The sequence below is a fragment of the Lissotriton vulgaris genome, unplaced genomic scaffold (genome assembly GCF_964263255.1).
Source record: "Lissotriton vulgaris unplaced genomic scaffold, aLisVul1.2 SCAFFOLD_1004, whole genome shotgun sequence".
In the NCBI taxonomy this organism is placed as follows: Eukaryota; Metazoa; Chordata; class Amphibia; order Caudata; family Salamandridae; genus Lissotriton; species Lissotriton vulgaris.
The window spans coordinates 198,290-775,005 of record NW_028248078.1 but is presented as its reverse complement, the minus strand read 5'-3'; the positions used below and the strand labels follow the sequence as shown (position 1 = coordinate 775,005).

General features: G+C 45.8%; 2 protein-coding genes across 2 annotated transcripts; both read left to right on the top strand.

Moving 5' to 3' along the window:
- The first annotated feature begins 94,020 nt into the window (after window positions 1–94,020).
- Window positions 94,021–564,327, top strand: LOC147664938 (anthrax toxin receptor 2-like). Its single transcript, XM_086949874.1, has 10 exons — window positions 94,021–94,600; window positions 141,042–141,134; window positions 151,133–151,202; window positions 170,500–170,578; window positions 263,990–264,085; window positions 282,972–283,013; window positions 416,347–416,442; window positions 424,293–424,460; window positions 484,398–484,478; window positions 561,347–564,327. The coding sequence occupies exons 1-10, from the start codon at window positions 94,021–94,023 to the stop codon at window positions 561,374–561,376; spliced, it is 1,335 nt and encodes a 444-aa protein (XP_086806000.1). The 3' UTR covers window positions 561,377–564,327.
- Window positions 458,873–475,765, top strand: LOC147664939 (uncharacterized). Its single transcript, XM_086949875.1, has 2 exons — window positions 458,873–460,238; window positions 475,707–475,765. Exons 1-2 carry the CDS (start codon window positions 458,873–458,875, stop codon window positions 475,763–475,765), a joined length of 1,425 nt encoding a protein of 474 aa, XP_086806001.1.
- Window positions 564,328–576,716: the final 12,389 nt, after the last annotated feature.

Sequence of the window (576,716 nt, the reverse complement as noted above, 5' to 3'; positions counted from 1 at the left end):
TTGCTGGTCCGAGTTTTTCCACTTCCTGCGTGGCTTGCATTAGCCAAGGCCTGTCTGCTCTGATCTAGTTGCCGACACCGCCATCAGCTAGAGCCTTCGTGGGACAGCTCGTGATCGACTCCTGGACGTCCTCGACCTCTTTGTGTCCATGTGGCTGAGGAGACAAGGTGCACCTCATCGCCTGTTTGCACCCGACATCGCCTGGTTCCAACCTGGTTCCACAGTAGTCACTGGCTAGTGACTTTGAACATTTCCCCTCTGCTTTCAGGTCTTCACCACTTCAGATCCACCCTTGGATCCACCGGAACTCTTCTCATCTCGACGGGCTACAATTGGGCTACTGAACCATTAAGCTCCCAACTGACTCAAAACCAATTGGGCTACTGAACCATTAAGCTCCCAACTGACTCAAAACCAATTGGGCTACTGAACCATTAAGCTCCCAACTGACTCAAAACAATAAACACCCTGTGGCCTCGTTTTCAGGCCTGGAACTAAGAAACAGTTTTGATGTTTTAACAAATCTTAATGCTAATATTTGACTGTCCACGCAGAAGGGGGTGGAGGATCAACCCGGAAACAACACTGATACCCGAAATTTGAAATTAATGACATGGAACATTTCCGGTCTTCAAGCCAAAAGGGAAGACACACTTTGGCTGGAAATTATAAAGCAACATGATGTGGTTGCATTACAAGAAACTTGGGATACTGAATGCAATTTCTGGGTAGATGGCTACATATCTTTTTTCGTAGCTGCACAAAAGTCGCATAGGGGAAGAAGCAAGGGAGGCCTTGCGCTCTTAATCTCAGTAAACCACACGGGGGTGATGAAAATCTTAAATGCTAACTCTCCCAACTGTTTAATATTGGAGGTTCTGATGAATACGGGGGAAAAAATCCTCTATGTAAATTTTTATAATTCCACAGAGGGTACACAAGGTAGTGAAAATATCCTCATGTTGACAGATTTTTTAAATGAATATAAAAGGAGTCAATCTACATTTGTTCATTATATACTTTTAGGTGATTTTAATACACACCTATGTCATCTTAACTGTTATTATGATGTTTGTTTGGAAGATGATTATTTGACTCATCCGCACTTTGAACACTCTGTAAAAGGAAGAGCCTTAGAAGAACTGCTGATAAATCTCGATATATCAGAACCCGCTTTTGTGAACACTAAAGACAGAGTGGCAATATATAGTGCTAGGCGGAGTAACACTATTATTGATTTTATTTTTGGGTCACCCAGTATCCTTAGAAACGTCATTTCCTATAATGCAACTCAGACGGCATTTAGTGACCATAACCCGGTTATTATGGAATTAATTAATACCAACCCCACCATAATAAACACCGGACTACATTCAATCTACCCCACAGTAATCCGGGCTCATGATCAAGGTAGACGAGTTAAATGGTCTAGGATTATTGCTGATGACTTTTTTAATGATTTGTGCGACAAAGTAAGTCTAGAATTAAACACTTGCAGAGACCCATTGACATCCGGAGGGAATGTTATTAAAGCCTTTGAAGTAATATGCAAAAATGTCGCCCAGGCACTTACGTGCAAACCTAATAACAAGCCACGTAAAGCGCAAGGGTGGTTTAACGCCGATTGTTCCAAGGCACATAAAAACCTACTGGAAGCCTTGAAATGCATACCGCGTAATACAGTAGAAGTGTCAAAACTCAGGAAGGAATATAAAATTACGACTGAGGCACGTAAAAGAGAAATTAAAGATAAGGCCTGGGAATCATTATATGATAAACTAACACTGAGGGACAGTGCCAAGTTTTGGGCTATAGTGAACTCACCTCTGTTTAATGGCAGAGAAAATGAAATACTGGAGGTTAACATCACCGAGAAACAATGGTTGGACCATTTTGAAACCATCTATGGCAGTAAGATCTTCATAACTCCTTTCACCCCTATTGACTCTACAATCTCAGACACCCCACTGAGAATAACGGTAAAAGAAGTACAAAATGCCATAGAAAACACGGCTGGTGGTAAGGCCCCCGGCCCGGACGGGGTTCCCGCCGATATGTTCAAGGCACACTCTCATGTGTGGTCCGTAGTCCTTGCAAATGTTTTTAATTTAGCTTGTATGGATAAATCAAACATACCTACCTCTTGGTCACACTCTATCATTATTCCAATTTTCAAGAAGGGTCAAAGGGGTGACCCAAGGTGTTACAGACCGATATCGTTGCTCGACTCGTCATTTAAGATTCTTGGCAAAGTCATTTTAAACAAAATTAATAAGTGGGAAAAGGAAAATGAAATTTTATGCAATACCCAATATGGGTTCAGGGCGGGGAGGGGTACTGAGGAACAGTGTCTTAACCTGTACATGACTATCTGCAAATATACTGTTGCTGCTAGGGGGTCAATCCATCTAGCATTTATGGACCTGTCCACAGCGTTCGACCTAGTTAATAGGTCGAAGCTGTGGACAATACTTTTGGAGATGGGTTTGGACCCTGCTTTGGTAAACTTCCTAGCCTATCTGCACAGTGATCTGACTGCATCAGTGCGTATGACAATAGATGGTAAATGCACCGCTGGGTTTAGATCAGCTAGAGGGGTAAGACAGGGGTGCATCTTAGCGCCCATGTTGTTTTCATTGTATATAAATTCATTGTATTCAGTTTTATCAACAGCCACACCTGATATACCTAGCATGGGTGGGTCCCCTCTGCCCGTACTGATGTATGCCGATGATACGGTCCTCATTGCCAGAACCCCTAATGGATTACAGTTGCTCCTTGACACTTTTGGGGCCTTTATGCAGAAATTAGATCTGGTAGTAAATATGGAAAAGTCTCATGTTATGTCAATTGGGAAAGGAAAGGAAAACACAAAAACCCTGAGATGTAACGGTGTGATACTGTCTAAAGTTAAAACATTTACATACCTTGGTGTAATTTTTGATGATTTAGGCACCTGGGCCCCCCAGATTGCTAATAAAGCGATGGCTGTACGAAGGTCTTTTGCAGCCATATTGAGCTTCGCTAAGAGGCTGGGAGGGAAACCTATTGAAGCCATACTTTCCCTGTATAGAGCCAAAACCCTGGCTCTGGCCAGATACAGGGCCGGGATTTGGGGACATAAGGATCTAGCCCCAATACAGAAAGAGGAGAACAGGTCTATGCGTTCTCTATTGGGTCTATCACAGTCCACACCCTCTTTTTCTGTCCTTTCGGAACTGGGGCAAGGACATATTGAGGATGCCCTTAACTTGGCACCACTACTTCTCTGGGTGAAATTATGGCTGAACCCTAGTCTGTCTTTAAATCGGAAAATTATCAGCGACTGTATGGGGAGAGATAGAGTCAAGGACATTAAATGGCTGAAACATATTAAATCCGTAGCCACACAATTGGGCCGCCCAGAATTGTACTGTAACCCGGAAAGGCTGTGTAAAGATGACGTTAAATGGATTAAAGTCCAATTTTTGAACTATAGAAACACTCATCGGGAAGCCAATGAAATCGAGAAAACTACAGTAAGGGCACATTACACAGTAATTTCTACCATGACCATTCAGCCTTATTTGACGGTAGTAAATAGGCCATATCACCGCTGGCTACTGACAAAATTCCGTTTTAACCAGATGCATCTTCTTTTGGGTGAATATCTGAAATGGAATAAGCCTAGGGATAATGCCCCTTGTAAATGTGATGCCTTTACTGATCAAGACTTGACACACTTTGTATTTTTCTGTCCCTTTTTTGTTGAGGGGAGGAAAAAATATATTTTACCACTTCTGAGGGACAAGGGATTCAAGCAAGTGAAACCCGCATTGTTGTTCTTACAACTCATGGAGACCCCTATTGTAATGTTTGGGGTTGCCAACTTTTTGGTAGCAGCGATGCGCGCCAAACGGCATAGATTACTGAACACTACAACGACGGAATGTGTTTTGGAATAGCCAAGGTTTAGACTAACTTTTGCCATCATGTGTTGTTCATTTTTCTCCCTGTAGTGCTCAGGCTCTCAGTAAGAAGTAATAAGATAATGAAAATACCTATATAATCAATCTGATGGTCTATAGGGTATTATGAATTTTTTCCAAACGCTTTAATTGTTCCTGACTACTTCCCACACAATTGTTTTTAACCGTTTTAACTGTTTTTTAACAATTGCTTGTAAATTATATTGTATCATTTGTGAATGTATGTAGATTATTTCATAAATATGTGTGTAATATACTTTTATGATTTTAAAATAATTTTGACTCTGACTCTGACTCTTTGACTCGTCTCGACGCCTGCAGCATCTTCAGCTCCAAGCACCATCGACCTGCGTGACGAAACTCGACACTACTTCGCACCTGTGCACCCGCTTCCTGTGAGTGAGGTAACTCAGCAACGCCAGTGTTCCTACACTGGTACACACCTCTAGTGCCTAGTTCAAAAGTTTTGTCCTTTTAGGTCAGCCGGAAGGTTCCTTAATAACTAACTTTGTAACTTTTACGCACCATTGACTTTACATTGGTATATGCGTGCACTTTCCGCACTGCACCCGAGTCCCGCGGGCCTTTCCCGACTTCTTCACTGTTAGTCCCGAACAGCTCCAGCGATTCCCCAGGCCCGAGGCCTACTTCCTTTCAGCTAGGTGGTTCTTATACCACTATTTTAGTATATGGTTTAGGTGGCCCCTAGGGCTCATCCATATTGTGCAACTTTTGTATATTTAAACTGTGTTTTGTTTTAACGCATTTGCTTCTGTGCTCATAAAGAGTATAGGGGATTTTGTAGTAAATAAATATATATCTATTGTCAATATATATCTGTGTGATGTCCTTTCATTTGGTATTCAAGGGGATTGTGTATGGTAAAACAGCTTGTTTCACATGCCTTTACAGAGTTTAGCCTAAGACTGCTTTGTCCAAGCTACTAGGATAGGTGGTCTATAAGGTTGACTTACAACCAATCATCATAAGGGTGTCTTGGCATGGTACAAGGTGATCACTAGAACTAGTGAGCATCATATACCAGGCCAACTTCTCACAGCGATGTCTTTTCTTCAGTGGCATATGGTAAGTGAGAGGCAGAGAGCACAGTTACTCACACACAGCTCAATTATAACACCCTGCCTCAGTGGGCGTGACCGTGCACACGGCCTTCTGGATGTTGTAGTGTGATAAAGGTTCTCCCCAGTGGGCGCGCTCTTCATGTCTTCGCTAATAAAACCAAGTATTCCCCATCTGGGTAGATGCGCATTCTGGCAATTGCCTGCCCAGCTTTCTGGATGTCATCGTGGAGCGATCTGGCCCCACCTTGCAAGGCGCTCGATCGTCTTCCTTCCTTTTCATGCCTGCACTAGCGTGGTGGAGGCTCAGGACCCGCTACCAGCAGTGGGTCTTCTTCACGGCCACGAAACAGACGTTAACATCCGTCATTGCAGGTTAACCCAAAGCGAAGAGGCCACAGGAAGAGTGTATTTGCTCACGCATTTAATGACATCTTGCAAGCAGGCAATGGAACAGCATGGTCACATCAATAAAAGTGTTAACGCAAAACGTGTTTCAGGAATTGCGATGTCCTTTCTTCAGTGGCATATGGTAAGTGAGAGGCAGAGAGCACAGTTACTCACACACAGCTCAATTATAACACCCTTCCTCAGTGGGCGTGGCCGTGCACATGGCCTTCTGGATGTTGTAGTGTGATAAAGGTTCTCCCCAGTGGGCGTATTCCCCATGTGGGTAGTTGCGCATTCTGGCAATTGCCTGCCCCGCTTTCTGGATGTTATTGTGTGTAGTGAGAGTATGATAGTGTGTGAATGTTGTGACAGACTGTCAGTTACCAGGGGCATAACTATTTGGGTGAATTACATTTTTATATATTGCTATGTATGTGTTTACTTTATTGTGTTCTTTTTCTCTTTTGTATGAACTATAAAATTGTCCATCAATGTAATATCGATAAAATGTTTTTTATGAAAAAAAGAAATTCTTCCACTTCTGAATAACTATGAAAAAAGATTAAAATAAAAATGAAATGATAAAACGAAATAAAACTTTACACTTTTTGAATAAAATGAATAAGACTTTATGGCTTCCCTGCGCCCAAAGATAGAGGAACCTATGCGAATCTGTTTAGACCAAAATGCCTCCAATGATGAGATTGTCTCAGCTTTTAATCTAATTTGCTCACATACGGCTGAAGAACTTACTGTCCCCAACTCTAATTTGCCACCCAAGCCATTTAAATGGTTTGATAGGAATTGCTCTAAAGCCCATAAGGAACTGAAAAATGCCCTTAAAATAAAGCCTAGGGATAAAACTTTAATCTCTAAATTAAGGCGAGAGTATAAACTGGTTGTTAAAAATAGAAAAAATGCAATTAAAAAGAATGCTTGGAATGATTTGCTTGACGTGGATATACTACGGAATAGTAAAAGATTCTGGGACATCATAAACAACCAATTCTTCTCTGGGGAGATCAACACAATCTCCGACTGCATCATCAGTGACGAGAAATGGGTTGATCATTTTAAAAATATATATGGCGGCAATGACCCTGTAAATGATAATGAGACAGGACCGACCAGGGGCCTAGTGGCAGTAGAATTTAATGAGGAGGAGGTATATAAGGCCATAATGGACTCCACGAAAAATAAGGCTCCGGGCCCGGACGGTGTCCCGGTAGACTTTTTTATATATGCCCCAACTACCTGGTCTAAAGTCCTTACAAATGTCTTCAGGGCAACAAATGGTGGATGTTTTCCAGTAACATGGAACACATCTGTCATAGTACCAATTTTTAAAAAGGGAGACAGGGAGAATCCAGGATGTTACCGCCCAATCTCCTTGATAGACTCTGCCTTTAAGATTCTGGGCAGAGTCTTATTGACAAAGTTGAGAACAAGCCTGGAGACCTGTGGGGATCTCGCAGAGATTCAATATGGCTTTAGGGAAAAACGGGGAACCTTAGAGCAATGCTCAAATTTACACCTCCTAATATCGAAGTACACGGTGGCCGGGGAAGGTTCACTATATTTGGCTTTTATGGACCTCTCCTCGGCCTTCGACTTGGTTAATAGGGCCAAGCTTTGGGCTATATTGCGCGAGCTTGGTATTGAGGAACCCTTGGTAGCCCTTATAGCAAGCTTGCACCAAAGCCTTACTGCGAAGGTCCGGGTGACCAGGGATGGGCGATGCTCTGATAGTTTTAGGTCAAATAAAGGTGTCCGCCAAGGCTGTATCTTGGCCCCACTTTTATTCACCATTTACATTAATGATCTAGGGAAGTCTTTGTTAGCGGGCAATGCTGATGTCCCGCGGGTAGATGGGAAGCAGATACCGGCTCTTTTATACGCAGACGATGCTGTTCTCATCGCCCGCACGGGCATTGGGTTACAGACCCTTTTGGAACTCTTTGGCTCTTTTATGGCCAGATTGGATCTAAAAATCAATGTAACTAAATCGCACACAATGATTGTGGGTCCACAAAAAAATAAGTTACATACAAAAACCTTTTTTTGTAATAGCGAGGCTCTCTCCAGGGTCCCGGTTTTTCCTTATCTAGGGGTCTTGTTCGACGAGAAGGGCTCCTGGGTCCCGCAAATCAAGGCCAAATGTATTTCTTTAGCCAGGTCTACAGCTGCCCTGCTGGATTTTACTAAAAGACTAGGGGCTAAACCAATGGAAGCCGTGTTAAAAGTTTACAAAAGTAAATGCATTTCAATAGCCTCATATGGTGCAGCACTGTGGGGTTATACTAATCTGGACAGTATGCAGATAGTAGAGAACAAACTTATTAGACGAATTCTGTCGGTCCCAAACTCCACACCTACCTACTCCATACATGAGGAAGTTGGCCTACCTTATATCATAGATGGATTGAAAATGGCCCCTTTACTTTTTTGGGCCAATATCTGGTTAAACACTGAGTTGTCTTTAAATCACACAATCCTTAAAGACGTGACTGCAAGGGAGGGGGCAATGAAAATAGCTTGGCTGAGATATATAAAGTCATCATTCACTGCCCTCGGAAGACCTGAGTTATATACAACACCATCCATAATCAAGAAAGCGGACATTGCGTGGATTAAGAAGGAATTCCAGGGGAGGACACGCTTAGAGAGAGAGGAATATGAGGTTAATAAACCGTTAGTAAGAGCACATCTGGTTTTGTCCTCTTCCCCCTCGATGGAACCCTACCTGCAATATGTCTCTAAACCCTTGCATAGATTTTTGTTAACCAGATTCAGATTGAATTTAATCCACTATTCATTAGGTTCCTTCCCTACGTGGGGTAAACCAGAACATGCACCACCCTGTGAGTGCGATCAGTTCTCTAATCAGGATACTCTTCATTTCCTGTTTTTTTGTGCATTTTACGATTCTGAGAGGAGAAAATATTTAATTCCCCTCCTGAAAACACTGGGCTTTATACAAGTGAGACCTGCCTTGCTTTACCTCCAAAGGTTACCGGACGCACATGTCACTTTTTGTGTAGCGAGTTTTTTAACAGCCGCGTACAGAGGTAGAAATAAAAGAATCCCTAGAACTGTTCTGTTTTAAATTAAAAATGAATACATTAACTGTTACTTTTTGTATGTATAATGGTGACTAATTCAGTGACTTTTTTATGGACACTATGTATAAACAAAATGAACTGTGGGTATTTTTAAAATGTCTTTTTAAATATATGTATGTTTTGCCTTTTATGATTTTAACAAAAATCGAATAAAGTGTATTTTGACTGACTGACTGACTGACTGAATAAGACTGTTGTATATCTGTCACCAACACTTTATTAAAAATTGGATATATACTCATATTGAAATATTGTGGCCATTGACGGAAAACTGTTCTCCTTGCTGCCTCCCACGTCCTAACTGCTGTTAGTCCAGTGTAGCCCCAGCGATTCTCAAGGCCCTAGGCCTTACCATTGTTCGTGACGTGGTTCTTATACCACTATTTTAGTATATGGTTTTAGGGGCCACCCGGGCCTATCCATATTTGTGCAACTTTTGTATGTTATATGAAGTTCTTTGTTTAACGCTTGTGCTTCTGTCCTCATAAAGAGTACAGGGGATTATTCTAGTAATAAATACATATAGTTTATAATATATAACTTGTGTGGTGTCCTTTCATTTGGTATTAAAGGGATTGCATAAGGAAAAACAGCTGGCTTCACATGCCCTCTTGAGTTAACCTAAGACTGCTTTTGTCCATGCTACCCCTAGGATAGCTGGTCTATAAGGTTGACTTACAACCAATCACCATAAGGGTCGTTTGGACTGGTGCAAGGTGCTCACTAGAATAGTGATCATCATATACCAGGCCAACTTCTCACAGGGAGGTATGAGTTATTCAGCAGGAGCAAGACAGTAGGTGTTTTTAAAGCCTGGGAGTCCATCCTATGGGAAATGTGTCTAACCTGCTTATTGATAACCTTTTTCCAGACTGTGTATGGAATAGTGTCTGTGGTTAGTAATGAGTTATCAATGTGTAGCGATCTTATGGCCTTTGTGATTTGACGATTCCATGGATTCCCAGGGCCGGCAAGAGTTTCTTTTAGCCGGGCTTTTAGGGTGTTGTCTGCGGCTTTTAGTGTCCTTATAAAGTATTTCAGGGTATCAGCCTCACAAGAAATAGATTGTCTTTGAAGGCCCAGCTCCAGTCGTAGTCTTGCCCTGTGGATGAAGTTCTGAAGATGAAAGATTTTTTTATAAATGGAGACTTGGGCGTGGTCGAGACTGGCAGAGCATGCGCCGGGGAAGGCCTGATGCCCATAATTTAAGGCGGGGAGAAGAGTGGCTTTAATCACCTTCAGAATAGGTTCTGCCGAAGGACTGCTCAGGGACTGGTTAAGTCGGATCAGAGAGTATGTTATTGCTCCTGCTCTCTTTTTCAAGGCAGCTAGATGAGCTGATGGTCTAGAGGACTCACTAAACCAGACCCCCAGGTAATTATAATTTGATGTTGTTTTAATCTTTGCTGGCCCGATGTTCCACCTTAAATATTTCTTGTTTTGCATCAGAACCTTTGTCTTTTCCTGGTTGATTTTTAAAGTATTAGCAGTATTATATTTGTGGAGCGTGCTTAAAGCTCGTTGAAGGCCAGATTTTGCCTTGTCCATTATAACAATATCATCGGCATATTGCAAGATGTGCAGGTTTGTTTTTGCAAGGCCCAATTTTGGCGGAAGGAGATTGCTTTTCTACAGGAATGTTCCCAGGTCACCGGTGTAAAGGTTGAACAAGAGGGGGGCGATAACGCAACCTTGCTTTAGGCCGTCTGAGGTTGGAATTTTTGCAGAGACTGTGTTTGGGCCAGTTCTAACTCGCACCCATGTGTTCTTATGCAAGGAGATAAGGGCTCCTAACAGATTCTGAGGGATCTCCCACTTGTCTAGTTTCCTCCATAAGGTGTTACGAGACACTTTATCAAAGGCAGCGCTGTAGTCTATAAAGCAGCAGTAAAGAGGTAGATGATTTTTTTGTGCTGCTTGTTGACTCAGGATAGCTAGAGTGGTGATGTTATCTATTGTAGAGGCCGAGGATAGAAACAGAGTTTGAAAATATGGTAGGATGTTGTTCTCTGCTACCCATTTTCTAGCGACCTGAGAAGACACCGGGCGTATACCTTAGCCTCAAGATCTAGTAGGGCAATTAGTCGATAATTATCTGGAAGAGAGGGATCTCCTTTCTTAAATATTGGGCATAGGATCGAGCCTAACCATGAGTCTGGTAGCCAACAGGTAGTAAACACGTTGTTGTATAAAGGGACCAAAAGCTTGGTCCAGTCTTCCAGAGCACATTTGAATACCGCAGATGGAAGAACGTTGGGCCCGGGAGCGCCATCGTTTTTCATGGCTTTCAGGTACTTAGAGACCTCGGCTGGAGTAGTCAGCTCATGGATTTCTATCTGCGTAGTATCGACACAGTCTCTAAGTTCGGTCTCCGCAGGGTCCACGGTGTCACAGCAGTATTGTTGAATCACATGCTGGGCCCAATCTTCTTCACGAACCGCGTTCCCTCTGTTCTTGTTGGAGGAACGAAGCTTGTTCATGTGGTTCCAGAACTGGGACAGGTTTTTTCCCTTTAGCAAGGCAAATATTTTTAGCCACTCATTCTGTTCTTTTTGTCTCTTAGCTTCCCATGATGATTTTTTAAAGGTTTTGCGCAGTGAGGCCATATTGTTAGCAGAGTGCGCAGTGCCTTTCGATTTGTGCAGGTGCACAGCCTTCCTTGGGGCTCTTCTTTGGCTGGCTAACACCGGGTCAGAAGTCTGCTTCGGGCGAGGCCCGTGGGGTCTGTGGTGAGCTTCAGGGCCTGTTAAGAGGTCTCGTAGTTTGACAATGGCATTGTCCCACCAGTGATGAAAGTCTGTGGGGGCATTGTGCGTGGAGTTTGGGGTTTCTCCCATAAGCCAGGAGCCCACCTTATCAGAACCTGAGGCGTCCCATTTAATTTGTCTGACTAGGGCGTGGAGTTCGACCTGCGTTGAGTGCCCCACTTCAGTTATTTCGGCAGCGGCAGGCACTTGCAGGCCCATTGTCACAGTTAAAGTGTTATGGTCGCTCTTGGTACGAGATGGTGATAAAAAAATATAGTCAATGGTCGAAAGATTCTTAAATGTTGGCGACAGATGGGCACCAGGATTCTGTTCCAATGTGATTTGCTTTGCAGAGCATAAGTTGTAGTTGGGTAAAAAAGTAGTCATGGTTTCTGGCTCTTTAGTTTTGGTGAATGAAAGGGCGTTGGTAGCCAGGTCTTTGATGTTGAAATCCCCTAGTAACAGTACTTCTGCAGACCCGAATTCCAATAAAAATTCTTCCAGATGTTTGACCAATAAAGCTGTTGCCATTGATTTTGAAGTTTTGGCTATGTTGTGGTAACAGTTAATTAAGATCAAGGAAAAGCCCATGCCTAAGGTTGAAAGACCAGTAATTAATACGGTCTGCCCTGCCGTTAAGTTCCGATAGATGGGAGTGACCGCGATCTTGCACCTGTGTTTGATAAAAATGGAGAGGCCCCCAGAGGGTCTTCCATAGGAATTAGGCTGGGAAGCTGATTGAAAACGTGCGTAATAGCCGTGGAGAGGCGATGGAGATAGAGACCAAGTCTCTTGAAAACAAATTATATCACTTTTATCCAGAAATTCCACAGCTGATTTGGATGAGAAGGTTGACTTTAATCCAGCCACTTTCCAAGACGAAGTGGTCAGTTTGGAGTCTGACCATTTAGCTTCCCCGTTAGGAGGAGTGCTGCTGGAAGCATGCGGTTGAAGGCTGTCGATCGGAATACCCATAGCGGCTGTCAGTGGCGTGGGAGACAGGGCGACTGGATTTACAGCTCACCAGACGTTGATTGTTGTTACATGAGATGTTTATGAGGTTATCCACTTTCGAAGCATTTGGAAGCCAGACGTGGGTTGCACCCCGAGTCCCCTTCAGAACGCTGATGTACGGCCCCACTAAGTCATCCTGAAGAAGAACGTGGGGATATTTTTGTTGTGGAGGAACCCACAGTTCTATGCCCCAGTTTTCAAAGAGGCTGGCTTCCCCAAAGATTGCATACCTTAGGGATTCTCGAGACCACGTTGTAACAGTTGCTTCTGAACCGCCTTTGCCTGGTATTGAGGCAAACTTGACCGATGTAAGGTCTGAAGAGGTCACCCCAGAAAGCGCTGGAACGTGATTAAATAAGCGGATAAGGTTGCTTCTGTGGATGATGTCATGCAGACCCTTGTGTACATAGTGAGGAAAAAAGACAAGTTCTGCATATTTTTCCGGACTTTGATATTTCTGTCTCCCTACTGTTTCAAGTAGAGGTGCGGGGCCTTAAAATGTTGGGGTTGAACTTCAGATGGATGATTGTTCCCCACAGGTTGGCTTTTCCCTCCTGAGATGTATATCAATTGGGACTGAGAAGGCCTCTGCATTTGTATAGGGTGATCCCAAAGAGTTTTGGTTGTGTCACCTGACGAGTGACAAGGAGAACGGCCCGTCAGTTCACCTTCTGTTGTAATTTGGAAGTCTACGTTGGTTTGTTTTGCCTTTTCTAGGCCTTTGTTTGGGCTGTTCCATGTGTTTGGTACTTCCCTTAGAAACTGTGCTATGTTGTTTTGACTGCCCAGGCTTTGGTCTTGAGAAGCTGTTCCTTTAGTTTTTTTTGGCAAAGATCCATACGTTGCCATTGTAGAGTATAGTTCAGTAGTTCCGGGTGCCGGGGCGTTTTCTTAGGCACTTCCTGTGTTAATGGCCCAAGATTGTCAGTGGCGTCTTTATTGTCCATGGGAATCATTCTTGTCTCAGGGGTTTTCATTTTAGGTTTTGAGGCCAGGTTAAAAATGGGAAAATAGGAGAGCCCCCTCGCTTCCGAAACTGGCATACTAGATGCCCCTGACCCGTCGAGCCCCGCTCTCCTTTTCGCAAGATGTTGTTTTTTAGATTGGTTTTTAAGTTTCTTTCTCTCCCTCCTAGACAGTGGAGGTTTCATGGGAGGATTAGATGGCATGTGAGTCGTGTTTAAATGGGCTATGTCAGTGAGATCAGACTGCGTAATCGCTGATGGAATAAGCATTAGACTGCTGATATTAATGCACTCCGATCCAGCTTTGAGATTGCTTGGGCTGGTCGCCAATGGCAAGGCGAATTTTTGAAGTCTAATTCCAAGGAAGGGGAGATAGTTCTTCTCGCTGATAATGGGCCACCCGATGTTGCAGTACACAAGGACTCTTCAGGGGAAAAAGAGGGTTGAGACTCTTGAGTGGATTTCGGTGTCCCGTTTCTATTGGTGTTGAACTTCACCCTGTCCAAAAGCTCGTCCAGAATTTCTGGAAGGGATGAGAGTTTGTTGATTAGTGGAAAGTAGGAACAAGAGTTCGAACTATCAGGAGGCCCTACAGATCTTTTGAGAGAGCTTAGCCTGGAGCCCAAGTCAGACAGTGCTAAAGCCAAAGTGAATTAAGCCAATCTGTAGTTCCATTTTCTGAGATTGCCATAACAAAGCTGTTGCAATTGCGTCTTGCTTCACATGAAGGGACGTAAACGAGACCGAGATAGGACTTATAGATCCTGAGGGGCAGATCCTGAAGGAGTTGTAGTAAGGGTTGAAGCCGGGTGTGTGGGCAAGAGATTCCTCGATTCAGGCTTCTAGGTAAGCCAGGAATCGATCGGATACATTTTTAGATAACAGGGGGCTTTCATACTTTGGGCTCTTCCTTAAAGATGAGGAGTCGCTAGGCTCAATTTGATGTACACCCGGACTGCATCGTAGTGCGGGCTTCGATACTGAATAAGCTGCTGCCCGGTTTCTGCAGCTTTCTTGAAGGTTTAAAGGAGCAGGCAGGACGCTGCCATGAACTTGGGCTTGAACTTGTAATTTAGCTACAGTATTTATTACAATAGTTTTTTTGTAGAATCTGAGACGGGATCTGATGCAGAAAGGTTTCCAGCGTTGGGAGAAGAGAGCTTATCGTGGTCCTGGGTTTCCGCATCACACTGTGGTGATGAAGTAGGAGCTGAGCCAGTTTGAAGAGCAGGTTTACTGAAGAACTCACTGATCCGTGCTTGTGACAATTGGCCACCTGGGTATGACACTTTATCTTGGGTTGACGGCGACTGTTGGAGAGCATCCCTGGGGGAGACAGCTCAAAGTGTAGTACCCTTTCTCTGGGGAAGTTTCCTAAGTGGCATAGTGACTTGGCCCTCCATGAAACACCCGCAGGATATTGCCTACAGATTAGCGAGTTGGAGCTCGGAGCTTGCACACTCCCTATCAACACCCCGGCAACCCTGGAGTTGTAGAGGGAGAAACTACAGGGACCACAATCCACCACAAGAGGGGCCCACAACAGCCCAGAAGAGTTTATTGAGCTCACTGACAGGAGTGCACTTTAATGTTTCCTGATGCCGCACTTCCTTGAGCGTGTGTCCCCGAAGACCGGACCGTCCCAATTGACATCGGGATGCCAGCAGAATACCACCTTTGGTTGCAGCTAATCGGTAGAGTTTCCAATTGCCAATTCTTTGTGCAGACCTAGGTTAGCGTCGCGGGATGCCTCGGAATCTGAGCCACGTCTATAGCAGCCTCTCCTCTCTTCTCTCCCAAGATTCTGAGATTTACCGAGGGCTGTTGGAAGCCGCCCGCAGGCCCACTGCAATCCTGGAACTCCGTGCTCGTGGTGCTGACGGCCTTCACTGCCCCACTGCTCTTGACTACCCCCACTGGGAGGTAGAAAGATGCGGGGGGTCTGCAGCAGGGTGGAAGAGGCTGAAGGGAGCCTCCTAGGTCCTAGCTTCCTCGCTGCTAACGTAGCACTGCCAGAAACGCCCCGCTGATAACGGAAAACCAGGACTGGAATCTGCGGACTCTCCGATACGACTGGTTGCACTCTGCTCCTCACTCTTCAGGCTCAGGATCCTTGGTGGCCCCCTTCCACCGGTGGTCATGAGGGGGTGGAGGGGCGAAGGGGTGAGTGGCTGGGGCAATTTGCGGTTAGCGGTTGGCTTTTTTAGTAAATGGCCCGCTGGTTTTTCCGCTCGTGCTCACCTGCGGACACACGCGACCGGGGGCAGACGCAGTCTCACACCGTACACCGCTCCCCTCCGTCTCGGCTCCATCAGTCCCTCTCGCCCTGCTCCACCGATGGGCCGTACAAGCCGCCGCAGCTCCGGCGGTTCCCACGGCTCACACTCGTGCTCCCGGAGCTCTGCTCTCCGCTCTGCGTTCTGCTCCGTCCAGGACTGTGCACTTAGATTCACAGCACAGGAGATCAGTAGTCCATGCTGTTCCATTGCCTGCTTGCAAGATGCCATTAAATGCGTGAGCAAATACACTCATGCCTCTTCGCTTTGGGTTAACTTGCAATGACGGATGTTAACGGATGTTTCCCGGCCGTTAAGAAGACCCACCGCTGATAGCGGGTCCTGAGCCTCCACCACGCTAGTGCAGGCATGAAAAGGAAGGTAATTTCAACGGAACCCCCTTGAAAACGTGAGGAGTACTCTCCCTGATCTGAACTATACATTACCATATATGAAGAACTCAGATACACATAATGGAATGAGTTCCACTTTATAATTGAGGAACAAATAGCCCTCTGGAATTGGTCTTTACTATTGGTTGTTTTGGATTGATCTTTTAGTTCCACTTTATAATTGAGGAACAATTGCCTTCTTGAATTGACCTTTACTATTAGTTGTTCGGACTGATTTTTGCCCTGAAGAAGTCATTTGGGTGACTGTACCCTCTGACGAAACACGTGTTGGCTACCTCTGTTGGCTACCTCTGTTTGAACTAGATGAAGACCATGAAGAGATTTGATGTTTTGAAGAGAAAAGAAATGGAAATTAAAGGAATTTAATTTGATGAACTGTGAAAGGATATTTCATTTGACTGTGGTCATCTTTTCTCTTTGAATAACATAAGAATTGACATATATGTGCTCGGGGACAACTTACCTTTTATTGCTGAATTCTCTGGTTGCAGAGGATTTCTTTGGGGACGCAAGTGGCCGCTTTCCCCTGTTCCCTTGAGCCTTCATATAAGGAGAATATTAATTCAGTTATAGTTGCGCAAAAGTTACCCAGCCACTATCTGTTCTGTTTTATGAAAAGGAAGGAAGACGATCGAGCGCCTTGCAGGGTGGGGCCCGATCGCTCCACAATGACATCCAGAAAGCGGGTCAGGCAATTGCCAGAATGCGCATCTACCCACATGGGGAATACTTGGTTTTATTAGCAAAGACATGAAGAGCGTGCCCACTGGGGAGAACCTTTAACACACTACAACATCCAGAAGGCTGTGTGCAGGGCCACGCCCACTGGGTGTTATAATTGAGCTGTGTGTGAGTAACTGTGCTCTCTGCCACTCACTTACCATACGCCACTGAAGAAGGGACATCGCAATTCCTGAAACACGTCTGACGTTAAGACTTTTATTGATGTGACCATGCTGTTCCATTGCCTGCTTGCAAGAAGCCATTAAATGCGTGAGCAAATACACTCTTCCTGTGGCCTCTTCGCTTTGGGTTAACCTGCAATGACGGATATATATATATATATATATATATATATATATATATATATATATTACCTACTGGCGGTCGCCAGTAGGTAGTTATAGTTAGGATAATTTTCAATGTTAAATCTCAACATTCTATTTTGAATAACTTTGGCGCCGGTTGACGAATCTGCCTGAAATTTTCAGGAAAATGGTCTCATGGCGGTCCGGTCCTTCCCTGAAAGTTTGGGGGGGATTCGTCAAGCGGGGGCCGAGATAAAAGGGGGGTCCCAAAACGCGTTTTCCCCATGTTAATTTCCATAGGGCGGTCGATTTCACTTTTAGCCCGAACGGCTGAATGGATTTCCACCAAACTTGGCAAAATTGTAGGGACTGGTAGCCCGATGTGCCTTTGCTATGTCTCAAGATATGTGCTTCAGTGGATTTTGAGAAATTAACGTTCAAAAAAATATATATATCTATAGGCGCTCTCGGGTGCGCGCACCCGTGAGCGCTCCCGGCGCGACACGCGACTTGCGCGCAGAAAGCTGATTGGCTCTTAGTTGTCTGTAAACATTCTAAACAGTCCGGAGCGGCCGCCATCTTGTCTATCGGTAAAATCTAGTCATAAGAGGTGGCAAAAACAAAGGGTGGAATTGACCATAAGGGGGCAGGGTAGACCCCCCCTGACCCCCTAGGTTTGATATGGGGGCCATTAAAGGGCCCCGCGGGGCCTCAAAATTTTTTTTTTTTTTTTCGATTTTCGCGGGGGAAGCGCCTGGTGCGCGCACGGGGGAGCGTATCGGGGAGGGTACTATGGAAAAATAATCACTTCAAAAATTGTATGTTTATGAATTGTTTTTTTTTTTTATTTGTTTATTTTATGTAAGTACCTACATGTAGGTACTAATGAAGAGACTTAAATTTAATGTTCACCATCTTCTTTGTAGACATCTTGCATGTTGTTATTGTATTTTTTGTGGTATAAGGAATTCATAATATAGTCTGTCTGGAAAGGAGAAACAGATCTTTTAAGCACTCCCTGAGAATTTCTAGGGGATCATGAGTAGTCTGTCCTGCTCCCTTATGAAAATGAGGTGTAAAATATTCATATGAGATAATATAGTGGGAGAAAGGTAGTAACTTTGAGTTAATTTACTATGTAACAGAAAAATAGTTGAACAGTATACTATAAGTCTCACTTTATATTTTAAACATTTTTGGTAATACTTCATGAATTACAGATAAAAAAGAATATTGTCTGAAACAATTGAAATTATTAAAGATAAATTTATTCCTCTGATTCTTTTTCATAATTTAATAAAATTTCTAACATAATATTGTCCGGAATTTCCTCATAATTATATGTACATGATTCAATTTCTTCCAAACATTCTATAAACTGTTCATCCAAAGAGTCATCCATGAAATCAACTTCTTTTTTTTCATCTTCTGGTTTTTCCACCTTTACTTTGATAGAAGTATCATTTGCCTTATTTTCTCCTTCCATTTTCTTTCTGAAAATTGCATATAAATTAACTATATTAGTAGAGCTAGTATACCAGAGAAGCCTAACTCAATCCATAACTATTACAGAGAAGTCTATCTCTATCTCTAACTATTAAAGAGGGATAGCATATCACTAACAGAATATTTTTTAAGAAATAAACTTAACGTGTACAATATACTTCCATAATTAGAAGTTACCTTAGAGAAATTAGTTGAAGTTGACAGTGAAATTTGTTTTCAAGTGTACTTCAGGAAGCAGTAGTCAAAATGGCTGTGTTTCCCTCTCTTCTTTTATATATATTGTTGTACTTAACCAATCAAACGACAGGAAAAAATCGTAGAAAATGAGAGATACTTTTTAATTGGTTGTAAATTCTAACATTACAAGTGTGTTTTTGTCATGTAATTTACCTCAGGATATTTAGACAGGCCTGTAGCCTAAATGTCTCAATGGAATTTCACCAAATTTGGGCAAATGGTAGGGACTGCTATGTAGTAGGGCGTATTCTATATTTGATGAAAGTGTCTCCATTGGGTTTTCCGTAAATTACTTTCCCACCTTTTTTTATTTTGCGCTTACTAGTGCGCGCTCCAGTACGCGCACGGGCAGCGTAACGGGAGTCATCCATTTTGTGTTTCGGAACAATCGAGACACAAGATGGAGGGTAAACAATGTTCGGAATGGATAGAAGGGGGAACTGTAGAGACTTCTTGACCCTCTAGGTTTTCTGAGGGGGGCTTAGGAGGCTCATAAACGTAAAAAAAAAAAAAAATTCTTTAATTTTTCGCGGGGGTAGCGCCTGGTGCGCGCACCTTTAAGCGTACTCGTACGCGTACTTTGGTGAAAAATAGTGAAAAAAGTTAGAAAAAAATAAACGCTTTGAATGATCAGAGTTAGGGTAGCTCTGAAAAGAGCTTTTGGGTTCTGTGGTTGATTTAGGTACCTACAAGTAGGTTCCAATACACATTCTTAAATTCAGGAGGAATATTCTATTCCCCTCATCTGAGAAGTGCACTCCATCTCCTCTGTAGATGTCTTGCATGTTGTAACGCAAGTTATTATTGTATAATGAACCCATTCCATAGTCTCTCATGTAAGCAGAAACAGATTTATTTACATGTTTCCGTGCTTTCTCAAATTGTGGACCAAATTGGTTGGACCAGTTCCATTTCTGTCTTTGGCATATATTGGAATATACCAAGGCAGTGTGGGGAAAAAGTATCATCAATTGATGAAAGGTGTCCTTTAATAGCATTTCCAGACCTACCCCAGTTAATGTGCCTAGATCGTTTCCACCACAGTGCACAATTATAAGGTCAGGTTCTGGCAGATGCAAAAAGGTTTTCACCAATGGTATCAATTGGTGACATTTTAATCCTCTGTGGCCAATCCACTTGATTTCCACATTTGATAAATCAAGGTTAAGAAAATTTCTGCTAGCTGCATACCTTTGAGCCCAGTGGATGTAGCTATGTCCAATAACCCAAACAGAGTACATGATGTGAGAAGGTTCTGGTCCAGTCAGATGAAGTGTGGGAATGAAATGGCAGTTGGAACAGTAGGAGTTCACAAAAAAATAATTGTGGAGTTTCTGTGCTCTTGAATCACTAGCAATGATTGGTGGATTCAGATAGTTGAAAACTGAAAGTTAGGGTGTATGGTTATGTTGTGTGAAAGAAGCAATTTGAATGGTTTAAACAAAGTCACCAAAAGCAAAAATACCCTGTATAGGCTGCTGTATTGACAGGTCAAACATCCTTGCTGAGTTAATTTGCAACATTGTAAGATAAACTTTTGAACCTTAGAGTTCAGTTAGGAGGGAGTTGCTATGGTAACAGATAGAAAGGTTTGAGAGGGGGATGGGTGTTGGTTTGAAAATAGTGAGGGAAGAGTTTTCATTGGTTGAATTAAGGCATATGTGTACAAAGATAGAGATTTTCTATGCCAGTCTTGGTTTCAGTGTATTGAGAGCACACCTTTTCCTCTGCTAAAGAAAAATTGGTGTGTGTGTCTGACACTGTTTTCAATCTCCAAAAGCATTTCTAAAGGTAAGTAATGATTCATTTAATTTAGATAGAGATTTATTTTCTCTATGGAGAATATTTGGAAGCAGATAGTTATGTTTTAGAAGTGAAATTGTATGTTAGTATATAAGTCCTGCGCAGTGTTTTTTACATGTTATTTAAAAATCGATTTTGGGTGCAAATGAATGGTATTTTTATTTGGCCTTTTTTATGATTGCCATGTGCAGTTGATGCATGACTTTAAACATGGGTAATAAGTGATGCACTGGTGGCGCCAGGCTTTTATAAATGAGGCCCTGACTTTGTTTGATGATATTGAGTGGTTGTAGTTAGGTTCTGTGCAGTGTTTCTTACATGTTATTGAAAAATCGATTTTTGGGTGCAATTGATTGGTATATGTATTTGGCCCTTATTTATGAATGCCATGTGCAGCTGATGCATGACTTTAAACATGGGTAATAAGTGACGCACTGGTGGCGCAAGGCTTTCATAAATAAGGCCCTGACTTTGTTTGATGATATTGAGTGGTTGTACTTAGGTTCTGTGCAGTGTTCCTTACATGTTATTCAAAAATCGATTTTTGGGTGCAATTGATTGGTATATGTATTTGGCCCTTATTTATGAATGCCATGTGCAGCTGATGCATGACTTTAAACATGGGTAATAAGTGACGCACTGGTGGCGCAAGGCTTTCATAAATAAGGCCCTGACTTTGTTTGATGATATTGATTGGTTGTACTTAGGTTCTGCGCCGTGTTTCTTACATGTTATTGAAAAATCGATTTTTGGGTGCAATTGATTAGTATATGTATTTTGCCCTAATTTATGATTGCCATGTGCAACTGATGCATGACTTTAAACATGGGTAATAAGTGACGCACTGGTGGCGCAAGGCTTTCATAAATAAGGCCTGACTTTGTTTGATGATATTGAGTGGTTGTACTTAGGTTCTGTGCAGTGTTCCTTACATGTTATTCAAAAATCGATTTTTGGGTGCAATTGATTGGTATATGTATTTGGCCCTTATTTATGATTGCCATGTGCAGCTGATGCATGACTTTAAACATGGATAATAAGTGACGCACTGGTGGTGCAAGGCTTTCATAAATAAGGCTCTGACTTTGTTTGATGATATTGATTGGTTGTACATAGGTTCTGCACAGTGCTTCTTACATGTTAAACAAAAATCGATTTTTGGGTGCAATTGATTGGTATATGTATTTGGCCCTTATTTATGAATGCCATGTGCAGCTGATGCATGACTTTAAACATGGGTAATAAGTGACGCACTGGTGGCGCAAGGCTTTCATAAATAAGGCCCTGACTTTGTTTGATGATATTGATTGGTTGTACTTAGGTTCTGCGCCGTGTTTCTTACATGTTATTGAAAAATCGATTTTTGGGTGCAATTGATTAGTATATGTACTTTGCCCTAATTTATGATTGCCATGTGCAACTGATGCATGACTTTAAACATGGGTAATAAGTGACGCACTGGTGGCGCAAGGCTTTCATAAATAAGGCCTGACTTTGTTTGATGATATTGAGTGGTTGTACTTAGGTTCTGTGCAGTGTTCCTTACATGTTATTCAAAAATCGATTTTTGGGTGCAATTGATTGGTATATGTATTTGGCCCTTATTTATGATTGCCATGTGCAGCTGATGCATGACTTTAAACATGGGTAATAAGTGACGCACTGGTGGCGCAAGGCTTTCATAAATAAGGCTCTGACTTTGTTTGATGATATTGATTGGTTGTACATAGGTTCTGCACAGTGCTTCTTACATGTTATTGAAAAATCGATTTTTGGGTGCAATTGATTGGTATATGTATTTGGCCCTTATTTATGAATGCCATGTGCAGCTGATGCATGAGTTTAAACATGGGTAATAAGTGACGCACTGGTGGCGCAAGGCTTTCATAAATAAGGCCCTGACTTTGTTTGATGATATTGAGTGGTTGTACTTAGGTTCTGTGCAGTGTTCCTTACATGTTATTCAAAAATCGATTTTTGGGTGCAATTGATTGGTATATGTATTTGGCCCTTATTTATGAATGCCATGTGCAGCTGATGCATGACTTTAAACATGGGTAATAAGTGACGCACTGGTGGCGCAAGGCTTTCATAAATAAGGCCCTGACTTTGTTTGATGATATTGATTGGTTGTACTTAGGTTCTGCGCCGTGTTTCTTACATGTTATTGAAAAATCGATTTTTGGGTGCAATTGATTAGTATATGTATTTTGCCCTAATTTATGAATGCCATGTGCAACTGATGCATGACTTTAAACATGGGTAATAAGTGACGCACTGGTGGCGCAAGGCTTTCATAAATAAGGCCTGACTTTGTTTGATGATATTGAGTGGTTGTACTTAGGTTCTGTGCAGTGTTCCTTACATGTTATTCAAAAATCGATTTTTGGGTGCAATTGATTGGTATATGTATTTGGCCCTTATTTATGATTGCCATGTGCAGCTGATGCATGACTTTAAACATGGGTAATAAGTGACGCACTGGTGGTGCAAGGCTTTCATAAATAAGGCTCTGACTTTGTTTGATGATATTGATTGGTTGTACATAGGTTCTGCACAGTGCTTCTTACATGTTAAACAAAAATCGATTTTTGGGTGCAATTGATTGGTATATGTATTTGGCCCTTATTTATGAATGCCATGTGCAGCTGATGCATGACTTTAAACATGGGTAATAAGTGACGCACTGGTGGCGCAAGGCTTTCATAAATAAGGCCCTGACTTTGTTTGATGATATTGATTGGTTGTACTTAGGTTCTGCGCCGTGTTTCTTACATGTTATTGAAAAATCGATTTTTGGGTGCAATTGATTAGTATATGTACTTTGCCCTAATTTATGATTGCCATGTGCAACTGATGCATGACTTTAAACATGGGTAATAAGTGACGCACTGGTGGCGCAAGGCTTTCATAAATAAGGCCTGACTTTGTTTGATGATATTGAGTGGTTGTACTTAGGTTCTGTGCAGTGTTCCTTACATGTTATTCAAAAATCGATTTTTGGGTGCAATTGATTGGTATATGTATTTGGCCCTTATTTATGATTGCCATGTGCAGCTGATGCATGACTTTAAACATGGGTAATAAGTGACGCACTGGTGGCGCAAGGCTTTCATAAATAAGGCTCTGACTTTGTTTGATGATATTGATTGGTTGTACATAGGTTCTGCACAGTGCTTCTTACATGTTATTGAAAAATCGATTTTTGGGTGCAATTGATTGGTATATGTATTTGGCCCTTATTTATGAATGCCATGTGCAGCTGATGCATGACTTTAAACATGGGTAATAAGTGACGCACTGGTGGCGCAAGGCTTTCATAAATAAGGCCTGACTTTGTTTGATGATATTGAGTGGTTGTACTTAGGTTCTGTGCAGTGTTCCTTACATGTTATTCAAAAATCGATTTTTGGGTGCAATTGATTGGTATATGTATTTGGCCCTTATTTATGAATGCCATGTGCAGCTGATGCATGACTTTAAACATGGGTAATAAGTGACGCACTGGTGGCGCAAGGCTTTCATAAATAAGGCCCTGACTTTGTTTGATGATATTGATTGGTTGTACTTAGGTTCTGCGCCGTGTTTCTTACATGTTATTGTAAAATTGATTTTGGGGTGCAATTGATTAGTATATGTATTTTGCCCTAATTTATGATTGCCATGTGCAACTGATGCATGACTTTAAACATGGGTAATAAGTGACGCACTGGTGGCGCAAGGCTTTCATAAATAAGGCTCTGACTTTGTTTGATGATATTGATTGGTTGTACATAGGTTCTGCACAGTGCTTCTTACATGTTATTGAAAAATCGATTTTTGGGTGCAATTGATTGGTATATGTATTTGGCCCTTATTTATGAATGCCATGTGCAGCTGATGCATGACTTTAAACATGGGTAATAAGTGACGCACTGGTGGCGCAAGGCTTTCATAAATAAGGCCTGACTTTGTTTGATGATATTGAGTGGTTGTACTTAGGTTCTGTGCAGTGTTCCTTACATGTTATTCAAAAATCGATTTTTGGGTGCAATTGATTGGTATATGTATTTGGCCCTTATTTATGAATGCCATGTGCAGCTGATGCATGACTTTAAACATGGGTAATAAGTGACGCACTGGTGGCGCAAGGCTTTCATAAATAAGGCCCTGACTTTGTTTGATGATATTGATTGGTTGTACTTAGGTTCTGCGCCGTGTTTCTTACATGTTATTGTAAAATTGATTTTGGGGTGCAATTGATTAGTATATGTATTTTGCCCTAATTTATGATTGCCATGTGCAACTGATGCATGACTTTAAACATGGGTAATAAGTGACGCACTGGTGGCGCAAGGCTTTCATAAATAAGGCCTGACTTTGTTTGATGATATTGAGTGGTTGTACTTAGGTTCTGTGCAGTGTTCCTTACATGTTATTCAAAAATCGATTTTTGGGTGCAATTGATTGGTATATGTATTTGGCACTTATTTATGATTGCCATGTGCAGCTGATGCATGACTTTAAACATGGGTAATAAGTGACGCACTGGTGGCGCAAGGCTTTCATAAATAAGGCTCTGACTTTGTTTGATGATATTGATTGGTTGTACATAGGTTCTGCACAGTGTTTCTTACATGTTATTCAAAAATCGATTTTTGGGTGCAATTGATTGGTATTTGCATTTGGCCCTTATTTATGAATGCCATGTGCAGCTGATGCTTGAGTTTAAACATGGGTAATAAGTGACGCACTGGTGGCGCAAGGCCTTTAAAAATAAAGCCATGAGTTGCTATTGTATAAACTTAAATATGTTGCAATTTATTGTTTATATTGTTTGCTTTTTAACATTACTTTGTTGTTTGCTAATAGTGGTCTTTCATGTGTTTTTTTAACAGAACAACAGATTCAAATCAACTTCTGAAAAGGAAGCAAAAATGCCTTCAAGGCAAAGAAATATCAAAAATACCATACGGAAAAGGAGAACATCAACAACAGAGTTTATGGAATCCTCTTCAACAACTACTTCAAAAAACACCAGAAAAGCTTCTGGTAAGCCAATTAAGTCTTTTCTTCGTAACATATGTCGTAGGAAAAAAAATGAAATTGCTAATGTGAATATACAGAAAAAGTCAACAAATCTAAAAAGGAAAGAGAAGCCCACAAAAAATGTTTCCATTGGACCAGGAGAGAAGAGAATGGTTAGCAATAGAAGGGTAAATGTTTTTAGGGACATTCGTAGGCGAATGTTTCGCAATAGGGTAGTTTTAAATTTGCTAAAAAATGAAAAGAAAAGTAAACTAAAAGCTGCTTTTTACAAGAAAAAGAAAAGTGTAGAAAAGATTGTTGATCAGGCTTTTGAAGTTAAGAAAAAATTATTTATTTTAATAATCAATAGAATTAGGATACTTAATAAGGCAATGGATGTTTTCAAATCGAACAGTAGATGGAAAAGAATTATTAATCGGAGTAATTTTTGTGAAGTATTTTCTGGTGAATGGATGCATAGTTCAAGTTCTGAGCCTTTTTTTAATGAGGAGAGTTACTTTCAGGAAAATGATTTGGTGCATGCGGTTGACACCAGTGGTCGTGCATATGAGGTGAAAGATAGTTGTGTGATGGAAAAAGAGAAACTTGTATCTAGAGATGCAGAAGAGGTGTTAGCTGATGAAGTTTTAGGGAGACGTACTAAGGGTCCAGTGTACACATGGAAATGCAGTAGTATTTGTAGTGTGCGACAGGAATCAATTGATTTGCTTCGAAATTTCTTACGTACATATAGTAAAAAAAGTCTCAAACAAAAAATGAAGATCCTGCAAGAGTTAGATCCTTGCAGAGTGAGAGAAAGCACAGGTTTGCAAGGGCATTCACTAGCATGTCTTTCTAGAAAAGTTTGTCGGAGTGTTTTTCATCATTTTAGGATGTTAGCAGTGCATCATAATAACGTAAGGAAATTAGTGAGGAAGTTGTATTATGCAAAAAGTCCTGCACTTAAGCTTAAACAGTTAAATAGTGCTCTTTTGCATGGATCTGAAGTGGATGTGAAGACTATTTGTGAAGAAATTGAGTTTTGTTATTTTGGGAATAAAGAGGACAGTGTAGAAATAGATATAGTAATGGATGGTAATGCAGAAGATAATGGACAAATTTCAAGTATTGAAAAGTTTGATGAGGAAATTATCAAGTTTAAGGTGAAATCAAGTGAGAGGCCTAATGTAACTTGTGTGTGTTGTCGACGGACTCATTATAAAATTCAGACTAGGTTAGTTGATTTATATGCAAAAAGTGAATTGGAAAATAATAGTGAATGGGAGGATTTTGTAAGTTATTTGTTGGTGGAGAATTCTTTTGATTTGAGTTTGGATCAGCGTATTTGCACTTATTGTTTGAAAAAATTAAATGAAAATAGAATGCCTGCAAGAGCAGTTTATAATAATCTTCAGTTGATAGATATTCCTTCTGAATTGATGGATCTAAATACTTATGAATCTATTTTGATTCAATGTGTCCATCCTTTTCAGGCTATTGTACGCATGGAGCCTAAGACAGGGAAATTGCCTCCATCAGATTTACTGAGAGGATTAAAGGGAAGAGTTGTTTATTTGCCTCTAGATGTAAAGAAAAATATTAATACAATTGGTGTAGAAAGAGTAGAAGAAGATCCTTTAGTTATTCTAGTTAATGGGGTTCCAACAAAGAGTAAGAAAATTTGGCAAGATTTAGTGGATGTTAAAAAAGTCAAGAAGGCAACGTTGTATTTAGTTAAAAACAATGAGTACTACAAACATGTAAGTGTTGGAGTAGAGGAAACAGCTACAGAAGAAGATAGTGATTCTTCAGTTGGTCAAATTGAAAAAGTTGATGTGTCTAGAACTGAAGAAATATATGAACATTATACTGTTCATCCTTTGCATTCCAAAGAAGTAATGGGAAATGCAATTGACTTGTTTCAAATGAAGGCAGCAAAAGGAAGTCCCATTAGTGTATGGGAAGAAAGTTTGGAAGCTCGTTGTTTTCCACAATTATTTCCAACAGGTTGTGGTGGACGATATGATGATCGACCAGTTCAAATTCCTGCAGCTGAATACCGGACTCTAAGATTATATGCAGAAGATCCAAGGTTTCGTCAATGCATTCCATATTTATTTCATCTACTGTTTGAAAGTGATTTGTCTGGGTTTCTTATGCAGTTAATCATATATTAAAAAGTGGACCTCATTTGCAAAATGTATGTGCAAGGGACTTTATGGAGAAAGTTAATCTGCAAGACAGTATTTTGGAATCTCAGCTAATCAATCTCATGGCATGTCAACGTGGAACCAACGAGTATTGGTTTCGTCGTCATGGAGAATTGAAATGTATGCTAAGAAACTTAGGAACTCCTACATGGTTCCTCACTCTTAGCTGTGCTGAGTATGCATGGGACGATTTACTTCAATTTCTACGAGAGGCAAATGAAAACATACCAAATATAGAATTGAAAACACCAGGAGAACTGTGTTCTTTAGATCCAGTGAATGTTTGCAGATATTTTAATCATAGATTTGAAGCTATGATGTCTTTTATTACCAACAAAAAAAATCCTCCCCTTGGAGAGGTTTTGGATTTCTTTTGGAGGAAGGAATATCAAGCGAGAGGTGCTCCTCATATACATATGTTGTTGTGGATTAAAGATGCACCCAAATTTGGATCAGATTCAGATGAAACAGTGATGAGTTTCATTGAAGAGTATTCAACATGTGCTGTTCCAAAATCTACTGAAGAAAACAATTTAAGGCAACAAGTTTTACGTTTTCAATCTCATCGTTGTGGAAAGTACTGTCGTCGAAAATTTAAAAACAAGGAAAAGTACTACACGAAATGTCGTTTTGCATTTCCTCGACCAGTGATTTCTAAGGGAAGAGTAAATAATTTGATGTCATCTCTACGACATACTGTGACGAGAAAATCTCCCAAAAACACATATAATTTGAAAAGAAATGAAGAATCTAAGTACATCAACGATTACAACCCAGTGATTTTGTCCATGTGGAATGCTAACATGGATATTCAGTTCGTTGCTGACAACTCTATTGCTGTGGCTCGATATGTGACATCTTACATCACCAAAAAAGAAAAGACAGAACTGAAGGAAATGTGGGAGGACATTTCACATGAAAAGAGTCTAAGCAAGAAATTATACAGTTTCAGTCTGAAGATGTTGTCGCATCGAGAAATTGGAGCATATGAATGTTCTGATCGGTTATCATCAGCAAGTCTCTATGCCAAATCAAGAACAATCATTTGGGTGAGTCTTGGTCTTGCTGCAACACGAAACCGAGTTTTGAAATCTGTACAAGAAATTGAATATTTGGCGGAAAAAGAACCAAACAGTACAGATATTTTGAAGACAAATATGTTGGATACATACTATCCAAATAGAAGTACTCACCTTGAGAACACATGTTTGTATGAAGTTCTTCAAAACTACAGTTATAAGAGGAACATCACAGAAGATATCAATAATGGAAAATATGCACTCATTGGCTATGAAGGATGTCTAGTGAAGCAGAAAAAAGGCCATTTGATTAATCATCGAAAATTGAGTTGTGAAGTTCCAGACAAAAGAGAATTTTACTATTTAGCTCTTTTGCAACTCTTTAAGCCATGGCGTACAGAAGAGGAACTACTTGGAGATTTTCTCTGTTATGAAGACTCTTTTAATGCAACTAAGGATACCATAGAATGTCCTATTTTTCTAAATTATCTGCAAATGTTGAATGAAGAAATGGAGCAAGAAACCACAATTGCTGAAGAGATAGCTAGAAACAGTTCTCAAGATAGTCAGAGTTCTACTTCATTGAGCCAGGATCCACTAGGAGGACCAATTATCCAAAATGAAGCTGCCACTGCCATGGATGAGGTGGAAAGAGCTATGGAACAAGCTCAACAGGATGGAGTTAACTTAGAAGATTTGGTAACGCAACTAAACATTGAGCAGAAAAAGATATATGATGAAGTCACAGAGCAGATTGAACATGGATTCAGACATGAGAAAAAAGAGTGCTCATGTATATTATTTGACCCTGTCCGACTGTATGTAAGTGGAGAAGCGGGGACAGGAAAAAGTTTTCTAATTAAAGCCGTTGCAAGTTATCTGCAGAAAAGGACTGATTCACCACTGTCTTGTGTTGTAACTGCTCCAACTGGTCTGGCAGCACATAACATTAAAGGGATTACTCTACATCGTTTATTGATGCTGCCAGTTGAACATGATAATAAATTGCATTACAACAAGCTATCTGGAGATGCGTGTTCTGAAGTTTCAAGAGTCTTGAAGAAAATGAAACTTCTTATCATAGATGAAGTAAGCATGGTCTCAAATCTAATGCTTGCTTTTGTGCATTTGAGAATGCAAGAAATTCTTAAAACAGACTATGATGTGTTATTTGGAGGAAAACACATTATTGTTTTTGGAGATCTATTGCAGTTGACTCCAGTAAAAGGACAACCAGTGTTTAAAATGCTCACGCATGAAGATACCAGGAAGTCCCTTGGAAGCATTGGAAATGTTAATATATGGCTAAATTTTAAATATGCTGAACTGCTTCAAAATATGCGACAGGCCAAGGATGAAGATTATAAAAATATTCTACAAGATGTAAGAATTGGAAAAATGACTGAGAAAGGGAAAAAAGCTTTGCATAGTCGATTAATTTCAAATTTGTATCCAAATGAAAACATTCTTCCAGAGAATATTTTTAAAAAAATGACTGAGAAGAAATCTGGGATATGTTTGATGCCAACTCTGCAAGAATGTTCCATCTTCAACCAAAAAATGTTAGACTTAGAAAATGAAGAGATTGTGAAACTGGAAGCAATAGATAAAATAGAGCATATGGGTGCAACAATTGTTTTGTCAGAAAATTTGAAAACTAAATTGCATTCATTGGAGAAAAGTATTTCAAAAACAGCTGGTTTTGAAAAGACTCTGAATGTGTGTTTAAATTGTCGTATCATTTTGAGAAGGAATTTAAATGTTGAAAGCGGTCTGGTAAATGGAGCAATGGGTTATGTTGTTGATTTTGTGAATTACAGAAATAGAGATGGAATTGAATTTTTAAAAATAAAATTTGATGGCATTGAACAAGTACAACAAATAAGTCGTTGTTCTGCTAGATTTTTACTTGTAAAAGACTTATATGTTCGCCGAAAACAGTTTCCTGTTTGTTTGGCGTATGCAGTGACAATTCATAAATCTCAAGGTTTAAGTGTAGATAGTGCATTGGTGAACATTGGAAGATCTGTGTTTAAAGAGGGTATGGCATATGTGGCATTATCTCGAGTCAGAACTTTATCAGGATTGTACTTGATTGCGTGTGATGAGACAAAGATTTCTGCAGATCTAGATTGTGTTAAAGAATACAATAGGTTAAGAAGAGAGTATGCTCCACATTTGCCTCAATATCCTCTGTTTGAAAAACGTGTGGTAGGCCGAAAAAGAAGAAATGAGGATAATTGTAGTGAGGTAGTTGCAAAAAGACAAAAAGTAGAGAAAACTGTAATTGAAAACAGGAAGAAAAAGAATTGTGGAGAAAATGTTGTTGGATTTCAGTTTGAAAACAGTTCTGGTGTCAACTGCTATGCTAATGTAGTGGTTAATGTTGTTTTTTTTCTTAAAAGTTTACAAGAACAGATTGTTGAAAATCGGGATCAAAGATTGTGTGGTTTATTGAATTCTGTGTTTCAGAAATGTAGCAGTGTTACAGCACAAATAGAAAGTGTAACAGAAATTCGAAATATTTTAGATTTGTGTTCTGGTCAAGATAAATTTTCACAGAACATTCAGCAGGATTGTCAGGAATTTTTAATGTATATGTTTGGTGTTTTGGAAGATGAAGGTGTAGATGTAGATAATCTTTTCAGTCTTTCTTATCAATGGCAGCATGACTGCCACAATTGTAGTTTATCAAGTACTACTACAATAGACACTGAAAGATTTATATATTTGACTTTACCAGACTGTAAATCAGTGTCTTTTAAAAATCTAGTTAAAGCAGCAGATCATAATATGGTGTGTACCCAATGTAACTGTACAATGCTGTCCACATTATTTATACAAAGGTATGGGCAGTATATTATTTTAGTTTTCCAACGATGTAGACCTGATGGAACTAAATTGACAACTTCTATCAAAAATTTTGTGGCTTCTCAGTTATCAATTTCTGGAAGGACCTTTACAACTGAAGCTATTATTTATCATGATGGATCTTCGACCACCTCAGGACATTATACATGCTACTTAAAATCTGAAAATGGATGGAGTTACTGCAATGATTCTCATTTAACTTATAAACAACGTTTGCCTTATGACTCTACAAATTCTTATCTAGTGTTTTTAAAACCAAAGTTTTAGTAAAGGGAATTGGCCTTTGAAGACGGGAATAGTTAATAAAAGTTAGTTAGTTAGTTAGTTAATCTAATATTTGAAATTATTTATCTCATGTAGATACTTTAAGTGGATCTCAAAGTAAAAAATACTGATATATCTGACACAAATTGGCCGTGAGGAAAATGTAAGATATGATGTTGTTAGAAGTTGATGAAATCGAAGTTATAGAGCACAGCAGACTTTTTTTCACCAAAAGGACCTTCACTATCTGCAATCTCATGTAGATACTTTAAGTGGATCTCAAAGTAAAAAATACTGATATATCTGACACAAATTGGCCGTGAGGAAAGTGTAACATATGATGTTGTTAGATCTTTTTTCATAGGAAGTCGATGAAATGGAAGTTATAGAGCACAGCAGACTTTTTTCCACCAAAAGGACCTTCACTATCTGCAATTTGGTCTCACGGAAAAGTAAGTGAATCAAAGATTAGTGTACTTATATGAGATGTATGTTTGAATGGGTTTTTTTAAACACAATCTTTTAGATTGTGTTTTTTTTTTCCCGCTGTTATATGATGAAGACTTTGATCTCACTAATTTAAGTGAAATTCAATATATTCTGAGAACAGCAAAAATAAATAATGTAACATATTGTAGAAGTTATTGTGTAGTTTGCATTGTGTAATTTATATTGTGTTCACATTGTCTTATACTCATTTTCTTTTTCACCCTTATTTACCTCTCTTTACTAATTTACACTCTTTTTTCATCGCTGTTTCTTTAGTGCACTTCATTCACAACTTCTTAATCTAATAGGAACTGTCTGCATTTCCTCTGTTCCTTCCACCACTTTTTATCTTTTTCATATTCTCACAGTACCACTGCTTTAGTTTCCTAACCCTCTCTTTCTTTTTCTCCTTTTTTTTTCTTTCGCATCCATTGTACTGTAGTTCACTTAGTTCTTCCTTTTGTCTTTCTGTGTACTTACTCTCTCACTCCTGTTTTATCCATCGTTCTATACTAACTTCATTCCTTTCATCCCTTCACTCTGTTACTTTACTTCACTCACTCTCAATCATCTTCTATTCCTCTTTTTTATTTATAGTTTCTCAATCAGACTTCTCTCCTTTTCACTCATTTTTCTTTTATTTTCTTATCTTTACTGATTTTGATTTGATATCTTACATTCTTTTAGTATCTTATTTACCTTTAGGAATTTGTTCTCTTTCTATTTCTTTTTCCTTTTTTTTTCTCTTTCTACATTACTTTCTTTCTGTTTTTGTATCCTTCACTATTGCATCATTTCTTAGTAAACTTTTGTAGATTTTTAAACCTCATGAACTGTTGTTTCTATTTTATTATATATTTTTAAGAAATTATAACGTGTTTTTTCTTTTATCTTTCATAGATACAAGTTTGCATTGATTATATGGTAAGTGTGTTTACAAAATCTTTTTTGTTATCACCTTTTGTTTTATTTTCACTATTTTTCTGTCACCCTACCGCACCCCTATTTCCTTACTTTGCTTCCCTCACTTATTCTTTTGTTCCATGTTTACTTCCGACCACATTCAATTTCTTTCAGTACTTCTGCCTATGCACACTCCTTCACTTACCTTTTTTACTGGTTCACTTAGTCCCTTTGTGACAGTCCTTCTTTTACTCTCTCTCTTGTTTGTCTCTATTACTCCCCATGTGTTACCCTTATTCACTTACATGTACCCTCTTTCACCCCTTTTTACTTATATTCACTGATATTTACTTTCCCTCAATCACTGCTATTCTTTTCCTCTGATTCCGTCACTACCTGACATTCCCATACTTAACTGTCCTTCTTTTTACTTTCAACATCCATTTACAATCTCCCTTAACCTCTGCTTTAGTCTTCTTCCTATTTCTTCTTTCTTTTGCTCCCTTATTCATTTTTCTTTTCTCAGTTACTTCCTTTTACACTTTTTATCTGTCTTACTATCTATTACACAGTCCCTCCTTCATTTTTTTTTCTTTTTTTTTGTTAGTGCGCTGACGGTACGCGCACCGGTGCGCGCACCGAAAGCGAAATATAAAAAAAAAATATTTTAAATTAAAAATATTATCTCAATATACATTATAGTGTTCATTTTTACAAAAACATACTTTAGCAATTCACTAAAAAACACATAGGTATGAGTCTGTATAAAAAGTTAGGAATTAGCATTAAAAAAACCTATGAAATTCACTGAAAAAACCAAAGGTTTCACACCAGTTATAGTTAGGAATTAGCATTTAAAAAACCTATGAAATTCACTGAAAAAACCATAGGTTTCACACCAGTTATAGTTAGGAATTAGCATTTAAAAAACCTATTAAATTCACTGAAAAAACCATAGGTTTCACACCAGTTATAGTTAGCTGGAAATTTTACTGATATAAAACTATTGAAATTCCCACGTTATAGTTAGTCGGACTCACTATAACTTGCGCGTGCAATGCACTGCTGATGACATCACATATTACATCACTCATGACATGGTCAGTGACATCACTCATGACACCATCCTTGTGACATAGTGACAGACCTCCTTTCACTATAATGTAACCCTTGAGACACATATTCAAAAATAGAAACTGAAATTTTTTAAAAAATGGAGATACCTATATCAGTTACAACAAGCAATTCAGTAATTCCACTATCTATATACACATCCACTCATTCACCAACAGTTCTATATAGTCACTCATACATATACTCACTCATCATATGAAGTGATACACCTATACATCCTGTTACACACCGACATTCATCCAAAAGTTACTCACACACATATTCACACGTGCAAATAAACTATTGGACATCCATTTATTTGAATATAGAGTTATACACACACTTCCACCTTACTTCTATTTAAAATTACACATATTTATTCTCTTAAACAATCACTTATATAAACACATACTTATTTAAACAGGAACTCTTACAATCTCTTACTCTCACAGATTAAAACATATGTAGTTACTGATAAAGACACTAGTGAGACAGTCATTCACTCACTAACAAACACATATAGACACTCATCCACCCATACAGTCCTGTACATATGCTGTCTTCAAAACACATACAAACAAAGAGTCAGTCACTCATGCATCTATGTGCTAAGTAATACCCCCACCAAACCATATAGAAACTCATACTGATACTAATAAAAATATCTAATAACCCATATACATACACATGAGTGGATGTGTATTAGATGGTGGTATTACTGAATTGGTTGTTGTAACTGGTATGGGTATATCCACTTTTTTGAAAATATTAGTTTCTATTTTTGAATATGTGTTTCAAGGGTTACATTACACTAAAAGGAGGTCTGTCACTCTGTCGCAAGGATGATGTCATCAGTGATGTCATGAGTGATGTCACTGACCATGTCATGAGTGATGTAATATGTGATGTCATCAGCAGTGCATTGCACGCGCAAGTTATAGTGAGTCCGACTAACTATAACGTGGGAATTTCAATGGTTTTATATCAGTAAAATTTCCAGCTAACTATAACTGGTGTGAAACCTATGGTTTTTTCAGTGAATTTAATAGGTTTTTTAAATGCTAATTCTTAACTATAACTGGTGTGAAACCTATGGTTTTTTCAGTGAATATATATATATATATATATATATATATATATATTCAATGAAAAAACCATTGGTTTTAGGCCATATATAGTTAGGGATTTGCATTTAGAAAACCTTATTTTACTCGCATAAAACCATTGAAATTCCATATATAGTTATAAGCGCTAACTATATATCACGCACCCGCAATCCACTGCTGATGATGTCACATATTACATCATTCATGACATGGTTAGTGACATCACTGATGACATCACTGATGACATCTCAAATGACATCACTGATGACATCACTGATGACAACATCCAGTGACTGTATGTTTCTGTAAAGTTAAAACATGTTTTACATATTGAAGAATGAGTGCATGTATAAGTGTCTGGATGAAGGATTTACTAGGTGCATGACTGACTGATTGAGTGAGTGATTAAATGTGTCTCACTGAGTGCATGGGTTAGTGACTAAACTGTTTTAATTTGTGCATCATTATATCTGTTGTTCTACAAACTGCTGCATATGTTGATCAGTAGCTATATGAGTAACTGTATGGGTTATTGATTGGTTGTCCAAGTATTTGTATGGGAAACTGAGTGTGTGTGTATGGGTGGCTGGGAGGTGTGTGACTCTGTACATAGATGTGTGAGTAGTTGATTCACTATATGTATAGATTCAAAACTGCATGTGGAAACAGCTGTATGGGCGGTTGACTGTGCATGAGTGTATTAGTGAGTGAATGGATATCTCAGTGCTACATGTCAAATTAAGTACATATGTAAAACACAGTACATGTGAGAGTTGACATCTATAAATAACTGTGCATAAGAGCTAGTGAATGTGTGAGTGGCTGTATGGATCATTGTGAACATGTATCAGAGATTGTATAAGAGAGTAAAGTAAATATGTGTTAGTATATGTTTGAATAAGTAAGGTGTGTACAACTGTATAGTTGAGAAAATGGAGGTGTGATTGATTTTTGGCATAACTGACTAGGTGTGTGAGTAACTCCATGGATGAGTGACTGTCTGTTTACACTGATTGTATCTAAGGTTATATTAGAGTCTGAAGAGGTTCATGGTATTATCACATGAATGATATCATCAGTGATGTGATCAGTCATGTCAAATGAGATGTTATCAGTGATGTCATCAGTGATGTCATTTGAGATGTCATCAGTGATGTCATCAGTGATGTCACTAACCATGTCATGAATGATGTAATATGTGACATCATCAGCAGTGGATTGCGGGTGCGTGATATATAGTTAGCGCTTATAACTATATATGGAATTTCAATGGTTTTATGCGAGTAAAATAAGGTTTTCTAAATGCAAATCCCTAACTATATATGGCCTAAAACCAATGGTTTTTTCATTGAATTTTCAAGGTTTTGTAAATGCAAATTCCTAACTATATATGGAGTATAACCTATGGTTTTTTCTGTGAATTTCAATGGTTTTTTAATAGCAAATATCAAAAGCTGTCAAATGTCAAGTACGTGATAGGTAAAAACGTTTTCGTGTTTATGCACGCTGATGTGCTTTGAACGCTGCTCCCCCCCCCCCCCCCACTCCCCTCTTTTCTCTTAGTAGTACTCTCTCTTTGCAGATAGTGAACGGTAGTTAACTCAGACCTTTACCCCTGTTGTAATCCGTCGTACCTGCTTGTCTCTCCATTTGATTAATTATTATCCAAGCATTTACTGTTTTACAATTGGTTCTCTTTGGATCATTCTCTATTTACAAACAAGCACAAAGTCGCAATACTCTGTTTAGTCTTTGCAGATAGTGAAAAATCGTGTAAAAAAATAAAAGTAATCGAGCAAAATCAGTAGACCACTAATTCGATCTCTTTTTAACCTCGGTAAAATACAAACATTAGGAATAACCCTTCATGAGAAATACGAAAATAGTGAAATGAACTGAGCTCCACACCATGAGGGCTGCAAAACAGCTCAACTCCGCCACCCACACCGCCCAAAATAACGGCAAACCCTATGCAAATATTATAAATATACACAACACACCACCAAAGAAACAGAGTAAAACATTTTATTAAATAACTATTTACATAACTATTTTATACTTTTTATTGCCCGATCCGGCTAGCTCAATCGATCGAGCATGAAAGTCATGCACTGATAACAAGCGTTGAGAGTTTGTAGAATGATGGCTTCAGATTTTCCACATACGGTGTAGTGGCGCGAACTGGCAGGGGGCGTTTGGATTCTACCCCTTCTCCAAATAAGATTTTCATACGTGAATGTTCGTTCATGCTTTTTGTCCCTGAGTTGCTTCCATGTCACTGCCTTACATAAATGGCATAAGTCCTGGTTGTTCAGTGCCATACTTCAGAGTTCTAAGCAGCTCTTGTAACACTGTTTAAACCTTATTTGCACCTGCTGCAGCTTCACTATTCAAAGTAGGTGGGGTCCATTTGTGGACCTGACTGCATTAGAAAACAATGTGATACGGTGCCTCCCTAAACCGCTTGACGGAGGCCCCCGAGGGGCGGTGAGATGGCGCGGACTGAGAGGGGGCGCTTGGCTCCTGCCCCCTCCCCAAGTCGTGTTGCCCTGGTGAGGCCTGAGATCGCCCCCGGCATAGGCGGCCGGCTCCCGGGGTCCGGCGGAATTTTTTCCCTTTTGAAGAATCTTTCATTCTGGACCTTGTCCCACAATCCGTTTCACCTGAAGACACGCTGTCGTAGGGCGCCCCTTTACCATTTTAGTTGCCATTCCGCCCGCTTTTGGTACTCTGTGCCTCTTCCGCCATTCAGCTGTTTACCGCTCGCTCTTGCGACTACAACGTCTCGCTCACCATGTAGTTGAGTTGCTCCCGCTCTTAAGATTTGACCGAACTTTTTGGACTGCTGAAAGCGGTGGAATTCCGACCGCTGGTTGGTGGAGACATTTTGACTATATTCTGCACCTGCATTGTCGCGTAATGCGTCATATGACGCGATGCGTTAGCGCACCCGGAAGTGCTCCGGTGCGCAAGGCGCAGCTTCCCGGAAACGATCCAGAGCGCGCCGCGCAGCGCGTAACGTAAGCATAACAGGTCATGTGACTTGTTAATAAAACTTTTCATTGGTTCATTTTACTTTTCTTTTCCTAATTATGTAAGACTAGGTCATGTGACCTAAAAATAACACTTTTCATTGGATTAAAACATTTTTTTTCCCCAAACGATGAAAGCCCCACCTTGTTTCTGGATGTTTCAGACTGAAGCTGGCGTCACCATGAGAGCACCACCATCTCGTAGCTCCGTCGTGGCCATTCCGCAAGCAATCATGGCAGCCGCTCCCCACCGGAAGCCTGCGGGAGTCGAGGGCCCCCAAGACTTTTGTACAATCTTCAAGGCTGAGGGGACGCTTTCGAGAATGGAACCCAAGCCCTGGCAGACAAGCGTCCGAGTTCCAAGGTGTCCCAGGGCCATTTTACTGGACCAGGCCCAAATCCGAAGAGCCGGCCGCCATTTTAAGAGTCCTGTGGCAGCCGCCTATCGCTGCACCGCAAGAGTGGGAGCAACTCAACTACATGGTGAGCGAGACGCTGTAGCCGTAAGAGCGGGCGCTAAACAGCTGAATGGCGGAAAAGGCACAGTGTAGCAAAAGCGGGCGGAATGGCGACTGAAACGATAAAGGGGCGCCCCACTACAGCAGACAAGCCTCCGCCATGTGCTTCAAAACTGCATATGTATCTCGTGATATCAAGGTTGGGCAACCAGTACAGAACAAGCAGTTACGAGTCCCATTTACACCGGCGCCATTTTGGGCGCGGCCGGGCAGGTCCAGGATCTACTGAAACATAAAAAATGAGGCTGACGTCTCTGAAGCAGTTGACGAACAGCAGGACATAGCAAATAAACATGAACTCTCTAAAGCTGTTAACTCACTGCAGAACAAAACAAGTGAACCTGAAACCTCTGGAATAATTGTCGCTCAAAAGAACAACACACAAAACTCTGTAGTGCCTGAAGAAAAAAAAACAGAAGGGCACTGTAGTTTCAGACACACTTAACACTAATGACTAAACAAAGATATCGTCTGTTTATAAAGCAGTTATCATCTTGACAGAATTGACAAAGAAGTGTACAGACACCAATGCATCAGCATTCTCGGAGATAACATCTTAAGGAACAAAGAAAGACCTGTTCACTCTTGACACCCCAGGTGCTGTGTATATTGCACTATAGTGCTGCATCGAGAAAACGGGCAACCCTATTGATGTGGATTTTTCATTATTGATTATTGTAAAGAAATGGCGACTCCCCCCTTTAGCAGATTAGCTAAATGTTTGCGTAATTTAGGCATAAAAGTTATATTATTGTTGTTGTTGTTGTTATCGTTATAGTTCTGGTTAATTTCAAAAAATGGTTAAATATATTTACAGTTTTTGTTGCGTTCGTTATATTTAAATATTAATAAAGTTTTAAAATGTAACTGTCTTGGAGTACTATATTTTTTTAAAAAATCGGGTGAATGGGGCCTTGAATCGGGTTATTGTCATGTGTGGGCTTTGCAAGTGTACTGCTACAAGATCGGACATTTCAAACTCAAATGCACGTTCTTTTTCTTACCTTTCCGAAGCATGGAGCGCAATAGCAGGCAGAGAAAGGGTGATGCACGTGTTGAACACTGCCTGGCCTGCAAATTGCTGGCAGTGCCCCCCGCCCGCTCCTGAAAGAGGGCACACACACACCGCCGCCCCGAGTACTTCACAAATCTTTAAAAGACCATGCGCTTGTTCAATGGGAAGTGGATAACATGGCTAAGAGCATTTGCTGACTAATGCATGAATATCGCTGACTTTTCAGCGATATTCATGCATTGCGGCCGTTTTTTATCGCATTTGCGATAAACCTTGCCAATAGCAAGGTTTATGTGCGATAAAATTCGCCGAAGTGCGGCGATAATTATTGTCTCTAAACAAGTTAGAGACAAAAATTACCGCTAGTTGTTGGTAATATGCCCCCGGGTTTTTCCTTGCAGGAATCGGGAAGCGAAAGACTAGCACTGAAATCAGTAGTCTCACACCTGAATCGGGAGGGTTGGCATGTCTGGATACTCTACAGCTGGGGCCATAAACTACATCCGCAGGGCTAGGTGATAGCCTAGGTCCGGCCTGGACAATCGGACACAGAGGAAGAGGAGTGTCAGAGGGTGCGGTAGTGAATAGGGTGAAAGGGAGGTGTCGAGCGGGCACAGGGTGTGATTCTCAGAGAAGAGCAGCGCAGATGGGGGAAGTATATGGCCCATGCATGAGAGAGAGAGCGGGGGTGACCATTGCGTGGGGGAGATGCGTGCGAAGGTGGGGAGCCATGCTGAGAATCGGCGGCGTGCAGTGAGTGGCCCTGGTCAAGGCATCTAAAATGGCTGCCGTGCACGACAAAATTGTGGCATTGGACAAAAACGCAAGATGGCGCAGACAATGTTTATCAATAAGGATTAATTTATAACAAAATATTTACTCGCAGTGACAAAATGGTGTTCAACACTTCCTGATTTCCATCGAATCGAACGTTAACAAACGTCACGCAGCCAAAAAAAAAAAAAAAAAAAGCTCACGCACAGAGCAGTTTTTAGCCATGTTATCCAATGGAAGGTGGATAACATGGCTAAGAGCATTTGCTGGATAATGCATGAATATCGCTGACTTTTCAACGATATTCATGCATTGTGGCCGATGTGCGGCGATAATTTTTGTCTCTAAACAATTAAAACGAAGCACAAAATGGCGAATTCCCGTTTCGCTACCAGTTTGCGGCCCAGTTCGCGGCCCGTGAAGCGCTTCTACCGTGAAAAATCATTTTTTTTTTATTTTCCCCACGGGACCCTTTAATAACCCCAACAACATTCCTAGGGGGTCAAGAGGGGTATACCTTGCCCCCTTTCAATAAATTCCCCCTTCGTTTTTCACCTCTTCTTCTCTCTCGATCCTACCGAGAGATAAGATGGCGGCCGCTCCGGACTGTTTAGAATGTTGACAGACACCGGAGAGCCAATCAGCTTTCTGTTATCCAATGGAAGGTGGATAACATGGCTAAGAGCATTTGCTGGATAATGCATGAATATCGCTGACTTTTCAACGATATTCATGCATTGTGGCCGATGTGCGGCGATAATTTTTGTCTCTAAACAATTAAAACGAAGCACAAAATGGCAAATTCCCGTTTCGCTACCAGTTTGCGGCCCAGTTCGCGGCCCGGGAAACGCTTCTACCGTGAAAAATATATATTTTTTTATTTTCCCCACGGGACCCTTTAATAACCCCAACAACAATCCTAGGGGGTCAAGAGGGGTATACCTTGCACCCTTTCAATAAATTCCCCCTTCGTTTTTCACCTCTTCTCTCTCGATCCTACCAAGAGATAAGATGGCGGCCGCTCCGGACTGTTTAGAATGTTGACAGACACCGGAGAGCCAATCAGCTTTCTGCGCGCAAAGTTCCGTTTCGCGAAAAGTAAGCGGACCGGATCGCCGCCCGGAGCGCTGTTACAGATATATATCTTGTTTTGAACGTTAATTTCTCAAAAACTACTGGAGCACATATATTGAGACCTAGCAAAGGCACATCGGGCTAACAGTCCCTACAATTTTGCCAAGTTCTATAGAAATCCATTCAGCCGTTCGAGCTAAAAGTGAGTCCAACCGCCCTATGGAAAACTCAATGTTAAAAACACGTTTTGGGACCCCCCTTTTTTCTCGGCCCCCACTTCACGAAACCCCCCCAAACTTTCAGGGGAAGCTCAGAAACAAAATGTGCCATTTTCCAGAAAATTTCAGCCAATTCCGTCCTTCAAAGCCAAAGTTATTCAACATAGAATTTTCAGAAATCCCTATTCAAAAAAATCCTAACTATATATACCTACTGGCGACCGCCAGTAGGTAATATATATATATATATATATATATCCGAAAGGCTGCTTACACAGGTTAGGTGCATCATGAGTGATGTCACTGACCATGTCATGAGTGATGTAATATGTGATGTCATCAGCAGTGCATTACACGCGCACGTTATAGTGAGTCCAACTAACTATAACGTGGGAATTTCAATGGTTTTATGTCAGTATAATTTCCAGCTAACTATAACTGGTGTCAAACCTATGGTTTTTTCAGTGAATTTAATAGGTTTTTTAAATGTTATTTCCTAACTATAACTGGTGTGAAACCTATGGTTTTTTCAGTGAATTTCTTAGGTTTTTTAAATGCTAATTCCTAACTATAACTGGTATGAAACCTATGGTTTTTTCAGTGAATTTCAAAGGATTTTTAAATGCTAATTCCTAACTATAACTGGTATGAAACCTATGGTTTTTTCAGTGAATTTCATTGGTTTTTTAAATGCTAATTCCTAACTTTAACTGGTGTGCAACCTATGGTTTTTCCTGTGAATTTCATAGGTTTATTTTAACTGCTAATTCGTATCTTTTTATAGGGCTTCTTGTGTTTTTTACTGAATTTCTAAGGTTATTTTTTTGCAAATATCTATAGCTTAGAAAGGTATGTTTTTCTAAAAATGAATCCTATATTGTATATTAAGATAATATTTTTGTTTTAAAAAAGTATACTCTTTTTTTTTAATATTTCACTCTGGTGCGCTCCCGGTGCGCGTACCGGGCGCTCCCCCTGCGAAAATCGAAAAAAAATAAAAAAATTTGCCCCGCGGGGCCCTTTTTTTAGCCCCCACAACAAACCTAGGGGGTCAGGGGGGGTTACCCTGCCCCCTTATGGTCATTTCTCCCTTTGTTTTTGCCACCTCTTGTGTCTCGATTTTACCGAGACACAAGATGGCGGCTGCTCCGGACTGTTTCGAATGTTTACAGACACCCGAGAGCCAATCAGCTTTCCGCACGCAAGTCACGTGGCGCGCCCGGTACGCGCACCGGTGCGCACCCGGTACGCGCACCGGTGCGCGTACCGGTGCGCTGCTATAGATATATATATTTTTTTGAACCTAAATTACTCAAAATCCAGTGGAGCACATATCTTGAGACATAGCAAAGGCACATCGGGCTACCAGTCCCTACAATTTTGCCAAGTTTGGTGGAAATCCATTCAGCCGTTCGCGCTAAAAGTGAAATCGACCGCCCTATGGAAATTAACATGGGGAAAACGCATTTTGGGACCCCCCTTTTATCTTGGCCCCCGCTTGACGAATCCCCCCCAAACTTTCAGGGAAGGAGCGGAGCGCCGCGAGGCCATTTTGAGGAAATTTTCAGGCAGATTCGTCAACCGGCGCCAAAGTTATTCCAAATAGAATTTTGAGATTTAACATTGAAAAAAATCCTAACTATAACTACCTACTGGCGACCGCCAGTAGGTAATATATATATATATATATATATATATATATATATATATATATATATATTTATATTTATATATATATATATATATATATATATATATATATATATATATATATATATATATATATATATATTCACTGAAAAAACCATAGGTTTCACACCAGTTATAGTTAGGAATTAGCATTTAAAAAACCTATTAAATTCACTGAAAAAACCATAGGTTTCACACCAGTTATAGTTAGCTGGAAATTTTACTGATATAAAACCATTGAAATTCCCACGTTATAGTTAGTCGGACTCACTATAACTTGCGCGTGCAATGCACTGCTGATGACATCACATATTACATCACTCATGACATGGTCAGTGACATCACTCATGACATCACTGATGACATCTCAAATGACATCACTCATGACATCGTCCAGTGAATGTGTGTCTTTCTGAAAAATAAATATATTTTATATATGTATATGTTAAGGTCGATGGAAGAATAAATGTTTAAATAAGTGTCTAAATGGATGTTTTTTTAAAAAAAATTGATTGCTTAACTGGCTTATTAAGTGTATCTTAGTGAATACATATATTAGCGAGTAATGTTTAAATATTTAAATATATGTATCAGTGTTTTACTTTGTGTATAAGTGGCTGCATGGGTTGGTGAGTAGCTACATGTGTGTGTATATGGGTTATTAGATGCTTTTTTAGTATCAGTATGAGTGTCTGTATGGTTTGGTGGGGCTGTTATTTAGCACATAGATGCATCAATGACTGACTCACTGTTTGTATGTGTTTTGAAGACAGCATTTGTGTAGGATTGTATGGGTGGATGAGTGTGTATATGTGTGTGTTAGAGAGTGAATGCCTCTCTCACTAGTGTCTTTATGAGTAACTACATATGTTTTAATCTTGTATATATGAGAATTGATGTATATAAGTGAGTATATGTGAGAGTGAGAGATTGAAAGAGTTCCTGTTTAAATAAGTATGTGTTTCTATAAGTGATTGTTTAAGAGAGTAAGTATGTGCAAGTTTCCTTAGAAGTAATGTGCTAATGTGTGTATAGTTGTATATGCAAATAAATGGATGTTTATTAGTTTATTTGCATGTGTGAGTATATGTATGAGTAAGTTTTTGATGACTGTCGGTGTGTAACAGAATGAATAGGGGTATCACTACATATGATGAGTGAGTATATGTATGAGTGAATACATAAAACTGTTGGTGAATGTGTAAATTTGTATATAGATGGTGAAATTACTGAATTGGTTGTTGTAACTGGTATGGGTATATCCACTTTTTTTTTAATGTTAGTTTCTATTTTTGAATATGTGTTTCAAAGGTTACTTTACAGTGAAAGGAGGTCTGTCACTGTGTCACAAGGATGTTGTCATCAGTGATGTCATGAGTGATGTCACTGACCATGTCATGAGTGATGTAATATGTGATGTCATCAGCAGTGCATTGCACGCACAAGTTATAGTGAGTCCGACTAACTATAACGTGGGAATTTCAATGGTTTTATATCAGTAAAATTTCCAGCTAACTATAACTGGTGTGAAACCTATGGTTTTTTCAGTGAATTTAATAGGTTTTTTAAATGCTAATTCCTAACTATAACTGGTGTGAAACCTATGGTTTTTTCAGTGAATTTCATAGGTTTTTTTAATGCTAATTCCTAACTATAACTGGTGTGAAACCTATGGTTTTTTCAGTGAATTTCATAGGTTTTTTTAATGCTAATTCCTAACTATAACTGGTGTGAAACCTATGGTTTTTTCAGTGAATTTCATAGGTTTTTTTAATGCTAATTCCTAACTTTTTATACAGACTCATACCTATGTGTTTTTTAGTGAATTGCTAAAGTATGTTTTTGTAAAAATGAACACTATAATGTATATTGAGATAATATTTTTAATTTAAAATATTTTTTTTTATATTTCACTTTGGTGCGCTTTCGGTGCGCGCACCGGTGCGCGTACCGTCAGCGCACTTATAAAAAAAAAAGAAAAAAAAAATAATGAAGGAGGGACTGTGTAATAGATAGTAAGACAGATAAAAAGTGTAAAAGGAAGTAACTAAGAAAAGAAAAATGAATAAGAGAGCAAAAGAAAGAAGAAATAGGAAGAACACTAAAGCAGAGGTTAAGGGAGAATATAAATGGATATTGAAAGTAAAAAGAAGGACAGTTAAGTATGAGAATGACAGGTAGTGACGGAATCAGAGGAAAAGAATAGCAGTGATTGAGGGAAAGTAAATATCAGTGAATATAAGTAAAGAGGGGTGAAAGAGGGTACATATAAGTGAATAAGGGCAACACATGGGGAGTAATAGAGAGAAAGAAGAGAGAGAGTAAAAGAAAGACAAAAGGAAGAACTAACTGAACTACAGTATAATGAGTGTAAAAGAAAAAAAAAGGAGAAAGAGAAAGAGGGTTAGGACACTAAAGCAGTGGTACTGTGAGAATATAGAAAAGATAAAAAGTGGTGGAAGGAACTGAGGAAATGCAGATAGTCCCTATTAGATTAAGAAGTTGTGAATGAAGTGCAGTAAAGAAACAGCGATGAAAAAAGAGTGTAAATTAGTAAAGAGAGGTAAATAAGGGTGAAAAAGAAAATGAGTGCATAACAATGTGAACACAATATAAATTACATAATGCAAACTACACAATAACTTCTACAATATGTTACATTATTTATTTTTGCTGTTTTCAGAATATATTGAATTCCACTTAAATTAGTGAGTTCAAAGTCTTCATCATATAACAGCGGGAAAAAAAAAACACAATCTAAAAGATTGTGTTTAAAAAAACCCTTTCAAACATACATCTCATATATGTACACTAATCTTTGATTCACTTACTTTTCCATGAGGCCAAGTAGAAGATAGTGAAGGTCCTTTTGGTAGAAAAAAAGTCTGCTGTTCCTTATAAGTTCCATTTCATCGACTTCCTATGAAAAAAGATCTAAAAACATCATACCATACACAATCCTCACGGCCAATTTGTGTCTGATATATCGGTATTTTTTACTTTGAGATCCACTTAAAGTATCTACATGAGATAAATAATTTAAAATATTAGATTAACTAACTAACTAACTAACTTTTATTAACTATTCCCGTCTTCAAAGGCCAATTCCCTTTACTAAAACTTTGGTTTTAAAAACACTAGATAAGAATTTGTAGAGTCATAAGGCAAACGTTGTTTATAAGTTAAATGAGAATCATTGCAGTAACTCCATCCATTTTCAGATTTTAAGTAGCATGTATAATGTCCTGAGGTGGTCGAAGGTCCATCATGATAAATAATAGCTTCAGTTGTAAAGGTCCTTCCAGAAATTGATAACTGAGAAGCCACAAAATTTTTCATAGAAGTTGTCAATTTAGTTCCATCAGGTCTACATCGTTGCAAAACTAAAATGATATACTGCCCATACCTTTGTATAAATAATGTGGACAGCATTGTACAGTTACATTGGGTACACACCATATTATGATCTGCTGCTTTAACTAGATTTTTAAAAGACACTGATTTACAGTCTGGTAAAGTCAAATATATAAATCTTTCAGTGTCTATTCTAGTAGTACTTGATAAACTACAATGGTGGCAGTCATGCTGCCATTGATAAGAAAGACTGAAAAGATTATCTACATCTACTCCTTCATCTTCCAAAACACCAAACATATACATTAAAAATTCCTGACAATCCTGCTGAATGTTTTGTGAAAATTTATCTTGACCAGAACACAAATCTAAAATATTTCGAATTTCCGTTACACTTTCTATTTGTGGTGTACCACTGCTACATTTCTGAAACACAGAATTCAATAAACCACACAATCTTTGATCCCGATTTTCAACAATCTGTTCTTGTAAACTTTTAAGAAAAAAAACAACATTAACCACTACATTAGCATAGCAGTTGACACCAGAACTATTTTCAAACTGAAATCCAACAACATTTTCTCCACAATTCTTTTTCTTCCTGTTTTCAATTATAGTTTTCTCTACTTTTTGTCTTTTTGCAACTACCTCACTACAATTATCCTCATTTCTTCTTTTTCGGCCTACCACACGTTTTTCAAACAGAGGATATTGAGGCAAATGTGGAGCATACTCTCTTCTTAACCTATTGTATTCTTTAACACAATCTAGATCGGCAGAAATCTTTGTCTCATCACACGCAATCAAGTACAATCCTGATAAAGTTCTGACTCGAGATAATGCCACATATGCCATACCCTCTTTAAACACAGATCTTCCAATGTTCACCAATGCACTATCTACACTTAAACCTTGAGATTTATGAATTGTCACCGCATACGCTAAACAAACAGGAAACTGTTTTCGGCGAACATATAAGTCTTTTACAAGTAAAAATCTAGCAGAACAACGACTTATTTGTTGTACTTCTTCAATGCCATCAAATTTTATTTTTAAAAATTCAATTCCATCTCTATTTCTGTAATTCACAAAATCAACAACATAACCCATTGCTCCATTTACCAGACCGCTTTCAACATTTAAATTCCTTCTCAAAATGATACGACAATTTAAACACACATTCAGAGTCTTTTCAAAACCAGCTGTTTTTGAAATACTTTTCTCCAATGAATGCAATTTAGTTTTCAAATTTTCTGACAAAACAATTGTTGCACCCATATGCTCTATTTTATCTATTGCTTCCAGTTTCACAATCTCTTCATTTTCTAAGTCTAACATTTTTTGATTGAAGATGGAACATTCTTGCAGAGTTGGCATCAAACATATCCCAGATTTCTTCTCAGACATTTTTTTAAAAATATTCTCTGGAAGAATGTTTTCATTTGCATACAAATTTGAAATTAATCGACTATGCAAAGCTTTTTTCCCTTTCTCAGTCATTTTTCCAATTCTTACATCTTGTAGAATATTTTTATAATCTTCATCCTTGGCCTGTCGCATATTTTGAAGCAGTTCAGCATATTTAAAATTTAGCCATATATTAACATTTCCAATGCTTCCAAGGGACTTCCTGGTATCTTCATGCGTGAGCATTTTAAACACTGGTTGTCCTTTTACTGGAGTCAACTGCAATAGATCTCCAAAAACAATAATGTGTTTTCCTCCAAATAACACATCATAGTCTGTTTTAAGAATTTCCTGCATTCTCAAATGCACAAAAGCAAGCATTAGATTTGAGACCATGCTTACTTCATCTATGATAAGAAGTTTCATTTTCTTCAAGACTCTTGAAACTTCAGAACACGCATCTCCAGATAGCTTGTTGTAATGCAATTTATTATCATGTTCAACTGGCAGCATCAATAAACAATGTAGAGTAATCCCTTTAATGTTATGTGCTGCCAGACCAGTTGGAGCAGTTACAACACAAGACAGTGGTGAATCAGTCCTTTTCTGCAGATAACTTGCAACGGCTTTAATTAGAAAACTTTTTCCTGTCCCCGCTTCTCCACTTACATACAGTCGGACAGGGTCAAATAATATACATGAGCACTCTTTTTTCTCATGTCTGAATCCATGTTCAATCTGCTCTGTGACTTCATCATATATCTTTTTCTGCTCAATGTTTAGTTGCGTTACCAAATCTTCTAAGTTAACTCCATCCTCTTGAGCTTGTTCCATAGCTCTTTCCACCTCATCCATGGCAGTGGCAGCTTCATTTTGGATAATTGGTCCTCCTAGTGGATCCTGGCTCAATGAAGTAGAACTCTGACTATCTTGAGAACTGTTTCTAGCTATCTCTTCAGCAATTGTGGTTTCTTGCTCCATTTCTTCATTCAACATTTGCAGATAATTTAGAAAAATAGGACATTCTATGGTATCCTTAGTTGCATTAAAAGAGTCTTCATAACAGAGAAAATCTCCAAGTAGTTCCTCTTCTGTACACCATGGCTTAAAGAGTTGCAAAAGAGCTAAATAGTAAAATTCTCTTTTGTCTGGAACTTCACAACTCAATTTTCGATGATTAATCAAATGGCCTTTTTTCTGCTCCACTAGACATCCTTCATAGCCAATGAGTGCATATTTTCCATTATTGATATCTTCTGTGATGTTCCTCTTATAACTGTAGTTTTGAAGAACTTCATACAAACATGTGTTCTCAAGGTGAGTACTTCTATTTGGATAGTATGTATCCAACATATTTGTCTTCAAAATATCTGTACTGTTTGGTTCTTTTTCCGCCAAATATTCAATTTCTTGTACAGATTTCAAAACTCGGTTTCGTGTTGCAGCAAGACCAAGACTCACCCAAATGATTGTTCTTGATTTGGCATAGAGACTTGCTGATGATAACCGATCAGAACATTCATATGCTCCAATTTCTCGATGCGACAACATCTTCAGACTGAAACTGTATAATTTCTTGCTTAGACTCTTTTCATGTGAAATGTCCTCCCACATTTCCTTCAGTTCTGTCTTTTCTTTTTTGGTGATGTAAGATGTCACATATCGAGCCACAGCAATAGAGTTGTCAGCAACGAACTGAATATCCATGTTAGCATTCCACATGGACAAAATCACTGGGTTGTAATCGTTGATGTACTTAGATTCTTCATTTCTTTTCAAATTATATGTGTTTTTGGGAGATTTTCTCGTCACAGTATGTCGTAGAGATGACATCAAATTATTTACTCTTCCCTTAGAAATCACTGGTCGAGGAAATGCAAAACGACATTTCGTGTAGTACTTTTCCTTGTTTTTAAATTTTCGACGACAATACTTTCCACAACGATGAGATTGAAAACGTAAAACTTGTTGCCTTAAATTGTTTTCTTCAGTAGATTTTGGAACAGCACATGTTGAATACTCTTCAATGAAACTCATCACTGTTTCATCTGAATCTGATCCAAATTTGGGTGCATCTTTAATCCACAACAACATATGTATATGAGGAGCACCTCTCGCTTGATATTCCTTCCTCCAAAAGAAATCCAAAACCTCTCCAAGGGGAGGATTTTTTTTGTTGGTAATAAAAGACATCATAGCTTCAAATCTATGATTAAAATATCTGCAAACATTCACTGGATCTAAAGAACACAGTTCTCCTGGTGTTTTCAATTCTATATTTGGTATGTTTTCATTTGCCTCTCGTAGAAATTGAAGTAAATCGTCCCATGCATACTCAGCACAGCTAAGAGTGAGGAACCATGTAGGAGTTCCTAAGTTTCTTAGCATACATTTCAATTCTCCATGACGACGAAACCAATACTCGTTGGTTCCACGTTGACATGCCATGAGATTGATTAGCTGAGATTCCAAAATACTGTCTTGCAGATTAACTTTCTCCATAAAGTCCCTTGCACAAACATTTTGCAAATGAGGTCCACTTTTTAATATATGATTAACTGCATAAGAAAGCCCAGACAAATCACTTTCAAACAGTAGATGAAATAAATATGGAATGCATTGACGAAACCTTGGATCTTCTGCATATAATCTTAGAGTCCGGTATTCAGCTGCAGGAATTTGAACTGGTCGATCATCATATCGTCCACCACAACCTGTTGGAAATAATTGTGGAAAACAACGAGCTTCCAAACTTTCTTCCCATACACTAATGGGACTTCCTTTTGCTGCCTTCATTTGAAACAAGTCAATTGCATTTCCCATTACTTCTTTGGAATGCAAAGGATGAACAGTATAATGTTCATATATTTCTTCAGTTCTAGACACATCAACTTTTTCAATTTGACCAACTGAAGAATCACTATCTTCTTCTGTAGCTGTTTCCTCTACTCCAACACTTACATTTTTGTAGTACTCATTGTTTTTAACTAAATACAACGTTGCCTTCTTGACTTTTTTAACATCCACTAAATCTTGCCAAATTTTCTTACTCTTTGTTGGAACCCCATTAACTAGAATAACTAAAGGATCTTCTTCTACTCTTTCTACACCAATTGTATTAATATTTTTCTTTACATCTAGAGGCAAATAAACAACTCTTCCCTTTAATCCTCTCAGTAAATCTGATGGAGGCAATTTCCCTGTCTTAGGCTCCATGCGTACAATAGCCTGAAAAGGATGGACACATTGAATCAAAATAGATTCATAAGTATTTAGATCCATCAATTCAGAAGGAATATCTATCAACTGAAGATTATTATAAACTGCTCTTGCAGGCATTCTATTTTCATTTAATTTTTTCAAACAATAAGTGCAAATACGCTGATCCAAACTCAAATCAAAAGAATTCTCCACCAACAAATAACTTACAAAATCCTCCCATTCACTATTATTTTCCAATTCACTTTTTGCATATAAATCAACTAACCTAGTCTGAATTTTATAATGAGTCCGTCGACAACACACACAAGTTAAATTAGGCCTCTCACTTGATTTCACCTTAAACTTGATAATTTCCTCATCAAACTTTTCAATACTTGAAATTTGTCCATTATCTTCTGCATTACCATCCATTACTATATCTATTTCTACACTGTCCTCTTTGTTCCCAAAATAACAAAACTCAATTTCTTCACAAATAGTCTTCACATCCACTTCAGATCCATGCAAAAGAGCACTATTTAACTGTTTAAGCTTAAGTGCAGGACTTTTTGCATAATACAACTTCCTCACTAATTTCCTTACGTTATTATGATGCACTGCTAACATCCTAAAATGATGAAAAACACTCCGACAAACTTTTCTAGAAAGACATGCTAGTGAATGCCCTTGCAAACCTGTGCTTTCTCTCACTCTGCAAGGATCTAACTCTTGCAGGATCTTCATTTTTTGTTTGAGACTTTTTTTACTATATGTACGTAAGAAATTTCGAAGCAAATCAATTGATTCCTGTCGCACACTACAAATACTACTGCATTTCCATGTGTACACTGGACCCTTAGTACGTCTCCCTAAAACTTCATCAGCTAACACCTCTTCTGCATCTCTAGATACAAGTTTCTCTTTTTCCATCACACAACTATCTTTCACCTCATATGCACGACCACTGGTGTCAACTGCATGCACCAAATCATTTTCCTGAAAGTAACTCTCCTCATTAAAAAAAGGCTCAGAACTTGAACTATGCATCCATTCACCAGAAAATACTTCACAAAAATTACTCCGATTAATAATTCTTTTCCATCTACTGTTCGATTTGAAAACATCCATTGCCTTATTAAGTATCCTAATTCTATTGATTATTAAAATAAATAATTTTTTCTTAACTTCAAAAGCCTGATCAACAATCTTTTCTACACTTTTCTTTTTCTTGTAAAAAGCAGCTTTTAGTTTACTTTTCTTTTCATTTTTTAGCAAATTTAAAACTACCCTATTGCGAAACATTCGCCTACGAATGTCCCTAAAAACATTTACCCTTCTATTGCTAACCATTCTCTTCTCTCCTGGTCCAATGGAAACATTTTTTGTGGGCTTCTCTTTCCTTTTTAGATTTGTTGACTTTTTCTGTATATTCACATTAGCAATTTCATTTTTTTTCCTACGACATATGTTGCGAAGAAAAGACTTAATTGGCTTACCAGAAGCTTTTCTGGTGTTTTTTGAAGTAGTTGTTGAAGAGGATTCCATAAACTCTGTTGTTGATGTTCTCCTTTTCCGTATGGTATTTTTGATATTTCTTTGCCTTGAAGGCATTTTTGCTTCCTTTTCAGAAGTTGATTTGAATCTGTTGTTCTGTTAAAAAAACACATGAAAGACCACTATTAGCAAACAACAAAGTAATGTTAAAAAGCAAACAATATAAACAATAAATTGCAACATATTTAAGTTTATACAATAGCAACTCATGGCTTTATTTTTAAAGGCCTTGCGCCACCAGTGCATCACTTATTACCCATGTTTAAAGTCAAGCATCAGCTGCACATGGCATTCATAAATAAGGGCCAAATACATATACCAATCAATTGCACCCAAAAATCGATTTTTCAATAACATGTAAGAAACACTGCGCAAAACCTAAGTACAACCACTCAATATCATCAAACAAAGTCAGGGTCTGATTTATAAAGGCCTTGCGCCACCAGTGCATAACTTATTACCCATGTTTAAAGTTTTGCATCGGCTGCACATGGCAATCATAAATAAGGGCCAAATACATATACCAATCAATTGCACCCAAAAATCGATTTTTGAATAACATGTAAGAAACACTGCGCAGAACCTATGTACAACCAATCAATATCATCAAACAAAGTCAGGGCCTTATTTATGAAAGCGTTGCGCCACCAGTGCGTCACTTATTACCCATGTTTAAAGTCATGCATCAGTTGCACATGGCAATCATAAATAAGGGCCAAATACATATACCAATCAATTGCACCCCAAAATCGATTTTTCAATAACATGTAAGAAACACGGCGCAGAACCTAAGTACAACCACTCAATATCATCAAACAAAGTCAGGGCCTTATTTATGAAAGCCTTGCGCCACCAGTGCGTCACGTATTACCCATGTTTAAAGTCATGCATCAGCTGCACATGGCAATCATAAATAAGGGCCAAATACATATACCAATCAATTGCACCCAAAAATCGATTTTTGAATAACATGTAAGAAACACTGCGCAGAACCTATGTACAACCAATCAATATCATCAAACAAAGTCAGGGCCTTATTTATGAAAGCCTTGCGCCACCAGTGCGTCACTTATTACCCATGTTTAAAGTCATGCATCAGCTGCACATGGCAATCATAAATAAGGGCCAAATACATATACCAATCAATTGCACCCAAAAATCGATTTTTCAATAACATGTAAGAAACACGGCGCAGAACCTAAGTACAACCACTCAATATCATCAAACAAAGTCAGGGCCTTATTTATGAAAGCCTTGCGCCACCAGTGGGTCACTTATTACCCATGTTTAAAGTCATGCATCAGTTGCACATGGCAATCATAAATAAGGGCCAAATACATATACCAATCAATTGCACCCAAAAATCGATTTTTCAATAACATGTAAGAAACACGGCGCAGAACCTAAGTACAACCACTCAATATCATCAAACAAAGTCAGGGCCTTATTTATGAAAGCCTTGCGCCACCAGTGCGTCACTTATTACCCATGTTTAAAGTCATGCATCAGTTGCACATGGCAATCATAAATAAGGGCAAAATACATATACCAATCAATTGCACCCAAAAATCGATTTTTCAATAACATGTAAGAAACACGGCACAGAACCTAAGTACAACCACTCAATATCATCAAACAAAGTCAGGGCCTTATTTATGAAAGCCTTTCGCCACCAGTGCGTCACTTATTACCCATGTTTAAAGTCATGCATCAGTTGCACATGGCAATCATAAATAAGGGCAAAATACATATACCAATCAATTGCACCCAAAAATCGATTTTTGAATAACATGTAAGAAACACTGCGCAGAACCTATGTACAACCAATCAATATCATCAAACAAAGTCAGGGCCTTATTTATGAAAGCCTTGTGCCACCAGTGCGTCACGTATTACCCATGTTTAAAGTCATGCATCAGCTGCACATGGCAATCATAAATAAGGCCCAAATACATATACCAATCAATTGCACCCAAAAATCGATTTTTGAATAACATGTAAGAAACACTGCGCAGAACCTATGTACAACCAATCAATATCATCAAACAAAGTCAGGGCCTTATTTATGAAAGCCTTCCGCCACCAGTGCGTCACTTATTACCCATGTTTAAAGTCATGCATCAGCTGCACATGGGAATCATAAATAAGGGCCAAATACATATACCAATCAATTGCACCCAAAAATCGATTTTTGAATAACATGTAAGAAACACTGCGCAGAACCTAAGTACAACCACTCAATATCATCAAACAAAGTCAGGGCCTTATTTATGAAAGCCTTGCGCCACCAGTGCGTCACTTATTACCCATGTTTAAAGTCATGCATCAGCTGCACATGGCAATCATAAATAAGGGCCAAATACATATACCAATCAATTGCACCCAAAAATCGATTTTTCAATAACATGTAAGAAACACTGCGCAGAACCTAAGTACAACCACTCAATATCATCAAACAAAGTCAGGGCCTTATTTATGAAAGCCTTGCGCCACCAGTGCGTCACTTATTACCCATGTTTAAAGTCATGCATCAGCTGCACATGGCAATCATAAATAAGGGCCAAATACATATACCAATCAATTGCACCCAAAAATCGATTTTTGAATAACATGTAAGAAACACTGCGCAGAACCTATGTACAACCAATCAATATCATCAAACAAAGTCAGGGCCTTATTTATGAAAGCTTTGCGCCACCAGTGCGTCACGTATTACCCATGTTTAAAGTCATGCATCAGCTGCACATGGCAATCATAAATAAGGGCCAAATACATATACCAATCAATTGCACCCAAAAATCGATTTTTGAATAACATGTAAGAAACACTGCGCAGAACCTATGTACAACCAATCAATATCATCAAACAAAGTCAGGGCCTTATTTATGAAAGCCTTGCGCCACCAGTGCGTCACTTATTACCCATGTTTAAAGTCATGCATCAGCTGCACATGGCAATCATAAATAAGGGCCAAATACATATACCAATCAATTGCACCCAAAAATCGATTTTTCAATAACATGTAAGGAACACTGCACAGAACCTATGTACAACCAATCAATATCATCAAACAAAGTCAGGGCCTCATTTATAAAGGCCTGGCGCCACCAGTGCATCACTTATTACCCATGTTTAAAGTCATGCATCAGCTGCACATGGCAATCATAAATAAGGGCCAAATAAAAATACCATTCATTTGCACCCAAAATCGATTTTTCAATAACATGTAAGAAACACTGCGCAGAACCTAAGTACAACCACTCAATATCATCAAACAAAGTCAGGGCCTTATTTATGAAAGCCTTGCGCCACCAGTGCGTCACTTATTACCCATGTTTAAAGTCATGCATCAGCTGCACATGGCAATCATAAATAAGGGCCAAATACATATACCAATCAATTGCACCCAAAAATCGATTTTTGAATAACATGTAAGAAACACTGTGCAGAACCTATGTACAACCAATCAATATCATCAAACAAAGTCAGGGCCTTATTTATGAAAGCCTTGCGCCACCAGTGCGTCACTTATTACCCATGTTTAAAGTCATGCATCAGCTGCATATGGCAATCATAAATAAGGGCCAAATACATATACCAATCAATTGCACCCAAAAATCGATTTTTCAATAACATGTAAGAAACACTGCGCAAAACCTAAGTACAACCACTCAATATCATCAAACAAAGTCAGGGCCTTATTTATGAAAGCCTTGCGCCACCAGTGCGTCACTTATTACCCATGTTTAAAGTCATGCATCAGTTGCACATGGCAATCATAAATAAGGGCCAAATACATATACCAATCAATTGCACCCAAAATCGATTTTTCAATAACATGTAAGAAACACTGCGCAGAACCTAAGTACAACCACTCAATATCATCAAACAAAGTCAGGGCCTTATTTATGAAAGCCTTGCGCCACCAGTGCGTCACGTATTACCCATGTTTAAAGTCATGCATCAGCTGCACATGGCATTCATAAATAAGGGCCAAATACATATACCAATCAATTGCACCCAAAAATCGATTTTTGAATAACATGTAAGGAACACTGCGCAGAACCTAAGTACAACCACTCAATATCATCAAACAAAGTCAGGGCCTTATTTATGAAAGCCTTGCGCCACCAGTGCGTCACTTATTACCCATGTTTAAAGTCATGCATCAGCTGCACATGGCAATCATAATTAAGGGCCAAAAACATATACCAATCAATTGCACCCAAAAATCGATTTTTGAATAACATGTAAGGAACACTGCACAGAACCTAAGTACAACCACTCAATATCATCAAACAAAGTCAGGGCCTCATTTATAAAGGCCTGGCGCCACCAGTGCATCACTTATTACCCATGTTTAAAGTGATGCATCAACTGCACATGGCAATCATAAAAAAGGCCAAATAAAAATACCATTCATTTGCACCCAAAATCGATTTTTAAATAACATGTAAAAAACACTGCGCAGGACTTATATACTAACATACAATTTCACTTCTAAAACAAAACTATCTGCTTCCAAATATTCTCCATAGAGCAAATAAATCTCTATCTAAATTAAATGAATCATTACTTACCTTTACAAATGCTTTTGGAGATTGAAAACAGTGTCAGACACACACACCAATTTTTCTTTAGCAGAGGAAAAGGTGTGCTCTCAATACACTGAAACCAAGACTGGCATAGAAAATCTCTATCTTTGTACACATATGCCTTAATTCAACCAATGAAAACTCTTCCCTCACTATTTTCAAACCAACACCCATCCCCCTCTCAAACCTTTCTATCTGTTACCATAGCAACTCCCTCCTAACTGAACTGTAAGGTTCAAAAGTTTATCTTACAATGTTGCAAATTAACTCAGCAAGGATGTTTGACCTGTCAATACAGCAGCCTATACAGGGTATTTTTGCTTTTGGTGACTTTTTTTAAACCATTCAAATTGCTTCTTTCACACAACATAACCATACACCCTAACTTTCAGTTTTCAACTATCTGAATCCACCAATCATTGCTTGTGATTCAAGAGCACAGAAACTCCACAATTATTTTTTTGTGAACTCCTACTGTTCCAACTGCCATTTCATTCCCACACTTCATCTGACTGGACCAGAACCTTCTCACATCATGTACTCTGTTTGGGTTATTGGACATAGCTACATCCACTGGGCTCAAAGGTATGCAGCTAGCAGAAATTTTCATAACCTTGATTTATCAAATGTGGAAATCAAGTGGATTGGCCACAGAGGATTAAAATGTCACCAATTGATACCATTGGTGAAAACCTTTTTGCATCTGCCAGAACCTGACCTTATAATTGTGCACTGTGGTGGAAACGATCTAGGCACATTAACTGGGGTAGGTCTGGAAATGCTATTAAAGGACACCTTTCATCAATTGATGACACTTTTTCCCCACACTGCCTTGGTATATTCCAATATATGCCAAAGACAGAAATGGAACTGGTCCAACCAATTTGGTCCACAATTTGAGAAAGCACGGAAACATGTAAATAAATCTGTTTCTGCTTACATGAGAGACTATGGAATGGGTTCATTATACAATAATAACTTGCGTTACAACATGCAAGACATCTACAGAGGAGATGGAGTGCACTTCTCAGATGAGGGGAATAGAATATTCCTCCTGAATTTAAGAATGTGTATTGGAACCTACTTGTAGGTACCTAAATCAACCACAGAACCCAAAAGCTCTTTTCAGAGCTACCCTAACTCTGATCATTCAAAGCGTTTATTTTTTTCTAACTTTTTTCACTATTTTTCACCAAAGTACGCTTTCGGGTACGCTTAAAGGTGCGCGCACCAGGCGCTACCCCCGCGAAAAATTAAAGAATTTTTTTTTTTTTTTACGTTTATGAGCCTCCTAAGCCCCCCTCAGAAAACCTAGAGGGTCAATAAGTCTCTACAGTTCCCCCTTCTATCCATTCCGAACATTGTTTACCCTCCATCTTGTGTCTCGATTGTTCCGAAACACAAAATGGAGGACTCCCGTAACGCTGCCAGTGCGCGTAAAGGAGCGCGCACCCCTAAGCGCTCGTTAAAAAAAGGTGGGAAAGTAATTTACGGAAAACCCAATGGAGACACTTTCATCAAATATAGAATACGCCCTACTACATAGCAGTCCCTACCATTTGCCCAAATTTGGTGAAATTCCATTGAGACATTTAGGCTACAGGCCTGTCTAAATATCCTGAGGTAAATTACATGACAAAAACACACTTGTAATGTTAGAATTTACAACCAATTAAAAAGTATCTCTCATTTTCTACGATTATTTCCTGACGTTTGATTGGTTAAGTACAAGAATATATATAAAAGAAGAGAGGGAAACACAGCCATTTTGACTACTGCTTCCTGAAGTACACTTGAAAACAAATTTCACGGACAACTTCAACTAATTTCTCTAAGGTAACTTCTAATTATGGAAATATATTGTACACTTTAAGTTTATTTCTTAAAAAATATTCTGTTAGTGATATGCTATCCCTCTTTAATAGTTAGAGATAGAGATAGACTTCTCTGTAATAGTTATGGATTGAATTAGGCTTCTCTGGTATACTAGCTCTACTAATATAGTTAATTTATATGCAATTTTCAGAAAGAAAATGGAAGGAGAAAATAAGGCAAATGATACTTCTATCAAAATAAAGGTGGAAAAACCAGAAGATGAAAAAAAAGAAGTTGATTTCATGGATGACTCTTTGGATGAACAGTTTATAGAATGTTTGGAAGAAATTGAATCATGTACATATAATTATGAGGAAATTCCGGACAATATTATGTTAGAAATTTTATTAAATTATGAAAAAGAATCAGAGGAATAAATGTATCTTTAATAATTTCAATTGTTTCAGACAATATTCTTTTTTATATGTAATTCATAAAGTATTACCAAAAATGTTTAAAATATAAAGTGAGACTTATAGTATACTGTTCAACTATTTTTCTGTTACATAGTAAGTTTACTCATAGTTACTACCTTTCTCCCACTATATTATCTCATATGAATATTTTACACCTCATTTTCATAAGTGAGCAGGATAGACTACTCATGATCCCCTAGAAATTCTCAGGGAGTGCTTAAAAGATCTGTTTCTCCTTTCCAGACAGACTATATTATGAATTCCATATACCACAAAAAATACAATAACAACATGCAAGATGTCTACAAAGAAGATGGTGAACATTAAATTTAAGTCTCTTCATTAGTACCTACATGTAGGTACTTACATAAAATAAAAAAATAAAAAAAAAAACAATTAATAAACATACAATTTTTTGAAGTGATTATTTTTCCATAGTACCCTCCTCGATACGCTCCCCGGTGCGCGCACCAGGCGCTTCCCCCGCGAAAATCGAAAAAAAAATAAAAAATTTTGAGGCCCCGCGGGGCCCTTTAATGGCCCCCATATCAAACCTAGGGGGTCAGGGGGGGTCTACCCTGCCCCCTTATGGTCAATTCCACCCTTTGTTTTTGCCACCTCTTATGACTAGATTTTACCGATAGACAAGATGGCGGCCGCTCCGGACTGTTTAGAATGTTTACAGACAACTGAGAGCCAATCAGCTTTCTGCGCGCAAGTCGCGTGTCGCGCCGGGAGCGCTCACCGGTGCGCGCACCGGAGAGCGCCTATAGATATATATATTTTTTTGAACGTTAATTTCTCAAAATCCACTGAAGCACATATCTTGAGACATAGCAAAGGCACATCGGGCTACCAGTCCCTACAATTTTGCCAAGTTTGGTGGAAATCCATTCAGCCGTTCGAGCTAAAAGTGAAATCGACCGCCCTATGGAAATTAACATGGGGAAAACGCGTTTTGGGACCCCCCTTTTATCTCGGCCCCCGCTTAACGTATCCCCCCCAAACTTTCAGGGAAGGACCGGAACCCCGCGAGGCCATTTTCAGGAAATTTTCAGGCAGATTCGTCAACCGGCGCCAAAGTTATTCCAAATAGAATTTTCAGATTTAACATTGAAAAAAATCCTAACTATAACTACCTACTGGCGACCGCCAGTAGGTAATATATATATATATATATATATATATATATATATATATATATATATTCAATGAAAAAACCATAGGTTATAGACCATATATAGTTAGGAATTCGCATTTACAAAACCTTATTTTACTCGCATAAAACCATTGAAATTCCATATATAGTTAGTTGCGCTAACTATATATCGCGCACCCGCAATCCACTGCTGATGATGTCACATATTACATCATTCATGACATGGTCAGTGACATCACTGATGACATCACTGATGACATCTCAAATGACATCACTGATGACATCACTGATGACATCTCAAATGACATCACTGATGACATCACTGATGACATTTCATTTGACATTAATGATCACATCACTGATGATATCATTTATGTGATAAAACAATGAACCTCTTCAGACTCTAATATAACCTTAGATACAATCAGTGTAAACAGACACTTACAGACTGTCACTCATCCATGGAGTTACTCACACACCTAGTCAGTCATGCCAAGAATCAATCACACCTCCATTTCCTCAACTATACAGTTATACAAACTTTACTTATTCAAACATATACTAACACATATTTACTCTCTTATACAATCCCTGATACAAGTTCACAATGATCCATACAGCCACTCACACATTCACTGGCTCTTATGCACAGTTATTTATATATGTCAACTCTCACATGTACTGTGTTTTACATATGTACTTACTTTGACATGTAGCACTGAGATATCCATTCACTCACCAATACACTCATGCACACAGTCAACCGCCCATACAGCTGTTTCCACATGCACTTTTGAAACCATACATCTAGTGAATCAACTGCTCACACATCTATGCACAGAGTCATACACATCCCAGCCACCCACACACACACTCAGTCTCCCATACAAATACTTGGGCAACCAATCAATAACCCATATAGTTACTCATATAGCTACTTATCAACACATGCAACAGTTTACAGAACAACAGACATAATGATGCACAAATTAAGACAGTTTAGTCACTAACCCATGCACTCAGTGAGACACATTTAATCACTCACTCATACAGTCAGTCATGCACCTACTAAATCCTTCATCCAGACACTTATACATCCACTCATTCTTCAATATGTAAGACATATTTTAACTTCACAGAAACATACAGTCACTGGATGTTGTCATCAGTGATGTCATTTGAGATGTCATCAGTGATGTCATCAGTGATGTCACTGACCATGTCATGAATGATGTAATATGTGACATCATCAGCAGTGGATTGCGGGTGCGCGATATATAGTTAGCGCAACTAACTATATATGGAATTTCAATGGTTTTATGCGAGTAAAATAAGGTTTTGTAAATGCGAATTCCTAACTATATATGGTCTATAACCTATGGTTTTTTCATTGAATTTCAATGGTTTTTTAAATGCAAATTTCTAACTATATATGGTCTATAACCTATGGTTTTTTCAGTGAATTTCATTGGTTTTTTAAAAGCTAACATCTGTAGCTGTAAAATGTATTATTCTTTAAATCCCAAAATATATTTAGATGTTTATTGATAATTTTTTTTTTAATATTTTTTTTCTTCGCTTCTAGTTCGCGAACCGGGAAGCTTTCCGTTAGCTCATCTTGATGCCGCGATCTAGTCCGCGAACCGGTCAACGTTACGTTAGCGGAACAGTGACGCGCCGCGGAAGCGCGACGTATCACGTTATCGCGTAATGCGTCTAATGACGCGCCGCGTTAGCGCTCCCGGAAGTGCTCCGGACCGCGAACCGGAAGCGATCTGGGACGCGGCGCGCGCCGCGTAACGTAAGCGGAACAGGTCATGTGACTTGTTTATCAAACTTCTCATTGGTTCATTTCACTTTTGGTTTCCAAATGATGTATGACTAGGTCATGTGACCTAAAAATAACACTTTTCATTGGCTCAGAACTTTTGTTTTCCCCAAATCAAGTAAACCCCTCCTTATTTCCTCACTCTGACTTTCATCTTGGTGAGAGAAAGACCATTTATCTGAAGATCCACAATGGCTTCCATTGTTGCTGCAGCTGGTGCACCCCCACCACCACCTCCACCTCCCCATAAGAAGAGAGGACCACCCAGTCAAATTATGACTAACAGAGAGGAGGAAGATGAGGAAGAAGAAGAAGAGGAGAGAGAGGGACAACAATTTGTTGATGAGTTGCCCCGGGTTTCTAAACGAAAAACCAGTTTCATCTGGCAGTTTTTCACCATCCCTCCTGGAACCAAGAAAGTGAATGCAAAATATGCCACCTGCCTCATCTGTGACCACAGATTGTCGAGAGGCACAGAAAAGAAGTACAGTATGGGGAACTATACAATGCACCGTCACATGAGCAGGTGGCATCCCTTGAACTACAGCCGGGCTGAGTTGAGGGATCTTGTAGACAATCCGACGGCAACTCCTGTGGCAAGATCTACATCCACATTGTCTTTGACGGGAAGAGAGGCACAAGAGACTGTGCCAAACATCCAACGTAACTTCCAGCACATGAAGGTGTCTTGTATTTACTGTGGTGCTATGTTGTCATATGGCAACATGAGTGTCAACCTCATGAACATTGCATATGAAAATCATAAGTGCCCTAATGCACCCAAAAAGTAATTTTCTTTTTTTTTGCTCCAGTTGAGCCGTTTTGAAAGCCTGTTTTTTGTTGTCTCCCCTCCTTAAAAAACACAAAAAAAACATAAAACAGTTCTAAAAATACAAAAAAATCAAAAAATGTTCAAAAAATTACAAAAAAAACATAAAACAACAAAAACAAAAAAAAACAGTTCTTTTCAGAACTACCTCCCCTTTCAAACAAAATTGCTAGAATGTTTATCACTCTGGCAAGCTCTATTTCTTTTGGTTCGCTTCAAGTTCGCTGACCGGTTCGCGAACTTTAAGCGAACTAAAAAAAATATTTTTTTAAAAAAAAAGAAGAGTTAGTATAAGGGAAGTAAACAGAGAATAATGTAAAAAGAAAGACAGCTAGAGAGAGTAAATGAGAGATACTGTCAATGACATCATCAGCAGTGCATTGCGGGTAAAAAGAGTGGAAAACATTTACCTTATAATTCTTGTTACCTTTTTTAAATATTTTTTCATACTTTCAATCTGTAAAACAAAGAACAAACATTTCAAAAAATATTAAAACATGTATTTAAAAATTAGAAAAGACAAGGGAAAAGGTTCAAAAACAAACAGTTTTTCAACAACTTTGACATTTACAGAAGTCTCTGCTTCTCTACGTTCCCTACACAATCCTAAAGATATATATTCGAAAGAAACTGTATCTTGATATTGCTGAACTGAGGCCTATTTTGAAACATGATGTTTTTCTTGCACTGCTAATGTCTCACAATAGTGATGCAATAGCAGCGCAAAAAAGATGTAAAGTCATAATAAAATTGTGTCTAACATTGTAAATGATTGTTTTAGGATGCAAATAAGATGTGTGCTTTCAAGAGCTTTCTTTGAGGTGAGGCCTCTTTTTTTTATAAAAAAAAAACACTACCCAGAAGTACAGCACTCTAAGCATTAAAATTGATATTTACAGAACTCACCTTACCCATATGTACCACACATTTCTAAATGTATATCATAAGGACAAAAAGCATAACATTAATTATACATGTTAAATGGTTTATTTTTGCTGTTCTCAGAATGTATCAAATTTCACTTAAATCAGTGACTTGAAGGTATTCATCATGTAACAGCGGGGAAAAAAAAACACAATCAAAATGACTGTGTTTAAAAAACCCATACAACCTAAGAAATCTGATTTCAAAACTTCTTAAAATTAACTTACTTTCAATGACGTCGAAGGATCTCCTATAAACAGCATCCACTCTGTTGTGCTTTAAATATTTTCAGCCCGCCACTTTCTGAAAGAAAACCTCCATCGATACGTGAAATATGTTACATAGAAAAAAAACTTCTCTCATTATATCACATGTTTCCACTAGGCCAAATCATGTTGCCGCGATTCGCAAATCTTGTAATTCTTCCAATCAAATCCCGACATTTTCTATTTTCGCAACTTTCAAAAATAAAATATTTGAGATTATTTTCACAATCCTGGACTACTAATATCTTACTCTTCTTTGTCAGTCATGTTCTCCTTTTCCTATGACACTGATACTGCTTACTATGAAGCAGACTTACTTGCATTAGGTTTATATAGTTGAATTTTTAATCGAGACAGCATTGCAGACTTACATTCCCTCTACTTAAAATTTTGGTTTTAAAAACACCAGGTAAGAATTTTTAAGGTCAAACGGCAATTTTTTTTTGAACGTTACAACAGAATCATTACAGAATGACCAGCCGTTTCCAGACTTTAAGTAAGCTGTATAATGTCCTGATGTTGTTGATGGACCATCGTGATAGATAATTGCTACAGTAACAAAAGTCCTCCCTGATATTGACAGCTGAGAAGCCACAAAATTTTTTATTAAAGTTGACAATTTTGTTCCATCAGGCCTACATCGTTGCATCATTAAAATGACATACTGGCCATATCTACGTATAAATAATGTTGACATCATATCACATTTACATTGGCTACACTCCATGTTGTGATCCGCTGCATTTACTAGCTTATTAAAGGAGACTGATTTACTGTCTGGCAAAGTTAAATATATAAATCTTTCTGAGTCTACACTAGTAGTACTTGATACCATACAGTTCTCGCAGTCATGCTGCCATTGATAAGAAAGCCCAAACAGGTGATCTACATCTACACCCTCAACTTGCAATATATCAAGCATATACATTAAAAACTCCTGACAATCTTGCTGATTATTTTCAGAGAAGTCTGTTTGACCTGAACATTCATCTAACAGATAACGAACTTCAGACACACTTTCTACTTTTGTTCGATCACTGCTACATTTCTCGAAAACAGAATTCAACAAACAGCATAAAATTTGTTCAGAATTCAACAGAATCTGTTCTTTTAAACTCTCTAGTGAAAAGAGAACATTAACCACTACATTTGCATAGCAGTTGACACCAGAACTGTTTTCAAATTGAAAACCGACAACATCTTCAACAGAATCCACTTTCTTTCTGCTAACAATTTTCGGTTCATTGACTTTTAGTCTTTTTGCAACAACCTCCCTACTATTACTGCTATTTCTACGTTTGCGGCCTACCACACGTTTCTCAAACAAAGGATATTGAGGCAAATGTGGCGCATACTCTCTTCTTAACCTATTGTATTCCTTAACACAATCTAGATCCGCACAAATGTTTGTGACATCACAGTCAATCAAGTACAATCCCGATAAAGTTCTAACTCGTGACAATGCCACATATGCCATACCCTCCTTGAACACAGAACTGCCAATATTCACCAATGCACAGTCTACACTTAAACCTTGCGATTTATGGATTGTCACCGCATATGCCAAGCAAACAGGAAACTGTTTACGGCGAACATATAAATCTTTAACAAGCAAAAACCTAGCAGAACAACGACCAATTTGCTGTACTTCCTCAATGCCATCAAATTTAATTTTTAAAAATTCTATTCCATCTCTATTTCTGTATTTCTCAAAATCAACAACATTACCCATTGATCCATTTACCAGACCTCTTTCTACATGTAAATTCCTTCTCAAAATAATTCGGCAATTTAAACACACATTCAAAGTCTTTTCAAAACCCGCTGTTTTAGATATAGTCTTCTCTAATGAATCCAATTTTGATTTCAAATTGTCTGACAAAATAATTGTTGATCCCATATGCTCTAATTTGTCGATAGCTTCAAGTTTCACAATCTCTTGCTTTTCTAAATTCAACATTTTGTTGTTGAAGATGGCACATTCTGCAAGAGTTGGCATGAGACATATCCCGGATTTCTTCTCAGTAATTTTATGAAAAATATTCTCAGGCACAATATCTTGTTTGGGATACAAATTTGACAGTAACCGTGCATTTAAAGCTTCTTTCCCATGCTCGGTCACTTTTCCAATTCTAATATCTTGTAGAATATTCTTGTAATCTTCATCCTTTGCCTGACGCATATTTTGATGCAGTTCTGCATAATTGAAGTTTAACCATATATTGACGTTGCCAATGCTCCCTAGGCACTTCCTGGTATCTTCATGCGTGAGTATTTTGAACACAGGTTGACCTTTTACTGGTGTCAGCTGTAGAAGATCTCCGAAAACAATAATGTGTTTCCCACCAAATAAGACATCATATTCAGTTTTAAGTACTTCTTGCATTCTCAAATGCACAAAGGCAAGCATGACATTGGAAACCATGCTTACTTCGTCAATGATAAGTAGTTTCATTTTCCTCAAAACTCTTGAAACTTCACAGCAAGCATCTCCAGATAACTTGTTGTATTGTAATTTGTTGTCATGCTCCACCGGCAGCATCAATAGACGATGCAAAGTAATACCTTTAATATTATGTGCTGCCAGTCCAGTAGGAGCGGTGACAACACAAGACAGCGATGACTCAGTCCTTTCCTGCAAATAACAAGAGATTGCTTTAATGAGGAAACTTTTTCCAGTTCCCGCTTCTCCACTCACGTACAGTCGGACAGGCTTCAACGACGTACACGAGCACTCTTTCTTCTCATGACTTAATCCGTGCTCAATTTCCTTGGTAACTTCATCATATATTTTCCTCTGCTCAACGTTGAGTTGTTTTTCCAAGTCTTGTAAGTTAACTGAATCCTCCTGAGCATGTGCCATGGCTCTTTCTACTTCATTCATAGCAGTGGCAGCTTCATTTTCGATAATAGGTCCTCCAAGTGGATCTTGACTCAATGAAACAGAACTCTGACTGTCCTGAGAACTGTCTCTGGCAATCTCGGCTGCAATCGTTGCTTCCTGCTCAATTTCCAAAGTTAGCATTTCTTGATATTTAGAAAAAGCAGGACATTCTATGGACTCCTTGGCTGCATTGAAAGAGTCTTCGTAACAGAGGAAATCTCCAAGCAGTTCCTCTTCTGCACGCCAAGGCTTGAAAAGTTGCAAAAGTGCTAAATAGAAAAACTCCTTTTTTTCTGGAGATTCGCCACTTAATTTTCGATGGTTTACTAATTGGCATTTTCTTTGCTTGACCAGGCATCCCTCACTTCCAATTACAGCATACACTCCTTTCTCAATATCTTCTTTGATGTTCCTCTTGAATATATAATTTTGGAGAACCTCATATAGACAAATATTCTCAAGGTGACTGCTTCGATTTGGATAATATGTATCCAACATGTTGGTCTTCAAAATGTCGGTACTGTTTGGTTCCTTTTCTGCCAAATACTCAATTTCCCGAACAGGTTTTAGAACTCGATTTCGCGTTGCAGCAAGACCAAGACTCGCCCAAACGAGACTCCTGGATTTGGCATAGAGACTTGCTGAAGACAATCGATCAGAACATTCGTAAGCTCCGATTTCTCGATGCGACAACATCTTCAGACTGAAACTGTACAACTTCTTGCTGAGGCTCTTTTCATGGGAAATGTCCTCCCACATATCCTTCAGTTCGGTCTTTTCTTTTTTGGTGATGTAAGATGTCACATACCGAGCCACAGCCATACAGTTGTCAGCCACAAACTGTATATCCATGTTGGCATTCCACATGGACAAAATCACTGGGTTGTAGTCATTGATGTACTTGGACTCTTCGTTCCTTTTCAAATTGTATGTATTCTTGGGTGATTTCCTCGTCACATTATGTCGCAGCGAAGACATCAAACTGTTCACTCTTCCTTTAGAAATCACCGGTCGTGGAAAGTTGAAACGACATTTGGTGTAGAACTTGTCCTTGTTTCTGAATTTACGACGACAGTACTTTCCACAACGATGGCTTTGGAAACGTAGAACTTGTTCTCTTAGACTTTTCTTCTCCGTTGCGTTTGGAACAGCACACGTAGAATACTGTTCGATGAAATTCATCACTAAGTCATCCGGATCTGTTCCAAATTTAGGTGCATCCTTGATCCACAGCAACATATGTATATGAGGGGCACCTCTTGCTTGGTACTCCTTTCTCCAGAAGAAATCCAACACCTCTCCAAGAGGTGGATTCTTTTTATTTGTGATGAAAGACATCATAGCTTCAAATCTATGATTGAAGTACCTGCATACATTCACAGGATCCAAAGAACACAGTTCTCCAGGTGTCTTGAATTCAATGTTTTCAATATTTCCATTTGCCTCTCGTAGAAATTCAAGTAAGTCATCCCAGCCATACTCGGCACAGCTCAGAGTGAGGAACCATGTCGGAGTTCCTAAGTTCCTCAGCATACATTTTAAGTCACCATGACGACGGTACCAGTACTCATTAGTACCACGCTGACACGCCATGAGATTAATTAAGTGAGAATCCAAAATACTGTCTTGGACATTGACTTTATGCATAAAGTCACTTGCCGAGATGTTTCGCATCTGTATACCACTTTTTAAGATGTGGTTCACTGCATATGACAGTCCAGACAGATCGCTTTCAAACAGGAGATGAAACAAATAGGGAATGCATTGCCGAAACCTAGGATCTTCTGCATACAATCGTAAAGTCCGGTATTCAGACGCAGGAATTTCACGAGGTCGCTCATCATATCTTCCTCCTTGACCTGTGGGAAATAGCTGTGGGAAACACCGAGCTTCCAAACTTTCCTCCCAAACACTAATGGGACTCCCTTTGGCTTGTTTCATTTGAAACAACTCAATAGCATTCCCCATCACTTCCTTGGAATGCAAAGGATGAACACTATAATGTTCATATATTTCTTCACTTTTAGAGGCCTCTACTTTCTCAATTTGGCCAGCACACAAATCGCTATCCTCTTCATCACTTACTTCCTCTTCTGCAACATATACATTCTTATAGTACTTATTATTTTTCTTCAAATACACTGTTGCCTTTTTGACTTTCCTAACATCCACTAAATCTTGCCATATTTTCTTATTCTTTGTCGGAACCCCATTAACCAAGATAACCAGAGGTTCCTCTTCCACTTTTTCTATTCCAATTGTGTTAATGTTTTTGTTCAAATCTAGAGGCAAATAAACAACTCTTCCCTTTAATCCTCTCTGTAAATCTGCTGGAGGCAATTTCCCTGTCTTTGGCTCCATTCTTACAATAGCCTGAAAGGGATGGATACTTTGAATCAAAATAGATTCATAAGTATTTAAATCCTTCAATTCAGAAGGAATCTCAACCAATTCCAGATTATTATGAACTGCCCTAGCAGGCATCTGGTTTTGGTTTAATTTATTACAACAATAAGTACACACACGTTGATCCGATCCCAAATCAAAATAATTTTCTACCATCAAGTATGTGGCTAAATCCTTCCATTCACTATTATTTTCCCTTTCACTTTTTGCATATAAATCCACTACCTTAGTCTGATTCTTATAATAAGTGCGTCGACAACATACACAAGTGAAATTAGGCCTCTCACTTGATTTCATCTGAAACGTGGCAATTTCCTTCTGAAAATTATCTGTACTGGAAACCTGTACATTATCTTCCACATTACCCTCTACTTCAGGGTCAATTTGAACATTCTCATCTTTACTACCAAAGTAACAAAACTCAATTTCTTCACAAAGATTCTTCACATCTATTTCAGAACCATGCAAAAGAGCAGCACATAACTGTTTAAGCATAATTGCTGGACTCTTAGCATAATACAACATTCTCACTAAGTTTCTCACTTTATTATGATGCACTGCTAGCATCCTGAAATGATGAAAAACACTCTGGCATACTCTCCTGGAAAGACAAGCCAGTGAATGACCACGCAAACCTGTCATTTGTCTCACTCTGCAAGGATCTAAATCTTGCAACAACTTCATTTTCTGCTTCAAACTTTTCTTATTAAATGTCCGTATAAAATCACATAGCAAATTGATGGAAACCTGTCGCACACTGCAAATAGAACTACACTTCCAAATGTACACAGGACCCTTAGGACGTCTTCCTAAAACCTCATCACTTAGCGCCTCTTCTGTCTCTGTTGTCACAAGTAGTTCTTTTTCAACTGGACAACCATCCTTCACTTCATAAGCTCGACCACTGATGTCAACTGCATGCACCAAATCATTATCCTGAAAATAAGTCTCCTCATTAAAAAATGCCTCAGAACTTGAACTATGCATCCATTCTCCAGAAAAAACTTCACAAAAGTTAGTACGATTTACTACTCTCTTCCATCTACTTTTTGTTTTGAAATCAGAAATTACCTTGCTTAGTTTCCTAATTCTATTGATTACCAAAATAAACAACTTTCGCTTGATTTCAAAAGCATGATCAATAATTTTCTCTACATTTTTCTTCTTCCTATAAAATGCCGCTTTCTGTTGGCCTTTCTTTTTAATATTTTTCAATAAATTAACTAATATCCTATTACGGAACATTCGTTGTCGAATGTCCCTAAACTGTTGTTTCCTTCTACTATCATGCACAGAGTTATCTCTTCCTCTACCAGTAACATTTGTGATGGGTCTCTCCTTTCCATTTAAATTACTTCTCTTTTTGTTAAGAGACACATTTTTTTGAGCAAAATTTTTTTTACTACAAATATTTCTTAAGAATGATTTCGTGCTCTTACCCGGACCTTTCTTGGTGTTTTGACAAGTATTTGGGGAAGAGGACTGCTGCAATAAAACATCATCCTGCTGTCTTTGACGTTTTCTAGCCTTTCGTATTCGACTTCTGGAAGGCATTTTCCAAACTATGAAAGAATCTGCAGTTGAATCTGTGAAAAAATATAATATAAAATGTTATTAACCACTATTACCAAACAGTAAATAAATAACAGTCATCTAAAACTTAATGCTGTACTAATTATTTAACATAGCAAATATTTTCCACCAGCACTGCATCACAAAAATGACACTCAATGGTACAAAACAGGCATACAACACTCATAAATCACTCCCTAATATTTTAAATCATTAATTCAGGATGACGATAAGATGTAGCCTATCTAAAGGTTTGTTTAGGCCCAGATCTTTGGACTGGGGTGAATGTGTGTCATTGATCCACATTCAGTCCATCACCTGTTTTGTTTATTTGAGGTGAGGCCAACACATGGTTGCAGATAAGATTTTCACTGAAAAAAAACCAAGGTAAAAAAACATGTGAAGGCCTACCAATGAAGTAAATCATTAAATGAAAACCAATACATTTCTGGAAATATGCACTACTAGTGCTTCATAAGATGTTTTGGATCATATTTATAAGTTATTTGAGTATCTAGTATGCTATTTTACATTCTTCATGGTGCAAATTTATTGTAAATACGCTCCCACCTGCGGTTGGCAAATTTAGATTTTGATTATGGGAGTTAGATAGGCATGTTAATAATTTCCCAAAAATGGTATATAACCCCAAACAACCTTTGAAGCAAATGCTCTTAGCCATGTTATCCACCTCCCATTGGATAACATGGCTAAGAAATGCTTGCAAATGTGATAAAAAAAGGCCTGCAATGCATGAATAACGCAGAAAAATCAGCGATATTCATGCATTTTCCAACAAATGCTCTTAGCCATGTTATCCACTTCCTATTAAATAACATGGCTAAGAACTGCTCAGGGCACCATGAGGAACGCTTTCCATTTAAAAAGGGAAAAATAACATCAAAGACACTAAAATGCCTTCTAAATATGAACCCAAACAACCTATGAAGCAATGTGAAAAAAAACTGCCGCAATGCATGAATATAGCAGAAAAATCAGCGATATTCATGCATTTTCCAGCAAATGCTCTTAGCCATGTTATCCACTTCCTATTAAATAACATGGCTAAGAACTGCTCAGGGCACCATGAGGAACGCTTTCCATTTAAAAAGGGAAAAATAACATCAAAGACACTAAAATACCTTCTAAATATGAACCCAAACAACCTATGAAGCAATGTGAAAAAAACGGCCACAATGCATGAATATAGCAGAAAAATCAGCGATATTCATGCATTTTCCAACAAATGCTCTTAGCCATGTTATCCACTTCCTATTAAATAACATGGCTAAGAACTGCTCAGGGCACCATGAGGAACGCTTTCCATTTAAAAAGGGAAAAATAACATCAAAGACACTAAAATGCCTTCTAAATATGAACCCAAACAACCTATGAAGCAATGTGAAAAAAAACTGCCGCAATGCATGAATATAGCAGAAAAATCAGCAATATTCATGCATTTTCCAGCAAATGCTCTTAGCCATGTTATCCACTTCCAATTAAATAACATGGCTAAGAACTGCTCAGGGCCCCATGAGGAACGCTTTCCATTTAAAAAGGGAAAAATAACATCAAAGACACTAAAATACCTTCTAAATATGAACCCAAACAACCTATGAAGCAATGTGAAAAAAACGGCCACAATGCATGAATATAGCAGAAAAATCAGCGATATTCATGCATTTTCCAGCAAATGCTCTTAGCCATGTGATCCACTTCCTATTAAATAACATGGCTAAGAACTGCTCAGGGCCCCATGAGGAACGCTTTCCATTTAAAAAGGGAAAAATAACATCAAAGACACTAAAATGCCTTCTAAATATGAACCCAAACAACCTATGAAGCAATGTGAAAAAAACGGCCACAATGCATGAATATAGCAGAAAAATCAGCGATATTCATGCATTTTCCAGCAAATGCTCTTAGCCATGTGATCCACTTCCTATTAAATAACATGGCTAAGAACTGCTCAGGGCCCCATGAGGAACGCTTTCCATTTAAAAAGGGAAAAATAACATCAAAGACACTAAAATGCCTTCTAAATATGACCCCAAACAACCTATGAAGCTCTAACAGTACATATCCTGAAATTTAATTCATTTCAAAATTCGTTTTTAAACACAGCATATAAATCAATTGTATACCTGCATTCATGAAGAAATGACTAAAAATGTCCTTGAGACACATGAAAGTGTTTTCTGGAATGCCCTAGCACCATTTTTGGGACACTATTAACATGGCTAGGTAACTCCCATAATCAAAATCTAAATTTGCCAAGCACAAGTGGGAGCGTATTTACAAGACACTTGTCCCATGAGGAACACTTTACATTTTAAAAGGCGAACACAACATCTTAGACACTCAAATACCTTATAAATATGGCCCAAAACAACCTATGAAGCTCTAGCAGTACATATCTAGAAATGTAATTGATTTCTTAAATCGTTTTTAAAAGCAACATATCTGTTTCAGCTTACATAACAGACCATGAAATGGCCTCCATGTATTACAATATCTTGTGTAACTGCATGCCAGAATGTTACACCAAATATGCAATTATAATTTCTCTTTGAAACTAATTCTATTAGTATATCACTAGAGACAAAACCACATTTTAAAAACACAGCTTTCTTCATCATTTTCTCCTTAAATCATACTATTCTCTATCTAAATTAAATAAATCTTTTCTCACCTTAGCAAATATTTTTTGAGTTTTGAAAACAGTCTCAGAAATACACCAAATTGTCTTCAGCAGAAGAAAAAGGATGCACTCCAAAGGCTGCAGCTATTGAAAGCACAGAAATACAGATATTCTTTTCACATATCTCTCATATTAGCCAATCATACCTCTTCCCTCACTTTTTTCAAATCAAAACCCTTCCCCCCTCTGCCCTGTCTGCCTTGTTTCCATAGCAACCACCTCCTGGAAGACCTCTCATGTTTGCAAATTCACACAACAATGTTTCAATTGAACTCTGAACTCTCAGTGCACCTGCGTATCCAGTGCAATCTTTCATTAAATGTTTCTTCCTTGACCATTCAAATTACATCTTTCAAAGAACACATCCATGCACCCTAACTTTCTGTTTTCAGAAATGGAAATACACCAATCACTGCTAATGAATCATTAGCATTGTAAATCCACAGTTTTTTTTCTTTAGAAACTCCTACTGTTTCAACTGCCCTTTCATTACCACACTTCATCTGACTGCAGAACAACCTTCTTCCACCATGTTTAACGTCTGGATTGTTGGACATAGTTACATCCACTGGGCTCAAAGGTATGCTGAGAGCAGAAATTTACACAACCTCAATTTACAAGATGTGGAAATTAAGTGGTTGGGCCAAAGAGGATTAAAATGTCACCAATTGATACCATTGGTGAAAACCTTTATGCATTTGCCAAAACCTGACCTGTTAATAGTGCACTGTGGAGGTAATGATTTGGGCACTTTGACAGGGGTAGGTCTGGAAATGCTTTTAAAGGACACCTTGGAGCAATTAATGGCACTTTTTCCTCAAACTGCCTTGGTATATTCCAATATATGCCAAAGACAGAAATGGAGGTGGTCCAACCAATTTTGTCCACAAATTGAGAAAGCGAGGAAGCATGTAAACAAATCTGTTTCAGCTTACATGAGAGACCATGGAATGGGCTCTCTGTACAACAATAACTTGCGTTACTACATGCAAGATATCTACAGAGGAGATGGAGTTCACTTCTCAGATGAGGGCAACAGAATTTTCATTCTGAATTTAAGACTCTGCATTGGTACCTACTTATAAGTACCTAAATGTACCATAAACCCAAAAGCTCTTCTCAGAGCTACCCTACATCTGATCACTCACAATTATTATTTTTCTCTAACTTTTTTCACTAATTTTCCACAAAATTCGCTCCCCGGAGCGCTACCCGGTTCGCTAACCGAAAGCTAACCTCGCGGAATTTTTTTAAAAAAAAATTTTTTTCCGCACATATAAGCCTCCTCAGCCACGCTCAGAAAACCTAGGGGGTCAAGATAAGTCTACCATGACCCCTTCTACCCATTCTAAACATTATTTGCCCTCCATCTTGTATCTTAATGCGAACGAAACACAAAATGGTGGACTCCCGTGACGCTTAAGGTTCGCTAACCGGACAGCTTCCCGGAAAGCGGTCCTAAAAAAAGGCGGGAAAGTAATTTACAGAATAACGACTAGAAACACTCTCACCAAATATAGATTAGCTCATACTACATAACAATCCCTTCCATTCTCACAAATTTCATTGAAATTCCATTTAGCCATTTAGCCTGTAGACCTCTCCAAGTACCGTGAGGTAAATTACTTCACAAAACACATCTGAATTGTTGGAATTGACAACCAATGAAAATGTTACTTTCATTTTCTACTTTTATTACCTGACATTTGATTGGTTATATACCTGTATATATATAAAGGGAGAGAAGGAAACACAGCCATTTTGACTACTACTTCTTGTTGTACCTCCTATTTCAAAAGCTTCAAAAAACTTCAACTTCTTTGTGAAGGTAAGTTATAATTTAATATATTGTGCACTATGACTTAATATAGTAGACTTTTTCTGCTACATATACACTATCCCTCTGTAGTAGTAGTGTCTTGGTTAAATCACATACACTTTTTTTAGTCCTATTTCCACTCTCATACTATACACTGCCAAAAGATAAATTCACTGATAAAAACTGCCTATCTAAAATTAATCCCAACAGTGCCCTATCTCTACTAATATATATTTTTTTAATCCAAATTTCAGGCAAAATGGAAGGCGAGCAGCAAGTTTCATTTTCGATTGAACTGAAGGAGAGCAGCCAAGACAAACTTGATGACTTTATGGATGACAGTAGAGACCACGAACTTCTACAATGTGTTGAAGCAGTAGACAACTTGCTTCAAAATGAAAAACAATTACACCCTATAATAAATTATGACATTTCTGACAATGAAATGTTAGAAAATTTAATAAAGTATGAAACACAATCATAATAAAAAAAATAAATAAATAAAGAAAACAAAAAAAAACAAGAAAAACAACAAACAATTAACATACAGTATTAGAAAAGTCTTTCATTCTTTTATCCATAAAGTTCGCTGCCCAGAAAGCTATCCGGTTCGCGAACTTGGCGCTTACCACGCAAAAAAAAATTTTTTTTTTTGGACCCTCCTAGGCCCTTTTAAAACCTCCACATAAAACCTAGGGGGTCAACGAGGATCTACTATGCCCCCTTATGGTAATTTCCCCCTTTGTTTTGGCCTCCTCTTGTCTCTCGATCCTACCGAGAGACAAGATGGCGGCCGCTCCGGACTGTTTAGAATGTTGACAGACACCGGAGGGCCAATCAGCTTCTCATCGCAAAGTTCCGATACGCGAAAGGTTCGCTAACCGGATCGCTGCCCGGAGCGCTGTTACAGATATATATCTTGATTTAAACGTTAATTTCTCAAAATCCACTGAAGCACATATATTGAGACCTAGCAAAGGCACATCGGGCTAACAGTCCCTACAATTTTGCCAAGTTTCGTGAAAATCCATTCAGCCGTTCGGGCTAAAAGTGAGTCCAACCGCCCTATGGAAATTAACATGGGAAAAAGGCGTTTTGGGACCCCCCTTTTTTCTCGGCCCCCCCTCCACAAACCCCCCCCAAATTTTCAAGGGCTGCTCAGAAACAAAATGTGCCATTTTCCTGAAAATTTCAGCCAATTCCGTCCACAAACGCAAAAGTTATTAGGCATAGAATTTTCAGAAATCCCATAGGGAAAAAATCCTAACTATATATACCTACTGGCGACCGCCAGTAGGTAATATATATATATATATATATATATATATATATATATATATATCTTCAATACCTCGCAGCGCTCCACCTCTCAGGCGAAAAAACAAGGCATGGACCACTTCATGTAGCATACAATTTTATGCGCCACAACAGCTAGTCATGACGCGTTTCGGCCGTCCCTGCGGCCTTGGTCACATCTAATCAATATCTAATTACTAGACGTTCACATAGCTAGTAACCAACTGGAGAACCAGTTTACTCAACAACTGACAAAGTGATACAGATATTCACACAGTTTAGTCACGATCCACTATATTTAGTGAGACACTATACATTTTTCAAGTAAACAGTCAATTACACTGCTACTAAATCCTCCATCCAAATATTTATTTGTATATATCACTCATTCTTCAATGCAAATTGCTATATATATAATGCATAATTAAATAACGAAGCAAACCACATTCACTGGATGATGTCATCAGTGATGTCATCAGTGATGTCATTTTAGATGTCATCAGTGATGTCACTGACCATGTCATGAATGATGTAATATGTGATATCATCAGCAGTGGATTGCGGATGCGCGAAATATAGTTAGTACAACTAACTATGTAGGAGCAATTTCGATGGTTTTGTATGAGTGAAATGTCCAGCTAACTATTAACACCCCTAAAACTTATAGTTGTTTGAGTGAATTTTAAAGGTTTTTTAAATGCTAATTCCTAACTATATAAGGCCAGAAAACTATGTTTTTTTCAGTGAAAAAAAAACCAAATATATATATATATATAAAATTCACTGAAAAAACCATAGGTTATAGACCATATATAGTTAGGAATTCGCATTTACAAAACCTTATTTTACTCACACAAAACCATTGAAATTCCATATATAGTTAGTTGCACTAACTATATATCGCGCACCCGCAATCCACTGCTGATGATGTCACATATTACATCATTCATGACATGGTCAGTGACGTCACTGATGACATCACTGATGACATCTCAAATGACATCACTGATGACATCTCAAATGACATCCCTGATGACATCACTGATGACATCTCATTTGACATTACTGATCACATCACTGATGATATCATTCATGTGATAATACGATGAACCTCTTCAGACTCTAATATAACCTTAGATACAATCAGTGTAAACAGACACTCACAGACTGTCACTCATCCATGGAGTTACTCACACACCTAGTCAGTCATGCAAAGAATCAATCACACCTCCATTTCCTCAACTATACAGTTATACAAACTTTACTTATTCAAACATATACTAACACATATTTACTCTCTTATACAATCCCTGATACAAGTTCACAATGATCCATACAGCCACTCACACATTCACTGGCTCTTATGCACAGTTATTTATATATGTCAACTCTCACATGTACTGTGTTTTACATATGTACTTACTTTGGCATGTAGCACTGAGATATCCATTCACTCACCAATACACTCATGCACACAGTCAACCGCCCATACAGCTGTTTCCACATGCACTTTTGAAACCATACATCTAGTGAATCAACTGCTCACACATCTATGCACAGAGTCATACACCTCCCAGCCACCCACACACACACTCAGTCTCCCATACAAATACTTGGGCAACCAATCAATAACCCATATAGTTACTCATAGAGCTACTTATCAACACATGCAACAGTTTACAGAACAACAGACATAATGATGCACAAATTAAGACAGTTTAGTCACTAACCCATGCACTCAGTGAGACACATTTAATCACTCACTCATACAGTCAGTCATGCACCTACTAAATACTTCATCCAGACACTTATACATCCACTCATTCTTCAATATGTAAGACATATTTTAACTTTACAGAAACATACAGTCACTGGATGTTGTCATCAGTGATGTCATCAGTGATGTCATTTGAGATGTCATCAGTGATGTCATCAGTGATGTCACTGACCATGTCATGAATGATGTAATATGTGACATCATCAGCAGTGGATTGCGGGTGCGCGATATATAGTTAGTGCAACTAACTATATATGGAATTTCAATGGTTTTGTGTGAGTAAAATAAGGTTTTGTAAATGCGAATTCCTAACTATATATGGTCTATAACCTATGGTTTTTTCAGTGAATTTTCAAGGTTTTGTAAATGCTAATTCCTAACTATATATGGTCTATAACCTATGGTTTTTTCAGTGAATTTTCAAGGTTTTGTAAATGCTAATTCCTAACTATATATGGTCTATAACCTATGGTTTTTTCAGTGAATATATATATATACATACATATATAAACATATATCATCTGTATATCTATATAAATACAAACATAAATGCATGCATACATATACTTATATGCATACAGATGCATGTTATTTACATGAAAGTTGAAAAAACACTAATAAAAGCAAAGCTAAAAAGCCACCTCATTACAAACAGAATGGCTTTAACTTAAACGAGGGCGAGATCTATTGCATTTTCAATGCTTGTTTACTTTGGTTCCATCAAGAAGGCATTCAGATGTGTCACACATTTGCCATAAATTCTGAATGTTAGCACTCTAGTTGCACATTAGATCACTGTAGTAAAGCTACTGCTCACCAGGGACGTCTGCTGCTGGTATTCAAAGTGCATGTTTCAGTCTGCATGTCAGAATTTTTTTAATGAAATAGAAGAGGATTTGAGAAGTCACTCAAAATGATCCCTAATTTTTCTTTCTGAAGCACTAATCATACTTTCTATGGCAAAATTAACCCCCTCATGTTGTTCCTTTTTAAATTGAGTGTTTTCAGGCTTACCACTTCATTCCAATCAAGATGGCTTCTGGTGTGCCATACTTTTGTCATAAGTAAGACTGTTAGCGCTCTAGTTGTTCTTTAGAAGACTCTGGGACATTCTGTCATTGGGCTATACTTGGGGTACATCTGGGTGATATTTGGGCTACATTTAGGCTCTTTTGTCTCTGGTGGCCATCTTGGGAGACTGTATGTCAAAATTTTTTAATGAAATTGAAGAGGGTTTGAGAAGTCACTCAAAATGTGCCCTAATTTTTCTTTCTGCAGCACTAATCATAATTCATATGGCAAAATACACCCCCTCATTTTATTCCTTTTTTAAATTAAATGTTTTAAGAGTTACCACTTTATTCCAATCAAGATGGCTTCAGGTGTGCCATACCTTTGTAATAAGTAGGACTGTTAGCGCTCTAGTTGTTCTTTAGAACACTCTGGGACATTCTGTCATTGGGCTATACTTGGGCTACATCTGGGTGATATTTGGGCTACATTTGGGCTCTTTTGTCTCTGGTGGCCATTTTGGGAGACTGCATGTCAGAATTGTTTAATGAAATAGAAGAGGATTTGAAAAGTCACTCAAAATGTGCCCTAATTTTTCTTTCTGCAGCACTAATAATACATTCTATTGCATAATATACCCCCTCATTTTGTTCCTTTTTAAAATAAATGTTTTAAGAGTTACCACTTTATTCCCATCACGATGGCTCCAGGTGTGCTATACCTTTGTAATAAGTAGAACTGTTAGCGCTCTAGTTGTTCTTTAGAACACTCTGGGACATTCTGTCATTGGGCTATACTTGGGCTACATCTGGGTGATATTTGGGCTACATTTGGGCTCTTTTGTCTCTGGTGGCCATTTTGGGAGACTGCATGTCAGAATGTTTTAATGAAATAGAAAAGGTTTTGAGAAGTCACTCAAAATGTGCCCTAATTTTTCATTCTGCAGCACTAATCATACTTTCTATGGCAAAATATACCCCCTCATGTTGTTCCTTTTTAAATTAAATGTTTTAAGAGTTACCACTTTATTCCAATCAAGATGGCTTCAGGTGTGCCATACCTTTGTAATAGGTAGGACTGTTAGCGCTCTAGTTGTTCTTTAGAACACTCTGGGACATTCTGTCATTGGGCTATACTTGGGCTACATCTGGGTGATATTTGGGCTACATTTGGGCTCTTTTGTCTCTGGTGGCCATTTTGGGAGACTGCATGTCAGAATGTTTTAATGAAATAGAAAAGGATTTGAGAAGTCACTCAAAATGTGCCCTAATTTTTCATTCTGCAGCACTAATCATACTTTCTATGGCAAAATATACCCCCTCATGTTGTTTCTTTTTAAATTAAATGTTTTAAGAGTTACCACTTTATTCCAATCAAGATGCCTTCAGGTGTGCCATACCTTTGTAATAAGTAGGACTGTTAGCGCTCTAGTTGTTCTTTAGAGCACTCTAGGAGGCTGCAGTAGAACACAAAGGAATCAACTGACAGTCTCTGTCCTTGTTGGATGTACATGTTTTACTGAGAATGTCAGACTTCATTTTCACATGACTGAGAAAGATAATGTGAATTTACAGAAAATATGCTTTCAGTTTAGCTTATAGATCCCCTTCCAAACCACTGTGGGAAAATCATGAGATATTAGTTTTCTTTCAAACAATATTCATGATATCACAGCAGAAGGTTTTTTCACATGGTAAAATCACCTTAGAACCCACCACAATTCCTAAAACGAGTATGGTACCATCAACAAATGATTTATAAAGTAACTAAAGTCCTAAAACCCTCTATTAACTACAATGCTTTTTAATGAGGTGCTATCATGTATATTGGTCCCAAGATGGCTGCCAACACTTCTTGGATGAAGTGCTGACAGCCAATCAGATCAGATGTGTGGTTAGGCTCCGCCCAGATATATATCTTTTTTTGAACCTAAATTACTCAAAATCCACTGGAGCACATATATTGAGACCTAGCAAAGGCACATCGGGCTAACAGTCCCTACAATTTTGCCAAGTTTCGTGCAAATCCATTCAGCCGTTCGAGCTAAAAGTGAGGCCAACCGCCCTATGGAAATTAACATGGGAAAAACGCGTTTTGGGACCCCCCTTTTTTCTCGGCCCCCCCTTGATGAAACCCCCCCAAATTGTCAGGGGCTGCTCAGAAACAAAATGTTCCATTTTCCTGAAAATTTCAGCCAATTCCGTCCACAAACGCCAAAGTTATTAGACATAGAATTTTCAAAAATCCCATAGAGAAAAAATCCTAACTATATATACCTACTGGCGACCTATCGACCTATATATATATATATATATATATATATATATATATATATATATATATATATATATATATTACCTACTGGCGGTTGCCAGTAGGTATATATAGTTAGGACCTAGTTTCCATAGGAAATCCGCAACATTCTATTGGGAATAACTTTGGCGCCGGTTGATGAATCTTCGCAAATTTCTCAAAGAAGATGGCCCTCTCCGCTCCACTCCTTCCCTGAAAGTTTAGGCGGGATTCGTCAAGTGGGGGCTGAGAAAAAAGGGGGTCCCAAAACGTGTTTTCCCCATGTTATTTTCCATAGGACGACTAGACACGGCTACAGCCCGAACGGCTGAACGGAAGTACTAGAAATTTGGCAAAATGGTAGAGTCTGATTCGCAGATCACACTTTTGCTTAAAAGATGTAAATCCCTCCAGTAGTTCCTGAGAAAATTAAAAGGAAAAAAATATATATATATGGGCGGAGCCTAACCACACATCTCATTGTGAGATCTGATTGGCTGTCAGCACTTCATCCAAGAAGTGTTGACAGCCATCTTGGGACCAATATACATGATAGCACCTCATTAAAAAGCATTGCAGTTAATAGAAGGTTTTAGGACTTTAGTTACATTATAAACCATTTGTTGATGGTACCATACTCATGTTAGGGATTGTGGTGTGTTCTAAGGTGATTTTACGATGTGAAAAAGCCTTCTGCTGGGATATCATGAATCATGTTTGAAAGAAAACTATTATCATATGCTTTTCCCACAGTGGTTTGGAAGGGGATCTATAAGCTAAACTGAAAGCATATTTTCTGTAAATTCACATTATCTTTCTCAGTCATGTGAGAATGAAGTCTGACATTCTCAGTAAAACATGTACATCCAACAAGGACAGAGACTGCCAGTTGATTCCTTTTTGTTCTACTGCAGCCTCCTAGAGTGTTCTAAAGAACAACTAGAGTGATAACAGTCCTACTTATTACAAAGGTATGGCACACTTGAAGACATCTTGATTGGAATAAAGTGGTAACTATTAAAACAGTTAATTTAAAAAGGAACAAAACGAGGGGGTATATGTTGCCATAAAAATTATGATTAGTGCTGCAGAAAGAAACATTAGGGCACATTTTGAGTGACTTCTCAAATCCTCTTCTATTTCATTAAAAAATTCTGGTATGCAGTCTCCCAAGATGGCCACCAGAGACAAAGGAGCCCAAATGTAGCCCAAATATCACCCAGATGTAGCCCAAGTATAGCCCAATGACAGAATGTCCCAGAGTGTTCTAAAGAACAACTAGAGCGCTAACAGTCTTACTTATGACAAATGTATGGCACACTAGAAGGCATCTTGATTGGAATGAAGTGGTAAGTCTGAAAACATTTAATTTAAAAAGGAACTAAATGAGGGGGTTCATTTTGCCATAGAAATTATGATTAGTGCTTCAAAAAGAAAAATTAGGGCACATTTTGAGTGACTTCTCAAATCCTCTTCTATTTCATTAAAAATATTCTGACATGCAGACTGAAACATGCACTTTGAATACCAGCAGCAGACTTTCCTGGTGAGCAGTAGCTTTACTACAGTGATCTAATGAGCAACTAGAGTGCTAACATTCAGAATTTATGGCAAATGTGTGACACATCTGAATGCCTTCTTGATGGAACCAAAGTAAACAAGCATTGAAAATGCAATAGATCTCGCCCTCGTTTAAGTTAAAGCCATTCTGTTTGTAATGAGGTGGCTTTTTAGCTTTGCTTTTATTAGTGTTTTTCAAACTTTCATGTAAATAACATGCATATGTATGCATATATGTATATGTATGCATGCATTTATATTTGTATTTATATAGATATGCAGATTATATATGTTTATATATGTATGTATATATATATACACATACATATATAAAAATGCATATGCATATATATGCATATATATATATTTGTATATGTTTGCGTGTAGAGAGAGGTAGAGGTGTCGAGGTAGAGAGGTAGAGATAGAGAAGTAGAGGTAGAGAGGTAGAGACTAGTAGAGAGAGAAGTAGAGAGAGGTAGAGAGTAGAGAGTGAGTAATAGAGAGTAGAGAGTGAGTAGTAGAGAGTAGTAGGGAGCAGTAGAGAGAGTAGCAGAGAGTAAGTAGTAGAGTGAGTAGTAGAGAGTAGTAGAGAGTAAGTAGTAGAGTGAGTAGTAGAGAGCAGTAGAGAGTGAGTAGTAGAGAGTAGTAAAGAGTGAGTAGTAGAGAGTAGTAGAGAGTGAGTAGTAGAGAGTGAGTAGTAGAGAGTGAGTAGCAGAGAGAGAATAGTAGAGAGTGAGTAGTAGAGTGAGTAGTAGAGAGTTGTAGAGAGAAAGTAGTAGACAGTGAGTAGTAGAGTAGTAGAGAGTGAGTAGTAGAGTGATGAGTAGAGAGTGAGTAGTAGAGAACAGTAGAGAGAGAGTAGTAGAGAGTAAGTAGTAGAGAGTAGTAGAGAGTGAGAAGTAGAGAGTGAGTAGTATAGAGTGAGTAGTAAAGAGTGAGTAGTAGAGAGAGTAGTAGAGAGTGAGTAGTAGAGAGTAGAGAGTAGTAGAGAGTGAGTAGTAGAGAGTAGTAGATAGTGAGTAGTAGGGAGTGAGTAGTAGAGAGAGAGTAGTAGAGAGTAGTAGAGTAGTAGAGAATGAGTAGTAGAGAGTGAGTATTAGAGAGTAGTAGAGAGTGAGTAGTAGAGAGTAGTGGAGAATATTCCAAAGTTTAGCACAGCACCAATTGCACAACAAGTCCAATCAAATCATATCACTTAGAGTCCTTATTGAAGCGCTGAATCTTGGTGTATATTCAAATGCTTTTATTTTCCTTAAGTTTATGTACCACAGCCAGCCGACGCATTTCGTTCTGTATAACAGAACTTCTTCAGGGCGTTCTTATTTCCTTCAAGTTATGTCGGTATCCTGTTGTCATATAACTAGATATTTCTTCCAAATGTTAGACGAAACGTAAGTACATTCTTATTCAAAGTGACTAGGTATCAATTTTACCCACACAATTCGGGCAGACTTGAGTAATTTATAGCATCCTCAAAGTCAGTCTTTCAAAAATTCCAAAGTATAGGACATGATAATCCAAATCCAAATGTTTCTCAAGAAAAGTCATTTTCAATCATTCGGAATATCGGCATTTGGGCAGATATGACCCACGGACACGGTTTATGACTTTTCTTGAGAAACATTTGGATTTGGATTATCATGTCCTATACTTTGGCATTTTTGAAAGACTGACTTTGAGGATGCTATAAATTACTCAATCCATGGATGCTGCTGGGAACGCCCCCAGCAACACTCATTGCACACCCCTTTAACGCAGGACACTGCGTTAAAGGGACTGATATTAATCAGGCAGGATTACGCCACAAAAAGTGGCTTAGTCCTGCCTGATAAATATCACTCAGTCTTCTGCGTCACCGGAACGTCACAAAAAGTGCATCATTCATGACATGGTCAGTGACATCACTGATGACATCTCAAATGACATCACTGATGACATCACTGATGACATCATCCATGTGAAAATCAAATACACCTCATCACATACCAGTATAATCTTTCATCACTCACTGTAAAATAGAAAGTGCCATATTTGAAACCATTGACACACCAATAGAAATTTCTAAACACCCACTCAGTTATTTATAGAACTATACACACATCTAAACTCTTACCAATAGATTCAGTGTTATATGCAGTGAATAATCAACAGAACACTATCAAATATACTTATACGCCTATTTCAACATTACACACCAGCACACATTGTATTCACTTATAAAGACATCCTTCTGACTTATGCAAAAAATTGATTATACTTACATTTACTCACCTACACACCTATACAAACACCACTTCATATATTTATATAGATAGTAACTCACACTTAGTGTGTTATAAAATCACTATTACAAGTATACAGTTATCCATATAGTGACTCATACAATCACTAAGTCTTAGACACACTTAATTAGATATAACTGTCACATACACTGCCTTTTTTTCAAGTTTAATGGAGATGTACCATTGAGAGAAATATTTCATCACCACCACACCCATAAACATATACACTCACTGAAACAACTGTTATAACATGTGGTCTTAACCTAATATACCTACTGAATGAACTATTCACACATTTTTTGGCAATCACTCACCCCCCCACCAAACCACATAGACATTCATTTACCCATACAAATACTCAGTTAAGAGACCAACAACAAATATAGTTTTTAACATAGCAATTAAGACAAAGCAATAAAGACTTTCACACAGTTTAGTAACTACACAGTATATATAGTGAGACTCTAAAAATTAGTCAAGGAAACAATCAATGACACTGTTACTAAATCCACCATCCACACATTTATATTTATATATCCACTCATTCTTCAATGCAAAGTAGTGTATTTAAAATACATATTTAAATATCAAAGCAAACCACATTCACTGGATGATGTCATCAGTGATGTCATTTGAGATGTCATCAGTGATGTCACTGACCATGTCATGAATGATGTAATATGTGAAATCATCAGCAGTGGATTGCGGGCACGCGATTTATAGTGAGTACAACTAACTATAACGGGGGAAGTTCAATGGTTTTGTATGAGTAAAAGGTCCACCTAACTATAATATATATATATTTATATATACATGCGCGGACCTTCGCGTGCGCGAGCTGCATGCTGATTGGCTGCCAATGTCTGTCAACACTCCAAAACAGAAATTGTTGGCAGCCATCTTGTGCCTCGGTAGACTGAGGCACAAGAAAGCAGAAAAACAAATGTGTAGAACTCAAAAAGGAGGCGGGGTAGAAGCACCCTGACCCCCTAGCCCTGCTCAGGGGGTCCCACTAGGACCCCACAAGGCAAAAAAAAAATGTTTTTTTTTAAAAAAATCGCGAGGTGCGCGTACCGTGCGTGCACGGATCCGCGTACGTACGCGTACAGTATGCAGACGGGGTGTGTACCTTTCCAAGAAAGCTGCATGCTTGTTGGCTGTCAACACTCCAAACCAGGAAGTGTTGGCAGTCATCTTGTGCTCATGGACTGAGGCAAAAGAAAGCAGAAAAACAAATGTGTAGAACACAAAAAGGGGTCAGGGTAGAAACACCCTTACCCCCTAGGCCTGCTAAGGCGGTCCCACAAGGACCCCCAAGGCCAAAATTTTCTTTTTTTTAAAAACCCGGTATGTTTTTTTTAAAATTACCCCCCCAGGGGGACCAAATCACGGGGGCATAGTGATAAAGAAGTGTGGGGGGTGCGGAATCCCCCCACACTGCCCCGGGGACCGCCGACCTCCAAGGCAAAGCAACACAGCCCCCTGGCGCATACTGAAGGCTCCTGGTGGGCTAGTTGGCCCCCAGGGACCCCCAGTATGCAAGGGGAATGAGTTCCCCCTCTGCAAACGTGCCAGTGGGCTGCGTTGCAGAGAGGTATAAAAAGGGGCATATCTCATTACACCTCTGGGCAATGCAGCCCCCTGGCTCATACTGGAGGTTACAGGTGGGTTATTTGGCCCCCAGGGACCCCCAGTATCGAAGCGGAATTAGTTCCCCCTCTTCAAACATGCACGGGGGCTGCGTTGCAGAGAGGTGTAAAAAAGGGTGTGGCCTCATTACACCTCTCTGCAATGCAGGCCCCTGGCGCATACTGGAGGATCCTGGTGGGCTAGTTGGCCCCCAGGGACCTCCAGTATGCAAGGGGAATTAGTTCCCCCTCTGCAAACACGCCTGGAGTCTGCGTTGCAGAGAGGTGTAAAAAGGGGCGTGGCTTCATTACACCTCTCTGCAATGCAGTCTCCTGGCGCATACTGGAGATTCCTGGTGGGCTTTCAGGTCTTATACAGTTAGGAATTACATTAAAAAAACATTTGAAATTCACTGAAAAAACCTTAGGTTTCAGGCCTTATATAGTTAGGAATTAGCATTTAAAAAACTTTGCAAATTCACTGAAAACACCATAGGTTTCAGGCCTTATATAGTTAGGATGCGCATTTTTAAAATCTTTGAAATTCACTAAAAAAACATAGGTTTCAGGCCTTATATCGTTAGGAATTAACATTTAAAAAAACTTTAAAATTCACTCAAAAAACTATAAGTTTTAGGGGTGTTAATAGTTAGCTGGACATTTCACTCATACAAAACCATTGAAATTGCTCCTATATAGTTAGTTGTACTAACTATATTTCGCGCACCCGCAATCCACTGCTGATGATGCCACACATTACATCATTCATGACATGGTCAGTGACATCACTGATGACATCTCAAATGACATCACTGATGACATCACTGATGACATCATCCACGTGACAATCACATACACCTTTTCATACACTAGCAAAATCTTTCATCACTCTTAGTAAAATACAGAGTATCTTATTTGAATCCATTGTCACAGCAATACAAGTATCTAAAAACCCACTCAGTGATTCATAGATGTATACACACATCTAATCACTTACCTGTAGATTCACTCATACATGGTGTCAATGAACAATAGAACCCTATCAAAAATACTTATACACCTATATCGACATTACGCACCACCACACATCCTATTCACATATGAAGTCATCCTACTCACTTATGCAAACAATGGATCATACTTACATATTTACTTAGCTACACACTTATATAAACACAACTTCATCTATTAATTTAGATAGTAATTCATACTTAGTGAATTATAAAATCATTATTACAAGTATACAGTTATCCATACAGTCACTCACACAATCATTGAGTCTTATGTTTACTTATTTATATACAACAACTGACACATACACTGACTTTTATTTTTCTAGTTTGTTGGACATGTACCATTGAGAAATATATTTGCTCATCACCACACCCATAAAGATATTCACTCACCCAAACAACTGTTAGAACATGTAGCTTTAACTTCATATATCTAGTGAAGCAACTATTCACACATCTTTGGGCAGTCACACACCCCCCATCGAACCACACACACATTCACTCTCCCATACAAATACTCGGTTAACTAATCAATAACTAATATAGACGTTCACATAGCTAGTAACCAACTGGAGAACCAGTTTACATAGCAACTGACAAAGTGATATAGATATTGACACCTTGCTGGGCAGAAGGCTGCTAGAGACATTGCCGTTTCCAGAGGCTGTATTCAGAGGCTACACCCGGACCAACTCCTCGCCGCACCCGCTTCGCGGGTGCCGCATCGCACGGGAGTGCGCTGCACATCCTTGGCCAGCAACAGGGAAGAAGGCAGAGGTAAGGGTTAGAGGCTCGGCGGGGGTGCGAGCGTGCGGGGACTCCAGTGACCAGGAGTCCCTGCGAGACCACGGACTCAGCATCCGGTCCGCTCTCCCCGCTGGCCCGCCCCCCGCCTTCCTAGCGCCATTAAAACCTTCTCCTGCGCTTACCTGTTGGGGCTGACACCTTGCTGGGCAGAAGGCTGCTAGAGACATTGCCGTTTCCAGAGGCTGTATTCAGAGGCTACACCCGGACCAACTCCTCGCCGCACCCGCTTCGCGGGTGCAGCATCGCACGGGAGTGCGCTGCACATCCTTGGCCAGCAACAGGGAAGAAGGCAGAGGTAAGGGTTAGAGGCTCGGCGGGGCTGCGAGCGTGCGGGGACTCCAGTGACCAGGAGTCCCTGCGAGACCACGGACTCAGCATCCGGTCCGCTCTCCCCGCTGGCCCGCCCCCCGCCTTCCTAGCGCCATTAAAACCTTCTCCTGCGCTTAACTGTTGGGGCTGACACCTTGCTGGGCAGAAGGCTGCTAGAGACATTGCCGTTTCCAGAGGCTGTATTCAGAGGCTACACCCGGACCAACTCCTCGCCGCACCCGCTTCGCGGGTGCCGCATGGCACGGGAGTGCGCTGCACATCCTTGGCCAGCAACAGGGAAGAAGGCAGAGGTAAGGGTTAGAGGCTCGGCGGGGCTGCGAGCGTGCGGGGACTCCAGTGACCAGGAGTCCCTGCGAGACCACGGACTCAGCATCCGGTCCGCTCTCCCCGCTGGCCCGCCTCCCGCCTTCACGTCCTCTATATAACATTATAGGACTCCCGCAGCGCGGGACGCAGCTCGGGGCGAAGACCGGGCTAAGAGCGGGCCGTTTGAGGCCGTTCGAGGACTGAGCGGACTGGACTGTCCCACTCTCTTTCGCCATTTTACACGCTCCCTTCACTACGTACGCATCCTCCAAACAGTTCTTAATATCATCCCATCTAGGCTGTTTGATAGGTGATTACACCCTGTTCCATAAGACATGAGTACTAGGGTAACACGGAGTAAGGCCTCCAAGGCTGGCCCGCAAATTAGCGGCCCCATGGATGATTTCATTACCCGTACTAATATAGCTATCGATCATGAAATTTCCAAACTTCAAACTCAGGTCTCTTTAGAATTGGTAGCCGCTAGAAGACTATCCCAAGTTATAGCGCTTTCAAAAAAATCCTCCCTAGGCCACATAGCCGCTTCAGTTACCCCGGAGCGCCCTACCATTTCCCAATGTGTAGTTACATCGGACTTCGACTTGCTCTATCCCCGCCTCACCGGTAGAGCTCTACTCTAATGTAAACGAAGTTAATCAGATGCCAATTCCTAACCCCCAGGTATTCCCGACCATCACCAGTGGCAAACTACCCAAAAGAAAGCGCCGCTCACGTTCTGCCTATTCCCGCAAAAAGGTGAAAATTGCGGTTCCACAACATCTATCCTTCACAAGAGTACCGCCACCTATCGCTAAATTAGAGCAAACTCCAAAGTTGCAGCCCCCAAATGAGGGAGGAACTGTAGAGTTAGATGCCACGCCCCCTACCACCACTCCAAAGGATGAGGGCTCCCAGGCTGAAGGGTTGGGTAAGAATGAAAGGGAATTTATAGATCTGGTCTGGGAAACCTTAAAAAAACTTCTTTCCCCTCTTGATCTCAGACTCTCAAGAATAGAAAACAATCTACTCGAGATGGAAAAGAGCATTATTGCACTGGCCACTCTCGGATTAAGAAGTCTAGAAAATCAGGGCTACCCTGCAGCAGACCCAATTTTACTAACCCCTACCACCCAAGCCCAGATGGTCCCGCCCTCAGTCCCAGGCACCATACGGCCGATTCCTAAGCCGAGGACTGTGTCCGTGGACCAAATTGCCACTACCACCAAACCTAAGCCTCCCCAGCGGGCTCTTAAGCCCCAAACAGGAAAGCTTAAACCTGGCGTGAACCCTAAACCCATCCCGAGTGAAGTACAGGACCCCCCTATAAAGGATAACTTTAGAGGAGGGTATATTGATCTTCCCCCAGAAGCCAAAGACTATGTGGTAGTTTTAACGGGTGTCCCCCAGATTGGTGCGGGCCAATACGAGAACCATTGGTCGCTTAAAAACAAGATAATGTATTGGCTCAATGTAAATAGACCCATCCCTAATGGCCGGAGAAGCAGAGTCCTGATGGTTCGAAGAACTCCCTGGGTGGGCCCATCAAAGAAAACCAGCCCAGGGGACTGTATAGTGGTGACCTTCGAGGATCCACATACGGCACAGTTCATCTGCTCCTGGCCTGGCAGCGAAGGATCCCCGATTATACCCAGGCCTCTGTCCTTTTTCTATCCACCGCGCCCCCGACACACCCTGGCGGACGATTGGACTTTGGTGCAGCATCAACCATGGAAGAGCCACTTTAATACCCACAATCATACTCTTCCACACTGGAATGGCCTCCCAACCTCAAATAGATATGGTGGCCTGGAAGAGGTAGATTGACTCGTTAGCCAGCATGCCCAATACCAACTGGGAAAACCTTTATCACCACTTACGCCAGGGCTAACCGAACACTTACCCCCTGACCCATTAGTAGGTTGAGTAGGGTGTGCAAATAGTCTAGCTATTGATGAAGAGATGATGGTTCCAAACACTTCAGACCCCCAAGGTTTGGAAGGCCGGTTGGACCCACCTAGCATGTCTCCACGGCCTTTAACCCAAATGGTCCCAGCAGAGATGAAGCTGACTGACACAACCACGGCTCCCAGTCACCGGCGATCTGAACCCCGTGCAAGGATCTCCAGAGGGGCTGTGTCTAATTCTCCCTTACCTACTTTGCCACTTTCTCACCCCACCCCGGGTCCGCCATTGATAAAGATCTTAAGCTGGAATGTGGCTGGGCTCGCACGCAATTTTGATAGCCCTGAATGGATTGCCTTCCTAGAACCCTACAGCATCTGCCTCCTACAGGAAACTTGGTGCCAAGCTCCCAGACACAGAGTAGGTTTCTCAACCTACTTTGTTCCAGCCGTTCAACAACCTGGCTCTAAAGGTCGCCCGTCCGGCGGTCTTTTGATATGGGTCAGCATCAATCTAAGGTTAAGTGTTACCCAAAGGTCCACTAAATCTCCTGACCTTCAATGGATAACTCTACATCGTAAAGGAGGGCGGAATCTGGAAGTCTTTAACATTTATTTGAGGGGTTCGAGTGGCGGCTCATCACGTTTAACCTCAACAGGCCTAAGCAGCGTTTTAGCCTCTGTTAACATTGACTCCTATGTTCTTCTCGCTGGCGATTTTAATTGCTGCTTTGAGCCATTGGCCAGGGAAGACATTTTGGATACCTTTGAAGAGGACTCAAGGAGAGGAATCCCTATCCTAACCCTTGACCCGATCCCCAAATGGTCACAAAGCGCGATAGACATTAATGCCCTTTGCCTTGAACACAACCTGAGACCAGCCAATGGCCACTCTAAATCGGACCTTATGGGAGCCCACACGTACAATAGGACGGGGCGATCTTCTAGAATCGATTTCATTATGCTTAATTACAATCTTTGGTCTTTCCACCAAGATATGGAGGTCATCGTGTCTTGTGACAGTGATCATAACCCACTCTCCTTATCCATTACATTTCCTTGGCAGGGTGGGATACAAGACACTTCAGACCATAAGTGGGAATCATCGCACGAAATCATTCCCTCAAATTGCGGCAGGCGCCTGAAGTGGGCAAGAGTCTCGGCGGATGAAGCAAAGATGGCACAAGCCGGGTCCATCCTGCTAGAGACGGATCTGAGGCTTGATGCCTTAAGCCCCACGAGAAAAAAAATCTTACCACTATTCACAGAGACTATAGCGGCTCTGAGTGACTTGTTTATTATTTCCCAATCCAGTACCAGGGTGTGTCCGAAAGGTGTTTCCAGGGCCAGAGATAAGTGGTACTCCTCCAAATGTCGAGCAGCGAAGGGGGCACTAATCTCTGCAGTAAAGAACCAAGAACCAATCAGAATAAAAGCCGCGAGGAAATTCTACAAAAAGGCTGTGGCAGAAGCAAAAGAGGCTCATGATCTAAACTTCTGGCGGGACTTAGCAGAAGCTAGCACAAGAAAAAATGCCAAGGAGTTTTGGGATCTACTAAGAGCCAGGGACAAGCCTATCGACCAGCAGCTAACCTGTAATATCCCCGGGGATGTATGGTTGGATCACTTTGCAAAGCTGTATTCTGCTACACTGGGGGCATCTCACCATACTCTGGCTTCTTTACCTTGCCCCACAGATGATCTTACAAATAATGATGGTTTATTCTCCAGCCAGGAGGTAGAAAGGGCAATTAAGGGTATTGTACCCAACAAAGCTGCAGGCCCTGATGGGATCCCGGGCGATTTACTAAAATCCTATCCAGCATGGTGGAGCAGATTGATTGCTTCTCTCCTTAATGAGGTCTTGTTGGGAGGCTCTTTCCCTGATTCCTGGAGGGGTGCGGAAGTGGTCCCTATTTTTAAGAAAGGTTCCAGGGACGATCCGGCAAACTATCGCCCCATCAGTTTGCTGGATTCAACCCAAAAGGTTGCGGGTAAAGTAGTATTGACAAGGATTTTGCAGTGGGCAGAAGAAAACCAGATTCTATCTGATTTTCAAGCAGGCTTTAGAACGGGGACTGGCACCATTGAGCAGACATTTCGCCTTCTAATGATTTACTGGAAGGTAGTGGTGCTGGGAGGGGGCAGTTTGTACTTGGTCTTTATAGACCTGCGTACAGCCTTCGACCTGGTCCCACGAGCATTGCTGTGGAATGTCCTCAATGGGTTAGGCTTACCGCCTTATTTGCTGGCCTTACTCATAAAATTTCACGATAGCAATTTTGCCCAAATTAGATGGAGTTCCCAGGGGGAAAAAACACCTAGTATCCCGGTAAATAGGGGCGTCCGCCAGGGTTGTGTGCTTGCCCCCACTCTGTTTTCTCTTTATGTCAACGGAGTGGTGGAGCATCTCCTCCAACATCCATCTGATGCACCCTCCCTGGCGGGGAAGAAAATTCTGACGCTCCTATTTGCGGACGATACCCTCCTGATTTCAAAGTCACCTGCGGCATTCAAAAACTGCTCTCTAGCTTCAAGACCTTTTGTGACGACAAAGGTCTGGCTATAAATATTGGTAAGACCAAGTTTCTTGTCCTTAACCCCCCCAAGAAATCTGTTGCTCCCCCCGTTCTAGACTCTGTCCCTTTGGAGAGAGTCAAGGAATTCGATTACTTGGGCATACGACTTTCCGACTCTATGAGCTGGAAGGCACACCATCAGAAGGTGTTTCTTGCTCATAAGAGGGTAGCAGGAGCCCTGCTCAAAGAACAGCGTGCCTCACTTTTAAAACCTATTGGGGCACTTCTAGATATTTATAGGGCAAGGGTTGTCAGTGCAGCACTATATGGTGCAGAATTGTGGGGCACGCAGAAAATTGACACCTTGGCCTCCCTTGATAATAATTTTCATAAAGACCTTATGAGGCTACCCCACAGTACTCCCACAATCCCCCTTTTGCTAGATGCGGGCTCCCGCCCAATATGTGACCAAGCAAAATTACGTCCCCTTTTATTATGGTCCAGAATATGGAATGTCCCTGAACTCCGTAGTTACGCAGATGCTTTAGAAGATCTCTTATCCCTTCCGGGCTGCTATAAGATTACCTGGCTTAGGGAAGTCAAGTGCTTCCTTTATAAACTGGGTCTAGGGGATGCTTGGGTCAACAAATCAGCTCCCTCAAAACAACTGTTAAAAAAGGTGTACTGGTCCTGGGTGGACAACGAAAGAATGTGCAATCCAAATCATTGCAAATCTGCTGCCCAGTTTTTGCTAGTCAAAGAGCTCCCTTTCAGGGAACCCTATTTGGATTCAATCCATAATTCAGGCGACAGATCCTTGTACATCAAATTCAGGGTAGGGGTTCTCCCTCTGGGTCAGTTTACCTCGACCTGGAAACCACCCTTACAAACTGTACCATTTTGTCCCTTTTGTGATACGAGGGTTGAGTCCGTTGCACACCTGCTGTTCGAGTGCAACACCTATGCTTTACTGAGAAGGTTGTGGCTGAAGCCCTTATGTAGGAGCCTGGGAACGAGATCTCACTTGGAAGCCCTGCGCATACTACGCACAGATGCAAGACCTTTCTTCGCCTGCTGTATGGCAAAATTCCTAGGCTGGGCTTGGCGCTTAAGATCTGCAAAAAAACTGTTGATCCAGTAACATCCCCCTTCCCTTTTTTTTGCATTCTCTTAAAAATCTTCTAACTGATTGCTTTTAAATATCCAATGTTGACTCTGTTGGTCATTGTATTGATTGTGCTAAAAATGTTTTTATTGATGTGATGTGTTGCTTTTATGATATGTTTTTATATCGAAATAAAGCTTAACTGAACTGAACTGATATTCACACAGTTTAGTCACTATCCACTATATTTAGTGAGACACTATAAATTTGTCAAGTAAACAGTCAATTACACTGCTACTAAATCCTCCATCCAAATATTTATTTGTTTATATCCACTCATTCTTCAATGCAAATTGCTATATATATAATGCATAATTAAATAACGAAGCAAACCACAATCACTGGATGATGTCATCAGTGATGTCATCAGTGATGTCATTTTAGATGTCATCAGTGATGTCACTGACCATGTCATGAATGATGTAATATGTGATATCATCAGCAGTGGATTGCGGATGCACGAAATATAGTTAGTACAACTTACTATATAGGAGCAATTTCAATGGTTTTGTATGAGTGAAATGTCCAGCTAACTATTAACACCCCTAAAACTTATAGTTGTTTGAGTGAATTTAAAAGGTTTTTTAAATGCTAATTCCTAACTATATAAGGCCAGAAACCTATGTGTTTTTTCAGTGAATATATATATATATATATATATATATATATATATATTACCTACTGGCGGTAGCCAGTAGGTATATATAGTTAGGACCTAGTTCCATAGGAAATCCCCAACATTCTATTGGGAATAACTTTGGCGCTGGTTGATGAATCTTCGCAAATTTCTCAAAGAAGATGGCTCGCTCCGTTCCGCTCCTTCCCTGAAAGTTTGGGGGGGATTCGTCAAGTGGGGGCTGAGAAAAAAGGGGGGTCCCAAAACGTGTTTTCCCCATGTTAATTTCCATAGGACCTTTAGACTCAGCTACAGCTTGAACCGCTGAAGGGAATGACACCAAACTTGTCAAGATGGTAGTGTCTGGTATGCAGATCACGCTTTTGGTAAAATAAAGTAAATCCCTCCAGTGGTTCCTGAGAAAATTAGAAGAGAAATCAGTTATATATCTATAAGCGCGCACGGGTGCGCGCACCCCGCGATTTTTCGCGATTTTTTTTTTGCTTGGGTGGGGCTTGGGGGGCTTCTCTCTTTTATTTAAATGTTTTTGATTTAATTTCGAGGGTGCCCACGCCTCGTTTTGCCCCCCGAGATCACCGCCGCCGCCCGAGCTGCCTTAAGATGGCCGCCGCCTGGTTGTGGGCGGGGCCGGGAGGACGTGGTTTCCGCGGGCATCCTTCTCAAGGCACCGAGATGTGATGGGACGTCATGGGAGGGAGGCAGAGGAGGAGGGCTGGGGGAGAGAGGGCGCTGTGCATACCAATGCCGAGGGAAGGCGGGGCCGGCGGAGACTGCAGAGGAAGAGCCGAGGAGGGGGGCGGCGGGGGAGACCGAGGAGGCAGAGCTGAAAACCGCCGGGGGAAAAAACGCAAGAGGGAAGTACGTTTTGTCATCATCATACGTTAGGTGGCATGCCTGCGAGAACCAGCAGGCTCCACAGCAGAGGTTTTTATTGAACAATGTTTTGGTGAATGACAATAGTTTTCACAGCACACACTACACACAAGTCACATGCATGTCCTGTCGCCCGGAAGCCACGCTCTTAATCAGTCACCTCTGTCCAAGGATTGCCAACTTCCTTAGCAACAGATGCCGCCGTTCGTTTATCTTTTGCTGTTCTGGAGCAGCCAAGAGCTCCGAGGTGAAAAAGAATGTTGTTAATTTATGAGGATTCTTTGGTAACGTGACAAGTAGCCCCTCTAATAATCATTCTGAAACGATTTACATAGCTCTCAAATACTTTTAACAGTTTGCTTTATGTGTTTGTTTTAATTTATGTTTTAGAAGGAATAAATACTGCTTTTCCCAACATTTTTACCAGTCTGGACTTAGAAATATATGGCAGTCCGGTAAAAAAAAGGACCAGGTGCCAACTTTACCCTAATGTTATCCTCTGTACAAGTCCTGCGGACACTGGTCCATCTGTATTTCAGGGCGCTCTGGCAGTACCAAAATATGTTTAACTTCTACCAGTTTCCTCAATTAGAAGGATTACAATATCGAAAACAAATGTTACCTCTCAAACTTTTTTCCATCGATTTAAATTTTCTGCCTTATTATTGCATGATACAACTGTAGCAGTCTGTATTTTATTACTGAAATGCATTTCATGTATTGCTTTTTGTATATATTTTTTTATAATCAATAAGGTTACAATAATTTACATTGAAAAAGAAGCCCAGTAGAAGGCTATGTTTTACACTCAATAGGGAAGATATAACATCAACTCTTTGAAAGTATGACACAGATATTTTTTATTTCTTGCTGTTTCACTTATTGAGAGTGTCTCCTTAGTACCTCTTCATATATGGCGGTCTGATTTTGGAACAAGAAATCTAGCCAGATCAGATTCAACCAATCAATCAATTAATATGCATTTATAAAGCGCAACAGCTACCTCATTGGAGGTGTCACAGTGCTAGTCGTAGGAATGCTACATCTTCACCTATCCTCAAACACTGCTCACCCTGCATACTCACCCACCATTTACTATGCACAGTCACCCTGACATTGTGCAGGCAGTCTGATACTGCTCACCCACCACTCACACAGTCCACCATCCAGCCACCCATCCATCCACCATCCATCCAGCCACCCATCCAGCCATCATACATCCATCCATTATTCATTCATTCATGCATGCATGCATCCACCCATCCATCCAGCTATCCACCCAACATGCATCCACCCATGCATCCATCCATCCACCCTGCATCCAACCATCATGCATCCACCCAGCATTCATTCATCCACCCACCCATCATGCATTCACCCATCATGCATCCACCCAACAATCATTCATCCATCATGCATCCACCAGCCATCCATCCATCTTCCAGCCAACAATCATGCATCCATCCAACACCCAACCACCCTCCCACCCACCATTCATGCACCCCATTCATCCACCCACCCATCCATCCATCCTGCATCCATCCATCATTCATGCATCGATTCACTCATCTATCATGCATGCATCCATCCATGCATCCACCCAACAATCATTCATCCATCATGCATCCAAACATCGTTCATGCATCAAAAATCGGATCCCTAGGGCTGCTCAGGTGGTCCCACAAGGATATTAACATATTTAAACGTTATCCGCTAATAGAATTAGCATTTTCAAAACCTTGCAAATTCACTGAAAAGACCATAGGTTTCTGGCCTTATATATATATATATATTAGCTTTTAAAAAACCAATGAAATTCACTGAAAAAACCATAGGTTATACACTATATATAGTTAGGAATTGCCTTTAAAAAAACAATGAAATTCACTAAAAAAACCATAGGTTTTAGGCCTTATATAGTTAGGAATTAACATATAAAAAACCATTGAAATTCCTCCTATATAGTTAGCTGGACATTTTATTGATATAAAACCAATGAAATTCGACATATAGTTAGTTGCACTAACTATATATTTCGCGCATCCGCAATCCAATGCTGATGATGTCACATATTACATCATTCATGACATGGTCAGTGACATCACTGACCATGGCGGGCGCCGCAGAAGGACGACAGGTCCAAGGAGGAACCAGATCGACAGTTTCGGTCTTTTTCTCTGCCAGGCGACCCAAGGAGGCTTTGAACAGCAAAATACTGTCAAAGCGAGAGGGAATCCCCTTCTCACCCATATAGCACCTTAGTGCGTGCTACACATAAAAACAAAAAAACACTCACTGTAAATTAACCTTTTTAACTTCACACATACTCACTTGGTCCTGAGGAAAGCCTGTTTAAATTAAGAAAGGCCAGGCTGAAACATGTAGACCACACAGGACACTGGAGGTCATAATCCATACTCCACCGTGTCCGTCTGCCTTTTAATATGCCAACAGAGACCCAGTTTATTAAAATAGTTTTTTACCCTCGGGTACTGGGATTTTTGTATGGCTTTTTAATCTTCACCTTCACACTCACCACACTGCACACTCAGTAAATATACCAGCTCCGCAGTAATCTGGCGTCGAAGCACACCCGGGGCACGTTAGGTGCCACTGTGGTGGGCCCGATGATGAAGCATGCCACCAACTAGGTTGGTGGGTGAGGGCTTTCAAAAAACCTACTGGTTTTCCTTGACACACGTACTCCATTGAGTCTTCCCTATAAAAAACCTAGCTAGTCTTTCTTGATTTTTGATATCACTGATGACAGCTCATTTAACATCAATAATCACACCACTGATGATATACTTCATGTGATAATACAATGCACCTCCTTACACTCTAATACACCTAGTGTAAAATACAGAGTATCATTTTTGAAACTATTGACACACCAATACCATTTACTACATACCCACTCACTGATTCCTACGTCTACATGCACATTCATTCATTCACCCATAAGGTCATTCGTACATGCTGTCACTCATCATTGCAACACTATCATATGCACTCATACACCTATGCAGACACTCACACACTGCCACTCATCCATGGAGTTACTCACACACCTACTCAGTCCTGTAAAGAATCAATCACACTTTGATTTCTTCATCTATACAGTTAAACACAGAACAGCTTACATTTTCACAGATATACTAACACATACTTACTCACTTATACAATCAAATCCTTCATCCATACTCTTATACATCCTCTCATTCTTCAATATGTAAAACATATTTAAACTTTACAAAAACACACAGACACTGGATGATGTCATCAGTGATGTCATCAGTGATGTCACTGACCATGTCATGAATGATGTAATATGTGACATCATCAGCATTGGATTGCGGATGCGTGAAATATATAGTTAGTACAACTAACTATATATGGAATTTCAATGGTTTTGTGTGAGTAAAATAAGGTTTTGTAAATGCTAATTCCTAACTATATATGGTCTATAACCCATGGTTTTTTCAGTGAATTTTCAAGGTTTTGTAAATGCTAATTCCTAACTATATATGGTCTATAACCTATGGTTTTTTCAGTGAATTTCAATGGTTTTTTAATAGTAAATATCAAAAGCTTTAAAATGTCAAGTACGTGGTAGTTAAAAACATTTTCATGTCCATGCACACTGATGTGCTTTGAACGCTGCCCCCCCCTCTTTTCTTTTAGGAGTATTCTCTCTTTGCAGATAGTGAAGGGTAGGTAACGCAGGCCTTTGCCCCCGTTGTCATCCGTCGTGCCTGCTTCCCTCTCCAATGCCATTTGATTGATTGTTATCCAAGCATTTACTGTTTTGGAATTGGTTCTCTTTGGTTCATTCTCTATTTACAAACAAGCACAGAGTCGCAATACTCTGTTTAGTCTTTGCAAATAGTGAAAAATCGTTAGAAAAAACAAAAGGAATCAAGCAAAATCAGTAGGCAACTAATGGGATCTCTTTTTGACCTCGCTAAAATAGAAACATTATGAACAACCCCTCATGAGAAATATGAAACTAGTGAGAGGAACTGAGCTCGACGCCATGATGGCTGCAAGCAGCTCGGCTCCGCCGCCTACCCCGCCCAAAACAACGACAAACCCTATGCAAATATTATAAATATATACAACACACCAGCAAAGTAACAGGGTAAAACGTTTTATTAAATAACTATTTACATGGCAGCCTGCTGCAACATCGATCCAAATGCATCCCGCCGTTCCTGGGATTTCTCCCCAACTACTCTGCGGCCTACGAGATGGAGAGGCCGGGGCGTTGACTAGGCGGGGCCTCCGGCCGCAACCACAGCGCCAACGATCGCCGCTGACGGAGGGGAGCCTTGCCGGTGAGAGCCACTGATCTGAAGAACCGCTGCCTGCGGTGCCTCCCTGAGCCGCTTGAGGTGTGCTGGCGCGGACTCGGAGGGGGTGCTTGGCTCCTGCCCCCTCCCCAAGTCTTGTTGCCCTGGTGTGGCCTGAGATCACCCCCGACATAGGCGGTCGGCTCCCGGGGTCAGGCGGAACTTGTTGCCTTTTGGTGACTCTTCCATTCTGGACCTTGTCCCACAATCCGTTTGACCTGAAGACACGTCCTGCGTTGCCCTGGTCCAACCATCACATATACCTGCGCCAGGAGACGGCGTGGGGTGCACTGGAAGGGAGAGGCGGCGCGAACGAGCCTTCCCCACCTCCCCAGGTGGAGGTTTCTCAGCTACACCCCAGCGCTTCACTCGGCCACCTGAGTTGCGCCCGCTCCTGCGGCACAGAGCCTCGCTCGGCCAGCTGAATTGCGCCTGCTCTTGCTATTACAGCGTCTCACCCGCCATCCGGCTAAATTGCACCCACTCTTGCGGTACAGTGACAGGCGGCTGCCACGGAGCTCAGGAAATGGCGGTCGGCTCCACAGACTTGGGCCTGGCCTGCAAGGATGGCTCTGGGCAACCCTGGAACTCGGACGCTTGACTGTTAAAATGGGCCCCATTCCCAAAAGCGTCCCCACAGCCTTGAAGATTCTACAAGAGTCACCGGGGCTCCCGACTCCCACAGACTTCCGGTGGGGAGCGACTGCCATGATTGCTCGCGGAATGGCCCGACGTAGCCACGGAATGCTCTCATGCTGACGCCAGCTTCAGTCTGAAACATCCAGAAACACTGTAGACTACCAATTCGATCAGTTCCGGTGGAGCCCCAACGTGACCCGGTAGAGAAGAACTTGCCCTCCCCGCTTTGACTGATGGTTCTTGTTGCCTGTCCCAACGTTCTGTTTGCGCAACTGCCGCATTAGAAAACAACATCGTGACGCGTCGCGTAATCGCGACGTATCGCGTTGTCGCGTAATGCGTCATATGACGCGCCACATTAGCGCACCCGGAAGCGATCCGGGGCGCGGCACGGAGCCCGTAATGTAAGCATAACAGGTCATGTGACTTGTTAATAAAACTTTTCATTGGTTCATTTCACTTTTGGGTTCCTAATGATGTAAGGCTAGGTCATGTGACCTAAAAATAACACTTTTCATTGGTTGAGAACTATTTTTTGTCCCAAATGATGAAAACCCCTCCTTGTTTCCTCACTCTGACTTTCATCTTTGTGAGAGGAAGACCTTTTTGCATCACTTAGCAATAGCAAGTGTTGTAGCTTCAGCTGGTGCATCCCCACCACCACCACCACCTCCTAGGAAGAGAGTACCACCTCCTCAGGTGGTGGTTGAGCAAGAGGTGCCCCCCCCCCACACCTTCTTGTTGCCTGATTCGGCCAGCTCAATCGATCGAGCATGAGACTCTGTTGTGACCTGAAGAACCGCTGCCGGCGGTGCCCTCGCAATGCGGCCTGGTCCCTGAATGTGTGCAGGGGGACGGTATTTCTCACTCGGCCGGCAGATTGCGCCCACTCTTGCGGCCTACGACATGGAGAGGCCGGGGCGTTGACTAGGCGGGGCCTCCGGCCGCAACCACAGCGCCAACGATTGCTGCTGACGAAGGGGAGCCTTGCCGGTGAGAGCCACTGATCTGAAGAACGGCTGCCTGCGGTGCCTCCCTGAACCGCTTGACGGAGGCCCCCCAGGGGCGGTGTGGTGGCGCAGACTGGGAGGGGGCGCTTAGCTCCTGCCCCCTCCCCAAGTCTCGCTCGGCCAGCCGAGTTGCGCCCACTCTTGCGGCCTACGACATGGAGAGGCAGGGGCGTTGTCGGGGTCCAGCGGAACTTTTTGCCTTTTGGTGACTCTTCCATTCTGCACCTTGTCCCACAATCCGTTTGACCTGAAAACACGTCCTGCGGTGCCCTCGCAATGCGGCCTGGTCCCTGAATAATGTGTGCAGGGGGACGGTATTCCTCGCTCGGCCAGCTGAGTTTCGCCCACTCTTGCGGCCTACGACATGGAGAGGCCGGGGCGTTGACTAGGCGGGGCCTCCGGCCGCAACCACAGCGCCAATGATTGCTGCTGACGAAGGGGAGCCTTGCCGGTGAGAGCCACTGATCTGAAGAACCGCTGCCTGCGGTGCCTCCCTGAACCGCTTGACGGAGGCCCCCCAGGGGCGGTGTGGTGGCGCGGACTGGGAGGGGGCGCTTAGCTCCTGCCCCCTCCCCAAGTCTCTCTCAGCCAGCTGAGTTGCGCTTGCTCTTGCTATTACAGCGTCTCACCCGCCATCCGGCTGAATTTCACCCACTCTTGCGGTACAGTGACTCTTCCATTCTGGACCTTGTCCCACAATCCGTTTGACCTGAAGACACGTCCTGCGGCCTGGTCCCTGAATGTGTGCAAGGGGACGGTATTCCTCGCTCGGCCAGCTGAGTTTCGCCCACTCTTGCGGCCTACGACATGGAGAGGCCGGGGAGTTGACTAGGCGGGGCCTCCGGCCGCAACCACAGCGCCAACAATTGCTGCTGACGAAGGGGAACCTTGCCGGTGAGAGCCACTGATCTGAAGAACGGCTGCCTGCGGTGCCTCCCTGAACCGCTTGACGGAGGCCCCCCAGGGGCGGTGTGGTGGCGCGGACTGGGAGGGGGCGCTTAGCTCCTGCCCCCTCCCCAAGTCTCGCTCGGCCAGCCGAGTTGCGCCCACTCTTGCGGCCTACGACATGGAGAGGCCGGGGCGTTGTCGGGGTCCAGCGGAACTTTTTGCCTTTTGGTGACTCTTCCATTCTGCACCTTGTCCCACAATCCGTTTGACCTGAAGACACGTCCTGCGGTGCCCTCGCAATGCGGCCTGGTCCCTGAATGTGTGCAGGGGGACGGTATTCCTCGCTCGGCCAGCTGAGTTTCGCCCACTCTTGCGGCCTACGACATGGAGAGGCCGGGGCATTGACTAGGCGGGGCCTCCGGCCGCAACCACAGCGCCAACGATCGCTGCTAACGGAGGGGAGCCTTGCCGGTGAGAGCCACTGATCTGAAGAACCGCTGCCTTCGGTGCCTCCCTGACCCGCTTGACGGAGGCCCCCGAGGGGCGGTGTGGTAGCGCGGACTGAGATGGGGCGCTTGGCTCCTGCCCCCTCCCCAAGTCTTGTTGCCCTGGTGTGGCCTGAGATCGCCCCCGACATAGGCGGCCGGCTCCCGGGGTCCGGCGGAACTTTTTGCCTTTTGGTGACTCTTCCATTCTGGACCTTGTCCCACAATCCGTTTGATCTGAAGACACGTCCTGCGGCCTGGTCCCTGAATGTGTGCAAGGGGACGGTATTGATTGGATGAAGATGGCGGCTTCACACAAAGCTGACTCAAGTGTTGCTGCTGATGCTATGCAGACAAAAACTGGTTTTCAGTTTGTACATTCTTCAGGATTTTTCCATCCAAGGCTGGTTGAGAGTTTGTAGAACGATGGCTTCAGATTTTCAACATACTACTCTTCAACATTCTTCATAAATGTAATTCTGGTCCTGCCGCTACTTATTGGAGACATTAAACTATACTCTGGACCTGCCTGGCCTCGACCAAAATGGCGCCAGTATGGGAGCGACTTGCAACTCCTTATGACGTTCTAGTTACTTAGCCTTGACGTTATGGGGGATGTTTGCGGTCTTTGTGCACATGACGGGCGGGGAAGGGTACTGACTGGGAATATGGACAACCCTATTGATGTCGATTTTTCATTATTGATTATTGTATTAATAAAGCTTCGAAGTAATGTAACCCATGATACTCGCCCATGGTGTGCGTATGGACGATTTTATTGTAACTGATCCTGTTATACTTTCAATTAAAAAATCAACCTTGACTGATCCTACAACCATTTATCACGTTTAGTTTTTTCATTATTGATTATTGTATTAATAAAGCTTCGAAGTAATGTTACCCATGACACTCGCCCATGGTGTGCGTATGGACGATTTTATTGTAACTGATCCTGTTATACTTTCAATTAAAAAATCAACCTTCACTGATCCTGCAACCGTTTGTCACGTTTAGTTTTTTCAATTAAATGGCTCGCTTGTTACATACTCCTATACCCCTGGCTTTTCAAAGACACCATCTTGTAGCATAAAGGGCTGCGTCAAGGGTGGTATTGCCCAGAATGTCTTGTTTTCTAGTGCTCGTAATAATGAAGCCAGAACTGCCGAAATGGATTCTGGTCCTACCGCTACTTAATGGAGACATTAAACTATACTCTGGACCTGCCTGGCCTCGACCAAAATGGCGCCAGTATGGGAGCGACTTGCATCTCCTTATGACGTTCTAGTTACTTAGCCTTGACGTTATGGGGGATGTAAGCAGTCTTTGTGCACATGGCGGGCGGGGAAGGGTACTGACTTGGAATACGGACAACCCTATTGATGTTGATTTTTCATTTTTGATTATTGTATTAATAAAGCTTCGAAGTAATGTAACCCATGATACTCGCCCATGGTGTGCGTATGGACGATTTTATTGTAACTGATCCTCTTATACTTTCAATTAAAAAATCAACCTTCACTGATCCTACAACCGTTTGTCACGTTTAGTTTTTTCAATTAAATGGCTCGCTTGCTACATACTCCTATACCCCTGGCTTTTGAAAGACACCATCTTGAGGAATAAAGGGCTGCGTCAAGGGTGGTATTGCCCAGAATGTCTTGTTTTCTAGTGCTCGTAATGACGAAGCCAGAACTGCCGAAAGGGATTCTGGTCCTGCCGCTACTTATTGGAGACATTGAACTATACTCTGAACCTGCCTGGCCTCGACCAAAATGGCGCCAGTATGTGAGCGACTTGCAACTCCTTATGACGTTCTAGTTACTTAACCTTGACGTTATGGGGGATGTATGCGGTCTTTGTGCACATGGCGGGCGGGGAAGGTTACTGACTGTGAATACAGACAACCCTATTGATGTCGATTTTTCATTATTGATTATTGCATTAATAAAGCTTTGAAATAATGTTACCCATGATACTCGCCCATGGTGTGCGTATGGACGATTTTATTGTAACTGATCCTGTTATACTTTCAATTATAAAATCAACCTTCACTGATCCTGCAACCGTTTGTCACGTTTAGTTTTTTCAATTAAATGGCTCGCTTGTTACATACTCCTATACCCCTGGCTTTTGACCCTTTCCTACGCGCGGTCTGTACTACCGCCCTCGGGCGATCTATGTAATGAACAGACTACCATTGGCGAAACACAAGGGAATGCATCTCAGAGAGATAAGTCAAGTACGTGGTAGATAAAAACATTTTCGTGTTTATGCACGCTGATGTGCTTTGAACAATGCCCCCCCCCCTCATCATTTAGATTACCACCGCCCATTGCACAAAAGCGTACCGGGCGCTCCCCACGCAAAAAAAACCGTTTTTTTTTTTTTTGCCCCGCGGGGCCCTTTTAAAGCCTCCACATCAAACCTAGGGGGTCAGGGAGGATCTACTATGCCCCCTTATGGTCATTTCCCCCTTCGTTTTGGCCTCCTCTTGTCTCTCGATCCTACCGAGAGACAAGATGGCGGCCGCTCCGGACTGTTTAGAATGTTGACAGATACCGGAGAGCCAATCGGCTTCGCTTCGCGAAGTTCCGTTACGCGTCAAGTACGCGAACCGGAGCGCTACCCGGAGCGCTGTCACAGATATATATCTTTTTTTGAACGTTAATTTATCAAAATCCACTGGAGCACATATATTGAGACCTAGCAAAGGCACATCGGGCTAACAGTCCCTACAATTTTGCCAAGTTTCACGCAAATCCATTCAGCCGTTCGAGCTAAAAGTGAGGCCAACCGCCCTATGGAAATTAACATGGGAAAAACACGTTTTGGGACCCCCTTCTTTCTCGGCCCCCCCTTGACGAACCCCCCCCAAATTTTCAGGGGCTGCTCAGAAACAAAATGTGCCATTTTCCTGAAAATTTCAGCCAATTCCGTCTACAAACGCCAAAGTTATTAGACATAGAATTTTCAAAAATCCCATAGAGAAAAAATCCTAACTATATATATATTCACTGAAAAAACCATAGGTTTCACACCGGTTATAGTTAGGAATTAGCATTTAAAAAACCTATTAAATTCACTGAAAAAACCATAGGTTTCACACCAGTTATAGTTAGCTGGAAATTTTACTGATATAAAACCATTGAAATTCCCACGTTATAGTTAGTCGGACTCACTATAACTTGCGCGTGCAATGCACTGCTGATGACATCACATATTACATCACTCATGACATGGTCAGTGACATCACTCATGACATCACTGATGACACCATCCTTGTGACACAGTCACAGACCTCCTCTCAGTGTAAAGTAACCCTTGAGACACATATTCAAAAATAGAAACTGAAATTTTTAAAAAATGGACATACCTATATCAGTTACAACAAGCAATTCTGTACTTCCACTATCTATATACACATCCACTCATTCACCAACAGTTCTATATAGTCACTCATACATATACTCACTCATCATATGAAGAGATACACCTATACATCCTGTTACACACCGACATTCATCCAAAAGTTACTCACAGACATATTCACACGTGCAAATAAACTATTGAACAACCATTTATTTGAATATAGAGTTATACACACACTTCCACCTTACTTCTATTGAAAATTACACATATTTATTCTCTTAAACAATCACTTATAGAAACACATACTTATTTAAAAAGGAAATCTTACAATCTCTTACTCTCACATATACTCACTTATATACATCAATATTCATATATACTAGATTAAAACATATGTAGTTACTGATAAAGACACTAGTGAGACAGTCATTCACTCACTAACAAACACATATAGACACTCATCCACCCATACAGTCCTGTACATATGCTGTCTTCAAAACACATACAAACAAAGAGTCAGTCACTCATGCATCTATGTGCTAAGTAATACCCCCACCAAACCATATAGACACTCATACTGATACTAATAATAATATCAAATAACCCATATACATACGCATGTTGCTACTTATCAACACATGTAGCCACTTATACACAAAGTGAAACACTAATATATGTATTTAAATTTTTAAACATAACTCACTAATATTTATTTTTCAGAAAGACACATATTCACTGGATGGTGTCATCAGTGATGTCATGAGTGATGTCACTGACCATGTCATGAGTGATGTAATATGTGATGTCATCAGCAGTGCATTGCACGCGCAAGTTATAGTGAGTCCGACTAACTATAACGTGGGAATTTCAATGGTTTTATATCAGTAAAATTTCCAGCTAACTATAACTGGTGTGAAACCTATGGTTTTTTCAGTGAATTTAATAGGTTTTTTAAATGCTAATTCCTAACTATAACCGGTGTGAAACCTATGGTTTTTTCAGTGAATTTCATAGGTTTTTTAAATGCTAATTCCTAACTATAACTGGTGTGAAACCTATGGTTTTTTCAGTGAATTTCATAGGTTTTGTTAATGCTAATTCCTAACTATAAGTTTCACTTTATAAATAAGACTGTTAGCACTCTAGTTGTTCTTTTTAACACTCTGGTACATTCTGTCATTGGGCTACAGTTGGGCTACATCTAGTTGAAATTTGGGCTACATTTACAATTTTTGGTCTCTGGTGGCCATCTTTGGGCTACATTGGGCTACTTTGGGCTACATTTGGGCTACATTTTGGCTCTAACATATATTAAGCCCAATGTAGCACAATACATATTTTTATAAAGTTAATTTTTTTACAAACCACTTCAGAATAGGGCTACCTGTCCCTACAATGTTCCCATTTTTTTTTTTTAATTTTTGGGGGGAGCGCTCCCAGAGCGCGCCCCGGAGTGCGCCCCGAAAAGCGTATTTCTGAAAAGCGCCCCCTGGCGCGCTCCGGGGAGCGTCCCGTGAGCGCCAACATAGCAAACGAAAACATGATTGTGACGTTCGCGTAGCCGCGAACGCGTGATACGCACGGCGTAAGCACACCCGGAAGTACTCGCGCGAATACGATCGTGCAACGTAGGCGTCTGACACGCTTACGCGGCGCGCCTCTGGCCGCGCCCCGCGGCGCGTCGCGTAAGCGCGTCGGGTCATGTGACCAGAAAATAACACTTTTCATTGGTTCATAACAGTTTTGGTTTCATAATGATGAAGCCCATGGTCATGTGACCTGTAAATAACACTTTTCATTGGTTCAATAATTATTTTTTTCTAAATTTGGAGAAACCCACCCATTTCTCTCACTATTGATTTTCACTTGGAGAGAGCAAGAGGTGTTTTGTGAATTCTCTACTCATTAATTTTCCTGATCTACAGCAATGGCTGCAAGGGAGTCCTCCAGCAGTGATTCAGATGGATTTGTGCAAGAGGACCCTCCTCACCAGAAAACAAAGAACCACTTCATCTGGAAATTTTATGACATCCCTGAAGGACAAAAAAAAGTTAATGCAAGTAAAGTAACTTGTAAAATATGTGGAAGTATTTTATCCAGAGGCAATCCTCTAAAAAAATACAGCTTTGGAAATGCCAATTTAATTAGGCATGTCAAAAGAAGACACCCCAACAATTACTCCAGGGAGAGTGTCAGGGAGCTGGCAGAGAAGGCACGAAGAGATGGCAGCAGCACCTCCACTGGTGGAGCAACACCTTCAGGTTCAACACGTGCAAGAATGGTCCCTAACATCCAGCCGGTATTTGCAGGAATAAAATGTTTATGCACGAACTGTGACGAACTACTCTGTTACGGGGAGCAGAGCGTTGAACTCATTGCAATAAAGAAACAGGAACACCAATGCTCTCCCCGTCCCTAAATTTTCTCATTTTTTTGCTCCTGTTGAGCATTTTCTGAATCCCTGTTTTTGTTTTTCCCCTGAAAAAAAAACAAAAAAAATATAAAATCGTTTCAAAAAGTATAAAAAAAATATAAAACAACAAAAACAAAAAAAAGTTCTTTTCAGAACTACCTCCAATTTATAAAAAAATGCTATTTTTTTTTTTTTAACAAGTGCCATTCTTTTTCTCAATCGTACGCTCACCGGTGCGCGTACCAGGCGCTCCCTCGGCGCAAATTAAAAAAAAAAAATTTGGGGGGCCCCGTACGGCTTTTTTATGACCCCCACATCAAACCTAGGGGGTCAGGGGGGGTGTACCCTGCCCCCTTTTGCTCATTTCCCCCTTTGATTTTTACCACCTCAATCCTACCGAGGTACAAGATGGCGGCCGCTGCGGACTGTTTCGAATGTTTACAGACACCCGAGAGCCAATCAGCTTTCCATGCGCACCTCGCGTGTCGCGCCTGGAGCGCACTCCGGTGCGCGCACCTGTGCGCTGCTATAGATATATATATTTTTTGGGACCTAAATTACTCAAAATCCACTGGAGCACATATCTTGAGACATAGCAAAGGCACATCGGGCTACCAGTCCCTACAATTTTGCCAAATTTGGTGGAAATACATTCAGCCGTTCGGGCTAAAAGTGACATCGACCGCCCTATGGAAATTAACATGGGGAAAACGCGTTTTGGGACCCCCCTTTTATCTCGGCCCCCGCTTGACGAATCCCCCCCAAACTTTCAGGGAAGGACCGGAACGCCGCGAGGCCATTTTGAGGAAATTTTGAGGCAGATTCGTCAACCGGCGCCAAAGTTATTCCAAGTAGAATTTTGAGATTTAACATTGAAAAAAATCCTAACTATAACTACCTACTGGCGACCGCCAGTAGGTAATATATATATATATATATATATATATATATTCACTGAAAAAACCATTGGTTATAGACCATATATAGTTAGGGATTAGCCTTTTCAAAACCTTATTTTACTCACACAAAACCATTGAAATTTCATATATAGTTAGTTGCACTAACTATATATCGCGCACCCGCAATCCACTGCTGATGATGTCACATATTACATCATTCATGACATGGTTAGTGACATCACTGATGACATCACTGATGACATCTCAAATGACATCACTGATGACATCACTGATGACAACACCCAGTGACTGTATGTTTCTGTAAAGTTAAAATATGTCTTACATATTGAAGAATGAGTGGATGTATAAGTGTCTGGATGAAGGATTTAGTAGGTGCATGACTGACTGTATGAGTGAGTGATTAAATGTGTCTCACTGAGTGCATGGGTTAGTGACTAAACTGTCTTAATTTGTGCATCATTATGTCTGTTGTTCTGTAAACTGTTGCATGTGTTGATAAGTAGCTATATGAGTAACTGCATGGGTTATTGATTGGTTGCCCAAGTATTTGTATGGGAAACTGAGTGTGTGTGTATGGGTGGCTGGGAGGTGTGTGACTCTGTACATAGATGTGTGAGTAGTTGATTCACTATATGTATGGGTTCAAAAGTGCATGTGGAAACAGCTGTATGTGCGGTTGACTGTGCATGAGTGTATTAGTGAGTGAAAGGATATCTCAGTGCTACATGTCAAAGTAAGTACATATGTAAAACACAGTACATGTGAGAGTTGACATATATAAATAACTGTGCATAAGAGCCAGTGAATGTGTGAGTGGCTGTATGGATCATTGTGAACATGTATCAGGGATTGTATAAGAGAGTAAATATGTGTTAGTATATGTTTGAATAAGTAAGGTGTGTATAACTGTATAATTGAGAAAATGGAGGTGTGATTGATTTTTTGCATAACTGACTAGGTGTGTGAGTAACTCCATGGATGAGTGACAGTCTGTGACTGTCTGTTTACACTGATTGTATCTAAGGTTATATTACAGTCTGAAGAGGTTCATGGTATTATCACATAAATGATATCATCAGTGATGTGATCAGTCATGTCAAATGAGATGTTATCAGTGATTTTATCAGTGATGTCATTTGAGATGTCATCAGTGATGTCATTTGAGATGTCATCAGTGATGTCATCAGTGATGTCACTAACCATGTCATGAATGATGTAATATGTGACATCATCAGCAGTGGATTGCGGGTGCGCGATATATAGTTAGTGCAACTAACTATATATGAAATTTCAATGGTTTTGTGTGAGTAAAATAAGGTTTTGAAAAGGCTAATCCCTAACTATATATGGTCTATAACCAATGGTTTTTTCAGTGAATTTTCAAGGTTTTGTAAATGCAAATTCCTAACTATATATGGTCTATAACCTATGGTTTTTTCTGTGAATTTCAATGGTTTTTTAATAGCAAATATCAAAAGCTGTCAAATGTCAAGTACGTGATAGGTAAAAACGTTTTCGTGTTTATGCACGCTGATGTGCTTTGAACGCTGCCCCCCCCCTCCCCTCTTTTCTCTTAGTAGTACTCTCTCTTTGCAGATAGTGAAGAGTAGTTAACGCAGGCCTTTACCCCCGTTGTAATCTGTCGTGCCTGCTTGTCTCTCCATTTGATTGATTGTTAACCAAGCATTTACTGTTTTACAATTGATTCTCTATTTACAAACAAGCACAAAGTCGCAATACTCTGTTTAGTCTTTGCAGATAGTGAAAAATCGTGTAAAATCGTGTAAAAAAATAAAAGTAATCGAGCAAAATCAGTAGGCCACTAATTGGATCTCTTTTTGACCTCGCTAAAATAGAAATATTAGGAACAACCCTTCATGAGAAATACGAAAATAGTGAGATGAACTGAGCTCCACACCATGAGGGCTGCAAGACAGCTCGGCTCCGTCACCCACCCCGCCCAAAATAACGACAAACCCTGTGCAAATATTAAAAATATAGACAACACACCAGCAAAGTAACAGGGTAAAACATTTTATTAAATAACTATTTACATAACTATTTTATACTTTTTATTGCCCGATCCGGCTAGCTCAATCGATCGAGCATGAAACTCAGCACTCTGATAGCAAGCGTTGCTACTGATGCTATGCAGACCAAAACTGGTTTTCAGTTTGTACATTTTTCTAGATTTTTCCATCCAAGGTTGGTTGAGTTTGTAGAACGATGGCTTCAGATTTTCAACATACGGTGTGGTGGCGCGGACTGGGAGGGGGCGGTTCGCTCCTGCCCCCTCCCCAAGTAAGATTTTCATACGTGAAAGTACGTTAATGGTTTTGGTCCCTGAGTTACTTCGATGTCACTGCCATTCTCAAATGGCATAAGTTCTGGATGTTGGGTGCCATAGTTCAGAGTTCTGAGCAGCGCTTGTAACACTGTCTGAAGCTTATTTCCACCTATTGCAGCTTCACTATTCTCAAAGTAAGTGAGGGTTGTTTGTGGACCTGACTGCACCGAGAGGTGGTGTGATGGCACGGACTCGGAGAAGACGCTTGGCTCCGACCCCCTCCCCAAGTCTTATAGCACCGGTTTAGCCTGAGATCGCCCCCGACATAGGCGGCCGGCTCCCGGGGTCCGGCGGAACGTTTTGCCTTTTGATGACTCTTCTATTCTGGACCTTGTCCCACAATCCGTTTGACCTGAAGACACGCTGTAGTGGGGCGCCCCTTTACTGTTTTAGTTGCCATTCCGCCCGCTTTTGCTACACTGTGCCTCTTCCGCCATTCAGCTGTTTACCGCCCGCTCTTGCGACTACAGCGTCTCGCTCACCATGTAGTTGAGTTGCTCCCGCTCTTGCGATGCAACGATAAGCGACTGCCACAGGACTCTCAAAATGGCGTCCGGCTTCTCAGATTTGGGCGTGGTCCACTAAAATGGCCCTGGGACACCTTGGAACTCGGACGCTTCCCTGATAGGGCTTGGGTCCCATTCTCGAAAGCGTCCCCTCAGCCGTGAAGATTCTACAAAAGTCTTGGGGGCCCCCGACTCCCGCAGGCTTCTGGTGGGGAGCGGCTGCCATGTTTGCTCGTGGAATGGCCACGAGGGACCTACGAGATGGTAGTGCTCTCATGCTGACGCCAGCTTTAGTCTGAAACATCCAGAAACACTGTAGACTACCAATTCGATCAGTTCCGGTAGCGCCCCAACATGACCCGGTAGAGAAGAACTTGTCCTCCCCTCTTTGACTGATGGTTCTTGTTGCCTGTCCCCTCTGTTGTCATTTAACAGAACTTTTTGGACTGCTTAAAGGGGTTGTGTTCCGAACGCTGGTTGTTGGAGACATTTTGACTATATTCTTGACCTACGTTGTCGCGTAATGCGTTATATGACACGCCGCGTTAGCGCACCCGGAAGTGATCCGGGGCGCGGCTCGCAGCGCGTAACGTAAGCATAACAGGTCATGTGACTTGTTAATAAAACTTTTTATTGATTCATTTTACTTTTGTTATTTTAATAATGAAAAGCTTGGTCATATGACCTAAAAAATACGCTTTTTATTGATTTCGAACTTTTTTTTTTTAAACATATATGTTATAATATTCCAGGCTAATGTACTTTCCCGGAAAATTTACAACTGTCCTGCAAGTAAAATATATTCCTTTTTCGAGAAAAAGGGCGTTTCTTCGTTCCATGACGGAGCCGTTGAGTAAAAGAGACTCGGCCTGCTGTCTTAGTCGCCGATACGCCTGATTATCAGATTCTTATCGATCACTTTATGTTGCAGGAGTGGAAAACACAACTGCCCATGACCATTTATCTTTACTGCGTTCCTACGTATTATACCTTTTATCCGTCATGTAATTGGACTGCTTTATTTCACTTGCCTTTTACTGATTCGAAAACAGTGACTAAAAGTAAAAACTTTACCAATGTAAATACTACTACCATGTTTTGTTTTAAAAACCTTTATTGTGAAAATGTCAGTATACAAATACGGGCCTATAACCACGTGGGCCGGCCACGGAGCAAACTGAAATCGTATATGATGAGGAGACATTTACATTATAGAGGAACGTAACGAGCGGGCCATTAGGTTGCAAGAACTAAGGTGTCTAACAGTTGCGGAATCGGTGGACGTACATTTTGTAATTAAAATACGACAGGGCCACTTACAAAAAAGTTATCTAGATATACATTTGCGGGCAAGTACCATGGGTGACGTTAATTCGAACTTTCAATAGTACAGTAATCAATAACACATCAGAACTTAATATCAATAGGGATGTCGAAATATTCAATCAATTCTCGTCCCCGCCCGCCATGAGCATCAAAACTGCATTCATATCTCGTGATATCAAGGTTGTTCAACCAGTACACAACAAGGAGTTACGAGTCCCATTTATACCGGCGCCATTTTGGGCGAGGCCGGGCAGGTCCAAGATATAGTCAAAATGTCTCCACCAACAATCGGCCAGACCAGAACCCCTTTCGGCCCTTTATGCTACAAGATGGTGTCTTCCATTCAGAAAATATTGTTGGCAGCATTTTGAAAGGAAAGATAAACAGCCGTTCTCCTAGTGAGTCTCACATTGTTACATTTAGGAAGAATGTTGAAGAGTAATATGTGGAAAATCTGAAGCCATTTTTCTACAAACTCTCAATCAGCCTTGGATGGAAAAAAAAATCCTGAAGAATGTACAAACTGAAAACCAATTTTTGTCTGTATAGCATCAACAGCAACGCTTGAGTCAGCTTTGTGTCAAGCCGCCATTTTCATTCAATCAATAGCGTCCCCCTGCACACATTCAGGGACCTGGTCGTGTCTTCAGGTGAAACGGATTGTGGGACAAGAAGCAGAAAGGAAAAGGAAAAAAGTTCCGCCGGACCTCGGGAGCCGGCCGCCTATGTCATGGGCGATCTTTGGCCACACCAGGGCAATAGTGAAGCTGCAGCAGGTGCAAATAAGCTTCAGACAGTCTTACAAGCACTGCTCAGAACTCTCAACTATGGCACTCAACATCCAGGACTTGCCATCCGGATCTTGGCGCCTTGTGCTGGTTCCGACCTATTCACACATCGGTCCACTACTGACATCACCTCATAAACCAACGGGGCACCCCACGCCGACTTTCGGCGCAGCATTGTAGGATGGCCACACCAGTGCGGCAACTTGCTGGACACCACCTCGGTGCCATCCGGATCTCGGCACGTTCGAGTCACTGTACCGCAAGAGTGACCGGAACTCAGCTGGACACGCCGTCTTTCGGCGCAGCATTGTAGGATGGCCACACCAGTGCGGCAATTTGCTGGACACCACCTCGGTGCCATCCGGATCTCGGCGCGTTCGAGTCACTGTACCGCAAGAGTGACCGCAGCTCAGCTGGACACGCCGTCTTTCGGCGCAGCATTGTAGGATGGCCACACCAGTGCGGCAATTTGCTGGACACCACCTCGGTGCCATCCGGATCTCGGCGCGTTCGAGTCACTGTACCGCAAGAGTGACCGCAACTCAGCTGGACACGCCGTCTTTCGGCGCAGCATTGTAGGATAGCCACACCAGTGCAGCAACTTGCTGGACACTAACTCGGTGCCATCCGGATCTCGGCGCTTTGTGCTGCCTTCGGCCTATTCGCACATCGGTCCGCTACTGACGCCGCCTCACGTGCCAACGGATTTTCTACGCTTTTTGTAGCCCTATGCCGCATAACAGGTCATGTGACTTGTTTATAAAACTTTTCATTGGTTCATTTTACTTTTGGTTTCCTAAAGATGGAAGGCTTGGTCATATGACCTAAAAATAACACTTTTCATTGGTTTAGAACATTTTTTTTTCCCAAACGATGAAAGCCCCACCTTGTTTCTGGATGATTCAGACTGAAGCTGGCGTCAGCATGAGAGCACCACCATCTCGTGGCTCCGTCGTGGTCATTCCGCGAGCAATCACGGCAGCCGCTCCCCACCGGAAGCCTGCAGGAGTCGAGGGCCCCCAAGACTTTTGTAGAATTTTCACGGCTGAGGGGACGCTTTCGAGAATGGAGCCCAAGCCCTAGCAGGCAAGCGTCCGAGTTCCAAGGTGTCCCAGGGCCATTTTAGTGGACCAGGCCTAAAACCGAAGAGCCGTCCGCCATTTTAAGAGTCCTGTGGCAGCCGCCTATCGCTGCACTGCAAGAGTGGGCGGAAGTCAACTACATGGTGAGCGAGACGCTGTAGCCACAAGAGCGGGCGCAACTCAGCTGGATGGCCGCCACCTGGGGAGGCCCGTTCACGCCGCCTCCCCCACGCACCCCCCGGGCCGCCCCACGCCAATTTTCGGAGCAGCATTGTAGGATACCAAAACCAGTGCGGCAGTTTACTGGACATCACCTGGGTGCCATCCACATCTCAGCGCGTTCTGCTGCCTTGGGACTATTCGCACAACAGACCGCTACTGACGAGGCCTCCCCCCGCACCACCCGGGACACCCCACGCTGTTTTTCTGAGCTGCATTGTAGGAAACCAAAAACCAGTGCGGCACCCAGGTGACATCACCTGGGTGCCGTCCAGAACTCAGCACGTTGTGCTGCCTTGGGACTATTCGCACAAAAGACAGCTTCTGACCATTGTTGCTTTTTTTTGATAAAAAATGTTTAAATGTATTTACAGTTTTTGTTGCGTTCGTTATATTTAAAAGTTAATAAAGTTTTATAATCCTACTTTGTTGGAGTGCTATATATTTTTAAAAAATCGGGTGAATGGGGCCTTGAATCGGGTTATTGTCATGTGTGGGCTTTGCAAGTGTACTGCTTCAGGATCGGACATTTCAAACTCAAATGCACGTTCTTTTTCTTACCTTTCCGAAGCATGGACCGCAATAGCAGGCAGAGAAAGGGTGATGCAAGTGTTGAACACTGCCTGGCCTGGCAAGTTGCTGGCAGTGCCCCGCCCCCCCGCCCGCTCCTGAAAGAGGGCACACACACACTGCCGCCCCGAGTACTTCACAGATCTTTAAAAGACCATGCGCTTGTTCATGAGGCTTAAATGGTTTATCACCCCTTCTAGAACCCCTGCATCGACCCTCTGACGTTTCCTGGAAGAATTACCACGTAACACAATACCAAGCCCTGTCAACTGAAACCCCCGAGGAATCGTGGGGCATATTATCAAGGGGGTTTATCTCCGCTTTTTTGGCTTTAAAAGCCAAGAAAGCGGAGATAAAATTATCTCCCTATTACCAAGCTGTCGCTAACACCAGTTAGAGACAGCTAAAAGGAGATAGCGACCATCTTGGGCCCCGCTTTGCATGTCAGTGATATTTATCACTAATGACATGCAAAGTGGGCGTGCCAAGATGTTAGCGACTGGAAACAGTCCCTAACATCGCTATCTCCTATTACCAACTTTTGGAGATATTCGCGCTAAGCGCGAATATCTCCAAAAGCTAACACCTGCCCTGAGCAGTTCTTAGCCATGTTATCCAATGGGAGGTGGATAACATGGCTAAGAACATTTGCTCGATAATGCATGAATATCGCTGACTTTTCAGCGATATTCATGCATTGCGGCCGTTTTTTATCGCATTTGCGATAAACCTGCCCTGAGCAGTTCTTAGCCATGTTATCCAATGGGAGGTGGATAACACATTTGCTCGATAATGCATGAATATCGCTGACTTTTCAGCGATATTCATGCATTGCGGCCGTTTTTTATCGCATTTGCGATAAACCTGCCCTGAGCAGTTCTTAGCCATGTTATCCAATGGGAGGTGGATAACATGGCTAAGAGCATTTGCTCGATAATGCATGAATATCGCTGACTTTTCAGCGATATTCATGCATTGCGGCCGTTTTTTATCGCATTTGCGATAAACCTGCCCTGAGCAGTTCTTAGCCATGTTATCCAATGGGAGGTGGATAACATGGCTAAGAGCATTTGCTCGATAATGCATGAATATCGCTGACTTTTCAGCGATATTCATGCATTGCGACCGTTTTTTATCGCATTTGCGATAAACCTGCCCTGAGCAGTTCTTAGCCATGTTATCCAATGGGAGGTGGATAACATGGCTAAGAGCATTTGCTCGATAATGCATGAATATCGCTGACTTTTCTGCGATATTCATGCATTGCGGCCGTTTTTTATCGCATTTGCGATAAACCTGCCCTGAGCAGTTCTTAGCCATGTTATCCAATGGGAGGTGGATAACATGGCTAAGAGCATTTGCTCGATAATGCATGAATATCGCTGACTTTTCAGCGATATTCATGCATTGCGGCCGTTTTTTATCGCATTTGCGATAAACCTTGCTAATAGCAAGGTTTATCTGCGATAAAAATCGCCGATGTGCGGCGATAATTTTTGTCTCTAAACAAGTTCGAGACAAAAATTATCGCTAGTTGTTGGTAATATGCCCCCGGGTTTTTGCTTGCAGAAATCGGGAGGCGGGAGACTAGCACTGAAATCAGTAGTCTCACGCCTGAATCGGGAGGGTTGGCATGTCTGGATTCTCTACAGCTGGGGCCATAAACTACATCCGCAGGGCTAGGTGATAGCCTGGGACCGGCCTGGCATCTAAAATGGCTGCCGTGCACGACAAAATTGTGGCATTGGAAAAAAGGCAAGATGGCGCAGACAATGTTTATCAATAAGGATTCATTTATAACAAAATATTTTATCGCAGTGACAAATTGGCGGTCAACACTTCCTGATTTCCATCGAATCGAACGTTAACAGACGTCACGCAGCAAAAAAAAAAAAAAGCTCACGCACAGCCGCTGGAAGACATGTATCAACATATATGAGCCTCCTCAGCCACCCTCAGAAAACATAAGGGATCAGGATACGTCTCCCGCACCCCCTTATACCTAGTAATTTAATTAAAACCAAACACAAAATGGCGAATTCCCGTTTCGCTAACAGTTTGCGGCCCAGTTCGCGGCCCGAGAAGCGCTTCTACCGTGAAAAATCTTTTTTTTGTTATTTTCCCCACGGGACCCTTTAATAACCCTGACATCATTCCTAGGGGGTCAAGAGGAGTCTACCTTGCCCCCTTTCATTAAATTCCCCCTTCGTTTTTGGCCTCCTCTTGTCTCTCGATCCTACCGAGAGATAAGATGGCGGCCGCTCCGGACTGTTTAGAATGTTGACAGACACCGGGGAGCCAATCAGCTTCGCATCGCAAAGTTCCGTTTCGCGAAAAGTAAGCGGACCGGAGCGCAGCCCGGAGCGCTGTTACAGATATATATCTTGTTTTGAACGTTAATATCTCAAAATCCACTGGAGCACATATATTTAGACCTAGCAAAGGCACATCGGGCTAACAGTCCCTACAATTTTGCCAAGTTTCGTGCAAATCCATTCAGCCGTTCGAGCTAAAAGTGAGGCCAACCGCCCTATGGAAATTAACATGGGGAAAACGCGTTTTGGGACCCCCCTTTTTTCTCGGCCCCCCCTTGAGGAAACCCCCCCAAATTTTCAGGGGCTGCTCAGGAACAAAATGTGCCATTTTCCTGAAAATTTCAGCCGATTCCGTCCACAAACGCCAAAGTTATTAGACATAGAATTTTCAAAAATCCCATAAGGAAAAAATCCTAACTATATATACCTACTGGCGACACGCCAGTAGGTTATATATATATATATATATATATATATTACCTACTGCCCGTCGCCAGTAGGTATGTATAGTTAGGACCTAGTTACCATAGGAAATTCCGAACATTCTATTGGGAATAACTTTGGCACCGATTGAGGGATCTGCCTGTAATTTTCCTTAAATTTGCTTCGCTCCTTCCCTAAAAGTTTCAGGGGGATTCGTCAAGCGGGTGCCGAGAAAAAAGGGGGGTCCCAAAACGTGTTTTCCCCATGTTAATTTCCATAGGGACATTCTGACAAGGCTACAACTTGAACGCTGAACGGAATTATACCAGATTTGGCAAAATGGGAGGGACTGGTATGCAGCAGTGCCTTTTGTATGTTTGGTGTAAATCCCTCCAGTAGTTCTTGAGAAAATGGAATTTGAAAATTTTCAAATGGCATTTTCTATGGGACCTTTAGACACGGCTACAGCCCGAACGGCTCAACGGAATTACACCAAACTTGGCAAAATGGTAGGGACAGGTATGCAGTAGTGTCTTTTCTATATTTGGTGAAAATCCCTCCAGTAGTTGTTGAGAAAATTGAATTTGATCAAATTATATATCTATATGCGCTCACCGTACGCGCACCGTACGTGTACGATATGCACACCGTATGTGTACGGTACGCCTACCGTACGCGTACGTGCGCGTACCCTTACGTGCGCTAGCGAGTTTCTGATTGGCTGGCAGTCGACTGTCAACATTCCAAACTGTCCAAACCAGGAAGTATTGGCCACCATCTTGTTTTTCAGGAGAGCTGAGGCACAAGAGAGCCCAAAACAAGAGTGGAAAACACAAAAAGGGGGCAGGGTAGAGACCCCCCAACCGTCTAGCCCTTCTCAGGGTGTCCCAAATGGACCCCCAAGGGCAAAAAAATAAAAATAAATAAAAAATCATGGGGTACCCGCACCGTACGCATAGGGTACGCGTACCGTGCGCGTACCCCGCGATTTAAAAAAAAAAAAAATTTTTTGCACTTGGTGGTCCTTTTGTGACCCCCTGAGCAGGTCTAGGGGGTCAGGGGGTCTCAACCCTGCCCCCTTTTCGCGTTTTCCACTCTTATTTATTTTATTTATTTAAAAAGTTTTATATAGCGCAAACAAGATCTTCACAGATATCAGAGCGCTTTACATAGAAGGGTACATGAGGGAACATAGTCAAACAAGTAAATCAGGCTTTACACAGAGGGTGCATGGGGGAACATATTCAAACAAGTAAATCAATAAATCACATTACAAATAGTACAACTAAGTGACTACAAAGCCAATCATGTGAATGATAAAACAACTCATACAAATAAGTAAAGGGGTCAAACATGTAATACAGATCGGTGCAGGGTGTTAATAGGGTTCGAGATAGTAGTTCAAGTGTATTTAGCCATGAGGATAGCTTTTACTTCTTTTTTAAAGAGTGTGGTGGAGGAGATAAGCCTGGTTTCGGGAGGGAGTGAGTTCCAGATCCTAGGCGCCATTCCTGAGAAGGAGCGCTTGTATGTTTTTTCCTTCCGGAATCTTTGAGGTTTCAGCAGGAGATTGTTTGTGCCTCTCGTGTTTCTAATTCCCCCAGAGATTGTCAACTTCTGAGCGAGGTAGCCGGGTGAGTTTTGGTGTACCGCCTTGTGTGTCATGCAGGCGATTTTCAGATGTATTCTGGCTTCAAAAGGCAGCCAATTCAGGGATTTCAAGTCAGGGGTAATGTGGGAGTACTTTTTTGACCCAGTGATGAGTCTCGCTGCAGCATTTAGTGAAGCTTTTAGTGGTGCGGTTGTAGTTAGGGGGAGTCCGCAGAGGGCGGTGCTGCTCTTGTTTTGTGCTCTCTTGTGCCTCACTTCTCTTGAGAAACAAGATGGCTGCTCAGGTGGTCCCAGAAGGATAATAACATATATAAACGTTATCTGCTAATAGAATTAACATTTACAAAACCTTTGAAATTTATTGAAAAAAAATATAGGTTTCACGCCTGATATAGTTAGGAATTAGCATTTAAAAACTTTGCAAATTCACTGAAAAAACCATAGGTTTCAAGCCTTATATAGTTAGGAATTAGCATTTAAAAACCTTGCTAATTCACTTAAAAAACCATATGTTTCAGGACTTATATAGTTAGGAATTAGCATTTTAAAAACCTTGCAAATTCACTTAAAAAACCATAGGTTTCAGGCCTTATATAGTTAGGAATTAGCATTTAAAAAACCATTGAAATTGCTCCTATATACTTAGTTGTACTAACTATATTACGCGCACCTGCAATCCACTGATGATGATGTCACATATTACATCATTCATGACATGGTCAGTGACATCACTAATGACATCACTGATGACATCTCAAATGACATCACTGATGACATCACTGATGACATCTCATTTGACATCACTGATCACATCACTGATGATATAATTCATGTGATAATATGATGCACCTCCTCACAATCTAATATAAACTTTGAAACACCCAGTGTTAAATACAGACTACCATTCTTGAAACCATTGACACACCAATACCAGTTACTACATACGCAGTCACTGATTCCTAGGTCTACACACACATTTACTCATTCACCCATAGAATCACTCATACATACAGTCACTCATCAATACAACACTATCATATGCACTCATACACCTATACAGACACTCACACACTGCCACTCATCCATGGAGTTACTCACACACCTAGTCAGTCATGCAAAGAATCAATCACACTTCCATTTCCTCAACTATACAGTTATACACACAACACCTTACTTATTCAACCATATACTAACACAAACTTACTCTCTTATACAATCACTGATACAAGTACACAATGATCCATATAGCCACTCGCACATTCACTGGCTCTCATGTATAGCCATTTATATATGCCAACTCTCACATGCACTGTGTTTTACATATGTACTTACTTGCACATGTAGCACTGAGATATCCATTCACTCACCAACACACCCATGCACACAGTCAACCGCCCATATAGCTGTTTCCACATGCACTCTTGAACTCATACACCTAGTGAATCAACTGCTCACACATCTATGCACAGAGTCACACACCTCCCAGCCACCCACACACACACTCAGTCTCCCATTCAAATACTTGAGCAACCAATCAATAACCCATATAGCCACTCATATAGCTACTGAATTTGCAAGGTTTTTAAAATGCTAATTCCTAACTATATAAGGCCTGAAACCTATGGTTTTTTAAGTGAATATATATATATATATATATATATATATATATATATATATATATTACCTACTGGCGGTCGGCAGTAGGTAGTTATAGTTAAAACCTAGTTTCCATAGGAAATCCGCAACATTCTATTTGAAATAACTTTAGCGTCGGTTGACGAATCTTCGCGAAAATCTCCAAGAAGATGTCCCGCTCCGCTCCGCTCCTTCCCTGAAAGTTTCGGGGTGATTCGTGAAGCGGGGGACGAGAAAAAAGGGGTTCCCAAACGTGTTTTCCCCATGCAATTTTCCATAGGGACCGTTAGATACAGCTACAGACCGAACCGCTGAACGGAATTACACCAAATTTGGCAAAAGATTGGTCCGTAGATTGTGCTTTTTGTTAAATGGTGTAAATCCGTTCAGTAGTTCCTGAGAAAATCAAAAGTAAAATCATAGATATATATGCGAAGTTGTACCAAACGCGTACTGTCCGAGGCCTTTTCGTGTACCATTACGAGCACAAGCTGCATGCTAATTGGTTGTAAACTGTCTGTGAACACTCCAAACCAGGAAGTGTTGGCAGCCATCTTGTGCCTCGTAGAACCGAGGCACAAGAAAACTGAAAAATAAACGCAAAAAACGTGAAAAGGAGGCAGGGTAGAAACACCCTGACCCCCTAGGCCTGCTTAGAGGGTCCCACAAGGACCCCAAAGGCCCCCAAAAATATATATATATATTTTAAATCGTGGGATACGCGATGGGTACGTGTACCCTGCCGATAAAAAAAAAAAATTATGGATTGCACCACTCAGGCGCGTTTGCAGAGGGGTAACTAATTTCCCTTGAATACTGGGGGTCCCTGGGGGCCAAATAGCCCACCAGGATCCTCCAGTATGTGCCAGGGGGCTGCGTTGTAGAGAGGTGTAATGAGGCCACGCCCCTTTTTACACCTCTCTGCAATTCAGCCCCCTGGCGCATACTGGAGGTTCCTGGTGGGCTAGTTGGCCCCAGGGACCCCCAGTATTCAAGGGGAATTAGTTACCCCTCTGCAAATGCACCAGGGGGTGCGTTTGCAGAGTGGTGCAATCCGTCACCTCAAGCCCCGCCCCGCCCCTTCCCTGCACCACTCTGCAAACACGCAACCTGGTGCGTTTGCAGAGGGGGAAGTAATTCCCCTTGAATACTGGGGGTCCCTGGGGGCCAACTAGCCCACCAGGTACCTCCAGTAAGCACCACGGAGCTGCGTTGCAGGGTGTTGTAAAAAGGGGCTTGGCCTCATTACACCTCTATGCAACGCAGCCCTCTAGGGCATACTGGAGGTTCCTGGTGGGCTAGTTGCCCCCCAGGTACCCCCAGTATGCAAGGGGAATTAGTTCCCCCTCTGCAAACGCGCCAGGGGGCTGCTTTGCGGAGAGGTGTAAAAAGGGGCATGGCCTCATTACACCTCTCTGCAACACAGCCCCCTGGCGCATACTGGAAGTTGCTGGTGGGCTAGTTGGCCCCCAGGGACCCCCAGTATGCAAGGGGAATTAGTTCCCCCTCTGCAAACGCGCCAGGGGGCTGCGTTGCTGAGAGGTGTAAAAAGGTGCGTGGCCTCATTACACCTCTCTGCAACGCAGCCCCCTGGCGCATACTGGAGGTTCCTGGTAGGCTAGTTGGCCCCCAGGGACCCCCAGTATGCAAGTGGAATTAGTTCCCCCTCTGCAAACGCGCCAGGGGGCTGTGTTGCCGAGAGGTTTAATGAGGCCACGCCCCTTTTTACACCTCTCTGCAACGCAACCCCCTGGCGCATACTGGAGGTTCCTGGTGGGCTAGTTGGCCCTAGGGACCCCCCAGTATGCAAGGGGAATTAGTTCCCCCTTCTGCAAACTCGCCAGCGGGCTGCGTTGCAGAGAGGTGTAAAAAGGGCGTGGCCTCATTACACCTCTCTGCAACGCAGCTCTCTGGCACATACTGGAGGTTCCTGGTGGGCTAGTTGGCCCCCAGGGACCCCAGTATGCATGGGGAATTAGTTCCCCCCTGCAAATGTGCCAGGGGGCTAGGGGTCCCCTAGGGGTCAACTAGTCCAACAGGTACCTCCAGTAAGCGCCACGGAGCTGCGTTGCAGAGTGTTGTAAAAAGGGGGCATGCCCTCTGAACACCTCTCTGCAACGCAGCTCACTGGCGCATACTGGAGGTACCTGGTGGGCTAGTTGGCTCACAGGGGACCTCAGGATTGAAGAGGATTTAATTCCCCAACCTAAAAAGCGGCACAGGGCGTGTTTGCACACTTGTCGCCTCAGGCCCCGCCCCCTTCCTTCACTATTGAGCACAATATTCCTCTAAAATCAGCGAAACAACGAATTCCGATTTACTCACCTGTTATCACGAGAGACGTCAGTGCTGCTTCTTTGAGCCAAGTACGGACCCTGAAAAGTAAATCTAAATGTATTTACCAGTAACTTGTCTTTCCTTCCATAGGAATCTAGTGTGTGGTTTTCACCAGAAAAGTTTCTAAGTGTTTTGAAACGTACAAATATTCCTGTAAAATTAGCCGAACTACGAATTCTGATTTACTCACCTGTTATCAGGAGAGACCTCAGTGCTGCATCTTTCAGCTCACTACTGATCCTGAAAAGTAATTCTAACCATACTTACAGTAACTTAAATTTCCTTCGATGGGCTAACATTGACTGGTTTCACTTGGAAGTTCTTTTAAGTGTGGAGTTTTGGAACTTTAAAAAATTCCTCAAAAATCAGCCGAACTACGAATTCCGATTTACTTCCCTGTTATCAGGAGAGACCTCAGTGCTGCATCTTTCAGCCCACTACTGATCCTGAAAAGTAATTCTAATCGTAGTTACAGTAACTTGAATTTTCTTCCATAGGCTAACATTGACTGGTTTCACTTGGAAATTCTTCTGTGTGGAGTTTTGGAACTTTAAAAAATTCCTCTAAAATCAGCCGAACTACGAATTCCGGTTTACTCACCTGTTATCAGGAGAGACCTCAGTTCTGCATCTTTCAGCTCACTACTGATCCTGAAAAGTAACTCTAACCATACTTACAGTAACTTGGATTTCCTTCCATAGGATATCATTGCCTGCTATATAACTTATATATAAATTAAAAAAATATGAAATAAAAAAATATATATTACAATTTCAATATTTAAAAAAAAGAAAATGTTCAATTTATATTAAAAATATGTAATGTAATTTAAAAAATAAAATATCTAAAAAAAAATACTTTAAAACAATGTAGTAAATCAGTACTAAAAAATATAACAATTAATACATTTAAAAATTATTATTTGCAAAACCTTTGAAATTCACTGAAAAAACCATAGGTTTCAACCACGTTATAGTTAGAAATTAGCATTTAAAAAACCTTAGAAATTCACTGAAAAAAACATAGGTTTCAGCCACTTTATAGTTAGGAATTAGCATTTAAAACACCTTAGCAATTCAATGAAAAAACCATAGGTTTCACACATGTTATAGTTAGCTGGACATTTCACTCATACAAAACCATTAAAATTTCCCCGTTATAGTTAGTTCAGCTAACTATAACTCGCGCGTCCGCAATGCACTGCTGATGACGTCACATATTACATTACTCATGAAATGGTCAGTGACATCACTCATGACATCTCTGATGACATCACTGATGACATCATCCTTGTGAAAGAGTGGCAGACATCCTCTCAGCGTAATATAACCTTTGATACACACATTCAAAAATAGAAACTAAAATGTTAAAAAAAATGGAGATACCAATACCAGTTAAAACAACCTATTCAGTAATTCCACCATCTACATACACATCTACTCATTCACCAACTGTTCTATATACTCACTCATACATGTGCTCACTCATCATATGTACTCATACACCTGTACATCCTGTTACACACCGACACTCATCCATTGAGTTACTCACACACATACTCACACATGCAAATAAACTATCAAACATCCATTTATTTGCATATACAGCTATACACACACTACTACACTTACTTTTACTGAAGCATACACATACTTACTCTCTTAAACAGTCACTTAGACAAACACATACTTATTTATACAGGAACTCTTCCAATCTCTCACTCTCACATATAATCACTTATATACATCAATACTCACATATACTAGATTAAAACAAATGTAGTTACTCATAAAGATACTATTGAGACAGTCATTCACTCACTAACACACCCATACACACACTCATCCACCCATACAGTCCTGCACACAAGCTGTCTTCAAAACACATACAGTGAGTCACTCATTCATGCATCTAAGCGCTAAGTAATACCCCCACCAAACCATACAGACACTCATACTGATACTCAAAAAAGCAACTAATAACCCATATACATACTCATGTAGCTACTCTTCAACCCGTGCAGCCACTGATACACAAAGTGAGACACTGATACATATATTTACATATTTAAACATTATTCACTAAGATACACTTAATAAGTCAGTTATACAATCAATTTTACAAAAAAACATCCATTTAGATATTTATTTACCCATTTATTCTTCCATCGACCTTTAGATATACATATAAAAAAACATGTATTTTTCAGAAAGACACACATTCACTGGATGATGTCATCAGTGATGTCATTTGAGATGTCATCAGTGATGTCATGAGTGATGTCACTGACGATGTCATGAGTAATGTAATATGTGACTTCATCAGCAGTGCATTGCGGGCGCGCGAGTTATAGTTAGCTGAACTAACTATAACAGGGGAATTTCAATGGTTTTGCATGAGTGAACTGTCCAGCTAACTATAACATGTGTGAAACCTATGGTTTTTTCAGTGAATATATATATATATATATATATATATATATATATATATATATATATATATATATATATATATATATATATATATATATATTACCTACTGGCGGTCGCCAGTAGGTAGTTATAGTTAGGATAATTTTCAATGTTAAATCTCAACATTCTATTTTGAATAACTTTGGCGCCGGTTGACGAATCTGCCTGAAATTTTCAGGAAAATGGTCTCATGGCGGTCCGGTCCTTCCCTGAAAGTTTGGGGGGGATTCGTCAAGCGGGGGCCGAGATAAAAGGGGGGTCCCAAAACGCGTTTTCCCCATGTTAATTTCCATAGGGCGGTCGATTTCACTTTTAGCCCGAACGGCTGAATGGATTTCCACCAAACTTGGCAAAATTGTAGGGACTGGTAGCCCGATGTGCCTTTGCTATGTCTCAAGATATGTGCTCCAGTGGATTTTGAGTAATTAAGGTTCAAAAAAATATATATATCTATAGCAGCGCTCCGGTAAGCGCACCGGTACGCGCACCGGGCGCGTCACGCGACTTGCGCGGAGAAAGCTGATTGGCTCTGGGGTGTCTGTAAACATTCTAAACAGTCCGGAGCGGCCGCCATCTTGTGTCTCGGTAGGATCGAGACACAAGAGGTGGCCAAAACAAAGGGGGAAATGACCATAAGGGGGCAGAGTCGACCCCCCTTGACCCCCTAGGTTTGATGTGGGGGCCATAAAAGGGCCCCACGGGGCAAAAAAAAAATAAAAAAAAATTTTGATTTTCGCGGGGTGAGCGCCCGGTACGCGCACCGGGCGTGTCACGCGACTTGCGCGGAGAAAGCTGATTGGCTCTGGGGTGTCTGTAAACATTCTAAACAGTCCGGAGCGGCCGCCATCTTGTGTCTCGGTAGGATCGAGACACAAGAGGTGGCCAAAACAAAGGGGGAAATGACCATAAGGGGGCAGAGTAGACCCCCCTTGACCCCCTAGGTTTGATGTGGGGGCCATAAAAGGGCCCCACGGGGCAAAAAAAAAAAAAAAAAAAATTTTGATTTTCGCGGGGTGAGCGCCCGGTACGCGCACCGGTAAGCGTACCGGGGAGTGTACCATGGGGAAAAAGAATGACAGTTTTAAAAGTAGCTGATTAGAAAAAAAATGTTTAGTTGTTTTTTTTATATATACACATACATATATATAAATGCATATGCACATATATATATGCATATATGTCTATATGTGTGCGTGTAGAGAGAGGTAGAGAGGTAGAGGTGTAGAGGTAGAGAGGTAGAGAGGTAGAGAGTAGAGAGTGAGTAATAGAGAGTAGAGAGTGAGTAGTAGAGAGTAGTAGAGAGCAGTAGAGAGAGTAGCAGAGTGAGTAGTAGAGAGTAGTAGAGTGAATAGTAGAGTGAGTAGTAGAGAGTAGTAGAGAGTGAGTAGTAGAGACTGAGTAGTAGAGAGTAGTAGAGAGTAAGTAGTAGAGTGAGTAGTAGAGAGCAGTAGAGAGTGAGTAGTAGAGAGTGGGAGAGAGTAAGTAGTAGAGAGTAGTGGAGAATATTCCAAAGTTTGGCACAGCACCACTTTCACAATGAGTCCAATCAAATCATATCACTTAGAGTACTTATTGAAGCGCTGAATCTTGGTGTATATTCAAATGCTTTTATTTTCCTTAAGTTTATGTACCACAGCCAGCCGAAACGTTTCGTTCTGTACAACAGAACTTCTTCAGGGCGTTCTTATTTCCTTCAAGTTATGTCGGTATCCCGTTGTCATATAACTAGATATTTCTTCCAAATGTTAGACGAGACATAAGTATATTCTTATTAAAAGTGACTAGGTATCAATTTTACCCACACAATTCGGGCAGACTTGAGTAATTTATAGCATCCTCAAAGTCAGTCTTTCAAAAATTCCAAAGTATAGGACATGATAATCCAAATCCAAATGTTTCTCAAGAAAAGTCATTTACAATCGTTCGGAATATCGGTGTTTGGGCAGATATGATCCAGGGACCCCCAGTATGCAAGGGGAATTAGTCCCCCCTCTGCAAAGGCGCCAGTGGCCTGCATTGCAGAGAGGTGTAACAAGGGTGTGGCCTCATTACACTTCTCTGCAATGCAGCTCCCTCGTGCATACTGGAGGCTCCTGGTGGACTAGTTGACCCCAGGGACCCCCAGTATGCAAGGGGAATTAGTTCCCCCTCTGCAAACGCGGCAGTGGGCTGCGTTGCAGAGAGGTGTAACAAGGGGCATAGTCTCATTACACCTCTGCAATGCAGCCCCAGGCGCATACTGGAGGTTCCAGGTGGGCTAATAGGCCCCCAGGGGCCCCCAGTATGCAAGGGGAATTAGTTTCCCCTCTTCAAACATGCACGGGGGCTGCGTTGCAGAGAGGTGTAAAAAGGGTTGTGGCTTCATTACACCTCTCTGCAATGCAGTCCCCTGGCGCATACTGGAGATTCCTGGTGGGCTTTCAGGTCTTATATAGTTAGGAATTAGCATTAAAAAAACCTTTGAAATTCACTGAAAAAACCACAGGTTTCACACCAGTTATAGTTAGGAATTAGCATTTAAAAAACCTTTGAAATTCACTGAAAAAACCATAGGTTTCACACCAGTTATAGTTAGGAATTAGCATTTAAAAAACCTATTAAATTCACTGACAAAACCAGTTATAGTTAGCTGGAAATTTTACTGATATAAAACCAATGAAATTCCACGTTATAGTTAGTTGGACTCACTATAACTTGCGCGTGCAATGCACTGCTGATGACGTCACATATTACATCACTCATGACATGGTCAGTGACATCACTCATGACATCACTGATGACACCATCCTTGTGACATAGTGACAGACCTCCTTTCAGTGTAATGTAACCCTTGAAACACATATTCAAAAATAGAAACTGAAATTTAAAAAAAAATGGAGATACCCATATCAGTTACAACAAGCAATTCAGTAATTCCACCATCTATATGCACATCCAGTCATTCACCAACAGTTCTATATAGTCACTCATACATATACTCACTTATCATATGAAGTGATACACCTATACATCCTGTTACACACCGACAGTCATCCAAAAGTTACTCACACACATACTCACACGTGCAAATAAACTATTGAACATCCATTTATTTGAATATAGAGTTATACACACACTTCCACCTTACTTGTATTGAAAATTACACATATTTATTCTCTTAAACAATCACTTATAGAAACACATACTTATTTAAACAGGAACTCTTACAATCTCTTACTCTCACATATACTCACTTATATACATCAATATTCACATATACTAGATTAAAACATATGTAGTTACTGATAAAGACACTAGTGAGACAGTCATTCACTCACTAACAAACACATATACACACTCATCCATCCATACAGTCCTGCACATATGCTGTCTTCAAAACACATACAAACAGCGAGTCAGTCACTCATGCATCTATGTGCTAAGTAATACCCCCACCAAACCATATAGACACTCATACTGATACTAAGAGAAACATCTAATAACCCATATACATACGCATGTAGCTACTTACCAACACATGTAGCCACTTATAAACAAAGTGAAACAATAATATATATATTTAAATATTTAAACATTACTCACTAATATTTATTTTTCAGAAAGACACATATTCACTGGATGGTGTCATCAGTGATGTCATGAGTGATGTCACTGACCATGTCATGAGTGATGTAATATGTGACGTCATCAGCAGTGCATTGCACGCGCAAGTTATAGTGAGTCCAACTAACTATAACGTGGAATTTCATTGGTTTTATATCAGTAAAATTTCCAGCTAACTATAACTGGTTTTGTCAGTGAATTTAATAGGTTTTTTAAATGCTAATTCCTAACTATAACTGGTGTGAAACCTATGGTTTTTTCAGTGAATATATATATATATATATATATATATCAAACAACATCCAGGTTAACGAAAAAGAATTCCACACTGGTGCCACGGCCTCAATTTGTTAAACGCTTTATTCAGTTATGCAACGGGTGCCCAACACGTTTCGCTGTTTCAGTCACAGCTTGTTCACGGGTCAAGTTTTACCAACACAACATGTATTCTTAAAGTGCTAGAGACTAGTTCCGCCCATTACTGATAGAAACAGTGGAAATACTCCATTGCTATATCTTCAATAGATGTAAACAGTGAAAATACCTCGAATTTTGCAAGAACTCAAATTTGTACTCCATAATTCTAAAATACTCTAGTTAAATAATTATAATGCAAAATAAATGAATGTCAAAACATTTAAAGCCCCAGTGGGCGTGGCTTGACCATTTGGACTAACTTTTTCCGTATTCATTTGGTCACAATGCTGGTATTGAGATATACTGCCCCAGTGGGCATTTAAACTTAATATTTAAACCAGTGTTACATGATTTTTGCCACTAAACAACAATCAATTTTAAATTCATTACACTTTTGCTTAGGCTGAAAACAAGAGTCCTGCTCAAGTGAGCATAAATAAAGTTCATCTTCTGGATCTTCACATTTTTCATATAATTCATTCTGCAATGGAAACATATAATTTCTAATTTAGTATCGGAGGAACTCTCTCATTGTAATATAAAAAACGATCAGTTAAAAACATATCAAGAGAAAAATAGACGCAAAGGATAGACTCATAAATTCATATTTTTGTGTTATTATCTCAGATGGATTGATATTTCCTCATCAAAGTTTAACCCTACAGGTATCATGGTATTAAACTTTATAATCATTTTTGATTCAAGTTTCCTCAACTCAATCATCTAACACACAAAATTTGAGGAGGTTTTGATTTTGATTGTGGGTTTCATGGAAATGACGAGCAACCGGATACTGTCTGTCGTTATTAGCGATTACTCTTAAATGCTCAAGAACTCTTAATTTGGCTTTCTTGATGGTGCTTCCGATGTAATAAAGGTCGCAAGGGCATTTTAACGCATACACTGCGAACTCAGTGTCGCAGGAAAAGTGTCTACTTATTTTGAATGCTGGCTTGTCTTTCCTCAATTTGACGGTTTTACAGTTCTGACTGTGCTTGCACGCCTTGCATTTCATGCAAGTAAAAAAACCTTCAACTGGATTCTTTCTCTTAGTTTCTTTTATGGAGCTTGTCATTAGAGTGTCTTTGAGGGATTTACACCGTCTGAAAGTAATAGATGGATATGGTCCTACATATTCTTTAAGGTCCTCATCCGTTCTTAACACTTCCCAAAATGTATTTAACTTTTCCGTACATCCCAAGCCTGCTTATTGTACGTGGTTATAAACCTAAGCTTATTACCTGATTCCTTATTTTCTTTGGATCTCTTCAAAAGAGCATCCCTATTCAGATTCTTCACTTTTTCCACACTTGCCGGAATGACATCTTCACTATATCCCCTTTCTCTAAATCTATTGCACTTAACTGTTTCTTCTTTTAAGTAGTCCTCAGTTGAGCTACAGTTGCGTTTCGCTCGCAATAGCTCCCCGTAAGGAATACTGGCAACTAGATTTCTGGGGTGACAACTCTGAGAAAGTAACAGACTATTGCCAGCAGTCTTTTTTCTGTGCAATCGGCTCTGTATAGCGTTATTGTCAATATATAGTTCAAGTTCCAAGAAAACAATTTCTTCTCTACTGGTCTCACTGGTGAACTGTAAATTACAATTGTTCACATTGAGTGTACGGACAAATTTGTCCGCTGTCTCCTGCTCACCTCTCCAAATACAAAAAATTTCATCTATGTACCTGGCCCAGAGGACGACATGGTCTTGGTACAATTTGATTTTCCGGACCACCTGCTCCTCCCACCAGCCGAGGTAGAGACCTGCAAAGCTGGGGGCGAAGCAGTTCCCCTTTGCCGTCCCCTGGGTTTGTCTGTACATAGTCTTATCAAAGATGAAAAAATTGTTTTTCAAGCAAATAGAGATCATCTCCAGTATCATTTCCGTGTGCACTAGAAATGATAATGATCTTTCTTTCAAGAAGTGTCTGCACGCATCCACACCAGCATTCTGCGGAATGCTGGTGTATAAACTACATACATCCATGCTTAAGAGCAGGGAATGATCTTGCCATTCAATCCCGTTGATCTTAGTTAAAAAATCTCCAGTGTCCTTTATATAGGCTGGCAGACTTTGGACATATGGCTGTAGAAAATAATCTACATATTTAGATACATTTTCCAATGTACTGCCTCGAGATGATACTATTGGTCTACCTGGTGGTCTTGTGGCATTTTTGTGTATTTTAGGTAGGAGGTATAATACAGTAATTTTTGGGTCTTTACAGTATAAATACAGGTATTCACTATACTCCAATATTTCCTGTTCCCTCCAGTATTTAAGATTGTCATACACCATTTTGTTAGTCTCCTCATACTCAGATTTACAAGCCTTACTGTATTTAGTTACATCATTCAATTGTTTCAGGCCTTCTTCAATATACATATCTAGCGGCCACATCACCACATTCCCACCCTTGTCCGCTTTTTTGATAACAAAGTCTCTGTGTTCCTCCAACGTTAAAATCGCATCTCTTTGTGCTTTAGTTAGATTTTGTTTACTTCTGTGCTTTTCAGAATCCAACTTCTTGAATTCTTGTATCATCCCTCTTTCAAAACAGTTTATGACATTGTTGTTTAATTGTGGTAAAAATATCGATTTGGGCTGGAAGCCACTATCACTTGTCATTTCGATGTCAATGTCAGTGTTAATCAAATTCAGAAAGGCATCACTGATAACATCCCCCTGATTTCCCAATTCCTGCACAGTTTGAAGGATATCAACATCATGCACATTGAGATTTGTTGGAACATTAGAGACTTTGTTCGTTTTGTTCTTGTGCATCGCAAACCACTTCTTTAGTTTTAATTTTCTAGTGAAGTTAAAAAGGTCAATACGAGATTCAGTGTAATTAAAATTAGTCGAAGGACAAAAGGAAAGTCCTTTGGACAATACCTCAAGCTCACTGTCAGATAATGAATAATTAGAGAGATTTACCACTGTATGGATGTCAAACTTCATTTCTTCGCCGTTTTTCCCCTTGTTTGCATTCCTCTTCCTCCTCTGCCTCCTCTTCCACGACTTGGTCCTGGGCTTTCGCTTCCGGCTTGGATATTTTGAGCTCTCCCTTTCACCATTAGCATGATCTCCTTTAAAAATCTTTCTTTTACCCCTTCCGTGTCTTTGGGGTCAAACGCTGCACTGGTGGAAGCAGGCACATTGTTTCCTTCATCTTGTTCTCCTGTAGTCTCTTCTGCCACAATTGTAACTGTTGCTGCTGCTGGACCACTCGGGATTCCTTTTCTTAGGTGGTCAAATTTTTTACTGAATATATATAAAACATCTTCCCACTTCAGTGAAAGAGGTGGCACTCTGGGGCAGAAGTAAATCATATTTGTTTATTGGTCACTCCGGACACACAGGACTCCTTTCGGCTGCACAGCAGCCTTGATCACCTGAAGAGGTGCCATCTTGTAACAGGTATATATACTTGACAAGCGTGTAAACATAAACAAAATACTCTCATAGATGTCTCAACACAGTACATTATCTTAGAACACTATTATCCCACTAGGGGTGGTACTGAAATGCTCTCATAAAAAATAAATTTCTTTTAACAATTCTATTAGTTTGAGATTCAAATTGTGCAAGATTTGATTTATTAAAATACACGACGATTTTCACTCACTTCTAGAGAGCACGTTCAAGATATGCCAGATTTGAACTGTTTCTGAAAACAACCTATTCAGGTTAAGAAATTCATGCGCATGAAATGAAAATTGTCGTAAATCCACCAATTAGGCCCTATGGATATTCAAATGTAACAAACAGTAAAAATATATTTATAACAAATACGGCCTGTTGTTTGCTTAAATAGTCTTGACCCCTTGCCCCTTCAATTTCACTTTATTGGTTGCCAAAAAAAATACCTCAAAGTTTTTGTGTACCGTCCTTTGGTATCACCATTTCATTGGTGTGGTTATTAAGTCTACTCAACCAAAAACCAAAGCTCTTCTTAGTCAGTTTATTGAGGTGCAGGGGTCTACTGTTTTTACAACAAGAAAAAAATTGAAAGTTGATGTAGGCTGCCTTAATAGCGGCAAGCTTTTCTTTGTGACGTCATCCTCCAACACATTTATTTTCCAGTTTTGGCTACTAGCTGAGCGCAATTAAAAAAAAAAAGTTTATAATATTAGCATCATTGTTGTTCCTACTCCAATAGGGAAAGTCTATATTTACCAGTAATACGGACCAAAATGGAATCTTGTTTAAGCTGTTGCATTTTTTTATGACCGTTTTTCCAGGAGTTCGTGAATGTTTCGAAAAGAACTTTTGCAAACAAAATTCATTTTGGATTAAGTTTTTGATGCTCACAGTAAACATTGCTGTTTTTTCAGTGTGTTTTTTAATTTAAATGTAAATTGCCAATTGTGTTATTGTTTATCCATTTTAACCTCAATATTATTAAGTAGTTTACAATAAGCACTATATCGTACAGAATGAAACTTATTCTCATTATACAGAGTAAAAAAGGGGTCAAATAAATTCAAAATTAATACAATGAAAATCGTATAGTGTGTAGGAATGTTCAAATGACACATTCTATGATACACATCTAACAATACAATTATCTATCTATCTATCTATCTATCTATCTATCTATCTATCTATCTATCTATCTATCTATCTATCTATCTATCTATCTAATTATATAGGTCAAACAAAATACACCAGTGGGTGTTCCTTTCTACCGGGAAATATGTAAGCAGTCTAGGAGCGAGGATGACTAAAATTAAATCTGAATCCACTTAAGTGCAGCCAATAAAAGTCCAAATATATGTAAATGTAAAATGTAAAACGTACTTATATAGCACATGCTCTCACCCAGAGGGTATCCTGGCGCTTTGACTCAAATCACATCACATGCAGAGAGGATTACGCAGCCCTAGGAAAGAGATGGGACTTCAGGCCCTTTTTGAAAAGGGACAATTTGATTTGTTCAGATTCCGTAAAGAGAGTGGAAGAGAGTTCCATAGTTTAGCAGCAAAGAGAGTTCCATAGTTTAGCAGCAGTGAAGCTAAAGGAACGGCCTCCCATCCGTGTCCTCTGGATTCGGGGAACAACCACCAGATATGCAGAGGAAGAGCGTAAAAGTCTGGCTGCCAAATACCAATTAAATAGGTTCTGAAGAACAAAGGGCCCCATACCATGAAGTGCTCTGAAGACAATCCAAGAAGCTTTGAAGCAGATCCGCTGATATATAGGCAGCCAATGAAGGTCCTTGAGTACCAGAGATGACGAGGCAGAATGCACCCGCGAAAGGGCCAGCTTGTCTGCCATGTTCTGGATCCGCTGCAATTGTCTAATCAGAGAACTAGGGCCACCAAGAAGCTGTGCGTTACAATAATCAAGCCTACTGAGTATGATGCTACGCACTAACTCGGGTCTCGCCGACACAGGTAACATTGGGAGAATTTTGCGCAGCATTCTTAGCATCATCATGCAAGTGCAAAAATGGTCTTATTCACAAAAACGTCCAGCTGCAGATGTGGGCCAAAAATAACACCCAAATTACGAGCAGCGTCCGCTGATTCAACAAAGGCCGTGGTAGCGGGAGGCCAGAAATCCACCGGCAGAGGGCGTGGAATTTTGTCTAGTGAACAGTGCAGCACCTCTGTCTTTGATCCATTAAACTGAAGGGAATTTTCACTCAACTAGTCCGCAGTGGCTAGCATACAACGATGAAAGGTCTCTGTAGAGACAGCATCCTTACCTTCATAGGAGAAGATAAGTTGCGTGTCATCAGCATAGTTTATTACTGTAATACCAAAGGATTTAATCAACCTAATCAGGCAGAGGTAAAGGTTAAATAAAATGGGACTGATTGCTGACCCCTGAGAAACGCCATGCCCTACCATTCTAATACCAGACCTAAATGGAGGCAGACTCACTACTGGATGTCTATTGTGGAGATAAGAGACCAGCCAGTCCCGCGCTGCACCGACCACTCTATTGTCTTCCAACCTTCTGATCAGAGTAGAGTGGTTCACCGTGTCAAACGCGGCCGACATGTCGAGCAGCACCAAAAATGCTGCATGACCACTGTCGACACGCGAACGAAGGTCATCCAGGACAACCACCAGTGCTGATTCCGTGCCGTGGGCTTGCCGGAAGCCGAATTGGACCACATCTAGACAAACATTTGCCTCAATAAAACGTGAAAGAGACTTAGTAACCTATTTTTCCAAGATCTTAATTGGGAAAGGCAGTAAAGAAATGGGTCTGTAGTTCGCGGTGCAGAGGGGATCCAATGTGGCTTTCTTTAATAAAGGGGATACCATCGCCAATTTCCAACTGTCAGGAACAGTATATCACCCACATAATTTCAAACATGACTGAGCATTTATCTATTTCAAGTTTTCATTTTTCACAGTGGCCGGTCATTCAAATAGAATGTTGTCCTAAACCATTTTAACCACATAAAAAGTGTCATACAGATGATGTGGATTCCTTTTTGGTTACCTTTGATCCCCAGCAATATTCTTTGAGTGCAGGTTTCGGAACAAGGTCTAGTTTGGGCTACAGCATCCCAGTGGATCTCAATGTGTGTTTTGTTATAAGTGCTGAGAACTATGCAAGATACAGAACTTAGGCAAAGGGTCAAACATGTTGTTTAAATGAGGAATCAATAATTAGAACTAAAGTCCCTTGCTTTCAAAGTTGATAACAAATCCCACTGACACACTCTGCCTAATTCTATTTAAATAATTCTCCATATTCCTAGTCACAATCTACACATGTCCCATCGACTTCATGAATGAGTGAAACAAAAAAATGCAATAAACTTCAATTGCAATATGTACCTAAAGACAGTACATTTTAATTGTTCAAACAGGAAGTCAATAATGGCAAACAATACAAATGACTGCCACATAAACATGCAGATGGGGTTATAGATTTGGCTTAGAGGTTCTCATTTTTGCAGCAAAGCTATCTTGGCTGTCCAGACTGCTCCGCCTTCCATGGTGCCTTCCACTTTGTTTCCACTTTTAATTATGGCTTACAATTACATTTAGAGAAGACTGGGGATCGGGTCTCTTTCCACTCTTTATGTATGAACCATTCTCTTTCATCTATAGTAACTAAAATGTTTTTGCATCTATCTGGAAGGACAACCTGTATTTCTCAACCCATATTTGCATAGAGGCAGTGTGTGCAACCTTCTCACTCTTGACAGCTCAGTCACCTTCACTTAAGTAAATTCTCACTAACACTAATGTTAACCTGGACAACCTGTTATTTGTGATATGAAATCTTAATATTCCTTTCCTATAGAGGCATTTCAACTCGTTTTAAAAGGAAATGGATTCCTGCTGGGAAGACGAGATGGCGTTACTTGCACTTACTACGTGAACGAGACAACCATACGTAAGCATTGCCTTTACCAAGAAAACATGAAGATAACATTGTTGCTAACTTTCTAGCTCACTTAAATAATTATCTTCTGTCCTGGCTTATTTTAGAGGTAACACATTGGGGGTAATACAGAGAACGTTCCTATAAAATTGTACAATATGCTGGAGGGAAGGTACAAATTTCAATTTTGGCTTTCGCACTTAAAAGCATCGGGCTGCCTCATTGTGATTGGGCTCTGATTTGCAGCATGCACTCCAATGTGAATTGGCTACTCTACTGAGAACAAATTGCAGTGGGCATTTTGATTGGCAGGCAAGGTGCTTATGCCACGTTTCACTTACAATGTGCCACTCCACGATACTCTTGCTGATATGTGGTACAAGATCTTGTGCACATTCACAATAATATTTAGCTGTTATTCTGCTGTATGTTAACCTACCGAAAAATAGTACTATTTCATGAAAATTATAAATGCATATAACACTGTTCTACCTAAACAAATGTTATCTAATAGTGCTTTATATATTACAATTTGTTGTTGTTACTATTATGTTTCAGCCTGAGGAACAAGTCGGCCCTTCTAGCATTTTAACAGCAAAATGGAAACTCCACCATTGTACTGTTTGCCTGCTAAGCTTCATAATATACTTTATGGTAGTAACAAACAAATATGCTCACTTTCCAATTTTAGTAGTTAACATAATATCTAAACCACTGAGAAAAAGGAGAGGCTCCTTCGGTGGAGCGGGGCAATAGAACATTTGGTGCTTGCTTGCTTTTTGAACCTACTGTTTGGCTTCTGCTGATTTAGCCGCACCTGGGCTACCTACGCTGTGTGTCTCCCCTGCCGCCGCTCCAAACCATTGCGCAGCTGCAGCAGGAGGAGACTACAGCTCCCAGGCTGCTTAGCGGCCCACGACCCACTTCCGCCCACTATCGCGCCCGGAGGCCCAGAAAAAGGAGAGGCTCCCTCGGTGGAGCGGGGCAATAGAACATTTGGTGCTTGCTTGCTTTTTGGACTTACCGTTTGGCTTCTGCTGATTTAGCCGCACTTGGGCTGCCTATGCTGTGTGTCTCCCCTGCCGCCGCTCCAAACTATCGCGCGGCCGCAGCAGGGGGAGACTACAGCTCCCAGGCTGCTTAGCAGCCCACGACCCACTTCCGCCCACTATCGCGCCCGGAGGCGTAGAAAAAGGAGAGGCTCCCTCGGTGGAGCGGGGTAATAGAACATTTGGTGCTTGCTTGCTTTTTGGACCTACCGTTTGATTCTGCTGATTTAGCCGCACCTGGGCTCCCTACGCTGTGTGTCTCCCCTGCCACTGCTCCAAACCATCGCGCGGCCGCAGCAGGGGGAGACTACAGCTCCCAGGCTGCTTAGCGGCCCACAACCCACTTCAGCCCACTATCGCGCCCGGAGAGGCAGAAAAAGGAGAGGCTCCCTCAGTGGAGTGGGGCAATAGAACATTTGGTGCTTGCTTGCTTTTTGGACCTACCGTTTGATTCTGCTGATTTAGCCGCACCGGGGCTCCCTACGCTGTGTGTCTCCCCTGCCGCCACTCCAAACCATCGTGCGGCCGCAGCAGGGGGAGACTACAGCTCCCAGGCTGCTTAGCGGCCCACGACCCACTTCCGCCCACTATCGCGCCTGGAGGTGCAGAAAAAGGAGAGGCTCCGCCGGGAGAAGCCCGGGACAAGGGCGGGGCCGTCCTAGGCCGTCACAGGCCGGAGAAGGCCGGGCTGGGCCATCCCCCTAACATGCCAGGCAAGGCTTGTATTAAGTAACAAATCAAATTTCAAAGCTTTATTCGACATTTGTCATAAAAGCATCCTTCCTAACCCTATTACAATAAATACTACAGTAAAAATAATTTTAAAACACATATTAAACAGAGACAGTCGAATAATGTACATGAAAATACAAGAACATTTTCAATTAATTCTAAAAGTAGTTTCTTTTAAAAACAATACATACAATAGAATGATTAGATTAGGGCAACACTATTTCATGATGTTATACATTTGACTTTAAAGTGCGTGTGCGAATTGTCCATGCCCAGGCAAGAAATTTAGCTACGGCAACTACAAATGGTATAGAACAATCAGATTCAAGTATTCTAAGGGCTGTCGATTGACTACGGGTGCCAATATTTAGGCACACTGGCTTCAACCATTTACGTCTAGGGCTAGCATATAATGGGCAACAGAACAGCAAATGGGAAATGTGCTCTACTTGATCTTTACAATAATAGCAATGATCATCCCACATTGGAGACCAGTGTTTTTTGAAAGCATTCACTGGTAAAGTTCCTATACGAAATTGAAAGTATAGTTTCCTATCATGTGGTCGTTCTATTATGTCCCAATATCTTTCACATGATGGATGCATTTTAATATCGCAAAAGCGAGTTGTCAGTTTTGATTGGGAACCTTTACAGAACATTGTTACATACACCATCTCCCAATATAATTCTTTCAATTTTGCTTTCGAAGGAAAGCTAGCCACATCATGGTTGCCCCAGAGGTGTTCCAGCTTTAACAATACAAGAAGCCCCCGTAGTTCTTTTAGCCATTCAATAGAATGAAAACGATCGAACTCAACAACATCCTCCAGAGCTGCAGCATAATGGCTCAGCTCTGGGGTCACCATCAAGCGTCTCCAGTATAGGAGTGGCCGTAGTCTGGCTATGTCCTCGATATTCTTTCTACCAAGGTCCAGTTTCAAAGGAATTGTGGGTGTGCTTTGGGGAACCATAACAAGCCCTCGTAAAAATCTGTTTTCTGCACGTCCCAACTCTTCCAAATTTGAAAACCCCCATAATTCGGATCCATATAAGCAGGCTCCTAATACTTTCATATTGTATATTTCAAGTGCACAGTTACCCAGCTTTGTTAGCGATTTACGATGTTTTAAAGCGACAGCACCAGCAAGCTGGTTAAACTTCAATAATGATTTGTTAATGTGCGATTTCCACTTCATGTTTCCCTGAAGGGTGATGCCTAGGTAAGTAAAAGCATCCACTTTCTCTAAAGGGGTGCCTTTGTATTTGATAACAGCTTTGAAAGAGGACTGATAGTTTAGGCACATGAATTTAGTTTTGGTGGTATTCAATTCGAGGCCCCTGCTATCACAGAATTCACCGAAGGCATCAACCACTTTTTGGAGACCGCTCGGGGTGCGTGAAAGTAAAAGCGTGTCGTCCGCAAACATTAGGACAGGGACGTGGGAGCCTGCTATAATTGGAGCATCGCTTGGGGATTTCATTAAATGGCAACAATTCCGTTTATGTAAATTGAAAATAGTGTTGGCGCTAAGACGCACCCTTGCCTTACTCCTCGTTCTACTGGGAAGGGATCTGTGACTTCTTGCTTGCCCCATCTGATTTTAGCAAAATTATTGTTGTGTAAGCGAACTAGGAGGGTGAGGAGTTCCTGGCTTAATCCTACATCAGCCAGGGTCTGCCATAATTTTTCTCTAGGGACTAAATCGAAGGCTGCTTTTAAGTCCACAAAGACAGCATACAGCGAGCCCTTTTTAAGTGTGACATTTCTCCAATAGATGGTTATAAAGTAGAGAACTTGGTCAACACTGCTAGTCAGTGGACGAAACCCTGCCTGGTAAGGGGACAGTATGTTCTTATCGCCGATCCATTGTTGCAGCTTATTCTGGACTAAGCGCCCTATCAGTTTTTGTGCTGTGTCTATAAGACTGATGGGTCTATAGTTTTGGGCTAATGTTTTGTCTCCTTTTTTAAATATGGGGATTATTTCTGCACCCTTCCATGAATAGGGCACTTCCCCTCCCATCGCCACAGCATTTGCCAACATTTTAAAGTAAGAACACCAGGCGTTCCGGTCCGATAAAAATACGTCGGCCGGGATGCCATCCATGCCTGGCGCTTTTCCCCCCGCTATGCAATCCAATGCTTGGCTCACATCCTTCTCATCAAATATTTGATTTTTGAAAAAGATAGAAGGGGGAGGTTGATCAGAAATGTGGGCAGGGTTTCGGGCATACTGTGGTTTAAAATACTCAGTCCATTTATTTATGGCAACATTATTTTGTGGCTGGGCAGCTATTCCTCCCCTCTCCCATTTTACTATAGCCCAAAAGCGCTTAGAGTCCTTTGCTGCACAGGCCTCCTTCAAGTCCAGCCAACCTTCTTCATCCCAGCGTTTCCTGGCCTGTTTTTGGGTTTGTCTGTATACATCTCTCGCCCTCCTAATTGCTATTGCATTGCCTGATTTCAGTTCCAAACTCAAATTGAGTCGTGCCACCCTGCAGCTCTTATCATACCAGCCTTGCCTTGGTTGAATTTTTTTCTCTTTATATTAAGTAACTCGGACCCTTTGATTTGTATGCTTTTTTTTTGTGGAGCACTATTGTAGGCACTGGGAGAGTTTCAATCCAGCAAATACTTATACTAACAACAAATGTGGCCCTGTTATGTGGTAAAGGGAGAAAATTCTCACAGAACACAATAGGCGGTAGCGTAACAGGTACGCTTGACAATTTTATTACTTGCGCGGCGGTGGTATTGGAGCGCGAAATAGCGCTAACTGAGAAACGGCTATCTTTAGATCTTTTGTGCTCCAAACGATCCTCGCTGGGTAAAATTAAAAATGCCATTACGCCAGAAGAATCTATACCCATAAGAACTAGTAGGATCAGCTCGAGGAGCCCAAGCTTAGGACAGAGAGGTCATAATACGGTTTCCTCCTCTCTGATTTCCCTAGATAGTACTGTATCATCCAACATAATCCTCCCGATTGTTATAAATTCAAAGAAGGGGATTGTTTAGGAGAACTCAAAAGTACTTGAGAATTGCAAGAATCAAGTGGGAAAAAGGAAGAGGGATGGGGGCAGGCGATTAGGAAACAAATCTAAAATTACCAAAATATTCAATAAACCGGCAAAAACAGCCACCAGAAATGATATATTATCTGTCAATGTACCCTTGGTTCAATCAAGAGAGCAGCTCAAAACAGTTTCCAATGATGCCCCAAAAGGCCCGTCTTGCACCGCACAAGATTCTGGTGATTCTGTAGGGCTTATAGTACAAGTGGAGCACCTATTAAAATCGCTCATGCTTCCCCTGATAGAAAGATTGGAGGTTATAAATCAGAATCTGGGCAAAATCCAACGGGAAACTACAGAGAACACCCTGTTATTGGAAAATCTCGCTACTAGCCTTCTGAAAGGGGATAGTAAGAACAACCAGAACTCAATTATGCTGTCACCACCATGTTTGGCCCCAACCATCGTTGAAGTAGGAAATTCCATTGGAATCCAGGGCCTAAAGGATGGGACTAATAACAAGCAGAGGGCCACTGGTAAATTAGAGAATATAGATGATAATAACAAGATGGCAAGATTTGTTCCGCCCATGATGACAAAGGCTGAGGGCAAGGGTAACCCAAGCACCCATTCTAGAAATAAGGCTAATCCACATGTCATTGACCTGCCCCCAGAATCAACACCTCTGGTGATAGTTCTGGGAAATGTACCACCTATCCCCGAAGGGAAGAAAGAAGATTGTACCCAGTTAAAAAACAAGGTAACCTATTGGTTACACCATACCACCAGGGAAGGACTAGGAGTTGTACACAATGTTATAATGGTGCGTCGGGTTGCTTGGGTGGGAAATTCTCGCTAAACAAAAAACGACGACTGCATTGTGATGAATTTTAATTCCCCATCAATACCAGAAAGGATTCTTAGGGATGCGGACCATATGGGAGGACATAATCGCCCAGGCATAGAGATCTTGCCCCTTGGTTTTTTCTATAGGTCGCATATAGAAGATCACTATAACAGCTGGAAAAGGGGGCAAAACGATGGGTTTCACACTATTAGAGGGCAACAGGGAAAGGACAAACCATTGATGAGCTTGCTAAAGTACCAACTTGGGGCGGGCTTGGGGACCTTTCCTCTTTAGATCTAACCAATCGTTATGCAGCCCTTTCCGGGCTTAATGAGTGTGATTGACTGACTGAGGATTGTTCTGTTGACCACCTTGCCAACAGCACAACTATAGCTAATATTACCCATCTCCCATCAGTTAGCCATGGGGACGAGGTTGTTGCCAAGGCGATCAATGTTGATAAACATCCACCTCATGCGGATGAGGTGACTAACAACGAGGGTTAGGTTGGGGAACAGTCGGCAAATGATGATGAGCCTTACACTTCTGTTGGAATGGTGTCTCCACCGCCAAACTTGGCTCCAAATACAGGAACGGTACCCCCAACTGTGGATGGTTTAAGCACTCTCAATCGAGCCAATGCAGGGTTACTGCAAGAATTAAGTGGGGATGGTGGAGGATAATATCCTGGAATATCGCGGGGTTGAGATCTAGATTACAATCTCCTGAATGGTTTACTTTTATAAATAGTTTTGATATTTGTCTCTTTCAAGAGACTTGGGCAAGTGATAACCAGTTTCTCCAGGGCTTTTTAAACTTTTTTGTACCTGCAACCAAGGGTCCCAAGGGTCGGCCGAAAGGGTGGTTAACTATATGGATACGCCAAGAACTCTTTGATAGGGTCATAGAGCTACCTACAAAGAACAGGGATATTCAGCTGATTAGGCTATCATTGGGTTCCTTGGGTACCTTGGACATTTACAATCTATATGCTACAAGGGTCAGGTGGTGAGAAATCTCTGGTTTTCGCTGCCCTAGATTCCCTGATTGGGTTACAGCAGAGTGACAATAACATGATTGTCGCCGGTGACTTAAATATGACCTTTGAGCCACTTACAATATGCGATTGGCGCTCAGGAGAAGAGGAGGATTCCCAGTGGGGGATTCCCAAACTGGAGCTAAAACCAATAGATAGATGGACAGATAATATAATTCAAATGAACGAGATATGCTGTAAAAGAGGGCTCAGAGCATTGAATGGTAGAACTATGAGTGACGGACAAGGTGAATATACTTTTGATAATGGTCGCTCAAAAAGTAGGATTGATTATGTTATTTGTAATCTGGCTATTTGGCACCTTATGAAGGATATGAAGGTAGTGGCTAGACAAGATAGCGACCATAACCCCCTATGTATAATCCATTGCTTGTGGGGGAGGGAGAAAGGGGGGTTGAATAGGGTTGAGCAGGCTTTATTTGAGATCTAATGATATGAGGCGGGTAAGGTGGGAACAAATTACGAGGCAAGATAGGGTGCTAGAAAACATCAATGAAGAACTGGAAAAAACTTTTTCCGTCATGGCCACCGTTGTTGGGGTAGAAAATGACTTGCAGCAAATCACCACCCTTCATGATAGTGTCTTTAAAAGCATAAGGAGTCACTTTATTAAGGTAGTACCAAAGCCTGCTGGCAATAAATTACGGTCTACAAGAGTTGGGTGGTATAACAACGCTTGTAGATCTGCAAGATCTTCCTTAGGAGTGGCTCTTAAAAGAAGAGATCCTAATGCTGTCAGAATAGCTAGACAGAATTAGAAGAAAGCTGTACACATGGCAAAGAAACTATGGGACGAACAACATTGGCAGGACCTTAAAACAGCTAGCACAGCAAAAGACTCAAAACTCTTTTAGAGCATTGTCAAGTGGGGGAGAGGAGGTCGTCCTGAACCACCCGTAAATTATGTAACCCAGAGAAGCTGGGTAGATCATTTTGGTCCCCAATATGCATGCTGCCCAGAGGATAGGTCCAGGGAACTCATAAACAATACCCTATGTTTTGAACCACCTTTTAACATTAGAGATGTAACAGTGGCACTTAAGGCTGTCTAAAGGGGAAAAGCACCAGGGCCAAATGGGGTCCCAGCGGATGTTTTTCTTCAGGATGGAATGCAATGGGACCTGTATATAATATTGAAGATGGCCAATGCTGTAGCATTAGGGGCGCCAGTACCAAAGTCATGGCAAGGGGCCATAATAATCCCTATATATAAAAAAAAAAGAGGACAAAACACAGGCTGGCAACTATAGGCCTATCAGCCTAATTGATACAATACAAAAGGTGATTGGGAAAATGATTTTAGGTAAAATATTAGATTGGGTAGACAGAGAAAATATCTTGTCCCCTTTCCAGGCTGGTTTTCGTAAATTAACCAGCACTACCGATCAGATTTTCCGCTTTATTTTGTTACACTGGAAGACTGTATTATTAGGCAAAGGTAGCATTTATGCTGCATTTATTGACTTATGAGCGGCTTTTGATTTGGTGCCACAATCTAATTTATGGAACGTGTTAAACAAGTTAGGTATGCCACCAGAAATCCTAACGTTAGTGATGAGGCTGCATGAGTCAAATTATGCAAAACTTCAATGGGGGGGCATGGGCAAGTTACATCTAAATTCCCTGTAGAGCGCGGGGTGCGCCAGGGTTGTGCAATGGCCCCCACACTTTTTTCATTATATATTAATGGGTAGTTGAATGCATGTTGTCAGGAAGTGTAGATGCCCCCACTTTAGCTGGAATGAAAACCCCTATTTTACTATTCGCGGATGACACTCTTATTATATCAAAAACCCCTAGTGGCCTCCAGCGAGCCTTGAAGATTTTTGAGGATTTTTGCACTGACCGAGGGTTGGAAGTCAATGTAGCAAAAACAAAACTTATGGCATTCAACCCACACCGCAGTTTTAAAGGGAATTTCTTTATGAATGGGCAAACGGTGGAAATGGTGTCGGACTTTGTTTACTTGGGTATTCATGTGGCAAAGGGCATTAACTGTGGGAAACATGTAGAAATGTCGGCTCTGGAACTCTGCCAAAATGCGGGAGCAATAACTTTAGAGCATAAGAAATCCTTGACCAAGCCGATACAGCCAGGTCTTCAAGTGTATGAGGCAAAAGCCCTAAGCTCTGCACTTTATGGGGCCGAGATATGGGGCTATGATAAATTAACATCACTAACAGTTGCAGAGAATAAATTTCTGCACAATCTTGTTAATCTACCCAAGAGCACACCGATGAAACCACTGCGTTATGATCTAGGCAGGAAGGCCTTGCTAGACATCACTAGATTGCGCCCGTATTATATTAGCGACGGATTTGGGTAACCCCTGAACTTGCCCATTATGCCCATGGGTTTTTGGATGTAATTAGATAATTTCCATAAAATAACTTGGTTGAAGGAACTTTGCAAAACTTTGGTGGGAATTGGTATGAAGGGGCTGTGGGAGAACCCCGAGGTAGCTCCATTCCCATCTAAGGTTATCCTAAAAGAAAAGTATTGGGAATTGGTTGCGCACCGGAACTGGAACAGTGTTGATCCCTCTACTATGGAGGGTCGTTTTCTGGAATATAAATCTTTTCCCAGTCTAGAGCCATATTGGGATGGTATCACACAACCAGGAGCTAGGAAGCTCTACTTCCAGCTCAGAGCAGGATCTCTCCCTATAAGATCATTAACTGGAAGATGGTCTCTAGGTAGTTCCAAAATGTGCCCGGTCTGTAAAAACAATACAGAGACTATTCCTCATCTTCTCTTTGTATGTACAGCCTATGATACCCCTGACGAGTTTGGCTAAAAGCTGTGTGTAGACTGTTAGGCACAAGGGATAGCGCATTGGCGCTAAGATGAATTTGCACTAGCACTTTACCTGTTATTTCAGTTGCAGTCGCAAAATACCTGGGCTGGGTCTGGGCCATTAGGAAAAAATGTTTGTGAGTAATTTGATGTTCCATAGTATATACAAGTTATTAGAAATCTTAAAATGTATTGAATCTATGCCCAAAGTACATGATAGTGACTCTAGGTACATTCGGCATACATGAACTTTGAGGTTGTTTTAGATAGTAATGTTGTCAAATTTCTTTTAAATTGTATTGTTACATGTGCTAAATATTGCTAACTGAAATGAATTTATTTTAAGAAATAGAGGTTTTTAATAATCATGCTTTTATGAGGTTTTTTTTATCTCGAATAAAGCAAATTTGACTTCTATCTAAACCACTGAGTTGCCTGTTGCCTAAATCCTCAGAATAGTTTGTTTTTGCTTTGCATCAATTTAATGTATTATTGTGGTTATTTTCCATTTCCAGATGAAAAGCCTATAACAGTGGAGTCCCACTACATGATTTGTCCTGCACCGACTCTGTATAACGTAGGCGAGTAAGTGTTAGAGAAATTAATAAGACATCTGCTTGGAATTTTCCTAACAAAGTTTATTTTCTGATTGTTGGCCTTCTTTCTTTCACCGTACTTTGCCTATCTGTATAACTGATTTTATAATGACCACCTGATCAGCCTGTGACGTGTCAAGGCCTGTGTTATGCCTTGACTTCAGGGCATTGCGTACAGGCTGCATCAACTCTGTTCAGATGTGTTGTGCATCTACTTTTCTGAGGGATCTGGTGTAGCACCGAAAATTGTCTGTGCTGCAAAGATCTATTTCTTTCCCTTCCTTTAATATATCTTTTAATCGTAATGGGTTCTAGATGTCACCTGATAAATTTAATGTATAATCATGTCTTGGAATAAGGAAAGGGTAAAGTAGTAAGATTGGTAATTTAAATGAGGATTATCTTCGAAAAATCTGTCGCCCTTCAATCTAATGATCTTTATTCTTGTTATTGTAATGTTTGTAACGTTCCATATTCAAATAATGAATGGTCTAAGAGAGGAAAATAATTCAACATAGGGCTAAGGAATATACAGCCTGATTCATCAACGGGCCGTTTTGCGAGCCCCTAATAGCGAATCATAGCGATTCGCTATTAAGGACTCGCAAAACGGTAATCATGTAGGAATCGCATAATAAAATGCGATTCCTACTGATTCCTTATTTGCGATTAGCAAATTGCTAATCGCAAATAAGGAATAACTTGCCATTCATTCCTATGGGCCAAAAGGCCCATAGGAATGAATGGGGAGTATTCCTTATTTGCGATTAGCAATTAGCTAATCGCAAATAAGATTGCGATTTGAAGGGTGCCAGGGGTGTCCACAGGACACCCTGTAGCACCCCTCAAATGAAATTTCACACAGGTGTTGCACACACACATGTCCAAAGGACATGTGTGTGTGTAACATGCAACTCAGAAAAATGCATTTAAATGCATTTTTCTGAGTTTTCGCAATTTACCACGAGGTCTGACCTCGCGGTAAATTGCGCCTAGGAATTGCGAATTCGCAAATTTAAATTGGATGTTGAATTGCATTTAAGGAATCTCTAATAGAGATTCCTTAAATGTAATTCCTCGCACATTTGCGACATCGCAATTAGCGATTTTTGCATTTGGGATGCTGAATCCCAACTGCAAAAATCGCTCTCGCAAAGGGCCGGATTCTCAGAATCCGGCCCCTTGCGAGCGCAATTTAGGTTCATGAATCGGGCGGTTAATTTCTAGTCCCCACGAAATAAGCTCTTAGGGACATGTATAGCAAAGCAAAATACATGTAGGAGTATTTTCTGAAAGCTGATGCTTATAGTGTTTTGTGCAGGCATTTACAGTCAGTGCTGTTGAATGTTTGCAAGAATCAAGTATTCAATGCAATTTCGAATTACGCTGGTCTTGGAGGAGAATTACCCCCTCAGAACCCTCACTAGAACATGGGTGTGATGCACAAGCTCATGTCAACACTGGATCACAGCATTGATAACACCTGGGTAGCTGGAATGTTATCCTGATTTGTGGGGAATTATGGTATACCACCACATTTTCAGGTCCACAGTTTCTCTCTGCTTTTCCTTTGGACCTAATACTTCATATTTACCTGGATTTGGGATTTTAATATGTTTATTTTATTTATTAATTTATTTAATGCGATTTTATAGAATGAATGAATACATTTATTTGTGTGGTTACTCAAAACCATTACAATAAAACAACGAAGTAAAAAAAGAACATTCCATTTTTTTTTATTGAACCATTTAAAACCATAAGCATTGCAAATAAAGTCTAAAATCTAAAATTATATGATCATAAAGTCCAGGAAGACTTTTTTGAACCCGGCCAACAATTGTGCATGCTCTCATTGAGCTAAGCCGTTAGTTCCAGACGGTATAGAAGCTCAGCGCAGGTACTTGCCCGATTGCTTAGCTGGATGGGTCCATCAGCTTCATACGAGTCTGTTGTACAAATTTACCAAACATAGCCATATGTTTCACTGTGTTCAATGTGTACAATTGATGAACAGCCTCCTTCACAGTTCTAGTCCCCCTTGAAGCAGGATGGGCCTAAGGTAAAGACTGCGATCTAGGCGCAAGGCCGGGCAGCAAAATAGGATATGGGCCAAGGTCTCACGTTTGTATTTGCAGAGCCGACACTCCATGATCGCCATTTTTGTCGACCCGGAGGGGTATAATTCTTTAAGGGGAGGGGATGTAATCTAAATGCTATGATCCTGTGTAGGGCTTGTCTCCCCACTGCCTGCGTGAGATGATGTTTGGGGTTGTATTCTGTATGTGGGAGGCTTAGGGACTCGTGAAAGCCTCTTGATTCCAATGATTCCAAGTCTGAAATGCGAGAGCAAAGGCGGACTTGTTTTTTTATTGTACTTTTGATAACAGTATACTTGATTATCTTGGGGTCCCAATTGCAAGTTTCAAAACTTCTTTGGCGGCGGACAGGCTGGCTGACCAGGGATTGCTGGATTCAAGAAAGATATTTTTTATAATAGACTTCATTGTATTCTCTGGTGCCACCATGGTAAGATAGAAGTATTTGCTCAGAGAGGCCATCTCCCTTCCAGCTTTTGTTGGTTCAGGTTAAGTTCTAACCGCACTAGATTGTTCCTGGTGCATGCGGGTAGGTGAAATAACTTTTTGTAGGCTACACAGTGGACTTTTTCTAGGTCTCTCGCTAGTTTCCCTGGAAATGCCTGTTGTGCGTAATTAAGTTATGGTATTAGTTTCACCCTCAAGACTCTTTGAATTGCCGTTGTTGCGGGGCTGTGTAGAGTGGCATATAGCTTGCAGAGGGCGTAAGTGATGCTTCTCCCTTTCGCACGCATTTTATCAAGATGGACTCCTGGGCGACCTGTTTCACTGAACCAAACTCCCAAGTAGTTGTAGTGTTGTGTGCAATCCAAAGTCAGCTGGCCTAGCCTCCATTTTACCAGTTTTTTCTTAGGGTTTTGCCCAAAAATTATTGTTTTCGATTTGGATGGGTTGGCAACCAGTTTGTTTTTGGCATTGTAGGTTGCCAGGGCCGTAAGTGCTTTTTGTAAGCCTATTTTTGTATAGTCTAGAAGTACCAGGTTGTCGGCATATTGCATTAGTTGAATCTTAGTGTGCCCAATCCTAGGTGTTGCTAATGTGGCTTCAATTAGGGCTTGACCCATGTCTGCGGTGTATAGATTAAAAAGCATCCGAGCTAAAAAGCACCCTTGCTTTAGGCCGCGCAGTTGGTGTTGCACTTAGGAGTGGTGGTCTTGGGTCTATAGGGATCCCCAAAGTGGAGGTGGAGATGGCCCTAGGGGTAGAAGGCCGGGTTGTGGTAGGCGAAAGCAGCATTCTGGATCCCCGGGCTGATGTTGATGAGTAATGCAGGTGGAAAGTATGCCTCACCTTCTCCCTGGAGTAGCAGCGAGCCCCTTACATGGTTAGTTAAAGCATTCTAGGTCCGTTGGATTGATCCTGCCTTCATTAGGGCAAAGCGGCAGACTCCTCAGCACTCTAGAGTTTCAAGGCTGGCGCCTCTCAGCAGTGGTCTCCCAATTTGCGTCTCCGTCCCAAGGGGCCGCCATCTTGACGATGTGTTCGAAGGGCTCTGCCCACGGCTAGGTATCCAGATATAGCAAGAGGATGCAAGTCGCTCACCTTGGGAGATGCTGCAGTGATCCTGGTTGCAAAGCAGCCGTCTCATCAGTGGTAGCACGAAACCTGTAAAAGAAGTGCCAGGAGATGCTTCGGTGAAAGAGCTCCCAGGGCCGCGAGAGCCGATGGTAGAGCAGAGTGCTCACTGTGGGAGATGCTACCATGTCTTGGTCTCATCGTCGTCCACCGCTGGTAAAGCACCCCAATGGAAGCAGCGCCTGGGGGTTGCTTCCAGGTACAGACTGCTGGTGGCGGAGCAGCTGGGGCGGCATCAGTGAACACTGTTAGCTGCCTCGAGTAGCATACTTTTTGTTTGCTGTCCCGCTGCCTGGGAGCGGTCTGTGCTCCAATTGTGGAAACTGGACAGGATACCTCATATTCGAGTGGGAATCCTCTTTACCTTGAGGGCGCAGGATTACCAGCTTGGTTAATCATACTCACCTGGGCCCATAAACATTCACACTTGAACCAGTAATCCAACTTAACTTCCTGCCTATCTGAGTTTTATTCACCTTAGGACTTATACCTGTTCACCATGACTTACCATATACTTGTCACGTGTGCTCTAAGTCCTAATTCTAAGGATCAAGGGAGTTAGAATAATAGGTAGAGAATAACATTCACTTATGAAAATAAACCACAGACTCTGGAAAAGTCTTAAACACTTTATTTTTGCAATATTTTGTGCGACATAGGCCACAGTAGTGAAATTAGGGACTTTGCAAGTAAGTAAACAATTACTAAAACATAAATCTTGCAAGACTTAAAGAAAATGCTTTTAGACATTGGTACTTGGGTAGGGTGAAAAGGGAAACCGACATAAGGGCATACCACACAGATTATATTTACCTAGAATGGTGCGAGGACCAACCCTGGCCACGGGCTGGGACAAGAAAAGTGCTCCCGACTAATCAGGTGCCAACAGGACAGGTGCAGGACAGGTAACCTCCGCTAAGTGCAACACCAGCGTCACACCCCTCTCTACAGCTACTCTCGGACCCCGACAGGGCAAATCGATTCTTCTCCCTCAGCAAATTCCCGATTCTTCTGTCAGAGTGCTCGACTAGCACTCTGCTCTTGATTCTCCTTTAGCATGCGTTGGTTCAGTGACAGGTCTGTGACAAGTCGGACAAACAAACTGATTAAGCCTTCCTTAGTTCTACTAGTTCAGTGTGTGTACCACTCCCTTAATTTTGCAAATTCTATGCTTTCCCTTCATTTGATTGGCAGAGGAGTAGCTAGAGCGTGTGGTGTCTGGGGCTATCCCTCAGATTGCGCCCCGGGGGGGGGGGGGAGAGGTGCTGGAGAAAAAGGAAGGCGAGCACTTGAAAGAGTTCCGAGAGACACGTAGCATCACCACTAATAGTTACCTCAGTCATGCAAGTTACATGCACATACATGACATGGTCAAAGGCTACACAGCTGAATACACCGGTGACTGCCAGTACAAAAGTGAACACACAGACTGCATGAATTATCTGGGGACTCATCTGACATCCATCAGAGAGCTGCGTGAACGATTAACTGGTAATCCCCTCAGCACAATGCAAGCATGCACATACATGACACTGTTCAGGGATCCATCATCTACAGCTGACATTAAATGACCATACATCATGGTCCCCCCATTAAAGCAGTAGGGACCTGCACAAAAACATGATGTGCTCATTTTTAAATGCGCATGATTTTTCTAATGCAAATGGGAGCCAACCCACGGGCCACGGCGGCTGCTGGAGTCCGGAGCTGCAGTCACAGCACTGACTGTGTGCAGCTGCTGCTGTTTGGTGAGCCTGAATCTCTAGAATCAAGCCTGAGCACCGTGTTTGCCGCGGGATGTTTTGTTCCGCCCACTCCACTGCCAGGGCTGTAGGTGGCCCAAAAACCAAAATATCCGGGCTGGCGCACCCTCCACCTTGCTGCAAATATAAGTAAGTGAGACTGAATGTGAGGGCGCACTAATCAGGTTACTGATTGTTATTAAAACTGCTTTATAAATTTAGCGCGCAGTCTACATCAGCTGCCTGCCCTTCTGTGATACACTGAAGTTCTCTGCAGTCACACACAGTGAGACAGCGAGAGTCTCATTCTCTCTGGACTCAGGTCACACACTGTGTAGTTCAGGGACTTGCCACACGAAGACGTACTTTTTAAAATATTACAGCACTTGCTGCGCTATAGTGCCTTAGCCTGAGACATGCCCAGTCAATGCAGCCCGGTGGTGCTGCTGTCGAGTCAGTCAGTGGGTAGTACTGACTCTGTGTGCTGACAGCTAGACTCTTAAAACTTACTATACTTAGACAGCTGAGCTGAGAGCTCATCTGCGCTGCTGACTGCAGGGCTGGAGCCAGAAGGTGGCACACCAACCGCAACCACTTCCTGTTAATAATTTGGTTGAGAGCACTACATCGCCCTGGCTGCCGGCTGTGAGCTATGTGACATGGCTGTATGGCTTAGCCTGAGACTTGCCCATGCTCATTGTCCCCGACTAGTCAGCTGACTGTGTTGACTAACTTGGAATTTTAATTAGGCACTGCAGCTATGAAGACAGAGAGATCCGTGCTGTTGAGGGCTCACATCCTGGGCTGCGTCCCATTTGATACAGAGAGTGGCCTGTAGTCCACTGAGTGATGCTATGCAGCATCTGATTTGATTGATTGATTGCCACTAGTAGGATCCAGGGGCCCAGTAGACAAAGGCAGTAGGCAAAGGGAGGAATCAATGTTATTGTTTTTCTGCCAGTCTGCCCTGCAGCACTACTAGGAGGCTGACAAAAGAATGTTATTGGGGCCTCAAATACTGTTTGGGCTGGGTCCCACGTGGGACAGAGAGGCCCTGGAGTCCACACTGTTGCTGTGATGCTTTGCAGTTTTAAGAACTTCTTAGAGTTTCTTGTTTCTCAAATGGGTGCAATTTCTGATACTTGTATGTTTACCTCGTCTTCAGTGCTTGATTTTGCTTGCGAGAAAGTATCACTCATAGTCGTTGTCACTCATATTTACACAGTTATGAAAATGTCACACATAGCAATCTGAATCCTTGGCAGCTATGCTGCCACTCTGCCACTCATTAAATACCGCCCTGAAATCGTTTACAGCCCTGCCAAGTACCACACATCAGGCGTGATACTAACGCATGTTAATGTGGTGGTCCACATCACTGCATTAAAATGCATTGTCACGCATTTTTAGCTTCCTTAGTCCCTGTTGGTGTGAGTCTGTATATTACATATGATTGTTATACTCTGTTCGGTTGCCGCTGCAGCACATTTTTCTATTTCTAGGGCGGTTGCGACGTCATCTTTCAATTTAGGTTGCCGACTGCAGCAGCTCTAGTTGTGCATGCCATGGCATAGCTGTTAGCTGATGTCACGAGTGGGGCCCAATGGCTGCTAATGAGACAGCCAGCACGAGCATGCACACTCTGCGCAGCTTCGAAATTAAGTTAGTTGCTGTCTGCAATCATGCTGTGCAGCTCTCACTGTGCACCTGTAGCCCAGGAGAACACCAGCCCTCAGGATCATTCGTCGAGTCCCTCACCTGGGGGTTCTGTTGCCCAAGGGTAGGGGCTGGTGATACTGCTGTACCTGCAGACTTACACGCACCACTAGCACCAAACTCTGCAGGTGACATGGTTTATCAGCACCCGTTGGGACTTCACAGACAAAAGGCACCACTGGAATTAAGATTATTTATATATCGGGGGGCGTGGCTTGGACGCCGGTGCAAATGGCGGCGTAGTTCTGTCCTCCTCCGAGCGGCTGAACGAGAATGCTGTGGAAGGCTGCAATCCGCCTCCAATCCTGCCTGAAACGGGTACCTGGGCGTCGGAAGACCTGATCCAGAGACGGTGAAAGTTTGACTCGGATCTGACCGACAGGAGAGGAGCTGACTGCCCGTTTGCCCTGACCGAGGAGGCTGCGCTCCGCGACGGAGCCCGACCCCGGACACAACCACGTGGTCCCCCGGTCTCCCGGAGGTTCGACCACGCTGCTCACTACGGACTGTTGGGGGTCTCCCTGGGCAGCGCAGGGCCGAGAATCTACACGGCATCGACGTATCGACGCAGTGAGTAAGAGGCGAGGCTGTCAGTGGGGCGGTTGACTGCTCGATGTTATAAAATACCGCGCTGGCAAATCTTAATGGCGGCCACCCAGTGAGCCTGTCTCCGCAAATCAAGCACCCTGCACCAGGATCACGAACTGCAGACAAATGCATATGCCTGTGAGGAAACTGATGTAATATAAATTCGGACCAACGCTCAGATGCAGCTCTTCTGAAATAACGCTGCAAGCAGGATCTTCTACGCTATATGAATGACTGAGATGTATGTTTAAAATGGCGGTCCCTTGCTAAGCTGACATTGTGTCTGTGTGACCTGGTGCCTGAATACCATGATGAACACTGTGGCCTCTGTTATGCTATGAAGACCTGTAGGCAGATTAATAGAATAATTGACCGCGCTCCGTGAAATAATGCTGCAAGCACATGTAAGAACAACCATTGCAATCATTCCTAGAGCCTAGCTTGAATTTCTGTCGCAGTTGATATCAAGGCAGGAATTCTGGGAAAGCTGGTGGCATGTATATGGACTGAGTCTGTGACACTGTGTATGGTGTGCTGGTTGAACCTCTGCAGCAACTATTGCTAGCGCTATTTACAAGGATACGAGTAACATTTAGTGATTTAAATGATATTTACAAGGTGCAACACAAGCATTGTGCAAACGACAGCTCCTGCTGATGAATGTGCACCTATGATCTCTCTTCAATAAAAATCGTCTTTCACTATTCACGACGCAGCGCAATTCACGACGCAACGCAATGCAATTCAGTACCCGCGCCGTGAGTTGGTGGAACTCAGAACAAGACAGCGTCAGGTCTAATCGCTACGCACAACTACAACTTAAGGATGGGAGACAAAGAAAACGGCGTAACTTCTAAACGCCTGAAATCTAACCCACCGACGCCAGTCAAAGGGAATAAAGAAATGACGGATGCCATGGCAACAATTTTGAGCAGGCTAGAAGAGGTTAGGGACTTGGCCAAATCCACCAAGGAAGAGGTGGTAGCTATTCGCCAGGATATTAAAGACATCAACTCAAGAATTACAGAGTCCGAGGCCAGGATAAGCAAACTGGAAGACTTTGAGAATAAAACATGTGGAGCGATCAAGAACCTCTCCTTATGCTCAGACCACCTTGTGAAAAAAGTTGCGGAATTGGAAGACAGAAACAGAAGGGGGAACCTAAGAATTTTTGGCATGCCGGAAAAAGCAGAGGAATCACATGGCACATGCATACCCTTCCTCGAGGAGTGGTTCACGCAGGCCACAAATCTAACCTTCACTCAGCCACTAGAGTTTGATGGAGCACACAGGGTACCAGGTCGAATTTCTAAGGATCAGAAGGGCCCAAGAGCGATCGTGTGTAAACCGCTAAGATATCAGCTCACAGAGCAGATACTTATCTTCGCCCGCAAACATAACCATGTGCTATGGAAAGGTCACAAAATCTTCATCTCACAGGACTTCAGTAAGGAGACTATGGAAATCAGAAAAGCCTTCCTTGCATTGAGGCACCAACTGAAGTCACTTGGTCACATGTATGGCTTTATTGGTCCAACGAAATTTAGAGTAACCATACAAGGGGTGACACATGTGTTCTCTGACCCGAGAAAACTGCGACAACTCCTGTTCGACCAGGGCGATGGTACCATGGAGGTCTCCCCTTCAGCTCAACAAGGTGCCTCTTCAGCTGGCTCAGGATGAGTTTAGGATTGAACTTTTGGTACTGTTATTCTCATATTCCTGAATCCACATTGAAGTGTCTGTCGGAACTGGGACTGACATGAGGCTCTCTTGTCTGGTATTGCTAAAGAGGTGATAACCACGTCTGTAATTGACAGAAACTAATAAGGGCTCGCCCGCATGGGGTCCGGTTCTGGCCAACTTTGTCTGGCACGTTAATGGTTCATGTATCTTTTGGGCCGCCTGTCAGCGTGTCCTTTGGAATCTGGATCTGTTTCAGAGCGATCTCTTGTATCCTTGATTGGAAATTGACTCACAATGATTATATCTGTGCTGCCACGATACTGCCCGTGTCCCTCCTGGACCTCAAGAAGTACTGTGCCGTGGTGTTGTTTTATAGCACTCCCATTGGTGTCAGGTGCACCCACAATAACTCTTCTACAGTTGCTGTTGTGCTTGCTGTGTGAAGCTCTGAAGTACTAAAGTATGAAGTACTATGCTGTGATGTGGAGTTGTTTTATGGCACTCCCATTGATAATAACTGATGATGTTGTGCTTGGTTTATGATACTTGGTTTATGATACTGAAGTCAAGGTATTGACCTTCCTGCGCTCAAGGTCATGGCACAATTGTTGTCTATAGTTTATTGTTGCCTACATACTTGGCTTATTCCTTCACTAAATTGGGATTGCAGCCCCAAAGATTAATAGTTATGAGTAAGCTGCTTGGAGGCGGCTTCGTGGTCGTCATTCCCGAGTCGCCATGTTCTGTTGTTTCTACTATTGGGGAGGGAGGGGTGGGTTGAGGGTGAGGGAGGAGGGTGGAGGGAGGTTGGTGGGGGTGAAGGGGGGGATTGTTTTTGCATTTTGTATATCGTTTTGTTTAGTTTTGTCCATCTTGCATCCTAACTTGCATACATTGCACCACATTGTGTTCCGGAACTTACACTCTGTCCGCCGATTTCATACAAAAAGTACTAGCCCTGTATTCAATGAGAGATATGACTTTGCTGGCTTGAACAAAGGGATGAGACCCTCTTTTCGATCCATCTTTTGCGCATACACATGGGTCATGAGACGGTATAACTTATTGTATAATCGATGGCTCATGTAATGGACACTCCAATAGGGACAACAACTATAGCTAATCTTTGAATATTATCATTAAATGTTAAAGGTCTCAACCAGCCAGTTAAACGTCAAAAGGTACTGGATTATCTACGTAGACAACGTGGAGATATAGCCTTACTGCAGGAGACAAAACTAGAGGCGAAGCTATTTCATACACTGCGTAACAAATATTACACCGAAGTGATAGGCTCTGAAGCAATCTCAAAAAAGAATGGGGTGGTGATGCTGGTGGCCAAGAATGCGAATGTGGACATAGTCTCTACTACAACAGACACGAAAGGGAGGTGGATTTCGGCGAAATTACTCAAGGATGACACTGAGTTCTTTATCACAACTGTTTATGCCCCAAATACACACGATCCGTCCTTCTGGGTAGGCCTATCGAAGCAGATCATCTCCATTCCTGACACACCACTCCATATTTTGGCAGGCGACTTCAATCTCCCATATGACCCTGTATTGGATAGAGACTCTAAATGCGTCTTTCGCCCAGGCAAAGCCCATAAGGCATTCATGAAACTATGCAATAGATTCCATATGGTGGACACGTGGCGCTTACTGCATCCTGATGGTAGAGACTACTCCTTCTACTCCCCGCCACATGACTCGTTCTCGAGAATTGACTATATACTCATATCTAACAACGCAGTGGCAAGAGTTGAAGACGCGGACATTGCTCCCAGATTAGTCTCTGACCATTCATGCGTCTCCCTTACACTGTCTAATCTTAAGCCATCTACCCGTCAATCTATGTGGCGATTCAATGATACTATTCTTAATGACACAAAACACAAAGAAACCCTTGACACCGCCATTAGAGATTTTTTATTGTCCAATAGGAGAGAGGACACTTCAGACACCATCCGTTGGGAGGCATTGAAATCCACTATAAGGGGACTTATTATAAAAATATCCTCTGCTATTAATAAAAACCGCACTGCGGCCTTGCTGAAGTTAGAAGAGGACATTTCGAAACTTCAGCAAAAATACCTGATGAGTAGGAACCCTGCAATCCTAAATGAACTGTCCAATCAAAAATACACCTACAATAAACTTATCAGTGAGAAGGCAGGAATTTGGCTTGACAGGAAGAAGCGTTTTAAAATCTGCGACTCAAACAAGGCAGGGAAAGGGTTAGCGGCTTATCTTAAATTTAAAATTCAGAAGAACACCATTAATTCCTTAATCGATGACAATGGTACTCCTAACTCTGATCCCACTAAGATTGCGAACATTTTCAAAGACTTTTATGAGAAACTCTATGCTAGGAACATACACGTTGACAATGAAAAAATGGAGAAGTATCTCTCAAACTGCACACTACCAACACCTACGGCCGCAGAAAAGGAAGCTTTAAATGAACCGATCTCTGAATCGGAGGTTGTTAGCGCGATCAAATGCCTTAAAAAAGGGAAAGCCCCTGGTCCTGATGGCTATACTGCTCCGTTCTATAAGACTTTTGCCCATATTCTTGCAACTCCTCTATTAGAAGTTTTTCAAGAAATTAGTACCACAGGAGAGGTAAAAGGAACTATGGCTGAAGCCGTAATTGCTGTAATACCAAAAGAAGGCAAAGATCATAAACTCCCCAAAAATTACAGGCCTATCTCACTGATAAATTTAGATTGTAAGCTCCTGGCATCGATTTTAGCAAAACGCATCCAGAAGGTTCTGCCGAGCCTAATACACCCCTCGCAAGCGGGATTCCTGAAGAACAGGCTTTCGAGCGACAACACAAGAATTCTGGCTCACGTTATTGAAAAAGCGAAATTCTTATCCACGCCCACCGTGGCTATCACACTAGACGCGGAAAAAGCGTTTGACAAAGTTGACTGGACTTATTTAAATGCTGTACTACACAAATTCGACCTGGGTCCCCTATTCACTAGGTTAGTCATGTCCCTCTACGCCTGTCCCTCTGCTAGAGTACGGGCTGGTGGCACCTTTTCCTCCCCCTTTAGTCTAGAACAAGGCACTAGGCAGGGTTGCCCATTGTCCCCGTCCTTATTCCTCCTGGCAATTGAACCCTTTTTGTACTATATTAGGGAAAACCCTGAAATTGCAGGAGTTCAGTTCGCAGGCTGTACAATCAAACTCACGGCCTATGCTGATGACGTATTGGTCATGAGTGAAAAAGCTGATAAGGCTATAACGACGCTACTCTCCACAATCGAAGAATTCTCAAGTGTATCTTGGTACTCCCTAAACAAGGATAAAACTGAGGTGAAGTCGTTAAACAATCTGTGTGATAAAAACATCCTGGGCGAATCCGGGCTGACCTGGCAACCGAAGAGTTTTAAATACTTAGGTCTGGAATTTGAAAGGGATTTGGTAACCACCCTAAAAATTAATGAGGAGATACTCTACAAAAAAATACAAAAACTCTTAGATGGCTGGTCCCCAAAGTTCCTCTCATGGTGGGGTAGGGCGGAAACATTAAAAATGATGATCAGTCCCTTGGTAAACTATATGGCATGTATGCTCCCCATGACCTTCTCGGAGGATTTTCTACATAAAGTCGAGAAGTCGTTAACGGACTTCCTGTGGAAAGGGAAGAAACCGAGAATTGCCATGAGGAAACTGCAATTGCCAAAGCTTAAAGGGGGCTTAGGTCTACCAAATTTCAGAGACTACCAAACCGCCTTTCTCTGCAGACAAGGAGCTTCCTGGTTTAACGAAGACCCCATTTATACGCCCTTATGGATCGACATTGAGAAATCAATTGTCGGAAAGGCCCCGCTCTCTGCTGTACTCACAATGGATCTCTCACACCTTACGAATTCTAAATACATCATACTCAATACTAAGAGGGCTCTCTTGCGGTTAGATCGCACTCACAAAACTGGTCTACAGATCCATAATTCTTCATCTGCTTCCTTGTGGCGTAACCCGTCAATCAAAATTGGCGGATCGCCCATAATATGGGACCACTGGTCTGAAAAAGGTGTTAATGTAATTGCTGATCTACACGAAAATAACATGCCACTACCATTCTCAACTCTGCAGGCTAGACACTCCCTATTACCGATTGACTTTTACTCGTTCCTGAAGCTAAAGTCAGCCTTATCTAGCAGAACGTTCAAACTAGCGATGCCTTGGCTAAAATCTATGCTCCCTCACTTTCAATCCTCTGGACATTTTGTCTCAAAAATATATAAACTTCTTGCACCAACACCCAACAAATCGATGAGGCGTAACAAAGCCAAATGGGAATCAGAACCAAATAATACTGGCATAAGCATAGACTGGGTCAAGATACATGCATCAGCACTCACACATAAGGTCTCGCCGATACTATCACAGACCAAATATATGATCCTTAACAGGGCTTTCTGGACCCCACAACGATTATTTAAGGTTGGCCTACGAGACACACCGACCTGCTGGAACTGCTCCTCGGATATTGGTGACCTTCCACACATGTTATTTGATTGCCCCATGCTCCAAACATATTGGACTAAAATCTTTGACTACATTGGGCACACGTTTGACATACATCCTGCTAGGGAGTTCATCTACATTATCCTGGGGGCTTTAGACCCACTACTAAAGGGGGACCATGACCGTCAGCTCCTGGATCTCCTGCTAACACTAGCATACAAGGTAGTCCTATGCAATTGGAAATCAGCGTCTGAGATCTCTTTTAATGCCTGGAGGGAATGGCTAGCCTGCATTAGGGGCACTGACAATACCGCTCTTCACTCATCACCATGGCAGGTTACCAACAAAAAACTATGGTCTTCTCTAGACCAGGCCTCCTTTACTTTTGAGCCACCATGATACACCACCAATGAGATCAACACTTAGTAAATGTGGGGCTGCCCGATGCACGAATTATAATGGTTATATCCCGCCCATATGGGCTTACCAGATTTAGACACAATGTGCAGGGATGACAAAGTATACCTGGTATTATTTGACTAGACTTGGATGGAGAGGTCTACGGAACTGTGCACAACTGTAAAGATTGCAATGATGGCATATTTTGTTGTTTACCTTGTTCATTTATTTATTTATTTGTTTATCCATTTATTTATTCATTCAACTCATTCATCTCGTCTCACTTACAGATCCGGTCTGCTGTTACCCTCTAGTTTTCATTATGCTTTATTTTCCGTTACTGTATGTATGTATGTATGTTTTGTTTTATATGCACTGATCCATGCTTGACCACGGCGTTTCTCCAATACGAATGTAACTCTATTGATGCCTTATGGCCGTTATCATTTCTGTTTTTGCTCAATAAAAAAAAGATTTGAAATAAAAAAAAAAAAAAAAAGATTATTTATATATCCATGTGAGGTTGCAAAGCTGTTGTTTTATCATTATTTTTAGGTCTCTGCTGGGCGTGGGCAGTGAAGCTGCCATGCCTCTCCGAGAGATATTGGAAATACAAGATTTCTAAAAGGGTCTGTAAGCCCCGCCCCTCCTTTCCATTGGGTAGCGTCAGCGTTTATGATAAACGCTGGCTTCCCAATGGAAAGGAGTGTTTTTGGTTGCCACCCTATCCGTTTTTTGGACAGCCCCTCGGACACCGTGTCCTGCTTTGCGGCCGCCCGTCGCGACTAGTTTTCTCATCAGCTTGTCTGATGAGGCTGTCCAGGGAAGGTTCAGGGAGAGTTCAGCAAGCTGAAGCTCAGTCATGCTCCTTCATGCCTGCAGCACACGCCACTCCGGTTCTCTGGGCCTGTAGTAACGGATCACGCGCCTCTGTTTAGGTGAAGAGACTGAGAGAAGGGCACGCAGTCTCGCTTCCCTCGGAGCCACTGTGGTGAGGTACCCTCCTACCCCTCCTCCACCCCCGCCCTGTGAACTCTGGATGTACAAGCAGTCACTGGCAGGAAATACTGCTAATGTTGTTGTTAGTTAAAATGTGGGTGCTACATGTTCAAAGAGCACGCACATTCGCGGACACACAAGCACACAGTCCCCATTAAGGTGCAAATGCCCGCTTAACACTGAAGGAATCTCTACTGTCCGACAGAGTGCGACATGTCACTTCTCAGGAAGATGAACACGAGTTGTCACCCCCTTGGCAGGGCACACGCACCATCAAAGGTGCACGCACACCCACACATGGAAACATACACAAATATAGGCCACCTGCTCGGCAGGAGGGGCACACGGGCCACGTGGAAGAGGCCTTCACTCTTTCTCTGGAAGAAGTTCAAGATGCTCACCCTTGCTCAGGTCTTGTCTGCCCTAGACTCGCAAGACTGGATGATAGCGTTGGACTTGCTGGTTGCTTATTTTCATATTCCCGTCCTGCCGGTCGACCGGCGTTACCTGCGGTTCACGGTAGGCCACAAGCACTTTCAGTTCACCGTGCTCCCCTTTGGCCTTACCAGCGCCACTTGGGTGTTGATGAAAGTGATGGCGGTGGTCGCAGCTCCTCTGCGCAGATCGGGGGTTTCAGTCTTCCCCTATCTAGACGACTGGTTGTTGAAGGCGGCCTCACCCCAGGCAGTCGTCTCCCACCTCCAGACTACGGCCAACCTCTTGCATTTGCTGGGTTCTCCACTCCATCAACGTACCGAAGTCGCACCTTATTCCCTCTCAGAAGCTCCTCTTTATTTGAGCGGGTCTGGACACAGCGCAGTTTCGGGTTTATCCTCCCGAACAGCGAGTATTGGACATTCGGGCTATGATTCCGATCTTTCGGCCATTGTCCTGGGTTTGGTCAGGATGACCTTGAGGCTGCTAGGCCTCATGGCATCCTGCTGACCAATTATGCCTGATGGCATATGCGGGCTCTGCAGTGGGACCTGAGGCTCCAGTGGGCGCAGCATCAAGGTGACCTGTCCATCTCGGAGGGCACTGCACAACAGTTGCAGTGGTGGCTCACGAACCACCATTTGGTCAGCTGCAGATAACTCTCCCTACCCCAACCGGAACACACAGTGGTGGCGGATGCGTCCCTCCTGGGATGGGGTGGCCACATGGGAGAGGCAGAGATCAGACGCCTCTGGTCTCCGGCGGAGTCCAGGCTCCATATCAACATTCTGAAGCTCCGGGCTGTCCTTATGGACAGAAGGCATTCCTTCCCTCTGTCAAGGGGAGAGTAGTGCAGGTGTTCACAGACAACACCACCACCATGTGGTACTGCGACAAGCAAGGCAGGGTGGGGTCGTAGACCCTATGTCAGGAGGCTCTGCGTCTCTGGACATGGCTGGAACATCAAGGCAGTTCCTTGGTAGTTCAACACTTGGCAGGTTCTTTGAACGCCAGGGCAGACGAACTCAGCCGCAGGTGCATGATGAATCACGAATCACGTCTTCACTCGGAGGTGGCGCGAGGTCTCTTTCAACAGTGGGGAGAGCCTTTGTTAGATCTATTCGCCACCAAAGAGAACGCGCAATGTCAGCAGTCATGTACGTTGGAATTTCCAAGGCGGCACTCGCTCGGCGACGCTTTTCATCACAAGTGGAGTTGCAGTCTGTTGTACGCCTTTCAGCCTATACTACTTCTACCCAGAGTGCTGAAGACGATCAGGCGCAACCGTGTTCAAGTCATTCTTGTGGCCCCGGACTGGGCTCGAAGGGTTGGTATCCCGAGCTACTCAGTACGAGTGTGGATCCCCTGATGCGACTGCCTCTTCGGGAGAATCTTCTGTCGCAGCAGCAGGGTACTATCCTCCACCCGAACCTGTCCAGCCTCCACCTCCTTGCGTGGAGATTGAGCAGCGACAGTTGATTCCATTTGACTTGCCTCCTGAAGTCTGTGATATCATTCTGGCAGCCAGGCGTCCCTCCACTAAATCGGTATGCGCCTGCAGGTGGAACACATTTGTGGCATGGTGCACAGCAAAGGCTGTGGATCCCCTTTCTGCCCTCTTCAGAAGTCCTTTTGTTTCTTCTTTCTTTGGCCCGGTAGGGTTTTGGTCTGGGCGCTATTAAGGGCTATCTTTCTGAAATTTCGGCCTTTCTCAGGCTCCCTGATCAGCCCTCTCTTTTCAAGTCCCCTGTTGTAAATAGATTTCTCAAAGGCATTAATCACCTTTCCCCTCCTAATTCCTTTTGTGATGCCACAGTGGGACTTGAACCTGGATCTTACATATTTGATGTGCGCTCCCTTTGAGCCTTTACACAACTGTCCTCTACGTTTATTAACTTTGAAGACTGCTTTCCTGGTTGCCCTCACCTCCGCTAGGCGCGTGGGTGAGCTCCAGGCTCTATTCTGTAAACCTCCTTTTCTGTTGGTTCATCCGGACAAGTTTGTGCTCCGCACTCGCCCTTCCTTCTTGCCAAAGATTGTTACTCCCTTCAACATAGGGCAAACTACCAGAGAGGAAGAGAGGCTCCACCATCTGGACCCAAAACGTGTGCTCTCAATTTACCTAAATTGCACACAACAGTTCCGGGTGGATGACCAGCTCTTTGTTGGCTGCTTAGGTGCCAAGAAAGGCCGGGCTGTATGTAAGAGGACTATCTCCCGCTGGGTTGTCTCGTGTATCAAAACCTGTTATTCTCTGGCTAACAAGGAACCTCCAGTGGGGTTGCGCGTCCATACTACCAAGGCGACAGCAGCTACTACTGCATTGGGACGTGGTGTTCCCTTGCAAGACATATGTCAGGCAGCCACGTGGGCCTTGCTGCGCACCTTTACTAAGCATTATTGCCTTGATAGTCAAGTCCGGACAGACGGCTTCTTTGGCCGTTCAGTTCTCCGTAACTTTCTGGTGTGATCTTGATTCTCAGACCCACCCCTGGGGTTGGTTTTGCTGGGGTATCTATTCTAAGGTAAGGAATCTATTACTAACATGTCTCTTTCAGATGCACAAGTTACTTACCTTCCGTAACAATTTATCTGTAAGAGACATTAGTTAGTGATAGATTCCTTACTGCCCCACCCATACTCCCCGTTCTGCGAACTGATTTCGAGGGATAAGGTCATCCCTTTCAGGGCCCTAGTTTCAATGCACCAGTGGTCAGTATCTTGAATGGCTCTGCATTCCTGGTGCGGAAAGTCATGTACAGAACTGATGCAACCTTTCGACGCGCAGGGGTGCTGCTGATGAAAACTTTCCGGATCCGATCTGATGCCTGGGGGTATTTGTAAGATAAGGAATCTATCACTAACTAATGTCCGAAGGTAAGTAATTTGTGCGTTACAGTACTAAATCTGCTTACATTGGACTTGATCTGCATCTTCTCACGGAACGCACACCAATTACTAGACTCCATATTCTTAGATGTACCACTTCATCCCATTCTTTGTTGTCTAAGGATATAAACATGACATGATTGCCTACAGACTTACGCTGTCAAATGTTGTATACTAATTTCTTTCTTTCTTTTTGCTTTAGCATTTGTATGCTATGTCGCATGTTTGTTCAATTCATTTGATTGCAATATGTGACATGTATCATTGTCTCATCACTGTTTTTTTAATAAAAATCAATAAAGACTTTGAAATAAAAAAGAAAAATACGATAATTTGAAAAGCTTGTTCATAATAGTGGACACATTTGGAACCCTTACAAAACATAAACGTACAAAACGCATAAATGGATAAATAAGTCATATATACATTCTGAAATATAATGTGTTTTGCTTAATATTGTAGGGTCAGATAATATTTTAATTCATAAAGAGAGATGCCGGCTTTGGGTCACTTTACTCTGTAGCGTCCACCCTTTCACCACGTTCTGAGAATGTATCCTAAACGAGTTTACCTGTATACCATAGCAAAGTATTCCCACAATTCCTTTCTATGTTGGCCTGCCCTTTAAAATTTATCCATCTCATCATTTGTTTTTCTTATTTTCCTATCAGTAAGTTGGATGTCTTAATAAGCTTAAATAATGGAGAAACTCCAGTCACCAGTGCCATTACAGTCACAGCGACACATTGCGTAAGTAAACAATGCCTTTGGTAAATGATGTAAGAATTTATAGTATAATTTTCCGGATTCTGTGCACTCCCACTGTTGACAAAGGAAGGAATTGATGGTCAAAAATATAAAGTGACTTGTCGAAGATCAATTGTTTGGTGAAGTTAGAAGGCTGACATTAGAAACCAAATCAGGACTGTACATTCTTGAATCTGAGATGCAGATCACAGAGCACCCCCTTGCATGTAGCTCCTTCCATCTTTCTGTTTGTAGTCTAAAGAAGTAGGGCAACAGAATGCCTGTCTGAGTTTGTGGTCTCTCCTGTGGTGAAGAATACTTGGTAGTCACAGGAAGTTTAAGTAGTTTATTAAAAGGAAGGAAAGCGGGAGCATGTCCACCTCCCACCACATTTTCTCTCCAACTGACGCTCCCTAACGGTTCTCTCAACATTCTACTGTCCCCAACATTCCATCACAGACAAGTGATGTCACAGTCCAGATGGTTTCCAGAACCTCCTGGACTGTGCCGTAGATACCACTCATCTTCCTCTTATACAGATGTTATAATATTGGTAATACAAAGCGAGGTCCTATTTACAATAATAGAATAGATGCAAAAGAATAATCTGAACAATAATGTAACAAGAAGCGATTCCTGTGTGGGAACATGTGCAAATAAATAATAAATAGTAGATCAAGAATAAATAAATAAAGAAATCTTGTCCTAATAAATATTAAAGGTAGAGTACATGTTGAGCAACATGAGGTATTACATAACAAATTATTCGTACTTCTTAAGTAACATGACGGTCTACCACTACGGGTAGGTCCTTGGGTACCATATGAAACTTGCACCTCCTCATCACGCACTCTCATGCCGTCACCAACTTCTTGCATACCATCAAGCTCACCTTGTGTTGTGTCACTACCGCTAGACCTCTCCTTCTGTCCTTCATTATCACCAGAAGTACACTTTAGTGCTTCTACCTCGGTCCACAGCCAATCCTTATTTTCTCTTTCAGAATAGTCATTGTCTTTCCACCACAGAACTTTGTTACATTTGACCATTTTAAGTGCCAGATTGTTTTATCACTCAAACTGGAGGGGATTAGAGAACTTGCTATTCCCTTTCTCACGGTTAGTACCAAGCTTCACCCTGACCCAATCCCTCACTGTCAATTTTGCTTCTTTCACACCATGTTTCTTGTTGAAGTATTCTTTGTAGATTTTCTGAGCTCTCAGGAGATTCTCCTTAACCACAGAAGGAGATCATCTGCTTTGAAGTTTAAAGTCCATCCAAGCTGTGTTGTCCCTAGTGAAGGGCTCCCTCCCTCTTAAAATCCTGAAGGGACTGTACCCAGTAACTGTAGTTGTTAGCCCACACTGTTTTAGCAATCTCCTTATCCCAGTTCCTCTGAGCATTGATTGCAGCTTGAACGGAGCCCATAATCATGCGGTTTAAGCGTTCTATGGCTCCGTTGTCATAGGTTCTTTAGAACCTTCAGCACCGCAGCGGAATTCACGCAGCGCTGAAGGGGTTAAAGGTGTTGGTTAAAAAGGCAATAAGGGAAGATCAAACCACTTTTTCACATTCCTCAAATTCCAGCCATTTGGAATACTTATCCAGTAAAACAATGATGTATTTAGGAATGCCCCATTAGTCCAGAATAGGACCCAAAATATCTGCTGAGAGCTCTTCCCAGGGATTCTCGGGACATTTGTATTCCCCAAAAGGAGGTCCAAGGACGGTCAATGACTTATCAGCACTAGCACAATATGTACACATTCTTACATTTTTCTCGACTTCGTTGTCCACCCCAGGCCACCAATAAGATGCCTTCACCCTTCTCTTGGACATCACGATATGCTAATGTCCTCCATGCGAATTGCTCAGTAGCGACCTCTAATACTTTCAGGGGGAATCACTCTATCACCCCCTAAGAAGAAACTCTTTATCATTGATGGACAATTCGCTTCTCACTTCCCAAAATTGTTTTGCTCAATCAGTACTTTGTTCTTATCTGGCCATCCGTGCATTACATAATGCTTTACCTCTATCAAGACACTGTCAGATTTGTACGCTGTTTTCCATTCATCAGCACTTATTACATCTTCCATCTCTTCTGTAAATGCGACACCGTTTTCTAACCATTTATTTCGACAATACTCATCCAGAGGCAGGGGAGAATGGCTTAAGTAATCTACTTTGCAACAAAAATGTAGTCCCTACCTAGAGGCCAATGCCCAAATTGTTTAGAGATAACCTCTCGCCTGCCACAGTAGAACTATGGGAGGTAACAGAGGTAAATCTTAGTGTACAATACAATCCTACTGTAAGGCAATTAACAAAATATAAATTATACACCTATTACTTTGTATATTCATGGAACACAAGCACCATCGTAAGAGCACTGGGTAGTCGTGCACAAGACAATTCAATCGATTAAAAAGATACAATTTTATTCTTAAAAACAAGGTATTCACCATGTACATAATCTCATATATCACATATTACAATTAAAAAGAAATTTTTACAAAAAACCATGACAAGTCGATGTAGCGTTTCGGTGCTTTTGTTGGAGATCTGACACCTTCTTCAGGACGGTACTTTTATCTATAAAAAAATGCATATTTTTACTCCACAGGCTCTTACGTACAAAATTGTATATCAGGTGTAAGTCCCAATTACAACGCAATATTGCCCTTCATTGTATGGTGCAATACTAAAAACATTTACATCAGAACACTATTAAAAACATTATTTACAATTCATTTCCTTATATACTAGCTAGTCCCTCTCGTACCGGACCACCTCATAGTATAATATGGTCTGTTCATCTCGTAGTATTACCAGATAAACCACTTCAACATCATAGTCGTTTTTGGTGATACTCCAAGCGCCCCTGGAAGCGCTTCGGTGCGCGCAGCGTACACGCGTCAAGTCATGTGACCTTAAAATAACACTTTTAATTGGTTGCTAACAGTTTTTTTTACGAAGAATGAAATCCCCACCCATTTCCTTCACTTCTTCTTTCACTTTTGTGACTGCAAGACCTGTCTTTTTCCTGCTTAATATTTTTTTGATTATCATGGCTGCTAGACCCAGCAGTAGCAGTGACGACTCAAATGGCTTCATAGATGAAGAGGTTCCTCAGCCTAGAGTTAAGGAGCATTTTATATGGAATTTTTTTTCCATACCTGCAGACCAAAAAAAAGTAAATGCTCCAAAGGTGGAGTGTCTTATTTGTCACACTGTCCTGTCACGGGGTGACCCTACCAAAAAATATTCATTTGGAAATTCGACCATGATTCGTCACGTCGAGAGGAGGCACCCTCAGAATTATGCCCAGGAGAGTGTCAGGGCTCTGGCACGAGAGGCTCCAGGGGATGGTGCTTCTACATCAACTGGAGGAGCAACTGCATCGGTGAGGGGGCGACCAGAACAGCTCATCCCAAATATTCAACCAGTTTTTAATGAGGCCACAATCAAATGCAAACATTGTGATGCTCTACTTTGTTACGGGGAACAAAGTATTATGAATATTGTTCGAGCAATAGAGAACCACCGCTGCCGTCCCCAACCCTAATTTTTATTTTTATTTTGCTCCTGTTGAGCAGTTTGCTATTCCCTGTTTTTGTTTAAAAAAAGAAAAAAGAAGAAAAAAAAAGTTCTTTTAGAACTACCTCCAATTCTCAAAAAGAGCTGTATTCTTAAAAAAATCAAAATGAGTAACTGAAGTGGAGTGCAGTGAGAGAGGAGAGGAAAATGAGTGAGAAAGCAAAGAAAGGGATGAGAGGAGAAATGAAGTGAAGTAAGGGGACTGAAAGAAGGTGAGTGTGGGGAAGGAGAGTGAGGAGAAGGAGAGTGAACTTCGGGAATGAGGATAAGTGAAGAAAATGTAGTAAAGGAACGGGGGTGTGGAAGGGTAAGAAAAGAGCAGTGATGTTTAGGAAAGAGTGGAGATACAGACTGGATAAAGACAAGTGAGTGTGAGAAAAGGTGAGTAAGGGAGTGAAGAGACAGAGAAAGTGAAAGAAAAAGTGAGAGTAGAAGACTGATGGCCTCATTTAAGAGACCATGCGTCACTTTTACGCCTCCGGTGCGTTACTTTTTGTGACGCACCAGTGGTGTAAAAAATGCACCTTGTTGAGTCATATTTACAAAGTGACGTATCTAGGTAGATGCGTCATTTTGTAAACCCCTGTGCCACATTATACCTGCGCCAGGTGTAATGTATGCAAAGGTGGCGTATTGACGCAAGGAAGGGTTGTAGAAGTGACGTAGTGAAATCTATGAGATTTCACAGCGTCACTTTTAGGACGCCGTTGCGTCAAAATCTTGCGCCTGCCTCACAGCAGGCGCAAGACTGACGCAGGCCCTTTCACATGGGGCTTGTCCCATGTGAAAGGATGCATTGCTGGAGTTGCGTCACTTTAGTGACACACTTCAGCAATGCGTCACTTTTGTGCTTACAGATACGTCAGAAATACTGACGTATCTGTAACTCTTTGCGACATGATGCATCATACATTAAATATGACGCATCAGGAATGTCGCAAGGAGAGTGCACTGAGAAGTGATGCATCTCTGCTTTCACGCAACGATGCGTCATTTCTCATAAATGAGGCCCTGAGTAAGAGAGGAGAGAAACATAAGTACACAGTTTTTCCCCGTGGTGCGCTCAGGGTGCGCGTACCGGAGAGCGCACCTGGGAACGCACCCAGCACTTACCCCGCGATGTCATTTGAGATGTCATCAGTGATGTCATGAGTGATGTCACTGACCATGTCATGAGTGATGTAATATGTGACGTAATCAGCAGTGCATTGCGGGCGCGCGAGTTATAGTTAGCTGAAATAACTATAACGGGGGAATTTCAATGGTTTTGTATGAGTGAAATGTCCAGCTAACTATAACGTGTGAAACCTATGGTTTATTTAGTGAATTTGCAAGGTTTTTTTAATGCTAATTCCTAACTATAATGTGTTTGAAACCTATGTTTTTTTTCAGTGAATTTCAAAAGTTTTGTAAATGAAATTTTTTAAATGTATTCATTATATTTCTTTCTTTTTATACTAAATTCTTACATTTTACATTTTTAATATAAATATTTATTATATTTCATTTTCTTATTTTAAAATAATAAAAAAACAAAATTGCAAATTATTTTTGGGATTTTTTTTCTCCAATATATTAAAATTGAATTCTATATAATTCCTTTTTCATTGTTCTGTTTTTGGTAATCCTACTGTACGCGTACGGTAACGGAAATACGCCAAATTTGGCAGAGAGGTAGAGTTCAGTTCACAGATTGTGCTTTTTGTTAAATGGTGTAAATCCGTTCAGTAGTTCCTGAGAAAACCCCTATAGACTATGCATGTAGTGTTCTATGCACCAGGAAACTTGTCTTTTATATCTTCAATTCCCCAATCTGTATCCTTACACTTCCAGTAAACACTATCACACTTCTGTTTCAGTGTTATAGTGACCATACAGCACTATCCGCCTGATTCATGAAGCAAAAATGCACTCGCAAAGGGCAAGATTCTCAGAATCTTGCCTTTTGCGAGTGCAATTTTGGCATTTGGGATTCACAATCCCAAATGCTAAAATCGCTAATGAGGAATTAGCAAATATGCGAGGATTAGCATTTAAGGAATCTCTATTAGAGATTCCTTAAATGCTATTCATGACACTTGCAAAAATTGCGATTTAGCAAAATTGGGCCGCTATTTACCGAGAGGTCAGACCTCTCGGTAAATAGCAAAAACATAGAAAAATGCTTTTAAAAGCATTTTTCTAAGTTGCATGTTGCACACACACATGTCCTTTGGACATGTGTGTGCGCAACACCTGTTCAAATGTGCATTTTAGGGGTGCTACAGGGTGTCCTTTGGACACCCCTGGCACCCTTAAAATCGCTATCTGATTTGCGAGTAGCAAATTGCTACTCGCAAATAAGGGATACTCCCCATTCATTCCTATGGGCCTTTTGGCCCATAGGATTGAATGGGGAGAAATTCCTTTTTTTGCGAGTAGCAAATTGCTACTCGCAAATAGAGAACATGTAGGAATCGCTATTGATTTAGCAATTCCTACATGAATGCCGTTTTGCGTGTCCTCAATAGCGAGTCGCTATGATTCGCTATTAGGGCCACGCAAAACGGCCCGTACATGAATCAGGCTGTGTGTACTTATCTATACACTGTTCTAAAAGAATCAATTCACTACATTAAAACACTAATCAGTAGATTTACAATAAGTGGTACATCCCCAGAGATATGCCAGTTATTGTGTACTGTGATATCACCTCCTTCTGGCGCAGGACTTTATAATGTGATGACCTTCCAGATGTGTCACATTGTAAATACTACACACCATGGCACACCTTTTGCACTACCAGTGCATCACAAAAGTGACGCAACGGCTGTGATAAAAGAAGCACAAGGGGGTTGTAAATCCACCCGTAACACATAGAAATTCATCCAGGCAGTTTCACCAGCAGTGCAAATTGAAGCATAGACTTGTAACATATTTATGTGCATATGTTACATTCAAGTGCTTCGGAGGTACTACCGTATAGTATAGGTAAACTGCTTATAGATTTATGCTGTAGCAGTTCCTTATAGTTCTGCACTTTCACATTCACCATACACTATTAATGCATTCATTCCTTCATTTATGCACTACACATTCATTCAGACAAAGTTTTACACACTATCATAGAAATATAGTTCTTTCTTTGACCAGTGGAGATAGTTCTGAGAAGAACTGTTTTTTTGTCTTTTTTTAAAAACCAAAAAAAAGAAACTGGAACCCAAAAAGTGTCCAAAAGGAACAAAAGAATGAAAAAAAAAACTAATGTCGAGTAATTGTCACCCCTTTCATTTATACAGCGACAGTATCTGAAGAAAGTTTATTTGTATTTGCTTAATAAAAACTGTTTCAAACCTAGACTGATTTTTTTGCTGCGCAACCACACCTCCCCATCAGGAAAGTAAACACCACATTATAAGTAAATAGTACCCCTAAGAAGTATGTCACCTACAAACTTGATAAAAAAAACAGCGCAAGACACTGTCATTTTTCCGCTGTGATTTATACACCACACAGCAATTATATACATGACCCTTGAAACATATAAAAAAAATTGTTTCCCTCATAATTCCTCTCCACCACCTTATGGGCACTGTACAGAGCTAATAGTGTTCCTAACCTGCCCTCTACTACTTTCTTTCCCCATACTCCTTTGGGAAATGCATCACAATATCACTGACAACAGGGAACCGTTCCGACCCAATAAGGATCAAACTTGTGCTCGGAACACTTTAGCCAATAAAATGTCCATGTTGTTCCACAGACGAGCAAAGAATGACTGCCAAACCTACTACTTTTAATACTTCACAGCCAATGAACATTAAGCTTCCTAAAGTCCCGCTTGGAGCACGTTACCCTAATACTCCCCGAACAGGAATGAATCGCTTACAAAACTTTTCCACTGACTTCTTCTGCGACTAACGGTTCCTATGAAAAAAAAATATATAAATCTCCAGCACAGTAACTATTTCAATTAGCAACATATTGTGGTGAACTTCTAACCACTGTACTCACGCAAGTGATCCATGAACTGTTACTATGGTAACAGGCAGAAAGGTACTGGCTGTACAAAAAAACGTTATATTTACACTGGATCCTCTACAAGACAGAAAGGAAAGCAAAATACGACATTAACAACCCCCTTGCACAGTTTTTTTTAATAAAACGAGGCCTTGGGGGCGAGGGGAGGCAGTCCCCGGAACTCCAGAGGCCCGACCCTCTGGGCCCCCCATTATGAAAAAAAGGTGCCCCGGGGATTTAACCCCCCCCCCCCCCCGAGGCTAATTAACAATAAAGCGGACTTCGCTTTTTTTTTCTTTTTCGCCCAAAAAGCGTTATGGAACGGTCCACAACAAAAATAATATTAAAATTTGAAATGCTATAGTAAGATGTTTGACAGTAGGATTGAAAAGTACTGGCTGTACAATAGGCATGTTAAAACCCAGCTTTATCCATCTGTTGAGACCCATCGGTTGCTCCATCCGCCACAGTCCGGTTTTAGGACAACACTGTACTGAATCTGTTCTTCTTGAGGTCGCAGACGTTCTTAGGCAACAGCTATATTCTGGCAGTACTGGCTCTCTCATCCTGCTTGACTTAAGTGCGGTGTTTGATACAGTGTTGCATCACATTCTGGCAGACAGACTTGAGGAATTGTGCATAGAAGGTTTGGTCTTGAGGTGGGTGACCTCCCTTATAAAAGATTTTTCCTTCCAAGGCTCTTTGGCCAACGTAATAGCTAAAACATTAGCTCTGAACTCTGGTGTTCCTCAGGGATCCATTTTGAGGTCACTGCTCTACAACATTTATGTTCCCCCATTAGCAGATGTAATTGAGAAGTTTGGGCTCACCCTATTTTCATACGCTGATGACACTCAGATCATCTTTTCATTAACAGCTGCTTAGTTTCAGGAACCCTCCTTACTCCATCTCGGTCTGAGGAATGTTTCCCTCTGCATTAATACAAATGTACTGAAGCTTAACGGTGATAAAACGGAGGTCCAGGTTTTGGGAAACAATCCTGAACTTTGGGGAGTCAATCATTAGCAGAATTTTCTTGTGCAATTACCAACTCCAGCGACTAAGGGCATGAGAGACCTGCATTGGCTCCCCGTCAACAAAAGAATCACCTTCCCTCTCCTCACCCACGCACACAAAGCCCTACACGATCAAGGCCCGAGCTACTTCAACAACCGCATCAACTTCTACGCTCCCAAACGCCACCTCCGATCAGCCAGTCACGCCCTCGCCGCCGTCCCCCGCATCCGAAGAACGACAACAGGAGGAAGGTCCTTCTCCTACCTGGCCGCCAAGACCTGGAACTCCCTCCCGACCGACCTGCGCCTGACCCAAGACCACCTCTCCTTCAGGAAGAAGCTCAAGACCTGGCTGTTCGAGCAGTAGCAGCACCCCCACCCTCCCAAGCGCCTTGAGACCCTCCGGGTAAGTAGTGCGCTCTACAAATGTCTTTGATTGATTGATTGATTGATTGAATCTTGGCTTCATTAGTGACAACAATCTCTCCCTAAAGCCTCAGGTGTTCAAGGTCAAAGCCACCTTCTCTGTTCTCAAGTGGCTCAAGAAGATCCTTTGGCTAATTCCTCCGGCCAACCAGAGAACAGTGATTTAAGCTGTAGTGACATTCAGATTGGATTATGGCAATGTACTGTTCTTGGGCGCAGACAAATCCTCAATCCGTTGTTTGCAGATCATTTAGAATGCAGCATCTCTCCTTCTCTTCCAGCTGCCTAGACATGCTTCAGTTTCTCCACTGCTTCATGAATTGCACTGGCTTCAGCTTGATAAGCGTATCAATTTAAGTCTTTGTGCTATATGTTCCAGACCAGACATGGTTTAGCACCTTTATACATTCAAGCTCTAGTGAAACCCTATATGCCTACACGACAGCTGAGATCATCTAACTTCTCACTGTTCACAACGCCGCAGTTTTGTTGTGCTCGCATGAAGGTTAGCTCTTTCTCCTACCTGGGGCCGAAATGCTGGAAGTCTCTCCTGATTTCTTATAGGAACTGTCACTCCCTGCATACCTTTCGTTAGAATCTGAAGACATGGCATTTTTAGCTGCCATGTTGGTTTCTGTTTAAATAGAGTTTTAGCTGCCCGCTGCGGCTCCCATCTGCTGCCTTTGTCCTGCGACGGGAGGGACTTTGGGTAAGCTGCACGATATGTAAGTTCTGCAATAATAATAAGAAAGAGCCAATCTGAGCAAAGGCATATAAAGAAGTGGTTTAATGACCTTAGAATTCATAGGGAAGATGTTGCCAACAGATGATTAAAACCATACCGGATTAGTGAGAATAATGAGAAACCCGAAGACTGGAGTTGGGGGGACGAGTAAGCAAGCTGTGCTGGTGTGTTTGGCGCTGGTGTCATAGTCGGAGGGGCTGATAGGTTGGCACGTAGTCGGACATAATACAATTACGCTGCCTTCCTCTTCACCCCTGCCTAAAGCCCTTCAAGGTTCCTTGTGCATGGAGGAGCCAGTGTCCCATCAAGAGTTCCATCTGTGATATATGAGGATTACCAAAAAAAAAGCAAAAAAAAAAAAACAAGGTTCCTTGTGGAAGCCTGGTGAGCCACGCAACGCCTAGAGTATACACCACGCAGAAGTTACATTTTCTCTGGATGGACTAAAACATAGAAAGGAAATCAAAGTAAAACAATGTGTACCACATTTACAAACCTCTTGCGAAATTTTCGTGTGCAAACCTACCCCCCTACAAAATTAACTGTGTGGGCCTCAATGACGCCCCTCAAAGCACAAAAACAACCACCCCCCGGAGATTTCTATATTGTGTGAGGGAGGCTGCGTGGCCCACCGCCTGGTGCCCTGGAGTCCACCACGCCCAGACCCGGTTGCTGCAGTGTCCATTGGGGGGAAACAGCCATTACAGCGTGGTCATAAGCACACGTGATCATCACCACGTAGCCATTAGCATGCATATGGCTTTACCACGCTTGCCTTTACCATGCATGCTTTTACAACTAGTATACATTTACCACGCATGATAAAGGCATAAGCATGATAATGGCTTTGTGGTGATGGACACACTTACATGCTTCAAATTAGTTTTTAGGTATGCGTGTGACCAAGTCTGATAACATCGGAGGCCAAGGACAAACAACGTGGTGTCTGTGGTAGGAAATCTCATCGATCACTGAGAAGATAGGCGGAGGGTAAAATGAAAGTAACAGGTATAACAAAAATAGCGGAGGAAAACTACTAGAATGGCGGTGGACGGAATATGTAATCAACGTTTGGCGCCTCAGCAATACGTTTCAAATAAATATACATAGAATATGATTATTAATATATTACAAAAGCATAGCAGCGGATGACACACACGTCCCGGGAAAAGAAAGCGGCAAATTTAATACCTGAAATGAGGACAGCTTTGCTTTGCGAACTTTAAGAAAAAGAAAGAAACATGGGATTGGAAACGAGGCTGCGCATACATAGAGAGTACAACTGGTACACACAAAAAAACTGAACGTTTTACATACTATCATAGAAATATAGCTCTTTTTTTTGACCAGTAAAGATCGTTCTCAAAAAGAACTGTTTTTTTTTAGCCCCAATGCCCCCACAATCCCAGACGGCTCCCCGCGTCCTTCGAGAGCCGGCACTGCTTTGTCAGAGAGAGCAGCTTACATTCTGCTCTCTCTGACGAAAAACAATCTGCTTTCCTACTTGAAAGAGAGAGCAAATTAACTTGCTCTTTCTTTCAAATAGGAAAGCGGTTTGCTGTGGTAAAGTGGGAGTCTAGACGATCCCGCCCTACCATAGCAAACAGCAGTGTCCCGGGGGTAGGCACCCCGAGACACTGCAAGAGCCGGCCCTGGGAGGTGGTGGTCCCCAGGGCCATCAAGGGTTCCAGGAGGAGGGCCACGCGACCCCCTCCCAACATTAAAAAGCCCCGGGGAGTGCAGGTCCCCGGGGCTGGAAGGTCATTTTACATATTACTGCCCCAGGAAGGTGGCGGTCCCTGGGACGTGTATGGGGGAGAGGGAGGGGGAGCTGAAAATATACTTAAAAAAATAAATATTGTGAGAAGTTGGCCTGATGTATGATGTCCACAGTTCTGTGGGCACCTTGTATCAGTCCAAACAATCCTTTATGGTGGTGGTTGTAAAGTCAACCTTATAGACAAGCTATCCTAGGGGTAGCATGGAATAAGCAGTCTTAGGCTAAACTCAAGAGGGCATGTGAAGCCAGCTGTTTTTCCATATGCAATCTTGTTATATCAAATGAAAGGACACCACACAAGTTATATATTATAAAAATATATGTATTTATTACTAGAATAATCCTCTGTACTCTTTATGAGTGCAGAGGCACAAGCATTTAAACAAGAGCACAGTTAAACATTCAAAAGTTGCACAATTTTGGATAGGCCCGTGGCCACTCAAACCATATACTAAAATAGTGGTATAAGTACCACCTCTCGAACAATGGTAAGGCCTAGGGCGTTGTGAATCGCTGGGACTACTCGGGACTAACAGTGATGAAGTCGGGAGAGGCCCGCGGGACGCGGGTGTAGTGCCTAAAGCACAAGCATGCACCAATGCAAATTCAATGGCGCGTAAAAGTTATCGAGTTACTGTTTTGGAAGTCTTCCGACTGGAATAGAATTACCCCACTTTAAACTAGGACACTAGAGGTGTAAACCACTACAGGAGCACCGGTGTTAGGTCTATACCTCACCCACAGGAAGCGGGTGCATAGGTGCCAAAGTGTGTCGGGTTTCGTCGTGGAGATCTATGGAGCCTGGAGATAAAGATGCTGCACGCGGCCAGGAGAGAAGAGTCCGGTTGTATCCAAGGGTGGATCGAAGATGTAGAGTACCTGAAAGCAGAGGGGACAGAGTCTGGGTCACTAGCCAGTGACCAGGATGGAACCAGGATGGAACCAGGCGATGTTGGGTGCAATCAGGTGGTTGTCGTGAAGCTTGTCTCCGCTGCCACGTGGACTCAGGGGCATCGACGATGACCAGGAGTGGATCACGAGCTGTCCCACGAAGGCTCTCGCTGTCGGCCTCAAGATGGGAGTTAACAGGCCTTGGCAAATGCCACCTACACAGGATTCGAAGATCGCTTCTTACTCGGACCAGCAAGGTCAGAGCGGTGGCTCATTTTCAGGGGAGCGAGGGTCAGTCTGGAGCAACCAGACTAGCAGTGTAAATTTTAAGGTTCGTCGGTTCTGGGGCCACTAGCCAATGGGCAAGCGACCGGACCAACGCGTCGAGCAGGAAAATGCAAAAGGGGCCCTACGCAGCACTTGATGAGTGTGGAGGGGAGATCGTTGGGTGCACAAGCTGCTCGGGGCTGGGGGTTTTCAAACCCCAATGCACAGCTTCGAGGGGGCCTCGGGAGCTGCACGGTCAGCACTTCGCAGTCTTTTCAAGATGGCCGGCTCCACACTTCACGTCGCCTCCATGGGTCTCAGATTCGCTGGGACTGTTGATCGGGCTGTTAGAAGTCAGGGAAGCTGGGTCTTGTCGATCTCTGTTGCTCGAGTTCTGGCGGGAACTGCAACAAAGCAAACCGTTGGGCGCTGGATGGTGCCTGTTTGCACAGGGTGGTCACTCCTTGACCACAAGGGAGATTGTTCAGTCTTCCACGTCGAGTGGGATGTCGAAGGGTCCAGAGTTCTGTATCAAATTTTCGTTCAGGATAATCTAATGCTCCTGGGCACAGCTCCTACCTTTATTCCAAATCAAGGGGCTGGATTACCTGCTAGATCTCTCTTATGGGTGGGACCCAGGAAGGGGGTGGTTACACCGCTTTCCCTTTGTCCAGTTTTGCGCCAGAGCTGGGACTTTTTTCAATCCTGCGCTATATTTCGCTATCTCAAATACGTTTGGAATACGGTCTCACAAATCAGCTCCCGGCAAGACAAGGAGCCCTCGTCAAATACTACTGGTGAATGAGGGATGCAGAAGATCACTCCCTGGCTCATCTGTGCTGGCTGGAAGTAGAAAAACAGTCAGGACTTCCCAAGTCTATATATAACTCCTTCAGGCAAGCGCTTCAATCATTAGCACTGGAAGAATCCTGGCTTGCACCCATGACTTACACTGCTTTCAAACTGCGAACTAACAACGCAATCAAACAAGCGGCACTATTAATGGACAAAGCTGCAGTGGCAGGCAAAAGCCACGCCTGGATTGTTCTGCCATCATACATCCACATGAAGCCCCATCCATATTTGCAAGACTGCTTCAGGGACCATTACAAAAGGAAATTAGGCTTGTTAAGGTTGGGCTGCTTTGTGAGTAAAGATCTCATTCCCAAATGGCTACAGTCGTGGTCAACTTCCGACTGCCGCCTTTGTAACAACGGCGCAGAGTCATTACTGCATCTAATATATATATGCCCCGCACTTCAGAAACTAAGGAAAGTCTTCTGCTACCACTCTTAAGAGTCTCCCAGGTGAGAACCTGCAGGGCGGCTGTTATCATATGCCTCAGTGGGACTTGGATAAAACTATCTTGCAACACTATAAAATTTCTGGAGCATGCTGCTCAAGAGCTGGGAAACAAGGCAGCAACCAAAGAGAACTCAGGATAACAGGCCTGGACACAGCCGGCCATAAACTCACTTTTATTTTCCCAACGGACTCTCTTGTTTCCATCCCATAGCACTTCATTTTATGTCATAAAAGTGTACCCTGATCCAACCCACTTTGCTTCCCCAAGTTTTACTTTCCCACTTACACCACTTTTTGAAAAGTCTGTGTAATTTCATGTTACAAAAGTGTCCCCTGATCCTAATTATAACACCTTTCTAAGTTTTAATTTTCACCTTAGACCACCTTCCTGAAAAGCTTGTGTAATTTTATATTCTCTTTGCTTTTCCTATTCTTTTTGTTTTATCTTGACCTGAACCTGATTTTGTGTTGTTTTTAAGATGTAAATATTGACCAAATGGCGGTAAGCTCCACCCTTTTATGATTTGTATTATAAATCAAATAAAAGTATTACTCTCCCTGGTTAGATTTAACCGTGTTTAAGAGAAGTAACATGTCTTCTCCCTCTAGAAGGGTGGAATGATACCCCCCGTCGCCAGGACTAGCGAGGGGGTAGTATTCCAAAGCGTATGACACCTTACACGACATGTTTTGATAAAGCCATACCCAAGTTAGCATGTAACCGCGAGGATTATAATGCACTTAAGAGTATATGGTATGGCAATATCCTGGAACAGCTAATGGAGTTGGTCCCAACAGCTGCAGGCAGGCTCAGCTCATGCTAGAGCACCATCTCACATAAAACTAAGCACTCTGCCTCCAGGATTGTTAAGGCCTGCCATAGGAGTGACTTATAGGTATATATGTGTCCAGATATATGTGTAGATATAGGAATACTATATCTAAGCAAGGGGTGATTACACGACAATGCCCCAGCTGAGTGATCAGCCAGTTTTGTCAGTTTGGATAGCCAGCCAGGGGTGGCAAAAGATATGCTGCAGCCCCTGGTAGGCCTTGGATGCACCTATGCCCTGGGTACCTATAGTACACTGTACAGGGGCTGATAAGGTGACCCAATATCCAATTGGAGATGTACCTAGGGTACATGGGGTCCATTTTACAGAGAGCAGATAGCCTGGGGCCCTGATTAGCAGGATCCCAGGCCAACTAAGTCGAAAACCCACTAAACACTAGGCAAAAAATCTGGGGTAACCATAGTCAGGTATCCACCTTCCTACACAATCCCCCCCCCCCCCCCCCCCCCAAACAAAAGGAGATAAGGCTATTCTTGACCAGGTAAGCCTATATTGCCTACGTGGCCATATTAGAAAGTACCTGCACTAGCATGGTTACCCCCTGTCTCATGGTCCACTAAGCAATCCCTCACCCTAGGGGTATCAGAGGGTCTCCACCATAGGGAAGCACTACCAGTGGTGTGTTTTGGCAAAGTAAAAGGCTGGTGTGGGAATGGAGTATTGACGTGAGGCTCCACTAATGTAGGGCTCAGCTTCCTCCAATCACTATCCACCATGGATGCCTTTCTTTCCATGACTGAGTTGCACTGTGCTCTCAGGGACAACCTCTGGCTACCTAAAGCTGGAGCCTGGGTCCCTTTTGTTGGCTTACTGGAGGGACAGGTCAGGTTTGGGGCCTTTGGGTCCCAGGTTTGGCTGTGCCCAACAGAATCCATCTGGGGGAGGCTCCTAAGTAAGTTTAAGGGAGTTCCCTCAGGAGTTTTTAACTTTTTCACCTTGCTAGGGCTGCTAGCTTTGGTGCCCCTAATCTGCTGATGGGGTGGTTCTTTTGGACAGGGGGCCCTTTGGGATCCACCAGTGGCCTCCTTGACCTCTGCAGCCCTAGGCTGGCTGAGGCAGGGTCGAGAGGGGCAGGTTACCTGCTCCAGACTGGGTCCCACCTTGGAAGGGTCCACTGACATCAGGGGCTCTGCCAGGCTAGGCCTGACTACCTCTGGGGCAGTTTCTTCACAAGGGGTAAGATCAGTTCCCTGAGGAGGCTGATCCTTTCCTAATGTCTGGTGGGAGGGAGATTTCTCTTCCTCCTCATTGCTCTCTGTTTGTGTGGAGTGATCCATAGTTTCAGGCTTCACAACACATGAATCTGTTTGAGTTTGGGCTGTGGCCATCACAGCCCCACCAACCTTTTCAGGAAGGGACGCAGTTTGGGTATGGGCTGTTACCATCACAGCCCTGCTAACCTGTTCAGGGAAGGAATCTGTATGAGATTGGGCGGAGACTGGCACAGCCCCCCTGACCTGTTCAGGAAGGACATTTTGGATTGGGGCTGTGGCCATCACAGCCCCACTAACCTTTCCATGGAGATTTACCATTTTAGAATGGGTTTCTTGCTCTACCTCAGCCCAGGCTGAGATCTCTAAATCATTCCCCAGTAGACAATCTACAGGCAAGTTTGATGACACTGCCACTCCCTTGGGGCCAGTAACACCTCCCCAGCTGAGATTTACCACTGCCATGGGATGATCTTTCTGCACTCCATCAATGTTGATCGCCTGGTATGTGGCTCCTGGTAAAAGTTGCCTTGAGGGGTCTAGACTCTCAGTCACCATGGTGATGCCAGCCCCTGTGTCTCTATAGGCCTCAACTTTCAGACCATTGATGAGGGGCTCCTGTCTGTACTTGTCCAAAGTGTTGGGACAAGCAGTGAAATTGGTAAACCCCATGCCATTTTCACAGACAAGAGTAGCTGTGGTAGGGGGCCTGGTTAGGCCAGAGTCCACCTGTGTTCCCCAAGTAAACCCAGCCAAATTCCTGGGGGTACTCCCACCACCTGGTGTATTACTACTAATAGTAACAGGAGGTGTTGGAGTATTACCTGGAGGAATATTCTCCTTATTGCTGGCATTAGGGCAACTGCTGTCAGACTTCCAATGGCCAGGCTTTTTACAAGTATGGCAATAAGGCTTTTTCACTGTTGAGGAAGTGTCTTGGGACCCACCCCCATCCTTGGAGTTTTGGGGCCCTGGGGAAGTCTTGTCTTTAGATGTATCCCCACCCTTTTCTTGAGGTTTGGTAGACTCCTTCTTCTGGTCATTACCCTGATTTCTAGGCCTAATCCTGGTTCTGATCCATTTGTCTGCCCTCATACCCAATTCTTGTGGAGAGGTCAGATCTGAGTCCACCAGGTGCTGGTGTAAAAGCTGGTTTTGGCAATTACTAAGGATCTGCTCCCTCATAATCAAATTATACAATCCTGTATAGTCATGTACTTTGCTGCCATGCAACCACCCTTCCAGAGCCTTAGTAGCACAATCTACAAAACCAGTCCAGTCCCGAGTCTGAGCTTTTTGGGTATCTCTGAACAACAACCTGTATTGCTCAGTGGTTAGGCCAAACCCATCAATAAGAGCACTCTTCAGGACAGTGTAGTTTTTAGCATCCTCAGGTCTAACAGTGAGGAGCTTATCTCTCCCTTTCTCAGGAAAGAATTACCATAAAATTGCTTCCCACTGGTCTTGAGGAACCTGCTGTACCATGCAGGCTCTCTCCAGAGCAGTAATCCATTTGTGGATGCCATCCCCTTCCTTGTAGGGGGCACAATCTTTGTCAGGTTTCCATTTTCATAGGACCTGTCTTTCTCTTTAGGAATTATGCTGCCACCAGTGGAATCTAATCCACACAATTTTTGCTCCCTTGCTAAAGCAAGTTTAGCTTGGGCCAGGGCTATCTCTTCCCTCTCTATCTGGAGTTGGGCAGCCTTCATTCTAGCCCTATGCTGTTTTCTCTGAGGGGAAGTCATTCCCCTTTCAGAGGCCCTTGAGACACTAGAAAGGTCAGATTCCCTGGAAGGGGTCCTCACATTTCTATTGCCAGGAAAGAGTCTGCTATTGGGTCTGGAGAGGTGGTTCACCCCTCCATCCCCATGTAGGCGCAAGTTAGCTTGGCTAAGCCTTCCAACTTGGACCAGGATATCTCCCTGATCATTATCTGAATCCTCATTCTCCCCCACCTCGTCATCTAGCACTATGGGAGTGATGTGTTCAGTTTCTGGGGGGTTTACCTCATCTCCTGCATTCCCTGAGGGACCTGTACTAGTCTTCTCAAGATCATCCTTTTCTAGGATTCATATCAGGATTGAGATAGTAGGGTTGTGACCCTTTTTCAGCCCCCTTGAAGTGCATAAGCCACTCAAGTCCTTGAAGCTTAGATTTCCATATCTGGAAGGTGCCTTGGACAGGTCACCTGTCACAGGTAGAGAGCTGGAAGCTTCACCTGTGCCAGACATAGCTAGTGAGGTGTAAGTGGTGCACTAACCTACACTCAGTATTTTCCTACTGGAACCTTGCTAGTGAGTTGTAGTCAGGGTGTGCTACTCCCTTTAGTCACAACTACTAAGTTCAGTAGAACTTAAGCATGTTAGCTTTTGTTTTATATGTACCTATAGTACTTAATGTGATCTCTCAAATGATATAAAGATTGCAATGGTAGAACAACAGCAAGCTCAAATCCCAACCACTGCACACCAATGTGAGAAGTTGGCCTGATGTATGATGTCCACAGTTCTGTGGGCACCTTGTATCAGTCCAAACAATCCCTTATGGTGGTGGTTGTAAAGTCAACCTTATAGACAAGCTATCCTAGGGGTAGCATGGACTAAGCAGTCTTAGGCTAAACTCAAGAGGGCATGTGAAATCAGCTGTTTTACCATATGCAATCTTGTAATATCAAATGAAAGGACACCACACAAGTTATATACTATAAAAATATATGTATTTGTTACTAGAATAATCCTCTGCACTCTTTATGAGTGCAGAGGCACAAGCGTTTAAACAAGAGCACAGTTAAACATTCAAAAGTTGCACAATTTTGGATAGGCCCGGTGGCAACTCAAACCATATACTAAAATAGTAGTATAAGTACCACCTCTCGAACAATGGTAAGGCCTAGGGCGTTGTGAATCGCTGGGACTACTCAGGACTAACAGTGATGAAGTCGGGAGAGGCCCGCGGGACACGGGTGCAGTGCCTAAAGCACAAGCATGCACCAATGCAAAGTCAATGGCGCGTAAAAGTTATCGAGTTACTGTTTTGGAAGTCTTCCGACTGGAATAGAATTACCCCACTTTAAACTAGGACACTAGAGGTGTAAACCACTACAGGAGCACCGGTGTTAGGTCGTTACCTCTCCCACAGGAAGCGGGTGCATAGGTGCAAAAGTGTGTCGGGTTTCGTCGTGGAGATCTATGGAGCCTGGAGATGAAGATGCTGCAGACGGCCAGGAAAGAAGAGTCCGGTTGGATCCAAGGGTGGATCGAAGATGTAGAGTACCTGAAAATAGAGGGGACAGAGTCTGGGTCACTAGCCAGTGACCAGGATGGAACCAGGAAGGAACCAGGCGATTTTGGGCGCAATCAGGTGGTTGTCGTGAAGCTGTGGATTACGACCTGTCCCACGAAGGCTCTCGCAGTCGGCGGTGTCGGCTTCCGGATCGGAGTTAACAGGCCTTGGCAAATGCAACCCAGGCAGGATTCGAAGATCGCTTCTTACTCGGACCAGCAAGGTCAGAGCGGTGGCTCCTTTTCAGGGGAGCGAGGGCCAGTCTGGAGCAACCAGACTAGCAGTGTAAGTTTTAAGGTTTGTCGGTTCTGGGGCCACTAGCCAACAGGCAAGCGACCGGACCAACCCGTCGAGCAGGAAAATGCAAAAGGGGCCCCACGCAGCACTCGATGAGTGTGGAGGGGAGATCTTCCGTGCACAAGCTGCTCAGGGCTGGGGCTTCTCAAACCCCAGTGCACAGCTTCGAGGGGGCTTCGGGAGCTGCACGGTCAGCACTTCGCAGTCTTTTCAATATGGCCGGCTCCACACTTCACATCGCCTCCACGGGTCTCAGATTCGCTGGGACTGTGAATCCGGCTGTAAGAAGTCAGGGAAGCTGGGTCTTGTCGTTTTCTGTCGCTCGAGTTCTGGTGGGAAATGCAACAAAGCAAACCCTTGGGCGCTGGATGGTGCCTGTTTGCACAGGGTGGTCCCTCATTGACCACAAGGGAGATTTTTCAGTCTTCCACGTCAAGTGGGATGTCGAAGGGTCCAGAGTTCTGTATCAAAGTTTCGTTCAGGATAATCTAATGCTCCTGGGCACAGCTCCTACCTTTATTCCAAATCAAGGGACTGGATTACCTGCTAGGTCCCTCCTATGGGTGGGACCCAGGAAGGGGGTGGTTACACCCCTTTCCCTTTGTCCACTTTTGCACCAGAGCTGGGACTGGAGTGTCCCAGCAACAGTTTGAACTGGACTATGCATGGGAAGCCTTGAGCTCCCCCGGCAGTGTCTAGTTTCATTCAACCCTCCCTGCTACAATCCACTATCTCCTGTCTGGGGTGGTGTAACACCTCCCTGTGACAGGATACCATTTGTCCAGGCCTCCCCTGCCGGAGTTTCGGTCAGCAGCAGGAGGCCAGACTCGTGTCTGTGGCAGCAGCATCCATTTTGTGATGCTGTGGCTCTGGTTAGATTTAACCGCGTTTAAGCAAAGTAACATGCCTTCTCCCTCTAGAAGAGTGGAATGCTACCCCTGTCGCCAGGACTGGTGAGGGGGTAGTATTCCAAAGCGTATGACACCTTACATGACATGTTTTGATAAAGCCAAACCAAAGTTAGCAAGGATTATAATGCACTTAAGAGTATATGGTATGGCAATATCCTGGAACAGCTAAGGGAGTTGGTCCCGACAGCTGCAGACAAGCTCAGCTCACACTAGAGTACCATCTCACATACAACCAAGCACTCTGCCTCCAGGATTGTTAATGCCTGGCATAGGAGTGACTTATAGGTATATATGTGTCCAGATATAGGTGTAGATATAGGTATACTATATCTAAGCAAGGGGTGATTACATGACCTTGTCCCAGCTGAGTGATCAGTCAGTTGTGTCAGTTTGGATATGCTGCAGCCCCTGGTAGGCCTTGGATGCACCTATGCCCTGGGTACCTATAGTACACTGTACAGGGGCTGATAAGGTGACCCAATATCCAATTGGAGATGTACATGGAGTCCATTTTACAGAGAGAGCAGATAGCCTGGGGCCCTGATTAGCAGGATCCCAGGCCAACTAAGTCGAAAACCAGCTAAACACTAGGCAAAAAATCTGGGGTAACCATAGTCAGGTATCCACCTTCCTACAAATATTTTTTTAAAAGCCCCGAGGGGTGGTGGTCCCCGGGACTGCAGGGGTAGGGGGGCCGCGAGCCACCCCGCATACTTCAAAATAAAACCCCAGGGGGTGGCTTTCCCGGACTCTCGGAGGGCCTTACAAGCCCCCCATTATGGAAAAATAATGTCCCCGGGGGCTAATTAAGAATCAAACAAACTTCTAGGTTTTTTTTTCCTTTTCCACCACGCACGCGTACTATACGTACCCCGCAATTTCTTATTTTTTTTTTCACAACCAGTTTATTGATGAAGATGAGCATATGAAATAGAGTGGCAGCCCACAATCAGGACTACACCACCAGACATTATGATAGAATCACAGCAGTTAACCAAGTGTCCAAGCAAGAAGATGATGCAATTAAGGATATCAACAAACAGTTACCCCACCTTCACCTTATTCCGCTACCCACCTACCCAACTCCCCGATCCCACCCTGGAACCCACCCGAACCCCATGCATGTGTGCACTAATCGTATCGACGTAAGATTGTGACGTGGGAAATGTGTGTGGACATGGGCTTTGCCAGCCAGTACGGGGTTAAAGGTCCTCTTCTTGCTCCACTGGAGGGTCCAGTGTCAGACCTCTATAGTCTGCCCACCTCTTCCAAATCTTAAAGTGTTTGCGGGGGCATCCTCGCGCCTCAAATATAGGTCTCTCCAGGCCCATACAGAAGTCCATACCAGCCTTCCATGCAATCAGGGGGGGGGGCCTCACATTCTTCCACGCTCGGGCCAGGTCCCTTTTAGCCACCACCAGCCCCAGTAGGAGCAGGTGCCGCTTATAAATATTGCCACCAACCCCTTCCAGGACGTGCAACAGACCCAGACGGTGAGTACGGGGGAGGGTCCAGCCCAGCACCTCAGACAGACAGCCCCAAACACCCCTCCAGAAGCCAACCAGCCTAGAGCACGACCACATTGTGTGAAGTAGCGTACCCACCTCAGCCCCACACCGCAGACATTCGGGGGACCCAATCAGGCCCGCCTTCCACAGACGCTCTCGGGTATAGTATGCTCTATGGAGAATCTTGAATTGGATGAGTCGGAATCGCATTGCGATAGCCGCCCCCCTCGGGGATTCCAAGGCCTCTCGCCAGTCGTCCTCGTCCAAGGGGCCGAGATCAGCTTCCCAAGTCGTCTTCAGTGAGAGAAGAGTAGGGGAGCAGTGGGTGACCATGGTTTGATAAATGCGCGATACTTTCTTGTCCCCAAGATCTCCCATGAAGACCTTCGCCTCGATCGGGCTAAAGTCAGGGAGTGAGTCAAGGTTGGCAATGCTGGGCGTCAGTGCATGTCGGAACTGTAGGTACCGGAAAAATTGAGATTGGGGCATATCAAATTCGGCACTGAGGGTCTGAAAGGATTTGAGCGACGTACCAGACATCACTTGGCCTAACTGCGAGATACCTATTGCATCCCAGCCATCGAAGCCTGACAATTTAGAGAGTTCAGGTAGCATGCCGTTTCGCCATAAAGGTGTTTCTGCGGTTAGTCGGCCCCACCAGCCCACGCGACGCAAGGCCTGTCGCCATATAGCAAACACGAGTTTAGTAACCCTTGGCAGCGAGTTACGCAGTCGGGTGAGTATAGGATGGTATGGAGCGAGTTATCGCCCATCAAGGCACGCTCTAGGGCATAGGCCGGGTCCCCACCGTCACAGTACCACCATTCGTTCAGAATAAGGAGATGAGCGGCCTGGTAATACGACTGCAGATCCGAGGTGGCCAGGCCTCCACAGTAGGTGGACAAAAAGCATGTGCGCAGTGCCACCCGGGCAGAGCCTCCCGCCCAGAGAAAGCGGCCCAGCACTGAGTTAACCTGTTTAAACCACCGAGGTGGGATAGGATACGGATGGTTTTGCAACTGGTAGAGTAGGCGCGGGAGCGCAACCATCTTGAAAATGGCAGAACGGCCAAAGATTGTCAGGGGCATTCGAGACCAAGTTTTGACGTCCGTCTGAACTCGTTCCCAGACGGGCTGCAAGTTACGGTCCCAGGCAGTGTCAGCCGAGTCTGAGAGAAACACCCCAAGGTATTTCAGCCCAGTCGTGGCCATCCGTAATCCTGAAGCCCAGGGGTCTGTCACCGGGTCTCCTGATAGCACCCACAGGGTGGACTTGTGGAGGTTGAGATACAAGCCCGAGGCCTCTCCAAACTGGTGCATGATCTCCAAGACACGTGGACCCGAGCATTGCAAATCAGTAAGGAAAAAGAGGACATCATCCGCGTACAACGCGATCTTGTCCGACAAGGTAGCATTCCATACAAAGCCCCGTATCTGTGCATCCTGGCGCACTCTTGCCGCCAGGGGCTCCATGGCCAGTGCAAAAAGATAGGGGGAGAGCGGGCAGCCCTGCCTGGTCCCTCGGCCTATGCGGAATGTCTCTGACACCGCCCCGGCGACCCGCACCGAGGCTGTAACATCAGTGTAGAGGAGCTTTATATAGGATAGGAAGACCGGGCCTAAGTTGAGCCAAGATAACAAGGTAAATAGGTACGACCAGCCAACCGAGTCGAAGGCCTTGTTGATATCGGCCAGCAACAACGCCGCCTGGTCCCCCAGGGTTCCAACAGCGTCGATCGCCGCCTGTGCGCGCCTGATATTGTGTCGCGTCGCCCTTTGGGGCATAAAGCCTGCCTGGTCCGAATGGACTAAAGCAGTAATGTGTGGAGCCAGACGGTTCGCCAGAGCCTTGGCCAGTATCTTAGCCTCAGTATTAATTAAGGAGATGGGCCTGTACGAATCATGGCTATCCGGGGGCCTGCCAGGCTTCTGAAAGACCACTATTTCTGCATGGCGCCAGTCTGGTGGCAGCAGACCCCGAGTACGGGCCGCTTCCAGCGCTCGGCGGTAGTGCGGTCCCAACTGCACATGGAATTTTTTAAAAAACTCACACGGGTAGCCGTTTGGTCCAGGGGCCTTACCGGCGTTGAGTTGCCCCAATGCGTCTCCCAGTTCCTCCGCCGTGAGGGGTGCATCCAGGGCCTCCCTGGTCTCGTCCGACACCGGCACCGGCGGGAACTCCGCGAAGAAGCGGGCTAAGTCGCCCTCAGGCAATTGGTCGCGTGGGGCATACTGGTCTGTAAAGTACGTGGCGAAGCTTGCCGCCAATTCGTTCGGGTCGGTTAGCACGTCCCCGTTGTCGTTCGTGAGACCCGGTAGTACGAGGGGCTGGAAATTGTGCTGGCACAATCTATGGAGCATGGAACACGACTTGTCCCCCCATTGATACACCCTACTTCTGGTGGCGAGCCACGCCTGTTTGGCTTCATCTAGCAATAGGGACGCGTACGATTGCTGTGCCTGCAGGAGCAGCCGCAGATCCACCCCATCACCACCGGTACTGTGTTCTTGTTCGAGGGTCGCTACTCGGGCAGCTGCCTCCGCAGTATGTTCTCGTCGCCGCCGACGGGCCGCCGAGCACCATGCAATATCGACTCCCCGTATGGTAGGTTTCATAGCCTCCCACACCACACCTACATCGGCACCCTCCACCAGGTTCTCCCGCCAATAATGGTCAATGGTTTCTCGTAAGTGCTTAGTGTACGCCGGTTTCAGGAGATGCCACGAGGACATCCTCCATCTAAACGGCTGCCGTTTCTGAAGGAGATCTATTTTAACCGAAACTGGGGAGTGGTCGGACAGGCCCCTCGGCAAGATGTCTGCACCCTTCACCCTACACAAGTATTCTCCAGGTAGAAACATATAATCCAACCGCGAGAACGAGCCATGTACTGCTGAGACATACGTATAGTCACGGGTTACAGGGTGCATATGTCGCCAAGCATCCACCCAGCCTAGCCCCTCACTCATGGCATGCAATCTGGTGGGCGGAAGGGAGGGGGGGGTGGTGTCGGTCACCTCCTGACGTCTCCGGCGATCCACACTCACGTCCATCACGTCATTCCAATCACCCCCAATCACTGCCAGTGATCCAGAGACCTCTTCCCACACCGCAAACAGCCGCTCTGCCAGGGCCCACTGCAGGGGAGGGGGGGCGTATACACTCCCAAACACCACGGGCTCCGTGCCCACCATGCCCTTAACAAACAGGTAGCGACCCTGAGGATCCACCCACTGCTTCTCGTGCACATACGCCACCCTGCGGTGTATTAATATGGCCACACCCCTGGATCCTCTGGAGAACCCCGCGTGGAAAACCTGCTGATATCCAAATCTCTGTAGGCCCAGTGCCTTCGTGCCCATCATGTGAGTTTCTTGAAGCAGTAATACATCTGCCGCTTCCCTTTTCCCCCATCGCAACACCGCCCCCGTTTAATCTTGTCTAACAATCCCCTGACATTCCACGTAACCACCCGCATAAAGTCCACAGGGAGTCGATCGGTCGATTCAGCCATAGTCAATCGGAGTCCACCATAAAAGCCCCCTAGGCCCGCACCACCCGCCACACACCACACAAAGCATCGTCTTGGTACACACATGCAGTACACTAACTACCCCAAGAAAAACTATCAACCCCCCCGTCCCATGATCTGCAACAGTTCCCTCCCCCAACTCAGCAGTCGCATCCCCGACCGCCCGCATCCCGCCTCCCCCCACCCTATACCTCAATGAACCATGAAGTACCTGTCGCGGCATGGGTAGTCTCGAGCCCAAAACCGAGGGCCCGGGCCCACCCATACCAATGGATCCCAACATCCCAAGCAGAAAAACCGTAAACACACCCCCCTCCCCTCGACGTCCCACTCACAACTAGGGGAGTGGTAGCCCTTATATCGTAGTCCCCAAGTCCCAAACCCCACCAAAAACTCTCCCCCCAATTAGGAGATCAAAACAGTACTATCTCAGAGCTGCAGAGTGGTCAGTAATTCACAGGTCTCAAGCGACTCAGCGCACCCAGCCCGGAGTCACAGCATTACTAGCAATAAATTGGAGTCGAGGCTCCGGAGACTTCAGTGATCTGTTCCCGACTGCTCCGAGTCTTCTGTTCTACCAGTGTCTAGTGAGCCATCCACCGAGGCCGCACGCCTGCGTGATTTAGAGCGTTTGGACCGCCCACTCTTTGTCGTTTGGTCTCTCTGCGCCCGCGGTGAACCCTCAGGGGTGCCTGGATGAAGTCCTGGCTGAGGATTCGGTCTGACCCGTACTGTTTCATCCGTCCACTTGAAAAGGTCTTCCGGGGTATCAAAAAACAGTGTCCGTGACTGGAATATCACCCTCAGGCGCGCCGGGTACAACAGGGAGTATTGTAGCTTAAGACCTCTCAGCTTAGCCTTAGCCGCCACAAAAGAATGGCGCTGTTGCTGCACGAGTCTAGTATAGTCAGGGAAAATCATGATCTTTTGATTTTCAAACAGGAGGGTTTCCTTGGTTCTGGCTTCCCTCAGTATAGCGTCCCTGTCGTGGTAATTAAACAGCCTAGCGATCACTGCCCTAGGCCGCTCGCCCTCAGGTGGCCTTTGCGTCAGGGCGCGGTGTGCTCTTTCGATAACAAAACAGGCAGATAGCGACCCCGGGGGCATCCATGACTCCAGCCACTGTGTGAGAAAGTGCTCCATGTTGCCCTTGGCACAGCTCTCCGGAAATCCAAGAAAACGGAGGTTGTTACGCCGTGCCCGCCCTTCAGCATCTTCCACCCGGAGCGCTGTGGTCCGCTGCGCGTCCTCCACCGCCGCCATTCTCTTCTTAAGGGCACTTACACCCTCCTCCACCACTGACACCCTGGACTCGGCTTCCGTGATTCGTGCCACTGCGTTTCTAAGATCCTGGCGCAACAGGGTTACGTCTGCGCCAACTGCCCCTATCTTTGCGTCCAGCATGTCTCGTGACTGGGTTATAGCCGCCATAAGGGCTGCATTGTCCGGCCCTCCTCCTGATGGACCACCCCCCGATGATCCAGGGCCCCCACCGGGGCCAGTAAATTTGTCGATGGTCACCTGCTTGGTGGATCCACCACCTCCCCTGGTCATGATTGTCCTGGCGGATGAGGGCCACTAGGGTCGCCGGACCACAGTCGGGGAGACCCGAAAGAAGTCTCTTCGGTAAGGACTAGTGGCAGTTGAGAAATAGGGGGCAGGCGTCAGCCACTTCCCCCAGGAACAGCCCCCCAGCCGCCGCCGACCAGGGCCCCCCGTGACCCACGTTGCCTCTCAGGAGGTGCGAGGACTCCCAGCGTCCTGCACTGCTGCGCCGATAATGTCACTGAATAGCGGGCCCGGGGGGTGGGGGGGGGGGGGCGGGGAGGGCCACTACTCACAGTTGCTGCACGCCGGGCCACCGGTCGCCCTACGTCTGTCTGCCTCCGACCAGGGTCTCCAGGGGATGCCAGTCACTCCTCCAGGCCGCCGGCCCCGGCCCGACACGGGGCCGCGAAAATCGAGGTCCCGGCTGTGCCAGGTCACCAGGCCGCCTCCGCTGCCACTGTCCACTCGTGGCGCCTGTGCCTCTCTCCGGCCCAGCCTGGCCCCAGGTGAAGGATCGTCGGTAGTGTCACAGCCTCAGGGACAGCCAACACCGCGGCCGCTCCCGGGCCAAGCAACGCACTCTGCCGCTTCGCTAAAATCGAGGCCCCGGCTGCTCCGCGACCACCAGGCCGCACCTCGCCCCTCTCTGCTCGGTTCTGTCCGGGGGCACGAGATCACCCCCAAGCCCACCGGATGGTTCCCGGCGCCTTCAGGAACATCAGTCGTGGTCCGGTAGTGGGTTTGTGGGTTTGGGGACAGGATAACTCGTCGGATAATCGGCGGGCCGGCGGGAGCTCTAGCAAGCTGCGACCGCCATCTCCGCTTGCGTAGCCACGCCCCCGCAATTTCTTATTTTTAAAAAAAAGCAGGCCTAGAGGGTCAGGATGTTTCTACACTGCCCCCTTTCCTTATTTTTCAACTTTGTTTTACTGTTTTCTTGTGACTCGGTTCTACCGAGGCACAAGATGGCTGCCAACACTTCCTGGTTTGAAGTGTTGACAGACAGTTGACATCCAATCAGTATGCAACTCGTGCTCGTAATTGTACGGATTTCCGTACGCTTGCAGTACTTCGTCTCTAGTTATCACTATGATTTTACTTTTGATTTTCTCAGGAACTGCTGAACGGATTTACACCATGTAACAAAAAGCACAATCTGCGAACCGAACTCTACCTCTCTGCCAAATTTGGTGTAATTCCGTTCAGCCGTTCGGGCTGTAGCCCAGGCTAAAGTTCCCTATGGTAAATTGCATGGGGAAAACACGTTTTGGGACCCCCCTTTTTTCTCGGCCCCCACTTGACGAATCACCCCCAAACTTTCAGGGAAGGAGCAGAGCGGAGCAGGCCATTTTCTTGGACAAATTCTAGCGCCAAAGTTATTCCAAATAGAATGGTGTAGTTTTCCTATGGAAAGTAGGCCCTAGCTATACCTACCTACTGGCGACTGCCAGTAGGTTATATATATATATATATATATATATATATATATATATATATATATATATATATATATATATATATATATATATATTTATATATTACGAAGAAGGTTGCCCTGGAAGGAATGCCGCAAATGAAGAGGTTTCCACACACGTGCCACGAGCAGCAGCTTCACAGCCTGTCACACTCCTTTCCTTGGTGCCATACGAGATTTGAGCGCCGATGTGCCCTTGATCACTGGCTGCACAAAACGGGGAAACATTCTGCTTAATTTCATGCACGTGTTTTATTGGAAATGTAGAGTCCCGCCCCTATAGGCTATGGCAAAGCATTGTGGTACTTGCTGTGTCTTATTGCCAGACTCCGTGCAAAAACCCCAGTGGGTGCCTCTGTACTCCGTTTTAAAATTGTCTTACCCAAGTGGGTGGAAAACCAGTGCACAGCGCTGCTGAGTTGCCAATTTCCCCCAGTGGCTCAAGCCCCCCTCGTTCTCCTTACTGCTCGAGGTCCTTAAGCAGCAGAGATCCGCCTGAAGCAGCGGCGGGGCATTCCAGTGGCTGGGCTTGCCACAAATTGTATTACAAAGAAGGTTGCCCTGCAAGGAATGCCGCACACGAAGAGGTTTCCACACACGTGCCACTGGCAGCAGCTTCACAGCCTGTCACACTCCTTTCCTTGGTGCCATACGCGTTTCGAGCGCCGATGCGCCCTTGATCACTGGCTGCTCAAAACGGGGAAACATTCTGCTTACTTTCATGCACGTGTTTTATTGGAAATGTAGAGTCCCGCCCCTATAGGCTATGGCAAAGCATTGTGGTACTTGCTGTGTCTTATTGCCAGACTCCGTGCAAAAACCCCAGTGGGTGCCTCTGTACTCCGTTTTAAAATTGTCTTACCCAAGTGGGTGGAAAACCAGTGCACAGCGCTGCTGAGTTGCCAATTTCCCCCAGTGGCTCAGGCCCCCCTCGTTCTCCTTACTGCTCGAGGTCCTTAAGCAGCAGAGATCCGCCTGAAGCAGCGGCGGGGCATTCCAGTGGCTGGACTTGCCACAAATTGTATTACAAAGAAGGTTGCCCTGGAAGGAATGCCGCACACGAAGAGGTTTCCACACACGTGCCACTGGCAGCAGCTTCACAGCCTGTCACACTCGTTTCCTTGGTGCCATACGCGTTTCGAGCGCCGATGCGCCCTTGATAACTGGCTGCACAAAACGGGGAAACATTCTACTTAATTTCATGCACGTGTTTTATTTGAAATGTAGAGTCCCGCCCCTATAGGCTATGGAAAAGCATTGTGGTACTTGCTGTGTCTTATTGCCAGACTCCGTGCAAAAACCCCAGTGGGTGCCTCTGTACTCCGTTTGAAAATTGTCTTTCCCAAGTGGGTGGAAAACCAGTGCACAGCGCTGCTGAGTTGCCAATTTCGCCCAGTGGCTTAGGCCCCCCTCGTTCTCCTTACTGCTCGAGGTCCTTAAGCAGCAGAGATCCGCCAGAAGCAGCGGCGGGGCATTCCAGTGGCTGGACTGGCCACAAATTGTATTACAAAGAAGGTTGCCCTGGAAGGAATGCCGCACACGAAGAGGTTTCCACACACGTGCCACTGGCAGCAGCTTCACAGCCTGTCACACTCCTTTCCTTGGTGCCATACGCTTTTCGAGCGCCGATGGGCCCTTGATCACTGGCTGCACAAAACGGGGAAACATTCTGCTTAATTTCATGCACGTGTTTTATTGGAAATGTAGAGTCCCGCCTCTATAGGCTATGGCAAAGCATTGTGGTACTTGCTGTGTCTTATTGCCAGACTCCGTGCAAAAACCCCAGTGGGATCCTCTGTACTCCGTTTGAAAATTGTCTTTCCCAAGCGGGTGGAAAACCAGTGCACAGCGCTGCTGAGTTGCCAATTTCCCCCAGTGGCTCAGGCCCCCCTCGTTCTCCTTACTGCTCGAGGTCCTTAAGCAGCAGAGATCCGCCAGAAGCAGCGGCGGGGCATTCCAGTGGCTGGACTGGCCACAAATTGTATTACAAAGAAGGTTGCCCTGGAAGGAATGCCGCACACGAAGAGGTTTCCACACACGTGCCACTGGCAGCAGCTTCACAGCCTGTCACACTCCTTTCCTTGGTGCCATACGCTTTTCGAGCGCCGATGGGCCCTTGATCACTGGCTGCACAAAACGGGGAAACATTCTGCTTAATTTCATGCACACGTTTTATTGGAAATGTAGAGTCCCGCCCCTATAGGCTATGGCAAAGCATTGTGGTACCTGCTGTGTCTTATTGCCAGACTCCGTGCAAAAACCCCAGTGGGTGCCTCTGTACTCCGTTTGAAAATTGTCTTTCCCAAGTGAGTGGAAAACCAGTGCACAGCGCTGCTGAGTTGCCAATTTCCCCCAGTGGCTCAGGCCCCCCTCGTTCTCCTTACTGCTCGAGGTCCTTAAGCATTAGAGATCCGCCTGAAGCAGCGGCGGGTCATTCCAGTGGCTGGACTGGCCACAAATTGTATTACAAAGAAGGTTGCCCTGGAAGGAATGCCGCACATGAAGAGGTTTCCACACACGTGCCACTGGCAGCAGCTTTACAGCCTGTCACACTCCTTTCCTTGGTGCCATACGTGTTTCGAGCGCCGATGCGCCCTTGATGACTGGCTGCACAAAACGGGGAAACATTCTGCTTAATTTCATGCACGTGTTTTATTGGAAATGTAGAGTCCCGCCCCTATAGGCTATGGCAAAGCATTGTGGTACTTGCTGTTTCTTATTGCCAGACTCCGTGGAAAAACCCCAGTGGGTGCCTCTGTACTCCGTTTGAAAATTGTCTTTCCCAAGTGGGTGGAAAACCAGTGCACAGCGCTGCTGAGTAGCCAATTTCCCCCAGTGGCTCAGGCCCCCCTCGTTCTCCTTACTGCTCGAGGTCCTTAAGCAGCAGAGATCCGCCTGAAGCAGCGGCGGGGCATTCCAGTGGCTGGACTGGCCACAAATTGTATTACAAAGAAGGTTGCCCTGGAAGGAATGCCGCACACGAAGAGGTTTCCACACACGTGCCACTGGCAGCAGCTTCACAGCCTGTCACACTCCTTTCCTTGGTGCCATACGCGTTTCGAGCGCCGATGCGCCCTTGATCACTGGCTGCACAAAACGGGGAAACATTCTGCCTAATTTCATGCACGTGTTTTATTGGAAATGTAGAGTCCCGCCCCTATAGGCTATGGCAAAGCATTGTGGTACTTGCTGTGTCTTATTGCCAGACTCCGTGCAAAAACCCCAGTGGGTGCCTCTGTACTCCGTTTGAAAATTGTCTTTCCCAAGTGGGTGGAAAACCAGTGTACAGCGCTGCTGAGTTGCCAAATTCCCCCAGTGGCTCAGGCCCCCTCGTTCTCCTTACTGCTTGAGGTCCTTAAGCAGCAGAGATCCGCCTGAAGCATTCCACTGGCTGGACTGGCCACAAATTGTATTACAGAGAAGTTTGCCCTGGAAGGAATACCGCACACAAAGAGGTTTCCACACATGTGCCACTGGCAGCAGCTTCACAGCCTGTCACACTCCTTTCCTTGGTGCCATACGCGTTTCGAGCGCTGATGCGCCCTTGATCACTGGCTGCACAAAACAGGGAAACATTCTGCTTAATTTCATGCACGTGTTTTATTGGAAATGTAGAGTCCCGCCCCTATAGGCTATGGCAAAGCATTGTGGTACTTGCTGTGTCTTATTGCCAGACTCCGTGCAAAAACCCCAGTGGGTGCCTCTGTACTCCGTTTGAAAATTGTCTTTCCCGAGTGGGTGGAAAACCAGTGCACAGCGCTGCTGAGTTGCCAATTTCCCCCAGTGGCTCAGGCCCCCCTCGTTCTCCTTACTGCTCGAGGTCCTTAAGCAGCAGAGATCCGCCTGAAGCAGTGGCGGGGCATTCCAGTGGCTAGACTGGCCACAAATTGTATTACAAAGAAGGTTGCCCTGGAAGGAATGCCGCACACGAAGAGGTTTCCACACACGTGCACTGGCAGCAGCTTTACAGCCTGTCACACTCCTTTCCTTGGTGCCATACGCGTTTCGAGCGCCGATGCGCCCTTGATCACTGGCTGCACAAAACGGGGAAACATTCTGCCTAATTTCATGCACGTGTTTTATTGGAAATGTAGAGTCCCGCCCCTATAGGCTATGGCAAAGCATTGTGGTACTTGCTGTGTCTTATTGCCAGACTCCGTGCAAAAACCCCAGTGGGTGCCTCTGTACTCCGTTTGAAAATTGTCTTTCCCAAGTGGGTGGAAAACCAGTGCACAGCGCTGCTGAGTTGCCAATTTCCCCCAGTGGCTCAGGCCCCCCTCGTTCTCCTTACTGCTCGAGGTCCTTAAGCAGCAGAGATCCGCCTGAAGCAGTGGCGGGGCATTCCAGGGGCTGGACTGGCCACAAATTGTATTACAAAGAAGGTTGCCCTGGAAGGAATGCCGCACACGAAGAGGTTTCCACACACGTGCCACTGGCAGCAGCTTCACAGCCTGTCACACTCCTTTCCTTGGTGCCATACGCGTTTCGAGCGCCGATGCGCCCTTGATCACTGGCTGCACAAAACGGGGAAACATTCTGCTTAATTTCATGCACGTGTTTTATTTGAAATGTAGAGTCCCGCCCCTATAGGCTATGGCAAAGCATTGTGGTACTTGCTGTGTCTTATTGCCAGACTCCGTGCAAAAACCCCAGTGGGTGCCTCTGTACTCCGTTTGAAAATTGTCTTTCCCAAGTGGGTGGAAAACCAGTGCACAGCGCTGCTGAGTTGCCAATTTCCCCCAGTGGCTCAGGCCCCCCTCGTTCTCCTTACTGCTCGAGGTCCTTAAGCAGCAGAGATCCGCCTGAAGCAGCGGCGGGGCATTCCACTGGCTGGACTGGCCACAAATTGTATTACAGAGAAGGTTGCCCTGGAAGGAATACCGCACACGAAGAGGTTTCCACACACGTGCCACTGGCAGCAGCTTCACAGCCTGTCACACTCCTTTCCTTGGTGCCATACGCGTGTCGAGCGCCGATTCGCCCTTGATCACTGGCTGCACAAAACGGGGAAACATTCTGCTTAATTTCATGCACGTGTTTTATTGGAAATGTAGAGTCCCGCCCCTATAGGCTATGGCAAAGCATTGTGGTACTTGCTGTGTCTTATTGCCAGACTCCGTGCAAAAACCCCAGTGGGTGCCTCTGTACTCAGTTTGAAAATTGTCTTTCCCAAGTGGGTGGAAAACCAGTGCACAGCGCTGCTGAGTTGCCAATTTCCCCCAGTGGCGCAGGCCCCCCTCGTTCTCCTTACTGCTCGAGGTCCTTAAGCAGCAGAGATCCGCCTGAAGCAGCGGCGGGGCATTCCAGTGGCTGGACTGGCCACAAATTGTATTACAAAGAAGGTTGCGCTGGAAGGAATGCCGCACACGAAGAGGTTTCCACACACGTGCCACGGGCAGCAGCTTCACAGCCTGTCACACTCCTTTCCTTGGTGCCATACGCGTTTCGAGCGCTGATGCGCCCTTGATCACTGGCTGCACAAAACAGGGAAACATTCTGCTTAATTTCATGCACGTGTTTTATTGGAAATGTAGAGTCCCGCCCCTATAGGCTATGGCAAAGCATTGTGGTACTTGCTGTGTCTTATTGCCAGACTCCGTGCAAAAACCCCAGTGGGTGCCTCTGTACTCAGTTTGAAAATTGTCTTTCCCAAGTGGGTGGAAAACCAGTGTACAGCGCTGCTGAGTTGCCAAATTCCCCCAGTGGCTCAGGCCCCCTCGTTCTGCTTACTGCTTGAGGTCCTTAAGCAGCAGAGATCCGCCTGAAGCATTCCACTGGCTGGACTGGCCACAAATTGTATTACAGAGAAGTTTGCCCTGGAAGGAATACCGCACACAAAGAGGTTTCCACACATGTGCCACTGGCAGCAGCTTCACAGCCTGTCACACTCCTTTCCTTGGTGCCATACGCGTTTCGAGCGCTGATGCGCCCTTGATCACTGGCTGCACAAAACAGGGAAACATTCTGCTTAATTTCATGCACGTGTTTTATTGGAAATGTAGAGTCCCGCCCCTATAGGCTATGGCAAAGCATTGTGGTACTTGCTGTGTCTTATTGCCAGACTCCGTGCAAAAACCCCAGTGGGTGCCTCTGTACTCCGTTTGAAAATTGTCTTTCCCGAGTGGGTGGAAAACCAGTGCACAGCGCTGCTGAGTTGCCAATTTCCCCCAGTGGCTCAGGCCCCCCTCGTTCTCCTTACTGCTCGAGGTCCTTAAGCAGCAGAGATCCGCCTGAAGCAGTGGCGGGGCATTCCAGTGGCTAGACTGGCCACAAATTGTATTACAAAGAAGGTTGCCCTGGAAGGAATGCCGCACACGAAGAGGTTTCCACACACGTGCACTGGCAGCAGCTTTACAGCCTGTCACACTCCTTTCCTTGGTGCCATACGCGTTTCGAGCGCCGATGCGCCCTTGATCACTGGCTGCACAAAACGGGGAAACATTCTGCCTAATTTCATGCACGTGTTTTATTGGAAATGTAGAGTCCCGCCCCTATAGGCTATGGCAAAGCATTGTGGTACTTGCTGTGTCTTATTGCCAGACTCCGTGCAAAAACCCCAGTGGGTGCCTCTGTACTCCGTTTGAAAATTGTCTTTCCCAAGTGGGTGGAAAACCAGTGCACAGCGCTGCTGAGTTGCCAATTTCCCCCAGTGGCTCAGCTCCCCCTCGTTCTCCTTACTGCTCGAGGTCCTTAAGCAGCAGAGATCCGCCTGAAGCAGTGGCGGGGCATTCCAGGGGCTGGACTGGCCACAAATTGTATTACAAAGAAGGTTGCCCTGGAAGGAATGCCGCACACGAAGAGGTTTCCACACACGTGCCACTGGCAGCAGCTTCACAGCCTGTCACACTCCTTTCCTTGGTGCCATACGCGTTTCGAGCGCCGATGCGCCCTTGATCACTGGCTGCACAAAACGGGGAAACATTCTGCTTAATTTCATGCACGTGTTTTATTTGAAATGTAGAGTCCCGCCCCTATAGGCTATGGCAAAGCATTGTGGTACTTGCTGTGTCTTATTGCCAGACTCCGTGCAAAAACCCCAGTGGGTGCCTCTGTACTCCGTTTGAAAATTGTCTTTCCCAAGTGGGTGGAAAACCAGTGCACAGCGCTGCTGAGTTGCCAATTTCCCCCAGTGGCTCAGGCCCCCCTCGTTCTCCTTACTGCTCGAGGTCCTTAAGCAGCAGAGATCCGCCTGAAGCAGCGGCGGGGCATTCCACTGGCTGGACTGGCCACAAATTGTATTACAGAGAAGGTTGCCCTGGAAGGAATACCGCACACGAAGAGGTTTCCACACACGTGCCACTGGCAGCAGCTTCACAGCCTGTCACACTCCTTTCCTTGGTGCCATACGCGTGTCGAGCGCCGATTCGCCCTTGATCACTGGCTGCACAAAACGGGGAAACATTCTGCTTAATTTCATGCACGTGTTTTATTGGAAATGTAGAGTCCCGCCCCTATAGGCTATGGCAAAGCATTGTGGTACTTGCTGTGTCTTATTGCCAGACTCCGTGCAAAAACCCCAGTGGGTGCCTCTGTACTCAGTTTGAAAATTGTCTTTCCCAAGTGGGTGGAAAACCAGTGCACAGCGCTGCTGAGTTGCCAATTTCCCCCAGTGGCGCAGGCCCCCCTCGTTCTCCTTACTGCTCGAGGTCCTTAAGCAGCAGAGATCCGCCTGAAGCAGCGGCGGGGCATTCCAGTGGCTGGACTGGCCACAAATTGTATTACAAAGAAGGTTGCGCTGGAAGGAATGCCGCACACGAAGAGGTTTCCACACACGTGCCACGGGCAGCAGCTTCACAGCCTGTCACACTCCTTTCCTTGGTGCCATACGCGTTTCGAGCGCCGATGCGCCCTTGATCACTGGCTGCACAAAACGGGGAAACATTCTGCTTAATTTCATGCACGTGTTTTATTTGAAATGTAGAGTCCCGCCCCTATAGGCTATGGCAAAGCATTGTGGTACTTGCTGTGTCTTATTGCCAGACTCCGTGCAAAAACCCCAGTGGGTGCCTCTGTACTCCGTTTGAAAATTGTCTTTCCCAAGTGGGTGGAAAACCAGTGCACAGCGCTGCTGAGTTGCCAATTTCCCCCAGTGGCTCAGGCCCCCCTCGTTCTCCTTACTGCTCGAGGTCCTTAAGCAGCAGAGATCCGCCTGAAGCATCGGCGGGGCATTCCACTGGCTGGAATGGCCACAAATTGTATTACAGAGAAGGTTGCCCTGGAAGGAATACCGCACACGAAGAGGTTTCCACACACGTGCCACTGGCAGCAGCTTCACAGCCTGTCACACTCCTTTCCTTGGTGCCATACGCGTTTCGAGCGCCGATGCGCCCTTGATCACTGGCTGCACAAAACGGGGAAACATTCTGCTTAATTTCATGCACTTGTTTTATTGGAAATGTAGAGTCCCGCCCCTATAGGCTATGGCAAAGCATTGTGGTACTTGCTGTGTCTTATTGCCAGACTCCGTGGAAAAACCCCAGTGGGTGCCTCTGTACTCCGTTTGAAAATTGTCTTTCCCAAGTGGGTGGAAAACCAGTGCACAGCGCTGCTGAGTTGCCAATTTCCCCCAGTGGCTCAGGCCCCCCTCGTTCTCCTTACTGCTCGAGGTCCTTAAGCAGCAGAGATCCGCCTGAAGCAGCCGCGGGGCATTCCAGTGGCTGGACTGGCCACAAATTGTATTACAAAGAAGGTTGCCCTGGAAGGAATGCCGCACACGAAGAGGTTTCCACACACGTGCCACTGGCAGCAGCTTCACAGCCTGTCACACTCGTTTCCTTGGTGCCATACGCGTTTCGAGCGCCGATGCGCCCTTGATAACTGGCTGCACAAAACGGGGAAACATTCTACTTAATTTCATGCACGTGTTTTATTTGAAATGTAGAGTCCCGCCCCTATAGGCTATGGAAAAGCATTGTGGTACTTGCTGTGTCTTATTGCCAGACTCCGTGCAAAAACCCCAGTGGGTGCCTCTGTACTCCGTTTGAAAATTGTCTTTCCCAAGTGGGTGGAAAACCAGTGCACAGCGCTGCTGAGTTGCCAATTTCGCCCAGTGGCTTAGGCCCCCCTCGTTCTCCTTACTGCTCGAGGTCCTTAAGCAGCAGAGATCCGCCAGAAGCAGCGGCGGGGCATTCCAGTGGCTGGACTGGCCACAAATTGTATTACAAAGAAGGTTGCCCTGGAAGGAATGCCGCACACGAAGAGGTTTCCACACACGTGCCACTGGCAGCAGCTTCACAGCCTGTCACACTCCTTTCCTTGGTGCCATACGCTTTTCGAGCGCCGATGGGCCCTTGATCACTGGCTGCACAAAACGGGGAAACATTCTGCTTAATTTCATGCACGTGTTTTATTGGAAATGTAGAGTCCCGCCCCTATAGGCTATGGCAAAGCATTGTGGTACTTGCTGTGTCTTATTGCCAGACTCCGTGCAAAAACCCCAGTGGGATCCTCTGTACTCCGTTTGAAAATTGTCTTTCCCAAGCGGGTGGAAAACCAGTGCACAGCGCTGCTGAGTTGCCAATTTCCCCCAGTGGCTCAGGCCCCCCTCGTTCTCCTTACTGCTCGAGGTCCTTAAGCAGCAGAGATCCCCCTGAAGCAGCGGCGGGGCATTCCAGTGGCTGGACTGGCCACAAATTGTATAACAAAGAAGGTTGCCCTGGAACAAATGCTGCACACGAAGAGGTTTCCACACACGTGCCACTGGTAGCAGCTTCACAGCCTGTCACACTCCTTTCCTTAGTGCCATACGTGTTTCGAGCGCCGATGCGCCCTTGATCACTGGCTGCACAAAACGGGGAAACATTCTGCTTAATTTCATGCACACGTTTTATTGGAAATGTAGAGTCCCGCCCCTATAGGCTATGGCAAAGCATTGTGGTACTTGCTGTGTCTTATTGCCAGACTCCGTGCAAAAACCCCAGTGGGTGCCTCTGTACTCCGTTTGAAAATTGTCTTTCCCAAGTGAGTGGAAAACCAGTGCACAGCGCTGCTGAGTTGCCAATTTCCCCCAGTGGCTCAGGCCCCCCTCGTTCTCCTTACTGCTCGAGGTCCTTAAGCATTAGAGATCCGCCTGAAGCAGCGGCGGGTCATTTCAGTGGCTGGACTGGCCACAAATTGTATTACAAAGAAGGTTGCCCTGGAAGGAATGCCGCACATGAAGAGGTTTCCACACACGTGCCACTGGCAGCAGCTTCACAGCCTGTCACACTCCTTTCCTTGGTGCCATACGTGTTTCGAGCGCCGATGCGCCCTTGATGACTGGCTGCACAAAACGGGGAAACATTCTGCTTAATTTCATGCACGTGTTTTATTGGAAATGTAGAGTCCCGCCCCTATAGGCTATGGCAAAGCATTGTGGTACTTGCTGTTTCTTATTGCCAGACTCCGTGGAAAAACCCCAGTGGGTGCCTCTGTACTCCGTTTGAAAATTGTCTTTCCCAAGTGGGTGGAAAACCAGTGCACAGCGCTGCTGAGTAGCCAATTTCCCCCAGTGGCTCAGGCCCCCCTCGTTCTCCTTACTGCTCGAGGTCCTTAAGCAGCAGAGATCCGCCTGAAGCAGCGGCGGGGCATTCCAGTGGCTGGACTGGCCACAAATTGTATTGCAAAGAAGGTTGCCCTGGAAGGAATGCCGCACACGAAGAGGTTTCCACACACGTGCCACTGGCAGCAGCTTCACAGCCTGTCACACTCCTTTCCTTGGTGCCATACGCGTTTCGAGCGCCGATGCGCCCTTGATCACTGGCTGCACAAAACGGGGAAACATTCTGCCTAATTTCATGCACGTGTTTTATTGGAAATGTAGAGTCCCGCCCCTATAGGCTATGGCAAAGCATTGTGGTACTTGCTGAGTCTTATTGCCAGACTCCGTGCAAAAACCCCAGTGGGTGCCTCTGTACTCCGTTTGAAAATTGTCTTTCCCAAGTGGGTGGAAAACCAGTGTACAGCGCTGCTGAGTTGCCAAATTCCCCCAGTGGCTCAGGCCCCCTCGTTCTCCTTACTGCTTGAGGTCCTTAAGCAGCAGAGATCCGCCTGAAGCATTCCACTGGCTGGACTGGCCACAAATTGTATTACAGAGAAGGTTGCCCTGGAAGGAATACCGCACACAAAGAGGTTTCCACACATGTGCCACTGGCAGCAGCTTCACAGCCTGTCACACTCCTTTCCTTGGTGCCATACGCGTTTCGAGCGCTGATGCGCCCTTGATCACTGGCTGCACAAAACGGGGAAACATTCTGCTTAATTTCATGCACGTGTTTTATTGGAAATGTAGAGTCCCGCCCCTATAGGCTATGGCAAAGCATTGTGGTACTTGCTGTGTCTTATTGCCAGACTCCGTGCAAAAACCCAAGTGGGTGCCTCTGTACTCCGTTTGAAAATTGTCTTTCCCGAGTGGGTGGAAAACCAGTGCACAGCGCTGCTGAGTTGCCAATTTCCCCCAGTGGCTCAGGCCCCCCTCGTTCTCCTTACTGCTCGAGGTCCTTAAGCAGCAGAGATCCGCCTGAAGCAGCGGCGGGGCATTCCAGTGGCTAGACTGGCCACAAATTGTATTACAAAGAAGGTTGCCCTGGAAGGAATGCCGCACACGAAGAGGTTTCCACACACGTGCACTGGCAGCAGCTTTACAGCCTGTCACACTCCTTTCCTTGGTGCCATACGCGTTTCGAGCGCCGATGCGCCCTTGATCACTGGCTGCACAAAACGTGGAAACATTCTGCCTAATTTCATGCACGTGTTTTATTGGAAATGTAGAGTCCCGCCCCTATAGGCTATGGCAAAGCATTGTGGTACTTGCTGTGTCTTATTGCCAGACTCCGTGCAAAAACCCCAGTGGGTGCCTCTGTACTCCGTTTGAAAATTGTCTTTCCCGAGTGGGTGGAAAACCAGTGCACAGCGCTGCTGAGTTGCCAATTTCCCCCAGTGGCTCAGGCCCCCCTCGTTCTCCTTACTGCTCGAGGTCCTTAAGCAGCAGAGATCCGCCTGAAGCAGTGGCGGGGCATTCCAGTGGCTAGACTGGCCACAAATTGTATTACAAAGAAGGTTGCCCTGGAAGGAATGCCGCACACGAAGAGGTTTCCACACACGTGCACTGGCAGCAGCTTTACAGCCTGTCACACTCCTTTCCTTGGTGCCATACGCGTTTCGAGCGCCGATGCGCCCTTGATCACTGGCTGCACAAAACGGGGAAACATTCTGCCTAATTTCATGCACGTGTTTTATTGGAAATGTAGAGTCCCGCCCCTATAGGCTATGGCAAAGCATTGTGGTACTTGCTGTGTCTTATTGCCAGACTCCGTGCAAAAACCCCAGTGGGTGCCTCTGTACTCCGTTTGAAAATTGTCTTTCCCAAGTGGGTGGAAAACCAGTGCACAGCGCTGCTGAGTTGCCAATTTCCCCCAGTGGCTCAGGCCCCCCTAGTTCTCCTTACTGCTCGAGGTCCTTAAGCAGCAGAGATCCGCCTGAAGCAGTGGCGGGGCATTCCAGGGGCTGGACTGGCCACAAATTGTATTACAAAGAAGGTTGCCCTGGAAGGAATGCCGCACACGAAGAGGTTTCCACACACGTGCCACTGGCAGCAGCTTCACAGCCTGTCACACTCCTTTCCTTGGTGCCATACGCGTTTCGAGCGCCGATGCGCCCTTGATCACTGGCTGCACAAAACGGGGAAACATTCTGCTTAATTTCATGCACGTGTTTTATTTGAAATGTAGAGTCCCGCCCCTATAGGCTATGGCAAAGCATTGTGGTACTTGCTGTGTCTTATTGCCAGACTCCGTGCAAAAACCCCAGTGGGTGCCTCTGTACTCCGTTTGAAAATTGTCTTTCCCAAGTGGGTGGAAAACCAGTGCACAGCGCTGCTGAGTTGCCAATTTCCCCCAGTGGCTCAGGCCCCCCTCGTTCTCCTTACTGCTCGAGGTTCTTAAGCAGCAGAGATCCGCCTGAATCAGCGGCGGGGCATTCCACTGGCTGGACTGGCCACAAATTGTATTACAGAGAAGGTTGCCCTGGAAGGAATACCGCACACGAAGAGGTTTCCACACACGTGCCACTGGCAGCAGCTTCACAGCCTGTCACACTCCTTTCCTTGGTGCCATACGCGTGTCGAGCGCCGATTCGCCCTTGATCACTGGCTGCACAAAACGGGGAAACATTCTGCTTAATTTCATGCACGTGTTTTATTGGAAATGTAGAATCCCGCCCCTATAGGCTATGGCAAAGCATTGTGGTACTTGCTGTGTCTTATTGCCAGACTCCGTGCAAAAACCCCAGTGGGTGCCTCTGTACTCAGTTTGAAAATTGTCTTTCCCAAGTGGGTGGAAAACCAGTGCACAGCGCTGCTGAGTTGCCAATTTCCCCCAGTGGCGCAGGCCCCCCTCGTTCTCCTTACTGCTCGAGGTCCTTAAGCAGCAGAGATCCGCCTGAAGCAGCGGCGGGGCATTCCAGTGGCTGGACTGGCCACAAATTGTATTACAAAGAAGGTTGCCCTGGAAGGAATGCCGCACACGAAGAGGTTTCCACACACGTGCCACGGGCAGCAGCTTCACAGCCTGTCACACTCCTTTCCTTGGTGCCATACGCGTTTCGAGCGCCGATGCGCCCTTGATCACTGGCTGCACAAAACGGGGAAACATTCTGCTTAATTTCATGCACGTGTTTTATTGGAAATGTAGAGTCCCGCCCCTATAGGCTATGGCAAAGCATTGTGGTACTTGCTGTGTCTTATTGCCAGACTCCGTGCAAAAACCCCAGTGGGTGCCTCTGTACTCCGTTTGAAAATTGTCTTTCCCAAGTGGGTGGAAAACCAGTGCACAGGGCTGCTGAGTTGCCAATTTCCCCCAGTGGCTCTGGCCCCCCTCGTTCTCCTTACTGCTCGAGGTCCTTAAGCAGCAGAGATCCGCCTGAAGCAGCGGCGGGGCATTCCAGGGGCTGGACTGGCCACAAATTGTATTACAAAGAAGGTTGCCCTGGAAGGAATGCCGCACACGAAGAGGTTTCCACACATGTGCCACTGGCAGCAGCTTCACAGCCTGTCACACTCCTTTCCTTGGTGCCATACGCGTTTTGAGCGCCGATGCGCCCTTGATCACTGGCTGCACAAAACGGGGAAACATTCTGCTTAATTTCATGCACGTGTTTTATTTGAAATGTAGAGTCCCGCCCCTATAGGCTATGGCAAAGCATTGTGGTACTTGCTGTGTCTTATTGCCAGACTCCGTGCAAAAACCCCAGTGGGTGCCTCTGTACTCCGTTTGAAAATTGTCTTTCCCAAGTGGGTGGAAAACCAGTGCACAGCGCTGCTGAGTTGCCAATTTCCCCCAGTGGCTCAGGCCCCCCTCGTTCTCCTTACTGCTCGAGGTCCTTAAGCAGCAGAGATCCGCCTGAAGCATCGGCGGGGCATTCCACTGGCTGGAATGGCCACAAATTGTATTACAGAGAAGGTTGCCCTGGAAGGAATACCGCACACGAAGAGGTTTCCACACACGTGCCACTGGCAGCAGCTTCACAGCCTGTCACACTCCTTTCCTTGGTGCCATACGCGTTTCGAGCGCCGATGCGCCCTTGATCACTGGCTGCACAAAACGGGGAAACATTCTGCTTAATTTCATGCACGTGTTTTATTGGAAATGTAGAGTCCCGCCCCTATAGGCTATGGCAAAGCATTGTGGTACTTGCTGTGTCTTATTGCCAGACTCCGTGGAAAAACCCCAGTGGGTGCCTCTGTACTCCGTTTGAAAATTGTCTTTCCCAAGTGGGTGGAAAACCAGTGCACAGCGCTGCTGAGTTGCCAATTTCCCCCAGTGGCTCAGGCCCCCCTCGTTCTCCTTACTGCTCGAGGTCCTTAAGCAGCAGAGATCCGCCTGAAGCAGCCGCGGGGCATTCCAGTGGCTGGACTGGCCACAAATTGTATTACAAAGAAGGTTGCCCTGGAAGGAATGCCGCACACGAAGAGGTTTCCACACACGTGCCACTGGCAGCAGCTTCACAGCCTGTCACACTCGTTTCCTTGGTGCCATACGCGTTTCGAGCGCCGATGCGCCCTTGATAACTGGCTGCACAAAACGGGGAAACATTCTGCTTAATTTCATGCACGTGTTTTATTGGAAATGTAGAGTCCCGTCCCTATAGGCTATGGCAAAGCATTGTGGTACTTGCTGTGTCTTATTGCCAGACTCCGTGCAAAAACCCCAGTGGGTGCCTCTGTACTCAGTTTGAAAATTGTCTTTCCCAAGTGGGTGGAAAACCAGTGCACAGCGCTGCTGAGTTGCCAATTTCCCCCAGTGGCGCAGGCCCCCCTCGTTCTCCTTACTGCTCGAGGTCCTTAAGCAGCAGAGATCCGCCTGAAGCAGCGGCGGGGCATTCCAGTGGCTGGACTGGCCACAAATTGTATTACAAAGAAGGTTGCCCTGGAAGGAATGCCGCACACGAAGAGGTTTCCACACACGTGCCACGGGCAGCAGCTTCACAGCCTGTCACACTCCTTTCCTTGGTGCCATACGCGTTTCGAGCGCCGATGCGCCCTTGATCACTGGCTGCACAAAACGGGGAAACATTCTGCTTAATTTCATGCACATGTTTTATTGGAAATGTAGAGTCCCGCCCCTATAGGCTATGGCAAAGCATTGTGGTACTTGCTGTGTCTTATTGCCAGACTCCGTGCAAAAACCCCAGTGGGTGCCTCTGTACTCCGTTTGAAAATTGTCTTTCCCAAGTGGGTGGAAAACCAGTGCACAGGGCTGCTGAGTTGCCAATTTCCCCCAGTGGCTCTGGCCCCCCTCGTTCTCCTTACTGCTCGAGGTCCTTAAGCAGCAGAGATCCGCCTGAAGCAGCGGCGGGGCATTCCAGGGGCTGGACTGGCCACAAATTGTATTACAAAGAAGGTTGCCCTGGAAGGAATGCCGCACACGAAGAGGTTTCCACACATGTGCCACTGGCAGCAGCTTCACAGCCTGTCACACTCCTTTCCTTGGTGCCATACGCGTTTTGAGCGCCGATGCGCCCTTGATCACTGGCTGCACAAAACGGGGAAACATTCTGCTTAATTTCATGCACGTGTTTTATTTGAAATGTAGAGTCCCGCCCCTATAGGCTATGGCAAAGCATTGTGGTACTTGCTGTGTCTTATTGCCAGACTCCGTGCAAAAACCCCAGTGGGTGCCTCTGTACTCCGTTTGAAAATTGTCTTTCCCAAGTGGGTGGAAAACCAGTGCACAGCGCTGCTGAGTTGCCAATTTCCCCCAGTGGCTCAGGCCCCCCTCGTTCTCCTTACTGCTCGAGGTCCTTAAGCAGCAGAGATCCGCCTGAAGCATCGGCGGGGCATTCCACTGGCTGGAATGGCCACAAATTGTATTACAGAGAAGGTTGCCCTGGAAGGAATACCGCACACGAAGAGGTTTCCACACACGTGCCACTGGCAGCAGCTTCACAGCCTGTCACACTCCTTTCCTTGGTGCCATACGCGTTTCGAGCGCCGATGCGCCCTTGATCACTGGCTGCACAAAACGGGGAAACATTCTGCTTAATTTCATGCACGTGTTTTATTGGAAATGTAGAGTCCCGCCCCTATAGGCTATGGCAAAGCATTGTGGTACTTGCTGTGTCTTATTGCCAGACTCCGTGGAAAAACCCCAGTGGGTGCCTCTGTACTCCGTTTGAAAATTGTCTTTCCCAAGTGGGTGGAAAACCAGTGCACAGCGCTGCTGAGTTGCCAATTTCCCCCAGTGGCTCAGGCCCCCCTCGTTCTCCTTACTGCTCGAGGTCCTTAAGCAGCAGAGATCCGCCTGAAGCAGCCGCGGGGCATTCCAGTGGCTGGACTGGCCACAAATTGTATTACAAAGAAGGTTGCCCTGGAAGGAATGCCGCACACGAAGAGGTTTCCACACACGTGCCACTGGCAGCAGCTTCACAGCCTGTCACACTCGTTTCCTTGGTGCCATACGCGTTTCGAGCGCCGATGCGCCCTTGATAACTGGCTGCACAAAACGGGGAAACATTCTACTTAATTTCATGCACGTGTTTTATTTGAAATGTAGAGTCCCGCCCCTATAGGCTATGGAAAAGCATTGTGGTACTTGCTGTGTCTTATTGCCAGACTCCGTGCAAAAACCCCAGTGGGTGCCTCTGTACTCCGTTTGAAAATTGTCTTTCCCAAGTGGGTGGAAAACCAGTGCACAGCGCTGCTGAGTTGCCAATTTCCCCCAGTGGCGCAGGCCCCCCTCGTTCTCCTTACTGCTCGAGGTCCTTAAGCAGCAGAGATCCGCCTGAAGCAGCGGCGGGGCATTCCAGTGGCTGGACTGGCCACAAATTGTATTACAAAGAAGGTTGCCCTGGAAGGAATGCCGCACACGAAGAGGTTTCCACACACGTGCCACGGGCAGCAGCTTCACAGCCTGTCACACTCCTTTCCTTGGTGCCATACGCGTTTCGAGCGCCGATGCGCCCTTGATCACTGGCTGCACAAAACGGGGAAACATTCTGCTTAATTTCATGCACATGTTTTATTGGAAATGTAGAGTCCCGCCCCTATAGGCTATGGCAAAGCATTGTGGTACTTGCTGTGTCTTATTGCCAGACTCCGTGCAAAAACCCCAGTGGGTGCCTCTGTACTCCGTTTGAAAATTGTCTTTCCCAAGTGGGTGGAAAACCAGTGCACAGGGCTGCTGAGTTGCCAATTTCCCCCAGTGGCTCTGGCCCCCCTCGTTCTCCTTACTGCTCGAGGTCCTTAAGCAGCAGAGATCCGCCTGAAGCAGCGGCGGGGCATTCCAGGGGCTGGACTGGCCACAAATTGTATTACAAAGAAGGTTGCCCTGGAAGGAATGCCGCACACGAAGAGGTTTCCACACATGTGCCACTGGCAGCAGCTTCACAGCCTGTCACACTCCTTTCCTTGGTGCCATACGCGTTTTGAGCGCCGATGCGCCCTTGATCACTGGCTGCACAAAACGGGGAAACATTCTGCTTAATTTCATGCACGTGTTTTATTTGAAATGTAGAGTCCCGCCCCTATAGGCTATGGCAAAGCATTGTGGTACTTGCTGTGTCTTATTGCCAGACTCCGTGCAAAAACCCCAGTGGGTGCCTCTGTACTCCGTTTGAAAATTGTCTTTCCCAAGTGGGTGGAAAACCAGTGCACAGCGCTGCTGAGTTGCCAATTTCCCCCAGTGGCTCAGGCCCCCCTCGTTCTCCTTACTGCTCGAGGTCCTTAAGCAGCAGAGATCCGCCTGAAGCATCGGCAGGGCATTCCACTGGCTGGAATGGCCACAAATTGTATTACAGAGAAGGTTGCCCTGGAAGGAATACCGCACACGAAGAGGTTTCCACACACGTGCCACTGGCAGCAGCTTCACAGCCTGTCACACTCCTTTCCTTGGTGCCATACGCGTTTCGAGCGCCGATGCGCCCTTGATCACTGGCTGCACAAAACGGGGAAACATTCTGCTTAATTTCATGCACGTGTTTTATTGGAAATGTAGAGTCCCGCCCCTATAGGCTATGGCAAAGCATTGTGGTACTTGCTGTGTCTTATTGCCAGACTCCGTGGAAAAACCCCAGTGGGTGCCTCTGTACTCCGTTTGAAAATTGTCTTTCCCAAGTGGGTGGAAAACCAGTGCACAGCGCTGCTGAGTTGCCAATTTCCCCCAGTGGCTCAGGCCCCCCTCGTTCTCCTTACTGCTCGAGGTCCTTAAGCAGCAGAGATCCGCCTGAAGCAGCCGCGGGGCATTCCAGTGGCTGGACTGGCCACAAATTGTATTACAAAGAAGGTTGCCCTGGAAGGAATGCCGCACACGAAGAGGTTTCCACACACGTGCCACTGGCAGCAGCTTCACAGCCTGTCACACTCGTTTCCTTGGTGCCATACGCGTTTCGAGCGCCGATGCGCCCTTGATAACTGGCTGCACAAAACGGGGAAACATTCTACTTAATTTCATGCACGTGTTTTATTTGAAATGTAGAGTCCCGCCCCTATAGGCTATGGAAAAGCATTGTGGTACTTGCTGTGTCTTATTGCCAGACTCCGTGCAAAAACCCCAGTGGGTGCCTCTGTACTCCGTTTGAAAATTGTCTTTCCCAAGTGGGTGGAAAACCAGTGCACAGCGCTGCTGAGTTGCCAATTTCGCCCAGTGGCTTAGGCCCCCCTCGTTCTCCTTACTGCTCGAGGTCCTTAAGCAGCAGAGATCCGCCAGAAGCAGCGGCGGGGCATTCCAGTGGCTGGACTGGCCACAAATTGTATTACAAAGAAGGTTGCCCTGGAAGGAATGCCGCACACGAAGAGGTTTCCACACACGTGCCACTGGCAGCAGCTTCACAGCCTGTCACACTCCTTTCCTTGGTGCCATACGGTTTTCGAGCGCCGATGGGCCCTTGATCACTGGCTGCACAAAACGGGGAAACATTCTGCTTAATTTCATGCACGTGTTTTATTGGAAATGTAGAGTCCCGCCCCTATAGGCTATGGCAAAGCATTGTGGTACTTGCTGTGTCTTATTGCCAGACTCCGTGCAAAAACCCCAGTGGGATCCTCTGTACTCCGTTTGAAAATTGTCTTTCCCAAGCGGGTGGAAAACCAGTGCACAGCGCTGCTGAGTTGCCAATTTCCCCCAGTGGCTCAGGCCCCCCTCGTTCTCCTTACTGCTCGAGGTCCTTAAGCAGCAGAGATCCCCCTGAAGCAGCGGCGGGGCATTCCAGTGGCTGGACTGGCCACAAATTGTATTACAAAGAAGGTTGCCCTGGAACAAATGCCGCACACGAAGAGGTTTCCACACACGTGCCACTGGTAGCAGCTTCACAGCCTGTCACACTCCTTTCCTTAGTGCCATACGTGTTTCGAGCGCCGATGCGCCCTTGATCACTGGCTGCACAAAACGGGGAAACATTCTGCTTAATTTCATGCACACGTTTTATTGGAAATGTAGAGTCCCGCCCCTATAGGCTATGGCAAAGCATTGTGGTACTTGCTGTGTCTTATTGCCAGACTCCGTGCAAAAACCCCAGTGGGTGCCTCTGTACTCCGTTTGAAAATTGTCTTTCCCAAGTGAGTGGAAAACCAGTGCACAGCGCTGCTGAGTTGCCAATTTCCCCCAGTGGCTCAGGCCCCCCTCGTTCTCCTTACTGCTCGAGGTCCTTATGCATTAGAGATCCGCCTGAAGCAGCGGCGGGTCATTTCAGTGGCTGGACTGGCCACAAATTGTATTACAAAGAAGGTTGCCCTGGAAGGAATGCCGCACATGAAGAGGTTTCCACACACGTGCCACTGGCAGCAGCTTCACAGCCTGTCACACTCCTTTCCTTGGTGCCATACGTGTTTCGAGCGCCGATGCGCCCTTGATGACTGGCTGCACAAAACGGGGAAACATTCTGCTTAATTTAATGCACGTGTTTTATTGGAAATGTAGAGTCCCGCCCCTATAGGCTATGGCAAAGCATTGTGGTACTTGCTGTTTCTTATTGCCAGACTCCGTGGAAAAACCCCAGTGGGTGCCTCTGTACTCCGTTTGAAAATTGTCTTTCCCAAGTGGGTGGAAAACCAGTGCACAGCGCTGCTGAGTAGCCAATTTCCCCCAGTGGCTCAGGCCCCCCTCGTTCTCCTTACTGCTCGAGGTCCTTAAGCAGCAGAGATCCGCCTGAAGCAGCGGCGGGGCATTCCAGTGGCTGGACTGGCCACAAATTGTATTGCAAAGAAGGTTGCCCTGGAAGGAATGCCGCACACGAAGAGGTTTCCACACACGTGCCACTGGCAGCAGCTTCACAGCCTGTCACACTCCTTTCCTTGGTGCCATACGCGTTTCGAGCGCCGATGCGCCCTTGATCACTGGCTGCACAAAACGTGGAAACATTCTGCCTAATTTCATGCACGTGTTTTATTGGAAATGTAGAGTCCCGCCCCTATAGGCTATGGCAAAGCATTGTGGTACTTGCTGAGTCTTATTGCCAGACTCCGTGCAAAAACCCCAGTGGGTGCCTCTGTACTCCGTTTGAAAATTGTCTTTCCCAAGTGGGTGGAAAACCAGTGTACAGCGCTGCTGAGTTGCCAAATTCCCCCAGTGGCTCAGGCCCCCTCGTTCTCCTTACTGCTTGAGGTCCTTAAGCAGCAGAGATCCGCCTGAAGCATTCCACTGGCTGGACTGGCCACAAATTGTATTACAGAGAAGGTTGCCCTGGAAGGAATACCGCACACAAAGAGGTTTCCACACATGTGCCACTGGCAGCAGCTTCACAGCCTGTCACACTCCTTTCCTTGGTGCCATACGCGTTTCGAGCGCTGATGCGCCCTTGATCACTGGCTGCACAAAACAGGGAAACATTCTGCTTAATTTCATGCACGTGTTTTATTGGAAATGTAGAGTCCCGCCCCTATAGGCTATGGCAAAGCATTGTGGTACTTGCTGTGTCTTATTGCCAGACTCCGTGCAAAAACCCCAGTGGGTGCCTCTGTACTCCGTTTGAAAATTGTCTTTCCCGAGTGGGTAGAAAACCAGTGCACAGCGCTGCTGAGTTGCCAATTTCCCCCAGTGGCTCAGGCCCCCCTCGTTCTCCTTACTGCTCGAGGTCCTTAAGCAGCAGAGATCCGCCTGAAGCAGCGGCGGGGCATTCCAGTGGCTAGACTGGCCACAAATTGTATTACAAAGAAGGTTGCCCTGGAAGGAATGCCGCACACGAAGAGGTTTCCACACACGTGCACTGGCAGCAGCTTTACAGCCTGTCACACTCCTTTCCTTGGTGCCATACGCGTTTCGAGCGCCGATGCGCCCTTGATCACTGGCTGCACAAAACGTGGAAACATTCTGCCTAATTTCATGCACGTGTTTTATTGGAAATGTAGAGTCCCGCCCCTATAGGCTATGGCAAAGCATTGTGGTACTTGCTGTGTCTTATTGCCAGACTCCGTGCAAAAACCCCAGTGGGTGCCTCTGTACTCCGTTTGAAAATTGTCTTTCCCAAGTGGGTGGAAAACCAGTGCACAGCGCTGCTGAGTTGCCAATTTCCCCCAGTGGCTCAGGCCCCCCTTGTTCTCCTTACTGCTCGAGGTCCTTAAGCAGCAGAGATCCGCCTGAAGCAGCGGCGGGGCATTCCAGGGGCTGGACTGGCCACAAATTGTATTACAAAGAAGGTTGCCCTGGAAGGAATGCCGCACACGAAGAGGTTTCCACACACGTGCCACTGGCAGCAGCTTCACAGCCTGTCACACTCCTTTCCTTGGTGCCATACGCGTTTCGAGCGCCGATGCGCCCTTGATCACTGGCTGCACAAAACAGGGAAACATTCTGCTTAATTTCATGCACGTGTTTTATTTGAAATGTAGAGTCCCGCCCCTATAGGCTATGGCAAAGCATTGTGGTACTTGCTGTGTCTTATTGCCAGACTCCGTGCAAAAACCCCAGTGGGTGCCTCTGTACTCCGTTTGAAAATTGTCTTTCCCAAGTGGGTGGAAAACCAGTGCACAGCGCTGCTGAGTTGCCAATTTCCCCCAGTGGCTCAGGCCCCCCTCGTTCTCCTTACTGCTCGAGGTCCTTAAGCAGCAGAGATCCGCCTGAAGCAGCGGCGGGGCATTCCACTGGCTGGACTGGCCACAAATTGTATTACAGAGAAGGTTGCCCTGGAAGGAATACCGCACACGAAGAGGTTTCCACACACGTGCCACTGGCAGCAGCTTCACAGCCTGTCACACTCCTTTCCTTGGTGCCATACGCGTGTCGAGCGCCGATTCGCCCTTGATCACTGGCTGCACAAAACGGGGAAACATTCTGCTTAATTTCATGCACGTGTTTTATTGGAAATGTAGAGTCCCGCCCCTATAGGCTATGGCAAAGCATTGTGGTACTTGCTGTGTCTTATTGCCAGACTCCGTGCAAAAACCCCAGTGGGTGCCTCTGTACTCAGTTTGAAAATTGTCTTTCCCAAGTGGGTGGAAAACCAGTGCACAGCGCTGCTGAGTTGCCAATTTCCCCCAGTGGCGCAGGCCCCCCTCGTTCTCCTTACTGCTCGAGGTCCTTAAGCAGCAGAGATCCGCCTGAAGCAGCGGCGGGGCATTCCAGTGGCTGGACTGGCCACAAATTGTATTATAAAGAAGGTTGCCCTGGAAGGAATGCCGCACACGAAGAGGTTTCCACACACGTGCCACGGGCAGCAGCTTCACAGCCTGTCACACTCCTTTCCTTGGTGCCATACGCGTTTCGAGCGCCGATGCGCCCTTGATCACTGGCTGCACAAAACGGGGAAACATTCTGCTTAATTTCATGCACGTGTTTTATTGGAAATGTAGAGTCCCGCCCCTATAGGCTATGGCAAAGCATTGTGGTACTTGCTGTGTCTTATTGCCAGACTCCGTGCAAAAACCCCAGTGGGTGCCTCTGTACTCCGTTTGAAAATTGTCTTTCCCAAGTGGGTGGAAAACCAGTGCACAGGGCTGCTGAGTTGCCAATTTCCCCCAGTGGCTCTGGCCCCCCTCGTTCTCCTTACTGCTCGAGGTCCTTAAGCAGCAGAGATCCGCCTGAAGCAGCGGCGGGGCATTCCAGGGGCTGGACTGGCCACAAATTGTATTACAAAGAAGGTTGCCCTGGAAGGAATGCCGCACACGAAGAGGTTTCCACACATGTGCCACTGGCAGCAGCTTCACAGCCTGTCACACTCCTTTCCTTGGTGCCATACGCGTTTTGAGCGCCGATGCGCCCTTGATCACTGGCTGCACAAAACGGGGAAACATTCTGCTTAATTTCATGCACGTGTTTTATTTGAAATGTAGAGTCCCGCCCCTATAGGCTATGGCAAAGCATTGTGGTACTTGCTGTGTCTTATTGCCAGACTCCGTGCAAAAACCCCAGTGGGTGCCTCTGTACTCCGTTTGAAAATTGTCTTTCCCAAGTGGGTGGAAAACCAGTGCACAGCGCTGCTGAGTTGCCAATTTCCCCCAGTGGCTCAGGCCCCCCTCGTTCTCCTTACTGCTCGAGGTCCTTAAGCAGCAGAGATCCGCCTGAAGCATCGGCGGGGCATTCCACTGGCTGGAATGGCCACAAATTGTATTACAGAGAAGGTTGCCCTGGAAGGAATACCGCACACGAAGAGGTTTCCACACACGTGCCACTGGCAGCAGCTTCACAGCCTGTCACACTCCTTTCCTTGGTGCCATACGCGTTTCGAGCGCCGATGCGCCCTTGATCACTGGCTGCACAAAACGGGGAAACATTCTGCTTAATTTCATGCACGTGTTTTATTGGAAATGTAGAGTCCCGCCCCTATAGGCTATGGCAAAGCATTGTGGTACTTGCTGTGTCTTATTGCCAGACTCCGTGGAAAAACCCCAGTGGGTGCCTCTGTACTCCGTTTGAAAATTGTCTTTCCCAAGTGGGTGGAAAACCAGTGCACAGCGCTGCTGAGTTGCCAATTTCCCCCAGTGGCTCAGGCCCCCCTCGTTCTCCTTACTGCTCGAGGTCCTTAAGCAGCAGAGATCCGCCTGAAGCAGCCGCGGGGCATTCCAGTGGCTGGACTGGCCACAAATTGTATTACAAAGAAGGTTGCCCTGGAAGGAATGCCGCACACGAAGAGGTTTCCACACACGTGCCACTGGCAGCAGCTTCACAGCCTGTCACACTCGTTTCCTTGGTGCCATACGCGTTTCGAGCGCCGATGCGCCCTTGATAACTGGCTGCACAAAACGGGGAAACATTCTACTTAATTTCATGCACGTGTTTTATTTGAAATGTAGAGTCCCGCCCCTATAGGCTATGGAAAAGCATTGTGGTACTTGCTGTGTCTTATTGCCAGACTCCGTGCAAAAACCCCAGTGGGTGCCTCTGTACTCCGTTTGAAAATTGTCTTTCCCAAGTGGGTGGAAAACCAGTGCACAGCGCTGCTGAGTTGCCAATTTCGCCCAGTGGCTTAGGCCCCCTTCGTTCTCCTTACTGCTCGAGGTCCTTAAGCAGCAGAGATCCGCCAGAAGCAGCGGCGGGGCATTCCAGTGGCTGGACTGGCCACAAATTGTATTACAAAGAAGGTTGCCCTGGAAGGAATGCCGCACACGAAGAGGTTTCCACACACGTGCCACTGGCAGCAGCTTCACAGCCTGTCACACTCCTTTCCTTGGTGCCATACGCTTTTCGAGCGCCGATGGGCCCTTGATCACTGGCTGCACAAAACGGGGAAACATTCTGCTTAATTTCATGCACGTGTTTTATTGGAAATGTAGAGTCCTGCCCCTATAGGCTATGGCAAAGCATTGTGGTACTTGCTGTGTCTTATTGCCAGACTCCGTGCAAAAACCCCAGTGGGATCCTCTGTACTCCGTTTGAAAATTGTCTTTCCCAAGCGGGTGGAAAACCAGTGCACAGCGCTGCTGAGTTGCCAATTTCCCCCAGTGGCTCAGGCCCCCCTCGTTCTCCTTACTGCTCGAGGTCCTTAAGCAGCAGAGATCCCCCTGAAGCAGCGGCGGGGCATTCCAGTGGCTGGACTGGCCACAAATTGTATTACAAAGAAGGTTGCCCTGGAACAAATGCCGCACACGAAGAGGTTTCCACACACGTGCCACTGGTAGCAGCTTCACAGCCTGTCACACTCCTTTCCTTAGTGCCATACGTGTTTCGAGCGCCGATGCGCCCTTGATCACTGTCTGCACAAAACGGGGAAACATTCTGCTTAATTTCATGCACACGTTTTATTGGAAATGTAGAGTCCCGCCCCTATAGGCTATGGCAAAGCATTGTGGTACTTGCTGTGTCTTATTGCCAGACTCCGTGCAAAAACCCCAGTGGGTGCCTCTGTACTCCGTTTGAAAATTGTCTTTCCCAAGTGAGTGGAAAACCAGTGCACAGCGCTGCTGAGTTGCCAATTTCCCCCAGTGGCTCAGGCCCCCCTCGTTCTCCTTACTGCTCGAGGTCCTTAAGCATTAGAGATCCGCCTGAAGCAGCGGCGGGTCATTTCAGTGGCTGGACTGGCCACAAATTGTATTACAAAGAAGGTTGCCCTGGAAGGAATGCCGCACATGAAGAGGTTTCCACACACGTGCCACTGGCAGCAGCTTCACAGCCTGTCACACTCCTTTCCTTGGTGCCATACGTGTTTCGAGCGCCGATGCGCCCTTGATGACTGGCTGCACAAAACGGGGAAACATTCTGCTTAATTTCATGCACGTGTTTTATTGGAAATGTAGAGTCCCGCCCCTATAGGCTATGGCAAAGCATTGTGGTACTTGCTGTTTCTTATTGCCAGACTCCGTGGAAAAACCCCAGTGGGTGCCTCTGTACTCCGTTTGAAAATTGTCTTTCCCAAGTGGGTGGAAAACCAGTGCACAGCGCTGCTGAGTAGCCAATTTCCCCCAGTGGCTCAGGCCCCCCTCGTTCTCCTTACTGCTCGAGGTCCTTAAGCAGCAGAGATCCGCCTGAAGCAGCGGCGGGGCATTCCAGTGGCTGGACTGGCCACAAATTGTATTACAAAGAAGGTTGCCCTGGAAGGAATGCCGCACACGAAGAGGTTTCCACACACGTGCCACTGGCAGCAGCTTCACAGCCTGTCACACTCCTTTCCTTGGTGCCATACGCGTTTCGAGCGCCGATGCGCCCTTGATCACTGGCTGCACAAAACGGGGAAACATTCTGCCTAATTTCATGCACGTGTTTTATTGGAAATGTAGAGTCCCGCCCCTATAGGCTATGGCAAAGCATTGTGGTACTTGCTGAGTCTTATTGCCAGACTCCGTGCAAAAACCCCAGTGGGTGCCTCTGTACTCCGTTTGAAAATTGTCTTTCCCAAGTGGGTGGAAAACCAGTGTACAGCGCTGCTGAGTTGCCAAATTCCCCCAGTGGCTCAGACCCCCTCGTTCTCCTTACTGCTTGAGGTCCTTAAGCAGCAGAGATCCGCCTGAAGCATTCCACTGGCTGGACTGGCCACAAATTGTATTACAGAGAAGGTTGCCCTGGAAGGAATACCACACACAAAGAGGTTTCCACACATGTGCCACTGGCAGCAGCTTCACAGCCTGTCACACTCCTTTCCTTGGTGCCATACGCGTTTCGAGCGCTGATGCACCCTTGATCACTGGCTGCACAAAACGGGGAAACATTCTGCTTAATTTCATGCACACGTTTTATTGGAAATGTAGAGTCCCGCCCCTATAGGCTATGGCAAAGCATTGTGGTACTTGCTGTGTCTTATTGCCAGACTCCGTGCAAAAACCCCAGTGGGTGCCTCTGTACTCCGTTTGAAAATTGTCTTTCCCAAGTGGGTGGAAAACCAGTGCACAGCGCTGCTGAGTTGCCAATTTCCCCCAGTGGCTCAGGCCCCCCTCGTTCTCCTTACTGCTCGAGGTCCTTAAGCAGCAGAGATCCGCCTGAAGCAGCGGCGGGGCATTCCAGGGGCTGGACTGGCCACAAATTGTATTACAAAGAAGGTTGCCCTGGAAGGAATGCCGCACACGAAGAGGTTTCCACACACGTGCCACTGGCAGCAGCTTCACAGCCTGTCACACTCCTTTCCTTGGTGCCATACGCGTTTCGAGCGCCGATGCGCCCTTGATCACTGGCTGCACAAAACGTGGAAACATTCTGCCTAATTTCATGCACGTGTTTTATTGGAAATGTAGAGTCCCGCCCCTATAGGCTATGGCAAAGCATTGTGGTACTTGCTGTGTCTTATTGCCAGACTCCGTGCAAAAACCCCAGTGGGATCCTCTGTACTCCGTTTGAAAATTGTCTTTCCCAAGCGGGTGGAAAACCAGTGCACAGCGCTGCTGAGTTGCCAATTTCCCCCAGTGGCTCAGGCCCCCCTCGTTCTCCTTACTGCTCGAGGTCCTTAAGCAGCAGAGATCCCCCTGAAGCAGCGGCGGGGCATTCCAGTGGCTGGACTGGCCACAAATTGTATTACAAAGAAGGTTGCCCTGGAACAAATGCCGCACACGAAGAGGTTTCCACACACGTGCCACTGGTAGCAGCTTCACAGCCTGTCACACTCCTTTCCTTAGTGCCATACGTGTTTCGAGCGCCGATGCGCCCTTGATCACTGGCTGCACAAAACGTGGAAACATTCTGCCTAATTTCATGCACACGTTTTATTGGAAATGTAGAGTCCCGCCCCTATAGGCTATGGCAAAGCATTGTGGTACTTGCTGTGTCTTATTGCCAGACTCCGTGCAAAAACCCCAGTGGGTGCCTCTGTACTCCGCTTGAAAATTGTCTTTCCCAAGTGAGTGGAAAACCAGTGCACAGCGCTGCTGAGTTGCCAATTTCCCCCAGTGGCTCAGGCCCCCCTCGTTCTCCTTACTGCTCGAGGTCCTTAAGCATTAGAGATCCGCCTGAAGCAGCGGCGGGTCATTTCAGTGGCTGGACTGGCCACAAATTGTATTACAAAGAAGGTTGCCCTGGAAGGAATGCCGCACATGAAGAGGTTTCCACACACGTGCCACTGGCAGCAGCTTCACAGCCTGTCACACTCCTTTCCTTGGTGCCATACGTGTTTCGAGCGCCGATGCGCCCTTGATGACTGGCTGCACAAAACGGGGAAACATTCTGCTTAATTTCATGCACGTGTTTTATTGGAAATGTAGAGTCCCGCCCCTATAGGCTATGGCAAAGCATTGTGGTACTTGCTGTTTCTTATTGCCAGACTCCGTGGAAAAACCCCAGTGGGTGCCTCTGTACTCCGTTTGAAAATTGTCTTTCCCAAGTGGGTGGAAAACCAGTGCACAGCGCTGCTGAGTAGCCAATTTCCCCCAGTGGCTCAGGCCCCCCTCGTTCTCCTTACTGCTCGAGGTCCTTAAGCAGCAGAGATCCGCCTGAAGCAGCGGCGGGGCATTCCAGTGGCTGGACTGGCCACAAATTGTATTGCAAAGAAGGTTGCCCTGGAAGGAATGCCGCACACGAAGAGGTTTCCACACACGTGCCACTGGCAGCAGCTTCACAGCCTGTCACACTCCTTTACTTGGTGCCATACGCATTTCGAGCGCCGATGCGCCCTTGATCACTGGCTGCACAAAACGGGGAAACATTCTGCCTAATTTCATGCACTTGTTTTATTGGAAATGTAGAGTCCCGCCCCTATAGGCTATGGCAAAGCATTGTGGTACTTGCTGAGTCTTATTGCCAGACTCCGTGCAAAAACCCCAGTCGGTGCCTCTGTACTCCGTTTGAAAATTGTCTTTCCCAAGTGGGTGGAAAACCAGTGTACAGCGCTGCTGAGTTGCCAAATTCCCCCCCTTTGGCTCAGGCCCCCTCGTTCTCCTTACTGCTTGAGGTCCTTAAGCAGCAGAGATCCGCCTGAAGCATTCCACTGGCTGGACTGGCCACAAATTGTATTACAGAGAAGGTTGCCCTGGAAGGAATACCGCACACAAAGAGGTTTCCACACATGTGCCACTGGCAGCAGCTTCACAGCCTGTCACACTCCTTTCCTTGGTGCCATACGCGTTTCGAGCGCTGATGCGCCCTTGATCACTGGCTGCACAAAACGGGGAAACATTCTGCTTAATTTCATGCACGTGTTTTATTGGAAATGTAGAGTCCCGCCCCTATAGGCTATGGCAAAGCATTGTGGTACTTGCTGTGTCTTATTGCCAGACTCCGTGCAAAAACCCCAGTGGGTGCCTCTGTACTCCGTTTGAAAATTGTCTTTCCCGAGTGGGTGGAAAACCAGTGCACAGCGCTGCTGAGTTGCCAATTTCCCCCAGTGGCTCAGGCCCCCCTCGTTCTCCTTACTGCTCGAGGTCCTTAAGCAGCAGAGATCCGCCTGAAGCAGCGGCGGGGCATTCCAGTGGCTAGACTGGCCACAAATTGTATTACAAAGAAGGTTGCCCTGGAAGGAATGCCGCACACGAAGAGGTTTCCACACACGTGCACTGGCAGCAGCTTTACAGCCTGTCACACTCCTTTCCTTGGTGCCATACGCGTTTCGAGCGCCGATGCGCCCTTGATCACTGGCTGCACAAAACGTGGAAACATTCTGCCTAATTTCATGCACGTGTTTTATTGGAAATGTAGAGTCCCGCCCCTATAGGCTATGGCAAAGCATTGTGGTACTTGCTGTGTCTTATTGCCAGACTCCGTGCAAAAACCCCAGTGGGTGCCTCTGTACTCCGTTTGAAAATTGTCTTTCCCAAGTGGGTGGAAAACCAGTGCACAGCGCTGCTGAGTTGCCAATTTCCCCCAGTGGCTCAGGCCCCCCTCGTTCTCCTTACTGCTCGAGGTCCTTAAGCAGCAGAGATCCGCCTGAAGCAGCCGCGGGGCATTCCAGTGGCTGGACTGGCCACAAATTGTATTACAAAGAAGGTTGCCCTGGAAGGAATGCCGCACACGAAGAGGTTTCCACACACGTGCCACTGGCAGCAGCTTCACAGCCTGTCACACTCGTTTCCTTGGTGCCATACGCGTTTCGAGCGCCGATGCGCCCTTGATAACTGGCTGCACAAAACGGGGAAACATTCTACTTAATTTCATGCACGTGTTTTATTTGAAATGTAGAGTCCCGCCCCTATAGGCTATGGAAAAGCATTGTGGTACTTGCTGTGTCTTATTGCCAGACTCCGTGCAAAAACCCCAGTGGGTGCCTCTGTACTCCGTTTGAAAATTTTCTTTCCCAAGTGGGTGGAAAACCAGTGCACAGCGCTGCTGAGTTGCCAATTTCGCCCAGTGGCTTAGGCCCCCCTCGTTCTCCTTTCTGCTCGAGGTCCTTAAGCAGCAGAGATCCGCCAGAAGCAGCGGCGGGGCATTCCAGTGGCTGGACTGGCCACAAATTGTATTACAAAGAAGGTTGCCCTGGAAGGAATGCCGCACACAAAGAGGTTTCCACACACGTGCCACTGGCAGCAGCTTCACAGCCTGTCACACTCCTTTCCTTGGTGCCATACGCTTTTCGAGCGCCGATGGGCCCTTGATCACTGGCTGCACAAAACGGGGAAACATTCTGCTTAATTTCATGCACGTGTTTTATTGGAAATGTAGAGTCCTGCCCCTATAGGCTATGGCAAAGCATTGTGGTACTTGCTGTGTCTTATTGCCAGACTCCGTGCAAAAACCCCAGTGGGATCCTCTGTACTCCGTTTGAAAATTGTCTTTCCCAAGCGGGTGGAAAACCAGTGCACAGCGCTGCTGAGTTGCCAATTTCCCCCAGTGGCTCAGGCCCCCCTCGTTCTCCTTACTGCTCGAGGTCCTTAAGCAGCAGAGATCCCCCTGAAGCAGCGGCGGGGCATTCCAGTGGCTGGACTGGCCACAAATTGTATTACAAAGAAGGTTGCCCTGGAACAAATGCCGCACACGAAGAGGTTTCCACACACGTGCCACTGGTAGCAGCTTCACAGCCTGTCACACTCCTTTCCTTAGTGCCATACGTGTTTCGAGCGCCGATGCGCCCTTGATCACTGTCTGCACAAAACGGGGAAACATTCTGCTTAATTTCATGCACACGTTTTATTGGAAATGTAGAGTCCCGCCCCTATAGGCTATGGCAAAGCATTGTGGTACTTGCTGTGTCTTATTGCCAGACTCCGTGCAAAAACCCCAGTGGGTGCCTCTGTACTCCGTTTGAAAATTGTCTTTCCCAAGTGAGTGGAAAACCAGTGCACAGCGCTGCTGAGTTGCCAATTTCCCCCAGTGGCTCAGGCCCCCCTCGTTCTCCTTACTGCTCGAGGTCCTTAAGCATTAGAGATCCGCCTGAAGCAGCGGCGGGTCATTTCAGTGGCTGGACTGGCCACAAATTGTATTACAAAGAAGGTTGCCCTGGAAGGAATGCCGCACATGAAGAGGTTTCCACACACGTGCCACTGGCAGCAGCTTCACAGCCTGTCACACTCCTTTCCTTGGTGCCATACGTGTTTCGAGCGCCGATGCGCCCTTGATGACTGGCTGCACAAAACGGGGAAACATTCTGCTTAATTTCATGCACGTGTTTTATTGGAAATGTAGAGTCCCGCCCCTATAGGCTATGGCAAAGCATTGTGGTACTTGCTGTTTCTTATTGCCAGACTCCGTGGAAAAACCCCAGTGGGTGCCTCTGTACTCCGTTTGAAAATTGTCTTTCCCAAGTGGGTGGAAAACCAGTGCACAGCGCTGCTGAGTAGCCAATTTCCCCCAGTGGCTCAGGCCCCCCTCGTTCTCCTTACTGCTCGAGGTCCTTAAGCAGCAGAGATCCGCCTGAAGCAGCGGCGGGGCATTCCAGTGGCTGGACTGGCCACAAATTGTATTACAAAGAAGGTTGCCCTGGAAGGAATGCCGCACACGAAGAGGTTTCCACACACGTGCCACTGGCAGCAGCTTCACAGCCTGTCACACTCCTTTCCTTGGTGCCATACGCGTTTCGAGCGCCGATGCGCCCTTGATCACTGGCTGCACAAAACGGGGAAACATTCTGCCTAATTTCATGCACGTGTTTTATTGGAAATGTAGAGTCCCGCCCCTATAGGCTATGGCAAAGCATTGTGGTACTTGCTGAGTCTTATTGCCAGACTCCGTGCAAAAACCCCAGTGGGTGCCTCTGTACTCCGTTTGAAAATTGTCTTTCCCAAGTGGGTGGAAAACCAGTGTACAGCGCTGCTGAGTTGCCAAATTCCCCCAGTGGCTCAGGCCCCCTCGTTCTCCTTACTGCTTGAGGTCCTTAAGCAGCAGAGATCCGCCTGAAGCATTCCACTGGCTGGACTGGCCACAAATTGTATTACAGAGAAGGTTGCCCTGGAAGGAATACCACACACAAAGAGGTTTCCACACATGTGCCACTGGCAGCAGCTTCACAGCCTGTCACACTCCTTTCCTTGGTGCCATACGCGTTTCGAGCGCTGATGCGCCCTTGATCACTGGCTGCACAAAACGGGGAAACATTCTGCTTAATTTCATGCACACGTTTTATTGGAAATGTAGAGTCCCGCCCCTATAGGCTATGGCAAAGCATTGTGGTACTTGCTGTGTCTTATTGCCAGACTCCGTGCAAAAACCCCAGTGGGTGCCTCTGTACTCCGTTTGAAAATTGTCTTTCCCAAGTGGGTGGAAAACCAGTGCACAGCGCTGCTGAGTTGCCAATTTCCCCCAGTGGCTCAGGCCCCCCTCGTTCTCCTTACTGCTCGAGGTCCTTAAGCAGCAGAGATCCGCCTGAAGCAGCGGCGGGGCATTCCAGGGGCTGGACTGGCCACAAATTGTATTACAAAGAAGGTTGCCCTGGAAGGAATGCCGCACACGAAGAGGTTTCCACACACGTGCCACTGGCAGCAGCTTCACAGCCTGTCACACTCCTTTCCTTGGTGCCATACGCGTTTCGAGCGCCGATGCGCCCTTGATCACTGGCTGCACAAAACGTGGAAACATTCTGCCTAATTTCATGCACGTGTTTTATTGGAAATGTAGAGTCCCGCCCCTATAGGCTATGGCAAAGCATTGTGGTACTTGCTGTGTCTTATTGCCAGACTCCGTGCAAAAACCCCAGTGGGTGCCTCTGTACTCCGTTTGAAAATTGTCTTTCCCAAGTGGGTGGAAAACCAGTGCACAGCGCTGCTGAGTTGACAATTTCCCCCAGTGGCTCAGGCCCCCCTCGTTCTCCTTACTGCTCGAGGTCCTTAAGCAGCAGAGATCCCCCTGAAGCAGCGGCGGGGCATTCCAGTGGCTGGACTGGCCACAAATTGTATTACAAAGAAGGTTGCCCTGGAACAAATGCCGCACACGAAGAGGTTTCCACACACGTGCCACTGGTAGCAGCTTCACAGCCTGTCACACTCCTTTCCTTAGTGCCATACGTGTTTCGAGCGCCGATGCGCCCTTGATCACTGGCTGCACAAAACATGGAAACATTCTGCCTAATTTCATGCACACGTTTTATTGGAAATGTAGAGTCCCGCCCCTATAGGCTATGGCAAAGCATTGTGGTACTTGCTGTGTCTTATTGCCAGACTCCGTGCAAAAACCCCAGTGGGTGCCTCTGTACTCCGTTTGAAAATTGTCTTTCCCAAGTGAGTGGAAAACCAGTGCACAGCGCTGCTGAGTTGCCAATTTCCCCCAGTGGCTCAGGCCCCCCTCGTTCTCCTTACTGCTCGAGGTCCTTAAGCATTAGAGATCCGCCTGAAGCAGCGGCGGGTCATTTCAGTGGCTGGACTGGCCACTAATTGTATTACAAAGAAGGTTGCCCTGGAAGGAATGCCGCACATGAAGAGGTTTCCACACACGTGCCACTGGCAGCAGCTTCACAGCCTGTCACACTCCTTTCCTTGGTGCCATACGTGTTTCGAGCGCCGATGCGCCCTTGATGACTGGCTGCACAAAACGGGGAAACATTCTGCTTAATTTCATGCACGTGTTTTATTGGAAATGTAGAGTCCCGCCCCTATAGGCTATGGCAAAGCATTGTGGTACTTGCTGTTTCTTATTGCCAGACTCCGTGGAAAAACCCCAGTGGGTGCCTCTGTACTCCGTTTGAAAATTGTCTTTCCCAAGTGGGTGGAAAACCAGTGCACAGCGCTGCTGAGTAGCCAATTTCCCCCAGTGGCTCAGGCCCCCCTCGTTCTCCTTACTGCTCGAGGTCCTTAAGCAGCAGAGATCCGCCTGAAGCAGCGGCGGGGCATTCCAGTGGCTGGACTGGCCACAAATTGTATTGCAAAGAAGGTTGCCCTGGAAGGAATGCCGCACACGAAGAGGTTTCCACACACGTGCCACTGGCAGCAGCTTCACAGCCTGTCACACTCCTTTCCTTGGTGCCATACGCATTTCGAGCGCCGATGCGCCCTTGATCACTGGCTGCACAAAACGGGGAAACATTCTGCCTAATTTCATGCACGTGTTTTATTGGAAATGTAGAGTCCCGCCCCTATAGGCTATGGCAAAGCATTGTGGTACTTGCTGAGTCTTATTGCCAGACTCCGTGCAAAAACCCCAGTGGGTGCCTCTGTACTCCGTTTGAAAATTGTCTTTCCCAAGTGGGTGGAAAACCAGTGTACAGCGCTGCTGAGTTGCCAAATTCCCCCCCTTTGGCTCAGGCCCCCTCGTTCTCCTTACTGCTTGAGGTCCTTAAGCAGCAGAGATCCGCCTGAAGCATTCCACTGGCTGGACTGGCCACAAATTGTATTACAGAGAAGGTTGCCCTGGAAGGAATACCGCACACAAAGAGGTTTCCACACATGTGCCACTGGCAGCAGCTTCACAGCCTGTCACACTCCTTTCCTTGGTGCCATACGCGTTTCGAGCGCTGATGCGCCCTTGATCACTGGCTGCACAAAACGGGGAAACATTCTGCTTAATTTCATGCACGTGTTTTATTGGAAATGTAGAGTCCCGCCCCTATAGGCTATGGCAAAGCATTGTGGTACTTGCTGTGTCTTATTGCCAGACTCCGTGCAAAAACCCCAGTGGGTGCCTCTGTACTCCGTTTGAAAATTGTCTTTCCCGAGTGGGTGGAAAACCAGTGCACAGCGCTGCTGAGTTGCCAATTTCCCCCAGTGGCTCAGGCCCCCCTCGTTCTCCTTACTGCTCGAGGTCCTTAAGCAGCAGAGATCCGCCTGAAGCAGCGGCGGGGCATTCCAGTGGCTAGACTGGCCACAAATTGTATTACAAAGAAGGTTGCCCTGGAAGGAATGCCGCACACGAAGAGGTTTCCACACACGTGCACTGGCAGCAGCTTTACAGCCTGTCACACTCCTTTCCTTGGTGCCATACGCGTTTCGAGCGCCGATGCGCCCTTGATCACTGGCTGCACAAAACGTGGAAACATTCTGCCTAATTTCATGCACGTGTTTTATTGGAAATGTAGAGTCCCGCCCCTATAGGCTATGGCAAAGCATTGTGGTACTTGCTGTGTCTTATTGCCAGACTCCGTGCAAAAACCCCAGTGGGTGCCTCTGTACTCCGTTTGAAAATTGTCTTTCCCAAGTGGGTGGAAAACCAGTGCACAGCGCTGCTGAGTTGCCAATTTCCCCCAGTGGCTCAGGCCCCCCTCGTTCTCCTTACTGCTCGAGGTCCTTAAGCAGCAGAGATCCGCCTGAAGCAGCGGCGGGGCATTCCAGGGGCTGGACTGGCCACAAATTGTATTACAAAGAAGGTTGCCCTGGAAGGAATGCCGCACACGAAGAGGTTTCCACACACGTGCCACTGGCAGCAGCTTCACAGCCTGTCACACTCCTTTCCTTGGTGCCATACGCGTTTCGAGCGCCGATGCGCCCTTGATCACTGGCTGCACAAAACAGGGAAACATTCTGCTTAATTTCATGCACGTGTTTTATTTGAAATGTAGAGTCCCGCCCCTATAGGCTATGGCAAAGCATTGTGGTACTTGCTGTGTCTTATTGCCAGACTCCGTGCAAAAACCCCAGTGGGTGCCTCTGTACTCCGTTTGAAAATTGTCTTTCCCAAGTGGGTGGAAAACCAGTGCACAGCGCTGCTGAGTTGCCAATTTCCCCCAGTGGCTCAGGCCCCCCTCGTTCTCCTTACTGCTCGAGGTCCTTAAGCAGCAGAGATCCGCCTGAAGCAGCGGCGGGGCATTCCACTGGCTGGACTGGCCACAAATTGTATTACAGAGAAGGTTGCCCTGGAAGGAATACCGCACACGAAGAGGTTTCCACACACGTGCCACTGGCAGCAGCTTCACAGCCTGTCACACTCCTTTCCTTGGTGCCATACGCGTGTCGAGCGCCGATTCGCCCTTGATCACTGGCTGCACAAAACGGGGAAACATTCTGCTTAATTTCATGCACGTGTTTTATTGGAAATGTAGAGTCCCGCCCCTATAGGCTATGGCAAAGCATTGTGGTACTTGCTGTGTCTTATTGCCAGACTCCGTGCAAAAACCCCAGTGGGTGCCTCTGTACTCAGTTTGAAAATTGTCTTTCCCAAGTGGGTGGAAAACCAGTGGACAGCGCTGCTGAGTTGCCAATTTCCCCCAGTGGCGCAGGCCCCCCTCGTTCTCCTTACTGCTCGAGGTCCTTAAGCAGCAGAGATCCGCCTGAAGCAGCGGCGGGGCATTCCAGTGGCTGGACTGGCCACAAATTGTATTACAAAGAAGGTTGCCCTGGAAGGAATGCCGCACACGAAGAGGTTTCCACACACGTGCCACGGGCAGCAGCTTCACAGCCTGTCACACTCCTTTCCTTGGTGCCATACGCGTTTCGAGCGCCGATGCGCCCTTGATCACTGGCTGCACAAAACGGGGAAACATTCTGCTTAATTTCATGCACGTGTTTTATTGGAAATGTAGAGTCCCGCCCCTATAGGCTATGGCAAAGCATTGTGGTACTTGCTGTGTCTTATTGCCAGACTCCGTGCAAAAACCCCAGTGGGTGCCTCTGTACTCCGTTTGAAAATTGTCTTTCCCAAGTGGGTGGAAAACCAGTGCACAGGGCTGCTGAGTTGCCAATTTCCCCCAGTGGCTCTGGCCCCCCTCGTTCTCCTTACTGCTCGAGGTCCTTAAGCAGCAGAGATCCGCCTGAAGCAGCGGCGGGGCATTCCAGGGGCTGGACTGGCCACAAATTGTATTACAAAGAAGGTTGCCCTGGAAGGAATGCCGCACACGAAGAGGTTTCCACACATGTGCCACTGGCAGCAGCTTCACAGCCTGTCACACTCCTTTCCTTGGTGCCATACGCGTTTTGAGCGCCGATGCGCCCTTGATCACTGGCTGCACAAAACGGGGAAACATTCTGCTTAATTTCATGCACGTGTTTTATTTGAAATGTAGAGTCCCGCCCCTATAGGCTATGGCAAAGCATTGTGGTACTTGCTGTGTCTTATTGCCAGACTCCGTGCAAAAACCCCAGTGGGTGCCTCTGTACTCCGTTTGAAAATTGTCTTTCCCAAGTGGGTGGAAAACCAGTGCACAGCGCTGCTGAGTTGCCAATTTCCCCCAGTGGCTCAGGCCCCCCTCGTTCTCCTTACTGCTCGAGGTCCTTAAGCAGCAGAGATCCGCCTGAAGCATCGGCGGGGCATTCCACTGGCTGGAATGGCCACAAATTGTATTACAGAGAAGGTTGCCCTGGAAGGAATACCGCACACGAAGAGGTTTCCACACACGTGCCACTGGCAGCAGCTTCACAGCCTGTCACACTCCTTTCCTTGGTGCCATACGCGTTTCGAGCGCCGATGCGCCCTTGATCACTGGCTGCACAAAACGGGGAAACATTCTGCTTAATTTCATGCACGTGTTTTATTGGAAATGTAGAGTCCCGCCCCTATAGGCTATGGCAAAGCATTGTGGTACTTGCTGTGTCTTATTGCCAGACTCCGTGGAAAAACCCCAGTGGGTGCCTCTGTACTCCGTTTGAAAATTGTCTTTCCCAAGTGGGTGGAAAACCAGTGCACAGCGCTGCTGAGTTGCCAATTTCCCCCAGTGGCTCAGGCCCCCCTCGTTCTCCTTACTGCTCGAGGTCCTTAAGCAGCAGAGATCCGCCTGAAGCAGCCGCGGGGCATTCCAGTGGCTGGACTGGCCACAAATTGTATTACAAAGAAGGTTGCCCTGGAAGGAATGCCGCACACGAAGAGGTTTCCACACACGTGCCACTGGCAGCAGCTTCACAGCCTGTCACACTCGTTTCCTTGGTGCCATACGCGTTTCGAGCGCCGATGCGCCCTTGATAACTGGCTGCACAAAACGGGGAAACATTCTACTTAATTTCATGCACGTGTTTTATTTGAAATGTAGAGTCCCGCCCCTATAGGCTATGGAAAAGCATTGTGGTACTTGCTGTGTCTTATTGCCAGACTCCGTGCAAAAACCCCAGTGGGTGCCTCTGTACTCCGTTTGAAAATTGTCTTTCCCAAGTGGGTGGAAAACCAGTGCACAGCGCTGCTGAGTTGCCAATTTCGCCCAGTGGCTTAGGCCCCCCTCGTTCTCCTTACTGCTCGAGGTCCTTAAGCAGCAGAGATCCGCCAGAAGCAGCGGCGGGGCATTCCAGTGGCTGGACTGGCCACAAATTGTATTACAAAGAAGGTTGCCCTGGAAGGAATGCCGCACACGAAGAGGTTTCCACACACGTGCCACTGGCAGCAGCTTCACAGCCTGTCACACTCCTTTCCTTGGTGCCATACGCTTTTCGAGCGCCGATGGGCCCTTGATCACTGGCTGCACAAAACGGGGAAACATTCTGCTTAATTTCATGCACGTGTTTTATTGGAAATGTAGAGTCCCGCCCCTATAGGCTATGGCAAAGCATTGTGGTACTTGCTGTGTCTTATTGCCAGACTCCGTGCAAAAACCCCAGTGGGATCCTCTGTACTCCGTTTGAAAATTGTCTTTCCCAAGCGGGTGGAAAACCAGTGCACAGCGCTGCTGAGTTGCCAATTTCCCCCAGTGGCTCAGGCCCCCCTCGTTCTCCTTACTGCTCGAGGTCCTTAAGCAGCAGAGATCCCCCTGAAGCAGCGGCGGGGCATTCCAGTGGCTGGACTGGCCACAAATTGTATTACAAAGAAGGTTGCCCTGGAACAAATGCCGCACACGAAGAGGTTTCCACACACGTGCCACTGGTAGCAGCTTCACAGCCTGTCACACTCCTTTCCTTAGTGCCATACGTGTTTCGAGCGCCGATGCGCCCTTGATCACTGGCTGCACAAAACGGGGAAACATTCTGCTTAATTTCATGCACACGTTTTATTGGAAATGTAGAGTCCCGCCCCTATAGGCTATGGCAAAGCATTGTGGTACTTGCTGTGTCTTATTGCCAGACTCCGTGCAAAAACCCCAGTGGGTGCCTCTGTACTCCGTTTGAAAATTGTCTTTCCCAAGTGAGTGGAAAACCAGTGCACAGCGCTGCTGAGTTGCCAATTTCCCCCAGTGGCTCAGGCCCCCCTCGTTCTCCTTACTGCTCGAGGTCCTTAAGCATTAGAGATCCGCCTGAAGCAGCGGCGGGTCATTTCAGTGGCTGGACTGGCCACAAATTGTATTACAAAGAAGGTTGCCCTGGAAGGAATGCCGCACATGAAGAGGTTTCCACACACGTGCCACTGGCAGCAGCTTCACAGCCTGTCACACTCCTTTCCTTGGTGCCATACGTGTTTCGAGCGCCGATGCGCCCTTGATGACTGGCTGCACAAAACGGGGAAACATTCTGCTTAATTTCATGCACGTGTTTTATTGGAAATGTATAGTCCCGCCCCTATAGGCTATGGCAAAGCATTGTGGTACTTGCTGTTTCTTATTGCCAGACTCCGTGGAAAAACCCCAGTGGGTGCCTCTGTACTCCGTTTGAAAATTGTCTTTCCCAAGTGGGTGGAAAACCAGTGCACAGCGCTGCTGAGTAGCCAATTTCCCCCAGTGGCTCAGGCCCCCCTCGTTCTCCTTACTGCTCGAGGTCCTTAAGCAGCAGAGGTCCGCCTGAAGCAGCGGCGGGGCATTCCAGTGGCTGGACTGGCCACAAATTGTATTACAAAGAAGGTTGCCCTGGAAGGAATGCCGCACACGAAGAGGTTTCCACACACGTGCCACTGGCAGCAGCTTCCACAGCCTGTCACACTCCTTTCCTTGGTGCCATACGCGTTTCGAGCGCCGATGCGCCCTTGATCACTGGCTGCACAAAACGGGGAAACATTCTGCCTAATTTCATGCACGTGTTTTATTGGAAATGTAGAGTCCCGCCCCTATAGGCTATGGCAAAGCATTGTGGTACTTGCTGAGTCTTATTGCCAGACTCCGTGCAAAAACCCCAGTGGGTGCCTCTGTACTCCGTTTGAAAATTGTCTTTCCCAAGTGGGTGGAAAACCAGTGTACAGCGCTGCTGAGTTGCCAAATTCCCCCAGTGGCTCAGGCCCCCTCGTTCTCCTTACTGCTTGAGGTCCTTAAGCAGCAGAGATCCGCCTGAAGCATTCCACTGGCTGGACTGGCCACAAATTGTATTACAGAGAAGGTTGCCCTGGAAGGAATACCGCACACAAAGAGGTTTCCACACATGTGCCACTGGCAGCAGCTTCACAGCCTGTCACACTCCTTTCCTTGGTGCCATACGCGTTTCGAGCGCTGATGCGCCCTTGATCACTGGCTGCACAAAACGGGGAAACATTCTGCCTAATTTCATGCACGTGTTTTATTGGAAATGTAGAGTCCCGCCCCTATAGGCTATGGCAAAGCATTGTGGTACTTGCTGTGTCTTATTGCCAGACTCCGTGCAAAAACCCCAGTGGGTGCCTCTGTACTCCGTTTGAAAATTGTCTTTCCCGAGTGGGTGGAAAACCAGTGCACAGCGCTGCTGAGTTGCCAATTTCCCCCAGTGGCTCAGGCCCCCCTCGTTCTCCTTACTGCTCGAGGTCCTTAAGCAGCAGAGATCCGCCTGAAGCAGCGGCGGGGCATTCCAGTGGCTAGACTGGCCACAAATTGTATTACAAAGAAGGTTGCCCTGGAAGGAATGCCGCACACGAAGAGGTTTCCACACACGTGCACTGGCAGCAGCTTTACAGCCTGTCACACTCCTTTCCTTGGTGCCATACGCGTTTCGAGCGCCGATGCGCCCTTGATCACTGGCTGCACAAAACGTGGAAACATTCTGCCTAATTTCATGCACGTGTTTTATTGGAAATGTAGAGTCCCGCCCCTATAGGCTATGGCAAAGCATTGTGGTACTTGCTGTGTCTTATTGCCAGACTCCGTGCAAAAACCCCAGTGGGTGCCTCTGTACTCCGTTTGAAAATTGTCTTTCCCAAGTGGGTGGAAAACCAGTGCACAGCGCTGCTGAGTTGCCAATTTCCCCCAGTGGCTCAGGCCCCCCTCGTTCTCCTTACTGCTCGAGGTCCTTAAGCAGCAGAGATCCGCCTGAAGCAGCGGCGGGGCATTCCAGGGGCTGGACTGGCCACAAATTGTATTACAAAGAAGGTTGCCCTGGAAGGAATGCCGCACACGAAGAGGTTTCCACACACGTGCCACTGGCAGCAGCTTCACAGCCTGTCACAATCCTTTCCTTGGTGCCATACGCGTTTCGAGCGCCGATGCGCCCTTGATCACTGGCTGCACAAAACAGGGAAACATTCTGCTTAATTTCATGCACGTGTTTTATTTGAAATGTAGAGTCCCGCCCCTATAGGCTATGGCAAAGCATTGTGGTACTTGCTGTGTCTTATTGCCAGACTCCGTGCAAAAACCCCAGTGGGTGCCTCTGTACTCCGTTTGAAAATTGTCTTTCCCAAGTGGGTGGAAAACCAGTGCACAGCGCTGCTGAGTTGACAATTTCCCCCAGTGGCTCAGGCCCCCCTCGTTCTCCTTACTGCTCGAGGTCCTTAAGCAGCAGAGATCCGCCTGAAGCAGCGGCGGGGCATTCCACTGGCTGGACTGGCCACAAATTGTATTACAGAGAAGGTTGCCCTGGAAGGAATACCGCACACGAAGAGGTTTCCACACACGTGCCACTGGCAGCAGCTTCACAGCCTGTCACACTCCTTTCCTTGGTGCCATACGCGTTTCGAGCGCCGATGCGCCCTTGATCACTGGCTGCACAAAACGGGGAAACATTCTGCTTAATTTCATGCACGTGTTTTATTGGAAATGTAGAGTCCCGCCCCTATAGGCTATGGCAAAGCATTGTGGTACTTGCTGTGTCTTATTGCCAGACTCCGTGCAAAAACCCCAGTGGGTGCCTCTGTACTCAGTTTGAAAATTGTCTTTCCCAAGTGGGTGGAAAACCAGTGCACAGCGCTGCTGAGTTGCCAATTTCCCCCAGTGGCTCAGGCCCCCCTCGTTCTCCTTACTGCTCGAGGTCCTTAAGCAGCAGAGATCCGCCTGAAGCAGCGGCGGGGCATTCCAGTGGCTGGACTGGCCACAAATTGTATTACAAAGAAGGTTGCCCTGGAAGGAATGCCGCACATGAAGAGGTTTCCACACACGTGCCACGGGCAGCAGCTTCACAGCCTGTCACACTCCTTTCCTTGGTGCCATACGCGTTTCGAGCGCCGATGCGCCCTTGATCACTGGCTGCACAAAACGGGGAAACATTCTGCTTAATTTCATGCACGTGTTTTATTGGAAATGTAGAGTCCCGCCCCTATAGGCTATGGCAAAGCATTGTGGTACTTGCTGTGTCTTATTGCCAGACTCCGTGCAAAAACCCCAGTGGGTGCCTCTGTACTCCGTTTGAAAATTGTCTTTCCCAAGTGGGTGGAAAACCAGTGCACAGGGCTGCTGAGTTGCCAATTTCCCCCAGTGGCTCTGGCCCCCCTCGTTCTCCTTACTGCTCGAGGTCCTTAAGCAGCAGAGATCCGCCTGAAGCAGCGGCGGGGCATTCCAGGGGCTGGACTGGCCACAAATTGTATTACAAAGAAGGTTGCCCTGGAAGGAATGCCGCACACGAAGAGGTTTCCACACATGTGCCACTGGCAGCAGCTTCACAGCCTGTCACACTCCTTTCCTTGGTGCCATACGCGTTTTGAGCGCTGATGCGCCCTTGATCACTGGCTGCACAAAACGGAGAAACATTCTGCTTAATTTCATGCACGTGTTTTATTTGAAATGTAGAGTCCCGCCCCTATAGGCTATGGCAAAGCATTGTGGTACTTGCTGTGTCTTATTGCCAGACTCCGTGCAAAATCCCCAGTGGGTGCCTCTGTACTCCGTTTGAAAATTGTCTTTCCCAAGTGGGTGGAAAACCAGTGCACAGCGCTGCTGAGTTGCCAATTTCCCCCAGTGGCTCAGGCCCCCCTCGTTCTCCTTACTGCTCGAGGTCCTTAAGCAGCAGAGATCCGCCTGAAGCAGCGGCGGGGCATTCCACTGGCTGGACTGGCCACAAATTGTATTACAGAGAAGGTTGCCCTGGAAGGAATACCGCACACAAAGAGGTTTCCACACACGTGCCACTGGCAGCAGCTTCACAGCCTGTCACACTCCTTTCCTTGGTGCCATACGCGTTTCAAGCGCCGATGCGCCCTTGATCACTGGCTGCACAAAACGGGGAAACATTCTGCTTAATTTCATGCACGTGTTTTATTGGAAATGTAGAGTCCCGCCCCTATAGGCTATGGCAAAGCATTGTGGTACTTGCTGTGTCTTATTGCCAGACTCCGTGGAAAAACCCCAGTGGGTGCCTCTGTACTCCGTTTGAAAATTGTCTTTCCCAAGTGGGTGGAAAACCAGTGCACAGCGCTGCTGAGTTGCCAATTTCCCCCAGTGGCTCAGGCCCCCCTCGTTCTCCTTACTGCTCGAGGTCCTTAAGCAGCAGAGATCCGCCTGAAGCAGCCGCGGGGCATTCCAGTGGCTGGACTGGCCACAAATTGTATTACAAAGAAGGTTGCCCTTGAAGGAATGCCGCACACGAAGAGGTTTCCACACACGTGCCACTGGCAGCAGCTTCACAGCCTGTCACACTCCTTTCCTTGGTGTCATACGCGTTTTGAGCGCCGATGCGCCCTTGATCACTGGCTGCACAAAACGGGGAAACATTCTGCTTAATTTCATGCACGTGTTTTATTGGAAATGTAGAGTCCCGCCCCTATAGGCTATGGCAAAGCATTGTGGTACTTGCTGTGTCTTATTGCCAGACTCCGTGCAAAAACCCCAGTGGGTGCCTCTGTACTCCGTTTGAAAATCGTCTTTCCCAAGTGGGTGGAAAACCAGTGCACAGCGCTGCTGAGTTGCCAATTTCCCCCAATGGCTCAGGCCCCCCTCGTTCTCCTTTATGCTCGAGGTCCTTAAGCAGCAGAGATCCGCCTGAAGCAGCGGCGGGGCATTCCAGTGGCTGGACTGGCCACAAATTGTATTACAAAGAAGGTTGCCCTGGAAGGAATGCCGCACACGAAGAGGTTTCCACACACGTGCCACTGGCAGCAGCTTCACAGCCTGTCACACTCCTTTCCTTGGTGCCATACGCGTTTCGAGCGCCGATGCGCCCTTGATCACTGGCTGCACAAAACGGGGAAACATTCTGCTTAATTTCATGCACGTGTTATATTTGAAATGTAGAGTCCCGCCCCTATAGGCTATGGCAAAGCATTGTGGTACTTGCTGTGTCTTATTGCCAGACTCCGTGCAAAAACCCCAGTGGGTGCCTCTGTACTCCGTTTGAAAATTGTCTTTCCCAAGTGGGTGGAAAACCAGTGCACAGCGCTGCTGATTTGACAATTTCCCCCAGTGGCTCAGGCCCCCCTCGTTCTCCTTACTGCTCGAGGTCCTTAAGCAGCAGAGATCCGCCTGAAGCAGCGGCGGGGCATTCCACTGGCTGGACTGGCCACAAATTGTATTACAGAGAAGGTTGCCCTGGAAGGAATACCGCACACGAAGAGGTTTCCACACACGTGCCACTGGCAGCAGCTTCACAGCCTGTCACACTCCTTTCCTTGGTGCCATACGCGTTTCGAGCGCCGATGCGCCCTTGATCACTGGCTGCACAAAACGGGGAAACATTCTGCTTAATTTCATGCACGTGTTTTATTGGAAATGTAGAGTCCCGCCCCTATAGGCTATGGCAAAGCATTGTGGTACTTGCTGTGTCTTATTGCCAGACTCCGTGCAAAAACCCCAGTGGGTGCCTCTGTACTCAGTTTGAAAATTGTCTTTCCCAAGTGGGTGGAAAACCAGTGCACAGCGCTGCTGAGTTGCCAATTTCCCCCAGTGGCTCAGGCCCCCCTCTTTCTCCTTACTGCTCGAGGTCCTTAAGCAGCAGAGATCCGCCTGAAGCAGCGGCGGGGCATTCCAGTGGCTGGACTGGCCACAAATTGTATTACAAAGAAGGTTGCCCTGGAAGGAATGCCGCACATGAAGAGGTTTCCACACACGTGCCACGGGCAGCAGCTTCACAGCCTGTCACACTCCTTTCCTTGGTGCCATACGCGTTTCGAGCGCCGATGCGCCCTTGATCACTGGCTGCACAAAACGGGGAAACATTCTGCTTAATTTCATGCACGTGTTTTATTGGAAATGTAGAGTCCCGCCCCTATAGGCTATGGCAAAGCATTGTGGTACTTGCTGTGTCTTATTGCCAGACTCCGTGCAAAAACCCCAGTGGGTGCCTCTGTACTCCGTTTGAAAATTGTCTTTCCCAAGTGGGTGGAAAACCAGTGCACAGGGCTGCTGAGTTGCCAATTTCCCCCAGTGGCTCTGGCCCCCCTCGTTCTCCTTACTGCTCGAGGTCCTTGAGCAGCAGAGATCCGCCTGAAGCTGCGGCGGGGCATTCCAGGGGCTGGACTGGCCACAAATTGTATTACAAAGAAGGTTGCCCTGGAAGGAATGCCGCACACGAAGAGGTTTCCACACATGTGCCACTGGCAGCAGCTTCACAGCCTGTCACACTCCTTTCCTTATTGCCATACGCGTTTCGAGCGCCGATGCGCCCTTGATCACTGGCTGCACAAAACGGGGAAACATTCTGCTTAATTTCATGCACGTGTTTTATTTGAAATGTAGAGTCCCGCCCCTATAGGCTATGGCAAAGCATTGTGGTACTTGCTGTGTCTTATTGCCAGACTCCGTGCAAAAACCCCAGTGGGTGCCTCTGTACTCCGTTTGAAAATTGTCTTTCCCAAGTGGGTGGAAAACCAGTGCACAGCGCTGCTGAGTTGCCAATTTCCCCCAGTGGCTCAGGCCCCCCTCGTTCTCCTTACTGCTCGAGGTCCTTAAGCAGCAGAGATCCGCCTGAAGCAGCGGCAGGGCATTCCACTGGCTGGACTGGCCACAAATTGTATTACAGAGAAGGTTGCCCTGGAAGGAATACCGCACACAAAGAGGTTTCCACACACGTGCCACTGGCAGCAGCTTCACAGCCTGTCACACTCCTTTCCTTGGTGCCATACGCGTTTCGAGCGCCGATGCGCCCTTGATCACTGGCTGCACAAAACGGGGAAACATTCTGCTTAATTTCATGCACGTGTTTTATTGGAAATGTAGAGTCCCGCCCCTATAGGCTATGGCAAAGCATTGTGGTACTTGCTGTGTCTTATTGCCAGACTCCGTGAAAAAACCCCAGTGGGTGCCTCTGTACTCCGTTAGAAAATTGTCTTTCCCAAGTGGGTGGAAAACCAGTGCACAGCGCTGCTGAGTTGCCAATTTCCCCCAGTGGCTCAGGCCCCCCTCGTTCTCCTTACTGCTCGAGGTCCTTAAGCAGCAGAGATCCGCCTGAAGCAGCCGCGGGGCATTCCAGTGGCTGGACTGGCCACAAATTGTATTACAAAGAAGGTTGCCCTTGAAGGAATGCCGCACACGAAGAGGTTTCCACACACGTGCCACTGGCAGCAGCTTCACAGCCTGTCACACTCCTTTCCTTGGTGTCATACGCGTTTTGAGCGCCGATGCGCCCTTGATCACTGGCTGCACAAAACGGGGAAACATTCTGCTTAATTTCATGCACGTGTTTTATTGGAAATGTAGAGTCCCGCCCCTATAGGCTATGGCAAAGCATTGTGGTACTTGCTGTGTCTTATTGCCAGACTCCGTGCAAAAACCCCAGTGGGTGCCTCTGTACTCCGTTTGAAAATCGTCTTTCCCAAGTGGGTGGAAAACCAGTGCACAGCGCTGCTGAGTTGCCAATTTCCCCCAATGGCTCAGGCCCCCCTCGTTCTCCTTTATGCTTGAGGTCCTTAAGCAGCAGAGATCCGCCTGAAGCAGCGGCGGGGCATTCCAGTGGCTGGACTGGCCACAAATTGTATTACAAAGAAGGTTGCCCTGGAAGGAATGACGCACACGAAGAGGTTTCCACACATGTGCCACTGGCAGCAGCTTCACAGCCTGTCACACTCCTTTCCTTGGTGCCATACGCGTTTCGAGCGCCGATGCGCCCTTGATCACTGGCTGCACAAAACGGGGAAACATTCTGCTTAATTTCATTTACGTGTTTTATTGGAAATGTAGAGTCCCGTCCCTATAGGCTATGGCAAAGCATTGTGGTACTTGCTGTGTCTTATTGCCAGACTCCGTGCAAAAACCCCAGTGTAACCTGTGCTTATCGCCATAACACGACCAATCCAGCTGTACAGCCTGCGCGTCCTTTCGATCCAAGAAAACCATCAGAGATCGGAGGGCCCGTCGACACGACATGCAGAGATCAGCTCCCGAACCAGTGGATATCTTAAACGAGGAGGTTCCACTCGTTCCCGAAGAAGATTCCAATGATCTCCAAATCGTATCAGAGGCAGACGACTCAGATGACTCCATACCATCGTGTCAGCGCGTGAGTACTACTGCCCCTGCACCACACACAGCACCCAAATCGAAGGCAAAGGTCAACACTCCGCCTCCGGGTCCCAGTCACGACCGAAAAACCACTTCGACAGCCCCGCCATCGAGCCCGGCTCCGAAGAAAGTAACTAAGCCTTCCGGTAGCTCGGTATCGAGCAAGCCGCACGTGTCGATACCACCAGCTCCCTCGGCACCGAAACCAAAAGAAGTCTTGGCTCCAAAACCGTTGACTTCTAAAGACAAGGGTACGAAGCCAGCGTCCGACGCCGCGAAGCGGACGAGACCAGCTTCCACGCCGAAGACATCATCTTCGGTGCCGAAACCGACAAGGCCTGATTCTGACGCGTCTAAGCCCTCGAAACAGCCTACCACACTGAAAACAACACCTTCGGTGCCGAAAACTACGCCAAAGGACACTGTAACACCTCCTAAGGCTAAAGACAAGCAGCAACCTCGTCCGGTACCAAAAAAATCAGCACCGATAAAGGTTCCACAAGGAGAAGAACTTTTCCAGCCAGATCCTCTGCAAAAGAAGATCTACATTGACCCAAAGACAGGTCAGGTGTCCACTACACCACACAAGAAGAGGAAGGCAGATGAAACATCCACACCTGTGGTTCCTGCCAAGAAGAAGGACTCTGCCTCATCCCCTATGCACCCTTCTTCACCTATACTTCCTTCTCCTTCATCTCCTGCTCCTCTTAACATTTCACCACAGATATCTCCTGCACATTCTCCTCTTTTATCTTCACACTCACCTCAAAATGATGCTGAGTATAGTTTAGGAGGAGTGATAGACCCAGATGAGCCTTTCCCATTCCCTACAGATGATACAGTCTGGGAGTACCCAAACCCACAGGATATACCAGATATTCCTGACCCACAGTCATACCCATCAAAACCTTCTCCCCCAGAAGATAACATTGGCTTTGGGCACCTATGGAACAGAGCTGCCATTTACCATGGAGTAACTATGCATTCTGATGAGGCAGAGGAAGATTTTTTATTAGACACATTTGAACAATCGCAAAGATCTGTTCAAATTCTTCCTATGATCAAAGGGGTCATCATACATGCTCCAGACATTTTTAAAGACCCTGTACGTACTAGGATTTTAAACCCTAGAATAGAGAAAAAATATAGGCCTGCACCTGCAGATCCAATCTACATTAAAGGACAACTACCATTAGACTCACTAGTTGTATCAAATGCTAGAAAGAGAGCAATCTCACAAACCTCAAGTGAGGCACCCCCACCTGACAAAGAATCCAAGGTCATAGATGCCTCAGGCAAAAGAATAGCTGCGCAAGCTACCAACATATGGGGTATAGCTAATACACAAACCCTCCTTTCCTGATATGATAGGGCTCATTATGATCAGTTAGAAACTGCTAGAGCATCTACCTGACCAATATAAGGCACAAGCAAATGATCTTATACAAGAAGGCAGGCTCATTTCTAATGCCTCAATCAAGTGTGCACTAGATGTAGCAGATACTGCATCTAGAGCTGTAAATACTAGTGTCGTACTTAGAAGACATGCATGGCTACGCATTTTAGGATTTAAACAGGAAGTCCAAACTACCATTTTAAATCAACCATTTAATCAAAACCAATTGTTTGGACCAGAAGTAGACACAGCACTTGAAAAAATGAAGAAGGATGCAGACACTGCCCAATCTATGGGAGCTTTACAGTCCATACAAACTAGAGGTTCCTTTCGTCGCTCCTTCTATAGAGGGGACTCCAAACAAACCGGTACAGACAACACAACATCCTTCAAATCTGACACACAAACATCCTCTAACAAGGGATATTTTAGAGGAGGATATAGAGGGAATAACAACAAAGGAAGGGGTCGGGGTAACAACAGTAATCAAACCTCTTCCGCCACAAAATAGTGACTTCCCTCTGCTCCCCAACAGCATTCCACTCTTGTGGGGGGCAGATTAACGCAATTCCTGCCTGTCTTGAACTCCATCACAACAGACAAGTGGGTAAGACAGATTATCCAGTATGGCTACTGCCTAGAACTTACAGCAACCCCTCCACACAAACCACCCAGGCAGCATCCAATGTCTACAGAACACCTTACTCTGCTCAAACAAGAACTTCTATCACTTCTACAAAAGGACGCAATACAAATAGTTCCTTTACAAGAACAAGGAACAGGGGTTTACTCGCTGTACTTTCGAATTCCAAAGATGGACGGGTCACTAAGACGAATTCTCAACCTCAGGCCCCTCAATCATTACATATAATCGGATCATTTTCATATGATCACTTTACAAAAAGTGCTCCCACTGCTGCAACAAGGCGATTTCCTTACGACACTAGACCTTAAGGACGCCTACTTCCAAATTCTTATACATCCTGCTAACAGAAAGGATCTAAGGTTTGTATTGGAAGGACAACATTATCAGTTCAAAGTCCTTCCATTCGGAGTGATAACGGCAGCACGAGTATTCACAAAGTGCCTAGCAGTAGTAGCAGCACATCTCAGGAGACAACAAATACGTGTCTTCCCTTATCTAGACGATTGGCTCATAAAAGCCAAGTCATTCGATCAGTGTGTTCAACACACACGTCAGACAATTCAAACACTGCACGATTTAGGGTTCACAATCAACTACACCAAGGCGCACCTCCAACCCTCTCACATACATGAGTATAGAGGGGCTACAATAAACACGTCTACGGCTCTAGCGTATCCCAGTCCAGCAAGGATACAGAGCATTCAAGCCTTAGTCACAGTCTTTCAACAGCAACAATCTCTGCAAGCCAGAGTGTTCATGAAACTAATAGGCATGATGGCATCTTGCATCTTCATAGTACCATATGTAAGATTGCTACTGCATCCGTTACAGGAATGTCTAGCACAGCAGTGGAACCAGGCTCAAGGGCAACTAACAGACCTGGTGTTGGTAGACAGCCACACACATCGCTCTCTGCAGTGGTGGAACACCAAAAACTTGACAAACAGGCGGCCGTTCCTCGAATCTGTTCCACAACTAGTGCTCACAGCAGACGTATCCCTCATAGGATGGGGAGCTCATCTCCTACATCATACGACTCAAGGACAATGGAACAGTCAACAAAATGCTTGGAATTCCGAAATTTTACTCTTTGGTGGCGCCCAGACAATTTGGGACAACAGCTGGTGGCCCCAGGTCCTAGGTACCGCTTAAAAACCCAAATGAGCAGCGAAAAACCTGGGTATTGTGTTTGATGACACCCTCTCCATGCAGGACCAAGTGCGCACCTTATGTGGTAACGCTTTTGCCACACTAAAACTGCTTAGACAATTGTTTCCCTGGATCCCCTACAATTGCAGACAATCCGTGACCCAGGCTCTTCTTTTAAGTAGACTGGACTACGGTAATGCCCTGTATGTTGGCATGGTCGACTACCTTTTTGCCAGATTGCAGGTTGTCCAGAATGCTGCCGCTAAATAAATTTATAACAAAAAAATATATAGCTCAGCATCCTACTGCCTAAGGGAACTTCACTGGCTACCTGTACGTCAGAGAGCTAGCTTTAAACTCCTATGTTTTGCGCACAAAACCTTGCATAAAAATGACCTCACATCTTGCAAGATAAATTGCAATTTTATGTTCCCCCACGAAACCTGAGATCATGCCATTTGGCCCCTGTATCAGTCAAACGCACATCAAAGGTTAGAATGGGTGATCAATCGTTCTCCAAAGTAGCTGCGGTTCTTTGGAACAACTTACCACTGGATCTTCGCCTGACAGCTGATCATCTGCTGTACTGAAAACCACCTTATTTCCTAGATAAGGACTCTTTTTAAAATCAACTGAATTTTGCTTTAAGCTCCGTCCCAGCGCTGTGATATCCCTAGGGATGATTGATGCGCTTTACAAATACAAATACATAAATTGCTCCATATCAACCATCTAGAGCTGCTAGCAATATTCTTAGCACTCAAAACATTCCAAGTACAAGTACAGAACAAAGCTGTCTTGATCCGGACGGACAACATGACAGCCATGTATTATATACAAAAACTGTGGGGGACACACTCTACAACTGTCTCAGCTCGCACAGAACATTTGGAGATGGGCCATTCCACAAAACATATATCTGTTGGCAGAGCACCTTCCAGGAGTTCACAATCAGATAGCAGATCTGTTGAGTCGGCAGACACAACAAATTCACAAATGGGAACAACATCTGCAGGTTCTTCAACCATTCTTTCACAAGTGGGGTCATCCAGACATAGATCTGTTCGCCCCACACGAAAACGCAAAACGCCCATCATTCGCGCCACGTTTCCACACCCGCGGTCCAAGGGCAATGCGATATGGATGAACTGGTCAGGCAGATTTGCGTATGCTTTTCCGCCACTACCACTAATACCATTAATCCTGGTAGCTCCCACATGGGCACGCCAACCGTGGTTCACCCCACTGCTAGAACTATCTCTAGTTCCACACCAAAAGCTACGACTGACTCCATCCCTGCTAACACAGAACCATGGAGACATCCGACATCCAGACCCAAATCAACAGAATTTGGCGATCTGGCTCCTGAAGTCTTAGAGTTTGGTTATCTTAACCTACCTCCAGACTGTATGAACATTATTAAAGAGGCCAGGAGACCTTCTATCAGAGCTTGTTTTGCTGCTAAATGGAAGAGATTTGCCATTTATTGCAACAATAACCAAATTGATCCCCTGGATACTTCCATCCAAAATATAATTTGTTACCTTTTACATTTACAAAGGTGTAACTTGGCATATTCATCCATACGTCTGCACCTTGCAGCAATTGCAGCATATTTACAAAATAGACAACATATATCTCTTTTCAGAGTGCCTGCCATTAAAGCATTTTTGGAAGGATTAAAAAGAATCATCCCTCCCAGGTTGCCACCTTCTCCAGTATGGAACCTAAACGTTGTTCTTACAAGACTCATGGGACCCCCTTTTGAACCCTTACAAAAATGTGAACTGCAATTCCTCACATGGAAAACAGCTTTCCTTATTGCTATTACCTCTCTTAGAAGAGTAAGTGAGATACAAGCATTTACAATACAAGAACCATTTTTACAACTATATCGTAACAATGTGGTTTTAAAAACAAATCCAAAATTCCTTCTAAAAGTCATAACTCCTCTTCATTTAAACCAATCTGTCGAGTTACCTGTGTTTTTCCAAAACCCAGACTCTGTGGCAGAAAGGGCTCTACACACATTAGGGGCCCGATGTCGGTGAAATAGATTTACCGATTTTCAATTACCGAATTTTACCGATTCGGTAATTAAAAATCGGTAAATCTATGGGGTGGACATGTAGGTATTCCAGATGTGCTGGAATACCGAATCGGATGATTTCGGTATTTACTGATTCGGTAAATACCGAATCGGTAATGCCCATTCATTCCTATGGGCTTTGAAGCCCATAGGAATGAATGGGCATTACCGATTCGGTACTCGGTGTGAGAAGTTGGCCCGATATGCAACGTTCGCTATTCTAGCGACCGCTATGTATCGTTCCAACGACCCTTATGGTGTTTGGTTGTAAGTCAACCTATAGACCAGCTATCCTAGTAGCGTGGATACGAGCAGTCTAAGGCTAAAGACTCGAGAGGGCGCGTTAAGCCAGCTGTTTACCACACATGTACCCCTTGAACACCCAGTGAAAGGACACCACACAAGTGTTATGAAAATAAACAGGATATTTATTAAGATTCACAACAGCCCTGGACTCTTTATGAGGACAGGGTACTAAGCACAAACCAAATCTCTTAGGAAAATACTTCAAGTGCACAATTAAAACAAGTGTCCGAGGACACGGAAAGTTTAAGGTCTCGGGCGGACCCGATAAGGCAAGTCGGAAGCGAGGGACTCGGGACCCTAGAGTAAAGAGGCTATGCAGGCACCGAAATGCCGAGTTACCTAGCCACGAGGGCTGCGGCTGCACAAGTCTTACAGGCGTCGGGGTCTTCGCTGACGAGCCAGGAGCCGGAAGAAAAGGAGTTGCTGGCCGGCGACCAGTGCTGAATAGTTTGTAGAGATCCAAGCCTGGATCAGAGTTTGATGATACCTGAAAGCAGAGGGGACCAATTTCGTACTACTAGCCAGTAGTCAGAGGGTACCAGGAAGGCACCGGTTGGCCGTCACCTCGACCAGGTGAGTGGGCGACGCTAGGCTCTGCAGTCTCACGGACCAGGAGGCGTTGTCGGCGACCACGGTGGAGGTGCGAGCTGTCCCACGAAGGATGATGCTGTCGGCGTCGCTGGGCCCAGGATGGGGCAACAAGCCTTGGCAGATCTCAGGGCCACGTGGTGGGCCTAAGATGGCGTCTTGAGTGGACCAGGAGGGCCTGGGGTGCTTCTCGCAAAGATGGAAGCAAGGGCCAGTCTGGAGCAACCAGACCAGCAGAGTTGATTGTCGGATGTCGTCACAGAAGGGCACAAGCCAGCGGCTAGTGACCAGACAACGTGCTGAGCAGCGAGCAGAAGGGCCTCACGCAGATCGTGGAGATGCTGGGAGACTGCACTTCGGTGCTGGAGCGGCTCAGGGTCGGGGCTTCTCGGACCCCAGAGCACTCACCAGAGAATTACTTCGATGGTCGTGCTGGTTAAGAAAGCGTGCAGGTTTTGATGATGGCCGGTCCCTCGAGGTCTCGTCGCACCCACAGATCACAGCTGAGCTGATGACGTGGGTAGAGGTCAGAGGTGCCAGGGAAGCCGGTTCTCGTCGAGCTGGGCCGTCGGATTCCTTGAGGAAGGACTTACAGCAAACCGCAGAGTTCTTAGATGGTGCCCGCTGATGCAGGGTGACTACTCCTTAGTCACAAGGGAGAAATCTTGAGAAGAGTCTCGAAGTCCTTTCGTAGAAAGTATTCTTGATTCAAAGATGATCTAATTTGGAAGGGTCCCCGCTCCGGTCTTTATCCTAAAGAAAGGGGTGGGTACATGACTAGGTCCTGCCCTAAGGGTGGGACCAGGAAGGGGGGTGGTTACACCCCTCTCCCCTGCCGGACTTTCCCCAGGCCAGGGCTGGCGCCCCTGGAACTGGTTCTGACCGGCAGATGCGTAGTGAGCACCGGGGTGCCACTCCGCAGTCACCTTCTCGCAAAAGCCCTACCTACCCAGAATACACAAACCCTGTCTGGGACGGTGCAAACACCGCCCTCGACAGGAAACCCTTTGTCCAAGCTCTCCTCGCTGGAAGGACTCCCAGCAGCAGGAGGTCAGACTCGTGTCTGTGGTGGCAGCATCCATTTTGTGGTGCTGAGGCCTTAGTTAACTTTAACCGGGGTTCACAGTTACGTACATGTCGTGTCCCTCTAGAAGGGCGGAATGCTAACCTCGTCGCCAGAATTGGTGAGGGGGCAGCATCCCGATTCGTATGACACCTTACTCGACATGCCTTGATAACGCGACACCGAAGTTACCGATGTGGTACGCGTTATCATGGAACAGCCATTGGGTCTTGATTCCGCAAGCTGCAACCGGGCTCGGCTCGGGCCAGAACCTAGTTCACACGAGCCCACGCACTCTGCCTTCAGGATTGTCAAGGCCTGCCATAGGAGTGACTGATAGGAACTCGGGTGTCCATTGTATGGTTAGATATAGAGCTACTATACCTAAAGCAAAGGGTGATTACACGACTTTGCCCCAGCTGTCATGCAGCCAGTTGTGTCAAATTTAGGAGGCCAGCCAGGGGTGGCATAATACATGCTGCAGCCCCTGGCGGCCCTGGGTACACCTATGCCCTGCGTTACGGGGTCTGATAAGGTGGCCCAGTACCAATTGGTAAATGCACCTAGGGTACATATCGTAATTTAGAAAGAGAACAGCCAGGCTGTGGGTCTGATTGGCAGGCCCACAGCCAGAGAAAGTCGTAAACCAGTGAAACAAAAGCAAAAAATCTGGGTGATCATAGGATTGCAGACCCTACTCTCCTACACTCGGTAAATACCGAATTTCACAAGGGTGCAGGGGGTGTCACTTTGGCACCCTCTGGCATCCCCAAAACAGGCTTGGGTGCCATGTGGCAGGCATACATGCCCTAAGGGCAGGTCTGCCTGTCACATGGCATGCACACCGGAATCGGTATTTTACCATCAAATTGGATTTGATGGTAAAATACCGATTCGGTAAGGCCTTTGGGACTCTGAAGAGTCCCACCTACATCTGGGTGGCTCACATTCGGTAAATTTACCGATTTTTTATTTTACCGAATCGGTAATTTTACCGATTCGGTAAAATAATGCCCCCTACATAGCGATCACCTATTTACCGATCGGTAACAGCCGAAAATACCGATTTTCGGCCGTTACCGACCGACCTACATCTGGCCCTTAATGTTAAAAGAGCTCTTCTCTACTATATAGATAGGACTAAGTCTTTTCGAAAAACAAAACAACTGTTTGTGTCTTTCTCTCCACCGCATAAAGGCAACCCCATCTCTAAAAGTGGGATTGCAAGGTAAACTGAAACGTACATGTTAGTGCTTCCAAAAGAGGTGCACATTCACATACAGCAGACATGCCAACCCTCCCGATTCAGGCGTGAGACTACCGATTTCAAGGCTAGTCTCCCGCCTCCCGATTCCTGCAAGTAAAAACCCGATTCCCCGGGGTTTCAGCTGACAGAGGCTTGGTATTGTGTAAAGTGCCAATTCTTCCAGCAATAGTCAGAGTGGCCATGCAGGGGCTCTAGAAGGGGTGAAAAACCAACAAAGCGTAATTAACAAGGGAATGGTCCTTTAAAGACTTGTGAAGTATTGGTTGGGGGGAATCTGTGTGTGTGCACAAGAAGCTGTTGTATCCCAAGCTGTCACACGGGGGTGGGGGGGGGGGAAGGGGGATCATGCACGCCAGCAACCTGCCAGGCCAGTGCACAACACGTGCATCACCCTCTATCTGCCTGCCATTGCGCTCCATGCTTCTGAAAGGTATGAAAAAAACGTGTATTTGTGTTTCAAATTTCAAATCCTGCAGCAGCACACTTCCAAAGCCCATACATGCCAGTAACCCGATTCAAGGCCCCATTCTCCCGATTTTTTTTTTTAATCTCCCTCTTTGCTTATCTCAAATGTTGGCATGTATGATACAGTACTGCTTGTAGATACACTTCAGCAGATTGATTCTCACAAAAATTAACTCGTACGTGAACTCCTTTTATAAGCACAGGCAGCCTTATTCATGAAGGCTAAATCGGCTCGCAAAGGGCCGGATTCTGAGAATCCGGCCCTTTGCGAGTGCGATTTTTGCTTTTGGGATTCAGCATCCCAAAAGCAAAAATCGCTAATTGCGATGTCGCAAATGCGCGAGGAAATGACATTTAAGGAATCTCTATTTGAGATTCCTTAAATGCTATTCAACATCCTATTTCAATTTGCGATTTCGCTATTTCTAGGCGCAATTTACCGCGAGGTCAGACCTCGCGGTAAATTGCGAAAACTCAGAAAAGTGCATTTAAATGCATTTTTCTGAGTTGCATGTTACACACACACATGTCCTTTGGACATGTGTGTGTGCAACACCTGTGTCACAGATCATTTGAGGGGTGCTACAGGGTGTCCTGTGGACACCCCTGGCACCCTTCAAATCGCAATCTTATTTGCGATTAGCTAATTGCTAATCGCAAATAAGGAATACTCCCCATTCATTCCTATGGGCCTTTTGGCCCATAGGAATGAATGGCGAGTTATTCCTTATTTGCGGTTAGCAATTTGCTAATCGCAAATAAGGAATCAGTAGGAATCGCATTTTATTATGCGATTCCTACATGATTACCGTTTTGCGAGTCCTTAATAGCGAATCGCTATGATTCGCTATTAGGGGCTCGCAAAACGGCCCCTTCATGAATAAGGCTGAGGAATCTTTCATTTTTCTAATAGCAATACAATTGTTTTACATTTTGCTGCGCACACTACCACGAACATGCTCGCACCGGACTCCATCTCGGGTAATATGAGCAGAACTCAACTCTACTCACCACAGCACGTGAAACACTGCCTTGGATCAGGGATAGGAGGGCCTTGTTATTACACACACAGCATGAATCTTTTGGTGACCTGGTGACCAGTACGTGGGAGGAGGAGGGTGGGTAAGCACTAGCTCCAAACAGGGACAGGCGCACTGCCTGCTGCCCAGCCCCGCAGTGCTGGATTGCGCCAGTGGGCTGTGGCAATCTACAAACTTAACTACCTCTCTTGATTCGTCCTGTAAATTCAGACTGCAATCAGCTGTGGGGGCGAGTGATGAGGTGTGAAAACCTTCTTGGAGTTTTTGATGCACAACAAAAGGGAAGGGCATAGGTCAAGTGCAGGGCCATTAGCACGTCAAAGCACTCGCGCTTTGACATACCAATGGCCCTGCCACAGACACAAGAGAGGGGAGAAATTCTTTCATCACCTCGTCCCCCCCACCCTCGTCCCCCGCGTCCCCCCCACTACAAAATCTGGGGGGGATATGTCCCCCGCGTCCCCCACACTTCCTACGCCCATGAATTGGTTACAATTTAGCACTGCTCATGCAAAACATTAGTAAATGACCTGATAGGAGCAGCTGGTTTGCCACCAGACAGGATCATAATAGTGCACATACATATCCCCCAAAGAGCGCAATACTTGTGCATTGGGTAAACCAGTGTAGCATAAGGCCCCATCCACTTCTGTCATCACCCAGTAGGATGGAGAGGCAGCAGCTCTGGAGTAAGTCGAGCAGCAGTAATACCAATGCATAAGGTGATCACCATGGGGGAGATAGGCTGGGAGCAAACTGCATCTGCTTTGCTGATTGTTTCATGTAACAAGCATTGCCCACCAGCCAACTCCTTACACGTCATTACATGTGTATGTGGTATCCATCTTATGAGTAGGAACTCCATAGTGCCTCAAGTTGTAATTCACCTGTGTTTTTTCAGCAGTGGATGTCAGTGCAACTAGTAGTACAACAACAAGGGCTTAGGGGAGATGGACAGTAGCACGGCAGTTGGCAATACAAATCTACTTGTATTGCAATTCATGTAGGAGCTGGCTCAGATGAGAGAGGTTCAAAGGCAGTCAGGGGTTACTTGGCTTTAGTCAGGGGTTACTTGGCTTCAGATGGGACTAGGGAAGTGAGTTAGCTCTGAAATCTACAGACCACCTTACTGTTGGTCCCAAAATGAGCACGAAAAACACCCGGTTAACACTTGAACATCAATTTAGCAAGGCAGGGAAGTCCAAGGCTAACTCGGGGAGGTGTCATGCCTTAGAAACTCAGAAATCTGTAAACACGTATTAACAATGATTAATCAATCTGCAGCCATTGCTAGTGGGTACTGATTAAATCAATTCTAATTACACCTGTCACAGTGGAAGTTGACTACTAAAGCTGAAGACCTCAAACGAGTACACAGCCATGTGTATTGTATTGTGTCTTTAATACTGCCCTATTTCCACAAACTTATCAGCAGGATTTGGTGCTATTTGTAGGTTATTCTTCATTCACATCCGCATTTTCATTGTGAGATTTCAGCTTCTTTGAGCAGCTAGAGTCCCCAGGGGAACTGTATGGGTCTGCAGTTGGTACTCGTAATCCCAGTGGGGCAGTAACTCCTGTTACAAGACCCATCTAAGATAATGAATAACTCATAATGAGAGCCATCGAATGGATTACACTTTTTTTTTACCTCTACTGGGAAGTAGAGCTCCTTTCTAGTCAAAAATGTCAAAATAAGCTTTATTTCGTTTTTTTTAGTTTAAACCATAAAAGCAGCAAAAAGAAATACATACATGTATATAGAAAACAACAGTTCATTACAATATTGAGAAAAGACCAGACATTTAGAACAAAGTAAAACCAATCTAGTGGAAATTAAAAACGCATGGTAGACAGAAACCCCTTTCACCAGGTGTTATAGTTCGATGCTCTGGGGCCAGGGTAAAAATCAAACAAGTCCCAGATAGAAATAGGGCCATCTCCAATTTTGGGCTGGGAAGATCTTAAAAATGGGACAATGTTCCTATGTTTGAACTTAATTAGTATCAAGTCTCCCGGAATGTCTTTGGGCATCATCCCTAGCCATCCCACCCTCCTGACGCTCAGGATTCCGCCATCTAGGTCAGGTGGCAGCGGTCTATTGTTATTGAGCCAAAAGATGGCTTTATTCAGCAGGTCCCAGCTTGTTTCACGTTTGTCCTGACTAAGCTCGGGGACCCCAGAGAGAACCGTCACATAGGGGGCGGCTTCAGGGGGTAAGTTCATTTGGTATCTTCTTTCTTGAGGGAGCCTAGAGGCTTTGAGAGGGAGGCGAGTGGGCTTAGGTGTAACTTTACTGCCGCTTAGGATGGGTGTACTGAGAGAGGGATCTTTCCTGTGTTCGATGGACTCGGGGTTTACAAGGTTAGTAGGGAGCGTAGGGCGAGAGAGAGTAACAGTATTTACAGGTGATGGTGCAATCCTTTGTACTATTTTTTCAACATCAGACAACCTATTTCCCAGATCCGTAATTTTTGAGAGCAAGGGTGTTAAAGCCGCATTCAATAGTCGCTCAATATGGGCCAGTAGGGTCGAATGGAGGGGGGAGACAGAGTCATTTGATGTGGTCCCCGCTTTAGATGGCGTTAATACGCATGGGTTGACGAAGGAAAAAGAGGGGCTACAGCACATTCGGGTGGCATTTGGTGGAGTAACCTCATTTTTCCTTTTGGTGGTTGGTTCCCGAGACGATGTATCAGATTGAGGCAGGATTATTTCAAGGGCCTGGGGAGTACAGTTTGTGAGATCCATATCTCTGTCCATTGTAGGGGGAGTCAGAATATCGGGGGCATAGTTTAAGTTCTTCCCAGACAGACATGGTGGTTGGTTTACGAAAAGGGGTCCCAAACATCAATAGGCAAAACACAACACAAGAGAAAAACAAAAGGGTAGAATGTCTCTGTACCTCATCCTTTGATAGGACCAAGTGGGGTGGCCCGTCCCGTCCTTCTCAGGTCCTCTGAGGGCCACAGAGGGCCCGCCCTTTGCCCGGGCTTAGCCCGCGCTGGCCTTAAGCGCACCTCCGGGGGCGGGTCAGTAAACAGGATGCGCGCCTTCCTGGGCGCAGGGGGTGCTGGGAATTGTAGTTCCCGATCTACCGCCTCGCCGCGGTGATCGGGAGACAGCAGGCAGCAAGGTCCGGTGGCAGGAAGGAAGCAGCGCTCGGGCTGCAGCACGCGGCAATCCCCCAGATGACCTCCCAGGTCAGTGATTGTGCAAGGTCCCCCTTTCTAGTCACTAAGGGCCTGATTCAGAGTAAGGCAGATGGGTTACTCCATCACAAATGTGACAGATATGCTGTTTGCCTTATCACAAGTGCTATAGGATATAATGCACTTAAATAAGGCAGATACTGATCCTTCATGTTTGCGAAGGATTAAACCTGTCTGCCAAACTCTGAAAGAGGCCCTAATTTCAGTGATGCAAATTCAGGCCCAGATTTATCAAGGGTTTGCGTCATCCTTGCACCTTGCAAGGTAACGCACGTCGACACAAAACCTAGAAAGAGATTTACCATGCCATGCAGAGGTACCCACCTTAACTTGGTAAACCTCTTCTAACGCAAGTAAGTAGCTGCCTTGCTTCACACTGTGCCGGGAAGGCGTTACATGGGTGGAGCATGGGTATTTCCGCATATCCACCCCTTTATTCTGAAGAATTCCCAGATTTACCAACACTGGTTGACCTGGAAATGCGTCAGATTTGTATGCCTTCTCGATAGAAGGGCAATGAGGAGAAATATCTTTTTTCTCCTCGTTGTTTCCTCTTTCTAAGTGTGCTGCATTCCAGCACACTTCGAAATAGAAAATGACTCTAAGGATTGTTTTGTGGAGGAAGGTGTCCCTTCCTGAACGCCAACATTCCTGACTGCACCATGACACAAGGCTGCCTGTGTTGCAGCTAGACTGCACTGAGTGTGCCAGCACAAGGAGAGGACATGAATGCTTCATATTTTGACAGATGTGGTACATTCCTGGCCTCTCCCTTTCACACAGCGCAGCATGGTGTCTTGCTGTGTTGCGTGGAACAATCATAAATCTTGGCGTTGATTCGGTATAAATTTTGTAGTCTTGACAAAATCTGATCATTAACTTTTGCTTAACAGGAACACTGTTGCCATGGTCTATACCCAGACCACAGTGAAACAAAGAATATAGGAGACCTTGTTCGGTGTCCCCAGGTTTTGGTTGACCTGTATTGACCTCCGCCTTCCTCGAGACTAACGGATCCCTCGACCCCTCGCAGTCCGGCTTCCGAGCAAACCACAGCACCGAAACTGCCCTCATCGCAGCTACCGATGACATCAGGGCCCTGCTCGACAACGGGGATACAGCTGCCCTCATCCTCCTGGACCTCTCAGCAGCCTTGGACACCGTGTGCACCGCACCCTGATACGGCACCTCAGCAACACCGGAATCCAAGGAGCGGCCCTGGAATGGATCATCTTGTTCCTTGCGGGAAGAACCCAGAGAGTCCGCCTCCCTCCCTTCCGATCCGTGGCCACCGAAGTCATCTGCGGCGTCCCGCAAGGATCCTCGCTCAGCCCCACCCTCTTCAACGTCTACATGAGCCCTCTCGCAGCCATCGCACGCCAACACAACCTTAACATCATCTCCTACGCTGATGACACCCAGCTGATCCTCTCCATCACCAACTACCCCGCCACCGCCAGAGCCAGCCTCCAGGAAGGAATGAATGAAGCTCAGCCGTCTGAAACTGAACTCAGACAAGACGGAAGTCCTCATCCTGGGACCATCCCCCTCTGCCTGGGACGACTCCTGGTGGCCCTCTGAGCTGGGCACCGCCCCAAGCCCGCAGACCATGCACGCAACCTGGGCCTCATCCTGGACTCATCCCTCACGATGACCAAGCAAGTCAATGCCGTCTCACCATCTTGTTTCAACACCCTTCGCATACTTCGGAAGATCTTCCGGTGGATCCCCACCGACACCAGGAAAACGGTCACCCAGGCCCTGGTCACCAGCCGACTGGACTACGGGAACATCCTCTACGCTGGAACCACAGCCAAACTCCAGAAAAGACTCCAGCGCATACAGAACGCCTCTGCATGACTCATCCTGGACATCCCCCGTCACAGCCACATCTCTGCCCATCTGAAAGACCTGCACTGGCTCCCCGTCAGCAAGAGGATCACGGTTAGACTCCTCACCCACACAGACAAGGCTCTCAGATCTCAAAAACCTCAATAGCCGCCTCACATTCTACACACCCACCCGCCAGCTCCGATCTGCCAGCCTCGCTCTCACCGCCGTCCCACGAATACGCAAGGCCACCGCCGGAGGAAGATCCTTCTCCTACCTGGCGGCCAAGACATGGAACTCCCTCCCCACCCCCCTACGGCTGACCCAGGACCATCTCTCCTTCAGGAAACAACTCAAGACCTGGCTGTTCGAGCAGTAGCGACTCCCCTCCCTCCCAGCGCCTTTAGACCCTAACGGGTGAGTAGCGCACTCTACAAATTATTTGATTGATTGAATGGTATTATTATTATTATTATTTATGAGTTTTATATAGCGCTGGCTAGACCCGTAGGTATCAGAGTGCTTTACATTAGGCTACACAATGTTACAGAAAATGATAGCAATTACACATTACATCAAAAATAAGCAACATCTTGAGAGAGGAAAGAAAGGTGAAGCAAAATGAGCGGAGGGGGAAGGGGAAAGTGTGAAGGGGGATGAGGGAAAAGACGGCAGGAGAGACAAAAGGAAGTCTGCCCAAAGACCGACTGGGTGGTTAACGTCTGAGGAGGGAATCCACAGCCCGCCTCCCCTACAGCTGATCCAGGTAGCTCCATCGGATATCAGTCAGATAGCTAGGTCTCAACTGACGAGGGAAAGTACACAGAAGAAAGTCCAGTGGATAAACAGGGTGGGAACTATGAGTAAGGATGGGTGAGGGCAAAGGTCAATAGCTGGAAAGAGGAGAAGAGTAGAGGGGAGGGGGGTAGGGGGTAGGGAAAAAGGGAAAAAGGGAAAAAAGGTCAGGAGAGAAATAGGAGAGTTTGCCCAAAGACCGGCTGGGTAGGTGATGGTCAAGGAGGAATCCCTAGCCCATCTCCTCTTTAGCTAGCGAGGTAGCCCCACCGGACATCAGTCAAAATGGCTAGGTCTCAGCTGATAAGGGAAAGTTCTCAGAGTAAAATTTCATGGAGGGTGAGCAGGGGTCTCCATCTTGAGGTCAGGCGGGGGGATGAGTCCTTGAGTTCGAATTTAGTCGGTTCCCCATTATTGTCTACAACCCTGATGGAAAGTGGGTGTAAACTAAGCAATGGGTCGGCATGGGGACAGAGCCAGGGTCCACCTGTCTCCTTTTGCTTACCTGGGTTCTAAGCTTTGGAACTCCTTACCAGTTGACTTAAGAAACTGTCAGTCTTTTCTCACCTTCCGTAATATACTGAAAACATGGCTATTTTTAGTCTACAGGGTTAGGACAGTTATCTGTGAACACCCTGCACCCAGAAACCCCTCGGGGTAGCTGTGCGCATTACAAGTTGCTTATAATAATAATAATGGGAGGATATGGTCTCCCCGCCATTAGGCAAACTATGGAATACGGAGACATGGGTTCTAATCCTAATATTCCCATGGACCAAATTGTGGGATCGAAGTCTCAGTGAGGTATATACAAGCCTTACTTCTTTTTAAACACAATAAAATAAAGCGATCAAATCACACCATTTAACTATAAAAAACATAATTGGCTAATGTTTCCGGGTTGTTTTTTTATGTTTTTCAGTCTAACGGTTTAGCTGCTGCCATTGCAATCCTGGTAATCCTGATTTTGGTGGCCCTGGCTCTCATGTGGTGGTTCTGGCCACTTTGCTGTAAACTGGTAAGTACTTGGCACGTTTTAGTTGTATATGTTTTTCAAGAAAAGGAATCTAACGTTAGGCTTATTTGTGTAAGCTGATTTCTTATGGTGCATGATTTCATATGGAAGAGTTGGTAAACATGCTGATGAATGGTAAGTGCAAAGACATGCGGATTACTGAGACAATAAAAATGAGCACGTTTATCTCAGATGTTTGTGCAACAGGTGCTATTAGCAATAAAGCTGTGTAACTGTAGGCATTTCTCTGAACAGCCATTGATCTTAAAGAATATATAAAATCCACATAATTCAATGTTATATAAGTCCTGTGTCCTAGGAGTCCGCTGGCTCTAATGGAAATTAGTAGCGCAAAATGTGAAGGAAGGAATCCTCAAATCTGTGATGACGGGCGCCAAGCCCTCATTATGCTGATGAGAAATCAGACACGGACACAGTGATAGTGGTTAGCTAATGGGCCCTGAGCACTTGCGCCCTTCCCCTTTTATTGGCCAGGGTCATATGACCAATGACGCCTGGTGGTGGGTGGGTGTTTAGTGTGGATACATCAGAATGAGACACTAGACCGTGTCTACGATAGTACATCCCTCCCAACCTTAGTTAAGAAAATTAAACTAACTAAAGTCCAACCTGTGGGAAAGAATATAGTTCACACAAAACCCATAACTCAATCACGACGACTCCCACGTAGTCTTCTCCACTGCTGGTCACGTCAAATACTGGCAATGGTGTCTCTTCATGCCTTGGCAGACTTGCAGCTTGTAGGTGGGCTGTACAGTCTCTCTCCCTCTGTTTCACATCCTGTGAACGTGTAGAAGTAGGAATAGCAGGTCCCAAGTGTGTTGCTTTCCGCTGGACCGTCCTGGTCAAGGTGTTTGGTTCAAACTGGTGTCTGTTCCTGACGGGATCTTCAGCTGCAGGTTATCCCTCTCATGGATACCCCTCTCTCGTGGGTGGCCCCTCTCACTGGACGACCCAGAGGCCCTTTTCTGCCAGGCTCCCACTGGACCGGAGGACATGCCGCCTTGCCGCTCCAACGTGTTGAAGGACATCGCTACGGGTCCTCTCTCCGTGTCCGAAGCTCCACCTGAAAGGGTGTTGTTGGTACTGGTTCCATCGTGTGCGACCTTCGGTCCTCCAGGACCTTCAGCGCGAGCTTCAACAGTCCATCTCTCGTCGTGGGATCCGCTGCCGCCGGTGTCCCTGAGGCCTCTGCCCCTGGTTTTCCGTGGCCCTGTGTCGGTTCCATCCCAGAGGTGGTTGTTGCCAACAGACCGGCCAGCTCGCTTCTGTCATTCCTGGGTGACTGTCGGGTTCGCACAAGAATGCATGCTCCCAGTGGTGTTACATGTGTCCCGGTCGTGCTTGTGGACTGTCGTGCACCTCTCACGTTCTCCTCGGTGTTTTCCCCTTCTGGTGTGTTGTAGTGTCTTGTTCCACACTTCTCTTCTCTCTGCTCTTTTCTCTTGTCTTCCTGTCGTCATGCTGCTCAGACCTCTTCTCCTTTCTTTTCTTCGGTGGTGGCAAACGTGCCACTCAGACCTCTTCTCCTTTCTTTTCCTTTGAGGCGTCATACCACTCACTCTCCTCTTCCTTTGTGGTGTTGTGCCTCTCCTTCTCCATCTTCCTTTTCGCAACGCGGTCTGGTCAACTTGCTGTCTTCGTCTTCCTGACCAGACTTCTCCAGGCAGCGTGCACTCCGCCTGTTTCCCCCTGGTCTTGTCCTGGTTCTCGGACACTGTCTCCTTCTAGTCTGTGACTGGACCGATCATTGCGATCTTCTCTCTTAACTCTGAATGTTAAACTGCGGTTGTCGAAGTTCGCTGTCCATGTTCGTGGACTGTATCTTGGTGGTCAAACTTCTTGGACCTTTTGCTGGTCCACTCTGCCGATGCTGGCAGGCCATCCTCGGTCTTCTTGCTGGACCTCTTGCTATTATGTCACTGTTTGTTGACTCTTGCTTCGGTCACCTCCTTTCGCAACCCCCTGGTAGGTCGGCTTCTTGGTGCTGCCACCTGGCTGGCCGGCTTCTTGGGTGCGTCACATCGTGTGACCAACAGAATTCTCCGTGTGACCGCTTGAGGGGTCGGCTTCGTGGTGCGACCATCTGGGTGGTCGGCTTCTCCTTCTGCGTGAGTCTTCATGCTTCGCCGTCCTCCATGTGCTCACTCTTCTCTCTGTTACGTTGCTTTAGCGTTGACGCGCTTTTGCCCGCGCTCTTCCTGTGCTCCGTTGGGTGCGGAGGGTTACGTCACCACTCTTTCTTGCTTCTTCGTGTTCAGGTCGCTCCCCATTACTTCACAGGGTGTGCTTGCCGCATGTTCTTTTCTTCCTGTTGCTGTGGCGCGTCTTGTCGCCATGTGGCGCGCAACTCTGCGCACTTGCGCTTCTGTGTCGTCGGATACCTGCTTGATTGGATCGTTGGTGTGAACTCTTCCTGCTGCAGTGAGTACCTGTGGCCACTAGGCATCACTGCTCTCTCCATCCTTGATCCTGGCAGGCTTTCATTGAAAGTTCTCCCAGTGCTCACTTGCTGCCTGAGGCACCAGTATTTCTTCCCATCTCACCTTCTTTCTTGCGTTTTCGTCGACTTGAGCGCTCTTCCTCAGCGCTTTACGCACCTGTGATTCTGGGGTAACGTGTGGAGTTCCTGCACTCCTTGCGTGTTCCTGCGTAGTGCTGGTCTGTTACTTTTTCTTATGAGTGCTCTTTGTCCAACTGCAGGCGGCTGCAGGCGGCCCTGTGTTGCTGCTCTTTTGGCTTCCCTTAGGCTTGTTTTCCCTTTTGGCTGCAGTACCAAAGACGTCCACTAGATGGCAGTGCTGTTCGATTCCTGGCCTGCTTTTGCTCGGATTTCAGTTTCTTCTGGAACCTGAACTTCGCTGGGTTCCATAGTGCTTCAGGCTTTGTGGATGCCTCCGGGACCTCTCCTGATCCGTGGATGGGGCTCCTATTCCAGTGGCTGCTGCTCGGGACGCCTGCAGGCCGCTCATCGGGGCCCAAGCGAGCATGCAGGCACCACCGGAGGACTCCTCTTCAGACCCGGTGAGTCACTTTATTCACCCAGTCCACTTTGTGAATGCGGGCGGGGTCCTAGTGCCTTCAGTTCAGGCTGTGTGGGACGCACAATGCACCTTTTTGTTTGCTTGGGGGGGTCTTTGTAGCATATTTCTAGGCGGCTCTGGCCGCATGCAGTCCTTTTCCTAGTCCCCCACCCCTCGCAGGAGGCCCTTTCAGTTCGCGGGCTGCGGGAAAAGGGGGGGTGTTCTGGTCAGCTGCGGGCCGCACACTGGCCTCACTGCCCCTTGATCACACAGTCTCCTGTTGCTCTCCCCGCCCGCGGCAGCCTTCCACTTCACACGCTGCGCGAGGCGGGGGGGGGGGTCGGCGCTGCTGCTGGGGCCTGCCTGCTCCGTCTGGACTCACTCTCCCTCTCCCCTCAGCAGCTTCTTCATTCACGCTCTGCCCGGGGCAGGGGGGGATTAGTGCCGTCGCCGCACTCGCACTCGTTGCCGTCGGCCTCTCCTGCCACGCGGGTGGGCTCCGCTGCAGTTCCTGCAAGCCCTACGGGGCATCGACAGACGGGGAAACACTGCCGCGGGGTGGGCCCTCGCTGTGCTCCTCTCTGTCCCCAGCAGGCTTCGACCAGTCTTGGTCAGCTTATCAGGTGCGGGGTGGTCTCCCGGTCACCTCGGATTGCGCTGGCAAGCTGGGGGTGGGCTCCGCCGGCCTTGCTCCACTTGGGGCCGCTGCGTACGCACAGGCTCACCTCTGGCCGGGTGGCCTCATTTCTCCCCGCGGGTGGGCTCCGCGTTGGTCCCCTCTCGGTGGGGCTCAGTTGCGGTCGGCGCAGGTGGGCTCTGGTCGGTCCGCACTTTCTTCCGGGCACTTCTCATACCGGCGGGCCTCTTCATCCCCGCGGGTGGACTCCGCGTAGATTTCCTCATACGCTAGAGCTCGCACCATCGCGGCCGATGCGGGTGGGCTCCGGTCGATCCGCTCTTTCTCCGGCAGGCTTGAGAGGTGCGGGGTGAGCTCCTGTTCACCTTCTCATTGACATCCGGGCCCATGGCTTGGCACACGCCCTGCGGGCCTCTCGGCGGCCGGCGCCGTTCCTGCGGGGGGGCGGGACGTCGCCCTGCACTTCTCTACCTTTTCCCCCGAATCTTCAGCACGCTGGGCACTGCTCCGATGTCGTCGCCAATGTGATGACAAGCGATAGGCTCTCATTATGCTGATGAGAAATCAGACACGGACACCGTGATAGTGGTTAGCTAATGGGCCCTGAGCACGTGCGCCCGGCCCCTTTTATTGGCCAGGGTCATCTGACCAATGACGCCTGGTGGTGGGTGGGTGTTTAGTGTGGATACATCAGAATGAGACACTAGACCATGTCTACGATAGTACAAAATCCATCTGTGTCACTGATAATCACTCTGAAAGGTATTTCAGTCCTGTGTTTTTCACTTAAATGCGTCAATACAAACAAAGTTCAGACGCACAAATTATTTTCAGCCTGCTCCACAATGACAGTCTAAACTGAACTAAGAAGCCAGGTCCTTTCTGAATAGAAACGCAAGTAACCCCAGACCAGGTTTCAGCCTTGTTGAGGTGTAGTTTAAGTATTAGGCACGTTGAACTACAGAAATTATATCTGGGAAGTCCCTTCACCTTAAGGCATCATAAATGTACTCTAAAACGTGTTCCTTCTTCCCATTTTAATTAATACTTCCCCCTTTTTCCCTCCCTGTTTCTCGTCGCAGTTGTATGCCATGTGTCTCCTTTCACTTGTATTTTTGGGTAAAATAGCCTCCAATTCCACAAGGAAAATTGTTCCCGCATATTGGCAATGTGCAAAAATTCGGGGTTCTCCAAAATAAGGCAAAGCAGTCAAAAAAGGACAAAAAATCACTCTCAGTTGTGGGCAATTATGGGCAATAAAAAGGATATATTCTCAGTGGTCACCTAAATGGCACACTGACACTTTGCAGCCCTTTATCGTGAGATTTCACCTAGAATCACGGCGCACTTGGAATGTAGGGCCAGTTTCACTATTTGGGATCACCCACCTTTTAAACTTCAAGGATTCCAAAAGAACGCTTAGTATAATGTCAGGATCAATAGCAGTGCAACTTTAAATGTGACTTTGTCAGGCAAAGATAGTTTACAGTCAAAAATGGTAATGGTTCTTAGATTCATGTGGCCCTCTTCTGAGTCTGTCAGTATTCTCTAGCTCCTATGCAATGGTGTTAATGATAATTAATTGATGGTACAGATGCTGTCTGTCTATCTATCTATCTATCTATCTATCTATCTATCTATCATCCTACATTTCTGCCATTCCAAAGCAGTTTGAGATGGAGAACCAAGGAAGGTATTCATGTGCATTACCCAATCCTAATCATGTAGAACATTTGCATGCACCATAGTCGGAGTTGGAAAGTGCCTTTCAAGTTCCCTATCGGAAAGTTTGAGGCATTAGCCTTCATTGCTAAAATGAAAATCAAATCAATTGGTAGGAGGTAGGAAAGGATGTCTGTCGAGCAAGATATATTGGTGGATTTTGCGTGTTGCAGGCGACACATTGCCCGATGGTTTCACATAGTAGGGTGATAGATGTGCTGTCTTGAAGCCGCTCCTGAACTTTAGGTAGTTTTCTTTGAGTTTTAGAGATAGATCAAAAGATGGGAGCACTGTACATGGCGATGGCTGATTGTTAATCTTTAGAATCTGGCAGATGAAGTCGATGAAAGGAGGCTGATCGGAGTGTCTGGTAGTGCTCAGCGACATTGATTTGACAGCTTGTGTATGATGTAAAGGGCCTTGTGAGCTGGGCTTAATGCCTTGAATTGTGATCTGTTTTTTATATGGAGCCAGTGGAGAGTCATAAGCTGGGGGCAAGATGTGACTATTCATACATGATCATATAGGAGCCATGAGCCATGATCCTCGGGGTGTGGCCAAGAGAGCCATTTTGGGAGACTTGCCTTGTTGAGGCCCTGCGGCCAATCCCCTAATATCCGCTATTTGCCCATAACGAAGCAAGGCCAGATGGACATAGAGTGCACCTACCCCTTTCTTTGACAGCTGCGGAGACAAGGTGAGCCCTGACGGACATCTTTGGAACTCTCTGCTCCTGACATTGCGCAGTACCTCAAACTTGTTGGCCTTCAGGAAGGGCCTGAAAACGTGGCTTTTTGCTTCCTAGACTTCTTTATTCTGCTGACCCCGTTTTCTTTTAATCTGTGTGTTGTGTTTGTCTTTTTCAGGCTGTCAATAAAGCGCCGGGACACTCTTCTGAGTAGCCCAGCGCTATAAAAGACACAAATAACACAACATAACATAACATCACGCTGAACTGGGTAGCGGACCTGCAACTCTGTCTGCAGGTGTTGGCGAATCAGTCCAGGGGCACGTTGCCCTGGCCTTGACGGGTGAACGTCCAGCACTGTGAAGAGGGAGCTGGGCCTGGCCTCCGCGGGGGAATGCCGAGCAGGGAGGAGGAGCCAATAAAAACTGCCACGCTCTCAGGCCTATGGAGCTGGCATTACCTGGAACCCTCACTGCCTCCCTTACTAGTGGCGAACAAGATGGGCGGACCCTTTCTGGAGGAGACCCACGTTGAGAGCGAGTCGCTATACTGCCTCTACCTGTTGGTACGTGCAGCGATGAGGAGCGAGGCCTGGGATGGTCTTGGACTGCCGGTGTGATGTCGGGCACAGGTTGAGTGGCGCTGCCCCTGAGGAGCCGGCGCTGAAGTGAAGTGCTGTGCCCCCCTCCTCCTCCACCCCCGGGTGACCCTCTGTGATGCAGAGAGAGGCCTGGGCTGGCCTCTGTCTACCGGCGATTTGGGCCTGGGTGGAACACACTGAACCTGAACACTGCGGCAGGGGCAGTTGAAACTAACTGCTGGGCCGAAGTGGAGGGGGTCAAGAATGAGGTCCTGTGCCGCCCCATGCTGTGCCCCCACCACTGGAGCGAGACCTGGGCCTGCCTGGGAGTTCATGAGTAGCAAGATCATGTGGGCCTGCACTGAGGGACTAGATGCCTCTGATCGTATGCCTTGACAACGTAGGGGGCGTGGCCATAGTGTATATGTGGTGGCGTGGGAGAGTAGAGAAGAGGTGCACCGCCGCATACCACATGGCTCCCTATTGCAGCAAGAGACATTCCCACTGTGGGTAACAAATGCCACATTTAGTCCACTGTCAATGAGAGGATTTGTGCCACACAAAGCTGCAAAGCAATGGGATTCTACTGAGAAGTGCCCCCCTCCCTGGGACCTTCAGGCTGTGTCCTCTGCTGGAGCTGCTGAAAAGTCTAAAGATAATCCCTGGAAAACTGTTACATTCACTCACACTCCCTATTCTCAGTGACTGGTCAGAAACTATTGTATACCGTTCACAGACTTTTATTAAAAACATACATATAGAAAAAATTCATTACACAATACAATTCATAAATAAAATCAATTTGTGCACACAATAAAAAGCAACATTAAAAAGTATTCGTAAACATATACAGATGAGGCAGGGAAAGAAACAATTTTTTACAAATGCCAAAGTGTCAACATATTCAGAAATAAGTGGAAACAATATATTAACCTAAGACAAGAGATGTTTCCTATGAACCAAAACAGAAACTGAAACCCCTAATGTAAGCAGAGTACATATGTCTGTTATTGATCATAAGATTCAAAAGCCCTGTTTACATATTCATATATATCCTATATGACAGTTCGTCTGATATTAGGAATTTCCTGGGCTTGAATTCTACAAAACAAGAAATGCGTCGACGCGTTTCGGTGTATTGCCCTTGGATATTGGTACACCTTCTTCAGGACAATTCAAGATGGCTAGGGGTTTAAAATATGGTATCCTTCCTGTGTGTAGAAAAGGATTAATCAGTACATTGGAATTGTCTTATTTAAGTACATTTATAACATCTAGGGTTCTATTCGTACCATGTGTACACCATTCTAACAAACACTTTAAGTCTATAAAAATCCACCATTACCTTCCATTTATTGTCAACCCTTCCCTTGAAGCAAGACTCGCCTTTAAAGTTGGTTTCTAGCTTTTGTGTTACAACCTCCGTTATACCCTAGTTTGTGACCAGTTTTTCCATAGATGAACTAAATCCCACCATTCACACCATAATTACTGACCTTGACTAGTGAGGCTCATATAGCTAATATGAGAGTCGTATCCACGTAGTGTTGGATATTATACTTGATCTTCTCTTTGGGGAGTAAAATCTGAAGGTAAAATGCACATAGGATAGTGTTATCACTACGGGGATTCTATGTGTTCCTTTGAATAGATCCCTCATAATATGGAACCATTTCTGGCTAAAGGGATACGGTCTTCCTGTTACCTTATGGAGTTAGGCTTTCCCTTGCTTCTCGATGGAACGTTGTCTAGAATTTTTGGCGCTGGTTAAGGCCTTCTGGATCATAGGACTAGCAGGTGTTCCTTGTACTATTTAGTCCACTGGAGCCCCTATATATGATAATAACGACATTTACTTTAGAGTAAGTATGCCCTATAGTCATTTCTGCCCCGTTAACACCCAGTAGGTGTATACATACCTCCAAAAGTCAGGGGTTTCCTCCTTCCCGTGGTTTACTTTTCTTTATTTCACTCCCATTCCACTCTGGATAATGGTAACGGGATATGTAGTAGCACTAGTTTAATCTGCATGGGGAGCAAATTGCAATTTGTAACCCAAATTTTTAAATGTTTCCTTTGATTAGTTTTTAGATTTTAGCTTTATTTTATTATATTTTTTTTTTATATAACTCAGACTGTGTGTGGAATATACCATCCATTAATACCTGTTGCCCCATTATTAGACAGCCAGTATTCTGGGTAAGTTTCACTGTTTAATTCAATCTACTAATGACATCCTATTACTAACTCCTTTTTCTGACATTTGCTAGTATTATACTCCACGTATTTTAAGTGGGTTAAGCTATGTAGAGTGCCTTGTATTTTCAAAGGGTTAAGTCTAGTGAAATCCCCATTGATATCAGAGGTGGCGCATCCACCGTTATTCTATTAAAGCTCTTCAGCACACTTGTACTGACGCTCGTTTAGGGGTTTAAATTAATAATATCCCCCGTGTCTCCTGCTAACAGACAGTCCTCCTATTTTAAGAACGAATAACCCTTTGCGACTATGCAGACGCTATATTACGCGCCTCGTGAAAATAATACGGGGCAAAGGGACCTGTCTTAAACACCATGAAAACGAAAACGGAAAAACAAACAGCGTCCGTTCTTTCCGCTTCCCTTCGGTCTTGTGCTGGGACACGCAGCCACGGGTACGTCCAGTCCTCTGTTACCTCTCTGCTAGAGTGAGGCTGTGGCGTAGCTGTATAAATGTGGATAAAACGCCATTTCTGATAATTGTTTACAGCTGCTTTTTTTCTTTCGTGGCACGACGCGCATGCGTAGAAACATGTAGTTTTCTGGCGGACCTCGGCGCCATTGTTAAGAGGTGTAAATAGGCGATTATATTCACCTTAGAACGCAGGAATTGTCGCGCATGCGTGTCTGCATGTATTTATCTCTCGTAAACCGGCGCCATTATTAAAGGGTGTAAATGATATCGGGCAAAACTGGATATATTATTCAAAAGGCAGCGATGGAGTGCCCTTTTTTTAATTACAGTTATCCCCACAGATACAACCCTCTGTTCAGTGTTAATTTTCTGAGGACGCTTGGAGGGCATGTTGATGTTACTCATATGAAATGTTATATCATTACATCTTAAGTTTCCCCTATCTAATATCTCTTGTGTATATTTCTATTTGGGGCTTTCTACATTTTTACATTTTTTATGAACTCCAAAATAATACGGTGACCATTGTTAATGTTCACACTGATTTCCCTTCCCGATGTGTGTTTCTTAAATGAGGCTATCCCAATCCTCTCTGGTGTTTAACCCCCTCTTAACAGTATCAAACTTCATCATGTACCACTGTTCTTGGTGTTTTCGTTTTTTTGTGCTGTTACCTAGTCTTGTTTGTTCTTTCATTTTCTCTAGAATTATCCATTTTAACTCTGTCTCAGTATGCCCTTTTTCTTTCCAGTGGTGCACCAATGGGGCATTTTCTTTGCTGAGTCTGATCGCTGATTTGTGTTCTCCTATACGGGTCCTCAGCTCTCTACCTGTCTCTCCTATGTAGCCCAGGCCACATGGGCATAGGATTAGGTATATCAGATTTTTACTTCTGCAGTTGTTTAGTGTGTTTATCTTGTGTGTGACTCCGTTTAAGGATATTTCTTTTGTCACTACACAGGAGTCGCATACACTGCAGGAGCCACATTTGTGGTTTCCAATAGCCTTTTTTCCTGTCAGGGTTTTTTGTCCTCCAGTTATGTCCTCTCTGTAGGTGTGTACTAAAGTGGACCGTAAATTTTTATTCTTTCTATAGGCATAAAGGGGCCTAGGAAGTTTGGTTTCCATTCCTTCATTTAAAATTTTCCAGTTGTGGTTAATTATATTTTTTATTTGGTTGGCAATTCCGGAAAATTGACTCACCATAACTATTTTATCCATCGTTTTGTTTTTTTCTTTTTTGTCTAGTAGGCTTTCTCTGTTGTAATATCTTGCTCTTTTTAGTGAATGGTTAACAAGTTTCTTTGGATATCCCCTATCCAAGAACTTCTGTTTGGTCATTTCAGCATGTTTGTAGAAGTCCTCAACAGAGGTACAGTTCCTCCTGAGGCGGAGAAACTCACCAAAGTTTCTCCGCAACGCAAACACGAACCCAGTTTTATACTACCTCGCTTGAGTTCAACATGCCAAAAATTAAAAGCACACAGGGGCAATATAGTCAAGCTCGTCCGAGCTTGCAATTATCCTGTCACTGTTCATCCACTACACGCTCGCTCGACAAACGAGTGAGCACCGCCACCAACGGCCGCGCCGCCCATCATCGCAAGCGCATAAACAACCAACACGGTCTGTTAGAACAGAGACCGGAACCGGCAAACATTCTCGCCTGCCACCACTCGACGTACCTGTCCGTCGGTGTCTCCTCGCAGTCATCCAAACTGCATGGGGGGGCGCCGAAAGGACGTACCACGCCATTTTTAAGGAATCATGGGTATTGTAGTCACTGACGTCATCGCTCATGGGAAATGTAGTTTTTCAGTTTATCGTATTTTGCGAAATGCTAATTTTACAAAAGACAACCCAGTTTGAGTCTCTCTTACAGAAGCAGACTAATGCAACGCGAGCTAATAATTATTTTAATAAAATGAGCGTCCGAAATCGACATGATATTTATACTCGATATTCGGATTCACATGAAATTATTTTTGCTCATTGTTCCGATATATGTAGGATAAATACCTAACATGGGTATATAAAATATGTTGAAATATAGGTATAAGGTCACAAGAGTGCGCGGTGTAGTCATTTTGTTTGGCATCATGGGTAATGTAGTTTGTAATCCAGCACTAATGTCTATTCCAATGGGGCCTTGTTCTTATGTCTGTATTCAAAAGATGTAAAAATACAGACTATAGAGACTTCTTAATGTTATTATAATGGGCCCACTAGGTACATTTGTACCACGGAATCCTCAAGCTTCCTAGATTCCTTTGTACCTTGAAATCCCTAGGTAACGATGTAAGAAAGGAGTGTCCATTGACTATAGAGCAGATTCGTGTTCTGTAAGTGCATATATGCGTTATTTCTCTGATATTATTGTGAGTGACGACAGTTCGCAACAACAACAGTTCACAATGACATCCACGGGATTGGCTCATTCAGCCCATCTTTATCACTGTTGAGCTTGTAAACCCATCTCTGTTCAATCTTGAACAGAAATTTCCCGATGTCAGGACATGCCTCCGGTAGTAATGGCTGTTCCAAGACCGTCCAGTGGAAATCCCGGGGTCCATGTCCTACCTCAGAGAAAATGTGCAGTCAGACGAGTCGCTTGTTTGCGGCACCGTATTGTGCTCTGATGTTCTTGTATTCGTGTTCTAATTTTCCTCGTTGTCATGCCCACATATGGTTTTTGGCATGGACATTTGATTAAGTAAATGAGATTGTCGCTATTGCAATTAGTGAATCTCTTTTGTACCCACGGCCTGTTTGTACCAATGTCCACTGATGTTGATCCGCTTGTTTGTGAGCAAACTGAGCACGTCCCACATGGATGGTGGCCTTGTACAGGTGGCAAATCCCAAAGCGTGCCTACCTGTCTGGGTTCTTTACTTTTTGGGCGGGTATGAACTAGCTGATCTTTTAAGCTCTGACCTCTTTTAAATGCAAACAATGGGGGAGGGATCTGTTCACCACAGGTATTTAAGATCGACCAGTGTTTCCGGATGATTTTTTGTACCTGATTGGACCTGGTGTTAAAGGTGTTAACAAATGTCATCCAGTTTGTTTTTTCTTTAGGTGGATTGATTTCAAGTAGGGACTCCCTGTTATTGTTCGATGCCCTCTTTTTGGACTGTCGAATTATCTTTTTCGGATAGTTCTTGGCAAGTAACTGCTTCTCTAGCTGTTTCGAATGAATGTTGAATGTCTCCTTATTGGAGCAATTTCTCTGGATTCTAAGAAACTGGCCGAAAGGCAAGTTGTTCCTCAGCGCCTTCGGATGACAGCTCTCGTAGTTCAGAAGGGCATTCCTAGCCATCGGCTTGCGATATAATTCAGATTCTAAGCCGTTAGGAGTGGCATGAATTTTCAGATCCAAGAAGGCCAATTCAGACTTGCTGTGTTCAATGGTAAACTTCAGAAAGGCGTTGCGGTTATTTAACCATTGGTGAAATAGACGAAGTTCCACCTCAGAGCCTCTCCAGATAACCAAAATGTCATCTATATATCTCTTCCAGATATGTAGAGACAATAGATAAGGATTTGCAGGTGTGAGTACCTCTTGCTGTTCAAAATCATGAACATAAAGATTAGCGAGACTCGGTGCGAAGACACTACCCATACTGGTCCCAGATGTTTGTAGGTAGGTAGTGTCTTCGAACCGGAAATAGTTGTCTTTCATCGCTATCTCGGCCAAGTTCATAATAAACGAAACTGGCGTGATCGATTGATGGTCACTTTGTTCCAACAGCCAGGTTACCACTTCCAGTGTTTCTGTCTGTGGAATCGAAGTGTATAACGACTCCACGTCGAAGGACACCAGAATGTCGGTCTCCATATTGTATTGAACTTCCGGAAGTAATCTCAAAACGTCTTTGGTGTCTTTGAGGAACGTAGGCATGGCTCTGACCGTAGGGTTCAAAAAGTGGTCAACAAAGGTCGACAATGGTTCCAATATGGAACCTATTCCAGAAATTATAGGCCTTCCAGGAGGGGGTCGTTGTGACTTATGCACCTTTGGAAGGCAATAGAAATATGGAATGGTAGGATGGGTTGTTAAAAGAAATTGGCTTTCTTGTGATGTTATCCATCCTTCGGAAGTGGCTTCTTCCACCAAATGTCCAATCTTGGTCCTTATGCGTTCCGTTGGATCTTCTGTAAGGAGACGATATGATTTCTGATCATTCAGTTGTCTAAGGCACTCATTCCTATATGTCTCAGTATCCATGATGACGATCGCTCCACCCTTGTCTGCGGGTTTTATAACTATTCTATCGTTTGATGTTAGTGAGCGTAAAGCCAGTTGCTGTTTTTTCGACAGGTTGACATAGGGTTTAGTGTTCGTGTGATAGAGGTCACGAATGTCATTTTCATTGGCCGCCTCAAATGTGAGTACTTTGGCCGGTAAACCCACGGTAGGTGGATTAAAGGAAGAGGCTTTTCTTAGGCCCGTGTTCAGATCATCATTTCCAGTGGTTACACTTTGTGATTTCGAGAAAAAATAGTGAAGCCTAATCTTGCGAAAAAACTTGGATAGCTCCATCTGTGCCACAAAAGGATCCCCTTTTGAAGTTGTAACAAATCCTAAGCCTTTGTTCAGGAGGTTATTTTCATCTTCCGATAATACATGTGAGCTTAGATTGATCACGATTTTGTCACATTGCTTGTTCCTGCTGTCTCTTGAGGGAATTTCTTCCCGCTGCGGAGGTCCATGGTCGGTTGTGGTGTGTTGGCCCAGTGAACCTGTTGTGTTGTGCCCTGCCGTCTCCTGCCTCTGCCTCGTCTCTGGCCATACTCTAAAAAAGGAGTTGGAAACATTCCAGATCCTTGTGGCATCTGAGGTGGGCCATAAGGCCCCATCTGAGGAGGAAAACCTGGTCCATAAGCCCATGGATTCGGTTGCCACCAGGGTTGGAATTGATTTTGATTTAAAGGATAAAATCCCCCTCTCCAGTTTCTACGGTTCCCTCGGCCTCTCTGTGTATTATTATTAGCAGTTGGACCCGTATGTGAGGTATCAGAGTCACTAGAGTGCCCATCTGAGCTGGATGTGGCATAGGTAGAACCACCTTTACGGTTTCCGCGGTTGAAGGCTGGTGCCACAAAAGACTCACATGTATATGGATATGCTTTTTCAGTGGAAAATTTCGCCAAATCTTTTTTGAACTTTTCTAGTTTGGCAAAAAGAATTGTGTCCTTATACTCCTTGTTGTTTTTGTCACTATCTTCCTGATTCTTTTTGAACAGGGAATTCTTTAATGTGGTCTTAATGTTACCTTCAAGTAACTGAATTTCAATCATGATTTTATCGGCTACCCTCTTTGCCGTTTTAATTATCAGAACCAACCAGTCTCTGGTGCACCTCCAGGCTATCATTGACCAATCTTTGATGAAACCTTTGTCATCAAGAAAGAGTCTTGGTACATTGTTAACAATAAGGCCTGAAGGTGCACAATTACCGTGGAGGTATTCAGCCATAGTTAATCCATGAAACACAGTTCTGGAATGAGATTTTTTAAGAACTAATATCTTGGCCCAACCCTCATCACTTGCGCTAACTTGTACTGGGACATGTTCTAAAATACTGGGATTTTCTTCTAATAGACTCAGAACCTCTACATCTTCAAACGCTAACCCCCAGTTCGAGGCCATTTTGATATGAGAGAAGAAGAAAGTATACAAAGTACTAAGACTTGGTCACGAAGTGAATAAATGCCAATAGTTGTCTGTTACTAATACAGTGTAAAATTAGAGCAAAAAAAGGCAAAATGGACCAGTCATAGAGACTGTCCTAACCTTAAAAATTGGACCCGCAGCCGTAGCCGCACAATCATCATTATACAGAAATTTTTTAATGAGGGTCCAAGGGCAAGTTTAATGACCCCAACTAAGTACGTGCCCCACTTTGAATTACCATTTACACATAGAGTACCTAGAGGTCAACAGAAAGAGGATATTCTTCTTCATATGTTAAATCATTCAGTTTTTTCATGTTCGGGACAAAATAGTATGTCACGTCTTCTGTATCAAGTGAATTTTCCCACTGTATCCATTTCGGATCTAGTGCCACAGTTTTTAGATTTACTGGGCTGAATAGCGCCTCGAAGGCTGATTCTGCTGTGAAAACAGTTATTCTTTTGCCTTGGGCTAGGGCTCGTTCTCTTGCTACCCCGGTGTACCTGACCTAAGCCTAATACGTGGGAAGGAGTAAGTAAGTAGCAATTTAAGTTAAGTAGGTTTGTTGCCAAGGAACTATTCAAGAATTCTCTCTAAGGGTTTAGTCAGCACTGTACCTTGGGAATAGAATGTAGGAGGTCTTGTATCTCACTCGTAGGACTCGATATTCCAGTCACCCGCAAGGGTAGGCTGGAAACGCCGGAGCTGGATTTTCTCGGCAGGAGAAAAGACAGCGTCTTTCTCAGCGCGTCAAGGAGAAGGGGCAGCGTCCGTGGGCTTCTCGCGTCTGCTGGGCTCTCGGAAAGTAGATTAGCTGCTCTGCTCCAGAATCACCACCGTGTATTTGCTTAAGGCAACATTGGTATATTTATACCTGAAAGGTGCCGAGTTTGACGTAAGGTTTGGACATAAGACGTCAATAAAGATGTCACTAAGAACTGGTCATTCTTACAGTGCTCGCAGGAGTTCTATTACAAATCAAAACAAAGCAAGCGGGGCTTTCCCAGGTTGCTGGGGGTTTGTGTGTCGAAAGAACTCGGTGTGCTCTCTAGGAATCTAAGGAAGTAGCTTCTGCTGTGTCATGGACTGCAGAGGCGATTTACTGAAATATGGCTCTGATTATTATGCCATTATAGGGATAATTATTGATTATAGCCGTATAGGGGCATAAGGTCACAATATTGAATCGGGTTCCTAGATAAAACACATCAACATGGTACAGCTGACCCAGCTGTACCGCTTCTCTATCTGCATGTTATTCAGGCAAAAAGAGATACATGCTGATCTTACATGACATTACTCAGACCTAAATCAGTCGTCGGTCGTGACTACCCAGGTCGAGATCTGCTTTTTCCTTTTAGCACTGGAACTGCCATGCATCACCCCTGATCAGCAGGCAAAATTGGATGAACTGCTCACTCAAGTGGAAATTTTGCTCAGTATCCGGGCTCTTGCCACCGAGAAGACTCCGGGCCCTGGCGGGCTTCAAGCTGAGTTTTATAAAACCTATGCCACACTGCTCGCCCGCAGTTGAAGCTTTATATGAGGAGGCCCTTTCAGCTGCCACTCTCTGTGAGTCCCAGCGCGAGGCTCTACCTGACTCCCTCCCATAACCCGATAGGACCCTTCTGAACTGGGGTCATACAGACCACTTGCGCTACTCAACACAGATCATGAAATCCTGGCTAGGGTGCTGACGGCCCTCTTAGCTCCCTTAATTCCTACCCTGGTACACCCTTATCAAAACGGATTTGTGCCAACACGTAACACCTCATTAAATCTCCAAAGCTTTTGTTGAGTTCAGGCTAACTCTCCACACTCTTGGGCTTGGGCTGGATGCCTGTTGCTAGATCTCGAGAAGGCCTTCGACTTGCTGGAATAGTCATTCATATTTGCGACAATGCACTAATATGGTCTCGGAGCGCATTTCATACACCTGGTACAATTACTGTATTCACAGCCTCTCATTAGGGTCAGGACTTATTAATTTCTAACTCAATACCAATCAGCCGTGGCACCCAGAAGGGGTGCCCTCTCTCACCTTTGCTATTCTCTCTGGCAATTGAACCACTGCAGCAGAACTTCGCACGCAGGACAAGGACTGGGGCATATGGTTGGGCGACAGCCTACATGTAGTATCCCAATATACGGCCGATTTGCTGTTGTACCTCCGGGATGTCCATGCTGTACCGGGTGTGAAATACTGCATCGATTTGCAGGACTGTCAGGCCTTCAGGTAAACTGGAGGAAGTCCTGCTTATTTCCTTTTGTGTCGGTCCTCCCGGATCCAGGTCTAACCTTTAACAAAACGGCGGTACCCTGGCAGCCCACTATGTTTCTGGGCGTTTGTATGTATTATCGCTTCTCAGACGATCTATTCGATGGCAACCTTACGCAAGTGATGTCCCCCATTCGATCTCAGATAGTGTTCTGGAAGATACTGCTGTTATCTATGAAGGGTCGGATCGCATTGTTGAAGATGGTGATCCTTCCTAGACTATTATACTATTTTTTTAATTTGTCCATTTACATACCAGCTAAATGGTTTTAGACTTTGAACGAAAAATGCGCAATGAACAAACTGACACACTTGCGAGCTCGTTAGTAGGAAGATCTTAATCGTCCCTGGACAGAGAGAGAGTGGAAAATGATCTTGGCAGGAACTACACACATCCCTTGGAATGTGACATTTCGGTTCATACAATTTTACATCATACATAGAGCATACCTTACCCCTGCAAAAACGAATCAATATTTTCATCGGTCAGACGCTGCTTGCCCCCGATATGAACTAGTTGGGGCTGACCTCCTCCACATGGTATGGCACTGCCCTGCCTTACACTCCTACTGGCAAGATGTCACAACCCAATTATCCTCCTGCACGGAACGTCCAGCATTACAGACTTGGGAGGCATGTGTGCTGGGCATATTCTAAAGAATTAAAAAAACTCAAGAGCACTTCCCGTTTCCTTGACCTCGGCTTTATAATTGTTAAGCGGCTTTATTACTAACCTGTGGAAGTCCCCAGACCCTTCCCCCAATTAAGGCCTGGATACAATCATTCCTTGTGTGGGCGCAGGCGGAGAGTACGGAACTACAGAGGGAGGACACCCTAGGACTCCGCAAATACTCAGTAGCTCAAAACTAAGACGCAATACTGATAGATTTCCTATCGTCGACACAGGCGCCAGAGGATGCCACACACGATTGAAGAGAGGGTTGGAGTTTGGGAGACGAAGAGGCTGTCCCATAATAGCAAACATGTTAGGAGCTATACTCACCTCGTCACTGGTGGCAGACATGCGAGAGAGTGATACTGCTTTGGAATCCATGATCATGAACATGCACCGGCGTTGCTGTTTGTGGGGGAGGGGAATAAGACAGCTGTGTATCACTGTACTTTTAGAATCAAGTTGGTCACTTTGGTTGAATTTGTTTTAACATAAACAAGAATCTTGCAATGTACGCTAGATCAAAGCGTTGTTTTGATGCCTTCACATTATATACGTCAAATGTTGTGATAATACAGATGGGAAGGGGGGCAATTGTCTCGGGTAATCCTGGCTTCATATTGAAACTGTAATTTGATGAATTCTACTTATCAGATATGCATCTGTTGTACTCTAAAGCGGATGATGTGTTGTTTGCTGTAATATCATATTAGTTGCTATTAAAAGAGATAACTACCAAAACGCAAAAAAAGATTCAAACAACCAATTGAGCCATGCTCAACCTCCTAGTTATACATTTGTATGTAAAGATTGATGAACCAGCATAAAATGCTGCATTCTCACAAATGCACATCAAACTGTCTTATAAGCCCTCTTCCTATTCTGCTTTATAGTTATCTGTTCTTCTGCTCTTTTCAGGTTATTAAGGATCCTCCTCCAGCAACAGCACCCCCACCAGAGGTAAGTGAATAAAAACAGTTTACAGATAAAAAAATAATGTATAAAATGCCCTGGCAAATACTATTTAAGTTGCAGAGAGACTGAATTGTAAGGTTATATGCAGATAAAATTCATTAGACCCTAGAAATGGGGCTTCCAAACTTCCAAAGTCACAGTGTACTTAATTTAAGAGATGCAAGGTTAAAGTTCTTCCCTCATTTCTAAATTGAGATGACTGCCCATTATCAGCAGCGTTTATTTATTATGCACAATCAATGTCCGTCTTCTGATCCTTTATAATGTCTGCATTCTGTTCTTATTTTTGAAGTCACTAGAAAACTGCCATTCGAACATCTTTGAGGTAGTCTTGGTGTAAAATCTAACCACTACAATATCTAATCCCAACAGAAAGTTCCAGAGGCCCTCTTTCTGTACATTAATTTTGTTATTCGATTTTTTAATCCACTATATATCATGAAAATAGTATTACAATTGCAATTTAGTTCAGTTAAAAAACCTGAATTCAATTTTAATTAAAAGTACATTTACAAAATATATCATTCATAGAGCTATAAAATTGCTTTCCGGGGGACGTCATAAAGTGCATACATTATGTGCAGTTCAACGTGCGGAGTAGATAGCAACAACACAAAGAAACTGCAGAACACTCCAAGAGCAAGCAATTCTGATATAAAAATCCGCTAAGGGACAACCAAGAACGGAATTTCAAAAGAAACCTGTTTGGGAAATTATCTGACTAGACAGACATAAAACATTAGATGACAGAAATAATAACCAGTTATTCTTATATTTACATGCTATAACCACTACTTTCAGAAAGGAACTAGCTCTAAAGCCCACCTCAACATTATTTAAAAGTTGCAGATAGGGTAATTATGTTCTGCCTGTACACTAAGTGCTTTTAAAAAGGTTTTAAAAATAAGTCAAAAGACAGCCTAAAAAAACATAAAATATTAGAAGAACCTGGGATATACCGTCATACGGGCAAACAGGCAAGCTACTACTAAATGTATTAGGCCCAAGTACAGAAACGAAATAGTTGCCAAACTGTCCCAACCCTAGAGCGAGCTTAGAGGGACCTGTCCCAATGAATTAAAGGTAGTGCTAGATACAGAACTATAGCGCTAATTACCCCAAATTTGATATAATCCTGGACCGAGGTTTCGCTGATTCATCCCTTAACCTCTCAGTCCATCCAAAAAGTTAGCTTGACCAATTATTAGTCTTTTTTAGGAAGAGACCCCAGTGTATCAAAAAATTGCAGGGGGTCAATCCCACGTAAAGGAGCAACCGTAACCTAAACACATACAGGCAAAGCAGTCCTTAATAATCTCCCTATTCAGGTGTGCTTCATGCGAGGTTCAAAGTGATACTCAAAGGTTCCAATCACACTAAATCTGATACATACTGCAGTGACAGCTCCAAATGCAGAATATAGTGTGAGCTGGCTGAGGAAACTGAAAGGAGTCGTCTGCAGACTCATTTTTTCTTCATACTTAAGCGATGATAAATTGGATTAGCTCCATTACCAGCCGCATAGGTAGCAACTGGAACACACTGAGCTTTATAAACTGACATTAAAGGCAGCATAGTTATGCAACCTTGAGCCTGCGGTAAATTTGGTACGCCTCCTGAAGTTTTGGACATCTTTAAACAAGCATTAAGAACCTGAGTGCGCCAAGTACCTGAAGAGTCGAAGCAAATTTGTAGGCATGCTCTTCTTCTGTTGCTGCTCCATCTAAGAAGGGAAGTCTGTCAGTCCTGCTCTGCTTCCATCGATTGGCACCTGACCCTAAGATGGCCCCGGGGGCTAACCACGAGCAATACCGCCTAAATCCACGTCTGGAGATCCCAGAGGGAAGTGAGTACTTGTTGGGGACGTCGCTCAGGGGGCAACCCTGCTGCCTATCTTGGTGCCGTCCATTGCTCTGTCTCTATGCCACCAAAGAAGGCGACAAACAATTTCTCCCGCTATTTCGCCGCCACAGATAACAGCCCCCCGCCCAACAAGACAGATCCCGCGACGAGGAATATGGCCCTCACCAGGGAAGACCTAGTCACTCCCCTCCGGGATTTTAAAACCGAACTGTGTCAGGAACTTAAGCAAGATATGCGCGCTTCTCTATAGCCCAACAGCGGAGGTTCCTCCTGGACTGTGTCTGACCTCAAGATGGCGTCTGGAATTCATTCGGACCATGGTTTCTCCTCCCCCTAAATCTGACAATCGCTGAGTACTCATGATCTCCACACTGACAGTGGAGTCCGAGCACTATGTCCGACGCCCGGTGAAGCTGCTCTGTTCAGCTATCAAGGAGATCGGCCTTGGTTCATCCCCTGACCGTCACCTACCCAGCCGGACTTTGGGCACAGTTTCTCTCCCCATCTCCCTGTCTCTCCCACCCGCCATCATATTTCTGTAACTATTCTTTTTCCTTGTCTCCTGTCTATATCTGTTCCCATTTAGCACTCTTTCTCTCATTGTCTACCTCCTTTGCTCCTAACCCCTCTCAACTGAATGTTTCCGCTTGCCCGCTACATCGCCTAGCCCCCCTGTCCTTTTTGTACCCTTTAACTAAGCACTCCTTCTCCCCTTGTTGGGGAAAGATCCAATATTTATACTCTGGAGTCTCGGCGAACGCGCTGAGAGAGTTCACTGTACCTAGGGAGCCACTCACAGTTCAGGTATGGTATGGCACCCCTTTCCAAAGCGCTCCCTCTCACCTTTTTGGGGAAGGATCCAGTTAGTAGAACTTGGAGTCTCAGTGACCCCTCTGAGAGAGTCCACTGCGTTTAGGGAGCCTCTTGCAACAGAGACGGGGAAATGATACCACTTCCCCTGGGATCGCAGTTTACTGGACTTTGGATGCAGCTCTGACTCGTATACCGGTTTGTATCCCCTTCACTCCCCCCCTCTTTCCATGCTATGTTTTATCACCCCCCCTCCCCCTCCTCCATTCTCTCTACTTCCGGTCTCCACACTAGAGCACTAACTGCCGTCCAGACCGGGAAACCGGAAGTGCTTTACTCCACTCCCCTGCCCTCCGTTCAATTGGCACAAAATCGGCGTGACGGACCGGGGCGGGAAACGGCCTGTGCCCCAGCTGCATTGCAGGCTTCCAGCCGTAAGTGGCAACCGTTATTAAAATCAAGAATGTTGATAGTTGTAAATGTTTTCTTTTTTTAAAAAGAGACAATTCTGTTCAGCTAAAAATTATTAAATTATTGAAAGTAGTTCAGGTCATATTCAAATGTTTTTTTTTAAAGCACAGTCTAATGACTATCAGGTAGATGCATCAAACAAAAATCCGCTCACAAAGGGGCAGATTCTCAGAATCTGCCCCTTTGCGACCAGTATTTTTGCATTTGGGATGCATCATCCCAAATGCAAAAATCGCAAATTGAGAAATCGCTAAATTGCGATTATTTGCATTTAAGGAATCTCAAGTTGAGATTCCTTAAATGCAAAGCATGAAAGTTTTAAAAATAGCGAATTCGCTAATAGGGCACGCAAATTACCATGAAGTACAACTTCATGGTAATTTGCAAAAACTTTGAAAAATGCACTAAAGTGCATTTTTCAAAGTTTCCTGTTTATTTATTTATTTATTTGCGGGTTTGTATAGCGCTTGATTCAACTCCCGGAGGAGTATCTCTGCGCTTTGGCAGCCACAACGGTAAGATGTATAGAAGTTTAACTAGATTGGATGATTAGAGTTGGAACAGATGGGTTTTAAGTTGTTTCCTAAATTGTAGGTGTTCTGAGCATTGTCTGAGGGCTCTAGGGAGACTGTTCTAAAGAGAGGGTCCAGCCACAGACAGTGCCTTACCACCGTGTCTAGCCTTCTTAGTTCGAGGGACACATAGCAAATCCTGGTCACTGGACCTGAGTGAGCGTGTAGGAACGTAGGGGATGAATTTGTTTTTTAGGTATTCGGGTCCTGAACCGTTAAGGCATTTATGAATAATGCAGCAAGTTTTGAATTTGGTTCTCTGTTTTATGGGTAACCAATGAAGTTTTGCCAATAGAGGTTTGGAAGGGGTTCGGGTAGGGGCGTTAGGGACTAATCGAGCTGCAGTGTTTTGAACCACTTGGAATTTTGCTAGAACTCCTTCATTAGCGGTCAGAAACAGGCCATTGCAGTAGTCTATGCGACTTAAAACAAGAGCCTGCTCCAGAGTTTTTCTGACTGAGTCGGGAAGCAGAGGGAATACTTTCCGTAAGAGCCCAATTACGTGGAAGCATGAACCCACACCGTAGTTGCTATGCTGCTTTAATGAGAGTTCCTGATCTAGTCTGACTCCTAGATTTTTTACAACCTGCTTTGGCTCCGGGACTTGACCAAGATCTTGTGGCCACCAGTCCGGAGTCCATAGCAGTTTTGCTTCTCCAAACAACATGACTTCGGTCTTACCGACATTGCATTGAAGATAGTTGGTGGACATCCAATGCGCCACAGCCTTCATACCCTGGGAAAAGGAGTTCTTGACCTCGGGGGTGAGATGTTTGAAAGGGAAGAGGAGCTGGGTATCGTCGACGTAGGACACCGGAATAAAGCCATATGTTCTCATGATGCTGGCCAGGGGTGCCACATAGATATTAAAGAGGGTGAGGCTCAAACAAGAGCCCTGTGGCACCCCTTTTGAGATCTCAGTCTCTTCTGAACGATAGGCCCCCAAGGTTACACGTTGGGTCCGGTTAGATAGAAAACTCTTAAGCCAGGCTAAAGCCTTGTTATTCAAGCCAATGTTGGCCAGTCGAGTTGTCAGGATGCTGTGAGACACGGTGTCAAATGCCGCAGACAGGTCCAATAGTACCAGGATCACGGAGAAGCCCTTGTCCTGATACATATGTAGATCGTCTGAAACTGACATCAAGGTGGTTTCGGTACTGTGCTTGGGCCGGAAACCCGATTGAGAATAGTCCAATCCACCTGCCAACTCCACATAGTTAGATAGATGTCGATTGACATATTTCTCAACAAGTTTGCCCAAGAACAGGAGAAGAGATATAGGCCTTAGATTGTTGAATTCTGTCCATGGGATAGCTGAGTTTTTCCTGATAGGCCTGACCGAGGCCCTTTTCCTTTCCATGTGGACTTCTCCGTTGTTAAGGGAGAGATTCACAAGTTTTTGAATCCCAGGGCCTAGAACATTGGCCAGCATAGGCATTAATCTTGCCGAAATGATGTCAGTTGGGCATCCACTTTTAATCTGCGGAATTAGGGTTGTAACCTCCTCTAAAGAAATGGGTGGAAACCTGTCAAGGAGATGGGTGGAGAAAGTTTCTGTAACTGTCTTTGACATTGACGTAGGAGATGATTTTTCTCCATCAAAGGATTGAGTAGAGTTGATAATTTTTTCATAAATTCCGTCTATTTTTTGAGTAAAAAATAGCGAAATGTCGTTGCAGAGTTGCTGTGATGCTAGCTCCGGACTTTCACAAGCCATAGGTTTCACGAAAGATTGCAGTATTTGATAAAGCACTCTAGGAGAGTTTCCCACAGTCATAAGCTGGGATGCAATGTAGTTCTTTCGTGAGACACGAATGGCTTTGTGGTATGAGGAAAGGGAATGCCAGTAACCTTTTTTTGTGCTCGGCCAATTTAGATATTCTCCATTTCTTTTCGAGTTTTCTCGCTGCTTGTTTTAATGATCTAAGATGCTCTGAATACCAGACTTCTTGTTTTTGAGCTGGGCGAGTTTTGAAATGTTTTAGGGGAGCAATGATATCTACTGCTGTGACAATTGCCCCTTCGAAATTATCCATAGCAGTCTCAATGTTCACAGTAGAGGTCAAAGTGGGTTCAAAATATCTGTCTTTGAAAGATTCCAGAGTCATTTTATGCCACTGTCTTCCCTTGGTAGATATGGAAATTTGACTAGTTGGCAGGGGGTTAGCTATGGGAGTGTAACATTCAATAATAAAGTGGTCAATCCACTCTACTTGGGAAGGGGGTAGACATTTAGTCAATGGAGAGTTGGTCAGGACCAGATCCAAGGTGTGTCCTGCCTTATGTGTGGGCCGCATAAAGCTATTAACTTGTTTCAATCCCAGTGAAGACAGATCTACTAATAGTGATTGTGCTTCCTTGCATTCTGCTAAGTCACTATGAATGTTAAAATCACCTAGAAGCAGAAAGTCTTCGTGTTCCTGTACATGTGGAGCCAGTGATTCTAAAAGTGAGATTGAAATATTGATATTTGGACCAGGGGGGCGATAGACTAGGGCCCCTTTCTTGCACCCTTTGGGTGTGGTTTTAATTTTAAAAATCAGAAGTTCTAGCTCCGGGGTACATAATCCTTCAATTACCGAGATGTCTATTTCTTGCCTGTGCACAATTGCAATTCCCCCTCCTATCTTGACGGGCCGATCCTGTCTGACTATTTTGTACCCCGCTGGAAACCCAAGAGTTATAGCTGGGACCGAGTGGGGCTTTAGCCATGTTTCCGTCAGGAAACAAATGTCCGGTTTTTCAGAAGTGATGAGGTCCCAGACCTCTATGGAGTGTTGCGCACACACATGCCCTAAGGGCATGTGTGTGCGCAACATATGTACACAGATCAATTTCAGGGGTGCAACAGGGTGTCCTTTGGACATCCCTGCACCCTTGAAATCGCAATCTCAATTTGCGATTCGCTAATTGCGATTCGAATATTGAGATTGCCTTCTCATTCATTCCTATGGGCCTCTAGGCCCATAGGAATGAATGGGGAGGTATTCCTTAATTCCGACTAGCAATTTGCGAGTCGCAATTAAGGAATTCTAAGAAATTGCTATTTTTTTTGTGATTTCTTGATGCATTCCATTTTGCTAATCCTTAATAGCGAATCGGTATTTTTCGCTATTAAGGAATCGCAAAATGGGTTCTTGATGCATCTGGAGGTATATCTTTACCGCCGCAAATGGGTTGCTGCAGACCCTGCCACTGTCTGCTTTTCGCTGCAGCGTCCTTACTCCGGCATGGGCGTAAAGTAGGTGCTTCCGGTCTCCACACTAGAGCTCTAACTGCCGCCCAGCCTGGGAAACCGGAAGTGCTTTACTCCACTTCCCTGCCATCCGTTCAATCGGCACAAAATCGTCGTGACGGACCGGGGCGGGAAACGGACTGAGCCCCAGCTGCCTTGCAGAGCTTCCAGCCGTAAGTGGCAACCATTAGTAAAATCAAGAATGTTGATAGTAGTAAATGTTTTTCTTTTTTTTTAAAAGAGACAATTCCATTCAGCTCAAAATTATTAAATTATTGAGAGCAATTCAGTTCAGGTCATATTCAAATACAGGTTCAAATGGTTATTTTTAAAAGCGCAGTCTAATGCCTACATCGGTACAGCCGCAAACAGGTAGCTGCAGATCCTGCCACTGTACTGTAAATTAGTGAAATGGGTCGGTAACATCTAGGAGAGTTTTGGTCGCCCTTCTGAAAAATTGCAACGGACACCAAGAGTGAACATGAGCTTGGAAACCTGTTGCTCAGAAAGATATATATATATATTTTTTTTTAACTTTATTTTCATTTTTTCCACAATAAGAGAACAGTACAAATAAAAGAAAGAGAGTGTCATTAGCACGGTTCCATCTCAGTACAATAGCTATGAACCAATTCACTGTGTGAGCAGAGGTGTGATCACATGAATACAATAATAGCATCTCCATATCAGCAGCAGTCTTCGCTACATCTTTGAATCAGTCAGCAATACATGCAATGGTATACCTTACGTAGGGGATTTTTCCAGCAACCGCCCTCAGCCGAGCCTCATAGGTTACAATCATGCAACGGTACGCTGTTTGACATGTAGGGAGCGCTATGTACGTATATCACGGTGTTAATCCTTAATCGTACCGTCCCTTCCTACCCGGCCCTCATCTTCTGTATCCGTATGTGACTGTGTAAGTAGATATGTCTGTAGGGGCCCCCATATGTCTTTCGGCCTAGATGGTAGTGGTTGTGTCTCAGCGTATATACCCACCTGCTCTTGACAGTACACCATGTCACTTTACCATTCCTTAAATTTTGGAGCCCTTCCCCTCCCCCATCTGCATGCAATTCGTCGTTTAGCCAATAATAACGCAGTGTCAAGGAATTTCCTCGTACTCTTTGGTATATCTGCTGTGTACCCTAGAAGCAGAATGAGCGGACTCCTCCCGACACTCATACCCATCATAGCCTCCAAAGCGGTGTGCACCTGTTCCCAGTATTTCGTTATCTGTGGGCACTCCCACGCCAGATGATAAAACCCTGCCCCCGGACAGTTGCAGCGATCACAGCAGTCTGTGTCAGATAGCTTAAATCTGAATTTTTTAGCAGGTGTGTAGTATGTTCTATGTAGGAACTTGTAAAGTATGATCTTAAATCTACAGCTGGAAGTAATGCGTCCAGTTATCTCACAACAGTATTCCCTCTGATCATCCGTACATGTCCTAGATCCTCACTCTATTTCCGTCTGGCCAATCCCAGTATAACTGGGGCATGATTACGGAGGCTGGAATACATTCCTGACACCAGGTGTTTGCCATCAGTGCTACTTAATAAGACTGTTAGCGGTGGCAGGCTTGCAGGTTCTTGGGGATAGTCAGATATAAAGGCTTTTATGCCTTCACGCAGACGTATATAATAAAACAGATCCAAGGGACTTGGTGTGGCATCACCGAAAAACTGTTCCTTCGTGCGAAATTCTCCGCTGACAAACAGATCCCCCCAGTTAGCCAGCCGGAGTCTTCTGCATAATCTCTGAAAGCCAACTTCCTGTATCACCGACATCAAGGGGTGATATGTCAGGGGTAGCAGAGGCGCATATAACATAGGGAGCCGTAGTTTACGTCCTATCCTCTGCCAAGCATCAACTGTGCAGGACACCGTGGTAGGCGGTGTCTCAAGAGCCGCCGCAGGTCCATGGACAATCCCATTCAGGAGCAGCGGCTGCACAATCCAATCCTCAACCGCTATTTGCGGCATATACTTTGTCGGATAAACCCAATGGTAGAGGTAGTGCGCCTGTGCCACTATATAATATGCTTCCATATCAGGGATATCAAAGCCCCCTTTACTATACGGTTGTGCCATAACCGCCTAACTCAGCCTCGTTTGCTTCCCTCCCCAGACAAGTCTTATCAGTTCCGATTTGAGCGTTTTGAAAAAGAAAGCTCCAGGGTAATGCGGTATATTAAGGAAGAAATATAAGAATCTAGGTAGCACAACCATTTTTATCAATGAAACTCTGCCTGCCATAGAAAGCGGCAAAGCAAGCCATCGGGTAACGGTGTCCTTGAGTTTCATCACAGCTGTGCCATAATTATTACGTAAGATCTTGTCCTTGTCTCTTGATACCCGAATCCCCAGGTATTTGAGATCGAAGTGACACCATTCAATAGGGTAGTCTAGTGGGAATTCAGCCACCGCTGGTGTAAGTGGGAATATTTGCGACTTGCGCCAATTTACCGTGACGCCTGACAATCCGCCAAAAGCTACAAATTCCCTCAAAAGAGCATTTAGTCTGTTCTGTGGGTCTGTGACGTATACCGTCACGTCATCCGCGTATAGCGAGATCGATATCTGTCTTTGTAGACATTTGAATGCACTATATCTATGCAACTGCCATATCCTGCAAGCTAGAGGTTCTATTGCAATAGCAAAAAGCAGGGGGGAGAGTGGGCACCCCTGAAGTGTGCCTCTGGTTATGGATAGTGCCGTCGAAAGTCTGCCATTCACAAGGATTCTCGCAGTGGGTTCAGTATATAACAACTGGACCCATGCAATATATACTGGTGAAAATCCCATTTTGTTTGGAAAAAGGAATGTGCACACCGGGTTATGTGTACTGGTAATTCGAGAGTAGCTTAGACATGCATTTTATAATAAATCATTCTCCACCCATGGAATTCTGATAGATGTCATTTATTCTTTGCATATATTTGATATTTATTCTCAGTTTTTTTTTGGTTTCTTTGTTTGTCTTTTTTTCTATTTTGCTTTTATACATATATATACTCTTACTTTTTTTGTTACCATAGACATTGTTGCATACAAAACATTAAATTTTCACATAAAAACAGTTTTTTTTAAAACCACATCATCACTGTTTGAGACTTAATGTAAACGCAGAATTAATTGAAGGAATTAATTCTGCGTTTACATTAAGTCTCAAACAGTGATGATGTGGTTTTAAAAAAAACAGTTTTTATGTGAAAATTTCCTAATGTTTTGTATGCAACAATGTCTATGGTAACAAAAAAAGTAATAGTATATATATGTGTAAAAGCAAAATAGAAAAAAAAGACAAACAAAGAAACCAAAAAAACCTGAGAATAAATATCAAATATATGCAAAGAATAAATGACATCTATCAGAATTCCATGGGTGGAGAATGATTTATTATAAAATGCATGTCTAAGCTACTCTCGATTTACCAGTACACATAACCCGGTGTGCACATTCCTTTTTCCAAAAAATACTTTACCTTGCTAGGGTTCATCCTATTAGGCAGGGGCCCCGTTTTTCCTAAAAAAAAAAATAAAAAAAAGGAAATCCCATTTTGTGCAGCACAGTAGAGAGATAACGCAACTCCACAGAGTCGAATGCATTAGAAGCATCGAGAAAAACTGCAGCTAGTGGGAACTCCGGTGATACGGTCTGTAGAAGAGAGAAAAGAGTGCAAATATTATGACTAGCCCCTGCCAAAATACTGAGTCCCACCTAATTCGCCATCTGGCCGCTCATCTGGAGAGTGCGAATTTGCTGGACTGCTCCCAACATGGGTTTCGTGCTGCTGACAGCACCGAGTCTGCCCTCACAGTCGTGATCAATCATATCAGATCAGAGGTCGACAGAGGACAGACCACGATATTGGTGCTGTTGGATCTAATAGCAGCTTTCGACACCCTGTCCCCTTCAATCCTGGTTGACCGGCTAAAGGGTATAGGGGTGGAGGGCAGTGCCTTAAATTTGCTTTCATCCTTCCTCCATCAGAGACGACAGAGAGTAAAACTGGGCAAATTTTTGTCACCATCTCAGGCTGTGCAATGTGGGGTCCCTCAGGGCTCTGCTTTGAGCCCGCTATTGTTTAACATCTACGTGACCCCACTTGCCGAAATTGTACGATCTTTTGGTTACCAGGTTTTGTCGTATGCCGACGATACTCAGATCATCGTTTCCACCACCGGGTCAATAAAAGACTCCGCCCTCAAATTTCGAACCTGCATGGAGGCAGTTGCGCAATGGATGATTCGCAAGTACCTCAAGTTGAACGGAGAAAAGACGGAAGTCTTGGTCTTTGGAGGGAGCCATGACTTGTGGTCTGGGGACTGGTGGCCTGCTTCCTTAGGGGACTGCCCCCGGCCGACCTTCTCGGCCAGGAATCTGGGAGTATTCATAGACCCAGCCCTCTCATTTGACCTCCAGGTCAACAGAACAGTGTCCACATGCTGTGCTATCATTAGGACGTTAAAAAAGATTGCCCCTTATCTGTCACCTGATGCCCGTAGACAATCAACTGTTGCCCTGGTCGTCTCCAGGCTTGATTATTGTAACGCGCTATACGTGGGCATAAACAAGAAATCACTTCAGCGCCTCCAGGTAGTTCAGAATGCTGCAGCCAGGTTGGTCTTAAACCTCCCTAGGCGTTCATCGGCAACAAAGGCCAGGAAAGATCTCCACTGGCTGCCGATTCAGGCCAGGATCTCTTTTAAACTTCTCTGTCTGGCTCACAGGGCAGTCTTTGGATCTGGCTCTGAAGGGATTAGGTCCCTAATTAGCCTCTATACCCCCAACAGAACGCTTCGCTCGTCCTCTAGAAATTTGCTCACTGTCCCTAGATTCAGAAGGGCGAGATGGGGAAGAAGAGCCTTCTCCACCCTGGCACCTAAATTATGGAACTCGCTCCCCTCTGAACTTTCCAGCCAACTATCTCTTGCAATCTTCCGTAAACTTCTGAAGACCTGGCTCTTCTCCCCGGTTTACTAAATTCTGTGGTATAAGTTGCCTGTTAATATATGTCTGTATGTTGCCTGCGCCTTGATGCCCTTGGGGTTAAGTCTGCACATTACAAGTCATCCTTCATTCATTCATTCACAAGTTGCTCTGGATGGGACGAATCCCGACTGATCCGGTAACACTATTCAAGTCATCAACAACGACAACCTTGTAGCCAATACCCTGGCAAGGATTTTAGCGTTGCAGTTGATCAGGGATAGGGGGCAGTAGGAATCACTATCCCTGGGGTCTTTACCCGGTTTTAGAAGAGAAGTAATCACCACTTCCCTCATGGAGCGCGGTAAGATGCCCACTTCAAAGGATTCTGTAAACACTTCGCGCAGCACCGGAGCCATAATATCTACGTAACATTTGTAGAATTCAGCCAGTAGGCCGTCGAGTCCCGGTGCCTTCCCATTGCTTAAGGACATTATCGCTTCCCTGATCTCATCCACCTCCAGTGGAGCACTGAGAAACTGCCTGTGTATGTCGCTTAACCAGCACAGGGCCAGTTCACCTAAGAATCCTTCGAGATCCGTGCTACCATTGCCCCGCGTAGTGTACAAGCTCTTATAGTGCTCAGTTAGTACTTCCATGATGTGTGCGGTGTCACGACAGGTTTCCCCAGTAGTGTCAGACAGTTCAATTATAGTATTTACGCCCCGTATAGTCCTTATAATACCAGATAAAGTCTTTCCCGGCCGCTCACCTTCCCCGTATTTACGAGCATTCCAATATTTACTACATAATTTTGATTCTCTGCATGCTTCCTCCTCATATTCTGACAGTTTAGTCCTGAGCTCTGCTTGCACCTCCGGTCCCTCCCCTCTCCACATTCTATGCTCTAGGTCTTTTAGGTCTGTCTCCAATTTTGTAATAGTACGCTGAATATCCTGCAGTACTCCAAACCCTTTTGCTATACACCAGCCATGCACCGTGACCTTAAAAGCCTCCCACACTATTTCTACGCTATCAACAGAGTCTTTGTTGCGTGGGAAGAAATCCTGTATATCCGTACGTAGCTCTTCTCTAAATGCTGTGTCAAGCAGAGCAGTAGGCTGCAACCGCCAGGGCGGTCTAGGGCGGTCAAAGCCAGGCACGTCAATGTAACCAATACAGGGCAGTGATCAGAGTAGGTGCGAGCATGGGGCCTCATTTATGAAAAGTGACGCATCGCTGCGTGAAAACAGCGATGCGTCACTTTTCACTGCGCACTCCTTGCGACACCAATGATGCGTCATATTTAATGTATGACGCATCATGTCGCAAGGAGTTACAGATACGTCAGTATTTCTGACGCATCTGTAAGCGCAAAAGTGACGCATTGCTGGAGTGTGTCACAAAAGTGACGCAATTCCAGCAATGCGTCCTTTCACATGGGGAAAGCCCCATGTGAAAGGGCTTGCGTCAGTCTTACGCCTGCTGTGAGGCAGGCGCAAGATTTTGACGCAACCGCATCCTAAAAGTGACGCAGTGAAATCTCATAGATTTCACTGCGTCACTATTACGAGGCTTTTTGCGCGGGAACGCCCCCTCTGCATACATTATACCTGACGCAGGTATAATGTGGCGCAGGGGTATAAAAAGGGACGCATCTACCTAGATGTGTCACTTTTTAAATATGGCGCAACAAGGCGCATGTTTTACGCTGTCGATGCGTCACAAAAAGTGACGCATCCGCAGCGCAAAACTGACGCAAGGCCTCATAAATGAGGCCCATGGTGTTTTGCCACCGTCACCCCGGCCGCCAGCTCCCTAGTTAAAAGGCAATAATCCAACCGTGCCCATGTGCAATGATGTATGATGTAAAGTGTGTGCCCTCCAGTTTTGTCGGATGTTGATGCCTCCAGCTATTGACCAGGGATCCCTCTTCTATTATGCCCTGTAGAGCTTCCCTAGCTTTCGGGTGATAATGTGCCTGCCCGTCCGCCCTGTCCCATGTAGGTGTTAGCGCCACATTGAAGTCTCCACCCCAAACTACGTGTGTGGAGCCTATCTCGATGATCTTTCCCCATAATAATGTAAAGAATTCCAGGGCATAGCAGTTAACAACGGTAACCATACTATCACCCAGCCTCCCCCAAACCATCACATAACATCTGGCTGCATCGGCCAGGTGTCCCACGGGCGTGAATGGAATAGCTTTTTTGATCAATATTGCAACACCTCTAGCGTATGAGGAATAGGAGGAGAAATATCTACTACCAGCCCATCTACTGGCAAAGGAGCGGGTCGTCTGCCGGGATATGTGTGTTTCTTGCAATAACACCAAATGCGCTCTATGCCGATCCAAATACGCCAATACTTGTCTACATTTATGAGCGTCATTAAGCCCCCTGACATTCCAGGACAAAACCACAAGAGATCTATCAGGTGGCCGCCAAGACCTGGAACTCCCTCCCGACCGACCTGCGCCTGACCCAAGACCACCTCTCCTTCAGGAAGAAGCTGAAGACCTGGCTGTTCGAGCAGTAGCGGCACCCCCCCCCCCCCCCAGCGCCTTGAGACCCTACGGGTATGTAGCGCGCTCTATAAGTGTCATTGATTGATTGATTGATTGGCTCGCCTGCGTCCAATAAGTACCATCACCAGCATATGATTCCACCCAGACTGCGGAGCATCTTTCTCTGCCCATCCCGCAGTATCTAGTACAATGTCAGCTCGTGCATCTTTTCTGTCTTGAAGTAACCCAACTAGTCCCCCCTTACCTCCAAACCCTTGACAAAATTACCACAGACTGCATTAATAAAATCATTATTATAAAAATGAATCAAATAAACAAGAAAGCAACTAATAGGGTTGTTAATCAACACACCTTGAAAGGCAGAACAACTAATATAAAATTCAACTACCAAGATCCTAAGTGATACATGTAACCAAAATGAAAGACTGCCCTTATCACGGCGAAGAAGCAGTAGCTATAACTGTAAAACATGCAAAACCATCACACAATAGAGGGCAAATATCTCAGGTCTTTTGGAAAAGAATAACATCAAAGCAGCCAATGACTCATCCAATCTGGATTGCTGATCTTGGAACTAATCCCTGCAATGTTCCAACTAATCTATGAGAAGTAGGAGGGTTCAAAAGCACCGAGGTACCTCTCAGTACCAGGAAGATTTAACACTAAGGATGGAGTTAGAGAAATAGGCTCAGCTAAGACCTCAATGGGAGGAATGAGCAGTCAATTTGTGAGCAACTTCATTGCGATTGGTTAAAGGGATGCCTGCAGATAATCGTATAGTATCAGCGCCAGTAACAGCAAGATTAGCAGGTTTCTGCTTGGGATTACAATGGCTATTCCTGCAATCCAACAGGCCCCACAGATAATGGGACATGTAAAGGTTTACCATGGCCAGAAACAAAGTGAGATTTCTAAAAATAACCTAACCGGACCATCAAAATCTTGCTCTCTTTGTATACCCGGCCAAAAGGATAAGTCGACAAACCGTGTGCCAGCTGTGGGTGACGAAAATTAATGATGACACAATCCCCTTCACAGTACTTGGGGATGTGCCAATCCAGCCCACCCTATGTGAGATAATGATCCCTGAAGCAGCAGAAAAGGGAAAACGTTTTTTCCTAAACAACCAATTCAATACAATTGCAATTCAACAAAGGAATGCCAAAACAAAATCTCTTGATGGCAATCCTAATGGTACTATTGTAGTAGATGTGAAATATTATGAACAAAATATTTTATACGTTTCTAAGAGTAAGACACAACAGATCTATTGAATAGTGATAATGCTGACCATTTCACGGTACCAGAGAGAAATATGCAATGTCTCATGGGGAAATCCTCACAAGCAACAGTGCCAAATCCACTGGACAGAATAGTACAAACCTTGGCTTGAAGACATTGTTTAGGCCAAGGAAATCTAATTGTTTGTGTGGGGTAAATCTGTTAACCAGATAATGTGAAGTTGCCCCCAAAATGGTAGGAAAAATACTGACTTATGGCAAGTTTGTCTGTAAACTTAATCATAAATCTGAGCTTGCTTTCTGGAGGTCAGAGGCCAAGCATGTTTGCTCTTTCAACCTTTAACCCCTTCGCTGCTAGGCCTTTTCCCCTCCTGTGCTAAGCCATTTTTTTGGTGATTTGGGTCAGTGTGCGCTTAGGCCCGTGTAACTTTTTGACCACATAAGGTATCCACACCAAATTTGCGTCCTGTTCTTCCAACATCATGGGGATTCTGAAGATATCCAAGGTTTGTGGATTCCTTTGGAGGGGTCCCAGAAATTAAGCAAAATACAGTAACATTTTTGTTTTTTTTCCGAAAAATGGGGAAACGGGTTGCAAATGAAAGCCTCTGGGTTTTTCCCTGCAAATGTTATCAAAAAAGGGTTTCTGGGGCTGAAATCAGCATTTTCTCAGCTTTTTGGAAATGACAGTCGTTTGTCAGAGAACCAACATTTTTCACACAGTTTTGGCATTTTTCTGGGACATAGCCTATTTTTGATATTTTTAGTGCTTTCAACCTCCTTCCAGTTAATGTTAGAAATGAGTTCGAAAGCAATAATGGATCCTGGAAAGCTATACATTTTAGAAAAGTAGACAACATTCTGAATTCAGAAAGGGGTCGTTTGTCTAAATCCATGAAGGTTTCTTTATAGAAACTAACAGTTAAATATTGGAAAAATTGAAAATTAGTTGAAAAAAACAGCCTTTTGTCTCAACGTTTTCACCTGTAACTTCTTGTAATTTTCTCAGCTCTTTGAAAGCAATATACCGTTACATCCATTAGACCTTCCTGGTTGTGGGGATATACAATTTCGCCAAGAACTCGATGAACCCAGAGCAAAAAACTGAGCAGCAACTTGCAATGGTTGTTTTATTATGTACCGGGTATAGAGCAATTATTCTGGGAAAATGTATACATGGAAAAATCGGTTTGAAACACCTATGTGTTTCTGAATTGGGTACAAATTATAGAGTTTAGAAACAGTATATATTTCCACATTTTCAAAATTGGGAATACTCATACTAGCATGAGAATTATTGGTCATTTTTCAAAATGATTTTTTTTTTTACACAAAGTCGTTCATTTTGAAGGGGAAATGCATGAAAACTCATTAGGTAATAACAGTTGATTTACAAATCTGAATGACCTTAAGTCTCCCGATAAAAACGGTACCTCAATTGTGTGGGTCGGCCTTGTGCCTGCGACAGGAAACGGGGCAAAATGCTACGTGGTCATACCTCAATTTCGCAGTTAAAAATTGACCCTTTTTTGGCAAAGTGCCTACCTGTAGTATTTGCACCCTAGCTCTGCCGGCACCTAGGGAAACCTAGCAAACCTATAGATTTTTAAAAATTAGACACCCTGGGGAATCCATGATGGGGTGACATGACTGCCTTCCACCAGGTTCTGTTACTCAGAATTCCTTGCAAACCTTCTGGAATCTGCGTGGATCCACAAATTTCCTTCCATCCTGCATTCCCCTAAGTCTTCCGAGAAAAATGGTTTCCCACTTGTGTGCCTGTGACAGGAAACGGTGCAAATCGCAACGTGGTCACACCTTAATTTCACAGGGACAAATGACCATGTTTTGGCAAAGTGACTAGCTGTAGTTTTTTAACCCTAGCTCTGCCGGCACCGAGGGAAACCTAGCAAACCTATACATTTTTGAAAATTAGACACCCAGGGGAATTCAGGACAGGGTGACTCGACTGCCTCCCACCAGGTTCTGTTACCCAGAATCCCTTGCAAAGCTAAACAATTGACACAAAAAAACGCATTTTCCTCACATTTCTGTGGTAGAAAGTTCTGGAATCTGCGTGGATGAACAGATTTCCTCCCACCCGCGTTCCCTAAAGTCTTCTGAGAAAAATGGTACCTCACTTGCGTGGGTCTGTGTAGGAAGGTGGATACCTGACTATGGTTACCCCAGATTTTTTGCCTTGTGTTTAGCTGGTTTTCGACTTAGTTGGCCAGGTTCCCTGCTAATCAGGACCCCAGGCTATCTGCTCTCTCTGTAAAATGGATTCCATGTACCCTAGGTGCATAACTAAATTGGCTTGGGTCACCTTATCAGCCCCTTTACAGAGCACTATAGGTGCCCAGGGCATAGGTGCATCCAAGGCCTACCAGGGGCTGCAGCATATCTTTTGCCACCCCTGGCTGGCTATCCAAAATTGACACAACTGGCTGATCACTCAGCTGGGGCAAGGTAGTGTAATCACCCCTTGCTTAGATATAGTATACCTATATCTAAACCTATATCTGGACACATATATACCTATAAGTCATTCCTATGGCAGGCCTTAACAATCCTGGAGGCAGAGTGCTTGGTTTTAAGTGAGATGGTGCTCTAGCATGTGCTGAGCCTGTCTGCAGCTGTTGGGACCAATTCCCTAAGCTGTTCCGGTATAATGCCTTACCATATACTATTAAGTGCATTATAATCCATCGCGGTTATATGTTAACTTTGGTTTGGCTTTATCAAAACATGTAGTGTAAGGTGTCATACGATTTGGAATACTATCCCCTCGACAGTCCTGTCGATGGGGATAGCATTCCACCCCTCTAGAGGGAGAAGACATGTTACTTTGCTAAAACGCGGTTGATTTTAAAAAAGCCTCAGCATCACAAAATGGACGCTTCTGCCACAGACACGGGTCTGACCTCCTGCTGCTGACCGAAACTCAGCCGAGGAGGCCTGGACAAAGGGTTTCCTGTCACGGGGAGGTGTCCCACCACCCCAGACAGGAGATAGTGGATTGTAGCAGGGAGGTTTGAAAGAAACCAGACAGTGCCTGGAGAGCACAAGGCTTCTCCTTGCATAATCCGGTCAAACCGGTTCTGGGACACACCAGCCCCAGTCCCAGCGCGACCCTGGACAAAGGGAAAGGGGTGTAACCACCCCCTTCCTGGGTCCCACCCATAGGAGGGACCTAGCAGATAATCCAGCCCACCAGATTGGTATAAGAATGGAAGCATTGCCAACGCACTCAGATTATCCTGACTGAAACTTATGAAACGAAACTCTGGACCCTTCGACATCCTACTCGACGTAGAAGACTGAAGACCCTCCCTTGTGGTCAAGGATTGACAACCATGTGCAAACAGGCACCATCCAGCAACTCAACGTTTGCTTTGTTGCAGTTCCCGCCGGAACTCGAGCGACAGAGTTCGACAAGACCCAGCGTGCCTGCCTTTTAACAGCCCGATCCAAAGTCCCTGCAGAGCTGAGACCCGTGGAGGCGACCTGAAGCGTGGGGCCCGCCATCTTGGAAAAACCACGAGATGCTGACTGTGCAGCCCACGAGTGACCCTTGAAGCCGTACATTAGGGTTTGAGAAGCCCCAGCCCTGAGCCTCTCTTGCACCGAAGCTCACCCCTCTACACTCACCGAGTGCTGCGTGGGGCCCTTCTGCATCTTTTGGCTCAACGCGTTGGCCCGGTCACTTGCCCGTTGGCTTGTGGCCCCTGTGCCGACGAACCTTGAAACCTAACACGTGAATCTGGTTGCTCCAGACTTGCACTCGCTCCCCTGAAAAGGAGCACTCGCTCTGACCCTCCTGGTCCGAGTGTTAAGCCATCTTCGAATCCTGCGTGGGTTGCGCTTGCCAAGGGTTGGTTGCTCCAATCCGGAAGCCGACACCGCCGAGAGCGAGAGCCTGCATGGGACAGCTCGTGATCCACTCCTGGACATCCTCGGTGCCCCAGAGTCCGCGTGGCAGCAGAGAGAAGCTACTCGACAGCGACCTGAAAGCGCCCGACATTGCCTGGTTCCTTCCTGGTTCCACCCTGGTCACTGCTGAGTGACCCAGACTCTGTCCCCTCTGCTTTCAGATGATCTTTAACTTCGATCCACCCTTGGATCACACCGGACACTTCTCTACCCGACGCCTGCAGCATCTTCACCTCCAAGCACCAGCAACCTGCGTGCAAAACCCGACACTACTTCGCACCTGTGCACCCGCTTCCTGTGGGCGAGGTAACTCAGCAACGCTGGTGTTCCTACACTGGTACACACCTCTAGTGTATGTGTCTAAAGTTTCCTCCTGCTAGGTTAAACGGAAGACTCCTTTAACTGTAACTTTTTAACTTTTACGCACCATTGACATTGCATTGGTGCATGTGTGTGCTTTAAGCGCTGTACCCGAATCCCGCGGGCTTTTCCCGATTTCAGCATTGCTAGTCCCGACTGCTCCCAGCGATTCCCTAGGCCCTAGGCCTAACCACTGTTCAATTGGTATCTCTTCCACTTTTTTAATATATGGTTTGCGTGGCCCCTGGGCCTCATCCATAATTGTGCAACTTTCATATGTTTAACTGTGCTTTTGTTTAACCCCTTCCGTGCTGATGACAGAACGGTTCCGTCATCAGCTACGGGTGAGCTGTGCTGATGACGGAACCGTTCCGTCATGACTCCGCCCGCGCAAGGCGGAGTCAGCACAGGCGGAAAATACGCCCCGCACGGAAGGGGTTAAACGCTTGTGCCTCTGCACTCATAAAGAGTACAGAGGATTATTCTAGTAATAAATACATATATTTTTAATATATAACTTGTGTGGTGTCCTTTCATTTGATTTACAGGATTGTGATTGATAAAACAGCTCGCTTAACACGACCTCTTGAGTTAAGCCTTTAAGGCTGCTTAGTCCATGCTACCATTAGGATAGCTTGTCTATAAGGTTGACTTACAACCAGACACCATAAGGGTTGTTTGGACTGATACAAGGTGCCCCCAGAATTGGAGACATCATATATCAGGCCAACTTCTCACATTGGTGTGCAGCGGTGCGTATTTGAACTTGCTGTTGTTTTACCATTTCAATCTTTTTATCAAATTGAAAGATCTCATCAAGTACCTTAGGTAGAAATAAACAAAAGCTTAGCATATTTAAGTTCTACTGAACTTAGTAGTTGTAGATCAAAGGGCTTAGCACACCCTGCCTACAACTCACTAGCAAGGTACAGTAGGAAAACACTTAGTGTAGTTAAGTGCACCACTTACACCTCACTAGCAGTCATGTCTGGCACAGGTGAAGCTTCCAGCTCTCTACCTGTGGTGGTTGCCCTTACCAAGGCACCCTCCAGCTATGACAAACTTAGCCATAAAGACTTGAGTGCCTTATGCATTGCAAGAGGGCTAAAAAGGGGTCACAACCCCACCATTCCTTCCCTGATAGCCATCCTGGAAAAGGATGACTTAGCTAAGGCGAGTGCAGTTCCCTTAGTTGCAGGAGATGGAGTAAACCTCCCTGAGAATGAGGACACCCCAGAGGAGGAAGAAGAGGAGGAAGAACCCGACTCAGAAAAGGATGAGTCAGTTCAGAATCAGAGGGGTAACCAGGTACTAGTTGGCAGGCTTAACCAGACCAACTTGGACCTACATGAGAATGGAGAGGGCCAGCACCTCCCCAGATCCTATAACATCATTCCCTTAGGTAATAAAAGAGTGAGATCACCTTCCAGGGACTCTCACATTTCTAGTGCCTCAAGGGAATCTCAAAAGGAATGACTTCCCCCCAGAGGAAAGAGCATAGGGCCAGGATGAGGGCTGTCCAACTCCAGATAGAGAGGGAAGAGATAGCCCTGGCTCAAGCTAAACTTGCTTTAGCAAGAGAACAAATGTTGTGTGGATTAGATTCCACTGGTGGCAGCAATATTCCTAAAGAAAAAGACAGGTCCTATGATACTAGAAACCTGACAAAGATTGTGCCCCCCTACAAGGAAGGGGATGACATCCCCAAATGGATGACTGCTCTGGAGAGAGCCTGCATGGTACAGCAAATTCCTCAAGAACAGTGGGCAGCTATCTTATGGTACTCCTTTTCTGAGAAAGGGAGAGATAAGCTCCTCACAGTTAGACCTGAGGATGCTAAAAATTACAAGGTCCTGAAGAGTGCTCTAATTAATGGGTTTGGCCTAACCACTAAACAATACAGGTTAAAGTTCAGAGATACCCAGAAGACACAGACACAGGACTGGACTGATTTTGTAGATTGTGCTACTAAGGCTCTGGAAGGTTGGCTACATGGCAGCAAAGTACATGACTTTACAGGATTGTATAATTTGATTATGAGGGAGCAGATCCTAAGTAATTGTCAGAACCAGCTTTTACACCAGTACCTGGTGGACTCAGATCTGACCTCTCCACAAGAATTGGGTAAGAGGGCAGACAAATGGGTCAGAACCAGGATTAGGCCTAAGAATCAGGGCAATGACCAGAAGAAGGAGTCTGCCAAACCTCAAGATAAGGGTGGGAATAAAACTAAAGAGAAGACTTCCCCAGGGCCCCAAAACTCCAAGGATGGGTGTGGGTCCAACAACACTTCATCTACCCAGAAAAAGCCATACTGCCATGTCTGTAAACAGACTGGCCATTGGAAATCAGACAGCTGTTGTCCAAAGAATGGCAATAAAGAAAATATTCCTCCAAAACCAGCTCCAACACCTCCTGTCACTGTCAGCAGTGGTCCCCCAGGTGGTGGGAGCGCCCCCAAGAATTTGGGTGGGTTTACCTTTGGAGCACAGGTGGACTCTGGCCTATCCAGGTCCCCTACCACACATACTCTTGTCTATGAGAATGGCTTGGGGTTTGCCAATTTCACTGCTTGCCCAAACACTTTGAGCAAGTACAGACAGGAGCCCCTCATCAATGGTTTGAAAGTTGAGGCCTTTAGAGACACAGGGGCTAGCATCACCATGGTGGCTGAATGTCTAGTCCCCTCAAGGCAACTTTTACCTGGTGCCAAATACCCAGTGACAAACATTGATGGCATAGAAACAAATCATCCCATGGCAGTGGTAAGTTTTAGCTGGGGAGGTGTCATTGGCCCAAAGAGAGTGGCAGTGTCACCAAACTTGCCTGTAGACTGTCTACTAGGAAATGATTTGAAAATCTCAGCCTGGGCTGAGGTTGAACAGGAAATCCATTCTAAAATGGTAAATGCCCATGGAAAGGTTAGTGGGGCTGTAATGGCTACAGCCCCAATCCAAGATGTCCTTCCTGAAAAGGTTGGTAGGGCTGTGCAAGGCTCAGCCCCATCTTTAGCTAACTCCCTTCGTTAACAGAATAGCAGAGCTGTTATGATAACAGTCCATACCCAAACTGAGGGGCATATTATCAAGGGGGTTTATCACCGCTTTTTTGGCTTTAAAAGCCAAGAAAGCGGAGATAAAATTATCTCCCTATTACCTAGCTGTCGCTAACACCAGTTAGCGACAGCTAGTAGGAGATAGCGACCATCTTGGGCCCCACTTTGCATGTCAGTGATATTTATCACTAATGACATGCAAAGTGGGCGTGCCAAGATGTTAGCGACTGAAAACAGTCGCTAACATCGCTATCTCCTATTACCAACTTTTGGAGATATTCGCGCTAAGTGCGAATATCTCCAAAAGCTAACACCTGCCCTGAGCAGTTCTTAGCCACGTTATCCAATGGGAAGTGGATAACATGGCTAAGAGCATTAGCTCGGTAATGCATGAATATCGCTGACTTTTTAGCGATATTCATGCATTGCGGCGATTTTTATCGCATTTGCGATAAACCTTGGTAATATCAAGGTTTATTTGTGGTAAAAATCGCCGCAGCTCAGCGGTAAATTTTTCACGCTAACCAAGCAATAGCTATAATTATCGCTATTGCTTGGTAATATGCCCCTGAGTCTCCTCCTGAAAAGGTTGGTGGGGCTGTGAAGGCCACAGACCAAACTCAAACAGGTACATGTGTTGTGAAGCCTGAAATGATGGATCACTACACACAAACAGAGAGCATAGAGGAGGAAGAGAAATCTCCCCCTCACCAGACATTAGGAAAGGTTCAGCCTCCTCAGGGAACTGATCTTACCCCTGATGAAGGAACTGTCCCAGAGGTTGTTAGGCCTGGCCTGACAGAGCCTCTGATGGCAGTGGACCCTTCTCAGGTAGGACCCAGTCTGGAGCAGGTAACCTGCCCCTCTCTACCTTGCCTTAGTCAGCCATGGGCTGCAGAGGACAAGAAGGACAGTGAGACCCAAAGGGCCCCCTGTCAAATAAAGCACCCCCATCAGCAGATTAGGGGCACCGGAGCGAGCAGCCCTAGCCAGGTAAAAACTTTAAAAACGCCTGAGGGATCCCCCTTAAAAGTAGTTAGGGACCTCCCACAGATGGATTCTGTTGGGCTCAGCCAAACCTGGGACCAAAAGGGCCCATACCTGAACTGTCCCTCCAGTAAGCCAAAACAAGGAACCCAGCCTCCAACTTTAGGTAGCCAGAGGTTGACCCTGAGAGCACAGTGCAACTCAGTTGAAGAAAGAAAGGCACACATGGTGGAAGATAATTGGAGGAACCTGAGCCCTAAATTAGTGGAGCCTCACTTCAATACTCCATATCAACACCTGCTTTTACTTTACAAAAACACACCCAAGGTAGTGATTCCCTATGGTGGAGACCCTCTAATACCCCAAGGGTGAGGGATTGCTTAGTGGACCATGAGACAGGGGGTAACCATGCTAGTGCAGGTACTTCCTTATATGGCCACTCAGGCAATATAGGCTCACCTGGTCAAGGATAGCCTTATCTCCTTTCGTTTGGGGGGGGGAGGGTTGTGTAGGAAGGTGGATACCTGACTATGGTTACCCCAGTTTTTTTGCCTTGTGTTTAGCTGGTTTACGACTTAGTTGGCCTGGTTCCCTGCTAATCAGGGCCCCAGGCTATCTGCTCTCTCTGTAAAATGGATTCCATGTACCCTAGGTGCATAACTAAATTGGCTTGGGTCACCTTATCAGCCCCTGTACAGAGCACTATAGGTGCCCAGGGCATAGGTGCATCCAAGGCCTACCAGGGGCTGCAGCATATCTTTCGCCACCCCTGGCTGGCTATTCAAAATTGACACAACTGGCTGATCACTCAGCTGGGGCAAGGTGGTGTAATTAACCCCTTGCTTAGATATAGTATACCTATATCTAAACCTATATCTGGACACATATATACCTATAAGTCATTCCTATGGCAGGCCTTCCCAATCCTGGAGGCAGAGTGCTTGGTTTTATGTCAGATGGTGCTCTAGCATGAGCTGAGCCTGTCTGCAGCTGTTGGGACCAATTCCCTAAGCTGTTCCGGGATAATGCCATACCATATACTATTAAGTGCATTATAATCCATCGCGGTTATATGTTAACTTTGGTTTGGCTTTATCAAAACATGTTGTGTAGGGCGTCATACGATTTGGAATACTACCCCCTCGACAGTCCTGTTGATGGGGATAGCATTCCACCGCTCTAGAGGGAGAAGACATGGTACTTTGCTAAAACGCTGTTGATTTTAAAAGAGCCTCAGCATCACAAAATGGACGCTTCTGCCACAGACACGGGTCTGACCTCCTGCTGCTGACCGAAACTCAGCCGAGGAGGCCTGGACAAAGGGTTTCCTGTCACTGGGAGGTGTCACACCACCCCAGACAGGAGATAGTGGATTGTAGCAGGGAGGTTTGAAAGAAACCAGACAGTGCCTGGGGAGCACAAGGCTTCCCCTTGCATTATCCGGTCAAACCGGTTCTGGGGCACAACAGCCCCAGTCCCAGTGCGACCCTGGACAAAGGGAAAGGGGTGTAACCACCCCCTTCCTGGGTCCCACCCATAGGAGGGACCTAGCAGGTAATCCAGCCCACCAGATTGGTATAAGAATGGGAGCAGTGCCAACGCACTCAGATTATCCTTACTGAAACTTATGAAATAAAACTCTGGAACCTTCGACATCCTACTCGACGTAGAAGACTGAAGAATCTCCCTTGTGGTCAAGGAGTGACCACCCTGTGCAAACAGGCACCATCCAGCACCTCAACGTTTGCTTTGTTGCAGTTCCCGCTGGAAATCGAGTGACAGAGTACGACAAGACCTAGCGTGCCTGCCTTCTAACAGCCCGATCCACAGTCCCTGCAGAGCTGAGACCCGTGGAGGCGACCTGAAGCGTGGGGCCCGCCATCTTGGAAAGACCACGAGACACTGACCATGCAGCCCACGAGTGACCCTCGAAGTTGCGCATTGTGCTTTGAGAAGCCCCAGCCCTGAGCCTCTTTTGCCCCGAAGCTCACCCCTCTACACTCACCGAGTGCTGCGTGGGGCCCTTCTGCATCTTTTGGCTCAACGCGTTGGCCCGGTCACTTGCCCGTAGGCTTGTGGCCCCTGTGCCGACAAACCTTGAAACCTAACTCGTGAATCTGGTTGCTCTTTACCGGCTAAAGGGGAACCTTTACCGGCTAAACGCTGTTGCTGCCCAGAGAGGAGTTGGAGTCCTGAAGTAAACCTACGCCACTGCTGCTTTGCCCTCCCGCCTCCTGGCTCGCGCTGCCCGACTCCATTACCAGCTGGGAGTACGAGGTGGCCGAGTGGAGTGCGGTTGAGGGAACTACATTACCCAGGAGGCCGAGCGGCGCACGCCGCGTCACCCGCGTCACTAGCGCGCCTGGAGGCGCTCAAATAGCGCATCACCCCGGTCGAGAGGGGGAACCTTTACCGGCTAAACGCTGTTGCTGCCCAGAGAGGAGTTGGAGTCCTGAAGTAAACCTACGCCACTGCTGCTTTGCCCTCCCGCCTCCTGGCTCGCGCTGCCCGACTCCATTACCAGCTGGGAGTACGAGGTGGCCGAGTGGAGTGCGGTTGAGGGAACTACATTACCCAGGAGGCCGAGCGGCGCACGCCGCGTCACCCGCGTCACCAGCGCGCCTGGAGGCGCTCAAATAGCGCATCACCCCGGTCGAGAGGGGGAACCTTTACCGGCTAAACGCTGTTGCTGCCCAGAGAGGAGTTGGAGTCCTGAAGTAAACCTACGCCACTGCTGCTTTGCCCTCCCGCCTCCTGGCTCGCGCTGCCCGACTCCATTACCAGCTGGGAGTACGAGGTGGCCGAGTGGAGTGCGGTTGAGGGAACTACATTACCCAGGAGGCCGAGCGGCGCACGCCGCGTCACCCGCGTCACCAGCGCGCCTGGAGGCGCTCAAATAGCGCATCACCCCCGTCTCGCGGGACGCGAGCGGGACGCCGGGCGAAGCCCGGGCAAAGGGCGGGCCGTCTGAGGCCGTCCGAGGTTGGCCAAGGTTGGGTTGGGCCTGGTCTCTTGGCTCGCTGCCCTGGAGCTGTCGTTGCTGAGCTGTGAAAGTTGCCGACCAGACTGTTACGTAAGTTACATTGACTTTGGTTGCTCATAAAGTACATTATGCCTCCTAAAAAGTTAACCACTTCTACTAATACTATCGAAAATTATCTGGTGCAGGTAGTAGAAAAAATTAACCTCGATAGAAGAGCCTCTTTGGGAATAGACTCATCTGCTCAATCTCCATTTATTGACATCGAGGCTGATGACCCTTTTGGCCTTCTAATAAACAACAGCACTAATAGTGCCACTCCTGATTTGTTCCCAGATACCATTACTATACAGCCAAGTGGTACCGTTGCTGGAGTTGAAGATCTGAGTGCCAACGAGGTACTGGCTGATATTACTATTAGCCAGGATCAACCTATTTCTCCTCCAGCACCCGTCCTGGGTAAACGGGAATGCCTCAGGTCAGCCAAGAACAGAGTAGCAAACCCCCCGAGGAAATACTCTGAGGAAGACGAGCATGATCTGACTAGTGAGGCGTATATTACACTTTCAAATGCCCAATTTAATAAATTACTAACTTTAAAGGACTCAAAAATCAAAGGTGTGATGAAACCCCTGGTTAGCAAAATAGATAAGCTAACTTCTGAGGTTAACCGTCTGGAAGGCCTACTACAAAAATCTATAGACGAGACAGGGAAACTTCCGGAAAGTGTCTCTGCAAAGATAGAGGAATCTGTCAACAAATCAGTAATTGCAGCCGTTGGTGGTCTCATCCCTGTCCCTGTCCCTGTACCAAACACCCTAACGGCAAGTAATAACACTCTTCCAGGTGATTCTCATACTGCCTCGATCCCTGCTCCTGCAGTTGAAGACCCGTTCATTGAAAATGGGACTTTCGAACTTGTGGTTGAAGCTTCCCCACTGGTACTTGTCCTTGCCAATGTTCCTCCCTTGGCTCAAGGTGAGAGGGAAACAACATCTTCTCTACGAAACAAATCTCTATCATGGTTAACCACCAACATGGTAATTACTCCTTGGGGAAAGCAGCAACTTTCTGAAGAGCTTGTCAAAGCTAGAAGGGTTCAGTGGATCGGGATAGGGTAAAAAAGTTTAAAGGGGAGTGTGTTGTTCTCCACTTCTCTGACCCTGGGGCCTTGCCTAATATCCTACCAAATATTTTACCACCTCAAAGGCGAACGACTTCAATTGTTCCATTGACTTTGGACTTCTTCTACCCAAGAAAGGGAAGTGGACCAAACCCAAGTATTTTAAGAACTAAATGGAACATTGTGACTAAGAGGGGGAGGAAGGATGTTGCTTCAGTGGACTGGGGTCTGGGGCTAGAAAATCGATTTTCTTCATTATCTAATTTAAGTGATTGTGATTGACAACCATCTATCTGTAATGCTGTGTTTGTGCCTGCTTATGCCAAAAGTTCATCAGGTTTAGTTTGTTACCCTCCAACAACTAGCCCGCTGGGGCTTTTGATTGCTGATTTACCTGGGGAACCGAATGTCACGATTGTAGACCAGGTCACAGGGGGTAAGGTGTTAAACACGCATTCTACAAGCGATGGTATTCCTATGACACCTTTTTCAGGGAATCTTCTGTCATGGAATGTGGCTGGTATATCTTCTAAAATGGACAGCGCAGACTGGTTTGAATTCATAAATAGGTACGACCTCTGTATTTTCCAAGAGACTTGGGCGTGTGAGCCTACTTTTGCTTTGGGGTATGTAAACTTTCATGTTCCTGCCATCAAGGGTCCCAAAGGGCGGCCTATGGGGGGGCCTTACCATATGGATTAGGCAGTCTTTAAAGATTGTTGTAAAATGTGTGGAACTTGACCAAAAAGATATTCAGCTTATACGATTGACCAGTGATCTACCCCTCTCAATGGATATATATAATATCTATGCCAGAGGTGGTAGTAAAGGTAGATCCGAGGTTCTTATGAGCCTTTCTACTATTCTTGAGATCGAATCTGCGGGAAAAAACATCTTAATTGCAGGTGATTTGAATCGGACATTCGAACCTCTAATCACTGGTGATTCTCCTCTGGGATCGGAGGAAGATAAACTTTGGGACATTCCCACACTTGAGTCCCCCCCGATAACTAGATGGACAGCTGGCATCTTAGGTCTAAATGCCATGTGCTTGGAACATGGGTTACGAGCCCTGAACGGCCGAACCCAATCAGATCGTGTTCCCGCCATGACGTTTAACAATGGGCGAAGCAAAAGCCGTATTGACTACGTTATCTGTAGTATATCGCTATGGCCATCCCTTATCGACATGGTAGTTACTGCCAGAATAGAAAGTGACCATGACCCGCTATGCGTCTCGCATAATTGGTGGACATCTAATGTAAACCCCCCAACTAATTGTCACTTACTTGTGCCACCAACGATTACGCAATCCAATAATATGCGTAGGTTAAGATGGTCTGGTGTTAAGACGGACCAGCAGGCCCTGGAAAAGATAGGTGCAGCGGCAGACAAGGCCATTCTGGCACTGGAAAATATCACTGACCTTGCAAATGGACAAGATGACGTTAAAAAAGTTCATATGTCTCTTTTTGACGAAGTCAAAAACTTTTTTTTAAAACCCGCACGAAACAACAGGGCTTGTCCATTTAAACCAGCAAAGTGGTATAACCAAGATTGCAGGATAGCAAGATCGAAATTAGGAGCTGCCATCAAAAATAACAATCTGAGTGAGACTCGGTCTGCTAGGAAGCACTATAAAAACTGTATCGCCAGGGCAAAAAGAGACTGGGACGAAGATCATTGGCAGAAACTGAGATGTGCCAGTGAAAGTAAAAATTCTAGACAATTCTGGCACATTGTCAAATGGGGTCATGATAGATCTCCAGAGCCTCCTAACAATAATGTCCCTCATGACGCTTGGGTTAGGTTTTTTAGCGAGCAGTACTCTTCTAGGGATCAGCTTGCTAGCAATTTTAACCCTACTTATCTGTTCGCAGACGAAGATGTTTTTATGTTAAGCGAAATCCTGTCTGCTTTGAAATCCGTTCACAGTGGCAGAGCCCCGGGTAATGACAGCGTTCCGGCGGATGTCTTTCTAGATGACACCGTCAGGTGGAGTAAGTACATCTGCCTTTTATTAAACCACATAGCCAGAGGTGCTGAAATTCCGGTTTCCTGGAGGGGTGCCGTCATTATACCAGTATACAAAAAGGGGGATCGTGCCCAACCCTGTAATTATCGCCCAATCAGCCTAATAGACACGGTCCAAAAGGTGGTAGGACGTGTTATTGTTAATAATTTGCTTGATTGGGCTGAGGAGCAGAATGTCCTATCCCCTTTTCAGGCGGGTTTTCGCAGAGCAACAAGCACTGTAGACCAGGTTTTTCGCTTCCAACTTATACAATGGCGGACAGTGGTACTGGGCGGATGCAGCCTCTACGCAGCTTTTGTTGACTTACGTGCTGCATTCGACCTGGTGCCGAGGGCAAAATTGTGGGAGGTGCTGGCAGCCCTGGGGGTCCCGATGATTATTCTAACCTTGATCATGAGACTCCATGAGGGCACTTATGCTAAGATCCAATGGGGTGGCTATGGTAACGACACTATTGACTTCCCTGTCGAGCGGGGGGTTCGGCAGGGTTGTTCAATGGCTCCAACACTGTTTACTCTTTTTATAAACGGAATTGTTCCCCTTATGCAAGCTGAGCCCGTAGATGCTCCCTCTCTTGCTGGTGCAAAAGTTCCAATTTTAATGTTCGCAGACGACACCCTAATTTTATCAAAATCCCCAAGTGGTCTGCAAAAGGCATTGGTAATCTTTGACAAATTTTGTTGTGATCATGGTTTGGAGGTAAACGCAGCGAAAACAAAACTCATGGTTTTTAATCCCAGTAGGAAATATAAACCCAAAATTACCTTGAGTGGGCGCTGCCTTGAAGTCGTGAACTCCTTTACTTATCTGGGGATACATATCTCAAACAATAACAGATGGAACCACCACTTGGATTTGGCAATATTAAGGCATAAACAGCTTGCTGGTACCATCATTAAGGAGCACATGAAATCTTTAACTAAGCCAATCAAACCGCCACTTATCATATATGAGGCTAAAGCAATAGGGTCTGCACTATATGGGGCAGAACTGTGGGGGCAAGAGAACCTCCAGGAGTTACAGAGGTCAGAGAATAGTTTCCTCCGTAAACTAACTGGTACCCCACAGAGTAGTCCCCTCTTGCCACTCAGATATGATCTTTAGTAGGAAGGAAATTTCGGCTATGTGTAAACTTCGACCGATATTATATTGGCGTAGAATCTGGACCACCCCTGAGTTGTCACAATATGCAGAAGGATTTGCTGATGTAATCAAGGCAGATCGATTTCATGAAATTAAATGGTTTAGATCTCTGAGAACTGCACTAAGTGAACTAGGGTTGAGTGAATTGTGGTCGGATCCAACCGGGTCACCCTTTCCATCAAAGTTGTTCATAAAAAACCTTTACTGGGAACATGTTGAAAATATGAGCCTCCTTAGTAATAACAACGGGTCTATGACGACTGCCTTCCTTGAAGCTAAACTGTTTCCAATGTTTGAAATGTACTGGGACATCATAACTAAACCCATGGACAGGAAACTGTTTTTTCAACTGAGGGCTGGCTCTCTACCTCTTGGTAACTTAACATCTAAATGGAGAAATAGAGGTCCAGCAACTTGCTTAGTTTGTGGGGAAGGGAAAGAGACTCTGGGGCATTTTTTGTTTGTCTGTCAAGCATATTCTGCTCCGAGACGTGTCTGGTTGGCCCCCATGTGCAGAAATTTGGGTACTAAAAGCTCCATGGTAGCCTTACGTATTGTTAAAACTACCCCCTTAAACTGGATTATCATAGCGACTGCAAAGTATTTGGGGTGGGCGTGGGTAATTAGGCAGAGATTGCTAGTAGGGTGACTACTCTCTGCCTAGTTGTTCAGAGACTGCTAGTTTATCTATTCTCTGTTCCCATGCCTGGAGTCTATCTGACGAAAATTGACTTAAATTAAGTTTTAAACTATGTATGATTTTATAATATGAACTTTGCACCTTGATGGTTATAACTTGATGAAATCTGTTTTTAAACTTCCTTTTTAACGTGTTTGTGCTTAAAGTCATGCTGACTCTGTAATTTAATTGTATTTTATTATGTGTTTGTTTGTCTGCTTTTATGAGTAATTACTTGAATAAAGCACTTTTGAATTGAATTGGTTGCTCCAGACTTGCACTCGCTCTCCTGAAAAGGAGCACTCGCTCTGACCCTCCTGGTCCGAGTGTTAAGCCATCTTCGAATCCTGCGTGAGTTGCGCTTGCCAAGGGTTGTTTGCTCCAATCCAGAAGCCGACACCGCTGACAGCGAGAGCCTGCGTGGGACAGCTCGTGATCCACTCCTGGACACCCTCGGTGCCCCAGAGTCCACGTGGCAGCGGAGAGAAGCTACTCGACAGCGACCTGAAAGCGCCCGACATTGCCTGGTTCCTTCCTGGTTCCGCCCTGGTCACTGCTGAGTGACCCAGACTCTGTCCCCTCTGCTTTCAGAACATCTTTAACTTCGATCCACCCTTGTATCACACCGGACACTTCTCGTCTCGACGCCTGCAGCATCTTCAGCTCCAAGCACCAGCAACCTGCGTGACAAAACCCGACACTACTTCGCACCTGTACACCCGCTTCCTGTGGGTGAGGTAACTCAGCAACGCCGGTGTTCCTACACTGGTACACACCTCTAGTGTATGTGTCTAAAGTTTCATCCTGCTAGGTTAAGCGGAAGTCTCCTTTAACTGTAACTTTATAACTTTTACGCACCATTGACATTGCATTGGTGCATGTGTGTGCTTTAAGCGCTGCACCCGAATCCCGCGGGCATTTCCCGACTTCAGCATTGCTAGTCCCGACTGCTCCCAGCGATTCCCTAGGCCCTAGGCCTAACCACTGTTCGATTGGTATCTCTTATACCACTTTTTTAATATATAGTTTGCGTGGCCCCTGGGCCTCATCCGTAATTGTGCAACTTTCATATGTTTAACTGTGCTTTTGTTAAAACGCTTGTGCCTCTGCACTCATAAAGAGTATAGAGGATTATTCTAGTAATAAATACATATATTTTTAATATATAACTTGTTTGGTGTCCTTTCATTTGATATTACAGGATTGTGATTGGTAAAACAGCTCGCTTAACACGACCTCTTGAGTTAAGCCTTTAAGGCTGCTTAGTCCATGCTACCATTAGGATAGCTTGTCTATAAGATTGACTTACAACCAGACACCATAAGGGTTGTTTGGACTGATACAAGGTGCCCCCAGATTTGGAGACATCATATATCAGGCCAACTTCTCACAGGCTGCCTAGTGCCTGCGTCCGGAAAGGGCGCAAAACGCAACGTGGTCGCTCCTCAATTTCGCATTGAAAAATGGCCCTTTTTTGGCAAAGTGCCTACCTGTCGTTTTTGAACCCTAGCTCTGCCGGCACCTATGGAAACCTAGCAAACCTATACATTTTCGAAAACTAGACACCCAGGGGAAATCAGGATGGGGTGACTTCACTGCCTCTCGCCAGGTTCTGTTACCCATAATCCCTTGCAAAGCTAACAAATTGACAAAATAATGCATTTTCCTCATATTTCTGTGGTGGAAAGTTCTGAAATCTACGTGGATCAACAAATTTCCTCCCACCCCGCGTTCCCCAAAGTCTTTTGAGAAAAATGGTACTTCACTTGCGTGGGTCCACCTAGTGCCTGCATCAGGAAACAGCGCAAAATTCAACGTAGTCGCACCTCAATTTCGCAGTAAAAAATGGGCCTTTTTTACCAAAGTGCCTACCTGTCGTTTTTTAACCCTGGCTCTTCTGGCACCTTTGGAAACCTAGCAAACCTATACATTTTTGAAAACTAGTTGCCCAGGGGAATTCAGGATAGGGTGACTCGACTGCCTCCCACCAGGTCCTGTTGCCTAGAATCCCTTGCAAAGCTAAAAAAGTGACAATAAAACAGCATTTTCCTCACATTTCTGTGGTAGAAAGTTCTGGAATCTGGGTAGATCAACAAATTTCTTCCAACCCCGCGTTCCCCAAAGTCTTCTGAGAAAAATGGTACCTCACTTGCATGGGTCTGCCTAGTGCCTGCGTCAGGAAAGGGCGCAAAACGCAATGTGGTCGCTCCTCAATTTCTCATTGAAAAATGGGCCTTTTTTGGCAAAGTGCATACCTGTTGTTTTTTTAACCCTAGCTCTGCCGGCACCTAGGGAAACTTAGCAAACCTATACATTTTTTAAAACTAGACACCCAGGGGAATTCAGGATGGGTTACTCGACTGCCTCCCACCAGGGTCTGTTACCCAGAAGCCCTTGCAAATCTACAGAATCGTCCAAAAAAACGCATTTTGCTCACATTTCTGTGGTGGAAAGTTCTAGAATCTGCGTGGATCAACAAATTTCCACTTACCCCGCATTCCCCAAAGACTTCTGAGAAAAATGGTACCTCACTTGTGTGGGTCTGCCTAGTGCATGTTCAGGAAACGGCGCAAAACACAACGTGGTCGCACCTCATTTTCGCAGTGAAAAATGGGCCTTTTTGGCAAAGTGCCTACCTGTCGGTTTTGAACCCTAGCTCTGCTGGCACCTAGGGAAACCTTGCAAACCTATACATTTGTGAAAACTAGACACCCAGGGGAATTCAGGATGGGGTGACTCGACTGCCTCCCACCAGGTTCTGTTACCCAGAATACCTTGCAAATCTAAACAATTGACAAAAAAACGCATTTTCCTCACATTTCTGTGGTGGAAAGTTCTGGAATCTGCGTGGATCAACAAATTTCCACCCACCCCGTGTTCCCCAAAGTCTTATAAGAAAAATGGTACCTCACTTGCGTGGGTCTGCCTAGTGCCTGCGTCAGGAAACGGCACAAAATGTAACGTGGTCGCACCTCAATTTCGCAGTGAAAATTGGCCTTTTTTGGCATAGTGCCTACCTGTCGTTTTTTAACCCTAGCTCTGCCGGCACCTAGGAAGACCTAGCAAACCTATAAATTTTTGATAAGTAGACACCCAGGGGACATCGGGATGGGGTGACTCGACTGCCTCCCACCAGGTTCTGTTACCCAGAATCCCTGCAAAGCGAAAAAATTGACAAAAAAACACATTTTTCTCACATTTCTGTGGTGGAAAGTTCTGGAATCTGCGTGGATCAACAAATTTCCACCCACCCCGTGTTCCCCAAAGTCTTATAAGAAAAATGGTACCTCACTTGCGTGGGTCTGCCTAGTGCCTGCGTCAGGAAACGGCACAAAATGTAACGTGGTCGCACCTCAATTTCGCAGTGAAAAATGGGCCTTTTTTTGCAAAGTGCCTACCTGTCGTTTTTTAACCCTAGCTCTGCCGGAGCCTATGGAAACCTAGCGAACCTATACATTTCTGAAAACTAGACACCCAGGGGAATTAAGGATGGGGTGACTCGACTGCCTTCCACCAGGTTTTGTTACCCAGAATCCCTTGCAAAGCTAAGAAATTGAAAGAAAAACGCATTTTCCTCACATTTCTGTGGTGGAAAGTTCTGGAATCTGTGTGGATCAACAAATTTCCACCCACCCAGCGTCCCCCCAGGTCTCCCGATAAAAATGGTACCTCACTTGCGTGGGTGGCTCAAGGACCCGCAACAGGCAAGCGCCCAAAACCTAATGAGGCGAAATCAAAATTACCTATCACAAAGCAACCTGGTTTTGCAAGGGGGTTCCCATGAGTTTTTGGCCGGGGCTCAGCGGCCATCTAGGGAAATCTACCTAACCCATACATTTCTGGAAACTAGACACCCTAAGGACTCCAGAGAGGTATGGCTTGTGTGGGTCCCTCATCATTCTCCTACCCAGAATCCACTGCAAAGCTCAAATTTCACAACAAAAATCACTATTTTCTCACATTTCTGTGTGGTAAAGTTGTGGAATCTGCGTGGATCCTCAAATTACCTCCCACCCAGCGTTTCCCCAGGTCTCCCAAAAAAAATGGTGCCTCACTTGCGTGGGTAGGCATAGTGGCTGCAACTGGAAAAGGCCCAAATTGGACGGTGGAGACTTAAAAATTACCTATAGCAAAACTACCTTATTTTTTTGGGGGGCACCTGAGTTTTTTGCCCTGTACTCGGCGGCCATCTTGGGAAACTACAAAACCCAAACAGTTCTGAAAACTAGACACCCGGGGGAGTCCAGTGAGGTATGGCATGCGTGAGTCCCCCAAAGTTTTACTACCCAGAATTCCCTGCAAACCTTAAAATTAGGTTAAAAAAACACTTTTCCATACATTTTTGCGTGGGATCTCCGTGCCGTCACAAATGTCCTACCACACAGCATTCCCCTTGTTCTCCCAAGTAAAATGATACCTCACTTGTGTGGGTGGGCCAAAGGCCTATGACTAGGATGATCCCAAAACAGTAGAGTTCTCGTGCTTTCTTGTAAATACCGAACGCTACAATTTAAACAAAAAATGTTTAGCCTGTTCTGCTTTGGCCCACCCACACAAGTGAGGTATAATTTTACTCAGGAGAACAAGGGGAACGCAGGGTGGTAGGACATTTGTTCCTGGCACATAGATCCCACGCAAAAATGTATGGAAAAATGTTTTTTTAACCTAATTTTAAGGTTTGCAGGGAATTCTGGGTAGGAAAACGTTGGGGGACCCACGCATGCCATACCTCGCTGGACTCCCCCGGGTGTCTAGTTTTCACAACTGTTTGGGTTTGGTAGTTTCCAAAGATGGCCGCCGAGCACGGGGCAAAAAACTCAGGTGCCCCCCCAAAAAAAGAAGGTTGTTTTGCTATAGGTAATAATTAAGTCGCCACCGTACAATTTGGGCCTTTTCCAGTTGCAGCCACTATGCCTACCCACGCAAATGGGGTACCATTTTTATCGGGAGACCAGGGGGAATGCTGGGTGGGAGGAAATTTGAGAATCCACGCAGATTCCACGTCTTTACCACACAGAAATGTGAGAAAAAAGCAATTTTTTTTGCGAAATTTGAGCTTTGCAGTGGATTCTGGGTAGGAGAATGATGAGGGACCCATGCAAGCCATACATCGCTGGAGTCCCCCGGGTATCTAGTTTCCAGAAATGTATGGGTTAGTTAGGTTTCCCTACATGGACGCCGAGCCCCGGGCCAAAACTCATGGAAACCCCCTTGCAAAACCAGGTTGCTTTGCGATAGGTAATTTTTTTTTGTAAACAATTTTATTGATATAAAAGTAAACAATGGGCATTTACAAGACATTCAGTGCATTCATTGATAGGACATAATTAAAAAGGAGAATCAAAATAGATACAGCAGAGCATTTCACAGAGGTAACATCAGTACATTCATGGCAGCGTGTTATTATTTCCACCCCGCTCCCAGGACTCCCCATCTCCTCCCCCTTCTATTCAGAATCAGTATCACTATCCAACTGAGGCGGTTCACAAATGCATCCTCTATATTCATTCCAGGCACCCAAAATCTTGACCCATTTTGGCTGACATTTCTGATTCAGATATACCGCCTTTTCGGCAACCATTGCTGAGTCCAGATCAGCACACCAGTCCCTAAGCGCCGGCACCAAGTGGGACCCCCAGGCCCTAGCCACATTCCGTTTAGCATACATAATACCGAGCGTGGCCCAGTCTTGTAGGGGGTGACTAAGATCATTAGGCTCCCAAATGTTCAGCAAACAGCAACGTGGTTCGGGCATTAGTGAGACCTTAACAACTTGCGATATAGTCCCCATAACCTTGGACCAGAAACAGACAATCAAGGGGCAGTCCCAAATAGTATGGAAGAAAAATAATCCACATTTGTAAAGCGCACAATCACCCATAAGGGTCTCTAGGCGCTGGGGGCCGTCAGGAAGATTAAGCAAGCTATTGCCCAGAGTCACATGGTGCTGGGCTAATCTGCCGCCGGTGCTATCCTGTGTAATGTGACCCTAGTATAGTAGACTCGATGTAGAACTTTCAGTTGTATCAGTCTAAGCCGTGAGGGCACAGCAACCTCCTGAGGGGAGGAGAGCGCGGCATGCCAGTCTGACTCGTCAAATTCACCTACCTCCGCAGTCCAGGCCGCTCTGAGTCTTACAGTAGGATCAGACATATTGTTGACCAGCTTACGGTAGGCCAGCGAGGTCGCCTTTTTCAGCATATGTTCCGTAAGCGACCTATCTTCTAAAGGCGTAGATTCAGGCCGCTCTGCATCTAGTGGAATCACTGACTTGAGGGCATGGCTAATCTGCAAATAACGGAAACGTTCCATATGTACCAAGTCAAATTGATCCCTTAGCTGGTCAAAGGTGAGTACCACACCCCGCCTGTAGAGATCTCCAACCGTCGAGATGCCTATCTGGTCCCAGGCCTCAAATCCCTTACTATTACAGAGCCGGCCGAGGAGTCACGACGTCCAAAGCGGCGTCATCTGCTTGATCTTGTCTTTACATTTAAGGCGAGCAGAGGCCAGATACCATAACCTCACTGTATGCGCCGTAGGGCCCAGCAGGGCCTCCGCACCCTTGGGGTCATAGAGCACGGCCATCACTCCTCCGCCCCCTAAGTCATACCTATCCGCCTTGTATGCTGGCTCAGTCTGTGGAGCGTGGAGCCAGTGATTTATGTTCTTTAATTGGGCTGTCCAATAGTACAATTGGATATCTGGAAGTGCTATGCCTCCATCAAACCATCCCCGAACCAACTTTTGCCGGGAAATGCGCGCCGGTTTGTCCCCCCAAGGGAGACCGGAGACTAGTGCGTTTATGGACGTAAAATATTTTGGAGGCATAAGAAACGGAGTATTTTCAAAGATATATAATTATCGTGGTAAGGTCATCATTTTAAATAACCCCGCTTTCCCTAATAGAGTCAACGGTAGGGAGTGCCAATGTCTCACATCCGTGCGGAATCGCTCAAGTGGAGGCGATAAATTGCGGTGAAAAAAGTCCTCTTGATTAGGAGTTACCCACACCCCTAGATATTTAAAAGGTCCATCAGTGTTCACCTGTGGGCAGTCATCTGGGAGCCGCGGTGGGTGTCCTTTAAGGACAAACAGTCCCGACTTGGACCAGTGGATTGTGTATCCCGAGGCCCGTCCGAAAATCTCACAGATGTTAAGAAGAATTATTATTGACCGCTGAGGAAGAGTCAAGTAAAGAAGGATATCATCGGCATATAATGATATGCGGTCTTCCCAGGACTCGGTCCAGCTAAGACCTTTAATCATGGGGTTCCACTGTATCCACGCTGCCAGTGGCTCCAAGACTAGTGCGAAAAGCAGGGGGGACAAGGGGCATCCCTGACGTGTGCCACGGCCGAGTCGGAAGTCCCTGGAGATATGGCCATTAGCTACAACATGTGCGAGGGATCTTGTATACAATAACTTCCCCCAAGCACAAAACTTGGGGCCAAAGCCTAGGTGCCGTAGCACCGCAAAAAGATACGGCCATTCGACCATCTAATGAAAGGATCACCGCCGGTTCTGAGAGGTTAGGGATCTGCACCAGTACTGCGTGGACCCGTCTCAAATTGAGAGCAGTGTTCCTGTTCGGCATAGACCCGGATTGATCCGGGTGAATAAGCGTCTCTAAATGCGGGGTCAGTCAATCCGGCTATCATTTTGACCAGTATTTTCGCCTCTGCATTTAACAATGAAATCAGACGATATGATGTACAGTCGTCCATAGGCTTGCCAGGTTTTGGTATGGCTATTATCGTAGCTGTCTGCTGATCCCTAGGCAATTCCTTCTTAGCCAAGCTGTCCTCAAACATTCACAACAGATGCGGAGCCGTGAGATCAGAGACGCGCTTGTAGAGCTCTATGGGAACTCCGTTTGGTCCTAGGGCCTTACCTGACTGCAAAGAATGGATTGCACCCAAAACCTCATCTTTCGTAAAGTCTGACTCCAACAGCGCGGCGTCAGAGTCTTAGAGGGAGGGCATTCGTATATCTTTAATATAAGTCTGCGCCTCTTCAGATGACATGCGGGAGGTGGGGGTGTAAACCGCCTCATAATAGTTTGCTAAAGTGTCTACTATGTCCTTGGGGGTGGTGACAACGTCACCGTCGGCGTCGCAGAGCTGCTCTATCGCCCTTTGGGCCTTGTCTTTCTTTTCCAGCCATGCCAAAAGTCTCCCTGCCTTATCGCCAACCTCGTGTGCTGCGTGCGCATAAGCCGCTGTCTGACCTGTGTCCGCTGGTATTCAGTAAATTCAGCCTGTTTGAGGCGCAACTGGTGCACGGCCGCCTCAGTAGGATCATGATCATGTCTGGACTGTAGGACGTCCAGGTCGTTCTCGAGTACCCGGAGGTCCCCTTGTACAGTTCGTTTATGACCCGTTATGGAAGCTATCGCCTGGCCCCTTAGCACCGTTTTACATGCCTCCCACAGGACCCCTGGCGAGTCGACTGAATCTGTATTTTCTTGGAAGTAACATTTCGTAGCCTTGACCAGTTCTTTTCTAATTTGTGGAATTTGTAAATAGTGAGGGGAAATCGGGAAAATGCGCCTCCAGGCTTTCACATAGGAGGAGTATTTCATGGAGACCGGGGAATGATCTGAGATACCTCTCGGGCCTATCGTTGCCTCCGTTAAATGGGGCAAACTATCAGCAGAAACGAAAAAATAATCAATACGTGAGAGACTATTGTGTACCCCCGAATAGAAGGTATAGCCGCGATCCCCGGGATGTTTGAACCTCCACCCATCCGTAAGACCAAGGGCCTCCACATAGCCAGCCAGCCGCAACTTATCCGACCCTGGCATCCTACCTGGATGACGGTCATTTCCATCGTTAAGAACCGCATTAAAATCACCTCCTAGTATGAGCTCACCCTCTGGCAGCGTCAACAGAAAAGCACTAAGGGCGGGAAGAGCTACTGCATGAAGGGCAGGTGGAATATAAACTGACACCACATTGAACCTCTTCCCCTCCCACAAGCAGGAGATGGCTGCAAACTGCCCTTGTGTATCCTTTCATACCTGCTGTACTATCACAGGAAAGCGCTTACGTACCAGAATGCCCACCTCCCTAGAGCCAGTAGAAAATTCTGAGTGCACTGCCATCGCATATCCCCACCGGTCCAAAGCCTTGCATGTCGACCATACCAAATGCGTCTCCTGGAGCAATACCAATGCCGGGGCTGCGCGGCGTACATATTGCAACACCAACCCTCTCTTAATTTTATCCCCCAAACCGCACACATTCCAAGTAACTAAGGTTAAAGGGGACACCGGGCCATGACTGGGGCGCTAGCGTCTGGTATCTTGCCACCCAATTCTTCGTCTGCCATCACATTCAAAACATCCTCGGGAGCTCATCACTGTATCATCTCGCATCTGCACATTTAGAACCTTGAAATGCAGCCCATAACTGAAACCCAGAACAAACTGTAACCAGCCCTCCCCTCCCTCTGACACTGTAATCTGAATTCGCACAATATCACAGCAATCAAGAACACTAAGATGCCTTGCCTCAAAAACCCCTTCCAACTCCCCTCCACCCCCCACCCTGCTCCCCTGCCTGTGGACCTCGAACTGCCCACCCCCCAACATGGCAGAGTGCCTGTACGTTCCCTACCCGTGCTAAACACGCGGAGGTGAAGTGATCTCACAATGACTTCAGTAAAACAGCTCTTAGTATTTTAAGACACAGCCTAGAACAATATCATAACATGTCTAAGTGAAAAAACGCAAATTTGACCCGTTACATAGCCGGAACACTGGGCCCTGGCACCCCAAAAACTATGCTCCCCCATCAGGCAGTGGCCGCCACTCCAACTCCTCCCCCCGCCCATTACTTGCGAACGGCACCATGAGTCGACCCTCTGGGTGATGCCAAGTGTCACTCATTCCCGCTCGTCCGGTCCACCGGTCTCCATCACAGTCTCAGTTGCAGAGTCACCGGGCTCCTCACCTCCTCTCCGGTCCGCCTTGCTGCGGCAGATACCTCTCGCATCGCCGACCTTCGTCCACCCCTCCAGCCATTCCCAAGTTGCTTCTGGAGAGTCAAAAAACCATGGTTTACCGTCCCATTCCACTCTCAATTTGGCCGGCAAGAGTATAGCATATTTGATTTCTCTGCTGCGGAGTTCCTGCTTCACGACCTGGAAGCTTCGCCTCTGCGCCTGGACCCGTGCCGTAAAGTCGGGAAAGAAAGTGACCTCGTAGTTGTCGATCTTCAGCGGGGGACCTGCTCTGTATGCCTGTAAAATATTGTCCCTATCTCAAAAATTAAAAACTCTTGCAATCAGGGGTCTAGGCAGAGCCCCCGGCTTAGGATGCCCGTCCGGCACTCTATGGGCTCGTTCAATGGAGAAATAAGTGGAGAGAGCCTTAGGCTTCAGATGTTTCGTGATTAGCTCCTCCACAAAGAGGTCCGCTGTGGGCCCCTCCGTTTTTTCCGGAACCACGAGGATTCGTATGTTATTCCGGTGGGCCCTCCCTTCATAGTCATCCAGCTGCTGCGCCATGCGAGTCTGTTTCTTTTCCAAGTCAGACACTTGTTGTTGCAGTTCAGAAGTGTCCTCCTGTAGTGCCGCTGTGACCACCTTTAATTCCTTGACTTTTTCATGCATTTGTTTGAAGTCTGCGCAAAGCAAGGAGACCTCAGTGGTGACAGAGTCCATTGATGTGCGCATGCCTCCTATGGCCGCCATTACGTCGTGAAGTGTGGGCTCCTTGATCGGGGAGGGTGAAGCCTCAGCACTCTCCCTGTTCGTTCTTGGCGAGTCTCCTTTGTCACCTCCTGAGGGGTGCTCTTTGAACCTCTGCCCCCCGTAGCCATCTTCTTTGGTGGCATAGAAGGTTAGCTCGGGGCACGTGTACCAGTATTAATCTGGGCCTACTATGATATCCTACAGGTCTTCAAGATCAATAGCATGCACTCTGGGTTTTTCACGGCTTTCTAGAGCCCGTTCTCGCTCACCAGTGGTCAACAGTGCCCCGGGGATGCGCCAACAATATTCGTTGGCTGAAGTCAATATCTGTCCACACTGGCACTACAGATCAGGCCGCCTAACATACTCCAGCGACCGGTCAGCACAATGTCATTGGCAAAGACGTGGGAAAGCGTCCCCAGAAAGCGCTGCCATCCGAAGAAGGAAGGGCAAATAATTCCCCTCAATAGACAGTTCCGTCGTGTAAGGGGGGTTCCGAAAGGAGAGCACGGACATCAATTAACCCCTCGGCGCTATACCATGGCACATCCGCCCCAGAGGCGTGTCTCCAGTCCCTGCTACAAACACGGAGAATGCCTACGGGCCCTTTCAACGCTGCGTCACGGAGCAGATATGACACCCATCATGGTATTTTGAGGCAGCACCCCGGTGATGGCATGTGAGAACAACAGGTCGTCCATGGCTCCACATGACCGCAGAAAAGGGGAGGAGGAAGGCATATCCACACCACAACGTCCGCCACCAAGCGTCCCCAGGTCTGTTCCACTATTTCAGGCATATTTCCAGGAGTCCTGCAAGAAGGCACAAATCACCATCAGGCCAGAGACAAGGCCTAGTCAGCACTGCCACCTCAATTATGCATCCAGACAGCTATAGTGTTCGTGGTGGGGGGACCCTGCACCCCTAGCCTCCCCACGGAGCACCTTCACCTCCTGCAGCCCACGCAGGTAAGGATCAGCAGTCAGTGGGAGGGGGCCCGGAGCAATCCAGCCTCGGGCACTCAAAGCGCTCCTCTCAGTGTCTGCCATCAGCAGGCCCCGAAGCCGGGGCCTAAATTTACAATGTTCCCTGGAGCTGTCCTCACCGCATCTCCGAGTGGCTCCACAATGCAGTGCGAATTTTGTCCCTTGCCGTTCCTCCGTGTCGCTCCTCCACACTCGGTGAGCCGAACCAGCAGAAACAAACAGATGAAAGACACGGGGGTCCCCTGCAGCGCCGGGCGCACCTCTGGCCGCCGCCCACTCTAGCTCCGCCGTTTTGTGGAGTCCGGTCTCTGGGCTCTCCGGTTCTCCCTCAGAGCACCCCCACCTCCCTCAGTGAGGGCAGGTAGTGAACGACTGCTGGCGGGGGGGGTGTGGGGGGGGACGGCCCGCAACACTCCTGCCCCGGGCACACACAACGTTCCACACAGTATCTACCGGCAACCGGCCCCGAAGCCGGGGTCTAAACTTACGGCGTTTCCCGGGGCCGGACCCCGGGCACCCTTGAGCCGCTTCGCAACACAACTCTGGATCTGTTCACTGCCGCTCCTCCATATCTCCCCTCCGAAGTCGGCGAGCTGGGCCAGCGGGAGCAGGCAGTCGGATGAGACGATGGGTGGTCCCGTATGACGCTGGCCGCACCTCCATTCGTCGTCTATTTGGGTGCCGCCATTTTGTGGGGTCCAGCTTCAAGGCTCCACGGGAACTCAACCTCCGTTGTGCGGAGGTTACAGCCCCGCAAACCCCTCACCGGAGCTCCCTAGGGGTGTCGGGCAACACGGCTCGCCGTTTTCACTCAGATTTGCCTGGATCCATGGGCTGTGCCTTCAGCTGAAGCCACGGGTCGATCGAAGCACACTTAGACTGCGGCCATTGCTCTCGGCCGCTAGCCACACCCCCGTGATAGGTAATTTTGATGTTGCCTCATTAGGTTTTAGGCCCTTGCCTGTTGCGGGTCCTTGCGCCACCCACGCAAGTGAGGTACCATTTTTATCGGGAGACCTGGGGGAACGCTGGGTGGGTGGAAATTTGTGTGAGCCCAGTGATGCCATGCTATTACACACAAACGTGTGAGAAAAAAAAATATTTTCACCTACATTTAAGGTTTGCTAGGGATTCTGGGAAAAGGAACGTTAGAGAATCCATGCAAGCCATACCCCCTTGAAAGCCCCTGGGTGTCTACTTTCCAGAAATGTGTGGGTTTGCTAGGTTTCCCTAGATGGCAACCGAGGAAGGAGTGAAAAACCCATGAGACCCCCCTATCTAAACCAATTAGTTTTGACAAAATTAGTTGTTTACTTGTGCAGCATGAAAATCTGGGCGCAATATTGCAAGGAAAATATGACAGACGTTGTGAGTTTTGCAGGATATTGTGGATAAAATTAATTGTTAGATTTCACCAGAGAGACATCACCATGTACTCCCATGGGTTTTCAACAATATCTACAATTGGTAGGTTATTATTAGGTGGAATGTACACCTTGGCTGAGAGACTAAAAAGACCAAGATCCCTGCACAGCCATCTATTCCTCAAACACACACACACATACTGGTTAGATTTAGCACGAGGGCGAGTGATTGTTCAGTATATATAATTTTATTAACAAGAGATTTCACAAAAATGAAATGCACTGTCAATTACATGGACAAAAAAACTGAACCAATGACTCGCAGCTAGTGAGCTGTAAAGCCACTTCAAGGCACCAACCGCTTTACAGGCCATTCACACACCTTTCATACCTGACACACAGAAGACCATTCACACCACCAGGCACAAAAGCAACACATCACAACATTTAGAAAAAAGTGACAAGGTGCGCCCTGCTTAAAAAAAAAAAAAAAAAAAAACAATTACTACACAGATATCAAGTCCTCAAACACACACACATACCGGTTGGATTTGGCACGAGGGTGAGTGATGGTTCAGTATATACCATTGTATTAGCAAGTGATTTCACAAAAAATGAAATACACTGTTAATAATGGAAAGGACGAGAAACTGAACCATTGACTCACAGCTCGTGAGCTGTAAAGCCACGACAAGGCACCAACCTCTTTACAGGCCATTCATACACCTTTCATAAGTGTGACACATACAAAACATTCACACGGCCAGCCGCGGACCCATCACATTACTACACTTCCACCAGCAGACAACGCCATTCAAGGGCCCATCACTTTTACACGTCCACATTCCTGACACAGCAGCTACACAAACTCATGGATTGCATGGAGTGGCGCTCAGCTAGCACTGTGCGTAGTAACCAGCATTCAGTCACTTGCCACACACCGCCAGCCGAGCACCAGTCCACGCACACCACCAGCCAAGCACCAAACCACACACACCGCCAGTCAAGCACCAGACCACGTACACCACCAGCCAAGCACCAGTCCAGGCACACCACCAGCCAAGTACCAATCCAAACACATCACCAGGCAAGTGCAAGACCACGCACACCACCAACCAAACACCAGACCACACACACCGCCAGTCAAGCACCAGTCCACACACACCGCCAGCCAAGCACCAGTCAACAGACACCACCAGCCAAGCACCAGACCAGGCACACCACCAGCCAAGCATAAATCCAAACTCACCACCAGGCAAGTACAAGACCACACACACACCGCCAACAAAACACCAGACCACGCACACCACCAGCCAAGACACACCACCAGGCAAGCGCCACTCCACACACACTGTCAGCCAAGCACCAGCCCAGGCACACCACCAGCCAAGCACCAATCCAAACACACCACCAGGCAAGCGCAAGACCACGCACACCCCTAACCAAGCACCAGGCCATGCACACCGCCAGCCACGCACCAGTCCACACACATTGCCAGCCAAGCACCAGTCCACAGACACTGCCAGACAAGCACCAGTCCACAGACACCGCCAGCCAAGCGCCAAACCATGCACACCGTCAGACAATCGACCCTACACGCAAACCAACATCATACTTTAGTTTTTTTTTCAATATAAATAAAAAAATTAAAAAATGCAAATTTATACAAATCTACTACCACAACAACTAAAACTAAATACACTACACAAATGCCAACTTTGAAACTGAACAATAAGTTTTAAAGAATAGAGACCAGGCAGTTCACTTTACCACTCATGGATGCTCCCAAAAATTCTTTTGCGTGTGGTACATTCTAAAACAAGCAGATACGCCAGCCCAGGGTTAGAAGAACAGTCGGGGCAGTACATACGAACATCCTCCCGCAAACCTCTTCGCCAACAGACTCTACATCTCCGACTGGGAAAGTCTTTTGAGGATGTAGGAGGAATTTGATCAGGAAAGTGGCGATCTTTCAATCTGGCAACATCCTCCACCACTCCAACTCTAGGAACACTTGCCTGTTCCACTAAAACAAGGCTGCCTATTACAGACTCCTGAAATTTTACAAAAGTCATCTTTGACTGAGGACAAGATTGCTGGAACACAACAAAAGCATTAAAGGTTGCCAAGTGGAAAAGATGGATAGCCAACTTCTTGTACCAAATGTAAGCCTTACGAAGAGCAGCATACGGTTCCAACCTCTGATCTACTCTGTCAACACCACCCATGTGCCTATTATAGTCTAAAATGCACACAGGTTTGCGCGCTTCTGCAACCTGACCCCAAACAGTCACCGGTTCAGTGCTTTCATCATGTATGGAAGTCAACATGTAGACATCTCTCCTGTCTGAAAACGTCACAGCTAGAAGCTCCTCACAACGCAATGCACTGCACTGTCCCAAAGCAAGCTTTTGACAACAAGTTCTTTTGGGAAAACTTTACGGTTAGAGCGGATTGTGCCACAAGCAACAGTGTCCACTTTGGCCAATTCCCTGAACAACCGCACACCAGTGTAGAAGTTATCTACTTATAAATGATGGCCTTTGTGAAAAAGTCCTCTACCAAGTTCCCACACAATTTTCTCAGTCATTCCAAAAGTGGACGGACAACCAGGGGGGTTAATCCTGGATTCCTTACGGGTGTACACCCTGAAATTAGAGACATATCCAGTCCGACTGTCACACAGCATATAAAGCTTATTTCCATAGCGTGCCCTCTTACTAGGAATATATTGCCTAAATAAAAAGCGGCCCTTGAACAACACCAAAGACTCATCCACTGCAATTTCTTTCCCAAGAGCAACGATCTCAGGAAATCAATCAACAAAGTGATCAATGACAGGCCGTATCTTGAAAAGACGGTCACAATCAGGTAATCTCGTGGCAAAGCTAAACCATTATCAACTAACGAAGCAGAAGCACATACCTATCCCGACTAATGACTGCTGGAAATATAGCTGTTGCCATCAAGGGACTAGTAGACCAATATGAAGCCATTGATGATTTCCTAAGCAAGCCCATCAAAAAAGTTAGACCCCAAAACTTTTTCATCTCTTCCAAATTTGTGGGAGTCCACCGGGTAGCTCTAGCGTGGGGCTTAAGGCTGGCACTGTTCTCCCTCAAAAACTGTTCAGCATACAAATGAGTCTGCTCAACAATCTCTGCCAAAAACACATCATCCATAAACAACTGAAAAAAATGAATCGGCAAATAGTTTTCAGTGTTCACCCTACACCCTGGAACACCAGTAAAGTCTGGCAATGCCGGCTGCACCATGCCTAGGGCAACCTAGAGGTCAGAACTTTCAATTGGAAGACTTGCAACCCCCTGCTGCTGCCCAGATGCCTCTTGCCTCACTGTACCAACAGGAAGTCTTGCAGCCCCAGGCTGCTGCCCAGCTGCCTCTTGTCTCACTATAGCAACGTGAAGTCTAGCAGCCCCAGGCTGCACCCCAGATGCCTCTTGCCACACTATCGGCACAGCAATGTCCTCCTCTAACACAGGCACTTCATCCACACCAAAAGTAGCTTCATCAGCACTCAGAGTATCTTCATCATCAGACGATGCCATGTGGAGAGAAAACTCACTACCAGAATCTTCACCTCCCACCTCTGCCTCAGAATCAGAGTCAGTGTCTGCACCATGGTCAGAGGAAGAATCAAAAAGCATTCCAACAACTTGCTGAGCAGTAATCTGGCGGCTAGCCATTATCCTCACTAAGAAAGGAGGCTGCACAAACAACTCAACAACCAACACTGTGCAAAGTAGGTAAAAAAATGTAAGCCTTTATCACAAAGGTCTATATACTTAAAAACTATACAATTCACTTACAAAATACAGCCACACTCACCAGCACCTCCTCTGCAAAAACACAGCAAATAGTCAACAATATCCCACTAGAAAGAAGAAAAAAAACCTTAAATCTACAGAAAACAAAATACACATCAAGCACAAATGCAAAACATGTTTCACAATCACAAAAAACAGAAACCAAACATACTCGTATTACTACACACTTCGCAAAAAAAACATTTACATTAAAATTGTACAAAAAAGGTGTCTTACCAAACACATGCAACTACACAAACAGCAGAACCACCAGTAACGAAACCGCACACTGCAACAGTCTAAAGAGAACATAAAACATTACACTTTACAAAAAAAAACAATACACATTACAACAGGCTATGTCACAGGGTATATCACAAATGGGGTGTTTGTCCCAATGGGGGGCAGAATATAAATCTTTTTAAATGTGGGCCCCCTGGAAGCAACCCTTGCCCAAGAGGTTGCTTCAATTGAAAAAAAAAAGATTTCCCTGGTGTCTAGTAGGGTAGTAAGGCCAAATTAAGGGGCAGAATATATTCAATAAAAACTATGGGCCCAAGGAAGCGACCCTTGGCCAAGGGGTCACTTCCATTTTGAAGAGCAACAAAATCCCTGGTGTCTAGTGGGCCTTTCTACCCCCCCCCCCGGGTCCAGAATCGGAAGAAAAACAACCGATCTGCCCCCGGTGGGGGGGGCGTGGCAGAAAAGTCTAACATATTTTCAATGCCCCCCGGAAGCGACCCTTATCCAAGGGGTCGCTTCCTTTACAAAAAAATAAAAACTGTTGTCTAGTGGGCTTTTCTACCCCCCTGGGTCCAGAATCGGCCAAAAAAACAGCCTATCTGCCTCCAGGGGGGGCAGAAAAGTCTAAAATAATTTTTTTGCCCCCAGAAATCTACCCACTTCCTTAAAAAAAAATAAACAATCCCTGGTGTCTAGTGGACTTTTCTGCCCCCCCCCCCCGGGTCCAGATTCGGCAAAAAAAACGCCCGGTCTGAATAATTGTATGCCCCCAGGAAGCGACCCTTGCCCAAGGGGTCACTTCCTTTTTGCTGTAAAAGACATCCCTGGTGTCTAGTCCCCCACGACGCTGTGCGCGATCCTGCACCAGGAATGCCCTGCATTGGGACATCAGGGGAGAGGAAACATCCTCCCCCCGATGCCTCAAGGCACCAAAAAATGCCCCCCCGCCCCACCGGAGGCCCAAACTTACCTCCTATGCCTGGACGCGCTGGAAAGAAATGGCTTCCAGCACGTCCAGTGCTTCCTGATGACGTCGGCGCGCGTTGAGCGCGCTGATGTCACCAAGAAGCGTGGGTGGGCCCGGGGGTGGCAGCGGAAAGTCTTCCGCTGCCACCCCTGCTAACATCACCAAGATCGATGCCCCAGGGGGAAGCGTCAGCGCTACCCCCGAGGGCTGTGCCGATGACGGAGCGGTTCCGTCATCAGCACAGCCCAACCGATGCTGATGAAGGAACCGCTCCGTCATCAGCATCGAAGGGGTTAAGAGGTGCAGTGACCCGAACTGAGGTCCGCTAACCCATCGAGAATAACATTGACCATGAGGGAGGGCCAGGGCATATTCCAGAAGGTAGAAACTTCTACTAAAAAAACACATTTTTGCAGCGAGGTCTGCTCTCCAGAAAGAAGTTCCAAGGACAGTGGTTATGTAAATTGCTGGTCAGACCGTTCTTTATATATATATATATATATATATATATATATATATATATATATATGAAAAAGAGTTCCTCCTCAGCTCACTCTGCGCTCGCAGACACCGCCTCCACGCCAGCAAAGAATGAGGACCGGACAATCAAAGTCAGCAAAATGATGTTTTTATTCAACAGAACCAGCGACGCGTTTCGAGCAAAAAGCCCTTGTTCACGCTACTATATATATATATATATATATATATATATATATATATATATATATATTACCTACTGGCGGTCGCCAGTAGGTATATATAGTTAGGATTTTTTCCCTATGGGATTTCTGAAAATTCTATGCCTAATAACTTTGGCGTTTGTGGACGGAATCGGTTGAAATTTTCAGGAAAATGGCACATTTTGTTTCTGAGCAGCTCCTGGAAATTTGGGGGGGGGGTTCGTCAAGGGGGGGCTGAGAAAAAAGGGGGGTCCCAAAACGCATTTTTCCCATGTTAATTTCCATAGGGCGGTTGGACTCACTTTTAGCCCGAACGGCTGAATGGATTTACACGAAACTTGGCAAAATTGTAGGGACTGTTAGCCCGATGTGCCTTTGCTAGGTCTCAATATATGTGCTTCAGTGGATTTTGAGAAATTTACAATTAAATCAAGATATATATCTGTAACAGCGCTCCGGGCAGCGATCTGGTTCGCGTACTTTTCGCGTAACGGAACTTTGCGCACGGAAAGCTGATTGGCTCTTCGGTGTCTGTCAACATTCTAAACAGTCCGGTGCAGCCGCCATCTTGTCTCTCGGTAGGATCGAGAGACAAGAGGAGGCCAAAAGAAAGGGGGAAATTTCCATAAGGGGGCATAGTAGATCCTCCCTGACCCCCTAGGTTTTATGTGAAGGTTTTAAAAGGGCCCAGCAGGGTTCAAAAAAATGCTTTCTTTTTTTTTTTTCGCGATGAGCGCCTAGTACGCGAACCGGAAAGCGTTCTAGGCAGCGTACTATAAGGATAATAGAATGATATACTTTTCAAAGACTAAATGTTAATTGTTTGTTGTTTTGTTTGTTGTTTTTGTTGTTTTTTTTTGTTTTCTTTATTTTTAACTTTTTTTTTATTTTGATTGTTTTTCATAATTTATTAAACTTTCTAACATTTCAGTGTCTGAAATGTCATTATTTTCTTGAAATATTGTTTGCAATCTGTGAGGTTGTAAAATGTCCTCATTTGCAAGGAGGGCATCTACTGCTTGGACACATTGCAGCAGTTCATTATCCAAGCTTTGATCCATAAATTCCATGTCAATTTGTTCAATCAATTCCTGGCTGCTCTCTTGCAGGTCCATTTCAAAAGAAACTTCGTTTTCGCCTTCCATTTTGCCTGAAATTTGGATTAAAAAAATATATATTAGTAGAGATAGGGCACTGTTGGGATTAATTTTAGATAGTCATTTTTTATCAGTGAATTTATCTTTTGGCAGTGTATAGTATCAGAGTGGAAATAGGACTATAAAAAAGTGTATGTGATTTAACCACGACAAGCCTAACTCCATTCATAACTATAACAGAGAAGTCTATCTAAATACATTCCTAGTACAGAGGGATAGTGTATATCTAGCAGAAAAAGTCTACTATATTAAGTTATAGTGCACAATATATTTCATTTTTAAAAATTATAACTTACCTTCACAAAGAAGTTGAAGTTTTTGGAAGCTATTGAAATGTGATGTACAACAAGAAGTAGTAGTCAAAATGGCTGTGTTTTCTTCTCTTCCTTTATATATTCAAGTATATAACCAATCAAATGTCAGGTAATAAAAGTAGAAAATGAAAGTAACATTTTCATTGGTTGTCAATTCCAACACTTCAGATGTGTTTTGTGAAGTAATTTACCTCACGGTACTTGGAGAGGTCTACAGGCTAAATGGCTAAATTAAATTTCAATCAAATTTGTGAGAATGAAAGGGATTGTTATGTAGTATGAGCTAATTTATATTTGGTGAGAGTGTCTCTAGTCGTTTTTCTGTAAATTACTTTCCCACCTTTTTTTGGACCGTTTCCCGGAAAGCGGTCCGGTCCGCGAACTAGGAGCGTAACGGGAGTCCACCATTTTGTGTTTCGGTCGAATCAAGGTATAAAATGGCAGGTAAATAATGTTCTGAATGGGTAGAAGGGGGCATGGTACAAGTATTTTGCCCCCCTACATTTTCTGAGGGTGGCTGAGGAGGACTATATGTGCGAGGAAAAACTTTTTTTTTGAAATTTTGCGCGGTTAGCTTCCAGTTCGCGTACCGGATAGCGCTCTTTGAGCGTAGTTTGTTGAAAAGTACAGAAAAAAGTTAGAAAAAAAATAATAAAAGTGTGTGATCAGATGAAGGGTAGCTCTGAGAAGAGCTTTTGGGTTTATGGTACATTTAGGTACTTATAAGTAGGTACCAATGCACAGTCTTAAATTCAGAATGAAAATTCTGTTGCCCTCATCTGAGAAGTGAACTCCATCTCCTCTGTAGATATCTTGCATGTAGTAACGCAAGTTATTGTTGTACAGAGAGCCCATTCCATGGTCTCTCATGAAAGCTGAAACAGATTTGTTTACATGCTTCCTCGCTTTCTCAATTTGTGGAGAAAATTGGTTGGACCACCTCCATTTCTGTCTTTGGCATATATTGGAATATACCAAAGCAGTTTGAGGAAAAAGTGCCATTAATTGCTCAAAGGTGTCCTTTAAAAGCATTTCCAGACCTACCCCTGTCAAAGTGCCCAAATCATTACCTCCACAGTGCACTATTAACAGGTCAGGTTTTGGCAAATGTATTAAGGTTTTCACCAATGGTATCAATTGGTGACATTTTAATCCTCTTTGGCCCAACCACTTAATTTCCACATCCTGTAAATTGAGGTTGTGTAAATTTCTGTTCTCAGCATACCTTTGAGCCCAGTGGATGTAACTATGTCCAACAATCCAGACCTTAAACATGGTGGGAGAAGGTTGTTCTGCAGTCAGATGAAGTGTGGTAATGAAAGGGCAGTTGAAACAGTAGGAGTTTGTAAAGAAAAAAAACTGTGGATTTCCAATGCTAATGAATCATTAGCAGTGATTGGTGCATTTCCATTTCTGAAAACAGAATGTTAGGGTGCATGGATGTGTTCTTTGAAAGATGTAATTTGAATGGTCAAGGAAGAAACATTTAATGAAAGATTGCACTGGATACGCAGGTGCACTGAGAGTTCAGAGTTCAATTGAAACATTGTTGTGTGAATTTGCAAACATGAGAGGTCTTCCAGGAGGTGGTTGCTATGGAAAAAAGGCAGAGAGGGCAGAGGGGGGAAGGGTTTTGATTTGAAAAAAGTGAGGGAAGAGTTATGATTGGCTAATATGAGAGATATGTGAAATGAATATCTGTATTTCTGTGCTTTCAATAGCTGCAGCCTCTGGAGTGCATCGTTTTTCTTCTGCTGAAGACAATTTGGTGTATTTCTGAGACTGTTTTCAAAACTCAAAAAGTATTTGCTAAGGTGAGAAAAGATTTATTTATTTTAGATAGAGAATAGTATGAATTAAGGAGAAAATGATGAAGAAAGCTGTGTTTTAAAACTGTGGCTTTGTCTGTAGTGATATAGAAATAGATTTTGTTACTTTGAGAAATTGTAATTGCATATTCGGTGTAGCATTCTGGCATGCAGTAACACAAGTTATTGTGGTACATGGAGCCCATTCCATGGTTTGTTATGTAAGCTGAAACAGATATGTTGTTTTTAAAAACGATTTTAGAAATCAATTACATTTCTGGATATGTACTGCTAGAGCTTCATAGGTTGTTTTGGGCCATATTTATAAGGCATTTGAGTGTCTATTATGCTATTTTACGTTCTTCATGTTGCAAATTTCTTGTAAATACGCTCCCACTTGTGCTTTGCAAATTTAGATTTTGATTATGGGAGTTACATATGTTATGTTATGTTATGTTATGTTATGTTAAAATGGGACTTTTATAGCGCAACGGCTACTCCAAAGGAGTGTCCACAGCGACGGCTCGTGGAGGGAGTTACGGTGGGGCAGGAGGGCGGGGAGGGGGAGGGGCAGGGTGGAGGTTGCTAAAAACCGGCATATGGATAATTGCAGGTAAGAAAACAATTTAATTAATAAAACGAATTTCGTAGCTCGCACTGCATTGCATTTTGCGATGCAAGGCGCACTACGAAATTCGTTTTATTAATTAAATTGTTTACTTACCTGCAATTATCCATATGCCGGTTTTTAGCAACCTCCACCCTGCCCCTCCCCCTCCCCACCCTCCTGCCCCACCGTAACTCCCTCCACGAGCCGTCGCTGCATAGCCATGTTAATAATGTCCAAACAATGGTGGTAGGGCATTCAAGAAAACGCTTTCCTGTGTCTCTAGGACATTTTCAGTCCTTTCCTCTTGAAAACAGGTATACAATTGATTTATATGCTGTGTTTAAAAACGAATTTTTAAATCAATTACATTTCCGGATATGTACTGTTAGAGCTTCATAGGTTGTTTTGGGCCATATTTATAAGGCATTTGAGCAGCGACGGCTCGTGGAGGGAGTTACGGTGGGGCAGGAGGGTGGGGAGGGGGAGGGGCAGGGTGGAGGTTGCTAAAAACCGGCATATGGATAGTTGCAGGTAAGTAAACAATTTAATTAATAAAACGAATTTCGTAGTGCGCCTTGCATCGCAAAATGCAATGCAGTGCGAGCTACGAAATTTGTTTTATTAATTAAATTGTTTACTTACCTGCAATTATCCATATGCCGGTTTTTAGCAACCTCCACCCTGCCCCTCCCCCTCCCCGCCCTCCTGCCCCACCGTAACTCCCTCCACGAGCCGTCGCTGCATTTGAGTGTCTTTGATGTTATGTTTTCCTTTTAAAATGGATAGTGTTCCTCATGGGGCCCTGAGCAGTTCTTAGCCATGTTATTTAATGGGAAGTGGATAACATGGCTAAGAGCATTTGCTGGAAAATGCATGAATATCGCTGACTGTTCAGCGATATTCATGCATTGCGGCCGTTTTTTTTTGCATTTGCGAGCAGTTCTTAGCCATGTTATCCAATGGAAGGTGGATAACATGGCTAAGAGCATTTGCTGGATAATGCATGAATATCGCTGACTTTTCAGCGATATTGATGCATTGCGGCCGTTTTTTATCGCATTTGCGAGCAGTTCTTAGCCATGTTATCCAATGGGAGGTGGATAACATGGCTAAGAGCATTTGCTGATATTCATGCATTGCGGCCGTTTTTTTTTTTGCATTTGCGAGCAGTTCTGTGGATAACATGGCTAAGAGCATTTGCTCGATAATAGGTTGTTTGGGGTCATACACCTTTTTTAGGGAGAGATTTATGACTGTTGTATGCCTGTTTTTTACCACTGTGTGTCATTTTTGTGATGCAGTGCTGGTGCAAAAGATTTGCTATGTTAAATAATAAGTAGGGCATTAAGTTTTTGATGACTGTTATTCATTTACTGTTTGGTAATAGTGGTTAATAACATTTTTTATTATATTTTTCCACAGATTCAACTGCAGATTCTTTCATAGTTTGGAAAATGCCTACAAAAAATAGAATTAGAAAGGCTAGAAAACGTCAAAGACAGCAGGATGATGTTTTATTGCAGCAGTCCTCTTCCCCAAATACTTGTCAAAACACCAAGAAAGCTCCGGGTAAGAGCACAAAATCATTCTTAAGAAATATTTTTTGTAAAAAAAGTATTTCTCCAAAAAATGTTTCAGTCCACAAAAAGAAAAGCAATTTAAATGGAAAGGAGAGACCCATCAAAAATGTTACTGGTAGAGGAAGAGATAACTCTGTGCATGATAGTAGAAGGAAACAACAGTTTAGGGACATTCGACATCGAATGTTCCGTAACAGGATAATAGTTAATTTATTGAAAAATATTTAAAAAAAAGGCCAACAGAAAGCGGCATTTTATAAGAAGAAGAAAAATGTAGAGAAAATTATTGATCATGCTTTTGAAATTAAGCGAAAGTTGTTTATTTTGATAATCAATAGAATTAGGAAACTAAGCAAGGTAATTTCTGATTTCAAAACAAAAAGTAGATGGAAGAGAGTAGTAAATCGTACTAACTTTTGTGAAGTTTTTTCCGGAGAATGGATGCATAGTTCAAGTTGTGAGGCATTTTTTAATGAGGAGAGTTATTTTCAGGATAATGATTTGGTGTTTGCAGTTGACACCAGTGGTCGAGCTTATGAAGTGAAGGATGGTTGTCCAGTTGAAAAAGAACAACTTGTGACAACAGAGACAGAAGAGGCGCTAAGTGATGAGGTTTTAGGAAGACGTCCTAAGGGTCCTGTGTACATTTGGAAGTGTAGTTCTATTTGCAGTGTGCGACAGGTTTCCATCAATTTGCTTTGTGATTTTATACGGACATTTAATAAGAAAAGTTTGAAGCAGAAAATGAAATTGTTGCAAGATTTAGATCCTTGCAGAGTGAGACAAATGACAGGTTTGCGTGGTCATTCACTGGCTTGTCTTTCCAGGAGAGTATGCCAGAGTGTTTTTCATCATTTCAGGATGCTAGCAGTGCATCATAATAAAGTGAGAAAATTAGTGAGAATGTTGTATTATGCTAAGAGTCCAGCAATTATGCTTAAACAATTATGTGCTGCTCTTTTGCATGGGTCTGAAATAGATGTGAAGAATATTTGTGAAGAAATTGAGTTTTGTTACTTTGGTAGTAGAGATGAGAATGTTCAAATTGACCCAGAAGTAGAGGGTTATGTTGAAGATAATGTACAGGTTTCCAGTACAGATAATTTTCAGAAGGAAATTGCCACTTTTCAGATGAAATCAAGTGAGAGGCCTAATTTCACTTGTGTATGTTGTCGACGCACTTATTATAAGAATCAGACTAAGTTAGTGGATTTATATGCAAAAACTGAAAGGGAAAATAATAGTGAATGGAAGGATTTTGCCACATACTTGATGGTAGAAAATTGTTTTGATTTGGGAGTGGACCAACGTGTGTGTACTTATTGTTGTAATAAATTAAATCAAAACCAGATGCCTGCTAGGGCAGTTCATAATAATCTGGAATTGGTTGAGATTCCTTCAGAATTGAAGGATTTAAATACTTATGAATCTATTTTGATTCAAAGTATCCATCCCTTTCAGGCTATTGTAAGAATGGAGCCAAAGACAGGGAAGTTGCCTCCAGCAGATTTACAGAGAGGATTAAAGGGAAGAGTTGTTTATTTGCCTCTAGATTTGAAGAAAAACATTAACACAATTGGAGTTGAGAAAGTGGAAGAGGAACCTCTGGTTATCTTGGTTAATGGGGTTCCGACAAAGAATAAGAAAATATGGCAAGATTTAGTGGATGTTAGGAAAGTGAAAAATGCAACTTTGTATTTGAAGAAAAATAATAAGTACTATAAGAATGTATATGTTGCAGAAGAGGAAGTAAGTGATGAAGAGGATAGCGTTTTGTGTGCTGGCCAAATTGAGAAAGTAGAGGTGTCTAATAGTGAAGAAATATATGAACATTATAGTGTTCATCCTTTGCATTCCAAGGAAGTCATGGGGAATGCTATTGAGTTGTTTCAAATGAAACAAGCCAAAGGGAGTCCCATTAGTGTTTGGGAGGAAAGTTTGGAAGCTTGGTGTTTCCCACAGCTATTTCCCACAGGTCAAGGAGGAAGATATGATGAGCGACCTCATCAAATTCCTGCGTCTGAATACCGGACTTTACGATTGTATGCAGAAGATCCTAGGTTTCGTCAATGCATACCCTATTTGTTTCATCTCCTGTTTGAAAGCGATCTGTCAGGACTGTCATATTCAGTGAACCACATTTTAAAAAGTGGTATACAGATGCGAAACATCTCAGCAAGTGACTTTATGCATAAAGTCAATGTCCAAGACAGTATTTTGGATTCTCACTTAATTAATCTCATGGCGTGTCAGCGTGGTAGTAATGAGTACTGGTACCGTCGTCATGGTGATTTAAAATGTATGCTGAGGAACTTAGGAACTCCAACATGGTTCCTCACTCTGAGCTGTGCCGAGTATGGCTGGGAAGACTTACTTGAATTTCTACGAGAGGCAAATGGAAATATTGAAAACATTGAATTCAAGACACCTGGAGAACTGTGTTCTTTGGATCCAGTGAATGTATTCAGGTACTTCAATCATAGATTTGAAGCTATGATGTCTTTCATCACAAATAAAAAGAATCCACCTCTTGGAGAGGTGTTGGATTTCTTCTGGAGAAAGGAGTACCAAGCAAGAGGTGCCCCTCATATACATATGTTGTTGTGGATCAAGGATGCACCTAAATTTGGAACAGATCCGGATGACTTAGTGATGAATTTCATAGAACAGTATTCTACATGTGCTGTTCCAAACGCAAAGGAGAAGAAAAGCCTAAGAGAACAAGTTCTACGTTTCCAAAGCCATCGTTGTGGAAAGTACTGTCGTCGTAAATTCAGAAACAAGGACAAGTTCTACACCAAATGTCGTTTCAACTTTCCACGACCGGTGATTTCTAAAGGAAGAGTGAACAGTTTGATGTCTTCGCTGCGACATAATGTGACGAGGAAATCACCCAAGAATACATACAGTTTGAAAAGGAACGAAGAGTCCAAGTACATCAATGACTACAACCCAGTGATTTTGTCAATGTGGAATGCTAACATGGATATACAGTTTGTGGCTGACAACTGTATGGCTGTGGCTCGGTATGTGACATCTTACATCACCAAAAAAGAAAAGACAGAACTGAAGGATATGTGGGAGGACATTTCCCATGAAAAGAGCCTCAGCAAGAAGTTGTACAGTTTCAGTCTGAAGATGTTGTCGCATCGAGAAATCGGAGCTTACGAATGTTCTGATCGATTGTCTTCAGCAAGTCTCTATGCCAAATCCAGGAGTCTCGTTTGGGCGAGTCTTGGTCTTGCTGCAACGCGAAATCGAGTTCTAAAACCTGTCCGGGAAATTGAGTATTTGGCAGAAAAGGAACCAAACAGTACCGACATTTTGAAGAGCAACATGTTGGATACATATTATCCAAATCGAAGCAGTCACCTTGAGAATGTTTGTCTATATGAGGTTCTCCAAAATTATATATTCAAGAGGAACATCAAAGAAGATATTGAGAAAGGAGTGTATGCTGTAATTGGAAGTGAGGGATGCCTGGTCAAGCAAAGAAAATGCCAATTAGTAAACCATCGAAAATTGAGTGGTGAATCTCCAGAAAAAAAGGAGTTTTTTTTATGCAACTTTTCAAGCCTTGGCGTGCAGAAGAGGAACTGCTTGGAGATTTCCTCTGTTACGAAGACTCTTTCAATGCAGCCAAGGAGTCCATAGAATGTCCTGCTTTTCCTAAATATCAAGAAATGCTAACTTTGGAAATTGAGCAGGAAGCAACGATTGCAGCCGAGATTGCCAGAGACAGTTCTCAGGACAGTCAGAGTTCTGTTTCATTGAGTCAAGATCCACTTGGAGGACCTATTATCGAAAATGAAGCTGCCACTGCTATGAATGAAGTAGAAAGAGCCATGGCACATGCTCAGGAGGATTCAGTTAACTTAGAAGACTTGGAAAAACAACTCAACGTTGAGCAGAGGAAAATATGTTATGTTATATATTTTGTTAAGCGCAAACAGCTGCCCCAGCAACGGAGCGTCCCGGCGCTGACCTAACCAATACCAAAGGGGAGGGGGGAACCAGCAGAGGAATTAGATGACAGAGAAGAGATGGGTCTTAAGTGCTTTCCGGAAAGCGATCAGATTGGTTTGGGCACGGATGTGTGGAGGCAGTGAGTTCCATAGCTTAGCTCCTAGGACTTTGAAGGAACGTCCACCCTGTCTACAGAGCTTAGTTCGGGGGACCATCACGAGGTGTTGTCCCAGAGAACGCAAGTTGCGCTGGGGCGTGTATGGTGTCAAAAGTGGGCGTAGGAGTTCAGGGCAGTCGGATTTGAGAATCTTAAAAGCCGTGGTCAGGGTTTTAAATTGGATCCGAGATTCCACAGGCAGCCAGTGCAAATTGCGAATGGTGGTTCTGGCAGAGCACCTGCGTGGGAGACCAACCACAGCTCTGGCGGCCGAGTTCTGGATACGCTGCAGTCTTGCAAGTTCAGCTTTGTTTGCTCCTAAGAGCAAGACATTGGCATAATCTAGCCGGGCAAGAATCATGGCTTGCATGATGAGTTGACGGGTTTTGGAGTTAAAGAATCCGAGTATGGGGTAGAGGCTCCTCATGAGACCCACACACGTGGCTGCCACTTTCTTTGTGTGGGACTGAAAGTTAAGTGAGGGGTCGAGCCAGACTCCTAGGTTTTTGACAACTTCTTTTGGCACGGGAGTGGGGCCAAGCACAGAGGGCCACCAATGATTGTTCCAAAGGGTGGGGTTTTTTCCCAGGAGGAGGACCTCCGTTTTCCCGGCGTTTAGCTGCAGGCAGTTGAGTGTCATCCACTGTGCGACTGCCGCGAGGCCATCTCTGAATTTGGTTGCCGAAGGTGAGGGACCTTCAGAGAGTGTGATGACCAGCTGTGTGTCGTCAGCGTACGACACCAGCGTAAGGTCCCACTCTTTTGCTACCACTGCGAGAGGCTGAACGTATAGGTTGAATAAGGATGGGCTAAGCGCCGACCCCTGGGGGACTCCTTGCCCGATGGAGTGGGGTTGAGAGATGTATGGGGGGGCTGAGACTTGGAAGGATCTGTCCTTTAAGAAGGACTGGAACCAATCAAGGGCTAAATCGCCAATCTCAATGGCCTCAAGTCGTTTCAGCAAGATGTTGTGTGAGACCGTGTCAAAGGCCGCGCTGAGATCCAGCAGGATCAACGCGGCACTTTGACCGGCGTCTAGGATTCCTCGAAGGTGCTCCGTGGTGGTTAGCAGAGCCGACTCAGTGCTGTGACCTGGTCTGAAGCCGTTTTGGGAAGGGTCCAGGACATGGTTTTGCTGCATGTGGTGGGATAGTATTTTGTTGACGTGAGCTTCAGCTAGTTTTGACGTCCAGGGGAGCAGGGAAATAGGTCGGAAATTTTCTGGTTTATTGGGATCCAATGCGGGTTTTTTAATGATGGGTGAAACCCAAGCAGATTTCCAACAAGTGGGGACCACCGCTGAGGAAAAGGAAAGGTTGAGTATTTTGGCAAGCGGGGGGAGAAAGAAGTCAAGTGATTCCAAGAATTTGGACGGTCGCATGGGGTCTGCTGGGGAACCAGACTTGACCTGTCTACATAGTTTAGCGAGGTCGTCTAGGGATATATCAGGTATTCTTAGCAGTTTTGATGTCTCTACCGTTGAATGGGGAATGCTATGGTGCGTAGCATCGTCTTGTGGAAAGGACGCGTAGATCTTCCTCACTTTTTCTGTGAAAAAGGTGGCAAGGTCCTCGCATTGTTTCAGGGAGGTGATGCAGGAGCCTGGATTGGGGATGTTCTGGAGGTTTTGGACTAGGTTGAAGATGGTTTTGGTGGGGTTGGAACTGCATTCGATTTCCTTTGCGTAAAAAGAGGCTCGAGTAGTGCGAATCGCCTTGTGGTAGATGCGAAGTTTAGATAGATAGAGGATTTTGTTAGTGTCTAAGTATTCTTTCCTCCACTCGCGTTCGGCTTTCTTGCACTCTTTCCGTAGCATTTTAAGTGAATCATTGTACCATGGGTTAGAGGGGGAGCTGCGGGTTTTGGTCAATTTGGGCGGAATTAAGGCATCGAGCCCTGTGACTATCCATTCGTGGAAGGCGGCGTAAACTGTATTAATATCCCTATTCTCCTCGGGGAGGTGGAATTCACCTAGATGGTTGATGAGGTCTCCGGAGATGAGTTTATGCCAAGGTCGTTTGTGGCAGGAGTTGGCCGTGCTTTTGGGTGGTGGTTTTTTTGCCATAATAGTAAGTTTGACAAGAAAGTGGTCAGTCCAGCCCATGGGTTCAGGGGGACCAGCCGTGACTTCCGATAGGTTCGAGAAAACGGGATCCAGTATGTGCCCAGCGGTGTGGGTGGGGGAGTGAACCAAGGGGTTTAGCTGCAAAGCCGTGATGTCGGCTAGCAGGTTTTTGATAGTGGGGTCAGTGGTGGAGTCGAAGTGAAGATTGAGGTCACCCAGGATGGTAAAGTTGGGGGAGGAGACTGCCAAGGTGTGAGCAAGTTCCAAGAGTTCCTCAATGAACCTGGCGGAGGGGCCAGGAGGCCGATAGACGTAAAGGCCAGAGAGAGTGAATTGCGGGCAGGTGGCAATCTTGAAGCGTGCGCATTCGCAGCCCCAGATTTCTTCTTTGGTGAAGGAGCAGTTGTATATGGTTTTGTACACAACGGCTATTCCGCCGCCTCTAGAGTCTCTATTGACCAGTTTCATAGAGAAACCGTTAGGCAGCGTGAGATTTAAAATGCTGGTTTGATCGTTATGGAGCCAGGTTTCACATATGAACAGAATATCTGGATTTTCGTCCATAATGAGAGTGTTGACTTCTGCATGGTGTTTTACAAGAGATCTAACATTCAATTGCAGAACCCGGAGGGAGGGTAGTTTGGGTATCGCTGCTGTACCACTTACCAGGCTGGGCAGGGGCGTTGCAAAGTTGCAGGATTCACACTGGAGTGCAGTTTGTCCGAGGTGACCTTCGAGCTTGTTGCATATAGTTTTGGCGTTTAGTGCGTGGAGATGATTTCTGTCATAGCTGACTCGAAGTGAGGGATTTTGTGCAGGGGGACTGGCGAGAGGCGATGTCTTGGCGATGACGGGCGCAGACGGGCTTGCCTTAGGCGCGCCATCGGCGCGCAAACGGCGCTCCCGCTGCGCTCGTCCGCTGCGCTTCCTAGACAGGCACATATCAAGGAAAGGGGGGGGTGTGGCCTAAGGTAGGCGTGGCCTCGTGACCTCGCCGTCAATGGCGGCAGGCAGGTGATTCTGGCAGGAATATGTTGCAGCGAGAAGCGCTGTTTAGGGGGTTTCTGATGCTCGTTTCTGGACAAGCCAGGTGAGTGAGTGAGGCTTAAAAGCAATTAATTCAGCGAATAAGGTGACACAGAAAATACAAAATTTTTAAAATGGTGGACTCCCGGCTTCCGCCTCAGGAGTAGTCAGGTTCTGATTTTCGTGGCACTGCGAGCGGAGTCTTATACTCGGTAGAGCGGTGGGCGTGGCCTAAGGTAGGCGTGGCCTCGTGACCTCGCCGTCAATGGCGGCAGGCAGGTGATTCTGGCAGGAATATGTTGCAGCGAGAAGCGCTGTTAGGGGGTTTCTGATGCTCGTTTCTGGACAAGCTAGGTGAGTGAGTGAGGCTTAAAAGCAATTAATTCAGCGAATAAGGTGACACAGAAAATACAAAATTTTTAAAATGGTGGACTCCCGGCTTCCGCCTCAGGAGTAGTCAGGTTCTGATTTTCGTGGCACTGCGAGCGGAGTCTTATACTCGGTAGAGCGGTGGGCGTGGCCTAATATATGATGAAGTTACCAAGGAAATTGAGCACGGATTAAGTCATGAGAAGAACGAGTGCTCATGTGCATCGTTGAAGCCTGTCCGACTGTACGTGAGTGGAGAAGCGGGAACTGGAAAAAGTTTCCTCATTAAAGCAATTTCTTGTTATTTGCAAGAAAGGACTGAGTCATCGCTGTCTTGTGTTGTCACCGCTCCTACTGGACTGGCAGCACATAACATTAAAGGTATTACTTTGCATCGTCTACTGATGCTGCCGGTGGAGCATGACAACAAATTACAATACAACAAGTTATCTGGGGATGCTTGCTGTGAAGTTTCAAGAGTCTTGAGGAAAATGAAACTACTTATCATTGACGAAGTAAGCATGGTTTCTAATGTCATGCTTGCCTTTGTGCATTTGAGAATGCAAGAAGTACTTAAAACTGAATATGATGTGTTATTTGGTGGCAAACACATCATTGTTTTCGGAGATCTTCTGCAGCTGACACCAGTAAAAGGTCAACCTGTGTTCAAAATACTCACGCATGAAGATACCAGGAAGTGCCTAGGGAGCATTGGCAACGTCAATATATGGTTAAACTTCAATTATGCTGAACTGCATGAAAATATGCGTCAGGCAAAGGATGAAGATTACAAGAATATTCTACAAGATATTAGAATTGGAAAAGTGACCGAGCATGGGAAAGAAGCTTTAAATGCACGATTACTGTCAAATTTATATCCCAAACAAGAGATTGTGCCTGAGAATATTTTTCAGAAAATTACTGAGAAGAAATCCGGGATATGTTTGATGCCAACTCTTGCAGAATGTGCCATCTTCAACAACAAAATGTTGAATTTAGAAAAGCAAGAGATTGTGAAACTTGAAGCTATCGACAAAATAGAGCATATGGGATCAACAATTATTTTGTCAGACAATTTGAAATCAAAATTGGATTCATTAGAGAAGACTATATCTAAAACAGCGGGTTTTGAAAAGACTTTGAATGTGTGTTTAAATTGCCGAATCATTTTGAGAAGGAATTTACATGTAGAAAGAGGTCTGGTAAATGGATCAATGGGTAATGTTGTTGATTTTGAGAAATACAGAAATAGAGATGGAATAGAATTTTTAAGAATTAAATTTGATGGCATTGAGGAAGTACAGCAAATTGGTAGTTGTTCTGCTAGGTTTTTGCTTGTTAAAGACTTATATGTTCGCCGTAAACAGTTTCCTGTTTGCTTGGCATATGCGGTGACAATCCATAAATCGCAAGGTTTAAGTGTAGACAGTGCATTGGTGAATATTGGCAGTTCTGTGTTCAAGGAGGGTATGGCATATGTGGCATTGTCACGAGTTAGAACTTTATCGGGATTGTACTTGATTGACTGTGATGTCACAAACATTTGTGCGGATCTAGATTGTGTTAAGGAATACAATAGGTTAAGAAGAGAGTATGCGCCACATTTGCCTCAATATACTTTGTTTGAGAAACGTGTGGTAGGCCGGAAACGTAGAAATATCAGTAATAGTAGGGAGGTTGTTGCAAAAAGACTAAAAGTCAATGAACCGAAAATTGTTAGCAGAAAGAAAGTGGATTCTGTTGAAGATGTTGTCGGTTTTCAATTTGAAAACAGTTCTGGTGTCAACTGCTATGCAAATGTAGTGGTTAATGTTCTCTTTTCACTAGAGAGTTTAAGAGAACAGATTCTGTTGAATTCAGAACAAATTTTATGCTGTTTGTTGAATTCTGTTTTCGAGAAATGTAGCACTGATCGAACAAAAGTAGAAAGTGTGTCTGAAGTTCGTTATCTGTTAGATGAATGTTCAGGTCAAACAGACTTCTCTGAAAATAATCAGCAAGATTGTCAGGAGTTTTTAATGTATATGCTTGATGTATTGCAAGATGAGGGTGTAGATGTAGATCACCTGTTTGGGCTTTCTTATCAATGGCAGCATGACTGAGAGAACTGTATGGTATCAAGTACTACTAGTGTAGACTCAGAAAGATTTATATATTTAACTTTGCCAGACAGTAAATCAGTGTCCTTTAATAAGCTAGTAAATGCAGCGGATCACAACATGGAGTGTAGCCAATGTAAATGTGATATGATGTCAACATTATTTATACGTAGATATGGCCAGTATGTCATTTTAATGATCCAACGATGTAGGCCTGATGGATCAAAATTGTCAACTTTAATAAAAAAATTTGTAGCTTCTCAGCTGTCAATATCAGGGAGGACTTTTGTAACTGTAGCAATTATCTATCACGATGGTCCATCAACAACATCAGGACATTATACAGCTTACTTAAAGTCTCGAAACGGCTGGTCATTCTGCAATGATTCTGTTGTAACTTTAAAAAAAAAATTGCCGTTTGACCTTAAAAATTCTTACCTGGTGTTTTTAAAACCAAAATTTTAAGTAGAGGGAATGTAAGTCTGCAATGCTGTCTAGATTAAAAATCCAACTATATAAACCTGATGCAAGTAAGTCTGCTTCATAGTAAGCAGTATCAGTGTCATAGGAAAAGGAGAACATGAGTGACAAAGAAGAGTAAGATATTAGTAGTCCAGGATTGTGAAAATAATCTCAAATGTTTTCTTTTTGAAAGTTGCGAAAATAGAAAATGTCGGGATTTGATTGGAAGAATTACAAGACTTGCGAATCGCGGCAACATGATTTGGCCTAGTGGAAACATGTGATAGAATGAGAGAAGTCTTTTTTTCTATGTAACATATTTTTCGTATCGATGGAGGTTTTCTTTCAGAAAGTGGCGGGCTGAAAATATTTATAGCACAACAGAGTGGATGCTGTTCATAGGAGATCCTTCGACGTCATTGAAAGTAAGTTAATTTTAAGGAGTTTTGAAATCAGATTTCTTAGGTTGTATGGGTTTTTTAAACACAGTCATTTTGATTGTGTTTTTTTTTCCCCGCTGTTACATGATGAATATCTTCAAGTCACTGATTTAAGTGAAATTTGATACATTCTGAGAACAGCAAAAATAAACCATTTAACATGTATAATTAATGTTATGCTTTTTGTACTTATGATATACATTTAGAAATGTGAGGTAGATATGGAGAAGCTGAGTTTTCTGTAAGTGTCAATTTTAATGCTTACAGTGCTGTACTTCTGGGTACTGTTTTTTTTTTAAAGAAAAGAAATAGGCCTCACCTCAAAGAAAGCTCTTGAAAGCACACATCTTATTTGCATCCTAAAACAATCATTTAAAATGTTAGACACAATTTTATGATGGTTTTACATCTCTTTTGCGCTGTTATTGCATCACTATTGTGAGACATAAGCAATGCAAAAGAAGCATCATATTTCAAAGTAGGCCTCATTTCATCAGCATGAAGATACTGTTTGTTTAAAATAAATATCTTTAGGATTGTGTAGGGGTCGTAGAGAAGTAGAGGTTTCTGTAAGTGTCAAAGTTGTTTAAAAACTGTTTCTTCTTGAACCTTTTCCCTTCTTTTTTCTAATTTTTAAATACATGTTTTAATATTTTTGGAAATGTTTGTTCTCTCTTTTACAGATTGAATGTATGAAAAATTTTCTTGAAAAGTTAACAAGAATTATAAGGTAAATGTTTTCTACTTTTTTAACCTGCATTGCACTGCTGATTATGTCACTGACTATGTTATGAATGATGTAATGAGTGGGCATGTTTTACTGCAATGGTAGGTCTTCACATCTATTATCTCGTCTGTATTCTTCAACAAGCATAAATTTGATATGCAACCCAGAGTACGGTTCACCTTAAACAAACTTTTAGAGAGGACACACCTTATCGTCACCCTCACTCAATCATTTAATCTATCACATTTAACATCTATTAGTTCTACTGCTTCATTTCTTTAATCTTTACTTTCCTGTGTTTGCTACTTCTCTCCTTCCTTTCTCTATTACTTAATTTTTCTACTCCTTCCAGTATTTTTCTCACTCCCTCTCTTCTCATACTTCTTCATTATTATTCACTAATTCTGTCTCTATTAATGTTACTGTTTCTGAATGATCTCCAAAAATTTTTAAAACAAGAACAGTAAGTATAAGGATAGGAAAAGACATTTATGTTACAAGAAAGACAGCTATAGGAAGTAAACAAAAAAAAATGTTATTCGCAATCCACTGCTGATGATGTCACTGACCATGTCAAAAATTATGTAATATATGACATGATCAGAAGTGAATTGTGGGTAACAGTATCTTTTCTTTACTCCCTATAGCTGTCTTTTTTGTGACATAACTGTCTGTTTCCTTTCCTTATACTTACTGTTCCTTTTTTAAAAAAAAAATGTTTTGGTTCGCTTAAAGTTTGCGTACCGGAGTTCGAACTGGGAGCGAACTAATAGAAATAGAGCTTGGCAGAGTTCAAAGAATTCTACCAATTTTTTTTAATAATGGGGAGGTAGTTCTGAAAAGAACTTTTTTTTGTTTTTGTTGTTTTAAATTTTTTTAATTAGTTTTCTGAACATTTTTTATATTTTTTTGTTTTTTTCTGAACATTTTGTATTTTTTTAAATTTTTTGGGGGGAGGGGGGAAACAAAAATTATTCATCGAAGACGGCTCAACAGGAGCAACAAAAAAAAGAAGAATTTATTTTTTGGGGCGTTTTGGGCACACATGATTGTTGATGGCTCTCATTATAAGGGTAATGCTACTTTCGCGGTAGCAAAGTGTCTGGTTGCACCACACACAGACTTGCTTCACTTCCCCCATGTTGATTTGGATGTTCGGGATCACCTCCCTCGCCTCCGGTCCCGATACCTCCTGAACAACAGATCTTCTTGCCATTTCTGGGGGATTTTGTTGTTGGTCGCGAAGCTGGGCATTACTGTAATTGTTAGGGTGCCACCGATTCATGTGCCTGTGCATTGTATAATTCCCATAGCTGTACTTTTTGTCAGTGCCCCTTGAAAGACGTTCGCCGCAAATACGGCAAAAGACGTATCTGGCATTGACTTTTTTTTGGTCAGCTGGAAATTTAAAAAATTGCCAGATGTAATTTTCTTTCCTGTTATATCTCCTGGGCTCTTCTGGCAAAAACTCAGGATGTTCATCCTCTTCCTCCTCTTCTTGATTTTCCTCCTCTTCTATAATTAGTGAAGCAGGTGGTCCTTTCTTCCCATGAGGAGGTGGAGGAGGTGGTGGGGGCACACTGGCTGAAGCAACCATTGAAGCCATTGATGAAGAATCTAAAAGGGTCTTTCTCTCACCAAGATGAAAGTCAGAGTGAGGAAAGAAGGAGGGGTTTTCATCATTTGGGAGAAGGAAAAATTCTAAACCAATGAAAAGTGTTAATTTTATATCACATGACCAAGTATTACATCATTAGGAAACCAAAAGTGAAATGAACCAATGAAAAGTGTTATTTTCGAGTCACATGACCTGCTGTGTTTACGTTTCGCGCTTTGCTGCGCTTTCCGGTCCATTTCCGGGTCCGCTAACTTGGCGCGTCCAATGACGTATTACGCGATAACGCAAAACGTCATGCGATCGTAACAGTTACGCTAAAGGAACGATTACCGGTTCGCGTACTAAGCCGCAGCTTTAAATTGAGCTAACGGGAAGCTGACCGGTTCGCAGACTGGGAGCGAAACAAAAAAAGTGTTTTAAAAATATTGTCTAAAGAACATGACAAATATATTTCAAGATTTAAAGAAGTATATATTTTACAGCTACAGATATTAGCTTTTAAAAAACCATTGAAATTCAATGAAAAAACCATAGGTTATAGTCCATATATAGTTAGGAATTTGCATTTACAAAACCTTGAAAATTCAATGAAAAAACCATTGGTTTTAGGCCATATATAGTTAGGGATTTGCATTTAGAAAACCTTATTTTACTCGCATAAAACCATTGAAATTCCATATATAGTTATAAGCGCTAACTATATATCGCGCACCCGCAATCCACTGCTGATGATGTCACATATTACATCATTCATGACATGGTTAGTGACATCACTGATGACATCACTGATGACATCTCAAATGACATCACTGATGACATCACTAATGACAACATCCAGTGACTGTATGTTTCTGTAAAGTTAAAATATGTCTTACATATTGAACAATGAGTGGATGTATAAGTGTCTGGATGAAGGATTTAGTAGGTGCATGACTGACTGTATGAGTGAGTGATTAAATGTGTCTCACTGAGTGCATGGGTTAGTGACTGAACTGTCTTAATTTGTGCATCAGTATGTCTGTTGTTGTGTAATCTGCTGCATGTGTTGATCAGTAGCTATATGAGTAACTGTATGGGTTATTGATTGGTTGCCCAAGTATTTGATTGGGAGGCTGAGTGTGTGTGTGGGTGGCTGGGAGGTGTGTGACTCTGTGCATAGATGTGTAAGCAGTTGATTCAGTAGGTGTATGAGTTCAAGAGTGCATGTGGAAACAGCTATATGGGCGGTTGACTGTGCATGGGTGTGTTGGTGAGTGAATGGATATCTCAGTGCTACATGTCAAATTAAGTACATATGTAAAACACAGTACATGTGAGAGTTGACATCTATAAATAACTGTGCATAAGAGCCAGTGAATGTGTGAGTGGCTGTATGGATCATTGTGAACATGTATCAGAGATTGTATAAGAGAGTAAAGTAAATATTTGTTAGTATATGTTTGAATAAGTAAGGTGTGTATAACTGTATAGTTGAGAAAATGGAGGTGTGATTGATTTTTGGCATAACTGACTAGGTGTGTGAGTAACTCCATGGATGAGTGACAGTCTGTGACTGTCTGTTTACACTGATTGTATCTAAGGTTATATTAGAGTCTGAAGAGGTTCATGGTATTATCACATGAATGATATCATCAGTGATGTTATCAGTCATGTCAAATGAGATGTTTTCAGTGATGTCATCAGTGATGTCATTTGAGATGTCATCAGTGATGTCATCAGTGATGTCATTTGAGATGTCATCAGTGATGTCATCAGTGATGTCACTAACCATGTCATGAATGATGTAATATGTGACATCATCAGCAGTGGATTGCGGGTGCGCGATATATAGTTAGCGCTTATAACTATATATGGAATTTCAATGGTTTTATGCGAGTAAAATAAGGTTTTCTAAATGCAAATCCCTAACTATATATGGCCTAAAACCAATGGTTTTTTCATTGAATTTTCAAGGTTTTGTAAATGCAAATTCCTAACTATATATGGACTATAACCTATGGTTTTTTCATTGAATATATATATAAACCTGCTCGATTTGCATCACCCTAAAGCACTCTGCATTCCCTCGAGACGCAATATTGGTGCCTTGTGGGAAGTGTAGTTCCACCACACGGGACTGCACATGACTGATTGGCTACAAACATCGTGGGGGCCGAGTATGGTGACTGTTCATAACAGCGTGACAGGCGGACCATTCACAGCACAAGGAGCAGCTGGAGAGGGGCGCTGAAGAAGGTCATTAGCACCGAAATGCATCCGCCTGAGACTCTGTTTCATTAAAGTGCTTCCTTGAACCTCCCTTGCGGGTCACGTCTCTTTCATTCGGAGGAGGTAGTGGTAACATATATATATATATATATATATATTCAATGAAAAAACGATAGGTTTCACACCAGTTATAGTTAGGAATTAGCATTTAAAAAACCTATCAAATTCACTGAAAAAACCATAGGTTTAACACCAGTTATAGTTAGCTGGAAATTTTACTGATATAAAACCATTGAAATTCCCACGTTATAGTTAGATGGACTCACTATAACTTGCGCGTGCAATGCACTGCTGATGACGTCACATATTACATCACTCATGACATGGTCAGTGACATCACTCATGACATCACTGATGACACCATCCAGTGAATGTGTGTCTTTCTGAAAAATAAATATATTTTATATATGTATATGTAAAAGTTGATGGAAGAATAAATGTTTAAATAAGTGTCTAAATGGATGGTTTTTAAAAAAAAATTGATTGGTTAACTGGCTTATTAAGTGTATGTTAGTGAATACATATATTAGTGAGTAATGTTTAAATATTTAAATATATGTATTAGTGTTTCACTTTGTTTATAAGTGGCTGCATGGGTTGGTGAGTAGCTACATGTGTAGGTATATGGGTTATTAGATGTTTTTTTAGTATCAGTATGAGTGTTTGTATGGTTTGGTGGGGGTATTACTTATCACATAGATGCATGAATGACTGACTCTCTCTTTGTATGTGTTTTGAAGACAGCATATGTGCAGGACTGTATGGGTGGATGAGTGTGTATATGTGTGTGTTACTGCGTGAATGACTGTCTCACTAGTGTCTTTATCAGTAACTACATATGTTTTAATCTAGTATATGTGAATATTGATGTATATAAGTGAGTTATGTGAGAGTAAGAGATTGTAAGAGTTCCTGTTTAAATAAGTATGTGTTTCTATAAGTGATTGTTTAAGAGAGTAAGTATGTGTAAGTTTCCTTAGAAGTAAGGTGGTAGTGTGTGTTTAGATGTATATGCAAATAAATGGATGTTCAATAGTTTACTTGCATGTGTGAGTATGTGTGAGAGTAACTTTTGGATGACTGTTGGTGTGTAACAGGATGTATAGGTGTATCACTACATATGATGAGTGAGTATATGTATGAGTGACTATATAGAACTGTTGGTGAATGAGTGGATGTGTATATAGATGGTGGAATTATTGAATTGGTTGTTGTAACTTTTATGTGTATCTCCATTTTTTGAAAATGTTAATTTCTATTTTTGAATATGTGTTTCATGGGTTACATTACACTGAAAGGAGGTCTGTCACTCTGTCTCAAGGATGATGTCATCAGTGATGTCATGAGTAATGTCACTGACCATGTCATGAGTGATGTAATATGTGACGTCATCAGCAGTGCATTGCACGCGCAAGTTATAGTGAGTCCATCTAACTATAACGTGGGAATTTCAATGGTTTTATATCAGTAAAATTTCCAGCTAACTATAACTGGTGTTAAACCTATGGTTTTTTCAGTGAATTTGATAGGTTTTTTAAATGCTAATTCCTAACTATAACTGGTGTGAAACCTATGGTTTTTTCATTGAATTTCATAGGTTTTTAAAATGCTAATTCCTTTGTATATCGAGTTTCTAACCTTTTTTTTTTTTTACAATTTGCTGTTTTTTTTAAAGTATTCATTTTTTTTATATAATTTTTTTCTTTTGCGCTCTGGGTGCGCGCTCCGGGAAGCTTTCAGCTAAGCTCCGGTAAGCTTTTCCGTGAGCTCATCTGAAAGCGCACCCAGAGCGCTACTGTCGTTCGTGAAAAAAAATATGAATGAAAAGTTAATAATAATGCAAAACATTTCGTACCATACAAATAAAAGTAGTTTTTTTTTAATAAGGAAAATGATTATGCATTTCTGTAAAAGTTTGATGACGTCACTTCGGCGCGCAACGTAAGTGCCCTCGGAAGCGCCTACGTTCGCGGCGCGTAAACGCACGCAAAAGCGCCTACGATCGCGCCACGTTTGCGCCCCGGAAGCGCCTACGATCGCGCTGCGTAAACGCACCGTAAGTGCTCCGGAGCGCGCAGCGTAAACGCGTCGGGTCATGTGACCCTAAAATAACACTTTTCATTGGTTGCTAACAGTTTTTTTTTACAATGAATGAAATCCCCACCCATTTCCTTCACTTCTTCTTTCACTTTTGTGACTGAAAGACCTGCCTTTTTGCTCTTGCATATTTCTTGGATAATCATGGCTGCCAGACCATCCAGCAGTGAAGATGAGCCTGAATTCATTGATGAAGAGCCTCCTCAGCCGAAGGTCAAAGAGCATTTCATCTGGAAATTTTTTAAGTTTCCAGCAGACCAGAAAAAGGTAAATGCACCAAAAGTGGAGTGCAGGATCTGCAAACAGGTCCTGTCACGGGGTAACCCCCCAAAAAAGTACTCTTTTGGCAACTTTACCATGATTCGACATGTGGAGAGGAGGCACCCCCAGAATTTTGCCCGGGAAAGTGTCAGGGCTCTGGCACAAGAGGTTCCCAGAGATGGGGCCTCTACATCAACCGGAGGAGCAACTTCTTCTGGGAGAGAGCAATCGCAGGAGCAGGTGCCAAACATACAACCTGCATTTAACCATGGGGTCGTCAAATGCAGATACTGCAATCAACTCCTCACCTATGGGGAGCAAAGTGTCCTGCTCATGGTTCGAGCATTGGAGAACCATCGCTGCCCTTCCCACCCCTAATTTTTTTTTTTTCTTTTTGCTCCTGTTGAGCAGTTTCCATTCCCTGTTTTTGTTCCTGTTCAGTTAAAAGAAGAAAACCAAAAGTTCTTTTCAGAACTACCTCCAATTCTCATCAAAGAGCTATATTCTTAAAAAAATGAAGATTAAGTGAAATATAGTGCATTGATAATTGAAAGGAGAATGAGTAAGAAAGAACAGAAAGGTATGAGAGGTGAAAGGAAGTGAAGTAGGAGGAATGAAAGAAGGTGAGTGTTAGAAAAGAAAGTTATGACACAGTGAATAAACTGGAGGCCTCATTTCTGAAAAGTGACGCATCGCTACATGAAAACAGCGATGCGTCACTTTTGTGGACGCACTCCTTATGACATTCCAGATATGTCATATTTAATATATGACTAATCAATTCGCAAGGAGTATTTCTGACGTATCTGTAAACACAAAAGTAACGCATTGCTGGAGTGCGTCCCAAAAGTGACGCAACTCCAGTAATGTGTCCTTTCACATGGAAAAAGCTCCATGTGAAAGGTTTGCTGTGAAGCAGGCGCAAGATTTTGACGCAACAGCATCCTAAAAGTGACGCACTGCGTCATTATTACCAAGCTTTTTGCAGGGGAACACCCCCTCTGCATGCATTATACCTGACGCTATTTTTAAAAAGTGACGCATCTAGGTACATGGGTCACTTTTTAAAACTCTGCGCCACATTATATCTGCATCAGGTATAATGTATGCAGAGGGGGCAATCCCTCGCAAAAAGCTTGGTAATAACGACGTACTGAAATCTATGAGATTTCTCTGCGTCACTTTTAGGATGCTGTTGCGTCAAAATCTTGCGCCTGCCTCGCGTCACTTTCATGTTTACAGATATGTCAGAAATACTGACGTATCTGTAACTCCTTGCAACATGATTCGTCATACATTAAATATGGCACATCTGGAATGTCATAAGGAGTGCGCACAGAAAAGTGACGCATCGCACCAGCAGTGTAAAAAAATGTGCCTCGTTGCACTATATTTAAAAAGTGACGCATCTAGATAGATGCGTCACTTTTTAAATATTGCGTAACAATGCGCATTTTTTTACACCGCTGGTGCGTCACAAAAATTGACGCACAGGCGGCGCAAAACTGGCAGCGCAAGGCCTTCATAAATATGGTCCTGGATTTTCCCCGTGCTTCGCCGGTGCGCGTACCATGCGCTTCCCCCGCGCAAAACGAAAAAATAAATAAAAAATGTAATGCCCCGCAGGACCCTATTTTAGCCCCCACATCAAACCTAGGGGGTCAGAGGGGGTCTACTCTTCCCCCTTATGGTCATTTGCCCCTTTTTTTTTCAAACCCCTTGTGTCTCGATTTTACCGAGACACAAGATGGTGGCCGCTCCAGACTGTTTAGAATGTTTACAGACACCCAAGAGCCAATCAGCTTCCTGCGCGCAAGTCGCGTGTCGCGCCTGGAGCGCACTCCGGTGCGCGCTCCGGAGAGCGCCTATAGATATATATATTTTTTTGAACCTAAATTACTCAAAATCCACTGCAGCACATATCTTGAGACATAACAAAGGCACATCGGGCTACCAGTCCCTTCAATTTTGCCAAGTTTGCTGGAAATCCATTCAGCCGTTCGGGCTAAAAGTGAAATCGACCGCCCTATGGAAATTTACATGGGGAAAACGTGTTTTGGGACCCCCCTTTTATCTCGGCCCCCGCATGACGTATCCCCCCCAAACTTTCAAGGAAGGACCGGAGCTCGAGGAGGCCATTTTCAGGAAATTTTCAGGCAGATTCGTCAACCGGTGCCAAAGTTATTCCAAATAGAATTTTGAGATTTAACATTGAAAAAAATCCTAACTATATCTACCTACTGGCGATCGCCAGTAGGTAATATATATATATATATATATATATATATATATTCACTGAAAAAACCATAGGTTTCACACCAGTTATAGTTAGGAATTAGCATTTAATAATAATATTATAATATTTTTCAGAAAGAAGCACATTCACTGGATGGTGTCATCAGTGATGTCATGAGTGATGTCACTGACCATGTCATGAGTGATGTAATATGTGACGTCATCAGCAGTGCATTGCAGGCGCGCAAGTTATGGTGAGTCCAACTAACTATAACGTGGAATTTCAATGGTTTTATGTCAGTAAAATTTCCAGCTAACTATAACTGGTGTGATACCTATGGTTTTTTCAGTGAATTTAATAGGTTTTTTAAATGCTAATTCCTAACTATAACTGGTGTGAAACCTATGTTTTTTTCAGTCAATTTCAAAGGTTTTTTAAATGCTAATTCCTAACTATAACGAGAGTGAAACCTCTGGTTATTTCACTGAATTTCAAAGGTTTTTTAAAAGCTAAGTCCTTTCTATATCGAGTTTCTAACCTACGATTTTTTTTTAATTTGCTGTTTTGTGTAAGTATTAATTATTATTTTTTTATAAAAATTATAATTTTTTCCTGGGGCGCTCTGGGTGCGCACATCGGTAAGCTCTCCGGAAAGCGCACCCAGAGCGCTACTTGCGTTCGTGAAAAAAAATATGAATGAAAAGTAAATAATAACGCAAGACATTTAGTACCATACATATAAAAGCAGTATTTTTGAATAAGGAAATGAAAATGATTTTGCATTTCCGTGAAACTATCAAAACGTCACTTAGGCGCACCGCGTAAGCGCCCCCGGAAGCGCCTTCGTTCACGCCGCGTATGCGCCCCCGGAAGCGCCTACGTTCGCGCCGCGTTAGCACCCCCGGAAGCGCTTCGGTGCGCGCAGCGTAAGCGTGTCAAGTTATGTGACCTTAAAATAACACTTTTCATTGGTTGCTAACAGTTTTTTTTACAAAGAATGAAATCCCCACCCATTTTCTTCACTTCTTCTTTCACTTTTGTGACTGAAAGACCTGCCTTTTTGCTCTCGGTTCTTTGTTGGATATCTTGGATTATCATGGTTGCCAGACCATCCAGCAGTGAAGATGACTCCAATGATTTCATTGATGAAGAGCCTCCTCAGCCGAAGGTCAAAGAACATTTCATCTGGAATTTTTTTTCCATACCTGATGACCAGAAGAAGGTAAATGCTCCAAAATTGGAGTGCAGGATCTATCACACAGTCCTGTCACGGGGTGACCCCACTAAAAAATATTCTTTTGGGAACTCCACAATGATTCGCCATGTGGAGAGGAGGCACCCCCAGAATTTTGGCCGGGAAAGTGTCAGGGCTCTGGCACAAGAGGTTCCCAGTGATGGGGCCTCTACATCAACCGGAGGACCAACAACATCGGTGAGGGGAGATCACAAGAGCTGGTTCCGAACATTCAGCCTGCATTTAACAAAGGCGTCCTTAAATGCAGAGACTGTGATCAGCTACTTTGCTATGGGGAGCAAAGTGTTCTGCTCATGGTTCGAGCATTGGAGAACCAATGCTCCTGTTGAGCAGTTTACATTCCCTGTTTTTGTTTTTGTTCTAAAAAAAGAAAAAAGAAGAAAAAAAAAGTTATTTTCAGAACTACCTCCAATTCTCATCAAAGAGCTATATTCTTAAAAAAATTAAAAAGAGTAAGTGAAGTGGAGTGCATTGATAAAGGAAAGGAAAATGAGTAACAAAGAACAGAAAGGTATGAGAGGAGAAAGGAAGTGAAGTATGGGGACTGAAAGAAGGTGAGTGTTGGGAAGGAAAGTAAGGAGAAGGAGAGTGAACATGGGGAATGTGGATATTCAAAGAAAATGTAGAAAAGGAACGGGGGTGTGGAAGGGTAAGAAAAGATGCATTGCTGGAGTTGCATCATTTTTGTGACACAATCCAGCAATGCATCACTTTTGCGCTTACAGATACGTCTGAAATACTGACATATCTGTAAGTACTTGCGATATAATACGTCATATATTTAATATGACGCATGAGTAGAAGACTGAAAGCCTCATTTATGAGGCCATGCATCACTTTTACGCCACTGGTGCGTCACTTTTTGTGACGCACCAGTGCTGTAAAAAATGTACCTTATTCAGTCATATTTACAAAGTGACGCATCTAGGTAGATGCCTCACTTTGTAAACCCCTGCGCCACATTATACCTACGTCAGGTGTAATGTATGCAAAAGGGACGTATTGACGCAAGAAAGAGTCGTAGAGGTGACGCAGTGAAATCTATGAGATATCACTGCGTCACTTTTATGACGCTGTTGCGTCCAAATCTTGCGCCTGTTTCACAGAAGGTGTAAGGCTGATGCAGGCCCTTTCACATGGCCTGGCCCCATGTGAAAGGATGCATTGCTGGAGTTGCATCATTTTTGTGACACACTCCAGCAATGCGCTTACAGATACGTCTGAAATACTGACGTATCTGTAAGTACTTGCGACATAATTTGTCATACATTTAATATGACGCATGAGTAGAAGACTGAAGGCCTCATTTATAAGGCCATGCGTCACTTTTACGCCACCGGTACGTCACTTTTTGTGACGCACCAGTGCTGTTAAAAATGCATCTTATTGAGTCATATTTACAAAGTGACGCATCTAGGTAGATGCGTCACTTTGTACTTTTACGCCACCGGTACGTCACTTTTTGTGACGCATCAGCAGCGTAAAACATGCACCTTATTGAGTTATATTTACAAGGTGACGCATCTAGGTAGATGCGTCACTTTGTAAACCCTGCGACACATTATACCTACGTCTAGTCTAATGTATGCAAAAGGGGCGTATTGACGCAAGAAAGGGTCGTAGAGGTGACGCAGTGAATAAACTGGGTTTTCCCCATGCTACGCTCCCCGGTCCGCTCCCCGGTGCGCGTACCGGGCGCTCCCCCCGTGCAAATCGAAAAAAAAATAATAATTTTGTCCAGCGGGGCCCTTTTATAGCCCCCACATCAAACCAAGGGGGTCAGGGGGGGGTCTACTCTGCCCCCTTATGGTCATTTACCCCTTTGTTTTTGCCACCTCTTGTGTCTCGATCCTACCGAGACACAAGATGGCGGCTGCTCCGGACTGTTTGGAATGTTTACAGACACCCGAGAGCCAATCAGCTTTCCGCGCGTAAACTCGCGTAGCGCGCTGGTTCGCGCCCCGGTGTGCATACCGGGGCGCGCTTATAGATATATATATTTTTTTTAACCTAAATTACTCAAAATCCACTGGAGCACATATCTTGAGACATAGCAAAGGCACATCGGGCTACCAGTCCCTACAATTTTGCCAAGTTTGGTGGAAATCCATTCAGCCGTTCGGGCTAAAAGTGAGGTCGACCGCCCTATGGAAATTAACATGGGGAAAACACGTTTTGGAACCCCCCCTTTTATCTCGGCCCCCGCTTGACGAATCCCCCCCAACCTTTAGGGGAAGGACTGGAGCGCCGCGAGGCAAATTTGAGGAAATTTTCGGGCAGATTCCTCAACCGGCGCCAAAGTTATTCACAATAGAATGTTGAGATTTTCTATTGAAAATATTCCTAACTATAACTACCTACTGGCGACCGCCAGTAGGTAATATATATATATATATATATATATACCAAACAAAGTTCTCTCGTTCTGGAGCCCCCAACCCTACAGGGCGGCCTCAGGAAATGGGCACGGAGCAGCCCATGAACACACCATCGTGTAAAGCAACAAACTGAGGCCCAATACTGGAAGCGTGATTTATTCAGAGTTCAACAATGTCAGCTTTCATTATCCAACGTTTCGGCGTGACTGCCTTGATCACGGATGAAAGTCAAACAAAACAGTGCGCAGGTGCGTGCTTTAAAAAGGGCAAAGTCACATGACTGGAAGGAATGACTTCAATACCCAGAGTGCATTATTCAGTTTGTTAAAGTATCGTTCGGAAAATTCTTGGATACGATACCAGTTTGTGAAGTTTATCTTCCTCCATACATGCACTCTTAACACAGTGGGTAACTCCTTTGGAACACAGTCAAATGCATTACCACGCTGCCGCGATGTTACCACTTGCGATGTGACCTGAAACAAATTCTGCTCCCAGCACGATCATAGCAGGCTGTACTCCTGCCAGAATCCCTTCCTCATGCAGGTCCGTTTTCGCTGTAGTAGCGCTCCTGAGTAGGCTGGGTGCATGAGTGGGTCATGCTCCTCCTTTTAACACCAAACAAAGTTCTCTCGTTCTGGAGCCCCCAACCCTACAGGGCGGCCTCAGGAAATGGGCACGGAGCAGCCCATGAACACACCATCGTGTAAAGCAACAAACTGAGGCCCAATACTGGAAGCGTGATTTATTCAGAGTTCAACAATGTCAGCTTTCATTATCCAACGTTTCGGCGTGACTGCCTTGATCACGGATGAAAGTCAAACAAAACAGTGCGCAGGTGCGTGCTTTAAAAAGGGCAAAGTCACATGACTGGAAGGAATGACTTCAATACCCAGAGTGCATTATTCAGTTTGTTAAAGTATCGTTCGGAAAATTCTTGGATACGATACCAGTTTGTGAAGTTTATCTTCCTCCATACATGCACTCTTAACACAGTGGGTAACTCCTTTGGAACACAGTCAAATGCATTACCACGCTGCCGCGATGTTACCACTTGCGATGTGACCTGAAACAAATTCTGCTCCCAGCACGATCATAGCAGGCTGTACTCCTGCCAGAATCCCTTCCTCATGCAGGTCCGTTTTCGCTGTAGTAGCGCTCCTGAGTAGGCTGGGTGCATGAGTGGGTCATGCTCCTCCTTTTAACACCAAACAAAGTTCTCTCGTTCTGGAGCCCCCAACCCTACAGGGCGGCCTCAGGAAATGGGCACGGAGCAGCCCATGAACACACCATTGTGTAAAGCAACAAACTGAGGCCCAATACTGGAAGCGTGATTTATTCAGAGTTCAACAATGTCAGCTTTCATTATCCAACGTTTCCGCGTGACTGCCTTGATCACGGATGAAAGTCAAACAAAACAGTGCGCAGGTGCGTGCTTTAAAAAGGGCAAAGTCACATGACTGGAAGGAATGACTTCAATACCCAGAGTGCATTATTCAGTTTGTTAAAGTATCGTTCGGAAAATTCTTGGATACGATACCAGTTTGTGAAGTTTATCTTCCTCCATACATGCACTCTTAACACAGTGGGTAACTCCTTTGGAACACAGTCAAATGCATTACCAGGCTGCCGCGATGTTACCACTTGCGATGTGACGTGAAACAAATTCTGCTCCCAGCACGATCATAGCAGGCTGTACTCCTGCCAGAATCCCTTCCTCATGCAGGTCCGTTTTCGCTGTAGTAGCGCTCCTGAGTAGGCTGGGTGCATGAGTGGGTCATGCTCCTCCTTTTAACACCAAACAAAGTTCTCTCGTTCTGGAGCCCCAAACCCTACAGGGCGGCCTCAGGAAATGGGCACGGAGCAGCCCATGAACACACCATCGTGTAAAGCAACAAACTGAGGCCCAATACTGGAAGCGTGATTTATTCAGAGTTCAACAATGTCAGCTTTCATTATCCAACGTTTCGGCGTGACTGCCTTGATCACGGATGAAAGTCAAACAAAACAGTGCGCAGGTGCGTGCTTTAAAAAGGGCAAAGTCACATGACTGGAAGGAATGACTTCAATACCCAGAGTGCATTATTCAGTTTGTTAAAGTATCGTTCGGAAAATTCTTGGATACGATACCAGTTTGTAAAGTTTATCTTCCTCCATACATGCACTCTTAACACAGTGGGTAACTCCTTTGGAACACAGTCAAATGCATTACCACGCTGCCGCGATGTTACCACTTGCGATGTGACCTGAAACAAATTCTGCTCCCAGCACGATCATAGCAGGCTGTACTCCTGCCAGAATCCCTTCCTCATGCAGGTCCGTTTTCGCTGTAGTAGCGCTCCTGAGTAGGCTGGGTGCATGAGTGGGTCATGCTCCTCCTTTTAACACCAAACAAAGTTCTCTCGTTCTGGAGCCCCCAACCCTACAGGGCGGCCTCAGGAAATGGGCACGGAGCAGCCCATGAACACACCATCGTGTAAAGCAACAAACTGAGGCCCAATACTGGAAGCGTGATTTATTCAGAGTTCAACAATGTCAGCTTTCATTATCCAACGTTTCGGCGTGACTGCCTTGATCAAGGATGAAAGTCAAACAAAACAGTGCGCAGGTGCGTGCTTTAAAAAGGGCAAAGTCACATGACTGGAAGGAATGACTTCAATACCCAGAGTGCATTATTCAGTTTGTTAAAGTATCGTTCGGAAAATTCTTGGATACGATACCAGTTTGTGAAGTTTATCTTCCTCCATACATGCACTCTTAACACAGTGGGTAACTCCTTTGGAACACAGTCAAATGCATTACCACGCTGCCGCGATGTTACCACTTGCGATGTGACCTGAAAGAAATTCTGCTCCCAGCACGATCATAGCAGGCTGTACTCCTGCCAGAATCCCTTCCTCATGCAGGTCCGTTTTCGCTGTAGTAGCGCTCCTGAGTAGGCTGGGTGCATGAGTGGGTCATGCTCCTCCTTTTAACACCAAACAAAGTTCTCTCATTCTGGAGCCCCCAACCCTACAGGGCGGCCTCAGGAAATGGGCACGGAGCAGCCCATGAACACACCATCGTGTAAAGCAACAAACTGAGGCCCAATACTGGAAGCGTGATTTATTCAGAGTTCAACAATGTCAGCTTTCGTTATCCAACGTTTCGGCGTGACTGCCTTGATCACGGATGAAAGTCAAACAAAACAGTGCGCAGGTGCGTGCTTTAAAAAGGGCAAAGTCACATGACTGGAAGGAATGACTTCAATACCCAGAGTGCATTATTCAGTTTGTTAAAGTATCGTTCGGAAAATTCTTGGATACGATACCAGTTTGTGAAGTTTATCTTCCTCCATACATGCACTCTTAACACAGTGGGTAACTCCTTTGGAACACAGTCAAATGCATTACCACGCTGCCGCGATGTTACCACTTGCGATGTGACCTGAAACAAATTCTGCTCCCAGCACGATCATAGCAGGCTGTACTCCTGCCAGAATCCCTTCCTCATGCAGGTCCGTTTTCGCTGTAGTAGCGCTCCTGAGTAGGCTGGGTGCATGAGTGGGTCATGCTCCTCCTTTTAACACCAAACAAAGTTCTCTCGTTCTGGAGCCCCCAACCCTACAGGGCGGCCTCAGGAAATGGGCACGGAGCAGCCCATGAACACACCATCGTGTAAAGCAACAAACTGAGGCCCAATACTGGAAGCGTGATTTATTCAGAGTTCAACAATGTCAGCTTTCATTATCCAACGTTTCGGCGTGACTGCCTTGATCACAGATGAAAGTCAAACAAAACAGTGCGCAGGTGCGTGCTTTAAAAAGGGCAAAGTCACATGACTGGAAGGAATGACTTCAATACCCAGAGTGCATTATTCAGTTTGTTAAAGTATCGTTCGGAAAATTCTTGGATACGATACCAGTTTGTGAAGTTTATCTTCCTCCATACATGCACTCTTAACACAGTGTGTAACTCCTTCGGAACACAGTCAAATGCATTACCATGCTGCCGCGATGTTACCACTTGCGATGTGACCTGAAACAAATTCTGCTCCCAGCACGATCATAGCAGGCTGTACTCCTGCCAGAATCCCTTCCTCATGCAGGTCCGTTTTCGCTGTAGTAGCGCTCCTGAGTAGGCTGGGTGCATGAGTGGGTCATGCTCCTCCTTTTAACACCAAACAAAGTTCTCTCGTTCTGGAGCCCCCAACCCTACAGGGCGGCCTCAGGAAATGGGCACGGAGCAGCCCATGAACACACCATCGTGTAAAGCAACAAACTGAGGCCCAATACTGGAAGCGTGATTTATTCAGAGTTCAACAATGTCAGCTTTCATTATCCAACGTTTCGGCGTGACTGCCTTGATCACGGATGAAAGTCAAACAAAACAGTGCGCAGGTGCGTGCTTTAAAAAGGGCAAAGTCACATGACTGGAAGGAATGACTTCAATACCCAGAGTGCATTATTCAGTTTGTTAAAGTATCGTTCGGAAAATTCTTGGATACGATACCAGTTTGTGAAGTTTATCTTCCTCCATACATGCACTCTTAACACAGTGGGTAACTCCTTTGGAACACAGTCAAATGCATTACCACGCTGCCGCGATGTTACCACTTGCGATGTGACCTGAAACAAATTCTGCTCCCAGCACGATCATAGCAGGCTGTACTCCTGCCAGAATCCCTTCCTCATGCAGGTCCGTTTTCGCTGTAGTAGCGCTCCTGAGTAGGCTGGGTGCATGAGTGGGTCATGCTCCTCCTTTTAACACCAAACAAAGTTCTCTCGTTCTGGAGCCCCCAACCCTACAGGGCGGCCTCAGGAAATGGGCACGGAGCAGCCCATGAACACACCATCGTGTAAAGCAACAAACTGAGGCCCAATACTGGAAGCGTGATTTATTCAGAGTTCAACAATGTCAGCTTTCATTATCCAACGTTTCGGCGTGACTGCCTTGATCACGGATGAAAGTCAAACAAAACAGTGCGCAGGTGCGTGCTTTAAAAAGGGCAAAGTCACATGACTGGAAGGAATGACTTCAATACCCAGAGTGCATTATTCAGTTTGTTAAAGTATCGTTCGGAAAATTCTTGGATACGATACCAGTTTGTGAAGTTTATCTTCCTCCATACATGCACTCTTAACACAGTGGGTAACTCCTTTGGAACACAGTCAAATGCATTACCACGCTGCCGCGATGTTACCACTTGCGATGTGACCTGAAACAAATTCTGCTCCCAGCACGATCATAGCAGGCTGTACTCCTGCCAGAATCCCTTCCTCATGCAGGTCCGTTTTCGCTGTAGTAGCGCTCCTGAGTAGGCTGGGTGCATGAGTGGGTCATGCTCCTCCTTTTAACACCAAACAAAGTTCTCTCGTTCTGGAGCCCCCAACCCTACAGGGCGGCCTCAGGAAATGGGCACGGAGCAGCCCATGAACACACCATCGTGTAAAGCAACAAACTGAGGCCCAATACTGGAAGCGTGATTTATTCAGAGTTCAACAATGTCAGCTTTCATTATCCAACGTTTCGGCGTGACTGCCTTGATCACGGATGAAAGTCAAACAAAACAGTGCGCAGGTGCGTGCTTTAAAAAGGGCAAAGTCACATGACTGGAAGGAATGACTTCAATACCCAGAGTGCATTATTCAGTTTGTTAAAGTATCGTTCGGAAAATTCTTGGATACGATACCAGTTTGTGAAGTTTATCTTCCTCCATACATGCACTCTTAACACAGTGGGTAACTCCTTTGGAACACAGTCAAATGCATTACCACGCTGCCGCGATGTTACCACTTGCGATGTGACCTGAAACAAATTCTGCTCCCAGCACGATCATAGCAGGCTGTACTCCTGCCAGAATCCCTTCCTCATGCAGGTCCGTTTTCGCTGTAGTAGCGCTCCTGAGTAGGCTGGGTGCATGAGTGGGTCATGCTCCTCCTTTTAACACCAAACAAAGTTCTCTCGTTCTGGAGCCCCCAACCCTACAGGGCGGCCTCAGGAAATGGGCACGGAGCAGCCCATGAACACACCATTGTGTAAAGCAACAAACTGAGGCCCAATACTGGAAGCGTGATTTATTCAGAGTTCAACAATGTCAGCTTTCATTATCCAACGTTTCGGCGTGACTGCCTTGATCACGGATGAAAGTCAAACAAAACAGTGCGCAGGTGCGTGCTTTAAAAAGGGCAAAGTCACATGACTGGAAGGAATGACTTCAATACCCAGAGTGCATTATTCAGTTTGTTAAAGTATCGTTCGGAAAATTCTTGGATACGATACCAGTTTGTGAAGTTTATCTTCCTCCATACATGCACTCTTAACACAGTGGGTAACTCCTTTGGAACACAGTCAAATGCATTACCACGCTGCCGCGATGTTACCACTTGCGATGTGACGTGAAACAAATTCTGCTCCCAGCACGATCATAGCAGGCTGTACTCCTGCCAGAATCCCTTCCTCATGCAGGTCCGTTTTCGCTGTAGTAGCGCTCCTGAGTAGGCTGGGTGCATGAGTGGGTCATGCTCCTCCTTTTAACACCAAACAAAGTTCTCTCGTTCTGGAGCCCCAAACCCTACAGGGCTGCCTCAGGAAATGGGCACGGAGCAGCCCATGAACACACCATCGTGTAAAGCAACAAACTGAGGCCCAATACTGGAAGCGTGATTTATTCAGAGTTCAACAATGTCAGCTTTCATTATCCAACGTTTCGGCGTGACTGCCTTGATCACGGATGAAAGTCAAACAAAACAGTGCGCAGGTGCGTGCTTTAAAAAGGGCAAAGTCACATGACTGGAAGGAATGACTTCAATACCCAGAGTGCATTATTCAGTTTGTTAAAGTATCGTTCGGAAAATTCTTGGATACGATACCAGTTTGTGAAGTTTATCTTCCTCCATACATGCACTCTTAACACAGTGGGTAACTCCTTTGGAACACAGTCAAATGCATTACCACGCTGCCGCGATGTTACCACTTGCGATGTGACCTGAAACAAATTCTGCTCCCAGCACGATCATAGCAGGCTGTACTCCTGCCAGAATCCCTTCCTCATGCAGGTCCGTTTTCGCTGTAGTAGCGCTCCTGAGTAGGCTGGGTGCCTGAGTGGGTCATGCTCCTCCTTTTAACACCAAACAAAGTTCTCTCGTTCTGGAGCCCCCAACCCTACAGGGCGGCCTCAGGAAATGGGCACGGAGCAGCCCATGAACACACCATCGTGTAAAGCAACAAACTGAGGCCCAATACTGGAAGCGTGATTTATTCAGAGTTCAACAATGTCAGCTTTCATTATCCAACGTTTCGGCGTGACTGCCTTGATCAAGGATGAAAGTCAAACAAAACAGTGCGCAGGTGCGTGCTTTAAAAAGGGCAAAGTCACATGACTGGAAGGAATGACTTCAATACCCAGAGTGCATTATTCAGTTTGTTAAAGTATCGTTCGGAAAATTCTTGGATACGATACCAGTTTGTGAAGTTTATCTTCCTCCATACATGCACTCTTAACACAGTGGGTAACTCCTTTGGAACACAGTCAAATGCATTACCACGCTGCCGCGATGTTACCACTTGCGATGTGACCTGAAACAAATTCTGCTCCCAGCACGATCATAGCAGGCTGTACTCCTGCCAGAATCCCTTCCTCATGCAGGTCCGTTTTCGCTGTAGTAGCGCTCCTGAGTAGGCTGGGTGCATGAGTGGGTCATGCTCCTCCTTTTAACACCAAACAAAGTTCTCTCGTTCTGGAGCCCCCAACCCTACAGGGCGGCCTCAGGAAATGGGCACGGAGCAGCCCATGAACACACCATCGTGTAAAGCAACAAACTGAGGCCCAATACTGGAAGCGTGATTTATTCAGAGTTCAACAATGTCAGCTTTCATTATCCAACGTTTCGGCGTGACTGCCTTGATCACGGATGAAAGTCAAACAAAACAGTGCGCAGGTGCGTGCTTTAAAAAGGGCAAAGTCACATGACTGGAAGGAATGACTTCAATACCCAGAGTGCATTATTCAGTTTGTTAAAGTATCGTTCGGAAAATTCTTGGATACGATACCAGTTTGTGAAGTTTATCTTCCTCCATACATGCACTCTTAACACAGTGGGTAACTCCTTTGGAACACAGTCAAATGCATTACCACGCTGCCGCGATGTTACCACTTGCGATGTGACCTGAAACAAATTCTGCTCCCAGCACGATCATAGCAGGCTGTACTCCTGCCAGAATCCCTTCCTCATGCAGGTCCGTTTTCGCTGTAGTAGCGCTCCTGAGTAGGCTGGGTGCATGAGTGGGTCATGCTCCTCCTTTTAACACCAAACAAAGTTCTCTCGTTCTGGAGCCCCCAACCCTACAGGGCGGCCTCAGGAAATGGGCACGGAGCAGCCCATGAACACACCATTGTGTAAAGCAACAAACTGAGGCCCAATACTGGAAGCGTGATTTATTCAGAGTTCAACAATGTCAGCTTTCATTATCCAACGTTTCGGCGTGACTGCCTTGATCACGGATGAAAGTCAAACAAAACAGTGCGCAGGTGCGTGCTTTAAAAAGGGCAAAGTCACATGACTGGAAGGAATGACTTCAATACCCAGAGTGCATTATTCAGTTTGTTAAAGTATCGTTCGGAAAATTCTTGGATACGATACCAGTTTGTGAAGTTTATCTTCCTCCATACATGCACTCTTAACACAGTGGGTAACTCCTTTGGAACACAGTCAAATGCATTACCACGCTGCCGCGATGTTACCACTTGCGATGTGACGTGAAACAAATTCTGCTCCCAGCACGATCATAGCAGGCTGTACTCCTGCCAGAATCCCTTCCTCATGCAGGTCCGTTTTCGCTGTAGTAGCGCTCCTGAGTAGGCTGGGTGCATGAGTGGGTCATGCTCCTCCTTTTAACACCAAACAAAGTTCTCTCGTTCTGGAGCCCCAAACCCTACAGGGCGGCCTCAGGAAATGGGCACGGAGCAGCCCATGAACACACCATCGTGTAAAGCAACAAACTGAGGCCCAATACTGGAAGCGTGATTTATTCAGAGTTCAACAATGTCAGCTTTCATTATCCAACGTTTCGGCGTGACTGCCTTGATCACGGATGAAAGTCAAACAAAACAGTGCGCAGGTGCGTGCTTTAAAAAGGGCAAAGTCACATGACTGGAAGGAATGACTTCAATACCCAGAGTGCATTATTCAGTTTGTTAAAGTATCGTTCGGAAAATTCTTGGATACGATACCAGTTTGTGAAGTTTATCTTCCTCCATACATGCACTCTTAACACAGTGGGTAACTCCTTTGGAACACAGTCAAATGCATTACCACGCTGCCGCGATGTTACCACTTGCGATGTGACCTGAAACAAATTCTGCTCCCAGCACGATCATAGCAGGCTGTACTCCTGCCAGAATCCCTTCCTCATGCAGGTCCGTTTTCGCTGTAGTAGCGCTCCTGAGTAGGCTGGGTGCCTGAGTGGGTCATGCTCCTCCTTTTAACACCAAACAAAGTTCTCTCGTTCTGGAGCCCCCAACCCTACAGGGCGGCCTCAGGAAATGGGCACGGAGCAGCCCATGAACACACCATCGTGTAAAGCAACAAACTGAGGCCCAATACTGGAAGCGTGATTTATTCAGAGTTCAACAATGTCAGCTTTCATTATCCAACGTTTCGGCGTGACTGCCTTGATCAAGGATGAAAGTCAAACAAAACAGTGCGCAGGTGCGTGCTTTAAAAAGGGCAAAGTCACATGACTGGAAGGAATGACTTCAATACCCAGAGTGCATTATTCAGTTTGTTAAAGTATCGTTCGGAAAATTCTTGGATACGATACCAGTTTGTGAAGTTTATCTTCCTCCATACATGCACTCTTAACACAGTGGGTAACTCCTTTGGAACACAGTCAAATGCATTACCACGCTGCCGCGATGTTACCACTTGCGATGTGACCTGAAACAAATTCTGCTCCCAGCACGATCATAGCAGGCTGTACTCCTGCCAGAATCCCTTCCTCATGCAGGTCCGTTTTTGCTGTAGTAGCGCTCCTGAGTAGGCTGGGTGCATGAGTGGTTCATGCTCCTCCTTTTAACACCAAACAAAGTTCTCTCGTTCTGGAGCCCCCAACCCTACAGGGCGGCCTCAGGAAATGGGCACGGAGCAGCCCATGAACACACCATCGTGTAAAGCAACAAACTGAGGCCCAATACTGGAAGTGTGATTTATTCAGAGTTCAACAATGTCAGCTTTCATTATCCAACGTTTCGGCGTGACTACCTTGATCACGGATGAAAGTCAAACAAAACAGTGCGCAGGTGCGTGCTTTAAAAAGGGCAAAGTCACATGACTGGAAGGAATGACTTCAATACCCAGAGTGCATTATTCAGTTTGTTAAAGTATCGTTCGGAAAATTCTTGGATACGATACCAGTTTGTGAAGTTTATCTTCCTCCATACATGCACTCTTAACACAGTGGGTAACTCCTTTGGAACACAGTCAAATGCATTACCACGCTGCCGCGATGTTACCACTTGCGATGTGACCTGAAACAAATTCTGCTCCCAGCACGATCATAGCAGGCTGTACTCCTGCCAGAATCCCTTCCTCATGCAGGTCCGTTTTCGCTGTAGTAGCGCTCCTGAGTAGGCTGGGTGCATGAGTGGGTCATGCTCCTCCTTTTAACACCAAACAAAGTTCTCTCGTTCTGGAGCCCCCAACTCTACAGGGCGGCCTCAGGAAATGGGCACGGAGCAGCCCATGAACACACCATCGTGTAAAGCAACAAACTGAGGCCCAATACTGGAAGTGTGATTTATTCAGAGTTCAACAATGTCAGCTTTCATTATCCAACGTTTCGGCGTGACTGACTTGATCACGGATGAAAGTCAAACAAAACAGTGCGCAGGTGCGTGCTTTAAAAAGGGCAAAGTCACATGACTGGAAGGAATGACTTTAATACCCAGAGTGCATTATTCAGTTTGTTAAAGTATCGTTCGGAAAATTCTTGGATACGATACCAGTTTGTGAAGTTTATCTTCCTCCATACATGCACTCTTAACACAGTGGGTAACTCCTTTGGAACACAGTCAAATGCATTACCACGCTGCCGTGATGTTACCACTTGCGATGTGACCTAAAACAAATCCTGCTCCCAGCACGATCATAGCAGGCTGTACTCCTGCCAGAATCCCTTCCTCATCGAGGTCCGTTTTCGCTGTAGTAGCGCTCCTGAGTAGGCTGGGTGCATGAGTGGTTCATGCTCCTCCTTTTAACACCAAACAAAGTTCTCTCGTTCTGGAGCCCCCAACCCTACAGGGCGGCCTCAGGAAATGGGCACGGAGCAGCCCATGAACACACCATCGTGTAAAGCAACAAACTGAGGCCCAATACTGGAAGCGTGATTTATTCAGAGTTCAACAATGTCAGCTTTCATTATCCAACGTTTCGGCGTGACTGCCTTGATCACGGATGAAAGTCAAACAAAACAGTGCGCAGGTGCGTGCTTTAAAAAGGGCAAAGTCACATGACTGGAAGGAATGACTTCAATACCCAGAGTGCATTATTCAGTTTGTTAAAGTATCGTTCGGAAAATTCTTGGATACGATACCAGTTTGTGAAGTTTATCTTCCTCCATACATGCACTCTTAACACAGTGGGTAACTCCTTTGGAACACAGTCAAATGCATTACCACGCTGCCGCGATGTTACCACTTGCGATGTGACCTGAAACAAATTCTGCTCCCAGCACGATCATAGCAGGCTGTACTCCTGCCAGAATCCCTTCCTCATGCAGGTCCGTTTTCGCTGTAGTAGCGCTCCTGAGTAGGCTGGGTGCATGAGTGGGTCATGCTCCTCCTTTTAACACCAAACAAAGTTCTCTCGTTCTGGAGCCCCCAACCCTACAGGGCGGCCTCAGGAAATGGGCACGGAGCAGCCCATGAACACACCATCGTGTAAAGCAACAAACTGAGGCCCAATACTGGAAGCGTGATTTATTCAGAGTTCAACAATGTCAGCTTTCATTATCCAACGTTTCGGCGTGACTGCCTTGATCACGGATGAAAGTCAAACAAAACAGTGCGCAGGTGCGTGCTTTAAAAAGGGCAAAGTCACATGACTGGAAGGAATGACTTCAATACCCAGAGTGCATTATTCAGTTTGTTAAAGTATCGTTCGGAAAATTCTTGGATACGATACCAGTTTGTGAAGTTTATCTTCCTCCATACATGCACTCTTAACACAGTGGGTAACTCCTTTGGAACACAGTCAAATGCATTACCACGCTGCCGCGATGTTACCACTTGCGATGTGACCTGAAACAAATTCTGCTCCCAGCACGATCATAGCAGGCTGTACTCCTGCCAGAATCCCTTCCTCATGCAGGTCCGTTTTCGCTGTAGTAGCGCTCCTGAGTAGGCTGGGTGCATGAGTGGGTCATGCTCCTCCTTTTAACACCAAACAAAGTTCTCTCGTTCTGGAGCCCCCAACCCTACAGGGCGGCCTCAGGAAATGGGCACGGAGCAGCCCATGAACACACCATCGTGTAAAGCAACAAACTGAGGCCCAATACTGGAAGCGTGATTTATTCAGAGTTCAACAATGTCAGCTTTCATTATCCAACGTTTCGGCGTGACTGCCTTGATCACGGATGAAAGTCAAACAAAACAGTGCGCAGGTGCGTGCTTTAAAAAGGGCAAAGTCACATGACTGGAAGGAATGACTTCAATACCCAGAGTGCATTATTCAGTTTGTTAAAGTATCGTTCGGAAAATTCTTGGATACGATACCAGTTTGTGAAGTTTATCTTCCTCCATACATGCACTCTTAACACAGTGGGTAACTCCTTTGGAACACAGTCAAATGCATTACCACGCTGCCGCGATGTTACCACTTGCGATGTGACCTGAAACAAATTCTGCTCCCAGCACGATCATAGCAGGCTGTACTCCTGCCAGAATCCCTTCCTCATGCAGGTCCGTTTTCGCTGTAGTAGCGCTCCTGAGTAGGCTGGGTGCATGAGTGGGTCATGCTCCTCCTTTTAACACCAAACAAAGTTCTCTCGTTCTGGAGCCCCCAACCCTACAGGGCGGCCTCAGGAAATGGGCACGGAGCAGCCCATGAACACACCATTGTGTAAAGCAACAAACTGAGGCCCAATACTGGAAGCGTGATTTATTCAGAGTTCAACAATGTCAGCTTTCATTATCCAACGTTTCGGCGTGACTGCCTTGATCACGGATGAAAGTCAAACAAAACAGTGCGCAGGTGCGTGCTTTAAAAAGGGCAAAGTCACATGACTGGAAGGAATGACTTCAATACCCAGAGTGCATTATTCAGTTTGTTAAAGTATCGTTCGGAAAATTCTTGGATACGATACCAGTTTGTGAAGTTTATCTTCCTCCATACATGCACTCTTAACACAGTGGGTAACTCCTTTGGAACACAGTCAAATGCATTACCACGCTGCCGCGATGTTACCACTTGCGATGTGACCTGAAACAAATTCTGCTCCCAGCACGATCATAGCAGGCTGTACTCCTGCCAGAATCCCTTCCTCATGCAGGTCCGTTTTCGCTGTAGTAGCGCTCCTGAGTAGGCTGGGTGCATGAGTGGGTCATGCTCCTCCTTTTAACACCAAACAAAGTTCTCTCGTTCTGGAGCCCCCAACTCTACAGGGCGGCCTCAGGAAATGGGCACGGAGCAGCCCATGAACACACCATCGTGTAAAGCAACAAACTGAGGCCCAATACTGGAAGTGTGATTTATTCAGAGTTCAACAATGTCAGCTTTCATTATCCAACGTTTCGGCGTGACTGACTTGATCACGGATGAAAGTCAAACAAAACAGTGCGCAGGTGCGTGCTTTAAAAAGGGCAAAGTCACATGACTGGAAGGAATGACTTTAATACCCAGAGTGCATTATTCAGTTTGTTAAAGTATCGTTCGGAAAATTCTTGGATACGATACCAGTTTGTGAAGTTTATCTTCCTCCATACATGCACTCTTAACACAGTGGGTAACTCCTTTGGAACACAGTCAAATGCATTACCACGCTGCCGCGATGTTACCACTTGCGATGTGACCTAAAACAAATCCTGCTCCCAGCACGATCATAGCAGGCTGTACTCCTGCCAGAATCCCTTCCTCATCGAGGTCCGTTTTCGCTGTAGTAGCGCTCCTGAGTAGGCTGGGTGCATGAGTGGTTCATGCTCCTCCTTTTAGTACCAAACAAAGTTCTCTCGTTCTGGAGCCCCCAACCCTACAGGGCGGCCTCAGGAAATGGGCACGGAGCAGCCCATGAACACACCATCGTGTAAAGCAACAAACTGAGGCCCAATACTGGAAGCGTGATTTATTCAGAGTTCAACAATGTCAGCTTTCATTATCCAACGTTTCGGCGTGACTGCCTTGATCACGGATGAAAGTCAAACAAAACAGTGCGCAGGTGCGTGCTTTAAAAAGGGCAAAGTCACATGACTGGAAGGAATGACTTCAATACCCAGAGTGCATTATTCAGTTTGTTAAAGTATCGTTCGGAAAATTCTTGGATACGATACCAGTTTGTGAAGTTTATCTTCCTCCATACATGCACTCTTAACACAGTGGGTAACTCCTTTGGAACACAGTCAAATGCATTACCACGCTGCCGCGATGTTACCACTTGCGATGTGACCTGAAACAAATTCTGCTCCCAGCACGATCATAGCAGGCTGTACTCCTGCCAGAATCCCTTCCTCATGCAGGTCCGTTTTCGCTGTAGTAGCGCTCCTGAGTAGGCTGGGTGCATGAGTGGGTCATGCTCCTCCTTTTAACACCAAACAAAGTTCTCTCGTTCTGGAGCCCCCAACCCTACAGGGCGGCCTCAGGAAATGGGCACGGAGCAGCCCATGAACACACCATCGTGTAAAGCAACAAACTGAGGCCCAATACTGGAAGCGTGATTTATTCAGAGTTCAACAATGTCAGCTTTCATTATCCAACGTTTCGGCGTGACTGCCTTGATCACGGATGAAAGTCAAACAAAACAGTGCGCAGGTGCGTGCTTTAAAAAGGGCAAAGTCACATGACTGGAAGGAATGACTTCAATACCCAGAGTGCATTATTCAGTTTGTTAAAGTATCGTTCGGAAAATTCTTGGATACGATACCAGTTTGTGAAGTTTATCTTCCTCCATACATGCACTCTTAACACAGTGGGTAACTCCTTTGGAACACAGTCAAATGCATTACCACGCTGCCGCGATGTTACCACTTGCGATGTGACCTGAAACAAATTCTGCTCCCAGCACGATCATAGCAGGCTGTACTCCTGCCAGAATCCCTTCCTCATGCAGGTCCGTTTTCGCTGTAGTAGCGCTCCTGAGTAGGCTGGGTGCATGAGTGGGTCATGCTCCTCCTTTTAACACCAAACAAAGTTCTCTCGTTCTGGAGCCCCCAACCCTACAGGGCGGCCTCAGGAAATGGGCACGGAGCAGCCCATGAACACACCATCGTGTAAAGCAACAAACTGAGGCCCAATACTGGAAGCGTGATTTATTCAGAGTTCAACAATGTCAGCTTTCATTATCCAACGTTTCGGCGTGACTGCCTTGATCACGGATGAAAGTCAAACAAAACAGTGCGCAGGTGCGTGCTTTAAAAAGGGCAAAGTCACATGACTGGAAGGAATGACTTCAATACCCAGAGTGCATTATTCAGTTTGTTAAAGTATCGTTCGGAAAATTCTTGGATACGATACCAGTTTGTGAAGTTTATCTTCCTCCATACATGCACTCTTAACACAGTGGGTAACTCCTTTGGAACACAGTCAAATGCATTACCACGCTGCCGCGATGTTACCACTTGCGATGTGACCTGAAACAAATTCTGCTCCCAGCACGATCATAGCAGGCTGTACTCCTGCCAGAATCCCTTCCTCATGCAGGTCCGTTTTCGCTGTAGTAGCGCTCCTGAGTAGGCTGGGTGCATGAGTGGGTCATGCTCCTCCTTTTAACACCAAACAAAGTTCTCTCGTTCTGGAGCCCCCAACCCTACAGGGCGGCCTCAGGAAATGGGCACGGAGCAGCCCATGAACACACCATTGTGTAAAGCAACAAACTGAGGCCCAATACTGGAAGCGTGATTTATTCAGAGTTCAACAATGTCAGCTTTCATTATCCAACGTTTCGGCGTGACTGCCTTGATCACGGATGAAAGTCAAACAAAACAGTGCGCAGGTGCGTGCTTTAAAAAGGGCAAAGTCACATGACTGGAAGGAATGACTTCAATACCCAGAGTGCATTATTCAGTTTGTTAAAGTATCGTTCGGAAAATTCTTGGATACGATACCAGTTTGTGAAGTTTATCTTCCTCCATACATGCACTCTTAACACAGTGGGTAACTCCTTTGGAACACAGTCAAATGCATTACCACGCTGCCGCGATGTTACCACTTGCGATGTGACCTGAAACAAATTCTGCTCCCAGCACGATCATAGCAGGCTGTACTCCTGCCAGAATCCCTTCCTCATGCAGGTCCGTTTTCGCTGTAGTAGCGCTCCTGAGTAGGCTGGGTGCATGAGTGGGTCATGCTCCTCCTTTTAACACCAAACAAAGTTCTCTCGTTCTGGAGCCCCCAACCCTACAGGGCGGCCTCAGGAAATGGGCACGGAGCAGCCCATGAACACACCATCGTGTAAAGCAACAAACTGAGGCCCAATACTGGAAGCGTGATTTATTCAGAGTTCAACAATGTCAGCTTTCATTATCCAACGTTTCGGCGTGACTGCCTTGATCAAGGATGAAAGTCAAACAAAACAGTGCGCAGGTGCGTGCTTTAAAAAGGGCAAAGTCACATGACTGGAAGGAATGACTTCAATACCCAGAGTGCATTATTCAGTTTGTTAAAGTATCGTTCGGAAAATTCTTGGATACGATACCAGTTTGTGAAGTTTATCTTCCTCCATACATGCACTCTTAACACAGTGGGTAACTCCTTTGGAACACAGTCAAATGCATTACCACGCTGCCGCGATGTTACCACTTGCGATGTGACCTGAAAGAAATTCTGCTCCCAGCACGATCATAGCAGGCTGTACTCCTGCCAGAATCCCTTCCTCATGCAGGTCCGTTTTCGCTGTAGTAGCGCTCCTGAGTAGGCTGGGTGCATGAGTGGGTCATGCTCCTCCTTTTAACACCAAACAAAGTTCTCTCATTCTGGAGCCCCCAACCCTACAGGGCGGCCTCAGGAAATGGGCACGGAGCAGCCCATGAACACACCATCGTGTAAAGCAACAAACTGAGGCCCAATACTGGAAGCGTGATTTATTCAGAGTTCAACAATGTCAGCTTTCATTATCCAACGTTTCGGCGTGACTGCCTTGATCACGGATGAAAGTCAAACAAAACAGTGCGCAGGTGCGTGCTTTAAAAAGGGCAAAGTCACATGACTGGAAGGAATGACTTCAATACCCAGAGTGCATTATTCAGTTTGTTAAAGTATCGTTCGGAAAATTCTTGGATACGATACCAGTTTGTGAAGTTTATCTTCCTCCATACATGCACTCTTAACACAGTGGGTAACTCCTTTGGAACACAGTCAAATGCATTACCACGCTGCCGCGATGTTACCACTTGCGATGTGACCTGAAACAAATTCTGCTCCCAGCACGATCATAGCAGGCTGTACTCCTGCCAGAATCCCTTCCTCATGCAGGTCCGTTTTCGCTGTAGTAGCGCTCCTGAGTAGGCTGGGTGCATGAGTGGTTCATGCTCCTCCTTTTAACACCAAACAAAGTTCTCTCGTTCTGGAGCCCCCAACCCTAAAGGGCGGCCTCAGGAAATGGGCACGGAGCAGCCCATGAACACACCATCGTGTAAAGCAACAAACTGAGGCCCAATACTGGAAGCGTGATTTATTCAGAGTTCAACAATGTCAGCTTTCGTTATCCAACGTTTCGGCGTGACTGCCTTGATCACGGATGAAAGTCAAACAAAACAGTGCGCAGGTGCGTGCTTTAAAAAGGGCAAAGTCACATGACTGGAAGGAATTACTTCAATACCCAGAGTGCATTATTCAGTTTGTTAAAGTATCGTTCGGAAAATTCTTGGATACGATACCAGTTTGTGAAGTTTATCTTCCTCCATACATGCACTCTTAACACAGTGGGTAACTCCTTTGGAACACAGTCAAATGCATTACCACGCTGCCGCGATGTTACCACTTGCGATGTGACCTGAAACAAATTCTGCTCCCAGCACGATCATAGCAGGCTGTACTCCTGCCAGAATCCCTTCCTCATGCAGGTCCGTTTTCGCTGTAGTAGCGCTCCTGAGTAGGCTGGGTGCATGAGTGGGTCATGCTCCTCCTTTTAACACCAAACAAAGTTCTCTCGTTCTGGAGCCCCCAACCCTACAGGGCGGCCTCAGGAAATGGGCACGGAGCAGCCCATGAACACACCATCGTGTAAAGCAACAAACTGAGGCCCAATACTGGAAGCGTGATTTATTCAGAGTTCAACAATGTCAGCTTTCATTATCCAACGTTTCGGCGTGACTGCCTTGATCACAGATGAAAGTCAAACAAAACAGTGCGCAGGTGCGTGCTTTAAAAAGGGCAAAGTCACATGACTTGAAGGAATGACTTCAATACCCAGAGTGCATTATTCAGTTTGTTAAAGTATCGTTCGGAAAATTCTTGGATACGATACCAGTTTGTGAAGTTTATCTTCCTCCATACATGCACTCTTAACACAGTGGGTAACTCCTTCGGAACACAGTCAAATGCATTACCACGCTGCCGCGATGTTACCACTTGCGATGTGACCTGAAACAAATTCTGCTCCCAGCACGATCATAGCAGGCTGTACTCCTGCCAGAATCCCTTCCTCATGCAGGTCCGTTTTCGCTGTAGTAGCGCTCCTGAGTAGGCTGGGTGCATGAGTGGGTCATGCTCCTCCTTTTAACACCAAACAAAGTTCTCTCGTTCTGGAGCCCCCAACCCTACAGGGCGGCCTCAGGAAATGGGCACGGAGCAGCCCATGAACACACCATCGTGTAAAGCAACAAACTGAGGCCCAATACTGGAAGCGTGATTTATTCAGAGTTCAACAATGTCAGCTTTCATTATCCAACGTTTCGGCGTGACTGCCTTGATCACGGATGAAAGTCAAACAAAACAGTGCGCAGGTGCGTGCTTTAAAAAGGGCAAAGTCACATGACTGGAAGGAATGACTTCAATACCCAGAGTGCATTATTCAGTTTGTTAAAGTATCGTTCGGAAAATTCTTGGATACGATACCAGTTTGTGAAGTTTATCTTCCTCCATACATGCACTCTTAACACAGTGGGTAACTCCTTTGGAACACAGTCAAATGCATTACCACGCTGCCGCGATGTTACCACTTGCGATGTGACCTGAAACAAATTCTGCTCCCAGCACGATCATAGCAGGCTGTACTCCTGCCAGAATCCCTTCCTCATGCAGGTCCGTTTTCGCTGTAGTAGCGCTCCTGAGTAGGCTGGGTGCATGAGTGGGTCATGCTCCTCCTTTTAACACCAAACAAAGTTCTCTCGTTCTGGAGCCCCCAACCCTACAGGGCGGCCTCAGGAAATGGGCACGGAGCAGCCCATGAACACACCATCGTGTAAAGCAACAAACTGAGGCCCAATACTGGAAGCGTGATTTATTCAGAGTTCAACAATGTCAGCTTTCATTATCCAACGTTTCGGCGTGACTGCCTTGATCACGGATGAAAGTCAAACAAAACAGTGCGCAGGTGCGTGCTTTAAAAAGGGCAAAGTCACATGACTGGAAGGAATGACTTCAATACCCAGAGTGCATTATTCAGTTTGTTAAAGTATCGTTCGGAAAATTCTTGGATACGATACCAGTTTGTGAAGTTTATCTTCCTCCATACATGCACTCTTAACACAGTGGGTAACTCCTTTGGAACACAGTCAAATGCATTACCCCGCTGCCGCGATGTTACCACTTGCGATGTGACCTGAAACAAATTCTGCTCCCAGCACGATCATAGCAGGCTGTACTCCTGCCAGAATCCCTTCCTCATGCAGGTCCGTTTTCGCTGTAGTAGCGCTCCTGAGTAGGCTGGGTGCATGAGTGGGTCATGCTCCTCCTTTTAACACCAAACAAAGTTCTCTCGTTCTGGAGCCCCCAACCCTACAGGGCGGCCTCAGGAAATGGGCACGGAGCAGCCCATGAACACACCATCGTGTAAAGCAACAAACTGAGGCCCAATACTGGAAGCGTGATTTATTCAGAGTTCAACAATGTCAGCTTTCATTATCCAACGTTTCGGCGTGACTGCCTTGATCACGGATGAAAGTCAAACAAAACAGTGCGCAGGTGCGTGCTTTAAAAAGGGCAAAGTCACATGACTGGAAGGAATGACTTCAATACCCAGAGTGCATTATTCAGTTTGTTAAAGTATCGTTCGGAAAATTCTTGGATACAATACCAGTTTGTGAAGTTTATCTTCCTCCATACATGCACTCTTAACACAGTGGGTAACTCCTTTGGAACACAGTCAAATACATTACCACGCTGCCGCGATGTTACCACTTGCGATGTGACCTGAAACAAATTCTGCTCCCAGCACGATCATAGCAGGCTGTACTCCTGCCAGAATCCCTTCCTCATGCAGGTCCGTTTTTGCTGTAGTAGCGCTCCTGAGTAGGCTGGGTGCATGAGTGGTTCATGCTCCTCCTTTTAACACCAAACAAAGTTCTCTCGTTCTGGAGCCCCCAACCCTACAGGGCGGCCTCAGGAAATGGGCACGGAGCAGCCCATGAACACACCATCGTGTAAAGCAACAAACTAAGGCCCAATACTGGAAGTGTGATTTATTCAGAGTTCAACAATGTCAGCTTTCATTATCCAACGTTTCGGCGTGACTACCTTGATCACGGATGAAAGTCAAACAAAACAGTGCGCAGGTGCGTGCTTTAAAAAGGGCAAAGTCACATGACTGGAAGGAATGACTTCAATACCCAGAGTGCATTATTCAGTTTGTTAAAGTATCGTTCGGAAAATTCTTGGATACGATACCAGTTTGTGAAGTTTATCTTCCTCCATACATGCACTCTTAACACAGTGGGTAACTCCTTTGGAACACAGTCAAATGCATTACCACGCTGCCGCGATGTTACCACTTGCGATGTGACCTGAAACAAATTCTGCTCCCAGCACGATCATAGCAGGCTGTACTCCTGCCAGAATCCCTTCCTCATGCAGGTCCGTTTTCGCTGTAGTAGCGCTCCTGAGTAGGCTGGGTGCATGAGTGGGTCATGCTCCTCCTTTTAACACCAAACATTTGAGATGTCATCAGTGATGTCATCAGTGATGTCACTGACCATGTCATGAATGATGTGATATGTGACATCATCAGCAGTGGATTGCGGGTGCGCGATATATAGTTAGTGCAACTAACTATATATGGAATTTCAATGGTTTTGTGTGAGTAAAATAAGGTTTTGTAAATGCGAATTCCTAACTATATATGGTCTATAACCTATGGTTTTTTCAGTGAATTTTCAAGGTTTTGTAAATGCTAATTCCTAACTATATATGGTCTATAACCTATGGTTTTTTCAGTGAATTTTCAAGGTTTTGTAAATGCTAATTCCTAACTATATATGGTCTATAGCCTATGATTTTTTCAGTGAATATATATATTCAGCTCAGGATCCTTACTGTACTGACGTACCAAAGGAAAACCGCACTCCGGGCAGCTTCAAATGCAAGTTTCTTTATTTCTTTACAGCAACAGACGCGTTTTGGCAGAAGTGCCTTTCTCGATGTTACCGGCACTCATCTGAAACGCTATGTTTTATTTACATTTCGACTGTCAAAATTAGGGAAGGACTCACGTTCCACTACTAATGTGTACTAAGAGGAAGGGTTCACAGTGTGAGTGTGAATTAATGTAAAAAATCCAAACAATTAATTAACAACACATTGGATGTGTCCACATTGTTATAGTGGACCAATGGTTCATAACAATTAAGTTAGGGGATCATACTTCCAAAGAACAGTGAATGAAACAATTGGTGGCATGAAGTTGATAAACAAATAGGCAGTTGTCGACGTTTCGACCCTCTGAATAATGCAGGGATTAGTTGAGCCCTTGCTGTGGGGTCTTCATCAGGACAGAAAAGGGGGGCAGGCAACCTATTTAGGTGTATAAAATAAAGAATTATATTTCAAGGTAGTGGGACATACCTCATGATAACTTTATCAATAAACGCACACTTGCTAAAGCAGATTGGATGGAATCATTCTTGGGGTATCAACAAACTAGTACTGAATTTCCTAATCATGAACTTAAATAATTGAACGGGTTCAGGGAGGAGCGAATCTAATATGAAGGAATCAAAATCACAGTAGTTGGAACGAGCGTAAAGAGCCGAAGAACCGGCCCGGAGGTTGGTATCGGCTTTCTCGGTAGCAAGATAATGTAAGGAGGAATACCTTATTACGCGGTGTAAGAAAGCGTGGTCTCAAGCCACCAACCGGTTGGGTCCTGTCATGCAGGTAGTGTCTAGAATAGAACATGTAGATTGGGGCTATGGTTAATCACAATGCACCATGATTAGAATTAAAAATATCACGGTGGGAATGACAAGGCAAGCTGCATTGTAAACTAACTTACCATGCGGTAATTATCAAGGTTGTAACTGGTTTGCAGCGAGGGGTTAATAAGGCAAATGTGGTTTCTGTGGGCAAAAGGGGAACAGTCACTCTATATTAATACAATTATGGGTGGAAAAAAGTAACGGACAGAGGGGCTGGCGGCTTACCCGGGATTGGGAAGACGCGTCAGGGACCGGCTGTAAATCTGGAATCCGGAAGTTCTAAATGGAGATTGAACGGGTGTTAATTTCACAGATTTCCGTTACCGGATAGTCACCTTAAAGTGTAAAGGTGCCATGAGATCATTGACTTACTTGCAAAATGCCGACTAGATCGGACAACGGACGCCGCTCTCACTCGCAATGGCGAGCCGCTATTCCTGTTTGTCACATCACCATAGTGATCGTACCACGTGGTGTATGATCGGCATATGGAGGTAGAAAAAAGACTGCGCATTAAAGCGGTCAGACGGGGAAGATGTTAAGAGATAAAGATTATATGCGAATAAAGTTGGCGTGTTGGGAATACATAGCCCCAATCTACATGTTCTATTCTAGACACTACTTGCATGACAGGACCCAACCGGTTGGTGGCTTGAGACCACGCTCTCTTACACCGCGTAATAAGGTATTCCTCCTTACATTACCTTGCTACCGAGAAAGCCGATACCAACCTCCGGGCCGGTTCTTCGGCTCTTTACGCTCGTTCCAACTACTGTGATTTTGACTCCTTCATATTAGATTCGCTCCTCCCTGAACCCGTTCAATTATTTAAGTTCATGATTAGGAAATTCAGTACTAGTTTGTTGATACCCCAAGAATGATTCCATCCAATCTGCTTTAGCAAGTGTGCGTTTATTGATATAGTTATCATGAGGTATGTCCCACTACCTTGAAATATAATTCTTTATTTTATACACCTAAATAGGTTGCCTGCCCCCCTTTTCTGTCCTGATGAAGACCCCACAGCAAGGGCTCAACTAATCCCTGCATTATTCAGAGGGTCGAAACGTCGACAACTGCCTATTTGTTTATCAACTTCACGCCACCAATTGTTTCATTCACTGTTCTTTGTGAAGTATGATCCCCTAATTTAATTGTTATGAACCATTGGTCCACTATACTGTATATGACTCATAAATACAGCGTCTTTGATTCGTTGATTTTACTGTCACTTATTCCTTTCCACTACCTTATCCTCACCTGATCACCTACCTCTCCCCTATCCTTCCCTGGGGCACTGTACAACCAATTGTACTTATTGAATTGTTCTTGTGTATATTCAATATACCCAGTCCCATTGTGAATAAAACAATGTGGACGCATCCAATGTCTTGTTAATTAATTGTTTGGATTTTTTACATTAATTCACACTCACACTGGGACCCCTCCCTCTCAGTACCTATTGAACCCAGGTCCCAGTGACTATGTTTGGGTAAACCCCCCCTTTCTATACCCTACTTCGAGCAGACACTGGTCTGCAAGGTTTTTTTGTTCAATTTAATTGCCCTAAGCACACAATGGTAGAAAGAGAACTTCTTTCCTACTCTGAGGACTACATAGATAAACTCCTGATAATATCTTTTTCTCAACGAACATTCCAACTATCGACTTTACTTTGAAGGATAAAATATCACGCTTAGAGCGACTTGAGAAGAAACTGGTCCGGACTAGGTGGCATGGCCATCTCCTAACCAGGTATCTTAAGGAGAACATCATCCCTGTGGGATTACAGATCAAGACAGAACCGGCTATATTCATTGAGGTACCAAAATTCAAAGAAGGATTCAGCCATATTTCCAATACCTGTTCCCGTCATTGGATGGTCTTAGGTGTAGAAACAGCCGCCGAACAAGTTCAAATCATTACTGCAGAAATCAAGGCACTCAAAGCAGAGATAGCGTCTGATGCCAACTTCGCCAGTGCCAAGGAAACACTCACCAATCTTGAGGCATCGCTCAAGGATTTCTACTTGACCACCCAAAATCGGAAATTGGAGAAATTAGCCCGCGACATACGACTGTATGATAAGAAAAAAACGTATCCATAGCTACAGGAGGACTATTTCCGTCAAGACAATCAGGGTCGCTTCTCCAACAGAGGTCGTGGTCCCTACAGAGACAGACGAAATTATCAGACCTTTTCAGACTCATCATACAGCTCCGAGGGTGACCAAGAACAACCGGGCCCTAGCAATCTTTACAACTACCCAGAGTACGGGTACCAACAACAGCAATATAATTCTTTTTTAGGACAACGCCAAGGATCATGGCGTCCATCTCGAGGCAGAGGAAACAACTGGCAGAGAGGCCAGCAATGGGCCCCCCAGCAGAACCCGACCTCCTGGGACGGAGGACGGGGACAACCCCAGAAACAGGTGCATTTTCAACCAGAACAACATGGCGAGAGGACGACCCGCAACAAAACCTACTGATGGTAGAGACTGCCACAGCCCTAAGTCCAATTGTTAATATATCTAAACAATTACTCAATGAGGATGAATTAAAAGTACTGAGTAAAGGGCTATCGTATGTCCCCACGCATACACCTGATAATTTCATTGTACGGACTGAACTATTTAAATTTTTTCGAAAAATCCGGCTTAAATACTTCTTCCGGAACTCAGATCCACCAACCATTCCATCAATAACAGGATTGAGAATACCTTCAACCTTTGTCCCTTTGCCAGTACCATGAGTCAAAAGATCCTAGCCTATGAGGCTGTGGTGTGGAGAGACGTGCAAGAACTTTTACATACCAAATCCTTCACTAAGTATAACACCAGCAAACGGGAGAAGGCAGCACTACAATCGCTAGCCCGCAACACACAAGTCGTGATCAAACCTGCGGACAAAGGCGGGGCGATAGTTGTCCAAGATACCTCTGCCTATGAATCTGAAATTCTTCGACAGCTGGGCGATGTCACCAGCTACCAACTGTTGTGCTCTGATCCATCCAAAGCCATTGCCCAAGAGATTTTGGAGTTAACCCAACTGGTCTCGACCAAGGCTTCCTATCGGACAACGAGTTTCAATACCTCAATCAAAAACATCCTAGACTGACGACAATTTATACCATACCCAAAATACACAAGAGTATGGTCACTCCACCTGGTCGACCCATCGTATTGGGGTGCGGCTCCATTCTTGTGCCACTTGGAAAATACATTGACTTCTTTTTGAAGCCCCTGGCTGAATCTACCCAATCTTACCTAAGGGATACCATGCATACGATTAACATCGTTGAAAATCTACCGTTTGACCACCATCTTCAAAGACTAGCAACATGTGATGTGGTCTCATTATACACATGCATCCCTCAACAAGAAGCCCTCAGTGTGATATCACGGTGTTTACAACGACGACCCGCCCCGGTACAAGTACCATCTGAATTCATTGTGGCATTACTAAGAATAGCCATGACGAAGAATTTCTTTTTATTCAAAAACAAATTCTACCTCCAGACCTCAGGAGTAGCCATGGGGGCTCCTGTTGCCCCTGATGTGGCAATACTTTACATGGCAGCCTTCGAGGAAGACACTGTTCTCAATCAAGTGAATCCATTCAGAGACCATTTGGGTCTCTGGATGCGATACATTGACGACATTCTGTTAATTTGGAATGGTCATCAGGATGAATTATCCTCCTTCTTCACATGGCTAAATCACCAGTCCTTATCTCTGAAGTTCACGATTCAGTCGGACAACCATACCATTAACTTTCTAGCTATCACCATCTATGAAGAATCAGGGATACTACTCACCACACTATACCGAAAACCGGCCGAGAGAAATTCACTGCTGCAATATAATAGTCATCACCCGAGGGCGCTCCGTGACAATTTGCCCTTTGGGCAATTCCTACGGGTTCGCAGGAATTGCTCCACCAAAGAAAATTACTTCTCACAATCAGAGGATCTCGCAAACCGATTGCAACAATGCGGATATCCTAGACGTCTGGTGAAGAAATCACGCAAACTTGCCTGGTATTACCCCAGAGATGAACTACTTGCATCCAAAGATAAAAGTGATCAATCGGATAAAAGGATTGTCTGTGTTACCACCTTTAACACGAAAAGCAACAAGATCAAGCGTATAATCAATCAGCATTGGCAACTCATATCGGATGACATTGACCAATCTGGAGGGGCGTGGCTTGGATGCCGAGGAGGTAGGCAGCGTGAGCCCGGAGCTCCGCGCCCGATCCCGAATATCATCCTGATTATCTGAACGGATCCCAGCAAAACTGGGATAACCCAAAATCTGAAATCATCACGGAGGGTGCGTCGTTCACAGTGGACGACCTAGAGCTGTTCCTGGCCCTGAAATTTGACTTTGAAAGTTGGCACCGGGCGGGAGGCAGCCGATCCAAGATGGCGCCCTGAGCCCGAGACAAAGAAACGACGGGAGCACGAGGCCAAACTTTTCTGCTGGCCTGTTACTGGCGGTGTTGGATGAATTGAAAGACCCCTCTTGACCTACCCGGCGGGCACGGGTGACCTTACCTCAGGCTGATGCGAGTTGCTGGGCATCGTGGCCATAATTAAGTTCGCCGAAGAAGCGATAAAATGGCGGCGGCCCTGTGACGACGGTCCCGGCTATCCGAGCACAGACTGGCATCAGAAGGCTCAACGGCAGCAGTGGACCCTAGAGTGCAGCATTATCTAGTGCGATTGGAGCGGAGCCCACTGTGCTAAGCACATCCGAACTCTCTGATCCTATTGCCCGGGGAGTTTCCTATTGGTGGAGCCCTGCAGTGCGGAGTGGGGGTGACAAAGTGACCCTAAAGGCCGCTACCATCTTCAGCCGAGATGGGGAAACCGAAAGGGAAGGGGGAAGGAGCGACCGACACAGAGGCGGCGGATGGAGCAGATCGTGATCAGTCTGCTCTCCAACGCATGCAGGACCGTATATTGGAGGCCATTGCGACCACGAAAGACGCCCTGCAGCAGGACATAGCCCAGGTGGCGACGGGCTTGGGTCTCCTGAAAGCAGATCACGACAAGCTTAAGGACAGAGTGAAATCCGTGGAGATCACTGTTCAGGAATTGGCCCCAGACCATGCAGCGGTGAAAGCGCAGATGGCGGATGCCCTAGACCAGCTGAAGGTGCTGGAGAGGAGGGCTGAGGATGCGGAAAACAGGAGTAGGCGTAATAATGTTCGCCTCGTGGGCCTGCCGGAGAAAATTGAGGGAGACGATATGGTGGGCTACCTCGACAACTGGCTACGCACTGAAGTGGCACCGGAGGGATTGTCTCCTTTCCTCTCCCTGGAGCGGGCCCACAGGGTACCAGCTCGGCCTCCGGCCCCGGGCCTTCCACCTCGCCCGGTGGTGTTCAAATTGCTCCATTACAAAGACCGGGACTGGCTGCTACAGAGGGCAAGAGAAGCAGGACCTTTTCAAGTGGATAATAACAGAGTCACCATGTTCCCGGACTACACTTTTGAGACTCAGAGACTCAGGGCCAACTTCTTATCCCTCAAGCGTGAGCTCCGTGGTGAGCTCTTCCCAGCGAAGCTGAGAGTGGTGTGGACGAAAAATCGCTCTTTTTTACGACCTCGGCGGATGCTTGGGCCTGGTGGGACACCTATAAGGCTGGAACGGACGGAGCTAAAGCCAGGGCGGAGGAGGCTAGAGTGGCGCAGCCGATCAGGAAGTCCCAACGGATTCGGAAAAATCGTAGGAGAACTGGGGCAAGAAAGGGGTGTTATATTCCTTAACATTTTTAGCATGTTTACATACTTTACAAGTAAAGCATTTGAAAAAACCTTTTTGTTTAGAGAGCCAATTTGAGGGTGGCCTGATTTCTGGATTACACTTATCAAGACAATTACCCATGGACCTGGCTTTGCGAAATGTCATTTGTGGGGTATGATTATTCTTGATCAAATCCTCACCAATGACTGGATCTTTTAACAACAAATCCCAATGCCTCCTAAGTATTTTTCTTATGGCCGCTTGTTGTTTACTGTAGGTGACAATGACTCTCACCTTATTAGTAGCACCATTAGCTGCAATTGGGATTTTGGGGGCCAATGCACTGTCACGAGTCAAAGACTCGGTCTTGCCTTCTCTATAATGGAGAGACTATAGCCCCTTGAAAGAAACCTTTCTTTACAGATGTTTTGGGCCAATTTACATTCCTCCACACTACTACATATACGTTTGATCCTCAGCATCTCCCCATATGGGATGCTGTTAATCAAATGTTGGGGATGGTGACTGGATGCATGTAATACTGAGTTCCCAGCGGTCAGTTTGCGATGTAGTCTAGTACATATACTGTTATTACATATGTACACCTCCACATCGAGGAAAACTACAGACACCTTGCTCATTTGAGCGGTGAACTCTAAGTTCAGTTGATTGATGTTTAACCTGTTGATAAAGTCTCTGGATAGGTCCTCTGACCCTCTCCACAAAAGAAAGAGGTCATCAATATACCTCAGCCAGAGAGGGACATGTGCCTTCAAGGTTGCCTCCTGCTCTAATTTCAGGACCTGCTCCTCCCACCAGCCCATATGTAGACAGGCGTAGCTAGGGGAGAAGCAGGCCCCCATGGCAACCCCCCTAATTTGTTGAAAAACAGTGTTATCAAATGTGAAATAGTTATATTCCAAACACATTTTGATCATATCAATCAACATTTTGTTGTGAAGCATAAAACATGCAGGTCTGCGATTAAGATAATGTTCAACCGCCTTGATCCCATCCCGATGACCAATAGAGGTGTAGAGGGATGTAACATCAATGGTAATTAAAATCAAGTCATCAGACCAGTTGTTATCATGAATTTTTCTTAAGAAGTCCGAAGTGTCCCTGCCATAAGATGGCAATGTAAGCACCCATTCCTGTAGAAAAAAATCTACGTATTTGGATGTTTTTTCAGTCAAGCTGCCAATAGCTGAAATTATGGGGTGACCAGGGGGTTTGTGGATGTTTTTGTGCACCTTAGGAAGAAAGTATACGGAAGGTACAGTAGGGTAATCATTATGCAAGAATAGGTATTCATCATTGCTAATCAAACCGATGCTTTTCCAAGCTAACAACTTCCCATAATAATCCAACCAAGATGCCTTCACCATTTGTAAATTACTACGTTTATAGCAAGATACATCATTCAATTGGCTGTATGCCTCCTCCATATACATGAGTCGCGGCCACAGGACAATGTTGCCCCCCTTGTCTGATTGTTTAATGACAAGTTCCTCATTGGCCTGTAATTTCTTCATCAGTTCAATGTAGCACCGTTGTTGGTTACAGCTCATTTTGGTGCCACCATGATTAGTGACTCTATATAGATCTTTTAAATCAGAGGAAACAAGTTCATGAAAACGATCCAGGTTGTCGTGCGTCATTATGGGAAGAAAAATAGATTTCGGTTTGAATGGCGTCTTTATAGTACTGCCAAAGTCCATACCTTCTAATCCCAGTGCACCAATAGGTTCATTTTGATCACCCTGTAGTTATTGTAGATCAAAAAACAAATCCACATCCCCTGCGGAGAGTAAAGGTGGACTAGTTGCATATTGAGGAATATTGGTTTTCTCTTTCATAGCCTTTGTTTTGTGGTACTTCTGCAGTTTTAATTTACGAATGAATCTGAAAACGTCCATCCGGGTTTCAGAATAATTGAAATTGCTCTCGGGGCTAAAAGAAAGGCCAAGAGACAATATTTGACATTCGGCCTTATTCAGTGCGACATCAGAGAGGTTGATTACCGTATTGGCCGTGTACCCAGGGTTTACTTGCGATTCCACCTTCCTCTCGTGGCTTTCTTGGGTGGTTTGTTCGCGTTTGTGCCGCCTGTTGCACCTCCTCCTTGCCCCCCACTTGGCATTTGCGCGCCTTTTTGCTGTGGCTGCTTCTTCCGGGGTCTTAGCGTGTCCCTCCTGTCTTGGCACAGGACATTAATTTCCTCTGCTCGTGACATAATTAAAACCCCGTCTTTTGCCAAATTTGACGGGCCGCCTTCTTCTTCGTTTTCACTGCCACTGATGGCGCTTTGCTCAGAGGTAGATGTTAAAGAGGGTGTGCTATCCCCCATGGTACCTTGTTTCTTGCGTTGGTTAGCCACATTACCTTTGTTTTTAGCAACCCCGTATCTTCGGGCAAAGGTAAAGACATTGCCATTTTGGTAATCCAATTTGTCTCTGTTGAATTTAAATGCCTTGCGTTTTTTTATGGCATCTTCATCTTTTTGTAATTTTGTCAACATGTCCTGTCTCATTTTCTTAATATTTTCGGCTTCCTCAATAGCAGCAATTTCCACATTAAGTTCATCAATTTGTGCCTGCAACTTGAGTCTGTCACTAGCTGCATATTTCACCAGTATACGTAACAGTCTGGCAGATGAATCAAGGTTACAATCCGCCCATTCGCCCAACATTGCCGGGTCCGGATTTTCATAACTTGGGGCCAGTGTAATCCGCAAGCCCCTAGGGACCCTGCCCACTTCCAGGTACTGAGTAAGCGACTTCTCCTCCCACCATTTCGCTTGCTCGGCACGCATTAGTTTTTCCAAGCGTCTAAATAAGTCTCTTGCGCCTGAGTTCACTATCGGTGCAGCGTCCTGTTGCTGCACCGCCATAGCTGACCCCCCAGCCGGGAAGTCATCAAAGATATCGATCGCAGCCTCCTCTCGGCTTCGTAACGCCTCCGCGGCCATGATGCAAATCGGGCAATAGAGAATTTAAACAGCGGGAATTCTTTCCAACAAAATTACAACTCCACGCTGGGCACTCTCCTTACTGGATAATCCGATGGTCTCCTACCTTGCCAGATATCTTCCGGTCGCTCGGATTCACACTCCGGCCACCTCGATTCCGGTATCCCAGGTAAGAGTTCTTTAACCACATGGCTGCTAGGCGTTTTCCCGTCCTGCGCTGAAGAACCAAAATCACCATAATTCATGACGAGCTGGCCTTGTCATCTGCGCACGGCAGGTAAGCGCCATGACGAGCCCAGCTCGTCATTAGCTTCGAAGGGGTTAACGGTTCCCAGGGGCTTCTGTGCGGCTCGCTCCTCACCAGAGCAAAATGAATACGTCCCGCCAAGACGAGACCAGCTGCTTCCAATGCCGCTACGCCCAAAACGAAGGAGGGGTTATCCGCAAGTGTCGACGAAGCAGTTCGACACCAAAACACTGCAGTACTCTATCCACCAGGAATCCAATGGAACACGGACTCAGATAGACAAGCGGACCCAATTTCTTAGTGCATTTTTCATTTATTCAAATTTTCTGCCCCGCATCTCATGCCACCATGACGCGTTTCGGTCCGACCTGGACCTTGATCACATGACGCGTTACCTATGGACAGGCGCCAAATTTAAAGTGCAAAGTTCACAAAATAGCAAGCAGCTGTGTCATCACATGTATAAAACTGGAAGACAGACTATGTATTGCACTATACGTAAAACAGACTGCATATAATAGTAAAGTGGCTACAGTGGGATGTACAAAGTTAAAATCACCATATACAAATTTCATAAATGTACAACCTGAATATACAATAATATAAATATTATAAATATATGTTATAAATAAAGTTATAAAAAACTCCTTAAGTTTATCTAAGAAGTTTCAACCATATATATATTGGAAAGTTTCCAATAGCCACTCAATTTGAGTACCTGAGTACAGTCTGTAACTTGCTGCTAAAATAATAAAGCCCAAGTGGCCAAGCACTTCAGATAGGCAACCAAATCCAAAACTTACTGATCGATTATATCAACCGCCTGAATGTCAAAGGCAAAAGCTAACGTGATATATACATTCAAAAGTGAAGAGTGAACCCAAATAAGATCAATTGTTGATCCGAACATATAAACACCAATGTGTAAAACAAATAAGTAATAGGTGAAATGTGTCATTAAAACCAATACAGGATTTCAGTACAGAAGGCGCAGATGTGTATATTTGGATCATAATTTAGACGTATTGATGGAATTAAACTAATATAACTCCAATGAGTTGGACTTCAATTAATCATTCACGATTTCCTTATGGCATTGGAATTCCAACACCTTGTTGGTCTATATTCCCCATAACATCGGTTTAATCAAGAGTAAAAAGAAATCAGCTCCGTACAGTGCAAGATATAATGATTTATATACAAGTATATAAATCATCTGTGGTGTTTAGGCCCGTAGGAGATTTGGAATTTAACTCCAGGATATATTTGGTCTCTAATACCCGTAGAGCACTGTCTCTATTCCCACCCTTGCGTGATGGCGGTATGCAGTCAATGGCAAAGTACCTAAGAAGAGTGTTATCGCTGCCATGTTTGGCCTCAAAATGCCGTGCAACGGGGTATGACTGATCTTTGTTATTGATAGCCCGGAGGTGTTGTAGAATCCTCATGTGCACGGGTAGTTTGGTACTGCCAATGTAGCGGAGTGCACAAGGGCACTCCAACACATAAACAACGTATTCCGTTTTGCATGTGATACGTCGTTTGATTTTAACTGGTTGGGGCAAGAAAGGGGTGTTATATTCCTTAACATTTTTAGCATGTTTACATGCTTTACAAGTAAAGCATTTGAAAAAACCTTTTTGTTTAGAGAGCCAATTTGAGGGTGGCCTAATTTCTGGATTACACTTATCAAGACAATTACCCATGGACCTGGCTTTGCGAAATGTCATTTGTGGGGTATGATTATTCTTGATCAAATCCTCACCAATGACTGGATCTTTTAACAACAAATCCCAATGCCTCCTAAGTATTTTTCTTATGGCCGCTTGTTGTTTACTGTAGGTGACAATGACTCTCACCTTATTAGTAGCACCATTAGCTGCAATTGGGATTTTGGGGGCCAATGCACTGTCACGAGTCAAAGACTCTATAATGGAGAGACTATAGCCCCTTGAAAGAAACCTTTCTTTACAGATGTTTTGGGCCAATTTACATTCCTCCACTCTACTACATATACGTTTGATCCTCAGCATCTCCCCATATGGGATGCTGTTAATCAAATGTTGGGGATGGTGACTGGATGCATGTAATACTGAGTTCCCAGCGGTCGGTTTGCGATGTAGTCTAGTACATATACTGTTATTACATATGTACACCTCCACATCGAGGAAAACTACATACACCTTGCTCATTTGAGCGGTGAACTCTAAGTTCAGTTGATTGATGTTTAACCTGTTGATAAAGTCTCTGGCTAGGTCCTCTGACCCTCTCCACAAAAGAAAGAGGTCATCAATATACCTCAGCCAGAGAGGGACATGTGCCTTCAAGGTTGCCTCGTGCTCTAATTTCAGGACCTGCTCCTCCCACCAGCCCATATGTAGACAGGCGTAGCTAGGGGAGAAGCAGGCCCCCATGGCAACCCCCCTAATTTGTTGAAAAACAGTGTTATCAAATGTGAAATAGTTATATTCCAAACACATTTTGATCATATCAATCAACATTTTGTTGTGAAGCATAAAACATGCAGGTCTGCGATTAAGATAATGTTCAACCGCCTTGATCCCATCCCGATGACCAATAGAGGTGTAGAGGGACGTAACGTCCATGGTAATTAAAATCAAGTCATCAGACCAGTTGTTATCATTAATTTTTCTTAAGAAGTCCGAAGTGTCCCTGACATAAGATGGCAATGTAAGCACCCATTCCTGTAGAAAAAAATCTACGTATTTGGATGTATTTTCAGTCAAGCTGCCAATAGCTGAAATTATGGGGCGACCAGGGGTTTGTGGATGTTTTTGTGCACCTTAGGAAGAAAGTATATGGAAGGTTCAGTAGGGTAATCATTATGCAAGAATAGGTATTCATCATTGCTAATCAAACCGCTGCTTTTCCAAGATAACAACTTCCCATAATAATCCAACTAAGATGCCTTCACCATTTGTAAATTGCTACGTTTATAGCAAGATACATCATTCAATTGGCTTTATGCCTCCTCCATATTCATGAGTCGCTGCCACAGGACAATGTTGCCCCCCTTGTCAAGTTCCTCATTGGCCTGTAATTTCTTTATCAGTTCGATGTAGCACCGTTGTTTACAGCTCATTTTGGTGCCACCATGATTAGTGACTCTATATAGATCTTTCAAATCAGAGGCAACAAGTTCATGAAAACGATCCAGGTTGTCGTGCGTCATTATGGGAAGAAAAATAGATTTTGGTTTGAATTGCGTCTTTATAGTACTGCCAACGTCCATACCTTCTAATCCCAGTGCACCAATAGGTTCATTTTGATCACCCTGTAGTTGTTGTAGATCAAAGAACAAATCCACATCCCCTGCGGAGAGTAACGGTGGACTAGTTGCATATTGAGGAATATTGGTTTTCTCTTTCATAGCCTTTGTTTTGTGGTACTTCTGCAGTTTTAATTTACGAATGAATCTGAAAACGTCCATCCGGGTTCAGAATAATTGAAATTGCTCTCGGGGCTAAAAGAAAGGCCAAGAGACAATATTTGACATTCACCTTATTCAGTGCGACATCAGAGAGGTTGATTACCGTATTGGCCGTGTACCCAGGGTTTACTTGCGATTCCACCTTCCTCTCGTGGCTTTCTTGGGTGGTTTGTTCGCGTTTGTGCCGCCTGTTGCACCTCCTCCTTGCCCCCCGCTTGGCATTTGCGCGCATTTTTGCTGTGGCTGCTTCTTCCGGGCTCGAAATGTAAATAAAACATAGCGTTTCAGATGAGTGCCGGTAACAACGAGAAAGGCACTTCTGCCAAAACGCGTCTGTTGCTGTAAAGATATAAAGAAACTTGCATTTGAAGCTGCCCGGAGTGCGGTTTTCCTTTGGTACGTCAGTACAGTAAGGATCCTGAGCTGAATATATATATATATATATATATATATATATATATATATATATATATATATATATATATATATATATATATATATATATATATATATATATATTGCAACACGGAAATCCCTCGATCCTCGGGGTTTCTTTCAAGAATGAGAGCACTCAAAGCCAGTATTGCGTAGGTTCGCCAAGTATTTATTTCGGAAATTCACTGCAGTTCAAAAACAGTTTACAAACGCGTTTCGGCGTTGCCGCCTTCGTCAGTGTAAACTGGCGTTCGTTTTTTTTCATTATTTAAATGTAACCTAGGTGACCATATGTCACATGTTACCACAAAATTTACAACAAAAATAAAGAAAGGCATACACGCGGTCATTTCATGATTGATTTCATAGCGGCCATCTTATAATGGTTAAAACCAAATGCTGGTCATTATTCACACTGCATTATATACCGATATATAATTCAAGATATATGATTTTAAATGAAAAACCTATCAACATTATTAAACAGAATTAAATCATTCTAATTAATCGGCATTTTGTTGTGTAATGGCGCCTATGTCACTGATGCCTTTAAATTGTGAAACTCATTGTCATTTTATCATGAGTTCACATGAACAGTTCACAAATTATACGGTGCACAGTTGAACAGTCCATATTATTTGCAATTTAATACAGTCAAGCCCTGATTGGGCATAAGGATCTTCATATTATGTATCTTAACAAAACATCTTCCTGGAAATGTTCATTTGGTTCACCATAAACAAAATACAATTTTACTTAAAAAGGATTGTTTTTCGTGAAAGGTAGGCAAGCAGACATTGCTAAGTGTGTGCTAATAGATTTCTCCAGGTTTTAAAGAAAACAGTACATTCAAAAATGGGATTACTAGATGTGGGTCCACATTTCTTCCTCATTGTTCATCCCACCCGGGGTCTTCGTTTGTAACTGGATAATGAATCTCGATTCTAGAGTTCTCAGTTTTTTTACCCAGTTGCCCCCTCTTTCGGTTCTGACTAATTGATCAAGAATGAAATATGTCAACAAATTGCTGTTGCTGTTGTGTTTTTGCTCAAAATGGCGAGCTACTGGGTTGCTGGGATCTTTTGAGGTGATCGCCCTCATGTGTTCGAGGACCCTTAGTTTGGTCGGTTTAATTGTGCTCCCTATGTATTTCTGTCCACAGGAACACATCAAACAGTACACTGTGTAGTCAGAATCACAGTTTAATAGTTTGGTTATCTTGTTCTTTGTTTTCCTGCCTTGAATGGGGTATTCTTTGACTTTCTTTGAATTCTTACAGGCCTTGCACTTCATGCAAGGAAAGAAGCCTGAAACAGTGATCTTCTTCTTTTTCTTCTTGTCATAGTGACTGTTCACTAAATGATCTTTGAGGGAATTGCCCTTCCTATATAGGTAGTTATAGTTAGGATTTTTTTCAATGTTAAATCTCAAAATCTATTTGGAATAACTTTGGCGCCGGTTGACGAATCTGCCTGAAAATTTCCTCAAAATGGCCTTGCGGCGTTCCGGTCCTTCCTTGAAAGTTTGGGGGGGATTCGTCAAGCGGGGGCTGAGATAAAAGGGGGGTCCCAAAACGCGTTTTCCCCATGTTAATTTCCATAGGGCGGTCAATTTCACTTTTAGCCCGAACGGCTGAATGTATTTCCACCAAACTTGGCAAAATTGTAGGGACTGGTAGCCCGATGTGCCTTTGCTATGTCTCAAGATATGTGCTCCAGTGGATTTTGAGTAATTTAGGTTAAAAAATATATATATCTAGAGCCGCGCCCCGGTGCGCGCACCAGGGAGCACCCCGGGTGCGCCACGCGACTTGCGCACGGAAAGCTGATTGGCTCTCGGTTGTCTGTAAACATCTAAACAGTCCGGAGCGGCCGCCATCTTTTCTGTCGGTAAAATCGAGTCACAAGAGGTGGCAAAAACAAAGGGGGGAATTGACCATAAGGGGGCAGGGTAGACCCCCCTGACCCCCTAGGTTTGATATGGGGGCCATTAAAGGGCCCCGCGGGGTCTCCGAATTTTTTTTTTTTCGATTTTCGCGGGGGGAGCGCCCGGTACGCGCACCGGGGAGCGTACTATGGGGAAAAAAGAATCACTTTAAAAAATTGTATGTTTAATAATTGTTTTTTTTGTTGTTTTTTTTTATTTAAGTACCAACATGTACCAACATGTAGGTACTTAATGCAGAGTCTATAATTTAATATACACCGTTCCCTTTTGTAGATATCTTGCATGTTGTTACAGAGGTTATTGTGGTATATGGAAAGCATACCATAGTCAGGAAAGCAGAAACAACATGGAGGCAGGAGATGATAAAGAGATGTTAAATACACATTGGAGATAATATAGTGGGAGAAAGGAAGTGACTATGAGCAAACTTTCTATGTAACACAAAAAAGTTGCACAGTATACTAAAAGTCTCACTTTATATTTTAAACATTTTTGATCTACTTGATGAATTACATATAAAAATAAATAATGGCTCGAACAATTTTTGATTATTAAATATAAATTTATTCTTCTGATTCTTTTTCATAATTTAATAAAACTTCTAATAATATATTGTCTGGAATCTCCTCATTTACATTCTGTGTTTCCATTGATTCCACACACTCAAGTAATTCAAGGTCCAGAGACTCATCCATAAAGTCAATGTTATCATTTTCAGCATTTTTTCCATCATGGTTGTTGTCCAAAACAATTTCAAAACAAATATTATTTTCTCCTTCCATTTTGTTGCTGTAAATTGCATAAAAATAATTATATCAGTAGAGATAGGGCACTGTTGGGTTTAAGTTTAGACATGTAGTTTGGATTTTTTAACAGTGAAGTTATCTTTGGGCAGTGTATGGTATCAGGCTGGAATTTGAAATATAAAAAAGAGTATGTGATGAAGCCTAAGTAAATTTATAATATTACAAGGGAAGCCTAACTCAATCCATAACTATAACAGAGAAGCCTATCTCAATCTATAACTATTACAGAGGGATAGTATATAACTGACAGAATATTTTTTTTCAAATTAACTTAAAGTGCACAACATACTTCACTTTCCAAAATAACAACTTACCTTTGAGAAAGCAGTTGAAGTTGTCAGTGTTATTTCTTTTCAAATGTGCTTCAGGAAGTAGTAGTCAAAATGGCTGTTTCCTTTTTTTATTTTTTTATTTATTCATGTACATAACCAATCAAATGTCAGGAAATAATCGTAGAAAATGAAAGAAACTTTTTAATTGGTTGTAAATTCTAACACTTCATATGTGTTTTGGTCATGTAATTTACCTCAGGATATTTAGACAGGCCTGTAGCCTAAATGTCTCAATGGAATTCCACCAAATTTGGGAAATGGTAGGGACTGCTATGTAGTAGGGCCTATTCTATATTTGATGAAAGTGTCTCCAGTGGTTTTTCTGTAAATTACTTTCCCACCTTTTTTTATGGAGCGCTTACCGGTGCGCCCCCCGGTACGTGTACCGGCAGCGTTACGGGAGTCCTCCATTTTGTGTTTCGGTACAATTGAGACACAAGATGGAGGGCAAACAATGTTCGGAATGGGTAGAAGGGGGCACGGTAGACACTTCCTGACCCTCTAGGTTTTCTGAGGGGGGCTTAGGAGGCTCATAAAGGCTAAAAAAAAAAAAAGAAAATGTGAATATTTCGCATGGGAAGCGCCTGGTACGCGCACCGGTGAGCGTACCGGGAAGCGTACTTTGGTGAAAAATAGTGAAAAAAGTTAGAAAAAGATAAAAGTTTTGAATGATCAGAGGTAGGGTAGCTCTGAAAAGAGCTTTTGGGTTCTGTGGCTGATTTAGGTACCTACAAGTAGGTTCCAATGCACAGTCTTAAATTCAGGAGGAAAATTCTATTTCCCTCATCTGAGAAGTGCACACCATCTCCTCTGTAGATGTCTTGCATGTTGTAACGCAAGTTATTATTGTATATTGAACCCATTCCACAGTCTCTCATGTAAGCAGAAACAGATTTATTCACATGTTTCCGTGCTTTCTCAAATTGTGGACAAAATTGGTTGGACCAGTTCCATTTCTGTCTTTGGCATATATTGGAATATACCAAGGCAGTTTGTGGAAAAAGTGTCATCAATTGATCAAAGGTGTCCTTTAAAAGCATTTCCAGACCAACCCCAGTCATAGTGCCCAAATCATTTCCACCAGAGTGCACTATTAAGAGGTCAGGGTTTGGCAGATGCAAAAAGGTTTTCACCAATGGTATCAATTGATGACATCTCAATCCTCTCTGGCCAATCCACTTGATTTCCACATTTCATAAATCAAGGTTGTGATAATTTCTGCTTGCTGCATACCTTTGAGCCCAGTGGATGTAGCTATGTCCAATAATCCATACAGAATACATGATGTGAGAAGGTTCTGGTGCAGTCAGATTAAGTGTGGGAATGAAATGGCAGTTGAAACAGTAGGAGTTTACAAAAAAATAATTGTGGAGTTTCCCTGCTGTTGAATCACAAGCAATGATTGGTGGATTCAGTTAGTTGAAAACAGAAAGTTAGGGTGCATGGTTGTGTTGTGTGTAAGAAGCAATTTGAATGGTTAAGAAAAAGTCACTAAAAGCAATAATGCCCTGGATAAGCTGGTGTATTGAGAGGTCAAACATCCTTGCTGACTTAATTTGCAACATTGTAGAATAAACTTTTGAACCTGAGAGTTCAGTTAGGAGGGAGTTGCTATGGTAACAGATATAAAGATCTGAGAGGGGGAAGGGTGTTGGTTTGAAAATAGTGAGGGAAGACTTTTGATTGGGTGAAATAAGGCACATGTGTGCAAAGTTAGAGATTTTCTATGCCAGTCTTGGTTTCAGTGTATTGAATGCACACCTTTTGCTCTGCTAAAGAAAAATTGGTGTGAGTGTCAGACACTGTTTTCAATCTCCCAAAGCATTTGCAAAGGTAAGTAATGATTTATTTAATTTAGATAGAGACTTGTTTGCTCTATGGGGAATATTTGGAAGCAGATAGTTAAGTTTCAGTAGTGAAATTGAATGCCTGTACATAGGTTCTGCGCAGTGTTTCTTAAATGTTATTCAAAAAACGATTTTGGGTGCAATTCATTGGTATTTTTATTTGGCCCTTATTTATGATTGCCTTGTGCAGCCGGTGCATCACTTTAAACATGGGAAATAAATGACGCTCTTCTGGCGCAAGGCCTTCATAAATAAGGCCTTGAGTTTCTTTGCTCTTGGTTTGTGTTCTGCTTTTTGATAATGCTTGATATCAACATTTGCATGGTAGAGGATTTGTATTTTGGGAAACAGTGACGTTTCAAAAGTGATATTGAGTGCTTATACATAGGTTCTGTGCAGTGTTTTTTAAATGTTATTCAAAAAACGATTTGGGGTGCAAATGAATGGTATTTTCATTTGGCCCTTATTTATGATTGCCTTGTGCAGCCGGTGGATCACTTTAAACATGGGAAATAAGTGACGCTCTTGTGGCGCAAGGCCTTCATAATAAATAAGGCCTTGAGTTTGTTGGCTGTTGATTTGTTCTTTGCTTTTTGATAATACTTATTATGAACATTTGCAAGATAGTGGATTTGTATTTTGGGACACAGTGATGTTTCAAAAGTGATATTGAGTGGTTGTACATAGGTTCTGCGCAGTGTTTCTTAAATGTTATTCAAAAAACGATTTTGGGTGCCATTCATTGGTATTTTCATTTGGCCCTTATTTTTGATTGCCTTGTGCAGCCGGTACATCACTTTAAACATGGGAAATTAGTGATGCTCTAGTGGCGCAAGGCCTTCATAAATAAGGCCCTGAGTTTATTTGCTGTTGGGGTGTTTTTGGCTTTTTGATAATGCTTGGTATCAACATTTGCAAGATAGAGGATTTGTATTTTGGGAAACAGTGATGTTTCAAAAGTGAAATTCTATGCTTGTACATAGGTTCTGCGCAGTGTTTCTTAAATGTTAAACAAAAAACGATTTTGGGTGCAAATCAATGGTATTTTCATTTGGCCCTTATTTATGATTGCCTTGTGCAGCCGGTGCATCACTTGAAACATGGGAAATAAGTGACGCTGTTCTGGCGCAAGGCCTTCATAAATAAGGCCTTGAGTTTCTTTGCTCTTGGTTTGCGTTCTGCTTTTTGATAATGCTTGATATCAACATTTGCAAGGTAGAGGATTTGTATTTTGGGAAACAGTGACGTTTCAAAAGTGATATTGAGTGCTTATACATAGGTTATGTGCAGTGTTTTTTAAATGTTATTCAAAAAACGATTTTGGGTGCAAATGAATGGTATTTTCATTTGGCCCTTATGTATGATTGCCTTGTGCAGCCCGTGCATCACTTTAAACATGGGAAATAAGTGAAGCTCTTGTAGCGCAAGGCCTTCATAAATAAGTCCCTGAGATTTTTGTTGGCTGTTGATTTGTTTTTTGCTTTTTGATAATACTTATTATAAACATTTGCAAGATAGTGGATTTGTATTTTGGGACACAGTGATGTTTCAAAAGTGATATTGAGTGGTTGTACATAGGTTCTGCGCAGTGTTTCTTAAATGTTATTCAAAAAATGATTTTGGGTGCAATTCATTGGTATTTTCATTTGGCCCTTATTTATGATTGCCTTGTGCAGCCGGTGCATCACTTTAAACATTGGAAATAAGTGATGCTCTAGTGGCGCAAGGCCTTCATAAATAAGGCCCTGAGTTTATTTGCTGTTGGTTTGTTTTTGGCTTTTTGATAATGCTTGATATCAACATTTGCAAGATAGAGGATTTGTATTTTGGGAAACAGTGATATTTCAAAAGTGAAATTCTGTGCTTGTACATTGGTTCTGTGCAGTGTTTCTTAAATGTTATTCAAAAAACGATTTTGGGTGCAAATCAATGGTATTTTCATTTGCCCTTTATTTATGATTGCCTAGTGCAGCCGGTGCATCATTTTAAACATGGGAAATAAATGACGCTCTTCTGGCGCAAGGCCTTCATAAATAAGGCCTTGAGTTTCTTTGCTCTTGGTTTGTGTTCTGCTTTTTGATAATGCTTGATATCAACATTTGCAAGGTTGCGGATTTGTATTTTGGGAAACAGTGACGTTTCAAAAGTGATATTGAGTGCTTATACATAGGTTCTGTGCAGTGTTTTTTAAATGTTATTCAAAAAACGATCTTGGGTGCAAATGAATGGTATTTTCATTTGGCCCTTATTTATGATTGCCTTGTGCAGCCGGTGCATCACTTTAAACATGGGAAATAAGTGACGCTCTTGTGGCGCAAGGCCTTCATAAATAAGGCCCTGAGTTTGTTGGCTGTTGATTTGTTTTTTGTTTTTTGATAATACTTATTATAAACATTTGCAAGATAGTGGATTTGTATTTTGGGACACAGTGATGTTTCAAAAGTGATATTGAGTGGTTGTACATAGGTTCTGCGCAGTGTTTCTTAAATTTTATTCAAAAAACGATTTTGGGTGCAATTCATTGGTATTTTCATTTGGCCCTTATTTATGATTGCCTTGTGCAGCCGGTGCATCACTTTAAACATGGGAAATAAGTGATGCTCTAGTGGCGCAAGGCCTTCATAAATAAGGCCCTGAGTTTATTTGCTGTTGGTTTGTTTTTGGCTTTTTGATAATGCTTGATATTAACATTTGCAAGATAGAGGATTTGTATTTTGGGAAACAGTGATGTTTCAAAAGTGAAATTCTGTGCTTGTACATAGGTTCTGTGCAGTGTTTCTTAAATGTTATTCAAAAATCGATTTTGGGTACAAATCAATGGTATTTTCATTTGGCCCTTATTTATGATTGCCTTGTGCAGCCTGTGCATCATTTTAAACATGGGAAATAAGGGACGCTCTTCTGGCGCAAGGCCTTCATAAATAAGGCCTTGAGTTTCTTTGCTCTTGGTTTGTGTTCTGCTTTTTGATAATGCTTGATATCAACATTTGCAAGGTTGGGGATTTGTATTTTGGGAAACAGTGACGTTCAGGGCCGGACTGGGAACAGAAACCGGCCCTGGCACACTGTCAGCCAGCACCCCCTAAGGTGAGGGGGAGTGCAGGAAAGCAGTGTGCGAGGGCCGGTTGCGGCCGATTTTGTTACTGGGGGCCGATATTGCCAACCCCCGGTAACAAAAAAACGGCCCCCCAGGGGTCCAAAATCGGCCCCCACCCTAGCGGCCCACCGGTGAAACGCCCGGTGCCCGCTATGGCCAGTCCGGCCCTGGTGACGTTTCAAAAGTGATATTGAGTGCTTATACATAGGTTCTGTGCAGTGTTTTTTAAATGTTATTCAAAAAACGATTTTGGGGGCAAATCAATGGTATTTTCATTTGGCCCTTATTTATGATTGCCTTGTGCAGCCGGTGCATCACTTTATACATGGGAAATAAGTGACGCTCTTCTGGCGCAAGGCCTTCATAAATAAGGCCTTGAGTTTCTTTGCTCTTGGTTTGTGTTTTTTTTTGATAATGCTTGATATCAACATTTGCAAGGTAGAGGATTTGTATTTTGGGAAACAGTGATGTTTCAAAAGTGAAATTCTGTGCTTGTACATAGGTTCTGCCCTGTGTTTTTTAAATGTTAATCAAAAAACGATTTTGGGGGCAAATCAATGGAATTTATATATATATATTTTTTTTTGGGAGTTCAATTCTGCTTTATTGTGTAATTGAAGACATGTCACACAGCTTGTCTTGCCCACAACCCGGAGGCCGGCAGCAAATAGGAACAGGAATGAACACAGCCTCGTTGCCGGCATCCCGGAGGCCCGGCGGCATTACATGGGAGAAATGAAGTGGGGTAGCGCCACCGATGTGGTACGACAGGAGAGGATGACCAGCAGCAGAACAGCGTTTTTCATTGGAGATAAAAGAAAGTTCTTCCCTCTCCGTTTTTTGGGGGTTTACAACATCTTAACAAAACAACCCAACAATGTATTAACGAAGAGGCAAGTCATGCTACATGGTGAGTTAAGCAGCAGTGAGTAGGTGTGGCATACTATGTGTGCGGAGGTGTGCATATGAGTGTGTGCAAGTCACAGTCGTCCCAGCAAGAGGACCTCTATAAGCCAGAAGCTAGGTTAGGTACGGAGTCCCAGAGAGTCAGCCATCAGTGGGTGTCATGTCATATTGCAGGTAGGGCACAGATGGACCGCGTATAAGTAAGAAGGAGTAGCGGTAATCTAAGGGAGTAGAGCCATGGGGCGGGCTTCGCATGGGGTCTGGGGGGGGGGTCAGCGAGTGTACAGTGGTCGGAACTAGGGGGGACCCCACCTGGACAGTACAAGGAGGAGGCATGCACGCTGAAAGAGGATCCCCAGCCAGGTCCAGTATTGGAGCAGTGCGCTAATCTATGATGGGTTGATCACCTGCCGGGTTCACATCATCTGAGCGTGTGAGTAGATACCGCACCAGGGAATCCCAAATGTCACCGGGGCGACACGAAATGGGCAACAGTTCAGCAAATGTCGCATGTTGCTCTTGGCAGTAAGTTAAGTCGCCCAGCCAATCCTTAAATTTGGGCGCTCTGCCCCTTCCCCACCGGCACGCCACACGTCTCTTGGCCAGCAGAAGCGCAGTGTCAATGAATTTCCGGCAGGATCTGGGAAATCGTACAGAGTCCCCAAGTAGGGCCACCAGTGGATCAAAAGGCACGGGCTCCTCAACCATCTCAGCAAGAGCATCCAACACTTGTTGCCAGTAGTTCGCCACCTGAGGGCATGCCCACGCCAAGTGGAGAAAGTCGGCACCAGCGATATGGGAACGTTCACAGCGGTCGTCGTCCGCCAGGCCGAAACGCCGCTTCCTCACCGGCGTGTAATACACTCGCTGCAAGTATTTATAGTGAATGATCTTTAGTCTGCTGCTGGCAGAGATGCGAGAGGTGAGCGCGCAGCAGCGGTGCCACTGCTCATCTTGTATGTCGATAGCGAGTTCGGTAGACCAGCACAGCCGCGCATTGGATTCTGGTATCGGGGCAGCTCCCCTGAGTTGACGATAAAGGCCGGAGACCTGGTGGGCCCCGTCCTGTGAGCTCAATAAAAAGTGTAGCGGTGGCAGGGTGTCGGGTTCGCTGGGAAAATCTGGCAGTATGTCTCTCATCCCCGCCCACAGCCGCACATAGTAGAAGAGGTCGAGGGGAGTGCGGCCATGTTCAGCAAAGAACAGGCCTGCTGACTTGAAGGTGCCATTGGAGAAAAGATCTCCCCAGCTAGAAACTCGTAGCCTTGCACAGAGGTTGCGAAAGCCCAGTTCCCCCAAAAGGGTGAGATCAGGGTGATGCGTAACTTGGGTGAGTAGAGAAGTTTACAAGCCAAGCTCTTGGTGATGCGGCGCCATGCGTCCAATGTGCAGGAGACCGACGTATGTGGTGTAGTAATGGCAGATTCAGGACAGTGAAGCAAGCCATTGAGTGGGAGAGGATGTACGATCCAGTCTTCCACTGCTACATGCGGCATAAAGGGAGTAGGGGCCATCCAGTGGTATGCGAAATGCGCCTGCGCACACTGATAGTAGGCTTCGAAATCAGGAACATCGAAACCTCCCTTCTCATAGGGGAGGGTAATGGTGGACCACTTAAGTCGGGGATTCCTGCCACCCCAAAAGAGCCGTTGCAGCTCCGACCGCAGGGTTCGGAAAAAATTAGCGCCAGGGAAATAAGGTATATTAAGAAAAAAGTAAAGAAAGCGGGGGAGCACCACCATTTTTATGAGCGACGCTCTCCCAGCCATGGATAGCAATAGGGTGATCCAGGGGTCCACTGAAGCAATCAGTTTGGTTATCGCTACCCCGTAGTTGGACCGCAGCGTCTCGTCCTTGTCTCGCGAAATGCATATCCCAAGATAGCGGAGATTAGATCGACACCACTCAAGTGGGTAATCGAGGGGGAAATCAGTCACCGCATCGGTCAGGGGGAAGAGTTGCGACTTGGACCAGTTGATATGGACACCAGACATCCCGCCAAACAGTACAAACTCCCTGAGTAACGGATTAAGATATACTTCGGGATGTTTGACATACAGTGTGATATCATCCGCGTAGAGGGACACATCAATCTGGCGCTGCAAGCATTGTACTGCGCCGCCGCGATGTAATTGGCGCAGCCGACAGGCAAGAGGCTCGACAGCTATGGCGAACAATAGGGGAGAGAGAGGGCACCCCTGCCTCGTACCCCTGGTCAGTGCGATGGGCTGAGATAGATGACCATTGATCAATACTCTTGCCATAGGGCGAGTATACAGCAGGTGGACCCAGGATATAAATAATTTGGGAAATCCCATACTAGCCAGCACCGAGAACAGATATGGCCATTCGACAGAGTCGAAGGCCTTGGTTGCGTCAAGGAAAATGGCCGCCACAGGTGTGTCAGGGTGCACCGTGCGGAGCAGGGAGAAGAGCGTGCGAAGGTTGTGGGAGGTAGACCTGCCCGCCACAAAGCCGGATTGGTCGGGGAGTACGAGTCTAGTCATTAACAGCGACAGCCGGGTGGCCAAGACCTTGGCGAGTATCTTGACGTCGCAATTTAGGAGGGAGAGCGGACGGTAAGAGTTACAGGATTTGGGGTCTTTATCGGGTTTAAGGAGGGATGTGATCACCACTTCGCGCATGGAACAGGGGAGTACCCCATCGCTTAGTGATTCCGAGAAGACCTCGCTGAGTACCGGGGCCATAATGTCGATGTAAGCTTTGTAGAATTCGGCTGGTATGCCATCGAGTCCTGGGGCTTTGCCATTCTTGAGGGACATAATGGCCTCTCGCACCTCGTCGAGCTCGAACGGAGCCGCGAGGAACTCCCTATCGCCGTCGCTAAGCCAACACAGTGCAACGTCGCTTAGGTAGTCAGTATAGGATACATCGGGCCCCACCGTGGAAGTGTAGAGTGAATGGTAATGCGCCACGAAGGTAGCGAGGATCGCATCTGAGTCTCGAACAGCAGCGCCAGAGGTGTCGGTGAGTTCTAATATGGTGTTATGAGCTCGTGGTGTTTGTGTAATCACAGCAAGTGCCTTCCCGGGCCTGTCTCCTTCGCAATATTTGCGGGCTTGCCAGTGTTTGCCCCTAAACTTTGCTTCTCGCGCAGCCTCCTCCTCATATCGTGACAGCTTTTCCCTAAAAGTGGCCTGCAGGTCGGGGCTGGGGCTGGACACCATCCTTAGTTCTAAATCCCGCAGTTCCCTCTCCAATGTGCGAATGAATGCGAGGATAGCGCATAGTACACCATGGCCTTTGGATATACAATACCCCCTGATTGTGACCTTGAATGCCTCCCATATATGCTTAACAGAGTCTACTGATCCCTTATTCCTAGTGAAGAAATCCGCTATCTCTTCCCCTAGTTCAGTGTGAAACAGGTTATCAAGGAGGATATCAGGGCGAAGTCTCCATTGCGGCCGAGGGCTGTCCCAGCCTGGTGTACGACAGTGTAGCAAGACAGGGCTGTGATCAGAGTATGTCCGCGGCAGGTGACGAACCCCCACCAGTTCCACAGCAACATCCTTTGTGATGAGAAAATAGTCTAAACGTGCCCAGGTCCCGGTATATGATGTAAAGTGTGTGCCTTCCCGCCCCAGGGGGTGCAAGTGCCGCCAGGCGTCCAGCAGTCCGCCCTCCTCAACGATGCCCTCCAGCGCCTCCCGTGCCCTGGACTTGTAGATGCATACCCCGTCCGCTCTATCCAACTGTGGTTGCATCGCCAGATTAAAGTCCCCTCCCCAAACTACATGTTTTGATGCAATAGAGAGGATTTTGCCCCAGAGAGTAGTGAAAAAAGCTGGTGTGTCGACATTAGGCGCATACATGGTCACAAATGTGAAAGTGTTGCGGCCTATCCTGCCCCATAGTAGCGCATATCTGCCCTCCCCGTCAAGTAGGTCTCCGTACTTCTGAAAAGGAACCTTGCTGGCAATGAGGATAGCAACTCCCCTCGAATAGGTGGAATAGGAGGAGAAGACACGTTCTCCGGCCCACCTACTCGCGAATGATGTCCCGCCCTGTGGTGACAGATGTGTTTCCTGCAGTATAGCAACTTGCACGGGATGCCTATCAAGATAGGCAATGACATCTCGACACTTTCTGGCATTATTCAACCCTCTTATATTCCAGGATAAACAAGTTAATTGCGTGTTAACTGATGGAGTGGCCATGGATAACACAACAAGAGCCAGAACAATGCCGACATAGGCAGCATGAATAAACCACCCCCGCACCACCAGCATCGGTGCTCACACCAAGGTAGAGTTCAAGCATACAGTCCAAGAGATGATTGCCTCGAAAAAAAAAAGAAACATCCCACCCCACCACCCACCCCAGCATCCCAATCATGCCAGCAGCCAAGCACTCCCACCCAGCAACCCACCCCGCTCCCCCCTTCCCCAACTCAAGCAACATGAACAGCTGAAACGCCAGCAAGTCAGAGGGGATCTCCCAGTGGGGGTAAGACATAGAAAAAGTACAGCCACTTCCTAGACCCCAGCCTCGTATCTGTACCGCCCTCGGTGGAGACTAGGGCCAGGAAAGTGGTCCTTGGTTTACATTACCACAGGGATGAAGAGTCCATGCAGGGTCACTGTCCATTCGGTCTCTCGTGTCTGTGCATCAATGTTCGGGAAAACCGCAAGCAGCCGCAGGCAGGGTGCGCAATGTAGCGGATATCCGCAGTCAGTCTTCGTGTGGCGCCGGGGATAAGTCTGCACTGTCACGATCCTCCTCCGCATCCCGGTCCTCCCTGTGCGCTCTCCGGAGCGATTTGAGAAAGTCTTCTACTTTCTGTGGATTGGTAAAGAACCGTTGCTTGCCCTGATGGGTGATGCGTAGCTTCGCTGGGTATAAGAGCGCATAATCGATCTGAGCCTCACGTAGCTTTTTCTTCACCGGTAGGAACTTGCGCCGCTCCTCCTGCACCATTGGCGTGAAGTCAGGGTAGATGTAGAAGGTGACTCCATTATATTGCAGCGATCTTTGAGACCGGGCAGCTCGGAGTGCAGTGTCCCGGTCGCGGTAATTCAGCAGCCGAGCAATGATGGGGCGCGGTGGCAGGCCAGGTTTGGGCATAGGCGCCAAGGAGCGGTGCGCCCTCTCAACGATGAACTGAGGTGAAAAAGCGTCCTCGCCGATGGATCCCTTAAGCAGTTTCTCAACGTATAGTTCCATTCGGCCCGTATCTGTGGATTCCGGCACATTGGTGATCCGTATGTTGTTTCGGCGACTACGGGCTTCCAAATCCTCATTTTTTGCCGCTATGATCTGGAGGAGGTTGTCCATCCTGGACAATTGAGTGGTGTGAGACGTGGCCATGTCCGAGGTATCAGAGATGCGTTGCTCCGCAGTCGTGATGCGTTCCTCATGACGGTCTACCTTGTGCACCAGTGCGTCCAGCTGTGCGGTGACACCATCAACTTTCTCTACAACAGTGGCGAAGCCCTGTCGCATCTCTTGTATCAGGCTGGACAGGTCGGCGTCCTTAGCTGAGGAGACGGTGGCTTTCGGGGACGACGTGCTAGGATCAGGGTCCAGCTGCGTCGACTTCGCGCCTTTCCTCGCGGCATCAAAGCTGAGCTTGGTCTGGCGGTCCTCTGGGTGCACCATGGTGGCGCCGGGGCACGACACCCTAGGAGCTTAAAGTGCAGCAGCACTATGGGCCGTCGATCTAGGGTGCTATCACCAGTATGCAGGGCCACAGCGATAGCAAGGCAGGGCAGCGTCGTAAGAGTACAGCAAGGATCCAGGCGGTGAAGGCACGGGGTCCTGGTTGGTCCGTGCAGGCCCTGTGCAGTCTGGCGGCTGGGAGGGGGGCAGCAAAGCCCTAGTAGCGATGGTGGTGGGGCCCAGCCCGTAATCACTGCTGTGGAGGGTGGCGGCGCGGCAGTCCCAGACAAGTGTGAGAGGCAGGGCGGCCGAGTCTCAGTGGGGGTGTGCCACGCTGGTGTGGCGGTCGACCCGGGGTACTCGCAGTAATTCCGCCCCACACAGCACAGCCAGTAAGTAGCGGAGTAATGCCAGGTGAGTGGATGGGGAGCGAGGAGGGTCCCAGCCCTCTCCACATGGAAGGTGCAACTGCTCTGCAGCGAGGGGAAGCGTCCCAATATCAGGCGCAAAGTGAATGGCCAGGGCCGGCCAAGACCCGATGCAGGACCGGCCGCAGGCTCGAGGGTCCAGGCCCGATAGTCAGCCCCCCCGCCGGGTAGTACACTGGCCTGCGCCGCCCCTCACCAAGCGGGCCCGGCGCCTCTCGGGGATCAGGCAGGCTGCGCAACGTCCGCCCCCCGGCAGCCCGCAACACCGGAGGCAGCAGCAGTTCAACTGACGGGGACAGCGAGGACAGTGGGGGGGGGGGCGGGGGGGGTGCGGGGGGGTCTCCGCACCACCGGTCAGTCCTCCTCTCACCTCCGCCGCAGGTCCGCCGGCGATGATCTGTCCAGGGGTCCGCCAGCCGCCGAGGGGAAAGGCCTAGTCCCTCGTGGTCATCCCCGGCCTGGCGTAGGTCTGCACAGCCGGCCGCATGCACTCCTCCGCACCAAGGCAGTTGTCGGTGATATTCCGATGAGGCACAGCTCCGGCTCTAAGTCTCCCAGCGTCACCAAACTTGGACCGAGGGTAGGGACAGGTGCCCTGCTGCGAATCGGCAGTAATTTAAGCCGATCTGGACCCTGTGGCAGAGGATATCAGAAGGATAATGTCCCAAGGAGCGGGAGCTGCGAGACTAAGCAGCCATTCCGCTTGTGCACCCTCTAGCGCCCCCAATGGAATTTATATTTGGCTGTTATTTATGATTGACTTGTGGCGCCAGTATGTCACTTTTAACATGGGAAGAAAGTGACGCACTGGTGGCGCAAGGCTTTCATAAATAAGGCCCTGAGTTTCTTTGCTCTTGGTTTGTGCTCAGCTTTTTGATAATGCTTGATATCAACATTTGCAAGGTAGAGGATTTGTATTTTGGGAAACGGTGATGTTTCAAAAGTGAAATTCTGTGCTTGTACATAGGTTCTGCCCTGTGTTTTTTAAATGTTAATCAAAAAACGATTTTTGGTGCAAATCAATGGTATTTATATTTGGGTCTTATTTAAGATTGTCTTGTGGCGTCGGTATGACACTTTTAACATGGGAAGAAAGTGACGCACTGGTGGCGCAAGGCCTTCATAAATAAGGCCCTGAGTTTCTTTGCTCTTGGTTTGTGCTCTGCTTTTTGTTAATGCTTGATATCAACATTTGCAAGGTAGAGGATTTGTATTTTGGGAAACAGTGATGTTTCAAAAGTGAAATTCTGTGCTTGTACATAGGTTCTGCCCTGTGTTTTTTAAATGCCCTCACTCTACCACTCTACTGCCCTCAATCTACCGCCCTCACTCTACCACTCTACTGCCCTCACTCTACCGCCCTCACTCTACCACTCTACCACCCTCACTCTACTGCACTCACTCTACCACTCTACCGCCCTCACTCTACTGCCCTTACTCTACCACTCTACTGCCCTCACTCTACCGCCCTCACACTACCGCTCTCACTCTACCACTCTACCGACCTCACTCTACCGCCCTCACTCTACTACTCTACCGCCCTCACTCTACCGCCCTCACTCTACCCCTCTACCGCCCTCACGCTCTCACTCTACTGCCCTCACTCTACCACTCTACCGCCCTCATGCCCTCACTCTACCGCCCTCACTCTACCACTCTACTGCCCTCACGCCCTCACTCCACCGCTCTACCGCCCTCACGCCCTCAATCTACCACCCTCACTCTACCCCTCTACCGCCCTCACTCTACCACTCTACCACCCTCACTCTACCATTCTACCACCCTCACGGCCTCACTCTACCACCCTCACGCCCTCACTCTACCGCCCTCACTCTACCACTCTACCGCCCTCACTCTACCACTCTACTGCACTCACTCTACCACTCTGCCGCACTCACTCTACCACTCTACCGCCCTCACTCTACCGTCCTCACGCCCTCACTCTACAACCCTCACGCCCTCACTCTACCGCCCTCACTCCACCGCCCTCACTCTACCGCCCTCACTCTACCACTCTACCGCCCTCCTTCTACCACTCTACTGCCCTCACTCTTCACTCTACCGCCCTTACTCTCCCCCCTCAATCTACCGCCCTCACTCTATCGCTCTCACTCACTCTGTCACCCTCACTCACTCTATCACCCTCACTCACTCTATCTCCCTCACTCACTCTATCGCCCTCAATCTGTCTGTCTATCTATCTATCTATCTATCTATCTATCTATCTATCTATCTATCTATCTATCTATCTATCTATCTATCTATCTATCTATCTATCTATCTATCTATCTATCGCCCTCCCTCACTCTATCTATCGCCCTCCCTCACTCTATCTATCGCCCTCCCTCACTCTATCACCCTCCCTCGATCTATCGCCCTCACTCTATCGCCCTCCCTCACTCTATCTATTGCCCTCCCTCCCTCTATCTATCGCCCTCCCTCTATCTATCTATCTATCGCCCTTCCTCTATCGCCCTCCCTCTATCTATCTATTTCCCTCCCTCTATCTATCTATCGCACTCACTCTATTGCATCACCATGCATCACTCAGCACCACCACGGCATCACTCAGGGGCACAACAACATCACTATGCGCTACCACAGCATCACTGAACGCCACAGTATCACTCGTCGCCACCACAACATCACTCAACGCCACCACAGCATCAATCTGTGCAACCATTCAACAACAACTGGTTCAAATATGTTCTCTCAATGTTTCAAGCTTTATTACAAATATCATAAAAAGATGTTAATATTTCACTTCTGTTCTTGGATTTTCGTCACAATAAAATACACTGAACATAATCTTCACAAAAGTTATTTACAAAAGTTTAAGCTATTGCCATTATAAATTACAATAACTTTTATTTAAGTATTAATTATTTTAAAAAACTTAAAAGCCATTGTTATTTGTAATATCAATACATTTAAGTCATGTAAAGACAATACATATTGCATTACAAATGCTATAGGTGTGACATTTGCGAAAGTTAAAACTATTGGAATTGTAAATGACAAAGCTATTAATTTAGCTATTTTCAAAACCAACACATAAATACAAAATGTGTCATTTACAATACCAATAGCTCAAACCTTCCTAGTGCGAGACCTATTGCATTGGAAATGCTTGTTAACTTATTTAGAAGCCAGTATGATTAACCTGCAAGGCAAGTACTGTGAGAAACTATTTTTATTGCATAACATTATTTACTTGATGTTTTTCTTTTTTATTTGAACAGCAAAATAGAGACTCCACTGGTATATTTTATCTATAACAATGAAATACACTGAGTAATTTCATTAATCATGTTATGTTTCTTTGCAAAGGAACCTGAAGAAGAAGTTTTACCCCCCAAGAAATGGCCAACGGTTGATGCTTCCTATTATGGTGGCCGAGGAGTTGGAGGCATTAAAAGGATGGAGGTTAGCACTTTTCACTTACTTTTACAATTGGATCAAGTGAAAAAAATGTTAGTTTGGTGCTGGGAATCAAAGGATGTTATTGTTTGATTTGTTACCAGGCACTAAAGTCTTGTCGAATTCTTAGGAAGGGCACATCAAACTCAGATCCACTCTATAGTACCCTAATTTCTATATTTCAGTTTTGTTGAAAGGGCACTCTTGGTTCGAGGTTGGAGCCAACGTCAACTCTAACAGTTGCAAATGGTTTGTTGGAGAGTGCTTTCTCCTTGTCTTTCCTATGATCTCTTGCTTAAATTAAACAGTGCCTCACAGAAAAGCATTTATGTTGTTCTTTCATACATGCACAGATCATATTTATCAACAACTCAATGAAATTAAAATAGCATTTTGTATAATAGGAATACATTTCTAAATGCTTTTTCCACTTATTGTGTTATTTTGATGATGATTTTGGCAATGAATGTACAGCTTTTGGTCACAGATCTCTGCATCTTAGCCAATAAGCGTTTCAGCCCCTGAAGCCTGCAGACCTTGGGCGTCCTGAAGCCTGAAATAATGGAGTGCAAGATTTAGACAAATGTACCAGTTTGATATTAAGTTCACAGGAGAGCTCTGTCACAATTTGTGTTCCCACTGCACATGTCAAATAGACTTATACTGACAATTCAGTGATGAGGTGACTGATGCCTCATTGTATCTTGTAAAAGACAGAAAGATTGATCAGAATCTCTGCATGCAAGTAAATATGTAATTTTCTGGCATTACAAGATCATTATTGTAGACTGTAAGTGGGTACTGACTTGATTATCGGCCTCTAATCAGATGATTGTCACTATGGCATATGTACCTTTATTTGGTTGTTACCCTCTAGTGGGTATTGGTCATATGTGGTGTCCAGTTAACCGAACTGTCAATTATCTGGAGGGGTAAAATGATACATAGCGGCCCAAAAGGTTAGGTTTTGTGGCATTGGTACATTTGATTTGGAGGAATTAAAGACTTTTAAGATAATCACAATGCCAGTATCTCTCTGTTTCAGGCTTTTTGGTGGAACTCCACCTCCTATTAGCTAGGCTAGTCTTGTTGTGTCAAAGGGGATACAATTTTAGTTGTTCAATTACTTACTGGCCTGTCTAATAGTTTGTGTGGGTAGGCATGCAACTGTTGATTACCTGAAATCTTGGCTCCCCTGATTAAACCTGTGAATCATAAAAACAGTTTCAGGATATCAGTCAGCATACCCTTATTTCACAAGTAATTTTTTGTTTTATTTATTTATTTAATAAGAGTTCTGTATAGCCCAAACAAGACCCTTATGGGTGACAGGGTGCTTTACAGGACAAGCAAAAACAGACAAATAATAATGAACAATAGTATAGTGCAGCCTGATATAATATGCATAACGTGACAAATATCATGTGGAACAATAATATCCTACACAGATGGGCAGAAGAGATATAAAAGAAAACATAGTTCTAGATAATTCACAATCTGAAGCGTAGTCAGAGTGGTGGAGGAACATAGCGGACAAGAAGGAGCGACGTAGGAAAGGGAACAGAGCAAGAATCTGGAGCAGGAGCTGGCAAAGTCAATCAAGAGGAGGGGGGAAGTCCTCAGTGGGTGGGGAATTTGTTGGATAATAGAATGTTTACTTCTTTCTTGGAGAGGCATGTGGATGGATTGAATCTGATCTCGGGAGGGAGAGCGTTCCAGATTCTGGGGGCATTTCCATAGAAGTATCAATTGTACGTTTTCTTTTCTTAAATATTTGTAGCTTGAGTAGTAGGGAGATAGTGCTTCTGGAAGATCTATCACCACATGAGAGGACCAGTTTCTGGGCCAGATAGGAAGGGGTATTGTAGTGTAACGCTTTATGGGTCATACATGTAATTTTTAGTTGGATTGTGCTTCGCAGGGTAGCCATTTCGGGGATTGAAGGCCGGGGTGATTGAGTTTGAGGTGATTTTAGGTCAGACAGTTTTGTGTTTTTGTCAATGTGAGATTGAGAGTTTTGATGTCGTCAGGCAAGGTGATTATTATGTTTTAGTTGGGTATCGTCTGCATGCATATTGTAGTGATGTGGTCAAGTTTCAAGAATTCCCTTAGGGGCTTCATGTAAATGTCAAACAGTGTCGGGGACAGAGTGGAACCTTGGAGTACACCTAGCATCACTGGAAAGTGGTTGGAGGACCGTGGTTGAGTGGAATGCACTTAGATCCATTGGGAAGGAGGAGGAGAACTATTTAGGAACAATGCCAGAGAAACGCATCCTGTGCTCAAGAAGGTTTAAGTAGGTATCATGATCGATAGTATTAAAGTTGGACCAGGTGGCATTATTTTTAGGTATGAAAGGGGGATGTGGGGAATAGAGGGAGATCAAGTGGTAAAAAGTTTCAAATTGTTCTGAATTTGGTGGTGATTAGTGTGTTTTTTTCAGCAAAGAAGGAGGCAAAGGTTTCACAGCTAGGTGGTGTTTTGTTGACTGAGGAGATGGACTCATTTTTTCCTATTGACTAGTTTTTGATGATCTTGAACAGTTGTTTTGGTCGGTTTGTTGCCATGTCTAATTGATTTTGAAAGAAGGTTGATTTGGATATTCTAATGTGCCTATTGTAGGCACTTTGTCTTTGTTCATAGGAGTTTAAAGTTGGGTAGTGAGGAAGAGTATCTCCATGCACTTTCTGCAAGTCTGAGGTGACAACATTCATCATTAAGGCTGTAATTAAACCAGGTATTTGACCTTTTTGATGGGATTCTCTTAAGCTGTTTGGGGGCAAGGCTGTCCATGATATCGGACATAGAGTTGATGTAAAGGTCAGTGAGGTTCTAAGCATCTTGCGTAAAGGGGGGGTGGGAGCAGATTGTTAGTGAGGGTTGAAAAGGAGTGTGAGTTGATGTTATGGGCATCACATACCCAGTGTTTGTCTTTCACTGGTTGGCCTTTAGATATTCTGAGTTGCCCTGAGAGAAGGAAGGTGATGAGAGGATGGTCAGTCGAGTCACAGGGTAAGATGTTGTGGCTCAGGCTGTTACAAGCTTGGATAAGGTTGAGGTCTTGAAGGATGGATTTAAAACTGTTCACAAGAGGGTTGTTGCGATTGTTCCAGTGAATGTTGAAGTCACGAAGAAAGATCTGGTTATTAAGGCCTTCATAGTTAGAAGAAATACCTCCATGATATGTTCGATGACCGTATGGTTATCTCCAGGCGGGTGATAGAATATGTGAAGGGAGCATCATGAGTTTTCATTAGTGGTGATGTTGACTCTGAGGTATTTGCAGAGAGGGAGTTCCGGAGTATGTGATTGTTTTATCGAGAGAGAAGACCTAATTAAGCAGGCTAGGCCCCCACCAGAATGACCTGTGTGGTCTAATCTGATGATGTCATGGCTAGGGGCAAATAGTAAGTCAAGGGTGGGGGCTGAAGATTCGTTCATGTAGCTTTCTGTGAGAATGAGGATATCCAGGTTGTGGTTAAGAATACGGGTGTTATGTCAGCTGCATGTTTAGCAGCAGTCCGGCAATTAAGTAGTGCACATTTCAGGGGGGTTATGGAGGTCGTATGCGAATGTGAGATAGGAACTTGTTTGTGGTTCCATTTATTATTGTACCTAGTGCTAGGGAGTAACACCCTGAGAGGGTGAGTAATGAGAGACACCATTTCTTTTGCTGGTGAGGCTTGATCGGTCGGGCATGAATATAAGTGAGGGAAATTGAGGGTATTGTGCCACAGATACAGAATTTAATAAAGTAATTCCTTGTCATGTGTATGTCTGGCCAAATTGCTGTTTCTACAACAGATATTTTCCCCTTGCTCCTCTATCAAGTGGATACCAAGTTCCCCTTACAATTGAGATTGAAAGTGTGGTTTCCCCATAGCGTGTGGCGGAGTGAGCACCTTATAGTTCCTTGAAACTGCAAGCAAGGTATTTGGGAGCGATTGAAAACGCGTTTTGAAAGCTGTGATATATCTTGTAGCCCGCCTAATCATTTATGGAAGCAAAATTCCATGGCACATAAAGGAACATCTCCGTCTACATAAGATCCTAGTCCTGAAGGGGCCATTCATAAGATTTTAGCACTGCCTAGTTGGTATATATTAATATATATTTTAGTATACCAATACATTGCCCTGGCACTACTTCTAAAGCAGTGGATGCTTATGTTAACTTCATCTTGAAATCCAGTACCCCTTCTGCCATGTCGGTGGAACAAATCATTGCTGCCACGAGCATTGACAGAGATTTGCTATTACTCAAAGACATTATTACGCATCAATTGTGGCAAAAACGTACTCAACCTCTTCATGATGATCTTCAATATCAGAATTTCGGAAATGTGCAGGAAGAACTTTCGGTTACACCAGAAGTCCTCATCTTACACGGGTCGAGAATTTTCTTACCAGAGAGTCTGAGACAATAAGTTATTGAACTGTCCAATGAAGGACATCATGAAGCTGTTGAAACGAACCGAGTGTGGTTCCCTCTTCTTGATGAAAGAGTTGAAAAAAAGTTAAGGCTATGTCATTTGTGTAACTGCTTGTCATCCAAAACAACCCAGTATCCATTAAACAAGTCTGATCTTCCAAAGTGTGCATGAGAGAAAATTTCAATTATTTCTTTAGGCCCCTTGACAATGGACATCATCTACTAGTAAATGTTGAGGAATATTCCAGTTGTCTCCTTGTGGAAGATCTGTCGTCAACTACTTATGACAGAATCATCGAAAGATTAGAAAGTATTCTTGCAACATGGGGTGCTCCTTCTATTTTGAAATCTGGTAATGGCTCACCTTTCAATAGTATGTAATTTAAAGATTTTCTCACTCATCTAAACATAAAGCATCAGAAAAGCACACCTTTCTGGCCACCGGAGAATGGTGTTGTCGAGAGATTTATGAGTACCCTCAAGAAGGCTGATCAGCGCACTGCGCTAGAAAAGTTTGAACTCAAATCAGTTCTTCAGTCTACGCTTCGTGCTTACAGGTCAACTCCCAATTCTGAATCCAAGAAGTGGGTAACTGTTCCTATAGGGACACAATTAATGTACACACAGAAAAGGAAAGGGAGAACATAGGAGCCTAGGTTCTGTTCTCACAGATAGTAACCATCACAGATTTTGTCTCTTGTTGCCCTCACACATCCCAAGGGATATCATGTTTCATCATTGGAAGTTGCTCCTCGTCGGGCAAGCGATGCAATGGCCTAAGGATCCCCTGAAGGGTCACTTTGGTGGAGATCTTTTATATACGTGGTATGATGAGTGAAGGTGTGAGATTTTCAGTGAAGAGGGGTTGTGAGAGGAAGGTGAGTGAGTGAATTATTAAAACTGGCTAGGGGATACCATAACGTTTTTTTTAATATATTGGTTTCCCTGTCAGGTTAAAAACACTGCAGGTTATGTGTTACTGATTTGGTAATAATGTACCCTAGTACCTATTAGGTCGACATGTTTTGCACCCTATGATGGTCATAAAGATCCTTGGCGCTTCCTCAGGACCAAAAACGTTAGTGTTAAAATGTGGAATTCAAACAAACAAGTATTTTCATAAAAAACCCCTGTTTTAGAAGTGGAAGAACCGTCCCCCTTGTGTAATCGACAGGGTGGCGTTAACTTGTTCTAACCACTTTTCCTGCGACCTAGAAAAATCAGGAGAAGATAAAAAACACACAGAAGATACATAGACAGACATGAAAACATAGTTATTGTGTAGTTTTTGATGAGAAGGTGGAGGGCATCTCATCCAACTTATGTTCTCTCTAGCAGAGCAGTAGAGAGGTGCTGTGGAATGTAGAATACGTGCGCCAAATACATTAACTCTGTGCACACACTCCCATTTTGTCGGTTAGTGTATGGTCTCGAAACAGAGTTCAAACTGGTTAGATTAGTTGGCGGTAAATATCATCCTAATCATAGATCATTGGTAGATTATTGGTACGGAGTATTGCACAAAACCTGAACTGCTACATTCCACCTTAATGTTTGGGACAGCCATAGGAACCAAACTGCTACAATGGGCCACGGAGAAATCTATTGCCATTGATAAACTTCACACCACTGATTTTTTTTTACAAAATCAAAATGAAGCCCTATGAAACAGACGCTGTTGAGCTTGGAGCATTGTGTTTCAAAAGAAGAGACTAAGTTATCATCAGTCAGAAACAGAAATGCAATTGTGAGGCTCCTTTTGATGCTAACCCACTGGAGGTTGTAACTAGTAAAGGACACATGGTGTCAGCACACCATCCTGGAAAGTCTATTACACAAGATTCTTCGCATTTCCAGCACCTGTTTCAACATTTGCCAACTCCAGATGTCAGAAGTGAGACTTGTCCACCTGAGAATCCAGAGAGCCCAATGACTGTACCAGTTTTCGTCATGGATACTTTTCCGGTATCCCTGCAGCCTCACATGACCAGATCTGTGTGATTTATTTGAGCACCAAAATTACATACTAAAGAATTGTGATGTATATATGTGTTGTTGTACTTTTTATTTAACAAAGGGGGAGATATAGTGTCTTGTGAGTTAGAGATGACAGGACCCTTTTGGTTCCCATAGAACAGTGACAAAGGTGCGTGGGTGTGGGTGACAGAATTCATGATGTAGAATGTTCAGTTAAAGGTTACACACTGAGGAATAAAGATGTGTAATACCAAGCTCCATATGTGGTGTGATCATTTGCCTGTACCCAGCCTGGGGAGGATGCTGCAGTACCCCCAGCATGAAACTCTTCATCATAGTATCACCAGGGCTTGCCCGAAAAGGCTCACAATCTTTGGGCACTGTAACTGTCATCCTCTTTAGAGGAGGTCTGGGGCTTATGATTTTGCATTGCCTGCTGAAATATATCCTTGATTTTTGTATGATCACTATCAACAGTGATGTCAGTCACTAGGGAACTCCCACTTTTAGACGTTCTCAAATGTCTAGAATTTGTTTCCATTTTTGTACTGATAACACTGTTTCTCATGGGGCAACTCCCACACTGTCTCCTACCTCTTGGCCAAAAATGTCTAATCTGATCTGCCCTGTAACCATGAGCATGTTTGCCTCGCTATGCCATTCAGAGGGAAAAATGGTGTTTCTTCCAGATGTATTAACCAGTACCTAGACCCAGCTTATAGCATTCTGAGTTGAACCTCAGGGATTAGGCCTCATGCCATAGTGGAATGATTGCTGTGTGTAAATCTTGATGCCTTACCAGCAGGATACTCGAGAAGTCCGCAGACTCCTCTTGTGGATGATTTTAGAAGTGGAGCCCAGAAAGTCGAAAGGTTCCAGACGTCATGCGTCTGACTTCCCTTACTTACTTTGTAAGGACCCATCAAAACCCTGCCAAGAACCAATGTCAGCTCCCTCACTCAATGTCAGTAGTCCAGTATTCTCCAGGTCAGCTTATCCATCACTGCATCACATTTTTTGAGCCCCCCTCCATCAAATCCACTGATCCTAATGTTGGCAGGCTCGTTTGGGGCTTATAGATGATTGGGAGGCACCCATAGCTGTTAACTGTAGTTGTAGCCAAAAGAGATGTGGCTCAGAATTGCTGGGGAAGACGACATTAATGGGTGGCTGGTTCAGGTATGGAAAAATGAAGGCTCATGGAGGCTGAACTATATCGATCCAGAGGTTACCCTCATAAATACAAGAAACTGTGAGTGATCTTGGTGTCTCACTTAAACGTTGCTCTGCAGTCTTGTAACCAAGGAGTATACTACTGAAGCGTTTGCCAGTAGCAGTACTGAGGCTGTGTTGTCAAACGCTGTCTGGGGTTTCCTTTGGATGTTACTGTAAGCTATATGTTTATGCCTCTGCTCACACCAGCTGGTTTGTGTCTGTCCCTTTTTAAGGTGCGTTGGGGTGACAAGGGATCAACAGAAGAAGGAGCAAGATTAGAAAAAGCAAAGAATGCCGTTGTGACCGTCCCCGAGGAGTCAGAAGAGCCATTCCAGCCTAAACCTCGAAAACCAAAGCCTACCCCAGAGTCTCATCAGCCAAAGTGGTACTCTCCTATAAAGGTAACATGCTTTCTGCCACTATCTGTATCAAGGCTTTTGTCTATTGGCTTTATTCAGTACTGCTTCTCAGAAGAGGAGCATTAAAGCAAATGCTACCAGTGGCACCACAACAATTTTCAAAGTGGAGGTGCTGCCATTAGTGTTACATCTCTGAACTCCTAGGGATTGTGAAAACTCCAATCGTCACAAAAAGAACAAGTTTAGCAAATGGGCCATACACATTCAGCAGGAGAGTGGTAAGGGTGTAGTACGAAGCTGGTGAGGAATTTAGGAGCACACAGTCACAAATATATTACTAAAGAATGGTTAGGTAGTGCGCAGTCATATACAGACAATACATTTTCATTTGAAATGGCCACTAGATTTGCACAGACAGTTTTAGTGATAAAACTATATAATGCACAAATAGTAATGTGTGTGGGAATCAGTTTTCTACCAATATTTGTTATGCGCACATCATCAAGTAAAGTGCCTTGGTTTGTTTTGATCCTATTAAAATCGTTGCTTCCCTCACACTTCAGAATTGTAAAAAAATAATCACTTAATTTCTGTTTTCTAAACTGCATGTATATTTTGAAATATTTGTACAGTTGATTTATTGGTATTTAAATGTTGTTATGTGTTAGGAAAAAATGGCATCCTGCAGCCGTTCCTTTCACACTAGCAAGATTGACATATAGGTCACATTAATAATCCGCTCACTTTACAATCAGATAGAGAAAAGTAAAAATCAATCTCCATGTTAAAAGAATAAGCAGCAAATTGTAGAGATGTAGCCTGACATTTGACCTCTACCTTTGAACACACAGCAAATGTGACAAGATAAAAACAAAATTCAGTGGCATATTTATGACTAATGCACCTGTAGCACCATCAACACCCACACTGCCTGCGCCTATGAAAGTTACTAATAAACAGTGCTTAATTTAAGCCAGTGGTTTCCGGTGCTGTGCACCGGCACTTAATTGGTTTCCAGTGCTCAGCACCAGCATTTAATTGTCAACACTGCACTTGAGGCAGTCTACCACATGGTGGCGCTGCTCATCTAACTTAGAGATGAGCAGAACAACGGTTGTTTGAGGATTCAATATACATTAAAAAAATTACTAATACCTGCCTCCCCAGGCAATCCTCTAGCTTTGGGGACCTGGAATAATCTGAACTGTCGCACTTGCAGGAAAGAGAGATGGTTAGTAGTTGTTTTGGCTGCTATTGATGCAGCGCTCACCCAAAAATATCACCAACCCAGGGTCCAGGTCACTCCAGTGGGGCCCATAACACGGAAGTACAACACACTTTACCCCAGACCCTTGCAAATATATATATAAAAATAGTTTGAGTGTATTCTTTCCTATGACAGGATACCTCTAAGCACAGAGATTTAACACCAACATTTGTTTGCCTCAATAATCCTACTAAACTAATCTATGCATCAATGTACCCCGCCAATTAGGTCGATGGACCAATTAGTTGAGCAAGTTGATGGTGATGGTCAAGACCAACTTAACCTCACTACAACAATACATTGATTTGCATAATTAATTGACTCTAAAAAAATCACAAACACCTGAAATCATTTAAAAGATTTTATGTAATTAATTTGCATAAAAGAAAATGAACATTTTATTCTATCATTGTTAATTCTCACTGAGCATTGCTATTTATTCAGGCAATAAATCAAGTAAAACTGTTTAATAAAAATCATGAAGAGAAAATTCAGGTTCACATTAATTGCATTATTCTCTAAAATAAAACATTAAACCTTGGTCATGTAACTGAAAGAAAAATTCTGCATGAAAAAGATCAGAGAAACCATAGTTAAAACACATGCATTTAATTCTAAAGATTTCTACACTAAAACCTGCCTACCCAGCACTAAACCCCAAAACTAAAATTACTAACCCAGGCCTCCTCGGACGCAGTCTTTCCCAGGCCTAGTGGCCCGTTGCGAATCTCCAACCTACAGGGGTTTATCAGTGAGCCTTTTGGCATAGTTTCAGGCTCCCAGCATCTCTGCAAAGAGCTGTAGTGCAGACAGCATCTCCCTCTCTGCGATCAGCTCCTGTGACTCTCTCAGACCCCAATTCTGGTGTGTTTTTTATACTGTATTTGCTGGTTCTCTACCCTCAAATTTTTCAACACTTTCCGGTTTCCCTTTCTCTGATTGGTCATGACATTGCAATTATTAGCTCTTAGGATGTTCGTTAATCAACAATGTATTGCTTAACTTTCAGGATGTCCATAAATAACTTCCTTATTAAAAGACTGACAGATACAAATTCGACTGTCCATGCATTTCTCAACTTCCAGGATGTCCGTGAAAAACTTTGTTTGACAAACTGATAAATACACGTTCGACAGTTCCTGTTCCTCATCAGGCCTTTTTAAATGTTCAATTTCAGTGATTCAGCTGTTTCCACGTGGTCATTTTTGGAAGGCACTTTGCTTTTGTCCTTAGCAGACATTCAGTTGTTCTCGTGGTTATCACTTTGGCCCGCAGCCACTTCATCAGCATTCATATCAAGTGGCCTCGAATCGTAGTTAGCTGAAGTTGCAAAATGTTCTCAGTGAAGACAGAGCATGGACGAGTTTCTTTCAGCAAAATGATTTAAGTTGTTTGCACTGCGCAGAACCGGGAAAAGCGAAGCCATTTTGGAATTGGCAACCCACCAAAACTACGATAAACAGAAAAAGAAAATTAAAAAACACAGAATATATGTATTTTCTGTCCCCCCAACCACCAATGCTAATATTTACCCTTTAAAACTGTTACCTAGCAGAAAAGCATCACCTGCAAGCCATTAAAAATAAAGCAGAAAAGCAACATGCAAATGTACAATACACATTACGACACAGACATGCATTATTACACCATTTAAATGCAGAAACTAGATTAAACATGCGTTTTACATCACTAATTAATATGTTAATCAAACCTATTAGTGCAAAGCATTTCCCACATGTAATGTGTGTTTTTATTAATGCACAGCAATCAAAATGAATATATTACTTTGTTATGGGGGTGATTGATCTGAATGGGGTACACACAAAATCTTCTGTACCTCCCTCCATCACTATGACAGGGGAGATGGGTGGTTCAAACTGCACTGACCTCCTGGTCAGGGCCCTGGAACTTAGAATTTTACAAAATAAGCACTGCTTATAGTAACTTGTTTTTGCTTCAGAGTAAACAGAGAGACGTAAATCTCCACTGGTGATTTGTAGGTACAAAAAAAATCTTGATTCGGCTTGTATAAACCATAAAAGAACACAGTTCATGAAATCCATCAATATATAATAAATACATCACAACCTTTAAAAAGATTAAAGTAAAATATATAAAAATGGCTACATTTTAAATTTCAGACACAGAATTTGATAAGATTACATGTGCATCAAAGTATCCTTTCCCTATCGCATTTCTCCATCTCACTGCAGCCGATATGTATGTAATCATCATGCAAATATAGTCAAATTGTGATCATTGGAAATAATACAGGGATAGTGTGCACTTTTTGATAATTAAAGACGTAAGCAGTGGTATAAGATATTGTTTCCTAGGCATGGCATACAGTTGACAGAAGATAAACACATAAATGATAAATTGATTAGACTTTGAAACACATGGACATGGCTCCAGGCCTGAATAGTTGTAGGTATGTCTGGGGTAAGAAATGAGGAGATGCACTATGTTAAATCCAGATCGGAGGAGATAAAAAGGCTGACAGTGATGTGATAAAGAGTTCTCGTAAGGCTCCACACAGTCAATCATTACTGTTAGAATTGGGGGTCTCTGGTTGGCGCAAGTATTCACTTGTGACAAGCAGGGACCCTCTCCTCTAAGTCAGGGAGAAGGATGACCCCTTAGAATTACCCTTGCTCACCCTCTAGGTGCGTGGCGTGAGCAGCCAAGGCTAATCTTCAGGCGTTATTGGGTTAAGCATTTGTAATCACACACACAGTAAATATACCAATCCCACCACAAATGGACACCAGGCTGTGGATATATAAAAATACGGCTTCTTTATGTAAAAATGTATATGTTCAGGCAAGACTTATCACAAGACCAATATAACGATTTTTGTTAGGCCACTAGATTGTAGAAAAATGGCAAGTGTTCTGTTAAATTAATACCTGCTTCCTTTTAGTCTCTTTTTACTTCAAAGACTGTTCTGGGGTTCTTTAGGGTCTCTTTGGCAAATGTGCTACTCCTTTTTCAAATACTTCTTCTGTATTATTTATAGGTGCTTTAGGCCAGCCTTAGGCCTTCTGGCCGCTTCGCAGCGCTTCCGTGCACTTAGGACGGGTGGAATCGGGACACTCTGTCAAGGCTCACGCCTCTTGCGTGAGTCGCGTACCTACGGCCCTACCAACCCTCACGCCAGTCAGTCAGTCAATCACTTTTATTCGATTTATAAAAATCACAAAAAGACACAAGATACAGATCATCAAAAGGCAATAAAATACAGCGATGAAATACATGCAATTTTAATAAACAAAGAATACGGATAAAAAATTTCATGTTTAAAATGAGCATATTTCATAGGTTCAATAAAAACAATAATTGTAATTATTTCTTCCATCGTTACAAATTTCATGGTGACGATTTATTACATGATCTTAAAAATGGAGCACCGGCACTTGCTAAGATAGTTCAGTTATAATGTGTCCTTGCCGTGCATTGTTACGCTTCTTGTTTAAACGAACTCCTGCCACTAAGAAGCTTGCTACATGAAAAGTTACGCGTGCACTGGACAAAAGTTGTAAAAACAAGAGCGCTGGCCTAACCTGTAAGAAGCCAGCCTCCCGGAGAATTGGTAATAAATATTTTTTCCTAATTGGTGCATAATGTTCGCAAAACATGGTAAAATGTAATGTGCCCTGTAGTGAAAAGTGATCGCAATCACAGGGACTTGCGTTAACAGGAGTGTCCCACGTAGCATAGGAGCCCAACAAAAAGTTAATCAAATTTAAACGAAATCTGGTTAAAAGAAAACGGTGAAATGGTTTGGTTACAAAAACTAGGTAGGGTTCAAGGCCTGAAGCGGTGATAAGGGCATAGTTTCTTCTAACAAGCGTTTTTTTCATCTCTACCTCCTCCCGCTCTGCCATAAATAAGTTTATCAATGTAGATTTTATCACCGTAACATCCTCTTTTTTTATACGATCAGGAGAGTAGAAAAGCTCTTTGCGCCCCACATATGATAACATAGATTTTACATAAGCCAGCCATGGGATTCTTTGAGCTCGATCCAGGGCTAGACAGTCTTTGAGGATCAGGTGGTTTAAAGAAATTTCCTCGTTAAGCCACGTTTTTAGCCAACAGATAACAGGGGCAGATTTTATTGGATCTGTGACAAACCCAATGCCTAACTCTGAGTGTGTGGTGAAAGTGGGAGTGGACTGGGGCACTGAAAGCAGCGATCTAAGAAATGTGTTTTCCGCCTTCTGGATGGTATCAGGTTTTGTGTATCCCAAGATTGAAGACCCATAGGTGGCTATAGCCAAACATTTGACTTTGTACCCTTTAAGGATAGCCTCCATTGGTCGTGACCCCATCTTTTAACAAAACTCAGGAGGGCTGCAGCAGATCTTACAACTGCATTCGTTTTTGACTTGTGTTGGATGCCCCAAGTTCCTCTGTCGACGAAAATCACGCCCAAGTAAGTGAAGGAAGAGACCCTCAGAACTTCTTTCCCTGTGCAAGAGAAAGTTATAGGTTTCTTATTCCTGCCATTTAGTCCCGCAATCATGACCTGGGATTTTTGGGTGTTTATTTTCAAGTCTAAAGAGGTCATGAAATCACCAAAAGAGGCTAGTAGTTTATTGAAGGCCACACCTGTTCGGGCCAAAAGAACCGTGTCATCCGCGTACAGGAGGACCTGGATGTTGGTCTCCCCTGCACGCGGGACATCAACTGCCAAGGTGATAAGCGCTGGCTCAAGTGCATTTATGTATAGAGTGAAGAGGAGGGGGGCAAGGATACACCCTTGCCGCACCCCCCTCTCAGATTTGAAAAAGCTAGTACATCTTCCCTCCCGGGTGACTCTGACAGAGGCCTGTAGTCCTCGGTGGAGATCAGCTAAGAAGCCCACCAACGCTGGCTCAATACCCATGTCCAAAAGGACCCCCCATAGCCTCGACCTGTTTACCAGGTCGAAGGCTGAGGAGAGGTCCATAAAGGCCATATACAAGGCCCCCTCTTTCACAATGGTATATTTACTGATGATCAAGTGCAGATTTAAACATTGATCCAGTGTGCTCCTTTTGGACCTGAAACCGTACTGGCTGTTCGACAAGGTTCCTCTGCTTTCTACCCATGTTGTTATCCTGCCTAGAATGACTCTACCCAAAATTTTGACAGCAGAGTCTATTAGGGAAATAGGCCTATAGCAAGTGGGATCGCCCCTTTGGTCCTTTTTAAAAATTGGAATAATTATAGACCTAGCCCAGGACTGGGGAAAGTTATTTTCTCTTGCGGAATTGAAAACATTTGTCAGAATCTTGGCCCAAAATTTAGGTGCGGACTTATATAAGTCTGCAGGAACCCCATCAGGGCCCGGGGCCTTATTCTTGAGTGTTTCGTTTATAGCTTTTTCAACATCTTCCTCCCTGAAAGCTTGAATTGGCTCTAAACGAGGGTGGGGAAAAAGCTCCTGTGTGTGGCCAGAGGTAGGCTGGCTATAAATATTACCGAAGTGGGCGAGCCACTGCTCATCCGGGATGACACATTCTACACCATGATTCTCAACCCCTGAAAAATAAGGGTGATTAATCACCTCCCAGAATTTGGAACTATCCCGCAAAACTTCATCTGATTGCACGTCATTCCAGGCTTGTTCTTTGATCTGGTTTTTCCGAGCATGGATAGCGTATTTGTATTTCTTCCTAAGAAGAGCTATATGTATTCTATTTCTCGGTGTCTCCTTTAGTCCCTTTAAGAGGGCGCAGTGTGCCTTGGTGCAGTTTGTGTCAAACCACCGTTTTCCTCTCTGCCCACCTGGGTTTGCTTTGAGCGTTAAGTCAGTATTTACTTGTTGACATATTGAATTAAAAGCCTCAACTATTCTGGTGTTGGGGGCAACAGGGTCTAAGCAAATACCGACCTCCTCTTCAACCTTTGCTAAGACCTCTTTTAAAAAAGTGACCGGGGTCACTTTAGACCATTTCAACCTTCTACCCTGATCTTTGGTTATCAGATCAGTCGCGCATTGCGCCTCAAAGTCTTTAAAATCTAGTAACCCCCCTGAACAACCTCTAATATCACGGGGTTATGGTTGCTAAAAATAGAATCTTCTACCCTATAACTTAAGATGAAGGACAAAATAAAAGATGATAAAAAAATATAATCTATGACTGAACCTGTGTCTTTCCCTTTGAACGTTGGGGGTCTAGGGCCTACTGGACAGCAACTTGATTCGTAAAGATTAAAGGAGGCCAAAACGTTCTCCAGAGCTTCCCCATATTTGGTATGTTCAAGATGCGTGGGGAGCAAAAAGGGTGGCTCTCCTTTGTCTTCCAAGATGAAATCCAAGCGGCAGGGGTGTATATTAAAATCGCCCATGAGGATAACCTCAAAACTGTTTATGGTTCTGTAATTATCTAGAAATTCCTCAAGGGATTGTAGGTGTTGGTTTGTACTGACAATTTCGGTGGAGTTGTAAAAATTAATGAGTAAAATAGTGGGTGAATTCACCACTAGCAGTTCTACTGCTAGGCAATGGGGGGAGCCTGACTCTAGCTGTTTGGCTGTCCCTTTCAGGTTGAGTGAGATTAATGAGGATAGACCTCCCTTTGCTCTCCCTGCCACACTTGGTTTAGCAGGAATGCTAAAGTGGGCATACCCATCTAAGGCAAATCTATTAGCTGTATCCCAAGTTTCTTGGAAAGAGATTATATCAAATGATGAAACAAAGCCCAGCCAGTTCTCATCTTTGCTCTTGGATCTAGAGCCGGCAATGTACCAACATAGAATTCTACATGTATTTTTTCTAATTAGATTCGGAGGGGACGTGTGATTAATGTCGCGGGGTTTATGTAGTCAATCGGAATTACCTAGATGTGACAGTGGTGTAAAACGATTAGACAATGGCAATCCCCCAGTCTGTGTATCATCAGTAATCTGTGTGGGTATCATGATTGAGGGGGAGCTGGGGAGAAAGAGCAGGAACACCGCTCTTGGGGTGCATCGCAAAGTGACAGTGTCCTAGTGTAGGTGTATCTCTTTTTTCTGATACCCTCTGGGGGCGGGAACGTGGGTTCTTACTCCCCCACGGAGGGTAGAAATAACCTAGTGGGAGTGGTCTAATGTCGTTTTTTGCGATGGGAGACCCATCCCGAATAGTTTTTCGGCGACTTCTCTCCCTGAGAAATTTACAATGATACAATCTCCAGTGATGTTCTTCGCCCCGTGTCCTACCCACCCCACCCTTCTAGCCATGATGATAGAGGGGGATATGTCCTACTCCCCACTTGAGTAATGTTTGCACCATTCCCTGGTTTTATCTAAGAGGACCCTGGTAGACTCTCTCATTTTGTTCTAAAAGTGGGACCCCAGTTATTACTGCCACAAAAGGGGCAGCATCTGGTGGGAGGTGCAGCCTAGGGGTACTAGGGTTAGATATGATGTGAGGGGAGTTAGGGCGTACAGCAATATTCTCATGTGTGTTCATTGTTGCTGAGATGGGGTTTGGTTGTATTAATGGATTTCTAATGCCGGGACTGCCTACTTTTGGGGCTGGGGTTGGAAACACATGATTAAGTGAGACAGTCGGGCCTTAGTTCCCAGGGCGGTCTTTCGCCCCTGAGCATTCCATGGACTCTATGTTATTGTTCTCGAGAGACTTACAGTCAATTACAGGGTGTCGCTCTAGAGTACGAAATTCATTAATAAACAAGTCTATTTTTTCGCACCTCTTTAGTAAACCAGCCAAGCAAGTGTTCAAACAGTCAACAATGTCTTTGCCGATTTCCTCCAGAATTGGCTCTAGTCGCGCATTAATCAGTTCTTCCAGTTTATCCCCCAGAAGTGAACAAATGTCATGGACATGATCCTGATTAAGAGACACATGATTAACTTTCCCCCCACATTTCTTGGGCTTTTGTTTAACCACAGTTGAGGGTACGTTTGAACTGTGACTCTCTGCGCGTTGTAGTGGAGAATTATGAGGCACAAGTTCATGTCTAGGTAGCGCCTCAGTCAAGATACATTCGGTGGTTGCCTCTGTGGATACAGGTGGATGATCTGGGGTGGATGGATCATTAGCCTTCCCCATTTCCAACTCTTTTTCCGCATTAGCTATTTTTTGATTAATAGCACCAACCGCTGACGTTATGTATGAAATAATTGTGTCCGCCTTAATAGGGACCTTAGCGTCTTTAGCCCCTTGCCCCTCATAACCCAAATGTTTGCGCTTACCCATTGATGTAGCCCCTGATGGCCACAGATGGCCCGCCCTCCGCCCTCTGCCCAGGCTCAGCCCGGCGATGCCCGCGTGCGTCCCGCGACGCGGGAGGAAGTGCTGGATTAAGTGGGCCTCCGGGCGGAAGTGTCTGTGGTCCGGCAGCACCCCCGCGAACCAGGGGACGCTGGGTAGTGTAGTTTTCCTCTGCTGCCCGGCCCCTCTCGGCGGCCGCTGGTGAGTTGCGGCGGCGGGGGCAAGCAGCGCTGGCTGGAAGCCTCTCGTGGCGTGGTCAGGAGCAACGCCGTGACCCCCAAGGCTGGTGAGTTCCCTGCTCCACCAGAGGAAGTGCTGGAATAAGTGGGCCTCCGGGCGGAAGTGTCTGTGGTCCGGCGGCGCCCCCGCGAACCAGGGGACGCTGGATAGTGTAGTTTTCCTCTGCTGCCCGGCCCCTCTCGGCGGCCGCTGGTGAGCTGCGGCGGCGGGGGCAAGCAGCGCTGGCTGGAAGCCTCTCGTGGCGTGGTCAGGAGCAACGCCGTGACCCCCAAGGCTGGTGAGTTCCCTGCTCCACCGGAGGAAGCGCTGGAATATGTGGGCCTCCGGGCGGAGGTGCCTGTGGTCCGGCGGCGCCCCCGTGAAGCAGGGGACGCTGGGTAGTGTAGTTTGCCTCTGCTGCCCGGCCCCTCTCGGCGGCCTCTGGTGAGCTGCGGCGGCGGGGGCAAGCAGCGCTGGCTGGAAGCCCCTCATGGCGTGGTCAGGAGCAACTCCTTGAACCCCAAGGCTGGTGAGTTCCCCGCTCCACCGGAGGAAGTGCTGGAATAAGTGGGCCTCCGGGCGGAAGTGTCTGTGGTCCGGCGGCTCCCCCGTGAAGCAGGGGATGCTGGGTAGTGTAGTTTGCCTCTGCTGCCCGGCCCCTCTCGGCGGCCGCTGGTGAGCTGCGGCGGCGGGGGCAAGCAGCGCTGGCTGGAAGCCTCTCGTGGCATGGTCAGGAGCAACGCCGTGACCCCCAAGGCTGGTGAGTTCCCGCTCCACCGGAGGAAGTGCTGGAATAAGTGGGCCTCCGGGCAGAAGTGTCTGTGGTCCGGCGGCGCCCCCGCGAACCAGGGGACGCTGGGTAGTGTAGTTTGCCTCTGCTGCCCGGCCCCTCTCGGCGGCCGCTGGTGAGCTACGGCGGCGGGGGCAAGCAGCGCTGGCTGGAAGCCTCTCGTGGCGTCATCAGGAGCAAAGCCGTGACCCCCAAGGCTGGTGAGTTCCCTGCTCCACCAGAGGAAGCGCTGGAATAAGTGGGCCTCCGGGCGGAGATGTCTGTGGTACGGCGGCGCCCCGTGAAGCAGGGGATGCTGGGTAGTGTAGTTTGCCTCTGCTGCCTGGCCCCTCTCGGCGGCCTCTGGTGAGCTGCGGCGGCGGGGGCAAGCAGCGCTGGCTGGAAGCCTCTCATGGCGTGGTCAGGAGCAACTCCGTTACCCCCAAGGCTGGTGAGTTCCCCGCTCCACCGGAGGAAGTGCTGGAATAAGTGGGCCTCCGGGCGGAAGTGTCTGTGGTCCGGCGGCTCCCCCGGGAAGCAGGGGACGCTGGGTAGTGTAGTTTGCCTCTGCTGCCCGGCCCCTCTTGGCGGCCGCTGGTGAGCTGCGGCGGCAAGCAGCGCTGGCTGGAAGCCTCTCGTGGCATGGTCAGGAGCAACGCCGTGACCCCCAAGGCTGGTGAGTTCCCGCTCCACCAGAGGAAGTGCTGGAATAGGTGGGCCTCCGGGCGGAAGTGTCTGTGGTCCGGTGGCGCCCCCGTGAAGCAGGGGACACTGGGTAGTGTAGTTTGCCTCTGCTGCCCGGCCCCTCTCGGCGGCCGCTGGTGAGCTGCGGCGGCGGGGGCAAGCAGCGCTGGCTGGAAGCCTCTCGTGGCGTGGTCAGGAGCAACGCCGTGACCCCCAAGGCTGGTGAGTTCCCCACACGCATCTCGCGGTGCGGGTTGAACAGAGACCAGAGAGGATCGTACGCCGCGCTGGGGATCTAGGGAAGTGTGAGGCGTACCGCTCTGGGGGCAATGCGAGACGTACCCCAGCAACCTGTCAGGAAAAGCGTAGTGTTTACAGGTGCCACACGGAGCGTACGCGGCAATCAGCTGTGCAAGGCGTAGCGCTTACACAGGCAATCGGTATCGCATCAATCCAGAAGGGGAAATAAAACGTTACGGGCCCCTAGCCCAGGTGTAGTGGTTCGTAGAGACGTACCTCAGAATCTTAGTTCTCTTCCCAGGTCGAGTCGTACACGGGCAGTGCGACTCGGTTCTTGGTGATACCAGGGAAAGCAGATGCGAGGCGCCCAGCGGCTCCGGGGCAGAGCGAGGCTGGCGCCCGAGGCGTTCGGACTTTGGGGGGGTCTGCTCTCGGGATCTTTGGGTCCGGTGGGGGTTTCAAGCGGGAGTGGCGAGTGGCGAGGTGACCAGGCAGCCTGACACAGCGGGGGAAGAGCGGCTCAGCGGAGCGGAGCGGGGCTCTCCCTCGGCGGGAACGGCCAAACAGCAGCAGTCACAGCCTCAAGGAGGGCCTGGGGGGCACCAGGGTCACGGCAGCGAGCCTCCAGTGGCAAGGTGACATGGCGGCTTGGCACAGCGGGGGAAGAGCGGCTCGTCGGAGCGGGGCTCTTCCTCGGCGGGGAACGGCCAAACAGCAGCAGTCACGGCCTCAAGGAGGGGCTGGGGGCACCAGGGTCACGGCTCCGGCGGGCCAGAAATCCTCACAGTTACCGGCAGACGAGCAGGGAACAGGTTGAGCCAGATGATACTGTGGCTCAGGTCAGGGGGCAAGCTCAGTCAAGCCCTTGGTGAAAGTTTCTGCACAAGTCTACAAAGTCTTTTCAGCAAGTCCTTTCCTCTCCTTCCTCAGCAAGGCAATCAGCAGGCCAGTCCTTCTAGCATCTTCTTCTCCTTCTAGTTGGGCAGAGGTTTGTTGTGGGAAACAGGATCTAGTTTGCAAGGAGCAGGGCTCCTACTTTAATGCAGCATTTTCTTTGTTCTTTCAGGCCAGGGGGGCCCTTTGCATAACTTCTTTCGGTCTCTGAGCACTTTGTTGGGTGTACTCTGGTCTCTCCTTTCAGGGAGCAGGGATGGCACATCAGACGCTCCACAGGAGGTGGAGCCAGCATTGTGTGGACAGGGGCAGCCAGGATGACTTTGTTGACAGGCTGTCCTCTCCCTGGGCCAGGTGGCGGGCTGAATCATCAGTCACTCTCCAGGAGGTGGAGCCAGCATTGTGGTGGCAGAGCACAGCCCTATTCAGAGTCCAGGGCACTCCCACCTCCCACTAAGGTGTAATCCTTGCATTCACCACCTGTCATCCCTCAGCCCTGTCACACACATAGCCCAGACAGTCAGATACACATCCTAGCAGAGGCGGGCTGAAATGGTTAGGCAAGCAAATGCTAACTTTCTATAAGTAATTAAACAACAGGGGGTGGTGATGGACAGAGTTTCTGAATTAAGCAGAATACTCTCACCCAGTCAAGAGATCAGGGCTTAATCCAACACCGTTTTTTAGCTCACTGCACCATCCCAGCTCAGAACCTGGCTATATGCAAATTAGTCTGTCCCTGGCCCAGTGTATCATGGGAACAGGGCAAACCAAACTACCAAGCCAATTCTTTCACTGGGAAGGAAACAAGCTACCGGGGACCGGTTTCTGGCATTTCAGCCGTCTTCGGCCCGGCTTGCTTGAATCCTGATGGTGCAATGAGCAAGGGACTCACGTCTGAGTATACCCTTCCACGCTTATGGTGGACAAAATAATTAAACAACAGGGGGTGGTGATGGACAGAGTTTCTGAATTAAGCAGAATACTCTCACCCAGTCAAGAGATCAGGGCTTAATCCAACACCGTTTTTTAGCTCACTGCACCATCCCAGCTCAGAACCTGGCTATATGTAAATTATTCTGTCCCTGGCCCAGTGTATCATGGGAACAGGGCAAACCAAACTACGAAGCCAATTCTTTCACTGGGAAGGAAACAAGCTACCGGGGACCGGTTTCTGGCATTTCAGCCGTCTTCGGTCCGGCTTGCTTGAATCCTGATGGTGCAATGAGCAAGGGACTCACGTCTGAGTATACCCTGACATTGATCCACATTCGGTCCATCAGCTGTTGTGTTTGCATATTCCGCCCTAAGTGCGCTGGGGATGCCCAGACGTGGGTCCGAGGCACTCCACACCACTGGAGTCAAGCTAGCCGGGCTGATGAGAGGTGTTACCTCGAAACCGGTCCGGTCCTCGGATGCTTGATTCCGTTCTGGGAAGGACATGGCTTTTGTAGTTCGGACTGGACTGTTCCCATGGGGCACAGGGTCAGAGCTGATTTGCATATCGCCATTGTCTAACCCAGGGTGGTGTGGAGTGCAAAAAAACAATGGATTTTGGCCCAGATCTTTGGACTGGGGTGAGTGTGTGACATTGATCCACATTCGGTCCATCAGCTGTTGTGTTTGCATTTTCCGCCCTAAGTGCGCTGGGGATGCCCAGACGTGGGTCCCAGGCACTCCACACCACTGGAGTCAAGCTAGCCGGGCTGATGAGAGGTGTTACCTCGAAACCGGTCCGGTCCTCGGATGCTTGATTCCGTTCTGGGAAGGACATGGCTTTTGTAGTTCGGACTGGACTGTTCCCATGGGGCACAGGGTCAGAGCTGATTTGCATATCGCCATTGTCTAACCCAGGGTGGTGTGGAGTGCAAAAAAACGATGGATTTGGGCCCAGATCTTTGGACTGGGGTGAGTGTGTGACATTGATCCACATTCGGTCCATCAGCTGTTGTGTTTGCATATTCCGCCCTAAGTGCGCTGGGGATGCCCAGACGTGGGTCCCAGGCACTCCACACCACTGGAGTCAAGCTAGCCGGGCTGATGAGAGGTGTTACCTCGAAACCGGTCCGGTCCTCGGATGCTTGATTCCGTTCTGGGAAGGACATGGCTTTTGTAGTTCGGACTGGACTGTTCCCATGGGGCACAGGGTCAGAGCTGATTTGCATATCGCCATTGTCTAACCCAGGGTGGTGTGGAGTGCAAAAAAACGATGGATTTGGGCCCAAATCTTTGGACTGGGGTGAGTGTGTGACATTGATCCACATTCGGTCCATCAGCTGTTGTGTTTGCATATTCCGCCCTAAGTGCGCTGGGGATGCCCAGACGTGGGTCCCAGGCACTCCACACCACTGGAGTCAAGCTAGCCGGGCTGATGAGAGGTGTTACCTCGAAACCGGTCCGGTCCTCGGATGCTTGATTCCGTTCTGGGAAGGACATGGCTTTTGTAGTTCGGACTGGACTGTTCCCATGGGGCACAGGGTCAGAGCTGATTTGCATATCGCCATTGTCTAACCCAGGGTGGTGTGGAGTGCAAAAAAACGATGGATTTGGGCCCAGATCTTTGGACTGGGGTGAGTGTGTGACATTGATCCACATTCGGTCCATCAGCTGTTGTGTTTGCATATTCCGCCCTAAGTGCGCTGGGGATGCCCAGACGTGGGTCCCAGGCACTCCACACCACTGGAGTCAAGCTAGCCGGGCTGATGAGAGGTGTTACCTCGAAACCGGTCCGGTCCTCGGATGCTTGATTCCGTTCTGGGAAGGACATGGCTTTTGTAGTTCGGACTGGACTGTTCCCAAGGGGCACAGGGTCAGAGCTGATTTGCATATCGCCATTGTCTAACCCAGGGTGGTGTGGAGTGCAAAATAACGATGGATTTGGGCCCAGATCTTTGGACTGGGGTGAGTGTGTGACATTGATCCACATTCGGTCCATCAGCTGTTGTGTTTGCATATTCCGCCCTAAGTGCGCTGGGGATGCCCAGACGTGGGTCCCAGGCACTCCACACCACTGGAGTCAAGCTAGCCGGGCTGATGAGAGGTGTTACCTCGAAACCGGTCCGGTCCTCGGATGCTTGATTCCGTTCTGGGAAGGACATGGCTTTTGTAGTTCGGACTGGACTGTTCCCATGGGGCACAGGGTCAGAGCTGATTTGCATATCGCCATTGTCTAACCCAGGGTGGTGTGGAGTGCAAAGAAACGATGGATTTGGGCCCAAATCTTTGGACTGGGGTGAGTGTGTGACATTGATCCACATTCGGTCCATCAGCTGTTGTGTTTGCATATTCCGCCCTAAGTGCGCTGGGGATGCCCAGACGTGGGTCCCAGGCACTCCACACCACTGGAGTCAAGCTAGCCGGGCTGATGAGAGGTGTTACCTCGAAACCGGTCCGGTCCTCGGATGCTTGATTCCGTTCTGGGAAGGACATGGCTTTTGTAGTTCGGACTGGACTGTTCCCAAGGGGCACAGGGTCAGAGCTGATTTGCATATCGCCATTGTCTAACCCAGGGTGGTGTGGAGTGCAAAAAAACGATGGATTTGGGCCCAGATCTTTGGACTGGGGTGAGTGTGTGACATTGATCCACATTCGGTCCATCAGCTGTTGTGTTTGCATATTCCGCCCTAAGTGCGCTGGGGATGCCCAGACGTGGGTCCCAGGCACTCCACACCACTGGAGTCAAGCTAGCCGGGCTGATGAGAGGTGTTACCTCGAAACCGGTCCGGTCCTCGGGTGCTTGATTCCGTTCTGGGAAGGACATGGCTTTTGTAGTTCGGACTGGACTGTTCCCATGGGGCACAGAGTCAGAGCTGATTTGCATATCGCCATTGTCTAACCCAGGGTGGTGTGGAGTGCAAAAAAACGATGGATTTGGGCCCAAATCTTTGGACTGGGGTGAGTGTGTGACATTGATCCACATTCGGTCCATCAGCTGTTGTGTTTGCATATTCCGCCCTAAGTGCGCTGGGGATGCCCAGACGTGGGTCCCAGGCACTCCACACCACTGGAGTCAAGCTAGCCGGGCTGATGAGAGGTGTTACCTCGAAACCGGTCCGGTCCTCGGATGCTTGATTCCGTTCTGGGAAGGACATGGCTTTTGTAGTTCGGACTGGACTGTTCCCATGGGGCACAGGGTCAGAGCTGATTTGCATATCGCCATTGTCTAACCCAGGGTGGTGTGGAGTGCAAAAAAACGATGGATTTGGGCCCAGATCTTTGGACTGGGGTGAGTGTGTGACATTGATCCACATTCGGTCCATCAGCTTTTGTGTTTGCATATTCCGCCCTAAGTGCGCTGGGGATGCCCAGACGTGGGTCCCAGGCACTCCACACCACTGGAGTCAAGCTAGCCGGGCTGATGAGAGGTGTTACCTCGAAACCGGTCCGGTCCTCGGATGCTTGATTCCGTTCTGGGAAGGACATGGCTTTTGTAGTTCGGACTGGACTGTTCCCATGGGGCACAGGGTCAGAGCTGATTTGCATATCGCCATTGTCTAACCCAGGGTGGTGTGGAGTGCAAAAAAACGATGGATTTGGGCCCAAATCTTTGTACTGGGGTGAGTGTGTGACATTGATCCACATTCGGTCCATCAGCTGTTGTGTTTGCATATTCCGCCCTAAGTGCGCTGGGGATGCCCAGACGTGGGTCCCAGGCACTCCACACCACTGGAGTCAAGCTAGCCGGGCTGATGAGAGGTGTTACCTCGAAACCGGTCCGGTCCTCGGATGCTTGATTCCGTTCTGGGAAGGACATGGCTTTTGTAGTTCGGACTGGACTGTTCCCATGGGGCACAGGGTCAGAGCTGATTTGCATATTGCCATTGTCTAACCCAGGGTGGTGTGGAGTGCAAAAAAACGATGGATTTGGGCCCAAATCTTTGGACTGGGGTGAGTGTGTGACATTGATCCACATTCGGTCCATCAGCTGTTGTGTTTGCATATTCCGCCCTAAGTGCGCTGGGGATGCCCAGACGTGGGTCCCAGGCACTCCACACCACTGGAGTCAAGCTAGCCGGGCTGATGAGAGGTGTTACCTCGAAACCGGTCCGGTCCTCGGATGCTTGATTCCGTTCTGGGAAGGACATGGCTTTTGTAGTTCGGACTGGACTGTTCCCAAGGGGCACAGGGTCAGAGCTGATTTGCATATCGCCATTGTCTAACCCAGGGTGGTGTGGAGTGCAAAAAAACGATGGATTTGGGCCCAGATCTTTGGACTGGGGTGAGTGTGTGACATTGATCCACATTCGGTCCATCAGCTGTTGTGTTTGCAAATTCCGCCCTAAGTGCGCTGGGGATGCCCAGACGTGGGTCCCAGGCACTCCACACCACTGGAGTCAAGCTAGCCGGGCTGATGAGAGGTGTTACCTCGAAACCGGTCCGGTCCTCGGATGCTTGATTCCGTTCTGGGAAGGACATGGCTTTTGTAGTTCGGACTGGACTGTTCCCATGGGGCACAGGGTCAGAGCTGATTTGCATATCGCCATTGTCTAACCCAGGGTGGTGTGGAGTGCAAAAAAACGATGGATTTGGGCCCAAATCTTTGGACTGGGGTTAGTGTGTGACATTGATCCACATTCGGTCCATCAGCTGTTGTGTTTGCATATTCCGCCCTAAGTGCGCTGGGGATGCCCAGACGTGGGTCCCAGGCACTCCACACCACTGGAGTCAAGCTAGCCGGGCTGATGAGAGGTGTTACCTCGAAACCGGTCCGGTCCTCGGATGCTTGATTCCGTTCTGGGAAGGACATGGCTTTTGTAGTTCGGACTGGACTGTTCCCAAGGGGCACAGGGTCAGAGCTGATTTGCATATCGCCATTGTCTAACCCAGGGTGGTGTGGAGTGCAAAAAAAACGATGGATTTGGGCCCAAATCTTTGGACTGGGGTGAGTGTGTGACATTGATCCACATTCGGTCCATCAGCTGTTGTGTTTGCATATTCCGCCCTAAGTGCGCTGGGGATGCCCAGACGTGGGTCCCAGGCACTCCACACCACTGGAGTCAAGCTAGCCGGGCTGATGAGAGGTGTTACCTCGAAACCGGTCCGGTCCTCGGATGCTTGATTCCGTTCTGGGAATGACATGGCTTTTGTAGTTCGGACTGGACTGTTCCCATGGGGCACAGGGTCAGAGCTGATTTGCATATCGCCATTGTCTAACCCAGGGTGGTGTGGAGTGCAAAAAAACGATGGATTTGGGCCCAGATCTTTGGACTGGGGTGAGTGTGTGACATTGATCCACATTCGGTCCATCAGCTGTTGTGTTTGCATATTCCGCCCTAAGTGCGCTGGGGATGCCCAGACGTGGGTCCCAGGCACTCCACACCACTGGAGTCAAGCTAGCCGGGCTGATGAGAGGTGTTACCTCGAAACCGGTCCGGTCCTCGGATGCTTGATTCCGTTCTGGGAAGGACATGGCTTTTGTAGTTCGGACTGGACTGTTCCCATGGGGCACAGGGTCAGAGCTGATTTGCATATCGCCATTGTCTAACCCAGGGTGGTGTGGAGTGCAAAAAAACGATGGATTTGGGCCCAAATCTTTGGACTGGGGTGAGTGTGTGACATTGATCCACATTCGGTCCATCAGCTGTTGTGTTTGCATATTCCGCCCTAAGTGCGCTGGGGATGCCCAGACGTGGGTCCCAGGCACTCCACACCACTGGAGTCAAGCTAGCCGGGCTGATGAGAGGTGTTACCTCGAAACCGGTCCGGTCCTCGGATGCTTGATTCCGTTCTGGGAAGGACATGGCTTTTGTAGTTCGGACTGGACTGTTCCCATGGGGCACAGGGTCAGAGCTGATTTGCATATCGCCATTGTCTAACCCAGGGTGGTGTGGAGTGCAAAAAAACGATGGATTTTGGGCCCAGATCTTTGGACTGGGGTGAGTGTGTGACATTGATCCACATTCGGTCCATCAGCTGTTGTGTTTGCATATTCCGCCCTAAGTGCGCTGGGGATGCCCAGACGTGGGTCCCAGGCACTCCACACCACTGGAGTCAAGCTAGCCGGGCTGATGAGAGGTGTTACCTCGAAACCGGTCCGGTCCTCGGATGCTTGATTCCGTTCTGGGAAGGACATGGCTTTTGTAGTTCGGACTGGACTGTTCCCATGGGGCACAGGGTCAGAGCTGATTTGCATATCGCCATTGTCTAACCCAGGGTGGTGTGGAGTGCAAAAAAACGATGGATTTGGGCCCAGATCTTTGGACTGGGGTGAGTGTGTGACATTGATCCACATTCGGTCCATCAGCTGTTGTGTTTGCATATTCCGCCCTAAGTGCGCTGGGGATGCCCAGACGTTGGTCCCAGGCACTCCACACCACTGGAGTCAAGCTAGCCGGGCTGATGAGAGGTGTTACCTCGAAACCGGTCCGGTCCTCGGATGCTTGATTCCGTTCTGGGAAGGACATGGCTTTTGTAGTTCGGACTGGACTGTTCCCAAGGGGCACAGGGTCAGAGCTGATTTGCATATCGCCATTGTCTAACCCAGGGTGGTGTGGAGTGCAAAAAAACGATGGATTTGGGCCCAGATCTTTGGACTGGGGTGAGTGTGTGACATTGATCCACATTCGGTCCATCAGCTGTTGTGTTTGCATATTCCGCCCTAAGTGCGCTGTGGATGCCCAGACGTGGGTCCCAGGCACTCCACACCACTGGAGTCAAGCTAGCCGGGCTGATGAGAGGTGTTACCTCGAAACCGGTCCGGTCCTCGGATGCTTGATTCCGTTCTCGGAAGGACATGGCTTTTGTAGTTCGGACTGGACTGTTCCCATGGGGCACAGGGTCAGAGCTGATTTGCATATCGCCATTGTCTAACCCAGGGTGGTGTGGAGTGCAAAAAAACGATGGATTTGGGCCCAGATCTTTGGACTGGGGTGAGTGTGTGACATTGATCCACATTCGGTCCATCAGCTGTTGTGTTTGCATATTCCGCCCTAAGTGCGCTGGGGATGCCCAGACGTGGGTCCCAGGCACTCCACACCACTGGAGTCAAGCTAACCGGGCTGATGAGAGGTGTTACCTCGAAACCGGTCCAGTCCTCGGATGCTTGATTCCGTTCTGGGAAGGACATGGCTTTTGTAGTTCGGACTGGACTGTTCCAATGGGGCACAGGGTCAGAGCTGATTTGCATATCGCCATTGTCTAACCCAGGGTGGTGTGGAGTGCAAAAAAACGATGGATTTGGGCCCAAATCTTTGGACTGGGGTGAGTGTGTGACATTGATCCACATTCGGTCCATCAGCTGTTGTGTTTGCATATTCCGCCCTAAGTGCGCTGGGGATGCCCAGACGTGGGTCCCAGGCACTCCACACCACTGGAGTCAAGCTAGCCGGGCTGATGAGAGGTGTTACCTCGAAACCGGTCCGGTCCTCGGATGCTTGATTCCGTTCTGGGAAGGACATGGCTTTTGTAGTTCGGACTGGACTGTTCCCATGGGGCACAGGGTCAGAGCTGATTTGCATATCGCCATTGTCTAACCCAGGGTGGTGTGGAGTGCAAAAAAACGATGGATTTGGGCCCAGATCTTTGGACTGGGGTGAGTGTGTGACATTGATCCACATTCGGTCCATCAGCTGTTGTGTTTGCATATTCCGCCCTAAGTGCGCTGGGGATGCCCAGACGTGGGTCCCAGGCACTCCACACCACTGGAGTCAAGCTAGCCGGGCTGATGAGAGGTGTTACCTCGAAACCGGTCCGGTCCTCGGATGCTTGATTCCGTTCTGGGAAGGACATGGCTTTTGTAGTTCGGACTGGACTGTTCCCATGGGGCACAGGGTCAGAGCTGATTTGCATATCGCCATTGTCTAACCCAGGGTGGTGTGGAGTGCAAAAAAACGATGGATTTGGGCCCAAATCTTTGGACTGGGGTGAGTGTGTGACATTGATCCACATTCGGTCCATCAGCTGTTGTGTTTGCATATTCCGCCCTAAGTGCGCTGGGGATGCCCAGACGTGGGTCCCAGGTACTCCACACCACTGGAGTCAAGCTAGCCGGGCTGATGAGAGGTGTTACCTCGAAACCGGTCCGGTCCTCGGATGCTTGATTCCGTTCTGGGAAGGACATGGCTTTTGTAGTTCGGACTGGACTGTTCCCATGGGGCACAGGGTCGGAGCTGATTTGCATATCGCCATTGTCTAACCCAGGGTGGTGTGGAGTGCAAAAAAACGATGGATTTGGGCCCAAATCTTTGGACTGGGGTGAGTGTGTGACATTGATCCACATTCGGTCCATCAGCTGTTGTGTTTGCATATTCCGCCCTAAGTGCGCTGGGGATGCCCCGACGTGGGTCCCAGGCACTCCACACCACTGGAGTCAAGCTAGCCGGGCTGATGAGAGGTGTTACCTCGAAACCGGTCCGGTCCTCGGATGCTTGATTCCGTTCTGGGAAGGACATGGCTTTTGTAGTTCGGACTGGACTGTTCCCAAGGGGCACAGGGTCAGAGCTGATTTGCATATCGCCATTGTCTAACCCAGGGTGGTGTGGAGTGCAAAAAAACGATGGATTTGGGCCCAGATCTTTGGACTGGGGTGAGTGTGTGACATTGATCCACATTCGGTCCATCAGCTGTTGTGTTTGCATATTTCGCCCTAAGTGCGCTGGGGATGCCCAGACGTGGGTCCCAGGCACTCCACACCACTGGAGTCAAGCTAGCCGGGCTGATGAGAGGTGTTACCTCGAAACCGGTCCGGTCCTCGGATGCTTGATTCCGTTCTGGGAAGGACATGGCTTTTGTAGTTCGGACTGGACTGTTCCCATGGGGCACAGGGTCAGAGCTGATTTGCATATCGCCATTGTCTAAACCAGGGTGGTGTGGAGTGCAAAAAAACGATGGATTTGGGCCCAAATCTTTGGACTGGGGTGAGTGTGTGACATTGATCCACATTCGGTCCATCAGCTGTTGTGTTTGCATATTCCGCCCTAAGTGCGCTGGGGATGCCCAGACGTGGGTCCCAGGCACTCCACACCACTGGAGTCAAGCTAGCCGGGCTGATGAGAGGTGTTACCTCGAAACCGGTCCGGTCCTCGGATGCTTGATTCCGTTCTGGGAAGGACATGGCTTTTGTAGTTCGGACTGGACTGTTCCCAAGGGGCACAGGGTCAGAGCTGATTTGCATATCGCCATTGTCTAACCCAGGGTGGTGTGGAGTGCAAAAAAACGATGGATTTAGGCCCAGATCTTTGGACTGGGGTGAGTGTGTGACATTGATCCACATTCGGTCCATCAGCTGTTGTGTTTGCATATTCCGCCCTAAGTGCGCTGGGGATGCCCAGACGTGGGTCCCAGGCACTCCACACCACTGGAGTCAAGCTAGCCGGGCTGATGAGAGGTGTTACCTCGAAACCGGTCCGGTCCTCGGATGCTTGATTCCGTTCTGGGAAGGACATGGCTTTTGTAGTTCGGACTGGACTGTTCCCATGGGGCACAGGGTCAGAGCTGATTTGCATATCGCCATTGTCTAACCCAGGGTGGTGTGGAGTGCAAAAAAACGATGGATTTGGGCCCAAATCTTTGGACTGGGGTGAGTGTGTGACATTGATCCACATTCGGTCCATCAGCTGTTGTGTTTGCATATTCCGCCCTAAGTGCGCTGGGGATGCCCAGACGTGGGTCCCAGGCACTCCACACCACTGGAGTCAAGCTAGCCGGGCTGATGAGAGGTGTTACCTCGAAACCGGTCCGGTCCTCGGATGCTTGATTCCGTTCTGGGAAGGACATGGCTTTTGTAGTTCGGACTGGACTGTTCCCATGGGGCACAGGGTCAGAGCTGATTTGCATATCGCCATTGTCTAACCCAGGGTGGTGTGGAGTGCAAAAAAACGATGGATTTGGGCCCAGATCTTTGGACTGGGGTGAGTGTGTGACATTGATCCACATTCGGTCCATCAGCTGTTGTGTTTGCATATTCCGCCCTAAGTGCGCTGGGGATGCCCAGACGTGGGTCCCAGGCACTCCACACCACTGGAGTCAAGCTAGCCGGGCTGATGAGAGGTGTTACCTCGAAACCGGTCCGGTCCTCGGATGCTTGATTCCGTTCTGGGAAGGACATGGCTTTTGTAGTTCGGACTGGACTGTTCCCATGGGGCACAGGGTCAGAGCTGATTTGCATATCGCCATTGTCTAACCCAGGGTGGTGTGGAGTGCAAAAAAACGATGGATTTGGGCCCAAATCTTTGGACTGGGGTGAGTGTGTGACATTGATCCACATTCGGTCCATCAGCTGTTGTGTTTGCATATTCCGCCCTAAGTGCGCTGGGGATGCCCAGACGTGGGTCCCAGGCACTAAACACCACTGGAGTCAAGCTAGCCGGGCTGATGAGAGGTGTTACCTCGAAACCGGTCCGGTCCTCGGATGCTTGATTCCGTTCTGGGAAGGACATGGCTTTTGTAGTTCGGACTGGACTGTTCCCATGGGGCACAGGGTCAGAGCTGATTTGCATATCGCCATTGTCTAACCCAGGGTGGTGTGGAGTGCAAAAAAACGATGGATTTTGGGCCCAGATCTTTGGACTGGGGTGAGTGTGTGACATTGATCCACATTCGGTCCATCAGCTGTTGTGTTTGCATATTCCGCCCTAAGTGCGCTGGGGATGCCCAGACGTGGGTCCCAGGCACTCCACACCACTGGAGTCAAGCTAGCCGGGCTGATGAGAGGTGTTACCTCGAAACCGGTCCGGTCCTCGGATGCTTGATTCCGTTCTGGGAAGGACATGGCTTTTGTAGTTCGGACTGGACTGTTCCCATGGGGCACAGGGTCAGAGCTGATTTGCATATCGCCATTGTCTAACCCAGGGTGGTGTGGAGTGCAAAAAAACGATGGATTTGGGCCCAGATCTTTGGACTGGGGTGAGTGTGTGACATTGATCCACATTCGGTCCATCAGCTGTTGTGTTTGCATATTCCGCCCTAAGTGCGCTGGGGATGCCCAGACGTGGGTCCCAGGCACTCCACACCACTGGAGTCAAGCTAGCTGGGCTGATGAGAGGTGTTACCTCGAAACCGGTCCGGTCCTCGGATGCTTGATTCCGTTCTGGGAAGGACATGGCTTTTGTAGTTCGGACTGGACTGTTCCCAAGGGGCACAGGGTCAGAGCTGATTTGCATATCGCCATTGTCTAACCCAGGGTGGTGTGGAGTGCAAAAAAACGATGGATTTGGGCCCAGATCTTTGGACTGGGGTGAGTGTGTGACATTGATCCACATTCGGTCCATCAGCTGTTGTGTTTGCATATTCCGCCCTAAGTGCGCTGGGGATGCCCAGACGTGGGTCCCAGGCACTCCACACCACTGGAGTCAAGCTAGCCGGGCTGATGAGAGGTGTTACCTCGAAACCGGTCCAGTCCTCGGATGCTTGATTCCGTTCTGGGAAGGACATGGCTTTTGTAGTTCGGACTGGACTGTTCCCATGGGGCACAGGGTCAGAGCTGATTTGCATATCGCCATTGTCTAACCCAGGGTGGTGTGGAGTGCAAAAAAACGATGGATTTGGGCCCAGATCTTTGGACTGGGGTGAGTGTGTGACATTGATCCACATTCGGTCCATCAGCTGTTGTGTTTGAACTTTCTATAAGTAGCATTTGAAAACACAGGATATTAAAATAAACTTTACTAAAAGATGTATTTTTTTATTCTGAGTTCGGGCATACTAAACATGACTTTCTACCATGTTCCCTGTGCCTGCTGGGATTATAGGGTGTAATAATTCCAGCAGCCCATCTTGGCCTAAGAGAACAGGTAGCCTTACAATAGTGAAAAACAAAATTGGCTGTAATTCACTATTAGGACATGCCACACACATCAGGGCTTGTCCTACCTTACACTTACAATGCACCCTGCCCTAGGGCCTACCATAGGGGTGACTAACATGAAGCAAAGGGAAGGTTTTGAGGCTGCAAGTGTGTGCACTTGCCCAGCCAGCATGACAGTACCAGACTGCACGCAGGTTCTGCAATGGCAGACCCTAGACACATTTTAGAAGGCTGCTTCAGTGGGTGGCGCAACCAGCGCTGCAGGCCCACTAGCAGCATTGGCATTTACAAGCCCTGGCACTCCTGGTGCCCTTTACTGGGGACTGACAGTAAATCCAATGAGCCAATCATGGAAATCAATCACATTTACACTTTACATTTGGAGCACTTGCACTGCGGCATGGATTGGCCGTGGCGTAGTGCCCTGAGCAGCGGACACCAGCAAAAACATCTGAGGCACCTCAGCAAAAAGTGGAAGGGAAACTCACGCCAAGGTGCCAGGTCTAACACGTGTCCCCTCCAGCTGAAATGTGGGGAGAACTACCCTTCCCCAGGGAGTTCCTCATCACTAAGGCGGAAAAACCAGGACAGACCGTCAGCATTGGCGTGATCTGTTCCTGGGCGATGTTCCACTGTGAAGTCCATACCCTGTAGGGAGATGGACCACCTCAACAGGTTTGGGTTCTCACCCCTCATTTGTATCAACCATCGGAGGGGCCTGTGGTCTGTCTGAACCCGGAAGTGAGACCCAAACAAGCAGGGTCTTAGCTTCTTCAGTGACCAGACCACAGCAAAAGCTTCTCGCTCTATTGCACTCCACCTACGTTCCCGGGGAAGTAACCTCCTACTGATGAAGGCTACAGGTTGGTCCCAGCCCTCCTCAGTCATCTGTAAGAGAACAGCCCCTACACCATGCTCTGAAGCGTCTGTTTGCACTAGAAATTCCTTGGAGAAATCAGGAGCCAAGAGCACGAGCACATGGCAGTGTTCAGGGTGTCAAAAGCCTTCTGACAGGTGTCAGTCCAGATCACATTCCTGGGCTGCTTCTTAGAAGTCAGCTCTGTCAAGGGGGCGAAAATAGTTCCATAGCCCTTGACAAACCTCCTGTAGTACCCAGTGAGCCCCAGGAAGGCTCTCACTGCAGTCTGGGTCTTGGGGGGTTCCCAAGCCAGGATGGTCTCAATTTTGGGTTGCAAGGGTGCCATCTTGCCACTCCCCACTTGGTGTCCCAAGTACACCACTGAACCCTGCCCGATCTGCCACTTGCTTGCCTTGATCGTGAGGCCTGCCTTGCGCAGTGCCATCAACACTTCCCAGAGGTGTCGAAAGTGTTCCGTCCATGTGCTGCTGAACACTGCGATGTCATCCAGGTAGGCGGCACTGAACTCATCCAGCCCAACCAACACCTGAGTGACCAATCTCTGGAAGGTAACCGTTAATGAAAAATGGGGTGACCCAAAGGATAAGGACCTGGGTATAATGCGGTAAGAATAGACAATGGTCCAAAACCTATTTCTTTAAAGTAGCCGAAACAATCAGCACATATTCAAAACTGGACTACAGAGGACTCAACTCAGTCACCAAGACTGACGCGCACCTCATCCCCAGAGCTGATGAGCTCATTGATCGGCTAGGGGCTGCCCGGTTCCTCAGCACGTTTGATTTAACGTCTGGGTACTAGCAGATCGCCTTGACCGATGGAGCAAAAGAGAGGTCAGCATTCTCTACACCAGATGGGCATTTCCAGTTCCGGGTTATGCCATTTGGAATGAAGAATGCCCCTGCCACCTTCCAGAGATTGCGGTAAGAATAGACAATGGTCCCAAACCTATTTCTTTAAAGTAGCCGAAACAATCAGCACATATTCAAAACATTTTCACATTCAAGGGTGTTACTCATGTGTCTACACAAAATCATAAATAAACTCAGTTCCTTAGAATAAAAAGAGAAAGATATATCACTACAGCACCAATATATCAAAGAAGGCAAGAAAACAATGTTTAATTCATCGTTTCTAATCACATAACTGATAGTTTTTTACAATTTTATCCATATTTCCAAATGAAAAGTTGCCCGAAGGAGCGTGCACAAAAAGATGTGATCAAAAAGAGGTGAAGTGAATCAAGAAGGAGAAAAGGAAAACTCAAAGAGATAAGCAAAATAATTTCACTGATTTTCTGTAATCACGGTTTTACAATTTCCGTGCTGCAACAACCTGGCCCACATAGAATTTTAATACCAACTAATCTCTAAATCATACAAACACAACAATAATGTCGAATTGTGTGCACTTTATGTAGAGGCTGGGTCCAAGGTGAGATTAGTATCGTTGACGTTTCGACTCGACTTAAGGTCAACCGGTGATTTAAACCTGGACCATGCGAGTCTTCATCAGGACATTGAAAGATGGGCAACCAGGGGTTAGAGATGAACCTATGAGATATAAAATAAAGGGGGAGATTACCCCGCTGTAGTGATATCGTAAAAAAGTTAAAAACCATTAGGGGTTAATCACTTACCCAAGGGTATAAGGCTACGATGCGTGAACCTCGTGCTCTAACAAGACCGGATCCTGCAAGACATAACAATGCAGAATATGGACTACCGGTATGACACCCTGCGTATGTACTATCACGCATGTGTGCACATGATATTACCTTATTTCTCTAGTCGTGTGGATGAATCAATCGTCCATCTGACTGTTTTGTTCAAAGTGGTCGATTTATATGAATAGACTCCTTCCCTGTCTGGGTCTCTGTTTTAATATTAGGCAGGCGAATTCTAAGACAAAGGGAGGGAGAGCAGGATATTATTAGCCCAATTCCCTCTATATATCTGAAATGTAAAACTATCTCTTAATTTTAAAGGTAATTACCTTAGAACTGGTGTTCTCAGTCATTCACTGCTCCTGTCCTCCGAGGATCAGGTAGCTGTCACAAAGGGAGAAACGAGGTCTCTTTAAGTACATGATACCATAAGGTGACAAACTCCCTAGAACGTGCTCGGTCAAGTATTGTTAACAAAACACACGGAGTCTCTTACCATTTCGCTGTGTTTGCCGGTCTTGTTCAATTCCCGAGTATGAGCGCTGTACACCGCGGTGCAGCGTCTATCACGTGACCCGGTCACCGGAACCTATTTATTGAATACTCCGTAACACTTGAAGACGGACCAATCCCTCTAATCGTATTTTTTTTAAAAACAACGAAAATATGATCGAATGTCTATGAATAGTTATTAGTAAAGAAACCACACAGTCAACACTCATTTCGAGATGTAAATCTGCACTGAGATGAATTGTTGACGATAAACGCGGCAGTGGCTTTTATACATGGGCGCCATTTTAGGTTGGGACCCAAACGAAGTTCTAATTCCGTGTGCATTAAGTAATCGCCTTTCTAAGGAAGGGGATATATATTAAATCGGAATGCCACCTTTCCCAGTAATTGAACAAGATTATTGAAGGGCACATAATCAGATGTCTTTTTGGCAGTATTCTATGTATCAATAGACTCTGTCAGCACCGATTACATTCTCATCTACTACATCAAAAAACCAATATACAGGGGCACTCCTACGCTGTACATCATCTAGCATTACATCAAGAGTACATTAACAGCATTTCCACCATAATGCAATATATTAGATTAACAAATGGATACAGTACATCCCTATCTCATGTCACATGTTGTATCGGTTGTCATGAGTACACTATGAAGCATTATAGTGGTATGCATCAGCATCAGTTCAGTACAATCTATTATATTTCATTCTACGTTACGGATCCTGTCCGTTACGTTACAATGCATCACCATAGTCAACCTGCAGCATCAATTGAAAAACATTTTAGCAGTATACAGTATTAATTAACAGACGTTGAGGAAGGAGTTGAGAGAGACAATCCAGCCATGAGATGAAAGACAATAATGTCATGCTCATGCCTCTCTCAAAGGTACTCCCCAGGGGTGTTCACAGTATTCAAGGTGTGAATCCATTTGCATTCCCGTCTATTGAGAACATCATGTAAACCACCTCCACGGGGGTTGACCGACACTTTTTCTACAACCCACCACTTTAGGCTGCTCTCCGGATGTTCAAAACTTACAAAATGCTCTACCAAAGGGGCCCCTATGGTACCACATCTTATGCGGCTCATATGCTGCAGAATCCGACATTTGACCTTCTGCACGGTTTGTCCAATATACAGAAAGCCACAAGGGCAAAGAATCGCATATATGACCCCTGTAGTGTTACAGATACTATGGACCTTCAAATTATACGTTCGTTCATTGTGAGTAAAGTTCGTACATTCCACTGTCAAGGGGCAGGCCTTACATGTGCCACATTTCGTGTGGCCAACCACCGGAGGGAGACCCAATAAGGTGGTTTGATTCATTGATTGCTTCACCGGTAATAGAGATTTTACCACATGTTCCTTAATATTTCTTCCTATGCGAAACGCATGAAGTTGAGCTGACGTTCCCCCTAGTTCTTCACTGATGAGGTGCCAATGGCGGTTTATACACTTCTTTATGGCATTGCTCTGGGTGTTAAAAGTGGTGACGCAAACAAGTCTCTTATCAGTAGTTTTTGATTTCACCTCAAGTAGATTCTCCTGGTGGTTGTGCCAAGCCGGTTTCCGTGCCAGCTTGAGTAATCGTAGTGGATACCCACGTTCCCCAAGTCTGGCCATCAAGAGGGCTGATTCATCGAAGTAATCTTCTTTTTTGTAACAATTCCTCCGCAACCTCAGGAACTGTCCAAAGGGCAGGTTGCCCCTGAGGTTGCGGGGATGATGGCTTGTATACCTCAGCAGAGTGTTTCTCTCGCTGGTTTTCCTATATAATGTCGTATACAGGAACCCTGCTTCTGTTTTAATAGTTACATCCAAAAAGTTGATTGATGTGTTGTCTGATTCAATTGTGAATTTGATATCATTAGAGAGTCCATTAAGCCATTCATAGAACTCCATAAGTCCCACTCGATCGCCCTTCCAGATAAGGAGGACGTCGTCAATATACCTAACCCATAATGAGATGTTCCGATATGGGTTAAGTACATTGAGGATATGTTTATTTTCGTATTCATTCATAAAGATAATGGCTAAGTTTGGGGCAGAACTTGCCCCCATAGCCACCCCCTTAGTCTGAATATAATATTTTCCTTGAAAAATAAAGAAGTTCTTTGACATAGCTATTGACAGTAACTCAATGATGAACTCAGTAGGTACTCTGTGGGGCGCAGTTCTTTTATTCAAGACATGTTCAATGCACTGTAACGCTGCCTGCTGTGGAATATTGGTATACAACGCAGTAATATCCAACGTTGCCAGCAGACATTTTTCACAGTCATAGGGACGTTCTTCAACTAACTGAATAGTGTGCATGGTGTCCCTAATGTATGTGGGTGTAGAGACCGCAATAGGTTTTAAAAACACATCCACATATTTACACAGTGGTTCCAACAGAGATCCACACCCCGAAATGATGGGCCTACCGGGGGGGCCTCCAAGTTTTTATGAACTTTTGGGAGGGTGTAGATGGTTGGTACCCGTGGATCCTTTTTGTTAAGGAATTGATGTTCAAGTTTGGTGATTACCCCCTCTTCCAATGCCTTATCTGTCAGTTTAGTAATGGCCTCGCTTATCTCCTTAGTGGGGGTCTCTATTGAGCAAGGTATAGTTTCCTTCTACCGCTAGTTGGGACAATATTTCAGTTTTATATTTATCAAGACTCTGAACCACTATTGCCCCGCCCTTATCGGCGGGCTTTATGACAATGTCATTGTTGTTCTTTAAGGAGTCCAAGGCAGTCTTCTCCAGTCGACTTATGTTATACGGGACGTACCGCCGCTGGGATAACACTCTGTCCACATCACGTGTGACCACTTGCTCATATGCCAATATTTTGTGGTCCATTAGGTGTGTGGCAGGGTTAAACTTAGAAGGTGGTCTTAATCCACTACCTGAGAAAACAGGGTTATGTGGTACTTTCAAAAAATAGTGTTTTAAACGAATCTTTCTGAAAAATTGCTGTAACTCAATTTTCAGATTGAATGTGTCAGGTACCGAAGTAGGCACAAAAGATAGGCCTTTGGCTAGTACGTCCTGTTCAGCAGATGACAGCTGATAGTCAGTTATATTAATTATAGGGTTCTTAGGTCTATGCACTACCACCTGTAATGCTGTCATCTTGTCTGGATCTCGCCGTGGGAGTTCGGTTGGAAGCGTGTTTGCTTCTTCCCTCTCCCCGTACCTCTGTTCCAGGTTGTGGAGCGTCCCCCCTGGGTCTCCCCCAGGGGCGTCCTCTCCCAGGTGGGCCCCACCATTGGTCCTCGTCCAAAAAAGATTGCTGATCTGGGTAATTTTGGACCGAGGTGTTGGAGCTCGCACCATCACTTGTACTTGGACGCTCTGAGTCACTGTCTGAACCACTGCCAATTGAGGATTGTAGGAGAGTAGGGTCTGCTATCCTATGGTCACCCCAATTTTTGCTTTTTGCTTCACTGGTTTTCGACTTACTGAGGCTGTGGGCCTGCTAATCAGACCCCCAGCCTGCTGTTCTCTCTCTAAATTTATAATACATGTGCTATAGGTACATACCACAATTGGAAATGTACCATGCACTATAGGTGCTCAGGGCATAGGTGCCACCAAGGCCTACCAGGGGCTGAAGCATAGCTTTTGCCACCCCTGGCTGGTTCTTAAATTGACACAACTGGCTGATCACTCAGCTGGGGCAAGTGGGCGTAATCACCCCTTGCTTAGATATAGTATACCTATATCTAAACCTATATCTGGACACATATAAACCTGTGAGTCACTCCTATGGAAGGCCTTATCAATCCTGGAGGCAGAGTGCGTGGTGTAATGTGAGATGGAGCTCTGGCATGAGCTGAGCCTGTCTGCAGCTGTCGGGAACCACTCCCTAAGCTGATCCGGGATAATGCCATACCATATACTAGTAGGTGCATTATAATCCTCGCGGTTATATGTCATCTTTGGTTTGGCTTTATCAAAACATGTCGTGTAAGGTGTCATACGAATTGGAATACTACCCCCTCGCCAGTTCTGGCGACGGGGGTAGCATTCCACCCCTCTAGAGGGAGAGGACATGTTACTTTACTTAAACGCGGTTGATTTAAAATGAGCCTCAGATCCACAAAATGGATGCCTCTGCCACAGACACGAGTCTGGCCTCCTGCTGCTGACCGAAACTCAGCAAATGGTGGCCTGGACAAAGGGTTTCCTGTCACAGGGCGGTGTCAAACCACCCCATACAGGAGATAGTGGATTGTAGCAGGGAGGTTTCAAAGAAACCAGACACTGCCTGGGGAGCACAAGGCTGCCCCTTGCATAATCCGGCCAAACCGGTTCTGGGGCATCCCAGCCCCAGTCCCAGCGCTGCCTGGATCAAAGGAAAGGGGTGTAACCACCCCCTTCCTGGGTCCCACCCATAGGAGGGGACCTAGCAGGATGTCCAGCCCACCAGATTCGAATAAGAGTGGGAGCAGTGCCAATGCAACTCAGATCATCCTGAAGAAACATAAGAAACGAATTCTGGACCCTTCGACATTCTACTCAACATAGAAGACTGAAGAATCTCCCTTGTGGTCAAGGAGTGACCACCCTGTGCAAACAGGCACCATCCAGCCCTCGACCCTTGCTTTGTTGCAGTTCCCGCCGGAACTCGAGCGACAGAGATCAACGAGATCAAACTTGCCTGCCTTCTCCCAGCCCGATCCACAGTCCCTGCAGAGCTGAGACCCGTGGAGGCGACCGGAAGCGTGGGGCACACCATCTTGAAAAGGCCACGAGACGCTGACCGTGCAGCCCACGAGTGACCCTCGAAGCTGTACACCGGGGTTTGAGAAGCCCCCACCCCGAGCTGCATTTGTACCAAAGCTACCCCCTCCACACTCGACGAGTGCTGCGTGGGGCCCTTCTGCTCGTGTTGGCTCGACGCGTTGGCCCGGTCACTTGCCAGCTGGCTTGTGGCCCCGTCTCGACGAAAACTTGAATACGACTTGCTTTTCTGGTTGCTCCAGATCTGCACCAGCTCCTGTGAAAAGGAGCCCCCACTCTGACCCTCCTGGTCCGAGTGAGAAGCAATCTCCCGGTTCCGCATGGATTGCTTTTGCCAAGTGCTGTTTGCTGCAATCTTGAAGCCGACGGTGCTGACGGCGAGAACCTGCGTGGGACAGATCGTGACCTGCTCCTGGACGTTGCAGATACCCCAGAGCCCACGTGACAACGGAGAGAAGCCTCTCATCAACCATCTGATTGCGCCCGACATTGCCTGGTTCCGTCCTGGTTCCACCCTGGTCACTGCTGAGTGACCCAGACTCTGTCCCCTCTGCTTTCAGATTCATCTCGACTTCGATCCACCCTTGGATCACACCGGACACTTCTGCTTCCCAGCGCCTGCAGCTTCAACAGCTCCAAGCACCAAGAGCCTGCGTGTCAAAACCCGACGCCACTTCGACCCTATGCACCCGCTTCCTGTGGGTGAGGTAACATTGCAACGCCGGTGTGCCCACGTTGGTACACACCTCTAGGGTCTGTGTCTTAAGTTTTGTTCCTCTAGGTTCAGCGGAAGTATCTTTAAACTCACTTTGTGTAACTTTTACGCACCATTGACATTGCATTGGTGCAAGCCGCACTTTCCGTGCTGCACCCGAATCCCGCGGGCTTTTCCCGACTTCAGCATTGCTAGTCCAGACTGCTCCCAGCGATTCCCTAGGCCCTAGGCCTAACCACTGTTCGATTGGTATCTCTTATACCACTTTTTTAGTATATGGTTTGAGTGGCCACCCGCCCTCATCCATAATTGTGCAACTTCATATGTTATACTGTGCTTTTGATTTAACGCTTGTGCCCCTTTCCTCATAAAGAGTACTGGGGATTAATTTAGTAATAAACACATATATTTTTATAATATATACTTGTGTGGTGTCCTTTCATTTGATTGCAGGATTGTATGTGGTAAAACAGCTCGCTTAACACGACCTCTTAAGTTTAGCCTTTAAGGCTGCTTAGTCCATGCTACCACTAGGATAGCTTGTCTAACAAGGTTGACTTACAACCAGACATCTTTGGGGTTTGTTTGGACTGATACCAAGTGGTTCCAGAAATGGAAACACTACATTTCAGGCCACCTTCTCACATTGGTACTTCTCACATTGGTGTGCAGCGGTGCGGATTTGAGCTTGCTGTTTGTTTTACCATTGCAATCTTTATATCAAATTGAAAGATCACATCAAGTACCTTAGTTACATATAAAATCAAAAGCTTAGCATATTAAGTTCTACTGAACTTAGTAGTTGTAGATTAAAGGGATTAGCACACCCTGACTACAACTCACTAGCAAGGTACAGTAGGAAAACACTTAGTGTAGGTAAGTGCACCACTTACACCTCACTAGCAGTCATGTCTGATACAGGTGGAGCCTCAGGCTCTGCTCCTGTAATAGTTGACCCTACCAAGGCAACTTCCAGTTATGACAAACTAACCCACAAAGACTTGGTTGCCTTGTGCATAGCAAGAGGGTTAAAAAGGGGCAGAAGTCCCACCAGTCCTTCCCTGATAGCCATTCTAGAACAGGATGACTTAGATAAGGCAACTACAGTTCCCTTAGGATCAGGAGATGGAGGACAACTCCCTGAGAATGAGGATCTTCCAGAAGAAGAGGAGGAGGAAGAGGAAGAGGAAGAGGATGGCTCAGATGTAGAAGAGCCTGAAGATCAGGATCAGAGGGTGACCCAGGTACAGATTGCCAGGCTTAACCAGGCCAATCTAGACCTACATGGGAATGGAGAGGGCCAGCACCTCCCCAGGTCCCATAACCTAATTCTCCCAGGCAACAGGAGGGTGAGATCTCCATCAGGGGACTCTCATATTTCTAGTGCCTCAAGAGAATCTCAAAGAGGAATGACTTCCTCCCAGAGGAAAGAGCATAGGGCCAGGATGAGGGCTGTCCAACTCCAAATAGAAAGGGAAGAGGTAGCCTTGGCTCAAGCTAAACTTGCTTTAGCAAGAGAAAGAAAATTGTGTGGCTTAGATGCCACTGGTGGCAGCAAAATTCCTAAAGAAAAAGACAGGGCCCATGATAATAGAAACCTGACAAAAATTGTGCCCCCCTACAAGGAAGGGGATGACATCCACAAATGGATGACTGCTCTTGAGAGGGCCTGCATGGTACAGCAGGTCCCTGAGGATCAGTGGGCAGCAATTTTATGGTACTCCTTTTCTGAGAAAGGGAGGGATAGGCTCCTCACTGTTAGACCTGAGGATGCCAAAAACTACTCTGTCCTGAAGAGTGCTCTTATTGAAGGGTTTGGCCTAACCACTGAGCAATACAGGTTGTTGTTCAGAGACACCCAAAAAGCACAGACTCAGGACTGGACTGATTTTGTTGATTGTGCCACTAAGGCTCTGGAGGGTTGGCTGCAGGGAAGTAAAGTCTCAGACTATACAGGATTGTACAATCTTATAATGAGAGAGCAGAGCCTTAATAACTGTCAGAACCAGCTGTTGCATCAATACCTTATTGACTCTGATCTGACCTCTCCCCAAGAATTGGGAAAGAAGGCAGACAAATGGGTCAGAACAAGGATTAAGCAGAAACCCCAGAACAAGGGTGACCAGAAGAAAACAGACCAGAAGGGTGGGAATCAGAAAGATAAAGATAAAGAAAAGGACCAGAAGTCTTCAGGCCCCCAAACTAGTAATAAGGAGGGTGGTTCCCAAAATGACAAAAAGAAAAAGAAGAATGATGGCCCAAAGAAACCTTGGTGTAATACCTGCAAATCATTTTCACACTGGGGCAGTGAATGCACTAAGAAAAATCAAGTTCTTGCCACTGCAGCTCCTAAAGCAACTGCACCCCCTAGTACAGTCAGCAGTGGTAGTGCACAACCTAAGGGGATAGTAGGGTTAACCTTGGGTACTGAGGTGGAATCTGGCCTAGTCAGAATCCCCACACAGGCAGTTCTCCTATATGATGTGGACTTATCTTTGACCACTGCAGTAAGCCCCAGTAAACTGGGCAAATATAGGCAGACTCCCTTAATCAATGAGAAACTGGCTCAGGCCTACAGGGAGACTTGTGCCAGTGTCACTATGGTGACACCAGACTTTGTGGACCCTGGTCAGATTGTACTAGGTGAAAGTTACCTAGTGACCAATGCAAGCAACTCCACTACTTCACATAGTGTGGCTGTTGTGAACTTCTTCTGGGGAGGGGTAGATGGCCTAAAGAAAGTTGTTGTGAGTGCAGACCTCCCAGTAGACTGTCTGTTAGGCAATGATCTTGAAAGCTCAGTTTGGTCAGAAGTGGAGTACAGGACTCATGCAGAAATGCTAGGGATTTCAGCTCATGTCCTTGCAGTGACAAGGTCCCAGGCTAAGAAGTGCCTTCCTGAACCAGTGGTGGATCTTGAAACATTAGACCAACCACAACCCAAGAGAAGGAGCAAAAGGGTTAAGGCTGTGCCTTCCCACTTGCCTCAGGTTGAGGATCAAGTTTCACAGGAAACTGATTCTGTAGTCCAAGAGGAGACTGTCTCTGAGGAACTTGAACCTGACCAGGTTGAGTTTCTGGGGACAGGGGGACCCTCAAGGGCAGACCTGGGGCAGGCCCAATTAGATTGCCCTTCCCTTGAACCCCTCAGACAGCAAGCTGCTGCTGAGGCTGCAGGGAATGTTCAAGGTGCCCATAAAGTTTATTGGGATGAAGGACTCCTTTATTCAGAGGCTAGAGACCCCAAGCCTGGTGCCACCAGGAGGTTGGTTATACCTTTGAAGTTTAGGGGTTTCCTTCTCACCTTGGCCCATGATGTTCCCCTTGCAGGACACTTAGGCCAGAATAAGACTTGGGACAGGCTTGTTCCACACTTTCACTGGCCTCACATGTCAGAAAATGTCAAGGAGTTTTGTCGCTCCTGTGTCACTTGCCAAGCCAGTGGTAAGTCAGGTGGCACAACAAAGGCCCCCCTGATACCACTACCTGTGGTGGGGGTACCCTTTGAAAGAGTTGGAATAGATATTGTGGGTCCCATGGATCCTCCAACAGCATCTGGGCACAGATTTATACTGGTGGTAGTGGATCATGCCACCAGGTACCCAGAAGCAATTCCCCTGAGGACCACCACAGCACCTGTGGTGGCAAAAGCCCTCATTGCAGTTTTCTCAAGAGTGGGCTTTCCAAAGGAGGTTCTTTCAGACAGAGGTACCAGCTTTATGTCTGGATACTTAAAAGCAATGTGGAAAGAGTGTGGAGTAAACTATAAGTTTACCACACCCTACCATCCACAGTGCAATGGGCTTGTTGAAAGGTTCAACAAGACCCTAAAGGGAATGATAAAAGGTCTACCAGAGAAGCTTAGGCGGAAATGGGACATCCTTTTACCCTGCTTGCTCTTTGCTTACAGAGAGGTCCCACAGAAGGGGGTTGGCTACAGACCTTTTGAACTTTTGTTTGGCCACCCTGTGAGGGGTCCATTGTGTTTGGTAAAGGAAGGATGGGAGTTACCTCTCAAAAAGCCTAAGCTAGACATTGTGGACTATGTACTTGGTCTCCGCTCCAGGATGGCTGAGTATATGGAGAGAGCATCCAAAAACCTTGAGGCCAGCCAAGAATTACAGAAAGCTTGGCATGACCAAAAGGCTGTTCTGGTTGAGTTCCAGCCAGGGCAGAAGGTGTGGGTGTTGGACCCAGTGGGGCCAACAGCTCTCCAGGACCAATGGACTGGACCCTACCCTATCATTGAGAAAAAGGGAGAAGTCACCTATGTGGTTGACTTTGGCACCCCTAGGAGCCCCCACAGGGTGCTCCATGTAAACCGTTTGAAAGCATTTGTTGACAGGGAGGACATGAGTCTCCTCATGGCCACAGATAGGGAACAGGAGGAAGAGAGTGACCCTCTCCCAGACCTACTTTCCCAGAACCCTGATGATGGTTCGGTTGATGGAGTAGCCTTGGCAGGCAGCCTCACTGAGCAGCAACAGGTGGACTGCAGACAGGTGTTGCAGGCCCACAGGCATATGTTTTCACTCACACCCAGCCAGACTAACTGGTGCACCCATGAGGTGGACACTGGTGACAGTCTGCCTGTGAAGAATAAGATCTACAGGCAACCTGACCATGTCAGGGATTGTATAAAGGCTGTGGTGCAAAAGATTTTGGAGCTTGGAGTGATTGAGCCATCAGAGAGCCCATGGGCTAGCCCAGTGGTCCTTGTGCCAAAACCTCATACCAAAGATGGAAAGAGAGAAATGAGGTTTTGTGTGGACTACAGAGGTCTCAATTCTGTCACTAGGACAGATGCACATCCCATTCCAAGAGCAGATGAGCTCATTGATAAATTGGCTTCTGCCAAGTTTCTGAGCACATTTGATTTGACAGCTGGCTACTGGCAAATCAGACTAGCTGAAGAGTCAAAAGCCAAGACAGCATTCTCTACCCCTAGTTTACATTATCAATTTGTGGTAATGCCCTTTGGTTTGAAGAATGCACCTGCCACCTTCCAAAGGTTGGTGAATCAAGTCCTTGCTGGGCTGGATGACTTTTGTGCAGCATATCTAGATGATATTGCTGTCTTTAGCTCCACCTGGGAGGATCACCTGATCCACCTGAAGAAGGTTCTGGAGGCCCTGCAAAAGGCAGGCCTGACTATCAAGGCTACCAAGTGCCAGATAGGGCAGAGCAAGGTTGTGTACTTGGGCCACCTAGTAGGTGGGGGTCAAGTTCAACCACTGGAGAGCAAGATCCAGACCATACAGGACTGGGCTCCTCCAACTACCCAGACACAAGTCAGAGCCTTCTTGGGCCTGACTGGGTATTAAATGTAAATGTAAATGTAAATGTATTGGCATTTATATAGCGCACTACTTACCCGTAGGGTCCCAAGGCGCTTCGACCGCTGCGAAACCCTTCCTGGCTTCCCTGAGAGATGGTCCCTTAATGGGTATCTCCAGGGTGAGACCAGGCATCCCCGGCGGTCTGGTGGGGCCGTTAGTGAAGATGAGGCAAGCTAATGCCCAGAGTTGCCGAGTGTGAACGCTGATCAGAGTGGGCACCGAGGCGAGAGAATTATCGAGTCCACTGACCCTGGTCCAGAAACCTGCCGCGCCGGGAATCGAACCCTGGTCCCAGACCGTCCTCTGCTCTCGGGTCTGCCGCTCTCGGGTCTGCCGCCTCTAACCAGTGAGCCACACTACTTCACTACTTATTACAGAAAATTTGTAAAGAACTATGGGTCCATTGTGACACCATTGAATGACTTGACATCCAAGAAGATGCCCAAAAAGGTTCAGTGGACAGTTAGCTGTCAAAAGGCATTTGATGACCTGAAGAAGGCCATGTGAACAGTTCATTGTACAGACAGATGCTTCTGAGTTGGGGGTGGGAGCTGTGCTTTCACAACTTAATCAAGATGGTCAAGACCAGCCCATTGCTTTTATTAGCAGAAGGCTGACCCCCAGGGAGAAACGTTGGTCAGCTATTGAGGGGGAGGCCTTTGCTGTGGTTTGGGCCCTGAAGAAGTTGAGGCCATACTTGTTTGGTACTCACTTCCTAATTCAGACAGACCATAAGCCCCTCTTGTGGCTAAATCAGATGAAGGGTGAAAATCCCAAACTGCTCAGGTGGTCCATTTCCCTACAGGGGATGGACTTTACAGTGGAGCACCGCCCAGGGACTGACCATGGTAATGCAGATGGTCTCTCCAGGTACTTCCACTTAGAACATGAAGACTTATCTGGTCAAGGTTAAGTTTAATGTCCCTGCGTTTGGGGGGGGGGGGGGGGTTGTGTAGGAGAGTAGGGTCTGCTATCCTATGGTCACCCCAATGTTTGCTTTTTGCTTCACTGGTTTTCGACTTACTGAGGCTGTGGGCCTGCTAATCAGACCCCCAGCCTGCTGTTCTCTCTCTAAATTTATAATACATGTGCTATAGGTACATACCACAATTAGAAATGGACTCCTTGTCAGCCCCTGTACCATGCACTATAGGTGCTCAGGGCATAGGTGCCACCAAGGCCTACCAGGCGCTGAAGCATAGCTTTTGCCACCCCTGGCTGGTTCTTAAATTGACACAACTGGCTGATCACTCAGCTGGGGCAAGTGGGCGTAATCACCCCTTGCTTAGATATAGTATACCTATATCTAAACCTATATCTGGACACATATAAACCTGTGAGTCACTCCTATGGAAGGCCTTATCAATCCTGGAGGCAGAGTGCGTGGTTTAATGTGAGATGGAGCTCTGGCATGAGCTGAGCCTGTCTGCAGCTGTCGGGAACCACTCCCTAAGCTGATCCGGGATAATGCCATACCATATACTAGTAGGTGCATTATAATCCTCGCGGTTATGTCATCTTTGGTTTGGCTTTATCAAAACATGTCGTGTAAGGTGTCATACGAATTGAAATACTACCCCCTCGCCAGTTCTGGCGACGGGGGTAGCATTCCACCCCTCTAGAGGGAGAGGACATGTTACTTTACTTAAACGCGGTTGATTTAAAATGAGCCTCAGATCCACAAAATGGATGCCTCTGCCACAGACACGAGTCTGGCCTCCTGCTGCTGACCGAAACTCAGCAAATGGTGGCCTGGACAAAGGGTTTCCTGTCGCAGGGCGGTGTCAAACCACCCCAGACAGGAGATAGTGGATTGTAGCAGGGAGGTTTCAAAGAAACCAGACACTGCCTGGGGAGCACAAGGCTGCCCCTTGCATAATCCGGCCAAACCGGTTCTGGGGCATCCCAGCCCCAGTCCCAGCACGGCCTGGATCAAAGGAAAGGGGTGTAACCACCCCCTTCCTGGGTCCCACCCATAGGAGGGGACCTAGCAGGATGTCCAGCCCACCAGATTCGAATAAGAGTGGGAGCAGTGCCAATGCAACTCAGATCATCCTGAAGAAACATAAGAAACTAATTCTGGACCCTTCGACATTCTACTCAACATAGAAGACTGAAGAATCTCCCTTGTGGTCAAGGAGTGACCACCCTGTGCAAACAGGCACCATCCAGCCCTCGACCCTTGTTTTGTTGCAGTTCCCGCCGGAACTCGAGCGACAGAGATCGCCGAGATCAAGCTTGCCTGCCTTCTCCCAGCCCGATCCACAGTCCCTGCAGAGCTGAGACCCGTGGAGGCGACCGGAAGCGTGGGGTACGCCATCTTGAAAAGGCCACGAGACGCTGACCGTGCAGTCCACGAGTGACCCTCGAAGCTGTACACCGGGGTTTGAGAAGCCCCCACCCCGAGCTGCACTTGCACCAAAGCTACCCCCTCCACACTCGACAAGTGCTGCGTGGGGCCCTTCTGCTCGTGTTGGCTCGACGCGTTGGCCCGGTCATTTGCCAGCTGGCTTGTGGCCCCTGTGCCGACAAAAACTTGAATACGACTTGCTTTTCTGGTTGCTCCAGATCTGCACCAGCTCCTGTGAAAAGGAGCCCCCACTCTGACCCTCCTGGTCCGAGTGAGAAGCAATCTCCCGATTCCGCGTGGATTGCTTTTGCCAAGTGCTGTTTGCTGCAATCTTGAAGCCGACGGTGCTGACGGTGAGAGCCTGCGTGGGACAGATCGTGACCTGCTCCTGGACGTCGCAGATGCCCCAGAGCCCACGTGACAACGGAGAGAAGCCTCTCATCAACCATCTGATTGCGCCCGACATTGCCTGGTTCCGTCCTGGTTCCACCCTGGTCACTGCTGAGTGACCCAGACTCTGTCCCCTCTGCTTTCAGATTCATCTCGACTTCGATCCACCCTTGGATCACACCGGACACTTCTGCTTCCCAGCGCCTGCAGCTTCAACAGCTCCAAGCACCAAGAGCCTGCGTGTCAAAACCCGACGCCACTTCGACCCTATGCACCCGCTTCCTGTGGGTGAGGTAACATTGCAACGCCGGTGTGCCCACGTTGGTACACACCTCTAGGGTCTGTGTCTTAAGTTTTGTTCCTCTAGGTTCAGCGGAAGTATCTTTAAACTCACTTTGTGTAACTTTTACGCACCATTGACATTGCATTGGTGCAAGCCGCACTTTCCGTGCTGCACCCGAATCCCGCTGGCTTTTCCCGACTTCAGCATTGCTAGTCCAGACTGCTCCCAGCGATTCCCTAGGCCCTAGGCCTAACCACTGTTCGATTGGTATCTCTTATACCACTTTTTTAGTATATGGTTTGAGTGGCCACCCGCCCTCATCCATAATTGTGCAACTTCATATGTTATACTGTGCTTTTGATTTAACGCTTGTGCCCCTTTCCTCATAAAGAGTACTGGGGATTAATTTAGTAATAAACACATATATTTTTATAATATATACTTGTGTTGTGTCCTTTCATTTGATTGCAGGATTGTATGTGGTAAAACAGCTCGCTTAACACGACCTCTTAAGTTTAGCCTTTAAGGCTGCTTAGTCCATGCTACCACTAGGATAGCTTGTCTAACAAGGTTGACTTACAACCAGACATCTTTGGGGTTTTTTGGACTGATACCAAGTGGTTCCAGAATTGGAAACACTACATATCAGGCCAACTTCTCACAAGGATCCAGAGTAGGTAGTATATCTCTTGTATCCCCCTCTACCTCTACTTGACAAACCTCCCCGTTGGCCTCTTACAAAGTACCCCTCCTGTAGATAGGGATAAGTGGTCTTTTTATCATATGTTTTGATGTCCTTCGCCACTTGGGACTGACAGTAAATCCAATGAGCCAATCATGGAAATCAATCACATTTACACTTTACATTGGGAGCACTTTCACTGCGGCACGGATTGGCCGTGGCGCAGTGCCCTGAGCAGCAGACACCAGCAAAAACATCTGAGGCACTTCAGCAAAAAGTGGAAGGGAAACTCACGCCAAGATGCCAGGTCTAACAATTACTGATAGATGTTGAGCAGTCACACTCTTTTAGCTAAACCCTTGACTTTCCCTTCTCTTTCCTTACATAGAAAGAAACTCAGCTTTTACACATTTATGGGATAAGGGGCTCATATCGTATGGTCTATAAAAATATTCTAGCGTCCCAAGCAGAAATTGTCCCTTAATGTACCTCAGCCACGGTACAGGGTGAACATGATCTAACTGTAAACAGTCCGTGCTTATGTCCTGATTCAGGAGAGTTTCCTGCTTGGACAAAATAGAGTGCCACAACAGGAGAAATGCTAACTTAACATGGTCCTCTAGATAAAATAAGCCCAGTTCTGCATGGCAAGCGTTAGTGGGTATGCTAGTAGGAACAGATGATAATCTCCTAAAAACACATTTTCACTAACCTATAGTTCCAATATATTGGTGTACCACCAAATCTTACTCCATACGTGCAAAGGAGCAACATCAGGCCTTATAGATATTAATCATGGCTTCCAAGGGCTTTGATCCTAGTTTCCCTGAAAACCTGAAAACTGCTTCAATCATGTAATCAAATTGAGACCTTTTAACCCTCATAAGATGTGACCAGGATCTTTGGGGTCAAAAGGTGCCCCCAGGTATGTCAATGACAGGACGTTTAAGAGTTCGATTCCATTAATGAACTGTGATTTCAGGTTGCTCGGGGGAATGTCCACAAAGCATAAAGTGTAACTTTGCAATATATTTTGAGAGGCCTAGAACACTCATGAACGCTACAAATTAATTTAACAACCTCTGCAGGTCTATTGCTCTTCTTGAAATTAAAACACAGTCATCGCGTATAAGATTGTGGAAATACTTCTAAACCCCATCCATGTCACATCTTTCCCCACAAGTGATATGCTTGCTCCCAGATCATTATTGTAGAAGTAAAAAAGCAAGGGGGTGAGCACACACCCCTGTCGCATCCTTCTGTTTTTTGTTTTTTTAACACAATTTTTTTCAAAACTCTTTTTATTAAGATCGCAGAGATGAACATACACAGTGCTCCGATCCCCGGAGGGGCTGTGACAACGATAATGCATCATAGTGTGCGATTCATTTAACTGTCATTCCCTCCTCCCTCCACCCCACACCCCAACTACCCAACCCTCCCCTCCCCCTCCCTCCTGTTGCACAATGTGTCTTCGATACTGTTTTGGGTAATCATACAAAAGTCCGTATATGTATCCTTGTCTCAACATGCCCATTACAACTGCCCTTCCTCGCCTCCCGGCGATGGTGGAGGTTCCAGCCACAGCCCCCTGTAGTCTGCCCATCTTTTCCATATTTTATGGTGTTTTGTGGGGCAGCCCCTGGCCTCAAACACCGGTCGCTCCAATCCCATGCAAAAGTCCAGTCCTTTTTTCCACCCAATCACCTTGGGAGCCCTGGGATCTTTCCAGGCCTGCGCCATATCTCGTTTGGCTAGTGTAAGACCCAGCAGCAGCAGGTGCCGTTTGTAGGCGTTGCCGCCCACCCCTTCTAGTACATGGAGCAGGCCCAATTTTGCCGTACGGGGAGGTCTCATCCCAGCACTTCAGACAGACAGTCCCACACACCCGTCCAAAATCTCACCAGGCCACTGCATTCCCACACTGTATGTAAGAGGGTGCCTATTTCATGGCCACACCGCAAGCACGCCGGGGACTCAATCAGACCAGCTCTCCACAATCTCTCTCTGGTATAATAAGCACGGTGTAGGTATTTGAATTGTATTAGGCGTAAGCGGACAGCTATTGCCGCCCCCCTGGGGGACTCGAGAGCCTCCCGCCAGTCCTCTTCCTCCAACTCACCCACATCCCGCACCCAGCGATCTCTCAGGGGCTGTAGATCTGAGGAACAGTGTGTCACCAATGTCTGGTATATTTTGGATATCTTTTTGTCTTCTAGATCCCCCATAAATACCTTTGCCTCTATCGGGCTGAATTCGGGTAGAGTGTCCAATCCCACAAGTGCAGGTGCTAGGGCGTGTCTAAACTGTAAGTATCGATAGAACTGCGTGCGGGGCATGTCAAATTCCGTGCTCCGAGTTCTTGAAAGGATTTAAGTGTGGTTCCCTTCAGGACATGGCCCAATGCCGAGATTCCTATCGAGTCCCAGCCTCCGAATCCTGGAAGGGACATCAGGGCCGATAGCTGCCCATTATCCCAGAGTGGGGTCTCCCCCGTCAGTTTTCCCCACCATCCCATACGACACAGTGTTTGTCGCCATATCTGAAACACTACTTGTGTCGCCCTAGGCAATCTCTTTCGCAGCTGCCCCGAGTATAAGACCGTGTGTAGGGTGTCTGGTTCCATCAGGTACCTTTCTAGGGCATATGCCGGATCCTCACTGTCACTGTACCACCAATCGTTCAGGACTACCAGGTGTGATGCTTGGTAATATGATAAAATATCCGAGGTTGCCAGTCCCCCACAGTATGTGGACATAAAGCAGGTCCGTAGAGCTACCCACAACGCTCCACCGGCCCATAAAAATCGGCCTAGAGCCGAGTTGACCAGTCGGAACCATTGCGGTGGTATTGGGAATGGGTGGTTCTGCAGTTGATAGAGCATACGGGGGAGGGCGACCATTTTAAAGATGGCGGATCTACCATATATATTAAGGGGCATGCGGGACCAGCATTTCATCTCCTGCTGCACCCTGTCCCAAACTGGAACCACATTGCGCTCCCAGGCAATACCCGGCGTGGTCGTCAGAAACACTCCCAGGTACTTAAGACCCCCCGCCGCCCTTTGTAGCGTTGAGGCCCACGGCCCGACCTCAAAGTGGTCTCCCAGTGTCCAGAGGGTGGACTTCTGCGGTTTCAGACAGAGTCCCGAGACTTCTCCAAATATTCTGATTATGTCTAGGACCCGCGGCCCGGACCGATTCACGTTTGTGAGGAAGAACAGATCGTCATCCGCATAGAGTGCGATTCTGTCTGACGGTCCCGCCTGCCACTCAAAACCCTTCAGCTGTGCATCAATCCGGACCCATGCAGCCAGCGGTTCCATAGCTAGAGCGAATAGGTAAGGCGAGAGGGGGCACCCCTGCCGAGTGCCTCGCCCTATCGGGAAGGCTGCCGATACCTCCCCCGCCACCCTCACCGAGGCCGTCAGATCGGTGTATAAAAGCCGGATATAGGACATAAAGTGTGGCCCTAGATTGAGGCGTGGAAGGAGGGCAAAGAAGTAGGGCCAGCTCAGGGAATCAAAGGCCCTGTCAATATCTGCTAGTAATAGTGCTGCTTGATCTCCGGTTCTGCTCATCGTTTCCACCGCCACGTGGGCGCGTCAAATATTATGCTGCGTCGCTCGGCGGGGCATAAATCCGGCTTGGTCCTCCTTCTCCCATACATATCCCCTGATATGTATGGGAGAAGGCGGTTCGCAAGCGCCTTGGCTAGTATTTTGGCCTCGGTGTTTAAAAGAGAAATCGGTCTATAGGACTCATGGCGGTCCGGTGGTCGACCGGGTTTACAAAACACTACAATTTCTGCATGTCTCCAGTCTGCCGGCAGAAGGCCCTCCTTTCTCGCTGCCTCCAGGGCGGCTTTGTAGTGCAGCCCCAATTGGAGATGGTAGCGCTTGAAAAACTTGCTTGGGAAGCCGTTGGGCCCGGGGGCTTTACCAGTATTGAGCTCCCCCGGAGCCGTGCCCAGTTCCTCGGCCGATAGTGGGGCCTCAAGGCGCTCACGCACATCATCTGGGAGCGTGCGGGGCGGAAGATAAGTTATAAATTTGTCAATGTCAAATGCCGAAAGGGAGTCCCGTGGGGCGTACTGTGTCGCAAAGTAGTCGGCGAAACTGTTCGCCAGCTCCCTTGGGGCCGAAATGGAGGTCCCGGTATCATCCTTGAGGCCCGGCAGTTCCTGTGCCTGGAACACCTTTTGGCAGAGCCAATGGAGCATCGTGCTGGATTTGTAATTAACACAATTTTTATTGCTTTTATTGTTAGAAACATTAAAATCAAGTGTGATAATCTTACATATTACAATAATCCAGTGGCGGCTCCTCTATAGGGGCGTTTGGGCGCCGCCCCCCTGCTTTCTCGAAGTGTGAGAAGGCAGAAACATAAATGGTTATAACTACCATTTGTTTCTGCCTTCTCGCACTGCGAGAAAGCAGAAGTACCTGGTCGGGGGTGTGCGGTCCTGCTCGAGGGCAGGGGGGGAGTGGCTTGCCCACTGTTGATAATCCTGGCCGCCCAAACAGTCAGTATTAACAACAGTGGGCAAGCCACTCCCCCCTGCCCTCGAGCAACACCACCCACTCTCCCTGTTCTCTCTGTATGCTGCAGCATACAGAGAGAAAAGGACCCGGGTGGGGCGCGGCCTGACCAATCAAAAACGCTGTGGTGGAGGGGAGGGAGGCTGCCTGCAGCCTTCCTGATGACAGGCACACTGTCTGAAGGTATTTAAAATGCAGGATGGCGGTAGTCGGGAGTCTCGGGACTTCACCGAAAGCAGGACGGTAAGTTTTACAATTATTTTTATTTTATATATTTTTTTCCCCTTAAACCCCTCCCGCCTCCCCCATCCCCTCCGCAGCGCGACAACCCCATTCCCACCCCCCCATCCGCCCGTAATGCCAGCCGCGACTGTGTGTAGTGTTATTTGTCTTCCTTTACTTTTACTGGGACCTTTGAAAAGAAAATATACCCGCCCGACATCACCGTCTTTTGACAACCTGACCATTGCAGTATACCGAGGCAGTCAGAATCGCCATAATGCTCTGCCTGGGAGCCAGCTGGTTGAAAATAGCACTTGCAGCAAAAGGGGTGTATTAGAACCAAAGGCAATGAATTGTACATTTAATAGCTTTAGTTTAATGTGTCTAATCATGCGGAGTGTCACTTTGTTCACAGTAGCACCAGTGTCGCCAAATATGGAACACTCACCCAATTGATTTCAGTGTGACGCACTGGTTTAGTAAAATCCTCCAGAAGGTATTTTCTGCACCCAGTAAATATGGCACCCCACTGTATTGGTATTTATCCTATGCGGTAAATTCCTCGTCTTTCGCAGCCTTCTTTTTGAAGAACAAAATAATGTTACAGGGGAACTAAACAAATGATTATGTTGTCACCTGTGTAAAATGTTAGGAATTCAGAAGCTGCTTAAAGCATTTAAGCGTAGTGCATGCAAGCTATCCTGAATAATATTACTGCTGCCTTGCAAAGTAGTCACACCTCATTAATCCGTGATTGGTGGGTTAAGATGTACGTATTCAAATTGTTTTTGATGGCTGCATCACGCATGTTTCAACTTTCCGGAGATTTTACAACCGGATGCAATATCTCTTTTTTAATGACACGGCCTTATGGTTCCTGAATAATAATGCTACTTCGTAATCCCAGATGATGCGTAAACATACATTAGAATCAAATGAAAATAAACAAATCCTATTGTAAATTATAGTAAGTGAAAAAATTGATTGCCTACTGCATCTCATATTAAAATGTTTTTGGTGGCAGTGAGTGGCAGGAGAGCAGGAGAAAAGTCTTTATTGAGTGACTCTGTTACTTTGGCACAACGTTCAAATATATACATACATTATAATGTTGGGCAGGTTGATCAATGTTGGTCAATACACAGCAGTCCTCACAGTATGACGCTTTTAGGAAAAATCTTCAATGAAAGTATATTTCTTTTATCGCTTTTAGGAAAAAAAATATTAAATGAATGTGTATTTCTTTTATCGCGCTATACGTTTGTTTCTCTAAATCGTGTAGTCTAGAACTGACTCAAACTGTGTGACACCTACGTGTTTACATTCTTGCAGACCACCAGTGATTTTTGGAAGCTATACAAAGTGTGCAAACTGATACAACTTCTAAAGGCTCTGCTGCATGGACATTGTGGCTAACAGTCGTTGGTCTATGCAATGTTCGACCTTTCCAGTCGATGTGCTGCTTAGGGACGGTGGTATGTACTACTAATGTTTTCTTGTTGTATGAGAACCCCTCCAAACTTCCCTTATGACAGTCAGGCTAACTCGCGGCACAACACTCACCTCAACGTTTACGCCTCACTACTTTGAAAAGTCACCAGCCGCCACTGCAATAATCTTCAAGCAGTACATTTGTGGCCTTTCGTCAGGCCCTTCGCACTTTAACACTTTATCAACATTATTACCAGTTTGTCCCAGCATCTGTTTGCACACTTTTCAATGCTTAAAACAACTGTGTTCATATTCATTTTTGGATGATTTGTAGTCTGACATTTGTTTATAGATCGCATTTATCTACCCCAACTTCTCTTTAACGTACCCCCCCCTCCAAACTGGCTCACTCTCTTATATGATGACTTATGGTTTGTTATACAATATTCCTTTGGGTTACATCAATTTGCTTGATATGTACATAAGATATGGTTTCCGTGGACATTATTTTACTTTTAGATGGTATTGCTGGGCTCACTGAATTGCAGGGAAAAGATCCTATAGACTCTGAGAACTGATTAGTTCTAACAAGTCTCTAGCCTTTTGTGTTTCCAACATTTGGTTCCATTCCATAGAAATGGGTATTTTACGCTGCCCCCTTTGTTCTTCCCGCCGAGGGATGGCACTCTCAAACCCCCCCCCCCCCCCAAATGAGCCATTTCCGTGAGCCAAGTGTGCACCCGAGGGGGAAAGGTAGACTTCCACCTCATTGTGATGGCACGTTTCGCCAAAAGTATAGCCATATCCGCAAATATATATTGTTTTCTCTGATTTGTTGGGTGAGGGTGGAGCCCCATGAGCCAGCTTTCTGATGTGTCCCAGTCTGAGGTGCCTGTCATAACCTTAAGTGTACTACCTATCTTTGTCCAGAACCCCCTTAAGCGTGGGCAGTCCCATAGCATGTGTTGTAAGTCCACGTCTGGCTTCTTACACCTAGGGCATCAGATCTGTGTGTCTTGGAATATGCAGTTGATGCGATGGAGTTTGATGTACGCGGTATGTAGAACCATATATTGGATATATTTGAATTTAGCATTGCAGGACACTTTTTTGGAGAACTCTAGTGCGTAGCCCCATTCCTTATCTGTGAGGTCCCTTCCAAAGTCTGTCTCTTTTGTACGTAATGCCCAGGGGAGGTGCCCACGTGTGATCTAATGTCTCTATATAGCCAACGGACCAAATTTCATTCCCTTCTCATCAAATGCACTGCATGCACCAATCCATGTGTCAAGGGTTCTCTCCCGCCTGGGGACCAGTGTGTTTTTTATATAGTGAGTTATAGCGGCATGCAGTAGAAATAATGTCCGGGGAATTCCCTGAGCTTGGGTAAAGTTGTTATGGTCTGCTAACACACCGTCTATGAACAGGTTTCCCACCATCTCTACACCCTCCCGTGTCCATTGGGAAATGCTACAGATGGTGATTAACCCTGTATTAGTGGGTATACCATGTAGTGGAATATTGGCTGAGTATGGGCGAGTCCTCTTGGTGCATTGCAGTGACTGTCTCCAACATAGCAGTGCAACCTTAAGCATAGGTGGAGTTGCAGGTGATATTTTGGTGGCAGGCAGTAGTAGTGTTCCTCGAGCCAATTTCTGAGGCGTGTTGTCGATTTCGTGCAAATTTCGGCAACCATTGCAATTGGCTAGCCATGCAGTACACCCCCATCTCAGGTTTCAGTAGGAGCTTTGCCAGACTAACCCTCCTACGTCCTTTTACCCCATATTAATTCTGTAAGGAGGGTATCTAGTATGTGGAAGACACTGTTTGGTATCAGAATCAGCAGGTTGGTAAAATAATATAGTAATCATAGGAGTAACACCATCTTGGATATAGCTATTCTACCCATTACTGAGAGAGGCAGCGATGTCCAGAATGTAACCTGGGCCTTTTGTGAGCTAATGGTTTTCATTAGGTTTCCTCTTAGAAGGTCCCAGGGTGTTCTGTAGATTTGTATATCTAAGTATTTGAAGGTTAGTGGTGCACCCGTCAGAATCACTGGGCCAAAGGGAATGGGTTCTGGGTCTTCCCTGTGTTGCATATAAAACGCATGACATTTTGTAGAGTTGATTGCTAACCCTGAAATTCTTTCAAAATGTCTAAATATAGATAGAATGGGCTCAAGGTCGTCCGTTAAGTCTTTGGATATATAGTATAAGGTCATCTGCATAAGCTGATAATACATGTGTTGTCACTCCCAGTGGGATCCCTTTATCTATAGCTTCCCCCTGGAGTTTAATGAGTAAGGTCTAGTGCCATTACAGACAGGATTGGTGAGAGGGGACAGCCCTGCCTCATTCCCCTCGCCAACGGGTACGGGTGAGATATATGAGATCCTGCACAAACTCTGGCAGTGGGGGCAGTGTATAAGAGTTTAATCCATTGTACATATTTAGGTGGCATGCCAAATCTACCCATGACTGCAAACATATAATCCCAATGCAGTGTGTCAGACTCCTGTTGGAGGTCAAGAGAAATACAACCAGTCTTACATGAAAGCTTAGAGGCCATCTCCATGACGCAGTGCAGACGTCTTATATTAAGGGACGTATTCCAACCCGGGACAAACCCGCATTTGTCTTTTAGTATGAGTTTGGGAAGGGAGAGGAGGAGTCGACGGGCCAAAATTTTACTATGTATCTTTTACTCAGTAGATAAGAGGGAGAGAGGGTGGTACCCCACCATATCATGTGGCGCTCTGTTCGGTTTGGGAAGGGATATTACTATTGCCTGCATAGTGAACAATAAGAGGCCATGGGCCTCTTGCGCTGCATTATATAAACATTCAAGTTGCAGAGCGAACTTGCCTGCAAAAGTAGAATGGAATTCCGCTGGCAGCCGGTCCAAACCTGGGGTATTATTACACAGGAGTTCCCCAATGGCCTCTTTAATTTCAGCCCTAGTGATGGGAGCTTCTAACTCCTCTTGGGCTGCCCTTGTTAGTCTAGGGTATGTTAAGCCTTCCATGAACTCTGCCATATTTTCTGGTGGCACGGTCGGTGGCACACTGTATAATTTCTCATAGTATTTACTAACAGCATTATTGATTGCTGCCTGTGTATACCCCACAGTGCCATCTGGTAGGGTCACTTCCGGTATTGGTACAGGGGCGGGTGCATCACGTATTAGGTGGGCCAGCAAAGTGCTGGACTTTTCTGCTTCCACATGTGCATGTAGGGTGTATCGGTAGTCCCCAAAGAGTTTGGCATGGCGGATTCTCCCTTCTTGTAATTGGCTCTGACTGGAGTGGTCGGCACTTGCGTTCCGTTCCAACTCTTGTAGAAAGGCCTCAAGTGTTGTAAGATTCTTGTTAATTTGCTGGCGAGCCCCCACCATGGCTCCCATGGATGTTCCACACATTACCATCTTAAATGCATCCCACTCTATTAAGCGTGAGGAGGCAGAATTTTTATTTTCATTAAAGTAATTAGAGATAGTGGTACCTAAGTGATCTGTAAAGACCGCATCTTTTAACAGCCACAGTCTCCAAGTGGGGACCTGAGTGGGTACCTTCCCCCATTCCTGAGTAATTTCCAATGGGTTGTGATCTGCCAGGGTTTTACCCAGATATGTTGCTTGGGAGATTTGGGGGGTAATAATAGAGGAGCAGAAAATTCTGTCCAGTCTAGTGTGGAGCTGGTGTGGTGGAGAAAAAAAAGAGTATTCACGATTGGTGGGATTTTGGAAGTGCCACACATCTTTAATCAACCATCCCTCTGCCCAAGATCTCAGGAATTCTGTTTGTTTAATTGCTACAGCCCCATGCATCGGGGAATGGGAAAGGTCTAGATGGACATCCAGTATGGCATTATAATCCCCGCCCAGTGCCCACGGGATATCAACCCAATCCGCTAATATGGTATTCATGATGGAGAAAAGTTTGTCTTGGTCATAATTTGGTGCGTATACACTACCAATAATTATATGTATGCAGTCAAGATTCCCATGCACAATCGTATACCTTCCTGGAGTGATGCGCTGCTCTATGTTCATGACTGGTACCCCGTGTCTTACCCATATAAGGGTCCCTCTTGCAAAGGTAGAATATGACGTGATGAATATTTTGCCTCTCCATTTCTTACGTAGTTTAACAACTTCACTGTTAGTCAGGTGGGTTTCCTGTAGCAAGACTATGTGGGCCTTCCTCCTATTTAATTGAGCGTGAATGCGGTGACGCTTATGGACTGAGCCCATCCCTCTAACGTTCCAGATCACTATATTATATTTGCCCTGCACAGCCATGTATGATTTTGTCTGTATGTGTTACATCGCCCGAAGTACAACAATTAGGGTGTGTATCGTAGGATGGGGTGAGCCGCAACCCCAGAGAACCCAACTCGTCTAACCCCCGATACTAGGACTAGCACTTGAACTTTGCTGGTCCAAACATTAAGCAGAGCAGTTCAAACGTCCAATCGCTTAACTATTGCAATACTTGCAGGGGGGGTGGGGGGGGGGGGGCTCCTGCACAGCACATTGTGTCTCCTTATCCGACGGAGCTACACACATGTTAGGACCCATACTTTGGCATGTCAGCTTATAGGACACCTGGGGAAGGAAGAATATTAATATGGACATTTATGAAAGATCTTACTTTCCTCCTTCATAGACTCTCAGTATCCATCAATGGGTGGTCATTTCTAGTTAATACTGTATTATCCAAATAACGATTGCACTATTTGCGGGGTGATTGATGGGAACATCGTGTCATTACCGTCAGAATTAGAAGGCACCAAGTTATCGTCTGAATCTTCCGATGTGGATGGCGGGTTATTGTCTTGCATAGCAGTTACTGCAGCCAGTGCCAATTCCTGACTCGGTAAGGCCTGTTCCAGGGAAGGGCCCCCCTCCTTAGGTCTATGGATCGATCTGTTTCAGTGTGGTCTTTGTCCCGGTGGCCGCTGAGAAGCTCATAATATCTTCTGATCTAAGTTAGCCAGAGCTTGGGGAGAAAGGGTAGCTTCCAGACAGTCATTGGCCGCCTCCGGGCTGTTGAAAAAAATTTGATTTTTGGTCATGTAAGATTTTCAAGTCTCCGGAAACAATAGGGCATATTTGAGCTGTAAGTCATGAAGTTTCCTCTTCAGAGGTAGGCACGAGGCACGCTGCTTCCGAACCATAACTGTATATTCTGAATACAGAGAGGTTTGTTGGTTTTCATATTGGATGGGCGCATTTTCTCTGGCTTTCTGAAGGAGATCACAATCTTTATAATTGAGGACATGGGCGATCATTGACCTTGGTGGTGTTGCAGCTGTTGGTCTACTCAGTGGTATCCGGTGAGCCCTTTCCACGCAAAAAAAAGGCGACAAGCATACCGGTATGCTCCTTATGCTGTTTCAGTATCTCTGACAGAGAGTCTGTTTGTTAGTTTTAACTCTTTTCGACAATTTCTCATGATCTGCTTTCAGAAGGGTAAAGCCATTGGTTGGGGAACCTATTTTTGTTCAATAGAATTGCGTGAGTCCCATATCTCCAGCACAATTACGTCTAATTTTTCTGGGGCAGTCTCCTCATTTGCTGGTGAGGCACAGCTGATCGATGATGCCTATGAGGCCGTGTCTGTCTCCCCCTGTATCTGTTGTTCGATGGGGGACTGTTCCATTGGTTTGCCCTTCGTACGCCCCATATTGATGAATCGTTGAGTACGCCGACCAAGCTATTTTGCTGATGCTCTGCACTATTTCCTGACAGGAGGGAGGGGGAGCAAGAGACCTCCTATCATGCCACACCTGCGCCAGGGACCAGAATCAGACACTAAATGGGTTACGTGTGCCCAGCTATTACCACAGATTTTGCACGTATCCACAGTAGGTGCCCCAGTAAACACATGCATTAGGTCTTGGATGCCACATACAAACTCTGCATCTTGTGTGTTTATGGCTGGCCCCAGCTGCGTGTACTCTGACGCCCAGCTCAGTGATGTCTGACTAGGTGGGTGATCTCAGAGACGTGCAGGGGAATTGTGGTTGTGTGTCACAGCAGGCTCCTGCTAATTAATAGTGGTGGTTAATGGGACCGTTATTATGACGGTGAAGCGTGCTCATTGCTGGCCCAGTGACTTTCGGACAAAGCAGCGCCAACTTACGGTCAACTCCACTGTGTCCCTATGCTGCACCCATTACTTGGCCCCGGGGAGCACTGCCAGTTCCCATATGGGGGTAGCCAGCTTATCCAACGTGCTTCTACGGAAAGTCGTGATGGCCCTAAGGGCCCCAGATCAGCAGTACTGTGGCGCAGAGCTCTTCACAGTTAATGGGGGACAAAGAGCGGCCGTGTCCCAGCACCCGTGCAGCTTGTATTACTCACAGCCCTTCTGTGACGGTCGACACAAACCCAGGCTCCGACCCCCAAGTGCGACCACAGGGCCCAGTCTCCACAGATCTCTGTGCTCTGGCAGCACCCCAGACAAGGTCCCAACAGCCTTCTAGTGCACTCTCCTCGCAGCTCCGGGTTCCGCTCCGGCCCCGCTCAGCATACTCAGTTTGGGCTGCGTAATTCGCCTGGGCCTACGGCACTGGGCCAGCTTGTCCAGACAGAATTTATGGATCCCCCTTACCCGATCTCCGTCCAGGGGCCCTCGATACAGCATGTGGTTCCTCTCAGCACAGATCTACAGGCCTCCACACTGCCCCACGGGCAGGCCTCGCAGTACGCAGTACACCGCAGTTACTAGTTCTCTGCGGGGGTTGACCCGTGGTTTCGTTTTGTCGTTGGGCTTCCGTAGCAGCTGCACACTCACCGGGTCACCGCCTTCCAGGTCCCGGCACCGCCGCCCACTGGCCCAGGCCCTCACTCCCAGCACAGGCAGGCCTCGCATCTCAGAGACACCTCTGCACACAGTGTTCCTCCGCAGCGGTAGTGTTTTGACGATCCCAGCGGCACAGCACAACACCGCTGAGGTCTCAAGTCGATGGCAGGGGAGGTCAGGAGTAATTGACCCCCGTTGAAGTCAGCAGGATAAGTGGGTCCTGCAAAGGAGCTCTGTCAGTTTGCGGCCGCCATGCTTGGCGGTTAGCCACACCCCGTTACATCCCTCTGTTAATCCTGATTAGGTTGGTGTATTCACCATTAGTCCCAGATCTAATACAACCTTTCACATCTTTGTGCAGTTGGGCTAGAAACTGAACCAATGCAGCCTCTGCCTCCATTTCTAGCATTTCTAACATTTTTGCCCAAAGTTGCTCCCTGTCAAGATAATTGAATGCTGAACTTGAATCCATAAATGCTAAGTGCAGTTGGCCAGTCTTAGCCAACTTATATTTGCTGATAATTAGATGCAAGTCCAAGCACTGATCAATGGTTCCAAGGCTCTTACTAAAATCATACTGGACTGCAGAGAAAGTTCCTTTTTCATTGACCCAACACTCTAGCCACTCCAAAAGGATCCTACCAAGTATTTTGGCTGTGGAATCAATCAGGGAAATGGGTTGATAGCACCAAGTGACAGCTCTGTCATCCTTCTTAAAAATCGGTACTATGATAGAATTCGCCCAAGTCTTAGGCGGGCTTATGACCATTGCACTCCTTAGGACATGGAAAATTAGAGTTGCCCATAGATCAGCATAATCTATAAAAGGTCAATTGGTACCCCATCCGGACCTGGGGCCTTGTCTCTAACATTAGATTTGTAGGTCATCCTGAGAGATGTTTAGTGTTCTTCAGGTGTTGTTTTTTATTAATATTATGTGAAAACCCTACATTTGACAGGTATTATTTCATTGTTTATTCTGACTGACTTTACAGTTTGAAACTGAAAAGGGCCATTAACTCCTGCTTTGTGAACTTGATGCTGCTTGGGTTATATAAAAAGGTTTTACTCCAGGTGGTACAGCTATATATCCTGAAATGAAATGAAATGAAATGAAATGAAAAGAGATTTATAAAGCGCATGGCTGCCCTCGAGCGTCCCAGGGCTAAAACAAAAACAAAAGACACAGGACCACCACCCAAATACAACTGACGAGAAAGCCTAAACGAGGAAAAGATAAGTTTTCAATGCTTTGCGGAATCTCACTAGATTAGATTCTTTCCGCAGGGCCATCGGTAGAGCATTCCATAGTTGGCCTGCATTAATTGAGAACCGGCGACCGCCGGACCTCACCTTTTTGGCTCTGGGTATCACCACAAAATTACCATCATCAGAGCGAAGGGCTCGCGTAGGTTTGTAAGGGCGCACCAGGTCCCTAAGAATTGGAGGGCCTGATCCTTGCAAAGCTTTAAACACAATGCAGAGGGATTTGAATTTTATGCGAGCTCGGATTGGAAGCCAATGCAAGGCCTTGAGAGCAGGCTTAGCTGATGATCTTTTGGCAATACCAGTGAGCATTCGTGCAGCCGCATTCTGAGCTCTTTGGAGCACATTCAGAGTGGATTCTGGTGAGGCAAGGAATAGGGCATTGCTATAATCCAGCCTTGACATGACTAATCCTTGCACCAGTAGTTTCCGGGAATTTTCAGGGAGTAGCGGGAGGATCTTCCGTACTGACCTGAGCAGTCCGTAGCAAGTCCCTGCCACTCGTTTAGCTTGAGTGGTCATTGACAGTTCAGGTTCTAGCCAGACCCCAAGACTTTTTATTGCTTCTTTGGGAACTGGGGGGGCACCTAGACTGGCCGGCCACATGGATTTGGGAAGTGACGTACACAGATTGAATCAATTATAAAATCCCTTACACTTCAGCAATGACTTCAGGGGTCTTATTATGAAAAATAATTCATCACCCAAATGGCAACAGCAAGTCAATCAGTCCCCAGAGGAAATAATGTTGTCCAAGATACAAAGCAGTTTTGAAAAATAGGGACCCCTACATACAAAATATACTTGAAAGTCGTAGGGAAATAAGCAATTTCAGGAAAGACGGTACATAAGCAAGTGTATAAGAAAGTCGTAGGGAAATAAGCAATTTCAGGAAAGACGGTACATAAGCAAGTGTATAACTCTCCACACCATTTTCAAGGCAACAAAACAACTTGTTTGTTAACAATAAACAATGTGCATCAATTTAGAAAAAGGAACATAATATTATTTGGGAGTGCAGGGTAGTCGCCTCCTACTGGAGGCGGGTGCATATGATCATGAGCGAGGTGACTGGGGTAGATGTTCTGGCAGAGGCCCGGCGCTGCCTCCTGAATGTGTGGGGTCCTACTGATTATAATAGTGCACAAACACAATGGGTCACCCTGGGGAACATGGTCGCGAAACAAGATATTGCTCAGATGTGGGGTGCTGCTACAGCCCCAAAGGTGGTACAGTGGAAGGCCAACATGGATTGGTGTATGTTCCGAGGGAAGACGGTGTACGTGGCCAGGGGTAAACCCAAAAAGTGGCAAAAGATATGGGGGGCCTGGAACGAGTATAGGGGTGATATCTGCCTACCACCTGACACCGCCCCCCTGGAAGAAAGACTGTCCCCGTAGCCTATGGCTCCAACACATGTTCTATTAGCAGATCTATCCTGTATCCCCCCCCCCCTCCATGGTCTTGCAAACGGGTGCTGTTCAGATTATTTTTAGGTTATTGGGCCTAGCTTTTCCTAAGCTCGGGCTCTGTTACACAAATGTTTAAATTGCCTTGTTTCTTAGCACTAGTTTGGTGCTTTCTCTTCTTCATCTTAGTTAATTTCTTAAAACTTTACAAATAAAAACCTTTGTACGATTTGGAAACATGCTTCTTGTACACTAGCCGTCTGACCGATGATTTGCTGCCTAGCCTCCGGGATGTAAGGCTAAATAGCTGTGTGCACTGACTTGAAAATAAAGGTTTTCAAAAAATTAAAACATTTTTTTTTAAAAAGGAACATAAAAATATGTGCCAATGTTAACCTATTTATTTTTTTTTATTTATATTTTAGTCCTTATAAACAATACATTTATTTTTGGTTTTCTTTAAGAAATAGTTAAAAACATTAATACAACAACAACATAATCATGTAGCTATAACTATTGCTGTATCTGGAGGGGGCTACTAGAGATCTGGCTGCAAATATGACTACAAAGCAGTCCACCCTCCCCCCATTGTCTACCACAACGTATTTCAGTCTTCTTGGACACTTTAATCATTGGGCCTTATTTATGAAGGCCTTGCGTCAGTTTTGCGCCGCCGGTGCGTCACTTTTTGTGGCGCACCAGCGGTGTAAAAAATGCGCCTTGTTGTGCCATATTTAAAAAGTGACGCATCTAGATAGATGCTTCACTTTTTAAACCCCTGCGCCACATTATACCTGCGTCAGGTATAATGTATGCAGAGGGGGCGTTCCCCCGCAAAAAGCCTCGTAATAGTGACGCAGTGAAATCTATGAGATTTCACTGCGTCACTTTTAGGACGCTGTTGCGTCAAAATCTTGCGCCTGCCTCACAGCAGGCGTAAGACTGACGCAAGCCCTTTCACATGGGGCTTTCCCCATGTGAAAGGACGCATTGCTGGAGTTGCGTCCCTTTTGTGACACACTCCAGCAATGCGTCACTTTTGAGCTTACAGATACGTCAGAAATACTGACGTTTCTGTAACTCCTTGCGACATGATGCGTCATACATTAAATTTGACGCATCAGGAATGTCGCAAGGAGTGCGCAGTGAAAAGTGACGCATCGCTGTTTTCACGCAGCGATGCGTCACTTTTTCATAAATGAGGCCCATTATGTTTACATGCTGCCTGCGTCATAAAATCCTACTGTATCCAAAGCGTTTATTACTGAAGCACTGTAGATTTAGTTGGATGATGCAGGTATTTTGGAACCAAATTTTCACTTGTAAAGCCTAGAGCATGTTTCAATTTACATCAAACGGTCTATTGGACCAACGGGCAAATAGGACTTTAAAACTGTAAAGTACAATTAATTCCATTTAACAGCAATAATTCGATGGCATTTCAGCAATAAACAGCATAAGTTACAGTTGAGTGCAAACTACTGCTGTAACTGTGGGTTAGAAGCATGGAATAGCTGATGAGTTTCTTTCAAATAGGAATGAAGACAATATCACAGGTCAGAGTTGCTTGAAATGGGAGATTCTGTGTGGTCCTGCCCAGCTCTTCACTTGTAGCAATGATACGTAGGAAAGCACATCTAAGATCTTTCAGGGGTAAGGAAGTGCACTGTTTCTTACTGATGGGTGACTTGCTGTGACTTTTCCTTGCAGGGCCGCCTGGACGCACTATGTGCCTTATTTCGACGGCAATATGACCGCGTTTCGTTAATGCGACCTCAGCAAGGGGATGAGGTAGGTTTTTCATTTTCTAGCTTTATGCCTGACTTTTTTATTGCAGGTTCATAAAAACTATACCAAGGTTACTTTAGATAGCTAAGGACCCACATATGTAATTGTACCTTTTAGAAATGAGACAGTGTTGCATTGCTTAAATAAATGTAAACATCTTGCTGGTTTAATGTAAATTTGTGCCTGCTTACATTGGAGAGTCTGACCTTTGAAGCTGAATTCCGGGTTTTACAGTGTCATGCGTTCTTAAAGGAAGAAGACATGTATGTGTATATTTACCAATGTTTCACGCAATGCGGCAACACAACTTGCGGTGCTGTGTTGCTTGAAAGTAGGCCAGCGGAAATGCACCATCTAGTCCTGGAGCACTTGTGGAAGCCTAACATCAACACAGGCACCCTTGCGCCATGCTGCAAGGGGGCCTGCGTTATGAGCAGGAGTTTTTTTTACTCAGCAAGGTACACTTTACTGCACAAAAACAATCCTTTGATGTATTTTCCTCTTTCTATGTGTGTGCACAATGCAGCACACATAGAAAGAGGAAGTAACAAGGAGATATAGGGGCATATTATCAAGGACAGGCGATACATTATCGCCGCTTTTATCGGCAGGAAACTGCCGATAAAGCGACGATAATGGCCTTGATAATATGCTCTATGAATTCCAATCGAAGCCCATGTTAGATGTGTTCACATCTAACATGGGCTTCGATTGGAATTCATAGAGCATATTATCAAGGTCATTATCGCCGCTTTATCTGTAGTTTCCTGCCGATAAAAGCGGCGATAATGTATCGCCTGTCCTTGATAATATGCCCCTAAGATATTTCTCCTCATTACACCTTGGTCGGGGAGGTGCAGCATGTTAGCTCAATCCTATGTTTACTGACCACAACTCACAAAGTCAAAGACTAAAGTATACACATGGGCTCCCTCAACACCCTTAAAAAGTCAAGGTTTATTTGTAGCCACAATGAGACATAAGAAAACTGTTGTGCAAGCTCCTATTCATGTACTTCAAGGAACAGCTTGAAGTGTCTGTTTTCTGAGTTTTAACACTACTTCTGAAATGGGACTAATATTAGTGAACTACAATATGAATGCTGATCATGAAATTGTAGGTCGATTTCCTTCATTTTCTATTGGATTAGGAAAACTCAAAACAATGAAAGTAAAGTTACACATAAATGACAATATTTGTCCTGTAGCTCAAAGACACAGACGAGTTGCGTTTCACTTTCAAGAAGCTGTTGAAAAGGAACGTAATTTGTTACTTAGATATAACATCAGTGAATGCTCCACTAGTTCAACACCACTGGTTCCTCCCATTGTAATAGTGCCTAAAAGAGAAGTGAAAGAGCTGTACACATATGTGTTGGCATGCGTCTGGCCAACAAGGGAATTGAGGGAGAGAGACTTCCCGGTCCACAGATAGCTGATATGATAGCTCACTTGTATGGAGCAAAGTTCTTCTCTTGACTCAACCGAAATAAAGGATATCACCAATTAGAACTTGAAGAAAAATCTTTTAAAATTATAACCTTTTCTATGCATATTGGTTTGTTTTTCTACAAGCAACTAAGCTCAGGTATATTCTCTGCTGCAGAACTTTTCCATGTCATCATTCAACATATCATGCAGCCTGTAGTAAACTACTGTTTACTATAGTGATGAATATTGGTTTTCGGAGTTACACAGAAAGAGCATGACAAAGCTGTCATACAAGTTTGTCATTTGCTGAATGATGCAGGCTTAAATCTAACTGCAGACAAATGTCAATTCCACAAGAAAAGCTTAGAATTCTTTGCCAATGTCTTTTCTGATGGGCATATGAAATCTGATCCAGCTAAAGTACAAGTTATTGTTCTAGATACGTGCAAGACTTTGCTACGATCAGTGCACTGTTACAAGAACTAATGGAAAACAATGTGTCTTTTCATTGGTCACAAGAATGTGAGATGAGCTTCCAAAAAATAAAGCAAGCTATTGAGAGTTCCACTGAAATGGCCTACTTTGATCCCAAACTTCACACAGAGGTTGTAGTTGACTCTAGCCCTGTCATGTTAGGCGCAATCCTTACACAGCACAATGGACAGCAAAATGCCCTGAGACATATTGTGGCATATGCCAGTAAAAGCCTGTCACAAATGGAACATGCTCACCCACAAACTGAAAAAGAAATTGTGCCAGTTGTCTGGGCTTGTGAATATTTCCATGTGTTTTTGTACAGAAAGCCCTTCACAGTAGTGACTGATCATCAAGTGCTGTTGATGATAATCAGCAATCCCATAGACAAAATGCCTCCTGGAATTGAACGTTAGGGTTTGAGGTTACAAGAGTACAACTATATGAGAGGGCGTGGCCTGATGCCGATGGAGTGAGCAGCTTTGCTTGGAGCTCCGCTCGGACGACCCCATCTAGTACCATCCTGACATAATATAGCCAGCCCAGGGGGCCCCACAAAGCTCCCCTACTGCATCCCTTAGCTGGAGGGACTGGCACTGGCACTGCTGGCAATGATTGAGGCCGGAGATTCCAAAGAGGGAGGGAGGCAAAGGGACACTATTTACCACTCAAGATAGTGGAAGGTCCAGTAACAGCTTAGTGTCTGTACAAGGTACTAGGAAGTCAAACCAAAAAGGGGGTTGCTGTACTGTTCCTAAAGAAGTCAGAGATAGGAAAGTTCTTGCTGGCGTGACCAAGTAGAAGGGAAAGAAAGGGGATACTATTAATACCCTGGGGAATCCATTATGTTGGACATGTTTGCCTCACACACCCCGAGGAGTGTCATGCTTCATCATCGGCGGTTGCTCCTCGTCGGGGAGGCGGTGCAATCCCCGACGGGCACACCTCAGAGAGGGGCTCTTTGGCAGAGATCTTTTTTCCAACTGCCTGTAGGTGAAGTGGGGGTATGTGGGCAGGGAAGTGTATACCTATGGTAAGGTAGCTAAAATGTAATTAGGGGTACCGGAACGGACTTTATTCTGGGGGTCCCCTGACTACGGTTAAAAAAGTGTGTGAAACTAGTCCCCTAGGTGTCAACCAATTATGTTGTGTTACCCTAGAAGGTACTAGTGGTGCATGTGGTCAACATGTTTCTCGCTCTTGGTATATTTACCGCGATTCTTCAGGACCAAAGTGAAGACAACAACATGCTCGTGTCATATGTGTTGAAATTATTTACCTTAGTGGATCCTCCTATGTCTATGTCTGGAGGAAGGATAAGGGAACAACAATTAAATAAAATTGCCAATCACAATATTGCCAGGAAGAACATATAATGACATGCTGGTGGTATTTGATGCATGCCAAGTGTACTGAGCGTGCAATGCAGAACTGTGAAGCACACGCTCTAACTGTGACTGAGGCCAACATCAAATAATCGTATCTATCTGCAGCTGAACCATGAGGCTGTGACTCAAGATCAGGGCGGCCTCACGCTGACCAGAATCAGCAGTGCCATGCCTCTGGTGACCGCAGCCTCTGACCATATTGGTGAGTGGGATGCCCGATTGCCGTGCCGCATGTGCCTCCGGATCCCCGGTCCGGCCGATCCTCCATTGACACAGCCATCGGCTGCTCGAACCTGGAGGATAGAGGCCTGCTCAGTCCTGGTGTAAAGGGCAGCAGGCGAGGGACCCTAGGACCCCAAAGCCGGGTGGAGGAATAAGGAAGGAAACACAACAGAGGCGAGTTGGCGCAGCATCAGATATTTCCTGCGAGATCGTGAAAGAAAATTACCTGGGCCTATGCCCTGATGGGCTTGGCTATCGAAAAGCGTCTTCCTAGACTGGTGCTTGCTGCAGCCCTGACTCCAGCTCAACAAGACTGCGGGTGGATAGTGGGTCCCAGTCACTCCCAGCCGGACACAGTGCTCTTGAACTGGGTAGGAAGACAGGGTCCGTCCGCTATGTATTGAAGGCCCAGTTGAGGAGGAAAAGGGTCCCGGACTTGTCAGCCCACATATCGGCAGGCGCCCTAGCTACTGCATGCTTTGTGGCGGGGGCTGCTTTATTGACCCCGTGATTGAGCTGTGTACTTGTGCTCTGGGGTGGGGAAATGCCTCACATGGCACTCTGTTGATTCCCCATCTCCATATCGCTAAAGATCAGAGGAACTGCCTCCTGATTCTGGAGAGCCGCTGATTTGGACTCCTTCACACCTGTAGGTTCCCTAGTGAGGCCCGATATTATTGCCCAGAGTTATGGGCTGCCCAATATCCCAGCACAGGTTTGGGGACCACTGACTTTCCAGCCTGTGCATATGCTGGGTGCTGCAGAGAGCAGGGGACCCTCCTCTGTAGGGGAATCCTGGCGTATGGGCAGAATGAGTTGAGGATGTCTGCGGGACGTCCTCCTATAACACCTTAAGGATGCATGGCACAATGATTAGAGTGACCGATAGGACATGAGCTGCCTGAAGTTAAGCCCTGCTCTGCTGTAAAGAGCGACTACTTTGCTGAGGTAATTGCTAACTCTACCCTGTGGCAGTGGAGTCACTGGCACTGCTTGGCGGGATCCCTACATCACTGCTCTGATGTATCCTGCATAAACTCCATTGACACTATATTGCTGCCCAGACCTCCCAGCTTGGTTCTGCCCGCAGGGAACATAGGCAAAATATACTCTACGCTCTGATTTGGGCCTCCTGCATAACGTTCACAAGCGCCTAGTGGAGATAGTAAACATAAATGAAAGAACGCTGGCAGATATACCGGGCACACTTACCTCAGTAGCTGAGAGATTGACCAACATAGAGACCAAGATTCGCACACTCGAGCTCAGGGCAGAGGATGCCAAAAATCGCTCTTGGCGCAACAATGTACTGGTTGTGGGCCTGCCCGAGAAGCTAGAAGGATCCAATATGATAGACTATCTTTAGAAATTGACTTGTGAAGAGGGAGCAGCAGAGGGTCTCTCCACATTCCTGGCTCTTGAGCGGAGCCACCGTGTGCCGACCAGGCCACCATACCCGGGGGCCACCTAGACTGGTGGTGGCCAGTTTACTCGCTTACAAAGACTGTGACCACATTCTAGCGCAGGCCCGCTGCAAAGGAGTTTCTGAGTTGAGAATGCTGTGATACAGATCTTTCTAGACTTCTCCAAGGAGGTGCAAAGACAAAGAGCCACATTCAGGAGGCAAAGACGAGACTGTGACAGCTGGGCCTTACCAACACAATGCTATTTCCGGCCCGACTATGAGTGGCAGCACCTGATGGCGCTAGGTTTTTTCAATCCAAGAAGGGGATTTGGGACTGGCTGGATCAACGGCCTCAGGCGGGGCCCAGTCAGAGCCCCCAACCAAAGCATGCACGCCGCTCCAACTCTAGATGCAAAAAGTCACCGCGCAGCTCTGCTGCCGCCTCACAAGTTGAGGTGCAACTCAGAACACAGCATGCGATGGAGGTGGTAGCACTGATGAGTGGAGGAGATACAGGACCCCCAACACCTGAGGGGGATAGTGTTGCTTGGGGCTCAAACTCGATTGATGCTCCAACAGTTCTGCAGTCTCGAGCCTAATGATGCCCAAAGTGACTCAAGATCGTCCAATTACATCATCTAAATCCATGGACATATTGGTATTGATCTGGGGGATTTCAAATTTGGACCGGAAGTACTTACTAAGGTAACATGTGAATCCTACTTAAGTTCCCTCCCTGGGCAGGAGTTAAACCTCCTAGGCTCTACACTCGACAGAGGGTTCGCTGCCCGAGGGGCACTCTTGGCCATCCCCCCTCTTAAAGAAACACGAGGGAACTCACACAATTTGTTATTTACTGTTTGATTGTTTGGATGGGGTGTGACCACCTACTTGTCCTGGGGAGAGGGTGTTGTAACAATTGCTTTTGATTAATATGTTGGGTATTCATGAGTAGTACTCATTTTCATAAAATGCCTGTACTGCACAGGGGGTTACTGAGAGAAGGGAGTGGGAAGCGAGAAGGGAAAGGGGAAGTGCATGCCAACAACCTTGCTATGTATTTCAGATGGTCGTCCCCCTCACTTATAAATGCATCTCCTGGAATATCTGTGTAATGCATACTATGTTGAAAATCTATCACGTTTTTTATTACTTGAACAGGAGGGTGTTCAAATAGCACTTTTACAGGAAACACACCTAACGGTCAAGGAGGGACTGGTGCTGCAGCTTAGCTGGAGGGGACAAGCATACTACACCACACATTCGGCCTATGCAAGAGGGGTTCTGATATGTATTTGGGTTGGGGTACCTTTCCAGCTCACCAGCAGTTTAATAGATCCAGAGGGTAGATATGTGGTGGTACGGGGTGCCTGGAAGGCTGAGACATAGCCATCATAAACATATGTGCCCCAAACTCAAATCAAAGCGCTTTTGTTGAAGGCGTATCGCAACCCTAGGCACCACACTTCATTCTCCTGCCCATAATGGAGGACTTTAATTGTTTGAAGGATACCCAAATGGATAGAACCAACCTGCAACGAGATTCCCAAACTGTCCTCACGGCCCAAGCGTTTGTGGATTGGTAACGACACTGGGGGCTAGTTAACTCCTAGAGAAAGACACATCCCCAAGAGGGAGATTATTCTTTCTTCTCTGGTCTCCATGAAGTCCACATCCATCTGGACATATTCCTCTGTGTCCGAGACATACATAGATTAGTATCAGTTGAATATCTGGCCCACACTGTATCAGACCATAACCTTATTCTGTTGCATTTGCAGTGGGCTCAACCCAGACGTACTATCCCTACCTGGTGGTTACAATCAGAGTTATTGGAGGACCAGGCTTTTTCTGGAAATGATCAAAGATAAAATACTCCAGTATTTTAATGACAATGCTGGCATGCCCTCCAATCCCCAAGTAGAGTGGGACGCCTTCAAGGCAATCCTGTGTGGCCAATGTGTAGCGGAGTCAAAAGAGATCAGACACACCCTATTGGGAGAAGTACTAACTTTGGAACAAGACCTGGGGACTTGAAAATCCATAGACCGGAACACCCATAATTGAAACCCTACCTCTTAAAGGCTAGAGAGACTGCAGCAGCCCAGATAGATTGGCTATGGTGCTTTGTCTTTAAACAATACACGGACTGAACGCATGCTGAATGATACAAGTTTGGATCCCTCCTGGCCTGGCTGGCTAATACGACCAATTGTGGCTCACCCATAGTTGAACTTAAAGACAGGGAAGGGGACAGAGTATACTCCCAGGAGGGGATTAATGACCTCTTCCCTCAATATTATTTGGCTCTATATAGAAGCATCACAGCACACGACACCACAGCAACACAGACCTAATTTGAAGCACTGCACCTCCCGGGCCTTGAGGAGGAGGAGGAGGCATAGGAGCTGGCCCATGATACCACCCCGCAGGAGATACAGACCTATTAGAAACTATTATATGTATTAAGACTCCGGGGACAGATGGATTACCTGCTGAGTTCTTTATTCTGCCAACTGCTGAATTCACATTCAGACTGGCAAACTTGTACACTGTAGCCAAAAACTAAGGGTATCTGCTAGTTACCAGTAGGAAAACGATCATAGTCACTGGGGAAGCTGGGATTCTCATCTAGATTTTACTTACCAATCTCTAGAATCCTTTTACCTGTCTTAAAAGCGTATAGGGAAGATTTCTACAACCATAACTTTAAACAGCTTTACAACCCAAATCCAAATTAGACTCAAAGGACCACTGACTACGAACTGAAGTTTTGAAGATTTATTACAAAGCCAAAAATAATTGAACATGCAGACATCTCAGCAAGAGAGAGTCAAGAAATAGACCAGCACTAATGTTAATGTTAATGTTAATGTTATTTGGCATTTATTAAGCGCTCGTACGCCCGGGGGCTTCATGGCGCTGTAGGGAGGAACAAGGCGCGACCATCAATTGGTGGAGATGAAGCAGCTTAGTGATGCGCCTGAAAGAAGAGCCAGGTCTTCAGGGAGTGTCTAAAGCTGAGGATGTTATCACTAAGTTTCAGATGAAGGGGGAGAGAGTTCCAGAAGGCAGCTGCAAGGTGGTCAAAGCAGCTGCCTCCGAGATGCTTCTTCTTATACGGAGGGATGGTCAGGAGGGCTTTATGGGCAGACCGGAGGTTGCGGGAGGGGCTGTATCTTTTAAATAAGTCTCTAATGAAAAGGATACACCCAGCTTTAAAGGCCACGCGTTGCTCAACCGGGAGCCAGTGAAGCTGTTTCAGGCCAGGTCTGACTGATTGCCTCCTGGGGATGTTCAAAAGAAGTCTGGCTGCCTGGTTTTGAACCAGCTGGAGGCGTTTGAGCTCTCCAGTTTGGAGCCCAAGGTATAGACTGTTGGAAAAGTCCAATCTGGACAAAACCAGGGAGATGACGATCTGAGTGAGGGCAGCTGAGGAGAAGAAGCAGGCAATTTCTTTTATTTTCTTCAACTGAAAAAAGCTGGAGGAAACAACAGCTCCAACCTGTTTTTTCAGGGAGAGATCCTCGCTAATGAAGATGCCAAGGCTCTTAACCGAGGATGACTTGGATGGGGGGGCGCCCATGCAGGAGGGCCAGAAACTGGGGTTCCAACTGAGTCTGCTCTGTCCAGGCAAGACCAGTTCAGTCTTGCCTGGGTTAAGTTTCAGATGATTGCAGCTCATCCAGCTCAAAATGTGGGACTTGGTGTTTTGAAATTCTACCACAGAGTCCTTGGTGTTCAAAGGAAAGATGAGCTGCAAATCATCGGCATAATTGAAAATGCTAACTTCCTGAGGGAGTACAAAAGAGGGCGTAGGTACAAATTAAAAAGCAAGGGTGATAACGAGGAGCCTTGAGGTACTCCACAGATGGTAGATATGGTGGGAGCTGTGAAGGAGCCCAGTCTGACCGATTGAGTTCGGTCAGTGATGAATGAGCGGATCCAGCTCAGCGCAGGGCCCCTGAGGCCTGCCTGCTCGACACGGTCGACCAAGATGGTATAGTCGACCGTGTCGAATGCAGCAGAGAGGTCCAGTAGCACCAGAGCCTGACTAATACAAACATAATTCTTTGCAGGAGTCTCAGACGACTCAGAATGAAGATCAAAGTAAATTCAAACAGCATTAGACATTCCACAATGGTCCCGACTGAAAGTCGGGACTGCATTTACAGAAAGAAAAATAATTTGGTTAGACTGTCCCTACACAAAGTGACATCCCTACTTAACATCACCTTCAGACAAGAATAAAGGTGTCAGCATTGAAGACTTCCTAAGAAGTACACTCACTTTCCCATAAGTAACCTCAGCTACCATGCTCGTTCTAGGATGCTCCTTCCTACACCCTACTCTGCCTTAAGTTCACAAACTACCAACATCTTGCCTTTCCCAAAGCCCACTCGCTGGCTTCTAGTCTTCTCTCCACTCCAGACTGACTCTCCACCCTCGGGTGCAGTCCCTAATACAAAATCCCCAAAAAAGTTGAAACGCCCAGAAGCACGTCACTCTGGCAGGTACAGATCCGCAGATTTTTCCAGTATGGCACCTCTCCATCAAGCATCTGTTGAAGTGTCCTTGGGTCCCATGCACCTTCTTCGCTGAATGTTGCACTCCCAAATTCCTCTGCGGCTCCTCTACACTCGCGCCTACCATCCTCACTTCTAAACAATAGATCTTTCAACCTAACGAGTCTTGTGGCCTTGCACCTGCAGGCTGTAATACATGAGAAGCAACCTTGCAAACATTTGAAGTTACAATTCAATATTCACTGAGGACAGCCTTTCCCAGGAAGGAGAAATAATTTTCTTCGACTAAGGCTAACCAAGAAAACACAGTTAGGCCTCTACTGGCTTCAGCATATCCTAGGTCTTGGCACGTTTAAATGCATTTCTAACACAACATGACACTACATTTCATCACTTTAAAGCATTCATTCTATTTTCAATGTAAGCAGTGTACCTTTCATATTAAAAGCCTATGTTATTCACTCATTAATAAGCATGCGTATACTTTAATAAGGCACACCATTGATAATACGACATTTCACATATGATTAAATTTCTACGTTAACCAAACATTATTTCCTGATTAAAGCACTACATTAGGTTATGATTAATAAACACCCCACTACATATTGCACTGATCCCTAGCCTAATGTTACATTTCTAACCTACATTAGTAAAGCCCTCTAAATATGTGGGTGCTGACTACTCGGGATTATGATGCACCCCTACAAATTTTCACAGTAACATTGCACTCTCTCAGTCCCCCGATTTGATGACCTGTGTCATCACATACTACACCATCCTTAGGAAAGAACCGACTTATACAGAGCTTGTTGCCACTTTGCTTCTCTTGAGCAACTCCCATGTTTTTCAGATTTCGATATTGACTGTCCTGCAGTCTCTCCATTAGTCTCTCTTGCATTCTCATTGACCTCTCTAGTCTACTTGACTTGTACCACTTGTATGCTCTAATCAATCCCCACAATCCAATCACACAACACACCACTATGATGATAGGCTTCAAGATGTAACCAAGAATTCCTTTTCCAAGGTCCGCAAACCAACTTCCAACCTTACCAAAACCCTTAGCAATCTTTTTCCACACGGTTTCTTCAGTCAAGTCTTCAATCTCATAATGAAGTGCAGTAATGTTGCTTATATATTTCTCAAGATCTTTGCTGTTATCTGGTATATAAGTACAACACTCCTGGACCTTTAAAAGTTTACAGGCTCCTCCTTCCTTAGCTAATAGGACGCCTAAAGCAAGACGGTTTTGAACCAACACTAATGACTTAGCTGTATTCATGGATAATTCATCTACAACAGTCTTTACCCTGTCCTGAATCTCGCAATTGCTTTTGTTTTCGATATCTATCTTCTACCTGATCAATGAATTTCTTCTCTGTATCTGACAACATGCATGTCAGATTATGGCGATGTGCATAAGCTGTCTCCAACTCCAGGGTCGGAATAAAATACGTTCCAAGCCTGTCCTCTGACTTGTAATAATCATACTGGTTCAAATGTTTACATGCCAGCACTTCAGGAAGCACAGCATCATAATTCGAAAAGAAGTACTCAAAATGATTGCGTCCATAAAATATGCTAAGCAGCAAACTACATGAAATACCATATGTCAATGGAAGCAGATGGTATCTAATACCCTCATCTACTGAAGCAGGCAGTTGCATACACACATAGTAATCTTTCGCATCCATTGCATCAATATACTCATACAACAACTTTGCATACGCATTAAGCTTGAAATTACCTCTAGACAAATCTGCATGTACTACGACTCACCTCTAGCAGCAAGCTTTCTCGTCTTCTATTTTGACCTCTTTCTTGCTAGGAGTAGTAGGTGTAGATGTTCCCTCAACCTACACTGCCTGCTCGTGTGATGCTAAATACGAAACTACAACTACTAGAATAATGAAGAGTATCACACCTCCTACTATTGTGCCTACAATGCACCTAGCTTGACGATTCGGATTTCCTGCCTCCATGGTCTCAGGACCTGTTTTTCAATATAGTGATGCAGCAACTTTGTTCAAAAAGTCTCTTTCCTCCTTTTTTCCCTGTAGAAGCACTCGAACCACACCTCAGAGTCCCCTTTTTTATTTCAGTTCCTTATTTACTGCAAACAACAGACAACCCTAACCCTTCTCCGTCCTCTATGGGAAGTCCCTAAATTTCTTCTTCTTCCGCTCGGACCTAGGTTATTTAAATTTTTCACAACAAAAGACTTTTTAGTCCATAATCAGATTTGTTCCAACTGTTTCTAATACATATTCCAAAAGTTCAAGACGAAGAACAACAGATTTATGAGATGGTATTTCAGGACCAAATGTAGGAAAAATCAATCCACTCAGGATCAGATAACGGATTCCACTCAATACAGGGGGGCCTGGAACGGTGAAGGTCAGTGCACCTTCAATTTCAAGTCCGGCACCAACAGAAGCACGTCCAACTTGATGTTAGGACTGGTACTGATCACTGTCACTGCCCTCATCCTCCCCGATCTCAGTATGCCTGGCAGCAGTCACAGAGTAGGTCCACTCAGGAGTTGTGTATCTTCGACAAGGCACCCTCGTTTGCCTCGATCTCCTCAGACCTCCTCGAGCTGGCCCTGCTTCCCCTTCGTCAGATTCAGACTCCTCAGAACCAGGAGCAAGATCTCTTTCGGAGACCAACCTCAGGTTCAGTCTGTTCTGTCTTTCTAGTCACTGCTCCTCTGCTCCTCTAGGTCTCCTGCTTCCCTCTTGCTTACCCTGCTCACAACTTCTCTCAGCCGACTCTGACTCTGGACAACTTCCACAGCAACTTCCCTTTTCAGATGCCGTTTCGATGTCGCTGTTGTCGTGACCCTCCTCAACTTGATCTAGTGAGCAACCAGCTTTGTCAAACACCCTCCCAGCTTTGCTTGTCCCCTCCTGTGGCCCTGCCACCTCACCTGGATTTTCATTTGGAAGAGGAGCTGTTTCTTCCAAGGGTGCTGGAACTCAACGGGTGTGTGAAGCATGCACCCAATTTGGCAGCCCTCCACACTTCAAGGCAGTGTTCGTAACAAGGATGACTCGATATGGCCCTTTCCAATGAAAATCCAAGCATCTCTTTCTCACATGCTTCCGAACCAAATACAGCAAGGCTGTCGATGGCACCAACGGTAACCTCATTGCCCTCCCCATCAGCACTTCATGAGGTGAGAGACCTGTTCTCCTGTCTGGGGTACTGCACATACTCCTTAGCACCAAAGGCAAAGCGTCTGGCCATCTCGGGGACGTGGGCGAACACACTTTTGCCATTGGAGCTTTCAAAGTTCCATTGATCTGCTCCACTATCCCAGAAGCCTCTGGATGGTATCTACAGTGGAGTCTCTGATCAATGTTCAGTGCTGTGCAAAGCATCTTCATGATCTCACTATGGAAATGCGTTCCTCTGTCCGATTCCAAAGAGGTCGGAATCCTGTATCTAGGCACAAGTTCCCTCAACAATAGCTTAGCTACTGCGTATCGGGTATGCCTCCACCCACCGTGAGAACACACACACAATCACCAAGATGTACCTCAAATGATTGCACCTAGGCATCTCGATAAAATCCAATTGCATCCTGTTGAAAGGTCCTCCAGACCTCCCAATGTGACTCATGGTAACTGCAGTTCTCTTTCCAATATTAATTTGCTGACACGTGACACACCTTTGACACACAGCTTCTGCCACTGCACGAAACCGGGGATTGTACCATGTCTGTATGAACACTCACACCATCGCATCTCTTCCCAAATGCACAGCACCATGAATTTGTCTCGCCATTGGGTTCAACAGTTCATCTGGCAACACCGATCTCCCATCCGTCGAGACCCAAATGTCCACATCTCCCTTCACACATCCTGAATTAATCCACACATTCTTCTCATGGTCTGACACCTGTTCCTGCATGCACTTGAGCTCATCCCAAGTATCTGCCATGGCAAGCATCATGTTTAACTTGGCTCTTTCTTGGCATCCCTCTATGTCTAGTTCAGTTAAGGAATAGCCAGTGAAGGGTCACATTCTCCGCAGCAAGTATAACCTGCTTGTAGCGTGTGAGCCTATTATTCGTCAAGTGCTGTGTCTTGGTCCTGGTCATCAACAGTTCGACAGAGTGCAGAACATAGACAGTGAACGGGTGACCCATAACCATACTCTCACACCTTTCAATGCTGACACCCGTTGCAGCAACGGATTTGAGACATCCGGGCAATGCTGATGCTACTGGATCTAAAGTAGCTGAGAAGTAGGCAACTGGTCTACGGACACCTCCATGATCCTGAACTAGGACTGCTAATGCACAACCTTCTTGTTCACAGCAGAATAGTGAAAAAGACTTATTGTTGTCAGGCATTTCCAGTGCCGGAGCACGACAAAGATCCTCTCGCAACTCAAGGAAAGCTTTCATACAAACGTTGTCCCATGGTACCGGATCACTCACGTCCTTGTGTGTCAGTCTCTGCAAAGGCTTCGCTTTCAAGGAGAAGTTGGCAATCCACTGGCGACAATAGCCAACCTTCCCTAGGAACAACTTGACTTCTCTTTGGGTTGAAGGCATCATCATGTTCATGATTGCCTCAATCCTATCAGGTGACACCTTCCTTTTGCCTTTCTCTATTCTGTGACCCAGATATACTGTACCTTATTATGTGACACCTTGTGTCCGTTCCCTGCCAAATGGTTCAATAAAGCGATGGTATCAATCCTACATGCATCTTCTGTCTCTGACACCACAAGGTCATCTATGTACTGGACAAGAACAGAGTTCTGCGGCAGTACTAGACTCTCAAGATTCTTTTTCAAAATCTGATTAAAGATCGATGGACTCTCTCTGTACCCCTGAGGGATACGACACCACGTTAGGGCACGACGTTCCAGCTTAAAAGCAAAAAGAAATTGGCTCTCTTCATGCAGCGGTATCGAGAAGAAAGCCTGACAAAGATCAATCACAGTGAACCACTCAGCTTGGCACGGGATCTGGAATAGTATTACAGATGGATTCTGTACCACTGAACAACAGGGAACAACTACGTTGTTCACTCGGCGCAAATCCTGCTTTATTCCTACAATCGTCTCTGGAGTCAAATTATACTAAGGTGTTCTCAGGAACTCAGCATTCTGCTTGATCTGAATCTTAACTGGCTCAACTCCTTTAATCAATCCTATGTCTTCTCCTGTAAAGTCCCACACCTCCTGTGAGACTGAATCTCTCAAATCAAGTGGAAGTTCCTCCACTGTCAAAGTTGGGTACATCTCTATGCACACATGCTGATTCGCGACCTTAAAGGTAGCATCAGCATCATTCATCTGCAGTTCCACTCCCTTAGGAGTGCAATAGATAGTACAATTAAGTTTGCATAGGAGATTCCTCCCTAGCAAACACACAGGACTCGAGTCGCACACCACAAATTGATGTCTGTCCATGAACGTTCCTATCTTCACAGGAATCGGTTCCGTCAAAGGATTTGTCATTTTCCTATTTGCAACGCCTACATCTTGGATTGTCTGTCCCGAGAGGGGTAGGTTAGGGACTACTGCAGATCTCACAGAGAACGGGTAGCACCAGTATCAACCAAAAAGGTGGGAGGGTGACCATCAACGTCAGCTTCTACAAATGGTCCCCTCTGGTCTACCTCCAAGACTACCCCAAGAGTGCAGTCTTCCTCCCCTTACAGGCCCCGTCATGCCAACGGGTCTAGGTAACAGTCATCGCTCTCTTCAAAGCGAGGCATCTGCTGGTAAGTCCGAGTCCCTGTCGATATTCTCGGTGGTTGAGGATCCTGGACTCGAGGAGCTGAATTGACTTAGTCTTTGCTACTGCTGTCGTCATCACCTGAGGTACCTGTACCTGAACCACTTCATCCTCCTGCTGCACCTGATTTGCAGGATTATAGGGACACTCAGGCCTCCAGTGTCCAATCTGATGACAATGGTGGCACTCAGTATTCTTCTTTAGAGTTGCTAAATCTATCTTTGGTTTGGACTCATCTCCATTCCCCTTCTTCTGACCATTTTGCCTCCTCCTGACTGTGTTTGACCCTTTTCAGCAGGTAGCATCTGGACCAACATCAGCTTGTCTTTAAGCTTTTTGTGCTTCGAGTCTACTTCATCACTACAGTACCTAACATACCCCAAAATCTCATCCAGCGGCTTGTTCTGCCAACAAATCAAATGTTGCTGAATCATGAGGCAAATCTCAGGTCTCAACCCAAGAACGAACTTTGAAACAAACTGTCCCATGTCCTTAGGGTCCATTACATCTAGACCACTGTACTGTTTAAAGACCTGAAACAGTCGCTCATAATATTCATGCACTGTCTCTTTAGGTTCCTGAACTGTCCGATCTATCTTCACCCAGTCAATATCCTGTGGTGGTACCTTAGATTTCAACCACATAATCACCTGTTCATACTTCTTCATAACTAAAGGTGATGGTCAAATTGTAGCAGCATCTCTATCTGGCTCAGAAGTGAGCCATTCAAGAGCAACTTTGCATACTACCCACAAATCTCCCGGAACCACAATGTCAAACAAAGTGTTCAAGTCAATCCACCGCACTTTTGAGATCTTAACAAATCTCTCTACCTGCTTGTACCATTCAACTGGGTTCTCTCTCAGCTTTGGGAAATCATTTGTAAAGGCAGCCAAATCTCCCCGACTCCAGGGCACATGTACATAGCCTTCATTAACCACCTCCCGTAAAGGGTATGCTCCAATTCCTGCCATTCCTCCCTCTGGAGGAGGTGTCTCTGCCACACTCCTTCTAACACTCTTTTTCTTTGAACACCTTTCTTCCCATTTGTCAAGTCTGCTCCAGGTTCGTATCCCTATAATCAGTTCTCGAATGTGAGTCTTTAGTCTGATCACCCGTTTCTCTTCTAGGTCTTGATCAGTATATTGCAGTCTGTGATTACCCTGCAACATTTTTGTCCTAGACAGATCCACGTCATATTCATTCGCTAATTCAGTCAGTTTCCCATGGGTCGACCTAGCTTTCCGAGTCACATCTTTCGGTACAAACAGCAACTCATCTGGTTCGTAAAGTTCGATCCTCTCTAAAGGCAAGTTTCCTTCCAGAATCTCATCCACTTCTGCTTTTAGACGCAGCACATCAATTCTTTTTGCCTTTATGGCTGCACTCAAAGTACCTCGACTAGATGTACCACTTATCTCTCTACAAGCATTTTCTTGTTTCCTGCATCTGTTCGCCTCGGATACGTCTCTAAATGCCATCCTGTTCTCTGCACTCCCATGGTCCCAGTCTTCCCTTGGCCTGTCACTCTGAGCCCCTTCGACCGTCTCCCATGTTCTCAAATCTGGCCTCAATTCCCCATAAGATTTTGGCCTTGGTCCCTTCAGATCCATTGGTCCTCTCGACGAATCTGCCGTTGCTGATAACGGGGTACTCGATTCTACAGGCCTTGGGTTTGGACTCAATCCATCCACTACACTGTTCCTTCCATAGCTGGTACTCCCTTCCATACCCATCTGTGGTGGACGTCCGCTTCGCATCTGCTCTGGATTGTATACTGACACTATCGGACCAATGGTAACCCGTACTGTAAGAGCATCCGGCAACCTCTGAGAACTGACACTTTCTACATTCTGTCCTTCTCCTGACAAGAGCTTTCCTACTACTTCAATTCTAGGAGGAACTTGCGGTGCTCTAACTTCCTCTACCGGGGCTGATCTCTCCTCCCCTGACTCTGGGTTGTATGGAGGTGGTCTCTCAGATAACAGCCTTTCTATCAAGCTATCATCCGTATTGCTGTCGTCTTCCTCTGCATTCTTTTTCTGTGCTTCCCTGTCTTAACCAACAGCGGGTACAGTCTGTCCCCCTCAATCGTCTGTACCCTCCATCTCTTTTCCAATGCATCCCACCTCGCGTCTTGGACTGCCCTAACTGACCTCTTCACTCTTTCCTGTCGCCTGTCCCTGTTCCTTTCGTGTGCCGCCCTGATCCACGCATTCAATGCCTCAAACTGTGTTGGTCTAGGTAGGGGTCGCAAAGAAGCCATAATCAATTTCAACTGATATAACACTTCCAATCTAAAAGTTCCATATCTGGGAAAGGTCAACTCCTCATTTCCGTCAGTCATTTTGCACCAGTTCTCGAGCCACAATATAGTGTGCAACCCAACATTCGTAGCCATGTAATGAGCCGGAGTATCCTCGGGCGGGGCCTCTTTCCCCCCCCCCCCCCCCCCCCCCCCCCCCCCCGGGGTTCTAACCTCTTTTCTTTTCGTAACAAATCTCGCAAAACGTTAAAACATTTCATGATGAAAACCAGCGTTTCTGTTTACAGCACTCCTTTACCTCCTGATGACAATCCACCAATCCCAGCGCAGCTTCACACTAACCGCCCTATCCCAGGGTGGCACCTTTTGATGTCACTCGCCTCCGCTTTTGCAGCAGTCCCCTCCTTTACTGCTCGTCTCTCACTCGCACACACGTCCCAATCATTCACTGAATTGATCACTTCCAACCAAGCAATCACTTCGCTGACTGTACGTCCACAGTCTGACTGTACGTCCATAGTCGCGTAATTGTCACCGAACTTGCAACTGTCTGTCCACGAAACGACCGGACAATCACCTCCCTGATAGGTTACAAACACACACAACTCACGACCAGCATCAGTTACTCACACACTCACACATTCGTTCCCCCTATCTCGGTCCAGCAGGCAATCAATGGTACCTCACGATTCCATTAACAATGGTCGACAATTACTATTGGGTATTCGATACACCCGAACCACTTAAGCTACTCCTTGAGTCTAAGATTTTCCCGGGCTGCTCGCGCTCACAGCCTGATCTCCTTTCATACAACAGGCACTCCAACTCTGCAAGAAATTACAACACAACATATAAACACCGCAATCTAACAACATATAACCATATTCATACTCACTCTTCTGCGAACTGCTGCTGTTCGCCGCACCGTCACTCTCTGTCGGTTTCCATGGAACGCTGTCTCCCGCCACCAATCCACTGGGCAATCATCACCTAATTTCTATGGACCTTGGGAAACTCTTGTCCTAATCTAGATCTTCCCTCGCTCTAGGAGGGAACCATCCTACACTGCTACCAACTGGGGAAGCTGGGATTCTCATCTAGATTTTACTTATCAATCTCTAGAAGCCCAGGTCAGGTCGTATGGACCTTTTTACCTGTCTTAGAAGCGTAGAGGGAAGATTTCTACAACAATAACTTTAAACCGCTTTACAACCCAAATCCAAATTAGACTCAAAGGACCACTGACTACGAACTGAAATTTTGAAGATTTATTACAAAGCCAAAAATAATTGAACATACAGACATCTCAGCAAGAGATTCAAGAAATAGACCGGCACCAATACAAACATAATTCTTCGCAGGAGTCTCAGATGACTCAGAATGAAGAACAAAGTCAATTTAAGCAGCAATAGACATGCTACAATGGTCCCTTCTGAAAGTCGGGACTGCATTTACAGAAAGAAAAATAATTTGGTTAGACTGTCCCTACACTAACTCTAAAGTGACATCCCGGCTTAACATCACCCTCAGACAAGAATAAAGGTGTCTGCAGTGAAGACTTCCTAAGAAGTACACTCACTTTCCCATAAGTAACCTCGGCTACCGAGCTTGTTCTATGATGCTCCTTCCTACACCTTACTCTGCCTAAAGTTCACAAACTACCTACATCTTGCCTTTTCCAAAGCTCACTCTCTGGCTTCTAGTCTGCTCTCCACTTCAGACTGACTCTCCACCCTCGGGTGCCGTCCTAATACAAAATCCCCAAAACAGTTGACATGCCCAGAAGCACGCCCCTCCGGCAGGTACAGATCTGCTGATTTTTCCCGTATGGCACCTCTCCATCAAGCATCCGTTGAAGTGTCCTTGGGGACCGGGCACCTTCTTCGCTGTATGTTGCACTCCCAAATTCCTTGGCGGCTCCTCTGCACTCGCGCCTACCATCCTCACTTCTAAGCAATGAATCTTTCTACCTAACGAGTCTTGTGGCCTTGCACCTGCAGGATGGAATACGTGAGAAGCAACCTTGCAAGCATTCAAAGTTACAATTCAATATTCGCTGAGGACAGCCTTTCCCAAGAAGGAGAAATCATTTTCTTCGACTAAGGCTAACCAAGAAAATACAGTTAGGCCTCTACTGGCTTCAGCATATGCTAGGCCTTGACACGTTTAAATGCATTTCTAACACAACATGACACTTGTTAGAAGGGGCGATCCCAGAGGTCGGGTTAAGTCTACCCAGCTTCTCCGTGACCCACCTCTCCCACCAATAATGCCGAGCCTTATGAGAGATCTCCACCGGGGAAGACCTCAAGTAGCGAATCGTACACACGAGGACCACACCACACTTATGAACAGACACAACACCGAAGGAGTAGTTATGAACTTCTTTATAATCACGAAGAAAAGTAATATCACACTTAGATACAACGACCGAGAGGTCGCAGAGAGTCTCAAGTCTTTAGGGAGGGGGTAGCGGGACAGTCTTAGTTTCGTAGCCCAGTACGTAGCGTACTCCGCGCACCGCTCTCAATCCTCGAGCCGGAGGGATACAGAAGGTGGTAGTTGCACTGGTGATCCTACTCACTTGAGGATAGTTTCGTTGGGATGGTAACTTCGATAGTCCAGCCGGACTAGAATGTTCCTCGAGCCGCAACAGCGTCAGCAGGGCTCGCTCTGGAGGAAGTTCAGGAGGAGCCGCGACCATGTCAGCAGGGCTCAGAGAGTTCCGTAGATGTCTTCAAGGTTCAAGCTCGAGCCGCGACGAGGTCAGCAGGGCTCTGATGGTTCAGTTCCAAGAACGAGCCGCGACAGCGTCAGCAGGGCTCAAGAGTTTACGAGGTTCAGTCAGCAGCGATCAGATCAGCAGGGCTTCCTTGTCCAAGATACAACTGCCCGCTAGTTCAGGGGCGACCCTTGATATAGTTCAGTGACCCTTTGATGCGGACCCTTGCAGGCGGGGGTCTGAGGCTGTGGGGGCAGTCCGTGGGTGAGGACCGGCGGTTGGTTCTTTGATCCTTTTGAGGATGCGTCCGGGAATTCCCAGCAGGTCTGGAGCCAGCACTCGGGGAGGCAAGAGGTGACATCGAAACTGGCCCTCAGGGGGGAGACCAGAGGTGTGATCGAAACCAGTCTCTCAGGGGAGGCCGTAGGTGCCATTGAAACTCCTCGCCTTCTCTCACTAGGGTAGCCCTCACCCTCCCAACGGGGCTGGCGCATCTGGAGCCTACGCTGCGCTGGGGCTGGGGTCGTGCTAGGCCCACGGCATCAGGGATCTCGGGAAGGGAAAATGGCTGCCGATGGGCCTATGGGGCCTTGAGGGTTTGGGGCGTGCGGGCTGGAAGGGTGGCTGGGGACAGGCCGATGCGGGCAATGGTCGTTTGGTCGGACATGGGTAGGGCAGCTAGGGGTCTCTATGTACGGAGCTGGGCTAACGGGGAGCTGATTCGCGGGGGGAACCACGCCACGAGGCCGGGTCCAACATGCGTCCCCCCCAGCTGAAAGGCGGTGAGAACTACCCATCCCCTTGGGGATTCTCTTCACTGAGGCGGAAGAAACGGGACAGGCCGTCAGCGTTGGCGTGGTCAACACCGGGCCGGTGCTCAACAGTGAAGTCTATCCCTTGGAGGGAGATGGACCATCGCAGCAATTTGGGATTCTCCCCTCTCATTTGCATTAGCCACCGGAGGGGTCGGTGGTCGGTTTGGACTCGGAAGTGAGTACCGAACAGGCAGGGCCTCAGCTTCTTCAGAGCCCAAACCACCTCGAAGGCCTCCCGCTCAATGGTGCTCCACCTTTGTTCTCGAGGGAGTAACCTCTTGCTAATGAAGGCCACTGGCTGATCCAGGCCTTTCTCATTCAACTGGAACAGGACGGCCCCAATGCCATGCTCGGAGGCGCCCGTTTGGACCACGAACTCTTTGGAGTAGTCGGGGGCCTGCAACACAGGGGCAGTGCACATGGCGTGCTTCAGGGCTTCAAACGCATCTTGGCAGGCGGGGGTCCAGTTAACCTTCTTCAGCTGGTTTTTGGAGGTCAATTCTGTGAGGGGCACTACGATGCTACCATATCCCTTTATGAACCTGCGGTAGTACCCCGTGAGCCCGAGGAAAGCCCGCACCTCCGTTTGGGTGGAGGGGGCCTCCCAGGCCACGATCGCATCGATCTTGGGTTGGAGAGGGGCCACGAGGCCGCTGCCGACCTGGTGCCCCAGGAAGACCACGGACCCCTGTCCGATTTGACACTTACTGGCCTTAATGGTGAGACCGGCCCTCTGTAGGGCTAACAAGACCTCCCGGAGGTGGAGGAGATGTTCAGGCCAGTGGGAGCTGAACACCGCAATATCGTCCAGATATGCGGGCTGAATTCTTCCAATCCTGCCAGTACCTGGTTCACCAGTCTCTGGAAGGTGGCGGGGGCATTTTTCATGCCGAAAGGCATCACCCGGAAATGGTAGTGGCCATCCGGGGTGGAAAAGGAGGACCTTTCTCGGGCCCCTTCGGTCAGGGCGATCTGCCAGTAGCCACTGGTCAGATCGAAGGTGCTGAGGTATCGAGCAGACCCTAGGCGGTCAATGAGCTCGTCTGCTCGGGGAATGGGGTGAGCGTCGGTTCGGGTGACGGCGTTGAGCTCGCGGTAGTCTACGCAGAACCTCAGCTCGGGAACAGCGCCAGGGGTGGCCGCCTTCTGAACCAGGACCACGGGACTGGCCCATGGGCTGTCAGAGGCCTCGACCACTCCCAGGGCTAACATCTTGGAGACTTCAGCCTTGATGCAGGCTCGGACTCTGTCGGGAACACGGTAGGCCCTGTGCCGTACCGGAGGGCTTTCCCCCGGTGTCCACATCGTGGACGCACCAACTGGTGACTCCAGGGATGAGGGAGAATAGGTCAGAGAACTGTCCCAATGTAAGAAGGTGGCTACCTGACTATGGTTACCCCAGATTTTTTGCCTTGTGTTTAGCTGGTTTTCGACTTAGTTGGCCTGGGCCCCTGCTAATCAGAGCCCAAGGCTATCTGCTCTCTCTGTAAAATGGATTCCATGTACCCTAGGTGCATAACTAAATTGGCTTGGGTCATCTTATCAGCCCCTGTACAGAGCACTATAGAGGCCCAGGGCATAGGTACATTCAAGGCCTACCAGGGGCTGCAGCATATCTTTTGCCACCCCTGGCTTGCTATCCAAAATTGACACAACTGGCTGATCACTCAGCTGGGGCAAGGTGGTGTAATCACCCCTTGCTTAGATATAGTACGCCTATATCTAAACCTATCTGGACACATATATACCTATAAGTCACTCCTATGGCAGGCCTTAACAATTCTGGAGGCAGAGTGCTTGGTTTTATGTGAGATGGTGCTCTAGCATGAGCTGAGCCTGTCTGCAGCTGTCGGGACCAATTCCCTAAGCTTTTCAGGGATAATGCCATACCATATACTATTAAGTGCATTATAATCCTCGCGGTTATATGTTAACTTTGGTTTGGCTTTATCAAAACATTTCGTGTAAGGTGTCATACAATTTGGAATACTACCCCCTCGCCAGTCCTGGCGACGGGGGTAGCATTCCACCCCTCTAGAGGGAGACGACATGTTACTTTGCTAAAACGCGGTTGATTTTAAAAGAGCCTCAGATCCACAAAATGGATGCTTCTGCCACAGACACAAGTCTGACCTCCTGCTGCCGACTGAAACTCAGCACAGGAGGCCTGGACAAAGGCTTTTTTCTGTCACAGGGAGGTGTTACACCACCCCAGACAGGAGATAGTGGATTGTAGCAGGGAGGTTTGAAAGAAACCAGACACTGCCTGGGGAGTACAAGGCTTCCCCTTGCATAATCCGGCCAAACCGGTTCTGGGGCAGACCAGCCCCAGTCCCAGCGTGGCCTGGATCAAAGGAAAGGGGTGTATCCACCCACTTCCTGGGTCCCACCCATAGGAGGGACCTAGCAGGTAATCCAGCCCCCTAGATTGGTATAAGAATGGGAGCAGTGCCAACGCACTCAGATTATCCTGATGAAACATTTGAAACAAAACACTGGACCCTTCGACATCCTACTCAACGTAGAAGACTGAAGAATCTCCCTTGTGGTCAAGGAGTGACCACCCTGTGCAAACAGGCACCATCCAGCACCTTGACGTCTGCTTTGTTGCAGTTCCCGCCGGAACTCGAGCGACAGAGATCGACGAGATCAAGCTTGCCTGCCTTCTTACAGCCCGATCCACAGTCCCTGCAGAGGTGAGACCCGTGGAGGCGACCAGAAGCGTGGGGCACGCCATCTTGAAAAGACCACGAGACGCTGACTGTGCAGCCCACGTGTGACCCTCGAAGCTGTACACCGGGGTTTGAGAAGCCCCTACCTTGAGCCACTTTTGCACCGAAGCTTACCCCTCTACACTCGACGAGTGCTGCGTGGGCCCCTTCTGCTTTCTTTGGCTCGACGCGTTGGCCCGGTCACTTGCCAGCTGGCTTGTGGCCCCTGTGCCGGCGAAAACCTAAATACGACTTGTGATTCTGGTTGCTCCAGACTTGCACCCGCTCCTCTGAAATGGAGCACCCGCTCTGACCCTCCTGGTCCGAGTGAGAAGCAATCTTCCAGTCCTGCGTGGATTGCTCTTGCCAAGTGTTGTTTGCTCCGATCTTGAAGCCGACAGCGCAGACGGTGAGAGCCTGCGTGGGACAGCTCGTGACCCGCTCCTGGACGTCGCAGATGCCCCAGAGCCCACGTGGCAGCGGAGAGAATCTCCTCGACAACCACCTGATTGTGCCCGACATTGCCTGGCTCTGTCCTGGTTCCACCCGGGTCACTGCTGAGTGACCCAGACTCTGTCCCCTCTGCTTTCAGGTACTTTACGACTCCGATCCACCCTTGGATCACACCGGACACTTCTCCTTCACATCGCCTGCAGCATCTTCAGCTTCAAGCACCAACAACCTGCGTGACGAAATACGAAGCCACTTCGACCCTATGCAGCCGCTTCCTGTGGGTTAGGTAACTCAGCAACGCCGGTGTTCCCACACTGGTTCACACCTCTAGGGTCTGTGTCTAAAGTTTGGTCCTTGTAGGTTCAGCGCTATCCTTAAACTCTATTTGTGTAACTTTTACGCACCATTGACTTAACATTGGTGCATGCGTGTGCTTTAAGCGCTGCACCCGAATCCCGCGGGATTTTCCCGACTTCAGCATTGCTTGTCCCGACTGCTCCCAGCGATTCCCTAGGTCCTAGGCCTAACCACTGTTCGATTGGTATCTCTTATACCACTTTTGGTTTGAGTGGCCACCCGCCCTCAACCATAATTGTGCAACTTTCATATGTTATGCTGTGCTTTTGATTTAACGCTTGTGCCCCTTTGCTCATAAAGAGTACTGGGGATTATTTTAGAAATAAACACATATATTTTTATAATATATACTTGTGTGATGTTCTTTCATTTGATATTACAGGATTGTGATTGGTAAAGCAGCTCGCTTAACACAACCTCTTGAGTTTAGCCTTTAAGGCTGCTTAGTCTATGCTACCATTAAGATAGCTTGTCTATAAGGTTGACTTACAACCAGACACCATAAGGGATTGTTTGAACTGATACAAGGTGGTTCCAGAATTGGAAACATCATATATCAGGCCAACTTCTCACACCCAACAACTGGCGACAGTCTTCGCGCTGCTCGGGGTGAGGGAGGGGGCGAGACTCACTCCCTCTACGGAGCCATCTTTTTCCTTCGCGCATAAAAGATCGGGGATAGGATCCGTCTCTTCTTCTGGTCCGTCATCGGTGGCGAGGAGTAAACTCAACTCGGACCGCACGAAGTGGGGTTTAAGGCGGTTCACATGGAGAACCCGCAAGGGGTTCCTCGGGGACTGTACATCCACAAGGTAGGTAACCTGACTGTTCCGCTCCACCACTTTGAAGGGACCCGTCCACTTGTCCTGCAGGGCACAGGGTTCCACAGGGGCCATCACCCAGACCTGCTGTCCGCGTTGAAACTCGACCAGAGTGGCATTCTGGACATACCACCTTTTCATTTCCTCTTGACTGGCTTTGAGGTTTGCCTCGGCCAGCTCTCTGAACTTCCGAGTCTGATTCCGAAGAGCCAGGGTGTATCGAAACACATCTGGTGGGGGCTCCAAGGACGTCGTCTCCCACCCTTCCGTGACCAGGCTGAGGGGTCCTCGGACGGGGTGCCCGTAGAGCAGCTCGAAAGGGCTGAACTCCAGGGACTTCTGGGGAACTTTGCGGTATGCGAACAGGAGGCAAGGGAGGAGGACGTCCCACTTGCGTCTCAGGGATTCCTCAAGGCCCATGATCATCCCCTTGAGGGTGCGGTTGAACCGCTCGACCAGGCCATTCCCCCGGGGATGGTACGGGGTGGTGAACTTGTACATCACCCCGCACTGTTGCCAGAGAGACTTCATGTGCTTGGAGATAAAGTTCGTTCCTCTGTCGCTCACTACTTCTCACAGGAACCCCACCCGGGAGAAGATCCCCATGAGGGCCCGCCCCACCACTGGGGCTGTCACCGTTCGGAGGGGGATGGCTTTGGGATATCGGGTGGCGTCATCCACCAGGACCAAAATTAACCGGTGTCCTAAGGACGTTCGGGGGTCAAGGGGCCCCACAATATCGATTCCCACCCGTTCAAAGGGGGTACTGACCACGGGGATGGGTTGGAGGGGAGCCTTGCGTCGCCCTCTGCTCTTTCCGCTGGCCTGACACGTGGGGCAGGTCCTGCAGTGGGCCTCCACATCGGAGCGCATGTGTGGCCAGTAGAAATGGGTGACCAACTGGTGGTATGTTTTGTTTTGACCCAAGTGTCCCGCCAGGGGTACATCGTGGGCCAGGTTCAGTAGGAATCCGCGGAAACGTAGGGGTACCACCAGCACTCGGGCTGACCCTAGTTCAGCGGATTTCTGTTCACTATATAGCAGGCCATTTTCCCAATAAATGTGGTGAGAGCCGGACTGGTCGCCGGCGGCCTGGGCGGCGGCCTGCTGCCACAGCCCCACTAGAGAGGGACAAGAAGTCTGCTCCAGGCAGAACTCCTCTCGGGAGGCCCCCCCCTCTTGGCGCCACTGGGCCAATTCAGGGAGATCGTCCGTGCTCGGGGCTGGCTCACCAGCTTGGTTCAAATGACCAGGGTCGGGGTCGCTGCTTTCACTGGGAAAGAGGTCAAGGCCTTCCGTCTGCCCGATACCCTCTGGTTCGGCGGGAACAGGGTGAGGTAATTCGGTAGTCACCTCCTCGGGGGTGGCCACCCGGGCCGCCATGGACCGGGTGGTCACGCAGGCCCACTCGGGTAGGCCCACCATCTCGAGGTGAGTCTTGCACTCTACTTGCTTCCAGGGGGAGCTCTCTAGACCGTTACCGAGGAGACATGTCGGTGCGGACCCCAACTCGTAACTCTCCGGAGACGCCCTCCCACTCGAATGGGACCTGAGCTATGTTACTGGTGCGGACGGAATTGTCAGCGGAGATCACTCTGCAGGAGGCACGGGGTACTATTTGGTCTGGGGTGACGAGGTGCTCTTTCACAGCAGTGATACTGGCCCCGGTATCTTGGAGGGCCCCTATGCGGAACCCGTTGACAGTCACCTGCTGTCGGTACTTTTCTGTGTTGTCTGGTAGGAAGGTTCCGGGGACCATTTCTCTATCCCCCAGGGAAACTAAGGTCATGGCTGCTGGTTCCCATCCCTCGGGTTCCTCTATCTCCTCTTCCTCTTCTAGGGCTACATTGGCGAGGTGGTGCGCAGGGGGACCTGCAGCAGGGGTCTTCTTGAGCAGGGGGCAGTTGGGGTCATTGGCGTAGTGCCCTGTTTGGTTACATCTGTAGCAGGCTGTGGTTATTCTGGGTTCTGATCTAATAGGAGGAAATCCGGCCCTGGCGTCTGGCGGGGAGGTCCCTGGCTGGTTCCTAGGGGGACTGCGAGGAGGCCCTGTCTGGGGACCCCTCTGTCTATTCTGATTCCCCCCGCCCCTCTGACGTGGTTTTTCTTGCTCGTTTCGGTTGTAGTCTCCCACTGGGTTTCGTGGGACTCTGGTGTTCACCCATCGATCAGCCTCGACAGCCAATCCGAGGGTCGGCCAACTTGCTATCGAGAAGGTGCTGCCTCAGTTCTATAAAGCAATTGTTTGATAGATGTTCATAGGTGATGAGGTCTACCAGACCTTCGAAGGTGGTCACTTTGCTGCCCTTGATCCACCCGCCCAAAGCTCGGCTGTAGAAATTCACATATTCCACCCATGTGGTGCCGGGTATCTTTTTGCAGTCTCGAAATCTCTGTCTGTACATTTTTGGGGTGAGCCCATAGCGAGCCATGAGGGCGTCCTTCATGTGGGTGTAGGAGTTCACTACGGCGGAGGGTAGATCCAGCAGGGTGTCTCTCCCTTTGCTGAGGAAGCGGCCCAATAATCCGGCCCCCCAATCCTTCTCATGTAATCGGTGGGAGGTCATGGCGACCTCGTATGCTTTGAACCACTGCTGGATATCGTCATTCTTATAGTACTCCTTCACCACATCCTTGGGGATGTGTACTTTCGGTTTGACCGGAGGTCCAGGGTATGTGTTCCCCGGGGGTCGGGTCTCTTCGTGCCGGGCTTTAATTTCAAGCTCCTTCAAGCTGCGCTTGTGTTCGAGCTGGAGCTTCTTCCCCTCGTGCTCTCGCTGTAGCTTTTCTTCTAGCTCCCGCTGGAGCTTCTTTTCTTAAGCTCTCGCTGGAGCTTCTTGTCTTCCAATTCCCTTTGCAGCCGTAACGGCTCGATGGCTAGTTTCTGTTCTGCCAGCTTGAGTTCACCTTCGATTTTAAGTCGGGCCAGTTCTAACTCGTGGTTTCGGTTGCGCTCTCGGTCTGCCATTTCTTCTATCGACAGACCTCTCTCCGTGCTGGCATTTCGTGGTAGGGAGTCGGCTCCCTCTTCCCTCGGCCCGTCAGTTTCGGTCGGTGGCTCTTCCTCTCCACTGTTTCCTTCAGTCATGGGGAGAGGGGCCCCGGCTTCTACCTAGGTTGTCAGGGCCTTCTGGAAGTCGTCTTTGGTGCTCAACCCAGTGGTAGCAATGCGGAAATCTTAACAGAATTGTTTTTATTCCTTGTGGGTGTAATCTTCCAGCTTTTCTTTCGGAAATGCGTTTTTTTCGTTGGTTCCGATGAGACTCATGGTTGGTCTTGTTCGGGTGGTGTGTCAGTCGCTTTACTGTACGGTTCTAGGCGTGGGCTCTTATCCCGTCGCTTGCCACCAATGTTAGAAGGGGCGATCCAGAGATCGGGTTAAGTCTACCCAGCTCCTCCGTGACCCACCTCTCCCACCAATAATGCCGAGCCTTATGAGAGATCTTCACCGGGGAAGACATCAAGTAGCGAATCGTACACACGAGGACCACACCACACTTATGAACAGACACAACACCGAAGGAGTAGTTATGAACTTCTTTATAATCATGAAGAAAAGTAATATCACACTTAGATACAACGACCGAGAGGTCGCAAAGAGTCTCAAGTCTTTAGGGAGGGGGTAGCGGGACAGTCTTAGTTTCGTAGCCCAGTACGTAGCGTACCCCGCGCACCGCTCTCAATCCTCAAGCCGGGGGGATACGGAAGGTGGTAGTTGCACTGGTGATCCTACTCACTTGAGGATAGTTTCGTCGGGATGGTAACTTCGATAGTCCAGCCGGACTAGAATGTTCCTCGAGCCGTGACAGCGTCAGCAGGGCTCGCTCTGGAGGAAGTTCAGGAGGAGCCGCGACCATGTCAGCAGGGCTCAGAGAGTTCCGTAGATGTCTTCAAGGTTCAAGCTCGAGCCGCAACGAGGTCAGCAGGGCTCTGATGGTTCGGTTCCAAGAACGAGCCGCGACAGCATCAGCAGGGCTCAAGAGTTTACGAGGTTCAGTCAGCCACGATCAGATCAGCAGGGCTTCCTTGTCCAAGATACATACAACTACCCGCTAGTTCAGGGGCGACCCTTGATATAGTTCAGTGACCCTTTGATGTCCGGACCCTTGCAGGCTGGGGTCCGAGGCTGTGGGGGCGGTCCGTGGGTGAGGTCCGGCGGTTGGTTCTTTGATCCTTTTGAGGATGCGTCCGGGAATTCCCAGACGCCCAGCAGGTCTGGAGCCAGCACTCGGGGAGGCCAGAGGTGACATCGAAACTGGCCCTCAGGAGGTAGACCAGAGGTGTGATCGAAACCAGTCTCTCAGGGGAGGCCGGAGGTGCCAACGAAACTCCTCCCCTTCTCTCACTAGGGTAGCCCTCACCCTCCCAACGGGGGCTGGCGCGTCTGGAGCCTACGCTGCGCTGGGGCTGGGGTCGTGCTAGGCCCACGGCATCAGGGATCTCGGGAAGGGAAAATGGCTGCCGATGGGCCTATGGGGCCTTGCGGGTCTGGGGCGTGCGGGCTGGAAGGGTGGCCGGGGACAGGCTGATGCGGGCAATGGTCGTTTGGTCGGACATGGGTAGGGCAGCTAGGGGTCTCTATATACGGAGCTGGGCTAACGGGGAGCTGATTCGCGGGGGGAACCACGCCACGAGGCCGGGTCCAACAACACTACATTTCATAACTTTAAAGCATTCATTTTATTTTCAATGTAAGCAGTGTACCTTTCATATTAAAAGCCTATGTTAATTCACTCATTAATAAGCATGTGTATACTTTAATAAGGCACATCATTGCTAATATCCGTGTATATCCGTGATATCCCTAATCTGACGTTTCGTAAGTCTCTAAACACCTGGCTGTTTCCTACTATCTGAGGTTTAGTTGCTTCTGAGTCTCTCTGTTTTTCCTTGGTTTTCTGGTTGCGCTGGGACGCCTCGTCGCTGAGGCAGCCATGCTCATTATAAAACTTTTATAAATAAATAAATACGACATTTCACATACGATTACATTTCTACGTTAACCAAACATTATTTCCTGATTAAAGCACTACATTAGTCTATGAATAATAAACACACCACTACATATTGCACTGATCCCCGGCCTAATGTTACATTTATAACCTACATTAGTAAAGTCCTCTAAATATGTGGGTGCTGACTACTCAGGATTATGATGCACCCCTACAAATTTTCACAGTAACATGGCGCTCTCTCATCCCCATCATGAAACCAGGGAAACCAGCACATGACCACACAGCATATAGGTCGCTCTCAAAGGTTAACATCGATTATAAGGTCTTAAGTAGGATATTAGTGACCAGACTGCTGCCCCTCATGCCCGAACTAATTCACCCAGATCAGTCGGGATTTATAACGCCGTAACACAGCCATCAACATATCGAGGCTGCTGGCCATATTAGAAGCTCGAGACTATGATTGAGTGAGTGCTGCAGTGTTCGCTTTTGATATTGAAAAGGCGTTTGACTGCCTAAAATGGCAATACTTCTACGAAGGGATCTTCAGTCATTACTACGGAAAACGGACTGAAGCAAAGTTGCCTATTAGCACCTCTAATGTTCTTTTTATATGTGAAAGATGTACCATATTGTTTTCTTTAACGGAAGGAGACGCACCAAAGATAGGGGGCCGCTCCTTTTCTTGTCTTATGTATGCTGATGATATCGTAATTATGGACCTGACCCCTAGAGGTTTGAATAAAAATATGTCAGGTCTACAGAATTATACATCTGTACAAATATTGAAAATAAATGTTTCTAAAAGCAAGGTCTTGGTTTTAAAACATGGAAAAAACGGATAACGGTGTAATTTCAAATGGAGAATTGGTTCTAAAAAACTGGAGATTGTAGATTCCTACCTTTATCTGGGGAAAGTTGTTTCAAGTAGTACGAGGATTAATGCCCATATTGACCAAAGCTCTTCTAAAGCAACATTGCATGCAAATGGCCTATGCCTATTCTACAGTACGATGGGTTGAAGACATTTCTCACATTTGCTTTTAGTTTTAAAACCAAAATTCACCCTACCCTGTTATATGCTATTGAATCTATACCAGTAAGTGAATGAAGCTTTTTGGATAAGATCGAAGGCCAAATTTTTCGTAAAATATGCACCTTTAATACACTGGTGCCAATAGCCGCTATTAGGCTAGAATCTGGCTTGGTAAGCTCCTTTTTACAAGGACTAGCTAGGGTAATTCATTGGGGATACCAACAAAAGAATAGTGAACCTCTTTCTTTGAGGAGTTTTATTCATCAGGAAATTTTTGTTGGACAAATGTATAAATACAAACAAATATAAATAAATGTATAAATACTCCTTTTGTAACGATTTCATTCTGGCACTGCAACATTGTAATGTGCAAGAGGATTTTGTGCTATCTCTAGCTTCTATAGAATTAAAATATTTTTTAAAGATTTCTAGTTGCTTAATTAGAGATATTGGGATTTGCAGAATGAGAGCCAGACTGGAAACAATAGTAAAGTATGCTTCCCTGAGAGTTTCTCAGAAATATCTATCATGGAACTTAAGCCACATTATTCGTCGATGGATTATTCAAAACAATCAAGCAGCGCAATCAGCAATGGGTCCGGTTGGACTCTATGTGTCACTATCTTTATTCCTTAATTTCTCAAAAACTACTGAAAGGATTTACACCATTTTTAGAAAAAGGTCGCTTTTTGAGCCAAGCAGTACCTTTTTGCCAAATTTGGTGTAATTCCGTTCAGCAGTTTTTTTTGCTATAACAGTGTCTAAAGTTTCCTATGGGAAAATGATTTTTTTCAACATTATTTTTTGAATTTCTCAGGAACTACTGAACGGATTTACACCATTTCAAAAAAGGGCACTTTATAAACCAAGGACTACCTTTTTTGCATTATTTGGTGTAATTCCGTTCAGCAGTTCGGGCTGTAGCCGTGTCTAAAATTTCCTATGGGTGGAATTTTTTTAAAACTTTGATAATCAGGCTACTCAGAATCTCGATCATGTTTTGCTTGTTTGTCCTGCTTTAATAACATTTCAATTTAGATGGCTACGTCCAATGTTTATCCAGAATGACATTAAAAATGTAACATCAGCTAGAGAATTTCTGCTCTGTCCAAAAAATGAAATAGTATGCATTAAACTTTTTTACTTTTTTAGGGAGTTTATGAATATATTTTAAATGGTTTTATTAGACCCCGACTATGACTGTTGCTAATTCTATGTTGTTTGCACTAATTAGGTTCCTTTTCTCATCTAAAAAGTTTTAAAGAGAAAAATCGATGCCACTCTTGATGCACCTTAGATGAATGGTATTCATACTTACAGGACTTGATTCTTTATGGTTCTAGAATAGAAGATGTTGGACTTGGCCCTTCTGGCAGGTTTACCCCTGAACGTTTTGCTTTAGTATGTGACTTGAAGGTAGTGATTTTTGGTTTCTGCGCACTATCACTGTGTCCCAGTGGAAAGTGCGTGCGCACTCTGAGTGCATGTGGTGAGATAGGCCTGCCCTCCTATAGGAATGTATGTGTCCCTGGTAGTTCCTGATGCGTGGGGTGTGCAGGCTCGAGTCTGGTATGTGCAGACTCGTGTGATTGAATGCTGCGCAATGATGTATGCAGCGTGTTCGTGTCTAGTGTGGAAGTGCCACTTCCAGACATGGGTGTTCGTGTGCAGTAAGGGTGCTGGCGTGTGATTGGCTGGAGCTGGCTGGTGAGCCTGGCTCCAGGAGTCTGGATGGGTCTGCCCCGGTGGTGAGTGGTGAGATTAGCATGAGTGATGTGAGGGAGGAGTACACCTGGGACCTGAATAGGGCTGGGCTTTCCCCACACAATGCTGGCTCCGCCCCCTGTGGTGCGACTGATAACCCTAGCCTCCGCAGTGAATAGGAAGGGTGGCTGAGCACATCAAGAGTACTCCAAAACCAGCTGTGACTGGTTTCTCCCCACCCTGCATCCAAGACAAAGGGTTTCACTGAATAAAAAGGGGCTGTGTCCCCTTACAAAATGTTCTCTTCTTGGATCCTGTTGCTGAGGGGTGCTGCTGCTGGGCGCCAGGAGGTCCGCCACTGGGGATTGCCTCCCTGCCTAGGAGGACCCTGTGAGCTGGCTGTGGGCCCAGCCTTGCCCCCCACCTCCTGAAGGACTTTGTGCTTGCCCCTGGACTTTTGGGACCCTAGCGTCTGGAAGCCTTGACTTTTGCCTAGCGCTTGAGAGCGCTTTATTCTGCCTAGCACTGGGAGCGCTTTTGCTTCTAATTATTTCAAGCGCTTTGAGCCCTAGGGGAGCGCTGTTTCACGGGCCTCTTGCCCATTGAAGAAGCAGGTGCCCACCCTGCATTTGACCCGCGATCGGACCGTAGTTATGCGCTTCCTGAGGGAGCCTACCCCTCGGTCTGCTCATATCGCCGTTTCGCGAGTGCCTGGAGGGCAGCCGCGCTGCCCGCGGCGACCCGGAAGTCCTGAGGTGAAAACCGGAAGCGGGAGAGCCCCGCCGACCGCTGGGTGAGACTACGGGCTGGGAGGAGGACGGAAGCCCATCCCGCCTCCCCAAGACGCTGCCCGAAGTCTCGCCGACTCCCCCTTTAAGTCCCGGTCCCAGAGGGAGGACCAGGTTAACAAGAGTCCCCCCGGCCGGCCTGCAGGAAGTCAGGCAGCCCTGCCGAAGATGTGGGTTGGGCCACCAGGAGACCGGAAGAAGAGCAGGGATTGGATCCCCCGCCCCGTCACCATAGAAGCCGGCGTCTCCCACGGGGCTCCCGAGAGCCAGGGAGAGCCCCGTAGTGATCAGCAGAGGAGCGGCGCCGAGGAGGAGCCCCCGCCCCAGGTCCCGGTGAGTGGGGGCCTGTGTTATTGATTTGGGGAAGAGGGAGGGCATCAGGGCACATTGCCGGTGCCTACCCCCCCCAGTGGTGCTGCTGCAGTTGGGGGGCCCTTTTTTTAACGAGTCCTCCGGGCGGGACTCCAGACTTTAGGGGGCAATCTTTACTTAGCCCACGAGGGCTCCAGGGGCATGCTTGCACAGAACCCGAGAGGCTCCACGACCGACACATTGTAATCTGAACCCACGAGAGGCTCAGGGGGCAATCATTGATCTCGAGTCCCCAGAAGGGGGAGTCCAACGAAGGGGCACATTGTCATTTAGAGCCCACAAGGCTCAGGGGGCATTTTTGCATTTTGAGTCCCCAGAGGGGCCCCATTATTCCTTCAGAGCCTACAGAGAGCCAGGAGGCACGCTGGTGCCAGGCTCAGTTCCTCCAGCTGCCCAGCACTTAGTGGGCAGCTGCTCCGTTTAGGACCCTTGGCGCATTTCCTCCTTTGGCTGCCTGCGCAGCCTGCCCTGACTTTCCTGGACTAAGGGCGTTTCAGCCCCTGACAGGCCAGTTGGCCTAGGGGACAGCTCTGGTGTTGTGCCCTTGCCAGGGGTACATGTTGTTGCCTATGTGAGTTCTGCGCAACTGTTGTTGCTGCACCTCTGAATGTGTTTTTATGCATCATGTGCTTTTCCCTACACCTCTGAATGTTGTGATGCATCATGTGTAATGTTCTTATGCCTATACCCCTAAATGTATGGTGATGCTTAGGTGGTTGTTCTTTCTAGTGCAGGTGTTGTTAGTGAGGTCCTGGCTCCCTGCGTAATATTCTCCTAAGGTGGTTAGGGTTGCGTAGGTGGTACTTGCCTGTAACCAGTGGTTACTGGTTGTGTGCTTTATTTTCTATCTGGTTCTACAATTGTTCTATGTGTAGAGGGTTATCCCTACAAAGTGCTAATTCTACCAAGTGCTAGTTCTAAAAGTGTTTATTCCTGACAGTGGCGCCCGTGGCCCTGTACCATGCCCCTAATCCCCTGTAAATTCTGCCCGTGCCTATGGCACATTGTAAAGTGTGTATTTATTATCTAATGTGTTTTGTATAATACAATGGCTATTTTTACATATAACCTTGTGTGGAGTTTCCTTTGTGGTGGGCCTTGGGGGTTGTTGCTGGGGTTGCGTGTGCAAATACTTAACTCACATTGCCTCCGAGTTTAGCCTTACTGCTCGTGTCACGTTACCAAGGGGGTGAGCAGGGGTTATCTTGGCGTGTAACTCCCTTGCCCTGATGTGGGAATGGTGGTCTCTGACTGACTTTGGCGCAAGCCTTGGCCAGCCAGAGATCCCTTTTCTAACAGAAGATAATTGTTTGATTGCTGCTACCTTATTGCTGCTGTAAGATGCACTTTACTTAATGATTTGCTATTATTGATACATGAAGCACTTTATTCTATAACATGCGATTAGATGAAACTGCTTTTTAATGTTAATATATTTTATGTTTAAATGTTATCCTAGAGGTGATTTTGGAAACTTTTATGTTTTTTTATGATGAATCTTTAATGAAGTATTGTTTTAAAGGCTGTTGGGTTTTGCTATGATTAACTTTGTATGTTTTAAGTGGACCTCATTAGAGATCCAAATGCTTAATAAATATATTGAATTGAGTTGATCTCACATATGGGACTGGGCATGAACTTTCTAGTATTACTGTACATGGATCCGACTGCCAGAGTCCTCACAGGGAAGGTAATCTCCAGGAGACATTTGGTGGGTCGCAGACCACGACAGGGTTGCCCCCTGTAACCCCTGCTTTTTGCGCTGGCCATGGAGCCCTTGGCTAATTATGCATGAACAGGGCATATTCATCAGGGCTTATATATTAGGGTTCACCATCACCACATAGGACTATATGCGGATGACCTACTAATCTTCCTCCATGATACCGAGGATGATTTGGACATGGCCAGAGCCATGTTGGAAAGTTTTCGACTACTGTCTGGGTTAAAAGTAAATTGGCAGAAGTCCAGGCTCTTCCCCACTGCACTGCTTACAGACCCTCCTGAAGGACTAGCACACTTACAATGGGAGTTCCGCTGTTTGGCCTACCTAGGGGTCAGGATCTACCATGATTGCATTGATCTTCTAGATGGCAATGTGGGACAGGCCATCTGATCCCTCCGCTCTCATGCAGACTTTTGGAAAACATTGCTGCTCTCTGTGGCAGGCTTAATAGTCCTCTTAAAGATGGTGGTCCTACCTTGTCCCCTCTGTTTCTTCAGAACACTCCCCATCTGGGTCTCAAAAGAAAAATATGTAAAGACCTGAATTCCTTAATTACTGCCTATATGTGGGGTGCAGGCTGTTGGCGAGTGGCACTGAACTTAATGCAACACTCAGCGGCGACTGGGGGGGTCAGCAGTCCCCAACTTTAAGATGAATTATATAGCAGTCCTGCTTAGCTGGCTAGTCCAATGGTTGCCAAGCAGAGGTGATCCGAACAGGATTCCATACCACGTTGCACCAATACTTTCTGACCTCGCTAAGGCGTTACTGAGAGTGAGACGGTCCCCTGCTAGAGATACCCAGGAGTTCCAGGTGATTGCTAGGTGTTGAAACAGATGCGTAAAGAACGTGCATAGCAAAATACCGTACTCTCCTGATCTACCTTTCTCCATTCTAAAAGAGCTGGCCCATAGTGGATGCTGGATGGGATTCAACACTTGGACTGTGGCAGGGGCGAGAAAGCTGAGGCGCCTATTTAGAGACTCAGAGATGTGACCATTTGAAGAGTTTCATGTAGAATTCGATCTGCCGCTGGGCCATTTTCTTTTGCACAAGGCACTCATAAGGGCACTAAGAAAACATTGGGGCATTAGCGCCTAAAAACTGTGCACGCTCAGGATTTGCCAATATCTGGCCCCTCTCTGCGGGTACCATTAAGACAGTCTCATGTCTATATGAAGCAATATGAGCAGACTTCCAACGACCGCTGGCAGACCTGCAATCACGATGGGAGGAGGAACTGTGAATCCTTTTTTTACTGCTAGAAACTGGGACATTGGCCTAGAAAGAACACCGAAAATATCCAGGAACTCACACTTTAAATTGATTAATTGTTTATGTCCTCCCTAGATTGTACCTTACTCCAGATAGGATTGGTAGATAGTTCCTTCTGGCTGATGCAACCTACCCTAGATGCGGGAAAGGGGAGCTCATATCCTGTACATGTTCTGGACATGCCCCACACTGCATTTTTTTGGGGAGGTGATTACCACTACGATTGAGGCCATCATTGAGAGAGAAGTTCCTTGATCCCCAGCCCACTATCTCCAGGGGTGGTTTCCACACACATATAAAACTAAAATCACAAATAAATTTCAAGACTTTGCATTCAGCCTGGCCAAGCATGAAATTACGAGGAACTGGAGGTCACTGGGAGGACCCCGAGTAACTGCCTAGAGAAGGGAAATGGAGAAATGGTTGAGTTGTGAGGAGAAATTACTCCAGAGGAAAGCCAAGTGCGGGGTGACCATAAGCAGCCCAGGCTTGGAAAACACTAGTAGATAGTTTTACCATGCCAGAGTCTGATACCCCCATAGCCTCATCGCGAGATCACCGAACCTAGCTTCATGTTAAGTCTCATTGTGCACCTATTAACACTCCAGAGGGCCCCCACTGTTCGCAAAGGCTCATCCACAAAGATGAATGCTGATCAGACACAACACTTTGATGACAAATGTAATGGCTATGCTGACTCATGGGGGGTGGGAGGGAGGTGATGTTTGTTGTTATATGGCACCAGTTATAAACATGGATCAATATTCTGTTGAAGACATCCTACTATGTGCAATATAATACTGCAAATATGGTGAATGTTCTGCAAAACCCTAATAAAATTTGTTTGAAAATTAAAAAGAATGCATCTAAATGATTCTTTATTGTGAGAAGTTGGCCTGGTATGTGATGTTGACTATTTTAGTGAGCACCTTGCACCAGTCCAAACAACCCTTATGGTGATTGGTTGTAAGTCAACCATATAGACCAGCTATCCTATTGGTAGCATGGACAAAAGCAGTCTTAGGCTAAACTCAAGAGAGCATGTGAAGCCAGCTGTTTTACCATATGCAATCCCTTTAATACCAAATGAAAGGACACCACTCAAGTTATATGTTATAAAATATATGTATTTATTACTAGAATAATCCTCTGTACTCTTTATGAGGGCAGAAGCACAAGCGTGAAACAAAGAACTTCATATAACATACAAAAGTTGCACAAATATGGATAGGCCCGGGTGGCCCCTAAAACCATATACTAAAATAGTGGTATAAGAACCACGTTACGAACAATGGTAAGGCCTAGGGCCTTGAGTATCGCTGGGGCTACACTGGACTAACAGAAGTTAGTATGTAGGAGGCCCACAGGATGCGGGTGCAGTGTCTAAAGGCACACGCGTGCCCCAATAGAAGTCAATGGTGCGTAAAAGTTAGAAAGTTGCAGATTTGGAAGTCTTCCAACTGGACTAGAACTTAACCACTTAAAACTAGGACACTAGGGATGTAAATCTCCACAGAAGCACCATAGAACTTGCGTTACCTCACTCACAGGAAGCGGGTGCATAGGTGTCAAAGTGTGTCGGGTTTCGTCGTGGAGTTCTATGGAGCCTTGGTGAAAAGATGCTGCAGGCAACCAGGAGAGAAGAGTCTGGTGGAATCCGGCGATGTCGGGTTGCAATCAGGTGATGTCGTGAAGCTTGTCTCCGCTGCCACGTGGACCAGGAGGTATCGATGACGACCAGGAGGTGGACACGGACTGTCCCACAAAGGCTCTAGCTGTCAGCGGTGTCGGCTCTCGATTCAGAGTCAATAGGCCTTGGCAAATGCAACCCAAGCAGGAATCGGAGATGGCTTCTGGATCAGACCAGCAAGGTCTGATGGGCTGCTCCTTTTCATGGGTGCAGGGGCCAGTCTGGAGCAACCAGACCAGCAGTGAAAATTCGTAGGTTCGTCGTCACAGAGGCCACTAGCTAACGGGCAAGTGACCGGACAGACGCGTCGAGCAGGAAAATGCAAAAGGGCCCCACGCAGCACTCGGTGAGTGTGGAGAGGTGATCTTTGGTGCAAAAGCTTCTCGGGGCTGGGGCTTCTCAATCCCCAATGCACAGCTTCTAGGGTGCCTCGGGAGCTGCACAGAAAGCACTTCGCTGGCTTTCCAAGATGGTCGGTCCCACGTCTAACGTCGCCTCCACTGGTCTCAGCTTTGCTGTGGCTGTGGATCAGGCTGTTGGATGTCTGGAAGTCCAGTTCTTGTCGGTCTTTGCCGTTCGAGCTCCGGCAGGAGCAACAACAAAGAAAACCTTTGAGCGCTGATGGTGCCTGCTTGTGCAGGGTGGTCACTCCTTGATCACAAGGGAGATTCTTCAGTCTTCTACGTTGAGTAGGATGTCGAAGGTCCAGAGTTCTGTTTCAAAGTTTCAGTCAGGATTATCTAAAGTCTATGGACACAGCTCCTACCTTTATTCCAAATCAAGGGGCTGGATTACCTGCTACGTCCCTCCTATGGGTGAGACCCAGGAAGGGGGTGGTTACACCCCTTTCCCTTTGTCCAGTTTCGTGCCAGAGCTAGGGCTGGAGTGCCCCAGCACCGGTTTGAACTGGGCTATGCATGGGACACTTTGTGTGCCCCAGGCAGTGTCTAGTTTCATTCAGCCCTCCCTGCCCCAATCCACTATCTTCTGTCTGGGGTGGTGCTAGCACCTCCCTGTGACAGGAAACCTTTTGTCCAGGCCTCCCCTGCCGGAGTTTTGGTCAGCAGCAGGAGGCCAGGCTTGTGTCTGTGGCAGCAGCATCCATTTTGTGATGCTGAGGCCCTGGTTGATTTTAACCGCGTTTAAGGAAAGTAACATGTCTTCTCCCACTAGCAGGGTGGAATGCTACCTCCGTCACCAGGACTGGCGAGGGGGTAGTATTCCAAAGCCTATGACACCTTACACGACATGTTTCGATAAAGCCAAACCAAGGATAGCATTTAACCGCGAGGTTCATAATGCACTTAAGAGTATATGGTATGGCAATATCCCAGAACAGCTATAAGGACATGGATCCGAAAGCTGCAGACAGGCTCAGCTCATGCTAGAGCACCATCTTACATAAAACCAAGCACTCTGCCTCCAGTATTGTAAAGGCCTGCCATAGGAGTGACTTATAGGTGCAAATGTGTCCAGATATAAGTTTAGACATAGGTATACTATATCTAAGTAAGGGGTGTTTATACGACTTTGCCCCAGCTGAGTGATCAGCCAGTTGTGTCAGTTTGGATGGCCAGCCAGGGGTGGCAAAATATATGCTGCAGCCCCTGGTAGGCCTTGGATGCACCTATGCCCTGGGTTATAGTACTCTGTACAGGGGCTCATAAGGTGACCCAATATCCAATTAGTTATGTACCTAGGGTACATGGAGTCCATTTTACAGAGAGAGCAGATAGCCTGGGGCCCTGATTAGCAGGATCCCAGGCCAACTAAGTCGAAAACCAGCTAAACACAAGTCAAAAAATCTGGGGTAACCATAGTCAGGTAGCCACCTTCCTACACAACCCCCCCCCCAAAAGAAAGGAGATAAGGCTATCCTTGTCCAGGTAAGCCTATAATGCCTGAGTGGCCACATAAGGAAGTACCTGCACTAGCATGGGTACCCCCTGTCTCATGGTCCACTAAGCAGTCCCTCACCCTTGGGGTATTAGAGGGTCTCCACCATAGGGAATCACTACCGTGGGTGTGTTTATGCAAGGAAAAAGGCTGGTATTGAAGTGAGGCTCCACTAATTTAGGGCTCAGCTTCCTCCAATTATATTCCACCATGTATGCCTTTCTTTCTTCAACTGAGTTGCACTGTGCTCTCAGGGTCAGCCTCTGGCTACCTAAAGCTGGAGACTGGGTCCCTTGTTTTGGCTTACTGGAGGGACAGTTCAGGTTTGGGCCCTTTGGGTCCCAGGTTTGGCTGTGCCCACCAGAATCCATCTGTGGGAGGTCCCTAACTACTTTTAAGGGGGCTCCTTCAGGAGTTTTTAAAGTTTTCACCTTACTAGGGCTACTAGTTTTGGTGCCCCTAATCTGTTGATGGGGGTGCTTTATTTGACAGGGGGCCCTCTGGGTCTCACTGTCCTTCTTGTGCTCCGCAGCCCTCGGCTGGCTAAGGCAAGGTAGAGAGGGGCAGGTTACCTGCTCCAGACTGGGTCCCACCTGAGAAGGGTCCACTGCCATCAGAGGCTCTGTCAGGCCAGGTCTAACAACCTCTGGGGCAGTTCCTTCATCAGGGGTAAGATCAGTTCCCTGAGGAGGGTGATCCTGTCCTAATGTCTGGTGAGGGGGAGATTTCTCTTCCTCCTCCATGCTCTCAGTTTGGGTGGAGTGATCCATCATTTCAGGCTTCACAACACACATATCTGTTTGAGTTTGGGCTGTGGCCATCACAGCCCCACCAACCTTTTCAGGAGGAGACTTAGTTTGGGTATCTGCTGTTATCATACCAGCTTTGCTATTCTGTTTAGGAAGAGCCTCTGTTAAAGATTGGGCAGAGGGTTGCTCAGCCCTACCAACCTTTTCAGGAAGGACATCTTGGGTTGAGGCTGTAGCCATTACACCCCACTAACCTTTCCATTGGCATTTACCATTCTAGAATGGATTTCCTGTTCAACCTCAGCTCAGGCTGAGATTTCCAAATCATTACCTAGTTGACAGTCTACAGGCAAGTTTGGTGACACTGCCACTCTCTTTGGGCCAGTGACACCTCCCCAGCTGAGACTTTCTACTGCCATGGGATGATTGGTTTGTATTCCATCAATGTTTGTTATTTGGTATGTGGCACCAGGTAAAAGTTGCTTAGAGGGGACTATACAGTCAGCCACCATGGTGATGCTAGCCCCTGTGTCTCTAAAGGCGTCAACTATTATGGAGCCCTCCGAAACAAGATTCAGACAATATTTAAAAACTTATCTCTTCCCCAAATAAATAGTACTCTGGTACTTTCTGTCTCATCTGGGAGTAGTAGCATTTCAGCGCGGGGACACACCGTCATAGGTGTAACCAGGCGCTTTAAAAATGGCTTTATTATTATTATTATTATTATTAACTTTCAAACCATTGATGATGGGTTCTTGTCTATATGTGCTCAATGTATTTGGGCAATCAGAGAAGTTGGCAAACCCCATGCCAGTCTCATAAACAAGATCATTTGGGGCTGGGGACCTGGATAGGCCAGGGTCCACCTGTGCTCCAAAAGTAAACCCACCCAGATTCCTGGGTGTGCTCCCACTTCCTGGGGGATTACTGCTGACAGTAACAGGAGGTGTTGGAGCTGGCTTTGGAGGTATATTTTCTTTATTGCCATTCTTTGGAAAACAGCTGTCTGATTTCCAATGGCCAGTCTATTTACAGACATGACAGTATGGCTTTTTCTGGGTAGAAGAAGTGTCTTGGGACCCACCGCCATCCTTGGAGGTTTGGGGCTCTGGGGAAGTCTTTTCTTTACTTTTATCCCCACCCTTATCTTGAGGCTTGGTAGACTCCTTCTTCTGGTTATTGTCCTGATTCCTAGGCCTAATCCGGGTTCTGACCCATTTATCTGCCTTCTTTCCCAATTCTTGGGGAGAGGTCAAATCTGAGTCCACCAGGTGCTGGTGTAAGAGCTGGTTCTGATAATTACTTAGGATCTGCTCCCTCATAATCAAATTATACAATCCTGTGAAGTCATGTACTTTGCTGCCATGTAGCCAACCCTCCAGAGCCTTAGTAGCACAATCTACAAAATCAGTCCAGTCCTGTGTCTGTGTCTTCTGGGTATCTCTGAACCTTAACCTGTATTGTTCAGTGGTTAAGCCAAATCCATCTATTAGAGCACTCTTCAGGACTTTGTAGTTTTTAGCATTCTCATGTCTGACAGTGAGGAGCTTATCTCTCCCTTTCTCTGAAAAGGAGTACCATAAGATTGCTGCCCACTGTTCCTCAGGAACCTGCTGTACCATGCAGGCTCTCTCAAGAGCAGTTATCCACTTGTGGATGTCATCCCCTTCTGTGTAGGGGGGCACAATCTTTGTCAGGTTTCTAGTATTATATGACCTGTCTTTCTCTCTAGGAATATTGTTGCTGCCACCAGTGGCATCTAAGCCACACATTTTCTGTTCCCTTGCTAAAGCAAGTTTAGCTTGGGGCAGGGCTAACTCATCCCTCTCTATCTGGAGTTCTACAGCTCTCATCCTGGCCTTATGTTCTCTTCTCTGGGGGGAAGTCATTCCCCTTTGAGAGGTTCTGGAGACACTAGAAATGTGAGAATCCACTGAGGGAGATCTCACCCTTTCAGTGCCTGGAACAGTTCTATTTTGTACTCTGGGGAGGTGCTGGCCCTCTCCATTTCCAAGTAGGTCCAAGTTGGTTTGGCTAAGCCTCCCCACATGTACCTGGATATCCCCTTGATCTGTATCCTCATCATTATGTGGTTCAGGGTCCACCTCATTCTCTGGGGTGCTATTCTCATTCTTGGGGTTTCACTCTGTCTCCTGATCTTAAGGGAGCTATGCTATCTTGCTCAAGGTCATCCTTCTCCAGGATGGCTATCAGGATAGGAATGGTAGGGTTGTGACCCTTTTTCAGCCCCCTTACAGTACACAAGGTACTCAGGTCTCTGTGGCTGAGGGTGTCATATCTGGAAGTTGCCTTGGTAAGGTCATCTGTCACAGGCTGAGAGCCAGAGGCTACCCCTGTATCAGACATGACTGCTAGTAAGGTGCAAGTGGTGCACTTACCTACACTAAGTGTTTTCCTACTGTACCTTGCTAGTGAGATGTAGTCAGGGTGTGCTAATCCCTTTAATCTACAACTACTAAGTTCAGTAGAACTTAAATATGCTAAGCTTTTGATTTATATGTACCTAAGGTACTTGATGTGATCTTTCAATTTGATAAAAATATTACAATGGTAAAACAACAGCAAGCTCAAATCCGCACCGCTGCACACCAATGTGAGAAGTTGGCCTGATAAATGATCTTTCCAATTCTGGAACCACCTTGTATCAGTCCAAACAATCCCTTATGGTTTCTGGTTGTAAGTCAACCTTATAGACAAGTTATCCTAGTGGTAGCATGGACTAAGCAGCCTTAAAGGCTAAACTCAAGAGGTCGTGTTAAGCGAGCTGTTTTACCAATCACAATCCTGTAATACCAAATGAAAGGACATCACACAAGTATACATTATAAAAATATATGTGTTTAATACTAAAATAATCCCCAGTACTCTTTATGAGCAAAGGGGCACAAGCGTTAAATCAAAAGCACAGTATAACATATGAAAGTTGCACAATTATGGATGAGGGCGGGTGGCCACTCAAACCATATATTAAGAAAGTGGTATAAGAGATACTAATCGAACAGTGGTTAGGCCTAGTGCCTAGGGAATCGCTGGGAGCAGTCAGGACAAGCAATGCTGAAGTCGGGAAAAGCCCGCGGGATTCGGGTGCAGCGCTTAAAGCACACGCATGCACCAATGCAAAGTCAATGGTGCGTAAAAGTTACACAAATAGAGTTTAAGGATACTTCCGCTGATCCTAGAAGGACAAAGCTTTAGACACAGACCCTAGAGGTGGGTACCAGTGTGGGAAAACCGGCGTTGCTGAGTTACCTCACCCACAGTAAGCGGGTGCATAGGGTCGAAGTGGCGTCGGGTTTTGTCATGCAGGTTGTTGGTGCTTGAAGCTGAAGATGCTGCAGGCGATGTGAAGGAGAAGTGTCCGGTGTGATCCAAGGGTGGATCAGAGTTGTAAAGTACCTGAAAGCAGAGGGGACAGAGTCTGGGTCACTCAGCAGTGACGTGGGTGGAACCAGGACGGAACCAGGCAATGTCGGGCGCAATCAGGTGGTTGTCGAGGAGATTCTCTCCGCTGCCACGTGGGCTCTGGGGCATCTGCGACGTCCAGGAGTGGGTCACGAGCTGTCCCACGCAGGCTCTCACCGTCGGCGCTGTCGGCGTCAAGATCGGAGCAAACAACACTTGGCAAGAGCAATCCACGCGGGATTGGAAGATTGCTTCTCACTCGGACCAGGAGGGTCAGAGCGGGTGCTCCTTTTCAGAGGAGCGGGTGCAAGTCTGGAGCAACCAGAATCACAAGTCGTATTTTGGTTTTCGCTGGCACAGGGGCCACAAGCCAGCTGGCAAGTGACCGGGCCAACGCGTTGAGCCAAAGAAAGCAGAAGGGCCCCATGCAGCACTCGTCGAGTTTAGAGGGGTGAGCTTCGGTGCAAAAGTGGCTCAGGGCTAGGGCTTCTCAAACCCTGGTGTACAGCTTCGAGGGTCACTTGTGGGCTGCACTGTCAGCGTCTTGTGGAAACACCACCAGCTGATCCGCGCCGCCAAGAGAACAGCATTCAAAGACCGGTTGGACAACAACGCACACAACAGCAAGGAACTCTTCAACATCGTGAAAGAGCTTTCCAACCCCAACGCAGGAAACAACGACATCACCCCATCGCAAGACCTCTGCAACTCCCTCGCCTCCTACTTCCACAACAAGATCACAGACATACACAGCAGTTTCAACAACCAACCTACGCACACCACGACCGACCAGCCACCCCCCCCCACCACCACCCTCCACGCCTGGACCCCGATCAGCACAGAAGACACCATCCGCACGATGAACTCAATCCACTCCGGATCACCAACCGACCCCTGCCCTCACCACATCTTCAACAAGGCCAACGCTGTCATCGCACCCCACCTGCGAGACATCATCAACACATCCTTCGACACCGCCATCTTCCCCGAGAGCTGGAAACACGCCGAACTCAGCGCTCTACTCAAGAAACCAACAGCGGACCCCACCGACCTCAAGAATTACCGCCCCATCTCGCTTCTCCCGTTTCCAGCCAAAGTCATCGAGAAGACCGTCAACAAGCAGATGGCCGCCTTCCTCGAGACGAACGGATCCCTCGACCCCTCACAGTCCGGCTTCCGAGCCAAACACAGCACCGAGACCGCCCTCATCGCCGCCACCGATGACATCCGGGCCCTGATGGACAATGGAGAAACAGCGGCCCTCATCCTCCTAGACCTCTCCGCGGCATTCGACACGGTCTGCCACCGCACCCTGGTACGGCGCCTCAGCAACATCGGAATCCAGGACAAGGCGCTGGAATGGATCATCTCCTTCCTCGACGGAAGAACACAGCGAGTCCGCCTACCACCGTACAAGTCAGAGGCCTCCGAAGTCATCTGCGGCGTCCCCCAAGGATCATCCCTGAGCCCCACCCTCTTCAACGTCTACATGAGCCCCCTCGCGGCCATCGTACGCAAACACCACCTCAGCATCATCTCCTACGCCGACGACACCCAGCTGATCCTCTCCCTGACCAACAACCCCGCCGCCGCCAGAGCCAACCTACACGAAGGGATGAAAGAGGTAGCCGAGTGGATGACGACCAGCCGCCTGAAACTGAACTCGGACAAGACGGAGGTCCTCATCCTGGGCTCCTCTCCCTCCGCCTGGGACGACTCCTGGTGGCCTCCCGCCCTGGGCACCGCACCCAAACCGACAGACCATGCACGAAACCTGGGCTTCATCCTGGACTCCTCCCTCTCCATGACCAGGCAAGTCAGCAGCGTCTCCTCGGCGTGCTTCAACATCCTACGCATGCTACGGAAGATCTTCTGGTGGATCCCCACAGAGACCAGGAAGACCGTCACCCAGGCCCTCGTCACCAGCCGACTGGACTACGGCAACGCCCTCTACGCCGGGACCACCGCCAAGCTCCAGAAGAGACTCCAGCGGATCCAAAACGCCTCAGCCAGACTCATCCTCGACATCCCACGATCCAGCCACATCTCCGGACATCTGAGAGACCTTCACTGGCTCCCCATCAACAAGAGAATCACCTTCCGCCTCCTCACCCACGCACACAAAGCCCTACACGACCAAGGCCCGAGCTACCTCAACAGCCGAGTCAACTTCTACGCTCCCAAACGCCACCTCCGATCAGCCAACCACGCCCTCGCCGCCGTCCCCCGCATCCGAAGAGCGACTACAGGAGGAAGGTCCTTCTCCTACCTGGCCGCCAAGACCTGGAACTCCCTCCCGTCCGACCTGCGCTTGACCCAAGACCACCTCTCCTTCAGGAAGAAGCTGAAGACCTGGCTGTTCGAGCAGTAGCGGCACCCCCCCCCCCCCCAGCGCCTTGAGACCCTATGGGTAGGTAGCGCGCTTTATAAGTGTCACTGATTGATTGATTGATTGATTGATTTTCAAGATGGCGTGCCCCACGCTTCCGGTCGTCTCCACAGGTCTCAGCTCTGCAGGGACTGTAAATCGGGCTGTAAGAAGGCAGGCTAGCTTGATCTCGTCGATCTCTGTCGCTCGAGGTCTGGCGGGAACTGCAACAAAGCAGATGTCGAGGTGCTGGATGGTGCCTGTTTGCACAGGGTGGTCACTCCTTGACCATAAGGGAGATTCTTCAGTCTTCTACGTCGAGTAGGATGTCGAAGGGTCCGGAGTTTTGTTTCAAATGTTTCATCAGGATAATCTGAGTGCGTTGGCACTGCTCCCATTCTTATACCAATCCAGGGGGCTGGATTACCTGCTAGGTCCCCTCCTATGGGTGAGACCCAGGAAGGGGGTGCATACACCCGTTTTCCGTTTGATCCAGGCCGCGCTGGGACTGGGGCTGGTGTGCCCCAGAACCGCTTTGGCCGGATTATGCAAGGGGCAGCCTTGTGCTCCCCAGCCAGTGTCTGGTTTCTTTCAAACCTCCCTGCTAAAATCCACTATCTCCTGTCTGGGGTGGTGTACCACCTCCCTGTGACAGGAAAGCCTTTGTCCAGGCCTCCTTGGCTGAGTTTTGGTCAGCTGCAGGAGGTCAGACTTGTGTCTGTGGCAGAAGCATCCATTTTGTGGATCTAAGGCTCTTTTAAAATCAACCGCGTTTTAGCAAAGTAACATGTCGTCTCCCTCTAGAGGGGTGGAATGCTACCCCCGTCGCCAGGACTGGCGAGGGGGTAGTATTCTAAATCATATGACACCTTACACGACATGTTTTGATAAAGCCAAACCAAAATTAACATATAACCGCGAGGATTATAATGCACTTAAGGTATGGCATTATCCCGGAACAGCTTAGGGAATTGGTCCCGACAGCTGCAGACAGGCTCAGCTCATGCTAGAGCACCATCTCACATAAAACCAAGCACTCTGCCATAGGAGTGACTGATAGGTATATATGTGTCCAGATAGGTTTAGATATAGGCATACTATATCTAAGCAAGGGGTGATTACACCACCTTGCCCCAGCTGAGTGATCAGCCAGTTGTGTCAATTTTGGATAGCCAGCCAGGGGTGGCAAAAGATATGCCGCAGCCCCTGGTAGGCCTTGGATGCACCTATGCCCTGGGCACCTATAGTGCTCCGTACAGGGGCTGATAAGGTGACCCAAGCCAATTTAGTTATGCACCTAGGGTACATGGAATCCATTTAACAGAGAGAGCAGATAGCCTGGGGCCCTGATTAGCAGGGAACCAGGCCCACTAAGTCGAAAACCAGCTAAACACAAGGCAAAAAATCTGGGGTAACCATAGTCAGGTAGCCGCCTTCCTACACCTATGCACCCACTTCCTGTGGGTGAGGTAACGATCTAACACTGGTGCTCCTGTAGTGGTTTACACCTCTAGTGTCCTAGTTTAAAGTGTGATAATTCTATTCCTGTCGGAAGACTTCCAAAACTCGATAACTTTTACGCGCCATTGACTTTGCATTGGCATATGCTTGTGCTTTAGGCACTGCACCTGTGTCCCGCGGGCCTCTCCTGACTTCATCACTGCTAGTCCCGAATAGTCCCAGCGATTTACAACGCCCTAGGCCTTACCATTGTTCGAGAGGTGGTACTTATACCACTATTTTAGTATATGGTATGAGTGGCCACCGGGCCTATCCAAAATTGTGCAACTTTTGAATGTTTAACTGTGCTTTTGTTTAAACGCTTGTGCCTCTGCACTCATAAAGAGTACAGAGGATTATTCTAGTAATAAATACATATATTTTTATAATATATAACTTGTGTGGTGTCCTTTCATTTGATATTACAGGATTGCATATGGTAAAACAGCTGGCTTCACATGCCCTCTTGAGTTTAGCCTAAGACTGCTTAGTCCATGCTACCCCTAGGATAGCTTGCCTATAAGGTTGACTTTACAACCACCACCATAAGGGATTGTTTGGACTGATACAGGGTGCCCACAGAAGTGTGGACATCATACATCAGGCCAACTTCTCACATTGGTGTGCAGCGGTTGGGATTTGAGCTTGCTGTTGTTCTACCATTGCAATCATTTTATCATTTGAAAGATCACATTAAGTACTATAGGTACTTATAAAACAAAAGCTTAGCATACTTAAGTTCTACTGTTCTTAGTAGTTGTAGACTAAAGGGAGTAGCACACCCTGACTACAACTCACTAGCAAGGTACAGTAGGAAAACCTTAGTGTAGGTAAGTGCAACACTTACACCTCACTAGTCATGCCTGGCACAGGTGAAGCATCAAGCTCTCTACCTGTGGGTGACCAGCCAAAGGCACCATCCAGTTATGAAAAGCTCAGCCACAAGGACTTGAGTGCCCAATGCCCTTCAAGGGGGCTGAAAAGGGGTCACAGCCCCACCATCCCTATCCTTATAGCAATCCTAGAGAAAGCTGATCTAGGAAAGGAATCTGCTTCAGGTCCTTCAAGTAAGGTAGGAGAGGGAAACCCCCCTGATAGCATTGATGTCCCAGAAGTTGATCCTGAAGAGGTAGACGCGGATGGGGATGGAGATGAGTCAGATGACCAAAGGGGGGATGACCAGGTTCAAGTTGGAATATTGAACCAGGCCAACTTAAGCCTACATGGGAATGGAGGAGGTGTCCACCTGTCCAGGCCCAATAGAAGACTTAACCCTGGCAATAGAAGGATTAGATCTCCCTCCAGGGGCTCTAAACATGCTAATGCCTCAGGGGGATCTCAAAGGGGAATGGCTTCCCCCAGAGCAGAGAAGAGAACATGAGGCTAGGATGAGAGCTGTTCAACTCCAGATAGAGAAGGAAGAGGTAGCCCTGGCCCAAGCTAAACTTGCTTTAGCAAGAGAGCAAACATTGTGTGGATTAGATTCCACTGGTGGCAGCAACATTATCCCTAGAGATAAAGACAGGTCTTATGATCATAAAAACCTGAGCAAGATTGTGCCCCCCTACAGAGATGGGGATGACATCCACAAGCGGACAACTGCTCTTGAGAGAGCCTGCATGGTACAGCAGGTTCCTCAAGACCAGTGGGCTGCAATCTTATGGCTCTCCTTTTCTGAGAAAGGGAGAGATAAGCTCCTCACTGTTAGACCTGAGGATGCTAAAAACTACACTGTCCTGAAGAGTGCTCTTATTGATGGGTTTGGCTTAACCACTGAGCAATACAGGTTGTTGTTCAGAGATACCCAAAAAGCTCAGACTCAGGACTGGACTGACTTGTTTATTGTGCCACTAAGGCTTTGGAAGGTTGGTTGCTGGGAAGTAACATTTTAGACTATACAGGATTGTACAATCTAATAATGAGAGAACTGATCCTTAATAATTGCCAGAACCAGTTGTTGCATCAACACCTGATTGACTCAGATCTGACCTCTCCCAAAGAATTGGGAAAGAAGGCGGACAAATGGGTCAGAACGAGGGTTAAGCAGAAAAACCAGAACCAAGGTGGTGATCAGAAAAAGGCAGACCAGAAGGGTGGAGATAAGAAAGAAAAAGACCAGAGTCTTCTTCAGGCCCCCAAAATAATTGTAATAAGGAGGGTGGTTCCCAGAATGGAAACAAGAAGAAGAAGAATGATGGCCCAAAGAAACCTTGGTGCAATACCTGTAAATCAGTTTCACACTGGGGTAGTGAATGCACCAAGAAAAATCCAGTCCCTACCATTGCAGCCCCTAAGGCACTTGCACCCCCTAGTATAGTCAGCAGTGGTAGTACACAACCAAAGGGTATAGTAGGGTTAACCCTGGGTACTGAGATGGAGTCTGGCCTAGTCAGAATCCCTACTCAGGCAGTTCTGCTCTATGATGTGGACATATCCATGCCCACTACTATGAGTCCCAATACTTTGGGCAAGTATAGGCAGACGCCTTTGATCAATGAGAAACTGGCTCAGGCCTACAGGGACACATGTGCCAGTGTCACTATGGTGACACCTAACTTTGTGGACCCTGGACAAATTGTTCTAGGTGAGAGTTACCTAGTGACCAATGCTAGCAATGCCACTACTACACATAGTGTGGCTGTTGTTAACTTCTCCTGGGGAGGGGTAAATGGCCTCAAGAAAGTTGTTGTGAGTGCAGACCTCCCAGTTGACTGTCTTTTGGGCAATGGTCTAGAGAATTCTTTATGCTCAGAAGTGGAGTACAGGACTCATGCAGAGATGTTAGGTATTTCAGCACATGTCCTTGCTGTAACCAGGTCCCAGGCCAAGAAGTGCCTACCTGAACCTGTGGTGGATCTTGAAACTATAGACTAACCACAACCCAAGAGAAAGAGCAAGAGGGTTAAGGCAGCAACTTCCCACTTGCCCCAGGTTGAGGATCAGTCCTCACAGGAGGCTGATTCTGTGATCCAAGAGGATACTGTCTCTAAAGAGCTTGAACCTGATCAGGTTGAGTTTCTGGAGACAGGGGGACCCTCAAGGGCAGATCTGGGGCAGGCTCAGTTAGCATATCTGGGGCAGGCTCAGTTAACTTGCCCTTCTCTTGAACCCCTTAGACTGCAAGCTGCTGCTGAGGCTGCTGGGAATGCTCAAGGTACCCATAGAGTGTATTGGGATGATGGGCTCCTTTATTCAGAGGCTAGAGACCCCAAGCCTGGTGCTGCCAGGAGGTTGGTCATACCTCTGCAATTTAGGGGCTTCCTCTCACCTTGGCCCATGAAATTCCCCTAGCAGGACACTTAGGCCAGAACAAGACTTGGGAGAGACTTGTCCCTCACTTACACTGGCCTCACATGTCAGATAACACCACAGAGTTTTGTCGCTCCTGTGTCACCTGCCAAGCCAGTGGCAAATCAGGTGGCACCACAAAGGCCCCCCTCATACCACTACCTGTGGTGGGGGTGCCCTTTGAAAGAGTTGGGATTGACATTGTTGGACCAATGGATCCCCAAACAGCATCTGGGCACAGATTTATACTGGTGGTAGTGGATCATGCCACCAGGTATCCAGAGGCAATTCCCCTGAGGACCACAACAGCACCTGTTGTGGCAAGGGCCCTACTTGGAGTATTCTCCAGAGTGGGCTTTCCAAAGGAGGTACTTTCAGACAGAGTTACCAACTTCATGTCTGGATATTTGAAAGCAATGTGGAAAGAGTGTGGAGTGAACTATAGGTTTACCACAACCTATCATCCACAGTGCAATGGGCTTGTTGAAAGGTTCAACAAAACCCTAAAGGGAATGATAAAAGGGTTACCTGAAAAGCTCAGGCGAAGATGGGACATCCTTTTACTCTGCCTACTCTTTGCTTACAGAGAGGTCCCACAGAAGGGGGTTGGCTACAGCCCTTTTGAACTTTTGTTTGGCCACCCTGTAAGGGGTCCATTGTGTCTTGTGAAGGAAGGATGGGGGTTACCTCTCAAAAAGCCTAAACTTGATGTTGTGGACTATGTACTTGGTCTCCGCTCCAGGATGGCTGAATACACGGAGAAAGCAACCAAAAACCTGGAGGCCAGCCAAGAATTACAGAAAGCTTGGCATGACCAAAAGGCTGTTTTGACCGAGTACCAGCCAGGGCAGAAGGTGTGGGTGTTGGAGCCAGTGGCCCCAGCAGCTCTCCAAGACAAATGGTCTGGACCCTACATCATACTGGAGAAAAAGGGAGAGGTCACCTACTTGGTGCACCTTGGCACCCCTAGGAGCCCCCACAGGGTGCTCCATGTAAACAGATTGAAAGCATTTGTGGACAGGGAAGACATGGGTTTACTCATGGCTACAGATGGGGACCAGGAGGAAGAGAGTGACCCTCTCCCAGACCTGTTATCCCAAAACCCTGATGATGGTTCAGTGGATGGAGTAGCCTTGGCAGGCAACCTCACTGACCAGCAGCAATGGGACTGCAGACAGGTGTTGCAGGCTCATAGACATATGTTTTCTCTTACACCCAGACAAACTAACTGGTGCACCCATGAGGTGGACACTGGTGACAGTCTGCCTGTGAAGAATACAATCTACAGGCAACCTGACCATGTCAGAGATTGTATAAAGGCCGAGGTGCAGAAAATGCTTGAACTTGGAGTAATTGAGCCATCAGAGAGCCCCTGGGCCAGCCCAGTAGTCCTTGTGCCAAAACCTCATACCAAAGATGGAAAGAGAGAAATGAGATTTTGTGTAGACTATAGAGGTCTCAATGTTGTCACTAGGACAGATGCTCATCCTATTCCAAGGGCAGATGAGCTCATAGATAAGTTGGCTTCTGCCAAATCTCTGAGCACATTTGACTTGATAGCTGGCTATTGGCAAATCAGGTTAGCTGAGGAGTCTAAAGCCAAAACAGCATTCTCAACCCCCAGTGGACATTATCAATTTGTGGTAATGCCCTTTAGTTTGAAGAATGCACCTGTCACTTTCCAAAGGTTGGTGAATCAAGTCCTTGCTGGGTTGGATGACTTTTGTGCAGCATATCTAGATGATATTGCTGTCTTCGGCTCCACCTGGGAGGATCACCTGATCCACCTGAAGAAAGTTCTGGAGGCCCTGCGAAAGGCAGGCCTGACTATCAAGGCTACCAAGTGCCAGATAGGGCAGAGCAAGGTTGTGCACCTGGGACACCTAGTAGGTGGGGGCCAGGTTCAACCATTGGAGAGCAAGATCCAGACCATACTGGACTGGGCTCCTCCAACTACCCAGACACAAGTCAGAGCCTTCTTGGGCCTGACTGGATATTACAGGAAATTTGTGAAGAGCTATGGGTCCATTGTGACACCATTGAATGACCTGACATCCAAGAAGATGCCAAAAAAGGTTCAGTGGACAGTTAGCTGTCAAAAGGCATTTGATGACCAGAAGAAGGCCATGTGCTCTGCACCTATCCTGAAGAGTCCTAACTACTCCAAACAGTTCATTGTTCAAACAGATGCTTCTGAGTTGGGGGTGGGAGCTGTGCTTTCACAACTTAATGTAGATGGTCAAGACCAGCCCATTGCTTTCATTAGCAGAAGGCTGACCCCTAGAGAGAAAAGTTGGTCAGCCATTGAGAGGGAGGCCTTTGCTGTGGTTTGGGCCCTGAAGAAGTTGAGACCATACTTGTTTGGCACTCACTTCCTAATTCAGACAGACCATAAGCCCCTCTTGTGGCTAAATCAGATGAAGGGTGAGAATCCCAAACTGCTCAGGTGGTCCATTTCCCTACAGGGGATGGACTTTACAGTGGAACACAGACCAGGGACTGACCATGGCAATGCAGATGGTCTCTCCAGGTATTTCCACTTAGAACATGAAGACTTTTCTGGTCAAGGTTAAGTTTAATGTCCCTGCGTTTGGGGGGGGGGGGGGCGTTATGTAGGAGAGTAGGGTCTGCTGTCCTATGGTCACCCCAGATTTTTGATTTTGCTTCACTGGTTTTCGACATAATGTGGCTATGGGCCTGCTAATCAGACACACAGTCTTCTGTTCTCTCTCTAAATTCACACCCAAGTACTTCAGGTACATACCCAATTGGACATTGGTTCACCTTATCAGCCCCTGTACAGTGTACTATAGGTGCCCAGGGCATAGGTGTATCCAAGGCCTACCAGGTGCTACAGCATATCTTTTGCCACCCCTGGCTGGCTATCCAAACTGACACAACTGGCTGATCACTCAGCTGGGGCAAGGTCGTGTAATCACCCCTTGCTTAGATATAGTATACTGTAGGAGAGTAGGGTCTGCTATCCTATGGTCACCCCAAATTTTTGCTTTTTGCTTCACTGCTTTTCGACTTAATGAGGCTGTGGGCCTGCTAATCAGACCCCAGCCTGCTGTTCTCTCTCCAAATTCACATACATGTACTATAAGTACATAACCCAATTGGAAATGGACTCCTTGTCAGCCCCTGTACCATGCACTATAGGTGCTCAGGGCATAGGTGCCACCAAGGCCTACCAGGGGCTGCAGCATAGCTTTTGCCACCCCTGGCTGGTTCTTAAATTGACACAACTGGCTGATCACTCAGCTGGGGCAAGTGGGTTTAATCACCCCTTGCTTAGATATAGTATACCTATATCTAAACCTATATCTGGACACATATAAACCTGTGAGTCACTCCTATGGAAGGCCTTATCAATCCTGAAGGCAGAGTGCATGGTTTATTGTGAGATGGAGCTCGAGCACGAGCTGAGCCTGTCTGCAGCTGTCGGGAACCACTCCCTAAGCTGTTCCGGGATAATGCCATACCATATACTATTAAGTGCATTATAATCCTCGCGGTTATATATCAACTTTGGTTTGGCTTTATCAAAACATGTCGTGTAAGGTGTCATACGATTTGGAATACTATCCCCTCGACAGTCCTGTCGACGGGGATAGCATTTCACCCTTCTAGAGGGAGAAGACATGTTACTTTACTGAAACGCGGTTGATTTTAAAAGAGCTTCAGCATCACAAAATGGACGCTTCTGCCACAGACACGATTCTGACCTCCTGCTGCCGACCGAAACTCAGCACAGGAGGCCTGGACAAAGGCTTTCCTGTCGCGGGGAGGTGTCACACCACCCCAGACAGGAGATAGTCGATTGTAGCAGGGAGGTTTGAAAGAAACCAGACACTGCCTGGTGAGCACAAGGCTTCCCCTTGCATAATCCGGTCAAACCGGTTCTGGGGCATGTAGGAAGGTGGATATCTGACTATGGTTGCCCCCAACTTTTTGCCTGGTGTTTTGCTGTTTTTTTTACTTAGTTGACCTGGGGCCCTGCTATTCAGGACCCCAGGCCCACTACTCTCTCTGTAAAATGGATTCCATGTACCTTAGGTGCATATCTAATTGGATACTGAGTCACCTTATCAGACCCTGTACAGTGTGCCTTAGGTACCTAGGGCATAGGTGCACCCAGGGCCTACCAGGGGCTGCAGCATGTATTATGCCACCCCTGGCTGGCCATCCAAATCTGACACAACTGGCTGATCAATCAGCAGGGGCAAGGTTGTGTAATCACCCTTTGCTTTAGATATAGTATCCCTATATCTAAACCTAAAATGGACACATATCCTCCTATCAGTCACTCCTATGGCAGGCCTTATCAATCCTGAAGGAAGAGTGCTTGGAATTATGTGAGATGGTGCTCTAGCATGAGCTGAGCCTGTCTGCCGCTTCCGGACCCAATTCCTTTAGCTGTTTCCATGATAACGCTATACCATATACTCTTAAGTGCATTATAATCCTCGCGGTTATTGCCAACTTTGGTATAACATTATCAAAACATGTCGAGTAAGGTGTCATACGAATTGGAATACTACCCCCTCGCCAATTCTGGTGACGGGGGTAGCATTCCACCCTTCTAGAGGGACACGACATGTCTCAGCATCACAAAATGGATGCTGCCACCACAGACACAAGTCTGACCTCCTGCTGCTGGGAGTCCTTCCAGCGAGGGAGGCTTGGACAAAGGGTTTCCTGCCTTGGGAGGTGCTAGCACCACCCCAGACAGGATTTTGTGTATTAGGTAGGACAGGGCTGAAAGGAATGAGACATGCCTGGGGCACACAAGGTGTCCCTGTGCATACACCGGTCTAAACCAGTTCCTGGGGCACTCCAGCCCCAGAGCTGGTGCAAGACCGGACAAAGGATAGGGGGTGTAACCACCCCCCTTCCTGGTCCCACCCAGAGGAGGGACCTAGTCGTAGTACAGCCCCCTTTAGCCGGATAAAGGTAGGAGCTGGTCCCATTCCAAATTAGATTATCCTGAACAACTTTACAAGAAGAAACTCTGGACTTCGACGTTCTGCTCCACAGAAGACTGAAGAAATCTCCCTTGTGGGCAAGGAGTGTCCACCATGCACAAGCAGGCACCATCAGCGTCCAACGGCTTCCCTTTGTCGTCTTCCTGCAAGGATCCAGACTTCAGAGCCCGACGAGACCCGGATTCCCAGACCTCTCCGACCTCTACCTACATCTGCAGCACAGCTGAGATCCGTGGGTGCGACGAGACACGTGGGACCGGCCATCTTGAAAGAAGCAGCACTTCGCTCCAGCACGACTTCAGAGGCATCCTCGTCCAAGTGCTTTGGGGACTGAGAAGCCCCGACCTAAAGCAGCTCCTACACCGAAGACCAGCCCTCCAGCATCCATGAGATCTGCGTGGGGCCCTTCTGCCTGTTTGCTGCTCGACGCGTTGTCTGGTCACTTGCCGGCTGGCTAGTGACCTCCTAGACGACGAAATCCGTAATCTTCACTGCTGGTCTGGTTGCTCCAGACTGGCCCTTGCTGCCTTCCAAAAGAGGAGCACCCCGGACCCTCCTGGTCCACTCCAGACACCACCTGCTCCACGTGGCTGCAGAGACAAGCGTCCACCTTCATCTGATCGCGACGACGACATCTGGTTCCACTCCTGGTTTCACTCCAGTCACTGGCTAGTGACTTTGAACATTGTCCCCTCTGCTTTCAGGTTCTTCTCTTCACTGATCCACCTATGGATCACACCGGACATCTTCATCCTGACCGCCTGCAGCATCTTTTCCTCCAGGCTCCATGGACTTCAACGCCGGAACCCGACACGAATTGGCACCTATGCACCCGCAGCCTTTGGGTGAGGTAACACGAGCGTTTCGGTGCTCAAGGGTAGCTTGACTCTCCTAGTGTCCAGTTCCACAGTCGTTTTGGTCCTATCTAGTCAGGAACGTCCGTACTCACCTTTTTCTTAAACTGTACTGTCCATAGACGATTGTACGCATCTCGCGTGTGAGTTCACACTCTGCACACGCGTTCCGTGGGCCTCCTATTACTTACCTCCAGTTAGTGTAGCGTGGTCCCAGCGATCCTACAGCCCCTGGACAGCTCCATTCCTATTATCGACTTTCACATTCCACTTACTTAGTATTTGGTTTGTCGTGCCCCTAGGGCACCATTGTAATTTGTGCAACTTAAACGTTATTTTCCTAAGAGTTTGTCATGTGCTTAGCCCTCTGATCTCATAAAGAGTTCAGAGGTGTATGTAAGTTAATAAATTCTTGTTTATTTTCATAACAACCTGTGTGGTGTCCTTTCACTTGGTATTCAAGGGGTTATATGTGGTAAAAAAAGCTGGCTTCACATGCCAAAAGAGTTAAGCCTAAGACTGCTTTGTCCATGCTACCATTAGGATAGCTGGTCTATAAGGTTGACTTACAACCAATCACCATAAGGGTTGTTTGGACTGATACAAGGTGATCACTAGAACTAGTGAGCATCATATATCAGGCCAACTTCTCACAGGGCACACCAGCCCCAGTCCCAGCGCGACCTGGACAAAGGGAAAGGGGTGTAACCACCCCCTTCCTGGGTCCCACCCATAGGAGGGGACCTAGCAGGTAATCCAGCCCCCTAGATTGGTATAAGAATGGGAGCAGTGCCAACGCACTCAGGCAATAGAAGGGTGAGATCTCCCTCGGGGGACTCTCATATTTCTAGTGTCTCAAGGGAATCTCAAAGGGGAATGACTTCCCCCCAGAGGAAAGAGCATAGGGCCAGAATGAGGGCTGTCCAACTCCAGATAGAGAGGGAAGAGATAGCCTTGGCTCAAGCTAAACTTGCTTTAGCAAGAGAACAAAAGTTGTGTGGATTAGATTCCACTGGTGGCAGCAATATTCCTAGAGAGAAAGACAGGGGCTATGACAATAGAAACCTGACAAAAATTGTGCCCAACCTACAAGGAAGGTGTGAGAAGTTGGCCTGATATGTGATGTTTCCAATTCTGGAACCACCTTGTATCAGTCCAAACAATCCCTTATGGTGTCTGGTTGTAAGTCAACCTTATTAGACAAGCATGGACTAAGCAGCCTTAAAGGCTAAACTCAAGAGGTCGTGTTAAGCGAGCTGTTTTACCAATCACAATGCTGTAATACCAAATGAAAGGACACCACACAAGTTATATATAAAAATATATGTATTTATTTCTAAAATAATCCTCTGTTCTCTTTATGAGTGCAGAGGCACAAGCATTAAAACAAAAGCACAGTTAAACATATGAAAGTTGCACAAATACGGATGAGGCCTGGGGGCCACACAAACCATATATTAAGAAAGTGGTATAAGAGATACCAATCGAACAGTGGTTAGGCCTAGGGCCTAGGGAATCACTGGGAGCAGTCGGGAATAGCAATGCTGAAGTCGGGAAAAGCCCTCAGGATTCGGGTGCAGCGATTAAAGCACACGCACGCACCAATGCAAAGTCTATGGTCCGTAAAAGTTATAAAGTTATAGTTTAAGGAGACTTCCGCTTAACCTAGCAGGATGAAACTTTAGACACATACCCTAGAGGTGTGTACCAGTGTGGGAACACCAGCGTTGATGAGTTACCTCACCCACAGGAAGCGGGTGCACAGGTGCGAAGTAGTGTCCGGTTTTGCCACGCTGGTTGATGGTGCTTGGAGCTGAAGATGCTGCAGGCGTCGTGAAGGAGAAGTGTCCGGTGTGACCCAAGGGTGGATCAGAGTTGTAGAGTACCTGAAAGCAGAGGGGACAGAGTCTGGGTCACTCAGCAGTGACCAGGGTGGAACCAGGATGGAACCAGGCAATGTCGGGCGCAATCAGGTGGTTGTCGAGGAGCTTCTCTCCGCTGCCACGTGGGCTCTAGGGCATCTGCGACGTCCAGGAGCAGATCACGAGCTGTCCCACGAAGACTCTCGCCGTCGGCGCTGTCGGAATCAGGATTGGAGCAAACAACACTTGGCAAGAGCAATCCACGCAGGACTGGAAGATTGCTTCTCACTCGGACCACGAGGGTCAGAGTGGGTGCTCCTTTTCAGAGGAGCGAGTGTAAGTCTGGAGCAACCAGTATCACAAGTTAGATTTCATAGTTCGTCGGCACAGGGGCCACAAGGCAACAGGAAATTGACCGGGCCAACGCATTGAGCCAAAAGATGCAGAAGGGCCCCACGCAGCACTCGTTGAGTGTAGAGGGGTGAGCTTCGGTGCAAAAGCGGCTCAGGGCTGGGGCTTCTCAAACCCCGTTGTACAGCTTCGAGGGTCACTTGTGGGCTGCACTGTCAGCATCTCGTGGTTTCTTCAAGATGGCGGGCCCCACGCTTCCGGTCGCCTCCACGGATCTCAGCTCTGCAGGGACTGTGGATCGGGCTGTTAAAAGGCAGGCACGCTTGGTCTTGTCAGTCTCTGTCACTCGAGTTCCGGCGGGTACTGCAACAAAGCAAACGTTGAGGTGCTGGATGGTGCCTGTTTGCACAGGGTGGTCACTACTTGACCACAAGGGAGATTCTTCAGTCTTCTACGTCGAGTAGGATGTCGAAGGGTCCAGAGTTTCGTTTCTTATGTTTCATCAGGATAATCTGAGTGTGTTGGCACTGCTCCCATTCTTATACCAATCTTGGGGGCTGGATTACCTGCTAGGTCCCCTCCTATGGGTGGGACCCAGGAAGGGGGTGGTTACACCCCTTTCCCTTTGTCCAGGTCACGCTGGGACTGGGGCTGGTGTGCCCCAGAACCAGTTTGACCGGATTATGCAAGGGGAAGCCTTGTGCTCCCCAGGCAGTGTCTGGTTTCTTTCAAACCTCCCTGCTACAATCCACTATCTCCTGTCTGGGGTGGTGTGACACCTACCCGTGACAGGAAAGCCTTTGTCCAGGCCTCCTTTGCTGAGTTTCGGTCGGCAGCAGGAGGTCAGACTCGTGTCTGTGGCAGAAGCGTCCATTTTGTGATGCTGAGGCTCTTTTAAAATCAACCGCGTTTCAGTAAAGTAACATGTCTTCTCCCTCTAGAAGGATGGAATGCTATCCCCGTCAACAGGGCTGTCGAGGGGATAGTATTCCAAATCGTATGACACCTTACACGACATGTTTTGATAAAGCCAAACCAAAGTTGACATATAACCGCGTGGATTATAATGCACTTAATAGTATATGGTATGGCATTATCCCGGAACAGCTTAGGGAGTGGTTCCCGACAGCTGCACACAGGCTCAGCTCGTGCTCGAGCTTCATCTCACATTAAACCACGCACTCTGCCTCCAGGATTGATAAGGCCTTCCATAGGAGTGACTCACAGGTTTATATGTGTCCAGATATAGGTTTAGATATAGGTATACTATATCTAAGCAAGAGGTGATTACACCAACTTGCCCCAGCTGAGTGATCAGCCAGTTGTGTCAATTTAAGAACCAGCCAGGGATGGCAAAAGATATGCTGCAGCCCCTGGTAGGCTTTGGATGCACCTATGCCCATGGCACCTATAGTGCACTATATAGGGACTGACAAGGTGTCCTGTACCAATCAGGTTATGCACCTAGGGTGCATGGAGTCCATTTTAAGGAGAGAGAAGATAGCCTGGGGCCCTGATTAGCAGGGAACCAGGCCAGCTAAGTCGAAAACCAGCTAAACACAAGGCAAAAAAATCTGGGGTAACCATAGTCAGGTAGCCACCTTCCTACAGATGGGGATGACATCCACAAATGGATGACTGCTCTTGAGAGAGACTGCATGGTACAGCAGGTTCCTCAGGATCAGTGGGCTGCAATTTTATGGTACTCCTTTTCTGAGAAAGGGAGGGATAGGCTCCTCACAGTTGACCTGAGGATGCCAAAAACTACTCTGTCCTGAAGAGTGCTCTTATTGAAGGGTTTGGCCTAACCACTGAGCAATACAGGTTGTTGTTCAGAGACACCCAAAAAGCACAGACTCAGGACTGGACTGATTTTGTTGATTGTGCCACTAAGGCTCTAGAGGGTTGGCTGCAGGGAAGTAAAGTCTCAGACTTTACAGGATTGTACAATTGTATAATGAGAGAGCAGATCCTTAATAACTGTCAGAACCAGCTAATGCATTAATACCTTATTGACTCTGATCTGACCTCTCCCCAAGAATTGTGAAAGAAGGCGGACAAATGGGTCAGAACAAGGATTAAGCAGAAACCCCAGAACCATGGTGGTGACCAGAAGAAAACAGACCAGAAGGGTGGGGATAAGTAAGATAAAGAAAAAGACCAGAAGTCTTCTTCAGGCCCACAAAATTCTAGTAAAGAGGGTGGTTCCAAAAATGGTAACAAAAAGAAGAATGATGGCCCAAAGAAACCTTGGTGCAATACATGTAAGTCCATTTCCCATTGGGGGAGTGAATGTACCAAGAAAAATCCAGTTCCTACCACTGTAGCTCCTAAAGCACCTTCACCCCCTAGTACAGTCAACAGTGGTAGTGCACAACCTAAGGGCATAGTAGGGTTAACCCTGGGTACTGAAATGGAATCTGGCCTAGTCAGAGTCCCTACTCAGGCAGTTCTGCTTTATGATGTGGACTTGTCTTTGTCCACTACTGTGAGTCCCAGTAACCTGAGCAAGTATAGGCAGACGCCTTTGATAAATGAGAAGCTAGCTCAGGCCTACAGGGACACTTGTGCCAGTGTCACTATGGTGACACCTGACTTTGTGGACCCTGGACAGATTCTACTAGGTGAAAATTACCTAGTGACCAATGCAAGCAACACCACTACTACACATAGTGTGGCTGTTGTGAACTTCTCCTGGGGAGGGGTAAATGGCCTAAAGAAATTTGTTGTGAGTGCAGACCCCCCAGTAGACTGTCTGTTAGGCAATGATCTTGAAAGCTCAGTTAGGTCAGAAGTGGAGTACAGGACTCATGCAGAAATGCTAGGGATTTCAGCACATGTCCTTGCAGTGACAAGGACTCAGGCTAAGAAGTGCCTTCCTGAACCAGTGGTGGATCTTGGAACAATAGACCAACCACAACCCAAGAGAAAGAGCAAGAGGGTTAAGGCTGTGCCTTCCCACTTGCCCCAGGTTGAGGATCAGACTTCACAGGAAGCTGATTCTGCAGTCCACGAGGAGACTGTCTCTGAGGAGCTTGAACCTGATCAGGTTGAGTTTCTGGGGACAGGGGGACCTTCAAGGGCAGACCTGGGGCAGGCCCAATTAGATTGCCCTTCTCTTGAACCCCTCAGACAGCAAGCTGCTGCTGAGGCTGCAGGGAATGCTCGAGGTACCCATAAAGTATATTGGGATGATGGGCTCCTTTGCTCAGAGGCTAGAGACCCCAAGCCTGGTGCTTCCAGGAGGTTGGTCATACCTTTGAAGTTTAGGGGCTTCCTTTTTACCTTGGCCCATGATATTCCCCTTGCAGGACACTTAGGCCAGAACAAGACTTGGGACAGGCTTGTCCCTCACTTTCACTGGCCTCATATGTCAGAAAATGTCAAGGAGGTTTGTCGCTCCTGTGTCACTTGCCAAGCCAGTGGTAAGTCAGGTGGCACAACAAAGGCCCCCCTGATACCACTACCTGTGGTGGGGGTACCCTTTGAAAGAGTTGGAATAGACATTCTGGGTCCCATGGATCCTCAAACAGCACCTGGGCACAGATTTATACTGGTGGTAGTGGATCATGCCACCAGGTATCCAGAGGCAATTCCCCTGAGGACCACAACAGCACCTGTTGTGGCAAAGGCCCTTCTTGCAGTATTCTCAAGAGTGGGTTTTCCAAAGGAGGTTCTTTCAGACAGAGGTACCAACTTCATGCCTGGATACTTAAAGGCAATGTGGAAGGAGTGTGGAGTAAACTACAAGTTTACCACACCCTATCACCCACAGTGCAATGGGCTTGTGGAGAGATTCAACAAGACCCTCAAGGGAATGATAAAAGGATTACCAGAGAAGCTTAGGCGAAAATGGGACACCCTTTTACCCTGCTTGCTCTTTGCTTACAGAGAGGTCCCACAGAAGGGGGCTGGCTACAGCCCTTTTGAACTTTTGTTTGGCCACCCTGTGAGGGGTCCACTATGTTTGGTGAAGGAAGGATGGGAGTTACCTCTCAAAAAGTCTAAGCTAGATGTTGTGGACTACGTACTTGGTCTCCGGTCCCGGATGACTGAATACATGGAGAGAGCATCCAAAAACCTGGAGGCCAGTCAAGAATTACAGAAAGCTTGGCATGACCAAAAGGCTGTTCTGGTTGAGTTCGAACCAGGGCAGATGGTGTGGGTGTTGGAGCCAGTGACCCCAGCAGCACTCCAGGACAAATGGACTGGACCCTACCCCATTGTTGAGAAAAAGGGAGAAGTCACCTATGTGGTTGACTTTGGAACCCCTAGGAGCCCCCACAGGGTGCTCCATGTAAATCGTTTGAAAGCATTTGTTGACAGGGAGGACATGAGCCTACTCATAGCCACAGATGGGGAACAGGAGGAAGAGAGATAGCCTCTCCCAGACCTGCTTTCCCAGAACCCTGATGATGGTTCAGTTGATGCAGTAGCCTTGGCAGGCAGCCTCACTGAGCAGCAATAGGTGGACTGCAGACAGGTGTTGCAGGCCCACAGACACATGTTTTCACTCACACCCAGTCAAACTAACTGGTCCACCCATGAGGTGGACACTGGTGACGGTCTACCTGTGAAGAATAAAATCTACAGGCAACCTCACCCTGTCAGGGATTGTATAAAGGCTGAGGTGCAAAAGATGCTTGCACTTGGAGTGATTGAGCCATATGAGAGCCCATGGGCCAGCCCAGTAGTCCTTGTGCCAAAACCCCATACCAAAGATGGAAAGAGAGAAATGAGGTTTTGTGTGTGCTACAGAGGTCTCAATGTTGTCACTAGGACAGATGCACATCCCATTCCAAGAGCAGATGAGCTCATTGATAAATTGGCTTCTGCCAAGTTTCTGAGCACATTTGAATTGACAGCTGGCTACTGGCAGATCAGGTTAGCTGATGAGTCAAAATCCAAAACAGCATTCTCTACCCCTAGTGGACATTATCAGCTTGTGGTAATGCCCTTTGGTTTGAAGAATGCACCTGCCACCTTCCAAAGGTTGGTGAATCAAGTCCTTGCTGGGTTGGATGACTTTTGTGCTGCATATCCAGATGATATTGCAGTCTTTAGCTCCACCTGGGAGGATCACCTGATCCACCTGAAGAAGGTTCTGGAGGCCCTGCAAAAGGCTGGCCTGACTATCAAGGCTACTAAGTGCCAGATAGGGCAGAGCAAGGTTGTGTACCTGGGCCACCAAGTAGGTGGGGGTCAGGTTCAACCATTGGAGAGCAAAATCCAGACCATACAGGACTGGGCTCCTCAAACTACCCAGACACAAGTCAGAGCCTTCTTGGGCCTGACGGGGTATTACAGAAATTTTGTGAAGAGCTATGGGTCCATTGTGACACCATTAAATGACTTGACATCCAAGAAGATGCCAAAAAAGGTTCAGTGGACAGTTAGCTGTCAAAAGGCATTTGATGACCTGAAGAAGGCCATGTGCTCTGCACCTATCCTGAAGAGTCCTGACTACTCCAAACAGTTCATTGTACAGACAGATGCTTGTGAGTTGGGGGTGGGAGCTGTGCTTTCACAACTGAATACAGATAGTCATGACCAGCCCATTGCTTTTATTAGCAGAAGGCTGACCCCCAGGGAGAAACGTTGGTCAGTTATTGAGAGGGAGGCCTTTGCTGTGGTTTGGGCCCTGAAGAAGTTGAGGCCATACTTGTTTGGAACTCACTTCCTAATTCGGACAGACCATAAGCTCCTTTTGTGGCTAAATCAGATGAAGGGGGAAAACCCCAAACTACTCAGGTGATCCATTTCCCTACAGGGGATGGACTTTACAGTGCCGCCCAGGGACTGACCATGGTAATGCAGATGGTCTCTCCAGGTACTTCCACTTAGAACATGAAGACGTATCTGGTCAAGGTTAAGTTTAATGTCCCTGCATTTGGGGGGGGGGGTTGTGTAGGAGAGTAAAGTCTGCTATCCTATGGTCACCCCAATTTTTGCTTTTTGCTTCACTGGTTTTTGACTTAATGAGGCTGTGGGCCTGCTAATCAGACCCCCAGCCTGCTGTTCTCTCTCTAAATTCACATACATGTACTATAGGTACATAACCCAATTGGAACTGGACTCCTTGTCAGCCCCTGTACCATGCACTATAGGTGCTCAGGGCATAGGTGCCACCAAGGCCTACCAGGGGTTGCAGCATAGCTTTTGCCACCCCTGGCTGGTTCTTAAATTGACACAACTGGCTGATCACTCAGTTGGGGCAAGTGAGTGTAATCACCCCTTGCTTAGATATAGTATACCTATATCTAAACCTATATCTGGACACATATAAACCTGTGAGTCACTCCTATGGAAGGCCTTATCAATCCTGGAGGCAGAGTGCGTGGTTTAATGTGAGATGGAGCTCGAGCACGGGCTGAGCCTGTCTGCAGCTGTCGGGAACCACTCCCTAAGCTGTTCCGGGATAATGCCATACCATATACTATTAAGTGCATTATAATCCTCGCGGTTATATATCAACTTTGGTTTGGCTTTATCAAAACATGTCGTGTAATGTGTCATACGATTTGGAATACTATCCCCTCGACAGTCCTGATGACGGGGATAGCATTCCTCCCTTCTAGAGGGAGAAGACATGTTACTTTACTGAAACGCGGTTGATTTTAAAAGAGCCTCAGCATCACAAAATTGTAAATTGATACTTGTATAGCGCACTACTCACCCGCAAGGGTCTCAAGGCGCTTGTACGAATACCGCTGTGGAACCCGTCCTGGCTTTCCCTGTGAGGCGTCCACTCCTGGGCACCCCCAGGGTGGAAGCCAGGCATCCTTAGCGTTGTGGGGGCCGTTGTGGAGATTAAGCAAGCTATTGCTTCTGCCACAGACACAGGCACCGACACAGACACAGACACAGACACAGACACGAGTCTGACCTCCTGCTGCCGACCGAAACTCAGCACAGGAGGCCTGGACAAAGGCTTTCCTGTCGCGGGGAGGTGTCACACTACCCCAGACAGGAGATAGTGGATTGTAGCAGGGAGGTTTGAAAGAAACAAGACACTGCCTGGGGAGCACAAGGCTTCCCCTTGCATAATCCGGTCAAACCGGTTCTGGGGCACACCAGCCCCAGTCCCAGCGCGACCTGGACAAAGGGAAAGGGGTGTAACCACCCCCTTCCTGGGTCCCACCCATAGGAGGGGACCTAGCAGGTAATCCAGCCCCCTAGATTGGTATAAGAATGGGAGCAGTGCCAACGCACTCAGATTATCCTGATGAAACATAAGAAACGAAACTCTGGACCCTTCGACATCCTACTCGACGTAGAAGACTGAAGAATCTCCCTTGTGGTCAAGGAGTGACCACCCTGTGCAAACAGGCACCATCCAGCACCTCAACGTTTGCTTTGTTGCAGTTCCTGCCGGAACTCGAGCGACAAAGACCAACAAGACCAAGCGTCCCTGCCTTCTAACAGCTCGATCCACCGTCCCTGCAGAGCTGAGACCCGTGGAGGCGACCGGAAGCGTGGGGCCCGCCATCTTGGAGAAACCACAAGACGCTGACCGTGCAGCCCACGAGTGACCCTCGAAGCTGTACTTCGGGGTTTTAGAAGCCCCAGCCCTGAGCCGCTCTTGCACCGAAGCTCACCCCTCTACATTCACTGAGTGCTGCGTTGGCCCCTTCTGCATCTTTTGGCTCAATGCTTTGGCCCGGACTCTTGCCCGTTGGCTTGTGGCCCCTGTGCCGATGAACTACGAAATCTAACTTGTGATTCTCGTTGCTCCAGACTTGCACTCGCTCCTCTGAAAAGGAGCACCGGCTCTGACCCTCCCGGTTCGAGTGAGAAGCAATCTTCCAGTCCTGCCTGGATTGCTCTTGCCAAGTGTTGTTTGCTCCAATCCTGAAGCCGACAGCGCCGACTGCGAGAGTCTTCGTGGGACAGCTAGTGATCCACTTCTGGATGTCGCAGATGCCCTAGAGCCCACGTGGCAGCGGAGAGAAGCTCCTCACCAACCACCTGATTGCGCCCGACATTGCCTGGTTCCGTCCTGGTTCCACCCTGGTCACTGCTGAGTGACCCAGACTCTGTCCCCTCTGCTTTCAGGTACTCTACAACTCCGATCCACCCTTGTATCACACCGGACACTTCTCCTTCACGACGCCTGCAGCATCTCCAGCTCCAAGCACCATCAACCAGCGTGGCAAAACCCAACCCTACTTCGCACCTGTGCACCCGCTTCCTATGGGTGAGGTAACTCATCAACGCTGGTGTTCCCACACTGGTACACACCTCTAGTGTATGTGTCTAAAGTTTCATCCTGCTAGGTTAAACGGAAGTCTCCTTAAACTATAACTTTATAACTTTTACGCACCATAGACTTTCCATTGGTGCGTGCGTGTGCTTTAAGCGCTGCACCCGAATCCCGCGGGCTTTTCCCGACTTCAGCATTGCTAGTCCCGACTGCTCCCAGCGATTCCCTAGGCCCTAGGCCTAACCACTGTTCGATTGGTATCTCTTATATCACTTTTTTAATATATGGTTTGCGTGGCCCCCCGGCCTCATCTACAATTGTGCAACTTTCATATGTTTAACTGTGCTTTTGTTTTAACGCTTGTGCCTCTGCACTCATAAAGAGTACAGAGGATTATTTTAGAAATAAATACATATATTTTTATATATATAACTTGTGTGGTGTCCTTTCATTTGGTATTACAGTATTTTGATTGGTAAAACAGCTCGCTTAACACGACCTCTTGAGTTTAGCCTTTAAGGCTGCTTAGTCCATGCTACCACTAGGATAGCTTGTCTAATTCGGTTGACTTACAACCAGACACCATAAGGGATTGTTTGGACTGATACAAGGTGGTTCCAGAATTGGAAACATCACATATCAGGCCAACTTCTCACACCTTGGAATTATCATTCTTTTGGTCACCACCCTGATTCTTAGGCCTAATCCTGGATCTGACCCATTTGTCTGCCCTCTTACCCAATTCTTGTGGAGAGGTCAGATCTGAGTCCACCAGGTGCTGGTGTAAAAGCTGGTTTTGACAATTACCAAGGATCTGCACCCTCATAATCAAATTATACAATCCTGTATAGTCATGTACTTTGCTGCCCAGTAACCAACCTTCCAGAGCCTTAGTAGCACAATCTACAAAATCAGTCCAGTCCTGAGTCTGTGTCTTCTGGGTATCTCTGAACATTAACCTGTACTGTTCAGTGGTTAAGCCAAACCCATCAATTAGAGCACTCTTCAGGACAGTGTAGTTTTTAGCATCCTCATGTCTAACAGTAAGGAGCTTGTCTCTTCCTTTTTCTGAAAAGGAGAGCCACAAGATTGCTGCCCACTGACACTGGGGGAACCTGCTGTACCATGCAGACCCTCTCCAAAGCAGTTATCCACTTGTGGATGTCATCCCCATCTTTGTAGGGGGCACAATCTTACTCAGGTTTCTATGATCATAGGACCTGTCTTTATCCTTAAGGATATTGCTGCCACCAGTGGAATCTAATCCACTTAATTTTTGTTTCTTTGCTAAAGCAAGTTTAGCTTGGGCCAGGGCTGTTTCCTCTTTCTCTATCTGAAGTTTGACAGCTCTCATTCTAGCCTCATGCTCTTTTCACTGAGCCAAGTCATTCCCCTTTGAGAACCCCTTGAGGCATTAGAGAGGATAGACTCCCTGGTAGGAGATCTTTCTCTTCTATTGCCTGGGTTAAGGCTACTATTAGGTCTGTGAAGGTGCAACCCTTCTCAATGCCCAAGCAAACTTAGGTTAGCCTGGCTAAGTCTCCTGACCTGAACCTGGCCATCCCCCTGATCATCTGAATCATCACCTTCTCCTACCTCTTCAGTTTCAACTTCTGGGGTGAGTGAATCATCAACTATGGGGGGTACTCATTCTCCTGTATTACCTGAGGGGCCTCCTCCAGAAGCCTTCTCAAGGTCAGCTGTCTCTAGGACATGTATCAGGATTGGGATGGTAGGGTTGTGACCCTTTTTCAACTTCCTTGAGGTGCACAAGGCACTCAATTCTCTGAAGCTGAGTTTTTCATAGCTGGAGGGTGCCCTGGGAGGGTCACTTTCCACAGGTAGAGAACTGAGTGGTTCACCTGTGCCAGCCATGACTAGTGAGGTGTGGTGTGTGCACCTACCTACCCTAAGTGTTTACCTACTAGAACCTCTCTAGGAGTTGTAGTCTGGGTGTGCTAAGCCCTTTGGTCTACAACTACTAAGTTAAGTAGAACTTAAGTATTTAAGCTTTGTTTATATGTACCTATGGTACTTGATGTGATTTTTCAAATGATATTGTCAAAGATTACAATTGGTAAAACAACAGCAAGCTCAAATCCCAACCGCTGCACACCAATGTGAGAAGTTGGCCTGGTATGTGATGTTCACTATTCTAGTGAGCACCTTGCACCAGTCCAAACGACCCTTATTGTGATTGGTTGTAAGTCAATCTTATAGACCAGCTATCCTATTGGTAGCATGGACAAAAGCAGTCTTAGGCTAAACTCAAGAGGGCATGTGAAGCCAGCTGTTTTACCATATGCAATCCCTTTAATGCGTCGAGCAGGAAAATGCAAAAGGGCCCCACGCAGCACTCGGTGAGTGTGGAGAGGTGATCTTTGGTGCAAAAGCTGCTCGGGACTGGGGCTTCTCAATCCCCAATGCACAGCTTCGAGGGTGTCTCGGGAGCTGCACAGAAAGCACTTTGCTGGCTTTCCAAGATGGCCGGTCCCACGTCTCACGTCGCCTCCACGGGTCTCAGCTATGCTGGGACTGTGGATCGGGCTGTTGGAAGTCTGGAAGTCTTTCCATTTGTCCAGTTTCGCTCCAGAGTTGGGGCTGGAGTGCCCCAGCACTGGTTTGAACTGGGCTTTGGCTGGGACACTTTGTGCGCCCCAGGCAGTGTCTAGTTTCATTCAGCCCTTCCTGCCCCAATCCACTATCTTCTGTCTGGGGTGGTGTAACACCTCCCTGCGACAGGAAACCTTTTGTCCAGGCCTCCCCTGCTGGAGTTTCGGTCAGCAGCAGGAGGCCAGACTTGTGTGGTAGCAGCATCCATTTTGTGATGCTGAGGCTCTGGTTAGATTTAACCGCGCTTAAGGAAAGTAACATGTCTTCTCCCTCTAGAAGGGTGGAATGCTAACCCCGAACTGGTGAGGGGGTAGTATTCCAAAGCGTATGACACCTTACACGACATGTTTTGATAAAGCCAAACCATAGTTAGCATTTAACCGCAAGGTTCATAATGCACTTAAGAGTATATGGTATGGCAATATCCCAGAACAGCTATAAGGACTTGGTTCTGAAAGCTGCAGACAGGCTCAGCTCATGCTAGAGCACCATCTCACATAAAACCAAGCACTCTGCCTCCAGGATTGTTAAGGCCTGCCATAGGAGTGACTTATAGGTGTATATGTGTCCAGATATAAGGTCAGATATAGGTATAATATATCTAAGCAAGGGGTGATTACACCACCTTGCCCCAGCTGAGTGATCAGCCAGTTGTGTCAATTTGGATGGCCAGCCAGGGGTGGCAAAAGATATGCTGCAGCCCCTAGTAGGCCTTGGATGCACTTCTGCCCTGGGTACCTATAGTACACACTACAGGGGCTCATAAAGAGACCCAGTATCCAATTGGAGATGTACCTAAGGTACATGGAGTCCATTTTACAGAGAGAGCAGATAGCCTGGGGTCCTGATTAGCAGGATCCCAGGCCAACTAAGTCGAAAACCAGCTAAACACTAGGCAAAAAATCTGGGGTAACCATAGTCCAGTATCCACCTTCCTACAGTGGGACCCAGGAAGGGGGTTGTTACACCCCTTTCCCTTTGTCCAGTTTCGTGCCAGAGCTGGGGCTGGAGTGCCCCAGCACCGGTTTGAACTGGGCTATGCATGGGACACCTTGTGTGCCCCAGGCAGTGTCTAGTTTCATTCAGCCCTCCCTGCCCCAATCCACTATCTCCTGTCTGGGGTGGTGCTAGCACCCCCCTGTGACAGGAAACCTTTTGTCCAGGCCTCCCCTACCGGAGTTTCGGTCAGCAGCAGGAGGCCAGACTTGTGTCTGTGGCAGCAGCATCCATTTTGTGATGCTGAGGCTCTGGTTGATTTTAACCGCGTTTAAGGAAAGTAACATGTCTTCTCCCTCTAGCAGGGTGGAATGCTACCTCGTCGCCAGGACTGACGAGGGGGTAGTATTCCAAAGTGTATGACACCTTACACAACATGTTTCGATAAAGCCAAACCAAAGATAGCATTTAACCGCGAGGTTCATAATGCACTTAAGAGTATATTGTATGGCAATATCCCAGAACAGCTATAAGGACATGGTTCCGAAAGCTGCAGACAGGCTCAGATCATGCTAGAGCACCATCTCACATAAAACCAAGCACTCTGCATCCAGGATTGTTAAGGCCTGCCATAGGAGTGACTTATAGGTGCATATGTGTCCAGATATAGGTTTAGACATAGGTATACTATATCTAAGCAAGGGGTGTTTACATGACCTTGCCCCAGCTGAGTGATCAGCCAGTTGTGTCGGTTTGGATGGCCAGCCAGGGGTGGCAAAAGATATGCTGCTGCCCCTGGTAGCCCATGGATGCACATATGCCCTGGGTACCTATAGTACTCTGTACAGGGGCTCATAAGGTGACCCACTATCCAATTAATTATGTACTTAGGGTACATCGAGTCCATTTTACAGAGAGAGCAGATAGCCTGGGGCCCTGATTAGCAGGATCCCAGGCCAACTAAGTCGAAAACCAGCTAAACACAAGGCAAAAAATCTGGGGTAACCATAGTCAGGTATCCACCTTCCTACATTTATCGTCAAGGGAAAGATCAGAATCCTGCTGGTTATTTAAAATGCCCTGCTACTCCATAGAAGACCGTGGAGGCTTACATCAATTTTGTTGTGAAATTGAGCACACCATCTGCCATGTCTTTAGAACAAATTGTCACTGCTACAAGGCAAGACAGTGAGATATTAAAGTTAAAAGACATTATTGCTCATCAGTCATAGAACCAGCATTCTAGGCCTCTCACTAATGCCAGTGATTATGTGAAATTCAGAAATGTAAGGGCTGAACTTTTAGTAAATCAAGAAGGCCTCATTCTGTGAGGTGCACAAATTGTTTTTCCCAAGACTCTCTGACAACAAGTAATCGCCGTTGCCCATGAGGGACATTGAGGAATAGTTGACACTAAGGGAGCTCTCCGTGATCAAGTCTGGTTTCCATATCTCGACGAAAGGGTAAAAAAAGAACTGAAAAATTGTCACATATGCAACTGTTTTTCCTCTCAAGTTGTTCAGCACCCTTTGAACATGTCAGAATTGCCACATCATGCTTGGGGGGAAATTGCTGTTGATTTCTTTGGTCCTCTTGAGAATGGACATCTTCTTCTATTTATTGTTGATGAATACTCTCATTTTCCATTGGTAGAAGAGCTTTTAACAACTACACATGAAAATGTTATTCCCAAATTAGATGGCCTCCTTGCTACATAGGATGCATCTTCAATCTTAAAATCTGACATTGGCCCACCTTTTAATAGTCAAGAATTCAAAGACTTTCTACATCGCCTCAATATAAAGCATCAAAAAACCACTCCTCTTTGGCCCCAGGCCAATGGTCTGGTAGAATGGTTCATGATTACTCTAAAGAAAGCTGTTCAGCATGCTGCATTGGAGAAGCTTGACCTTAAAGTTATTTTAAACACTACTCTTCCAGCTTATCTTTCGAGCCCTCATTCAATGGCAGGGGAAAGACCTGCAACTTTCATGTTTGGAAGAGCCATGATGACCAAACTGCCAAAGAAAGGGGTCAGAGCTTTAGAGATCCAGCACCAAACGTCACTACCTATAAGGCATGTTAGGTCACTACTATACCTTGATGCATTAGGTCTAGGATGTGACCCACATACATCCCAAATAGGTGGTTATAAACCACCACTATCCAAGACTAAAGATTGACCCTGCACCCGAGAAGGATACGTGCTCTTTTATATAAATATCCTAATACATCATGTACAAACAATAGAGAAGTATGTTATAAACTAGCTTCCGAGAAGAGAATAACAGAAAGTCGTGCATCTTGATTTTAGTCGGTATAAATCTTTTATTGATAACCTCCAGGGCTAAAAGCAATTACAAACCACTATTTTATTGTGTATATATTGTAAATAGTGTTTTGTAATTGCTTATAGCCCTGAAGAAGTCCCATGACGGATGAAACACGTTGGCAAGCAATTGTGTGGTGTTTTTAAAAGAACAAGTGGTTATCAATAAAAGATTTATACTGACTACAATCAAGATACACGACTTTCTGTTATTCTCTTCTGGGAAGCTAGTTTTTAACATACGTCTATATTGTTTGTACATGATGTATTAGGATATTTATAGTGAAAAAACATGGAAATCCCTTGGCGGACAGAACTAAACCATTAGCATATGTATTAGCACAGGTCTCTAACATATAATATGGTGACAAAAAAATAATTTTTTTGTTTAAAACAAAGGGGATTTTTTACTTTTTATTTTTGTTAAAAAGACATTTCATACAAAATACAGTTTTTATAAATCAACAAATTATAATTTCATTAAAAACATATACAGTGCTCTCACCACCTTATAACTGAAATTCAGAAGTTTACAGTTAATACACAATAAGATAAACATAAAAATTGGTTGTCATATACATCAGATAAGTAAGTCGGAAAAGAGAAAAGGGAGAGACAAACACAGACAGTACTTTTTGTCATAAAGTTGCACATCTAACAAGACCAATTTGAAGCTATATCCTGGACCTATTTAATTAATCTTGTCTGCAGGATGAGCTTGGTCCCGTGATTGTGCAGATGTGGGCGTCAACGCGTTTCGATGGCTTTTAACAGTAATGTACCATCTTTTTCAAGACTGTTTGATGGGTCTCTCTTAGTAAAAGGTACTGGGTGGTTACCAATTTGATCAAATTCTGTAGATAAACATATTTCCATCAGTATCATGTAAGGAAGCCATATTCTAATCATCTTACATTTTAGACACCTGGGCATTAATAGGACATCCTGCCAGCAGTTTGGATCTCATTTACATATTCTAAGATAGATAGCTGGCCATAATTCCCTATCACAGAGATCTGTAAAGTATTTTACTTGTCACATATTTCATTAAATGCAGTACAAACATTATTCAATTGTTGACATATCTGCATATTAGTGGCATTTTATTCCTCCAGTTCTAATATATGGGCTTATGCAACCTTGTTACGGGATCCTCCCATGTTCCTATCCAAGTTGTCCAGTATTGACTGCCAAGGGTATACTTTTGAATCTTATCGCTGCATGTTTACCCTTGCATTATTTTTAAATTATAACACTGGCACAAATTTTTATTACCCTCCTTTCGACCCACTCCCCGCACACCCGCATGCACCATCCGGCATTCCTCTAAAAAGATCTCCGACAAAGTGACCCTTCGGGGGACCCGTAGGGAATTGCAGCGCCGGCCCTACGAGGAGCAAACGCCCGATGATGAAGCATGACACTCTTCGGGGTGTGTGAGGGCAACAGAGGAAACAAAGTGTCTTTCCCTCTTACAGTTTTGGGTCTTCTATTCCTAGGAATCACTTTTTCTTTTTCTTCTATCTTTTTAAAATATGGGTGACTTTTTGCACCACGATGCATGGGTGACTTTTTGCACCCTAGCATAGGAACTTTGTCCTCTTTTGTTAAATACTAATATTAGGAGCACAGACACTGGACCTTAATAAGCTCCTTGGTCCCCCCTCTCTCCTCTTGATAAATATGTTGTAGAAGATGTCACCTTTACAAGAGGAGATTGAATGCTTGTCAGACAGCACAAAAAAGAAAGTCTGATGCTCCTTTTGAGGCTGAACACTTTACCATCAATAACATCGAAGAACACATGCTGACTGCCCAGCATCCAGGGAAGTCCCTTACGAGAGATTCCTCTAATTTTCCACATGTGGCCTATCACTCACCAAACATTGATATCAATGTAGGTACGGGGACTTGAAAGACTGTTGATGACTCTGTGCCTGATGATAATTCCACCTCACCTGTGCAGATCACCGATACTTCGACCACAAATTCCCGGTTTCCAGTGACCCAAATAGGAGGTGTAATTCAGGTGCCACTTTGCTTAAGTGAAGAATTATAATTGCCTGTGTGCTCATGATTATCTGTGAAGTTATTTATGGATTTAAAAGTTGTTACTTTTTAATAAAGCAGGAGATGTAGTGTCTTGTAAATACAAGAATGCTGGAACTCTTTTGGTTCCCACTGTACTCCGTAGTTCTGTGACATAAGTGTTGGAGAAATGAGTTGAAGCAGGCTTAGAATGTTGTGTTCTGACTGACACGCAGCAGAATAATGATGTGTAAAATGACTCTCGGTATGTGGCATGGTGATTGGCAAGTACCTGGGCTGGCAGGACGTTAGCACTATCCAACACCAATCCTGATTTGCATTGGATAATAAATCCCAGCTCTGGATTGCCATCACAAAAGTGACACTGATGCAAACTCGTGTTAGTAAAACTGGGTTATGGGGTTTTTTGACACTGTGATTGAGGGAGGATGAAATAGGAATTGTACCAGTCCTCACTTTCGTAAGCAGTCATGTAAACTGACAGCATGTGTGTCTGTACTTTTCCTAAATGAGCATCATTGCCTGTTTCATGTTGTCCCATTCTCTTTTTATCTTGCCCCAGGGTCGCTGTATAAACTTCTCCAGGGTTTAGCCAACATTAAGAAAACACAAACCTGCACCAGAAATCCGCGATCAGCACAAGAACAGTGGGGAACGCCACAGAAACAAAATACATCTGCCTCCGTGTATAGACAATCAATCACCTCCAAGCCTTCGACCACACTGCCGGTTATACCCATTCCTCTTTGTTCTGCACTGCTTTTGAATCTTTGACATAAGTACTTTTTGACATAAGTACCTGTTTGACAGTACTGCCATTAAATTGCGTGCCTTACTGTACATATGACAATAGTAAGCTTATGTGTCAACACAACAAACGTAAACTAGTGAAACCATTGACCAAGGACACCGTCTGCGGGCTTTCTGAATACAAGCCTTTTTGGAAAAGGACATTTTCCTGAATAAGACAATTTAACCTGCTTTTCCAAATCAGAACTTTGAGCTGAAAGCTAGAGGCGAACATTTTCGAACAAATTGGAAAACTATTCTGTCATTCTGTTTGTTGCACTCTTTAGAGAAAAATTACATCCTAAATTCATGCTGTTCCGACATTGAGTATTAAGAGGAGGCTTCACGGTTTTGGGAGATGCAAGTCCTTGCCTCGAAGCTCCATATTAAGGTTGCTAATTAATTAATATGTGTAAAATACGTAATAGTTTAGCATAAGGGTGCGGCAGATTGTGAGGAAAGTAACAGGACAGTCACTGCACAGATCTGCTGCCATTACCAGAGTTCTTAACAGCGGCCCTAAATTACCTCCACTGGAGAAATCTCTGGCAGTTTAAAAACGGTTCACATTTCATGTAATGTATTTGTTGTTATTTGTACGTATAGTGCGGTGCCAGACTGCAAGTACCTGGGAATAATCTTCAGCCCCACTACCAAATTTGTAATTGCTCTTTACATGAGAATCTTAACATTCTATCAATATATTGGGTGTTTTATCACCTTAGCCAGCTGGTACATTAACCTACATATGTATCGACTAGAGAATATCAGCTACCAATACATCTCTAACATAAGCATGGATTTACTTTTTCTTAACCCTACATCTCCGTCCCTTGATGATATATATTTAGGTTTCATAGGTGTGAATTTATGAATAATACATGTTTACTTACCTGTGTACACTTACCTTGGCAGTTTAGTGGTAGCTGATTTTCTGGAGTCGAAATTTTTGTAGGTTGGTCAAAAAAGGTCAATATTTTGACAGTCAATAATGTAATGAAATGCCTGAGATTGCACTCATATTTATTGTGCCATTTTAGTATTAAAACTTATCTCTGTACAGGTGTTTTAATAGATCAAAGGGCTGTGCATTAAGTTATGCATCAGCAGTTACAAACTCTTCCTTACACCAGTTGATAGTTGTAAGTCCAGAGGTGTGCAAGCCGTCACAAAACAATGAAAATGAATGTGTTATAATACTGAAAAGTAGCCAACATCACAGAAGATCTGTGGCCGGATTGATGCTTCATTCCAGTAATAAGGACTGTTCAGAAACTGGACATTGAAGGAACCAGAGACCAGAGCAAATGGTGGTTTCTCTGTACGGCAAGAATTCTTTAATAAGATACATGACACAAGCCCAATAACCACCTTTTCTGGAGCAATGACCCTAGCTCACAAGTGCCTGTGGTGAACAAGTTGGTGGGGCATCTGGTTCTCTTCGCCCAGAATGTCAAAGCACTTGCATACATTTTTAGCCTGGCGGATATCCGAAATGTAGAGACACGGCTACCAAAGAAGCCTGAGCTGTTCCCGATTGTGAAGTGAATTTTGCTTGGTGTCTTTTGCCTCCTTGACACAAACTACATATAAACAAAACCCTTGATATTTTTGACATTCACGTATGATTAACAGGAAAATTATTTCCTAAAAGGTATTTGGGGTGGAATGTCTGCCACCCTAGATTCCACAGGGCCAAAAAGAGCAAATATACCTTAAAGGTTGAGCAGAGGGAGTTCTGCATAATGACTGCAAGGAGGTAGGCACGAAGGAAGTCACCCCATTCTGCCAAGACCCAACCCTACTTTGGATCAACTGCAGCAAGTGGATTCACTTGGCCTCTTTCACAGCATTCCCATCATGATGACGTCTGTCTCATTCCTCCAGGATAGTAGGAGCAATTCAACAACAAATGACCATATATTGAGTAAGGAACACACATATACAGTGGTGAGTAGGTACTATTGTTACTCAACTTAATGGCACTTGTATTATCATCATCGGAAGGATTAAATGTTGAATCCTCCCTGCTGGGATTCAATCACACATCCTGCACATTATACATAGAAATCTTCAGCAACTGCTTTATCGCCTGAGCTATCCCACAAAACAAGCGTTTTACAGTCTTGGATCGTTTTATAAATAGCTAAGTTTGTGCTATTTATGTACGCGTATGTAGAAAATGTTCATATATACATAGATAAGTTCATCCTTCCTAGGATCGCATCAAGAAAAAAAGCTGTCCGTTTCACAGTAGTTAGCGTTTGCTTTGAATCACTGAATCCTAGTGTACCTGCTCCAGATGCAAACATACCTTTTTGCAGCATCAGGAGAAAGCCACTGCATAATAGAATGAAGGCTGTTATACCTGTGTTCAGTTTTTGGAATCAAATATATTGCTGTGCTGGAAAACTTGCAGCAGCCATTTCAGGTAAAAAACATAAGCATTATTGATGCTCAAGTCCTACATTTTCTAAAGTATCTAAGTGAGCTTTACAATAGTTATTTACAAAAAGGGAAAATATTTCAAACATGAAAAAATAGAAACACCCTTTCATGTTAAGTTCTATTTCGATTTGTAATGACATAAGATGAACAAAACATGTGTTCCATTGCGGAACAGAATTTTTTTTTCACCCTAAAACAGGACTGCTACTTTGGACAAGCACAGCGGTACAATGAATGCAGCTGTGATGCGTGTTTTAGAGCTCAAGTACGTCTTTAAACAAATGTAAATAAATGTTTTGAATATGATGTTGAATGGGTCTTTATTTGACAAGAAGCGATCCATCTAAGTTGTGCTACTATGCTGAATGTGTTGAGCTTCTTGGATGTGCGTTTTGGAGGATAGGTTATCGATGGGTAGATTTAAGCATTATATGAAACATCAAATGTCATTCCGTTGCCACAGGACGATAGGGGCGTTACTCCTCCAGAAGGGTGTAACCCACTGATGTTGCAGAACGCAAGCTGAATTTTCTACAAAACAATCAAGCATTAGCAAAGCTATGTTTCACTTTCTTGACCTATTGACTTTGCCAATGCTTTTTGCTAATGCTGTGCTGCATTTTCAAAAGGAAAAGTTGTAGAAGCTTCACAATATCGTGTAAAAACAAGCATTTATAATGCAATGGTCTCGGCAATATTATAGGTAGAGCTATTGGTATTGCTCATTATTTTCTTATCTTTTTTGTATCCCTAAATAAATGGCATTGCCATTAGTTGTTTTTTGCATATGTGATACCTATTGCATTAGCAGAGAGAGAGTGAGGTAGTGAGATAGAGAGAGAGAGTGAGGTATAGAAATAGAGAGAGAGTGAGGTAGTGAGAGAGTGAGGTAGATAGAGAGTGAGGTAGTGATCTAGAGAGAGTGAGGTAGTGAAAGAGTGAGGTAGTGAGGGAGAGGGATGTTGTGAGGTAGTGAGATAGAGAGAGAGGTAGTGAAAGAGAGTGAAAGTGAGATAGAAAGAGTGAGGTAGGGAGAAAGAGAGTGATTGAGGTAGTGAGTTAGAGAGAGAGAGTGAAGTTGTGAGGTTGTGAGCTAGAGAGTGAGGTAGTGAGAGAGTGAGGTAGTGATGTTTTAAGAGAGAAGTTGTGAGATAGTGAGATAGATAGAGTGGAGTAGTGAGGTAGAGAGAGTTATGTAGTGAGAGAGAGTGAGGTAGATAGAGAGTGAGGTAGTGAGAGACAGAGAGAGTGAGGTAGTGAAAGAGTGAGGTAGTGAGGGATAGGGATGTTCTGAGGTAGTGAGATAGAAACAGTGAGTGAGTTTGTGAGGTAGTGAGATAGAGAGAGAGCGTGGTAGTGAAAGAGAGTGAAAGTGAGTTAGTGAGATAGAAAGAGGGAGAGTGAGGTAGCGAGATAGAGAGAGAGTGAGGTAGTGAGTTAGAGAGAGAGTGAAGTTGTGAGGTAGTGAGATAGAGAATGAGTTAGTGAGAGAGTGTTGTAGTGAATTTTTGAGGGAGTGAGTTGTGATATAGTGAGGTAGTGAGATAGAAATAGATAGAGTGAGGTAGTGAGATAGAGAGTGAGGTAGTGAGATAGAGAGAGAGAGTAAAGTTGTGAGGTAGTGTGTTAGAGAGTGATGTGGAATGCATGCTAACAATAAGCAACAAACAAACATGCTACAAATACCTCCCAGCCTAAGACCGGCACTTACCTCTCATGCCGCTGATCAGCACACATAAGCTGCCAGGAGAAACAAGAGCAATCTATCCCAGGCTCATTAGCGCTCGTTCCGCTGCCCATCATGGAGCTGGCATGGACTGATAGCATTTGTATACCTGATACAAAAAACACCGCAGAACAAACACCGCAGAACAAAAGCCTATGAGAGTCTGTCGAGCACAAAGGCAGACAACTATTCCAAATTTCTAACACTAGTTCATATTTAAAAGAAAGGTACTGAAGATGAAGGAGTGCAGATCATAAACATTTAAAACACTTGAAATAGGACAGTATGAAATAGGCTTTTACAAACTATATACATGGCATACATAGAAAGTTTTGAAATATATTTATTACACATGTTATCGCAAGAAAAGAACGTGGACTTGAGGCGCACAAACCACAGGGGTGGTGAGAGGTGCGCACAATAGGAGGGGGGGCGAGGACAAGAGGCTGACACGGCTGAACCTACGCAAATAAACTGCCAGACCTCCCACCGCAAGTCTCCTACAAGGAGTGAAAATGTCGGCGTGCGGAAGGACAGTGTGGGCACGTGAACAGCAAACACACGGAAATTATTCTTGTCTGCAAGACGCCTCTATTCTGAGTTATGTGGCAGTTAAAGGGCGATCATAATTAAAAACACCACACATCATCGCTTTGTGCGCTTCCCAACGCCTGAGTGAGCCCATTATGCCCTCTTGTTCTGTGCCACTCATCCGAGCAGGCGCGGACTCCTGCTTAACACAACACAAAGTAACCGCAAACGCACAACATAAGTATACACTTGCACACAAATGCTCGGCCTTGGCGCACACACACGATTGTGGTGCTCCTCGAGTCCACAGCAGCAAACTTCTCTCAAGTTCCGAATTTGGGTTGGGCTGAGCCAGCATTCCAAACAAGTGTTGGTAAAGGGAAGAGGCAGTGGGGGATAAAAGAAATGACGATAACGCTGGGAGGATTTACAGTAAATAAGTAAACAAAGTAAATTTCAGAATATATTAATTGACTTGTGAGCGTTAGTACATTTACACCACATCAAGAAACAGGGAACGGTAGGAAGCGAGAAACCACCACCAACACTGTAAGCATTCCGCCAGGAAGTGGCTGATCATGGAGAAACCCCATTCCCTCTCTGTTGACACAGAACCGACGAAGGATTCTGTGAAATATGTCATACCCTGAAAGTGTTTGTTATCCATTCGTATTATTTTTAAGTTGAAACGTGAGCACGGAATATATAAACTTTGGTGAGAGTCGTATGAAAAGATGTCCCTAATCTATCTCACAGTAAATGATAAATACAATAGCGCGTGGTGCAAATTAGAACCAGGCAGCAAGGGTGGTTGAGGTAGCGAACGGTGCAGTTCGCAGCACGATTTCAGTCATTTCATTCCATTAGAAAGGGGTCTGGGCTTCAATAAGATGAATGAACGCAGAGATATTGGACTTCTAGGTACACCGAGTATTTCCGCTTCTGTGCAAGGCAATACAGGGAAGCCATTCGGTGTCCAGCTCTGTCTTTGCTCTTAGGCATCAGTTTCACTACCATTTGGAGCTCTGAGACAGCCACCTATCAGGCTGTAGCATGAAAACTAAAATGCTGAAAACTAAATATTATATCAAAGTCAAACAAGCTTTTTCCCCAGCACGTTGTACAGCGTCCTGATCTCCGGCGTGGCCAAGGACGGGTCCCGTGCCTCGGGGGGCTGCGGGGCGGCTGCGGAGGGCTCGGGCATCCTTCTCAAGGCACAGAGATGTGATGAGACGTCATGAGAGGGAGGGAGAGGCAGAGGGAGGGCTCGGGGAGAGAGGGAGCTGTGCATACCAATGCCGAGGGTGGGCGGGTCCGGCGGAGACTGCAGAGGAAGAGGCTGAGGAGGGGGCGGCAGGGGGGAGACAGCGAGAGAAGCGGCACAATCAGGGGGCGAGCTCCGTCTCGACTCTGAGGCAGGGAAGGTGACGGGGGGGGCAAACAGGGAGTCAGAGGCAAGAAAGAACGGCACAAACAGGGGGGCAGGAAAAACAGCCCAAAGCCGCAAGACAAGAGGCACCTGAATCTATTCACAGACAGAGGGGCAAACCTCCTCGACGCTGCTACGATCCTCACAGGCAAAGAGAAAAACGAGCTAGAGCAAAACTTACCTAAAGTGGCAGCGGGCTGCCTCATGTCCTCTCACGGCCAGACAAGACAAACAATGGCGGACACAAGCTTCCGTTTTTTTTCGGATTTGGGGACGTGTTCGGTGTTCAAAAGTAGGCGTGGCTAAAAAGTGGAAAGAAGAACACCGAACACACCTCCAAATCCGAAAAGGATGGAGCCTATTTGGAGGGACGGCTCTCTCCTCCAATGGCTGGCTCCATTTAGGAAGTCAGCCAATGGGAGAGAGCCAAAATCAGAGGCGGGACGAAGAGCCCCTCTAAGGAACATAATTTCTCGGTACTTCCGGTTCTGCCTTCGGCAGAACGGATATTACCTCGACCTAAAAAGACAGAAAAGGCACAATGAAGTGGCCGCCTTTTGTAAGCACATGTACCTGGGTGTCACCATGCATGCACGTGCATACAGAATAACATGGGCGCCATTTTCTTTTGCTTTTAATTACTTACCCAAGACGGCAATTCCACTTGGGTCAGTAAGTAAAAAGTGAAAGTGCAGTTTGACATGCACAGCAGCTTGGCAGCAAATAGCAGCCACCAGGCCATCTAAAAAATATAACATGACAAAAAAAAAATGAAAGGACTGCAAATGGGGGATGAGCAATGGAATAGCGGATGCACAGAGGCAACAGAAAGCGGATGGGGGCGAGGCAGCAACAAAAAATTCTCATGAAGTTTTGAAAGATAAAAGTAGCTGTAAACCTGAGCAGTAGAAGGATGAACCTCAGCTATTTAAAAGGATGGTAAAGAGGACATGGTCCAAGCTATGGGCATGGGGACATATGTATGAAAGGATTTAGTATTTCTTAACGGACCACATTGCTATTTCGGGCCATTAAGGAATGCTAAATTGCCTTTCCTAATGTACAAAGGCATATATATCGGTCAGACATGGCGATTTCTACCCAGTAGAATTTGCATTTTGCGAACACCAAAATAGGATATTGTAAATACCGATTTCCTATTTGCGATTTTCTAAGCTCATTTATGAAGCATTTCCAAAATGTGAAATAGACATTCAGGAAATGCTATTACTATGAGATCCAATCCGAGGATATCTATGTACAATTTAAAAAAGCAGTCCAAAAGGCTTTTTTAAAAGTGCCATAAAGTGCTCTTGCCCCGCAGGGCATTGGAGCGCTTGAGAAAAGCACTACTTACCTGTACATTTTATTGAAGGGGGGCCTAAGGCACATAGGTACAAATGTATTAGCATGTCCTAATTTGCGAGTTCGTATTAAGAAAGCGCAAATAAGGAAATGCAAAACCATTTGTGCCTTAGGTCTATCAGAACAAATGGGTTTGCACATGGTCAGCGACGGCTACCGCCCCCCTCCCTGTATGCCCACAACAACCCAGAACAGAACGAAACGGAAAATGATTTGTTTTTGGAAGACGGGGGGTCGCAAAACCTCCCGGCCGTAATTATTAAGATACAAAACAATAAAATTGTTAACAAATTATACAATTTTTATGCAAAATTATTCAGAAACATTTAGATACATTTATATCGACAATTTTGATCGGCTAGCCTTAACAAGATTCTAATACAGCTTGTTTCCTAACGGAATCTAACATCCTCATCTGAAAATTTTGCATACTAACATTGATGGCGATATGGCAAGGCCGCTAACCGGTGTCAGGTCTTACAAGCTGCACCCTTACGCAGGTGCGCATGCGCAGCCGGGCCCGTTAATTACCCGGTCCACCCATGCAGCCGAGCCCGTTAATTACTCGGTCCACCCCGTGAACTTCATTTAACCAATGAAGGAGGGCCCTAACTTGTGTTACCAGCTGCCCCTGAAGTTCTAGGAGGGGACAGTGACCCCTCCTCCCCGTGGGCGGACAGCTCCAAAGGATGATGCCGCCCCCTAAGACCTTAAAATAGCTGCTCACCGGTCATGACTTTACCGCATGACCAATACCCTAATAAATACGACGACCTGTGGAAAAAAGGAACTAAAGGACAGCTACACTATCTACAACACATGTATGACATATAATCATTAAGCTACTATGGGAAAAAGGGCCTAACAACAGCAAACATTTAACAATTACATTTTACATTACTACAAACACTTAATACATGACATGTATACACAACTCCCGTCTACACAAACAGTCTACTGACATTCCGCTTCAATTCAACATCCTAAGAGAAAATTAAGTAAATAAATAACAAAACAGGTATACATATTGCACAACACAGCTTTGTTCCAGGGATGGTGGGTGGGGAAAATTAGGAGGCCCAGAGCGCGGGGCACGACCAGTGTGGGGGAGCGTCAGGCGACAAGAAGGGCCAACTGACCGCTCCCGCCTCCTTTATTCCCAGGGACGCGGGGAGAGGGCTGGCCGCCCCCTCCCCTCACCCCTCGACGCCCGCCCCTCTGACCCGGAAGACTGCACCACGCCTCCGATCAGGGATTGGGCGTCGGCCGACCGGTGGTGTGGCGCACACCTCCTGCGTACCATTGGATGCCGGGAGATCACGCCCCCACACCACCGGTAGGCATGGGAAGAGGGGATCACCGTGCTGCCATGCGGGCGGGGGGGCCAAAGGCCCCCCCCTTTCACATGGTCAGCGACGGCTACCGCCCCCTCCCTGTATGCCGATAACAACCCAGAACACAACGAAACGGAAAATGATTTGTTTTTGGAAGGCGGGGGGTCGCAAAACCCACCGGCCATATTTATTAAGATACAAAATAATAAAATTGTTAACAAATTATAAAATATTTATGCAAAATTATTCAGAAACATTTAGATACATTTATATCGACAATTGTGATCGGCTAGCCTTAACAAGATTCTAATACAGCTTGTTTCCTAACAGAATCTAACATCCTCATCTGAAAATTTTGCATACTAACATTGATGGCAATATGGCAAGGTCGCGAACCGGTGTCAGGTCTTACAAGCTGCGCCCTTACGCAGGTGCGCATGCGCAGCCGGGCCTGTTAATTACCCGGTCCACCCCTGCAGCCGAGCCCGTTAATTACTCGGTCCACCCTTGCAGTCGAGCCCTTTAATTACTCGGTCCACCCATGCAGCCGAGCCCGTTACTTACTCGGTCCACCCATGCAGCCGAGCCCGTTAATTACTCGGTCCACCCCGTGAACTTCATTTAACCAATGAAGGAGGGCCCTAACTTGCGTTACCAGCTGCCCCTGAAATTCTAGGAGGGGCCAGTGACCCCTCCTCCCCCTGGGCGGACACCTCCAAAGGATGATGCCGCCCCCTAGGACCTTAAAATAGCTGCTCACCGGTCATGACCTTACCGCCACAGGCCAGCATTGTTACCCGACGATCTGGCCTCCCCCTTCCTACTCCTCAGAAAGGTCATATCCCCTTCGCATATCCCTCTAGCCATGCTAAAATGTTATTCGACCACAGGACGTTCCCAGCCTCAGTCAAGTGCACCCCATCCCGGAGGTAGAAATGCTCCCCCCAAATAGACCCATGAGGAATCGTCTGCAACCGGGGGGCTCGAAATAATTTGTCCAACTGTGTGTTGATCCTCTTTACCGAGTGATTCAACACCTTGACCGAGTCCCCCCTTTGCCACTGCCAACGAGGAATAAGTTGGGACCAGACTACCGTGCAACCCACACAAGTCCTAGACACCCACCCCACAGTGGATATGATTTCATCTATCAGGATGTGTCTCCCCAGTTTGGTGAAGTCATTCTCCCCCAGGTGAAGTATCACCACTGACGGGGGCGGGTTGCTGTGACAATAATTCCAGAAAGTAATCCCTGAACTGCGGAATACCCAGGCCTCCCCTCCCGAAGAATGAGATGTAGAACCCCCCCTCTTTCGCCTTTCTCATCCTGTCACCTGCAAGAAATAAAATTTTTGCGCGCCTAACATAAGAGTGGGCCACAACCCAAGTCACCAATGTCCGACGATCTTCCTGTTGCTTTTGTTGCGATGGTGCTGTCTTCTGCCGACATTCGGCAAGTTCCTCCCCCGCGTGACAGGTTTGAGAAACTGCAAAACCAAGAGATCCAAGCGTGAGTCATCAGGCCATGTCACAACATGCCAGCACGTACGTAGCGTTTGTAACACTCAGAGGACCACCTCCCAATCCTTTTAACCTTTTCGGCTGGGAGTCCCCTTACCACTGCCTCAGTTGCTGCCCCAATTCTAAAAGAATGGGAGCCAAATTCCGCGGGATCCAGGCCTGCCTTTGCGACCATTAGGTCCAGGATCTTCCTAAACTGGTACCTGGTCAAAGTAGTACCAGCCATGTGACACAATAGTGACCCCCCCGGCGTCCCGTCCCGCTGCCTCCTAAAAGCCTCCACATGCGAGACTGGGCTACAAGGGTTGGTCCGAGCACGGTGAAGCACTATTGTTTGCCCCTTCCCCTCCTGGTCGGTCTTCGATCTTTTAATCATTACCCACATGGTATCAGCATGGATCACCACGTAGCCCATTTGCAGGCCGCCCTTTTTGTCAAGTTTGGACGCGGCTACTAGCTCGCCTAGTCTCAGGGCCCCATAAAACGCTAGCGTGAATGCGGCCTTGAAAAGCAGCACCTCCCAACGGGAACTACAGACATCCTGGAGTGCTAACAACAGGGCTGTAAGCCTTACCAGCCCAATAGGCTTTCTCGAATCTGTCGAGTGTCCCTGAATGCGACGCCAGCCCCTCATTGCCTTGCGCACTACAAACGTGTTCGTAGGGTCCCTCACGCCCATGGCCTGTGCAAAGAATGAAACCGCAACCCTGTGCCTGTTTGCGGCTGCCACCGAGCGCCCTTCCTTGTGCATCAGCTCTAGGTATGCAACAAAACTGTCCTCATGTGCCCAGTTATCCACCCAACCATGCCCGAGGAAAGTACAGTAAGACAAGAACGCCCCTTCGTATGCTGTTTTGGTCCGGGGGGCTAAGCTAGATGCCACGAGGTACGGTAGTCTGGGGCACCAATCCGCCAGAGAGCAACCAGGAAAGGTGCTGGTGATGGGTCCGCTGCTGGAAGCTGTTCCCTGAACACCTGCATTTTGAAGCGAGAAAGGGTATCAGCTGCATTATTGAGGACACATGGCACATGTTTGGCCCTGAAAGTCACGTTCCATTTTAAACATTGTAGCACAATCTCCTTTACCAAGCGCAGTATGAATGGACACCGCGCCGCTTGCTGGTTAATGCATTCCACCACGCTCATGCTGTCCGACCAAAAACCCACTGACTGATTGCTAAGGTGTGCCGGCCAGACCATCAATGCTACCCATATCGGTAACAATTCCAGGAATCCGATGTTGGTGGTTAGTCCCCACAATCCCCATTCCTCAGGCCACTTCTGGGCGACCCACTTAGTGCCCAGGATGGCGCCAAAGCCCACGCTACCCGCAGCGTCGGTCCATAAACCCAACTCTGCCGATGACGTGGGGGGGGCGGCCACACTACCCTGCCATTGAAATCCTCCAGGAATGCAACCCATATCCGCATATCCTGGCGAACCTCCGCTGACAGTCTAGTGCGGTGATGTTTCTCTCTCAAACCCTTCATGGCTTTGGCAATCGACCGAGAGAAGGGGCATGCCATTGGGATGACTCGCAATGCAAAGTTCAATTGGCCCACCGTCTCCTGCAGCTGCTGCAATGTAACCTCTCCTTCTGAAGGCACTGGCGCAATGCCGCCCTAAATTTCGATACTTTGTCTGTGGGTAACCTAAAGCACCCCTCCAGTGAATCAATCTCGATACCCAAGAACTCCAAACAGGTGGTCGGGCCAACCGTCTTCCCGGGCGCTAACGGAACCCCTAAAGCCCGCATGAGCACGCAAAATTCCTGCAATGCCCAGGCACACTCCGAAGTCCCCGCCGCTCCCAGGAAAAGGAAGTCGTCCAAATAATGCATGACCTGTTTGTGGCCCATGGCCTGTCTCATGACCCACTCCAGAAAGGAACTGAAAGTTTCAAAGTACACACAAGAGATCGAGCAACCCATAGGTATACATTTGTCCATGTAAAACTTTCCTTCAAAAGCGAAACCAAGTAAGTGGTGGTCCAAAGGATGCACCGGCAACAAACGAAAGGCGGATTCAATATCAGATTTGGCCATGAGAGTGCCCCGCCCCAATCCCCATAATAGCTCTACTGCTTGGTCAAAGGAAGCATATTTCACACTGCAAATTCCTTCATCTATCGCATCATTCAAGGACGCCCCTCTTGTTGCCGACAAGTTGTGGATCAGTCTAAACTCACCCTTCTCTTTCTTGGGGACTACGCCTAATGGTGAACACACAAAATCCGGCACTGGGACTTCCTGGAATGGCCCCGCTATCCTACCCAGGGACAGTTCTTTTCGGATTCTAGCCATAACTACAGCAGGATTCTGTTGTACAGATTAACTGGTTCCTACAGTGCGTACTGCCGGTGTGTCCCCCAGCCGGGATCCGGAAACCTTGGGAGAAACCTTCCTGCAGTAACGCAGCTGCGCCGTGATCTGGGTATCTGTTAAACCATGGAATCATTGCCAGGACATTAACCGGGGAGGGGCTAACCGGGCTTTCAGCACTATTCTGGTTTCTTTCCCCCTCTCTGATTCTGGTTACCATTTTTTCTGAATGTTGTCTCGGGATGGGAGGTGTGACCACAGATTGCGCATGCATGTCTGAATCTACATGTGCTGGCCGGTCTAGTACTGGAACGCTTGTTAAAGTCCCAACACACACCCTTTCTTTCCCTGCCGCCTCCCCTACTCTTCCCAGGGAACTCATTCCCCGGCGCCGCACAAAAGGGCTGCTGGATCCTTGCGGGAATACGCCTGCTACGGTCCCGGGCTGGGCAGGGGCCGTGCACCCTGCAAACTGTTTATGCCACGACAATGAGTCCACCTTGTCCCATGACAACGACGAGTCGAACTCCTTCGACTTTCTGAAATTAACGTCATATTCTTTCCATGCGTCCCCGGCATACTGTTCGCTCCAACCCACAATCCTGCTCTGATAGCAAGCCATTGCCGCATGCACGTTTGGAGGGCGTTCAACAGTGATAGCTGTAAGGATGGAGAAGGCCCTGATCCAATTGCTCAGAGTTTCCTCCACCCTAAACTTCGCACACTGTACTCTCCATTCACTAGGATGCATCCATTCCTTTAGCATTTTGGCATTCTCCATTTCCCTATTGTCTAATAGCAAAAAGAAAATATATATGTACTTTCCCGCCCAAATCATCTCTTTCACCGCCCGAGAAACATGTTGCCCTAAATCTTCGCTCCTAGACGGAATCGTCCCGTCCCCTAAAAGAGGCAAGGCCACCTCCTTACCGTTACCGGATACCGGGGCTGGTCCTGCATCACTTCCGTTCGGCCGAGCGGCATCCAAACCTGCAGAAGAAGGAGAAACAGAGGCTGCAGCCACACTTGTAACTGTTCCCGCCCTAATCTTCTCCACCCTTTTTGCCGCTTCCGCAGCATGATCTAACGTTAAGGGCAGCATACCCCCTTTCTGCAGCCAAGGAAGTATAGCCGCTATCTGTGCCGTTAGCTCAGGAGGGATCTGAGTGTCACCATCTGGTAATGCTGCCGGCACCACTGGTGAAGACGGCGCCATGGGTGCCGGCGCTGGGGGCAATGGAAGTGGGCCATCTGGGGCAGGCGGCGCCGGCCCGACAGGATTGGCACCTGCTGGCAAGGCGGGAGCCGGTGCCAAGGGCGCCGGGAGTACCGGCTCCGGGGTAGTGGGCACCGCCACCGGTGCACGAGCGGAAGCATTGCGCCTTGGCCGTTTCGCCTTGCCCCTCTTAGGCGAGGAATCGGAATCCCCCTCAAGTAAAGGCGCATCAATCTGCCGCTTGGGCCTACCGCACGGGCTTGCGATATCATCCATCCTTTCCATCATACGGGCCTCTAGGCCATCGACCTTATTCAATCTTTTATCCATGGCAGTCATCTTACGCATCATGGCCTGAAACATCAACTCCATTTTTGACCCCTTAGCCTTAGCTCCCGGCATTCTTACTATTGATCAATTCACTCACTGCTCAGATACGCAACCAGTGCGCCCTATACCTTTACAAGACGGAGGATGTGCAGGGGGCTATGAGCACCACGCAACAGCGACTGCAACACTGGCTATTCCGAATGTTATGTGTGGCCAAACTCTAACGTAGAACCACCCGGCGGCCACACGAGGCGATGAAATGCAAGCCCCCCAGCTTCCTCTTATTGTCGATGACTTGCGTGTCCTGCACTCTACAGATCCACCATCCTGGATCTTTACGGTCAACTCTCCGTCTGTCTGTTTCCAATGTCACGCTACCACACACTCCAGCCAGCAATCCTTGATCTGAAAAAGAGAACAGAGAATTAGAAGGCCCCGAGCGCGGGGCACGACCAGTGTGGGGGAGCGTCAGGCGACAAGAAGGGCCAACTGACCGCTCCCGCCTCTTTTATTCCCAGGGACGCAGGGAGAGGGCGGGCCCCCTCCCCTCACCCCTCGACACCCGCCCCTCTGACCCGTAAGACTGCACCACGCCTCCGGATCAGGGATTGGGCATCGGCCGACCGGTGGTGTGGCGCACACCTCCGCGTACCATTGGATGCCGGGAGATCACGCCCCCACACCACCGGTAGGCATGGGAAGAGGGGATTGCCACGTTGCCATGCGGGCAGGGGGGCCAATCTACTTCTGCTCCGGAACCTTCAGTCAATGGCTTGAGTCTGACAATCACATTTGGCCAGGCCACAGGAGTATTTTGGTCTCTCTGCTGAATTTTCCTATTGCCTTCTATAGGCTGTTTGGGTGTGTCCGTCCATCCCCATTGGAATGCCTAAGGAACCATACTTTGAAAATGTGTCAGGAAT

What these genes read in the sequence shown, in the direction of transcription:
- LOC147664938 (XM_086949874.1), top strand. Translation starts at nt 94,021, where the DNA reads ATGGCACAAGCCGGGTCCATCCTGCTAGAGACGGATCTGAGGCTTGAT. An exon ending in GGTAGAAAGGGCAATTAAGG is followed by an intron (nt 94,601 to 141,041) that starts GTATTGTACCCA and finishes CCTTTCCTATAG; the next exon opens with AGGCATTTCAACTCGTTTTA. An exon ending in GAGGCATTAAAAGGATGGAG is followed by an intron (nt 416,443 to 424,292) that starts GTTAGCACTTTT and finishes TCCCTTTTTAAG; the next exon opens with GTGCGTTGGGGTGACAAGGG.
- LOC147664939 (XM_086949875.1), top strand. Translation starts at nt 458,873, where the DNA reads ATGTCTGATACAGGTGGAGCCTCAGGCTCTGCTCCTGTAATAGTTGAC. An exon ending in TGGCCCAAAGAAACCTTGGT is followed by an intron (nt 460,239 to 475,706) that starts GTAATACCTGCA and finishes ATCCCAATGCAG; the next exon opens with TGTGTCAGACTCCTGTTGGA.